Source organism: Mesoplodon bidens (genome assembly GCF_964165515.1).
Source record: "Mesoplodon bidens genome assembly, chromosome: 4".
NCBI lineage: Eukaryota > Metazoa > Chordata > Mammalia > Artiodactyla > Ziphiidae > Mesoplodon > Mesoplodon bidens.
Window position 1 is genome coordinate 126,774,981 of NC_138160.1, and position 576,716 is coordinate 127,351,696.

At 38.7% G+C, this 576,716-nt stretch overlaps 4 protein-coding genes, 1 long non-coding RNA gene and 1 pseudogene across 12 annotated transcripts; 4 read left to right on the plus strand and 2 right to left on the minus strand.

Moving 5' to 3' along the window:
* Positions 1–65,957: 65,957 nt before the first annotated feature.
* SPINK5 (serine peptidase inhibitor Kazal type 5) lies at positions 65,958–132,522 on the plus strand (the record flags this gene model as incomplete). The annotated part of the gene is made up of 23 exons (XM_081230626.1): positions 65,958–66,028; positions 67,340–67,365; positions 71,275–71,402; positions 73,034–73,103; positions 88,924–89,051; positions 90,850–90,913; positions 92,491–92,618; positions 94,055–94,121; positions 97,589–97,716; positions 99,102–99,183; positions 101,274–101,401; positions 102,859–102,970; positions 104,072–104,199; positions 106,601–106,649; positions 114,082–114,209; positions 114,858–114,918; positions 117,239–117,366; positions 119,167–119,263; positions 120,734–120,861; positions 124,234–124,306; positions 125,217–125,344; positions 125,498–125,576; positions 132,388–132,522. The coding sequence occupies exons 1-23, from the start codon at positions 65,974–65,976 to the stop codon at positions 132,520–132,522; spliced, it is 2,250 nt and encodes a 749-aa protein (XP_081086752.1). The 5' UTR covers positions 65,958–65,973.
* Positions 114,177–282,967, minus strand: LOC308615312. Its single transcript, XR_014015504.1, has 6 exons — positions 282,847–282,967; positions 276,281–276,378; positions 188,497–188,670; positions 120,546–120,624; positions 118,914–119,029; positions 114,177–114,259 (listed from the first exon to the last, which is right to left on the minus strand). It is a non-coding gene; the product is annotated as an uncharacterized lncRNA (long non-coding RNA).
* LOC308616563 (serine protease inhibitor Kazal-type 6-like) lies at positions 189,025–204,671 on the plus strand (the record flags this gene model as incomplete). The annotated part of the gene is made up of 4 exons (XM_081232878.1): positions 189,025–189,082; positions 192,070–192,092; positions 202,619–202,734; positions 204,626–204,671. The coding sequence occupies 4 exons, from the start codon at positions 189,025–189,027 to the stop codon at positions 204,669–204,671; spliced, it is 243 nt and encodes an 80-aa protein (XP_081089004.1).
* LOC308615651 (mortality factor 4-like protein 2) lies at positions 241,819–242,830 on the plus strand (annotated as a pseudogene). Its single transcript has 2 exons — positions 241,819–241,880; positions 241,971–242,830. The product of its transcript is annotated as a mortality factor 4-like protein 2 (transcript).
* Positions 282,968–283,521: 554 nt separating the features above from the next.
* FBXO38 (F-box protein 38) lies at positions 283,522–337,357 on the plus strand. 7 transcript variants are annotated; one of them, XM_081232489.1, is made up of 22 exons: positions 283,522–283,609; positions 290,586–290,775; positions 294,556–294,689; positions 297,723–297,886; positions 298,096–298,261; positions 300,657–300,794; positions 301,971–302,108; positions 304,013–304,106; positions 305,123–305,253; positions 309,028–309,198; positions 310,844–310,986; positions 311,887–312,097; positions 319,333–319,452; positions 320,897–321,076; positions 322,642–323,379; positions 328,421–328,521; positions 328,745–328,847; positions 331,598–331,764; positions 334,082–334,227; positions 334,713–334,816; positions 335,310–335,423; positions 336,218–337,357. In XM_081232489.1, exons 2-22 carry the CDS (start codon positions 290,648–290,650, stop codon positions 336,394–336,396), a joined length of 3,570 nt encoding a protein of 1,189 aa, XP_081088615.1. In that variant the 5' UTR covers positions 283,522–283,609; positions 290,586–290,647; the 3' UTR covers positions 336,397–337,357. The 7 variants fall into 7 exon arrangements, with proteins under 7 accessions (XP_081088615.1, XP_081088618.1, XP_081088619.1 ...); XM_081232492.1 differs by having other exon boundaries at positions 322,642–323,253; XM_081232493.1 differs by having other exon boundaries at positions 322,642–323,154.
* A 37,864-nt stretch (positions 337,358–375,221) lies between these two features.
* HTR4 (5-hydroxytryptamine receptor 4) lies at positions 375,222–535,481 on the minus strand. The gene is made up of 8 exons (XM_081230627.1): positions 535,463–535,481; positions 510,230–510,302; positions 427,021–427,146; positions 425,564–425,764; positions 400,040–400,193; positions 399,064–399,105; positions 395,849–396,417; positions 375,222–375,402 (listed from the first exon to the last, which is right to left on the minus strand). Exons 2-8 carry the CDS (start codon positions 510,253–510,255, stop codon positions 375,312–375,314), a joined length of 1,209 nt encoding a protein of 402 aa, XP_081086753.1. The 5' UTR covers positions 510,256–510,302; positions 535,463–535,481; the 3' UTR covers positions 375,222–375,311.
* Between the last annotated feature and the right edge of the window lie 41,235 nt (positions 535,482–576,716).

Consider the following 576,716-nt stretch of genomic DNA (forward strand, 5'->3'; position numbering starts at 1 on the left):
TGTTAATTAGCAATGCATATTAACTAAGCAATGCATGTGAACTATGTGCCCATTATTGTGGAAATCTTTCAGTATCTTAGCAATCAGTATGACCATTACTTTGTACTGTTTGAATATCAACCCTACTTGTCTCCTATATTCAACACTATATCCCAGGCCTGGAACAGTGACTAGCATATAGCAATCCCTCACATGGTGACTTACTTGACTATCAAGTGTTGTCCACATATGCTTTCTCTAACTTAATATTTTCTAAAAGAGCTATAAGGTGGCCTGGGTTCAAAGGTCACTCATACAGTTAAGTAATGGTGTATTGAGGCCGTGTGGTCTACTTTAATGATAACTAATGTCTGTAACTCTTCATAGTTTACAAAAATCTACATGTCACTTGTCCATTTTATCTCCACAACCATGCTGGGAGGCTGGCAAGACAAGACATATTCATTTCTCTGTTGAGTAAACTCAGACTCCTATAAATCAAGTGATTGCCAAAGGGTAGGCAGAGCTGTGAAATAGTTCGTGTCTTCTGGGCTGGGACCATGTTCTTTCCAGCTGGTATGTATTCCGTCCCCAGCCCTGGGTAGATCTGAACCTGAGCACAGAAGCAGCTACTGGATATAGGTGTAAAGATTCTGGGGTCTACATCTAGGGTTGTATATGCCCTTATATAATAACAACTGTGGCTGTTTTACAAAATAGGGTAGTTCAAGCAAGAGTGACCAGCCTAAGAGGGTCTAGAGGAAGCTAGAAACCCTGTCCAAGAGTTGGAGGAACAGGAAATGACCAACCTGGAGAAGACTTCAGGGAGATATAATCTTCTCAGATGCTTGAAAACCAGTCTTAAAGACAAGATTGCCAAGACTTTTTCTCTACAAGCTCACAGGGCAGAGTTAATACCAACAGTGAAAAATAATTGCAAAAATCAAGTTGTTGATTCAAAAATACATATTTACAAAAAGAGAAGTAATATAGCCTAGAACAATGTTTACCAAAATACAGTGTATTTTCTTAGCACAAAATGGTGCTAAGAAAGATGTTTTTATTTAGGACATGATTGAACATTTTGAAAATTTTCATTAGTTCTGAGTTTATTTTAATACATACTAGGGAAAATATATAACTAGTAGACAAATTTTGTGATTTCAGATATATAAGAAGTGGTTAAAGTAGATATTTTACTTTTTTAAAAAATGAAACAAAATCCTTTAAAGAGAAATTTTTGGTGCATAACAGCAAAGGTGATTTTTCAGACATGTACAAATGAAATGATAGATGAGTGATTGAAGTTTGTGAAAATCATATTCTTTGAAACTAGCTCTATCACTTTTCATGGACTTGGAAATATTCTTAACATTATGATTCTTAACATTATAATTTCCTCATCTGTTTAATAAGTTTGTGGCAAGGATTAATAGTTCAATGCATGGAAAGTATTCAGCATAGTTTAGCACATAGTGAGAACTACATAAATGTTAGCTATTGTTTTTATTTTTATCAAAAATAATGAGAACTATTCAACCATGGGCAGGTACCTTGTGAAGCAGAAAGCTCCTCATCATGGAAGGGATGTAAACAGGACTAGGCAGGCATTTGTCAGGGATGCTGCAAGGGAGATTCCTATTTGGGTGGGAGCTCAGCTAGAACTTTGAAGTCATTCCAGCTGGGAGATTTCTGTGAGTCTGTCTTTTAGTGAATTCCAGGATGCAAGAGAGACTTGCAACAAGAGTTTTCCTACTACATGTTGGGAGGACACTTAAGGACTTAAGGATACAACAGGACACAACAGGACACAACAGGACTCAAAGAGCCATTGCTCGGTGAGCACTATTGTTGGCCTTTTCACAACCCACGTCACTGTCAAGGAGAGCTGTCAGAGAACCACACAGCTATTGTCCCATAGTTCTTGCCCAACCAGGAAAAATACCCATTCTGTCCTCACAACCGTGGGAAAGGCTGTGAGCATTTCTCATGGGTACAGAGAGGACCCATCCTGTCTAACCCTCAACTGGAACCTGGCCTTTACCCAATAGTGACTGCTGACAGGCAATCAGGTCCACCTTGAGAGCTTGAGCTATGGGAAACACTTCTTTAAACAAGCTGAAACATGTTTCTCTGTAGCTTTCACCCACTTGTCCTAGTTTCATCTCCTTCAACCACAAAGAACAAGTCTCCCCATTGCCTCCAATGGGAATCCTTCAGAAGGCTGCAGGCTGATGGAGTATTTGCCCTGTTGTTATTGATTTCCATGCCATTCTTTTTTTTTTTTTTTTTTTTTTTTTTTGCGGTACGCGGGCCTCTCACTATTGTGGCCTCTCCCGTTGCGGAGCACAGGCTCCGGAAGCACAGGCTAAGCGGCCATGGCTCATGGGCCCAGCCGCTCCGCGGCATGTGGGATCCTCCCGGCCTGGGGCATGAACCCACGTCCCCTGCATCGGCAGGCGGACTCTCAACCACTGCACCACCAGGGAAGCCCTCCATGCCATTCTTCATTGTTCCCACAGATACACTGTTTCTGCAAGCATAGTCATTGACATCATGTTCTAATATAATTTGTCTCTGTCCTTTTTTGAAGGCAAAAGATTGGAATCTAGACCCCCTTTTCTTTATAAAGGGAGATGCTCTCAGTAGCAGTTCAGTTACACAGGATCTAGTTACTGTACTTATGTGATGCTGTTAATGACAGATCATGGTGTATCTGGTGCTCTTTAGAGGTCTGGCCCCCTTTTGAACTCTGCACATGATCCTAAGAGATGTCCTCCAGGTCTGCTGCCCTAATTTGCATATGCAAATGACTGAGGATTCTAATGTCTAGTTCAAATGGCACTGCTCTCCTGAGTTCCAGGATCACGTACAGCAGCCTGCTGGATATCTATGCATGCGTATCTTACCGGTGTTTTAATCTCACCAAGTTCAAAATTGAACCCATCCATTTTCTCTCTATGCCCCATCTCTGCAATAAGGATAGTAATAGTGTTTACTTCACAGTTCTAAGGATTAAATGAATGAATGTGCATAAAGCACTTAGGATAGTAACTGATGAATTTACTTATGTATATTGCTATTATTGGAGGATATAAGAAAACAAATAAAATATAATATGTTGAAGACTGAATGGTTATGTAGAAAAAAATGAAACAAGACAGATTGAGAAGTGTTGGTAGGAACAGGAAAATGCCACAGGGCAGTTTTGGAAAAACGATTATATGTTCCTCAGTGATCTTCTTTGGGAAATAAATGTCTGAAGAAATTCTTGGTATGTCCTTTAACATCGGTCATTCTGAATCTTTTTAAAGATGATCAAAATGCTCAGCATGAGGGGCCTTCTCTCCTATAGCTGAAGTTACTTCTAGGTTCAGGATTTCTCCTCAGAGGAAGTGAGTTCATCATGAGATTAATTTCTAAGGAACAAGGATTGCATCTGGAGATGGCAACAGCCTGGTTTGTAATGGTTTATGCAAGTCGAGTGCCAACTTGCTACCGAGAGGGATCTTGTGAACCTGGAAGGGTGATTGCTTAGGCATGACACATAGAACATCGCTACTAAAAGTGCAGTCTGCAGACTGGTGCTGGTCCTCAAACTGTTACTGATCTGCATGTGATAATTGTAGGATTGGGAATAAGCATTTAAACAGCTGTTTATCAGTCTTATAGAGTGGCTTTATGTCTGTTAAATCTACCAGTAGAGAAATGTAGACTCATATTTGTCATATGCATGGTAAGGGACTTGAGTTATCTGTGAATTTTCGTGTTCATGAGGAGTCCTGGAACCAATCCCCCGCAGAAATGGAGGGTTGGCTGTGTATGTTTCATTTAATTTAAAGCATTGTGATGCATAGAAAACAAACAAGAAGACAGAAAAGAAAGAAGAAAACAAGAAGTTGGTTCTCTGTAACTAATTGTTTGAAAGTGCTGAGGCAGTGCGGAGTCATGGGTTCTAGCCCTGCTCTGACACCAACTCATATGAGACCCTCGGCAGCTCATTCTCCTTCAGGAATTACTTTCCTCATCCATGGATTAAAGGTCTTAGAATAGCTGATTTTTAGTTTCCATTTTAGCTTCACAAATGCCATACTCCCAAGAATCTTTAAAACATTTTTTTAAATAAAAATTGACTGAGTAAATCTCCATTGCTTGATTTCAAGCCAAATAATCCTTCTTTTTGGTAAAAACCTAACTACAGCATAGATTCTTTTTTTTTCTTTTTTTTTAATGTCTTTATTGGAGTATAATTGCTTTTACAATGGTGTGTTAGTTTCTGCTTTATAACAAAGTGAGTCAGCTATACACATACATCTATCCCCATATCTCCTCCCTCTTGCATCCCCCTCCTTCCCACCCTCTCTATCCCACCCCTCTAGGTGGTCACAAAGCACCGAGCTGACCTCCCTGTGCCATGCAGCTGCTTCCCACTAGCTATCAGCTTTACATTTTGTAGTGTATATATGTCCATGCCACTCTCTCACTTTGTCCCAGCTTACACTTCCCCCTCCCCGTGTCCTCAAGTCCATTCTCTATGTCTGCATCTTGATTCCTGTCCTGTCCCTAGGTTCTTCAGAACCTTTTTTTTTAAGATTCCATATACATGTGTTAGCGTATGGTATTTGTTTTTCTCTTTCTGACTTCCTTCACCCTGTATGATAGTCTCTAGGTCTATCCACCACACTACAAATAACTCAATTTCGTTTCTTTTTATGGCTGAGTAATATTCCATTGTATATATGTGCCCCATCTTCTTTATCCATTCATCTGTTGATGGACACTTAGGTTGCTTCCATGTCCTGGCTATTGTAAATAGTGCTGCAATGAACATTGTGGTACATGACTCTTTTTGAATTATGGTTTTCTCAGGGTATATGCCCAGTAGTGGGATTGTACAGCATAGATTCTTAATGCTTTTCTTCAGATCCCCATTAGAAACATTTTTTTCTTTGGGTGGTTATCTCTCAATCTGTCACTTTTCATTGTAAAGATCTCTTTGTCTTGCAGCACTCAGGTTTTCCCCATGAATTCAAATATTTTATAGGAAAAATTTTCTCTGCTGAGTGTTCATAGACTGATGATCTTCTTGAATTTACCAAGAGTCCCTCTGAGGATGTTCTCTGAATAAAATCCAACCAGCATTATAAGGAGTTTGGATTTTATTCTAAGACTGAGGAGAAACCATAAGATGGTGCTAAGAAGGGGGGTGACATAATGTAATTTATGTTTTCAAATATCACGTTGGCTGATCTTTGGTGATTAGATTATAAGGGTAAAAGACTATATACAAGGATAGTTTGGTGGCTATTGCAGTAGTGTAGGCAGGCCATATGGTGGTTTGGCCTATAGAACATAAAGAATAGGTCATGCTATCTAGCTTATTTACCAGCCTTGGCAGTGCTGTGTTGTGGAATTGCTTATAAATCCTATAAGTGGCTTTTCTTAGCTGGATTGGGATCATAGGTTTTTTTATGGGGTTACAGGTAGTGGTTTGTAGGAGTTAACATTAATTCACAAGAAGCCCTATCTTGAAATTATTGCTGAATGTCCTATTCACATGAGTGTATGGAATCAGAAAATGTGCAGGCATTGAATAACTATAGATGCAGGGTTTCAGACGGGAGAGGGCTTTTATCTTTCCTACTCATCCACTTAGAAAACAGAGGTCACAAACAAAAGTGCTGCAGTGTAGAAGCCAGAAGCCATCCCAGACAAAGTGCTGGCTTGTTGGGTTCTTAGCCCTGGGACTACCCAGAAGATAAAGAGGTCTGCCTTTGGAGATAGACTGTCTTCAGTCACGCAGACCCCACTTTAGCTGACTCAGCATTAGAGGACATGGGGCCATTTAACTCATTTTACTTTGGACTGTATGTGGGCATTTCACTGGGAAGTAAAATACTTAGAGGAAGAAATAAGTACTCCACCCAGGTAAAAGCATTCTGGTGTAATACAATTGATTGGAGATTTCCGTCTGGGAAAGATTTGCCTCCACAAGATGACCAACATCAGCAACTACAGAGTGAAGAGAATAGCTTAGGAAGAGGAAATAATCCATGACACACAGGAAGAAAGGCAGTGGGAAGTGATACAAAAGTTTGAGCTGAGATTAAATTCCCCACTCTTTCCTCTGCTAGCCTCTAATTTCAGGTTGTTGTCTAATTATCAGAAGCTGTACCCCCTTCTGCAAAACGAGATAATTGCACATTTTATGACTGATATGAACATCAAGTGAGAACTAGATAAAATGTTTGTAAACTGTAAAAAGCCACAGACAGTTTTATTATAATAGGGCTTCCACTGAATTGCATCAGACTAGCAATACTATTTGTGGAATTCATATGGCTTGCTTGGTCACAGCGCTGCTAAGTGAAACTTGAAAGACACTGTGAGAAAATACCTGTAGGTGTGGAATTGAATAATGTGTAAATATGGTGATTTTATGTGTATGCGTGGGTGCATTTGTTTGTACTAATACATCAGTGTTATATTTATGTTCAAACATTAACTATATTTTGATGGGATGGGATCATATGTAATATGGGACAAGGGTTCAGAGCAAGAGCTTTGGAATCAGAAAGCCCAGTGTTCATACTCCAGCTTACAGGATTTGTGACAAAATTACTTAATTTGCATGAACTTTAGTTTCATCAATTGCAAAATGTTTATAGTAATACCTACTTTAGGGTGTGGAAGTGAGAATGAAATAGGGTAAAGAATAAGAAACATTTAGCAAGTACTGAGAAAAATAGAAGACTAATAAATGCTAATTGTTGTCATTGTTCTTGTTCTTGTTATTAATAATAAAACTCACTCTGTGCATATGTGTGGATGGTTGGAGACTCTTGCCTGAGTGACAGTCCCTATTATGGGACAGTTGAGCAGAGATGATCACTTGTGTGAGGAAGGAACATCATTTCTGGAGTTTGCACCTCCCTGGTCTGTGGAGGAAGTTTCCAGAATCAGAGTCAGGATTTGATTCTCTATTCCTTTTCTCTGAAGCTTCTAGAAATGGAAGAAGCTTGTGGGTTCTGGGAATTATGAATGAGAAAAACAAAGGGATAAAATTTTGTCTATAGCCTCTTCCAAAATCATTCAGTGAATTAAGCTAGATGAATAGGGAGAAAAACAAGGAGGGTGATGGTACTCATCCAGTAAAGAGGGTAGAGAAGAAATGACACATGGGCATAGTTGGGACAGCTGGTGGAACGTCTATAAGATTGAGTGTAGAGAGTCAGTAAAACATAGTAATTACAAGAGGTGACTTTAAGATAAGGCAAAGCTGGGTTCAAATTCCAGTTCTATCACTAACTGTGTGTAGTTGGGTAAATTGCTTAAATTCTCTGTAAAGTACAAACTGGAAATAAAAAAAACAACACACTTCTCACTGAGTTGAGGTAATACAGGTTAAGTGTTTAGCAAACTGGTAATTTTGGGGCTACTTTTAATAGCTAAGAACCTGAAGTTTCTCCTTTGGAAACTTGTTATTCCCTAAAATGATTGCCTTATTTTTCTCTTTGGCATAGACTGGCAAAGATGTTCATTTCAAAAATGAACATCTAACTTATGACCTTTGGCAAGCAACATAATGTTTTCATGCCTCAGTTTCTGCATCTGTAAAATGAAATTATAATAATATAAATAACTGTTAGAGTGGTTGGAAGGATTAGATTAGGTCATCAATGTGACATTATTAGCACAGAGCCTGGAACATTGTAAGCCCTCACTAAGTGTAAGTATTGTTAGTTATTATTATTAAATGATTCTGTATTATTCTTAAAGAAACAAAAGAGATTTTAAGTTCATATTAAGATTTGTTTTAAGATACACACCAGTTTCCTGAAACTTGGACTAAAACTTTGCTCAGAAAATACAACGGATCCTTATAAGATAAGACTTGAATCTCAGTTTTTCTTTGCATAAAGCACAGGTAATATTGCTGCTTCTATATCTGTTGTATTCTGAACCCACAAAACATAATTATACCTCATCACATGATGTTAATGAGAAAGGGAATGGTACCATCATGCTAATTTAAACTCAGCCAGTGGTCTACTCTCTTCTACCCTATTTGGGTCAACCTGTGGTTCTTCCAAGCCCATAGCAGATGCTCTTTCTCTTGAATTCATTTCTGGTAAATTTTGTAACCATTTTTCTCTTTTAAATACATTTAATTAGTGTACTTTGAAAGTCTAAACAAGACATTCAGAATAAAATTATTTTAATATTTATAATCATTTATGGAGATACTAGCTAATATTGTTGCATTAGTGCTGTACTTTATAGTTAACCAAGTGGTAGAGCGTTATGTTTAAGAGCTTTTTTATTTATTGAAGTATAGTTGACATACAACATTATGTCAGTTTCAGGTGTACAACATAGTGATTTGACATTTAGATACATTACAAAATGCGCACAGTAAGTCTAGTAACCATCTGTCCCCATACTTAATCCTGACTCTGGCGCTCAGAGTATGTGATTCCAGGGATTGCCATACATATAGACTACAACATCAATGGTGCCAACCAGAGTTTTACACTATGACAGTTCTCACTGACATGTTATTTAATCTCTTGTGTCTTGGTTCCTTATTTATTCATTTGAAATCTATCAATAAAATAGGGGTTTTGTACAGTTTATCTAGGTTATCTAGATAAAATATTTAACACAATACTTGGCACATGGTAAACCATAAATGGGAGCTATAATTATTGTTTTCATGATTACTAACTCCCTTAAACCATAGGCAATTCTCTGAACTCAATGGCCATTATTATATCCATTTTACAAATGAGGAAACCGCGGCACTGTAAAAAATACATATTTTTTTCCAAAGCAGAAAAACAGTGTGCTTCTAGGCTGAGAGATTTTGCCATAAAATTAAATAGTATAATATTGATTTTATATACTTGTATATTTAATTTTTATTTAAATTGTGATTTTTTTCTTTAATTAAATGGTGTTTTTTGCTGTTGTGTGGACATATGTGAAGAGTAGTGTTTAAAGTCTAAGCATGAAAAACAAAAATCAATACAAAAAAGGCCTAAGCAGGACTTCCCTGGTGGAGCAGTGGTTAAGAATCCTCCTGCCAATGCAGAGGACACGGATTTGAGCCCTGGTCAGGGACGATCCCACATGCCATGGAGCAACTAAGCCCGTGCGCCACAACTACTGAGCCCGCATGCCACAGCTACTGAAGCCTGAGCGCCTAGAGCCTGTGCTCCACAACAAGAGGAGCCACTGCAATGAGAAGCCTGCGCACCACAATCAAGAGTAGCCCCCACTCATTGCAACTAGAGAAAGCCGGCGCACAGCAGCAAAGACCCAACGCAGCCAAAAAAAAAAAAAAAAAAAAAAGCCTAAGCATGAAAATAGCTGAGTGACTGTTTAAATAGCTGAGTGACTGTTTTACTGCTTTGGCCATGGAAATTTGGGTAGGAATATGCTACCATCTTCACATTCCTGAGGACTGAGAATCCTTAAGCAGGTTGACTCCCAGACACGTCACTTTGAATGTGGCTCTCTTCTGATGACACCAAATGTAACAAATATGAGCAATGACCATTACAATTTTTCCTCCTTACAGAATAATGTGAAAGTACACATTGGGAAACTATTTCCTTAGTCATTAGATTTGTTAATGGCAGGTATTAGTACTTTATTTGTTAAATGATGCATTTATTGTTGAGTGGTATTCTGCAAGTTTCTTTATAATGACAGTGAAAGAATTTGTAATATTTATTCATGGTGGGAACAGAATGACTCATGAGTGAGAGATGTTAAGAGTCAAGAAAGAAAACAGCAATTTGTAAAAACTTGGGCAGATAACTTTATATTAGAATGATTCCTTCACATAGTTTCAATTTTGTGTTTTCCATTAAATAAGAAGGCTACTTCTTAATTGTATATTATTTCATCAAGTTGAATAATCTTTTAATAGTTTCTTTTTGGAAAAGTTTTGTTAAACACCAGCTATATGGCATGCACTTGTCTAGGAGTTGGGGACCCATTATGAGATGAAACAGACATAATTCTTGACCTGACAATCAAGCAGGGAAGACAGATAATGAAATGAATGATTTTAGATAAATAAGGGGTACAGAAGGATCATGTAGCAGGGAGTGTTCATCCTGTGTAGTGGGTCATGGAGGACCTTGCCTAAGGAAGTCATGTGCAAGTTGATATGTAAAAAATGAACAAAAATTAGCTACACCCTAAGGAAGGTCTGGTTCTGTGCATTCATTTATTCATTCATTCACTCATCCTTTTTTATGACAAATGTGTGTTGTTTTCCTACAGTGAGACATGCTGTGTTCTAGGTTCCAAGAACTCTGGAATGAACAAGCACTTCTTTTCTAAAACAAGGGAATAAATAAACAAGTAAACAAATATATAACACAATTTCAGGTCCTGGTAAAGAATAAAAAGGAGGAGGGAGGAGGAGAAGATAATTGCATAGGAAAATGTGTTACAGGAAAATAATCTGGGAAGGTCGCTCTGGGGAAATGACCCTTAAATTAAGAGGAACCAGCCATGCAAAAAGCCTTTTAAAGTTATTCTCAGTATTTTACCTTCCTTTCATTATTCACAAAGCTTCAGTAAATTCCAGTCAAAAAGTAGAGCCTTTGTTCAGGGATGTTTTGAATAGCAAAGGCACAACAGTTTGGGGAAACCACCTTCTCCAGCTGATAGCAAAGAGAGTAGCAATGCTGATCTCCTCTGGACAGCAGTGTAACCAACAAAATATCAAGTTCCAAGGGTCACCAGCAACAGAGACTTTAGAATGGCAGCTTGATAAAGAGCTGAGGGCAGATGAACTAGAAGTTCTATTTCCTAACTACATAAATAGCAGGAATGGGGAAAATCTCAGAAATACTTGAGGGACCTGTAAGGATGGATGATTTTTGACCAGAGGATCATTAATCCCATCACAATTTGGTTATGAAAAGGAAGTATACCCTCACTTTATTGTCACATCCTGGTGAAGCCTAGAGTATGTAGATTATACTTAGCTATCAACATTTTATTCAACATACATTCAGATACTACTTATGCTATAATATCAGTAATTGCTAACACTCTGAACATTACTAGCTGTGTCACCCTCCCTTCTACATGCTTACATATGTTAGCTCATGTGATATAACATTTCTATGAGGCAGCTACTATTATTATTTTTTTTTTTCTTCTTCTTCTTCTCTTTTGTGTGTGTGTTTTATATTTGAGGCAGAGAAGACTTGCAGAATTTGCCCAAGTTCACAGTAGATGTTCAGGAGTTGAGTGCAGGCAGTCCAGATCCAGAGCTCTTAATCATTTTGCAAGCCTGTTCCTTATATGCCAGGTCTGTATTTCTTCCCCTCATCAGCTGCTAGGTAAGCATCAGTGTGGTATTCTTCACGTGATGAGGAGCAAATTGTGGGAGAGAGAGACAGACAGAGAGAGAGAGTGAGAGAGTGAGAAAGGAGGAGAAAGAGTGTGGATAGGTTACAACACCAGAATTACTCCATAAAATAATTCTGAAGAAGAAAAGTAGGTATTATTCCAGATGCAGTTCTTATTTCTCTTAAGTCTCAAAGCAAACAAAGAATCGAGGTATTTTTAGCCCTGTTTTACAGATGAGGAAATTAAGCTCAGAGAAGTTCAGCAGCTTGGCTCTGACTCATGCCATGTTCCCTAAGGATGTTTGTAAAAAAAAAAAAAAAAAAAAAGCAAAAATGAAGCCCATTATCTGACCTGTCTTCCAGCCCTAGATCCATGATACTGAGAGAGGCTTTCACACATAAAGAAAAAATGAAGGAAGTTTTTAAAAACATTCTTATTGAAGTATACTTGATTTACAATATTGTGTTAGTTTCAGCTGTACAGCAAAGTGATTCAGATATATATACATTCTTTTTTTACATTCTCTTCCATTATAGGTTACTATAAGATATTGAGTATATTTCCCTGTGCTTTATAGTAGGTTGTTTTGGTTATCTACTTTATGTATAGTAGTGTGTATATTTTAATCTCAAACTCCTAATTTATCCCTCTGCCATTCCCATTTGGTAACCATAAGTTTGTTTTCTATGTCTGTGAGTCTATCTTTATTTTGTAAAAAGTTCATTGGAATCATTTTTTTAGATTCCACATGTAAGCAATATCCTGTAATATTTGTCTTTGTCTGACTTACTTCACTCAGTATGATAGTCTCTACGTTCATCCATGTTGCTGCAAATGGCATTATTTCATTCTTTTTTTTTTTTTTTTTTTGTGGTACACGGGCCTCTCACTGTTGTGGCCTCTCCCGCTGCGGAGCACAGGCTCTGGACGCGCAGGCTCAGCAGCCATAGCTCACGGGCCTAGCCGCTCTGCGGCATGTGGGATCTTCCCAGACCGGGGCATGAACCCATGTCCCTTGCATTGCCGGGCGGACTCTCAACCACTGCGCCACCAGGGAAGCCCTCATTCTTTTTTATGACTGCATAATATTCCATTTTAATGACTGACTTATATATATGTACACATCTTCCATATCCATCCGTTGATGGATGCTTAGGTTGTTTGAAGGAAGATTTTTTTAATGACTGCATAACATATATCTGACCTTATAAAAATCTACCCTCTACCAAAATACACTTCATAGAAGAAGTGAGGACACTTCAGTGTTCTCAGTGCGATTCTGAGAGCTTTACTAGTATCACACTGAGGATGTTGGAGTGTCCTTATTTGGTGCTAAGTCTAAACACACAGGAGGGAATAATGAAAATTCTTTTGTACAAAAAAAGTGTACGTATAAGTAAGAGTTTTAAGAAAAGTATAAACCATGTAAGAGGCTTAACACAAAAAGGGCCTTTTATTAATTTAGGAAGGTCTTTAAATATGACTACTGCCTCTATCATAAAACAGAAAGAAAAGAAAATCATCTTGATAAAGTTACATTTCCTTTATTATTATTTTCAGCCTTGTTCAGCTTTCTTCTAGCATTGTATTTTTGATATTTTGAAAGTTTTGATATAAAGTCATTCATGTTGATGGCACTATTTGAAAAACTCATACTCCTTTAAATGACCATTTTACTAATGTATTCTCCCATATTACAAAGTTTATGCTACTGCTTTTTTCTTGATTAGATTCCATGATTTTTTTGGTCTATATTGCTAGTAATATTTAAGGAGCTGGGCTTGATTAATTTAAATGTGCTTCTAATTTCTTATTACATAACAACTTTTCTTATTACATAACAATTACATAACAACTTTTATGTAATTGATTTTCTTTTTTTAATTTTCTTGTAGTGCAGTTTTATTTTATTTTTTGCTCTGAGTAATTCTTTGACCAGATTCTATAAATACTAGTACATAGGATTTAAATTTTTATTATTTTAAATATTTTTCAGTGGTCTGCTTTTGTCACAAATTTCTGTTTCATCTGCAATAGATTTATTTCTTGCATTAATATAAAACATTATATTTGTTTTTAATCACTTAAAATGTGTATAACATATTACACTTCATAATTCCTTTCATTCATAATGTTTTTGTATATTTTTAAATTATTATAACTTTAATTATTATAAAATAAACCTCTGAAACTTGCTTACTATGTTTTAATTTTCTCATATTTTTTTTTTCTGAGGTTGATATTGGCAACCTTGTTCTTCTTTTGTTTAAACATTATTTTAAAACATTTTCCCCACCCTCCCTGGCCTTTTAAATTAATTAAATAGTAGTTAATTAATTTGTAATTTTGTTTTAGAAATGTCTCTTAAAAACAGTGTTACTAAATTTCTTTTCAGGTACAGTTGGAGACTGCTTGCCTTTGATCAGGAATATTTACCCTTTATATTCACTGAATAATTTTTCATAATTTGATATTTGTTATCTTTTTGATTACTTCCTTGGATTTATTTATATTGATTGACTATTAGTGCATGGATGATCTCCTTTTTTGATTTTATATTTAAAATTTTGTGTGAGGAGAAAGGTTTTTTTTATGCCATTAGTTATTTCCTAATATAATTTCAAACATTATTAACCATAAAATTATCTGTTTATGCTCATATAAAATATATTTTAAACTTAATTTTATAGGAAAAAGAGACCATTCTTATTGGCATTTTTTTGTTTTGTTTAATCTGGAGAATGAAACCATCTATAACTACTTTTTTTTATTTGGTCATCATGACTTAGACTTCTTCAAGACATTACATTAATTTGGGATATTTATTAGCTCCAACTATTCCCTTTGCAATTAATGCTTTATTTTATTTTATTCTTCTCTAATGTTGGTTGGCTTCTTTGATTATTGTAAGATTTTTTTACCTTTAGTATTTAATGTGTCAATTTTCTTTCACTGAGTAACAAATTATCACCAACTTACTGCCTTAAAATAACATAAATTTATTATCTCACGGTTTCTGTTTGTTAGGAATCCAGACAAGGGTTAGATGGGTCCTATGTTCAGGGTCTCACCAGGATGAAATCAAGATGTCAGTTGATGTTTAAGTCTCATCTGAGGCCCTGGGTTTATTCCCAAGTCACTGGTTGTTGACAGAATTTAGTTCCTCACAGCTGTTGAGCTGAGGGCCTCAGATCCTAGAGGTCACCTTTCATTACCTGAGACATGGTCCTCTTCAAAATATGGCAGTATTATTCTCCAAGATCTGCAGAAATGTGTATGTTACTGTTTTGAAACTTTCTGACCTTATGTGTCTGACCTCTTGCTAGACTACCTTTCAAGGGCTCGCCTGATTAAGTCAGGCCTACCTAGTTATCTACCTTTTAATTAACTTAGAGTTAATAGATCAGGGAACTTAATTACACCTGCAAAATTCCTTTACTTTGTCATATAGCCTAATCTTGGTGGTTGTTTGCTCTCATATTTATAGGACCTGTCACACTCAAGGGCACTCACCAGGTATGTACAACAGAGGGCAGGAATCTTGGGGCCTTCTTAGAATTCTGCCACCACAATGCCTAATTTAAATCATACAAATTTTGCATGGTTTTTGAGAAATATTTTTAAAGACTTACTTGAGAATTTCTTTCTGTATGAATATGTTCTGTGATGTTTGAAAAGAAATTCTAGAGGTACATTACTCCTCTCTAAAAGTTTTGTATAAGCTCTGTATATATAGATGAATGTAGAAGAAAAATATATTGTACAGTAGTGGTAAATTTGTAATGAAATGTGTATTCTAAAACATTAATTCATCATTATAAATTAGTGTAACATTATAAAATATTAGTTTGCCTTAAATTGTTTATGCTTTTTGGGTCAATAATCCCACTCATAAAAGCCCACACTTAGAAAAGGGTGAAAGACAGGGAAAAATTCTTATGTACAAAAATGTTTATTTTAACACTCTATCATAGTGAATATTTGAAGTAAGTTCCAATCACAAAGTTGGGGAAATGTTAAGGAACTTAGTGTGAACTTCCTGAATATATATTGTATGATAAATAGGAATACCATAAAAATATGAAAGATGTGTACAACATATGTGAAATAAAGAGTGCAAAATTATTTGTGCACTATGATTACAGCTATGTAAAATATGTATGTGGTTGCTGTAGGATTATAATAATGTGTGAGAAAACAGTAGCAGCTGATGAAACAGGTTGTCATAACACGTGCACACTTTTAAACTATTTAACACTACCAAAAGGTTTATACAAGGTATAAAACAAAACTAGGTCAGTTTCCCAAGTGTCTGGGAAAGAGTAGGTGTGGACCTCCTTGACTTCTGATCCTCTTTCATCTGAAATCTGCTGAGCCTTTACTAATTGAAGGGTGAATTCTTCTATTGCCATTGATGAGAACTAAGTGAATTATATTGGGAGTAGACAGACCCGGCCCATCCCTCAAGATCATGACTAATTGACAAACGCTCCTAAAGGGGTGTGACCTAGGGCTGACTCTTGATGACCGGGGATGAATTACACACAGAATGCTCACTTTTCCCTGCTTTTCTATGATGTTTCAAATGGGACTGGGGTATTGTGAGCAAGAAGGAATTACTCTATCCTCTTCATAAAGATATCAGTGATTAAGGGAGTAGAGATCATAGATTAAAGTTAGTCCTTTCATCCAGTGTGAAAATCCCTTCAAGTGCATGTGTGAGGGGATCACCATCTTTCTTCTGCTTGTATATCATGTATTTGCTACCACTGAATGTAGCCTATGTGTTTGATAAACAGCAAATTTCTTTGACAACAGACCACCTTTTTCATGGAACACATCCTAGTAGCACTGTTCTCAGGAACATAATTTGTGAAAGACTGAATTATGAATACTCCTTTAATTTTTGTACAAAGAGCCATGTCAAACAAAGAAACTTGGGATGTGAAAGAAGGATTGTACTTACTTTTCAAGGTTCCAAGAGGGATAAAACTAGACTGAAAGTGTAAAATTATGATGAGTTAGATAACTATGTAAAAAGATGGTTAAGTTCTAGAAGTCAAGCTTCCCATCACTAGTAGTTTTCAAACATGGATTTGATAATCATTTGATGTGACTATTTTGGAGAGGATTCAAGAATTAAACCAGAAATTAGAATTTGGAAGATCTGTGACTTTCAGCCCTGACTGAATATCATCTTCTTAGTTTTTTTTTTTTAAAAAAAAGACAAAAAAGGAGGAAAGGAAGGAAATATCTGGGCCCCATCTAAGCTCTACTGAATTGAAATATCTGGGTTTTGGGACAAGGAATTTGAATTTTTAATCAGCTGCCTAGGTTATTTGTGTATACAGTTCAAGGGACTACATTGAAAACCAATGGGCCAAATTGCTTTTGAAGAATACCCATTAAAATCTGTGTCCATAATACAAACAATATGGCATATTATGTAATTAGGAATGCTAAAGTGGTAGCATTGCTTGTCTTCTGGGAATCAAAAAATGGAAACCCAGTTTCTGAGATTTCCTGTCCAGGCACACTGGGACCCGTCTGTGCTACTAAATTTCTTATTCTATGGGATAGAAGGGCAGATGAGAATTAGGGAAGGAGGAGGTGGCTAGGGAAGGTACTTTTAGAAGCAGCTTTCTCCACCCATGTACAGTCCCTCCCTTGCACTCTGCTGTGTAAACCTAAGATTTTGATTGATTGAATCTGTGGTTATTGCCTCATGGAGTTTAATGAGGTTCATCCCATACAGAGAAGCTGCAGGACTTCTCAGATGGTTGTTACAGGGAGTGGCTTCTTGAATCAGAGCAATTCATATAATCTCTCCTCCACTGACAAGGGTCTGGCAGGATGTGTCTGCACTGCCAGACTTCCAATTCTAACAGTGCCAGCTGGTTTTGCCCAAACTGAGGGAGTGACCTCAGACAGTGTTTGCACAAATTTCAGTTTTAACTGGAACTTTTAGTTCTGCCTAGAGTTATATAGAGATCTAGGAAAAAAGGCAGCCACTTGAGGAAAAGTACACCTAGACACTGGTTCTGGAAGCAGCTAGGAAACCAAGATACCCCTCCCAGACATTCCATGGTCTTGATCCAGATATGTGAGAACTCACTACTCCTCAGGGATGCCTAAAATCTGGGCAGCTGGAAGGGATTTGCCAAATCCATTTATTTATTCAATTATCTATATTTTTTCAAGGGTCAACTATGTGCCTTCACTATACTAAACGTACTGAAGATAAAATAATGGGTAAAAACAGCCAAGAGTTTACAGTCTGGCTAAATTTCTGTACTTGCTCTGACTGGGAATTGGCCAGCTCTTCTTGGTGATCATTACCTCCTCATTAACATAATAGTAGTTAGCATTTATGGACCTGGCGCCTATGTGCTAAAAACTTTTTAATGGCGTATTTCTAACAAGATAAGTATTATTATTATAGCCATTTTTCAGCTGAGAAAATGGAGATACATAGACAAGATAACTGGACCAAATTTATAGCCTGCATTCATTGTGAGGGTGGGCAGGAGAAAGTGGAGATTTAGGATTCCTTCACCACATCCTAGGAACATGGGTTTTGCTGGATCTTGATCTCTGTGGTTAGGGTCTGAACCAGGCCAGGCTCTGTTAGTATTGCATTAGTACAATGCAGTCTCCAAACCCAGTGAAGATCATTCTGAGGAATGGGGATTATATTCAGGCCTTGAGTAAAAGAAGAGAAATAGGGTTGACAGTAGCTAGCTTTGGAATCTCAGGGGACCATACAGGCTCAGGAGAGGAAGGAAGATTCTCAGAGTTTGGAGCTGGCTGCAGGTTTTCCTTTGGGTGGACCAGAGGGTGAGGCTTTTTCTACTAAACTCTTATACTTTAAGGAGTCAACAGGTCACCTAAATCTGACTTCCTGGGTTCAGAGGGTCAGCTGGACCTAACCCCAGCTGGTCAAGGAGACTGGCCAAACCTGAAGAGCAGGGTTCTGGCCAAGTAGTTCAGATTTAGTTAAGTTTTATTCATGTAATACTGAAAAAGCTTCATGGATGTGATTCCTTTTAAAAAGATTTAAGTGTAAAGTAACAGAGTTGAGGTTCCTCCAATTTGTAAACTCTGAACTATTTTACGAAGATAATAATATAAATCACAATTCTCTTTTTAAAACAAGATTCTCCCTAGTGTTCTTTTTTTTTTTTTTTTTTTTTTTTGGTACGTGGACCTCTCACTGTTGTGGCCTTTCCCATTGAGGAGCAACAGGCTCCGGACGCGCAGGCTCAGCGTCCATGGCTCACGGGCCTAGCTGCTCCGTGGCATGTGGGATCTTCTGGGACCAGGGCATGAACCCATATCCCCTGCATTGGCAGGCAGACTCTCAACCACTGCGCCACCAGGGAAGCCCTCCGTAGTGTTCTTAAGTCACTAACTTTTGTGTTGCTCCTTCAAAGGAGATGTACCATATTCTTATTTATACATTTATACATACGTTTCTCTTCTCCAAGCCAAGGATGATGTTCCTGTCTTTGAAGCTGCATTCAAATATTTACTGCATTTCTAATATTTACTGACTACTTTTTCAAAACAAAGTTGGAGTCATTATACTGTATATGATTTTGTATTATTTTTCTCCCTTAACATTTTCAGTAATATTCCAAAACATTTTCTTATGTCGATCAACAATTTATTACTCATATTATTTTGGAGGGGTGAATGATATTCTGCCGTTCAGATAGACTGTAATTATTTAACAGTTCCTCTCTTATTATTCCAAGTTTTCCCACTTTCATTTTACTATTCACATTTATAACAGTGAGAAAAATCAGGAACAATCTGAATGCTAACACTGTCTTGAATACATTCGTCCATAAATCTTTTCAGTAAGTTATTGTATCGATACTAGGTCAAATTTTGATACTTTAAATTTTCTTGTTGTAAAGAGTCTCAGTAATCATCAGTATGGTTGTATTACTTTAATTTGGGTCTAGGAAAGTTACTTAAACATTCTGTGCCTCAGCATCCTCATCTCTAATACAGGAATCACAGTGTACCTACTTCATAGAGTTGAGGCAATATATGGAAGGTACTGCACATTCTGTGTAACTGTTCGCTATTTTTATTGTGCTCCCACCAACAATGTACATTAATGCCATTTTTGTGGCAAGTTTGACAGCTCTTCCTTTTGTTATATATTACAGAATACTAGCTTAATGGGTAAAAGTTATCCCTTTTGTTTGCACTTTGATTACTAGCAAAGTTTGACACTTTATTTTGTATTTGTTTAGCCCCTTGTAGTTCCTTTTCAAGAATTTTATTTATTTGTTAACTGGATTCTCATTTTTTTTTCCCATCAATTTTATGAGCTCTTTTTATGGTGACCCTTTCCTATCTGTCATCTATGTTACAGGTATTTCTCTGGTTTGTAAGATACCATTTTTTCCCTCTAGTTATATTGATTGTGGGTCAAAAGGACTGAGAAGGCCTCAGGAAAAAAGTCACACTTGGTCTGCCTGTTGAGCAGAGACAAATGGGTTTTGCAAACTGCAGGGGCAGTGAGAGTAGTTGAGGAGAAAAAGTCCTGCACTAGGGATCAGAGACCATAGTTTTACTCCAGATTCTGTCCCTTGGACAAGCCAGTTAACAAGTCTGAACTCACATACTGATCTATAAAATGGCTCTTATTAATGATTACAGAGTTCCCATCAAGATCAAATGAGTTAGCATATATTGTTTCTGCATAAATTAAAGGAACCCCAAGTAACTGAGCTTAATGCCATTTAAAAAATTTTTTTGATATCTACATATATAAGAAGTCACCTTTGCATTTAAAACCTCCTCTGCTTTGTCACAATGGGCTTCCTAGCCCCCCTGGCCTGGTTAGCTTGTTATGCAGGTATCAGATCAATTGACCTTCTGCTGGAATCCACCCCCCACCACTCCTCAAATAGGTCAAATCTCACATTATTGTCTTATGGTGTTACCGGACTCTTTCCGGATTCTTGGACAGCAATACCATAGAAAAGAATATTGCTTCCACAAGACACTTAAGCAAGCAACCTTTTTTTTTTTTTAACATCTTTATTGGAGTATAATTGCTTTACAATGGTGTGTTAGTTTCTGCTTTATAACAAAGTGAATCAGTTATACACATACATATGTTCCCATATCTCTTCCCTCTTGCATCTCCCTCCTCCCACCCTCCCTATCCCACCCCTCTAGGTGGTCACAAACCACTGAGCTGATATCCCTGTGCTATGCGGCTGCTTCCCACTAGCTATTTTATGTTTGGTAATGTATATATGTCCATGCCACTCTCTCACTTTGTCACAGCTTACCCTTCCCCCTCCCCATATCCTCAAGTCCATTCTGTAGTAGGTCAGTACCTTTATTCCTGTCTTAACCCTAGGTTCTTCATGACCTTTTTTTTTTTCCTTAGATTCCATATATATGTGTTAGCATACGGTATTTGTTTTTCTCTTTCTGACTTACTTCACTCTGTATGACAGACTCTAGGTCCATCCACCTCACTACAAATATCTCAATTTTGTTTCTTTTTATGGCTGAGCAATATTCCATTGTATATATGTGCCGCACCTTCTTTATCCATTCACCTGTCAATGGACACTTAGGTTGCTTCCCTGTCCTGGTTATTGTAAATAGAGCTGCAATGAACATTTTGGTACATGACTCTTTTTGAATTATGGTTTTCTCAGGGTATATGCCCAGTAGTGGGATTGCTCGGTCTTATGGTAGTTCTATTTTTAGTTTTTTAAGGAACCTCCATACTGTTCTCCATAGTGGCTATATCAATTTACATTCCCACCAACAGTGCAAGAGGGTTCCCATTTCTCCACACCCTCTCCAGCATTTATTGTTTGCAGATTTTCTGATGATGGCCATTCTGACTGGTGTGAGGTGATATCTCATTGTAGTTTTGATTTGCATTTCTCTAATGATTAATGATGTTGATCATTCTTTCATGTGTTTGTTGGCAATCTGTATATCTTCTTTGGAGAAATGTCTATTTAGGTCTTCTGCCCATTTTTGGATTGGGTTGTTTGTTTTTTGCTATTGAGCTGCATGAGCTGCTTGTAAATCTTGGAGATTAATCCTTTGTCAGTTGCTTCATTTGCAAATATTTTCTCCCATTCTGAGGGTTGTCTTTTGGTCTTATTTATGGTTTCCTTTGCTGTGCAAAAGCTTTTAAGTTTCATTAGGTCCCATTTGTTTATTTTTGTTTTTATTTCCATTTCTCTAGGAGGTGGGTCAAAAAGGATCTTGCTGTGATTTATGTCATAGAGTGTTCTGCCTATGTTGTCCTCTAAGAGTTTTATAGTGTTCGGCCTTACATTTAGGTCTTTAATCCATTTTGAGTTTATTTTTGTGTACGGTGTTAGGGAGTGTTCTAATTTCATACTTTTACATGTCCCTGTCCAGTTTTCCCAGCACCACTTATTGAAGAGGCTGTCTTTTCTCCACTGTATATTATTACCTCCTTTATCAAAGATAAGGTGACCATATGTGTGTGGGTTTATCTCTGGGCTTTCTATCCTGTTCCATTGCTCTATATTTTTGTTTTTGTGCCAGTACCCTACTGTCTTGATTACTGTAACTTTGTAGTATAGTCTGAAGTCAGGGAGCCTGATTCCTCCAGCTCCATTTTTCATTCTCAAGATTGCTTTGGTTATTCGGGGTCTTTTGTGTTTCCATACAAATTGCGAAATTTTTTGTTCTAGTTCTGTGAAAAATGCCAGTGGTAGTTTGATAGGGATTGCATTGAATCTGTAGATTGCTTTGGGTAGTAGAGTCATTTTCACAATATTGATTCTTCCAATCCAAGAACGTGGAATATCTCTCCATCTATTTGTATCATCTTTAATGTCTTTCATCAGTGTCTTATAATTTTTTGCATACAGGTTTTTTGTCTCCTTAGGTAGGTTTATTCCTAGATATTTTATTATTTTTGTTGCAATGGTAAATGGGAGTGTTTTCTTAATTTCACTTTCAGATTTTTCATCATTAGTGTATAGGAATGCCAGAGATTTCTGTGCATTAATTTTGTATCTTACTACTTTACCGAATTCATTGATTAGCTCTAGTAGTTTTCTGGCAGCATCTTTAGGATTCTCTATGTAGAGTATCATGTCATCTGCAAACAGTGACAGCTTTACTTCTTCTTTTCCAATTTGGACTCCTTTTATTTCTTTTTCTTCTCTGATTGCCGTGGCTAAAACTTCCAAAACTATGTTGAATAATAGTGGTGAAAGTGGGCAATCTTGTCATGTTCCTGATCTTAGTGGAAATGGTTTCAGTTTTTCACCATTGTGTATGATGTTGGCTGTGGGTTTGTCATCTATGGCCTTTATTATGTTGAGGAAAGTTCCCTCTGTACCTACTTTCTGCAGGGTTTTTATCATAAATGGGTGTTGAATTTTGTCGAAAGCTTTCTCTGCATCTATTGAGGTGATCATATGGTTTTTCTCGTTCAGTTTGTTAATATGGTGTATCACGTTGATTGATCTGCGTATATTGAAGAATCCTTGCATTCCTGGAATAAACCCCACTTGATCATGGCGTATGATCCTTTTCATGTGCTGATGGATTCTGTTTGCTAGTATTTTTTTGAGGATTTTTGCATCTATGTTCATCAGTGATATAGGCCTGTAGTTTTCTTTCTTTGTGACATCTTTGTCTGGTTTTCATATCAGGGTGATGGTGGACTCGTAAAATGAGTTTGGGAGTGTTCCTTCCTCTGAAATTGTTTGGAAGAGTTTGAGAAGGATGGGTGTTAGCTCTTCTCTAAATGTTTGATAGAATTCGCCTGTGAGCCATCTGGTTTGGGCTTTTGTTTGTTGGAAGATTTTTAATCACAGTTTCAATTTCAGTGCTTGTGATTGGTCTGTTCATATTTTCTATTTCTTCCTGGTTCAGTCTTGGCATGTTGTGCATTTCTAAGAATTTGTCCATTTCTTCCAGGTTGTCCATTTTATTGGCATAGAGTTGCTCGTAGTAATCTCTCATGATCCTTTGTATTTCAGCAGTGTCAGTTGTTACTACTCCTTTTTCATTTCTAATTGTATTGATTTGAGACTTCTCCCTTGTTTTCTTGATAAGTCTGGCTAATGGTTTTTCAGTTTTGTTTATCTTCTCAAAGAACCAGCTTTTAGTTTTACTGATCTTTGCTATCGTTTCCTTCATTCCTTTTTCATTTATTTCTGATCTGATCTTTATGATTTCTTTCCTTCTGCTAACTTTGGGGTTTTTTTTGTTCTTCTTTCTCTAATTGCTTCAGGTGCAAGGTTAGGTTGCTATTTGAGTTGTTTCCTGTTTCTTAAGGTGGGATTGTATTGTGATAAACTTCCCCCTTAGAACTGCTTTTGCTGTGTCCCATAGGTTTTGGGTCGTCGTGTCTCCACTGTCATTTGTTTCCAGGTTTTTTTTTTTTTTTTTTTTTTTTTTTTTTGCGGTATGTGGGCCTCGCGCTGCTGTGGCCTCTCCCGTTGTGGAGCACAGGCTCTGGACGCGCTGGCTCAATGGCCATGGCTCACGGGCCCAGCCGCTCCGCGGCATGTGGGATCTTCCCGGACTGGGGCACGAACCCGTGTCCCCTGCATCGGCAGGTGGGCTCTCAACCACTGCGCCACCAGGGAAGCCCCTCTAGGTATTTTTTTATTTCCTCTTTGATTTCTTCAGTGATCACTGCGTTATTAAGTATTGTGTTGTTTAGCCTCCATGTGTTTGTATTTTTTACAGGTCTTTTCCTGTAATTGATATCTAGTCTCATAGCGTTGTGGTTGGAAAAGATACTTGATACAATTTCAGTTTTCTTAAATTTACCAAGGCTTGATTTGTGACCCAAGATGTGATCTATCCTGGAGAATGTTCCATGAGCAGTTGAGAAAAATGTGTATTCTGTTGTTTTTGGGTGGAATGTCCTATAAATATCAATTAAGTCCATCTTTTTAAATGTATCATTTAAAGCTTTTGTTTCCTTATTTATTTTCATTTTGGATATTCTGTCTACTGGTGAAAGTGGGGTGTTAACGTCCCCTACTATTATTGTGTTAGTGTCAATTTCCCCTTTTATGGCTGTTAGTATTTGCTTTATGTATTGAGGTGCTCCTATGTTGGGTGCATAAATATTTACAATTGTTATATCTTCTTCTTGGATCTATCCCTTGATCATTATGTAGTGTCCTTGTCTCTTGTAATAGTCTTTATTTTAAAGTCTATTTTGTCTGACATGAGAATTGCTACTCCAGCTTTATTTTGATTTCCATTTTCATGGAATATCTTTTTCCATTGCCTCACTTTCAGTCTGTATGTGTCCCTAGTGCTGAAGTGGGTCTCTTGTAGACAGCATATATACGGTTCTTGTTTTTGTATCCATTCAGCCAGTCTGTGTCTTTTGGCGGGAGCATTTAATCCATTTACATTTAAGGTAAGTATCGATATGTATGTTCCTATTCCCATTTTCTTAATTGTTTTGGGTTTGCTATTGTAGGTCTTTTCCTTCTCTTGTGTTTCTTACCTAGAGAAGTTCCTTTAGCGTTTGTTGTAAAGGTGGTTTGGTGGTGCTGAACTCTCTCAGCTTTTGCTTGTCTGTGAAGGTTTTAATTTCTCCATCAAATATGAATGAGATCCTTGCTGGGTAGAGTAGTCTTGGTTGCAGGTTTTTCTCCTTCATCACTTTAATTATGTCCTGCCACTCCCTTCTGGCTTGCAGAGTTCTTGCTGAAAGATCAGCTGTTAACCTTATGGGGATTCCCTTGTGTGTTATTTGTTGTTTTTCCCTTGCTGCTTTCAATATGTTTTATTTGAATTTAATTTTTGATAGTTTGATTAATATGTGTCTTGGCATATTTCTCCTTGGAATTATCCTGTATGGGACTCTCTGTGCTTCCTGGAATTGATTAACTGTTTCCTTTCCCATATTAGGGAAGTTTTCAACTATAATCTCTTCAAATATTTTCTCAGTCCCTTTCTTTTTCTCTTCTTCTTCTGGGACCCCTATAATTCGAATGTTGGTGCCTTTAATGTTGTCCCAGAGGTCTCTGAGACTGTCCTCAGTTCTTTTCATTCTTTTTTCTTTATTCTGCTCTGCAGTAGTTATTTCCACTATTTTATTTTCCAGGTCACTTATCCGTTCTTCTGCCTCAATGATTCTGCTATTGATCCCTTCTAGAGTATTTTTAATTTCACTTATTGTGTTGGTCATCGTTGCTTGTTTCATCTTTAGTTCTTCTAGGTCCTTGTTAAATGTTTCTTGCATTTTCTCTATTCTATTTCCAAGATTTTGGATCATCTTTACTATCATTATTCTGTATTCTTTTCAGGTAGACTGCCTATTTCCTCTTCATTTGTTAGGTCTGTTGGGTTTTTGCCTTGCTCCTTCATCTGCTGTGTGTTTTTCTGTCTTCTCATTTTGCTTATCTTACTGTGTTTGGGGTCTCCTTTTTGCAGGCTGCTGGTTCGTAGTTCCCGTTGTTTTTGGTGTCCGTCCCCTGTGGCTGAGGTTCGTTCAGTGGGCTGTGTAGGCTTCCTGGTGGAGGGGACTAGTGCCTGTGTTCTGGTGGATGAGGCTGGATCTTGTCTTTCTGGTGGGCAGGTCCATGTCTGGTGGTGTGTTTTGGGGTGTCTGTGACCTTATTATGACTTTAGGCAGCCTCTCTGCTAATGGGTGGGGTTTTGTTCCTGTCTTGCTAGTTGTTTGGCATAGGGTGTTCATCACTGTAGCTTGCTGGTCGTTGAGTGAAGCTGGGTGCTGGTGTTGAGATGGAGATCTCTGGGAGATTTTCGCTGTTTGATATTACATGGAGCTGGGAGGTCTCTTGTGGACCAGTGTCCTGAAGTTGGCTCTCCCACCTCAGAGGCACAGCACTGACTCCTGGCTGGAGCACCAAGAGCCTTTCATCCACACAGCTCAGAATAAAAGGGAGAAGAAAAGAAAGAAAGAGAGAGAGAGAGAGAGGAAGGAAGGAAGAAAGAAAGAAAGAAAAAGAAGATAAAGTAAAATAAAGTAAGATAAAATAAAGTTATTAAAACAAAAAATAATTATTAAGAAAAATTTTTTTTTTTTTTTTTTTTTTTTTTTGGTACGCGGGCCTCTCACTGTTGTGGCCTCTCGCATTGCGGAGCACAGGCTCCGGACGCGCAGGCTCAGCGGCCATGGCTCACGGGCCCAGCCGCTCCACGGCATGTGGGATCTTCCCGGACCGGGGCACGAACCCGTGTCCCCTGCATCGGCAGGCGGACTCTCAACCACTGCGCCACCAGGGAAGCCCAAGAAAAATATTTTTTAAGTAAAAAAATAAAACAAACAAAAAACAAAAGAAATGGACAGACAGAACCCTAGGACAAATGGTGAAAGCAAAGTATACAGACAAAATCTCACACAGAAGCATACACATACAGACTCACAAAAAGAGGAAAAGGGGAAAAAATAATATATCTTGCTCCCAAAGTCCACCTCCTCAATTTGGGATGATTCGTTGTCTATTCAGGTATTCCACAGATGCAACGTACATCAAGTTGATTGTGGAGATTTAATCCGCTGCTCCTGAGGCTGCTGGGAGGGATTTCCCTTTCTCTTCTTTGTTTGCTCAGCTCCTGGGTTTCAGTTTTGGATTTGGCCCCGCCTCTGCGTGTAGGTCGCCTGAGGGCGTCTGTTCTTGCTCAGACTGGACGGGGTTAAAGGAGCAGCTGCTTCGGGGACTCTGGCTCACTCAGGCCGGGGTGGGTGGGGGGGGGCGGGGTGCGGATGCAGGGCGAGCCTTTGGCGGCAGAGGCCAGTGTGACGTTGCACCAGCCTGAGGCGTGCCGTGTGTTCTCCTGGGGAAGTTGTCCCTGGATCATGGGACCCTGGCAGTGGCGGGCTACACAGGCTCCTGGGAGAGGAGACGTGGACAGTGACCTGTGGTTGCACACAGGCTTCTTGGTAGTGGCATCAGCAGCCTTAGCGTCTCATGCCCGTCTCTGGAGTCTGCGCTGTTAGCCGCGGCTCGCGCCCGTCTCTGAAGCTCCTTTAAGCAGAGTTCTTAATCCCCTCTTCTCGCGCACCAGGAAACAAAGAGGGAAGAAAAAGTCTCTTGCCTCTTCGGCAGCTCCAGACCTTTTCCCGGACTCCCTCCCGGCTAGCTGTGCCGCACTAGTCCCTTCAGGCTGTGTTCACGCCGCCAGTCGTCTCCCTGCGCTCCGACCAAAGCCCGAGCCTCAGCTCCCAGCACCGTCCACCCCAGCAGGTGAGCAGACAAGCCTCTCGGGCTGGTGTGTGCCGGTCGGCACCGATCCTCTGTGCGGGAATCTCTCCGCTTTGCCCTCCACACCCCTGTTGCTATGCTTTCCTCCGTGGCTTCGAAGCTCCCCCTCCACCACCTGCAGTCTCCGCCCACGAAGGGCTCCTAGTGTGTGGAAACCTTTCCTCCTTCACGGCTCCCTCCCACTGGTGCAGGTCCCATCCCTATTCTTTTGTCTCTGTTTTTTCTTTTTTGTTTTGCCCTACCCAGGTACGTGGGGGAGTTTCTTGCCTTTTGGGAGGTCTGAGGTCTTCTACCAGTGTTCAGCGGGTGTTCTGTAGGAGTTGTTCCACGTGTAGATGTATTTCTGATGTATCTGTGGGGAGGGAGGTGATCTCTGCATCTTACTCTTCTGCCATCTTTCTCTCTAGCTGCAAGCAAGCTTTTTATTAAAAGAGATAGCTTGTGCACAAGGGAGAAATGCCAGTTCCCTGAATAGGAGGGACGAGTTGCTTTAATAACAATAGGGAGGGTTTGTCTCATTGATCACCGATAATTTTCAGAAATCATCAAACATTTTTGATCAGCAGCCTGTGGCTCCATGGTAGCTATCAGGAATAGGGACTGCTTTTTCTTGGGAAAAGAAAGGCATGAGAATTTTCTGCAAGAGAGCATAGAAACAGATAAGGTTAAAATCTGTAGTTGAGCTTATTGTCTTGTGGCAATTAGGTATAATCCTTATTGTAACAGAGGTAAAGTTAATCTTTTATTCCTTCGAGCCCGTTTTTTTTCCCTCTGGGACTCAGGCCCCCAGGGCCTTTGTTTTTTTAGCTTCCAAGGCCTATTTTGTCCAAGGCCATTCCCTGGTCCTTTTCTAAAATGGCTGTATTCTTGTCTGCCTGTCTCAATAGCACAATGTGCCTCTACGTTATAGTACTCGACAGAGCTACAATTTCACATTTACTTATGAGAGTACTTGAGAAATGTCCATTTCTCCCTCTAGGCTGCCAGCTCTGTAAGGGCAGAAACCATGCTTGTTTTTGCTCACTGTAATGTTCTATATGTTTGCTATGTCTGAGTAGGCCTTTGCTTAATATTTCCGAATGACTTGTGGGATGGTTGGATATGCATAAAAGCATTTCAGAGGGCATAACAATGTAAGAAACATGTAAGGAAATAATGTGTCATGCTAGAGTGTTGATGAGGAGAAAAGGATGTCTGGATAAGAGAGTAGTATGTGGAGGAGAGCCATGGGAGATGAGACTGGAAAGGCGGACTGGGTTTGATCATAGAGAGCCTTGGGTACCAGGTGGAAGAGTTTTAGTGAATGACTCATGCGGTTGGTAGCCATCAAAGAATTCTGAGCAGGTGTGGAGCATAAATGATTTGTGTAAAGAGGATGCATGTGGCATGTAGAGTGGATTGGAAAAGAAAGGCTGGAGGAGGGAAACCCAGTTAGGAATTTGTTGCAATATTACCTTTTAAAAACCATCAAGCATCTGCTTCGGTCTGCTTCCATTGGAACAGGGGAAAAGTGGGCAGATGTGAGTGACATTTCCAGAAAAGAATTGACATTACTGTTGGCATTATCTGGCAGAGAGAGAGAGAGAGAGAGAAAGTAAGTCTCACTACAAGTGATAAAATATTAGTTCTGGAAGGAGCCTATTGGATCATCTCAGGTAACATTCTCAGCTTTACAGTTGGGAAGTTGAGGCCAAGAGGAGAAACAGAACTGCTAATGCGCACAGCATATACCATATTAGTAACAGACAGGAATCATGAAGACAGTTTTCCTGAATCACACTCATTGTCTTTTTTTTACTCAGTAACTAAGGGAATGTGTCTTTGCTACAAACAATGAGGTGAGTTAGTAAGGGGATTATGAGTTATATTTTATATAGGTTTTGTTTGGAAAAATGGTGAGACAACCAAATGAAAATGGCAGGCATGTGGTGGGAAGGGAGTCTGGTAGGGAGGTCAGAACTGAGGTTACATATTTTAGGCTTGGTAGCACAGAGATGGTGACTTCGGATGAGCTGAAATTTTTCATTATGAATTCATTTATTGTCCCTTCAGTTTCCCATTTTTGAAAAAAACTTGATGATATTCAATAGAGGTTTATTAAACACTTACCATATGATAAATAGTTAAGCAGCATCTTCTTTAAACTTGTCACGAACCCTGTGAAGGAGATACTATTGCTCTTATTGCTCCATTTTACAATGAGGAAGCAGGGTCAACTTTCCCAATGTCTATCAAATTCCTGGCAATCATTTAAAGCAGGCTTTCTCAGTCTCGGCACTATAGACATTTTTGGCTGGGTATTGTTTTGTTGGGTAAGGGTTGAGGGAAGCTGTCCCGTGCTTTTTAAGATGTCTGGCAGCATCCCTGGCCTCTACGCATTAGGTGTCAGTAGGACTCCCCCTCTAGCTGTGACAATCAAATAGGTCTACAGACACTGCCAAAGTTTCCCTGGTTAAGTTCAATTTACCTCCTCTATTAAAAATGTTCCCCAGAAGTTTCAACCTTAGGTGATATATTCTTCCACTGTATCCTTGTGCCACTTATTGCCAAATTTAAAATAATTTGATTTTGTTTTTTATACACCTTGTCTTCCCAAGAAGCTTATGAAGTTTTTGGAGACAAAGTCATTTATATTTAATACAATGTTGGAAGCAAGCATCTTTCATCTTTGTTCTTTCTTCTCCATTCCTAATGTCATCCACTCCCACCCCACCCCAGTTTAAACCCTCATAAGTCTTACCTAAACTATTGAAATAACTTAGCTCAGCTCCCAGCCTATATTCTCCCCTCTTCAAACTACATCATTCATTCCCTAATTGAAGACTCTCCCTGAAACACAAATATGATAATCTGATAATGCATTTCTTTCCTGTGTAAAACTTTACTCAGAAGCCATCCTTAGCCTAATATTAAAGGTATCCCACATTCTGGTCCCAGTATTTCTTTCAAAAGTGATTTTTTTCATCACTTATTTATGGGTAAGCTTGGCTCCAGTCAAAAATAAAGATGTTCACTTTATATGTCCTATGGCTTCCTATCTCCATGCTGTCCCTGCTCTTTTTTCTGTCCTAGTCCTTTGATTTCTCTCCATCCTTCAAAGCTAAGCTCAAATACCAAAGATGCACATTCCCACTTTCTCCCTTAAAGCAGGAAGGTGTTTCATTCTTCTTTAGACACCTACAAACTTCTACCAATACTACTCTTATGCCTCTTAGCAATACCTATCTGTGTCAGAATTAGGTATGTGCGTGTATGTTTTTTTCTTTTCCTTTGTGGCTTTTAAAGTCAAACAGGACAGTGTTTGAATCCTAGTACTCACTAACTAGCCGTGTTACCTTGGGTGAATTAATTTCACTGATTTAACTCACTAGCCCTCTGTTTTATTTCTTCACTCTTAAAATGGGGATAAAGTAGTAGCTACCACCTAGTGTTGTTTGAGAATTAAATAAAAATGAAGGAAAAGTGCTTGACATAGAGCTTGACAGATTGGAAAGTAGTGAGTGCTCATAAGTATTACCTACTAATTTTCATCATAATCGTTATCATTATTGTCAACTTTCTCTGAAATAGGCAGGCTAGATCAATTTGTTTTATACTTTGCTTGGTGATGATGAATAAGAGATTTACTCGTGAAGACTGACAAAGGAAGTGTCAGGAATTTAAAGTTACTGATTATAGAACTAATACAGAAATGATACATGCCAGTTCTAACCCCTCAGAGGGAAGTAGCTTCTGAAAGGATTTTTTGCAATGGAAATTAGGGGACTTAGTGGATAATGAGGCCGGCCCTACTGAGAGCACTCATAGGAGCTCATTGGAAGTTTCCCATGGCACAGAGAGAATGCTGTGTGCTAAAGCAGATGGCACAACCTCAGAGAGCAGTGGGTAGATGAAGAGCATGGAGCTGAAATGCAAAAGACCCAATGGGAATGCGCGGTTCAGGGAACATGAAATGGAACCCTGCTCTTTCAGTCTGAAGTAAACAGTTCCACTTGGCTGCCAGAACCTGTTTCGGTACAACGCCCAGTTTGTCAGATAGATGATGTCAATTTTTGGTCGAAGTCATTACCAGGAGCCCAGGTGATGGATTCATCACAGACTTATGTCAGAACCAAGGCTAATGCTCTCAGTGAAACAGGGTAGAGCAGGAAGAGGTGAGATTTTGAGACTTAATATACCTGTGATGAGTTGGGCACACAATCTATGAGGGCTGCTGATATATCTAGGTGCTCTGGCCACATACAGGGTGTAGAACTATACGCAGGTTTGTGGTTAGCTTCAGAAGACAGGGCTAACCAATATGAATTGACATTTGGGGGAAAACCCTGGAGAACAGGTAATCATAATATTAATAACGGCCAACATTTATTGAGCAAATACTATACACCAGCCGCTGTGCTAAGAGCTGTGTATGCATTGTGTCTTTTAACCTATATAGTAACTCTATGAAACAGGTGCTATTGTTATCCTCATTTTAAAGATGTATGAAGCAAGGTGCAGATGTTAAATAATTTGCTCATCAACTCATTTGAGTAAGTAGCAGAGGTGAGGTTTGAATCCAGGTTGTTTTTATTTTACTGTAGCACGTCTACTCTTAACTATTAGAAATGTTGCAGTTCAGAAGGGACTGAAAGACCATGTGGTACAATTTTCTGATTCTATAGAAAAGCTAACTAAAGTTCAAATGCAGGAGTTACTCATTAAGTTCCATGGGGAACCAAGCAATGGCAGAACTGGAGTGGAAGGCTTAGATTTCCCTTATATTATGCTCTACTAGAAAGGACCCTAGGGTTGTAGGAGCAGGAGGGCTCCCTTGGTCCCTTAGCCTTATACTTCTCTTGACTAGGACAATGATTGGCCCAGAACCTGGGCAGGATAAGCCTGAAGGAGCACCTGTGTGACCAGTACATACAGATTCAAGGGCTGCATGTGCAGAAAGCCAGATAGCTTGCCCCCCTGCGATGGCCAGCCCAACAAAAGAAGTGAGACAGAGGGGCAGACATGCCACTTGCCCCTGTGATCCTTTCTTTCTTTTTCTTTACTTGAGCAGATTGCCTCATGAATGATCAATCAGACCTTATTTTACAAGAAAATGGATGCGTTGCAAACTTTAAATGTGCCATCATTTCCCAATTGGAGAGAAATTTGAGTGCCCTTTGCAGGTGGATCCCCATCAGATATGGGAAGAAGTACTGATTTAAAATGCAAAATACACTTACATGAGAAATCATCCATCAGAAAGAAAGAAAGTAAAAGATTATCATAAGGCATGGTAAATGAGATTAAAACTTGTTTTTTCAACTTCATGTTCAAGAAATGCTCAACGAGCATCTTCCTGAGACTGTGATGCCTATTAAAATCATTTTCACAGAATAATTATTGCAATTACAGTGAAAGAATTGTATACCACGTGGTTAAAAGCAGGAACTCACCAGATGCCTGTGTCATTTTGGTGGGTTGGACAAGAAGTGAAGGAAGCTCAGCAAGAGTCTAATGATTAATTTCTGTTGCTAGCATTGTATGTTTCCCAGTGCACTGTATTCCCCAAATGTCTCCACAGATGGGATAACATTTCTTAATATTTAGTTTCAATGGTGGATACCAGATATAGGACTTGGATGTCTGCTTTCTGAATGTCTATATGAATGGTCATAGAGAAGTATGCCTTATAATATTTTTGTTCTTATTGACCTTTTTCTTTAAAATGTCTCCTGTCCCAACCAGCACTGATATTGTCATTATTACACTGCATTATAATTCCAATGACAATTCTGTTTAATTACCTATCTCCAACTCTGAGCAACTGCAAGCCCCGTGGGGACAGAACCAGGTCCCTTTTGTCTCCTACAAAAATGAATTTACTTTTCAAACTCCAGCTCTAACTTAACCTGCACTGTGAAGTTCTCATCAGATTTGATTTAATTGTTACCTCCCTTTGTTTCTATTGCACTCTAAGCTGTTAGAGTAGTATTTATTACACTGTGTTATAGGTAATTGGATGTGTCATGCTTTTTGCCATATGTTGAATTCATTTTTGAACAAAAACCTTCCTTATTCATATTCCTAGTATAGCACTTGTAGTATTTTGGTGTTGTGACTTAGTAACTAGGCCTATCTCAGAAATCTCTCATTCAACCTTTCCAAAACTGATAATTTTACCCCTAAAATATGCCCTTCCTTTATTTTATTTTATTTATTTATTTATTTATTTATTTTTATTAGTCTCTGCTGTACAACAAAGTGAATCAGTCATACATATACATCTGTTCCCACATCCCCTCCCTCCTGCGTCTCCCTCCCTCCCTCCCCATCCCACCCCTCCAGGCAACCACAAAGAACCGAGCCGATCCCCCCGCGCCACGTGGCCACCCCCCACCAACCATCCACCCCACGTCCGGCCGTGTATACACGTCCATGCCTCTCATGCCCTTCCTTTTATATCCCTGGTGTTGATGGATCTTTATCTACTCATTCTAACTTGCCAGAACTCTGGAATTTAATCCTTTCTGCCTTTTCACTATCCACTCTCTACATCCAATTAATCACTAAATTGTATTAAATTTACCTTCTGAATAACCATTGTCTCTATTCCTTCCATTTCCATGGTTACTTGACTTAATTGAAGGTAGTTTGATCTATTGCTTTTCGCCTGGGTCTCCAGCCTCACCTTTCCTCTTTAATCCATATTTGGCAAAGTTGTCAAAGTTAAATTCTAAAGAAAATAAATAAAATCAGGTATTTTTCTTGCTTAGATTTCTTAAATACTCCAAATCCCAACCCATTACCTATAGAATGCACCCAATACTTTCTAGCATTTCAAATAAAGATCTTTATGGTTCAGGTACTTCTTTGGATTAATGCCATGGACCCCATTTTTTCATTCAACGAACATTCACTGGATGTTTTGCTTGTATCCGTTCATTACGAGCCACTGGGCAAGGCACTGTGTATAATATGTAGGATGCATATAATAACACATATACTGCATATCATATATATGGGTATCACATATATTGGGCAAGATGATGAAAAGGACATAGTGAAGACTTTGAGAAGCTAATACTAGTAAAGAAGACCTCTATATACACTCACACATGTGACTAGGTGTCATATCACTAATATCATGTTAGAGAAAACACACAATTTTATGGGCATGAGAGGAGAGAGGTCTCTACTTCAGAAAGTCAAGAGGCATCAAAGAAGACATTTGAGTAGTTAAGCAGGAATTTGTCAAATGGACAGAGGGGAGGGAATCATTCCAAGCACAGGTGGTAGCACAAATGAAGACAAGGAGACCTGTAAGAAATTACTGGATTTGGGGAAAGACTAGTGTGAGGGTGTAGGTTGTTGTTGTGAGGGACAGTTACTGGAGGGGAGACTGGCAGGGTCTGGGCTAGATTAAGAGGAACATTTATGCAATCCTAATGATTGTGAACTTTCCCTTACTTAAAGACTTTTACAGTTCTTTATTACTCAGAAAATAGTGAAACAATAATATTTTCATGTCAAATAGATGACCCTGTGTGAGCTCCCGTGTGTGATGAGAATGAGGAGAGAGACTGGAAGCACAGAAATTAGTATAGAAACAATTGAAATGACCTGGGTTTGAGAAGAATGAGGATGTGAACTAATGTGGTGTTGATGGCAGTAAAGAGTAGATGCTGGATTCCAAAGAGAATCTTAAGTTTGAGTTAACAGGACTTTGTTAAATTGAGGTGTGTTCAAAGTGAAAGAAAGGGAAGAATGTGTTATGGTAGGTGAATGAAACTGGTGACCAACATGAAAGGGAGGCATGATTCTTCATCAGTATACACTAACCCTGAAGGTCCCTGACATTCAGTTCAATAAATGAGAATTTTAGTTTTTGAACAGTGAAGCAAAACATAATGAAAAACAAAACACAGCAAACAAAAACAGAAGGCTATCTTCTCTTTGTAGTACTCCTTTATAATGACAGATAAATGAGGATTATTGTGAACTATTTAAAGAGCAGTCCAAAAATATTAAATGGAAAATTCCATAAATAAATAATTCATAAGTTTAAAATTGCATGCTCTTCTGAGTTGTGTGATGAAATCTCACAGTCCTGCTCTGTCATGCTCCGGGTGTGAATCAGCCCTTGTGCTTGAGTGGGACCTTATGCCTTAGCTCCTCTGTCTAAAGAGTTTTGAGTGGAGATGAGCTTTGTCATTTCTGGGCTGAGCATTTCACTGTAAGTTCCCTCCAGAGCACCCTGCCTGGGTATTACCTGGCAGCATTCAGTATTGTGGGTGCTCTTCAGCCTGGGTCACTGAGTCATAAAATAAGCTGAGTCCCTGATCCACAATGGACATGTGATGTTTTAAAAAATAACTTTTATAGTTCAAAGATACTGAGATTTTAGGATTGTTTTCAATGCAGCATCACCTGCCATATCCCATTGATACATGTGGTTTCTATATAATCTAAAAAGTGAGAATGGTAGTAACAAATATATGAAACAAGGTCTAATTTTGACATGAGTCATAAATTGTTTTTAAAGTTTTATCTGTTTTTACAGGTGTTCCTTGGCAGCCAAAAAGTGAGGATCTTCTTAATCCTCTGCAATAAAAATGAAAGGCTTTTTAACTGGCACTGGATCAATTGTTTTATTTTTAAAAACTTGATTGAGGCATAATTGATAGACAATAAACTGCACATAGTTAAGAGTACATAACTTGATAGATTTTGACACATGCATAAACCCATCAAACCGTCACCTCAATCAAAACAATGAATATTTCCATAACTTTCAAACTTTTCTTTAAGGCCCTTGTAACTTATCTCTCCCACTCCTACCTCCCTCCCCAGACTACTGATACATTCCGTCAAATGTTGTTGGACATTTGAGTTGATTCCAGTATTTGGCTATTACAATAAAACTGCTTTGAGCATTCCAGCACAAGTCTTTACATAAAAATATGCTTTCATTTGTCTTGAGTACCTAGGAGGAGAATGGCTGGAAATAGTAGGTGTAAGCTTAACTATTTAAAGAAACTGCCAAATTATTTTTTTTAAGTGGTGTTCCACTCTGCAGTACCACTGTGTATCAGTGTAGCTGTATATGAGAGTTCCAGTTCCTTCACATCTTCTCCAACACTCAGTATGGTCAATCTTTTTAATTACAGTAAGTCCCATACATACGAACGAGTTCCATTCGGAGGGTGCCTTTGTAAGTCCAATTTGTCGGTAAGTCCAACAAAGTTAGCCTAGGTACACACCTAACACAATCAGCTATATAGCACTGTACTGTAATAGGCTTTATAGTACTTTTCACACAAATAATACATAAAAAACAAACACAAACAGTAAAGAAAACATTTTTAATCTTATAGTACAGTACCTTGAAAAGTACAGTACAGTACCAGCTACATCACTGCTGCTTTTACACTTGCTTCCAGACATCCTGGGCTTGAAATAAAGATACTATATTATTGTACTCTATACAGTATGTACAGTAAAGTACACAAAAGCACAACCATTTGTAGAGGATGCACACATGTGACAGTGTACACCAGACACGTGAACCAACTTATGTGATTGGACATGAGAATGCACGTTTGCATCTTTGAAAGTTCACAACTTGAAGGTTCGTGTGTAGGGGACTTACTGTATAGTCACTCAATTAGGTGTGTAAGAGTATCTAATTGTGGTTGTACTTTTCATTTCCCCAGTTACTAATGATGCCAAGCATTTTTTCATGTGCTTATGTGCTAATTGTTTCTTTCTGGTCGAATATCTGTTCAAATCTTTTCCCCATTTTTCAATTTGGCTTGAAATCCTGTTTCTGTTATTGAGTTTTGAGAATTCTTTACAAAGAGGCATGAGAAAATTTGGGGGGTGATGGACATGTTTATTTCATTGATTGTGGTAATGGTTTTACATATGTATACATATGTCCAAAATTATGAAATTGTACATTTAAAATATTTAGGGTATGCCAGTTATATCTCAAAAGAAAGAGTAAGGTGTGCATATTTGTAATTTCATATATTTATAATAAACAAGGAAGTTTAGTTAATTGAAATTATAACCTCATAAATAGATTTGAAATGGTTAATTGAATAATTGATTTACATTTTTCCCTTCATGTTGATATTCTGCTACATTATTCTCAGAATTGCAATATCTAAGACAGTTAAGTTTATCAATTTTGCTAAATTTATGAAAATTCATTAGTACTGAAAAATTATTTATTTGTTAAATCAAACAATTAAAATACTTGAAAGGGAAATAAAGTTTGTAAATATAGTTTTAAAAATTTTAGGGTATTTAATGGCCTACATTTAAAAAAGTTATCAATCAAGTATTTTTCAGAGGCTATTTAAAAGTTGTAAAATAAAGAATGTTGCCCACCATCCAGTTCTACAAGGATTAAGTCATTAGCTATTGCAGTCACTGACAGACAGTGCACCCTGAAAGGAATTCAAGACGAAAAGCAGAATGAGGCACTCTGTGCTTTGGAGAAACAGGCCCCTTAGATAGTTAGATGTATATCTCAGGAAGAATTTTAATAAACCCAAATTCTTTCATCTTCCCATACATAGAAAAGAACTGAAATCATTGACTGAGATATCTGTTCCTTGTGACTAGCAGTTTTCTTTTACCAAGATGTGTGCTTGACTGAATGTATTCCCTAGCCAAAAATTATATATATACTGGCTTCTCCCCCTACCTTTTTGGAGCAATTTCCTCAGAGCTACTGAGAGGCTGTTTCCCAGCCTATTGTCCTCAGTAAGGTCTTGAATAAAACTGAAACCTACAACTCTTAATATTGTGCATTTTTCTTTCAGTTGACAAAGTGGCCTCTACAGCAGGTCTCAAGGTACTGCCAATCAAGGTTTAGTGACAGAACAAATAACTTCAGGATTTGTGGTATTGATCAGGAAAAGCACAAATCTAATAGCACCAAAGACAGATGGTTTTTCCTCACTTCTCACTATGTCCATCTCCTCCAATTGTCCCTGTAGGAGAACCAAATTTGCCACCCCAACTTGTGTCTCTTTGGCATGAGGATTGATTTAGGCTGATTATTTTTAAGAACCAGAAGACTAAGGAGGCCTTTCTTTCTACTTCCCCCTTGGCTGCCTAACTAATTTAGATAAAAGGCCTGTTCCAGTAATAGATCTATCATCAGAGATGTCTGCAAAGAATATGGGCTAGGTGTGGTGAGGGGGAAACTCAGGCAAGACCTAGATATCAGAGTCCACTCTGTGTCCAATTCTCTTTGCATGGCCAGCAAACATTTTTTTACTAAACATTTGCTTTTCCATCACGGTGTAAATTACCTTCCTCCCTTTTGAAGTCCCAGACTACAACCCAGAACATCCTTTTTGCCTTTAGCTAAAGATGGTATTTAAGGTGCGGTCTTTGACCATTGGGGCAAGTTACTCATTTTACCTGGGTCTCTCCTGTATATTCATGTTTTTCGACTTTTGTTTGATGTTTCTCCTGTTTAATCTATCTCCTGTCAATTTAATTTTTAGACCAGCCAAAAGAATCTAGAAGGGAAAATTTCTTCTTCCCCGACACATGCAGACATAATGAAACGCAGGCAATTCCTCCCTGTTTTCAAAGAGGAAAATAAAATCCTAGAAATGGAATTGGAAAGAATGTTGCTTGAATGCCCGATTAAAAGTTTGGACTTTAAAGGAGATATATTGTAGGTATGTAAGCAGGAGAGGTATCTGATCAAAATTGTTTTTAGGGATATTGGTTTGGTGGTAGTTTGACAGGATTAGAATTAGGAGGGACCATACGCAGATGAGAAATAATGTGACATGAACTACTGGTAGTCTGAACTGGAGTGATATCATAGAAATAGAAAGTGGAGGATAGGTTTAAGAAATAACTCAGAGGGAAACACTAAAAAGATTTGGTCACTGATTGAATCTGGATACCAGAGATAGGAGAGGTTCTCAAGTGTTCATGCTTTGTTGATTGACCCTAAGAGAGCTCAGGATTCAGAGGAGGACCTGACTGGGATGATGAACAATTATATCATCACTATAAAATTTATACCCTAGTGGACATATAGATGCGAATATGTTATTGTATATCCACAGACCAGTGAATCACAGATAAAGAAATCAATCCATCAGCCCTGCAGAATATATGACAGTGCCTTTTGTCAATAATGAGGGTGGGAGTGGTTGAGGGGCTGGACTTTAAAGTCTCAGCTAAAGATATATCCTTAATAAATACATTTAACCCTTGAACAATGCAGGGGCTGGGGTGCCAACCCTTCACACGGTCGAAAATCCATGTATAAGTTTACCGTTGGCCCTCTGTATTCGCGGTTCTGCATATGCACATTCAACAAACCTCAGATTATGCAGTATAATTTGTATGGAGTACAAATTTAGTGAAAAAAATCTGCATGTAAGTGGACCCATGCAGTTCAAGCTCTTGTAGTTCAAGGGTCAAATGTAATGTAACCCTTTTATAGATCATAATTTTTTTCCCAGATAAATTCACCATTTCTTCCAAATGTATATTGTTAGCAACATTTCCAAGTACCTCTTTGAATTTTGCTGCTCATGGCTGCATGGACCACCTTCCTCTCCCTTTTCCCAGTGTCATGTGGTCTCCTTTACTTTTGAGTCCATTAGGGCCTCTTCTCATCTCTTGGCGAAAAAGGCAATCTCAGAGGAATATTTATAATTGTGCATGAAAGTAAGTCTATAACTTTAATATTTTAAGGAACTCAAATAAGGTGGTTGGTTCTCATCCCTGGCTGGTGAGCACTGACTTTCTTTCTCCCAGCAAAGCAGTTAAAAAATACTTTAATAGGAATTCCTTGGTGGTCCAATGGTTAGGACTCAGTGCTTTCACTACCCAGGTGGGGTTCAATCCCTGGCAGGGGAAATAAGATCCTGCAAGCTGCACGGTGCGGCCAAAAAAACAAAATTAATTAGTGAATAAAGGATACAATTCTTATTGTAAAATTCTAAATCTGTGATCTTACTTGACACCACTGAAACTCTAATAGTTGAGCAACGTAAAGGAAATCATGGGGGCAGTTTTAGTTTAATGAAAAAAAAAAACCACTGTGCTTGGGATCTATGACAAGAGAGTGTCCCCGTCTGGACATCAGTTTCTCCATCTGGGCAAAGAGGGGGCTAAAGACAGATTTAGCACTGTCATTCCTTGACCCTGATAAAGAAAACATAGCTGCATGGGGAAGAGGGGTGCCTATAAATTTTAACTGCATTTAGAGATTCTCAAATTGGTAGAGAGCAAAATAGGGTAGAAATTTGAGATTTGCATGGAATTGGAAGACCTGAAGGAGTAACTCTGAACACCCTTTTGAATCTGAAGTCTATTCATTACAGGAAACAAATTACTCTCCTGCTTGTTTTATTTTTGTTTTTGGTTTAAGCTACCAAAACTAAGACTTGGGAAGGTAAGAATTCACCAATAAATCTTTAACTTTTTGAGTAAGACCCCTAAGGGTAGAGGAAGGATTATAGTAAAGCTAACTCAGTCTCCCTAAGTGATCTAGACTTGAAATCAGGTCCTAGTCACAAGGTTCAGCAAACGTTTTTGTAAAGGATTTTTAGTAAATATTTTTGGCTCTGCAGTTTACAGCTACTCAACTCTGCCATGTTGGCCCTGAAGCAACCATCAACAGTACCTAACTGAATGAGTGTGGCTGTGTTCCAGTAAAACTTTATTTACAAAATCAGACAAGAGGCCAGATTTGGCCCATGGGCCATAGTTTAATGATCTCAGGAAATTGAAAGAGCATTGGCATAAAAATCAATTTGACAGTGAGCTGGCCTTAAACTTGCTCTTCGACAAGTATGTGACTTCAAGAAATACGCTTTCCTTCTCTGGAACTTACAGTTAATATTGATTGAACATATCTTATGTTGCCATACCTTTATGAGCCTCACCTATTTAATGCTTATAGCAGCCTGATATTCAGGTATTATTATTAGCTTAGAACACAGCTTGTGAGTTTCTGAGTGACAATTTAAACCCAAGTCTTTTTATCTCTAAAGCTCATAATCTTAATTATAACCAAAGTGTTTCCTAGTAAAGTGGAGGATTTGGACTTAATGTTCCCTAATTGCTCTTCTGTAGTAAGTTTTTGGTGGAAATAAGAGAGTTCTCTGTAGGATGTTTCCGTTTTTTTCTGGTCTGGTAACTGGGGATTTTCTTAGGAGATTTGCTGAATTTCTTTTGTTTTGTTTGTTAGCTCTAAGCTTGTTTTTGCACTTGGTCAGCCCCTGGAATGACAGACTTTGAGGAAACACTGATGCCTCTCTGCTAAAAAAAAGTTAACCAAGCTTCTCCACCCTCTGCAGAATGCCTTGCGTATGATGACCTGCCTCTTCTTAGTAATGGTGCTTTTAACTCAGAATTTTTGTGTTACATTTTTTTAAGAAAGAGCATTACATTTTTTTCAGCATTACATTTTTATATTTCTTTTTTTTATTAGTTTCTGCTTTATAACAAAGTGAATCAGTCATACATATACATCTGTTCCCACATCCCTTCCCTCATGCATCTCCCTCCCTCCCATCCTCCCCATCCCACCCCTCCAGGCGGTCACAAAGCACCGAGATGATCTCCCTGTGCTCTGCGGCTGCTTCCCACTATCTATCTACCTTACGTTTGGTAGTGTATATATGTCCATGCCTCTCTTTCACTTTGTCACAGCTTACCCTTCCCCCTCCCCATATCCTCAAGTCCATTCTCAAGTAGGTCTGTGTCTTTATTCCCGTTTTACCCCTAGGTTCTTCATGACATTTTTTTTTTTAATTCCATATATATGTGTTTCTATAGGCAATTGTTTCCTTGGAAGATCTCAGAAAGAATGAGCTCTCTCGTGTTTATGTCACTGTTTATATCTAGGAAATTTGATTTAGGAGTTGAGTTGTCTGCCTCAAATACTTTTTAGAAGAAGGTGGGGTGGAAATAAATTAGCAAGTAAGCATAAATAGACATGAGTAGTCTTGGATAAAATGGCATTCTTTAAATCTAAGGAAATCCTATATGATGAATCATACTTCATGCATTTCACATTATAATTTGACCTTGAAGAGTTTGGTGGCTATTAAGGACAGTGTGATTTAATTCTTAAAAAGAATTGGTGGGTGGGATCTTCAATGGAAGAGGAAGAGAACAGTCATTTATTGAGCACCTTTTATTTGCCCATTATTGGGCTAGATTTCATTTAACTTTAATCCTCCCATTATTCTGTGAGATCAATGTCATTATTTCTCCTTCTCTACTAAAGAGGTGCAGAAGTTCATATACCTGGTACGTGGAGCAGGTTGGCTCTAAAGCATGTGTCTTTTGCTCTGCAGTAGTTTACTTTATACAGTCTCCAAATTGGGTAGAATCTTAGGGTTCCTCATCTGTAAATGAGAATGTTATTACCTTTTTCATTTACAGTCAGGAACAAGTAAAATAGTCTTATTACCCAATGGGCTTAAGATATGAAAGTATTATGAAAAATATTACACTATTATTTTCAGTTAGAAGTGTGAGATCACAGCCTGCTGGCATTAAAAATATTTTTTTATTGAAGTATAGTTGATTAACAACATTGTATTAATTTCTGGTATACAGCAAAGTGATTCAGTTATACATGTATAAACGTATTGTTTTTCATATTCTTTTCCATTACTGTTTATTACAGGGTATTGAATATAATAGTTCCCTGTGCTATATAGTAGGACCTTGTTGTTTATCTATTTTATACATAGTAGTTTGTATCTGCTAATCCTAAACTCCTAATTTGTCCCTCTCTCACCCTCTTTCCCCTTTGGGAACCATAAGTTTGTTTTCTATGACTGTCAGTCTGTTTCTGTTTTGTAAATAAGTTGATTTGTATCTTTTTTTTTAGATTTCACATATAAGTGATATCATATATTTGTCTTTCTCTGTCTGACTTACTTCACTGAGTATGATAATCTCTAGGTCCATCCATGTTGCTGCAAATGGCATTATTTCATTCTTTTTTATGGCTGAGTAATATTCCGTTGTATATATGTACCATATCTTCTTTATCCATTCATCTGTCGATGGACACTTAGGTTGTTTCCATGTCTTGGTTATTGTAAACAGTGCCGCTATGAACACTGGAGTGCATGTATCTTTTCAAATTATAGTTTTTTTCTGGTTATATACACAGGAGCAGGATTGCTGGGTCGTATGATAGCTCTATTTTTAGTTTTTTAAGGAACCTCCATACTGTTCTCCATAGTGGCTACACCAATTTACATTCCCAACTGTTGGGATTTTAAGTCTGGAAGGCAGCACAATAGCATGGCCTCTGTGGTCACACATTTCTAGGTTTGAATCCAGTCTGTGCCACTCTCTAGTTTTGTGACTTAGGTTAAGATTCTCAGCCTCACTTTCTAATTTTAAAATGGAGATAAAATATCACATAGCTCTATGGGGAACATTAAATCAGATGACAGATGAAAAACATATTAGTTAGTTCTTTAGGCTCTGAGGAGAAGAGGTTTTACCCAAGCTACCTCTAGTAATGGGAATGAATTGTGAGGATAACATGTGGCAGTAAGAAAGAAGGATGATAGACAGAAAGTGTGGTATATACATACAATGGGATGTTATTCAGCCACAGAAAAGAAAGCAGTCCTGTCACATATTACAGCATAGACAAATCTTGAGGAAATTATGCTAAGTGAGACAAGACAGACACACATGGACAAATACTACAGTTCCACTTTTTAAAAATATTTATTTATTTATTTAATTTATTTGATTGCACCAGGTCTTAGTTGCAGCAGGTGGGCTCCTTTAGTTGTGGCTCACAGGCTCCTTAGTTGTGGCATGCGAACTCTTAGTTGTGGCATGCATGTGGGATCTAGTTCCCTGACCAGGGATCGAAACCAGGCCCCCTGCATTGGGACTGCAGAGTCTTATCCACTGTGCCACCAGGGCAGTCCCTACATGATTCCACTTGTATGAGGTATTTACAGTAGTCAAACTCAGAAACAGAACGTAGAATGATGGTTGCCAGGGGGTAGGGGGAGGGGGAAATGGGGAGTAGTTGTTCAATCATGCATGTTTTAGTCATGCATGATGAAAAAAATCTTAAGGGGTCTGCTGTACAACATTGTGTTTACAGTTAATACTGTACAGTACACTTAAGATTTTTTTAAGAGGGTAAATCTCAAGTTATTTAGTTTCTACCCAATCTGAATACAAAAGAAGAAAGAAGGATCCTAGGGGAACCATCAAAAGGCTTTTGGAAGACCAAAAGTAGTTCAAATAAATGATCCGATTGGAAAACTGACAATGTACTTAAGGGACCTACAAAGCTGAGGTGCCAGAGTTTTATTTTTTTTAATTTTTATTTATTTATTTATTTTTTTTGTGGTACACGGGCCTCTCACTGTTGTGGCCTCTCCCGTTGCGGAGCACAGGCTCCGGACGCGCAGGCTCAGCGGCCATGGCTCATGGGCCCAGCCGCTCCGTGGCATGTGGGATCCTCCCGGTCCGGTCCTGGTCACGAACCCGTGTCCCCTGCATCGGCAGGCAGACTCTCAACCACTGCGCCACCAGGGAAGCCCAGAGAGTTTTATTTTTTAAGGTTTTAATATTACATTACAATCAGTGCATAGTCATAAAGGTAAAACTCAAGTGTGTGAACTGCTGTAGACATGTTTTGGTGTTAAGTAATTTTACAATTTTTTAAAATTGGAGTATAATTGCTTTACAATGTTGTGTTAGCTTCTGCTGCACAGCGAAGTGAATCAGCCATACACATACACACATCCCCTCCCTCTTGAACCTCCCTCCCCACCACCATCCCACCCAACTAGGCCATCACAGAGCACCAAGCTGAGCTCCCTGTTCTATACAGCAGGTTCCTACTAGCTATCTATTTTACACATGGTAGTGTATTTACGTCAAACCTAATCTCCCAATTCATCCCACCCTCCCCTTCCCCCACCGTCCACACAACTGTTCTCTACATCTGCCTTTCTATTCCTGCCCTGCAAATAGGTTCATCTGTACCATTTTTCTAGATTCCATATATATGTGTTAACATACAATATTTGTTTTCCTCTTTCTGACTTAATTCACTCTGTATGACAGTCTCTAGGTCCATCCACATCTCTACAAATGACCCAATTTCATTTCTTTTTATGGCTAAGTAATATTCCATTATATATATGTGCCACATCTCTATCCATTCATCTGTCGATGGACACTTAGGTTGCTTCCATGTCCTGGCTATTGTAAATAGTGCTGCAGTTAACATTGTGGTACATGTGTCTTTTTGAATTATGGTTTTCTCAGGGTTTATGCCCAGTAGTGGGATTGCTGGGTCACATGGTAGTTCTATTTTTAATTTTTTAAGGAACCTCCATACTGTTCTCCATAGTGGCTGTATCAATTTACATTCCCACCAACAGTGCAGAAGGCTTCCCTTTTCTCCACACCCTCTCCAGCATTTATTGTTTGTAGATTTTCTGATGATGGCCATTCTGACCTGTGTGAGGTGATGCCTCATTGTAGTTTTGATTTGCATTTCTCTAATAAGTAATTTTACAATTTTGAATTCCATATTTTGTAGACAACTGTGTCAATATAATTGCAGTACTTCGAACCCCTGCCTTCATCTCTGGGAACAATAGATTTTCTTGCCAACCCTTTCATTAGTTTCTCTGACTCCACTATTCTCTTAGCCTCGCATACTTTTTTGTGTCTTATTTCTTTTTCTGTTTGTCAGTATTTTTATTCTCTCCATATTGTACCACTCAAACTCTATCAGGGGAATTTAGCTAAAATAGAGGATTATTTAGCTAAAATAATATCCATTGCCCCTCTTATGCAGAAGTCTTTAAGCAAAGTATTCTCAGCCTATGGATTGACCGCCCTTAGACTATATGTCCACCTTTGTCCAATTAGTGGCCATGCCTTCCTATACTCAAAGAATAGTCTAGAGCTTATTTTTCCTCAAATAAATTGGGTAGGGAAATTTCCTCATAGACATGTCATGCATCTAGGAAGACAAAATTACTATTATTATTTCTATTTGAAATTAGAAGACATTTGGTCTATTCTCTATACGACATAAATGAGTAATCTTTGTTCTAGGAGAACAATGTAGCTTGTCCAAGGCCAGATGACTTGTAATTAGGAACCAAGTTTGTAGTCTGTGTCTCTGGATTTCCAGTTCCAATGTCTCTCCTATGCCAGGTATTTTCAGTGTGGTAATCAGTATTGTTAAGGAAAATCATCATGTGGCAAAATTTTTCTTAGCAGCACTGATCTGTTGTTGCATTTGTCATAGTAACTGTTATCATGACTGAATGTTCAGATAGACAGAGAGAGAGAGAGAGAGAGGGGTAAAGATAGATACAGATATATAGATATACAAGTATATTTTAAAACCACAAGCTTGCAGTATCCTTTTTAAACAAATTTGATAATTTTTCATTTTTCAAAATATTACACATAAAGCTTCGCTCATTTCCAGTAAAATTGCCTATTCAATTTCATTTTAAAATGTCATTTGTGTTACCTTTGACCAAGTTTTTAAATAATATTTCCTTATTGATTATATGTAGGTGATAAGTTTCCACTTATTATATTCTCTAACTTATGAAGGTATATCAGATTACTCTTCAATTTGGCATGCCAAAATTTGTCCATATCAGCAAATATTTAAAGCAGAATATAGGTAACCAAGATTTTCTTTAATAGAACATTAATCCAGTATACAGACTTCCTATAAAATATTTGATGTTTTAAAAAATCATGTAGAAAGAGCCATGAGAGATAAAGCAGAATGAGACCCAAGATCCAGGTATTGTGCCCTTTACATTTTGGTCCCAATATCCTTTTATAATTGTATCTATCAGTATTTTCAGTCACCTTTTGTTACAGTTGAATTAAGCTCTGCAATATTACTTTTCCTCCAAATATAGTTCTCCTGAGCCTCACCCATATATCTATGTGTTCAGACCATTCATCTCTCAAGGCTTTTTTTTCAAATTTCATGTCTCCTATAATCCTTTTGTTAATATTTCAGCTGATAGTAAATTTTTTCATTCTAAATTCCCATGCCACTTTCGGCAGTTATCACTTTTTATTTCAAAGTAAAGCTATATTGGGTATATGCCTTGTCTACTCTATTATATTACAAGACCCTTGAAGGCAAGACTTTTATCTGATTCATCTTCAGTAACTTCCACTGACTTTGAAATTGATGCTCAGTAATGACTCAGCGAATCGATGAGTTTGACTATGTGTGCTGCCGAAGCAAGCGCAATGAATGAATAGTTTTGGTAGAGCTAATGGAAAATGAGAAGTGGTCTTTAAAAATGAAGAAAAGGGGCAGCAAATCTGAATAATGCATTCAATGAGGATAATACAATTCTTCACAACATGAGGAATTTTCAACAGATACAAGGTTTAGGATACCTCCGAGCAATTGAGATGCAGGGGGAAAATAGGGTGAAAAGTCCACACTTGGCATCGTTGTTATTTTCAAAGTGTTTATACTTTTTTGTTCTTTCATTTTGATCAATAAAATAAGTACATACTTCTTTGCAGGTACCCCTCTCCAAGATTTTAAAACTTATGGTTTCTGCATTTGTAATAAAAGGGGAGGCTGGGTGAGGCATATTAGTCCTCCCATCTCTGGTTGAAAACAAAACACTTTTATATATTATGTATGTTATGGTTATATTCAAGATCTTATGTTAGCAAGTTTTATTTCTTAAAATTTGAATTACATGTTGCAAAGACAGAAATGTTGCAATCTCCAAAGAAAGAACAGAAGACACTTAGGAAAGTTCTAAAGAAGCAAGAAGAATGGAAGATAGGAAAGCATTCTCTGGAATGCAAATTTAAGGTAGACCATGGTTTTAACAGTGAAGAGAATCAGAAATAGAAAGAAACCTTTAGTATGTGACCAGCTGTGAACTCCTAGGTAGCTTGGTGAAGTTTCATCAAAGGTGAAAAGTCACTGAAAAAAGATCCTTGGAAGGAAAGGGTCTTGAAGTTAGATCTAAGAGAAGTTCAGTTCTGGAGATGCTAATGACAAAATAATGATTGGAAAACATGGAGGAAACAGAAAGAAGGCCAAAGTAAAATGTCCAGTATTCTACATCATTTTTTGAAAGTGGTTCTTTCTCTGGCAAAAACAGGTTATTGATGGATTCAACATTTGTTCATGTACTCTATACTCAGGCGAGGATTTGATTTTTAAAATCAGAAATAAGAAATTTTCCAATCCTGTAAGACATTAAAAAATAAGTATCACTTGGCTTTTCTATCAGTACATTATACCCTCTGGGGGCATAGCAGAATCCGTTGTTCCAGAATCAGCTGTATAATCACCAAGATAATTAATGAAGCTTTGAAGCTAATTCTGGTTAATAATTCTAGAGTAGAGTCTCTGAACGTCTCTGTTGGCATTTTAGACTGGCTAATTCCTTGTTGGGGTGGGGAGTGTTGTCCTGTGTATCGCAGGATGTTTAACAGCATCCCTGGCCGCTATCCACTAAGGGCCGTAGAACCTCCCTAAATGTGACAACCAAAAATGTCTCCAGACATTGCTGAGTGCCCCCTGGGGGGCAAAATTACCTTTATTTAAAATAGATTAAAACTAATAAAAATGTAAACTAGCGGTCAAACCCCATTACATAAAATACTTTATATGAGTCTGAGTTTGTTCCCTGGATTACAGGGTGATAAAAAAAAAAGAGTCAATCCCCAAATCAGGCATGAGTGAGTGATTGAAAAAGTTGTGGTTTGGGAAAAACACATGGGGCTAGGAGTCGGGAGAAGTGAAATGAGTTCCAGCTGGGCCAGTCTCTAATTTTTTGTCCTTGAATCTATGGCTTCCCCTTGTCAGGACTTACTGATAAAATGAAGATATTTGAATATACTAGAATACACCACAGCCCATTCCTGTTCAAAGACTATGATAAGTTTGTGACTATTCATAAATGTACATACACCTGGTTCTTTGGGTATTGAACTCTCTCAAAGACTGGACACTCAAGAGAGCTAAGTGTGTTTTCTTCCCAGGGCCTGACCTGAAAGGTTTTTGGTCTTTTTTTTTTCCTTTTGCAACAGGATTCACCCCATGTCTACTCTCACTGTTTACTTCCACGAGAAATGGAAGGAAAAAAGTGTGCTCTGGCAAAGGCATTTATTTGGCCCTAAGATGATATTCACTTTTTCCACCTCTGGAGAAGAGGCCTGGGGCTAGGCTGTTTAGGTTATGCAAGCACCTTTTGCTGAGCTCAGAAGCATAAGCCAAGTGGGCAAGGAATCAAGAGTGAACTTCCACGGGAATTGCAGAGCCCATTTCTGTCCACTTGTCTCTCTTCCCAGAAAACCAACATCAGAGGATGTTCTGCATTTCTGCCCTAAGTAGGCTGCCATTTTCCCATTGCATCACAACTCTAAGATGAGAGATTATTCTGACTCCCAAGAGTTGTTTTCAGAGCACACCAGTTAATTAGGCAACAAGACAACAGGGTGGAGTGCTACTTTATTACTCTGGATGTCTCCACACCCACAATGGATTTGGCCTGGTGCCACTGCCAGCCACCTCCACAGCAGTGGCATCTTATAATGCAACCACACCCAGATGATGACAAATTGTATTTTTTAAGGACTAACTTTAATTTAAAAGTTGCATATAGTCATTAATCTAGGGGCAAAAAAAATGTGTTAGCTCTTCCCTCTCCTCTTCCCCAAACCCCACATAATTGTTTGAAATTCTGAGATGTAATGAACTAGCCTTTTAAGTGAATATTGCTGATAAAATAGGAGTTGGGGCAGCTGAGGCACATAATACCCAAGAACAGCATCTAGCTTCTGCTTAGCACCTTATAGCTCATGCGTCCTTCCACTAGTACTGTTTAATTATATCTTTATTAGGGTTCGATCTTGATATTGTACATTCTATGGGTTTGGACAAATGTGTAAATGTATAATGACATGTTTCCACCATTATAGTATTATACAGAGTAGTTTCACTATCTTAAAAATCCTCGGTGAAGATATCTTTATTATATTGGTTGATACACTTAATCAGTACAGTGTAACTGGCCTACCTTCTTTTTATCCCCTTTGTTCATTTTCCAGTGTGCCTCACATCATTAGTAGTTTAGGAATGCAATGTCTCACTTCAGCTAAAAGTGAAGACTTGAATTAAAGCACAGACTTCCTAATTCCACATCCAACACTATTTTGACTTCATTCATGAATTTGCAAATGAGCTAAAGGCATAAGAGGGACTGGTAACGGTAAGAAAAGGCATTTCCTCCAGTCTCATCCCCTGCTAGATAATAAGACATTTCCTCTCTTTTAAGGAGGGAAAATGTTTGAAAATTTAAGAGCTTAGAATGAGCTATTTGATTTTCTGAACTATTTGAAAAGGTGTCACTTCTTGATGGCTCAGATGACCTGTCAGTCCATCCAGCCATGTGTGGCTATTGTTCACTGAGGGTGACCCAATTCCTTACAAAAGCTGCACCACCTGAAGTACAATATGTTGTCCAAAGGAAGGGGCACTAATGAGGAAATGACTCCTTCACCCTGGAGGCTATTAGTTGTACCCCTAAAATTAGCACTGGTTTTTAGCACTTCCCATAAAATATTCAATACTTTAAAAGACCCGGAAGTGGATTTCCCTATGTGATCTCTAATTCAATGTAGCCAGCAGGCTAACAAGAACACCTTTCTAACAACAGATAACACTGTGCACTCTCCATACGCCAGGTACTATCTAAAGGCTTTACATAAATTTCCTCATGTAATCCTCATGGCAATCATGTTACCCTTCTCAGGTTAGTGGTGAAGAAATTGAGACAGAGTTTAGGTAAATTGTCCCTGGTTACACAGCAAAAAAGCCAGTTTTTAAATCCAGGTAGCATTGCTCCAAAGCCCAACACTTCTAAGTTACATCTCCTTTGGCTCTCAAGAAGGACTTCAGCATGTATAACTTGAACAGCTACCAATAATAATAGTTGCTTTAGCCTTTTCACACAATCATGTCAATTCTGTCAAGTGAATGATACTCTTATCATGATTTGTCTGAGATCAAAATGCTAGCAAGTCACACATTTCCAAAAACCGCTTGTCTCCTGTGGTGCAGATTGCAGAAGTAATCTTCTCTGTCCAGGCACTATTGGGATCCACCTCCAGGAGATGGTCCAGGAAAATTCCAAGACACTTGGCTTTAGCATTATGAAGTAGGAGTTTGGAAGGATGAAAATCTCCCCCACCCCATCAAAGTAAACCATGACATTTGCAGTTAGATCATATCGCTTAGGGGATGAAGGTACTGAGGATGTGTGGTTTTAATTGAAATAATTAGGAAAAATCGTTCTATTTGTCTTAGCCCTCATATCTTCATCTGTAAACTAAAGGGGGGAGTTGGATGACTTTCAGTGTTCTATCTAGCCCTAAAAGTACCTAACGAATTTCTAGAAATAGCATTTTTATTCTTAAAAATAATACCTACTTGGTCCAGAAAACTTATCAGACGAGGAAAATGAAAGAGGAGAACATTAAAAAATCATAAGTAATTCCACCAGAGATAATAAATGTTAGGATTTTCTTGTAAATCCATTTCTATCTTCCTTAATACTTAAATGTATAAATGTTTTAAAAATAGTATGATATTGAATGTCCATTTTTTTCCAAAGTCAAGTTTATTGAAGTGAAATTTATAAAGGCAAAATTTAAACTTTTGGGTGTACAGTTACATAAGTTTTGACAATCACTTATGTAACTACCATCACCTCAGAATATTTTCATGTGCACCTTTGTGGTCAATCCTGTATCCTCTCCTTTGATTCATAGCCCCTTGCACCCTCTGATCTGATTTCTGCCCTTGTAATTTTGTCACTTTAAAAATGTCATATGGGGACTTCCCTGGTGGTCCAGTGCGTAAGACTCTGTGCTCCCAGTGCAGGGGGCCGGGTTCGATTCCTGGTCGGGGAGCTTGATCCCGCATGCCACAACTGTAACTAAAGATCCTGCGTGCAGCAACTAAGACTTGGTGCAGCCAAATAAATAAATATGTATTTATTTATTATGAATATTAATAAATATTTATTTCATAATAAATATTTATCATTTCATATGAATGGAATTTTGTATCTGGCTTCTTTCATTTAGAATAATGTTCTTGATGTTCACCCATGTTGGAGAAGGTTCATTTCTTTTTATTCTTGATTAGAAATCCACTGTAAGGATGTACAGTAGTTTTTTTTTAATCCATTCACCAATTGATGTACATTTGGATCATGTCTGTTTCTCAGTGATTATGAACAAAGTTGCTATAAATATTCCTTTATAAGTTTTGTGTGAACATATGTTTTAATTTTGAGTAAATACTTAAGAGTGAGATTTCTGGGTCCTATGGTAAGTACATGGTAAACTTTATAGAAAGAACATAGGATTTTGTAATCTACATTTTTATTTTTTATTATTTTTTTAAACAGTGTTTTATTAACTTGGACTTTGAATTTAACTTATAGCATGTGGCACTTGTGATTTATTTATTTTTTTATTTTTTGCTGTGTTGGGTCTTCATTTCTGTGCAAGGGCTTTCTCTAGTTGTGGCAAGCGGGGGCCACTCTTCATCGCGGTGCACGGGCCTCTCACTCTTACGGCCTCTCTTGTTGCGGAGCACAGGCTCCAGATGCGCAGGCTCAGTAGTTGTGGCTCACGGGCCTAGTTGCTCTGCGGCATGTGGGATCCTCCCAGACCAGGGCTCGAACCCGGGTCCCCTGCATTAGCAGGCAGATTCTCAACCACTGCACCACCAGGGAAGCCCAACATTTTTAAAAACTTTGTTTGGAATTTTGCAAAGATAGCACAAAGAAGTCCTGTGTACCCTTTACCTAATTTCTCCCAATAATTAAGTCTTACATAATTATACTACAAAATCAAATCAAGGAATTTGATTTTGATGAAATGTGTGTTTGTGGTTCGATATTATTTTATCGAATGTGTAGTTTTGCATAATTAACACATCAATCAGGATATAAAATTTTCCATCACCACGAAGACCTCCCTCATGCTACCTCAGTATAGTCACATCTACACCCCCCACTCCCCATCCAACAGCCATTATTAACCCCCGGCCAATATTAATTTGTTTTCCATGTCTGTAATTTTGAATGTTATATAAATTGAATTACAGTATGTGCGTTTTGGAGATAGCATTCCTTCACTTAGCATAATGCCCTTGAGATCCTTCCAAGTGGTTACATGTATACATAATTCATTCCTTTTTATTGCTGAATAGGATTCCATGGTACAGACTAAAGTTTGTTTAACCATTCATCTACTGAGGGACATTTTAGTTGTTTCCAATTTGGGGCTATTACAAACAAAGCTACTGTGAATGCTTGTGTGCAGGTTTTTGTGTGGATATAAGTTTTCATTTTTCTGGGATAAATGCCCAGATATGCAACTGCTGGGTAGTATAATTAGTACATGTTTAGTTTTTTTAAGCAGCTGCCAACTTATTTTCCAGAGTGGTTGCACAATTTTACATTCTTCCCAGCAACATATGAGAGATCTGGTTTCTCCAAATACTTGCCAGCATTTGATGGTCACCATCGTTTATTTTAGCTACATTCTGACATCCCACTCTTCTAAAATTACTTTCTACTCTTTACTTTCTCATATACTGATGCAGTCAAAAGGTATTACATAGTCTTTCATGGAGACCCCACATTATTTTGCTCCTGGAACTTTGCGTATGTCATTGTGCTAAAAAATCAGTTACATTCCCATTACCACATGTTCAAATATTCTCAAGCCTCAAGGCCCACCCAATACAAAGTCCACATCTTTCAAAAAAAATCATTACTATCTTCCAGATAGAAATACTGTATCTTCCCTGGACACTTCATTTGTACTTATTTTATGACACTTTAATATTTTGTTTGGGACTTCCCTGGTGGCGCAGTGGTTAAGAATCCGCCTGCCAGTGCAGGGGACACGGGTTTGATCCCTGCTCTGGGAAGATCCCACATGCTGTGGAGCACCTAAGCCTGTGTGCCACAACTACTGAGCCTGTGCTCTAGAGCCTGGAGCCACAACTACTGAGCCCACGTGCCACAACTACTGAAGCCCACCTGCCTAGAGCCCGTGCTCCACAACAAGAGAAGCCACTGCAATGAGAAGCTTGCACACTGCAACGAAGAGTAGCCCCCACTTGCTGCAACTAGAGAAAGCCCATGCGCAGCAATGAAGATCAAATGCAGCCAAAAAAATAAATTAATTAATTTAAAAAAATATTTTATATTCTATTGAATTATTTCTGAGGCAAGTATTGTCTTCCTTACCAGGTTGCTAGATTCCTTAGCATAGAAAAATTTTTTATTTGTATGTTTTTCTCCTTACTTCCAGCACCTATGGTTTTCAAGCTTTCAATTACTGAAATTCAACATGACTCCTACAAATTGATATTGATCTAAATTTTTGATTGGCATTAATATCCTTATAGATAAGTATACAAGAGAAAAATGCTTAATTTCAAATCTCTATGCTGAACATTTTCTTAATCCTATACCATCTTTATCTTCATTGCATCTAGTTAATTTCTACATAGCATTCAAATTTTATAGTTTAAAATCCATTTATTCTACCCTAGGCCCAGATAGTAGCAGCCCATGCATGTGATCTATTAAGTGTTACTTATGGTTTTTCTGCCATCTCCAGAGGCATAAAAGACAGTCTCTCCAAGGCAACCATGTGCTTTATATCTGGACAGATTTCATTGTTAGAGAGCTTTCCCTTTCAGTGGAGTCATAACAGCCTCTTACTAACTTCAGTCAGGTTCTAGCTTTACTTTCTTGGGTTACATGGAGTATAACTTTTTTTTTCTGCTTGATCATAAAGAATTTCAAGACTTTCGTAAGTATTCAAAATGCCAATGAGTAACAATTCTGGCTTAAGGTGAGTTATAAACAGATACTATGATTTATAAACATATGAATGCTTGGTTTTCATCTAATGAAACAATAAGAAATATTCTCTCATGTAATTTCTATAACTCTTGACTACCTCTCCTTTGTTAGGTACAAACACTTTGAGTGGTAAAAATGTTCTCTTGGTGAATTGATATCTTTGTCATCATGAAATGATTCTCCTTATCTCTGGTAATATTCTTTGCTCTGAAATCTAGATTGTCTGATATTCATATAGCCAATCAAGCTTTCTTTTGATTAATGTTAGTATCATATATCTTTTCCCATCCTTTTAACCTATTTCTATCTTTATATTAAGGTGTGTTTCTTGAAAGCAGCAAATAATTGGATTTTCCTTTTTTTATCTAATTTGACAATCTGTCTTTTAATTTACATATTGACATATAACACACATATGTTTATGTCTAATACATTTATATAGAATATATTTACATTTAATATATATTTTACATAAAATATATAGGTTTAAATATAATATAGATTATTGATATGATCAGAGTTGAGTCTGCCATCTTTTTGTTTTCTATTTGTCCTTTCTGTTTTCTTGTTACCTTTTTCCTTTTTTCTGCTTTTGGATAAATCAAGTATTTTATGATTTCATTACATCTCCTTTGTTAATTTACTACCTATAGATCTTTAGTTCTTACTATTAAAGCAATTATTTTTAAAAGAGATTTAAATAATAAGAAAAATTCTCATATATTTACCCATGTAGTTATCCTTTCTAATGATTTTCTTTCCTTTGTGTAGATCCATATTTTCATGTGGTATGTTTTTTTCTCTTGCCTGAAAATCTTCCTTTAATATTTCTTCCAGTAAATGTGTGGAGTAAGGGATGAATTCTTTTAACTTTTATACATAAAAAAGTCTTTATTTCACCTTCACTTTTAAAAGATGTTTTTATTGGGCATAGAGTTCTAGATCGACAGAATTTTCTTTCAGTACTGAATTTTCTTTCAGTTGCTTCACTGTGTTTTTACTTGTGTTATTTCCAAAGAGAAAATCTGCCGCTTTCCTTATCTTTATTATTTTGTATATAACAGAGCCTTCTCTCCCTGCCCCACTCACCCACCCCCTGCAACTGCTCTGAAGATTTTCTCTTTTTCACTGTTTTTGAGCAACTTGATAATGATGTGCCTTGGTATAGGTTCCTCACATTTCTTGTGCTTGGAGTTCATTGAGATTCTTGACCTGTTGGTTTATAGTGTGGAAAATTTGGGGCCATTACTACTTCAAATATTTTTTTCTGCCTTCCCAGGCCTACCTTTGGGGGCTCCAATTACACTTATATCAGTCTTCTTATATTAGTTGTCCCACAGCTCACTGATGCTCTTGTCTTTAAATTTTTTTCCTCTGTGTTTTATTTTGTATCATTTATATCATATGTCTTCATATTCATTCATCTTTTTTTCTATGACATCCAATTTATCATTAATCATATTTAGTATATTTTTCATTTCATACTCTAAAGTCCAATTTGTTTTGTTTTGTTTTGTTTTTTTGCGGTACGCAGGCCTCTCACTGTTGTGGCCTCTCCCGTTGCAGAACACAGGCTCTGGACGCGCAGGCTCAGCAGCCATGGCTCACGGGCCCAGCCGCTCCGTGGCATGTGGGATCTTCCTGGACCGGGGCACGAACCCGTGTCCCCTGCATCGGCAGGAGGACTCTCAACCACTGTGCCACCAGGGAAGCCCTATATTTTGTTTTTATGTCTTCCATATCTCTACTTTATATTTTTGAATATAAAGCACACATTTATAACTGTTTTAATGTCCTTGCATTCTAACATCCATAACAGTTTTGAGTTAGTTTTAATTGGTTGATTTTTCTCCTCACTATTTTCTTGCTCTTCATATTTTCTTGCTTCTTTAGCATGCTTGGTAATTTTTTATTGAATACCAGACATTGTTAGTTTTATATTATTGAGTAGAATGATTTTGTATTTCTATAAATAATTTTTAATTTTGTCTTGGGACACAGTTCTTTTAGGAAAAGTGTGTATATCCCTTTGGATCTTGCTATTACCATTTGTTAGGTAGGACCAGAGAAATATTCAGGCTAGAACTAATTATCCCCTACTACTGAGACATAGCCCTTTTGAGTACTGTATCCAATGCCTTATGAATTTTGAGATTTTTCCAGTGTGGTTGATAGGAACAGGTACTAGTCCTGACCCTGTATGAACATAGGGTACTATTCTCTCTAATTATTTCAGGTGGATCTTTCTTTGGTCTTGAATAGTTATGTCATGTGCGTTTGGTGATCAATACTGTGCTGAATCCTTAAGTGTTATTCATATTTCTAGGGTACCCACTCTGTTCAGCTCTCTCATCTCCAGTATTCTGTTTTGGTAAATTCCAGCTGCCTTCATCTCTCTGGAATCTCAGCTGTCTCCTTAACAGAGTCTGCATGGCTGTGCCTGAGTTTCTCCTTCATTCTCTATGACTTAGAAATTTTCTTAAGACAGTAAGCTGGGGTAATTTTAAGTCTCAGCTTGTTTGTTTACTATCTCTCATGCATCACTTATCTGCATTTCAAGAGACTGTTGTCCAGTATCTTGAAAACCATTGTTTCATATATTTTATCTGTTTGTTTTTATTTGTTTCTTTACTTATTGCAGGCAGCAGTATAACTCCAGTTCCTATTACTTTCTTTTGGCTAGAATCATGAGTCCAGTCAATTCTTTTGATTGATTTTTCTTCTTAACATAAATTCTATTTCCTGTTTCTTGGTTTGTCTGGTAATTTTGGATTGTATGCTAGTCATTTTATGTTTACTTTGTTCAGTGATGAATATTTTTCTTTCCTCTAAAGGTCCTTGAGGTTTGTGCTGGGACACAGTAAAGTTACTTGAAAATACTTTGATCCTTTCTAGCCTTGATTTTAAGCTTTGTTAGGTGGAACCAGAGCAACCTTTTGTGGTTAATTTTTTCTCACTACCAGGGAAATACCATTCTCAGATCTTTAACTGAATGACAGGTTTTTCCCTTTGATTGGTGGGAACACAAGCCATCTCCTCTCCTGTTTTACTCTGGATATTATTCCCTCTACTTCTTAGCATGCTTTTCTCCACAGCCTTGAGTAGTTTTCTCACACACAGTTACTGACTATCACTCAGTTGAAGACTCTAGGTGGACAATTTGCTGCAAATCCCTCTTTGAAGTTCTCTCTTCTTGGTATCATGCCATGTAAATTTTACCTCCCTTGGTCTCCTCAATTCTCGGCTTTGTATCCTCATCTCAGGGAGACTGCTGTGCTCTACCTGTGTTTTCTCTCTCTATTCAACAGACTGGACACTATAGACAGTAAGCTGTGGCAGTATAGAGCTAACTTGGGTTCTGTTCCCACTCCCAAGGATCATGACCTGCATTATCTAATGTCCAGTGTCAGAAAACTCTTGTTTCATGAAGCTTTTTTTTTTAACTACTTTTTTTCTTTTATTGTTTCAGGTGGGAGGAAATATTCTTTCCTTGTTACTGCATCTTGGCCAGAAGTGGAAATCTTATCATTAAAAACAAAACAAAACAAAACCTGGTGTATCCCTTAGCGTACATATTTTTTTGTTTCTCTTTTCAGAAAATAACTCAGGTATTTTAGTTTTCTTATTTGCCTTCTAATCATTTTCTTCCTACTGAAATTATGAAAGCTTCAAGCATCTTTCACAGTGTTCCAGAAATTTTATTCTGTATAAACTACATGTTAGTCTTCAGTAGAGTATCTTTTCCTTTTCTTTTTCCCCCCTTTTTTCTTTATTTTTTTCCCTTTTTCCATTTTTTTTTGATTTTGGTTGTTTGATGTGCAATATGTTTTTGTATGCAGGTAGTAAATAAACTTTGATCTTCCAAAAAAAAAAAAAAACCAGCCAAAGGGCATAGGGAGAAGACAATGGAATCTTGATTGAGTAGACTTCTGTCTGATTCCAGCTTTCACCACTTACTGTTTGTATCTTTGGGAAAGATCTCTCTAAATTTTAGTAAAATAGGGATGCTAGCAATAATGTATGTCCAACCTACTCAAAAGGTTGTTCATGAGGCCCAAATGAGAATATGTATTAAAAATTGTAATTTGTAAAGCATTTTACATGTTAATATTGCCCTTCATCACCAAGATTGGTTCAAACTTGATTTTTTCTCTCTTTCAGTATATTTGGTGTCCTTCTGTTCCTTTATTTTCTTTCTGAATACATGCCTCTCTTTCCATGTTTTCTTCTTTCCTAATCTCACTGAATTTGTGTTTAGACCTCTGTTAAATATGGGAGAGTGTGAAAAAAATATATCAGAACAAATACATATATATATAGATAGATAGATAGATATAGATATAGATATATAGATATAGATATAGATATATCAGGAAACTTGAATTCCTGTCACAGCTCTTCCACTTATGGCTAACAGACTTGAGGAAAATCATTCAACCATGCTGATTTTCAGTTTTACTGACCATGAAATGGAAATAAGATATTATCTGCTTACCTCAAAGAGTTAATGTGAGGATCAAATATATAAAATATAGACAGTATATAAATATTTTTATATATACATATTGTGTACAAATTAGTATTATACTCTATTATTATATAAATATCCTATTATAAAAATAAAGTTTATATGCAATTGCTCTATAAGTACAATAATAATAAGTATATTAATAGCCTTTATTAATGCAAGTAACTGCATAGAGTTCTTAAATAATTTCCTATACAGTTTTACAATACTTCTCAGAAGCATAAGTAGTATTTTCTATCTAGAAGTGACAGAAAAAATAACCCCTATCTTACACTGTAGACTAAAGCTGGTTATTGCATTTTCCAAGGTTGTGTATGTAGATAACAAATAAATGTCCACTACTTACAGCTTCTTGCTCAGAAATATTAAAATTACTTTCTGGAAAAATACCTTCTTAAATAGAGGTGTTTTATAGTAAGGATGTGGTGATGAAATGCATTAATATCATGTGGGAGGTGTCACTCAAAATAAACAAAAAATCCACTTAATGCAAAATAATTTCTATATTCACTTTTAAATTTCTATATTCACTTTTAAATTCACTTTTAAATAACTCCTGCCCCCCCCCAATAGTGTTAGTTAACTAACTAGTAATATAGTGGAAACTAAAATTCAGATAAAAGAAATTACTACAGCAAAATTTCATTCTCTGATTCATTTAAAATATATATTGTAAAATTTTTATTGGAGTATACTTGATTTACAATGTTGTGTTAGTTTCAGGTGTAGATCAAAGTGAATCTGTTATACATATACATATATCCATTCTTTTCTAGATTCTTTTCCCATATAGGCCATTACAGAGTACTGAGTAGAGTTCCCTGTGCTATACAGTAGGTCCTTATGAGTTATCTGTTTTATATACAGTAGTGTATATGTGTCAATCCCAATCTTCCAATTTATCCCTTCCCCTCCTTTACCCCCTGGTAACTATAAGTTTATTTTCTACAAGGAATCATTCACTTTGATTAACTGAATTTTTCAGATGATTGAAGGCTATACACCTTTTTAACCCCAGGTTATTTTTTTAAGAATTGAGAGTATCATCAGGGAATTCCCTTCTAGAGGCCAAATATCTGTATTATATGCTAGTTTTACTCTATGGACATCGTTTTTAAAAGATTTTCACAGATTCAGGTGAACAGTGATTTGTATGATTATTTTTTACTTCTTCCACTAGAGTATAATTTCTTAGAGATTAGAGAGCACATCTATTTTATTCACAAGCTTAATGCTGCGCTCTCACATGATAACAGATAATTGTATGCATTCAGTAAATATTTGTTGTATTCATGTGGGGGGTATTATAGAATCTATTGGAATACCATAACATCTAACTTTGGACTTATATTTTTGACTTGTTAAATCACATTTTGGTAATTTGGTCCCATACCTGAGGATTCTCTGATTTATTATTCATTCTTACTGCTTTTTTCTGTCTAGTGAATCAAGATTGTTGTATGACACAATGGTTGGTGCTATTTAACTTGCTACTTGTTCGAATGAAATTTGTAAGTCTTAAAACCTAGATGTGAGCCACAGCTTGACTGCTTACAAACCATGTGGCCTGGTGTAAGTGCCTGTGCACAGGCATCCCTGGTGTCTCTCTCTACATCCAAATTTCCTCCTATAAGGGCACCAGTCAGTTTGGGTTAGGGCTCAACCCTAACGGCCTCATTTTAACTTAATCACCTTTGTAAAGGCCCTCTCCTCAAACACAATCACATTCTGCAATACTGGGATTTAAGACTTAAAAATATGAATTTTGGAGGGACACGGTTCAGTCTATAACAGGAAGTGTCTGAGATAAACTAGTTATAGGTGTAAATAATATGGTCACTACAGTGTGTGTTATTTTAGAGCTTGGACTCTGGATTTCACTGCCTTTATTTTCATTGACTGTTATCATTTGCAAAGACCACTGCTTACAGGCTGTATGATCTTAGAAAAGTTATAGAATCTCACCAAACCTCCATTTTTTAACATGTAAAAAAAGAAAAAAATTATACTCTTTATTGTTGTACCTGTCACTTAGTAAGTGCACCATAAATGATAGCAAATTTTATATTTCTTTGCAAATAATTTAATAGATATATATACCACCTTTTCCTAATTTTGCTTATAAATCTAACAGTTTTCTTCTTATTGTATATACACACACATAAAAATATTTCACTGTAAAATATGCGTTACTTTTTTGCCAAAACTCATTATACTAGCTACTTCAGAATTAATTCATTGTGATTTTTTTCCAAAGGACTGTAGCTCCACAAACTTGTTTTCTACAGTCAGAATGAATCCTAGGAGACTTGAGAATTTTCAAGTGATGGATAGTGTAGGGTCATGGAATAGGAGTTCCAGTAGCATCAACTGTAGGGAGAAGCTGGATATTGTATTTAGGAACAAAATATAACCTGATACGTAAAATTTAATACAGTTAAAAATTAGGTATTAAAACATTCCTGTTTTCTTAATCCTAATTAACATAAGCAACAATTATGTCTATAAATAGTAGGGTCTGTATGCTTAGTGATCAAAGAATGCCCATCTCATCCTGTTCTTAGATAAAACAATATGCTTATCTTTATAGTTTCTCAGCCTTTCTAGACAAACAGAAAGGAACTCCCAGAGAAGGAGTAAAGGTACCTGTTAATGGCACATTTGAAGATAAAAGGGGGGTAAAAGCTATTTTCCAGTTAGTGTCTTTCAGAAAAGGCGAATACAGACATGTTAAATTAATGGGGGAAAACATGAGAATTTTAGGAAAGGAAATCAAAAATTAAGAAAATAAAAAGGAAATTAATTCATCTTCTAAGAACTGTTAGGACATATACTTTTTCAGTCATGGTCACAACGTAATTCTTTTTGTCATTATGGGTTTATGGTTGTGTGTGTGTGTATGAATGTGAGAGCAGGGGATAAACATAAAGGACTACGTTAGCAGTAGAATGTTGAACCCAGTTTAAAGCACTGTTAACGTCCGGATTCTCTTTGAACTGTCTGAAATGCCATGCGATGGCCACATAGGGTGTAAAAGGTGAGAAAGTGGCAAGGCTGGTATTAGCATCCAAGCTAGTTCCTACTCTGAGGTTTATTAATGGCACCATTTTTGGCAGGTAAGGAAAGGACAATAACACCTACTCTGCTGCGTCACTGCATTGCATAACAAGTCATGAGAGCTAATGGATGACAGATTGTTTGGAAAGATGCGGAAGGTGATTTAATTGTAAGGGACTATAATTATTTATTAAACTATTGTGATCATCAAGGATATCTCAGCATAGAAAAAGAGAAGATCTGAACAATGATCTGCTAACTTTGGATTTTGGAAATAACCTTTGTCCTTAGTAACATTACTGATCTACAAAATCTTGTTTACTTTATATTTTTCTTATCTCTTCCCTCTGTGTCAATATCCTTGATGTGAATTCAGATTCTGGGCCACTTGATACATGTTTTGAATTGTAAAGTTTATACTTTTTACAACCTAACTCCATTCCTTTTTTTTTTTTTTTTTTCCAGCACGCGGGCCTCTCACTGCTGCGGCCTCTCCCGCTGCGGGCCCAGCCGCTCCGCGGCACGTGGGATCCTCCCGGACCGGGGCAGGAACCCACGTCCCCCGCATCGGCAGGCGGACCCCCAACCACTGCGCCACCAGGGAAGCCCCCATTCCTTTTTAATGAGAAAAAAAAGGGTTTTACACGTTTGGTGAATAATTGAAAGAGCTGGCCAAAAAAACAAACCAAAAAAAAAAAAAAATAGAATTTAGAATTTCAGGAAAGTACTCTGATAACCTAATATAAAAGTACTCTAGTAACCCAAAACTCAGTTCTCTAAAACCTCAGTCCCATTTATTTGAATTTAAAGTCCATGGTTTTCAAAAATAAGGAGTGATTAACAGAGTGTATGATTAATCACCTCTGGATTTACATTTCTTAAATGAAATGCAGAAGTAGGTCTGATGACAAGAGCCAGCTGACATGTACTTCCAGTATTGGGGGTGCTCACTGAATCTTCTCTTGGCCATCTTATTCTCCTGGAAGAGGTTATCAGTCTGAATCCTCTTATTCATCATTTCAGAAGGTTCTGGGTGTTAGTAAGGAACTCTTCTCCAGTAAGAAAGAAACCAACTCCTTCATCCTTCCCTCATAGCAGGGATACTTTAGAGATGCAATCATCTTTTGGTTCTTTTGTTACACCCTATCACTACTTCCACTCCTGGGAATACTGTTCATTTGGGCTAGATTTGGTGTTCATCAGAGCATAGTACACAGTCACCAATTCTATTGTAAGGCAATCTACTGTCAATAACAGAGTGTATGGTTAGGATACATTTCATATGGTCTAACAGAGCAAATGGAAGATTAAAAAATTAGTATTGGTATGTCATTATGCAAGGAGGATTTTTATAGCCATCAGTGATGACCGAAACCTAGCAATGGCTTTGGCAAAGTTTAGATGGTTAATACTTTGATCTATTTCAGGTGTCATGGTTTAGAACACAATGATAGGATGAAAAAGAGAACCTATATCCTGACTTTTTTATTTTACTTCAGAATGTTTGGGGATTGTTATTTCTATGCCGAGGAAACTTAAATCTGTCATTGTGGACCACGTTTAAGAGATGTTGACTTTTCTTGGAGTCTTAGAAATTACCTAGTAAATCACATCATTATAATGAGATAAAAATGCAAGGCCAGCTATCATTAACTATAAAACTTACCACATATGATTGGAATTGTTCTAAACATTACACACATGATTTACCTCTAACTCTTACAACAATTGTACAGTATAGTTTTACTATCTCTATTTTACATATTAGGAAACTGAGGCTGAAAGCAAATAAGAGACTTGCCCAAGACAACATAGCTAATAACTCGTGAATCAAGATTTGAACCCAGATCTATTATGCACCAAAGCCAGGTTCATTTCCATCACACTGTGTAGTTGCAAAGACAGGAATAGAAACAAATTTTCTGACTCCCTGTCCCATTCTTTTTCCATTAAGCTAAGACAGTCAATTTTCAAACCTGTGATAGTAATGCAATTTGAACTTGTTTTCCATGGTCACTAATTTCACTAAACCACTGGAAAGAAATAAAGCTTATAGCACAGACCTTGAGACAAATAATTATATTTTATAGGAAAGAAATTAATTCATGATAAAAAGAAAGGGAAATATTCTAGCTTTGATGGGATTCAGAATATTGACACGATCTCAGCGTTGGATAGCCTTAGATCAGTTTTCTGGAACAATATTTAAAAGGGCTTTGATCCCATCAATTCTAACTTATATATGTGTCTGTGACACTGAATTGAGACACTTTAGAACAGATGCAGATGGAAGCAAAAGGAATCCTAGGTGCTCTTGCTATAAGCAGCTTTCTTCAGATGTAGAAATCTTTAAATCTTTACTTGGCTTGTAGGACAACCCATCTGTCTTCTTTTTCCCTCCCCTCCCACTTATGAAGGGAGCTGAGTTAGAAACATGTTTGTCTACGAGGAAATGTGTCTGGTGTTGGTGAGGAATTCAGTTCTGATATAGGATTATGGACTATTAAACTTTGAGTAGGGTCCTTGGACATAATCTGTTGCATTCTAGGGGAGGTATCATGAAGACACATTAGAACTACTTTAGAAATAGTATCTGTTGAAATCTGCCACCTTGACAGGATCCTAAAAGATGGAAACTAAATTGATGTGGTATATTAAGTTTAGCATGACCTTGAACAACTGGTTTTACAGTTTGGCTGTTGTTGTGGGTGTCACCCACAGTATACTATAAAAGTGAGCTGCATCTCCATGGGTTCAGTCTTAGAGCACCAGCTGGTGAGCAATGCAAGGAGCAGACGTGTAACCAACTTACATCATCTTCAACATGAAGATAGCTGCAGTGCCAATGCTTCTGACCCTGGCTCTTTGCCTCATACAAGGTGAGCAATTTACCTGTAGTCTAAGCCTCTTGCCTCACATCCCAAAGCTCTGGGCAGGGACTTGTCTCTCTCCCTCCCTCTTCAGTGTGTATATATATATATGTATATATATACATATATACATATATATATATCCCTGAAATACCTTGCCAGATGTAGAGTTTTGAAGAATTACATATGTGGTTTTATAACTATGTTATCTTTAGAAATGACAAGTAGTTTGAGATAATCTGAATTTTTATCCATCAGAAATCCTTCCATTAATTCAACATTAATTCTGAAAAGCTAATAGATTCTTCTCCATATTCCCCTCACCAAACATAAAAGTTCATAACAATATGAATTATATATATTACACATATATAGGATATTAAGCCTATGAATTGATGCTGATATGAATTATGTGTCTAACAGATATTTAAAACTTAGATGTACTTAATATGTATATTTTAATACTATATTTGTAAATAAAACATTAAAAATCAAATTCAGTCATCTGTTTTTATTTTAAAGCAGTAGTGCTTTCTAGCAAATTTTATTTTTGTGTTTTCAAATCCTAAATGGATTGAAAATATTTCATCTAATTGGTAAGGGACTTCTATGGGAGCTGGCAAGTAGGTTTTTGCTTTTGCTATTTGAATTTGAAGGGAACACAAGATTGCCTAGACTTAACCTGCTATGAAGCATTTACATATTTTAAAAGGAAACCTCAGAGATTGAGAGTGAGGAGACCATTATACACAAGTGATGCCCACTTTCCTAAAAAAGTGTATAGGTACAAAAAAAGTCTGTTAATGAGAGAGTATATTAGTCTGTGATTTTAATTAATCTTAATATTTACCAGATCTCTAATTTTTGTGGCTATAATTATGAGGCAGAGCTACCAGAATTCAGAAAATTTAATTTTATGTATATATGTGATATAAACTTTATGCTACACTATACCTTAAAACTATAATTGATATATTTGATAGGTGTACTATGTTATAATTTTAAAAGAGGCCTGCAATACTTTGTTCTGAAAGGATCTTTTAGAAATTAGATATTTTGAGGGGGTCAGAAAGCATATGAGTAAGTATTATTTTTTGAAGTAATTGGAACTTTATGAGTGAGAGGTCTTTGTGACTGTATATACTGCCTGGTGCAGTGCCCTCACTTCATTTGCCATGGTAAATTTTAATGTGTTCAAATCAATTTGTGGTTTTAAAATATACTGCCATTAAAATAAGCAAGATACTACACTCAGTAAATTGTTTTACTTATTAAATGTTTTACATTCCCTTAACTTTGGTTTCTGTATTTTTGTCCCAGATGCTGCAAGTGAAGGTGAAAATCAGGTTAGTCCTGCTTTTGCTCTTCATTGAATTCATTCCAAGATCCCTAAAGAAAAATGTTCTGTGGCCAACACCTTCATATTATAATACAGACATATTATACTCATGTGTACTAATAGCTTTTGTTAAAAACACAGAAACAGGTCTTTATGAATCAAGACATGAATCACACACACACACCAGTCAACGTCTTAATGATAATGGATATCTGCAAGAGGCAATCTACCACACTAAAGGAGTGCTTTAAAATTCCATAAACAAACACACTAGTGAATTACTATTGTTCAGTTTAACAGCTGGAAGTCATGATACACATAGGAAGCTGAAATAAGTTTTCTTGTGATCATTATGCAGAAAGGAGCTGTCTGTATCTTGTGTATAGTCAGTGTATATATTTCATTCAATACATATTTACTGAGCATCTATTGTATGTCAGATCCTGTTTGAGATGCCAGGGATATAAAAACAAAAAAGAACCCTGCCGTCATGGAGCTTACATTTTAGTGGAAGAAAACAAACAAGTTAATAAGTAAATTAGTAAAATATATACTACATTAAATAATGATTAGTGCTGGAAGAAGAATAAAGCAGGATGGAAGACAGGAATTTCTGGGGATGGAGATGGTATCAGTTTTTCTTGAGATAGTCAGGTAAGTTCTCTCTGAGAAGATAGCATTAGAACATGGATCTAAAGGTGAGGTGGGAGTGAATCATGAAGTTACTTGTAACTCACAGCAGACCAGGCAGAAGCACCTGTGATGGCAGAGGCCCTGACTCTGGAAGGGTCTGTACCAACTCTAAGGGATCTTTTGATTGAGAAATGAAGGAATCATTTTCTATAGAAATTAAACATTTTAAAATCTATTTGAAAGGCACATTGAAAGAGCCAATTACATACACACACACACACACACACACACACACACACACAACTGTGCCATTATTTCAGATTGAAAATATTTCTACTTATGTAGCAGATATTTGCTATGTTTCTCAAAGACCATGAACATTGAAAGAATAAAATAGTAAAAAGATTCTTTTCTACACCAAAACTCTTATAAATGTGGTTAAAATACTCTTGCTGTATTTTATTGTTACATTTTTTTTAAAAGAGAAACTTACAGGTATATTCTAGAGAATTCCATTATAGTCTCTATTATTTCATTTAAGTTTTCTGATTAAAGAGAGGTTCAGAAACTTCTATTGCATAAGTAGAGTGGGATGGTAGGGTAGAAAGAAAGCCTGGATTTTTGAGAATCGAAGAGCATGCTCATTTGAATATTTCATACTGGAAAAAGAAGGGTATTGTGTAAATCTTACTGAGCATGAAGCCATAATTTTCTTTTTTCAGCGTCTATGATAATGGGTAGTAGTTTCGGTGGATATTTCAAATTTTGCACTGATATTTCTCATACTGTTGAACTCTATTTCACAGAAAAACATTTAAGAAACAAATTTAGCCACCTCTCATGTTGGCATAAGCAAAAAGAATATAAAATGTAATTATTTATCTGGAAATATTTCTGATCATAGTCTTTGGATATTTTGTCAGAAATGAAAACTATTAATTTAGTCTTTCTTATAGTGCTGGAAATTTTATTTTCCAAGTTCAGTAGCTCAAGTTCTTTCTAGTACCATAAGAACATGTTGAATGTTACAAACATGAGCCAGAATAGCACAGAAAAGCACTGGAGTAATCTGCAAGGATCTTTACCATATGCTTAAATTTGTCATCCCAGAAGGGTTATTACGAAGCCATGGCAACCTTGTTAATGCCTTAACACAGAGCAGGGGTGATGCCAGCTCCTGAGGAGTTTATGATGATGCCTGGGGAGGAAAAATGGAAAACACTGGGCAATATCACAGCCAGTGAAGGAAAACAGAAAGAGCTTGGCCCTAAGGGGCTCCAGTTTCTCTGAGACAAGTGGAGAAAACACAAAGAGTAACTATAACAAACAAAACAAAAATGAGCCAAAGACTGGAAGTTAGATTGCAAGTAATCGGTTGCTGAGAAGTCATCTCACCAACTCAGGATTCCTTTATGGCCCAGACCTGTTCCTGTTTCAGCCCTCTCTATTATGGTCATTGGGAGGCTATTTCATTTTTCCTAGAGAAAAACACAACTGCTGATTTCAATTTTTATGGCCTTTTCCTATTTCCCAAGAGAATACACTGGATAACCTCATAACTCAGAAAAATAGCATCAAGTTCCATCTTTACTAATTACAAACTGTGAACAAATTTCTTAACCTGTTCTCTAGGACTCAGTTGTCCATTCATATAAAAATAAAAGTGTGTCTTTCTAGGATTTAGCTATTTTTCTAATTATGACATAGGAGAAATCCAATTCAGGAATTATCTTGATTGATAATGTTCTTTTTCAGTTGACCACTAAAAACTATTTAAAGCTTCATTCTAGTGTTATCATGAATCTTTGTTTTCAGCACTTTCTTTAAGACCTACCTCACAAGGGATATATTTCTATTACAGAGACACCAGGCTGTTCTCTGATTCTATGACAATGTTTTTATCTAGACTTTATAGAATCAGTTATATCCAGCCAGCTAAGCAGTAACTTGCAATACTGGCATAAGATACTATAGAATCAGAGACCAGACATGGATCTCAAGAGGCCCAGTTGTCAGTCTGTTGCCAGAAATTATTGCTCTGCTACTCAGATAAGATCACTGGATGGTGATAATAATCTTAGAGATGTTTTAGTAGGTCACCCTTAACGAAATTTCCTAGGGCTGGTCTCTGAAATTATTTATTCTTCTTCACCATTAATCATTCATTCTGCAAGTGCTACCAACTGCCTCCTGTCTATAGGATGCTAGGTTAGTTACATCATTATCCATTAGATGGTACGCACCATTTAGGCAAGGATCCTTCCTGCCTTATTTATTGCTGTATCCATGACACACAGAAAAGTATAGTATCCTCATAATAAGTGTTTGTTGATTAACTGAATGATTATTATAAAGATATAGGAGGCTGAATAGAATTCTATAATCTGTCCTTTGGAAGAGGTTGCATATGTCAGAGTTGGAGCAAAGGCTTGATTGATTTACTTGTTTTTTCTGGTACAAGGATCTTTATGCTTTGTTTTTTCAAAGTCAAAACAAAACAAAAAACCAAAAGAAAAAAAAAAAAGAAAACAGATTACAAAGGCTTTAAAGGACCAGTGAATTTCCTAAACTAATAGGTAGTATAACATTTTAAATCAGTACTTTACTAGGTAGTGCAAATGCACCATTAATATTAAGCTCCTAGAAAAAAAGTGAGTGACATATAGCAGGCCTTCATCAAATACACTGCAACATTTTCATGTATCTTTTAATGGCAAATATTTTTGAACTACTGTGTGCTAGGTATTTTATATGCATCATCTTAGCAGATTCCAATAACAATAATGGCAATAGCAACAACAACTATAATAATAAAGCAGGAGGAAGAGGAGAGGTAGAGAATCTAATTATTGAATATCTGCTATATATCAGGCACTCTTTGAGACATTTACATGCTTATGATATTTAATCCACACAAAACTTATGAAGCACATATACTTATATCCTATGTTTTTACAGATAGGGTAAATGAGCCTTTGAGAAGTTCATTTGCTATGGCTATTGGGCTTGTAAATGAGAACCCTGGAAGATAAGCTTAGATCTTTTGACTCCAAGTCCCTTGTTCTTTCCATTTCACTAATGATTTTAGATGAATGCTTTTAGGTGAATTTTCAATCTCCAACAGACAATCCAGATTCATTACTTTTATTTGTATTATCTGTATCAACTGAGTGAATGTCTCCCATACAAAGGGGGTGGTGGTCATGAAATAATATTGTTCTTAGAAGGTAAAGTCTTGCTTTGATGAGATTTCTGTAAACACTTTTTTTCATATTTTCCTAAGGAAACATGCAATGAATATAGGGCACTGATGAAAAATGGAAAACTGTTTTGTTCCCAAGATAAAAATATTTTTCAAAGCCCTGATGGAACAGTGTTCATCAACAAATGCGCCACATGCAAAATGATATTGTGAGTAAAGTTTAATCTTTCTTTCAAGTGTTTTGAGTTACCAGTTATTCTCTGAACTACTAAATGTATTATTTTTATTTTCTGTCAAATATATTTTTCTAAATCTAAGTGGGTAAATAAAAATGCTTACAGGTCACTGTGATACCTACCATCAAGTAAAGTTGGATAAATGCCACCCACTTGGAAAGATTTTAATAATCACTCATGGTATTCCAAAATATCCCAGAGGGCCTGGTATCAATACCTCATGCAGCACTTAATAGTTTTTTGAGGATGTACTTCCAAGTTGAGTTTTCTAACCCTGGGAGAAAAGAATTCTTGAGCCTGTTAAGACCAGACTCTGTTGTACCCCTGAAAATGATGCCAGACTCTTCTTGTGAGAGCCAACCAGGAGAATCAGGATATACCCTAACTCTGTGAGCTACCAGTGTCTTCAGACATCTAGGATTATGCTAGCATGAGATGGACTCTAGGATTGACTGTAGCTTCAAACTCCCCGCAACTCAGAAAGAATTAATATCCCGGAGGTTTACTGACATGTTTGCAATGCTTCTTAACTATTTTCTTCTCTCCAGTGACACTCCATAGGTGGTAAAGGCTTGAGTTATCAGTTGCAAGTCCTCAAATCAAAGGGACCGAATTTGTTTTTGAACAGGGAATTCATTCTCGGTTTCTGACCACCATCAAAACTTTAACTCTGGTACCAAGCCAATACAAAACTTACCCACTGAAGATAATTATGTTATAATCAGCTTTTAAAATGCCAAGTTGGTAATGTGTCAAGGGATTTAATCTGACATAGTCATTAATATTGGGATAACGAAGCTCTGATCACATGTGCTGCTACTAATGAAGACATTGCAGGAAGATGAAGGAAGGCAGGGCAAAATTTAGGGAGGGAGGACTCCCAGGGCAAGTTTAACAATCCTTTCTTAGTCTCTTGAAAGCTGAATGTAAACCAGCAGGTGTAATATTTACTAAAGAGTTTCCTCCTTGTTATATAAGATGTTTTGTTAGGAGACTGAAACTATAAATAGAATAAATTTATTGAAAAATAATTAAAAATAAAAATTAAATGCCTTTAGACATACAAGGCAGGTTATTTATCACTTTGAAGTCACTCACGCAATTATTATCTTTATTACTTATGTAAATTATGTTGGGATAAACTTGGCTTCTTAACCTGGAAAGGAGGAGACTGTATGAGGCATTAAAGTTATCTTTAAATTGCTGAATTTGCTCTGTGGGTCCTTAGAGATTGGAACCTCGGACCAAGACAGGTGGGTAGATTTTGGATCAATCTGAATATGGTCTTTCAAAGGGAGCATTCCAAAAATGATATAAATGGCTTTTAGAGTTGGTGACCACCTGGGTGATGGAAGTGTTTAAGGTTGGTAATCTGTTATACAGTTAACAGTAAAGATTCTTACTTTTAATAGAACCACATTTGAGATATATTTCAGCACTGAGGAGAAATTTACAGTACCTGTGGTCATTTCCAGACATACCTCCAGTTCTGACAAGCTAGGTTAAGCTGAGAAGAATAGCCAAAATTAAGTTTACCGTGTATGATGTTAGACCTAAAATTGGTCAAGCATATCTGAGCTATTCTATTCTTTGCTGTCTTCCAGAGAAAAAGAAGCAAAATCCCAGAGAAGGGCCAGGCATTTAGCAAGAGCCAGGGCTACTGCCCCAGCAAAGGTGAGACTATTTGGAGTCAACTTGTCATATTTGCTTTGGAGATTATGTTCAACTCTATTCAGATCTCTTTATTTCTTAATTACTAGGTCATACCTGTTGTGAGGCCAGCTACTTAGAAGGGAGGGAACATGGCGTGGTCCAGGGGTAGGCTAAATATCTGGTACAGCTTGTCCATAGGCCCAACCCATGACCCAACTCTCTGAAAACATTTGCGGCACTGACAGATGCTAAGAGGTGGTATAAGCCAGTGTGATGTCTGCTTTCCATGGCCATTTCTCATTTCTACTGTCCTGTCTTAGCTCCAACAAGAGACTTCATGGGACTGTAGAACTAAGTTCAAGTCTCAGAATTTGGACAATTTATGTATATCTGGGTCTCAATTTTTTCACCTCTGAAATGGAATGTGGATCAAATGAGAAACTAAGTTTTAAAAGCCAGCTACAATGTTTAACATGTGTTAGCAGACATTTGACTCATTTTATTTCCTTTCTCTTTTCCTCTTTCTCTTCCGACTGAACATATTTTCTGATACTTGGAGATTTCCCCTAATTCAAGTAGACTTGCTTATTTATATCTATTTTGCAAATTTGGATTCAGGCTAATATTTGTTGGAGAAAACTGTTCTGTGGTAAAAACTTTTTTTAATTAAATAAAATGAAAGAAACTATACAGATGCAACCCAACACATAACCATTTCCCTTTATAAATAATTTTTTATTATACAAAAATTCTTATTTATACAAAAAAATAAAAGTTCTAGGCCCAGACTTGGTGAAATCTGTGTCTACAACGTCTTACAATAAGTTATTGACAAAGCTGGGGCTATTGCCATGTATTCTGACAACTACTCATATTATTCCAGGTCTCCTATGTAGCTTCTTCTCCAATATCTTCTTTCTCTTCCTCCTCTCCTGCCTCTGACACATAACTAAAATGATCAGTCAGGGAAGGCACACCCAAATTACATTAATATCCCTGGTCTAACCAAGCTACCATCCTCCTTGTTAGTGTTACTCAGGACTGTCTGAGCACCTCAGCCTCCGCAGTAGACCGAGTCAACCAAAGTCTCTGCCCGGGCTCAACCAGTCTCACTTTTAAAACAATAACATAGTCACCACACAATTGGTCAATAACTACAAACTCTTTGAGCAAAAGGGAGCTGCTTCTATGTTCCCCCAAATCTGTGAGGGTCAGAAAACTTTACTGGTACTTTTCAAATCTGCCTTTCTTTGTGACATTTAGAGAGAAGCTTACTCTATAAAATCCATTCTCTTTCTCCTCCTCTTTTTTCTTCATGAAAAACTGATATATCATTGGTGTTTAAAAATATAAAATACAAGAAAGTGATAAACAAAAATCCCCCAAATACACACACACACACATTATGCTTAAACCTACTATTTTAAAACATTACTAGTGGTACATTTTCATATGTAGACACACATTTACTGAATTTTAATGAAATAGGATTTTAAAGAAATAAAATTATAGAATATTAAGACATTATACTTCTCTGTTACCATTTTATGCCTGAATTATAATTTTGACCTCTAGATAAAGTTCTTATGGTTACATGTTTTGCTACCTAGGAAATAATTTACTTATAAATTAAGGCAGTTATTATTTGGCTGTTTGCCTTCAAGTAATTTCTGTCTAGATGTTTACTTGTCTGTGTGTGAATAGATTAATGCAATTATAGTATATTTTTATTGTTGTTATTTTCCTCTTAACTGTAAAAGGAAACAATCTACTTTCTCTGCTTAGATTTTTCCCATCAAAAATTAACCCTTTTCTCCACACCCTCTCCAGAATTTATTGTTTGTAGATTTTTTGATTATGGCCATTCTGACTGGTGTGAGCTGATACCTCATTGTGGTTTTGATTTGCATTTCTCTAATGATTAGTGATGCTGAGCATTCTTTCATGTGTTTGTTGGCAATCTGTATATCTTCTTTGGAGAAATGTCTATTTGGTCTTCTGCCCATTTTTGGATTGGGTTGTTTGTTTTTTTGATATTGAACTGCATGAACTGCTTGTAAATTTTGGAGATTAATCCTTTGTCAGTTGCTTCATTTGCAAATATTTTCTCCCATTCTGAGGGTTGTCTTTTCGTCTTGTATCCTCTTGCACTGTTGGTAGGAATGTAAATTGATACAGCCACTATGGAGAACAGTATGGCGGTTCCTTAAAAAACTAAAAATAGAACTACCATACGACCCAGCAATCCCACTAGTGGGCATATACCCTGAGAAAACCATAATTCAAAAAGAGTCATGTACCACAGTGTTCATTGCAGCTCTCTTTACAATAGCCAGGACATGGAAGCAACCTAAGTGTCCATCGACAGCTGAATGGATAAAGAAGATGTGGCATATATACACAATGGAGTATTACTCAGCCATCAAAAGAAATGAAACTGAGTTATTTGTAGTGAGGTGGATGGACCTAGAGTCTGTCATACAGAGTGAAGTAAGTCAGAAAGAGAAAAACAAATACTGTATGCTAACACATATATATGGAACCTAAGAAAAAAATGGTTCTGATGAACCTAGGGGCAGGACAGGAATAAAGATGCAGATGTAGAGGATGGACTTGAGGACACAGGGAGGGGGAAGTGTAAGCTGGGATGAAGTGAGAGAGTGGCATGGACTTATATATACTACCAAATGTAAAATAGCTAGCTAGTGGGAAGCAGCTGCATAGCACAGGGAGATCAGCTCAGTGCTTTGTGACCACCTAGAGGGGTGGGATAGGGAAAGTGGGAGGGAGACTCAAGAGGAAGGAGATATGGGGATATATGTATATGTATAGCTGATTCACTTTGTTGTAAAGCAGAAACTAACACACCATTGTAAAGCAATTATACTCTAATAAAGATGTTAAAAAAAAGAAAATTAACCCTGCTTCTTACTCTCAGAATAAGAAGCTTTGTTCAAGAAGTTTCCTCCTATAGACATCCTCTCTCTCTTGCATCATCAATTTATTCTTCATTACTATGTATGTCATTCTTTAACCTTATGACTCTGATATCCAATCCATCAACAAGTCTTGGTTTTGCATCCAACGTATATTCCAATTTGACTCCTTTTCATGATTTCCATTCCTACCACCCAAGTTTTCTGAAATCCTCCATAATTTCTAATCACTAACATCTTTGGCCTATGGAGAAACTTTTTTTTTTAATTGATCAATTCATTCATTCAGTGTTTCTCATTGATTTAAGTTGCCAACTTTGTAGGATATTAAATTCATAGGTGTGCATGTATGTCTTTCTAAGTTCCCTTTTTTGTTCATATTGTTCATTTCTTTAATAACTAATATGACAAGTCCCCTTTGTTAGCTCACTTTTTCAAAGTTGACTTACCTATGCACAGATATATATTTTTCCACATATATATTTGAAATCAAAAATTTACTAAGTTTATAAAAAATTCAACTTGAGTTTGAGAACTCAATGTGGTTAAGGCTACAGAGAATTTATAAATTAATATGGGTAAAATTGACTTTTTACAATAGTAACTTGCCCAAGTCAAAGGCATAGAATATCTTATTAATTCATATAATTTTTCTGTATCTTATGAAATCTGTAAAATATTCTCCACAGGTATTTTTTGCCAATACCTAGAAAATTTGTAATTTTATTGCTCTTTTGAGTGGTATTTTATTGTTTATGGTATTTATATCTGATTATTGTTGGCATAGACAAATTCTATTGATTTCTATAGGTTTCTCTTCTGTTAAAAACCTTTATGATACCTTGTTAATTCTTATAATTTATCTGTTAATTCTGTTGTCTTTTTCTTGGAAGTTGATCACATCATCTGCAAATAATAGAAGCTTTATAACTTCCTTTTCAATCTTGTCACTTCTTTATTTCTTTTTCTTTCCTTTTATCATTGGTGAGGATCTAGAGTTCAATACAGTAGTTCAACAGTAGCAATAATAATGAACTTCAATCTGCCCTTTCTCTGCCTATATTAAATGCAATATAGCTAAAGTTTCTCCATTAAGTATATTGTTTACCATAGGTGTTTTTCTATAAACTTTAGTAAGTTTAGGAAGTTCCTTTCTGTTTTTATTCTTCTGAATATGTTTTGATCATTATCACATGCCTTCTCTGCAACTATTTTTTTTTATTTTATATATATATTTTTTTACTTTTTGCTTTATACCAAATTTAATCAGTTATACATATACATGTGTTCCCATATCCCCTCCCTTTTGCATCTCCCTCCCACCCTCCCTATCCCACCCCTCCAGGCGGTCACAAAGCACCGAGCTGATCTCCCTGTGCTATGCGGCTGCTTCCCACTAGCTATCTACCTTACGTTTGGTAGTGTATATATGTCCATGCCGCTCTTTCACTTTGTCACAGCTTACCCTTCCCCCTCCCCATATCCTCAAGTCCATTCTCTAGTAGGTCTGTGTCTGTATTCCTGTCTTACCCCTATGTTCTTCATGACATTTTTTTTTCTTAAATTCCATATATATGTGTCAGCATAGAGTATTTGTCTTTCTCTTTCTGACTTACTTCACTCTGTATGACAGACTCTAGGTCCATCCACCTCATTACAAATAGCTCAATTTCATTTCTTTTTATGGCTGAGTAATATTCCATTGTATATATGTGCCACATCTTCTTTACCCATTCATCCGATGATGGACACTTAGGTTGTTTCCATCTCCGGGCTGTTGTAAATAGGGCTGCTATGAACATTTTGGTACATGTCTCTTTTTGAATTATGGTTTTCTCAGGGCATATGCCCAGTAGTGGGATTGCTGGGTCACACGGTAGTTCTGTTTGTAGTTTTTTAAGGAACCTCCATACCGTTCTCCATAGTGGCTGTACCAATTCACATTCCCACCAGCAGTGCAAGAGTGTTCCTTTTTTTCCACACCCTCTCCAGCATTTATTGTTTGTAGATTTTTTGATGATGGCCATTCTGACTGGTGTGAGATGATATCTCATTGTAGTTTTTTTTTTTTTTTTTTTTTTTTTGCTGTACGCGGGCCTCTCACTGCTGTGGCCTCTCCCGTTGCGGAGCACAGGCTCCGGACACACAGGCTCCGCGGCCATGGCTCGCGGGCCCAGCCGCTCCGCGGCATGTGGGATCTTCCGGGATAGGGGCACGAACCCGTGTCCCCTGCATCGGCAGGCGGACTCTCAACCACTGCGCCACCAGGGAAGCCCTCATTGTAGTTTTGATTTGCATTTCTCTAATGATTAGTGATGTTGAGCATCCTTTCATGTGTTTGTTGGCAGTCTGTATATCTTCTGTGGAGAAATGTCTATTTAGGTCTTCTGCCCATTTTTGGATTGGGTTGTTTGTTTTTTTGTTATTGAGCTGCATGAGCTGCTTATAAATTTTGGAGATTAATCCTTTGTCAGTTGCTTCATTTACAAATATTTTCTCCCATTCTGAGGGTTGTGTTTTGGTCTTGTTTATGGTTTCCTTTGCTGTGCAAAAGCTTTTAAGTTTCATTAGGTCCCATGTGTTTATTTTTGTCTTTATTTCCATTTCTCTAGGAGGTGGGTCCAAAAGGATCTTGCTGTGATTTATGTCATAGAGTGTTCTGCCTATGTTTTCCTCTAAGAGTTTGATAGTGTCTGGCCTTACATTTAGGTCTTTAATCCATTTTGAGCTTATTTTTGTGTACGGTGTTAGGGAGTGATCTAATCTCATACTTTTACATGTCCCTATCCAGTTTTCCCAGCACCACTTATTGAAGAGACTGTCCTTTCCCCACTGTACATTCCTGCCTCCTTTATCAAAGATAAGGTGACCATATGTGCGTGGGTTTATCTCTGGGCTTTCTATCCTGTTCCATTGATCTATCTTTCTGTTTTTGTGCCAGTACCATACTGTCTTGATTACTGTAGCTTTGTAGTATAGTCTGAAGTCAGGGAGCCTGATTCCTCCAGCTCCATTTTTCGTTATCAAGATTGCTTTGGCTATGCGGGGTCTTTTGTGTTTCCATACAAATTGCGAAATTTTTTGCTCTAGTTCTGTGAAAAATGCCAGGGGTAGTTTGATAGGGATTGCATTGAATCTGTAGATTGCTTTGGGTAGTAGAGTCATTTTCACAATGTTGATTCTTCCAATCCAAGAACATGGTACATCTCTCCATCTATTTGTATCATCTTTAATTTCTTTCATCAGTGTCTTATAATTTTCTGAATACAGGTCTTTTGTCTCCTTAGGTAGGTTTATTCCTAGATATTTTATTCTTTTTGTTGCAATGGTAAATGGGAGTGTTTCCTTGATTTCACTTTCAGATTTTTCATCATTAGTATATAGGAATGCCAGAGATTTTGGTGCATTAATTTTGTATCCTGCAACTTTACCAAATTCATTGATTAGCTCTAGTAGTTTTCTGGTAGCATCTTTAGGATTCTCTATGTATAGTATCATGTCATCTGCAAACAGTGACAGCTTTACTTCTTCTTTTCCAATTTGGATTCCTTTTATTTCCTTTTCTTCTCTGATTGCTGTGGCTAAAACTTCCAAAACTATGTTGAATAAGAGTGGTGAGAGTGGGCAACCTTGTCTTGTTCCTGATCTTAGTGGAAATGGTTTCAGTTTTTCACCATTGAGGACGATGCTGGCTGTGGGTTTGTCATATATGGCCTTTATTATGTTGAGGAAAGTTCCCTCTATGCCTACTTTCTGCAGGGTTTTTATCAGAAATGGGTGTTGAATTTTGTCGAAAGCTTTCTCTGCATCTATTGAGATGATCATATGGTTTTTCTCCTTCAATTTGTTAATATGGTGTATCACGTTGATTGATTTGTGTATATTGAAGAATCCTTGCATTCCTGGAATAAACCCCACTTGATCATGGTGTATGATCCTTTTAATGTGCTGTTGGATTCTGTTTGCTAGTATTTTGTTGAGGATTTTTGCATCTATGTTCATCAGTGATATTGGCCTGTAGTTTTCTTTCTTTGTGACACCCTTGTCTGGTTTTGGTATCAAGGTGATGGTGGCCTCATAGAATGAGTTTGGGAGTGTTCCTCCCTCTGCTATATTTTGGAAGAGTTTGAGAAGGATAGGTGTTAGCTCTTCTCTAAATGCTTGATAGAATTCACCTGTGAAGCCATCTGGTCCTGGGCTTTTGTTTGTTGGAAGATTTTTAATCACAGTTTCAATTTCAGTGCTTGTGATTGGTCTGTTCATATTTTCTATTTCTTCCTGATTCAGTCTTGGCAGGTTGTGCATTTCTAAGAATTTGTCCATTTCTTCCAGGTTGTCCATTTTATTGGCATAGAGTTGCTTGTAGTAATCTCTCATGATCTTTTGTATTTCTGCAGTGTCAGTTGTTACTTCTCCTTTTTCATTTCTAATTCTATTGATTTGAGTCTTCTCCCTTTTTTTCTTGATGAGTCTGGCTAATGGTTTATCAATTTTGTTTATCTTCTCAAAGAATCAGCTTTTAGTTTTATTGATCTTAGCTATCATTTCCTTCATTTCTTTTTCATTTATTTCTGATCTGATTTTTATGATTTCTTTCCTTCTGCTAACTTTGGGATGTTTTTGTTTTTCTTTCTCTAATTGCTTTAGGTGCAAGGTTAGGTTGTTTATTCGAGATGTTTCCTGTTTCTTAAGGTGGGATTGTATTGCTATAAACTTTCCTCTTAGAACTGCTTTTGCTGCGTCCCATAGGTTTTGGGTCGTCGTGTCTCCATTGTCATTTGTTTCTAGGTATTTTTTAATTTCCCCTTTGATTTCTTCAGTGATCACTTTGTTATTAAGTAGTGTATTGTTTAGCCTCCATGTGTTTGTATTTTTTACAGCTCTTTTCCTGTAATTGATATCTAGTCTCATAGCATTGTGGTCGGAAAAGATACTTGATACAATTTCAATTTTCTTAAATTTACCAAGGCTTGATTTGTGACCCAAGATATGATCTATCCTGGAGAATGTTCCATGAGCACTTGAGAAAAATGTGTATTCTGTTGTTTTTGGATGGAATGTCCTATAAATATCAATTAAGTCCATCTTGTTTAATGTATCATTTAAAGCTTGTGTTTCCTTATTTATTTTCATTTTGGATGATCTGTCCATTGGTGAAAGTGGGGTGTTAAAATCCCCTACTATGATTGTGTTACTGTTGATTTCCCCTTTTATGGCTGTTAGTATTTGCCTTATGTATTGAGGTGCTTCTATGTTGGGTGCATAAATATTTACAATTGTTATATCTTCTACTTGGATCGATCCCTTGATCATTATGTAGTGTCCTTCTTTGTCTCTTCTAGTAGTCTTTATTTTAAAGTCTATTTTGTCTGATATGAGAATTGCTACTCCAGCTTTCTTTTGGTTTCCATTTGCATGGAATATCTTTTTCCATCCCCTTACTTTCAGTCTGTATGTGTCTCTAGGTCTGAAGTGGGTCTCTTGTAGACAGCATATATATGGGTCTTGGTTTTGTATCCATTCAGCCAGTCTGTGTCTTTTGGTGGGAGCATTTAGTCCATTTACATTTAAGGTAATTATCGATATGTATGTTCCTATTCCCATTTTCTTAATTGTTTTGGGTTCGTTATTGTAGGTCTTTTCCTTCTGTTGTGTTTCTTGCCTAGAGAAGTTCCTTTAGCATTTGTTGTAAAGCTGGTTTGGTGGTGCTGAACTCTCTCAGCTTTTGCTTGTCTGTAAACGTTTTAATTTCTCCATCAAATCTGAATGAGATCCTTGCTGGGTAGAGTAATCTTGGTTGCAGGTTTTTCTCCTTCATCACTTTAATTATGTCCTGCCACTCCCTTCTGGCTTGTAGAGTTTCTGCTGAGAGATCAGCTGTTAACCTGATGGGGATTCCCTTGTGTGTTATTTGTTGTTTTTCCCTTGCTGCTTTTAATATGATTTCTTTGTGTTTAATTTTTGACAGTTTGATTAATATGTGTCTTGCCGTATTTCTCCTTGGATTTATTCTGTATGGGACTCTCTGTGCCTCCTGGACTTGATTAACTATTTCCTTTCCCATATTAGGGAAGTTTCAACTATAATCTCTTCAAATATTTTCTCAGTCCCTTTCTTTTTCTCTTCTTCTTCTGGAACCCCTATAATTTGAATGTTGGTGCATTTAATGTTGTCCCAGAGGTCTCTGAGACTGTCCTCTGTTCTTTTCATTCTTTTTTCTTTATTTTGCTCTGCAGCAGTTATTTCCAGTATTTTATCTTCCACCTCACTTATCCGTTCTTCTGCCTCAGTTATTGTGCTATTGATCCCATCTAGAGTATTTTTTATTTCATTTATTGTGTTTTTTATCGATGCTTGATTCATCTTTAGTTCTTCTAGGTCCTTGTTAACTGTTTCTTGCATTTTGTCTATTCTATTTCCAAGATTTTGGATCTGGGAAATAGAATCTTGGATCATCTTTACCATCATTATTCTGAATTCTTTTTCAGGTAGACTGCCTAGTACCTCTTCATTTGTTAGGTCTGGTGGGTTTTTATCTTGCTCCTTCTCCTGCTGTGTGTTTTTCTGTCTTCTCATTTTGCTTATCTTACTGTGTTTGGGGTCTCCTTTTTGCAGGCTGCAGGTTCGTAGTTCCCGTTGTTTTTGGTGTCTGTCCCCAGTGGCTAAGGTTGGTTTAGTGGGTTGTGTAGGCTTCCTGGTGGAGGGGACTAGTGCCTGTGTTCTGGTGGATGAGGCTGGATCTTGTCTTTCTGGTGGGCAGGTCCACGTCTGGTGGTGTATTTTGGGGTGTCTGCGGACTTTTTATGATTTTAGGCCACCTCTCTGCTAATGGGTGGCGTTGTGTTCCTGTCTTGCTAGTTGTTTGGCATAGGGTGTCCAGCATTGTAGCTTGCTGGTCGTTGAGTGAAGCTGGGTGCTGCTGTTGAGATGGAGATCTCTGGAAGATTTTCACCGTTTGATATTATGTGGAGCTGGGAGGTCTCTTGTGGACCAGTGTCCTGAAGTTGGCTCTCCCACCTCAGAGGCACAGCACTGACTCCTGGCTCCTCAATTTGGGATGATTTGTTGTCTATTCATGTATTCCACAGATGCAGGGTACATCAAGTTGATTGTGGAGCTTTAATCCGCTGCTTCTGTGGCTGCTGGGAGAGGTTTCCCTTTCTCTTCTTTGTTCTCACAGCTCCTGGGTCTCAGCTTTGGATTTGGCCCCGCCTCTGCGTGTAGGTCACCGGAGGGCATCTGTTCTTCGCTCAGACAGGACAGGGTTAAAGGAGCAGCCTCTTCGGGGACTCTGGCTCACTCAGGCCGTGCGGGAGGGAGGGGCACGGAGTGCGGGGCGAGCCTGCAGCGGCAGAGGTCGGCGTGACGTTGCACCAGCCCGAGGCGCGCCGTGCGTTCTCCCAGGAAAGCCGCCCCTGGATCCCGGGACCCCGGCAGTGGCGGGCTGCACAGGCTCCCGGGAGGGCGGTGTGGACAGTGACCTGCGCTCGCACACAGGCTTCTTGGCGGCGGCAGCAGCAGCCCCAGCGTCCCACGCCCGTCACTGGGCTCCGCGCTTTCAGTCGTGACTCGCGCCCGTCTGTGGAGCCCCTTTAAGCAGCGCTCTTAATCCCCTCTCCTCGCGCACCAGGAAACCAAGAGGGAAGAAAAAGTCTCTTGCCTCTTCGGCAGCTCCAGAGTTTTCCCGGACTCCCTGCCGGCTAGCTGTGGCACATTAGCCCCCTTCAGGCTGAGTTCTCGCCGCCAGCCCCAGTCCTCTCCCTGCGCTCTGATTGAAGCCCGAGCCTCAGCTTCCAGCGCCGCCCGCCCCGGCGGGCGAGCAGACAAGCCCCTCGGGCTGGTGAGTGCCGCTCGGCACCAATCTCTGTGCGGGAATCTCTCCGCTTTGCCCTACCCAGGTATGTGGGGAGTTTCTTGCCTTTTGGGAGGTCTGGGGTCTTCTGCCAGCGTTCAGTAGGTGTTCTGTAGGAGTTGTTCCACGTGTAGCTGTATTTCTGGTGTATCCGTGGGGAGGAAGGTGATCTCCGCGTCTTACTCTTCCGCCATCTTACCCGGAAGTCTCTCTGCAACTATTGAAATAATTTTACAATTTTTCTCTTTTAGTCTGTTAACGTAATACATTTTTTGATAACCATGCTAAATGTTAAATCATTATTATTTTCTTAGGGTAAATCATACTTAATCATAATGCATTTTTAAATACACTATTGAATTTGCATAGTTATTATTTAGAAAATTTGAAACTATTTTTGTAAGTAAAATGAGTCTATACTTTCCCCTTGCTAATTATTCTTATCTGGTTTGGGAATCAATATAAAATTACCCTGAGGGGTGACACTTCAGACTATTGCTGAATAAGGAGGTCAGCTAATTCCCTCCCCAAAGAACAACTATAAGGCTACACAAAATTGAGTAAAACAACCATTTTAGCATTCTGGAAATCGACCAGCAGCCTATGTTAATCTGACAATCAGTTATGCTTGAAAAATTGTTGAACTCTGGGTAAGAGCAATGGGATTCTATGAATCTTTATATTCAAGAATTTCAACAAACTCTAAATGGGACAAATCAAAGAGATCTACACTTGGGCTCATCATGATCAAAATGTTGAGATCAAGAGAAAGTTTTAAAAGTAGCAAAAGAAAAATGACACATTATATATGACTGGCTTCTCATTTAAAATAATGAAGGCCAGAAGGCAATGGAAAGATGCTCAAAGGGCTGAAAGAAAAAAATGTTAACCAATATTCTATATCCACAAAAATTACCCTATAAAATTAAGGCAAAATGAAGATATTCCCATATCAATGAAATCTGAGAGAATTTGTTGCTAACAGATCTGTCTTATAAGTAATAATAAAGTTCTTTAGTTTAAAGGAATGACCACCAGATGGTAACTTGGAATTAGAGAAAGAAATAAAAAGCACCAGAAATGGTAAATATAGGGGTTAATATGAAGTACTCTATAAACATATGTCCCTTATTTTCACCTAGCTTCTTTTAAAGATATAATATTGTATATAGCAATGATTATAACGCTGTTTTATTGGGTGTACAAATATAACATGTATGATAGTTACAGTATGAAAGAAGACAGAGAAAATAGAGCTACAATTGGGGCCAAGTTTCTATATTTTACTAGAATTAAGTATTAATTGGTAGTATATTGTGATAAATTAGGATGCTTATTGTAATCACTAGAGTAACTGATCAGAAAATGACATGTATAATAAATGCATAAAATCAACAGGAGAATGAAAAAGACACACTAGTAATATTTAACCCAAAAAGAAGGCAATAGTGGAAGAATAGAGAAGTAAAAAGAACAAGAGTATATTAAAAACAAATAGAAACATAGCATATGTAAATACAATCCTATCGATAATTATATTAAATGTAAATGGTTTTAACATCCCAATCAAAAGGCTGAGACTATTATATGCTAAAAAAAAAAACCCAACTATGTCTCCAGTACATACTCCTTAAATTCAAAGTTTTAGAAAAATGTATTTTAAGTCTATTAGAAATGGGGCATTTTGGGGAGAGACTATTTCAGACCAATATATCAATTAGTTAATATATTTATTGATAGGTTCAACTTTCCTCCTGCTTAGTACACCAGCGGAGGTATTTTCTACTTTTTTCGTAGCCATGTCTCCATTTTGGTTTTCAAATGCATTAACGTATGGATACTCACAATATGCTTTCATTGTATTATTTCTCAATGTTCAATTATTTCCAATATCATTATATATATTTTTAAATTGTCATCTTCTCTTTCTTTTTTTATCAGTTGTACTAGAAAACTATAACATTAGCCTTTTTATTAATTTTCTCTGTAGTTTCTGTTCTTTATGTCATTCATTCCTATTTGCTCTGCTGCTCATTTTACAGTGAATTGAGCAATACTTAGTCTTTAAATTTTAACTTTCTAAATTTCATGACAAGTGTATTTGAAGGTATCAGTGATCATCTATCTCAGATTTGTACTTGAAGTGTTTTCATTTGTCATTCTTTGCCAAATATTTCTTAATTTTCCTCCCTCCCAAATTTATTTAGTAATACATTATTTGATTTACAAATATGTGGTACTTTTTTTCCATTTTAAATCAACTTAATTTTATTGAATTGTGGTCAAAGAACATGGGCCATATGACACTGATCCTTTGGAATTTCCTAAGACTTTCTTTGTGGCCTGATAAATATTCTACTTTTATAAATGTTTTATATCTTCTGAAAAAATGTTTATTTTCTGTTTCTTGGATGTAGTTTTCTATTAAAATCTAATGACTTAAGCACCTTAATTTTTTCCTTTGATATATCAGCTTCTGAGAAGTTTGTGCTAAAAACTCTAACACCAGTTATTGATTTATTTAATTCTATTGGTTATCATTTGACATATTTAGAGCTGGTATTATTGAATGTATGCTCATGATTATTATACCTTCTTGTTCTTTTCTTCCTTTTACTTCATGTAATGTCCTCCTTTGTTACTTATGATACATTTGGGACTGAATTCTATATATTAAGTATTAATATTTTTGCTTCTGCTCTCTTCTTATTCACTTTTGCCTTGTATCTTTTCTTATCCTATTATAATATTTGTGTGCTTTTTAATTTTAATCTTTCTGTAGTAAATTTTTTTCTGCTAAAGTGAGTTAGAAAATATTGAAGCCAAGCTTCAGCCTCTGCCTCTCCTGGTAAGTTTCAGGAGAGGACAAAGGATAAGGCTCAGAACTGAAGGTTCTAGAACCAGTGTTAACTCCAGTTTGCTGCCACTTCACCATGTCAAGAATCCATCTGTAAGCTCTCAGAAATTGTCAGCATCAGGAAGAATTGTTCTCTGTAGGCTGTGATCCACCAGCCCTTGGGGTTTGGAAGAGGAGGATGTGGAGTAGTAAATGCTTACACCTGTTCTCATCACCTCCCAGCTGGGCTTTTGATCTGTCCATCACCCTGCCAACATCTGTGACCTAGTAGGCTGCTGTTGATTTCACTGGTGAAGCAGGAGAGGAGTGATGGCCCCAAGTTGATTGCTTGGATCCCTATCCCCATGCTTCTGCAATTTCTCCAGAAATGATTTTTGAGAGAAAATCAGCAGCTTTTCCTTATGCTTCTGATTTTTCCTTATGCTCCAGCCATATTTCTCTTCTTTCTGCTCCTTAAACAGGAGAATCTAGTTCCTATCACAAATCTTTTGCAATTGCAGTTCTCCATGCCTGGAATGTTCTTTCTGCAAGTCTTTAATGTCTGGCTCCTCCTCATTAATGCCATCTCACCTCAAATGTTACCTTTGCAGAAAGATCTTTCTTGACATTATATTTAAAATAGCCCCTATTCTGGGTGCTATCATATTGTGCAGTTTATTTTTCATAGCACTTGTTATAATTTAAAGTTTTTTATTTACTGTCTATCTCTTCCCCTGTCTATTTAACGAATGTAAATCCATTAGAGTACGTATTCCTTTTCTCTTTTTTTGCTGTGTCAGGGTCACAGTCTAGTGGAATGCCTAGAGCCTAGTAAGTGTGTAATGGGTTTTGAGGAAGAAATGAACAACAAGTGAATGGGGTAGCACATATGGCCATGACTTAACCTGTTTTCACTCTATTTTTAACTTCTTCCTAAATATATGACATGAAGAGTGGGGTATGTTTCATAGATTTTCTTTTCTAGTTTAAATTCTTTTTCCTTTTTAATTGTCTTCTAGGAGAGTTCCTCAGTGTAATCTTCTGGTTCAAAAATTTATTTTACATTTGTGTCTATCCTACTTTATTCTTGATATTGTGTGCCATACTAAGTCACAGGTCCATATCCTAAGTTTTCCAAATCTATAATAAAGACATTTTTGTTATGACAATAATGATATCAAAAAATGTTTTGCAATGTGATATCATATTCTTTGGTTTTAGATAGAAATTAAGTTCAAGTTAACTCTGAATCAGAATATCTAGCTTATGTCACAATAATGAGTTGCCAAATAATGTTTCATAACTATTTATTTCTTCTTCACCACAAGCCTGTAATGTGGATAGGGTGTGAATTCCCATTTTTCAGATAAGGAAAGTGAGAATCAAAGAGGTGAAGTGAGTGGGTGGCAGATCTGAGATTCCAACACTAGTCATCAGTTATTACCTAGTGCAATTGTTCTTCTCACCAAACAGGTTTGTCCCTATGTATATGTCATATAATTAGAGCAGAGATTTTCGGATTTCTCTCATCATCCCTAAAAGGTGTTTAGCTTTATTGGCTTGATTATCAGCAAAGAAAACGTTTAAAAAACAACAGCAACAACAATAAATGGTCAGGATATGCTAGGCACTGTTCTAAGAACTATACATGTATTAATACATTTAAATCTCTTTATAATCCTGAGAAGTTGGTAATATTATATGCATTTTGCAAATGAGGACACTATAGCACAGAGTGGTTAAGTAACCCAAATCACACAGCTAATAAGTGGCAGATTTAGAATTATGAACCCAGCAATCTGGCTCTTGATCATTACTCTAATCTATAATACTATAAACGTTATTGTAGCTTATAGTTTGCAGAGAGCTTTCATATCCATTGTCTACTGGACCTCATGACTACCCTATAGAGAAGGCAGGCAGGTTTTGATTGACATACAGTTTGCTAAGTTTCAAAGAGGTGACTTGGCCCACCTAATCCAGATAGCAGGTGTCTGAAATCTTACTGAAATCATTTTTTCTGAAATCTGATTATATGTTTCTGTTCTTGGACCATGCTTTATTACCCACGATTTTATTAGTTCACTGCAGTCTCCTTATTATATTTTCCTTCTCCACTGAGTTATATTGTTGTGGGCTTAAAATATTAATCTATTTATGCATCTAAGGAATATTTTATCTTTATAGTTTGATGTTCCTTGATCATGTCTCTTGCAGTTGAATTGCAGTGATTTCAAGAAAGGAGAAAGGGATGAGGATTTTATCTGTACCTATGATAATGCAGCTGTTTGTGGCACAGATGGGAAAACGTACAGTAACAGATGTACACTATGTGCTGAGAACGCGTGAGTATTCTCTGAAGCAGGCTTTCTCCCTAAAGCATGTTCTCTGTATAATTATATAACACATTTTTTCTTACATCTTTAAGATAACAATCCATTTTGTGGGAGTTAGCCATCTATAAATTATTAGGATCCCTTCTTTTACTATTCTTAAGAGAAAAAATACATATGTAGTATAACACTTTATATTTTACAAGCACACGTGTGCAATTTATCAGATGGTTATCACTTTCTGTGAAGTAAGACATCTGATATATCTATATCTGTATACAAACACACACATACACATATATCTATTCATACATACATATACATACACATTTATCTGTTATCTATTTATCTATCTCCTTTCTACCTATTTAGTATATCCTTTTTCATAGAGAATTATTTAATTATCAAATGATATTTATTTATTAAATGCTCAGTAATTTATAATATTAGGGTAACTGGGACTTAATATTGAACTTCTTCCCATCTATTCAACATTCACCAAATGTAGCTAAAGCATCTCATTGCCCTATATTTTGTCCTCATTTGGTTCTTTCTTTACCCTCAGTGCTAGGTTTGGTTATTGACTGTCTTCAACCAACAAGATGGCGTACCTCCTTTGCAGGTTCTGGCTTATGACCTCAGTCTTGAATTGGCTGCTCTTCAGTTTTTGCAAATATAACAACCAATGTTTGAGAAGGCTAGTAAGAGATAATGATACATATTCAGTCTTAAGGTTCTACAAGCTTTATCCTTCCTTATAATAAGTATCTTTACCAAACCACAACTGATTTAGATCACTCTGATCCCTCACATGACTGCACTTTCAGAAATACACTCTAAAACTGTGTCTTCCACTTTCACCAAGGGTCAATATAAAGAAACAGAAAACAAAAAATAGGTAAAGAAAGAACAATTTTTTATTACAAATGTATTAGTAACACTACTAGGAACACACTATACACTAGTTCTTACCATGTTTTATGTGGGGAATCCTGTGATAGCTTATTTAAGCCTCTAATTTATGGTATATGTCTTATTATTATACAATGAGAATCATCCTGCTCATTGTGTTTCTTTCTTAGTTCTGTCTGCTAGGAAACTCTGCAATAACACTGGAATTCCAATTTTTATATTTTTCCTCAGCTGATCTCTTTTGGTATAACTTTTTTCTTATCACTTTTAACTACTTAGTTTTTTTCTTTCTATTGTTTTTATTATATTTTTATTGTTACACAGATGTTATAGATCTTTTTAGAGAGTAAGAAGTGTATCATATTTATGCTACTATGTTTTCAGATATGCTTTTAAAGTTCTATAGACTGAACAATATTAATTAGGGCCTTACATACTTTCCATGAAAAACAAAATATTAGTTATCATAACCCAAATGAAGAATGGTATAATAGTATGCTGGATACTATAAACTTGAATTCAATTATTTAAAACAGCATGATCATCAACGACAACAAAGTTCCTTGGGTGAAAAAAAAAAAAGTTCCTTGGGTGGCATCTAATATCTAGTTACAAGATTTACTTTTTCCCATTCTTCTGATATGGGTCCTCTCTGGAAACAGGAAAAAAAAATCTGGAAATAACATTTACAGGTCTGAATCTTATCATCTCTCCAACATGCTCTTCAAATTTCTTTGACTGTAATTTATAAACACAGACTTTCGTTAGAAAAAGTAAAGAATGCAATGTGACACCTATTTTCAAAAGCAAAGGAGAATCACAATACATGAAGAAAAACTGCATTTGGTGAGAAGTTCCATGATATTAAACTGCTGTGTCTACTAACTTTTAATTCCAGTAAAACCAGATCTCAAGTTCGCATAAAAGGTGAAGGAGCATGTAAGAACAGTAATCCAGAGCAGGTGAGGACGAATGTCAGAGTTGGGGGGAACACTGGGGGGCTGACTTTGAAAAGAAAGAAGATGGTCTCCTCTTCCTTCTTTGATGGGGGTGTTTGGAAAGAATTCATTCTTGCTGCACCTGAAATGGAATACTGCTCATTTAGATGAAAAGCAACTGATAGTTCCCGAAAGGGGAGCAGGTTACTTTGGTATTTAGACCTTTCATCTCTATTTCTGCTTTGTATGAAAACAAAGGAAGGAAGGAAGGGAGGGAGGGAAAGGAAACTACATGTGTTGTAGAAACAGAACTACTTCAGTTACTTAACCTGAGTAGAAACCCCAGCACTGTCACTTGCAGTCAGGAGATTTTAGGCAGATTACTTAACCACACTTTACCAGTGTTTCCATGTCTAAAAATGACAATTGGACTAACACCTTCTTTCTATGCTAAAATTCTGTGAGCCTGTGATAATAGGGGAAGTGAGTGAGGTTACCCCCATCAAGACATTTAGCACATTGTATTTTTTCTTTAGATTTTTAAAAACTATACTTTATTTTTTCTTTTTTAATTGAAGTATAGTTGATTTACAATGTTGTGTTAATTTCTGCTGTACAGCAAAGTAATTCAGTTATATATATATATACACACACACACATTCATTTTTATATTCTTTTCCATTATGGTTTATCATAGGATATTAGCACATTGTAATTTTTTTAGCTGTATAGCATTATTTTTGTGAGAAAAAGATAAATATATGTATATGTGTGTAAATATGCTTTTGCTTTTATATGCTTAGGGAAAAAAGGGAGATACCTAAAATATCACAAATACATTTATCGCTGGAAAGTAGGATTACTCTAGGATAGTGGTTTTCAATGTTTTTTGTCTTAGGACTCATTTAAACCCTTAAAAATTATTGAGGACCCCAAGGAGCTTTGTTTATTTGAGTTATATCTATAGATATTTATTGTATCAGGAGTAAAAACTGAGAATTTTAAAAATATGTTTTTCATTTAAAATTACAGTAAACCCATTACATGTTAACATAGATAACCTATTTATATAAAAAAGCCACATTTTCCATAATTAAAAAAAAGTGAGAAGGTAACATTGTTTTACCTTTTGTAACTCTCTCTTTTATTGAAGTATAGTTGATTTATAATGTGCTAATTACTGCTGTACAGCAAAGTGATTCAGTTATAGATATATTCTTTTTTAAAATATTCTTTTCCATTATGGTTTATCATAGGATATTGAATACAGTTCTCTGTAGCACGTTGTATTTTAAATATCTCTTTGTATCACCCAGTAGATTGTGAGCAAGTTGAGGGCAAGGACTGTGTTCTACCTTCGTTCTAACACATCATAGGTTATCCACGTTTACTAATAAATGAATAAACAAGTAAACGAGTTCTATAGTTAACCTTTTGAATTATACAGTACTTACTAACCTACTTTTACATGACTGGCATTGCTCTAGGTAGCTAGTGTGCACTAGGCAGAGGGGCACTGGGCTCTATAAAATTTCTGAAAATAGTGTTGTAAGCATTACCATCCGGATGGTAAATGTCAAGTTTCTTTCCCTGTTCTTCAGGATATATGTAGTGAGTTTCGGCCTTATGTGAAGGATGCAAGACTTGGATGCACAAAGGAACGTGAACCAGTTCTTGGTCCTGATGGAAGGACACATGACAATAAGTGTCTGATGTGTGCTGCGCTATTGTAAGTATCCTCACCCCCAAGCTGGCCAGCAGGTGGACCTGATGAGAATGCATTTGGTTGCTGTCCTGAGAGCCACTCCACAGAGAGATAAAGTCCTTTTCCTCAAGCATGTTATCCTTTGTCTTTATAAGGTGAAATGGGCCTTGCTCCCAGAGTGGCTTCTTCTCTTTTTAATTCATATTATCTGATAAAGTTTCTTAAAAAGAGTGGATAAAGCGGTTATGCTAGTTATTTAATTTATTTAATTATAATGACTTGAAAATGCAGTGTTTTATAAGGCATAATGTTTCAGAATTTAAAAGGTGCTCTCTTGTGGAATAATCTAGGTCAGTCATTTGACATGCATTGCTTCATTCAGGCATGTATAGATACTCTTACTGAAGATGACAGTCTAATTTAAAATAATGTCATGTGGCTGAATTTATTAGTTGTATAAAAGGTGGGACTTTATGAAAGGGAAGAACTGTTGGGTTAATCTTTCTCTCAGTGCCTGACACTGCTCTGAGCACTGAGACATAAATATGAGAAAGATCCAAAGAGTCTTTAATATTCTGGCGGTTAAAGCATAGATTCTCTAACCCGTTTGTCAGCAAGCCTTAAAGTGCTGTATTTATATCACTGGATTTTTAAAAACAGGAGAGAGAAAGATTTAACAGATTAAAGGACTTCACATCTGTCTTTGAAAATTATAGTATGCTGTGTGGAATTCAAGGGCATGTCCTCTCAGGTTTAAAAATAGTTATTATAACTGGTTTCCAGACAGGAAATCATCCTCATTTCCACTTTCTTATCTAGGAGGCATCATGCACTTTTAGTGCTCAAACCTGCCCTAATTCTATGATTCTGTGTTTCTTTTCATGTGCTAGCTAAAAAAGAGAATCTGACCTCCCTGACTCCTGGTTGGTTTCTTCCTCTGTAGAACTAAGATAGTCTTGTCTATCTCCAAGTTCAACTGCAGTTAGATAATAGATCTGAAAGGACTTAGAAGCTCAGTTCAATGTAGCTTTTATTGACAAGGGTGCTTTTACATGAAGGCAAACAAGTACTTCACAAGGTATAAAAAGCTATACATAAGGGTGTGGATGACAACATGTACTTCAAATGCTTAGTTTGGTTTCATCCTTGTCACAGCATTGTTTTAAAGCTCTTGGTTCTGCCTGTTAAAGCAAGTTTTCCTGACAATCTTCTGTGTGTCAATCCAGGAGTCACACCCATCCAGTTTTACAGAACAAGGCTTCTAATTGATCGTCAGTCAGTTTCACACCCATCCTTATCTTTGGCAATTTTCTGGCTCAAACATTCAAGACAGGGCAAAGCTTGTCTCATGTAAGTGGATGGGTTGAGCAAGTTGAGCAAAGGATATGGAAGTGCTTAGCACAGAGCTGGACACTGAAGACATGATAAAGTCATAAACCGACCAACTATTTTCTTAACAGCTTAAAAGAAGCTGAAGAAAATGCCAAGCGAGAAGGTGAAACCAGAGTTCAACGAAGTGCTGAAAAGGTAAATTTCTCATCAACACAATTTGGTTTGTGTGGACATAAATATTAACAATTTATACTTGAACCTTTAAGGTAATTCAGTAATGTCATTGTTCTTCATTATTACATTGAACTTTTCTCCTTGATTTTAAAGTTTCCCAAGTTGAATTCCTAGTACAATATTCCTAGTATAATATTCCTAAGTATATTAATCACTAGATTCAAAGTTAAAATAGCATTTCCCACCTAAAGCTCAATATACTCTGCTTGCTTTAAAAAAACAAGAGAATATAAGACAAAGTTTATGCAAATTAAATTCTTAGTTTCCACCAGACTTCTCTTTGACTTAGTGTAAATTACTTTTGCTTTGAATAAATTAGCTAAAAAAGCAACTTAATATAAATTTGACAGGAATAACTTGAAAATAATTCCAGAATCTTTTAAACAGTATATCCACTGGTGTATTTTATGTATATTCCCACTGATGCAAATTAGTTATTCATTTTTCCATTATGGTTATTATGTTCAGAGAGGCGTGCATTTATAAAGGTCATGCTTCTGATTAAACAAAAACCTCAAACAATTATTGATATTGTTGTTTTTAAAATAACCTTAAAATTAAGGTTTTTCAAATTATTCGATGATTTAGTTTTTCAATCTAGTCTAAAAAATTATTCCTTTTGTTAATTGAATACGCATTGTAGATAACACAGCCTGGATTTCTTAAATCACCAAGGTTATTAAACCCTACTTTCAATGAAAGTGATAGCAGCTACTTTGGTAATGAGTAGTCTTTTGTTGAAAGGTCAGAACACCTGAGTTTTAGTCCTTCTCTGGGTGTGTGAAACTGAGCAACTCATCTCTTCTGTCCAGGTCTCAATTTTCATTATTAGTAAAATAAGGAGGCTGGGTAAATGATCTCAATTTTACCCTCCTGTTGGATTCTGATTCTGTGTCCTGCACCCTTTTGTGCTAATAAAAAGATACTATTTTTGTGGATTGTAGGGCATATATTTTCCTAAGGGGAGACACAGGCACAATTTTTGGTAGTTAAGAGCTGAACTTCCACTTCATAATGCCATTCAATGAAACAAATGTCCCACCCTAAATAGGGCATTCAAAATTTAAATTAAGAAACACAGAGCATTCATAATTATCCATAGTGTGTTCAACACTCACTGAGATTTGAAAAGCAATTTTGTTGTGGTGGTTGTTAAATTTCAGTATAACACTTTGGGTCATCTTGTGATATTCAACATTTTATTACTTCATAAACAGGGAGTTTCTTTTCCCTTGTCTTTCATCATGTCTCAGCTACTTTTCCTTCTTTTTGTCTGTGGCTGGGGTCATTGTTTTGGTGGGGTCATTGGACATGATTATGTTGAACAGGACTGCATTATTGTGATGGCTCAATATTTGCCCCATAATTAACCTGTCAGTGGGTTGATCACACAGCATTTCTTTAGAATCTCCTTGGATGAATCACAACTTATAAACTGAAATTATCATTGTTTCTTTTATGGGAACCATTGAGCATCAACTTTATTACCACACTGTGATTATCAGGTGACTGTCTTCTGCGTCTGTATTCCTAGATTGTTACAACCAGGAAGTTCGGAACACACCCATTACTCCTCTAAAGACAAATATCTCTTCATTAGATTCTCTTTTAAAGTGTCCTAATGAAGTGTGAGTTATATATTTTTTAAAATCAGAGAATACTAGATCTAGAAAAGGTCCTAAAGAGCAGCTATTCTGAAAACCTCCTTTGTGTTGGTAGTGAAACTGAAGTCTCAAAGGTGATGTGACTTTGCTATGGTCTCCCACTGAGTTAGAGCCACAGTTTAATTTCCCTTCTGACTCCAAACCACACTTTTTTAAAATAAAATTTTTAATTGAAGTATAATTGATATGCAATATCACATTAGTTTCAGGTGTACATCATAGTGATTTGATATATATATATATATATACATTTCAAAACGGTCACCATGATAAGTCTAGATACCATTTGTCACCACACAAAGTTCTTATAATATTATTGACTGTATTCCCTTTGCTGTACATTACATCTCCATGACTTATTTATTTTATAACGGGAAGTCTGTACCTCTTAATCCCCTTCACCTATTTCCCCCACCCTGCCCCACTACCCTCCCCACTGGCAACCACCAGTTTGTTCTCTGTATCTATGAGTCTATTTTATTTGTTCCTTTGTTTTGTTTTTTTAGATTCCACATATAAGGAAAGTCATACAGTAATTACCATTCTCTATCTGACTTATTTCACTTAGCATAATACCCTCTACAACCCATCCATACTGTCACGAATGGAAAGATTTCATTCTTTTTCATGACTGAATAATATTCCATCCATCCATACATATACATTGTATATATGTATATATCACATCTTCTTTATCCATTCACCTACTGATGAACACTTAGGTTGTTCCACGTTTTGGCTATTGTAAATAATACTGCAGTGAATAAACCATACTCTTTATGCTCACGTTTTTGTAGCTGAAATGGGAAGATGAGGGTCATACAGTTGAAAAAGGCTACAGAGAAGCATTTTTATAGATTATATTATAGTAATATATGCTATCAAGTAGTGTTTTGGTATAGCGTTTTAAAGTTTATATATATATTTATCATATATAATTAAATATAACTATTTTGTATACACAAATACCCCCACACACACATATATGGCCCTAATCAAATAGAATTTTCAAAACACAGAGAGAAACATGAAAATACTGAATTCAAGCATCAATCAGGAAATTTGTGTGTATAAACCTCTTCTGAATTTTGGGAGGAAGTAACATTTTTAGGTTTTCTAAATAAAGATTAGTCTTGATGGTCTGCATTTCTTAGTGGGTAATGAAGGAAAATAAGGTTCACTCCTTCTGAGGTTTCCACCTGCAGTGTTAGAAATGAACATTGATAAAGGTGGCAGAGTATATATAAAAATGATCCACAGAGAAAACAAATAGAGTAAGCATAATGCTGTTGGATACCATGTTATTCCTTTTTCCTTGCAAACTAAGTAAATTGTTCTTGACTTGTTCCATATTAAGTAGCTCTTAAGTATCTCATCTTACAGATTCTATATTCTGCTCATTGGCAACACTTTTGTTTTGTCTTGGCTGCTGTGTTTTGTTATGTCTTTGTTGGAACCTCATGACAGATCTTTTATTTATTATCTTTTTCCATAGATTTGAAAGTTAACAAAAACTATCTGATTTCAGAAAGTATTTGCTCAGCCTTATTCTTTCCTAGGCTCTTTCACCTTTTAATAAATACACGACATAGTATACACAGGTACTGAGTAATTTGACAATGTAATGACTATTTCTCATTAATACATTGTGTGTGTTCACCAACACTTTCTAGATATGACATTCTTTGACTATAAATCCATGATGCACATTTTCTAGATTAAAGAGTAGAAAAGTGCTAAATGTAATTACTTGTCTTTTTAAAGAATGTCTGCAAGGAATATGAAAACCAAGTGAGGAATGGAAGACTTCTTTGTACATTGGAGTGGGAGCCAGTCTGTGGCCCTGATGGCAGGATGCATAGCAACAAGTGTGCCCTGTGTGCTGAAATTTTGTAAGTATAGATGTGGTTTCTTTGGAGTTACTCAAAAGGTGAAGTGGAGATTGAATAAAATGATGAATAAGAACAATGTTCATGGGAAGATTTGTTGTTGAGAATTTTTTTACCAGTTTTATGTCCTCTACAAATCATAATACCACCTAATAAGTAGGCTCTAATGCTATATATTTCTTTTTTAATACAAATGGATTCTAATATCCAGTAGGATGACTGGATTACAAAATACTTGTTAATATTTTCCCCCATGACCTTTGTAAGCCTTTTTATGAGCTAGTCATAGTACAGAATGAGGGTTAAAAGCAGGCACTAGGACTTTGATTCTTTTCCTTCAGTAATTACCCCATTGTGGCAGAATAGATGGGATGCCCACAAAAAAATCCATGTTCATATGTGAACTGGATTAACTCTATCTTTTCATCTTGGACATCTGACCGTGGGGGAAGAGCAAATCCCACAACATATAAATTATGGCATTTATAAAGATGGCTCAGGAAAGGTCTCATCACATTTTCTTTCAGATCCTTGAACTCTATGAGCTCTTTCCTACACTTTCTGACTGCTAGTTCTTGTTCTGGCCAGCTAATGTCTCTTCTATGGTTTGCATTTCAAGATTATCCTTCCTTGGATGAATCTCCTAAAATCACTAAATTCAATCTTTATAACACTTGTAATTTTATTTTATAATAATCATCATAGTTGGTATTTGTATAATTATTTCTAGTACTATTTGTTGACTGTCACTCTTCTCTACTGGTCTGTAAGTTCTAAGAAGATAGGGTATGTGTTTATACTGTAAACTACTGAACTATATGCCCAGGGTGCTGTCCAATGCTTGCCAAAAAATAATTACTAACCAAATGTTGAGTAAATAAGTGAATGAATGAATGTATGGACAAAGATCCCTGCTCTCAAGAAGCTTAAGGGTAATAGCAAAAATAATCCTTGGATGTACACACACACACACACACACACACACACATTGCAAGACAGAATGAAAACTATCCTATAAGAGAAGAATATCCAAGTATGAAAGCACACTGAAAGATGTAGAACTCATTTCCACTTTGAGGTATGGGATGTCTTCTTAAGAAGGCAGAATTTAAGCTGGGGAGGTTTAAAAGAAGGGAAGATGACAAAAGAAAAAAAAAGATTGTTACAGTGGAAGGAAATGGCAAACTTAAAGGCAAAATGAAAGGGGTTCTTTGGGGAAATGGTGAAGATTTCAATTTGATAAGGGGCTTTAAGGTGATTTGAAAATGTTTGTTCTAAAACTCAGGAACACTTAGCTGTTTTTTTCCACTTGCGTCTAAATGACTATTTTGTAGCTTGAAGATTCAAAAAATCTGTATTCACTTCCTTATTTTTGTTTCTTTCTCCAGCAGACAGCGTCTTTCAGAAGAAAAAAATAAAGCAGATGAACCCCTGAGAAAGGCTAAAGAAAAAGTTAGAAGAGAAACTGAGGTGAGGATTAGTTTGATCAATTCAGTTACGACTTTTGTAGGGTGTGTGTGTGTGTACTTTACTCTAGAATACATTTTCAATATTTATTTATTTTTCCTCCACTACTAATGGGTTTCTGGAAACTATTTTTTAGTTACTATTTTATAAGATTTAGAATACTTATGACATTATAATTTTTAGCTCTATTTGGAGGAAATTAAGGCACATTAGTAAAAACAGTTCCACACTCCTGAATGAAGGTGATATATCAAGCCTTATCTGAATTCAAAGTTGATATACATTCTTCAAATGTGTGACAGTTGTTTTGGGGGTTTTCATTTTGAAAGCAATAGCAATGTAAAATTTTAATATGATCCTTTTAAAATCATACAACATTCTACTTTTATAACACCTCTTAACTAGTCATCTGCCTTTTTTCCACTGCTACCATCTTAGCTCAGATACCTAATAGCTTTCTTTTGCATTGATACATTAGCATCCTGCTAATGTATGTTAGCATACATTAAAGATGTTCTAGCCAACATCTTCCTCTATCTTCAAGATTCAATTATTCTTCCATGTTGTTTTCACAGAGTAGGAAATATTTCCATGAACTAATGGCATTATGAAAATCTAATGTTTAAAGGTATTCTAGAGTGTATTTGGACCATTTCACTCCATTAAAGAGACCCTATTTAACTTATTTCTTAGAGTTATCCCACCTTCTATGAAGTGTAGTTCAGTTTCATAAAATAGCTCATTCCCTTAGTACACCTTCTGCCTTCATGTAACTATATCCTAATTGCTAAGGCCTCAGTTTCAACTGCTTTCTTTCCTTCAATCCTAGGTTACACAGTCCTTTTAATTTTAGCTGTTAAATGTCCCTCAACTATCCTATCTTTCACTTTCAATTTCTTCCTTCCTTTCTCTCTTCCTTTTCTTTTTCTCCCTTCCTTCCTCCCTCCCTCCCCCTTCTCCCTTCCTTCCTTCTTCCCTCCTTCCTTCCTTCCTCCCCTCCTCCCTCTTTCCCTCTCTCCCTCCCTCCCTTCCTTCCTTCTCTTCTATAGTTTCCCTAGCTTCAGTCTTTAGTCACTTAAACCCTCCACACATCCGACTGGATAATCTTTCTAAAACAAAGATTTGATTAGGTCCTTCTCTGCTATAAATATTGTTTTCCATTTCCTAAGAATAAAGTCCCAAGTCCTTTCAAAGTTTAGTAGTCTGATTTTGACTTATCTTCAAGGTCTCCTTTTAACCAGTTCCCAAACCTTCCTCTTTGTGTCCTGCTAATTCTTTAGCCACTATACTCCTGACTGTAATAGATTATCTCAAAATAACATATTCTTTTACGCCTCTGTGTCTTTGCATATCATAATTCCTCCTGGAGGACTTTTTTGCCACATTGTTCTCCTAGGCACATTCTAAAGATACAACTCAAATATAAGCTCTTCTCTGAACTTCCTTGGATCATTCTTTCCTATATGCTAGTGCATACTTAATTTAGACATGTGTCATATCCCTTAGCTTTTTATATTGCAATTCCTTATCCTTTTCACTTGACATAAAAGCGCTAAATCACATTCATATTTAATCCCTTTAACTTAATATATTTGTTGAACACTTAAATGGATGAATCTTGATTTATTATCTTTGGCTGCACTGGGTCTTCGTTGCTGTGCACAGGCTTTCGTTGCAGTGCACGGGCTTCTCATTGTGGTGGCTTCTCATGTTGCGGAGCACGGGCTCTAGGCGTGCGGGCTTCAGTAGTTGCGGCACGTGGGCTCAGTAGCTGTGGCTCATGGGCTCTAGAGCGCAGGCTCAGTAGTTGTGGCGCATGGGCTTAGTTGCTCCACGGCATGTGGGATCTTCCCGGACCAGGGCTCGAACCCGTGTCCCCTGCATTGGCAGGCAGATTCTTAACCACTGCGCCACCAGGGAAGCCCCAAATGGATGAATCTTATAAGAAGAGAAATATCACAAAAATTTTGGACAATTATAAATCCTAAATGTTTTATTTTTTATCCTTAATTCCTCTTTTCCAATATCTTTGATAAAGAGTATCTAAAGTTTATAGAGAACCATATCTAAACTGTCTCATTTTCTTTATTCAGAAACTCTGCAGTGAATATCAGGATCATGTAAAGAATGGAATACCTTTCTGTACCAGAGAATATAAACCTATTTGTGGCCCAGATGGGAAAATGCATGTCAACTTGTGTTCCATGTGTCAAGTCTTCTAGTGAGTACAGTTTCAGAATGTCAAAGAGAAAAGGGATCCTTCAGTAATCTAATAGAACTAGCTTGTTTCATAGATGGGCAAACTGGGAAGGGAGTTGAAGAAGTTACATGGAGAATGTAAGTAATAGAGCTGGGAATAAGTACCTAGAGCATTTATGCCAAGATGTCTGTTACCCCCGACACTCATTCTCTTAGCACTGGAACATCCTGACTTACTTATGCAAATATCAAATTCTCCCTACTGCTGAAGCTTCATATTGTGAACCTGTTGTACAAGTTTATAGGCATCTCATCTTCCAGAGGGGCGAAGACCCAAAGTTAACACTTACTGCAGAAATTGATTATTGAAGTTGCCCATGAAACAACCATGAACTCTTATTAAATTACAGTAAATGTTACTTTATATAATGTGACATTTCTCAGTAAGTTATAACTGAGTTTGGTTTCAAAATTTGGGACTGCACTCAGTTTATCTGACTGAGTTCAGATTAAGTAGTTGACTACATTTAGAATCTTTGGTCTTTTGTAATTTGACTGACAACCAGGTATGGTTGAAATACCATCAGTTAACTGTACATACCATGCAATCCCATTGTACAAAGCACATTTAGGCTCATTTGGTTTATCAATGTATGGAAATTATTATTTTTCCATCCATCCTACCTTTTCTTACAGATAACACAGCCATGAGTAAGCAATACATGTAAACTGAATTAATAAAGCTACGGCATACATGATGTGGTAGATAGAACATAGACTTGAGAGGAGAAATCTGGGTTAGTTGTGGGCATATCCTGAGATTATAAGCAAAGCCCTCACCTCACCTTGTCTCTGTGAAACAAGGGGACCAGTCAATGTGCTTTATTAAGGCCACTTTCAGGCTCCAGGTGTAATGTCACCACAGTACTAGGTTTTTTTTTTTGCGGTACGCGGGCCTCTCACTGTTGTGGCCTCTCCCGTTGCGGAGCACAGGCTCCGGACACGCAGGCTCAGCGGCCATGGCTCACAGGCCCAGCCGCTCCGCGGCATGTGGGATCTTCCCGGACTGGGGCACGAACCCGTGTCCCCTGCATCGGCAGGCGGACCCCCAACCACTGCGCCACCAGGGAAGCCCACAGTACTAGTTTTGATATCTCCTTGATGAACACTGATGATGTTCCTTTTCTGACCACAGCCAAAAAAAGGTAATTTACAGAAAGCAAGCCTCCCAAATCCACAAGTAACGCTATCTTTATTTCAGTGTTATGCAGAAACTATGAAGAAGTTATGGTATCTTATCATACTGGAGGCTGTTTTGTTGCTTCTCATTAGTATGTAGTGATAAAGGGGCAAAGTTGCTCCTTCTTGAGGAGGGAGGACAGGTTAGCAATGCAGAAATGTGGAGAAACCATTGACTGTGTTTGGTCCTACGGATCTGTCCTGTTTTTGTTTTGTTTTGTTTTGTTTTTTCTCATTCAGCCAAGCAAAAGCTGAAGAAAAGAAAAAAGATGAAGCAAAAGCTGAAGAAAAGAAAAAAGATGAAGCAAAAGCAAGAAGTAAAAGAGAACCTGGAAAAGCATGCTTATATGCAGTGAGTAGACTTTAATTTGAACATACTTCAAAGAGCCTAAAGGCTGGAATATTGCCCTGCAAAAATCCCCAGAAAACCTTAACCTTTCAATCTGGAGATGACATTAAGATGAATGATATGGGAGTTGATCAATTCTTGCTGCTTCAGAGACTCTATACAGTAAAAATAACTTATTTGCAGTCTGAAAAAAAATGATTTCTAGTTCTAGTTTCATCACTTACAGACTATGCTAGCTTTTGCTTACCACTTTCCTGAGACACTTAGTGTATATTTTCTACGTGTGAATTTTTGAAATTTCACATCTGAGTTGGGTTCAAAATACATTGCACACACACAGAAAACATGGTTTTTACCTTTGAAATATTACAATATTCACTTTCATGGCTTTATATAAGTTACCGTTAACTTCTTCTTTAGATGATGAAAGTCTCCTAATCTTCCCTCTAAATTCTATTCTTTTTCTTATCCAACCATCCTCCCTAACACAGCTGGAGTAAAGTTTCAAAATATTAACTAGATCATAATACTGCTCTTCTTAAAATGCACAAATAACTCATTATCAACTAAAGGATGCATTTCGATCTCCTTAACTCTCTTATTTGGCTCCTTACCGTCATTCAGAAATTCATGTTCTGCTATAGGCCATGTAGTTTCTCACATGTGCTTCTCAGCTTATTTTAGCAATCTAAAATGTGTATTTCTCAATCCATTTCTTAACCAGGAAAATCCTATTTACTCTTCAAAGTCTCACTCAAAGTATCCTAGTTCCCTGACATCTTCCCTGATTTCCACAATCAGATTTCATGGTCCCAACCTCTGAGTTCTCAGATTTTCTTGTACCTGTATGTTTGCACTTATTCTATTTAGATTATAGTGGAGTTTACTTATCTACCTCTTTTATTATACATCCTATTATGTCTTATTTGTTTCCATCTCTTAGCAAATCACGAGGGTTTTTTTGTTCAATTGAATTTTATATTTGAGAGAAACACAACTAAAATCCTGGGCTCAAAGATTAGTTTCTACCAATGTAGATGCTTCAAACTTCTGCTCTGAATGGGAATAAAATGTGTGTCCAAATTACCTTCTCTATCTTGGCAGAAGCTGTGCAGTGAATACCGCAAGTTTGTGAGAAATGGAAAACTCGTTTGCACCAGAGAGAATGACCCCGTCGAGGGCCCAGATGGGAAAATGCATGACAACGCCTGCTCCATGTGTGAGGCTTTCTTGTGAGTAGAGCTGCTGCTGGGAAAATGAGGGAGGGTTTTGTCCTTTCTGCTTCATTTCTCTTTTTTGGAGCTTTATTCTATTTTGTTTCTTAAATTGTGTTTGTTTCTTATCAATGGCATTTTTTTATGACACATTTTTGCACAATGTCCTAATTGTCAAAGAATGATTCCTGCATATCAATCACTGGTTGAGTTCCCATGGAAGTGTAAATGACATGAAACAAGGATCATACCCTTGCAGAGTGGGATATGAAATCATCTGAAAACACATGACAGATCATCCCTTTTAGAATAGACAACATGGTATATCCTCTCAAACCAGAGTCTACTGTATTCCTTAAGTCTTTGTCCCAAGGGATACTCTATTTTTTATATGCCCAGAATCTCTGAAAGGATTCAGTCATTCCATCTTCCCTAGTGGAGAGCAATACAACCCAGCAGATTTGTCCCATAGCGTAAGTGAGCCATGGAAGCATTAAAAAATCTGTTAGATGGAAGTCATGACTATGACCATATAATCATAACCAACATTTATTGGCATATAATCGGCATATACTTGGGTTTTGCTACCCAATCTCATTTAATCTTCACAACAACCGTATGAAATGGGTTCTGTATTATCCCAAGTTATAGACGGAAAAAAATTAAGGCCCAGAGAAGATGAGAATGATGGAAATTTCGGCCCAGGAAAAATGAAGAAAATGATAAGATTTCTCATTGTAGGGTGTAGACAGGGTATAATTATTTAGCAAAACCATTATCAACTTCTGGTAGTAACATCTGCCTGTTACGCTCATTTCAGTCTGTTTTTCTTTACCTTAATCTTTCAGAGATGAGGAAGTAAGTCTGCCACCTAGTGGTCATCTCTGCTGTTTCCTCTGACAAGTTTCCATTATGAAAAGAAAATGCTTCTTAAATTTTATAGTCAACTTAGACTCACAGTAAAGTTTGGATCAGTATCTATATAAAGAAGTATAAGAAACCCCACAATTTTGGAGCTATTTTAGTTAGTTTCTTCCATCAATATAAAAATTCCTTATCCAATTAAAATTTTATTGCCTCATACTTTATGGATGTGTTAGCAAAGGCTATTGCCTTTCTTAAGAACCATATTTCCCTCCATAGTCATTTCTTAAACACTTTAATATCACATACAAATACTGTTTTCAACTTTTAAAAAAGTTTTAAGTTGATCAATGAGCAGTTTTTACATTGACTGTAATGTATGAAAACGTTTTAGCAAATTATTTTTGTCTCTACAACATGATTGAATTATCTGCATTACAGATCTAATTATGCTGCAGACTGAGTATATTAAACTCAATTTGCAACACTGTTACTCATCCAAAATGGTTAAGAGCTATTACTCTCATTTCATTTTCATCATATGCCTGTTTTTTTTGTTTGTTTTTTTTAAATTTATTTTATTTATTCATTTTTGGCTGTGTTGGGTCTTCGCTGCTACACACGGGCTTTCTCTAGTTGTGGTGAGCAGGGGGCCACTCTTCCTTGCGGTGCACGGGCTTCTCATTGCAGTGGTTTCTCTTGTTGCAGAGCACAGGCTCTAGGTGCACGGGCTTCAGTAGTTGGGCACGTGGGCTCAGTAGTTGTGGCTTGTGGGCTCTAGAGCGCAGGCTCAGTAGTTGTGGCACACGGACTTAGTTGCTCTGCAGTATGTGGGATCTTTCTGGGCCAGGGCTCGAACCAGTGTCCCCTGCATTGGCAGGTGGATTCCTAACCACTGCGCCACCAGGGAAGCCCAATATGCCTGTTTTTGGAGTGTTCACTTTCAATAATGCTTACAATGCTGATGATAACAATCACTTTTATCAATCACTTTATTATGTACTGGATACTAATTCTAATTGCTTTACATGTATCAACTTATTTAATGCTCACAACAGTCCTATGAGAGAAGTATTCTTATTACCTCTTCTATCCCTCTACTCCATTTCCCCATTTAAAGATGAGGAAAACACAGAGAGGTTAAGACACGTCTTATGTTCCTTATTCTATTTGGCTGCAGAGTCTTTCTTCTTAACTTTCTTCTTAATCACCATGCTATACTGCCTCCCAGAAGCTAAATATCACCACTTTATAAAGAGTTCTGCACCTTTTTCAGATGTAAAAGAATCAGCAAATAAGAAAGTCCTATTCCAGGATATCTGCTGGGAAGCTATATAGGTCTACTCATTAATTAAGGGGTTTTCCCTTGAACACCATTCTCCTGAGTTGTGGTAAATCATTCTAATTATTACCCAATAAAATTACACCTACTATGAGTGGATCTTTGGAGTTGCTTGAGAATAATCGATGCAATGAATGATCAACCTGTGAATGTTAAGAATCTATACTACTGTATTAAGATTCTTCTGTCTCTCATTTTTCCTGTTTCTTATAGTCAACAAGAAGAAAGAGCAAGAACAAAGGCTAAAAGAGAAACTGCAAAGGTAATTTTCTCACAAATTCTTATATTATACCCTGACATTTTTTCTCTGCAATAACATTCTAGATATCTCATTAGCATAAATGTTTTCCTGTTTTTTATGGGACAGAGAAAGACAAATATCATATGATATCGCTTACATGTGGAATCTTAAAAAATGGTACAAATGAACCTATGAAACAGAAACAGATGAAATGAAACAGAAATAGAGTCACAGATGTAGAAAACAATCTTATGGTTACCAAAGGGGAAATGGGGGTGGATAAACTGGGAGACTGGAATTGACATATACATAGTACTATATGTAAAACAGATAACTAATAAGAACCTACTATATAGCACAGGGAACTCTACTCAATACTCTCAATGACCTATATGGGAATAGAATCTAAAAAAGAGTGGCTATAGGTATATGTATAACTGATTCACTTTGCTGTATAGCAGAAACTAACAAACATTGTAAATCAACTATACTCCAATAAAAATTAATTTAAAAAATGAATAAATATAACCTTTAACCTGGAAAAAAAAGTCTTAAGTAACAAGTTTCCTGAGTATCAATTTTATTTCAAGACAATTCAAAATTTAAGGTTTATTTCATAAAAAGTGGAGTTTAACTTACTTTGTAAGGAATATTTCCCATATTTGGCTTTTCTTAAGATTTCTGTTGTCAGGCACAGGTTATTACTATCAATTTTTACAATTTACTAATTTCAGGTTACATAATTCCTACCTCTTAGCTATTTTAACGAGAGAGTACAACATCCCTATCATTCACATTAGTTCAATTTACAAAACAAAGTGCACATATATTATCATATTTGATCTTTGTCAGCACCCAGCTATGGAGGAATACTAGTATTTTCACTTTCAATTATGACTATTAATTAAATCCTTTGAATTTCTAATTATTTTTAATCTACTTCACATTTCTATATACAATTTTATATTTCTATATATAATTTTACAATTTTATAAGTAGCAGAGCAAACTCTGTCTTTACATAGATGTAGGATTACTCTCAGATAGCCTTACACAAGGTTTACCTTTATTTATTCTATTTCCTAACAACAGCTTCAAAAGTATAAGCCTAATAATTTTGGGAGAAAAGTTGACACAGTTTAAAAGGTTGCCTTTAAACTGATTCATTTTCTCAGTAACTTTCTGTTACCTGGAACCATCTTTTTATTAGTAATTCAGAATTGAAAATTTGTTTTATCCATAGTGTTTTATCAGTTTCTAAATCCTATTAGATTTTTCAAATGGTCTTAACACATTCCTCCTCCTCTCCACTCCCATTGTTACTCTTCTGTTTCAAATATGCATCCCCCATCCCTGGACTTTATCAAGTAAATCCCAGAAAGGTGTCAGTTTCTCCAGGCATCATACTTTCATATTTGTTCTCTCCCCCATATCTTTGTTTCAGATATGTCTCTTTTTTAAAAAATAGATCCTTATTGGAGTATAATTGCTTCACAATACTGTGTTAGTTTCTGTTGTACAACAAAGTGAATCAGTCATATGAATACATATATCCCCATATCCCCTCCCTCTTGAACCTCCCTCCCATCCTCCCTATCCCACTGTCTAGGTTATCACAAAGCACAGAGCTGATCTCCCTGTGTTATGCAGCTGCTTCACACTAGCTATTTTACATTTGGTAGTGTATATATGTCAGTGGTACTTTCACTTTGCCCCAGCTTCCCCCTTCTACCCTGTGTCCTCAAGTCCATTCTCTATGTCTACATCTTTATTCCTGCCCTGCAACGAAGTTCATCAGTACCATTTTTTTTTTAAGATTCTATATATATATGTGTTAGCATCAGTATTTGTTTTTCTCTTTCTGACTTACTTCACTCTGTATGACAGACTCTAGGTCCATCCACCTCACTACAAATAACTCAATTTCGTTTATTTTTATGGCTGAGTAATATTCCATTGTATATATATATGCCACATCTTCTTTATCCATTCATCTGTTGATGGACACTTAGGTTGCGTCCATGTCCTGGCTATTGTAAATAGTGCTGCAAAGAACATTGTGGTAAATGTCTCTTTGAATTGTGGTTTTCTCGGGGTATATGCTCAATAGTGGGATTGCTGGGTCGTATGATAGTTCTATTTTTAGTTTTTGAAGGAACCTCCATACTGTTCTCCATAGTGGTTGTATTAATTTACATTCCCACCAGCAGTGCACAAGGGTTCCCTTTTCACCACACCCTTTCCAGCATTTATTGTTTCTAGATTTTTTGATAATGGCCATTCTGACTGGCCTGAGGTGATACCTCATTGTAGTTTTGATTTGCATTTCTCTAATAATTACTGATGTTGAGCATCTTTTCAGGTGCCTCTTGGCCATCTGCATGTCTTCCTTGGTGAAATGTCTATGTCTTCTGCCCATTTTTTAACTGGATTTTTTGTTTTTTTGATATTGAGCTCCATGAGCTCTTTGTATATTTTGGAGATTAAATACAAACACTTTGTCTGTTGTTTCATTTGCAAATACTTTCTCCCATTCTGAGGGTTGTCTTTTTGTCTTGTTTATGGTTTCCTTTTGCTGTGCAAATGCTTTTAATTAAGTCCCATTTGTTTATTTTTGTTTTTATTTCCAGTACTCTAGGAGGTTGGTCAAAAAAGATCTTGCTATGGTTTATGTTATAGAGTGTTTTTCCTATGTTTTCCTCTAACAGTTTTATAGTGTCTGGTCTTACATTTAAGTCTTTAATCCATTTGGAGTTTATTTTTGAGTAGTGTTAGTGTTCTAATTTCATTCTTTTACATGTAGCTGTCCAGTTTTCCCAGCACCACTTAATTGAAGAGGCTGTCTTTCCTCCATTGTATGTTCTTGCCTCCTTTGTTGTAAATTAGGTGCCCATATGTGTGTGGGTTTATCTCTGGGCATTTTATCCTGTACCACTGACCTATATTTCTATTTTTGTGCCAGTACTATACTGTCTTGATTACTGTAGCTTTGTGGTATAGTTTGAAGTCAGGGAGCCCAATTCCTCCAACTTTGTTTTTCTTTCTCAAGATTGCTTTGGCTATTCGGGGTCTTTTGTGTTTCCATACAAATTGTAAAATTTTTTGTTCTAATTCTGTGAAGAATGCCACTGGTAGTTTGATAGGGATTGCACTGAATCTGTAGATTGCTTTGGGTAGTATAGTCATTTTCACAATATTGATTCTTCCAATCCAAGAACATGGTATATTTCTCCATCTGTTTTTGTCATCTTTGATATTCTTCATTAGTGTTTTATAGTTTTCTGAGTACAAGTCTTTTGCCTCCTTAGTCAGGTTTATTACTAGATAAGTTTATTCTTTTTGTTGCAATGGTAAATGGGAGTGTTTCCTTAATTTCTCTTTCTGATTTTTCATTGTTGGTGTATAGAAATGCAAGAGATTTCTGTGCATTAATTTTGTATCCTGCAACCTTACCAAATTCATTGCTTAGTTCTAATAGTTTTCTGGTGGCATTTTTAGGATTCTCTATGTATAGTATCATGTCACCTGCAAACAGTGACAGTTTTATTTGTATTCCTTTTAGTTCTTTTTTTTCTGATTGCCATGGCTAGGACTTCCAAAACTATGTTGAATAAGAGTGGTGAGAGTGGACATCCTTGTCTTGTTCCTGATCATACTGGAAATGTTTTCCGTTTTTCACCATTGAGTATGATGCTTGCTGTGGGTTTGTCATATATGGCCTTTATTATGTTGAGATAGGTTCCCTCTATGCCCATTTTCTGGAGAGTTTTTATCATAAATGGGTGTTGAATTGATCATATGGTTTTTATTCCTTAATTTGTTAATGTGCTGTACCACACTGATTGATTTGCGTATACTGAAGAATCCTTGCATCCCTGGGATAAATCCCACTGGATCATGGTGATGATACTTTTAATGTGTTGTTGGATTCTGTTTGCTAGTATTTTGTTGAGGATTTTTGCATCTATGTTCCTCAGTGATATTGGTCTATAGTTTTCTTTTTTTGTGATACCTTTTTCTGGTTTTGGTATCAGGGTGATGATGGCTTTGTAGAATGAATTTGGGAGTGTTTCTCCCCCTGCAATTTTTTGGAAGAGTTTGAGAAGGATGGATGTTAGCTCTTCTCTAAATGTTTGATAGAATACACCCGTGAAGCCATCTGGTCCTGGACTTTTGTTTGTTGGAAGATTTTTAATTACGGTTTCAATTTCATTACTATTTATATTGATAGGTCTGTTTATATTTTCTAATTCTTCCTGGTTCAGTCTTGGAAAATTGTACCTTTCCAAGAATTTGTCCATTTCTTCGTGGTTGTCCATTTTATTGGCATATAGTTGTTTGTAGTAGGCTCTTATAATCCTTTGTATTTCTGCAGTGTCATTTCTGATTTCTCCTTTTTCATTTCTAATTTTACTTATTTGCATCCTCTCCCTTTTTTTCTTGATGAGTCTGGATTAGTTTGTTAATTTTGTTATCTTCTCAAAGAACCAGCTTTTAGTTTTATTGATCTTTCCTATTGTTTTCTTTATTTTTATTTATTTCTGCTCTGATCTTTATGATTTCTTCTACTGACTTTGGGTTTTCTTTGTTCTTCTTTCTCTAGTTTTTTTTTTTTTTTCGGTACGTGGGCCCCTCTCACTGTTGTGGCCTCTCCCATTGCGGAGCACAGGCTCCAGATGCGCAGGCTCAGCGGCCGTGGCTCATGGGCCCAGCCGCTCCGCGTCATGTGGGACCTTCCTGGACCGGGGCATGAACCCGTGTCCCCTGCATCAACAGGTGGACCCTCAACCACTGCACCACCAGGGAAGCCCTCTCTAGTTGTTGTAAGTGTAGGTTTAGATTGCTTACTTAAGATTTTTCTTGTTTCTTGAGGTGAGATTGACTGCTATAAACTTCCCTCTTAGAACTGCTTTTGCTGCATCCCATAGGTTTTGGGTCGTCGTGTTTTCCTTGTCATTTGTTTCTATGTATTTTTTGATTTCTTCTTTGATTTCTTCAGTGATCTCTTGGTTATTTAGTAGCACACTGTTTAGCCTCCATGTATTTGTGGTTTTTACAGTTTTTTTCCTTTAATTGATTTCCAGTCTCATAGCGTTGTAGTAAGAAAAGATGCTTGATACGATTTCAATTTTCTTAAATTTTCTGAGGCTTGATTTGTGACCTAAGATGCGATCTATCCTGGAGAATGTTGTGTGTGCACTTGAAAAGAAAGTGTATTCTGCCACTTTCGGGTGGAATGTTCTATAAATATCAATTAAATCTATCTGGTCTATTGTGTATTTAAAGTTTGTGCCTCCTTATTTATTTTCTGTTTGGATGATCTGTCCATTGGTGTAAGTGGGGTGTTAAAGTCCCCTTCTATTATTGTGTCACTGTCTATTTCTCTTTTCATGGTTGTTAGAATTGCCTTATGTATTGAGGTGCTCCTATATTGGGTGCATAAACATTTGTAATTTCTTCTTGGATTGATCCTTTGATCGTTATGTAGTGTCCCTCCTTATCTCTTGGAACAGTCTTCATTTTAAAGTCTATTTTATCTGATACAAGTATTGCTACTCCAGCTTTCTTTTGATTTCCATTGGCATGGAATATCTTTTTCCATCCCTTCAGTTTAAGTCTGTATGTGTCCCTAGGTCTGAAGTGGTGTCTTGTAGATAGCATATATATGGGTCTTGTTTTTGTATCCATTCACCTAGTCTGTGTCTTTTGGTTGGGGCATTTAAGCCATTTACATTCAAGGTTATTATCAATATGTATGTTCCTATTACCATATTCTTAATTGTTTTGGGTTTGTTTTTGTGGGTCTTTTTCTTTTCTTGTGTTTCCCACCTAGAGACGTTTCTGTAGCATTTGTTGTAAAGCTGGTTTGGTGGTGCTGAACTCTCTTAGCTTTTGCTTGTCTGAAAAGCTTTGGATTTCTCCATCAAATCTGAATGAGATCCTTGTGGGTAGAGTAATCTTGGTTGTAGGTTTTTCTCTTTCATCACTTTAAGTATATCCAGCCACTCCCTTCTGGCCTGCAGAGTTTATCTGCAAAATCAGCTGATAACCTTCTGGGGATTCCTTTGTATGTTATTTTTTGTTTTTCCCTTGCTGTTTTTAATATTTTTTCTTTGAGTTTAATTTTTGTTAGTTTGATTAATATGTGCCTTGGTGTGTTTTTCTTAGGGTTTATCCTGTATGTATACTCTGTTTTTCCAGGAAGCTTCCCCTTCCAGACCTGTTGAATCTCCTCACCTTGATCTTTCCTAGCTTTTATAGACTGTGATGTGCAACATATCATAAACATATATATTTTATATTGGTCTCCACCAATTTTATTAGCCTTCTTCTGCACCAATATTTAAGCACCCTCAAAAGAATGCTGATGATAAACATTTACAGATCCACTATAGTGACATCACAATTCTAAGTCTATGATAGAAGCCTTTTTTAAAAATTAATTTATTTATTTTGGGCTGCACTGTGTCTTCGTTGCTGCACAGGGGCTTTCTCTAGTTGCAGCGAGTGGGGGGCTACTCTTCGTTGTGGTGCGTGGGCTTCTCATTGCAGTGGCTTCTCTTGTTGCAGAGCACAAGCTCTAGGTGTGCAGGCTTCAGTAGTCATGGCACGCGGGCTCAGTAGTTGTGGCGCACGAGCTTAGTTGCTCTGTGGTATGTGGCATCTCAGTCCAGGGCTCGAACCTGTGTCCCCTGCATTGGCAGGTGGATTCTTAACCACTGCACCACCAGGGAAGCCCTGATAGAAGACTTTTAAATGCTTACTGACTTACTGCTACGTGTAATCACTTTTCTTTTTACTTCTTACTCTGCATTACTTATTCTTCATAATAGACAAAAGTGTAGGGAGGGTAGGAAACCACTCTGAGAACATATTTTCTTCATTTTCCAGGAACTCTGGATTGAATGTCTCTGCTTTTTCTAGCTTCTAGAGGCCGTTCATGTTCCTTGGCTCCTGGACTGTTTCCATCGTCTTCAAGGCCAACAACATTGCATCTCTTAATTGTTCTTCTGTAGTCATATCTCCCTCTCACTCTCTCCCGTCTTACTCTTCCAGTTTTAAGGACTGACCCTTTTGATTTCATTGGACATACTAGGATAATCCAGGATAATATCCCTATCTCTAGGTCCTTAACTTAATCACATCTGCAAAGTCCCCTCTGCCCTACAATATATTCACAGGTCCTGGATTTTTTGTATCTCTCACAGTGCCTAGCCCAGAATATTCGAGTAAATTGAAGGTTTTATAATTAGATAAGTGACAGCAATCTTATATTCCAAACAGTGTGTGACCTAGGCCTCTGAAAAGCATCTTGGCTAATACTAACCTTCTGCATCATCTTCTTGATGCATCCATTATATTGGGGACATTATATCATAGTTTTCAAAGGGGTAATGTGGAGGAAGCTTTCAATATTTAGTTACCTGATTCTTAAACCCTCCCTCACTTGGCAGGAGCTGTGCAGTGAATACCGTAACTATGTGAGGAACGGACGTCTTCCCTGCACCAGAGAGAATGACCCCATCAAGGGCCCAGACGGGAAAATCCATGGCAACACCTGCTCCATGTGTGAGGCCTTCTTGTGAGTAGAGCTGCAGTCACTGCTCCTGCTGAGTGTCGGAGAAGACAGGCCTGTGGTGGGCGAGAGAGATGATATTGAAGGTTTTTTCTAGGAGGCAGATGGCTATCTTTGCACTGAGTTTGGGGATTTACTCTTACAAAGCCATATACTTGGTGCATTTCTTTGTAGTGTTCTCAGTGTTCTGAAAGGTACTTGAATTGCCATTAAGGGAGGATCATGTGCTAAGAGGAAACTCCTCCAGAGTTAATGGCATATAAGGATTGGAATTTTTGTTCTCTGCATACATACTGTCATGAATAATCCAAAGATGTAATCACTGGGTGCCAGCAAATTAAAAATTTGCTAATATTTAGTCATTCTTTTAAGTATCCTACTTGCTTTCTGAGGAGAAGGCTGATATCTTTGTTTTCCAAAAGAAACAGAGTAGTGAAAATTTATTTACTGGTTGGCCATGGCATATGTGTCTTATTCTTTAAGCAACACTAAAAACAAGAAGAATATGGAGAGGTGTACATTTACCTTTCTACTCCCAAGCTAAGTTGCTATAGGTGTAGAAGTAATGGAATATATCTATCAAGAGAGATTCCCCTTTAGGATAATATGTATTGGGTACTAGGAATGATTGTTCCCCCTGCCTTTCTCTTACAGCCGGCAAGAAGCAAAAGAAAAAGAAGCGGAATCCAGAAGAGCTAAGAGAGTAGCTGAAAAGGTAGTTATCTTGGAAGCTTCGTACCACAATGCGGTTTTGCAGTTTCTCTTTAAAAATAACTCATGGAATCGCTGAAGGCCTATGTGAGAGAACTCAAGGTTTAGTTAGTCCAGGAGTTGATAAAGTTTTCTTAAAGGGCCAGACAGTAGATATTTTAGGTTGTGACCATTCAGTCTCTGTCACAACTACTCAACTCTGCTATTGTAGCTCTAAAACAGCCATGGATGATATGCAGATAAATGGGCATGGCTGTGTTCCAATGAAACTTTACTTACACAAAAAAGGTGGTAGGCCAGATTTTGCTCACGGGCCACAGTTTGCAAACCTCTGATTTACTCCATGCCCTATTTTTAAATGAAGATTTAAAATCCAGAAGGAGGAAGAACTTGCTTACAAAGGTAGTGAGACTATTGGTATCAGAATCTACATATTTTTTCAAAGTTCTCACAGTTGCAAAACAGGAACAATTGAAACTTAGACTTCCTGACACCAAATCTAGCATTATTCCTAACACACTATGTAGCCTTGGATGAGCACATTTGGTCAAACCAGGTGTGTTCCTTCTTGTAACTTTAATTATCTCTGGTGTCAGCAGTTGGCAGAAAAATAGAAGAGCAACTTTCCCCAATAATATTTTCTTGGTTTCGAAATGACTGACTCCAGGTAGATTTTTCCAGGTTTGTGGATATTTCCTTGCCCCCATCAACAACTATTGATATTAAAAATAATCTCTAGTGAAGTATCACTTGGAATTCTGTATGATTGGTTTGTTTACAGTTATTTTTCCCACAATTGTGAGCCTGAATTTAAAAATAATGAGTAGCTCACATGCTTCCCTTTTCAACATCAATAAGAAAATATTCTTCCGTATCAGACGATTTCTGATTTCACATTAGCTACTACCCATAAACTGTCCTCTCATATCATATTTCTTTTGCTAAATATGACCAGTTAGGGAATCAGGCAGTGAACCTTGAAGGAAAGCTAGGAAAAAACTCACTCTTGTCCTCACTGAGTTTTGACTTGAACTAAAAGATACAGAAAAAAACACAAATTCAATCTTACTTGCCACCAGTAATTAATTATATGATCTTAAGTGATTTGCTTATTCTATCTCAATTCCTCATAACTCTGAAGCTAAAATTTACTGAGTACTTCCTAGATGTCAGTCATTGTAGATATACATTATTTCACATTATTCTCATAACAATTCAGCACATATACTGAATACTTAATAGATATTGGCCATTATTATTTTAACTGTGTAGAATAGATACTATCATTATTTCCATTTTATAGAAGAGGTAACTGAGGCACAGAGAGGCAAGACCCCCTCATCCAAGGTCTCTTGGTGACAGACTGGAATTCTAACTAATGATATTATATAGCTGTCAACATATTGGGCTTATCTGGACATACCTGGAATATTATGTTAAATTCTTTAGGAAAGGGGAAGAATTAAGAATGCAAAATGGTGCAAATGACTGAAACAGATTGGAAGAGAATGGCTGAAGTATCTGGGGATGCTTTGATCTTGGAAAAGAACATAGGGAACTATGGAGAAGGACAAGAAAGCTTTCTCCAAATATTTGAAGGACTCTCTGTGTGCAGAGAGAAAAATATCCTCAATTTTTCTGAGGGAAGTAGAATATGTTGACTTTGCTTAAAGGTTCGAAAGAACGTATTCATCCTATGCAGTGACATCTTAGAAAAATAAAACTCTAAGAATAAGGATCCTATAGGATTGATTAGAGATATTTTCCAAGATCCTCCCAAAGTAGCACTATGGTTAATCTCTGGGAATGATCTAAGAAATTTTGGAATGAACTATCTGGAGGATAACGAACTCATCACTGCAGGTGTTCCAGTGCAAATTAGACCACTTCTTGGCAGGCATGACATAAAGGGGATTGAGACATAGTACAGATGATTGCACCAGGTGAACTTCAAAGTTCTACCTAAACCTTAATTCTTTAAAACTCTATGCCATGTGCAGTGTTTTTATTGCATTATAATATAATAGAGAGGGACAATAAAATCTTGACTAAGGACTGTGACCAGTCTGCAGAGAACCCAGTTTATTAAGAGGTTCTTGCTTGTGTGTGACTGCAGGTTCAGTCTGGATTTGGAGGCTATATCTCAAGAAAAAAGAAACAGAAACCTCTTTTTAAGTCCCATGTGCTTACTAGGAATTGAACAACTGCCAGAAAGAAACATTCATAGGTCATTTTCTTTTTTTTTCCAGGAAACACTTAGTAGGGATCCAACAAAGTAATTTCCAAGAAGATACCCAAGCTCTTGCCTTTTCTCCTCCTTTTAGGATACATGCAGTGAATTTCGGAGCCTTCAGAAAAATGGAAGTCTTTTCTGCACTCGAGAAAATGATCCTGTGCGTGGCCCAGATGGCAAGACCCATGGCAACAAGTGCGCCATGTGCAAAGCAGTCCTGTGAGTGCACAGATGAAGCCCATGCTGTGGGTGGCAGAGCCGGGAGGCAAAGAGCTGGGAATATAATATAGATTGTGTTTGTCCTTTTCTTACATGTAAAAGTGACAAATGATGATCTCTAAAGCATTTTGGGGTGAATCTCTCTTTACAGAGGCTAAGATTCACAATTCTAGAGATAGGCAATAGATGACTAAGTTATTACACTACATTCTCCATTAGTTCTGGGGTAGCACCTCACAATGATCACACCATCTTTCTTGATAAAATCCTAAGTCCTTTGCTGTCAGGTGGATCCCTTTTCTGGATTATTTTGTAATCCCCATTGGGGAGAACATACACAGATTTTACTATCAATCTAACGCCTCTACCTGCATTTTTGAAAAAAAAAATCACACTTTTAGGAAACTAAAAATAGATTTACACAAAGTTTGGAAGTACACCTAAAATATTTGTCATTAACAGTCATTTGCTGAACATGTACAATGTATAATGTGTATAACGGTTGGTTATACAAAGTTGAATGAAACAGTACTACCAAAAATCATGTAGTTCAGTAAGGTTTAGACATGGGCATAAATTAATATAACACAAAGGAGGAATTGCTAAATTAAAAATGATATATACGGGCTTCCCTGGTGGCGCAGTGGTTGAGAGTCCGCCTGCCGATGCAGGGGACACGGGTTCGTGCCCCTATCCCGGAAGATCCCACATGCCGCGCAGCGGCTGGGCCCGCGAGCCATGGCCGCGGAGCCTGTGTGTCCGGAGCCTGTGCTCCGCAACGGGAGAGGCCACAGCAGTGAGAGGCCCGCGTACAGAAAAAAAAAAAAAAAAAAAAAATGATATATACAATGTGTTATGGTAGTTTAGGAAAGGGAGCGTTAATAGAAAGTTTTATGGAAGAATAGAACTAGATCTGGTAATTTGGATCATAAGTGAACAGTATGGGAAGGAATGAGAGGAAGAAGGAACAGCATAGGTAAAATCTAAAATTAAAGAAACTGTAGTATGTACATAAAGAGAGCAAGTCATTTTAGTTTAGTTAGAGCTTACTCACTTCACCAACTTTGAATGCCAGATCATGGATTTTGAAGTCAATTCTATATACAGTGGCAAGCTGCTAAAATTTTTCAGCTAGGAGAGTAAGCAGCATAAATATGGTTCCTTTTGGAAGATTCACATGTCAGCAGTAAAAAGGAGAAAAGAAGAAGGGACTAAAATTTAGAATACCGCTGGCGGTAGTAGGGGATTACAGTAATCCAGTGAGAGGTAACTAGAGCAAGGGAGCTAGAATAGAAGGTGAGTGGGTCAACATAGGAGACACTGTGAAAGTGAAACCAATGTCCTGTGGCAACAGCTATGCGAGCTGAAGGAGAGGGAGCAGTTAGGGATGGCTCCAATGTTTTGTTCTTTGTGCAAGAGAATCCAGGAGGAAGAACACATTTGGCAGAGAAGATAATTATTTTGGGACCTTTTGAACGTGAGGTATTTGAGAGAAATCCAGCTGGAGGTTCACATGAGCATTTACAAAATGCTAATTAATTGCTCACCTAGTCTTGCTTGAGGTTATGTAAACACTGGTTTTCTTCTACTGCAGTGAGAGCTCTTCCAGGCAAAAGGATGCGACATAATTCATCTTTCTATTGATATTTTCAAAGAAGAGGGCCTGCAATGTAATAGGTGTTCAATAAATGCTGGTGAATTCCATACAGATCTAATTTGGTCATATGATGAGAAACTCATAGAAATGCATTCCATTCTCTGTAATCTATTATTCCCTACCTCCCACTTTCCAATTTCCAGCCAGAAAGAAGATGAAGAAAGAAAGAGGAAGGAAAAGGAAGATCAGAGAAAACCTGCAGGGCGTGGTTCCAAACGTGGCGGAAGAGGGAAAGCTCAGGTGAGAGCAGCCTCTAATTTCCATAACCAGAGTTATGGCTCAACTCAATGGCACTGGGACCCCGGCAGACCCTATGGTCAAAGGCTACGAATGTATGTAGTGCTGAGTTGGAAAGCATCCTTGGAAGGACAGGGGATTTTCCCCTTAAGACTGTAGAGTAATATCTGAGCAATTTTTAGTTTCTCTAGGGCTCACTTTGACTTCTTTAAACTTGGAAATAATTAACATGAATACCAGACCCCAGTCTCTTGACTCCTCTTCATATCATCTAGCTTTCAGGCCAATAAATGATCCTAGGAGAGTAAGTGGTATAAATGTGGAGACGTTCCACATCAGCATCACATGCTCTTCATTTCCTTTCATTATTCTCTCTTTCCCTGAATGGAGCCACTTTTTGGAAGTATATTTTCTATTGTTCCCAGGCAGGATAATATGGTGAAAGAGCACAGGTTTTCGAGTCACGTAGTTTGAGGTATCATCCTACCCATGCCACTTGGACTTGCAAAGCACTGAATAAATCACTTCATCTCATTCAACTCTAGTTTCTCTTACTTAGCAGTACTCTTATAGGGATACAATAAAATAATTTAGGCAAGTGTTTAGCACATTTCCTGAGACTTTTTTTTTTTAAGTGTCAGCATGACAGTGTTGCATGTGAGCCCACTCCTCAGGCATGTGAACACAACTGCCTGAGATCACAGCCACCTTATTTCTATTCTTATGACCTGGGGATATCAAGACCATCTCTTTGCCTCCAGATCTGATACAGGCCCAATATCTGCCTTTGATAAATTTTGGCTTTTCTGTTTTTCCATATTTTCGCTTGTAGGAAGCTGAGTTCTCACTCTCAAATGATAGACTTGTTAAGACCCTTTTTCTATCTTCATAATTTGCTCAGGCCTGTCTTCCTTGGCATTTTGAATGATTCTGTGCATTCTCCCAGCACTTCTTTCTCCCTTCTATCTACATTAGAGGTCAGCAAATTTTTTTTTTTCTGTAAAAGGACAGATGTCAAATATTTTAGGCATTGCGGGTCACACGGTCTCTGTTGCAACTATTCAACTCTGTTGAATAGCCACTGTTGTGGGAAAGCAGCCATAAATAATATTTAAATGAATGAGTGAGGGTGTGTTTCAAGTTTTATATATAAAACTTCATATGTAAGAACAGACAGCAGGACAGATTAGTCCTGTAGGCTATAGTTTGCTTACCCTTGATTTGTGCGATTAAATCCCAACCAGCTTTATAATTTCCCTTTGTAGAACCTTAAAAGCAACATTACCCATGACAACAGATGTCTTAGAATATGGATGATTCCAGCCCCTCCTCTTCTGTAGACAGCAATCCTAGATGTTACGTGCCTTATAAGAGGACATAGACAAGAACTTCTTACTCAAATTATTTAACAAACTTAATAACAATACAACAGACCAAGTCATCCAAGAGGCCTGCTCTCTTCTTCCCTTTCAGGACCCATGTGCTGAGTATCAGGGACAAATGAAAAATGGAGCACTCGGCTGTACTCGGGAGGTTGATCCTATACGCAGTGCAAATGGCAAATTGTACAACAATAAGTGTACCATGTGTGAAGAGAAACTGTAAGTAATTTTCTCAACCTGCATGTCTAAAAGATAGCCACATATTCCTCCTGAATTAATGGTTATTTCTCATTTACCTATAGCTCCTTTCGTGAACACTACCCTTTTTGTTAATTCTCAAATATTATCTCTTTCTCTTGCATCCCCTAAGGAACAATGAGCCCTAGTAAGGGCAGCTAATCAGTGGCTGATTCCTACTCTATTTTCTATCATAATTCTGTGAACTGTGTCATCATGGTAGTTAATGGCTCTTTAGAACACATCATGCCTAAATCCTAAGGAGGGTTTGCAATGGTCATTTGGAATAACCAACATAGTTTAAGAGGGTTGCTTCATGTCATATGTATGGGACACATTTATTGCCCAATCCAGGGTTTGTTCCTTCTATTTATTTTCTTTTGGTGAATGGTACTGATTGGAGTGCTTTATGATCCAACTCAGCCACTCTTGATTTGTGTTATTGCAGCAAGTAACATAACCACTATTGGTCCTATCTGTATACTGAGGTAGTTTTCTAGGTAACCTTGATGGGTACTTATAGTTCTAAAATTTGATGCATATATCACAGTGCTATTAATTATGGTATTTAATTGATATGCATTTAATGAGCACTTAATGCTTCTCCACACACATTTTTTTCCTCCTTGAAAAAAAATCACAATCTTGTGATTGTGTTACTACAGGCCACGTGATAAAATCTAGTTATTCCAAATGTTGCATTTTACAGATGAGAAAAACTGAATTTTTTTTTTAAGTACAAGGTCTCATGGGGGAGTGACTTCAGAGCTAAAACTAGAATCCAGTTCTTCTGAATACCAGCCTAGTATTTATTCCATGTCATAAAATTCTTTAATAGAAGCAGGGTGGCAGAATGGGGCAGTGCTAGGGTATTAGCATCATATGGTTATTTCGGCTCCATGTTCTTGGATGGGTTATTTCACGTCCCTAGGCTTTAATCTGCTCATATTTATAGTGGGGGTGGGGCAGCCATAATCATAGTAGCCACATGATGTTTCTTTTGAAAGTTAAATGAGAAAACCTATGTAAAACTCTTACCACAGTGCCTAGCACAAAGGAGGTGCACAAAAAATGTGAATGGTCACTATTAGCACTGTAATTAATGTTCAGCAAATAACAGGTGTCACCATTAATAGCAATAAAAGAATGACTATTATGATCTCTTATGCTACCCTATGTTGCCCCTTTGCACACCTCATACTTTGTAGGTATGATGTACGTAATTGAGATAGCTCTTCACATATAACTATTTCTTTCTGCATCACATATTAATAGTGGGTAATTTTGTGAAGGAACAAATGATGATTCTCAGATGCAAACAATTATTAAGATAAAACTTTGCTGATACAATCCATGTCATCTATGTTATAAGATACTTACCTATGTTATAAGATACTTATTCCAGGTAACAAAATATTTAACAACATAACAAAGTATTTAACAACATAAATCAAATAATTTTACAATCTTTGGAACCCATTCATCTGACAATGGTTTTTGACTGCCTACTATATAATAGGCACTCTTCATGGACAGGTGCTCTTCAAGTGAACAAGACAAAATTCCTGCCATATGGAACTATAATATAGGAAAGACAGATTATAAACAAAGAAGTAAAAAGCTACATAACAAGACCAGGTGTTGATAAGATAAGTAAAGCAGAGTAAGGCAAAAGAAAGGGATTGGAGGTGCTACTTTATGGTGTTTGGGGAAAGCCTGACAGTAAGGGAGACCTGAAAAAGGGAGTGAAATGAGCCAGCTGGCCATCTGAAGGAAGAAAGTTTCAGGCAGAGCAGGAGCCAATGCAAGTTTCTGTAGATATATATGAAATTCTCAAGCTCAGGAAAGAGAGAGGAGGTCATTATGTCTCAAGATTACTGCGTGGAAAATTGCAGTAATTAATTTGGAAAGATCATGTAAGGCTTTTTTAGGCCAAGAGAAGGACATTGGATTTTATTCTATGTGTGATCAGAAGCCACTGGAGATTTCTGAGCAGAGCTGTGATTGTAAATTGAATTCCACCAGACTGAATCATTATAGGTGGTCTCTTTTTCCTAGTATTTAAGATTTCATGACTTTATATTTGTTTGAATCTTCAGGATACATTTACTACCACTTCCCTATTTTTTATATATGAAAAGGGAGCTCCCTAAAATACACACACACACATATTCATGTTATATATATTCATACACGTTTCTTTTAAGCATAAAGCCAAATGAAAATTTTATTTTTTTACATCTTTATTGGAGTATAATTGCTTTACAATGGTGTGTTAGTTTCTGCTTTATAACAAAGTGAATCAGTTATACATATACATATGTCCCCATATCTCTTCCCTCCTGCGTCTCCCTCCCTCCCACCCTCCCTATCCCACTCCTCTTGGTGGTCACAAAGCACCGAGCTGATCTCCCTGTGCTATGCAGCTGCTTCCCACTAGCTATCTATTTTACGTTTGGTACACAGACCTACTAAAGAATGGACTTGAGGATATGGGGAGGGGGAAGGGTAAGCTGTGACAAAGTGAGAGAGTGGCATGGACATATATACACTACCAAATGAAACTTTGAAGGAGAAATACGTGTACTAGAGTTCTGCAGTATTTGGATCTTGGGCCAACTGCATCAGAATCACCTGGCTTGCTTGTTAAAAATCAGGTTACTGAATCCCGATGTAGATCTTGTCAGTAAAATTGTTGGGACTGATGGTGAATCTGATTTTAAAAATCTCGTAACTGATTCTTAATGTACATGAAAACTTAGGAACCACTGGCATAAATATTTTATCAGAAAGGTGAAAGGTTAAAAAAAAACCCAAAAAAACATGATCCTAAGGTACTTCCTATATCACTTGTCTTCTTTCTATCTTGGGCTCCAATGATATTATAATGAATTGAAATGGTACTATAATAGATTGACCTACAAATTGAGGAATAAGAATGGTGAATTGGTGAGGCATTAAAACCACAACTTATGATAAAAAGTTGAAAGAACTGAGGAAGGCAGACTTGGAGACCTGAAACTTGCCTTTAGATATCTAAAGGATTAATATCAGGAAGAGGTAATGGATTCAGCAGGCTTGTTCTGTGTTTTCCTGAGAATGTGAAGTAAGACTAAAGGATGAAAGCTATAGGGAGATGAATTTGGATACAAATAAAGGAGACTCTGAGATTAACTTGACTTGATCTGCCGAGAATATCTACCTTGTTATGAGGGAGCTTCTTAATAACCAAAGTCACTGTCCATCTGTGAGAGGTTCTCTAGGAAGGAGGTGGTTTAGTGTACATAAACTCTAAGCCCCTTCCAAATCTGAGTATGTGTCTGCAAGATGACTACTGACTCTTTTCTTTTCCAGGCAAGAAGAAGCAGAGGCAAAAAAGAAGAATCCTGGCTACAGATCAAATGGGAATGCATCAGCATTAAGAAAGGTGAATCATTAACTAGGTTTTGGCAAGAATGGTCTTTCTGTAAGTCACTACTTAACTATCAAAAATGTGGAAAGAGGTTGTCAATGTTGCCAGTCAAGATATTGCCCTTAGAACATCAGAAATCATCATTAATGGGAATATCCCTGATAACTTTTTCAGTGTAGAAATTTAACACCAAATGGAAATCTTTCAGTCGAACACTTTATAAAACAGTTTTATAAATAGTAGTTTATTTAAGTATCTCAATAGCCTAGTCAACTAAGTTTTTTTCAACCTCATTTTGTAGATGGGGAAAATGAGGTTCGGCTGCTGTAACAAATTACCACCAACAGTGGTAAAGCAACCCAAATTCATCATCATACATTTCTGGAGTTCAGAAGTCCTAAATGGGTCTCACTGTGTTACAGCTGAGGTGTCAGTAGGGCTGCTTTCCCTTTTGGAGGTTCTGGGGAAGATCTATTTCTTTGCCTTTTTTTTTTTTTTTTAATTTCTAGAAGTGCCTGCATTCCTTGGCTTGTGGCCATCTTTAAAATCAGCAGAAGCCAGTTGATTTTTTTTTTTAAGCTGCATCATTCTGACACTGATTTTCCTGCCTTCCTATTTCACTCATAGGAATCTTTGTGATTACACTGGGCCCACCCAGATAATCCGGGATAATCTCTCCATTCTAAGGTCACCTGGTTAGCAACCTGAATTCCATCTTCAACTTTAATTCCTGCTTGCCATGTGAGGCTACATATTTTCAGGTTCCAGGAATTATAACTTGGACACCTTTGTGGTCCGTTATGGAGCCTCCCACAGCAAGGTTAAGTGGCTGCCCAACTCCTGAGTCAAAATCTTCCAATTTTCAAGCTCAGTCAAATACTATGTGAAAATAGCCATTTCCAATTTAATCCTTCCTTCTTTTCAGGATGTATGTGATGAGTTTAGAAGTCAAATGAATAATGGACAACTTACTTGCACCCGAGAAAGTGACCCTGTCACGGGTCTAGATGGCAAGACATATGGCAACACGTGTGCTATGTGTAAGGAAAAACTGTGAGTTATTTTTCAAAAATGGGCCTTTAATTGTGAGTCTTAAAGGAAATAATCATTTCTTATCAGCTTGAGAAAATGACAATTATTTTTAAAGCACACCTGAGGTGTTTGTTCACTTTAGTTGAAACATTTCTTCTCATTTTTTTCTTCAAGGGCAAAGGAAGCAGCCGCAAGAAAACCGAAAGCACAGGACTACATGAGAAACGCAGCTGAAGAGAACAATGAAAAAGAGGTAATATATGTTAGATGTGCTTATACTTAAATTTGGATGATTGGTTGCAAGATTGATTCATTCAACAAATACTTATGGAATGCCTACTCTGTCCCAGTCGTTGTGGATATAATGATAAACAAGAAAGACATGGCCAGAACTTCAAAGAAACAGCATGGAATTCAATGCCCTAAGAGCAACTCTGATGCAATTACCACACATTTGCAGGAACAGTGGTAATTGTAAAATTATTGTTATTATCAAGTGGATTTTTTTTCTGAAGTTTTAAAACAATTAAGCAAATAGATGCCAAAATTACAAGCAAGAAAAAAAAGTATCAAAAGCTTGGAGCTCCAGATGATAAATTCTTTTTTTTTTCTATTTTATTTTATTTTATTTTATTTTTGGCTGTGTTGGGTCTTCGTTTCTGTGCGAGGGCTTTCTCTAGTTGTGGCAAGCGGGGGCCACTCTTCATCGTGGTGCGTGGGCCTCTCACTATTGCGGGCTCTCTTATCAGAGCACAGGCTCCAGACGCGCAGGCTCAGTAGTTGTGGCTCAGGGGCCTAGTTGCTCCGTGGCATGTGGGATCTTCCCAGACCAGGGCTCGAACCTGTGTCCCCTGCATTGGCAGGCAGATCCTCAACCACTGTGCAACCAGGGAAGCCCCAGATGATAAATTCTTGACTTGGCATTCTGGTGCCATCTTGTATTCAATTGGGGTTTTTAAAAATAAGGTTCAGTGCTTTACAATAGCAGCACATAGAATATGACAACAGCACAATCTCTTCTAATCCATCTATGGACTTCAATTGGAAAAGTGAAATAGTGAAATTTCCCCAGGAAAGTTTTCCCATTAATGAGGCAACTTTTCATTAGTTCTATACTGACTACACAAAATGAAACATTAATAGTAATGTTCATTTTTGAAAAACATGTTGGGAATTATGCATTTTGGTAGATGAATGGCTTTGCGAAAAGACTTTATTGTACAACTTCAAATGATCTCTACTGGACATCTATTCTATTTCTAATATTGATCATTTTTTTTTCAAGTTTTAAAATATCTATTTTAGGAATTTCAAACAAGAAGAAATACTCTTTCAGCAGACCAGAAAGGCTCTTCACCCAACTTCCTCCCACTCCCAACCAAGTCCTTCTTCCAACAGCCTGGAATGCTATGCTGAACTTATTTATACTTATTATATACTTATGTAAATATAAATAAGTAATTTTATACTTATTATATTTACATTGAGCCTAATGGGACTGCTTTTTTAGAGCTTTGCCAAGGTCAGGAGTAGAAAGAAGTGAAGAAGATATGAGAGCATGAAGTATATTCATTCACAAAGTGCAGTCTTGAATTGGGTCCTAGAAGGGAGACTTTAGCACCTAATCTGATGACCCAAAAAAAGAAGAAAGAAAGGTGTCAAACATGAATTTTATCTAATTATTTTCCCAAATCAAGTAGAATAATAGATGAGTTACACTAGTGAAATACATACTAATTACATATTTCTAGTAAATTAGGCACTATACTAGGGATCCCTAAGCATGGAGAAGAGCTATGCACAAAATCTGCTATTTCCCCCCCAGCTTTATTGAGCTACAGTTGACATATAACATTATGTAAATTTGTGTACAACACATTGATTTGATAGACTTACAGATTGTAAAATGATTACCATTATAGTGTTAGCTAACACCTCCATCACGTCACATAATTACCATTCCTTTTTTGTGGTGAGAATATTTAAGATCTACTCACCAACTTTGAGTATATAACAGTATTATTAGCTATAATCACCATACCGTATATTAGAGCCCCGTAACTTATCTTTTAACTAAAAGCTTGTACACTTTGACCAATGTCTCCCATTTTCTCCAATACCATCCCCTGGTTAACGACCCTTCTATTCTCTGTTTCTATGAGTTCAACTTTTTTAGATTCCACATATAAGTGATGTCATACAGTATTTGACTTTCTTTGTCTGACTTATTTAACTTAGCACACTGCCCTCAGGATTCATCCAAGTTGTCACTAATGGAAGCATTTCCTTTTCTCATGACTGAATAATATTCCATTGTCTGTGTGTGTGTGTGTGTGTGTGTGTGTGTGTGTGTGTGTATCTTGGCTATTGTGAATAATAAAATCTGGTTTTTTCCAAGCATAGTTGACTTACAATGTTGTATTAGTTTCAGGTATGCGGCAAAGTGAATGAGTTATACACATATCCACTCTGTTTTTAGATTCTTTTCCCATATAGGCCATTACAGAGTAGTGAGTAGAGTTCCCTGTGCTATACAGCAGGTTCTTACTAGTTATCTATTTTATATATAGTAGTGTGTATATGTCAATCCCAATCTCCCAATTTATCCCTCCGAAAATGTGTTATTTAAAAAAAAACATTTTACTGAAGTATAATAGTCATATAGAAAAAGTGTATATATCATAAGTGTACAGCTATTACTAAGTGATCATATCTGTGATGTTAACACCAGATCAAGAAATAAGATATCACCAGCAGACCAGAAACCCGATCATGCTTCCTCCTGAATAACCTAGTTTTGAGCTGAGCTTTCTCTTGGGGAAGAGAACAACATTCATTATTCATTTTGTCATTTATTTAGCTATCATTTATGCATTCTACAAATAATTATTAAGTACCTACTATTTTCCAAGCATTACTGTGCATATGAGAACAATAGCCATAAACAAAACAGATAGAACTCTCTACACTTACGGAGTTTATACTGGAAGAACACAGATCATAGATGTGAATAAATAAAATGTAATAGCAAGGGGGAAATAAAGTAGAAAAATGCTCTAGTAAATGCTGGGATACAATTTTAAGTAGCTTGTACAGGAAAGAGCTCTCTGAGAAGGTGACATTTGCACCTCCTAAAGGGATCAATTCCATACATGTAAGTGAGGGGAGAACATTGCAAGAAGAGGAACAGCAAAGCCTTGAGGCAGGGATCACAGTACAGCAAGGAGCCCAGTACAGTTGACACAGAGTGACCACAGAGACAGTTATGAAGGAGGCAGTCATTAAAGTAACAGGACGCCATCTTATGTAGGATTTTGTAGACCATTTTAAAGGCGTTAGCTATTATTCTGAATGAAGGTTTTGAAAAGAGCAGTGACATGATGTGATTTATGTTTTAAAAGAATGACTCTGCCTGCTGAATTGAAAATACACTGCAGAAGGACAAGAGCAAAAGCTAGATAGCTAGTTAGCCACAGCAATAATCCACAGAGGCTGGTTTATACCATGGTGGTAGCGGTGGAGGTCATGAGAGGTGGATGAATCCTAGGTCTATTTTGGAGGTGGAGAATTTGTTCAGAGTTGATGTGCTATGTAAGAAAAGAGAAGCATAATTCTGTCTTTGTTGCTTCTTTATAATCCTTTATTTTAGTAGTTCAACCTTGGGGCAGCAGATACCTGAAAAATACTAAGGATATACCTGGTTCAGTCCTACCTTTACCAGTGATTCTTAGAAGGTGCTTGTCGGGCTTCCCTGGTGGCGCAGTGGTTGAGAGTCCGCCTGCCGATGCAGGGGATATGGGTTCGTGCCCCGGTCTGGGAGGATCCCACATGCCGCAGAGCGGCTGGGCCCGTGAGCCATGGCCGCTGAGCCTGCGTGTCCAGAGCCTGTGCTCCACAACGGGAGGGGCCACGGCAGTGGGAGGCCCGCGTACCATGAAAAAAAAAAAAAAAAAAAAGAAGGTGCTTGTCTAAACTCTCCCTGAATTATCTATATTGATATGGAACTCACCACAGTCTAAAACAGTCGCTTTAGATGTTTGAATTATTTTAAAAAACTAATTAGAAAATACTTCTTTAGACCTCTGAAATAATTATCAACAGACAGACTACTATTAAATTTTCTATTTCTTCTCAGAAAGTGGTTTTCAAGGAATTTGTTAATTCCGTCTAAGTGGTCAAATTTATTGGCAAACAGTTATTAATAACATTTCCACATTATCCTTTTAATATCTATATTTATATAGTATACCACTTTTTATTTTTAATATTGCTAATGTGTGTTTCTTGCATTTTGTCAATTTTGTAAATAGTTTATCAATTTACTAATCTTTTCACACAACCAATGTTTGGCTTTGTTCTGTTTTCTATTTCATAAATTTCTTTTATTATTTGTTTTCTTCTATTTCCTTTGAGCTTAATTTGCTTATTATTTGCTAGTTTCTTGAAATGGAGGTTTATTGATTTTAAAACTTTTTCTATTTATGTATTTACTTAAAACTTTCCTTCAAATCACTGCATTAGCTACTGAGTTTTGATATTTTGTATTTTCATTATCATTCAGTTCAAAACACTTCTACATTCCGTTATGATTACTTTAGAGTCATGAGTTCTTTAGAAGTGTGTTGCTTAATTTCTAAATACTGAGGAATTTTATAGCTATCATATTTATGACTATAATTATTCCACTGTGATCCTAAAACTTACATTTTATGACTTCAATTTTGAAATTTATCAACACTGGCTTAATGACCCAGAATACGGTCTATTTTGGCAACAATTTCATGTCCACTTGAAAGGAATGTATAGTCTGCAGCTGTCGGATACAGAGGCCTATAAATATCATTTAGGTCAAGCTGGTTAATTTTGTTTTTCAAATATTATATGTTGATATTTTTTGTCTGGGGTATCAATTATAAAAAGAAGTATGTTAATATTTCCATTTATGTTTGCAAATTTGCCTATTTCTCCCTTCAGTCAGTCAATTTTTGCCTCAGATATTTTGAAACTATACTTTAGGTACATAAATGTTTGGGATGGTTAATTACTGAATTTATTATTTTATAATTAGAAATTCTCTTCTTTATCTCTGCTATTACTTCTTGTCCTAAATTCTACTTTGTGGGATATTAATATAGATATACCACCTTTTATATGATGAGTGTTTGCATGTATATATTTTCCATCCTTTTACTTTTAACCTACTGGTTGAATTATAAAGATATAGTTAAAGAATCATTAGAGAAATGCAAATCAAAACTACAATGAGGTATCACCTCACACCGATCAGAATGGCCATCATCAAAAAATCTACAAATAATAAATGCTGGAGAGGGTGTGGAGAAAAGGGAACCCTCTTGCACTGTTGGTGGGAATGTAAATTGATAAGGCCACCATGGAGAACAGTATGGAGGTTCCTTAAAAAACTAAAAATAGAACTACCATATGACCCAGAAATTCCACTACTGGGCATATACCCTGAGAAAACCATAATTCAAAAGAGTCATGTACCACAACATTCATTGCAGCACTATTTACAACAGCCAGGACATGGAAGCAACCTAAGTATCCACTGCCAGATGAATGGATAAAGAAGATGTAGCACATATATACAATGGAATATTACTCAGCCATAAAAAGAAATGAAATTGAGTTATTTGTAGTGAGGTGGATGGACCTAGACTGTCATACAGAGTGAAGTAAGTCAGAAAGAGAAAAACAAATATCGTATGCTAACACATATATATGGAATCTTAAAAAAAAAAAAAAGGTTCTGAAGAACCTAGGGGCAGAACAGGAATAAAGACGCAGATGTAGAGAATGGACTTGAGGACACGGGGAGGGGGAATGGGAAGCTGGGACGAAGTGAGAGAGTGGCATGGACATATATACACTACCAAATGTAAAATAGATAGCTAGTGGGAAGCAGCCTCATAGCACAGGGAGATCAGCTCCATGCTTTGTGTCCACCTAGAGGGGTGGGATACGGAGGGTGGGAGGGAGATGCAGAGGGAGGAGATACGGGGATATATGTATATGTGTAGCTGATTCACTTTGTTATACAGCAGAAACTAACACACCATTATAAAGCAATTATACTCCGATAAAGATGTTAAGAAAAGTTATTATAAAAAAAAGATAGAGTTCAAGTATACTTCTTCTAAATATTATAAGTTGAGTCATTTTGATTCTCCAGTCTGATAATGTCTGTTCTTTAACTGAAGTACTTGGTCCTAGTAATATTTAATGTAATTAATGACACCACTGAATTTAAGTCTTTCATAATCTTATTTTAAAAATTTCTCTGTGTTTTTTTCCCTTTGGTCCTACTTTAAGTTATTATTATTATCATCATCATTATTAAACTCACACTTCCAAAAGACTACCAAGAACAAATAATGTTCCTTCTTCTACATGAAAAATCTATGTATTTTTTACCTTAGGAAACATACTGACAACTGACATATACTGAGCACTTAGTGTGTGCCAAACACTGTATTATGTATGCATATAAATGCATTATCTGATTTGATTCCCTAAAACAAATGAGGCAAGAGCTATTATTATTCATGTTTTTCAGATGAGAAACTAAGGCTCAGAGAAGTCAGATAAATCACTCCTCTAACTAGTGGCAGAGCTGGGACTCAAAAACCCATATGGTTACCTAGCATTTACCTCTGAGTCTCTCCTTTCTAGATTGTATATAACCAGTGTCTTCATTTAAGAAAAAAAAAGGGGGATATTATTTCTTGCATGGTAGTTTTTTTCCTATGGGCATACCTCAGTTTATCTGTGCCCAATATCATGTAGGATTTCTGTTTTCTTATTGCTTTGTTTTTCCTTGTATCTTGGTTTAGCTACTTAACTTCCCTAGTAAAAAGCCAAATCTAGGAGGTTAAATCTACCTAACAGTGGTGTGAAACGAATATGTGAGTTTGTATAACCTATGTTACAGTTCCTTTACTAATCATTTATTCATACATGATTGAGGAAATCAAGAGGTTTTCCCCAAGCTCATATCTCTTGAGTGCCATTGAGCAAATGTGCTTTATGTTTTGCTTGTTCAGAACTCTGAGATGTGCAAACACTACCGAGTATTACCCAGGATGGGTTACCTTTGTCCAAAGATTTTACAGCCTGTCTGTGGTGATGATGGCCAGACATACAGCAATCCTTGCAAGCTCTGTCATGAAAATCTGTAAGTATACAAGTCCAATGAGTCCATCTTCCAGTGTAGAGGCTCTTGATGACAGTGTTGACCCAGAGCAGTGTACTGATAGGAATGTGAGGTGTGTTACAAACAATTTACTAATCATAACAGTTAAAATTCAAATGTTGTGAATGATCTTATTCATGCATAAAATAGAGAGGATTTAAGGTTATCCCTTTAATAAAACTGTTCATATAGTTTACTGAGTGGAAGAGAAAGGAAAAAGTGGTGGGGTTACAATAATTAGAGAAAATCTAAGCCCATGTGCACTCATGGGAGCATGAACATCATCTACCCTTCGTGTAAAGAGAAAAAAGTTGAAAATCATTGCGATACAGAGTCAGCCCAGCCTCTAATCTCTAATGGCCTTATGACTACCTGATAGTCACAGATTTCCCATCCTCTCCAAGTCTTCTTGGAGCAGGAAGTGCTATCATGCAGAAGAAAGCACACTGGAGCAAACGGCAGACCTATTCTCAATTTATTATAATCTATCTGCAGGTATGTTATCTTATCATTCTGAGATTCACTTTCTTCCCTGGAAAACTTGAGATAGTTCTCTGGGCCAGCTGACTTCACAGGATTATTGAGAAGAATTGCGATTTTTATTTTAGTTAAATACAAGGAATTTGTTTTATTACTTTAATTATTGGTTGTAGATTTGTTGTTGCTTTTCTGCTCGAATGCTATTTACTCTCACATCCATTCACATTCTTCACCTGTTCCCAGCCTTCATTTGACCAGCTTTAAATAAGGGCATGGTGGCAAATCTTGACTTTTCTACCCCACCCCACCTCAGACTTACATTGCAGTCCATATATGTTCATTCTCTCCTTCTTAGAACACTATAAGCAAGGCCCAGAATGTGAGGATGGGACTGATATCCTGCTTTTCAATCCCAGGAAAATTTCTGAATTTACATTTATTTCCTTTTAAATCAACTAATTCACAAAAGCAAGAGCCATTCTGCAGTTCATATACATAGACTAAAATCTGGATATGAGGGCTTTATATGTTATATCTGTAAGTAAGTCACTTTCATATTCACAGTTTCACTGAATTCTCACTGCTCACTACAGAGTGGTATCATCTTCATTGCACATAAAGTTAATCTGAGGCTCAGAGAGTCCAGGTAATTTGTTTAAAATGACAAAGCTAGGAAGTAGATCAGATTGGATTTTAATCTTGTTGATTTGGGTCTAAACACAGTTTTCTTTTCTCTCCACTACACTACTGTTATATCCAAGGCAGTAGTTCCTTAAACATTTGGGGATCAAAGATTCCTTTGATAATATAGAGAAAGTTACCTCTTTCCACAAAGGAAAAGAAAATGATGAAACATTAAAAATTTGTATGCACAATATCTGTGGGCACATAAATCTCTTGAGGTCTCTCTATGGATCTTACAGAGTTTTAATAATTAAGGAATCTTAATTCTTATTAAATGTTTAAGGAATGAGTACAACCATTCATGAATCTGTTGCTATATATGTCTTATTTTCACCCCAGAAATCCTTCAACTTCTCTTTATTGTAAATGTCAGGCCCTAAATTATCCATCCAGTGCTCTACAAGCATTCTATTAACTGTATAAACCCACAGCAAGTTTACTCAAGGGAGCTTCAGAAATTACAGAAATGCCCATAATAAAAATATTGATAAAGGATTGTTTAAGTAAAGAACTGTGAGTATACATTAGGAAGAGAAGATTCAGGCTATCCCAGGGAAGATGGAACATTATTGGTTTCCATGGTCTTAGAGGAAGTTATAGGGAAGCAGTTTCAACTTGCACAATGTTCAAAGACAAAATGAACTGTCCTGATAGACAGTGAGTTTCCTATCACCAGAGCAAACAAGTAGATGTTTGCTATATAATATTTCTCATGAGAAAGGCATTAAAATTCATCTTTTAAGATTCTTTCCAACTACTGATATAAAATTCACACTTTATGATCATATATTGTTATATTTTATAACATACATATAGAATTTATATATATTTATGTAAAATACATTTTACAAAATATATTCTATTTTATAATCCCCAAGTCACATTATAGGTATCCAATAAAGTCAAACTTCTCTCTGGGATCCAGTTTTCCCATCTATAAAATAATGGCTTTTGCTCCAGATGATCTCCAAGTTTATTTCTGACATTCAACAATTCCATGACTGTGTAGTGTACAGGAGAATGAAATGTGATGAAATAGAACCAGGCCTGGAGTACAAATCGGGGGCTAAATCAGAAGAGAGAGAATAAACCTGAATGATGCCTACTGGAAAATAGTTGAATGCAGATCCCGGCCCCTATCCCTAATTTCAGTTCTGGTTTGATGCCCAAATGTCACTCATATTGATCCTTGGTTGTGTTTTGTCTTTTTTTTTCATTATAACTTTGAGTTTTCCCATCTTTGAAACTTCCTCTTCTGTTTTAGAATACGCCAAACTAATACACACATACTCAGGGAAGGAAGATGTGAGGAGAATAGCAACCCAAAAGCAACACCTCTCAGCGTGCCAGCACCTGTAAGTACACTGGCGTTCATGATTACAGTGTCAGAACCAGGTGGTTCTGCTTCTGTTCTCTTGAACTGAGTGATCGACATTTCTCTGGCCAGGGAAATGATACTAGGTCAGATAACCCCAGAATTGGTCACATCTTCATTGTGAAGATAATTAAGTAATTACTGAAATATGTGGGAATAAAAATATAGTAGTTAACATTTTTAAATGTTTACAGTTTACTGGGATCATTGACAGACTGTTTATGAGCAATGTACATAATGTAACACTTCTGCAGAGTTGATTTTATTTTCTGTGATCTGCAATACAAAGATGAGACAGAGACCAAGCGAGGTCAGATACTGAAAGAAGTGGACTTAAACCTTATATCCTCATATCAATACTTTGCATTAAACTGTTTACCAACATGAAAAGTTGCCTTTTTCATTTAAATTCCCTACAAGGATGTTATGACACACATCACAGTAATTTCACCTTATCTGAGGTTTTGTTTTCCATGGCTCTAGTTACCCAAGGTCCAAAAATACTAAATGGAAAATTCCAAAAATAAACAACTCACAAGTTTTAAATTGTGTGCTGTTCTGAGTAGCATGATGAGATCCTGCACCGTCCTGCTCCATCTCACCCAGGAGGTAAATCTTCCCTTTTTCCAGCATATCCCACCTCTTAGTCACTTACTAGCCATCTAGGTTATCAGATCAACTGTCATGACATCACAGTCTTTTGTTCAAATAACCCTTATTTGAGTGAATAATGCCCCCAGCGTGCAAGAGTAGTGACACTGGCAATTCGTATATGCCAAAGAAAAGCCAAAAGGTTCTTCTTCTATGTGCAAAGTGAAAGTTCTCACCTTAATAAGGGGGAAAAAAATATTGTGTGCTGAGGTGCTCAGATCTTTGGTAAGAATGAATCTTCTATCCACGAAATTGTGAAGAAGGAAAAAGAAATTTATGTTAGTTTTGCTGCTCCACCTCAAACTGCACAAGTTACAGCCACATTGTGTGATAAGTGCTTAGTTAAGATGGAAAAGGCATTAGATTTGTGGGTGGAAGACATGAATAGAAAATGTGTTCTGACTGGCGGCAAGGTGCTGGGCCAGAAAGCATCAAGCCTCTACCAAGACTTCAGCAAGGGATCCCCTGAAATTAGTGACACCAAGCCATTTACTGCAAGTAAAGTATGGTTACAGAGATTCAGGAATAGATTTGGACTGAAAAAAACAAAAATTACTGGAGTGGCTGCGTCTGCCAGTGAAGAAGCTGCTGCCACATTTCTGACAGAGTTGAAAAGGTTGATTAAAGAGAAAGGATGTCATACAAAACAAGTCTTCAATTACAATGAGGCTCCTCTGAAAGAAGATACCCAATAGAACCTGCATTCATAAAAGTGCAAAGGAGGCACCAAGGCATAAAACATGGAAAGACAGATTAACTCTGGTACATACCACAGGGCATATGATTAAGCCAGGCATAGTGTACAGAGTGAAGAACCCACTTGCTCTCAAAAACAAAAATTATCTGCCTGTGTTCTGATACCATAATCAGAAAGCATGGGTGATAGCCATCTTGTTTATGGAATGATATCAACCAATGCTTCAACCCAGAAGTGAAAATATACTTGGAAGAGGAAGGCTTGGAATTTAAAGTCCTACTAATAATAAACAATGCACCTGGCCATCCTGAATCTGTGTGCTATGAAAATGAAAATTTCAAGGTTGTATTTTTGCTTCTATATATAACCTCATGACTTCAGCCCCTTGACCAGGGCATCATTCAATTTGTCAGGGTCACATACACCTGCCTGGTATTTGATTACATTTGATCAGCAACTGATGTAGACCCTAATCTGGACAAAATGCACTGATGGAAATCATTCACTATTGCTGACACAATAACATTCCTCAAAGCTGCAATGGATAAACTAGACCTAGAAACTGTAAATGCCTGCTGGAAAAATTTATGAAGTCATGAATGATTTTAAAGGCTTCCTGGGGATCAATGGAGAAGTTAGGAAAATCATTCACAGGGCAAGACAAGTTGATGGAGAAGGATATTCTGACATGCTTGATGAAGTGGAAGAACATATTGAAGGCCACTGAGAAGTGTTAAAGACCGAGGAATTGGAAGAACTTATTGAGTCATCTACAGAGGGAGAGGAAGATGAAGAAATTGAAACAGAACCAGCAATGTGAACATTACCAAAATTTGCCAAAGTGTTTCAAGTTGCACAGATATTAAAGGAAAAAATTATGGAATATGATCCTTGGATGGAACACAGCATTAAAGTCACCTGTATGATCACCAAAGGATTACAACCTTTGCAGCACTTTGATGAGTTAGAAAAAAAGAGTGACACCTTCCGATTACAATGTCCTTCCAAAAGTTTTTGGCAAAAAAACCCTTAAACTATCAAAGATTCCCAACCATTGACATTATCTGCTCCTGTCATCCAGCCATCAACATCATCATAGTTTGATGGATTAACTGAAGCAGATGATCCTCCTTCTGACCTATTCAGAAGGTCAATGGTAGCCTAATGCTATGTCACAATACCTATATCATTCACCTCAATCTCATCACATAGGCACTGTATTATCTCATATCACCACAAGAAGAAGGAGTGAGTACAGTGCAATAAGATATTTTGAGAGAGGGAGGGAGAAGGACCACATTCACATAACTTTATAATTGTTCTATTTTATTATTATTGTTGTTAATCTCTTACTGTGCCTAATTTATAAATTAAACTTTATCAGAGGTATGTATGTATAGGAAAAAAAACATAGTATATATGGGGTTGAGTGCTATCTGTGGTTTCAGGCATCCACTGGGGATCTTGGAACATATATCCCGAGGGTAAGCAGGACTAACATTCTCCCTGGTGATGGCATTTGAGGAATCTCTTCCTCAGGCAAGATGATATGTGACCTGGGGAAAAAACTAGGAATTTTCAAATAAGAGAAAATTTTTTGTTACCAGATAAATATGGGTTCAGACTTTTTGATGTTTTTTCACATGCGAGACCTTTGGCAAATCACATAAATATGTAAACCAAAGCTCTCACTGAGTTTTTGAAAATATTTAATAAATACTTTTAAGCATTTGGCCCAGTGTTTAAAAAGCAATGGCATTTATTATCAGGCCTAGGAGTCTAAAGTATGAATGTAGAGAAACAGCACAATGTTTCTCTGGCACAATGCTTATTTCTTTTAAATAATTTTAATAAATTATTTTTAATAAATTTATATTTGGTATTAAAATATACTTATCTTTAATAAAAATATATTTTAATAAGTTAAGATTTGATAGCTAGTTATTATTATTCACAACTGTTTCTACTCTGTTCCACTGCCACAGAAAGCTTTGGCAATAATGGAATTAAAAACAATTCTGCCAGACTTGAGGATCTTAAGCAATACTAGATGAGACCATATTCAAAAGAACTCAGCAAGCCTTGATATGCGAAAGTGGAAAAACAAGAGCTATAAGCTAGGTGTTTCTGGTTTCACACTGGTAGCTGGAACGCAGGGTAGGAGGCAGGGTACTGGAATGAAGTCAGGAGACCTTCACTGTTTTCTCATGTGGGTTAAAAAGGTCATTTATCTACTCTGGGCATTACACATATATAAAGAGAGGTTTAAAACTTTTGCTCTAGTCCCTCTGTTGTGTTGGCTATCTTCTTATCTTATTAGATATAAACTGTTAGTGGTGTGCTTCTCATTTTATTGCCAGAATATACTGTCTCCCCATCTTACAAACACACCTGGTCACATACATCCCGAACAGGGAGGTAAAAATAATCTTTATGCAAGTCTTATAGACCACACCTTAGACTATGCCTTGCTGTAATCTCATGTAGACAATATGATGAAAACTACTTTATGAGGAATTTGCCATAGAATAATACTAATAAGATGTATTTATTCAAATAATGAAGCATCTTGCCAGAGCTAAGAACAAAAGGTTTTGCAATTTCCTTCCTTTCATTTTGGGGTGTTTTTTTTCCCGCTAGAGTTATATAACAGGCATTATTAATGACAGGAATTATTTATGGTTTTATCTGATGGAACAAATCATTAGAGCAAGAGGTGTCCTGGGGATGGGTTCAGTTCCTGCTGTATGATTCAATTATGTGATATTGGATACCCCAAGGTGATATGGGTGGGTCATGGCCCAGCACTGCTCTGATAACCATTATGGGTGTAAATCCTGGAGGCTGGAAACTATTGCCTAAACCTTGTTCCTCTGTAGAAGATTCTCTAAGAGAGTCTGGAATCCCAAGAATGAATAAAAGGCCTGGCAGTCACAACTTTCCTGGAAAAATAGACTGAAAATCCTACTTTTACTTCCTATTCTAAGAGGTACTTTTCATTATACAGTAACTACTAAGATTTATGCAACTCTTTAGAGTTTTATCTTCTCTTTCCTTCTGCATCCTCACAGTAAATCTGTATTTAGGGCAGGGATCGTTATCTTTCCCACTTTACAGAAAATCAGCCTGGGAGAAATCCTGCAATTTACCAAAGTTAATCAGTATTTGTTCGGGGTCCACTGTAGCCCTGACTTCATTTCTTGTGCTCTGCCACCATCCTTTAGTTGTCAGGAGATTCTGAAAACCAAGGGCTCTAGAAAAGGCATTATCTCAATTAAATAAAGATTAGCTACACTGGAAGGAAATTCCTATGTTAAGAAAAATACCAGTACTATTTTCTGAGATGAATAAATGACTATTCTCAATTCCATGACAAAGATTTTCAAGGATTCAACAAGACCATAGCTTGCCAACTCAAATCAAAGGAAGCCTGATGGGAGTTTCCCTGGTGGCGTCGTGGTTGAGAGTCCGCCTGCCGATGCAGGGGACACGGGTTCGTGCCCCGGTCCAGGAAGATCACACATGCCGCGGAGTGGCTAGGCCCGTGAGCCACGTCCGCTGAGCCTGTGCGTCCAGAGCCTGTGCTCCGCAACAGGAGAGGCCACAACAGTGAGAGGCCCACGTACCGCCAAAAAAAAAAAAAAAAAAAAAAAAAAAAAGGAAGCCTGATGGGGTTAATGTGAGAACTAAAATGGAGGTTTGAGTTTGGAATAATAATGCTGCTAGTGTTCCAGGTAGTACCAGCAGACAAGATGCAGCTACCTTTTTAAAAAATTTAAACGTTGATTTAATGTTTTAAATGTTGATTTCAAGAATATACAACTACACGGATGAGTCAGGCAGGAAGACAGCTGATTAAAATCTCATGGCCTAAAACAAACTATAATAGTAAAGCATTAATTGTTAGAGGAATTAGACTTAAGTCCTGACCAAATGTGACATCTTGGCAAGTCAGTGAACTTCTCTGAAGCTTAATTTATTCCGTTGTGAAAAGATGTGAATGACACCTTCCTTTTTTCATTACCATAATGGTCTCATGTAATCAAGAGCAGAGTTCATTTTTGTATCCACCTCAACAGGTAGTATATACTAGATAATAAATACTCAGCGAATCAACCTGAATAAAATGTGAAAGTGATTTGAAATTGTGCATTCTTAGCAGAATGCAGGAATCTATGGATTTCTTTGACTATGTTATTACCATCATAAATGTATAGCCTGCATTTCTACGACGTCTTTGAGTTTCTAACATCTAACCTACCCATCTTCTCTTGTAGGTCAAATGATGAAAGAGTTGGTGAAAGCCATGAGGGAAAATGTGTATTCCAATTTCTGAATTGCCTACCTTCACCATCTGTATACACGAAGAATTCTTCAGAGCTCATCTTATTTACTATAGAAAACAATACAGAACTGTTGGGGGAATGGACTCACTGACTTTCAGTCTTTTCCATCTCTTTCCTCCTACATTCTGTGATCTGAGGGCACAGAGACATCTTCACCCAGTCTGTGCTGTGGAAACCTCCTGATCACAATGCTGTCTGTCCAACTGCTTGTTCAATAAAAGTAAACCCCGCAGACTGCCATTTCTCGGATTTCTTTGTCACTGCCTGGATAATGGGAACTTGTTTTTGCAGAAGCTGAATGAACTCTACCTTTTTGTTTTTCTAAGCCTATAGGTGGACAGAGAATGCTTTCTTCAAATTCAAGTTGCTGTCACGGTTGGGAAGGAATGTCTAAGAAGAGAAGTGGGGATGTAGGGGTTCCCAGGCAGCCAACAGCTATATAAAACCAAACCAGCTATGAATCAATAATTCATAATTTCCTATATCAGGGCCTTGGACCCATACATAGTCTGGGGGAAGACCAAGGCAACAAGAGTTACCAAGGTGTGCAAGTCTGAGCAGCACTGTCTGATAGAAATATAATACTAGTTACATATGTAATTTCAAATTTTCTAGTAGCCACAAAAGAAATGGGTAAAATTAACTTTAGTAATTTATTTAGCCCAATATATCAAAACTATTATCATTTCAAATATAAAAGATATATAACATTATAATAATTAATATAAACTTTTTCTTTTTTTTTTTTTACTAAGTCATTGATATTGGTATGTATTTTATACTTACAGCACATCGCAATTTGGACCAGCCCCATGTCAAGTGCTCAAGAGCTACATGTATTATAGCTAGAGGCTACTAAACTAGACAGCGACCTAATACATATGAGAAATCCACCAGAGAATATAAGCACTAGATAGTGGTGGGATGGAACACGTGTAAGCTCCTGCCTCAATGCTGAAACACTCTCATGCTCAGGACCTTGCTACCGGTGTCCTGTGACAGTATCTAGTTACATTGTTCACTTGCAGATTCCAGGCTAATGCTGAACACACTGTAGATGGAGGAAGCTGTGGGGAATCCACCATGCTTCTAGTTGTTCGCAGCTCTAGAACTGTGCCAGGAATGGCAGGCCTACTTGGATTTGGGAAGTTAATTTTGTATTTATTCCTCTGCCCTTTTTCTTTTAGATAAGTTGCCACTAGGCCCATTATAGTAGGATTTTATGATCTTTGTCCTCTTTAACTGAGTGAAGATACATCATTCCCTATGGTGTTTTTTTTTTCTTTTTATGTTATCATTAAGAAAAAAGAAAGAAGACTTGTTAATCATTTTTCAAGCAGGAAAACACAGAGCCATTTCAGAAAAAGAAAAAAAAAAGGTGAGAAAACAATGTTGCTATTTTCCTTGGTAATTCCAGGACATATAGAATGGGTTTACAGATACTATAACATCTGAGATGTATCTCCTTCCTGGTTATTTCTAGGAAATCCAGAAACACCATTTTCCTGGCTAAGACATATGATTTTTGAGAAGTAGTCACTTTATGTCATTTTGAATATTTTACTGAGATAACAACAACAAACCCCCTGTACTGCCTTCATCATTATTATTTTGATTATGATTATCAGGTAATATGCACAAAAGACTATGTTCTCTCACACTCAAGACTTGAGCAACCCTTGATAATAATTCTGAGCACCAGGGAGAAAGTGTGGCTCAGGGATATGGTGAGGTGAAGGATAGGGTGGTCTAGAATGGGGTGAGACACAGGAGTGGAGAAAATTCCAGGGACCCAGTCAAAGTCAAGGGTGAAGTGGGGGTACAGAGGTCAGGGATGAAATGAGAACCAAGTAAAATAAAGCAGGGAATGGACTGAGGCTCTGGGATTGGGGTTAAGAGTGTGAATGTGTTGAACACATTACTTGGGATTAAAAAAAACAACAACTGAAAGTTGTTTATTTTGGAGACACAGTCTAGAGGCAAATATAAAATGTCATCTGTGTCAAAATGGTCACAACAAAATAGCTGTGTTAACTATCAAGTAAACTGATTTTTGAGTTGCTTCCTGAGTTATATCTTGACATCCAAATGGAAGGTAAATGAAAACCAGACCCATCTTACTGATGTTTCACAAACCAGCCCTAAAATTCTAAACCGGGAAGTGACAAATGATCCTGAGATGGACCTAAAGAAGGCCAGACTATTTCTTAAAGAAGCCCAGACTATTTCTATCACCTCTTCCTGGTCACTACCACAGACTTATGCATTTCTCTATAACTATACCTCAGATTCCATTTTCAGAATGTGGGTTTTCATAGAAGTACCACTGTCAAGCTCCATATTTTTTCATGTAAGGAACTCACCTGAAGTCTCCCTCTCTCTCTCAAGGCTTCAGAAACAAGTACAGAGAGGACCTGCATAGATTACAGGTCAGAAAACGTTTTCACTAAAGAGCCAGATAGACTTTGTGGGATACACAACCTCTGTCACAACCACTCAATGCTGCTGTTGTGTTGATATAAGGAATTTACATTATGTAAATTCATATGCATAACTATGTTCCAATAAAACTGTATTTATAAAAATAGGTGGTGGGTCAAGTTTGACCTGTAGGCTGTAACTCAGTTATAGTTAAGAATCTGTCTCTTTAGCTACATGTGAATCAATGAAATTAGAACACTCCCTCACACCATACACAAAAATAAACTCACAAAGACATGGCACCATAAAACTCCTAGAGGAGAACATAGGCAAAACATTTTCTGACATAAATCGTAGAAATATTTTCTTAGATTAGGCTTCCAAGGAAAAGAAATAAAATTTTAAAAAACCAAATGAGACCTAATCGAACTTAAAAGCTTTTGCACAGCAAAGGAAATCATCGACAAAACAAAAAGACAACCTACGGACTGGGAGAAAATATTTGCAAACGATGCAACTGACAAGGGATTAACTTCCAAAACATACAAACACCTCATACAACTCAATATCAAAAAAAACTCAATCAAAAAAAGGGCAAAAGATCTAAGCACACATTTTTCCAAAGAAGGCCAACAGGCACATGAAAAGATGCTCAACACATCACTAATTATTATGGAAATGCAAATCAAAACCACGATGAATTATTACCTCACACCAGCCAGGATGGCTATTATCAAAAAGAACACAAATAAATAAATGTTGGCAAGGATGTGAAGAAAAGAGAACCCTTGTACACTGTTGGTGGGAATGTAAACTGGTACAGCCGCTACAGACAATAGTATGCAGGTTCCTTAAAAACTAAAAATAGAACTACCATATGATCCTGGACATATATCCAGAAAAGATGAAAACCCTAATTCAAAAAGATATATGCATCCCAATGTTCATAGCAGCACTATTTACAATTGCCAAGACATAGAAGCAAACTAAGTGTTCATCAACAGACAACTGGTCTAAGATGTGGTATATACATGCAGTGGAATATTACTCAGCCACACAAAGAATGAAATATTGCCATTTTCAGCAACATGGATGGACCTACGGAATATCATACTAAGTGAAGTCAGACAAAGAAATATTATATGATATCACTTACATGTGGGATCTAAAAAAGAATATAAATGAATCTATATACAAAACATAAACAGACTCACAGACATAGAAAACAAACTTATGATTACCAAGGAGGAATGGGAGGGGTGGAGGGATAAATGAGGAGTATGGGATTAACAGATACAAACCACTACACATAAAATAGATAAGCAACAGGGATTTACTGTATAGCACAGGGAACTATATTCAATATCTTACAATAACCTATAATGGAAAATAACCTGAAAAAATATATCTCTATATAGATAGATGTAGATAGATAGATGACTGAATCACTTTGCTTTACACCTGAAACTAACACAATAGTGTAAATTAACTATATTTCAATTTTACAAAAAGAATCTCCCTTGTCCTTCTTTGCAACTTAATTGTCTTCTCTTTGCTCCCTTCTGTACACTTAAACACCAACCACACTTCTTATTCTATGATAATAATAGAAGATAATAAATGTTGACATTTCTAAACATTTAATATGTGCTTAAAAATGAGGAAAGCACATTCAAAATGCACATTTGTACTCCAATCCAATACTCTTTGTGGCCTTGCTGGTTGACCTTGACCAAGGCCAGTCTCATATATAGCACAGTTAGATTATGGTAAATGAAGGGAATGTGCCCTCAAATAGCACTCCCTGTGGCCTTTACCAATGATGGATAATACTTGTTTCCCTCATAGTAAAAAGCATAACAAGACATCTTGTTCTTTCCCTGATACCATCCTGGCACACAAATCCCTTTTTCTTTCCAGTATTGAAATTAAAGTTCAATATAAATAATATGTGACTATAAATCATTCTTCAAGCATGAAGGGAGAACAGAAAGAAAGACTTGGTCATTTGAAAATCAGTCCCAAGAAAAAAAATCTAATAAAACATTCATCATCCTTGATGGACTTTTCACTTGACAGTAGTCCCTTCTGGATTATTTTGAGGGATGATGAGCTGTCTTCCTCCAGGCTATTCTATGCACTCTATCCTTATCTGTTACAGTCCTTGTAAATATCTTTCTAGCCTAAAGACATTTACTTTTTACCTTATTTTTTTCTTTAATGAATTTTATATCCTCTTTTCATTTCAGTGAACTTTTCAATGGCCTAACAGACTTGCTTGTCTCCATCCTTTACAGCTTTCTTTTTTTTAAGTCTCCAAATGACCTCTTCATCCTTTACAGCTTTCTTGTTTTTTAATCTCCAAATGACCTCTTCAAAACACAGATGTTTAATTCCCCATTTTAATTTTTTTTGAAAACTCCTAAGCAGCCACACTGCACTAAAACACAGTAAAATGAGAAAAACCTGAAACCCAGGCATTATCTTTCCAGATACCTTTTATCCTCTGTACAGTTAATCACTAAATCTATTAAATCTTTGGTTTAAGCCATCATCAATCTTTCATGATTGATCGAAACAGCCTTATACATGTTCTCCCTGCTTCAGCCTTCTCCCTTCCATTGCATTCTCCACTGCAGAGTGATGATCTGAAATCCAAATTTGATAGTATTATGCATGAAACTTTTAAGTGGCTTCTCTAGCTCCCAAGATGAACACCAAACTCCTCCTGACATGCAAGGCCTCTGTCCACCTCTTCAGGCTCAGCTCTTACACTGTCCTCTTTCCCTTCTACCCTAGAATAATTTCCTTAAACTTGTTCCTTTATGTCCTCTCCTCTTAACATACCCTCTTTATCCACCCCTGGCCCTTCTCCCACTTTTTCCTTCCATCTCACAAGGTTCATTCCTTCAAACTCTGGAATAATTTTTTCTCACCTCATTAAAGGTGTAGCTTTTTTCTAGAAGCCTTCCGTGACTTCTTTCCCCTCTGTGAATTAGTTATTCCTTTCTTATGCTCCCATAACATCCTGTCCTTACACCTATATTACCAGCTGTCACTGTTTCCTAGTTGTTTATTTACAAGTGCATTTCTCTCACTAGACTGTGAATTCTTTAAGAGAAGAGATGGTTTAATGTCCTTGTTTTTATTTCCAGTGCCTAGCAAAATACCTAGCATGGAGTGTTGCTTATTAAAAGTTGTTGACTAAAGCTAGACCCTTAAGAGACTTAAAAGAAAATTTAAAACAGGCACTCTCAGTTATGGTCAATGACATAAAGCCTACAAGGACTTCTGTTTTCAAAGAACTTAGAGATTCTGCATTCCCTTCCTGGTACAAATTAAAAATTGCTGGCACTGATGGTTGGAAACGAGCTAATTACCTGAAAATATGAACTTATAAAATGTATCTCCTCCCCAGATGAAGGCTAGATTCATGAGATGTTTCTCAGAAATATTAGAAAAAGCTGCAGCTAAAGAAGAATGCAAAAGCAGTATGAGCCCAGAAAAAAATATGCTGTGAAGTGTATTGTTATAATTAGCCTTATTGTAACTTTCAACTAATTAATTTGCTCTTTATCAGCTACATATATGATATGTAGTGATAAAGAAAATCTCGATCAGGGCAAGGTTATTTTATTTCAGATTGATAAACTCCCAGGTTGACAGAGCTAGAGGAAAATTAGAGATGATTTATCCAGCATGTTTAGTATATGGGAATCCTGAAGCCAAAAGAGGGGAAGTGATTTTTCTAAGCTTACCCAGATGAGTGCAAAGGAGAAATACAAATTCAAGTAAATGGTTTTTAATCTCATGTCCCTTACACCACTCCCTCTGGCCTCATGAACCACAGTTCCATGCTTTTCATGTAAATAAAATTATCTATCTGATTATGTTTTCAGACAAAAGGGTGGATTTTGTATCAAATGATCCCAGAAAACTGTTCATTATCTACAGAAACAGTCACGTCTGTTAATTTGTGGAATACTTCACTTCCAAATCTATGGATCATGTGGCAGGAGACAGTACACATGCAGATTTTTTAGCATAGAGTAATGGGATCAGCAATGCAAAGTGAATTCTAATGGCTTGACTTAACACGAAAGAAGTCCTGGGAGCAGTAATAAAATGGAAAGTTGCCAGCTATTATATTCTCATCTCTGGATCCACTTTGCTCCTTAAATTTTAAGTTAGAAAGCTGCCAGAACTCCTACTGCCAAGGTCTCTAAAAATGAGCTTTGACAAGTTGTGTTCACAAAGGATATTTGCTTAGGTCCTGGCCTCTGGTCACAAGACAGACATGGATGATTCACGAAGGAAATGCCCCATCCGTCTCCACCCAGAGGCTGTTCCCAGGCACCCAGGAGAGGTGTAGGTAGCTGGAGAACCTCCAGTTGTAAGTACCCACTGAAGAATTTCTGGTGGAGCTGTTTACCCCCAGGTTAGCACTTATCTGGAAGCACAAGGTAGGTTTCTAAAGATGAATAGAATTTTGACATAGTCATTTTAATGTCAATATGTCAAACAAGAAGTAATTAACACAGCATCAACAACTAATGCAGTAGTTAAAAGCTATTAACTAGTTTTCTTTTTATCTTTCCTTGACTCTCTATCACAAAGCTTGAAGAAAAAGGTATGTATTTTTACTTTACAGGATATTTGAAATAAACTGGACAAAAACATAAGAAGGGGCAAAAAGTTACTCTTAATGGCTTGAATACTTTAGAAAGTAACCAAAGCAGAAGAAATTAAATTTTCAAAAGAAATCAAAGGGACGGAGTACTAACACTGACCAAGACTGCTGCCTGGCAGCTTCCTGAAGATGAAGAGACTGCTGAGTGTATGACTATACAAAGTATCTGCTGAACCCTAGATTCATGGGGTTCTCAATCTCAGTCAAAAATCACCCTGTCTCATGGGTGGCACAGAATCATGGAGCAGCCTCAGTGAGGGGACCCATTTAAGGCTGGCTTGCACTGCTGAGATGCAGGCAGCAACCATGACTGTTCAGAGATAATAGGGCCTGTTCTCATTTTCTGTGCACTGCTTAAGCATCTCAGATCCTCATAAACTCCAATCATGAATGAGACCAAATCTCCCCAAAACTAGGCAGAATGAAGACCTCAGAGTCAGACGTAACTTTATTTAGAGAAAAAGAAACAGATAATGTTGTACATCTACACTTATTTTTTTTTTTTTTTTTTTTTTTTTTTTTTTTTCTTTTTGCGGTATGCGGGCCTCTCACTGCTGTGGCCTCTCCCGTTGCGGAGCACAGGCTCCGGACGCGCAGGCCCAGCGGCCATGGCTCACGGGCCCAGCCGCTCCGCGGCACATGGGATCCTCCCAGACCGGGGCACGAACCCGTATCCCCTGCACCGGCAGGCGGACTCTCAACCACTGCGCCACCAGGGAGGCCCCATCTACACTTATTGATCAAAACTGACATCTACTCTGTGTGGGATCCATGTTGAGGATTGCTAGGAATTCCTGTGTAGTGCATGTCCACATTAAAGGCTGGCTGCCCCAGAATCACAGCTAATCAATTAGTTTTGAAAAAAAAACCTTGAGCCTGTTAAGGAACTGGTAATAGAGATGGGTGTGGATTTGTTGAAGGGTTTTTTGATTTGGGCAATGTATTGTGATGATGTTGAGTTTCAGGTAATTCTATGTACTGTTTTTAAATCCTTAGTTACTGAGTAGATGGTGAAAGGAAAATGCAGTCTTGTTAGTTTGTTGACCAGATTAATTTTTCGTATAAGTATTTCCAGAAGGAGAAGATTATTTGACTATATTCATTCAGTTTGAACTATTTTAAATCTTATTCATTTTGCACATATTTATAGAGCAAGACTAAGTGCCAATATATGTGCTGGACACACAAGGGTTAGTCTAATCAGAAACAGACCTTACCCTTATGGGCTTATAATTCTTTAGAGTGTGGAATTAGTCAAATAATTGTATTTGCTTCATTACATACTGATTAGAGGTACTTAAAAAGGAATGGAAAGTTGGGATTGTATTTTGGGAACTCTCTGAGAAAGTAGGTCATAACCTGAGCTCTGAAGGTAGAATGAGTTTAGGTTCAAGAAAAAGACAACACATTTGATGGCGTGGTCGTGACAAACCACAAGACTGAGATGGAGGGACTATGGAGCATTTGAAGCAAAAACAAAACAAAATTTAAAAAAAGACAAAACAAACAAACAAACATGGAAAATGGCAAAGAGCCAGGTGGTATAAGGCAAGGTTGGAAAATCAGAAGGGTACAGATCACATAGGGTCTTTTAGCTTATACTAAGAAGAATTTTTTTATGTGCAGTGAAATGCAATTAAAAGAGCATAAGTACAGGAATAATATGATTCAATGGACATTTAAATTACAGAAATTAGAGGCTACAGAGGAAAGGAGAAAGTGGAGGGATTAGTTGGGTGACAGACAGATGATGGTGGCCTGGCCATGGTGGTGGTGTTGGATAAGGGAAGAAGGGAGAAGAGCTCAAATATGATCCCTTTTTCTCTAAATGGTCCAAACTCCTTCCCACCTTGTATTAGAGGTACTTTATCTACCTGTCTTATGGTAATCATAGAGACCCTGAGACTATCATCGTCAAGCTCAATCATCCCAGAGTCACTGCTCTCAAGCCATCACTGATACCAACATTGCAAGCAGACATGGGTTCTGGTCCCACTGAGACATGCCCCTTCCTTTGTTTTCAGTTTTCCCTACAAAATCAGGGAGTTACTCTAAATGATCTCATGTTTTACAACTTCAAGATAAGAGTTAGCTTGGAGATTTTTTTAGTAGATAAGATGTGATAAATATTTTAAGTCAAGGCATATAGATTTCAGTGAAACATCTTCCAATTATGGGGCTTCAGTTTCTTTAGCTGAGTTGCCACAGAAAATCTCTAAGACTAATTCCAGGTCAAATAGTCTGAGAATAAAGGAGATTGAGAGAGAAGCTAAATTTCCCAAATCTGTCCTGTTAACGCACTCTTCCTTTTCCCACTATAGCATAGCAGGCCTCCTTTGTCTCTTCCTGTCAGGAGGTCCTGACAACAACGGCATCACGTATGTTGTTAGCTGATGGACATACCTGGGTTCTGGTTCCCTTGCTTTGTGGAGGGGGAAGCTAGAGAGCTTTTGTCAGGCTAGGATATGATTCTATGTTTAGATTTTCCTAGTAAAGTCCAGGGGTGTCTGTGAGTATAATTCTAGTTGTATCATTCTTTTCAACTCAATTTCAGGTGAAATGTCCATATAAGAAAGTAGATTGAGTTAGTTCAATGGAATAGTGAAGCACTGCCCTGGTATATATCAACCCATCTGTGGCAACAATTTGGTAACCTATGAAAACCCCTGCATCTTGTGTGTTGAGAGCATGTGAGTAATACTAGGAGAAAAGAAGAGAACAATGAAAAACCTTAGTGCAAGGTGATTACCTCTTCTACTAAGTACAACAGGCTTGAAGCCAGGAATTTGCTCCAGTTTGCTCAGATAATGATCAGTCCCTGCTCAGGAGAACATGTGGCAATACAAAGCCGCCAATTGATAGGTTTTTTTCACTTGAAGCTTTAAATATCCCTTTGAGTCCTTAAAATTCTTTGATTTTAAAACAAACTGTACTTTTGCCTTCTCTCAGATATCTTCAACTTCATATGTGTCTGAAACTCTGAGCTAGGATAGGTGACTATAAAGTTTGGGTCCTCTGGCTAGTTTAGTTTTTGGATTTATGTGACATAATTATCAGTGATTAGACACTAAGTCTCACAAAACTGTGGCTTCAGGGTTGATCTCTGTATAAGACAGTGAAGTTCACAGGGAGAAAAACTCTCCCCATGGCACCAGACTGGAGCCCTCCATCCAATGATCATTTTGTAATTTTCACAAAGAGCAATGAGACAGGAATGCGTAAACCTCAGGCCACCCCCACGAATGAGGAATTCAGCCAAAGTGTAAGAGTACTGACAGAGTAAGATGAGGACTGATATACCTCATATATCATAAGCTGATTAAGTAACTTATTTTCAAAGAGCTTATAATATAGGTCATAGTATCTTCAGTGGCATCTTAGAATCATGGAAGGATAACAGGGTAGGAAATCCAATAACCTGGCTTTTGTCTGTAATCAATGTCCTTTATGCTCTTAGTTTCCTCAAATATAAAATAAGGGTGATAGATAATTTTACAAGTATTTTTGTAGCTCTGACATTCTATTAATGAAATATTTATTCTGATTCTTCCTTCAGGAAATCTCAGGGAAAAATTAGATTTCTACATGATGGAAAATGCTGAGTGGACTCAGACATGAAAGAAGTACCTTTTTTTATCTTTCCATTGAGAAAATCCTTCTCTTGCAACTCACCCCTCCTTGGATGTGTTCTTAGTGAGAGAGAGCTACCCCTAGTGAGCTTGTAGACCTCTCCCCTCACTGATTTGCTGCCTTCCATATTCTCCCTAATAAATAAACTTTTCTGAAAGTCTCATTTAACATGGGTCTCAGGTCTGTGCCTCAAGCCTCAGAAGTAGAGCAAAATGAACATTTGAGCCAAAGGTCAGAGACAAACACAGGGCTTAATCAGGTCTCTGATACTGTAAACTGTGGAATAATCTATCAATATGTAAAGGCTCCTGGTTGTCTCCCAAGGAACACAACAGAAATTTCTTCCATAATCCTTTAGAATTAAAAAAAAAATCAATTAATAGGAAACGTGCCTAAAATAACCAGCTGAACTTCCCCTCGCAGCTGTAGCCAGAGTAGTCATCCATCCACCAGCTCTAGTTTGTCTAAAACAGACTTGGTATAGAAAAAGTACACCCTGGGAGAGTGCTCTAAGCTTTCACAGCTCTTGTCTGAGAGGAAACTGCTATCTAGAAATTAAATGAAGGTATAAGAGCATTCTCAGAACTACCAGTCTTGCCTGAACCAAGATGGCGGAGTAGAAGGATGTGCTCTCGCTCCCTCTTGCGAGAACACCAGAATCACAACTAGCTGCTGGACAATCATCGACAGGAAGACACTGGAACTCACCAAAAAAGATACCCCACATCCAAAGACAAAGGAGAAGCCACAATGAGACGGTAGGAGGGGTGCAATCACAGTAAAATCAAATCCCATAACTGCTGGGTGGGTGACTCACGGACTGGAGAACACTTATACCACAGAAGTCCACCCACTGGAGTGAAGGTTCTGAGTCCCACATCAGCCTTCCCAACCTGGGGGTCCAGCAACGGGAGGAGGAGTTCCTAGAGAATCACACTTTGAAGGGTAGTGGGATTTGACTGCAGGACTTCGACAGGACTGGGGGAAACAGAGACTCCACTCTTGGAGGGCACACACGAAGTAGTGTGCACATCAGGACCCAGCGGAAGGAGCAGTGACCTCACAGGAGACTGAACCAGACCTACCTGCTAGTGTTGGTGGGTCTCCTGCAGAGGCGGGGGTGGCTGTGGCTCACCGTGGGGACAAGGAAACTGGCAGTAGAAATTCTGGGAAGTACTCCTTCATGTGAGCCCTCCCAGAGTCTGCCATTAGCCCCACCAAAGAGCCCAGCTAGGCTCCAGTGTTGGGTTGCCTCAGGCCAAACAACCAACAGTGAGAGTACCCAGCCCCACCCATCAGCAGTCAAACCGATTAAAGTTTTACTGAGCTCTGCCCACCAGAGCAACAGTCAGCTCTACTCACCACCAGTCCCTCCCATCAAGCCTCTTAGATAGCCTCATCTGCCAGAGGGAAGACAGCAGAAGCAAGAAGAACTACAATCTTACAGTCTATGGAACAAAAACCACATCCACAGAAAGACAGACAAGATGAAAAAGCAGAGGGCTATGTACCAGATGAAGGAACAAGATAAAACCTTAGAAAAACAACTAAATGAAGTAGAGATAGGCAACCTTCCAGAAAGAGAATTCGGAATAATGATAGTGAAGATGATCCAGGACCTTGGAAAAAAGAATGGAGGCAAAGATCGAGAAGATGCAAGAAATGTTTAACAAAGACTTAAAAGAATTCAACAACAAACAAACAGAGATGAACAATACAATAAATGAAATGAAAACTACACTAGAAGGAATCAACAGCAGAATAGCTGAGGCAGAAGAACAGAAGTGACCTGGAAGACAGAATGGTAGAATTCACTGCTGCGGAACAGACTAAAGAAAAAAGAATGAAAAGAAATGAAGACAGCCTAAGAGACCTCTGGGACAACATTAAATGCAACAACATTCGCATTACAGGGGTCCCAGAAGGAGAAGAAAGAACCCGACAAAATATTTGAAGACATTATAGTCCAAAACTTCCCTAACATAGGAAAGGAAATAGCCACCCAAGTCCAGGAAGCACAGCGGGTCGCATACAGGATAAACCCAAGGAGAGATACACTGAGACACACAGTAATCAAATTGGAAAAAATCAAAGACAAAGAAAAATTACTGAAAGCAGCAAGGGAAAAACGAAAAATAACACAAGGGAACTCCCATAAGGTTAACAGCTGATTTCTCAGCAGAAACTCTACAAGCCAGAAGGGAGTGGCATGATATACTTAAAGTGATGAAGGGGAAGAACCTACAACCAAGATTACTCTACCTGGCAAGAATCTCAGTCAGATTTGATGGAGAAATCAAAAGCTTTACAGACAAGCAAAAGCTAAGAGAATTCAGCACCACAAAACCAGCTCTACAACAAATGCTAAAGGAACTTCTCTAAGTGGGAAACACAAGAGAAGAAAAGGACCTACAAAAACAAACCCAAAACAATTAAGAAAATGGTCACAGGAACATACATATCGATAATTACCTTAAACATGAATGGATTAAATGCTCCAACCAAAAGACACAGGCTTCCTGAATGGATACAAAAACAAGACCCATATATATGCTATCTACAAGGGACCCACGTCAGACCTAGGGACACATACAGACTGAAAGTGAGGGGATGGAAAAAGATATTCCATGCAAATGGAAATCAAAAGAAAGCTGGAGTAGCAATACTCATAACAGATAAAATAGACTTTAAAATAAAGGATGTTATTAGAGACAATGAAGGACACTACATAATGATCAAGGGATCAATCCAAGAGGAACATACACAACAATTATAAACATATATGCACCCAACATAGGAGCACCTCAATACATAAGGCAACTGCTAACAGCTATAAAAGAGGAAATCAACAGTAACACAATAATAGTGGGGCACTTTAACACCTCACTTACACCAATGGACAGATAATACAAAATGAAAATAAATAAGGAAACACAAGCTTTAAATGACACAATTGACCAGATAGATTTAATTGATATTTATAGGACACTTCATCCAAAAACAGATTACACTTTCTTCTCAAGTGCACACGGAACATTCTCCAAGATACATCACATCTTGGGTCACAAATCAAGCCTCAGTAAATTTAAGAAAATTGAAATCATATCAAGCTTCTTTTCTGACCACAACGCTATGAGATTAGAAATGAATTACAGGGAAAAAAACGTAAAAAACACAAACACATGTAGGCTAAACAATACGTTACTAAATAACCAAGAGATCACTGAAGAAATCAAAGAGGAAATCAAAAAATACCTAGAGACAAATGGCAATTAAAACACGATGATCCAAAACCTATGGGATGCAGCAAAAGCAGTTCTAAGAGGGAAGTTTATAGCTATACAAGCCTACCTCAAGAAACAAGAAAAATCTCAAGTAAACAATCTAACTTTACACCTAAAGGACTAGAGAAAGAAGAACAAACAAAACCTAAAGTTAGCAGAAGGAAAGAAATCATAAAGGCCAAAGCAGAAATAAATGAAATAGAAACAAAGAAAACAATAGCAAAGATCAATACAACTAAAAGCTGGTTACTTTTTTTTTTTTTTTTTTTTTGCGGTACACAGGCCCCTCACTGTTGTGGCCTCTCCCGTTGCGGAGCACAGGCTCCGGACGTGCAGGCTCAGTGGCCATGGCTCACGGGCCCAGCCGCTCCGCAGCATGTGGGATCTTCCCGGACCGGGGCACGAACCCGTGTCCCCTGCATCGGCAGGCGGACTCTCAACCACTGCGCTACCAGGGAAGCCCTAAAAGCTGGTCCGTTGAGAATATAAACAAAATTGATAAACCACTAGCCAGACTCATCAAGAAAAAGAGGGAGAGGACTCAAATCAATAAAATTAGAAATGAAAAAGGAGAAGTTACAACAGACACCGCAGAAATACAAAGCATGCTAAGAGACTACTACAAGCAACTCTATCCCAATAAAATTGACAACCTGGAAGAAATGGACAGATTCGTAGAAAGGTATAACCTTCCAGGACTGAACCAGGAAGAAGTAGAAAATATGAACAGACCAATCACAAGCACTGAAATTGAAACTGTGATTAAAAATCTTCCAACGAACAAAAGTCCAGGACCAGATGGCTTCACAGGTGAATTTTATCAAACATTTAGAGAAGAGCTAACACCCATCCTTCTCAAACTCTTCCAAAAATTGCAGAGGAAGGAACACTCCCAAACTCATTCTATGAGGCCAACGTCACCCTGATACCAAAACCAAAGATTCTACAAAAAGAGAAAATTACAGACCAATATCACTGATGAATATAGATGCAAAAATCCTCAACAAAATACTAGCAAACAGAATCCAACAACACATTAAAAGGATCATACACCATGATCAAGTGGGATTTATCCCAGGGATGCAAGGATTCTTCAATATACACAAATCAATCAATGTGATACACCATATTAACAAATTGAAGAAGAAAAACCATATGATCATCTCAATAGGTGCAGAAAAAGCTTTTGACAAAATTCAACACCCATTTATGATAAAAACTCTCCAGAAAGTGGGCATAGGGGGAACCTATCTCAACGTAATAAAGGCCATATACAACAAATCCACAGCAAAAATCATTCTCAATGGTGAAAAACTGAAAGCATTTCCTCTAAGATCAAGAACAAGGCAAGGATGTCCACTCTCACCACTATTATTCAATATAGTTTTGGAAGTCCTAGCCACAGCAATCAGAGAAGAAAAAGAAATAAAAGGAATCCAAATTGGAAAAGAAAAAGTAGAACTGTGACTGTTTGCAGATAACATGATACTATACATAGAGAATCCTAAAGGTGCCACCAGAAAACTACTAGAGCTAGTCAATGAATTTGGTAAAGTTGCAGGATACAAAACTAATGCACAGAAATCTCTTGCATTCCTATACACTAATGATGAAAAATATGAAAGAAAAATTAAGGAAACACTCCTATTTACCATTGCAACAAAAAGAATAAAATACCTAGGAATAAACCTACCTAGGAAGACAAAAGACCTGTATGCAGAAAACTATAAGACACTGATGAAAGAAATTAAAGATGATACCAACAGAGAGATATACCATGTTCCTGGATTGGAAGAATCAATATTGTGAAAATGACTATACTACCCAAAGCAATCTACAGATTCAATGCAATCCCTATCAAATTACCAATGGCATTTTTTACAGAACTAGAACAAAAAAATCTTAAAATTTGTATAGAGACACAAAAGACCCCGAATAGCCAAAGCAGTCTTGAGGGAAAAAAACAGAGCTGGAGGAATCAGACTCCCTGACTTCAGACTATACTACATAGTTGCAGTAATCAAGACAATACGGTACTGGCACAAAAGCAGAAACATAGATCAATGGAACAAGACAGAAAGCCCAGAGATAAACCCACGCACCTATGGTCAACTAATCTATGACAAAGGAGGCAAGGATATACAATGGAGAAAAGACGGTCTCTTCAATAAGTGGTGCTGGGAGAAGTGGACAGCTACATGTAAAATGAAATTACAATGAATGAAATTAGAACACTCCCTAACACCATACACAAAAATAAACTCAAAATGGATTCGAGACCTAAATGTAAGACCAGACACTATAAAACTCTTAGAGGAAAACATAGGAAGAACACTCTTTGACATAAATCACAGCAAGATCTTTTTTGATCCACCTCCTAGAGTAATGGAAGTAAAAACAAAAATAAACAAATGGACCTAATGAAACTTCAAAGCTTTTGCACAGCAAAGGAAACCATAAACAAGACGAAAAGACAACCCTCAGAATGGGTGAAACTATTTGCAAACGAATCAACGGACAAAGGATTAATCTCCAAAATATATAAACACCTCACGCAGCTCAATATTAAAAAAACAAACAACCCAATCCAAAAATGGGCAGAAGACCTATATAGACATTTCTCCGAAGAAGACATACAGATGGCCAAGAAGCACATGAAAAGCTGCTCAACATCACTAATTATTAGAGAAATGCAAATCAAAACTACAATGAGGCATCACCTCACACCAGTTAGAATGGGCATCATCAGAAAATCTACAAACAACAAATGCTGGAGAGGGTGTGGAGAAAAGGGAACCCTCTTGCACTGTTGGTGGGAATGCAAATTGACACAGCCACTATGGAGAACAGTATGGAGGTTACTTAAAGAACTAAAAATAGAATTACCATGTGATCCAGCAATCCCACTACTGGCCATATACCCAGAGAAAACCATAATTCAAAAAGACACATGCACCCCAATGTTCATTGCAGCACTATTTACAATAGCCAGGTCATGGAAGCAACCTAAATGCCCATCGACAGATGAATGGATAAAGAAGATGTGGTACATATATACAATGGAATATTACTCAGCCATAAAAAGGAACAAAATTGGGTCATTTGTGGAGACGTGGATGGATCTAGAGACAGTCATACAGAGTAAAGTAAGTCAGAAAGAGAAAAACAAATATTGTATATTAATGCATATATATGGAACCTAGAAAAATGGTACAGATGAACCGGTTTGTAGGGCAGAAACTGAGACACAGAAGTAGAGAACAAACTTATGGACACCAAGTGGGGGAAGTGGCCGGGGGGTGGGGGTGGTGTGATGAATTGGGCAATTGGGATTGACATGTATACACTGATGTGTATAAAACTGATGACTAATAAGAACCTGCTGTATAAAAAAAAATAAAAAAATAAATAGGAAATGTGGAGTGTTGTGCTCCTCCTGGCCATTCCCGTTTCCCACTTTCCACATTAAACAATCTCACTTTCAGACTCAGCCTTTAAGCAGAGGCATTTATGCATGTCTGGCTTGGATCAGCAGGGCCCTACATTTTCACCAGCCCTCATTTTCTCCGTAGAAGAGGTCTACATTAATGGTATTCATGAATGTCCCATTGATTATTGGGTTTTTTGTGTTTTTGTTTGTTTTTTTTTGTTTTTTGAGGTACGCGGGCCTCTCACTGTTTTGGTCTCTCCTGTTGCGGAGCACAGGCTCCGGACGCACAGGCTCAGCGGCCATGGCTCACAGGCTCAGCCACTCCGCGGCATGTGGGATCTTCCCGGACCGGGGCACGAACCCGTGTCCCCTGCATTGGCAAGCAGACTCTCAACCACTGTGCCACCAGGGAAGCCCCTGATCATTGTTTTTTTTCTTAAGTTCTCTTGACACTCTTGACACATTTTAACCTTTGAAAACATATAGGGACATGTTCTTCTTTGGGTTATATTCTCTCTCTCTCTTTCATATATATATATATATATATGTACACACACACACACACACATACACACACACACACATACTTTATATGGAAAGAAGACTAACATAAAACTAACATGTTCTCTTTTCCTCAGCAGCTTGCTCCCTACTGGCCTGGGAAAGAATATCTCTTTTGACTCTGAATATCCTATAAGACTGTTGTCAGATTGTTTATATGTTCTGTTGGCTCTTTGACCTTAACTACCATGCTGATTACATGGGGTGACACATGGCTCCAGGGTCATCTTAAAATTATCTCAGCATCTTATTAGAAAGAAGCCAATGGACTTCTCCCACTGGCACTTTGGGTATCTGTTACAGAGGCGCCAAGGGAAGGATGCCATCTGAACTGGCACAATATGCAGTCTCTACCATACAGAGCTTAGGGTAAATCAGTGGAAACAACCACCTTGGGTCTATCATCTTTAGAATATGAAAAGCAAATAGCTCTGGGGAAAATGACAGTCTCTATCTTTATAGTGTGTCAATTTCCACTGCTCTGAGTCCTGGGCCATGCAGGAACACCAAGAACTCCAGGGAGGATTGGTTTCCAACATTATTGCTTTGACTTCATGTTCACAAAGTTTTTCCTTCAGTAGTAATCCATCTTCGATTAACACCATTCAGGAGCTTTTTAATCTCAGACATTTTAATTTTCATCTCTACAAGCTTGATTCATGTCTTACATGTTCCTAACTTTTTTTTAACATCTGGAATACAGTTACAATAACTATTTTTATGGCTCTATCAGCTAATTCTTATATCTGTGTCCATTCTGGGTTTGCTGCTTTTCTTCTCATTATAGATTTCAGGATATTAGACATTATGAATTTTACCTTGTTTGGTTCTGAATATTTTTTTATTTCTAGAAATATTCCTGAGCCTTGTTCTGACACATAGCTCAGTTACTTGGAAATATTGTGATCCTCTGGAATTTTGCTTTTAAGAGTTAGATGGGATCAGTGCAGTATTCACTAAGTGGGCTAATTACTCCTCATGACTGAGGCAAGACCCTTTTGAGTACTCTACTCATTGCACCACGGATTATAAGGTTTTCTGGTCTGGCTAATAGGAACAAGCACCATTACCAGCTCTGTATGAGACATGGGCTCTGTTATCTAACCCTCTCCGGTGGTTCTTTCTTAGCCTTGGGTAGTTTCCTCACACATAAGCACAAATTAGTGATCTGCTGCGCTTTCTCTCCAGTTCTCCCATGGTCCTGCATACTATAGCCACTTTGGTCTCTCTCCTCTCAGCTCTGTCTCCTCAATTCAGGGAATCCACTTGCCCTCTCGGGGCTCCTCTTTCCTATTCCTAGAATCTCTCACAATGCAGAAACCAAGGCCAACCACAGAGCTTACCATATTTGTTTCCCATCTCTCAGGAATCAGCACTCTTCATTGTCTGACTAGACAGTGTCAATGTTTCATATATTTTGTCTGATTTTTTTGTCTTTTCAGGTAGGAAGCATAGCTGGTCTCTCTTAGTCCGTATTATCCGAAAGTAGAAGCCAGCTTTATCTTTATCATGTCATTGTACTTATGTTTTCCTCTGATATCTTCTAAAGTCTAGACTAGAGTACAATGTCATTATTTTACTTTTTCTAAGGGCTCAAAAGATAAGATCATGCTCTGTAATAATACAATTCCCCTCAACACACACAGATGATAATAACATGTTTACTTAAATTTGCTATACACAACAGTAAGAACTTTCATAATAATATTTTTTTCTGTTATTTGAGAGTAGACATTTCCAAAAAAGGAAAGGAGGTGAGCATATTTACCTAAATGCAAGACTTCCTTCCTTTTAGTGCAACCCCTAAAAGATGATCAATTCCACAAATACCCTACCATTGTCAACATGAAAGGAGCATCCCCCTTAGCGTTCCTAGCTTTGACAACAACTGCCTGTGCTTTCTCTCCCTCTCCCTCTCCCTCCCTCTCTCCCTCTCTCTCTCCCCCACCCCACTCTCTGGCAGGTGTTTTGAATTTTGAAATCCCTCTGTCTGAAATCCCTACTTGTTGATCAGTCCCAGGTTTTTGTCATTGCCATCTTCTCTTTACCCATCCCCACCTCCTCTGCTTGACAATCCCTCTCAACAACTATAATTACTCTATTGCCTGTATATACTTACAACTCACATTTTCACATCATGAGACTGTACCCATCTTCTTAGTATCAGATAGTAAACATCTTAATTTCACTGGCTCAGAATTTTAAAAATCAATCTATCCAATATAAATTTTATTTTTTCCTTTCTAAATGTGCTCCTCCGTGTGTTTTGAGTTAATGAAAGTTAATGTCACTACTCTGAGTCCTTTCTCAGTCAAAGTCAATTGCAATATATAATTTCTATATATTCCTTATTTCATCTTAAGTATAAATTAAACCCATAAACATGTATTTAATCCAAGTCTTCATCACATTTCATGGTTTATTTTTATATTCTTAATATTACCTCAGCCTGCATTCCCTTCTCCCAGACATAATTCTGCCTCCATTCTATAATGATTTAAATATGATCTGTTTTTAAAAGCACTATTTTTTGTGTTATAATTCAAACATCTTAGTATGACTCATAAGATACGTTTTTCATCTGCTACAGGCACTCTATGCCCAACTTTAACCATAATAACTCTTGAAGGACTTTTAACAAACCCCATTTACCCATAAGGTGGCAGTAAAGCACTGCCGTTTAAATCAGTAACTTTGACTAGACCTATGAGCAACTCATAACATACCAATAATATGATTTTGAGGCAAGTTGCTAATGCTCAATGAGCTACATATTTCTCACCACTTAAAATGGTGATAATACACGGCTCCAATCAAGATGGCGGAGTAGAAGGACGTGGAACTCACTTCCTCCCACAAACACATCAAAAAATACTTCTACAAATGGAACAATTCTCACAAAACACCTACTGAATACTAGCAGACCTCAAACACCTGAAAGGACAAGAAAGATCTCCATGTAACCAAGTAGGATGAATGGAAAAAAAGAGGAAGCAGGACAAGACCTGCACCCCTGGGAGGGAGCTGAAAAAGAGGAAAGGTTCCCACACCCTGGGAAACTCCCTCACCTGTGGGGAGATCAGCTGGGACAGAAAGAGAGCTTCAGAGGCTCAGAGAAGAACACAATAAACAGTCTGTGGCAGGCAGAACAGAGAGAGACCTATACAGATGGTCATGCCACCACCCTGTGTGCCCCAGCCTGAGACATGTGTCTGCTGGTATGGGTTGGGACTGGGTGCTGAAACTTGGGGTTTAGAGGACAGACCCAGTGAGAGGACTGCGGTTGGCTGCACAAAGACAGCCTGAAGGGGCTGGAGTGTGATATGGTCTCATCTGGGAGTCTTTGCGGAAGCCCAGGCCTGCCATAGAAGCAAAGTGCCATTGCAAAGTGGCATGCAAAAGGAGGGGGTGGGGTCACCTTAGCAGCCTCTTTATCCACACGCCAGCCCCAACCTCCAAAGGCTCCAGGAGAGCATGCCCCAGCCACTGTCTTAGGGTTTCCCCCCTCAGCAGACTCCGCTCCCCAGCTGCCACCTCAGCGGGCTCTTGCACCACAACTGCCACCTTGGCGGGCTCCAGGAACAATTGCCAATGGGTTGCCCGCATGCAGAGGCAGGGCTGAAAGCAGAACTAAGCCCCAGGGGCTGCACAACTTTAGGAAGCAAGACTAAAATGTCTCCCCGCTGCTGCGCAAGCCTCAGAGTTACACCTCCACCACTGGCTTTCTAAATTCAGCACCTGCAAGACATCCAAGTGGACAATGGGTGCTCCTGTGGCCAAGATGGACCTGGCCTTAGCAGCTGTCGGCCACAGCGGGTCCAGGTGCATGACTATAGCAGTCTTGGGACCTGACTTCAATGGATCTGTGCTGGTGGCCTTGTGAAAACAATGCCTGGGGGACACCAGGGCTGAATGCCGACATTCCCACGGTTGAGGCAGGGCCAAGGGCAGTGACAACAACAGTGTATTTTGTGAGCTTGCACAATGGGTGACAGATGAAAAAACAGAACACACTCACTGGTGAACAGCTCTGGCAGAGGAATACTCAGTAGCTCCTTTCCCAGTGGGAGCACCCCAATCCCACTTACCTCCCAACACAGCTCAAAAATGCAGCTCAGAAATGAATCTGGGGCCCTCTACTACAACAACAAGGGAACAGACCCAGCCCCTGACAGGGCAGTGACAACCACAGTGCAAAGAGGAGGTCCTGATCAATATCCAGTGCAGGCTCTGGTCACCACAACACCAGTCACACCTCCCATCCAGGGAAATAACATCCAGCATATACTGAGAAAAGAGGCAACAGGCATCCACACTAAAAATAGCCCTCACAACAAAATATATTAAATCCACACAGGCTAAACAGGAATGCTCCCACATAAAAATAGCCCTCCAAGACCATAGTAGATAATGGTTTCTCCCAAGCTCATACAGCCAGAGAAATATAAGTAAAATGAAGAAGCAGAGGAACCACTCCTAATTAAAGAATCAAGAGAATTCCCCTGAAAGAACAATCAATGAAACAGACCACTTTAGTCTAACAGACACTGAAGTCAAACAGGACATAATGAAAATACTGAAGGAATTAAGAAGGACTATTGATAGAAATGCAGATTACTATAAAAAGGAACTAGAAACTATAAAAAGGAACCAAGAAAAATTAGAGAACTCATTTGCAGAGATGAAAGCTGAGCTAAAGGCAATGAATACCAGACTGAATAATGCCAAAGAACAAATAAATGACCTGCAAGATAGAACAATGGAAATCACCCAATCAGAATAGCAGACAGAAAGCCAAATGAAAAAAAATGAAAGCAATAGAAGAGACCTATGGGATAATATAAAGCATGCCAATCTACACACACTAGGGATCCCAGAAGGAGAAGAGAAAAGGGGATTGAAAATGTATTTGAGGAAATTATGGCTGAAAACTTCCCAAACCTAAAGAAGGAAACAGATATCCAGGTACAGGAAGCACAGAGAGTCTCAAACAAGATAAACCCAAACAGCACTACACCAAGAAATACTATAATAACAATGGCAAAAGCTAACAAAGAGAGGATTCTGAAGGCAACAAGAGAAAAACAAAGAGCTAATTAAAGGAAACCCCCAGAGGACTATCAGCTGATTTCTCTACAGAAACGTTGCAGGCCAGAAGGGAGTGGCAAGGAATATTCAAGGTCCTGAAAGGGAAAAATCCACAACCTAGGATACTCTCCCCAGGAAGATTATTATTTAGAAGAGAAAGAGAGATAAAGAATTTCCCAAACAAGCAAAACCTAAAAGAATACAGCAATACTAAACCTATCCTAAAGGAAATATTGAAAGGTCATCTCAAAATAGAAAAGAAGTAAGAATCTATAGGACAGACAAAATCGTAATCGGAAGGTATATCACTCAAATAATCCAGAACACAGATTTTTTTTAAATAAAAAAATTTCTATGGAAGTGATGATAACCACAATGAACAGCAAAAGGATGAACATCAAGATATAAAAGAGGACAGCAAAATCATAAAATGTGGGGAAGAGAGTAAGAAAATGTAGATTTTTTCCCCCCAGAATATGTTTGAGGCTATATAACTACCAGTCTAAAGCAAGCAGACATAGGAAGAGATTGATATATTTGAAAGACAGGGTAACCACAAATCAAAAACATACAATAGATTCACAAAAACCGAAAAGAAAAGAACACAAGCATAATACAAAAGAAAATCATCAAACCACAAAAGAAGAAACAAAAAGAAAAAGGGACAAAGAAAAAAATATAAAATCAATGGGAAAATAAGGTTTAAAATGGCAATAAATACATGTCTATTAATAATTACCTTAAATGTCAATGGATTAAATGCTCCAATCAAAAGACACAGACTAGCATACTGGATTAAAAAACAAAACAAAACCAAGATCTTACAATATGCTGCCTACAAGAGACTCACTTTAGGGCAAAGGAAACACATAGACTGAAAGTAAGGGCATGGGAAAAGATATTTTGTACAAACGGAAATGAGAGGAAAGCAGGGTCACAATACTCATATCAGACAAAATAGACTTTAAGACAAAGGCTTTAAAACAAACTTTAAAACAAAGAAAGATAAAGAAGGACACTATATAATGATAAAAGGATCAATACAAGGAGAGGATATAACACTCATCACCACTTATGCACCCAAATACATAAAACAAATACTAACAGACATAAAGGGAGAAACTGATGGGAATACAATAATAGTAGGAGACTTTAACCCTCCCACTCACATCAATGGACAGATCTTGGAGACAGAAAATCAATAAGGCAACAGAGATTCTAAATGATACAATAGAAGAGTTAGACTTAATTGATATTTTCAGGACATGACACCCCAAAAAAGCAGAATACACATTCTTTTCAAGTGCACATGGAACATTCTCTAGGACTGACCACATACTAGGGCACAAAACAAACCTCAACAAATTTAAGAGTATAGAAATTATTTCAAGCATCTTTTCCAACCAAAATGGCATGAAACTAGAAATCAGCCACAGAAAAAGAAATCATAAACAATTACATGGAGAATAAATGATATGCTTCTAAAAAAACCAATGGGTCAATGAGGAAATCAAAGAAGAAATTAAAAAATACCTTGAGGCAAATGACAATGAAAACACAACCACACAAAATCTCTGGGGAATTCCCCGGTGGTCTAGTGGTTAGGACTCAGCACTTTCACTGCCATGGCCCAGGTTCAATCCCTGGTCAGGGAACTAAGATCCCACAAGCCATACAGGATGCAGTAAAAAGCAGTTCTTAGAGGGAAGTTCACAGCGATACAGGCCTTCTTTAAGAAACAAGAAAAACTTCAAATAAACAACCTAACCTACCACCTAAAAGAATTAGAAAAAGAACAACAAACAAAACCTAAAGTCAGCAAAAGGAAGGAGATAATAAAGGTCAGAAAGAAAATAAATAAAGATTTTAAAAAATAGAAAAAAAATCAATAAAACCAATAGCTGGTTCTTTTAAAGGGTAAACAAAATTGACAAACCTCTAGCCAGGCTCACCAGGAAGAAAACAGAAGACCCAAATAAACAAAATAAGAAATGAAAGAAGAGAAATCACAACAGATACTGCAGAAATACCAAAAAAACATACTATAAACAATTATGTGCCAACAACCTGGAAGAAATGGACAACTTTCTAGAAACACACAGTCCACCAAACTGAATCAAGAAGAAACAGATAACTAGAACAGACCAATCACTAGAAGCAAAAAATAATCTGTAATAAAAAACAAAAATAAGAATCCCTACAAACAAAAGTCCAGGGCCAGATGGCTTCACAGGCAAATTCTACCAAACATATAAAGAATAACTTATACCAATCCTTCTTAAACTCTTCCAAAAGACTGAAGAGGAAGGAACACTCCCAAAGACATTCTATGAAGCCCCCATCACCCTGATACCAAAACCAGACAAAGACACTACCAAAAAAGAAAAGTATAGGCCAATATCTTTGATGAATATAGATGCAAAAGTTCTCAACAAAATATTAGCAGATTGAATCCAACAACAAATTAAAAAGATCATACACCACAACCAAGTTGGGTTCATCCCAGGGTCATAAGGCTGGTTCAACATACACAAATCAATAAATGTGATAAACCACATCAACAAAAGAAAAGACAAAAACCACATGCTCATCTCAATAGATGCAGAAAAATCATTTGATAAAATTCAACATCCATTCATGATAAAAACTCTTACCAAAGTGGGTACCGAGGGAACATATCTCAACATAATAAAAGCTAACTATGACAAACCCACAGTCAATATAATACTCAACAGTGAAAAACTGAAAGCCTTCCTGCTAAACTCTGAAAAAAGACAAGAATGTCCACTCTCACCACTTCTCTTCAGCACTGTACTGGAAGTCCTAGCCACAGCAACCAGACAAGAAAAAGAAATAAAATGTATTCAAATTGGTAGGGAAGAGGTAAAACTGTCACTATATGCAGATGACATGATACTATATATAGAAAACCCTAAATACTCTACACAAAAATTATTAGAACTGATAAACAAATTCAGCAAAGAAGCAGGATACAAGATTAATATACAGAAATAGGTTGCATTTCTTTACACTAACAGTGAAATATCAGAAAATAAATGTAAACAAACAATCCCTTTTAAAATCGCATCCAAAAAAATAAAATATTTAGGAATAAACTTCACCAAGGAGGTAAAAGATTTATATGCTGAGAACTACAAAACATTAATAAAGTACACTGAAGATGACTCAAAGAAATGGAAAGATATGCCATGCTCTTGGATTGAAAGAATTAATATTATAAAATGCCCATGCTACCCAAAACAATCAACAGATTTAATGTGATCCCTATCAAATTATCCATGGCATTTTTCACAGAACTAGAACAAATAATCCTAAAGTTTATACAGAACCATAAAAGACCCAGAATTTCCAAAGCAATTTTTAGGAAAAAAAACAAAGTAGGAGGAATAACCTTCCCAGACTTCAGACAATAATACAAAGCTCCAGTAATCAAAACAGCGTGGTAATGGCAGAAAAACAGACATATGGATCAATGGAACAGAATAGAAAGTCCAGAAATAAACCCACACACCTATGAACAATCTTCAACAAAGGAAGCAAGAATATACAGTGGGAAAAAGACAGTCTCTTCAGCAAGTGGTGTTGGGAAAGTTGGACAGCCACATGTAAATCAATGAAATTAGAACACTCCCTCACCCCCCACACAAAAATAACCTCTAAATAGTTTAAAGACCTAAATGTAAGACATGACACCATAAAACTCCTAGAAGAGAACATATGCAAAACATTCTCTGACATAAATCGTAGCAATCTGTTCTTAGGCCAGTCTCCCAAGGCAATAGAAAACAAAAATAAACAAATGGGATGTAATCAAACTTATAAGATTTTGCACAGCAAAGGAAATCATAAACAAAATGAAAACACAACCTATGGACGGGGAAAATATTTCCAAATGATGCAACTGACAAGGGATTAATTTCCAAAATATACAAACAGCTCATACAACTCAATAACAAAAAACAAACAACCCAGTCAAAAAATGGGCAGAAGACCTAAATAGACATTTCTCCAAAGAAGACACACAGATGGCAATAGGCACTTGAAAAGATGCTCAACATTGCTAATTCTTAGAGAAATGCAAATCCAAACTACAATAAGGTACCACCTCACACAGGTCAGAATGGCCATCATTAAAAAGTCTACAAATAATAAATGTTGGAGAGGGTATGGAGAAAAGGGCACCCTCCTACACTGTTGGTGGGAATGTACACTGGTGCAGCCACTATGGAAAACAGTATGGAGGTTCCTCAAAAAACTAGAGTTATCGTATGATCCAGCAATCCTACTCCTGGGCATATACCCAGACAAAACTATAATTCAAAAAGATACATGAACCCCTATGTTCACAGCAGCACTGTTTACAATAGCAATAGCCAAGACATGCAAACAACCTAAATGTCCATCAACAGATGAATGGATAAAGATGTGGTGTATATATATGTCTGTGTGCACACACACACATACACACACACACACACACTGGAATATTAGCCATAAAAAAAGAATGAAATAAGGCCATTTGCAGCAACATGGATGGACCTAGACATTATCATACTAAGAGAAGTCAGAAAGAGAAAAACAAGTACCACATGATATTACTTATATGTGGAATCTAAAATACAATACAAATGAACATATCTATGATACAAAAACAGACTCAGACACAGAGAACAGACCTGTGGTTGCCAAGGAGGAAGGGGGGCAATGGTGGGAGGATGGATTGGGATTTGGGGATTAGCAGATGCAAATTACTATCTATAGGATGGATAAACAACAAGGCCCTACTGTACTGCACAGGGAACTATATTCAATATCTTGGGATAATCCATAATGGTAAAGAATATGAAAAAGAAATATATATGTATAACTGAATCATTTTGCTGTACAGCAGAAATTAACACAACACTGTAAATCAACTATAATTCAATAAAATTAAAAATAAAATAAAATGGTGATAATAATAGCATATACTGGATTTTGAGGAGAAATGAAGGTCCAAAAAGTTTAAATAGGTTTAAACTTTAAAAGGTTAAATAGTTTAAATAGATGTCCAGGTGAGTAACAAATGGGGGCAAAATCTTAGGTAGAAGCAAGAGGGCCCCTCTTTCATTGCCTACTTATTAATGCCCATTTCTGAACCCAGTTAAGGGAGAAAGCTTGAGATGGAGAGAGATGTCAGCAATTTATGATGTTACTTTTCTTTTTTTCTTCTTCCCAGGATGGTGAGAGCTCCTAAAATAGTCTATGCTGAGCTCTTATTCGGGTTTCACATTAGATGAGAGTTGAGAAATGTTTCTAACTAATGAACAAAACATTACTCTTACAATTCTATGGGCTTATTTTTTTTCCCTACTGACTAGATCCTTTTTACCCAAAGAAAATCAATTCGAAGAGTCAGAATTGAGTAAACTGTTAACCATATATTTTCCAAACAAAAATTAGGAGTTAGTTGGAGTGTGGGTCTGTGTAGGCAGCCAAAGAGGTTCATTGTTATTGAGACAGCATGCAAAAAATAAGACAACCTACACTGCAGTTAGTTTTCTTCAATTTAAATTTTAAATCTGTATTTTACTGTAATTTTGCTTTGAAATAATAATATATATTCTTCAAGAAGAATTTAAAAATACAGAAAATTAAATTTTAATTAAAAAATAAAATTAACCAAGCTCTAACATTTGTAACTTGGCATAATGAAAAGGCTTATAACATGAAAATAAATAAATAAAATAAAATAAAGCAAAACATTAAAACTAAGACACACTGTCATTAATATTAGATGAAAATATTTCCTGAACTCTTCCTTTTTTTCTTTCTCTCTTAATGACTAAGTATATAGATTTAGTGCAATGGAAGTGATATCATAAAAACAGGAACATGCTACCTTTGAAATGAGAATTTGATGAATACAAGGTCCATATGCAAAAAGAAAAAGAAATCAGGGACTTCCCTAGTAGTGCAGTTGTTAAGAATCTGCCTGCCAACGCAGGGAACACAGTTCGATCCCTGATCCAGGAAGAACCCACATGCCATGGAGCAACTAAGCCCATGTGCCACAACTACTGAGTGTGCGCTCTAGCGCCCATGAGCCACAACTACTGAGCCCGTGAGCCACAGCTACTGAAGCCTGTACACCTAGAGCCCATGCTCCACAAGAGAAGCCACCTCAATGAGAAGCCCACACACCGCAATGAGGAGTAGCCCCCGCTCGCCGCAACTAGAGAAAGCCCGTGCACAGCAACAAAGACCCAATGCAGCCAAAAATAAATAAATAAATAAATTTATAAAAAAAGAAGAAATTATAATTTAAATGTGTGTAATAAATAGAAGATGAAACATTTAAAAGATATTTCCCAGAAAATAAAAAATAACAAATGTATAAGGAAAAACTCTAATAAAAAGCGTGTATCATATCTACTCCGAACATTACAAAACTTTCATGAAATATTTTGTTTTAAACTCTAAATAAATGGAAGTATATACCCATTCACCAATTAAACAATTCAATATTATAAACAGGTACATTCACTCTAAATTGTTTTGTAGATTCAATATAATCTTACTCAAATAGGTAGCAGTTTTTTTTTTGAGAATAACAATTTGATTTTCAAATTTATATGAAAATGTAATAGGAATAAAGAGCAGACAATATAATCTTGAAGAAAAACAAAGATGAAGGTCTTACACTACCAGACAACAAGACTTATTCTCAAGCAGTAATAATAAAGAAAATATATTGGTGCAAAGATAGACAAAGAGACCATTGGGATGGAATTTAGAGTCCAGAAACAGACTCATACATATATGATCATTTGATTAACGACAAAAGACACTGCAAAATTATGAAAGAGAACACCCTTTCATATACCCATGGGATATACACGTTGGAGAAAATGAATACTGACTCATCTTAATTTGAATTGATACTTAAAAAACCAATTCGAAAAATCTTTTGAAGGGAAATATGTCTTCATGAACTTAGTGTAGGCAAATATTATTTAAACTGGCAAAAAAAAGCACTAAGTCTAACTAAAAATATGGTGAACCATGCAATATTAAAATTAAGAATGTCAATTCATCAAAATACACCACTAGTAGAGTAAAAGGTAAACCACCAACCAGGAGAAAATGTTTCCAATACATATATCCAACAAGTGGCTCATATTAGAACTATGTGGTGTCTAAGTTTTAAGATTAAATAGAGAGGTCAGCTAGAAAGAATACACTCACTGCTGGAAGAATTAGGCTCCCTCTGCTTTCTTTCCTTTTTTTAAATTCACATGAGCAGTAATATATCTTAAGCACACAGGAAGCTTAGTGATTCATTTATTCCCTCATTTTGGTGCGGAACTTTGGAGTTTAACTTTCCATCAGAGATGACTAAATCTAATTTTTAAATTCATTTCTTTCAACCTTTATTTCATGGTGTCTCTCTTCATTCTTTCCCTCACCTATCCAACCTATCAGAAGAGGAAAACAATAAAACTGCCCTTTTCCAAATCTTCAAAAAGTCTTATCTGTGAAAAATTTGCAGAATTTTGTAATCTCATTATTTCTGCATCTGAGGTTAAATTTCAGGTTAGGAGTTAAGCTTTGACACACCAGACATCTTTTTCTTTCCTTATTTTCAAATTTTGCAATGTACTTTACAACCTGGTCTCCATGTATTTTTTTTGGATGCTGATGGAAAATTTTGACACACTTTTCATTTTTGTGGTTCATTTGTTTAAATCTAGAAGAAGTCAATTCTATGACCTGATTTCACTCTGCCACTGTGCTTTGGTTATCAATTGCTGGATAGCAAATATTCCCAAACTGAGTGACTTAAAACAATAACAACATTTTGTTATTTTCACAATTTGGCGGACTGACCAATTAATCCTGCTTCATGTGGGGTCAGCTAGAGTACTGGTGTGGCTGGAAGCTTCAAAATAACCTCATTCACAAAGCTGCAGTTGGTACCGCCTGATATCATGGAGCTCAGCCATAACCATCACCTGGGAGCATCTGTTCTATTCAGCTTCTCTGCCATAAATAATATTAATTCAATTTTAACATATTTTTTTCTGGCTGGAGAGACTTTCCTGAACCCTGAGCTTTTCATCTACACTCTTCTTGAAAAATGGGCAATTCTTTTAGTTTACTTTTCCCTTCCTTAATCTTAGTGACAGGTAGAAGAACCACATGGCAGACAAAGCAGACTTCAGAATAAGAAATATTACCAGGGATAAACAGGAACATTACATAATGATAAAGGGGGCAATTATAGATGTGTGTTCACCTAATAACAATCCTAGATGTGTGTTCATCTAAAATCAGATTATCAAAATATATTAAGCAAAAATCAATAAGATTCTAAGAAAAAATTTTAAAAATTAACAAGTATAATTGGAGATGTCAACACTTCTCTGTCATTGATAGAACAAGTGGATGGAAAATCATTAAGAGTATAGAAGACCTGAACAATACAACCAGACAAATTGTTGTAATTGATATGCATAGAGCACTTCACCAAACAACAGCAGATTACATAATTTTTTTCAATTGCACATAAACATTCACCAAGATAGACCATATCATGAGATATAAAACTAATCTTAAAAACTTCACAGAATAGAAATCACACAATGTATATTCTCTAGAAGAAATTAAATTAGAAGTCAACAACTGAAAAATATCTCAAAAATCCCCAATTATTTGAAAGTTAACACATGGTTTCTAAATAACCCATGAGTTATAGAGAAACATTCAAGCAGTTTTTAACAGAATGAAATATGAACACAATCTATCAAAATTTGTGGGTTGCATCTAAAGTAGTTCTTAGAGGGAAATGCATAGCATTTAATGGTGTAAGTAAAGAAATGTATTAATCGGTAATCTAAGTTTTCCATTTAAAGAAACAGGAAACAGAAAAGTAAATACAATCTAAAGCAAGTAGAAGGAAGGAAATAACAAAGATAGGGGCAGAAATCAGTGAAATTGAAAGAAGGAAAAACACAGATAAAAATCAGTGAAACAAAAAGCCATTTATTTTAAAATGGTTGCCAAAAAGGGAGGCTGGGCCAGGAAGGGAGTAAAAATAACCAGTATCAGAACTAGTGGAGGAAACTCACAGATACTAGTTGGATAATAAGAAAATATGATGAATGCACTCCATGCACATGAATTGAAGTGCTTAGATGAAATAGACAATGTATTAAAAGTCACAAATTATTAAACTCACTCAAGGAGAAATAAATAATGTGAACAGTTCTATTGAGTTAAAAATTTTTTCAATAAAGACACTTCCAGGGCCACATGGATCAAAGGTAAATTCTACTACACATTTAATGAAGATTTAATCCAAATCTACACACTCTCTTCCACAAAACAGAAGAGGACGGACCACTTTCTAACTCATTTTATGAGGCCAGCATTACCCAGACATCAAAGTCAAAGATAAGAAAAAAATCAATATATAGAAAATTTCCATAAAATATTAGCAAATCAAATTTAGCAATATGTATTTCTGGATAAAACAAAATCAAAACAAAAACCCTCTGCCAACTAGATATGGAATGGAATTTCCTTAACCAGATAGAGGGCATCTGTGAAAAATCTGGATCCACCATTATACTTAATTATGAGACACCTAATGTCTTCCCCCTAAAAACAGAAAGAAAACAGGGGTTTCGGCTCTCAACACTTCTACTCAATATTGTATTGGAGGTTCTAGTCAGTACAATAAGGCAAGAAACAGCCCAAAAAAGGGAAAGAAAAGAAAAAGCATCCAGATAGGAAAGTAATTAATAAAATTGGCTTTATTTGCAGACTACGTGATCATCTATATAGGAAGTATGATGGAATCTACAAAGCAACCTATTAGAACTAGTAAGTTTAGCAAGGGTGGAGGGTGTAAGAACAAAATACAAAATAAATTCTATTCCTAGGTACTAAGAGGAAATAATCATCAATTTAAATGAAAAATAATACTATTTCTAACAGCATCAAAAATACAAACTATTAGGAAATATGTGATGAAAGTTGTGCATGTCCTGTACATTGAAAAAATAATTTGCTGAGATAAATATAAAAGTCCCAGAAAAGTCAAAACAACATTGTAAAGAGCAAAGTTTGAAAGCTAACTGGTTTTAAGAATTATTATAAAGTTACAGTTATCAAGACAGTGTGGTATTAGAGTCAGAATAGACAAATAGATAAAAGGAAAAGAATAGAGAATCCAGAAATAGAGCCATACAGTTATAGATAACTAATTTTTACAAAGATGCAAAGACAGTTCAGTGGAAAATGATAATCTTCAACAATGGTGCTAGAATGATTGGATGTATTTAAGCAGAAACAATGAACTTCAATCCACAGCTTACATCACATACAAACACTAATTCAAAATGGATCCTAGAAGTAAAATATAAAACTATAAAAAGTTTAGAAGAAAATATTTTGTGACCTTAGGTTGGCCAAAAGTCTAAGATACGACACCAAAAGCATTATCTATAAAATAACTATTTGTAACATAGACTTCATCAAAATTAAAATCTTCTTTTTAAAAACACTTAAGGAAGAAAGATGAGACAAACTAGAGAAAGTATCAATCTTTACAAAGCACAAATCTGATGAAAGAATGGAATTTAGCTCATATAAAACTATCAAAACTTAATAAAAAGAAAACTAACAACAAAATATAAATGTGCAGAAGATCTGAATGGACATATTAAAGCATATATATGGATGGTAAATAAGCCAACCAAAAACGTATATTTGGAAATCAAAGGGATGGAACTAAAATATTATGATATGTGAAAGAAGCCAGACAAAAAAAGAGTACATCCTGTATGATTCCATTTATGTCAATTCTTTTAAAAAATTGCAGGGGAATTCCCTGGTGGTCCAGTGGTTAAGACTTTACTTTCCAACGCAGGGGGCGCAGGTTCAATCCCTGGTCAGGGAGCTAAGATCTCACATGCCTCGCGGCCAAAAATCCAAAACATAAAACAGAAGCAATATTGTAACAAATTCAATAAAGACTTTAGAAATGGTCCACATCAAAAAAACAAATCTTAAAAATATAAATTAATAAAATAAATTTTTAAATTGCAAACTAACCTATAGCCACAGAAAGAATCAGTGGTTATCTGGGGTTGGTGAGACATGAAGAAACTTTGGGGATGATGTTGAATATGTTTATTATCTTTTTTTTTGGCCACATTGGGTTTTCGTTGCTGCGTGCAGGCTTTCTCTAGTTGTGGCAAGCGGGGGCTACTCTTCATTGTGGTGTGTGGGCTTCTCATTGTGGGGGCTTGTTGTGAAGCACAGGCTCTAGGCACATGGGCTTCAGTAGTTGTGGCCTGTGGGCTTCAGTAGTTGTGGCACGTGGGCTCAGTAGTTGTGGTTCACGGGCTCTGGAGCACAGGCTCAGTAGTTGTGGCACACGGGCTTAGTTGTTCTGTGGGATGTGGGATCTTCCTGGACCAGGGCTTGAACCCGTGTCCCCTGCATTGGCAGGCAGATTCTTAACCACTGCACCACCAGGGAAGCCCCCATGTTTATTATCTTGATGCTTGATTTTATGAGTGTATACAAATGTCAAAATATCAAATTGCACACTTTAAATGTGTGTGGTTTATTACTGGTCAATTTTACCTCAATAAAACATTAAAGAAAATAATTAAAAGACCACCCATTCTCATCATGCAAATCAAAACCACAATGAGATAGAAACTTATACCTATTCATCATGTTATGATGGCTATTATAAAAAAATGATAACAAGTGTTGGTGAAGATATGGAGACATGGGAACCCTTGTACACTGTTGGTGGGAATGTAAATTGGTAGAGCCATTGTTGAAAAATGTACTGAAGTTCCTCAAAAACCAAAAATAGAACTACCATATGACCCATCAGCCCCTCTTCTGAATGTATACCCAAAGGAAATGAAATCAGTACCTCAAAGAGATATCGGCACCTACCATATTCACTGCAGCATTATTCAGAGTGGTCAATATACGGAAACCATCTATGTGTCCACTGACAGATGAGTGGATAAAGAAATTGTGGAATATATATATACAATGGAATATCATTCAGCCTTAAAAAAAAAAAGAAGAAAATCCTGTCATTTGCAACCACATGAATGAACCTGGAGGACATTATGCTAAGTGAAATAACCTGACACAGAAAGACAGATACTGTATGATCCCACTTATATGTGAAATCTAAAGAAGTCAAATACAAAGAAGCTGAGAGTAAAAAGGTACTTACCAGGGGTAGGGAGGTGAGGAAAATGGAAAGATGCTGGTCAAAGTGTACAACATTGCAATTACATAGGATGAGTAAGTCCAGAGATCTAAGTACAGCATGATGTCTATAGTTAATAATACCATACTGAATACTGGAAATTTGCTAAGAGAATAGATTTCAGGTGTTCTCATTTTAAAAAAATGTTAACTATGTGCTAATTAATTGTGTTAATTAGCTTGACTATAGTAATTCATTTTGCTCTATATATATGTATATCAAATCATAATGTTGTATACATTAAATACAATTTTTGTTAAAAAGTAAAACACCAACCCCTTCATCTATGCACACTGTCTCCTCTACTGTTGTTTTCTCAAAGACGTTGTTTCAGCAATTATATCAATGTGCTGGATTTTCAATGTACTCTTTCTTCTGGACTGCTCCCAGTAGCTTATATACTTCCTGCTATTTCTCCCATTAAAAAAAATTATATATATATATAGCCCATGTATAAAAGAAAATAAATAATTCCGGATTCCACATCTTTGCTTTTCCTTTATTAACTTCTTCCTATTAGACCAAAATACCTCTAACGGGCAGGCTACATACACTGACTCCAGTTTATTCCCTTCTATTTTCCCTAAAGTCTACTCTTATCAAGTTCTATCCATGACAACAGCAAAACTGTTATCATCAAGACCAGAGATGCATCCATGTTGCAAAAGCCAATGGTCTTAACCCTCGTTTCATTTTACGTATCAACAGCATTTCACACAAGAAAATACTTCTTCCTCTATAAAACATGTTTTCTCCCCTATTAGGCTTCCCAGATAACTTCCTCTTGGATACTCCATCTCAGTCTCTGCAAGTTCCTATTCATCAGCTGATCACAAAACACCGGAATGCTGCAGTGTTTCAGCCTTTGGACTGATTCTGGATTTTACTTATAGTTATTCTCTTAGTGATCTCTAGTCTCTATCTAGATTTCTTTCTCCAATCCATACTTCTTTTCCAAAATCTAGATTCTTGTACACAGCAGCCCAAGTCTCATTTTTATTTTGAATGTCTGATGAGAATCTCTAACTTATTCTGTCCCAAACTGAGCTCCTAACATTTTTCCCCCTACAATTGTTTCTTTCTTACTGCTCCCCAACTCATGAAACGGCAACTCCAGTTTTTCCAGTTGCTAAGCCAAATCCTTGACTACACTCTTTTACTCACACCCAACATGTGACCCATCAGCAAATTCTTTTGGCTCTATCTTCAAAATATGCCCTAAAGCTAACCACTCTTCATCACCTCCATTGCTAAGCCTCAGTGTAGCCACTGTCTTGTTTCACTTGAACTATTACAATAATCTTCGAAATACCATCCTTGCTTCCTCTCTTTCAGTATGCATTCAACATTGTACATCAACACAACACATTCAGCCAGAATAATTCTGTCTAAATAGAATTTTTATCATGCCACTTCCTTCATCATAAATCTCTAATAACCAGGTTAGTTCTTTGATGAAGGCCCCATACTCCTACCTGGGAGCTATTCTCTGTTGTTTTTTATTTTGTCCTCTGGTCCCTTGGTTATTCCCTCTGAATCACCTCCCCTCCCCTGGAGAACCCCCTCCCCCATAAAAAAATGGCTTATGTGTACAGCTAAGTAATTTTCTTAACCTACTTTCTGCCCATAAATATTTTGTATCACATTTCACAAAACATGGCTTCTTCATTTTTTACTGTCTGTCCCTTTCAGCCTAGGCTTGCTTAGTTTCTTCAAAAATGTTTTGGGTTGTGCAGATACCATTTTGCATTACACTTTACTGGACAAAAGGCACATTTCAAATCTATTCGAGAGAAGTCCTTCTCAACCTTTGGTCCCTGTATGGTTACTGTCAGACAAGGCCAAGTAGGTGCTCTATTGTTTCACAGACAGTTGATGAGATATATCCTTAAGGTCCTTAGAAGGTCCTGACTAACTAGTACAAGGGGCTTATGAAGGATTATCTGAAAACTATCTGAGGTTTAAGAGGGTTTGATAGTCTCATACTTGTATACACCTTGAGACGTTTTACTGGAAGCAACCAGGCTTTTATTTTTGTCCCGAGTCTCTTTCTGAAAGAGACTAGGGATGAGAGACAATTACTGTTTAAAATCCAGAAAGCCCTAGGTTTTTATATCCCCTCTAGATTCTGCTTGAAAACTGAGCAATTCCTTCTTCAGCTCAGCTCTCTTTTTTCTGTGCCTCTTGATGAAATCAGTTGATATTTTCAACATTTAACCTAGAAATCTCCTTAGCAAGATTTATCAGTTTATTGGATGACATTTTTCCTATTTTCCATGTTTGCTAAACTTTTCATCACTGAATTTTTTAAAAAGCCTCCTTTCCTCCAGCTTCTTGTAACATTTTTTGTCATTTTTATTTAAGCCCTCTCCAATGGCCTCCTTGAGGCTCATCAGCCTTCTGCTAATAGTTTCTTCTAGGCCCTTCTAGCTTCTGCCTACCACTCAGTCCCAAAGCCAGTGCCACGTTTAGATGTTTGTTATATGTATTTGTTATTTCCACACACAACTTCCAGATACCAAATTTGGTTATACTTATTAGTGCTACATTATAAACCAACTTTAAATCAGTGGTATAGAATAACAACCATTTGATAGCATTCATGGATTCTATCAAGGCAGGGAACAGACAACAGGCAATATAATTTCTCTCTGGTCCATGACATGGAACTTCAGTTCCAGAAGATTCAAATGGTTGAGATGACCTGAATGACTGGGAAGTAAAATCATCTGGAGGTTCTGACATCTGACCAGGCTGAGTTCAGCTGGGACTTTTGACGGGAACATTTATGTGGGACACTCTCATGTAACTTGGGCTTCTTACAGCATGATGGCTGCATTCTAAAAAGGTACACAGCAAGAAGGTGATCCTGTTCAAGCTCCCCCATTACATCCTGAGTATGAGGACATGATGGGGGCTGACAACATGCCTTATAATATATAGGTCTCCATAAAGAGCTGCTTTCAGTAATCCTAAACTTTTTGCTGGTCGCAGTGACTGGGTAACACTTTATACTGTCTCCTTTGAGGAGTGGAGTGAGTGAGCATGTCCTAAGTGTGGGGGAAAGGGTGTGCAAAGTTATCTAGTAGTCACAGGGGATAATTGTCTACAAAATTCATACTCCACTGTTAGAATACACAATTATTGCTGGGAAGTGGAAGCCCAACAAGGGAATTGATTTTTCTACCCCAAATTGCATATAACTGTGATCATGTGACTAGTTCTCAGCAATGATGAGTGTGTTGTGTTTTACTTTAAGCCAGGTTGGTAAAAAATCATGTGTGACTCCTTCGCAATAACATTCTTCCCATCACCTTGATGCAAATGAGCATGGCAAATTCGAGCCATGTGTTGAAGTCAGAAATGAAAGAGGACTAGGTCTCTTCATCACAGCTTGGAGAAAAGCTGCCTGTAAATCAGGGATAGTCATCTGGACTTGATAACAATTGAAAAAACAGACCTCCTCCTGTGTAAGTTATTATGCATTGGGGTAATTTGTTATATTAACTGAGATTATCCTACATAAAACAATTTTTAGGGAATTCCCTGGTGGTCCAGTGGTTAGGACTCTGAGCCTCTACTGCAGGGGGTATGGGTTTGATCCCTGGTCAGGGAACTAAGATCCCACATGCCGCAAAGCACGGCCACAATTTGTAATAAAAGGTATGATGTGAAATTTACCTGCATCAAGAGTATGGAGATAAGGGAGGTATTGGGTTGTACTATCTGACAGATACAGGATGGATTCAGTTTTTCGTATACTCAGGCAACAAGACCAAGTCATACTTATTGACTTCTATATGTAACATAACTGAATAAAATCTAGCTTTTGTAAATTGAGTCATATAAGCATTGATCCTCCCACCCAACATAGGTAGCTTCTACTATTTTTTCTAGTGTTTAGGAAGGATACTGGCATATGACAAATAAATCTTTACCCTCAAAGGCTACAGAGTAATAACGAGTAACATCTATAAGTTAGGTATATACTCATAATATAACACATGCTATATGCCATGAAAGGTAAAATGTTATGTTTTATTATAAGTCAGAAGAGAGAGATTGATTCCTTCTTGGGCAACTGTGGAAAACATTTCAGAACAGTCTTTATTTTAGCTTGTTCAGGCAAGTTGAATCAGATTCTGATAGGCAGGGGTAGCAACAATTGTTTTAGAGAAAATATTAATGAACAGAAGTGCAGGAAGAGAAAATACAGATTACTCAGGAGTCTAGCGGTACGAGCCTCTGATGCTTGGAAAGGAAACCAGGAGATGAAATTGAGACAGAAGGTAGGCAAGATCACAGAAGAACCTTGAATCCCAAGCTAAATCTCTTTAACTTTATTGGCTAAGCTTTGTAAGCAATGGGGGAGGCACTCCCAGTTACTGTTTACCTGGAGTAACTTGTCTGGACCAGAGCTGATAGACATGGGAGAGAATCTGTGTAGCAGAAATAATGGTATTGTTGAACTTAGAAATAAAAATTCTTGCAGAAGCTTTTCTCTAGTTTAGGGCAAACCTAATAATGCCTTGTTCGAACTAAATCACTTGACCTATGAAATACTGCTTCCTTGTGATTTTAAAAGACTTTGGCAAACTTTCCCCCCATATGGTAGAATGTATTAGCAAACATTTAAGAGGCTTCCTCTGATGGTTATAATTAAGCTTCAAAGGGAACAGGCAAAGTCAGACATTAAGTTGGGCTGAAACTATTTCCGTTTTCCTATTGTTACCAATATGCAATCTACCCTAGCTTGCTTTCCATTACATTTTCCAGAGGGTGAATAAAGGTTCCGAGTTTGGTGGTAGAGAAAATCAGTATGCCAGCAAAAATTTTTAATGCTATATGATTCAGAGCCAGCTGAGTCACCTTGGGCCACTGTATACTCTGTAAACAGCACGACACTCCAAACTTTTGGGTGCTGGACTATTTTCAATCTCCTTTTCAACTATCTTTACCAGGTATCCTGTGCTTCAGCCTACTGAACTATTTTGTATTCATACAGTCAGTAGTCTTCACACATTCATATCTATTCTCGTAGATTTCAGCTTGATTTTATCTATACCTGTGTGCCCTCCTCCTCTACTTCATCATCTGGTCTTTTTTGCTACAGAACTATTATTTTCTTTCAAGATTCACAGTTGTGCAAGTATATTTTTTTAATGAGAACTTCTATGATGATACTATCATTAGAAAAGATGTATAAGATGATACTATCTTAGAAAAATTAATTGGATCTTTATGCACTCACAGCACCTTGAAAAATATATTTTCTAGAATGTTATTACATTATATTTGAATTGTATTGTTTATATCTGACTTGCTAAATTGTGAGCTCCTTGAGTACAAGAATAACACAATGTTATAAGTGTTAAATTCAAGATGTGCAAATTGCTATGAGAAGCTAGAAGAAGCAAAGCCAAATAAACCTACAGAAACCATTCAAAAGCTTCAACACTCAAAGAATGGTATAGAAAATTAGGAGGCAGTTAAGCTAAGGTAACCAAAATATTAGTGAGTAAAAAAATGTAAATAAATATGAAAACAGTTTGCATTTTTTCATTCAAAAATATCAGTAGGAAAATTTAGAAGAAAAGTAAGATAAAACCCTGTCTTGCCCTCAGGATCATTATAATCTCATAATCTCACATTGTAGATAAAGCTACCAAACAAGAATTAATCAGTAAATAATGTAACATAGTAATTCAGTACCAACCTGAACTGGTACTGGATATATATGTGTCTACTATATACCTTAGATATACCAGTCTAGTTACCATGTCAAAGAAGACAACAAAATTACTCTGACCTATTTTTCTTGACACCTAAGGATAATGGCATCCTTCCATAGTGTCCCTAAACCTATACTATAATAATCTCTTTTTCTCTCTCACCCAAATTAGTGCCAAGCTGTAACACTTAAATTTAAAAATAAGAGATTTGAGGAGGCTTAATACAAAAACACATATACAAAATGCAACCTTAAAAATGAATTCAAGTAGAAGTATACAAAAACAATAAAGAAAGAAAATCAAGAAGAGAGAAATCTCTGAATGAATTTTCTTAAGACAATATTAAGAGTGATAACATCATAAATTGATACAGCCACTATGGAGAACAGTATGGAGGTTCCTTTAAAAACTAAATATAGAATTATCATATGACCCAGCAATCCCACTACTGGGCATATACCCAGAGAAAACCATAATTCAAAAAGACACAGGCACCCTAGTGTTCACTGCAGCACTATTTACAATGGACAGGTCATGGAAGCAACCTAAATGCCCATCAACAGATGAATGGATAAAGAAGATGTGGTACATATATACAATGGAATATTACTCAGCCATAAAAAGGAACGAAACTGGGTCATTTGTAGAGACGTGGATGGACCTACAGACTGTCATACAGAGTGAAGTCAGAAAGAGAAAAGCATATTGTATATTAACACATATATGTGGAATCTAGAAAAATGGTACAGATGAACCGGTTTGCAAGGCAGAAATAGAGGCACAGATGTAGAGAACAAACGTATGGACACCAAGGGGGGAAAGCGGCAGGGGGGTGGGTGGGTGGGTGGTGGTGGTGGGATAAATTGGGATATTGGGATTGACATGTATACACTAATATGTATAAAACAGATAGCTAATAAGAACCTGCTGTATTAAAAATATAATAAAATTCAAAAAAAGAGTTATAACATCAGTTAACTTCCAAAAGTTTTATATAGAAAACTATACTTTATGACTTAGATTGATTTCCACTGTGGCTAAAGTAATACAAATAAGTGTAGATAGCTTTGATCATAGTGAAATAGGATACGAAGGGAGTGTGGATGATGGGGTACAGGTGATCAATGGTGCAGGTTACATGAATTAAAAGAGAGGGAGAGAGAGCTGCCACTCAACAACGTGCAAATTGCAAAATCTGACTCCCAATGATGTGATTAACTATGTGCTCCTGAATGAGAGTCAGTGAGTATTAGAACCTATTCCTTCTATCTCATTAGGAAGCAGGGAAGGATAGAGGGGTTTATAAGTGAGATTACAGTCCTGTTGAAATGTGGCTACAGGAAATCAAAGAAATTAAAGGAATGGTAGAAAACTAGACATAAGCAAATATCTACATATTTAAAACAAGGAAGAAGACAGATTTTGGAAAATGTTAGCTAGAATAATAACTAATGACCTGTGGTGAACACATAGTGCAAGTTATTTTTTAAAAATCATATTTGTTCTTTTGAATAAGTGTGGAATTGCTAAATACAAGACAAAAATTTGGATAAAAGATTAATAAGATATAGATTCTGTTCACAAGAAACATCTAGACAAATAGAGGATATGTCTGATGGGCATAATTTTACAAAGTAGAATAGTTTCACAAGAAAAGCAAAGATACATGTCATGAGAACAATGAAAAGTAAGTATTACTAGTGTCAGACGGCAAGATTCTCAAACTCAAATGCCTTCTAGGGTTAGCAAGTAAAGAATACATTTGAATGTGGCGGTTACCACTAAACTTTAGCTGACATTTGCCACGGCAATGAAGGACCCCCCCCCAAAAAAACTTGTGTTTTATTTTCCTGTTAAATATTCAGACTGTAAAAGTCGTGGACTATTTTTTAAAAATTAAAAAACATTGCGTGGGTCAAATAAAATATATCAACAAGCCAGAACTGATCTTCATGGTACTAGTTTAGGATAAATTCCTTAGAGGATTAAGAAATGTTCTGTGAAGAACTCAGTAATTTGGACTTCCCATTGTATTATATATAGAATTTAGATGTGTAGTGATTTAAAAAAAGAAGATCCCAAGCAAAGACAACACCACGAGTTAAGGCCGGGAAATAGGAATGTGATGGAAGTAAATGAGAAACTATGGAGAGCTTATTTTGGAAGAGGTGTAGTCTATGATGATGTGGAACAGGAAATACGATAATATGAGCACCTAGGGGAAAAGGTGAGGATGATCAGCATTCTACAGAGATTCTTTAAAAGCAGTCATGCCAAATATACTTTACTGTATTTCATAAGGGTGAGAGCTTGGTAGCATGCCAGAAAAAATATGAACATTGATTTCAGTAGAGTAACTTTGGAGATAAGTTCGTAAAACATCTTCGAGCCTTTTTTGTTCAACATTTTTCAATGATATTGATCATGATCAAGAAGACGTTTACTAGATTTATAGCTGATACAAAGTTGGGAGTGATCACTAATGTGATGACATACTCAAGTCTAAACAATTTTGAGAGACTAAATGCAAAATTCCAACAAAACAGTCAAGGTGTTTTTGAGCCAAGAAAGTCAAAGAAATAAGATGCATGAAAATAACCCAGAAAACCATCTTTATTATTAAGAATGGTAAGACTCAGAAAGTTTAATTAACATCCCTTAAATCACAGAATTTGTGGCAGTAGTGGAATGCACATTCCAGGTCTATCTAGAATCAGAGTCTATGGTCTTTCTTAGTCATCACAGAACCACCAACTATATAAAAGTACTATGTCTAAAGTTCTTAGAACTTTAGATTGTATTTTGTATTGAGTGGAAGATTGAAGTAAATGTTCTTTAAGGTCACAATAAACTTAAAAGTCTATGTTTTATTATTTTCTGATAAAATATTAATGAAGTTTGGACCTAATATGCGGAGTAGAGTAGGTCAATTTTTATATAAGCTAATGTTTATAACTTATTTTAATTGTTCTTTTCTTCATTTCATAGTAGCAGCAGAAAATACTTGTCTCAACAAAGATATTTCAAACTCAGTCATTTAACAAATATTTTCTGAGTGCCTATTAATTGCTAAGAACATTTAAAAGTCCTGTGGATACCACAAAATTTCTCCCATTAAGGACCCACATTTTACCAAATGGGCATGTCTCTGGTTCCCTTTCTCATTGGCTCTCCTCACTTCTTCTTTTCCCCAAAGATAGCATCTAAACCCGGAAAAAAGCTTCATGACACTTGCAGAACAGTGTCTCATCTGCACTGGCCTCTGGTGAGGTGTTTCTTACCAGTTGGTTCCTGGATATTGACTTCAATCCCCCCATGAACTGCTGCAAAATGTCACATGGCTCCCATGGTCCCTGTGTTCCCTGCTTGTTTCTCTACCCACTCCAACTCCTTTTTTATCTATCTGATATTAAGGACTCTTGGGGAAAGAAAAATTTATATTAACAAATAAAATGTCAAAAAATACAAACACAAATATGTGTATGTCCCTGGACACAGACCTAAGCGTTTTCAAAACAATGAAGCTGCACCTCAATAGATGAAGTGATATTATAGAATAAGCAGCAAAAGTTATAGAATCAAAATCACCCTTAAAATTCTTTAAATGTGTACAGATGATTTTGTGTATATTACTCTGAATGGTAATACCTGTGGGTAAATGTATCATCTTATGTAACAGAAAATGTAATTTTACAGTGATTTTGCTCTTAATTACATAAAAGAAAATGTGTATAGCTAATTTTTGGAAGTCAACTGAATGTATGTTGGGACTGCATTCTACTACGTCTATATAAAAGCCATGACTTTTACTGCCTTCTCCCATACCTCCTTTTATTTATTTTGTGTGTGTGTGTACATGATTCAACTCATTGAAACTTACCCTTAAATGATTTCCTGTATTCCTTTCAGAGTATTACAGAAAACAAAATACAAACTTCTCCCATCTATTTACTTGTAGCCAAAAGACTAGAAATACACAGCTTCTTTAGCATTTAGCTTCTTTAATTTCTCTATAAACTTCTATTATCTCAGCTTCTTAGTAAAGGAGCTAATTTAGTGTTTCCCATAGTATGTTTCTTACCTTTCCCTTTAAGTTGTATGAAAAGAAAATAAATCTTTCACATGGGCTCAAAAACCTAACAAAAATTATTGTTCAAGATACTGGACATATCTTAAAATATTTATATATACCACTGATACAATATTCCCTCCCCAACACCTGCCCAGAGTCAAAATTTAATTTGTGCTTTCATGCTCCCAAGCTTTGTTGTGGTGAATAGGGTAAATGATGAAGAAACAGAACTGAAAACATTCAGAAAAAGAGGGTAGATTCATTCTTCCTAAGAATCATTCTACCAAAGCACCTATTGAAGGAAAGCTCTTGAAGGATGGGGGAGGTAGGGAAGGACACAGTGGAAGGTGAAGAGACAGTAACATTTAGGTAAACAGAGATTCTGAGAGTTTAAAGCAAGGTACAGAAGCAACTACCATAAATGAAATTTGGGGGAGAGAAGTTTAAGCAGATACCTTAGGAAGGACACCATAGATTTTTATGATGGAATATCACTGACTACCACTGTTTTTCATTCTTTGTTAACTCTTTTGAACTGTTTTCATTTTGAAACACAAGGTTATGCTTAGACTGGCCCTAAATATTCTGATCACAGAGAAGAAGAAAGAAACGGAGAAGGCAAAAGCGCAAGTATTGGGAGTGGAATGGGGAAGAGGAAGGGAGCACCATACCTAAAACCAAGCCTTTGCAATGTTTCAAAGTTTCCAAGCACTGCCTTCAGGGAGGTGGATCTGAGATCTGTTCTCCCATCTTCTTGCTTGGCTGCAAACCTCAGCATCTCAGCATTTGGCTTGCTGTGCATTGGGTGAACCAAACCTGGTTTGGTTAACACTTGCCAGGCACATACTTTTCCTTCCCAATCCTATCTATACTCCTCTCTCCTCTATCATTTAAGTTCAAGTCTTTAAAAATTGTCAGGGAGGCAATGAAAAGAAAATAATTCTCATTTTTATCACAGTCATGCTTCAGTTCTGAATAAACAGTAATATCTTATTTGATTATCAATTCAGTGAAATATAGTCACCATTTTCAAAGACAGAAAATTCATCCTAAATATTGAGATGAATCAAAGTAAAATTCCTAAAAATATGTAACTTCCAAATGGAAAACAAATATCCTGAAATAAAGGGAATAATAGCTGAACTTTCTATATATTTTCTTAAAGTGACTGTTTTAAAAGGAAACCAAATATTTAGATATATAACTTCTAAGTTAGTTATTTATACAATGCATTAATCACTTGTGTTTAAATTGGGCACATTTTTCATAGTCTTCCCATACTCAAAATTGTTATATTTTTCTTCATGATATTTTTAGTAGCAGTTTGTGATTTGAGACAGACTTTCTCATAGTTTATCACTATAACCATTGTGGGGGTTTTCGTTGTTGTTCCCTTAAAGAAAGGTTTGGCATCCCACTCTTTGACCTGTCTAGCAATTAAATTGGCCATGACAGTAGGATTCATCCAACTTTGTATGAAAAGTATATTTTCAAGTAGTCAAAACATAAAGAGCTTTATTATGACTATTTTCTTTTTTACTTTTCAGAAAACGGGGAAATTTTAAATATTCCGCATTTCAAATATTCCTCAGTTCAGTAACTGTTAAAAATATTTTTTACAAATTAAAAAAAGAGTAATATTCCATTGTATATATGTGCCACATCTTCTTTATCCATTCATCCGATGATGGACACTTAGGTTGTTTCCAGCTCCGGGCTATTGTGAATAGAGCTGCAATGAACATTTTGGTACATGTCTCTTTTTGAATTATGGTTTTCTCAGGGTATATGCCTAGTAGTGGGATTGCTGGGTCATATGGTAGTTCTATTTTTAGTTTTTTAAGGAACCTCCATACTGTTCTCCATAGTGGCTGTACCAATTCACATTCCCACCAGCAGTGCATAAAAAGAAACGAAACTGAGCTATTTGTAATGAGGTGGATAGACCTAGAGTCTGTCATACAGAGTGAAGTAAGTCAGAAAGAGAAAGACAAATACCGTATGCTAACACATATATACGGAATTAAAAAAAAAATGTCATGAAGAACCTAGGGGTAAAACGGGAATAAAGACACAGACCTACTTGAGAATGGACTTGAGGATATGGGGAGGGGGAAGGGTAAGCTGTGACAAAGCGAAAGAGAGGCATGGACATATATACACTACCAAACGTAAGGTAGATAGATAGAGGGAAGCAGCCGCAGAGCACAGGGAGATCAGCTCGGTGCTTTGTGACCGCCTGGAGGGGTGGGAAGGGGAGGGTGGGAGGGAGGGAGATGCATGAGGGAAGGGATGTGGGAACAGATGTATATGTATGACTGATTCACTTTGTTATAAAGCAGAAACTAATAAAAATAAAAAAATAAAAAAAATAAATTAAAAAAAGATACATTGACTCCCTTGTTCATTTTGACTCAAAATTGAATATTTTAAAACATAACAATCAGATTTCTGCCCAGAAAATGATTTTGCTGATACAGTTCTGGTGACAGTGTAGACTACCTACCTCTTTCAGGTACACCTTAGATGACGTGGACTCTGAAAATCCAAGTTACACCCAAGATTCCATTCCCCTGTGGCTACTCATCTGGATCACAGACATGTAGGACCTGTATGAAAGAGACGTAGCACCAAGTGGGACTCCACCAGTGAGTCAGTCATTCATTTCATGCAGCAAAACCTGAGAGGGAAGAGCAAGGAGGATGTATTGGCTATTAGGAAAGCGCAGATTAGTGGCAGAAAATGACATCCTCAAATAATAAGATCTAAAGTATGACTCATACAATTGTCCTAATTTTTAAGATTGATGGGAAGCATAAAGCATTTCTTTAAGTTGGTGACAGGTTCCAATAAATGCCTATGTAGTATTGCATATGGTTTTAGAATGTGAGTTTATAAAGAAGGTGGAGATCCCAGCTCCCTTCATCATGTCTATATATATGTCTGAGTGTGTGTTTTAGAGCTCTGGGGAGTGTCCTGACAGAGAACCTGAGCTGGACAAAGCAGCCTTAATCTGAGTGAGCTAACCAGCACCATGAAAATATCAGGTGTCCTTCTGCTCCTCTCTCTGGCTCTTTTCTGCTTTTATTCAGGTGAGTTGTGTGTTTTTTTTTTCCTTAAAATTAAAATCCAATACTTATACTAAACTGGAAATGACAAATGAATTTGTCCACCATATTTCAAAATCCTAACAATTTTTATATAAAAGACCAATTCTGAGAGATCATCATAATGACTGTGATAATGAAAATGGTGATTGTAATAATTACAGAAATAACATTCATTTGTTGAGCATATACTATATTCTAGGCATGTACTCAGGGCTTTTATGCATTATCTCCAATACACATAGCAAGGTATTCATATCCAAATTCCATATATAAGAAAATTGTGGCACAAACAGTTAAGAAAATTGCAAGGACTCGTAACTAGTAAGCAGAATTTGGAATTTGAATCCGGGTCTTTAGACATCACAGATGATGTCTGTTCCATAGAAATAGTATGGAGAATGGATACTTATTTTAAATATTAGCTTGGCTTTCCAAGACAAGGGAAAGCTTTCCAGTTCTCATTATTCTTCTAACTAGGACTCAACTGAAATTGAAACAAGCAGAAAACAGGTAACTCAATTGGAGAATCCTTCAGAAAAAAGTTATTGAAACTTAGAATTCAGAAACATATATGCTATTGGTGAACTAAACAATTCTTCAAGTAGGGGAGTATCTTTGGCCAGCTAAATGAGCAATAGTCATATATTCTATGAATTCAGATTGTTCAAAGGACAATTGTACTTCAGTTTGAAGTTTTTCATCACATCATCATCTGTGTGAATGAACAGGGCCATTGCATCTATTTCTTTCCTTCTTTATTATTTACTCTATGCTATTGTAGTGGGCAAAATATACACTAGAGTCTCTGGACCCAAAACCTAGGCCCATCTCATCTACCAATATCCTGTGTCAACTAGAAAAACAGCTCAACTCTCTGAGAGATTCTCTCATTTTTAGAATCCTAGACATGAGACTGAGTCCTGGGACCTTCCAGGTCTGGTGTATCATTTTCTGTGACAAAAGTAGTTGAATTTTGCTGCTATCAGAAATTTAAATGCCCAAACACGTAAAAACAACAATTTTTCAATGAGATTGAGCACGTGAAGAAGTCATTGTTCATGGGAAACTGGTCATATTTTCATAAACAAATCCATTCAGAAATATGAAAAAAATGGATAAATGATTTCTGCGATATTATGTAGTAAGTTTGACTACTAAAGCCAAGTAGCTCAAGTAAGTGGCTCAGTCAACTGCTGAGATGACATAAAAACAGATTTGACTACATTAAAATCTACTTGCAAAGACTGACTCACAAATCAACTGATAATCCTCTTATTGCTTCTCTTTAGAAAGGCTAATTGATCTATTTAATTGGACCTGGTTGACTAATACAAACAAATACTATCGATAATACTAAAACAGGGCCCTTGATAGACATGTTGGCATTTGGGAATGCATAGTGCCCAAGAGCCTTAATGTTGAGACCAAGAGAAATGAATTTCAGTCCTGGCATTTCCATTTTATAGCTGTGTGACCTTTCTGAGTCTCATTTTCCTCATCTGTAAAATGGGAATATAAAAGGACTAGCCCTAAATAGGGAAGTAAATGAGAAAATGCATGTAAAGTGCTTAACATAGTGGATGGAACATATTAAGTGTTCAAAAAATGTCTATTAATATTACTATTACTAAGTTTTAATAACAAGAGTACTAGGTGGACTCAGGCATTGTTATTTAAGCTTGCTTCCACTTTGACATTTCATACATATAAGATGTTGGGCAAAATCTCTCCTCTTCTGATCAAAGATCCGTACAGCTGAGAAATGACTGAATATTGTAACAATGAGTCTTCCCTGGTTATAAAAATCACTTGGAGTGGTTACAGAACTATAGACTTCCAGACCGTATTTGGTCTTATATAATGGAATTTTTCAAGTGGTTGCCCTGGGAATCTGTATTTTTTTTTTTTTTTTTTTTTTTTTTGCGCGGTACGCGGGCCTCTCACTGTTGTGGCCTCTCCCGTTGCGGAGCACAGTCTCCGGACACGCAGGCTCAGCGGCCATGGCTCACAGGCCCAGCCGCTCCGCGGCATGTGGGATCTTCCCAGACCGGGGCACGAACCCGCGTCCCCTGCATCGGCAGGTGGACTCTCAACCACTGCACCACCAGGGAAGCCCGGAATCTGTATTTTTAATAATCAGTCACACCATTGCAATAAGGTTGGTAATCACTACAGTAGATGAGCATTAAGTTTTTTTCAAATTTAAAAGCTTTGTTCTCTCCTTATCCTTATCAAAATTCAGCAGCTGGTACCAGGATTGAAGCTAAGACTTTTATTATTTCAGGATTTTAAACTACCGTGCTAATTAGCCACAACCTAAAATCACACATACAATTATAAAGATGCAAGACTGTATTTATGGACTTTTTCTGTTTCGAGAATTTAGAGAGATGTAGCAGGAAAAATGAGTCACAGCAAAGAAAATGAGTTTGTCCTTGCCAGTCTAAATTTGGGCCAAGTCTTTAAAGATGCGTATAGAAAGCAGAAGAACAATTTAGGGCTCAAAGAACAAACATCAAACCCAATCCCTTCCCTCAACTGCCTGTGACAAAGTCTTTGGGGAGGGACCAAAAGCACTGAAATTTGGAATGGCAGAGTTAGAGGAAACTTTCCAACCCAACTTCTCCAAAGTGATGCCAGAAATGATAAAATCATTCCCACAGTAAATTAGTGACTGGGCCAAGATGGGAACATGAATCTCCAGATCCTTAGACTATTTCTCTCACCCCACCCCAACCTCCAAGAAATATTACCTCATCACAGTCCACATCCACATATCACTTTCCAACTTTCTACTGTTCCCTAAGAGGAGAGCATGTATAAAAGAAAATAACCAAGCCATGACTTGTTGAGATGTCCAAGAACCAAGAACAAGTATCATCCTAGGCTTGGGGATTTCCTAATTTTGCAAATCCCACTTTTTGCATATTCAGAAATTACAGTGTTTGGATTTTATGCTTTTTTTTCAGGTGTCTTCAGTCAAGGAGTTCAGGTCAGTACATAATTTTATTTATCCTTCAGACCTGAGTGGTTCTTGGCTGGTACTCCCTGACCAAAGAGGTTGTCTATGGGTAAAAGAGCAAAGAAATGGACAAGCAGGCCAGATGAAGAAAACAGCAGAAGTACTTAGTTTTCTAACTACAATATCTTTATGAGAATACTGTTTTCAGTTTAAAAGAACCTAAACACCCACTCCCAGATTTTGTTAAAGTAAAATGAATATAAATAAAAATAGAATGAACTTGTGGTAACATTCATGCTCTTTCACTGATTTCACTGTGTGATCTTAGGCAAGTTACTCAGCTTTTCTGAGCTACAATTTCCACAGCTATAGAAAAGGGATATTATTATTTACCTCATAGAATTGGACTTAAATTACATAAACTATGTGGAAGCATTTGGTAAATTATGCATAGTTACAAAAACTATGAAAGGATTAGTTATTGATCAATAATTAACAGCTTCTGAAAGAGTTAGGTCAGAGGTTATTATATTCTTTTTAGAAGTAAGGCAACCAAGAGTTGACAGAAAACTTCTTTAGTGCTTTGTACTGAGTATACACAAACTGATCAATCAAACTTAAATACAACTTGGGTTAAAAATTGGAATGGGCACAAATTATCTTTATTGTTTGGCTGATTTTTTCCAAATTAATCCACCAACATTTTTCCAGTTTTCTTGTTCTACCAAAAAGGCAACAGAAACGAGGTATTTGCCCTGCCAATAACATCCCATGTCCATACTGAACATTAATATTTGACTTGGCACTGGTTGTTGTTTGCCTTGCTGTGCCCAAGAAACCTTGGCATCAGAAGTTTCCAGACACTACTGCCAACTAATTGGAGTTGGCAAAGAAGTTGAAAAATATTTTCCAACCCTAATATACCTACTACATTGCATAAGACTTTTTTTTTCGAATTTTAGCATCTCAGAAATTGGAATGTGTCTTACAATGAAAGACATCTTACAATTAATTGCCTCTGTGAGTGTGTGTGTGCATGCACCTGTGTGTGTCTAATGCATGCACACGTGTGTTTGTACTAGTATACATAATTGTATATTTTTAAATTGATTTCTTATGTTTAAATACATATGGTAGCACAGCCTGTGCTAAATATCCAAACAAAGAAACATGAAAAGGACATGAGATCCAGCCAATACATTTTATATCCCATTAGGTAGTAAAATATGATTAAGACCATTACACATAGGTTTTTAAAATATGGAATTTAATCCTGATTTTCTCATTAACACACAAGTCAATTCCTTTCTTTGGGCTCTCATTTCCCAGATTGTTAATGTTTCCCAGATTTTTAGTGGTTCTTAAAGTTCATTTAAAATAATCTATCTGCTTGCTTTAGGATCTCTGGGGATGCTTACTAAATATTATTATGTAGATCCTCAGGGACCATGCCAGACTTACTGAATAATAATCCCAGGTGGGAGGTTTTGAATCTGCGTTCTAAGAATCTAGTGCTGGGATGCACTGACTTTGGAGTGCTCAAGTATTTTGGAGACTATATAGATGAGCTCCAATTTGAAAACTTCCTGCCTGTGTAGTTTGAAGGATGTCTCCTTCCCTTCTCATTGCCTTTGTTTCCACATCTCTAAAATGAAGAGTTGGATTTAATGATCTTTAAAGCCCCTTCTGGCTTAGGTATCTGAATCAGTCTGCATGCCTTGCGAAGAATGCTCTCTTTTCCATTCAAATATAAAAGGCAGGGGCTTCCCTGGTGGCGCAGTGGTTAAGAATCCACTTGCCAATGTAGGGGACATGGGTTCGAGCCCTGGTCCGGGAAGATCCCACATGCCACAGAGCAACTAAGCCCGTGTGCCACAACTACTGAGCCTGCGCTCTATAGCCCACAAGCCACAACTACTGAAGCCCACATGCCTAGAGCCCGTGCTCTGCAACAAGAGAAGCCACCACAATAATAAGCCTGCGTACTGCAACAAAGAGTAGCCCTGCTCGCCGCAACTAGAGAAAGCCCGCGCGCAGCAACGAAGACCCAACGCAGCCAAAAATAAATAAATAAATACACAAATATAAAGGGCAAAGAGGGTACCACCTTTAGGATGACATCAAGGCTACCCCTTCTCTTCTGCATGCCTGGAAAGAGGGTGACAGTCCCAAAGCCAGGCAGAAAAAGTTGAAACTAAACTTAGAAGCATGCCTGTCCAAGTCTGATCCAGCCAAGACGAAAGGAAGAATGATTTTTTCCAACACTCAAGTCAATCTTTTCATGCCAAGAAGTCTCTTCATTACGAAGCATCTGATGGGAGATTACAGCTAGCAGTCTAAATTAGAGATTTGTAAAAGTTTCTCATTCTTTCAAAAATATTATTTGAGCTAAACAAAAAGCACGTTCTGAGACTTTTGGAATTCATGGTCCTACAAATTCACGGTCATTTCCCTGTAAATGTAAATGACTAATATGCTAACAACTCCAAGTAGGAACATTAAATAACATAAAATAATAATAAAATAAAAGTAACTTAAAAACTACAATTTACCATCACCACCCTTCATTACAGAAATTGTAGTATAATAACAAATGCTTGAAAGTCATAATCTCAGAATAAGGATAGTCCTTTAACCTGGATAAATTTTGCTTTTAGAATCACTTACTACACTATGTTTATTTTTCTTAGTTCCCCTATCAGGCTGTGTATTTGGGAACCATATACTTAAAGAAATGTTTAAATGAATATTTTTGATTGGAATTAACAAACCTCTCAAAAACAATAATTGGCAACCATTTTCTTTTACAATAATTTTGGGGATATCTAAGTTCAGTTTTATTTGTATTTTAAGATAAATATATGGTCAATTTTAATAGTAAAACAATGCTCCATGACTAGAATATGTTTGGGGCTGTTCATTTTTCCTAATTAGCTTGAATTCACTTATAATTAATATACTGAAAGAATACCTAAATACAATTTGGAGATGTTAACCAGCCTCTACAACTTAACTACAGAGGAAAACTGAAGCCTCAGAAAGAGGACCTTGCTAAGTCAAGTTTACCAACAGCAGTAAAGCTATGCAGTCAACAACTCAGGACCCCTGACTCCATACTGAGTGAGCTTCCACAGCTCCATGCTACCTATAACCAGCAACAGAAAGCCATTGTGCAGTTCATAGGAAAGTGCTTTGAGCAGTATAATTGTCTAACAAATACACAACAGTGTTCACTAGCCTCATGTCTTAAACAAAGAAATAATTAAAACAATAGTTTCAAGTAAGATAACCTGTCTCCACATGTTGAAGGAATTCTGAAACTTGAAGGAAGTGGAGGAAAAGAGAGCAGAATTGACTGCATTGGCTCAGGTCAGAAATGTTGAGGATGGGTATAGGTAGCAAATTTGGAATTAGTGAAGATGCTTAAGATAAAGAAATACATGAAAGACAACACTTGCAAGGGGATAGAAATGGTGATGTTTTAATCTGAGGGTAGGCTGAGGAATCTGAAGAATGGTGCTGTTATGAAAAATGGAAAAATTAGAATGTAAAACTAGTTTGGAGGGAAAAATAAAGAGTTATATTTTGGTCATAGATGAATTTTAAGTATGAATCAGATTGTTGACTAAAGGTGTCTTGTACCTTTCTGACAAACAGAAATTGGAGTTAGAGATTTTGATGAAGACTCAAGAAAAAAAAGTCTAGGACTCATTAGCATCATCTGGGAAAACATGTTCTCAGAGAAAATCAAGTGTACAAAATTTTCTTGAAAATGAACATGAATACTCAGGAGGAAACTAGAAAAGACAATAAAAAGGATAGAGAAGAAACAGCTGAAGAACTGGAGTACTGACATATACAGAAATCAGGAAAGAGTTTTGAAAAGATGGGAGTGGTCAAGAGTGGCACATATAAAGAAATCATGAACGTTTTATAAATAGCCAATGGATGTACCCTGAAAGATGTCATTTTTTTAGATCAGTTTTGGTAGTGTGGAAGGAGCGTGAAAACCGGGAAAGTAGAAGCCAAGTCAGGGAGGGGTTAGGAAAACTGGTACAATATAGAAAGGGATTGATTTAACCACATAGGTAGTAAAAGGAAGAAGAAATGAAGTCCTACATCCTAGGGAAGTGTGTGTGTCTGCAAATTTTCTTTGGCTTTATTTGTAGAATTAAAATATTAAACTAAAATATCAATGATGCTGACTCTTTAGTTGATTTAGTGACCATATAAACTCACTTAACACCCAAGTTAAATGATTTTGTAGTCACTGTTAGCAAAGATGACTAATTTGGGTAACAAAAATGTCACTGCATTCCAAAATATTTTAGAAGGCACAGTTCTTTGAAGAACCATAAGAGGTCAGGCTGATACTAAACACTGGCACCCAATGCCTGGAAGTAGTATCTGAAAGCTGGACATCTAAGGAAATAAATGGAGGCACTTGTTAAATTCAACACCAATCTAAAATTTTTAAAAAACTGTTTTAAGGGCTTCCCTGGTGGCGCAGTGGTTGAGAGTCCGCCTGCCGATGCAGGGGGCGCGGGTTTGTGCCCCGGTCCGGGAAGATCCCACATGCCGTGAAGCGGCTGGGCCCGTGGGCCATGGCCGCTGAGCCTGCGCGTCCGGAGCCTGTGCTCCGCAACGGGAGAGGCCACAACAGTGAGAGGCCCGTGTACCACAAAAAACAAAACAAAACAAACAAACAAAAAACTGTTTTAAGCTAAGTAAAGTAGGGTAAGAAATAATGGGCTCAAAATTTCTAGAACGTGATACAATTTACATTATTAGTGCTTATAACAGTAATCTTACACATGACACTTGACACTTTACAAAGTGTTTTCATAGGATTTATCATTACAACAACCCTAGAAAACAGGCATTACCAGCCCCTTGTTAAAGATGAAGAAATTTAAACTCAGAACACTGAGTGCACAAAATAATGCAGCTAATAAGTGGGAGAAACAGAATTCAGACTTAGGTTAGTCTAATCCCATCTTCAGGATAATTCCCTAGAATTACAGAGTATTAGGACATTTTAAGTAGGGGGGGTAGGGGTTGTCTTTCAGCTCTCCTAGGTCTCCCAAATGCCTCATGGAGGACACTTTAAAGGAGAAAAGATAACCCTATTGTCACCCTTTGTCTAGACCTGCTTCAATTTGGACTGAGAAGCCAATTGCTTGGATTCCGTTTAAAGGAGTCTAAAATAAAAATACAAAAGAAGAGAGAAAATTTAAGCAGAGGAATAACACAACACTCCAAAATCAGCCTACTTCTTTTTGGTTCTGAGAGATGTGGGCTCTTTCTAGTCTCAACTCTGATATTCCTCTGCCTCACTCTTTGTCTCACAAAAGGGATTTCTGGCTGGCTCTACAAAGGCATTCTTAACCTCCCCCAACCTCTGGGGCTCTCAGAGAGTGGTCCTTTTCTGCCCCCAGTCACCAAGCTAAAAATTTTCACACAGTGAGTGAAGTGGATCCTTTAGACATAAAGGAGGAAGCATTTGGGCAATAGTTGCTGTTCTCCCACCCAACTGCAGAACTAAGGACCCAGCTTTATTTAAGCTACTCCACCGGAAGAAATCACAGCTAAATCTTGGGTTATCAAAGCTGGAGCATCATTAGAGTTCATCTAGTCTGACGGTACTTAGCATGTGCTATGAGTTACAGAGCCTTTCAGAATGTGATGAGAGACACAGTTAGGGCAGGCCTACAATGAGCAGCTTATTTTCTACACTCCTCCTCCAGGACTATTTCAAATATTCCACACTGACTTTCTACAGCTCTCAGGTGACCACTTTTGATCCTTATAAAAACCCTGGGAATGAGACATGGCAGCTGTGTTTTCTGGTTTTGGGGTTTTCTATAATTTTTTGGTTAAGAAAATTGAGGCGCAGGGCTTCCCTGGTGGCGCAGTGGTTGAGAGTCCGCCTGCCGATGCAGGGGACACGGGTTCGTGCCCCGGTCCGGGAAGATCCCACATGCCGTGGAGCGGCTGGGCCCGTGGGCCATGGCCACTGAGCCTGCGCGTCCGGAGCCTGTGCTCCACAACGGGAGAGGCCACAACAGTGAGAGGCCCGCGTACCGCAAAAAAAAAAAAAAAGAAAAGAAAATTGAGGTGCAGATATTGAGTACTTTGTCCAAGATAACACAACTGGCCAATGGCAAATGGCAGAACAAGGTCTATAATATGATTCCTGAGCTTACTTCAGGGATCATGAAAGGCCACTGCAATTTACAGGTATGTAGGTTTGTATCTATGTTAAGGAGGTTTGTTCATATACCGTTTGGTTGGTTAGGTTTTTCACTGAAATCCTTTGCTTTTCCTAGTCTCATTCCCACGGGGCAGTGGAAGTGGCAAGTGGGTTTGGGGAGGCAGCTGGGTTCTAGAAATTCTCAAAGCGAAGACCCTCCCCAAGTGCCACTTCCATATCTGCTTTCTAAAGGACAAAAGGCGCTGCATCACAAGATGAGAGGGCCGGCTGCCAGGGAAAGGTGGCTTAAGGAGGCGTCTCTTTCATGTAAGAGACTTTCTTTTTTTCTTTTCCTTACCTGCCCTGAGAGGCCACCTCCGGTATCTTCCCCATAAGCGTCTTTGCCTTAAACATCTTTGCCCCGGGTGTTTTAGCCATGGGTAACTAATTAGCTGTAAGGCAATTCTGCCGTAAAAGATAAACTAACAGGTTGATCGGATTCGGTTTCCACTGGTAGACAGTTTGGTTTCATTTATCCATTGATTCAGTACTCCAATTTTTTTTTTTTTTTTGCGGTACATGGGCCTCTTACTGTTGTGGCCTCTCCCATTGCGGAGCACAGGCTCCGGACGCGCAGGCTCAGCGGCCATGGCTCACGGGCCCAGCCGCTCCACGGCATGTGGGATCTTCCCAGACCGGGGCACGAACCTGTGTCCCCTGCATCGGCAGGCGGACTCTCAACCACTGCGCCACCAGGGAAGCCCTCCAATTTTTATATTACATAAATCTTAGCCCTCATAATAGTCTAGACGGTGAGGGGCACACTGGCAGTCTTAAAATAGTGGATGATAAAAACTACACATATGGGCTCGATAGAAAACATGGTGATAATACTTACTTGACAATATACCAGGAACAAACAACAGTGTAGAAGCTTTTACAAGGCAATTCAAAGCTTAGTTACAAATGTGCATCCTAGTATTTGTAAAACAATACCTCTGTTAATAAAGGCAGAAATTTTAGCAAAAAAGAAACAGTGCGATGCCAAACGAGGAGACGAATCAACCAAAGAAAGATATAATACTATGAACTAAAGACGTTGATGGCAAATGCTTAGGTACAACGCACAAAATTAAATTAGGTATTTGTGCAATATGGCCCTGAATTTGCACACATTTTAAATGAATTCAAACATGCTGTATTTTGCAATAAAGTCTTTTTAATTTTGCTATGAAAAATAAATTTCATTATATCCTCATTAATGTCCCTCTTTTATTTTTAGTAATTTTATCTTTTACAGCAAAATTGCCTTACGGTCAACTAGCTATCAGTGAAAGTGTTTGTGGCAAAAATGCTTGTGGCAAAGATGCTTACAGAAAAGAAGTTTATAGTGAAAATATTTACCTAGAACCTGTAGAGACACACGTATCTCTGACTGAGATGCCCTTTTCTCAGCTTCCACATTGCCTCTATTTGTCCCACTACGGCATTTACAACACGTTGTGCTGAAATTACCTGTCCCTCTGTTTCCCTAATGCAGATAAGACGGTGAGCTTATTGAGATATTTATAACCGCTTCCTCTTTATATCACTAGCACCCAGAACTGTGTTTTCAAAATACTATCAATAATTACCCATTAGCTCTTTGTGAAATAAAGGAAAATATCTATGATGATTCTGTGGTTTAAAGAATTTTCTTGACTCAAGCACACAATTGCAAATGTGTATATTAATGACATAAATACAAAGTGCATTAGCTTTTGAAAAAAATACATTCTATGGCTTACAATATCCTAAAGATTTTCCAGCTTTTATTTTCTGTCTGGAGACCTAAATAAAAGATTACTCTCCTGGAAGTGGTATGAGAGGATGGAGTGATCTTTAAGAGCAGAGGAGAGAGTGGGCCTGTAGGTAGGACTGTAAGAAGCCTAGGTATCTCCTATCTGACCGTGCGCTAAGAAAATCTCTGGTTAGCACCATACTACCCAATCTTAATGGTACAAGATGTCAAATTTCAACAAAAAGTGCATACGTAAGAGTCTCAGGTACCTTAAATCTGATATATGTGATAATATTTTTAAACTCAGTTACATAGCTCTTTTGCTGGGCATTTTCTCATGCAAACCTTCAGAGGCCTTTATCAGTATATAATGGTTTGCTAATACTTTAAACAAATGGTTCCTGTTACCTCTGCCCATACAGTTCCCTAACAAGGTATTTTAAAAAAGCCTACATGGCCTGACTATAAGCATGGTCAAGGGTATACCATGACAGTTGGTCTTTATTTCTCTCTATGAGGATGTGTTGGAAATCAACCATAGTATACTGTTGGAAATTCTGGGTCAGCTATGAGGAGTATGTTCAAGCACTGGTCTCAATGCTTCTGGTTGTGTGGCACTGGTAAGCCACTTAATTTCCTGAGGATCAATTATACATATTGGCTAGGGCTTCCCTGGTGGCACAGTAGTTAGGAATCCACCTGCCAATGCAGGGGACATGGGTTTGAGCCCTGGTCCGGGAAGATCCCACATTGCCGTGGAGCAACGGAGCCCGTGCACAACTACTGAGCCTGCGCTCTAGAGCCCACGAGCCACAACTGCTGAGCCCACGTGCGACAACTACTGAGGCCTGCGCGCCTACAGCCCTTGCTCTGCAACAAGAGAAGCCACTGCAATGAGAAGCCCATGCACCGCAACGAAGAGTAGCCCCCACTCGCTGCAATTAGAGAAAGCCCATGTGCAGCAACGAAGACCCAATGCAGCCAAAAATAAATAATAAATAAATAAATAAATAATTTAAAAAATTATACATATTAGCTAATATGTATAATATTGTGCATCTCAGGGTTATTGTGGGACCACTGAGTTGATCCATATGAGAATAGTTTGGAGATTATGAAGCAATTAATAAACATAAGACAGTATTATTATTATTATTATTTTTTTTTTTTTTTTGTCGTACGCGGGCCTCTCACTGTTGTGGCCTCTCCTGCTGCGGAGCACAGGCTCCGGACACACAGGCTCAGCAGCCATGGCTCACGGGCCGAGCCGCTCCACGGCACGTGGGATCTTCCCGGACTGGGGCACGAACCCGCGTCCCCTGCATCGGCAGGCGGACTCTCAACCACTGCGCCACCAGGGAAGCCCCAAGACAGTATTATTTTAATGGAACTGTGATGGGGTAAAGAATGGTCCCTTTATTCACGTTTAAATGTCACTTCATTCAACATAGCTGCCATCTGAAGGAGTTCAGTTCTACCTACTGCATATTGCCTGTACCCTGGAATAAAATGGCTCAAATATTATTTGCACGCCAGCTATTGACTCAACTGACACTGAATTGAAAAGAATCTTAAAACTTCAGACTACTTCTGAGAGACCACTAGAACCGAGGGGATATATTAATAGCATAAGCTCTATCATTCCTTCTATAGAGCCCTTGATATTAATCAGTCATAGCGTGTGTTCTCACCAAGGCTTGATGCAACCTCAGAATCCTTCAAAACAGAGCAGTTTAGGGTAGCCATTACTCAGTTATTGTAGTAGGCACAAAAGTTCAAATTCTACAAACACACTCTGGGACAGAGTAAATTAACATAATGACATTGAAATTTTGTTTTCAAGAGTTAATAAATGGATGTAGCAGCCACAGGGAAAACTAACAAGCTAACAGATAACATCTGAGAGCTCCTAGCATTGATCTTTAAAGCAATGCAGAGGGCTTCCCTGGTGGCACAGTGGTTGGGAGTCCGCCTGCCGATGCAGGGGACATGGGTTTGTGCCCCGGTCCGGGAGGATTCCACATGCCACAGAGTGGCTAGGCCCATGAGCCATGGCCGCTGAGCCTGCGCGTCTGGAGCCTGTGCTCCGCAACAGGAGAGGCCACAGCAGTGAGAGGCCCGCGTACCTCAAAAAAAAAAAAAAAAAAAAAAAAAACTGAAGTAAAAAAAAGCAATGCAGAAGGAGTGCTACTGGAGTTACATTAATACAGTTTAAAAAAAATGCCATTTAAAGACCAAAATCTACTCTTAGTTGGAACAATTTAGTGTTGGAGCAAAAAGTCATACCTATAGCATTTGCCTTACTTCTTCTGTAATAAGTAAACATCTGGCTTACATCATTATCTTACTCCTGAATACAATAATTATAGCCATGTATCTCCTATTTCTTAAAAAGTCTTAATTATGTTTAATATATTCTAGTTAGAAAAGGAAAGTGATTTCCTATTTCAGGAAACTTTACATCACAACTACATACAATACTATAGAAGTAATTCTAAGTTTGCTGTCCAAAGCTTCTGTCCTGAGGGACAGTCCCTTAGAAAGAATGCACTAATATCAATGTCAGTGTGTTTACTTTGCTAGATTGACTGTGGTGAGTTCCAGGACCCCAAGGTCCACTGCACTCGAGAATCTAATCCCCACTGTGGTTCTGATGGCCGGACATATGCCAATAAATGTACCTTCTGTAAGGCAGTGGTGTAAGTATCATACTCACCAAAACTTCCTTGCAAACACAAACTTCCAGAATAAGACTATGGCACTTTCCTTGAGATATTCTAGGAAGTTCTACTCATACCCACCCATAGAAACTGAAGAAATAAGTTGCAGGCAAATGGCTTGAAAACATATGGGTCTGTGACACAAATGAACCTATCTGTGAAACAGAAATAGAATCACAGACATAGAGAATATAGACTGGTGGTTGCCAAGGGGGAGGGGGTGGGAGAGATTTGGATTGAGAGTTTGGGATTAGCACATGTAAACTAGTATATATAGAATGTATAAACAACAAGGTCCTACTATATAGCACAGGGAACTCTAGTCAATATCCTGTGATAAACCATAATTTAAAAGAATATGAAAAAGAATGTATGTATATGTATAACTGAGTCACTTTGCTGTACAGCAGTAATTAACACAACACTAAATCAACTATACTTCAATTAAAAATTAAAAAAAAAGAAAACATATGGGTCAAAAACAAACCAAAAAAATTATCTAAATTATTTGAAAACATAAACAGTTAGTTTACTTTGTTATTATTAAATTTGACTCAGGAAAATTATTTTAAAAATTTATACATCTTTAAGAATTTTTACACAGCTTCTTATTTTTTCCTTTATTTTTAATTAAAATTTCAATAATTTTCATTCAGTTATGTTTGTTATTATTAATAATTTTGGAAAAGATGAAAGAAATTTTTTAAAGTGCAGTCGAGTTTGAAAATTCAATCAAAATCAAAAACATGAAAAACTTGTAAGAAAATTTATCAAGAAAAATATTACTTTAACCAAATTACTTTCAGACATTTTATTTTATCACAAATTATATGTTGCTAAGGCACCAAGTCCCATTCATTCTTCTCTTTTAGTCTGATGAAAAGAGCCTTTCAATAAAGAATAGAGAAGAGGATTATCCCTTATTATCCAGACATTCAAACTTACAGACAGTATACTAGGAAGATCCTATCAAGGGCCAATATTTATTGAATTTACATGTTTCCAAGAAAGAACAGGTGCTGTAGATTTTAGCCAACTGACTGTGAGATTCCTGATTAAATTAATTTATAATTAATATAAATTTATTCAATCAGTCAATCAATCTTTTGGTCTGATTGCTCTAAAAGCAAGGGGGTTTAACCCAGATAAAAGTTTAATCCAGATAAGTTACCTCACTTCCTCTATCACTGTCATCATTTTCTTGTATTAGAGTTTCTTCTATGAATGCCTTAATTTCTGTCAATTTAGCCATAAAATTCCTAAGCACAGGGATTATATAAATCCCTATCAATAATAACAGGGCTAAGCACATAGAATGATATAAATAAATAATGAATCAATGCATAGTACATGTGTGCCTATGTTTCTATATAACATATCTGAAAAATCAATACCAAAATCTTCCCAGGAAAAGTGCAGTAGGGTAAGGTGAGATTTGATTTAATGGTCCCATAATGCTGAGAAGGCCTGATATATGTCTGCTATAAAATGCCAAATGCCTGAATATTTGGTTCAACTTCTTACATCTTCTATCAGGTTAGAACTATGACAGTATAGTCTCCTTGCCATTATATCTCCTGTCACTTTTACCTTTTCTAGTTGTATACATATTTATTCTCAGATAATGAACAGTTAAAACCAAAAAGTCTAAACCCTAGTAAAACTCTGAAGTTTGTTAAGATTCAGGCTTTCTGCAGTTAGGCAGATGTTACCTCTGAGTGCATTTAAATAACCCCTGCCTAATCACAGACATGGATACCTGTAAAGCAAATGATTACATGGACTATGACAGAATTAAACCTTTTTCCAACCTCTGTGAGGGATACTAATGATATTGCACTGAGCATTCATTTGTCTTTCTTTTTTGTAGGAAAAGTGGTGGGAAGCTCAACCTAAAGCACTATGGAAAATGCTGAATCAGAACAAGTGTTTTCTGCTGACTTGCCAGCTCCCTCATCCTTCTTTTCTTGCCTCTGCTCTTACTTTTCTCTAGTGAATCCCTTCAATTTATAAAGACACACCTTCTACTCTACCTTGAGCTTGGGGAGTTCAATATATATTTCCCTTGATTCGCTTGTCAATAAAGTAAATTCTGTAGAAGTACTATTTGTGTTTTTACTTTGTGATCAAGAAAACAAAAAGATACAATACGGAATACTGACCTGGCGTAAACCTGGATAAAAAGACCTGTTTTTCTGATCAAAATCAACCATGCAGTCACTGTGGGATCTTAGGAAAATCCCTTCTCCCTCTCTTATTCTTGGAATTTCAATGTGAATAATGAAGGATTTTTAACAAAATGACCATATGTTTATAATTATTTTACAATATCTACCATTTAAGTCTTAGATCATGAATTATAGGTTCTTCCCAATTTCAGGAAGAGTATTTTATATAAAAATAAAACATTTATCCGCTCTGGACCATAGTTTGCTTATCTCTATGGAATGATGGATTACATTACTACGTAATAGACATTACATAAAGACACGATTTGGTTTCCCAGCAACATTGAAGGGTCTAACAGTTAGAAAGAAGTGAATATATATTCAATGAATAATGAATAGATGCAAAGTTTCTAAAAGTGTGCACATTAAAGAATGTAGTTAATTGATCTTAATCATGGAATGAGAGAACTGGATGAAATGTGAGAAATCTTAAGGTCCAGAGAAAGTTTACTTATACTGCCAAAGAAAAAAGCTCCAGTGAGTAGAAAAGTCAAGGTTAAAACATAGCTCTTTGGGCTTCCCTGGTGGCACAGTGGTTGGGAGTCTGCAGGCCGATGCAGGGGGCACGGGCTCGTGCTCCAGTCCGGGAGGATCCCACATGCTGCGGAGCGGCTGGGCCCGTGAGCCATGGCCGCTGGGCCTGCATGTCCGGAGCCTGTGCTCCACAACGGGAGAGGCCACAGCAGTGAGAGGCCCGCGTACCGGAAAAAAAAAAAAAAAAAAAAAGCTCTTTTGATAATTAGCTCAGTCTCCACGTAGCTGGCTCAATCCTAGGTAAACAAGTTGAATATACAAGTATCTCATTCTTAGCCATCCAGTTGGAAGTATTGAAAAATCTCCCTTTGAGTACTCTAATTCAGTAAAGCATGTATTTACAAATAACATCTTCCTGGGTGAACTCACACAGAAGACCTCTCTAGATGCATTTTCTAGTGATCATCCTTCTGCCAGCAAACATTTACTGGATGCCTACTCTGAAGCAGGCTCTGTTCTCCGTGCTTAGAATCCAGTGATGGACAGGGGTGAGAAAGGAAAAAAAAATCCCTATCTTAATGAAGTTTACATTCCAAGAAGGGGAAATAGACAAAAAAACCCCATAATAATAACATAGTAATACTTAAGGCCAATTGCAATTTTAAGCCAGATGGTTAGAAGAGTCCTAACTAGGAAGACATGGAGATGAGGGAGTTAGCCAAAAAACTTCTTGTAGAACAGCAAAGGAAGAAGCCAGAACACAGTCCTTAAGGCTGAAGCACACCTAATTTATTCAAGGTTCAGCAAGGAAGCCATGGTGATTTAAGAGGAGTGAGTGTGTGGGCAAATTACAGGTGATAAGGTCAGAGAGGCATGAGCCCAAATCATGAAAGATTTTGTAGTCATTGTTAAGACTTTTTCTTTTATTCTTACGTATAAAAGTGTGTTAACTATAGATATTAAGATCATGTTTCTGTTTGTAAAATCTCAATTATATTTTATGCACATAGATGTTACCCTTTATATATATAATTGAAGAGGGCCTAGCCAAACTGGGGGATGCATTTGATATTTAGGTAAAGAGCCCGGGAGTGGATTAGGTCATGCTAGGGAAAATAAATACCTTCTCCTCTGTCAAGTGTGGCATTTGCACTCTTCCCTTGCTGAAGAAAAATAACCACATAATACATAATTAGGATAAGGTGATTCTAAGAGGGTGGATCTTTGAACTGTACTGACCAGAATGTGAGTCATGACTCTGACATTAGGTATGTGTTTTTGAACACGTCATCTGACTTCTTTGTATTGTGATTTACTCATCTGTAAAATTGGGATACTAGTCTTCACCTCCTAAATGTACTGTGAAAATTAAGAAAATGATGCATGTAAGCACTTAGTCTCTGATATGTAACAAGAGCTCAAACATCAGTAACTTTTATTATTATATTCTGTCCTCAATTTCAGCATTATATTGTCTTTATAAAGCACTTGTCAGGATATCTTTGCTCTTTTTCTCAGTATTTGCATAGTTTTTAAAATGTCTATCTTCTGTTCATTTAACATTTTTGAAAATTCACGAGGTGGTTTTTTTCTGTCAATTTAATCTGTGTACTAAATTCCCTGCTCATTAGAGAAATTAAGCCCTTTTCTCCTCTTTAGTTTCTACTCCCTGAAGTTATTTAGCTACTCAAACATCAACATGTAGAGTGCTGTGTGTATTTTGATAACTGAATCACTTCACATTTTTGGAAGTACTACCTCTCTACGTGGCTCACTCCTCCTTTCTCCTATTGGAACTTTCACCTCCAGCCAGGCCAGATTCCTGTCAGCTGTCCACACAAAAATTACATTTCTACCACTTCGCCTTCTCCTGCCTGAAATGCCTCTTGTACCACCTTCTGTCACTCTGCCTGCCTTTCTCCCTCATACAAATCTCATATCTACATCTTAAGACTACTATTTATTTGCAGGCTTATTTCCAGTGCCATAATTGAGTAAGTGAGCAAAATACTATCTCTTGTTTAGTTCTGAGCTAGTCTTTGGGTATGAAAGGGAAGCATATAAAAAGCAAACCACAGAAGACCAACAATCATATGCTTCTTAGAAAGAAGAAGCAAGTCATATATAAAAATCAACACTCAAAATATAGGAGTTTGGGTTCAAGGATGTATACATTTGTCAAACCTCAGTGAATGTACACTAAAGATTTATGCATATCATAGTTTGTGAATGTTACATCAAAAGAAAAGGGTGTAAACATGTAGTGTAGTCTTAGCTATAACATGCATAGTGAAGTTCTCAGAGGGAAGGGTACTGATATCTGCAATTTACTTTGAATTGCATCAAAGATGGATTAATGAATAGATAAATGGATCAATATGGGATGAAACAAGTGTAGTAAAATACTAATGGTTCAATCTAGAAGGTGGGTTTATAGGGAATCACTGTAAAATTATCTTAATATTGTTGTATGTTTAAAACTTTTCCTTAAAAGTGTTTTTTAAATGATTTTTAAAAACACACAAACTCTGCCAACAGGAACAGATACTGATGATTCTGTTTATGTTCCTCATTGTTGTGATATCCAGGAAGGAACACAATGTTTAAAGTATAGTTTGTACTCTTCAAAGCATAAAAAAAACTATTTATTTTATCTGAACACCCATATCTATCATTATACCTTCAGATGACAATGGGAACATTGTCAAAACTGGGTCATAATAAACTTATAACCACTAACTATCCTCAGGCATGTTTTGTTTTGTTTTGTTTTTCCACACCAACTATTGTCAACTCACGTCCTTCTCAGCTCTTCTCCATTACTGGTTTTTTGAAGTGAAATTCCTTGCAAATATGACATGGTGTGTCAGTGATTAGGCTTAAGTGAAGGGGGCTTGTCTGGGGTTTTTTCTGTGTCAATGTAAAGGTTTCTTGAAGTGGACACACAAAAACTCACACACACACACACTAAAATGAAAAGGGGAACAAGAGGGGAAAAAAAGGCCAGAGAAAATAGTAACTAAGATAAAGACTGAAATAATTCACCACTAATAAGGTTAACCAACTATATACTATTTCCCATGGTCACTGTGATAAGCCCACACACATTATCACATTAAAATTTAGCAATAGTTGTGAAGTTATAGTCACATTTTATAAAAGAGAAGCCTGAGGTAGAGAGATATAAATGATTTGGCCATGATCCTATAGTCAGTGTGTTTCAGAATCTGGATTTACTCAACATGGTTATGCCAACCCCATGTTCCTAAACTACCTTTCACATAATCATAGTAATTTGAGTGACTTGGATATCAGTGTTAAATTAGGGGGATTATATCGTATATATTTGGAGACATCAGAAATGGAAGTAGTCGGAATTCAACAAAGGCTTAAACAAATATGTAAAGAGGGTGGCATACATCTTCCATAATTCCTAATATGTGAACAATTATGTTAATTTTGTGATGGGCCTACAGCTCTAGCCTGAGAAGACCTGGTTCAAAAGGGCTACTAACCCTAAAATAGGCATTTAGTGAAATGTTCCCTGTCTCTCTCAAACTTTCCTTTCTTCTTTCCCAGTGCTGGTATTTGTGACTTTACAGAATTTTGGCTCATTACAGTTCTGCAGTTTGACTTAAGGGAAAATAAGCTGAACAGATTTTTCCTTCTTTAGTTTGAAAAGATTTAGACCTAAACTGACAAAAAATGTGTCCTTGTAGGCCAAGTTTACCTCACTACAGCTACCCTTTAGATTTGATAAGATGTGTATACTAAAGGAATGAACATAAGAAAGCACAATTCCATAAGTTTTGGTATACAGTGTTCCTAATTTCATTTGTCTCAAGTTTTCCCCCCTTCTGATTTCTCCTTTGACCCACTGGATTTTGGGGAATGTGTTGTTTAATTTCCACATATTTGTGAGTTTTCCAGTTTTCCTCCTATTGATTTCCAGTTCAGTAGTATTGTGATTGGAAAAGATATTTGATATGATTTTAATTTTTGTAAGTTTTTTAAGACTTTTTGTGTGGCCTAACATATGATCTATGCTGGAGAATGTTCTTGGTGCACTTGCGAAGAATGTATATTCTGCTGTTGTTGGATGGAATGTTCTGTTTCATCTGGTCCATCTCGTAGGTCCATCTGGTGTACACTGTAGTTCAAATCAAATGTTTCTTATTGATTTTCTGTCTGGATGATATTTTGTTGAAAGTAGGATACTGAAGTCCTCTACTATTATTATACTGCTCTCTATTTCTCCTTACAGTTCTGCTAAAATTTGCTTTATATATTTAGATGCTTCAATGTTGGGTGCATATATATTTATAATTATTATATCTTCTTGATGAATTGACCCCTTTATCATTAAATAATGACCTTCTTTATCTCTTGTTAAAACCTTAATGAAAGATATTGAAGAAGACACAAATAAGTGGAAAGATATCCTGTGTTCATGGACTGGAAGAATTAATATTGTTAAAATGTCCATATTACCCAAACTATTCTACAGATTCAATGCACTCTCTATAAAAATTCCAATGGCATTTTTTACAGAAATAGAAAAATTAATCCTAAAATTCATATGGAACCACAAAAGACCCTGAAGGGTTAGAGCAATCTTGAGAAAGAACAAAGCTATAGACCCCACACTACCAGATTTCAAATTTTATAATAAAGCTATAGTAATCAAAGTGGTATGGTACTGGCATAAAAATGGATACATATAGACCAATGAAACAGAATAGAGAACCCAGAAATAAACTCACATGTATATGATCAACTAATCTTCAACAAAGGAACCAAGAATACACAATGGTAAAGGATAGTCTCTTCAATAAATGGTATTGGGAAAACTGGATATCCACATGCAAAAGAATAAAATTGGACACTCATCTAATACCATATACAAAAATCAAGCTGACATGGATTAAAGACTTAAAAACAGTATCCAAAGTTTTAAAACTCCTAAAACAAAGATAGGGAAAAATGTCCTTGACGTTGGCCTTGACAATGTTATTTTGGATATGACACCAAAAGCACAGGCAACAAAAGCAAAAGTAAACAAGTAGGACTACATCACAGTAAAAAAAAAAAAAAAAAAAGTTAAAAAAAGTGAAAAGATAGGAATATTACTCAGCCATAAAAAGAAACGAAATTGAGATATTTGTAGTGAGGTGGATGGACTTAGAGTCTGTCCTACAGAGTGAAGTAAGTCAGAAAGAGAAAAACAAATACCGTATGCTAACACATAAATATGGAATCTAAGAAAAAAAGAAAAAAAAAAGGTCATGAAGAACCTAGGGGTAAGACAAGAGTAAAGACACAGACCTACTGGACAATGACCTGAGGATATGGGGAAGGGGAACGGTAAGCTGTGACAAAGTGAGAGAGTAGCATGGACATGTATACATGACCAAACGTAAAACAGATAGCTAGTGGGAAGCTGCTGCATAGCACAGGGAGATCAGCTCGGTGCTTTGTGACCACCTAGAGGGGTGGGATAGGGAGGGTGGGAGGGAGGGAGACGCAAGAGGGAAGAGATATGGGAACGGATGTACATGTATAACTGATTCACTTTGTTATAAAGCAGAAACTAACACACCATTGTAAAGCAATTATACTCCAATAAAGATGTTAAAAAAAAGTGAAAAGGTAATCTATAGAATGGTAGAAAATATTTGTAAACCGTATATCTGAAAAGAGGTTAACATCTAAAATATATAAGGAGGGCTTCCATGGTAGCACAGTGGTTAAGAATCCACCTGCCAATGCAGGGGACACAGATTTGAGCCCTGGTCCAGGAAGATCCCACATGCCGTGGAGCAACTAAGCCCATGAGCCACAACTACCGAGCCTGTGCTCTAGAGCCCACAAGTCACAACTAATGAAGCCCGTGTGCCACAACTACTGAGGCCTGTGCGCCTAGAGCCCTTGCTCTGCAACAAGAGAAGCCACCGCAATGAGAAGCCTGTGCACTACAACAAAGAGTAGCCCCCGCTCGCCGCAACTAGAGAAAGCCCACTCACAGCAACGAAGACCCAATGCAGCCAAAAATAAATAAATTTATTTTTAAAAATTAAAAAAATAGGGAAGATGGTGGAAGAGTAAGACGCAGAGATGACCTTCCTTGCCACAGATACACCAGAAATTCATCTACATGTGGAACAACTCCTACAGAACACCTACTGAACGCTGGCAGGAGACCTCAGACCCCCCAAAAGGCAAGAAACTCCCCACGTACCTGCATAGGGCGAAAGAAAAAAGAATAAACAGAGACAAAAGGATAGGGACGGGACCTGCACCAGTGGGAGGGAGCCGTGAAGGAGGAAAGGTTTCCACGCACTAGGAAGCCCCTTCGTGGGCGGAGACTGCGGGTGGCGAAGGGGGAAAGCTTCGGAGTAGCAGAGGAGAGCACAGCAACAGGGGTGTGGAGGGCAAAGCAGAGAGATACCCGCACAGAGGATCGGTGCCGACTGGCACTCACCTGCCCGAGAGGCTTGTCTGCTCGCCGCCGGGGCGGGTGGGGCTGGGAGCTGAGGCTCAGGCTTCGGGTCAGAGCGCAGGGAGAGGACTGGGGCTGGCGGCGTGAATACAGCCTGAAGGGGCTAATGTGCCACAACTAGCCGGGAGGAAGTCCGGGGGAAAAAGTCTGGACCTGCCAAAGAGCAAAGAGGCTTTTCCTTCCCTCTTTGTTTCCTGGTGCGCAAGGAGAGGGGATTAAGAGCGCTGCTTAAAGGAGCTCCAGAGACGGGCGCGAGCCGCGGCTAAAAGCACGGACCCCAAAGAAGGGCGTGGGACGCTGGGGCTGCTGCTGCCGCCGCCCAGAGGCCTGTGTGCGAGCACAGGTCACTGTCCACACCCCCTTTCCGGGGAGCCTGTGCAGCCCGCCACTACCGGGGTCCCAGGATACAGGGACAGCTTCCCCGGGAGAGCGCATGGCGCGCCTCGGGCTGGTGCAACGTCACGCCGGCCTCTGCCGCCGCAGGCTCACCCCGCACTCCGTACCCCTCCCTCCCCCCAGCCTGACTGAGCCAGAGTCCCCAAAGCGGCTGCTCCTTTAACCCCGTCCTGTCTGAGAGAAGAACAGACGCCCTCCGGCGATCTACACGCAGAGGCGGGGCCAAATCCAAAGCTGAGACCCGGGAGCTGTGAGACTAAAGAAGAGAAAGGGAAACCTCTCCCAGCAGTCTCAGAAGTAGCGGATTAAAGCTCCACAATCAACTTGATGTACCCTGCATCTGTGGAATACATGAATAGACAACGAATCATCCCAGTTTGAGGAAGTGGACTTTGAGAACAAGATTTATGATTTTTTCCCCTTTTCCTCTTTTTGTGAGTGTGCATGTGAATACTTCTGTGTGAGATTTTGTCTGTACAGCTTTGCTTCCACCATTTGTCCTAGTGTTCTATCCATCCGTTGTTTTTTTTTCTTTTTAATTTTTTTCTTAATTATTTTTTATTTTAATTATTTTATTTTATCTTTATTTTATTTTACTTCATCTTCTTTCTTTCCTTCCTTCCCTCCTTTAGACAACGAATCATCCCAAATTGAGGAGGTGGACTTTGAGAGCAAGATTTATGATTTTTTTCCCCTTTTCCTCTTTTTGTGAATGTGTATGTGTATGCCTCTGTGTGAGATGTTGTCTGTATAGCTTTGCTTCCACCATTTGTCCCAGGGTTCTATCCGTCTGTTTTTTTAAATTTTTTTTAATAATTATTTTTTATTTTAATAACTTATATTTTATCATACTATATTCTATTTTACTTTATCTTCTCTCTTTTTTTCCTACCTTCCCTCCTTCCTTCCTTTCTTTCTTTTTCTTTCTTCTTTCTTTCTTTCTTTCTTCTACTAATTCTTTCTTTCTACTTTCTTTCTCTCTACTTTTTCTCTTTTATTCTGAGCCATGTAGATGAAAGGCTCTTGGTGCAACAGCCAGGAGTCAGTGCTGTGCCTCTGAGGTAGGAGAGCCAACTTCAGGACACTGGTCCACAACTTCAGGACACTGGTCCACAAGAGACCTCCCAGCTCCACATAATATCAAACGGTGAAAATCTCCCAGAGATCTCCATCTCAACACCAGCACCCAGCTTCACTCAACGACCAGCAAGCTACAGTGCTGGACACCCTATGCCAAAAAACTAGCAAGACAGGAACACAATGCCACCCATTAGCAGAGAGGCTGCCTAAAATCATAATAAGGCCATAGACACCCCAAAACACACCACCAGACGTAGACCTGCCCACCAGAAAGACAAGAACCAGCCTCATCCACCAGAACACAGGCACTAGTCCCCTCCACCAGGAAGCATACACAACCCACTGAAACAACCTTAGCCACTGGGGACAGACACCAAAAACAACGGGAACTATGAACCTGCAGCCTGCAAAAAGGAGACCCTAAACAGAGTAAGATAAGCAAAATGAGAAGACAGAAAAACACACAGCAGGTGAAGGAGCAAGATAAAAAACCACCAGACCTAACAAATGAAGAGGAAATAGGCAGTCTACCTGAAAAAGAATTCAGAATAATGATAGTAAAGATGATCCAAAATCTTGGAAATAGAATAGACAAAATGCAAGAAACAGTTAACAAGGACCTAGAAGAACTAAAAATGAATCAGGCAATGATTAGAAACACAATATATGAAATTAAAAATACAATAGATGGGATCAATAGCAGAATAACTGAGGCAGAAGAACGGATAAGTGACGTGGAAGATAAAATAGTGGAAATAACTGCTACAGAACAGAATAAAGAAAAAAGAATGAAAAGAACAGAGGACAGTCTCAGAGACTTCTGGGACAACATTAAACGCACCAACATTCGAATTATAGGGGTTCCAGAAGAAGAAGAGAAAAAGAAAGGGACTGAGAAAATATTTGAAGAGATTATAGTTGAAAACTTCCCTAATATGGGAAAGGAAATAGTTAATCAAGTCCAGGAGGCACAGAGAGTCCCATACAGAATAAATCCAAGGAGAAATATGCCAAGACACATATTAATCAAACTGTCAAAAATTAAACACAAAGAAAACATATTAAAAGCAGCAAGGGAAAAACAACAAATAACACACAAGGGAATCCCATTAAGGTTAACAGCTGATCTTTCAGCAGAAACTCTACAAGCCAGAAGGGAGTGGCAGGACATTTTTAAAGTGATGAAGGAGAGAAACCTGAAACCAAGATTACTCTACCCAGCAAGGATCTCATTCAGATTTGATGGAGAAATTAAAACAGACAAGCAAAAGCTGAGAGAGTTCAGCACCACCAAACCAGCTTTACAACAAATGCTAAAGGAACTTCCCTAGGCAAGAAACACAACAGAAGGAAAAGACCTACAATAACGAACCCAAAACAATTAAGGAAATGGGAATAGGAACATACATATCGATAATTACCTTAAATGTAAATGGACTAAATGCTCCCACCAAAAGACACAGATTGGCTGAATGGATACAAAAACAAGACCCATATATATGTTGTCTACAAGAGACCCACTTCAGACCTAGAGACACATACAGAATGAAAGTGAGGGGATGGAAAAAGAAATTCCATGCAAATGGAAATCAAAAGAAAGCTGGAGTAGCAATTCTCATATCAGACAAAATAGACTTTAAAATAAAGACTATTAGAAGAGAAAAAGAAGGACACTACATAATGATCAAGGGATCGATCCAAGAAGAAGATATAACAATTGTAAATATTTATGCACCCAACATAGGAGCACCTCAATACATAAGGCAAATACTAACAGCCATAAAAGGGGAAATCGACAGTAACACACTCATAGTAGGGGACTTTAACACCCCACTTTCACCAATGGACAGATCATCCAAAAGGAAAATAAATAAGGAAACACAAGCTTTAAATGATACATTAAACAAGATGGACTTAATTGATATTTATAGGATATTCCATCCCAAAACAACAGAATACACATTTTTCTCAAGTGCTCATGGAACATTCTCCAGGATAGATCATATCTTGGGTCACAAATCAAGCCTTGGTAAATTTAAGAAAATTGAAATTGTATCAAGTATCTTTTCCAACCACAACGCTATGAGACTAGACATCAATTACAGGAAAAGATCTGTAAAAAATACAAACACATGGAGGCTAAACAATATACTACTTAATAACGAAGTGATCACTGAAGAAATCAAAGAGGAAATTAAAAAAATACCTAGAAACAAATGACAATGGAGACATGACGACCCAAAACCTATGGGATGCAGCAAAAGCAGTACTAAGAGGGAAGTTTATAGCAATACAATCCCACCTTAAGAAACAGGAAGCATCTCGAGTAAACAACCTGACCCTGCACCTAAAGCAAGTAGAGAAAGAAGAACAAAAAACCCCCAAAGTTAGCAGAAGGAAAGAAATCATTAAAAAATCGGATCAGAAATAAATGAAAAAGAAATGAAGGAAACGATAGCAAAGATCAATAAAACTAAAAGCTGGTTCTTTGAGAAGATAAACAAAATTGATAAACCATTAGCCAGATGCATCAAGAAAAAAAGGGAGAAGACTCAAATCAATAGAATTAGAAATGAAAAAGAAGTAACAATTGACACTGCAGAAATACAAAAGATCATGAGAGATTACTACAAGCAACTTTATGCCAATAAAATGGACAACCTGGAAGAAATGGACAAATTCTTAGAAATGCACAACCTGCCAAGACTTAATCAGGAAGAAATAGAAAATATGAACAGAGCAATCACAAGCACTGAAAGTGAAACTGTGATTAAAAATCTTCCAACAAACAAAAGCCCAGGACCAGATGGCTTCACAGGCGAATTCTATCAAACATTTAGAGAAGAGCTAACACCTATCCTTCTCAAACTCTTCCAAAATATAGCAGAGGGAGGAATACTCCCAAATTCATTCTACGAGGCCACCATTACCTTGATACCAAAACCAGACAAGGATGTCACAAAGAAAGAAAACTGCAGGCCAATATCACTGATGAACATAGATGCAAAAATCCTCAACAAAATACTAGCAAACAGAATCCAACAGCACATTAAAAGGATCATACACCATGATCAATTGGGGTTTATTCCTGGAATGCAAGGATTCTTCGATATACACAAATCAATCAATGTGATACACCATATTAACAAATTGAAGAAGAAAAACCATATGATCATTTCAATAGATACAGAGAAAGCTTTCGACAAAATTCAACACCCATTTATGATAAAAACCCTGCAGAAAGTAGGCATAGAGGGAACTTTCCTCAACATAATAAAGGTCATATATGACAAACCCACAGCAAACATCATTCTCACTGGTGAAAAACTGAAAGCATTTCCTCTAAGATCAGGAACAAGACAAGGATGTCCACTCTCACCACTATTACTCAATATAGTTTTGGAAGTCCTAGACATGGCAATCAGAGAAGAAAAAGAACTAAAAGAATACAAATTGGAAAAGAAGAAATAAAAGTGTCACTGTTTACAGATGACATGATACCATACATAGAGAATCCTAAAGATGCCACCAGAAAACTACTAGAGTTAATCAATAAATTTGGTAAAGTTGCAGGATACAAAATTAATGCACAGAAATCTCTGGCATTCCTAAACACTAATGATGAAAAATCTGAAAGAGAAATTAAGGAAACACTCCCATTTACCATTGCAACAAAAAGAATAAAATACCTAGGAATAAACCTACCTAGGAAGACAAAAGACCTGTATGCAGAAAACTATAAGACACTGATGAAAGAAATTAAAGATGATACCAACAGATGGAGAGATATACCATGTTCTTGGAGTGGAAAAATAAATATTGTGAAAATGATTATACTACTCAAAGCAATCTACAGATTCAATGCAATCCCTATCAAATTACCAATGGCATTTTTTACAGATCGAGAACAAAAAATCTTAAAATTTGTATGGAGACACAAAAGACCCTGAATAGCCCAAGCAGTCTTGAGGGAAAAAAAGGAGCTGGAGGAATCAGGCTCCCTGACTTCAGACTATACTACAAAGCTACAGTAATCAAGACACTATGGTACTGGCACAAAAACAGAAATACAGATCAATGGAACAGGAGAGAAAGCCCAGAGATAAACCCACGCACCTATGGTCAACTAATCTATGACAAAGGAGAAAAGGATATACAATGGAGAAAAGACACTCTCTTCAATAAGTGGTGCTGGGAGAACTGGACAGCTACATGTAAAAGGATGAAATCAGAACACCATACACAAAAATAAACTCAAAATGGATTAGAGACCTAAATGTAAGACTGGAAACTATAAAACTCTTAGAGGAAAACATAGGAAGAACACTCTTTGACATAAATCAAAGCAAGATCTTTTTTTGATCCATCTCCTAGAGTAATGGAAATAAAAACAAAAATAAACAAATGGTTCCTAATGAAACTTAAAGGTTTTTGCACAGCAAAGGGGGAAAAATGGCGGTGGGGGGATGAATTGGGAGATTGGCATTGACATATATACACCAATATGTATAAAATGGATAACTAATAAGAACCTTCTGTATGAAAAAATAAATAAAATAAAATTCAAATAAAAACCCCACATGATCATCTTGATAGATGCAGAAAAAAACCTTTAATAATATTCAACATCCATTCATTACAAAAACTCTCACTAAAGTGGGTCTAGAGGGTCATATCTCAAAACAATAAAGCCATTTACGACAAACCCACAGTCCATATAACACTCAACAGTGAAAAGTTAAAAGTCTTCTTGCTACTAAATTCAGGAATAATACACGGATGCCCCCTCTCAACACTTCTATTCAATACAGTATTGTCAGTCCTAGCCACAACTATCAGACCAAAAAAAAAAGAAAAAAAGAAATTAGAGGTAATTCCAATTGGAAAGGAAGAAGTACAAATGTCACTATTTTCAGATGACATGATAATCTATAGAGAAACCTGAAGATTCCACACAAAAACTATTAGAATAAATGAATTCAGCAAGGTAGCAGGATACAAGATTAACATACATAAATCTGTTGCATTTCTTTACACTAACAATAAAATATCAGAAAGAAAAAAAAATCCCATTTAAAACTGCATCCAAAAAAAAAAAAACCTAGTAATAAACTAAACCAAGGAGGTAAAAGACTTACATGCTAAAAGCTATAAAACACTGATAAAGGAAACTGAAGTTGATTTAAGAACTGGAAAGGTATCCCATGTTCTTGAATTGGAAGAATATTTTTAAAACGTCCATGCTACTGAAAGCAATCTACAGATTTAATGTGATTCCTATCTAATTACTCATGACATGTTTCACAGAACTAGAACAAATAATCCTGAAATTTATATGGAACCATAAAAGACCCTGAGTTGCTAAAAAAATCCTAAGGAAAAAGAACAATGGTGGAGGCATAACCCTTCCAGACTTCAGACAATACTACAAAGCTACAAGAATCAAAACAGCATGGTATTGGCACAAAAACAGACATATGGATCAACAGAACAGAGAGTCCAGAAATAAACCCATAGGCGTATGGCTAATTAATCTACAACAAAGAAGGCAAGAATATACAATGGAGAAAAGACAGTCTCTTCAGCAAGTGGTGTTGGCAAAGCTGGACAGCCTCATGTAAAGCAATGAAATTAGAACACTCCCTCACATCACACATAAAAATAAACTCAAAATGGTTTAAAGACCTAAATGTAAAACATGACACTATACAACTCCTAGAAGAGAACATAAGCAAAATATTCTCTGACATAAATTGTAGCAATATTTTCTTAGATCCGTTTCCTAAGGCAAAAGAATTAAAAGCAAAAATAAACATATGGTACCTAATCAAACTTAAAAGCTTTTGCACAGCAAAGGAAACCATCTACAAAATGAAAAGATAACCTACAGAATGGGAGAAAACATTTGCAAACAATGCAATCGATGAGGGATTAATGTTCCAAAACATACAAACAGCTCATATAACTCAATGTCAAAAAAACAAACAAGCCAATCAAAAAATAGGCAGAAGACGTAAATAGACATTTCTTCAAAGAAGACATACAGATGGCCAACACAGCACATGGAAAAATGCTCAAAACTTCTAATTATTAGAGAAATAGAAATCAAAACCACAATGAGATATCAAATCATACTGGTTAGAATGGCCATCATCAAAAAGTCTACAAATAGTAAATGCTGGATAGGGTATGGACAAAAGGGAATCCTCCCACACTACTGATGAGAATGTAAATTGGTTCAACCACTATGGAAAACATTACGGAGCTTCCTTAAAAAACTAAACAGAGAGCAACCGTATGATCCAGCAATCCCACTCTTGGGCACATACCTAGAAAAGATGAAAACTCTAATTCAAAAAGACACATGCATCCCAACGTTCATAGCAGCACTATTTACAATAGTCAAGACATGGAAACAACTCAAGTGCCCATCAACAGATGACTGGTTTAAGAAGATGTAGTGTGTACACACACACACACACATACACACACACACACACACACACACTAGAATATTCCTCAGCCATAAAAAAGAATGAAATAATGTCATTTGCAGCAACAAGGATGGACCCAGAGAATATCATACTAAGTGAAGTAGGTCAGACAGAGAAAGCAAATACCATATGATATCCCTTATATGCAGAATCTAAACAACAGTACAAATGAACCTATACACAAAACAAACATACTCACAGACATAGAAAATAAACTTATGGTTACTGAAAGGGAAAGGGAGAAGTGGGGAGGGATAAACTAGGAGCATGGGATTAACAGATACAAACTACTACACATAAAACAGGTAAGCAAAGACAGTTTACAGTATAACACAGGGAACTATATCCAATATCTTGTAATATCTATAATGGAAAATAATCTGAAAAAAATATATATATAACTGAATCACTTTGCTGTACACCTGAAACTAACACAAAAGTATAAATAAACTATACTACAATAAAAACATAGATAAATAAATAAGACAGAAGGACATGACAATACAAGATCCTTGATGGATTTTTCAAATTATTACCATTGTTAATGATTATTAAGAAATAGTTCACATATCATAAAATTCTTGTTTTTAAGGTGTATAATCCTGTGGTTTCTAGTCTACTCACAGAACTGTGCAACTATCACCACTATCTAATTCCAGAACATTTCATCACCCCCAAAACAAACTCCATATCCATTAGCAGTCGCTCCCATTCCCCTATCCTCCTAGCCCCTGGCAATCATTAATCTGACTTTTGTCTATAGATTTGCTATTCTTGACATTATGCTTAAATAGAATCATAAAGGATGTAGCCTTTTGTCCATAAGATTATTCCATGCTGTAGCATTTATCAGTACTTTATCCTTTTTATTGAATAATATTCTATTCTGTGGATGTACTACATTTAACCATTGATCAGTTGATGAACAGTTGGATTTTTTTCCAATTTGGGGCTATAATGAATAAAGCTGCTATGAACATTAATGTTTTTGGTGGATATACGTTTTCAATTCTCTTGGGCAAATACCTAGGAATGGAATTGCTAAGTCATTATGGTAACTCTACATTTAACTTTTTGAGGAACTACCAAACTATTTTCCAAAGCAGCTGCACCATTTTATATTCCCAACAGCAATGTATGAGAGTCTCAATATCTCCACATCCTTGCCAACATCTTGTCTGTTTGTTTTTTTAATTGTAGCCATCCTAATGGATGGGAAAGGGTATCTCATTTTGGTTTTGATTTGCATTTCCCTAATAACTAATGACGATGAGCATATTTTCATGTGCTTATTGGCCATTTGTATACTTTCTTTTGAAAAATGTCTATTTCAATCCCCTTGGTTTTCAACTAAATTATTTGGTTATTGTTGAGATGTAAATATAATTTTTAAAATATATTCTAGATACTCGTCCCTTATCAGATATGTGATTTGCAAGTATTTTCCCCCATTCTATGGACTCTTTTAAGTGTAAAAGTCTTTAATTTTGATGATGTCCAATTTATCTATTTACTCTTTTGTATCTTGTAATCTTAGTGTCACATCTAAGAAACCATTGCCTGTTCAAAGGTCATGAAGATTTACGTTTTCTTCTAAGAATTGTATAGTTTTAGCTCTTACATTTAAGTGTTTTGAGTTAATTTATGTTATGATTTTTAATACAAAAGGAGGTGGGGGTCCAATCTCATTGTTTTGTATGTGAATATCCAGTTGTCCCAGAACCAATTTTTGAAAACGCTATTCTTTCTTCAATTGTTTTGTCATTGTTGTCAAAAATCAATTGACCATATATATTAGAATTTATTTTTGGATTCCCAATTCTATTATACACTATTTTGATAAGTGTAACCTTGTAGTAAAATTTTCAATTGTTAAGTGTGAGCTCTCCATCTTTTCTCTTTTTCAAGATTGTTTTGGCTAACTCATATTTCCATTAGAATTTTAGGGTTAGCTCATTCATTTTCCAAAAAGGGCAGCTAACCTTGATAGAGAGTACTGCCATCTTAACAATATTAAATCTTGTTGGACTGGATCATTTTGTTATAAAGGCATTGTTGGCACAGATGGTAAAATTTGAATTAGAGTCTTGAGGTGAAGAGTACACAAGAAGTTATTCTATTCTTGCAACAATTATTTCAAAATAAAAAGTTAAAATTTAAAAATGCGTTCTTCCTAATTGTTATGCAAAGCAGGTTCTAGTAATCTGATAAAACTGTTCTTCCAAGAAAGCAAAGTCAAGGCACATCAGTGACTTCAAAATGTTAAAGACCAAGAGAATATGTAAAGGATATGCTATGTAGGCTAAGTTTTAAAATAAATTTTCAAATAAACCATAAGATTCTCCCTACCTCCTCCACCCCTAATATACACTGAAAATATTTCAGAATTCCTTAGGAAAAGAAATCTCAATTTCATAGTGACATTTTAAGCTGTTTTTCAGTATAAATCAGGGTTGACTAAAAGGTCTTGCTTACATAGGAGGAAAGGACTGCCACTGTGTTGTCTTTTCTTCTCAGAGAGACATTTCTGAGAAGTTCAAGTGACTTTCTGAAAAGGATTTCCTGGTTCCCAGATGCTGCAACATTACTCTTCCCAGAGGTGAACACTTAACACATATGTGCATATTAATAGGCTCCAAACTCTGGTGACAGTCTTCATCAGAAGCAGAGTAAGTTTAAGAAACTATAGCCCTACCAGGCCCAGCCCTCTGACACTCTCCATAGAGTCACCTTTGTTTTAGTCCTCCTCTGATCTTCTGTCTAAAATCTTGGGCTTCAGTTCAGATAACTGCCTTATTTCCTCACCTTTAGCATCCCCTATTATGGCCCTGGAGCTCTATGTTAACTTTCTCCTTCTACATCGCCCTCTCTCTTCTTCTCCCTTCTGCATTCACAGTCTTATAACAAGAGCTGAGTGTCTGAGGCTCTGATCCAGACAGTTCCTTCGAGTGGTACTTACCTTACTGAACCCTTATTTCTCATTCCAGAGAAATACTTATTTTTTATAAAAGCGTACTTATTATTTCACAATGGGCCTTAGATGACTGCTACTTGTCTGGTCCAGTATCTTTGGGTAGGCTTGCCCTTAAGATAACTAGTCCTGCCAGCTGGCTTACACCTCTCAAGGGAGGCAGGATTGTATAAGAGTTCGAGAGTAGAGTTTTTGAGAATGACTACTCTGGATTCTAATACAAACCAAGTCATTTAATCAGAAACTTGGAAAAATTATTTAACCTCTCTGATCCTAATTTCCCCTCTGTAAAATGGGAATAGTAATACCTATAGGTTCTTCTAAAATCTGTGCTAGATGAGCTTCTATGACAGATGAGGGGGAAATGTTTGGAAGACTGTAACTGAAAGAGTAGTACTTGAGTAGCAGTAAATAATAGGGGTTAAATTCACCTAGATCTTTGGAAGATTTCTCAAGAAAAAATTATCAACATTAAACAGGCTTTCCCTTTCTTCTCTGAAATATGTAGTTTTATTGGAATCTTTCCTCAAGAAATACTACTATTCTAAAATTGTATACTAAATTAAATAGTTGGGCCCACTATGGAGGGAAAACTGGGACTGACAAGGGAGCTCCTAAATTACTCACATTGCTTGGATACTTTCTCTGGGGTCTCTGGAAAGGTAGGCAAGGAGTCAAGGCCACTTTTTCTCAAGGTCAGAGAATAATGGAAATTTAAAGTCAGAGATAGGAAATCATATACCAGTGGTTTCCCTCACTTGAGTAGATTGTAAAACAGTAAAATTATTTTTTAAAACTTTAAAGAGGAGATTTAGATTTTAGATTTCCCAAAGAAAAAGTAGTTGGTGACATTAAACATCTCTCTAACTTTGTCTCATAATGACTAAAACTTTATCACAACATAATGGTGGAATTTGGAAACTTCTCATCTGGACCAATGATATTTAAATTATTTCATGGAGCCCTGGGGACTCCATGAATGTGACTCAGGGACTATCATGGGAAGGCAGGGACTGGCAAACCAAGCTCCCACATTCCCTCTTCAAGGAATAGAGCACCTCTGGTATCTGTTTAATATATTATACTTCCATATAACATTTTCCAGCTCCACCATTCATTCTTGTGACTTTCGACAATTTATTTACTCTTTCTGTGCTTCACTTCCTTCATTTGTAAAGTCTTGGCAGTAATATCATTTGTCTCCTATATTTTTAAAAAATTTAGATGAGTTAATATTCATATGACAATTCTAACAGTACCAGGCACATAATTAGTGCTCAGTAAATATCATTACTGTTATTGCTATTGTTATTAAGAAAGTATTTTGCTGTTAAAAAAGAAAAAGCTAAAAATATTGATAGAGGCCATTTTCGAATTCAATAAAGGAATCACCTCTGCAGGGTTCCTGACAGGTATTCACTGGCTCCAACGGGACACTTAAAATGGAAGATTCTCATTACCTCTTGTCATTACCAAATATTTCTAATCATCACTAAGTTCCCTTTTCTATCAAATGCCAACATCTGTTATTTCCAGTAAGGCCACAAAGATACATCATTTGCTTATTTTAAGATAGCTCCTAAGTGCTTTCTGAGTCCTTTCTGCTCCATATCACTGTCATCATTACCTTTATTATCACAGTCATGGTCACTAAATACTAATGACAATGTATACGTAGTAAGTGCTTTACAATCTCATTTGAAAATCATAACCAGCTTATGATATGGTGCCATTATTAACTTTATTCTGTAAGTTTGTTAAAGAAGTTATTTGACACTTGTTAAAATGGTAAGGAAGACATTATTCAAGGTATAGTCTTGAATATCCCTACTGTAATACCCCTATTGCAATGGTGGGGAGAGAGACTGGACTCAATTCTGAATACAAGTGGGGATTTTAGCCAAGGAGCCAGGTTAAGTGTTCAGTAGATGGAAAATTATTAATAGGAGATATTAAGGGGAAAATCTTGCTAAAGGCAGACCAAGGACTTATACATTAAAAGTGGGGGATGAAGATATCAAGGGTGACCAGATATCAATGGTAGGGGGATGACTTAGCAGGATTCTATGCTAAGACATGGCTAGGCAGGCCAAAGACATGAAGTGTAGGGGAGATGGAGGGAGAGGTGGTGGGGGGAGGTCAAGGCCCAGTTGAGAAGGTAACTCAGAGGAGCCTAACTAAAGTTTGGTCAAGAAGGGAATCTTTGTCAAGCTACAGTGAAGACAGTGACAATGTTTCTCATTACTCATGGTATACCAAAGTTGTATTATAGTCTCTAAGACAGAGTAAATATTCATTAATAATTACTGAATAAGCAAATGAAGATAAAGAAACTAAGGCTTTTAGCAGTTCAATAATTTGCACAAGGTCACATAGGGAATGGTGGAGGTGGCAAGGAATTCAGGTCTGCAAGACTCTTAGAGGGACTTCCCTGGTGGTCCAGTGGTTAAGAATCCACCTTCCAACTCAGGGGACATGGGTTCAATCCCTGGTCGGGGAACTAAGATCCCACATGCCATGGGGCAACTATGCCCCTGCGCCACAACTAGAGCCTGCACACTCTGGAGCCTGCAAGCCACAAGTAGAGAGAAGCCTGCACGCTGCAATGAAGAGCCCGCGTGCTGCAACTAAGACCCAATGCAGCCAAATAAATACATAAATAAAGCAAAATAAAAGGAAAGGAAAACAGCTTGAAATAATTTGAAAAAAGAAAACACTTATAGAGTGTCAGCTCTCAGTAATATTATGATGCCTGCCTTCCAGAACATTCCAGCACAGGTTCCTGGGAAACAAATGTGAATTTTAGTCTCTCAGCCTTTGGCACTACCTTTATTACTGGTATAGACAGTGTCTTCCAACTCCGTCTACCAAAACTGCAAGAGCTGCTCCCAAGGTCTTCTCATAGAATCACTCTATGTGAAATTGGTACATTCCAAAACGTGTTCCTGTAGCCTTTATCAAAGACTTCAAGTGAAGCATGATGGTTTGATGAGAGCACAATTAAGCTTATCTATTTATATTTATTTATTAATTTGGTTGCGCCGGGTCTTAGTTGCGGCAGGCGGGCTCCTTAGTTGCAGTAGGTGGGCTCCTTAGTTGTGGCAGATGGGCTTGTTAGTTGTGGCTCACCGTCTCCTTACTTGCAGCACACAGCCTCCTCAGTTGTGGCATGAAAACTTAGTTGCGACATGCATGTGGAATCTAGTTCCCTGACCAGGGGTCGAACCAGGGCCCCCTGTATTAGGAGTGCAGAGTCTTAACAACTGCGCCACCAGAGAAGTCCCACAATTAAGCTTACTTAAATCATGACCAAATGACTAGTGGCTTGTCTACTGAAAGTTATTGTATTAGTAGATATCACTGACCCTGTATGTAACTACATGCCAGGGCAAAGTTAACATCTCATTCTTGAACCATCAGCCTGCATTTGGGAACCAGAAAATCCCAGTCAAAATTTCAGGGACAGTCCAACCACTGCATCCACTAGATCTGTTCTTGGTTAAGATGGTCATATAACTATTATTGGCTTTGTGGAAGTCCTCCTCCCAAGGGCCCTTGATAAAGATGCTTTCACCAGAGATCTGGCAGGTAAATGAGGTAGTTTACCAGCTCCACACATTATACCATCTCCCCCAAATTTGGGATTCTTGCGAAAATTATCCCCTTCCTAAAAAACATGAATCATTGCTCGTTTGTGTTGAATCAAAACTTGGAACCTGATATCTTTGCTCTGTGCCCAGTCTGGGGTCTCAACTGCCAACATTTCCCCTTTGGTGTGGGAGGGGAGGGGAGGAGAGGAACCTGAGAAAATGTTAAAACCTATAAAGCTGCCATGCTGATGACTCTTCCTGGAAAAAGTAGTGCAACGAAGAATATGTAGTAAAGCGAGTGAAATTACTTAACTTCCTTGTGACTTCATTCCCTCATCTGTAGAACAAAAAAAATGATAGCATCTGTCAGATGTGTTCGGAAGATCAAGCTGTGAAAGCACTCAAACCTTTATGTACGTAAAGAGGTAAGGAAATAATGCCAACTTTATCGGGTCCGATTATCTATTAAAATGTCATGCATAATCATCTCTCTTTCACAATTAAAGGATTTCCATACCTAGTAGATGTTTCTGACCTCTTCCCAGAATTCTGTTTCTGGAAATAGCTACTTCACAACTGAGGCAGAACTCCTGTCAATATATAAGGCAGAAACCATCAGGGCTGGGCAGATACCAGAAAGTCACTTCTTTTTTCTCCATCTGACTGCCCTTGACCACTTCGGCAGCATGAGAGCAACAGCATTTGTCCTGCTCTCAGCTCTGGCGCTTACAACCATCTTCACTGACTATCTCCCTCCTAACTCTGCCCCTGCCCTGATACTGACAGCTCACGTCATCTTCTGCCACATAATTCTGGAATATACACATTAAATATAATAAGAGAAGATTTTTGAAATGCATTTTTTTGGTCTCCACCAATAAATCACTAAATTATATCATCTCAGGGGCCAAGTGGACCTAAATGGTCAACTAAAGCCAAATTCTTACCCTTACAAACATTTCGTGTAACTTTCTGGGGAAGTATTCATCCAAACGATGATTGGACTTAACATCACTATTTACTGGGACCTCATGTCATCATAAAACAGTTCAATCCATTATTTGGCAGCATGAACTATTATTCTTCTTCCATTACTGAGTTGAAGTCTGTCTCATTAGAATTTTCAACTGCTGGTCCAACTTCTGCCATCTAGGCTTATTACAGGAGATACTTCCAACATATAAAACTAGTGCTTTTCAATATTTTCTAAGTTCTGACTATGAAGTAGGAAAGAACAGGACAAACTCATCATTATTATAGCAGCTGTTTCATCCTTTGGGCTACACTCTAATCCCACTCCAAAAAAGAAACTAAAAATTTCTGTGTGAAGAGCTTCAATCTTTATGCTCATACACACAGCCCTGAAGTGAATCTTATATCTTTATGATAGGCTGAGGGCTGAACGAAATCAAAGATTATTTTTTCTAATAAGATTAGGTTCTTCCAGAGTTTGACTTTCTTCTGTCTTTATCTTTCTTTCAGATGTAGAATGTACCAAACACCATCAAAAGATCTGTACACCCATCTCGACATAAAAGTACTACTTCTGTGTAATTTTAAAGCCAGTATCAGTAAAAAAAGTATTTGCCACTGTGCATTAATTAAATTTCTACATGTTTGAAGATTTATGTTTTAAGTTGCAAAAATTGCTTTATTTAAAACACTGTGGATGGGCCTTTCTTAAATGCAAGTGGTAGAACAAAGTGGTTAGACACTAGCATCAGAGTGAAAAGGTCCTGGTCTTAAATTTTAGCTCTTTGATCGTGTGGCCATGGCAAACAACATTTGCCTCATATTTTACAATACTGTGAAACTTAAAGCCATAATGTTTGAAAAGGGCTTAGCACAGTACCTGACACATAGTAAAGCTCAGTAAGTACAAGTCATGACTCTTAAAATGTTTAAATGGGTCACACACATCTTTGTTCTCTATCTTAAACAATAAAGACTTTAATTTAACCTTTTATTCATTACTCATATTAAATAATTATTATTGTTGAGAAAATCTAGGTGTGGTAGTAGAAACTTAAGCTAGCCATCAGGCAATTGGGGTTCTAGACAAGCTTTACTGCTTTTTAGTTGCGTGACCCTGAAGGCCCAGGCAGTTCCTTCCATTTCTTTGAGTCTTTTGTTTTCCCTGTTAAAGAAAATAAGAGATTAAGAATATAAAATTTGGAGTCAGGACTGAGTTCAAGCTTTCCTTCGTGATTTATTAGCTGTGAGAGAATGAAAGGTGCTGATGAATATTAAGCCTTAGTAGTTGCCTGGTCAGACTGTGCATATGACATAAATCCTGGCACTGGGGTTTGAGCAGGCAAGGAGAAGTGAAGTCATGCTGGTATATGCCCAACATGAGGCACTGCAATTCCATTTTCCACTAGGCTCCACTAGCCTCTGAAGTCCCCTGCCATCATGTCATGCTTAGTAATCTTTGTATTGGCAGCTCTCAGCTCAGCCCTAAACCTTAGGAGGTTCATGGAGTATAGTAACTCAAAGAATGGATGAATTAATTAATGTAACATATCTGAAGCAGAAGATGAATTCAACTTTAAGTTTGAGCATATTTCAGGTTATCCAAGTAGAGATATTTAACCACTAGAAAAATGTCATGTCTGCAAATGAACTTATTTATGAAACAGAAACAGACTCACAGGCATAGAGAACAGACTTGTGGTTGCCAAGGAGGATGGGGGAAAGAATGGATTGGGAGTTTGGGATCAGCAGATGCAAACTATTATATATAGAATAAATAAACAACAAGGTCCTACTGTATACACATGGAACTATATTTAATATCTATGTAACCGAATCAGTTTGCTGTATACCAGAAACTAACACAACACTGTAAATCAACTATACTTCAATAAAAAATAAATTTAAGGGCTTCCCTGGTGGCGCAGTGGTTGAGAGTCCGCCTGCCGATGCAGGGGACGCGGGTTCGTGCCCCGGTCTGGGAGGGTCCCACATGCAGTGGAGCGGCTGGGCCCATGAGCCATGGCTGCTGAGCCTGCGCGTCTGGAGCCTGTGCTCCGCAACGGGAGAGGCCACAACAGTGAGAGGCCCGCGTACCGCATAAAAAAATTTTTTTAAATAAATAAATAAATACATTTAAAAAAAAGAAAAATATTATGTCTGAAACTCTGGGACAGAAGGAGCTGGAAATGTAGTCTCTTCTGTATGGAACTGGAGTTACTGTAGACTTGGAAGTAAAGCCAAGGAATAAAATTAATAGCTATCATTTATTCATTATTTTCCACGCCATGTACTGCTAAGCATTTCACACATATCTTCTCAGTTACCTATGTTTTACTTTTAACCTTACAATACAGTTATCACCTTCATTTTGCAGGTAAAGAAAGTAAGGCTTAGAGAGGAAAAATAATTGTCCCAGGGTCGTATAGTCAGGATTTGAATTCCGATGTGTTTGACTTTAATGTCCACACTCTTCAACTTGCTCAGAGATGAAAAACCTAGAAAATTCTTTCTTGGTAATTGCCTACTTGTTCCTGCAGGCAGCTTATCACCTTAGCTTTGCTCCAGGAATTGAGAACAGTGGTTCTCAACTACAATGTTAAAACATATTTGTCTGTCTATGTGCTGGTGAAGCGCGTATCAAGTACCTTGTTACCAATAATTAACGGTAAATATTGCTAAGATGTAGTAATTCTTATAACTATAGTAGTTAACATCATAATATATCTCATACTTACATTCAGATAGAACTTTTTAAGTCAGATAGAGAAGTAGCAGGACATGTAGAAAACGGATCCCATGGGAATGGCTGCACCTGTGAAAATGCCATGTGTGTTGAGAACTGATGCATCAACTAGTATGGTGGAAAAGATTTTATTTTAAAATAAATTATGATTCAGTTACCAGTTACCATAAAGAAGTTTATCACTCATGATTTTATATGTGATATAAAAAATCTTTTTATTTAATGTATCTCAAAGGGGTTAGATGAGGACAGACAATTGGAATAAGAAGCAAATGCACTGAGAGCTTTCTGAACTTGCTTGGAAAATCCTAAATCCTGAGAATAAAAATTTTGTTTAAGGAACTCAAGATTTTTTACATGTATTTCCAGATTGACTGTAGTAATTATAAAAGGTTACCACCAGTAAAAGAGAGAGTTTGTTATGCTGTATATGCACCAATTCATGGATCTGATGGCAAAACTTACAGCCATGATTGCTACTTTTGTTATGAAGTTAAGAAAGTATTGAAATAGTTTTCTTTTCTATATTTAAGGGTTAATAATTATGTGTTAAGACAAATGTACTTCAAGTAGAAGAAGTTGTTTATGGTATAAGGAATATGTGAATCATCTCACATTGACTCTGATGAATAGAACTGTCACAATTTACAGGATTTGGGAGTCCCTGGTATTACTGTATCACTACATATTGTGACAGTAAGAGTGAATCAGAGAATCCTGGAATCTCTAAGTTGGAAGGAAACTTAAGGGTCATCCAGTTCAACTGCCACCTACTAACCTATTGCTTAAACTCCTTCCACAAAAATTCACCAGTTTGGCTCACAGTCTACGCTTGGTCTATTTTCAGGGACAAGGAACATCCCTCCTCCCAGGCATGCCAATCCACACCTGCTAGAATGAGCCATGTTTATTGTTCAGCTTCAACAACTAAGTTTGGATATATTAGAACTCCTTAATGATTGGTACAAAAGGAAACACTATCTGAAAACCTAAAGAACTTGTTCCATTTCTGAGTATGGTTTCTCAACAAAATATATGTTGGAGGTACAATAAAATTAAATTAGAAAATCAAATAGCCAAAAGTAGTTTAAAGGTTACAAAGCAATCATCCAAAAGATATATCAGTATCAGTTCAAAAACCACAAAATGATGAATAATATACTAGAGTGTATAGAAACGTATAGCTCCTTTTAAGTATTTTCAAAATAAACGTGACTGAGAACAAGCATCTAATATATATGGCATATTGTTTTGATTCTTTTTTATTATGAATAGAATTATGAACTCTCATGAAAAAAGGCTTATGTGTGTCTTCTTTAAATAAAAAATCCATTAAAATATGCTTTCAGGGACATAAACATAAATAAATCCACTAAAATATGCTTTCAGGGAGGTATTATGAGCCTCATCCTTACGTAATCAGCACCACTTGCTAAAATATCCCTAAATTGCAGTCACTCCTTTTAAAGACATCAATAAATGGAGAGACTTGGCTACATTTTGATGGGTTCACTGGTGAGGTTTGGATGCTAATGAAATGCCTATGGCCTCAGGATTTCTCATTTATTGCTATTTTCTCTCCACAGGAAAACTAACAGCAAACTTAAATTTGTACATTTTGGAGAATGTTGAATCTATCTTGTGATTACAGCTCACAAGGGACACATTTCTTCTCCCATATAATCTATGCCATATTGCCTAATCTTGTCACTATTATGTCTTGATTTTCTTGTAGAATAAAGTAAAATAAATATATGTCTGACTCTTCATTTAGGAGTTTCCTCTTCTAGATTTGTTTAATTTTGGGGTAATGTCTAACAGACAACCTTAGGACCACATCCTGGGGAAAAGGGGCCCAGTAAGACCAGTAGTGGGAACCAGAAAAATCAAAGGACCTAAAGCTGATGACTTTTCTTGCCCAGGCCAGGAAAACATCCCCTGTGCATAACTTAGTTCTGGTGTATTCCTGAAGCATGAACAGATAAAGAGGGAGACTTAAAGCACAACAATCAGGAAATACTGTTTTGCTATATGTCCGTTGTGTTTAAGACGTTGAAAGCTACCCTGGATTGAGACTGCTCTCTATTTTTTCCCAGAGAACATGTCTGTAAAATGTGTCTAGGAAATGTGGCCAGGAAGGCTGTGTAAGTTCCCATGAATTAGTTGATGTCTCCCATGTTTTTCTTTCCTTGAGGTTTGATCTCAGGTCTAGGACCTGAAACTTAACTTATCCCACTAGTACATTATATATTCCCCAAACCATATTATTGTATGTTCCAAAGATCATATTATTTGTTCCAAAGAACAGAGAGTATGCCTTGCAAAACTTTTTAATCTATTTGTGCATCTATTCAATTAACACATACCTATTAATGCCTACTTTGTGTCTGGGTTAGACTTCGTAGCATACAATAGTGAATAGAATAGATTTGGTCTTGCCCTCCTAGAGCTTATGTTCTGAGGAAAAATTCTTTGCCATGCTTAGTACAGCATTTTGTATATAAGTTATATTATACAAATATGTTTAGTAACACTGAATCAAAATTAAGCAACATCTCAACTGGATTATAACAGAGGCACATTATATAAGCATTTAACATACAAAAATCTAACTATGTGATCTCTGCAAAGAGGGAGAAAGAAATTAGAGTCAAGCCCATTCGAGCTGTGTTCTGATCTCACAGACCCATTAGAACTTTAGGTACCAAGACTGTCCACCACAATGACTTGTGCTAATTTCCAAAGAATTCAAGTAGCCTGGTGTTTGTTGTGATTATTTCCTTCTGTTTTCTCTTTTGTTTTTTTCAAAAGCACTCCTCAAAGAAACCCTTAAAAGAAATTGAAAACATTGACTTAGATGTCATTTATCTTTTCACCAAATATTGATTAAATATCCACACTTTGTTAGATACTAGAAATGCATCACTTTGTTAAATGCTAGAAATGCATCAATGAGAAAACAAATATAAAAGGTCATTCTTCCTTCATGAAGCTTTAAGATTACATAGGAATAATAATATTAAAAAGATACCAAATATATATATATGTATATGTGTGTGTGTGTGTGTGCGTGTGTGTATGGTTGAGACTGGCTAATTAGGGAAAGATAAAGATCTCTGGTGCAGGGGTGGTGATGGGGATAGAGTGGGGGGGCAGTACCCATGGCGTTAAGAAGTGAGAAGCATCATTCCAAGCAGAGATGACAGTAAAAGATCGGAACATAAGCAACACCGGCAATTGTTGGCCAGTTCATATTTTTCAACCACTCTTCCTCCCAAGCCTCTTCTATGAGCCACCCCTCACAATCCATTTTCCAACTGCCTCCAAAGTGATATTTCTAAAACACTGATCTCATCGTGTCATCTGCCTGCAAAAACTGCTTTAGTGAGTGACACCACCTACACCTATGTCGGTACTGCTCACCTCACTCTGCAACCTCATCCCTCCCCATTCCACATTTTGATATGGACTGCTTACCACTCTCAGAACCTTGCATGCACTCTGCAGTTTTGCACATGCTGGTCCCTCTTCCTACACTTATTTTTCCCACTTTTCCAACACCAATTTCCACTCATTAAAAAGATTCAGCCCCAGTGTTATCTTTTCTAAAAATCTCCTCCTATGTATTCGGTCCTCTTAGATTAGCATGTATCATATTACACTCTCACTAGCTTTAAAAATATCTGTCTCTTGCTATATTGTGAGCTCACAGCTGGCATGCTGCACGTGTTCAATTAATGCTTTACAAATTAAGTGAACTAAACTAAAATTAATTGAATTTGACTTCTATCAACAAGTAAGGAAGCAAACCATGCATTCTTATCCCAGATAACCCTGAAGTCAGATGTCAACTCCTGATTCAACTGAAATGTACAGCATCTGTTTGCATTCCGCACCAACCTAAGCTCTGAATGGTTTCTTCAAGTTCGTATAAATAAAATCCACAGATACACAAATAATAGAGAGCAATGACTGTTTTTGTAGAGGCTGCCAAAGAGTGACAGAGATGGTGGTTACCCTGAACACCCACGGCCTGGAACTACCCATACATCCCTGTCCTCTACAGTCATCTCTTGCAACACCACCTCGTTAGTCAACCCTTGTCATTTGTAACATGAAAAGAAAACTGCCATCAAATCTTAAAGGTACCCAAATAAAATAAAGTAAAAAATTAAACATTGATACATTGCCAAAACCTGTTCCCTACTCAAATTCTAAGAAATCTCACTCTGTTTCATTTCTAGTTAGTTCTTCCTCATATTTAAGCAAAGCATGTATTACTACATCAAATAAACTGGTCCTTCTGGAAAAGGTAATTCCTGTCTCTCTCAGAGAACAAAAGCTAAGCTGAAACACTGACTGGAATGGAAGCCAGAGCTATAAAACACACCTCAACAAAACACCCATATGAACACATCATGAAAACTTTTCAGAATTTCTTAAGAAAAGAAACTCTGAGTCCATAGAAAATTAAGATTTTTAAGAGTGCCTTACCATTTGTCTGGGCTTTTGTTAGTCTTTTTTTTTTTTTTAATCCCCTTTATTGCCAGAATGAGTGACATGTGGGGTCTTGGGTACTTGACTGGAAGTCAAACCTGAGGCTCTGGGGTGGAAGCACCGAGTCCAGGACACTGGACCACTATAGAATTCCTGGCCCCAGGGAAGATTAATCACTGAGAGCTCTTATGGAGGCCTCTAACTGAATCCAAGACCAGGCACCACCCAACTGCCAGCAGCTCCCAGTGCTGGTTGCCTCACACCAAACAACAAACAAGACAGGAACACATACCCACCCATCAGCATACAGACTACCTAAAGTCATACTAAGCTTTCAGACAACCCAAACACACCACCTGACATGGCCCTGCTCATCAGAGGGAAGACTCAGCTCTACAGATAAGTGAGAAGGAAGACAGAATGGTGGAAATAACTGCTGCAGAGCAGAATAAAGAAAAAAGAATGAAAAGAATGGAGGACAGTCTCAGAGACCTCTGGGACAACATTAAGCACACCAACATTCTAATTATAGGCATCCCAGAAGGAGAAACAAAGAAAGGGTCTGAAAAAAATTTTGAATAGATTATAGTCAAAAACTTCCCCAACGTGTGAAAGGAAATAGTCAATGAAGTCCAGGAAGTGCAGAGAATCCCACAGAGGATAAACCCCAAAAGAAACATGCTGAGACACATATTAAACAAACAAAAATTAAACACAAAGAAAAAATATTAAAAGCAGCAAGGGAAAAGCAACAAATAATATACAAGGGAATCCCCATAAAGTTAACAGCTGATCTTTCAGCAGAAGCTCTGCAAGCCAGAAGGGAGTGGCAAGATATATTTAAAGCAATGAAAGGGAAAAACCTACAACCTAGATTACTATACCCAGCAAGGATCTCATTCAGATTCGATGAAGAAATCAAAAGCTTTACAGAGAAGCAAAAGTTAAGAGAATTCAGCACCACCAAACCAGCTTTACAGCAAATGCTAAAGGAAGTTCTCTAGGCAGGAAACACAAGAGAAGGAAAAGACCTACAAAAACAAACCTAAAACAATTAAGAAAATGGTAATAGGAACATACATATCAAGGATTACCTTAAATATAAATGGATTAAATGTTCCAACCAACACACAGACTGGCTGAATGGATCCAAAAACAAGACCCGTATATATGCTGTCTACAAGAGACCCACTTCAGACCTAGGGACACATACAGACTGAAAGTGAGGGGATGGAAAAAGATATTTCATGCAAATGGAAATCAAAAGAAAGGTGGAGAAACAATATTCATATCAGACAAAATACACTTTAAAATAAAGACTATAACAAGAGACAAGGAAGGACAAGACATAATGACCAAAGGATCAATCCAAGAAGAAGATATAACAATTGTAAATATCTATGCACCCAACATAGGAGCGCCTCAATACATAAGGCAAATACTAACAGCCATAAAAGGAGAAATCAACAGTAACATAATAATAGTAAGGGACTTTAACACCCCACTTTCACCAATGGAAGATCATCCAAACAGAAAATAAATAAGGAAACATAGCTTTAAATGACACATTAGACCAGATGGACTTAATTGAAATTTATAGGACACTCCATCCAAAAAAAACAGAATACACTTTCTTCTCAAGTGCACAGGGAACATTCTCCAGGATAGATATCTTGGATCACAAATCAAGCCCCGTAAATTTAAGAAAATTGAAATTGTATCAAGCATCTTTTCCAACCACAACGCTACGAGACCAGATATCAATTACAGGGAAAAAACTGTAAAAAAATACAAACACAAGGAGACTAAACAATACACTAGTAAACAACCAAGAGATCACTGAAGAGATCAAAAAGGAAATCAAAAAATACTTAGAAACAAATGACAATGAAAACAAGATGACTCAACACATATGGGATGCAGTAAAAGCAGTTCTAATAGAGAAGTTTATAGCAATACAATCCTACCTCAAGAAACAATAAACATCTCAAAAAAAACCCTTAAACTTACACCTAAAGCAATTAGAAAAAGAAGAACAAAAAACCCCCAAAGTTAGCAGAAGGAAAGAAATAATAAAGATCAGATCAGAAATAAATGAAAAAGAAATGAAGGGAACAATAGCAAAGATCAATAAACCTAAAAGCTAGTCTTTGAGAAGATAAACAAAATTGATAAACCATTAGCTAGACTCATCAAGATAAAAAGGGAGAAGACTCAAGTCAACAGAATTAGAAATGAAAAAGAAGTAACTGACACTGCAGAAATACAAAGGATCATGAGAGACTACTACAAGCAAATGTATGCCATAAAATGGACAACCTGGAAGAAATGGACAAATTCTTAGAAAAGTACAACCTTCCAAGAATGAACCGGGAAGAAATAGAAAGTATGAATAGACCAATGACAAGCACTGAAATTGAAACTGTGATTAAAAATCTTTCAACAAACAAAAGCCCAGGACCACATGGCTTCACAGGCGAATTCTATCAAACACTTAGAGAAGAGCTAACACCTATCCTTCTCAAACGCTTCCAAAATATAGCAGAGGGAGGAACACTCTCAAACTCATTCTACGAGGCCACCATCACCCTGATACCAAAACCACACAAAGCTGTCACACACACAAAAAAATTACAGGCCTATATTACTGATGAACACAGATGCAAAAATCCTCAACAAAATACTAGCAAACAGCATCCAACAGCACATTAAAAGAACCATACACCATGATCAAGTGGGGTTTATCCCAAGAATGCAAGGATTCTTCAATGTACACAAATCAATCAAAGTGATGCACTATATTAATAAATTGAAGGATGAAAACCATATGATCATTTCCATAGATGCAGAAAAAGCTTCTGACAAAATTCAACACCCGTTTATGATAAAAACTCTCCAGAAAGTGGACATAGAGGGAACCAACCTCAACATAATAAAAGCCATATATGACAAACCCACAGCCAACATCATTCTCAATGGTGAAAAACTGAAAGCATTTCCTCTAAGATCAGGAACAAGACAAGGGTGCCCACTCTCACCACTATTATTCAACATAGTTTTGGAAGTTTTAGCCATGGCAATCAGAGAAGAAAAATAAATAAAAGGAATCCAAATTGGGAAAGCAGTCATAAAACTGTCACTGTCTGCAGATGATATGATACTATACATAGAGAATCCTAAAGATGCCACCAGAAGACTACTAGGGCTAATCAGTGAATTTGGTAAAGTAGCAGGATACAAATTTAATGCACAGAAATCTCTTGCATTCCTATACACCAACAATGAAAAATCAGAAAGAGAAATTAAGGAAACACTCCCATTTACCATTGCAACAAAAAGAATAAAATACCTAGGAATAAACCTACCTAAAGAGACAAAAGACCTGTATGCAGAAAACTATAAGACACTGATGAAAGAAACCAAAGAAGATACAAACAGATGGAGAGATATACCATGTTCTTGGATTGGAAGAATCAATATGTGAAAATGACTATGCTACCCAAAGCAATCTACAGAATCAATGCAATCCCTATCAAATTACCAATGGCATTTTCCACAGAACTAGAACAAGAAATTTTACAATTTGTATGGAAACACAAAAGACCCCAAATAGCCAAAGCAATCTTGAGAAAGAAAAACGGAGCTGGAGGAATCAGGCTCCCTGACTGCAGACTATACTATAAAGCTACAGTAGTCAACACAGTATGGTACTGGCACAAAAACAGAAATATAGGTCAATGGAACAGTACAGAAAGCCCAGAGATAAATCCATGCACATATGGTCACCTTATCTTTGACAAAGGAGGCAAAAATATACAATGGATTAAAAACAGCATCTTCAATAAGTGGTGCTGGGAAAACTGGACAGCTCCATGTAAAAGAATGAAATTAGAACACTTCCTAACACCATACAAAAAAATGGCCTAAATGTAAGGCCAGACACTATAAAACTCCTAGAGGAAAACATAAGCAGAACATTCTATGACATAAATCACAGCCAGATCCTTTTTGACCCACTTCCTAGAGAAATGGAAATGAAAATATTTTATTTTTCCTAGAGAAATAAAATAAACAACTAGGACCTAATGAAACTTAAAAGCTTTTGCACAGCAAAGGAGACTATAAACAAGACAAAAAGACAACCCAAAGAATGGGCGAAAATATTTTCAAACGAAGCAACTGACAAAGGATTAATCTCCAAAATATACAAGCAGCTCATATGCAGCTCAAAATCGAAGAAACAAACAACCCAATACAAAAATCGGTGGAAGACCTAAACAGACATTTCTCCAAAGAAGAAAGATTGCCGACAAACACATGAAAAGATGCTTAACATCACTAATCATTAGAGAACTGCAAATCAAAACCACAATGAGGTGTCACCTCACACCAGTCAGAAAGGCCATTATCAAAAAATCTATGAACAATATATGCTGGAGAGGGTGTGGATAAAAGGGAACCCTCTTGCACTGTTGGTGGGAATGTAAATTGATACAGCCACTATGGAGAACAGCATGGGGGTTCATTAAAAAACTAAAAATAGAACTACCATATAAACCAGCAACCCCACTACTGCACATATACCCTGAGAAAACCATAATTCAAAAAGAGTCATGTACCACAATGTTCACTGCAGCACTATTTACAATAGCCAGGACATGGAAGCAACCTAAATGTCCATCGACAGATGAATGGATAAAGAAGATGTGACACATATATACAATGGAATATTACTCAGCCATATAAAGGAGCGAAATTGAGTTATTTATAATGAAGTGGATGGACCTAGAGTCTATCATATAGAGTGAAGCAAGTCAGAAAGAGAAAAACAAATGCCGTACGCTAACGCATATATATGGAATCTAAAAAAATGGTATTCATGAACCTAGTGGCAGGGCAGGAATATGGATGCAGACATAGAGAGTGGACTTGAGGACATGCAGGGGGAAGGGGAAGCTGGGACTAAGTGAGAGAATAGCATGGACATATATACACTACCAAGTGTAAAATAGATAGCTAGTGGGAAGCTGCTGCACAGCACAAGGAGATCAGCTCCGTGCTTTGTGACGACATAGAGGGGTGGGATAGGGAGGTTGGGAGGGAGGCTTAAGAGGGAGGGCACATGGGGATATATGTGTACGTACAGCTGACTCACTTTGTTGTACAGCAGAAATTAACACAACATTGTAAAGCCATTATACTCCAATAAAGATAAAAAAAAAAAAAAAACCCTAGAAAAGAACTAGAGTTCTGAATGTTGCTTATGGAAAGCTCTGGAAACTACTGGATCATTACCAGTTGCCAGACTCCTAGGCACTTGTTTCCTGGGACGTGAGGCATTTAACACTCAAAATAGGCTCTGAGGTTAAAACAGCTAAGGTCAGGCCCAGCCAAGTCCTCCGTGACTCATCCAGCAACAATTTGGCTTTGGGGTTTCCATCTCCCTGCTCCCAGTTCCTGAATCACATTCCTCATGCAGGAGACCCCAGCCTGAGGCCCCACTTCTGTAACTGGCCCAGCATCCAGACCCTCTGGCTCTTTACAATTCCAGGTTGTGCTCCTTGCTTCTCTCCTCCTCTCTGCTTTACCTCTCCTAGAAATGAAGCCCAGTGGCAGACACCCCAAAATAGTGGCAGACTTCTGCTGTGGTACTCACCTCCCTGGTCCCCCTGTCTCTATTTAGACTGCCTGTCTGGGCTCCAGTTATCTCCTGTTTATCTCTGAGGCCCACAGATTGCCTGAACTACCATTTGCTTGCTGCCACACCCTTTAGATATGAACATGTCCTCCCTGTCAGACTGAAATTATTTGATACAATGGTTAAGATGGTGATCATTTTGCAAAATCGCATATACAAATATCAAATCATTATGTTGTACATATGAAGCTAATATTATATGCCCATTATATGTCAGTTTTTAAGAAAATACAGATAAATGAAAAAAAAAACCTAAGGAAACAAAAGAAAAAGATGCAGGGCATTGGAGATAGAGAACTTTGGAGTCAAATCTAGATTTGCTACTTCTGAGTAAGCTTGAGTTAGTGATTTAACCTCTGAGTTTCAGTTCTTGCATTTCAAAATGGGGGCAACAGCAGTTCCTTACAGACTGGTATAAACCAATGTACATACAGTACACAATATTGTGCCTGGGACATGATTAGCATAAATAAATAAATGAATGATTTAAAAAATAATAACAACAGAAACCTGTGGTTGTCCTAAATTTGTCCCCTAAGCACAATGGGTGGTTCTATTTCAGGTTCTGGCCCCTCACTGTCTTCTCCCCAGCCCCACCGTATCACCCCTGCCTGACCACATCCTAAGAGTCAGCATTACGAACCTCCTGTTAGAGCAGAGCGTCACTGTTACAGCCACAGAAGTCAGCCAAGTAGCTCTGATTGCAGTGAAATAAAAACACACAGTCATCCATCAGAGACTTTAAAAAAACCTTTTTAAAACTGGTCCTCATATTTGGTTAAAAAAAAAAAAAAAAGAAAACCATATCTTTTGGTTTTGAGCCCCAAGAGCAGGGGTTTGGGTCCTGTTCATCCTTGTGTCTAAAATGGATATTTGTCTATTTGTTTCTCCACTACCTGAAAAATAGTACGCAGTGCCTGACAAACATCATATATGTCATTTTTAACCTGTCATGAAAGAAAATGTTAGAACAAACTTCGGGTGAATATAATCAAGGCCACATACTCAACATCCTAATGGCGTTAGGGGTCCCACACTAAACTCTGCCGGAAAATAACAAAAGAAACCAATATTAGTAAAGGGCAGAGAACAGGAGAACTAAATTCCTCCACAGACAGAGAAACGTTTCTAGAGTCTGTGGCTGCATAACTGTCTTTGCTGGAGGAGGGGAAGACTGGTTGAATTAGGTGGGAGCTGGCAGCAGGAGTAGCAGTAAAGAGTGGGAATTAGGGGCATCTCATGGCAAACTCAAAAGGTATAATCCTCACCCAGAGAACTTTCTGGAAAATTAACTGAGTGTGTACTTGCCTGAAGAGCACTCTGCTTGGAGATCAGGACAAAATGGCTACCATCAGAAAAGCTAAGTAAGCTGTATAGTGGGGATCAGAAGATCTGATCCTGATTGCATCGCATCCCTGATGACTACAGAGTCTTGGGCTGTGTTTCTCACCTCATCTCTCCAGACCGTCCCAGAAGATCTGTAAGTTTCCATCTGGGAAAACGTTAGGAGTTCTTGGAAGGGAAAGAAGGAAGAGGATTACTGGTTGGAATAAACACAGTGTTGAGTGAGTTCCAGAAAGCAGGGTTCTCAAACTCGTGGACAACAAACTGCAGAAGAAGACAACTTCAAAAAACCAACTAGAAGCAACATGCAGAGAAGTAAGATGAAGGGGGCCTCCTCAGGAAAAAAAGACAGCTGGTCCCCAGCAGAAATCTGGAATCAGCACTCCCAGGTAGATGGCGGGGAGCGCTCTGCAGAGAACCCCCTTCAGGGTCCGTGAGGAAGACAAGAAAGGACAGAGGACCCCTGGGGACAGAGGTGGTGGCAGCACCAGCGAAGCACCTCAGCCACCTCAGAAGAAAACGGCCCGGGCAGACCCCACTGCTCAAAGTAAGGAGCCATTTAAGAATAGAACGGAAGTTAAAGCGAGGATTCCAGAAGAATTAAAACCATGGCTTGTTGAGGACTGGGACTTAGTTACCAGGCAGAAGCAGCTGTTTCAACGCCCTGCTGAGAAAAATGTAGATGCCATTCTGGAAGAGTACGCACATTGTAAGAAATCACAGGGAAATGTTGATAATAAGGAGTATGCAGTTAATGAAGTTGTGGCAGGGACAAAAGAGTATTTCAATGGGATGCTGGGCACTCAGCTACTCCACAGATTTGAGAGGCCCCAGGATGCTGAAATCCTCTTGGCTCACCCTGTTGTGCCGATGTCCCAGGTTTATGGGGCACCACAACTATTGAGATTATTTGTAAGAACTGGAGCAGTGTTGGCATACCCACCCCTTGATGAGAAGAGCCTTGCATTACTGTTGGGCTATCTTCATGATTTCCTAAAATATCTGGTGGCAAAGAATGCTGCGTCTCTGTTTACTGCCAGTGATTATAAAGTGGCTGCTGCTGAGTACCACCGCGGAGCCCTCTGAGTGTCTACTGTCCGCTCACTGTTAAGTCTGGTATCTGTCAACACTCTTTTTGTTCTTAGTCTTTTTCTTATGTAATCGGTGCCCTTTAAGACTGTTCATGTATAACAGGGTTTATGTTTCAGTTTGTTTTCTGTTTTGTTCTAAACAGAAAATAAAAGGAGTGAAAGCTCCTGTTCTCATTTCAAAGTGGCTACTAGTGTATGCAGTAATTACGACAAAGAAGAAACATTCACTAGAACATTTTATTGCCTAGTTGACAACACTGCTTGAATGCTGGTGGTTCTATCCCTTTGACACTACACAATTTTCTAATATGTGTTAATGCTACATGAAAAGATGCCCTGATTCCTAGTACCAAAGGCTCAACTTAATGTATATACCTGAAAACCCATGCATCTGTGCTCTTTTTTCATGGTGCTTGAAGTAAGTCTTTGTTGTTTCTTAGGCATTCTATCTCTGCTCAAGTTGTTGAAGGATGGTGGGTTTTTTTCATGGTTTTTGTATTTGAGTCTAATGCACATGATAGAGGCAGTGCATTACTGTATAGCCACGGTTTTCCTGAGAAGTTGATATTTTAGGAATTGTATTTCAGATCTTAAATAAACTTTGTTTCTAACTTTCAAAGCAAGTAAAAAAAAAAGAATGGAAATTAGGAAAGAGGCATATAAAAGACTTATTTTATAGGATTTCATATAAGATATAAAAGATTTCAAAAATACAGCTTGTGCTATTTCTTATAATGTGTGATAGATATATGAGCATTTGTGTTGTGGTTGTTAATATTATTATTCTTTAAACTGTATCTGTGTATTACATACACTTGCATGTATGATATATGACAAAAGAGAGAAAAGACAAGGAGGAAAAAGAGAAAAAAAAGTAGATGCTCTCAGGTATAAACTGGCTCTGAATTTGAGATTTGCTAAGTGAAAAGGATCAACATGTTTACCTTTAATGCATTCCTTCTTCTCCAATATCTACATGCCTCTTTGACACTTTTTTTCTCAAGGACAGAGACTGACTCCTCTCCAAAAACAGTCCTAAGTAGACTAGGAAACTAACCCAAGACAGAGGCCCACTTTATAGAGAAAGTGATGCAGGCTGCAGTAGTGCATTATGTTACTCAATGGCCTGAATATTTCTGCTTTCTCTGTGAAAATTCCCACGAGAAGCAAAACAAAGACTCAAGGGCATCTTGTGACAGAAAATGTTGGTCAAAAAAAGGACCTCAAATATTGATCCAGTGATTCAGAGACTTCTGGGTATCACAGACCAGTTAAATTTCTTTTTTCATAATTATCTATCGCAAATTAAAGTAAAAAGTACAATATAAATCCAAGACAAAAAAAAATCACCCACTATCTTTAGGAAGCCTATCATTTTATTACTTATCTGTATATAGATAGAGTTTCCTATATGGGCAGTAGTATCATAAATACAATTTTGTGTTCCATTTGTTTAATGTTATACCGTAAGAATATTTTTGATTTTTCTTGTTTCTTTTTCCCCCCCCATCTTCCTAAAATGACCAGTATAAACAGTAACCTTAAAAAAATTTAACTGGGAAACAAATAGGAAAACTAATGTAGGGTTGCCAATTCTGTTCTATAAAGATATTGGTAAAAATTATAATCCACTTTCATAATTGTTTCATAATATGAAATATAATAACAGTTGTAATTTTGCACTATTTTTATTACTAAATGGTTCTTATTTTTTCTCATGTTGCCTTAGAATGGCCAAAAGTCTCATCTGAACCAGGTACTAGCATTTAAGAACCACTCATGAAGACCAGTGGTCCTCAAACAGCATTCTTTTTTTTTCCCATACCACTTTTAATTTTACTATTTTTTTCTTTTAGTTAAAATTTACATAAATTGAAATCACAAATCTTAGCTGCACTATTTTGACAACTGGACATGCCTTGGTAAAACACAACCCTTTCACGATATGGAATATTTCCACCTCCCCAGAAAATTACCCCCAGACTCTCCTCCTCTTCCAAGAGACAACCACAGTTCTGCATTTTATTTAACCTTAGCTCAAACAGCATTCTAAGGAACTCTTGGGAGCCTCTGGGGTTGCCCAAACAGCACAATAAGGAGAAAGCAGGCCCAGCAAGTCAGAATCTTCTATTCCCTCTTCAATGCAGATACATTTCTCTTTCATGTATTTATTTATTTATTTAAATTGAAGTATAGTTGATTTAAAACGCTGTGTTAGTTTTGGGTATACAGCACAGTGATTCAGATATATATGTATATATGTTCTTTTTCAGATTCTTTTCCCTTCTAGGTTATTACAAAATATTGAGTAGAGTTCCCTGTGCTATATAGTAGGTCCTTGTTGGTTACCTATTTTATATATAGTAGTGTGTATTTTAATCCCAACCTCCTAATTTGTCCCTCCCACTGCCCTCCCCCATGCTCTTTCATTTCTTTATACATTGGGTTACAAATATTTTTTTTCTTTTTCTAAGAATATAGGTAGTAACGAAAAGGCAGGAGTCAAGAATTCTGATCAAAGACTCAGCAGAAGACTATGTGTGGCTTCATTTTCTTCATAGGTATACCAGGGGCACATGTGCAGGAGAGTAGGTGAAGTTGTGGTCAGCAAGTGGGTAGCAGAAGTTAAGGGGCCAAGAAATAAGTCTCAGTTAAAAGTCTAAAACACCATACTAGCGCCTAGTTTGGGGGGAACAATGAAATAATAATAGATACTTAATCAAAATGCATATTCCTCTTGGAAAGAAATCTCATCTCCATGGAGCAGGGGCATACATTTCCCAATCTCTTCTTCATGATGATCTCTAGCTAGAGCAGACTTGAAGCCATACAACACTGGAGGCCAGAGATGGAGTTATTCCATGATGCATATGGCAATGTATATCTTGAAGTCTAAGATGTCAGTTGTAAAACATACCTCTGTATGTTTGGCAACAAGTTTATATATGTCCTTTTTCTTAGGGAAAAAATCTCTTTAGGGAATATAGGCTCCAGAACGTAGTCTTTAAGCTAGCTGCTTGTTGCTTCTCCCAAAGAGAAGGGGCTACAGATGAATGGGTTGAAGACAAATTAATGGGAATATACCAGTGTTAATGAATCACTGGGATAGTGGGGAAGCTTCCCACTGAGAACACCAGTTCTAAAGAGTTTTCCTAAACTTTATGCCATGCTACTGAAATATACAAGTCAGGACTGAGTATCTTGCAGCTTATGAAAAGTGCACTTGGATTACTTCAATGGAGAAGGCAATTCTGTACTTCGATAAAAGTACAGATGCATGTGGGAAAGAGTAAGTCATTTCCTTGCCACAAAAAGGACTTCAGTTATAGCCTGAAATATCCTTCATTAGTGCCATTTCAGGAGGCAAGAACCATCTTTCATACTTCTAGTATCCATCTAAGCAATGTTTTTTTTCACTTAGACTCAGAAACAAGGTATGAGATGAAAAATCCCCCAGGAGATTAACATAATCATAATGAGGGTTCGGTATTTTTCCACTAGCCCATGAAGCAGAGGCTTACGTCCTATTAAAAAAACCTGATCAAACAGGCTTAGGGTACCTGGCTAATAGGAAATCACTGGTAGGCACACATCAGCTTGCTGAATCTTCAGGTAAGCTAAATACCAATGGAATGATATTGAAGCAAATCCTTAAGGAATGCTAGTGGAATGCCTGAGGAGCCTAAGGGATGGGGACTGAATTTCTCCTTCCGAAGTATCATGTATTGTTACTGTTACCAACTGATACAAAATGAGGCCTTGTGTCAGAGATTGACCAAAAGGAGCACTGGGAGAAAGTTGCAGAGATTCCCCAGCTCCATCACTGGATAGTTACTTGAACTTGGGCAAGTTTTTAGTTTCTCTGGCTCAATTTCCTTCCTCATTAGTTATGTTGGCATTCTGTTTGTACCCATTTCATACAATTTTTGTAGGGATTAAATGAATTCATGAATGATAAGTGCTTAGAATATTCATGATATGGTACAGAATAAGCACTCAATAAGTATAATGTTACTGTTAAAAAATATGTAAAATATAAAAATACAATCCTCATACTCAATGCAGGAATTGCCATTACAGGATTCCTAACAGATATTCATGCAGTTTCTTCCGGGTCCCCTTGAGTGGAAGGAGCTCACTCCTTCCTGAGACAATGGGCAACTCTTAGTATCAAAACTTATTTTTATCAAGCTTAGATTTACCCCATATTATTTACCCTCTCACTTGTCCTAAATATAGCCCTTGGAGCCACAAATAAAAAGTCTAATTGGGAAACCTTTCAGTATTTTAAAGACAGTTCTTTTGTACCTCCTGAGTTTACTAATATTACTTGAAGAAAACCGTGAAATAGGCTCTATGCTAAGTGCTTTACATAGTGACCTCATTTAATTCACAAAACCCTAATAATAAATTTATATAAATATAAATGAAAGTGTTTATAATATTTACCACGCTAAGTCTAGCACCTAATTTAGTTCTGAAGCATGATAGGAGCTCAAAAAAAAAAGGGCAATAAGTTAATGAATGAATATGCTTTTTTTTTTCACTTAAGAAAAATAAGGTTTACTGATGACAGGTATGCTGTCCAACATGAATAGGAAATGGTAGGGTTACGATCAACGAGAGCTCTGTTTGACCCTACAGCTCAAGCTCTCAAACACTGCTGCACTATGTTCTGTAGACAACATCATAATCCCTATCCCCTCAGCAGCTCATCCGAACAGATTCTGGCTGTCTTTATTCATTTCCGGGGAGATAAACTTGAGATCTCTGTTGCACAGCCTTTCCAGGCCGAAGGCACTATGTTCATTAGCGTTATAGAGAATGTCTTCTAGCCCCTGAACTCAAAAGGCAAGAGTAGCTGCCAGTGGTATTGTCACAGAGCCATGGAATGACTCTTTGAAACTGTCATTTTCCATTGCCAGGAATTTCCTTGTCGCATTTAGCAAACACCATAAATGAAGAATGTTTTGTTGAAATATTGATTCGAGATAAGTTACTTCCTAATGTTTGGCATAGTGAGAAGTGCAAATGCTGCCCTTCCTTTGGACAACGTCAGTGCAGTTGACGGTATCACTAGCTAAGTATACCCCTTGACACTGAGCGTGACTAGCTCTTGATACATCAAACTGTACTTGACTTCTTAGGGTTAGCCCTATTTGGAGACAAAGCAATCATGGTCAAAACATGAGGGACAGCCCAGCTTCTGTACCATGGGATTCTTAAGATATCCACATGGACCCTTATATTGGTGCTTGAGGATGCCAGTGATATTCTCCTTTAGAAATGTGAGTAAACAACTTCCAAAAAAGAGTAAGTATATTCACAATAGACATTCGGCTAGTTCACTCACTAGGCTCCATTTGCACCACAAAATGTGGGGCTCTCAAGAAAGCCGTTTTCTACTGTAGAGCACGCATCACTGCTTAAGCCTTGTCAACAAAGATCAATGAATGGATCCCTCTGCTTTGTGTCTAGTCTGGGACAGATCTGCAAGCTTCCAGTTGATGAGGACTTTGAGTAAAGGGCTGAGACAGCTGCTGCTGATAGCCATACTGATCACTTTATCAATGAACGAAAATGGCACTGTTGCAGAAAATGAGTAATGAACCCAGGAACCTGTCTCTAAGACTTACTTCAGACATTTACTAGTTCTAATATCTTAGGCAAGTTATTAACTTATTTAAGACCCACTTTCCTCTTCTATAAACTGGAGACGATAGTAATACCCAACTCAGTCTTACATGTGAATCAAATAACATATGTGAAAGCACTAGGAATTGTTTATGCACCATCCAAATGTAGGGTAGAATTAATTTAGGTCATATTATGTAATCATCATTTACAAGGAACTCTTTCCCATGATTCATTAAGTCTTTTAAACCTGTTCTAGGGTCCTGTTCTGGGAATTAGCTATTTCTTAATAGAGATGACACACCTGGCCAGGATATAATGCAAACATCAAATGGGCTAGGCTGATAATAGCAGATCACCTCTGTTGATTCCACCTTACTGCCCTTGGCCACTTACAGCATCATGGGAGCAACAGCCCCACTTGGTACTAGAACATTCATTTATCTTTAGAATCTCAACTAAGACCCTGTGTCCAGGAAATTCTGAGATTCTTCCATCTCAAAAATGAGCAAGTCTGTTTTGTTTTTGTTCTAAAGCATTTCTCTTTCTCCATCATGAAATCACTGAATCATATAATCTCAGTTTTGGAGTGGGCCATAAAATTCATCTAAACCAACTTCCTTACTATATAAAAAAGCTTCCTGGGAGATCTCTGAGAAGTGAAAATTATCTGGCTTCTGATTTGATGCAAAAAAATCTCTTTCCGGGCTTCCCTGGTGGCGCAGTGGTTGAGAGTCTGCCTGCCGATGCAGGGGACACGGGTTCGAGCCCTGGTCCGGGAGGATCTCACATGCCGCGGAGCAGCTGGGCCCGTGAGCCATGGCTGCTGAGGCTGTGAGTCCGGAGCCTGTGCTCCGCAACGGGAGAGGGCACAGCAGTGAGAGGCCTGTGTACCGCAAAAAAAAAAAAAAAAAAAAAAAAAAATCTCTTTTCAAAAGAAAAGAAAGAAAAGAAAAACAGCACAAACCAGCCCATTCATGACCTGAGTCAATAGACTATTCTTACTTTATTTAGTAGAGATCAACATTGACTCAATTGTCGTCTATGACTGATAAAAGATTTTAAGAATTTAAAAATATATGACTTATTTGTCCATTCCATATTTATTGAATACTGACTGATAAAAGATTTTAAGAATTTAAAAATATATCACTTATTTTGTCCATTCCATATTTATTGAATACTGAATATGGCCTGGCATCACTTACTAGACTAACCACTCACAATGATGATCACCTTCCCAGTTCAGGGTCCTTTTACCTGTACTCCATTCTCAATCCAAAAGAGTATTCCCACCTTTGCTGAGTGAGTGGAACCTGAGTATTATTCTGATCCAAAGCCTTGAAGAGAACCCCATGTCAGCTGGCAGGGACTAAGAACTCAAGTAAAATTCAGATTTTTCCAAAACAATTGATTTTCATTATAGAAAGTGGTCACTTCACAACATGTGGTATAGAATTACTACTTTTATATAATCTCAGAGTTGGTATGAATTTTTCTATCTCAAAATCAAAAGGTCTTCCATACATCTTTTACTATGTAAAAGATGTAATTTAGATAATTTATCTAGAATCAGAGATAAATCTGATATGCTACATAATTTTGTTATGAAGCTGAGTATTTACCCATTTAAGTGTCAAAGCTGCTTCTATTAAAAGAATTTCAGATTCAAACCATTATTAAAGGGAGTCAATATAGCATACAGTCAAGTGTACTGGCTTCAGAGTCAGAATTCTGTTGGTTCCCAGCTTTGTCACTTTGTGATTAGAACAAATCACTTAAATTTTCTGGACCTCAGTCTCCTCATTTATACTGTAAGGATTGTTATAATACCTACCCGTTTGAATTGCTGTATGCTTAAATGCTATAACTTTTGCAAAGGGCTAAACATAGCCCTTCATACACAGTAAGAATTCTAGGATGTTTAGCTAGTATTATTATAAAATGTCATGTTTCCTTACTCATCAGGGGACGAAGAACATGATTTAAACTTTTCATTCAGAGTGAAAATTATTAATATATTTTAGAGAATTCCTATATGTGGTAATAAAAACTTGCAACTAAGTGACACCCTTAATTCTCTTTGAGGTTAAGCCTTATAAGTAAAAGAGAATAATACATTAGCATAGAAGTTAAGAATACGTACTTTGAAGGCACAGACTTTGGTTCAAGTAATAGGTTCATCCATTACTGGCTGTATGGTCTTAGAAATTTTACTTAACTTTCTGTTTGGGTCTCCCTTTCTGAGGAAAATATTGATAGTATCTACCTCAGAAAATTGCAACAGTTAAAAAGTAAACCACCTTCAGGGTTCTCAAAGGGTTGCTGGCAATTAACCAGGAGTTTCATAAATGTCAGCTATTACCATTTTGCTTTCCTAAGGAGCATGCAGGCTGTAAAAAGGGTGACTGAAGAGTGTTTGTGGGATAAATGGGGGAGCTGGTCTTGAGAAATTAACAGGATTTTTTTCTAAGCAAGCAGTGAGAGGCAGTGAGGTATATGACATAGGCATAAAAGTACATGACCCAGATTTGGATGTGGTGAGAATTTCACTGGACCTAAAGCAAACAGTATTTAGTGGAGGGTAGAGGCTGGAGGTTGGGTCGTGGGACTGAAGAATTCTCCTAGAGCTGTGAAGGTACCTGGGGTAGTGAATACCAGTGTGTGTGATGTTAAGCCATTCAGCCTCTGTCTTGTAGGCACTAATACAGCACCATAAACAGGCAGTTTCTAAACAGACCTGTGCTTCAGAAAAATCACTCTCCAGGCAAGAATGCCAGAAGTAGTAAGAATAATTAGAGCAAATACATATAGTCCTTTCCTCATGCCACCTACTAGTCTAAGTTAAGCACTTTGTGTATAAACTCATTTAATATTCATAAAACTATATGAAGTAGGTACTTCTACCACACTTTGCAGATGGAAAAAGTCAGTCAAAGAAGGGTGAAATAACTTGCCCAAGGCTACAAAGATAAGATTTGAACTCAGAAATTCTAGCAGCAGAGTCCCTACTTTTAACCACTGCACCACACAGCCTCTGCTTAGCTACGAGGTGAACAGATGCTAAGAAATAAAAGAAGTAGAGGAGGGGGCAGCTCTCTGATGAACTATGAAGGATGGAGGATGGGTGGAGACAGGGGAGAGAGGAAAGGAGAAAAGTTAGGAGACATGTGGAAGTTATAATATGCATCTGCACAAGATTAGTGATCAGGAAGAGAAAGTGGGGCCTGGGCGACTGCAGACAAATTTTAGTAACAGAACTGAAAAAGAGTTGGCAAACTCTCTGATAAGGATGATGAGAAATACTTATGATGTTGATGATGTTTATGGTTTGGAAAATTGGTTACATGGTAATGTTATTACTTCTCAGTCACAGTCTTCTACAAAACCGGGTGCAGAGTTTGTTGTTCTCAATGTACCTCAACCCTTTGGACTCAATGTTACACTATATTTTTCATGAAATTCTGTAATTCTTGTCTCTGCTAGAGTCTGTGGCTCTCCTTGGCCAGCATCATGTCTTATATAAATCCAGTATCCATCCTAATACCTGAAAAACTATAGAGACACAACATGTGGAAGCAGAATAAATAAATGCTAGAAGCAGGTCAAGAGGAAGAAGATGAGTTTAATTTTGGATATCCGGTGGGTTGAAGGTACTGCAGAATATTCAGGTAGAGGTGTTCAACAATCAATTAGAAATTCAGAATGGAAACCCTAGGGTAGTGAGAGATACTGATGAAGATTTTATGTCATCTGGATGTATAATTTAAGTCACAACTAAACATAATCCCTCACGTTTATCCCAAACTATTTGCAATACACTAAGCACTAAACATGTATGATTGCTTTCATTATTCCTCACTACAAACGCGCAAAGTTCACGCGATTATCCCATTTACAGACAAAGAACGGGGCTTTGAGCAGTTGTGTAATTCAGAGGTTCATTTCCTTCATATATTTCATAGGAGATAGACAGAGACCAGGTTTTTGTATTTAGAGTCTACCAGACTTAGTTGAAAAAGCCAAATGTGTATAATCAAGAATAGCTCACAACAGTTAATATGTATTATTAAAAATATAAAAATATTTTTCTTATAAGAAACAGCCACCAGGAGTAATTTTACATCAAAAATTACCTGTAGGCAAAACCTATTTCAAAAATTAACATTTTTGCTCCAAATTTAAATATATAAATGGCTTTTTCCCCCTATATTTAAGTTTTATAAACTTCATTTGAAAGGTGTTTCAGGGGATTTAATGTGTCATACACTTGCTCTAAAGAATAGTATTCTGTTGATGTATAGAATTTTCAGATCTATTATGTTCTTTTTTACACAGCATAAGCTGTGCCAGAGAATCATAGAATATCCCATCCACACATCCATTGCTTAAATTCTCTCACCAGGAAGCCCCCCAGGTGGTCTACCTCGCCACACTGAGTACTTCTACTGGCTAGAAACTCATTCCCTGTTAGTTTGCACAACACGTTCTTGGACAATGCTGACAGAACAATGCCTTTTGTTCTATATATTTAAAACTGGCAAATGGTTTACATGTTTTGCTAAACCTAGAACAATTCTATTGTTCTAGAAACCCCAAAGGAAGATTTGAAGGGTAAATTATATAGATTAAAACAGTCTAATAATTTCAAAGTGATCATCTTAAAGAACCCATTAGTACTATCGAAAGAAACAGAACAAAATTACAATTGAGCTTAAGACATACATACCCTTCATTTGAATTATTTCCAAAATGTATTATTTATGAAGGAAAACAAGCAAAAAATATTTCTGGATGTTTATTTAGATTTCCTCATTCACTATCAAACATTGTTAAAAAAATAATCCAAATAAAAGAAAGTTTACAAATTATTTTGACTCTTGAAAACAAAAATTAATAAAATAATGACTTAATGGGTATTGAGTGTGGTGAACTCTGAAAGATATTTTTCTTTACTGCATTACATCATTCACTAAGATATTCTTGGACAGCAGGCTTTCCCTTTAAAATTGTTGACAAGTAGGAATAAGTTTCTTAAATCATAATGGTGAAGTTTGATGCTAAGAAAACACTTACACGCTTAATATCTGTCTTTGTTACCTCTCCATGAAGCAAGTAATAATAATTCTGAATTTTTACAGTTGGGAAAGTAATGTGGCTCTGAAATCATTTATAGTGCATTCTACTCACAAGAGGCCATTATTTCCCAGGAAAAGGATGCCTTGTTTTAGGCACCACTATAAATTTAATTGCTCTGAAGTAAAATAGACCTAAAGTAAATTCTTTCTGAAACTTTTGGTATGGAATTTAGCTCTTTAGGGTTTACTTTAGTCATAATTTATGGCTAATGGACCATTATTGAGCCTTTTCTACTAGAATTTTTTTTGCTTGCCAACAATGGGAATTAATAGCTCAAAGGGACTAAGACACATGCTTTTCTCTAACCAAGGCCAAGAAAGTAAACCCTATGTTTTGCTTGGTTCATGTGGGTTCTTCACTAAAACCTGAAAAAATAAAGGAATACATAAGAAGACTGCGGCCTTGACTTCTGACAACTAGAAAGTGTACTTTTACCAGGAGCTGCGGATATCCCCTCAAGTATAACATCGAGAACTGCCCCGGATTAGGATTCTCTCTGACTGCCCACTTCGTTCCAAGTAGACTGGGCTGAAGCATCTAGGAAATGAATCCATATAAAGTTATGCATATTCTAATGGGTCAGTTTCTGTCCTTCCATTACTGTATTTGATCCCTAAGACCAGATCTGAAATATCTTATACCCCTATTTGATCACATGATCTTTTGAAATCAAGGAAGATGCCTTGATCACCTTTGAAACCCCTTCACATATCATTAATCAATCAAACAATCATTGAATTCCTAAATGCACAGTATTGTGTTAGGCTCTGGGGAAATAACAGTAAATGGAACAGACTTTGTCCATGCTCTTAAGTATTTTTTTTGTAATTGGGGAGACATGATGTACCCAGTGCAGTACTTTAAATATAACAGCCACTCAGTAAATACTTCCTGAATAAACAGTAACTGGGTTTAGGCAGCATTTTTACTGTGTTATTCACTACTTGAAAATCTCCAATGGATACTCTGAGAATTCAAAGAAATGAGAAATGGTTCCTGACTTCATGGAGTTTGCATTTGGGCTTGGGAGACAGGTATGTAGGGAGTATTTACAAAAACAAATAATTAATGCAAGAGTCCACAGGATAAATACAAAAGAACAGATGTTAAATACCACAGGTGATCAGAGTACGAAATAATTACTAGGCTGGAACACTGTGAGAATGCTTTTGAAGGACCTGGGCCTTACCCTGTAAATGTGACTAAAGACCTCCTAGCCAGCCTTCAGCTAGAGCCTCTTCTTTGATGGCTTCTTGGGTCACTCTCCTCTAGCAATATCTATTGTCTCCATTTTTGATGCTACTGTTACATGTTACATATTTTTCTATGTTATTTGCCACACTGAAATGTAGTTGTCTGCTGGTATGCAAAACTCCACCACTAGAGTATGGACCTCTTGAAGAATGAAATCATTTCTTAATCATTTTCTTCCCCTGTGGCCGAAAAGAATCTAAACACACTCAGAGGTCATTAATAAGCTATTTAATAAGGTTTGAACTAATGTTGAAGGTTACCCTAGAAAACTCACCCTGAAGTCACCATAGCACATTACTGAACCCAGCTATGCATTCAATATGCTGATAAAATAATTTCTCCCTCTGCCCATAATGGGTTCCTAAATGCTGGACTGGGGTAAAAGAATAAGCATTAGTTGCTAAAAGGACTGAGAGTTTGATGTTTTGATTTCCCCACAGTCAAGAAATTGATATCAGAGTCTGTGATAAGGTAAGGTCTCCAGAACTACAGCAGGACTAATAAACAATAAGAGCTAATGTTATTTCATTCTTACCATGTGTCAGGTACTATGCATACAAACACTTTTCATACATTAAATTATTTAATTTGTACAGCAATTCCAGGAGATATGCACTATTATTAATCTTATTTTTAAAGGCTTTTTGTGTGTGTGCGTGTGGTATGCGGGCCTCTCACTGTTGTGGCCTCTCCCGCTGCAGAGCACAGGCTCCGGACTCGCAGGTCCAGTGGCCATGGCTCACGGGCCCAGCCGCTCCACGGCATGTGGGATCTTCCCGGACCGGGGCACGAACCCGCGTCCCCTGCATCGGCAGGCGGACTCTCAACCACTGCGCCACCAGGGAAGCCCTATTACTCCTATTTTTAGATGAGGAAAATGAGGCTCAGAGAAGTGATTTACCCATAGTCGTGATACCAGCAAGTGACCCAGTCAGGGTTTTACTCAAGGGAGTCAGACTCCAGAACCCACACTCTTAACCAGCTAGGTCTCTGGACAAGCTTGAGACTGGGGAAAATTTACTGTAGTTGCATTTGGTGCATAACTCTACTACAAGTGTGAAACATTTCTGAAGTGTCATATATACTTACATGCAGCAACTACCAGCTTTTTGGTGGACTGTTTCCTTTCTCAGGCTTTTTCTTCCTTCTTCAATACCTCAAAGGCTTTGGGCCCTCCTTTTAGGGGGGTCCTATATTGACATACAGGTTCTGAGGTTGTTCTATATTGACAACAGCCAAGATTTCCCCTTAGGAAAAGTGTAGTCACCTCAGGCTTAATGAATCATATGGGGTCAAGCAGGAAACACCACACTCAAATTGCTTACTTTGAGAACAGCTGAATTAGGGGCCTGTTTACTAAGCTGTGGGCACAGTGTACAGAAATCACAGAGAGTATTCCAGTAACTTAGAGCTCATGACAGCAGAAGCACACCCTTACCATCCCTAGGCCTGAAGGGGAAACAGGAGGAAACGCAGAAAGAGGAAGCCCTCTGTGGAGAACATGATCTGACAGAACCTGACACAATGAAGGAAAAGCAGTCGATGGAGATCCTGTAGGGAGGGCACCTCCCTCCTCGATCTCCTGCCTGCACTCTCCATTGGATGAATTAACCAGGAGCTACAGGGCAAAGAGTCCTGTGATAAAGTCCACAGCAGTTAGCGTCCCAGGGCACAGAGCAGGGTGAAGAAGGGAGAAGTGAACTGAAGATATCAGGTACAGCCCCTGAGGCTGCTTGGATTTTTCCACTCACCCTGGAAGTGGTTTTCAACTAAAGGCCATTTGGGTATAGAATTAGAGTACTGGAATTTTTAACTTCTAGAAAGGACTTCAGAGAAAAGCCAAAGGCATCCAGATAACAAATGCAGAAATCCTCTTCACAACATCCGTGACAGCTTCTACTTGGACACCTCTAGCAATGGAGAGCTCATCAACTTGACAACTGAAAGCTTTGACTGGTTGGAAAGTTCTTCCGTATGTTGAATCTCTATTTCTCCCTTTAGTTTCTACCCATGGGTTCTAGTTCTGTCTCGCAGTGCCCACATAGACCAAGTCTGTTTCTTCTTCTCAGTGACAGACTACCACAGATTTTAAATGACTTTCATGGTTCATACTCAGTCTTCTCTTTTCCAGGTTAAACATTCTTGGAAAATATCATCTTCATCTAAGCATGACGTATGACAATACTTACCAATTTGAGTCAAAAGATGGGTTAAGGACTGGCTGTGCCATGGGACCTTGGACCAGTCATTTCAGGTCTCTAAGTCAGAGTCCTCGAAAAGTGGCAAAAATGGAAACAGAAGGATTCCCACTTCATAAAGTGAGGACTATGTCATGATACATGTGAGAGGAAACGTGGTGGAAAGGGCACAGGCATGTGTCAAAGAGTGCTGGTCTCAAATCTAGTCTCACTTTATGATTATAAGCCAGTCACTTGTCATCTTAGAGTTGTTAACACATTTTTAAAATGAGAGTAATATCTAGGCCCATGCATTATATTTGGGAGCTCAGGGCAAAAATTAAGATGGAAGCCCATGTACTGAAAATTTATAGCTAAGACACATTTAAATAAAATTATATCCTCCTACCTTGGCAAATAATAGCTTTATTGCAATATGATAACCCAGGTTGAAAGGTAAAATTCTCAGACTACCTAGAATTCTTTCCTGGAATATGGTGGCATGGGAGAAATTGGCCCCAGGTCATCAGTCTCTCTCCTGGACTGCATGCAGTATCTCTCCTCTCCACTCCCAATCCTGCCACGCCTCATGAAGAGCCTCATGCACATGGACCTACACACCAAAGCCTGAATGTCCAAACTTCACTCAAACCCCAGCAAATGGTCATGCCTAGGTCACATCTTGGGGTGAAGGGTGTGCATCCCAGCAACACAGGCTGCCTTGGAGAATGGAGCCTAGGAAGACATTTACATAGGCCCTGTACGCAGGATCAAGTCTGCTTGGGATGGGAATTCAGTTCAGGGTTCCAGGGTATAATCCAGAAGGAGATTACAAGTGTGTGCAGCGCATGTCTTTGACCTACAAGCTCCTAGCCCTATAGGGAGAGGCATGGCTGGAGAAACTTGGGGGTCAAGGGCAAAGAAGTCCCTTTTGCAAAGGTTTAAAGATGGTAGCAGTGATACTTAATTTTCAAAACTATTTTAAGAATTAGCACGGAAGGGAAGTACTCAGAACATATAAAAATGTTAACAATATTAAAACATATAAACGTTGTTGTTGCTATTGTTCCTGTTGTTGTTATTAGAATATGCTTGGAACACCATTAGGTGCTACCGGAACACAGGTAGCATACTGGTAAAGCTGACTCCTTTGGACTCTATAAGACCTTGTCATTAATTATAATATCAGGGAGAATCTACATTTATCATGGCTGTTAGTTTGAAGAAGCTCTTTTGGTCTTAAGTATTTTAAAGTACAGACCAGCAGTATATGTGGTATCCCTGAGAAGTTTGAGTCTTGTATTCCTATTTCTACTTTCTGGCTGTAAGCTTTGTTTTCCTAAATGAAGCCTTCTCCCAGCTTGGCAAAAACTTCTAGCATGCTTTTACCACCTCAAATCACTAAGAGATGATTTAATAATCAAGATGAATTACGAAAATAATGCAAGTACAGGAGGCTTGGCTGACGCTGCTAGGTCACCTGTCTTGACTTTACCTCACTGCCCCTGGTCACCTCAAGCAAATGAGAATAGCACTTGCCTCCTGTCCCTTTGCCTTTGCTTTCCATCTGTCTTCAGTGTGTATCTCCCTTTCAGCACTGCCCTAGCCATGCCCCAGACAACAGCAGCCCCATGACTGTCTTCTGCCCAAAGAATTCTCAGATATTGTCACCTCGCAGTTGCCTGGCAGACACTGTGAAAATGCATTTTTAACTATCAAGAAATCACAGAATCACAGAGTCTCAGTGCTTGAAAAAGACCAAAGACCTTTAATTTTTCCATTCAGAGAGGAATCTGATTCCATATCTCTGAGAGATCGTTATTCAACTTTTACTCCTGTCTGGATAGCCCTGAAGATGGGGAATTCAGGCCTCCCTAAGGCAGCCTGTGTCACAGTTAGGCATCTTGAAGATTCAGCAAATTGTTTGCTCACTATCTTTTAACCACTCATATGCCAGGCACTGGGCTAAGGGCCCAAGATGCAATGGTAAGATCATCCTTGTCCTCAATGAACTCTTTATGTTGAGCCAAAATGCTAAATAATAGAGTGGTTAAGTTGATGAGCTCTGGAGTCAAATTTCCCAGTGGGGCATCCTGGGGAAATCTGAGAACTGATGGTATTTTTATTTATTTATTTATTTTATTTTTAATTTTTTTTTGCGGTATGCGGGCCTCTCACTGTTGTGGCCTCTCCCGCTGCAGAGCACAGGCTCCAGACGCACAGGCCCAGCAGCCATGGCTCACGGGCCCAGCCGCTCCGCGGCATGTGGGATCCTCCCGGACCGGGGCACGAACCCGTGTCCCCTGCATCGGCAGGCGGACTCTCAACCACTGCGCCACCAGGGAAGCCCACTGATGGTATTTTTAAAATAAGACTTCTTTCCTTAGGAGTTAGGCCTGATTTTCTCATATGTTTGTTTTGGTAACAGTATGAATTAAGCCCTGTTGCACTTGGTCATAACACAACCTTCAGCACAGAATTACTGCTTATTCATGGTCTGCAGGACGCTGCCTTGTTATACAAGCCATGTATTATAATAGAAATAACATATGATGGACTTGAGTCTCCATGCATGCACCCTGGTTGCTTAGTTAATATGTTTTATGTTAAATATGAGATAGCAGATGCTATGAACAGGGAAGTAGGAATGGGTACGGTAATAATAAAGGGTAAAGAGATCACTCTAGGAAAGGATAAAGATGGCAGAGTAGGAGGACGTGGACCTCACCTTCCCCCAACAAACACATTAAAAATATATATACATGTGGAAAAATTCTCACAGAAACTGGGAGGCAGAAGATCTCTTATATAACCAAAGCTGCAAGAAAGATCCCCATGTAACAGAGTATAATGGCAAAAAAGGGGGGGCATCGGGATGGGACCAGTGTCCCTAGGAGGGATCTGTAAAGGATGGAAGGTCCACACAAGTGGCCCCTCACCCTGGGAGGCCCCCTTGCCTGCTGGGAGGTCCACCAAAACAGAAAGAGGGGCAGGAGGGGTCTGGACTCTGCTCATTAGGAGTGCGCATTGCTGGCTTGCTAGCAGTCAGGGTGGAGAGAGATGAGCATGACAGCTGCCTCCCTGCCACACTCCCAGTCCAAAATGCACACTGGGCAGAGCTGCTGGTACACACTGCACCTAGGCACTGAATCTTGGGAAGATGGGCCCTGGGAGAGGACTCAGTCTAGCTGTGCAAAGACTGCCAAGAGGGCCACCAACAGGGCTGTGACAGGCACAGAGCAAAGAGGAGGCCCCACTGAACACCCAGTGCAGGCTCTGGACACCACAACGCCATCACACCCCCTATTAAGGGGATAACAGACAGCACACTCTGAGGAAAGATGTGGCTGGCATCTATACCAAAAACAGCCCGGGCGCCAAAAATACTGGACTCACACAGTCTATGCAGGGACACTCCCACATAAAAACACCCCTTCAGGGCCACAGTAGATAACTGTTTCTCACAAATTCATAGAGACAGAGAAAGCTAAGTAAAATGAAAAAGCAGAGGAACTATTCCCAATTAAAAGAACAAGAGTTATCCCCTGAAAGAACAAATAATGAAACAGACCTCACCAGTTTACTAGACATTGAGTTCAAAAAGGAGGTAATAAAAAAGCTAAAGGAATTCAGACTATCAATAGAAATGCAGATCATTGTAACAAAGAACTAGAAATTATGAAGAGGAGCCAATCAAAATTAGACAATTAAATTGCAGAGATAAAAACCAAACTAAAAGCAATGAATAGCAGACTAAATAATGTAGAAGAATGAACAAGTGATCTGGGAAAGAGAATGATGGAAATCAACCAATCAGAACAGCAGACAGACAAATGAAAAAAAAAGAAAGAAAGCAAAATATGAGATATATGGGGTAATATAAACCCCTATGCATAACAGGGGTTCTCAAAAAAGGGAATTGAAAATATATTTGAAGAAATTATGGCTGAAAACTTCCCAAGCCTAAAAAGAAATAGATATCCATGTACAGGAAGCACAGAGGTTCCCAAACCAGATAACCCCTAACAGACCCACACAAAGACATATAATTAAAAATGGCAAAAGTTCAAGATAAAGAGAGGATTCTAAATGCAGAAAGAGAAAAACAGAGTCAATAACAAGGGAACCCCCATAAGGCTATCAGCTTATTTCTCTACAGAAACTTTGTAGGCCAGAAGGGAGTGGCAATGATATATCCAAAGTCCTGAAAGGGAAAAACCTGCAAACTAGGATACCCTACCCAGCAAGATTATCATTTACAATAAAAGGAGAGAGAACAGATTTCTCAAAGAAGCTAAAACTAAAATATTAAATACTAAACACTAATACTAAATACTATTTTAGTAATACTAAACCTAACCTAGAAGCAATAATGAAAGACCTTCTATAAATAGAAAAGAAGCAAAGTTCTACAGGAAAGGGAAAAACACAATAGGAAAGGCAACTATATAAAGGGATTGAAGATCACTTAAATAAGCCATTATGTAGACTAAAAAACAATAAAAAAACTTTTTTTTTTGTAAAAGTGAAGAGCAAAAGGATAAATGTGAAGATAAAAAATAAAATAGGACATCAAAATCACGAGATATGGGGTAGGGGAGTAAAAAATTGTACAACTTTTAAAATGTGTTTGAACTTACATAAGTCTAAAGCAAGTAGATATAGTTATTGGTTAACATACTTGAAAACCAGAGTAACCACAAACTAAAAACACAGATTCACAAAAATCAAAAAGAAAGGAATTCAAGAATACAAAAGAAAACCATTGAACCACAAAAGGAAAAACAAAAGAAGAAATGAACAAATAAGAACTACAAAATCAACTGGAAAACGAGGAGGTTTAAAATGGCATAAGTACTTACTTATGCCATAAGGATCATACACTATGATAAATTTAGGTTCATTCCAGGGTCACAAGTATGTTTTAACATATGCAAATCAATCAGTGTGATGCACCACATTAACAAAAGAAAAGATAAAAAGCACATGATCACCTCAACAGATGCAGAAAAAGCATTTGATAAAATTCAACATCCATTTATGCTAAAAACTCTCACCAAAGTAGGTCTAGAGGGAACATATGTCAACACAATAAAAGCCAGTTATGACAAATCCACAGCCAACATGATACTCAATGGTGAAAAGCTGAAAGCTTTCCCACTAAATTCTGGGACAAGACAAGAATGCCCACTTTCATCACTCTATTCAACATAATATTGGAAGTCCTAGGCAAAACAATCAGAACAAAAAAAAAGGAAATTAGAGGTATTCAAATTGGAAAGGAAGAGGTAAAAAATGGCACTATTTTCAGATGACATGATATTCTATATAGAGAACCCTAAAGACTCCACACAAACACTCTTAAAACTAATAAATGAATTCAACAAGGTAGTAGATTAATATAAAGAAATCTGTTGTATTTCTTTACACCAACAATGAAATATCAGAAAGTAAAAAAAAAAAAAGTCCCATTTAAAAGCATGTCAAAAAAAAAAAAAAATCTAGGAATAAACTTAACCAAAGAGCTGAAAGACCTGTACGTTGAAAACTATAACACATTGATAAGGGAAACTAAAGATGACTCAAAGAAATGGAAAGCTAACCTATGCTCTTGGATTAGAAGAATTAATATTGTTAAAATGGCCATATAACTAAAAGCAATCTACAGATTTAATGTAATCCCTATCAAAAAACCCATTACATTTTTCACAGAACTAGAACAAATAATCCTAAAATTTATATGGAACCACAAAAGACCCAGAATGGCCAACGCAATCCTGGGGAAAAAGAACAAAGCTGGAGGCATAACCCTCCCATACTTCAGACAGTACTACAAAGCTACAGTAATCAAAGCAACATTGTATTGGCACAAAAACAGACATATAGATCAATGGAACAAAATAGAGTGCCCAGAAATAAACCCACATGACTACAGTTAATTAACCTACAACAAAGGAGACAAGAATGCACAATTGTGAAAAGACAGTCTCTTCAGCAAGTGGTGTTGGTAAAGCTGGACAGCCTCATGTAAATCAATGAAATTAGAGCACTTCCAAACCGTACACAAAAATAAACTCAATATGGTTTAAAGACCTAAATATAAGACACAACAGCCTAAAACTCCTAGAAGAGACAAAAGCAAAACATTCTCTGACATAAATCGCAGCGATATTTTCTTAGATCTCCCAAGACAAAAGAAATAAAAGTAAAAATAAACAAATGGGACCTAATCAAACTTAAAAGCTTTTGCACAGCAAAGGAAACCAACAAAATGAAAAAACAACCTACAGAATGGGAGAAAACATTTGCAAACAATGCAACTGACAAGGGGTTAATGCTCCAAAATATACAAACAGCTCATACAACTCAATATCAAAAAAACAAGCAACCCAATCAAAAAAATTAGAAGACCTAAATAGACATTTCTCCAAAGAAGACATACAGATGGCCAACATAGCACATGAAAAAATGCTCAACGTTGCTAATTATTAGAGAAATGCAAATCAAAACCGCAATGACTCATCACTTCACACTGATCAGAATGGCCATCATCAAAAAAGTCTACAAAAAATAAATGCTGGAAAGGGTGTGGAGAAAAGGCAACCCTCCCACACTATTGGTGAGAATGTAAACTGGTGCAGCCACTATGTAAAACATTATTGAGGTTCCTTAAAAAACTAAAAATAGAGCAATGATATGATCCAGCAATGCCACTCCTGGGCATATACCAGAATAGATGAAAACTCTAATTTGAAAAGATATATGTATCCCAATATTAACAGCAGCACTATTTACAATAGCCAAGACATGGAACCCAAATGCCCATCAAGACACAATTGGTTTAAGAAGGTATATATATACAATGGAATATTCCTCAGCCATAAAAAAGAATGAAATATTGCCATTTGCAGCAACAGGATGGACCTAGAGAATATAACACTAATTGAAGTCAGACAAAAACAAATATATGATATCACTTATATGTGGAATCTAAAAAATAATACAAATGAATTTATCTACAAAACAGAAACAGACTCACAGATATAGAAAACAAACTTATGGTTACCAAAGGGAAAAGTGAGGTGAAGAGGAATAAATTAGGAGTATGGGATTAACAGATACAAACTACTATACGTAAAATAGATAAGCAAAGAGGATTTACTGTGTAACACAGGGAACTATATCCAATATCTTGTATTTATCCATAATGGAAAGTAATCTGAATACATATATATATATATATATATATATATAAATAACTGAATCACTTTGCTGTATGCCTGAAAAAATACAATACTATAACTCAACAATATTTCAATTTTTAATAAAAGGAGATTGCTCTAGGAAAATAGAATAATTGCCTTTAGGAAGCAAGAGAGAAAAGGACCCCCAAAATCAACTCTTTAGTAGACAATTATAGTCTCCTAATCCTTGGTTCTTAATTAAAGAGGCGAATCAGATTCTACTATGCAGTTTAAATGTGTGTGTGTGTGTGTGTGTGTGTGTGTGTGTGTGTTATAGGTCTGAGTCACACTCTAGACCTACTGAATCAGAATCTTTGGGTTGAGGGGAACAGGTGTTGAAGGCGGACATAAAGTTTTTAAAAGTTTCCCAAAATTACTCATTCTAAGTTCATCTTTTTCACATTTGTTTCTTCTTGCTAGTTAAAATATATATATATATATATATATATATATATATATATATATATATATATTTCTATGGAACTGAAAAATAATTTAACAATCAAACAAAACAATGTTATATCATGCTGTCAAAGCCTCAGCTCCAAAGCCTGTTAAGAAGGAAACATTTTACCTGGAAGTCTTGTTCTTTAGTGACAGGATGACTTTGCCCTCAGTGTCACATGTAAATAGTTATTCGCAAAGTGACTTCATAATGGGTTCTAAGGTTCTCATAATGGGGCCACAGCTCTCAGATCATCAACAGAACTGAGCCTTTGAGGATTTGCTATGAACCTCCAACTGAAGGAACACCCGTGGATGAATCACATTGTTCTTTATGGAAAAGATGAAACCTTTCTCTGTGGCTGTCTTGGCTATTGGCTATTTCTCATGTAAGGTTTATCACAGAACCTCAGGGAGGGAGTAAACATTTGATCTTCTAAGGGAAGTAACCAGCCAATGATAACTGACTTCTAGATGTTGGGATTTTTGAAATTTTGACATTTCTCTTGGAGTTAATGAATTCACTACCTCAACTAAAATGATTATTGGTGGTTGAGTCCATTTTTTAATATCCCAAGGATTCTACCACAGAGAGGTTCAGACTCAAGATATCTTAAGGGATGATCCCTAAGATGTACAACGAACATTTGATAAATAATCGGTCTCTGATTTGATAATCAATTTCCTCTCCTCCCTCTTCTTCCTGATACTTGCCCACCAGCCAGACACCCCCACACACTTGTGTTGTGTGTGTGGCCTTCTACACAAAGCAGGGTCAGTTTCTGACGTGGGTTACTATTACAGCACAACCTGATGTTACCAAATCTCAAGAGAGGGCTCAGCTCTTCCTAAGTCCAGCAAAATGACACCAACAAGGGAAGTCCATGATGTGAAACAATCTGCTGGCAGGATGGCACAGATAGAGGGGGAGGCAAAGAGAAGCTTCAGCCTCAGAGCTGAAAGAAGTCAAGGCTGTGAGGTAGACATAAAGGATGAAGGTAACAGGAACCGTTAGTAGTTTGGGTAAGCAGTTGTTGACACGGAGGCCAAACAAAGGAAGGTGCTTCCTTAGAAACATACAGAATTTGCAAAGAGTATATTATTCAAGACAGGAAATAGAAAAAAAAATATATATATATGAAGGCAGGTATCTAAGAGTTCTGTCATTAGGTAGTCATATCAAGAACTAGACTTGTCTCTAAAATGGGTCTAGACAATGTGTGAGCTGCCCAGCAGTGGATGATATGTTGAGTCCCAGGGTTTAAATCTCTCCTGCTTAAGGTCAGCATTAAAGCTAGAATGGGCTAAGGCTGAATTCTCAGGTGGCACATTGTGTGTCAGGCATGAGGAGGGGAAGGAAACAGTGTTTGGCAATCAAGCCTGGTCAGACAAACCTTGTGTGAAGAAGCCGCATATTTTTCTATGATTTTCATGGTTATTAATTTACATGAGGTTACTTAATGGGCAAAGTAGCTGTTCACATCTCAACACTACATTTTTTTGATCCTTTTACGGTATTTTTTTTCAGATATTTTTGGGAACATTGCATATAAGGTAAGTTTGCTACCTCCTGCATAAGAATGATTTTACAATCCTAAGCTTGTAGTATTTCTATTAGGTTGAACCATATTAAACCATATAAAACTGCTAATATTTGACCATTTTTGAGCTACACAATGGCAATTTATATGGTTCAAGCTAAACATCTCTGTCAAAATAAATACTGAGGAAAACCAGGACTCATCCCTGTCTCTTACTGCTCCTTCACCTCCTTATCTACCGCTAGCAATTAAAGCTCCTAATTTTTGCTTTTTAATAACTTTCTTCCCTCTAAATTCATTGCTGATGCTTTCATTCAAGCCCTTCTGACTTTTTGCCCATATTATTTCAAGAGCCATCTAACGATTTCCTTGCACTTAGTTTGATCCAGGGGTTGGCAAACAATGGCCACCACTTTTTGAAAATAGAATTTTATTGGAATACAAGCACACTCATTTGTTTACATACTGTCTCTGGCTGCTTTCAACAACAAAGCTGAGCAACAGAGAGTGTAGTATGGCTTTTAATTGGAAAATATCTACTACCTGGATCTTAATAGGAAAAGTCTGTCAATCCCTGCACTAATCTTCTCCACAACCATAAGAATGGGCCTACTAAAATGCAAATCTGATTGAGACGCCACCCTCCTTAAAGCAGGACTCCTACTACCCTTAGGGTAAACTTTTTGCATATCCTCCTTGACCCAGCCTCTTTGTCCCTAAAAGGAGAACTCGCCTTCTCTCACTTTAGGTTCTAGCTAACTTAAACCATTTTGGGGTCCCTGCTATTCCCGTTTGTCTTTGTACTGTAATTCCCTCTAATTAAATTCTCCTTCTTTCTATACTTATATCCAATTTTAGAAGTCATTTTCATTCTTTAGGAACACACTAAAGAATCAACTCTTCAGGAAATCCTTTCCAAACAAACCATATGGGCTTAATCATTAAAAGATGAGATAAGAGACAAAAACAGTATTTCCCAAAGAGTGATTTGAGTACCTTCTTATAGTATTAGTGATGATTGTAGTTAATATGCCAATGAATATCTTTTACTGCAATAATTATAGCTTTTTAAAATGTGTGTTAGAAAAAATATAAGTACAACTTCAAATTCAAGATATCATGGATATTCATGCTTAGGACCAATCTGAGGTGACTAGTCAAGTTTAAAAAGGCAGCCAATTAAAGAAAAATGGCATTTGAATTCAGAAGGAATCATGAACCAAGTGACTGAAATCTGAGAAACATTACTGTAAATAATGGGAGCCACTGAAGTTTTGTACACAGGGCAGGTGGCTAAAAAACTGGATATATGGATAGACTGTGGTCTGAACCTATGGAGTAGGGAATTGTGGCAGCTCATTCCTAATCTGCTCATTACACAGTTCTCATGAACTTTCCAAGTCTCCCTGTTGCCTACAGACAAATTATTCTGTCACTCAAGTTCCTCTAAGACCAGCTTACTCCAACTCTGGTAATATTGAAGAAATCAGTATAAAATGGGGGAGATACTGGTAAAATCTGAAGCTGGTAGCTTCTTCCCTCACTATTCCAGCTTCCTAATCCCCAACTATAGCCAGTGACAGAGCGGGACCACACAGGATAGCCCAATCCAGGCACAAGAGTTAAATAAAGGAGGGTGGATTTTGATGAACTAAAATGACTCCTGAGGCACCTGGACAATGGTTATAGTCACTATTGCCACTTCCCAGAATAATCTACTTCCCTTCTAAGAAGTTACAGATACAAAATAGTCAAGGATTAGGGCTGAATAGCCTCAGCCGCCTTTCAGAGAGAAAATTCCAAAGACTCTGACTGCTGAATTTAAGAGTTTTCGTGTTTGAAGTCTAAAAGAAGACATATTTGACCATTATCTCCTCTCTGCACAAAACACCCGAGAACTTATATTAGAAGCCATTAAGAGATCATGCTGGGTAGAGAGTCTGACCTATGAGTTTTGTTTTAGGACATTCCGTGCCATCATTATCAAAAGAAGGCTATACAACGGAAACATATATGCTCCATAAGAGTCAGCCCATTATGTGCTTCTAATAATGTTACATATTCTAACTCCTGCGTGTACTGCTTTGCGAACATGTAAGTGAAAACTAAAATCCCCAAACAGAACCCTCTTTTGAGAATCGAATGTGTAGCTGACTGATAACACTTCTACATATTTTGGAAAATGTGTGTGAACTCCTTAAGATGTGACCCTCTAAACTGAAAACAGCGTCATTGGAGTTTCAGTTCTGCTGGTTGAATCCAAGGGGCGTGGGGCAACAGGGACTAAAAAAGTGAGATTTTGAGTCCCACCTCCAACTCTAGCAGAGAAGCCTCCCTCTATCAGTGTTGAACATTAGGTTTCAATATGAGGTTTTATGTGAAAAAGGTTTTGTTCCTAAAATGTTTGAAAATCATAGCTGTCAGACAAATCGCCCTTTTCAAGATAACAATTAAAGCAACAAGTCTCAGTACTTAGTCAGAAGATCTTGGGTTGAGTCCTGCCCTTGTGGTTAAGTGATACTGGGAAATGTCATAACTCCTCCAAACCCTGAGTTCTTATTTACAAATATGAGATTATATTTACTGCTTCACTTGCTAAATATGCTCTGACCACACTGACTCTTCTTTCCTAATATTTTCAAATGCACAAAGCTCTTTCCTGCTTCAGGACCTTTGGACAAACATAACAATGTTTTCCCTATGATTTTCATAGGGCTAGTTCTTCCTCTTCATTTAAGTTTCAGCCTATATATCTCTTCCTCACAGATGCCTTCCCTGAGCATCCTACCTAACACAGATTTATCTCTGACATTTTCCACATTAATATGCTTGTTTCCTTCATAATTCTTTTAACTCGCACTTTATTTTCTATTTCTTTTTAAAATTAATTAATTATTTACTTATTTTTGGCTGCTTCTTGGGTCTTCGTTGCTGCACACAGGCTTTCTCTAGTTGCAGCGAGCGGGGGCTACTCTCTGTTGTGGTGCGCGGGCTTCTCGTTGCAGTGGCTTCTCTTGTTGCGGAGCACGGGCTCAAGGCACGCAGGCTTCAGTAGCTGTGGTGCGTGAGCTTCAGTAGTTGTGGCTCACGGGCTCTAGAGCACAGGCTCAGTAGTTGTGGCGCATGGGCTTAGTTGCTCCGCAGCATGTGGGATCTTCCCGGACCAGGGCTCGAACCTGTGTCCCCTGCATTGGCAGGAGGATTCTTAACCACTGCGCCACCAAGAAAGTCCCCTTTTTTCTATTTCTTTATTTCCTAATTTTAAGCTCCATGAAGTCAGAAGGCAGGTTTTTGATTTATTCATAGTACTCAGCACAATGTCTAGTACCTCATAAGCACTGAAAGTACTTATTGAATGAATGAGTTCTTGGGGAGAATGAAAGTGATAATGGGTATAAAAAGCATTTTTAAACTTAATCTTTTATAAGTTATCTTTTTTTTAAGTTTTATCACTTGTTGTATGGACTCAATCTCTCAGAATTGAGAGTGTGGTTAAGAGTGAAGACTGATCCTTATTGACCTGAATTGGAATTTCAGCTCTTCTATTTAAACTATGATCTAGGACAGATAATTAACCTCAGTAATTACCTGAGAGGTTGGCTGTGAGAAGTGAAAAAGATAATGCATAAAGGGAGCCTAGCGTAATACCTATCACATAGGAGACCATCAATGTCCTTGTTATGTTGCTTCTAACTAGAAGACCAACTGTCCCAGTTTGCCTGAGACTGAGGGTTTTCCTGGGATGCAAAACTTTGAATGCTAAAACAGGACAGTCTCGGACAGACCGGAATAGCTGTCATCTTACCATCAACATGCTTTCATACCTAGCCCCTAGTTCTCCTTCCATATTTACCAAGTCTTTCCTTCACTCAGACCATAAAACCTGTATCATAGTCATCTTCAGCCAGTACTACAGTATCTTCCAGACAATCTCAAAACCTCACCTTATAGGCCTCCAAGGGAGTGCTCATGATAATTCCATGGAACACACTGACATTCCTTAGAGGGAAGAGAAACTGTACAGGTGACTGCTACCCCTTCTCCCAAATGTATTACTAGCTCTTCACTTCCATCCTTTCTTCAAACTTACTGTCTACCCACTTTCCTGGGATCCCAAGGTTTCAGGGAAATGAAAAGTAACTTCTCAGTGCTAAGAATTTATCCTTAGGGTTTTAGCTTAAAAGCAGGATGAATATTACTCTGTTGAAGTATATAATCCGGTTTTAGTATATTCACAGAGTTGTGAAACCATCAACACTATCTAACTTCAGAATAATTTTCATCAAAAATAAACCTGTATCCATTCTACCATCCCCCCAGTACCTGGGAATCACCAGTTTACTTTCTGCCTTTATGGATTTGCCTATTCTAGACAATCAATATAAATGGAATCATACAATATGTGGCTTTTTGTTTCCAACTTCTTTCCTTCAGCATAAGGTTATCAAGGTTCATCCACGTTGTACAATGTATCAGTTATTTATGCTTTTTTATGGCTGAGTAATATTCCATTGTATGGCTATACCACATTGTTTTTATCCATTTGTCCATTAATGGACATTGGGTTGTATATACTTTTTGGCTATTATAAATAATATTTCTGTGAATATTCATATACAAGGTTTTGTGTGGACATATCTTTTCATTCTCTTGGGTATATACCTAGGAGTGGAATTTCTGAGTCATATAGTAACTCTATGTCTAACATTTCACAGGATTGTCAAACTGTTATCCAAAGCAGTTGCAACATTTTACAATCTCACCAGCAATGTGTGAGAGTTCCAATTTCTCCCCAACCTCATCAACATCTGTTATTGTCCATCTTTTTTATGACAACCATCTTAGTCGATGTGAAGTGGCATCTCATGGTTATAATTTGAATTTCTCTAGAGAGAAATGATAGTTAATATATTTTCACGGACTGACTAGCCATCTGTATATCTTCTTTGGATAAATTTCTATCCAAACTCTTTGCTGACTTTTTAATCAGATTATTTGCCTTTTTATTGTTGAATTGTAAGAGTTCTTTATATATTTTGGATACAAGGAACTTGTATCTAATCAGATATAGATTTGCAAATATTTTCTCCCATTCTGTGGGTTGTCTTTTCATTTACTGATGGTGTCCTATGAAGCACAAAAGATTTTAATTTTGATGAAGTCCAATTTATCTATCTGTTGCTTGTGCTTTTATTGTCATATCTAAGAAACTGTTGCTTAACCCAAGGTCATAGAGATTTACTCCTGTGTTTTCTTCCAAGAGTTTTATAATTTTAACTCTTACACTTATCTCTTTGACCCATTTTGAGTTAATTTTTGAATATGGTATGAGGTAGAGGATCCAACTTCACTTTTGGTATGTGGATATCCAGTTGTCTCCACAACATTTGTTGAAGACTACTCTTTCCCACTGAAGCGTCTTAACATCATTGTTGAAAATCAATTGACCATAAATATAAGGGTTTATGTCTGGACTCTAAATTCTATTCCATTGGTCTATATGTCTTTCCTTATGCCAGTACCACACTGTCTTGATTTCTGTAGCTTTGCAGTAAGTTTTGAAATTAGGAAGGTGGATTCTTCAACTTTGTTCTTTCTCAAATTGTTTTGGCTATTGTGAGTGCTACAGAAAGTATTAAAGGTGTTGTCAAAGAATAATGTACAGATCTGTTTAGCATAATAGTTCTAAGAGTAACATACAAGGGAAAAGTAAGTATTCTAACAATAGATGATTGGTTTCAATAATTTATAGTATATCTGTAATTAATAGTTCCTAACAGTTAGAGAAGGAAATGTGTTACTGCTCATGGTAATGCTAAAAATGTAGATGCCCCAGTGACCTCTGAATTTACTGGCAGGAAATACAGTATTTTCCAAGGTTTTTATTTCCCAAATAGTTCTTAGCATCTCCAAAGACAGTAACAAGACTGAAGGGAAGTCCAGTTTTCTCAAATTAAATCTGCTCCTTTTCCCAGGATGGTACTGCCACTTAAACATCCTTGTCCATGCCTCTCCCTGATGTTTAGTACACCTATTTCGTGAGAATCTTCTTCTTGTCCCAGGCCAGTTGAGAAATCCATTCTGCTTCTCATGCCCAGCAGTTTCAGAGATTTCACACATAACAATTATTTGAGTTCCCGACTTTCACAGTATCTTCTTTAGCCTATAGTTTCTTTCTTTTCAGATTATGATGGCATTCCAAATGTGAGGCCAGGGAATGTACATAATAAGATGAGGGGGTCAAGCATACTTTTACACTGACAACACATGTGCCTCCATCCTTCAGGCTCCAGTTCAGGTTCTGTCTGATACTCTCTTTCTGCATCCTGAGGCAGTCAGAAAGTTGATCTGCTTGAGAACACCAAAACTCTCTGGCTGAACATTTTGCCTAAAGGCTCATCCTTTTTAAGCCATACATGATTTTTAAAAAGTCTAGACCTTACACATTAAGTTTTCTAAAAACCATCATGATACAATGTTAAGTTAAAAGAGAGAAAATGTAAGATTATAAAATGATGTATACAGTATGATCAGACTTTTGAAAATATATTACATATATACCAAAATATAAAATATTAAAGAGACTACATGATGGGGAGCTTTTGAAAACTTATAAATACACCTGACTTTAATTTAATGTTTATTATATGTCAGGCACTGTGCTTGATGCTACATAGGAATTATCTCATTCAATGTTCAAAACAATCCTATGAAGTAGGTATTGGTATTAACTCCCATTTTATAATTGAGGTTTGGAGATTTTAGGGACTTATTCAAGATCTCATAGCTCATGAGGGGAGAAACCAAGAAACAATTCCAGAAATCTAACACTCAGAGCCCTCAAGCTTAACTTCACATTATCTTGATTAGAATCTTATATTTGGCCAGAGTCTTAGAATTTTTTAAAACAATCTCTCATTATTTATCCATTTGTTTCATGAATCTTTAATAAACACCTAGTAAGTTCCAGGCACTGTGCTAGGTGCAGGTAAAGTGGAAAAAAAAAAGAATAAGATACTATTACTCTCAGGCTATTACTATAAGTAATACAGGTATATAATTAACAGCCTGCTAGAGTTTAGAAAGTATTTTCCTAAACAGGGCACCTATGAAACCCATACCAATACTGCATGGTAGGCAGGGATGGGATTATTCCCTTTTTACACATAATAAGAAAAGACTCCAAAGTTAATTGCTTTGCCCAAGTCAAATAGGAAGTATTTACAGAAGATGAACAATGTTTTTTATTTCCTATGTGGCTACTGTTACTTTTTTTTTAATGGACCACTTTTTCAAGAAAAATGCAATAACAAAAGTCCACTGACTATAATTTATCACAAAATGTCGTAATTGGCTTGCTGTTGTTATTACATTTCTGCTGAAGACAAATATTTTCACTTACGTTTTCCTCACTGCTGTATTTATCTTTTTCTTGACCATTATGCTCTTTGCCACCCCACAATATGAATCCTCCCTGTTTGTAGTTCATAGAGCACTTTCACTATAAGCCTCAAAGAGCCTATCTCAGTAGGTACCCAAATTGACCATAATTATGGTGATTTTACAAATAAGAAAATTCCGGTTCAGAAAAGTTAAAAGATTTTCCCATGGTTCTTCAGGGAGTCATTGTTTTCCCTTTCCCCTACTTCACATACAAGTTTATACATTTGGTAAAAGCTCTAATAATATTTCACCATGATTACAAAGTAGAGGGGTCTCCAGAGTGAAGGGAGTATTGAGGGGAGAGGCAAATCTTTGTAGTTCCGGGTTATTTGTAAGTTAAGAGTTTACAAATCAAGACCTGTGTTTGCTTAAAATCCCTATAATAGTACAGCCAGAGTAGAAGGAAGAAAGGTTGTATTTCATACAAATTGTCACTAAATATTTATATCAATTTCTCTTAGAGCTCTGCACCTCACTCTTACAATTCAACACAGTGGAAAATGTCAGAAGGCCAAAAAATCTTGAATGTGAAGTGATTTGCCTTTGTTCGTCATGAGTGAACCGATTTGAATCAAGCATCATCTTTCCTTCAAAAAGTGGAATTCATTATATTTTCTTATTTTTAAAAAATCAATAAATCTTATCCTATGGAAAGCTCCTCTTTAACTCAAGATATATTTAATGAGATGCACCAGAATTGTGTTTGTTTCTAGAAATACAGAGCTGAGTAGGAAGTGACCCCTGAGTTTAAGCAACTCACAGTCTGGTAAGCAAACTGGACAATTCATTCGTTTATTCAGTAAATATTCTTTAAGGACTTAAGAAACTGAGAGACTTGGCTAGATTCTGAGTCCTCAATGGTAATCAAAATAAGTCTGTACCCTTGTGCAGTTTACAATCCAGTGAGGGAGCAAGAAAACGTGATTAAAAAATATAATAAAATATGAGAAAGAGAAAAGCAACCCATGACATCCAGGAGCTGACCGTGGCATTGCTATAGTTTGGCCTTCTACTCACAGCTAGGCCTTGATGTTCTCCTGTTTAACATAAGCAATTTCACAAAACATGAACATCCAACAAAGCTGCTCTGCAACCATGATGAATCAAGACAAAGACAATATTACTCCATAATTACGACTGAACACAGGCAAAACATAATCATTATCCAAACAACCAAACATCCCCTATCTAGGCTAATATGAGTGACTGTTGCTTCTTTACCAATTACAACTTTAGCCTGTGGCTATTCTTCCCACCTTCTATATAAGACTTTTTAAGATACCAAATCATAGAATTACTCTCACTTCCTAAAAGCATCCAATCCAGGGCAAAGCCAGTCTTCCTTAAAATTTCCTTAAATCAACCTAATAATCCCAAATCCTACAGTAAATCCTTCCTAGTATCCTTTTACTGAGATACCCTATGGCTTCCATGCGTGTTCTCCCTCGTGGTGATGAATAATAAACCCAATTTGTCCAACTAAAGTGCTCCTCGTGGTCTTTGACAAATGCAAAACTTGAAAGTGGCAACAATACCATGCCTGTTGTTCAAACCCTCTTTTTGCACTTCTCTCTGCAGGCGCATTGACAGGAGTATAAAGAATATGAAAATAGGTGATACTTGAACTCTTAAATTAAGGGGTAGGGAATAGTTTATTCATTTATTTATTCATTCATTGGCTTATATGCTAACTTGTTCCAAAAATAATTTAATGTGGGTGATAATATTCAGTGGATTCAGAGGTACAAAGTAGGGGGCAGCTCCCTGAGAACTGTCATATAAAGACAACACTCCTGACCTAAGGAAACACCTAAAGACAATGGAACGCTAAGGTGGAATGGGGGTACCCCAAATAACACTGATGTTTAATGGGATACCCCTTCCCTAACAGCTGAGGCTCCCTCTACCCTTTCCCCAACCAGGGATGACATATTAATCACCTGCTGTCAGGTTCTGCCTGACTTCCTGTCCTTATAAGCATCTTCTTCCCTTTACTAGAGACTCTTCATTCCCATCTCCATTTTCAATTCCTATCCACTACTGGTAACAAGTCTGTTCTCAGGTTCTAAAAGAAAAATCCTCACTTTTTCCTGTTAGTCTTGAAGAACTTAAGAAGATCTAGATCAATTCTCAGGTGAGTCCAAGTCAAGTCACTCTTAGACAAATCTAACGATTTTCAAGTAGAGCGGTACTGTTCTCGTAAGAGGCATTTAAAAATATGTTGGGATTTGATTTTTGCTTGTCACAGTGACTGGAGTGGTACTACTAGCATTCAGTGGATGAAGGCCCTGCAATGCACTGGACAGTCCCACATAGTAAAGAAGGGACTCATCCAAAATGCCAATAGTACTCCTACTGAGAAACATCTTACCCATAGATGGAAAGCATCTATCACATCCAACCCTCCTGCTTCTCCCCATGCCCACACCAGATATCAATAAACAATGTCAGTATACTCCACTGAGCTGAATATGGTTTCAAAAATCTTTCTCAACATAGCAATCCAAGCATGCTGTGTCTATCAGATTTGGCATGGATGACAAAATCTATCTGCCATTCCTGCCCTTACCTTTTTCTGTTCACGACTAAGGAAGCTTCATTGTTCTTGAGATGAAGTTTTCACCTGGTACCCTGGTCCTATTCCATTTCCTTGCCTTGGTCATCTGACTGTAACAGAGAAGAAAAAACTTGAAATGTACATGATAGCCCATTCTCAAGGCTCTGCCTTCCAAGCTTGACCTTTACAGGTATAAGAGTTTTCATTTGTATAGAAATAAAAAGTTGCAGAACAGAGAATAACATTGGCTGGTTAGAAGTTTACAGGAACATTGTGACCTGACCTATGTGGACAGATGGAAGCACAAAGGATTCTGGCACCAAGAAGTTTGCAACAACCAGTCACACTCCCTCCTCTTTTCGTATAAAAGAAGCCTGAATTCTAACTTGGGTAAGATGGTTCTTTGGGACACTAGTCCACCATCTTCTAGGTCTCCTGGCTTCCCAAATAAAGTTGCTATTCCTTGCCCCAACACCTCATCTCTTGATTTTTTGGCCTGTCATGCAGTGAGCAGTATGAGCTTGGACTTGGTAACATGACTGATCTCCCAGGTCTTCTAAGACAAGGGCCCTATCCGCAATGTGACCTCTGTGGCTGGGACCTGCACTGTCCCAACAGGTCTAACAACAAATGCCTGCCTGCCAGCATCACCTCTCTCAAGGCTTGCTCCTGGTACAGTGAGTGAGCTACACCCTCTAGTGGGGAAACTACATGTAGCATATTGAACTTCTTTGGAAGAATAACACCCCAAAGAAAATCCAACTCAGTGACTGAATTTTTTAAAAGGGGGGTGGGGGGATGTGAAGCGAAGTAGGGGAGGCAGGGAGGATTTCCATGGTATCTGTATTTGAAAAGTCCAGAGGAATCTCTAAATTCAGGCATGGCTAGATACGGAGTCTCAAAAAATGTTGCCAGAATCTTTCTCTCTCCATGTTTTGGATCCATCCATGCTCTCCTCGAGGTTGTCTTCATTCTCAGGCTTTGACCACCCCATCCCGTTCCCATCGCAGTGGTAGACACTGGCAGTTCTAGAGTTACAACTTCAGTAGAAGAGAACTTTCCTTTCTCAAAACAAAAGATTTGATGCTTATTAGACTAGTTGGGATAAGACTGCTGAATCAGTCTTTAGTGCTACAAGCATGCTTAACTATTACTGAAATTGAAATGGACTGATTTACAAGGCATTGCAGGAGCCAGGGGTGAGGCAGCCCTGCTACGTGGACTAGAAGAGGATAAAGAACTGTTCCCCAAAGGAATATTGAGGCACTATTGCCAGGAGAAATGAAAGAAGTCAAGCAAAAACAACATGCATTGACACTACCCTTTCTGGATGCCATTTTTCCCTCCTCTGAATCTGAGGTTGTCCTCAGGCCTGCCCAGAGCTCAATCCCCTGCTATTTTTCTGCCTTTACCACACTTAACTATTTAACCTATTTGTATCATAATAAGTTATGGTACTCCCAGGAGCTGAAACACTTTACTATCTTGGTAGAAGGCAAGGAAATGTCACCCAGAAGCTAAAGCTTCTGGAAAATACACTTTCGTACCCATACAAAATCATTTAACATCCTGGCCCAAAAACCATGGGCAGTCTGGTGTCCTCCCAAATTCAGAGGACCCCAGGGCATTTATGTTCTCATGGTTACTTCTTGCTCCGTATGCCTAATTGTGCAGAGCTCTCCATCAGCCCCTCATTTCACCTTTTAATACTGACACCTCATTCTCCACCACTTTGGTGCAGGTTAGACTCTCCCCATCTTCCTTCACTCCTCAAGCACTTTCAAGGCTATTCAGGGTAACAAACGTTTTCTGAACGTTTGGGATAATAGAGGAGATTAATGGCTAACACAGCATAGGAAATATATTAGGACTATTCTGGTTAAGAGTGATGAAATCTAACTGAAACTTAGGTCAAACAAGAATTGTGTGGGTTCATGCAATTAGGAGGATCCACGGTGGGTCTTAATTCAAGCACCGAAGTATCCCCAGTCTTAAGCAATGCCAGGAGTCTTACTCTCCACCTCTGCCCTCTGCTAGTCTATGAATTTCATTACATGCTGGTTTCATCATCTCCCATAGACTCCATCTACATGACGATATAATGGCTGCTACCACCCCAGGAAGGTGTTCTCATAGTTCAAGAGCCAAAAGGAAAAGGGTTGGGGGTGGGAAGAAGGGAAATCATGGGGCTTAGCCACCCCCCCATCAATATGCAACTGCAATCCCCCAGTACAGGGAATTGAATTTTTTTAAGTAAGTGTCTTATAACCTCCAAAAGATTAAACATAAGCACAGAAATGAGGAATAAATCACATCTATATTGTAGTTTGGGTTAAGAAACAGTCTACAAATAATTGTAATTTAAAATATTTATATTTTAAGAAAATGTAGCATAGTAAAGAATATGATGGATGAATCTTATGATTCCAACTTGAAATTTTTAATTATTGATTTAAATTTAGAATTTTGAGAATAAAAATTTTATTAAGACTGTAAATGTTATTGGCATTTTGAAAAGTTGTCATTTGCCATATTTATGTTTAATTGAATAGAGTTGTAACATTTACTTGTGAAGGTATTTTGTTAAACAACTGAAGTGCTGAAAAGCAAAAACTGAGTGTATTTATCCTTTCCTCGATCCCTTCATTCAACTAAACTTAACTGTGTGCCCACCCCCCCGTTTATGTTTGAGAAACTGTTTCACCTGGATGTTTATTTGATTGTCTCCCTTTACCAAACTGCAGGTAGAAACATATCCACTTATCATAATTGTTCCCTTGCACCTAGTCCAATGCCTCGCCCCAAAAATATTTGTTGAATGAATTAATGAACCATGTCAGGCTCAAAACGCAACAAGCTTTTGAAAACTACAACTGCTTTCTACCTGCTACTTTTGGAATTTAAGGAAGATCAGTTTCCATCTCAGCATTGGGCTCACCTAGCAGGGCCCAGTTCACCAGCACTTTCCATTTCTTTCCTTGTAACAGCTGGATGAGGTTGATTCACCTTCTACTTTTAGCGGGGGCAACTTGCTCATTTAGGCAAGGTCAGGAGAGTCACAGGGTGTATGAGGGGAAACAGTGAGTCCTGTGTGCACATAGGACATGATGTTTGTGAAGCAAAATGAGATTGAAATGGTAGGCTGCAACCAATGAATACTGGGCCTTGGAAGTCTGATTAACAAGTTAAAAAGGTATACTTCAAGGTTTAATGTTGAAGAAAAAATGAGCCATTGACACATTACCCAGTGTGCTTTAGGAAGATTAATCAGATTGTTAGTTGGAGGAAAAATTACAAGATTGCACAGGAGGCATATGGGTTTTGAAGCAAGACAGGGAAAATTTCACAATGATTCTCTTTACTTACTGGCTGTGTGAGCTTTAGCAAAATAATTAACCTCTCTGAACCTGAGTTACATTACCTGTAAGATGGGGCAAGCAATACTTACAGAGTTTATAGGGATTAAATATAATCATGTATTTAAAAGGGTTGGTAGAGAGACACTGTGATTAAAAAAATACAAAACAAAACAATAAGAATTTGCAAGAGAGACACTAGAGCCAGGATGATGATACAGAGACACAATTAAGAAGTAGTGACAGAGAAGCTCATGGGGGAAGGAAAAATGAGCTGAACAGGGTGTTTGTAATTACTATTTCAAGTGTAGCTGCATAGAGCCTGGACTCACTCAGTGTCTTCTGTGCTGCTTGGGCATTCTGACATTCCACTGTGCCAGGATTTCCCAGATTTCACTTAAGTGTTCTTGTAGATGATGTCTCCCAGATTGCCTAGGAGCAGAGACTGTTTCCTAGTCATCTCTGCAGCCCTGTCTAACATATTCCCAGGTCCCATGTAGTCTCTTAGTAAACGTTGGCTGATGGTAAATAGCTCTTGGCATTTCAAACAACTTTTTTTCTAAAAATATAATAACTTATTTACTCTCACACCTCTAGAGATCAGGCTAAAAGATCAGCACTAGATGCAGTGACAGGGAAAACACAGTAAGCCTATTTATTTATTTGTTATTTTTTTCTGCCGCACCACGCAGCACACGGGATCTTAGTTCTCCGACCAGGGATGGAACCCGTGCCCCCTGCAGTGGAAGCACAGAGTCTTAACCATTCAACCTCCAGGGAAGTACCAAGGCTAATTATTTAAAAGAAAGCTTTTTGAGTTTCTGAAGTTTCATTCTAAATCTTTTCACTTTCTCGTGACATAACCTTGATCTTGAACAGTATGGTCCAAATTAAAAATGATAAACAAGGGCCTTGTTCCTTTATGCTCACTCCGACCTCATGTTTATAAAAGCCTCCTAAGCAGCTTTTTCTTTTCTTTTTTCCTTTTGTGTGTGTGCGTGTGTGAGCGTGCCTAATCTACCACCTTGTGTTTGGTTTTGAAACTTCGATTCCCTGTGCACATACCTACGTACAACATCCTTTTACAGCATTTCCTTATGTAACTTGGGAAAATTTATGATGCTTTTGAAAGTGAACTTCATGCTAAGAATATCACATGCTAAGTATTCAGCCCTTGCAACTTCAAACACTGCTGAGAAGAAGGAAGAAAAACAGGCTTCTGAAGAGTCAAACAGTAACAGCTAACCTTTGTGGACTATTTGCTGTGTGCCGGGCACTCTTTAAGTGGATTACAAATATTACCTCACAAAACACAAATGAGAGAAAGGTGACAGAGAAATTGGCATCCTTGCACTGTTGGTGAGATTGTAAAATGGTGCAACTGCTACGGAAGAATTAAAAATTACCATATGATCTAGCAATCCCACTTTGGGGTATATATCCAGAAGAATGTAAAGGTGGATCTAGAAGAGATATCTGCACACTAATATTACCTGAAGCATTATTCACAAATGTCTATTCACAACAGACGTTTGGGAAGCAACCCAAATGTCCACTGATGGATGAACGAACAAACAAAATATAATACACGCATACAATGCAATATTATTCAGCCTTAAAAAGAAAAGCCTGACACATGCTACAGCATGGATGAACCTTAAAAACATTATGCTAAGTGAAAAAAGCCAAACAAACAGGGACAAATATTGTACGAGTCCACTTATATGAGGTACAGGGAGTAGAACGGTGGTTGCCAGGCGCTGTGGTGGGCAGGTGGGGGTTGTTACTTAGCAGGCATAGAGTTTCAATTAGGGAAGATGAAAAAATTCTGGAGGTGGATGGCAGGGCGGTTGCACAACAATGTAAACATTCTTAATGCCAATGAGGTACTTAATGCCACTGTGCACATAAAATTGGTTAAAATGGTAAACTGTGTTATGTGTATTTTACCACAATTAAAAAGAAATCATGTAAAGAATCATGCATGTACAGACTCAAGACTGTAGTGGTGGGGCTGCCAGCCTTCCTTTTTGATGCATGTGCTAATAAAATCTACATACATCCCTCCAAGAACAAACAGTTAAAAACAAACAAATGAGATAGCGTGGTAAATTAAAGATGGCCATAAATTCTTTGCTACTCGTTCAATTAAGAGGAGGAATCTTCCTTATCTCCCCTTGAATCTGGGGAGATTCCTTGATCAACAAAATGTGACAGAAGTAACTTCTACTCCCAAGGCTAGATCATATGAAGTCTTGTCCTTAAGCTTCCTCCTGTACGGCTTGGAACAGCTCACTTTCTGCTCTATTTCCAAGTGTTCCCTATCAGAACTCAGAGATTTTCCCTGAGAGATCCAAACCACAGGGAGAAGACCATATGTAGGCACTCTGGTGGATAGTTCTAGCTGAGTCCCTAGAGGGCTTACAGCTTAAATTGCCTACAATATAACTTCCATTGGAGCCCAAAGTTAACTAAAGTCTCAGCTGACATCGAACTTCGAATGCATGAAACCCCAATCTAGAACTGCCCAGCTGAGCCCAATCAACTCACAGAATCCTAACAAAGTATTTGTGTTAGCCACTAAATTCTGCAGTGGTTTGCTATGCAGGTACCGCAATGATGTCCATTTTTACCTAACAAACCCAAGGCTTAGAGCTGACATCTCAAGGTCACAGAGGGAGTACTCTACGGTTGGTTGAACCTGCAGATGTGGACTGCAATACGGAGGGCCTACTGTAAAGTTATAAGTGAATTTTTGGCCCCTAATCCCAGAGATATGCAAGGGTTACCTGTACTTAGGGGTTAAGAACCCGGGATTTGGAGGGTAAAAATCTGGGTTTCTGTCTAGCTGTGTGACACTGAGAAATTACCTATGTAGACATCGAATGCTGCCTGCCATTTCAGTAAACAAAGAATGGTGTGGCCGTCAAGCCATCAATCACTGCAGCTGTCCCTGAAGGTGCACCCTAAGGGGATTCAGGATGGAGAAAAACAGGATTACAGACCCGAGACACTTATGGTACATATCAAAGGAATGATTTCAATAAACCCAGATTCTCACATCTTCTCATACATAAAAAGGAGCTAAAGTCACTAACTTGACATGTCTGTTTTTTCTTTAATCAGCAGTAATATTTTCATGTTCGACTACCTGTTTTTGTTTTGCGTTTTGTTTTTGTTTTCTTTTGCAAAATCTCCTACATATCTTGGTTCCTCCCTTACCTCTTCAGAACAGTCCCTCGGAGATATCTGAGAGGCTGTCTCCCGGGCTCAAGTCCTCAGCAAGTGCGCTGAATAAAACATAATTCTCAACTTCCAGGTTGTGCATTTTTTTTCAGTCCATATCCTCTCTGAAGATAATTTTTATAAGAAAAAAAAAAGGGTTAAATTGACTCCTGCCCATACGTCACGGTGTCAGGGAGTTTTCAATGAGACAATGACGTGAAAACCCCTTGGAAACTATAAAATATTGTAAATTACGTGTAGAGACAATGCCCCAAAAGTAGGGAAGGGCTGATATAACATTGACATCTTTAACTGCCCCCCCCCCGAAGAAAAGGATTTTCTGTTTTCAGGTGAACGAATTCTGGAAATATCTCTACTGGAACCTAGCTCGCTACTTTACAATAGAGAAACGCCAAGACCCAAAGCTCACCCAAAGGCAACAAAAAGCAAACCACAGAATCACGAGCATTTATCCGGCGTCCGACGCTAGACGCTTTGGGCGTGGCGCCGCTGTCACGTGAATGAAGGACGCGCCCCCAGCCCGCTCCCAAACGCCACGCTTAACATGGCTGCCGGGCCTGGACGCCCGCGCCCCACACCCAGCATGGGCATGGGGAGCGGGCCTAGACCGGGATACCAACACTCCGGAAGTGCCCGAGGGGCGGCGGAAGCGGAAGCGCCCTGGCGGTGGGGGCCGCGGGAAGTGTCTGTTGCGTTTCTCCCTCCCTCCACCACTACAACAAACGGAGGGCTGGCGTAGGTGAGGCGGCGGCCGGGTGGTCCGGGGGCGGGCGGCGGACTGCAGAGCCCGGGGTGCGTGCGGCGGGTGGAGGCGGCTGGATGGGGCTCTGCGGCCCCCGACCGCTCGGGCTCTTGGTCTTCGGCCCCTTTCGGGCCTAGAGCTCCCCGAAGAGCCGGGATTGGGTTTGTGGTTCTTGGCCTTCTAGGCCCTGGTGTCAGGGTTTGCCACCTTGCCTGTATCTGGTCCAAGATCCCAGGATACGGAACCCTCTCTGAGTCTTGATTTTCTCAACAAAATGGGGACTTTTGGCCTGGCCAACTTCTGGGACCCCATCCCACTCTGGGTGTCAGAAGTTCCACGTTTTTAACGTTAAGTCAGTGTTTAAGCCGGTGAGTTAAGGCCTGTAGTCAGCTTACTGAGGAGATGTTCTGAGCAGGACGCAGTGAATACATCTTTGAGAGGCGGCCAGCTAAGGGATCGGGAGCCCGGAGTTCTAGACTTACCTCGTCCACCGACTCACTCTCTGACCTTGCCCAGGTCCGTTACCCTCTCTGTGGCACGGTTTATGTGTCTGTAAAACGAAGGTGTTGGATGCTTCTGATCCGCCTCCTAGCTCTAAAATCAGGTTCTCAACTCCCTTTCAAGGAGTCTTACCTTAGAGACAGGCCAGAAAAGCATCTCTTCCCTGCATTTTGTGTAGCCAGGAGATGACTTATCAGAGGTGTCTACCATGTTTCTTTCCAGACGCCAAATCGGCCAAGGGCATCTGGCACTTCATAAGGTTCCTATGTTTCCTGTGTAGTGGAAAGCTCTGTCCTGAAGACTTTGTTTTAGAAACCTATACCAGCAGTGTAAAACACGCAAATGTGAAACATAGGAAACCTTTGTTTTTTATCTTAAAACTGATAATAAATTGCTGGTTTACCTTCCTTTTTCTGGACTGGAGATTTCTCATCTGACAAACGAATAAGTTAGATTAGGTCACAGGTTCTTAATCCCCTTTCCCATAGTCTGCACGAATGAAGAATAAAATAATGGGTCCATAAAGCCATGATTTTCTGGGGGAGGGAAGAGGTGAGGTGTGGAGAGTACATATTATGTAGCCATATAGATTGAAAAATCTGTGCTTGTAATTTTAAACTTTTTTTGACAATTACTGGTCTAGGTTATCACTAAGGCTCTTTCTCTTTAAAATTTGTGATGCTGTGATTCTTCTGTCCTCTTTGGGTAAAGAATATAGACTTTTGTGTGTTTGTTTAAATGACTGTGTGCCTGGAAGTACACACTTTAGTTAAAAAAAGATACACAATAGGAGAAGAAGGAAAAGTTAGATTACAGTAAGGAAAAGTGACATAGTGAAATAAAATTGGACTTGAACTAGAGTTAAAGACATGGATCCTTGTTTCAGCACTGGTATTGATACTTTCTGGGTTTGTGACTGGGCAAGGCAGCTTACCTCTCTGGTTCTTACTTTCCTTATCTTGGAAAATGAAAGATTGGACTGGATGACTCCTGGACATTTTCAGTACTATAATTCTGTTTTCTTATTTGTTTTTTATCTGAGCAGCTTGGTGGTTGTGGTGCGGCATTTCTTTAGGCAAGAGAGGCTGTTCTAGGAAGTAGACATAGAAGATCTATGATGAGGAATGGTGTCAAATTGACATGCAATATTACATTGATATGAGCAAGCTGAAGCCAATAGAAACTAAAGAAGGGTGTTAGAAACCTGAAGGGCAGGGGAGCCCTTGACCAGATAGGATGATTGAAGACATTGGGAAGTTTTAAATGGGAGAGAGATATTTTTGGTGAGGTTAATGAAAGGGAATTTGTTATAGTAATTGAAGTGGCTAAGTTGTCAGAAACCGTTGGTAGAATCTGTCTCCACTGTGAGACTGTAAGCTTCATGGGAGGAAAGACTTTGTCACCACCTAGCACCTAATAGGCAATAAAAAAATAGTCAAGTGAGGGGTTGGTTGGATGGACTGATGACTAGACAGAAAATAACAATTCTCTGGAGAAACTCCTTTTTTAAAAATTGCTGTTAATTAGATACAGAATGGGGAAATTGATTCAGCATTGTGAAAGTTTCATAAAAGAAGAGGTCCCTAAGTTTTCTCGTTAGTTGTAAGGTAAGTCGGTTTATCGCTGCCCTATAAAGTATGTTAGTAAGAGGCAAACACGTACCTTGGAGGGTCCAGTGTGATCTGAGTAAGAGAGTAATTAGTAGAGTAAGACAGGGATGAAAGAGGATGTTGACAAGATGGAACAGGTATAAGGAGATTTCTAAGTTATGCATTTAGGGAGTAAAAGAGTAGGTTTATATAGGACTTTTATAGGTATCAACGATTGTCAGAATTGTGTACAATACATGTTAAAACCTCTATAATGAAAGTAGAGAATAAAAAGGAAAATGATTTTTGCAAGCAAGGAAATGTTGGTTCTCCTCAACAAGAGGTAGAAGTAGCCTGGAGGGTTAAGGTTTAAAAGATAGGGATAAATCTGGGAGCAACCAGAATGAATTAACTTAGTAGAGGATAGTGTAGTCTAGTTTGGGATAGGAGGAGATTTGAACTGGCAGGTTGCAAGGAGAGGAGCACACCTACGTGTTAATGAGAAGGACCTTCCTTACCTTGTTGAGTTTCTCAATTTTAAAGAATGCTCAGAAACAATTCAGGCTTACTACTTAGAACATACGTGGGCCACTAGGACAAAAGTGATGCTTCCTTTGGCTAAGGTCTGCTAAACAGCCAGCCACAGGATGACTGTAGGAGATCCAGGGCTGCTGTAGGCAGCCTACAGCTGTGTGTGAGCCAAATTAGAGGGACCACAAGCTCTAATTTGTGAAGGAGGGTGTGGTCAGCAGCAGTTCTATCAGAGCATCGAGAAGTGCATTTCTAAGCACTGGGGCATAGCTCTGGAATGTAGGCAGCCAGCCGAGGTGCAAAGGATTGACTTGATGACAGGTTGTATAGTGTAGGCTGAGAAATCTGAATCCCAGCCTGAACTCTGACACTTAATATATGCCCTTGGCAAGTGACTTATACCCTCTGGTTCTGTTTGTCCATCTAAAAATTGAGGGACCAGCCTTGGATAGGGTCCTCTGGATGAGCTTCCATGTCTCTGTGAAGCCCCTGAAATTATATGAGTCTGGGTGTGTTTTGTTTGTGTCTTGGGGGGATGTACAACTTTCATCATAGCCTCAGATGGGTTTGTGACCCACAAAAGATTAAGAACTGTGTGACTCTTTAAGTCTGTGAAGGACTCTTCACCTTTTAACTTTCTGGGATTCAAAATGATATTTCTTTGAGGTTTAGAATTTCAGCCTCCAGGACTTGCTAACCCTAAAAAATAACACCTAGTGCTGCAAAATATAGTCTCTGCATACTTATACCCACTTGTTATTTATACTCACCTCTCCCTTACCCTCCATAACTCCTCTGCTAGGCCCGTTCCTATGTGTCACCTTTATCTACTGTTGATAACTGGAATTTCCCTCTTTTCCTCTTTCTACTTGTTGCTGCTTTGGACCTTCTCTACCTTATTGAGTTTTTCAAGTGGTGAGTGGTGATATTTTGGAGATAGGGGTAGGAAGAAACCAAGACATAGAAGACTAGTCATGGCAGTTTTCTATTCTCACCTGCTTTTATCCCTCATCCCACTAAAAGACAAGCAACTGAGAGAGAGCATGCACATATAAGAGAGACTCCGTCATCACTAGGTCTCTGTCTTTCATGGTGTTTTCTTTTCAAACAGGGATACCAGGCCTCTGTACTCAGTGCCTGGGATGAAATGCTCTCAGCCTAGTCCAGTCATGTATTTCACTTAAGTGATGATGAAGCCAGCTTTAGTTGAAACAGTTGTGTGGGTTTTTTTTGTTGGTGTTTGTTTTTTTAAGTAGAGTTTGAATGGTGGTGAGGGAAAATAATTGAGTCCTTGAATGAGCCTTTTATCTCCTTAATATTGCCAGGGGCACCTACTTGGACTGGAGAGGACTGAGGAATTTCCCCCAGCTATGGGTCCTGAACTGTTAAAGCCCCTAGATGGAAGGTGGCAGTCTTATCCTTTACCCCAGCGTTCATCTCCACAAGTCCCTTTCCCACCGAAGCCTTGTAGTAGGGGAGTCACTACTCCACCTGCTGCCAAATAAGTAGCTCTGTGACCAAGTTTTCAATTCTAGATGTGATATGGGAACTATGTTACAATTTCACCTAAATTTCTGTTGTAGTCCTCTTAATTTAGGCCCTTTGGCAGTAGTGTTAATGCATAGTAGGTTAAATGGATCTTTGTGGGCTTGCTGGAGACTTAACCTCTCTATAATGTTGTATAATGTCATATCTGTGAGTAAATATTTTTGTGAGTTCTAAACAAGGGAACTTTATATAAACTAAGTGATATTTAAGGTGCAATCTGTTGGTTTAAAATTTCAAGTGTATGTTGTGCACTGGAGCTACTAAATCTGATTCACACAAAACCACAGTATTGCAAAATAAGGAGCAATAAAAGGTGGAATCATGAGATGAGGGTGGAAATTATTAAGTGGTGTGGATTTGCTGAAGGAAAAGAAGGGGGAAGGGCCAAGAAAGATTTTTACTTAGAGGATGAAATCAAGAACGTGGTGTCCGTGTACGGTTAGAGTTGTCAAAGGTAAGGGTGTAAAAGGTGAAGCATGTGCTAAATAACATAGCTGGAGAATTAATCCATGGTTGGATTGGTCTGTACTGGTTTATAGCCTTGTCAACATATTTGAATGCCTCAGGGTAGCTAATTGTTATGTGTTCCTATTGGAGTAAAGTATGATTGCATTTTTGCCAGGGTTACAGGCTTGTTGCTGAGATCACTGAGTGCTGTGGTGGCAAAAATAGGAGCGTGAAATGGTTCTTAGCAGCCTTGCAGCTACTGGGCGCGTATGGAATAATGGAAAGACTGATGGATATTCACACATCAGACGTGTGATTTGTTATCACCCAGTGGCAGGAGATTGAGATTCTCTTCCTTTTCCTGGCAGAGACATGATCAATATAATACTATCCAAGTTGCTATGTGAGAAGCTAATGTTAGTTAAGTCTCACAGGGAGCTCAGAAGAGGAGTTTAATAGGAGACGTTTTTTCAGAGGACTTAAAGTTTAACTAGATTTTGAAGGCAGAATAGTGGTTTTCCAGGCCAAAAAAAAAAAAAAGGAAGGGAAGGACATTCTAGCCAGATTTAATAGCTTACTAGGAATAAAAGATGAATGTTAAACAAATGGATAAACTGGGATACTGGTGTGGCTGGAGTGAGCAAGTGATAAGAAGTGAAAGATGAGACTGGAAAGGTGGCTGGGTCAGGTTGGAAAGATTTTATCTTCTGCAAACTAGGATTTCTTGTAGGCTGATTTGGTTTCTGTTTGATCATGTGTATTAAATTTCTTTAAAAACAAATTCAGTGAACTGTAGCTCATGTACCTACTCTTTGCAGAATTCCTTAAGTCCATACTACTAACTGCCTGTTGATATTAATCCACACAGAATTCTAAAAACTTATTGGTTTCCCAGGCCATAGCTGATTAGAAGCAGCAAATTAGAGGTGTGTATGTGTGTGTGTGTGTTTGGGTGGAGTGCAGGGAGAAGCAAGCATGCTGACACCTCTCAGAAGTCACAGTGCATAACCTTTTAGTGAGGGAAGAAGAGACCAGAAAACACACACACACACACTCACACACACACACACACAAGAAATAAAAGAATTCACTTAGCCTTGTAGTTTGCTCCCATATGCTGCTGAAGCAAAGGAACCCCAGGAACTCCATATAGCTCAGGAGTCCCTGAGACTATATTGCAGAATATAATGTATACTCAAATGATAACCTCAGGTCATCAAGGAAAGGTTACACTTTTATTGCAACTCTGTAAGAAAATGGAAGCATGGGGTCCACTTTAGAAACTTTTGATAGTAACAGATTATAATAAAGAAAAAGCATTGGTGCATAAAAGGGAGCAAACACTGTTTAATCCAGAGATTGACAGATTTGCGACAGCAATTCTTTGCATCACTTCAGCATGATTAAGCTCTGAACTCTACAGTTCTCTCACTTTGAATCCAGATAAGTTTTCCGAATTTTACCAGAGATAATTGATAATGCTATTTAAAGGACACTGTTTTCACATAGTTCCCTCTTAACCTGATCTGCAAAATAAAACAAACCTCTGGGCAGAAGTTCGCTCATCTGACTTTTATGTTATTTCCCCCACTCCGTTCCTCCTCCTTTCTCTTCTTCCTCCCTCACTAAAGCTTATTTTAAAAACAAACAAAACATACATCTGATACAAAAGTGAATTAACCTCTGCTCCTTAATACTTATGGGAGAGGGAGAGGGAGAAGGGTTGTTTTATTCTTCCTCTGAAATTGCATGTAAAATTAAGTAGTTTTTTTGGTTATTGCTTTTTGTGGAGAAGGTTAATAGATTTTTTAAATAAAATTCATAAAGGGATATGTGACCCACCAGTGAAATCTGATCCCCTCACTTTATAGGTGGGAGAAGGAAGAATTTAAAAGGTGATTCAAGTTCATAGAAGTAGTTTGTGGCAGGTCCAGGACTAGAATCCAAGAGTCTTCTCCTTTCTGCTGTGTTAGGGGCAGTCCCAGAATCACCGGCTCCTGGAGTTGGGAGGGGTTTTGTTTGTCTAGTTTAATCTTATCTTACATATGAGGAATTTGATGCTTGTTGAAATTGAGTGAATTAGCTAGGAAGCAACAGAGTATGAATAGAATCCAGGACTCCTGATTCCTTGGATTTTTGCTCATTCTAAGTAATGCATTTTTATCTCTACTGTCTTCAGAAAAAAGATGTTCTGTGCCTTTTGTGTAGTATTTTTATTAATTTGAATGTAGTCTGTACCATTGTAATAGCACTACCTTTGTGTGTCTGTATTCTAAAATAAGCATTGTTTTACCAAGATAATTTCTGCATCTGGGTTTGGTGTGTTTTAGTCTACTCTAATCACTGCTTGCTTTCAGGTCTTTGAACTCAAGTAACCAAAAGGGGAGATTTGCTCTTTGATACTGGAGATAACGCAGCAATGGGTCCACGAAAGAAAAGTGTTAAAATGTGTCTCATGAACAGTGATATTCCTGAAGAAACAATATCAGATGAAACAAAGGACTATATGAATCAACTTTCACATGAAGTGCTTTGCCATATTTTTAGGTAAGATTTTATTTGGTTGATTTTCACCTACATGGAATGTATAGTATAAGTAGGAGCAAATGCTAGAGCTATGCTGTCCAATATGGTAGTCACTAGCCACATGTGGCATTTAAATTAAATTAAAGACCCAGTATGGCTAGTGGCTACAGTATAGGACAGCACAGACAGTGAAGACAGAGAATATTTCCTTTATTGGAGAAAGTTTTATTGGGCAGCCATTATCTAGACTGTGTTAACATTCCAGGCTTCTTGGAATTCTTACTGACTGATAGATTTGTTGACTTTTATTATTACAGTACCTTGTGTGTATGATATAAAGCAGTGTTTCTGACTTTTGGATTACAATCCACAGTGAGAAACACATTTTGCTCTGTGTGCACATACACAAAAGGAAATGAAAAAAGTTTTGTGAAATAATACCCATCATTGGTATATACAGTGCACACATTAAAGTTGTTTTGAGGTAAATTTTTTTCAAAATCCTTTTTTAAAATTATGTTTTTATCTAAACTATATTATAACAATTGTTAAAGAAACCAGAGACAAAACCAAAAAAACAACCAATGAAACCCTTTCATTATAGTTTCTCCTGCTCTCTTCTTTCATTATCCACTCAAATAAACACATCCTAATATACTTTGTCTCTGGAATGAGAGACCAGAGTTTGATCCTGAGTCTCTCATTTACTATCTCTGGACCAGTGATAGATATAAAGATGTTATTATAAGGATTCAATGAGATAATGCTTTTAAAGCACTCAGTACACTGCATGGCATAAACACTTGGTAAGTGTTAATGGTTATATTGTGTTGTGCCTTTTTTCATATTGCTGCATGGTCTTCATAATTATCATTTTAGTCACTGCTTTCTATTCCACTGACTATGACATGATAATTACCTTTTCTTGTATTCTTTCGTCTCTATTGTTTCTAATTTTTCTCTTATATAATGCAACTAACTTATCTAAGCATCTGAATTTTCCATTATTTTAGATTATTTACCTAGGGGAGATTTCCATATATGAAGTTGCTAGAAAAGTTTTGAATTTTTAAAAAATTATTGAATATTTGCAGATTAAGAGGTTTTAAAATCGTGATAGCAGAGTTATTTTAGGGAACTATGGGCACTTTATTTTTCTTTTCCAGTATAAATTTGTATTAGTCTTTATCTTCTGCAGTTTGTTATTATGTGACACAGTGCAGTTTTTGTTCAGTTCTATCTGGGAATAGAAGGCCCAATTAAAATAATAGACTTTTTTTAACATAATAGGATAATGCTAAAGTTCATCTGGCAGGAAAAATTCTGTAGCCAAAATTTTTCAGAAAAAGAGTCTAACCCTACTAGATGTTCAAATGTATTCTAAAATACACAATAATTAAAGATTTGGTACGGGAGAAGATAGCCAGACAGCTGGGTAAAACAAACTCCATATATAGGCTCCATATGTAGATTCAAATACACGTGGGGATCTAGTGTATGATAAACTTGGTATTCACATCAGTGAGGAAAAGCTGAGTGGATTATTCAGTGATGATGTCACAACCTAAAAACATTTGAAGAAAATAATAAAAGCATGTTCTCTCTCATATCTGACAACTATATTCTAAATGTATCAGTGAATTAAACAATGAAGCTATTAAAATACTAGAGGAAAGCATAGGTAGAATTGTTTCTAGGGATGTGTGTTAGATGTTTGTTGACTAATGGTAGGGCATATTATGAACAAATTTGATCATATTTTAAATTGAGAGTGGATTCGATTTTGCAGTTCAAACAGAATATAACAGTAGAAGGAGTGGAATCAAATAGAAGGATGTTACCCTGGTTATAATGAAAAAAACATGCAGCAAATTGGCAGAATGTAAGGAGAACTGTGAACTAAGCTGAGTACTTGAATATGGTATTCTAAAAATAAACATTTATTTTTAGGCTTCTAAAGTTTTTATCTGAGGACTCATTTTGTAGTCCTGTAATAACCATTTAGCATGTTTTCATGAAACAAGAAAAACCATGGCTTCCTTAAAGGAAACTTAATCTTTGCTGTACCTGCCATGTTAAACACATCTTTTGTAAAATATGTTTGATCTGCCTCTTGAACTCCAACTTTTTGACTATGTATCTGTGGAGTAAAAATACATTCTTTTTCTGAGGGCAAATATAAGATAATCTCCATAAGATTACTGATGTTTGTATTTCAAGGGAGTATAATATTAACTCAGGCAAATACTTTGGATAAAAATCAGTGATTTGTGGAAAAAAGTTTTAGTGGCAAAACTTGATTTAGAAAACAAATTCAGTTTTTCATTGTTTATAAAGTGTATAGTTATATAGTTTCTGAAAAGTATCCTCATATCTAAGTTATGGAAACTGTAAATTAAGTTGGCAATAATGCTTTTTTGGTAGAGAATTTGACTTTATTTTATTCTCTTTATTTAAATAGTTACAAAGGAGAATGCAGAGGGGCCAGAGGTAGAAAAAAATAGAGCAGAGAAATATTCAGCAGGTATACCTGGACTTTCCTTTAGAATTAGCTGAATTTTTAGGAAATAGACCGAACTGTTGACATCCTTGCTCTTCCTCTCTCAAATTATTAAGCTGTTGACTTTTTTCTGGTTAACTTTTCTGAGCCAATTTCACCACTTGTAAAGTGGAATAACAATAGCACCTACTATATCAACGAGGGTTGTAGCAGGAGATAAGATACCCTCAGCTGGAATTTGAAGGTAACTTAATGAAGGGATCATTCAGAGAGGTGTAGGTAGGGTTAAGGGAACGAGGAAGAGATGCTGAAGATTCATTCAGCTAAGGGACTAGCAATAGCAGAAAGCCTTTGCCCTGCCTTCCACTGGCCAAAGCCACCTCATAGCCAGAGGGTTGGGGAACACAGCAGAACAGAGAAGGGAAGAAAAAGGATTGGGGGAGGGCTGTGTTGCAAACAGGAAAAGAACCTAGCTTGCAAAAGTTGTGAAACAGTGACTGTAGTACAGTGTCTGTGACACAATACCAGCTCAGTAAAGGGTAGCTTTTGCCTTTTTTTTTTTTTTAAATTAACCTAGGTCTGTTGAGAGAGAGAGATATATATTGGTATTACTGGAAACAGAACAAAAGTAGAGGTTAGTTGAAAAGCTTCATGAAGGAAGAGATAACATGGGAGGTCGGAAGAAAAGGAAATTGTAATTCAGATGAGTGTTTTCACTTAATGCTTATGCAATACTTTTATTAGAGTATGTGATTAAAAGGTAAAAGATCTAGGGGAAAATGTACACTATAAACTTAGTATACATATTTGTTGAAGAAAATAGTAGAGATTCTGGGTGGTGTTGAGCGGGAGCAGAGAGGAATTTTTTTTAGCCACTTTAGGAAATGGATTCTGTAAAATCTATGAAAAAATATTGGTTAGGTTCAAATTGATCAGTTCTCTGGTCTTTTGTACATTCCCTTATCACTATACCTTGAAATGTACTGAGATTTTTTTATCCTTCCTTTTTTTTTTCTTTTGAGATTTTCTTTGTCCTTAAAAACTTAAAAGGAGAAAGGCAGGATTTATCAAATGCTCTATGGAGGGAGCTCCACACTTTATTTGGGTGCTTGAGTATTTGCTGATTTTTTTTTTTTTTTTAGTAAAAAGGTATGTATGCATGTTAATCTTAAAACTCAGTGAATATTACTACAGTCTTATTTTATTTGAGGGACAGGAGAATGGAGGAAGGAAAAAAATAACCTGTCAGTGAGATGAAGTACTTCCCACTTGATAAATATGAGTTTCTTTCTCTTACAAAGGTACCTCCCTCTGCAGGATATCATGTGTATGGAATGTCTTTCCCGGAAGCTAAAGGAAGCAGTCACCCTATATCTGAGAGTTGTGAGGGTAGTGGATCTTTGTGCAGGGCGATGGTGGGAATACATGCCGAGTGGTAAGTAAATTTAGCCTGTAATGTACAGTGGAGCCCCACTGGAAACTACTAATAACGTTCCCATCAAAAGCTACTTGTTGCTTTGGGATAGGCAATCTAGGCACCTTGTAGGGAGGGAGGCAGGATTTTATCTAAATTTTTTAGGTTGATGAAATGAGTTTTGCCTGAGGCTTTACTGTTTTAGTGGTCTGTTTTCATTTCCTACTCCTTAAGAAACTACATCAGTCTATTACACAAATATATGATTGGAGAATACATATTGAGCCTTTGATTAGCTGAGTATATGTCTGTCACATTTGACAAAGCGTCCTTTCTTCCATGATGCAGGTTTTCATGCACCCTCTGGTTAAACAGTTATTTATCAATTTTTATAAAGCTGCTCTAGTTGTAGGTCACAGAAATTGCACTTCTGGAACTTTCATTTCTTTAGCACTTTTAAAAGGCCTGTGCTAGGTCTTGGAGATTTCTCAAATAATGCATTGGCCTTGCATGTGAAGAACTCAAAGTTAGTACCCTAACCACAACAAATGGACCTCAGGTAAAGAGACCACCGGAAAAGGAAGTTCATGACTTTAGTTAAGCAGAGCATACCTCAAAGGGAAGAAATAATATTAAGGGCTAATCAGGCTTCTTTTCAGTTAATACCAACCTGTTAATTATGTCACTTTAGTTAATGTTGTTTAGCAATTTTGAATATCTTTTTAAACTACCTTTCATCAACAATATTCAGATACTGATATTTTGAAAATGTGATGAAGCTGTGGTGCTGGGCAAAGGGGAGGGGTCCTTAATAGAAGTGAAGGGCTGAGGAGATAATTGTCTTCTTCTGTTCTGTTGTGTGGAACAGAACAGACTGCCTCTGAAACACTGAGATATTGTACAGTTTGGGGTGCTGCATAAGCTTTCAAGAGGGTCATTAGTCAACTGATAACTGTTATCAGTTGGCCAGAGTTATCACTATATCTTTTTGTGAAGAACACTGCAGAGACTTGAGGCTAGAACATAGCTCGATGGGAAGCAAAGCACATTTGTCTTCAAATACTTTAAAGAAACTATCGTAAGGGAAAAGCATTCATCATATTGCAGAGACAGCAGGAAAGAAAAAATCAGGGCAATGTGAGAAGGACTGTCATTTCTTTTATTAGATTTTCTGTAACAGAGGTTAGGCCAGTAGGAAATATGGACATGGGGTTAATGCACTACATAAAGAGATAGGATAGCAGAGCTCCCATGTGGTGCAATCTTACAATTAAAATCTCTGCCCCGTATCAAATTAGAGAAGAATTTGTCTGCACATTGCTGGCTTCTTTTAGACTGTGATAAATATCTGTGAGCTCAAGACTTCCCATCACTGCCACAAATATAAAAGAGAGTCAAAGCAAAGTCTCTATAGCCTAGAATAAAGTCTTACTAACCCTGCTTTGCTAATGCCACCTTGGTCTGGTCTCTGGAGTTTATACCCTGATTCTCTACATAATAATGCTAAATAAGGTTTTTATATAGCACTTTATGGTTTACATATGTGATTTCCTTGGACTCTCAGACCATCTCTGTAAAGAAGGTGGCGAGAGGCAATGTGTAATGTACAACAACAGAGGACGGACATTGGCAAAGGTCACATTCATTTTTTACATTTTTAAATGGGGTGATAAACCTTTTCATTGGGTTGTGAGAGTAGATATGTAAAATGATTAACACATTGAATGGTTTAGTAGAGTTACTGTATAAGACAATAATAAGAACTGTTATTATAATTAGAGAGACCAGGTAATCTCTTGAGGTCCCTTCTTACTCTTCATTTTTTCGTGAATCTGAAGCTAGCATAGCCTGTAGCCTGTACAAGTAGAACTAGCCCTGTACAAGTAGAACAACTTTTGAAAACTGTAGTAAGACGTAATGGTTTGGGGCTTCTTTTTTTTTTTTTTTTTTTTTTTGCGTGGTACGCGGGCCTCTCACTGTTGTGGCCTCTCCCATTGCGCGGCACAGGCTCCAGACGCGCAGGCTCAGCGGCCATGGCTCACAGACCCAGCCGCTCCACGGCATGTGGGATCTTCCCGGACCAGGGCACGAACCCGTGTCCCCTGCATTGGCAGGCAGACTCTCAACCACTGCGCCACCAGGGAAGCCCTGGGACTTCATTTTTATTCTTGAAAATTAATATTTTTATTTATCATTAGTGAGTAGACAGTTAGCTTTCTGATGGCCTCCATTAAAAACAAAAAGTAAGATAATAAAATATCATCAGTATGAGACTTATCTCCTTACTTACCACACCAGCAACTTGTACTGTGGAAGTAACCTGTATCTTTCTCTTGCCATCTGGTTGTTTCCCACTGTGGAGCACAGCTGGCCTCTCAGATAAATAGTCTGTCAGTTCAGCATCCTTGTAGTTTGGATTGCTTATGCTCTTTTAGCTAACTTGCATCCGTCTTTTTCAAAAGAATGAATTGTCTAAAATGTCCTGGGAATGATAGTTAAACACAGGATAAAGTAATTATTGGGAAATGGGTAACTAAGAGAACCCAGTTTGAGATGGGATTTGGGTTAGAACTGTGAGCTTCCTGAAAATGGGGATCCTATCTTACTTATTTTTTTAGTTGTGACCTCTATAGAGCCTAGAGGTTTTATGGACCAGAGAGTACCTTTGGGGGAGGAGGGTGGTGGCCAGAAAGGTTGTCCGTCCTCACACATCAGTCAAATAGGTCCAAGTCATCTGGGTTAAGTGTGTTGTTAGTTGAAGATTTCTGTGCTTTAAAAGCAGGAGCAACAACAAAAAAGAAAATAGTAAATTAAAAGTTTCAGCTGTAAAGTATCAACTCAGAGTAAGTGGTGTTCCTGACACATTTCCTCTGTTACTAAGGGAAATATTTTCTGTTTACCCATTTGTTCAGCTGTAGTATTAGCCTTATGAAAATTTTAAAAGGGAATCTCTTGTTTTGTTGTTGTTTTAACTTTTGATAAAAATTACAAGTGCCTGTAAATATTGAACAACAGAAAGATGAACTTGGCTCTAAATACTTGTGAACTTCTTAGGCTTCACAGATTCCAGTTTTCTGACACTATTGAAGAAGATGCCAGATGTTGAACAGCTATATGGCCTTCACCCTAGATACCTTGAGAGGCGAAGGGTACGGGGCCATGAGGCTTTTAGCATTCCAGGAGTTCTGGAAGCGTTGCAGGCATGCCCGAACTTAGTGGTGAGTGCACCTGGTTGAACATTTGACATCAACTAATTGATGAGATATTAAATTAGAAGAATGATAGAACATGTTCAGTCACATGAAAATTTCATCCACAACGAACTTTTAAGTTCCACTGCATACTTAGCATCTTATGATACAGAAATAGAAGCTTTGGATGCTAAATTAAAAGCCTTTCTTGTGTTTGCTTTGGCATTATTCTGTAGGGTGTGGAAACTTCTCACTTGGAATTGGTAGAATCTATTTGGACATACATGCCACATGTTCATATTTTGGGGAAGTTTCGTAATCGTAATGGAGCATTTCCAATTCCTCCTGAAAATAAACTGAAAATTCCTGTAGGAGCCAAAATCCAAACTTTACATTTAGTTGGTGAGTACATGTTTCTTGGGTTGCTTGTGACTCCTTGAAATGCCATACAACTGAATATTCTCTGAAAGGGGACAATGAGGATTTTAGAAACGGCTTTGCTGATTGATGATGGCAAAAGAAATGCTTGTGAGACATGTATACAATTTTAGATTTCCCGTTAAAGGGCCCCAGGGAGTGGGGGGTTGGCGGCGGACAGGTATGTGAGGGAACTACTATTTCAGAACCAATCTGATCCCGTTTTGATAGGCAGTTTGGGTAGTTTTGAAGGTTGTTGGGGTTTTTTTTGTTTGTTTCTTTCTTTCTTTTTTGAATGAGCCAGAATCCTGCCCTTGTTCTCAGATATCCACCTTTTGCTCCTAGTTCTACCCTCTAGAGGGGAGTTCTCCAGTACAACCTTCTGTGGTGATAGAAATGTCCTATATTTGTACTATCACATATGGTACCTACTGTAGCCAGTGAAACAGAGGAACTGAATTTTTAAATTTTATTTTATGTTTGTTTATCAAATAGCCACATGTAGCTAGTGGCTACTTTATTATCCTGCTCAGCTCTAGAACATCACAGAATAAAAAATCTTAGATAACTCTAAGTTTACTTGTATCTTCTCCAAGCAGAAAATTGCCCCTCTTTCTTCAACCCAGAGCTGATGGGAAACTCTGCCACTTCCCTTTTTCCTGAGAAATGGAGAGGGAGTGGTCTTTTTCCAAAGGCACCTTGTTTGCAATGGTCACAGTGTGCATTCTCCATCTAAATGTTCTCTGAAATTGTATCCTAATAATTTCAACCTAAGTAAATGATAAGAACAGATATTTTCTCAAATTTAATTTGTCATCTTTGGCTTAGATTGCTGAAAGGAATTTTGGGGGACTCCTGTTACTATAGTCTGACTATTAATATTTTTTAAATATTTTCTTTAAAATATACATATTGAGTATCTCCTGTACCTTATTGCACGTATTGGGGATGGCCCTGAAGAACTGGGTATTTCTGAAACTGGGTCAGGTGGTGAAGGGAGAGCAGCAGGGATGATAAGGACTAGGTCTTAAATAAGTCTTAGTGTGCAATTATGGGAGAAGAGCAAAGCTCTCTAGCAACCCTTCATTTACAAGATCGAGGAGTGGTTCCGATGAAGGAGTTGGATGTCTAGTTTGAATTCAGACTTTTAGATAATAAAGGGATTCTGTAATATCTAAAGTTTATAATATAAGCTCTGTAAGGTCAGAGACTGTTTTTATATCTTTATATTTTCCATGATGCCTGTCACAGTTCATTGCAAATATAATAAGTACTTGGTAAATTTTGTTGAAATGCATTTAATTCATTTGATTAATTCAACAGTTTAACACTGTTACGGTGGTACAAATGTGTATAGTAAATTAATGAAAATGCTGGGGAAGACAGGTAATTGTGTCCTTTGTTTATAGAATGGATTTGGGCTAAAGTGTGGATTGGGCACAGAATATAACTGTCTTGTCTGGATCTGTCTCACCCTTGCTACCCTTGGGTTTCCTAGTCGGAGCTACCACCATCATGGTAGATGCTAAATGTACCTTTGTGAGTTTTGCATCTTGAGTCCCAATCTGTACCTCACTTCTTCTGCTTTTCTTCCTTTGGACTAATCCCTAATTAGTACAGTGTTTATGCATAGTTCAGTACTAAAGCCAACTATGTTTTTTTGCATGGACCAGGTTAAGGGGTAATCCTTACAGTAGGAGCATTCTGCAGAATTTAGCTTTCAAAGAACCAACAATTTAAGTACTCCCAATTTTGCTTTCTCTAGTTGCTATTGCTAGCAGGGCTTCTACTGACTCAAGGTTAAAAGTTATATTAAACTGGTTTTGCCAGCTACTGCTTTTTAAATGCCATCACCCTGGATCCTTGTATTTCTGTCCGAGAACTGTGTCACTTCTTGGCTGTTCCCTAGTCTACAGTGTTTAGACTCTTGGACAGGTTCCTCAAACTGCTTCGTACCATAGGAATTTTCAAGTGACCCATGCTCTGTCTCCTTCCATATCTCCTGACTTATCCTCCCACTCTACATCCCCTTTCTTCCAGAAATGGCCCTCTGCAGGTATGATTCCTAGTAACTCTGGAAGAGTTAGAGTTGCAAGAAAAACTTGTGTGTATAAAATGTAGAAGTACTTTTTAAATCCCATCTTCCCATATGCCTTTTCTAAAGAAATAATAGTCTGTTTACTGTTTTCTTAAATTGTTCTTTACAAGCCTGTTTTAAATAAGCTTATCTTCCTACGTGTTAATTAGGTAATTTGTTCTGATGAAAATATACAGGAAGGATATATTGTTAACTTGAAAAATAGACTATTGAACTTATACACAGAATACAGAGTCTTTTAGTGGTTTTCTTGTTTTTTATTTTTTTGTATATGTGCTTTAGGGGTGAATGTTCCTGAAATTCCTTGTATCCCAATGCTAAGGCACCTTTATATGAAGTGGGTAAGACTCACTAAACCACAGCCATTCAAAGATTTTCTTTGCATCAGCTTACGAACTTTTGTCATGAGGAACTGTGCAGGTAAGGGTACATAGTTGTGGTGGAATTATACACATACTATTCTAAAAATGTCCTAAAGCAAACTCCATAGCTACATTTGTAAGTGAAATTATATTATGCTATTACTGTTTATGTTTGTAACTTACCTTATGAAGGTAAATGTACTTTTTGTTTTAAAGACAGTAGACATATGATTTGTCTTTGACCCTTAGCAGAAAAAATAAGGTGTTAAAATGTCTCTGCATATTTCTTATAGGCACTTTTTATAGGATTGTTTTAATAAATTTTTTTTACTTTCTTTGTCTCTGGCCTCCTGATCATTCTGCATGTAAATAGTTGTCTGACCTAATCTACCTTAAAGCATAAAACACTGCTTTTATGATACTACTTTTCTGTTCTGAAACCTTCAGTACTTCTGTTGCCGTAGTGTGTCAAGTGGGAACTGTTTTGCTTTGCTTCAGAGTTCATAATACCCAGGGCCCCTCTTCATATCCTTATTTCAGACTCCTTTCCAAGGTACTCCTTTTATTGTCAGGCCTGCCTACTCACTGTTCCCAAACAGCCATACCAGCTCTCGCCTGAGTGTTTTTCTGTATTATTGTTTCCTTGTCCTGAGGTTTACACTTCCTTCTTCCTCTTCACTTGTATACATTTTTGAAGTTTTGTTCTTCAAACTTTCTTCTCTTTTTTCTTTTGTATGTAGTATATCAGATCTTATTTTTGTACCTGATATGTTCTGCCTTTTTATCTTTTTTATAATTATTCATGTTAGTTTTATGTTTGCATCAGTTGCAAGCTCTTTGATGGATAGGATCCTATCTTTTGTCATCTTCCAGAACACCTAATATAACACTGGTCACATAGAGAGATGTTTAAGTCATTGAGCTGTTTGTTAGAGTGAAGGATCAAATTTTCAGCTTGTCTTTTCCCCTTATTTATTCTGAGCTCAAAACTATTGAAACTTCAGGGAATTTACAAAAAATACTAAATCTCCAACATTACTGAAAAATCCTTATGCTGAATAAGTATGTGGTTTACAGAACTAATACTTTTTCCAATGAGAAGTATAAATTGCAGAGAGCCAGCCACTTGGCTGTCATTTTCAGACGTAGAATTTATAAGTTATTCATTTCAGTTGCTGATTTGAAAAATCATCTTTACAATTTACATTGTTCCATTGAAATTGTCTTTCTTCAGGACCCACAAACTCCTTGAAATACGTCCCTTTAGTAACAGGCTTAGCCTCTGCCCGCAACTTGGAACATTTGGAAATGGTTCGAGTTCCTTTCCTTGGAGGTCTTATCCAACATGTAGTTGAAGACAGTTGGAGATCAGGTATTCATTTTCCTTTAGTTACTAAATATTTAAAAAATCAGTTTAAAATTTATTAAGCTTTATTTAGCTTCTCTTCTGAGTCTTTATGAAAGAAAATGCTTGCTGGTAATTGTACTTTCTATCTGATGTATGTAGTGAAGAATAAGTAACCATGAGTGTGGCCAGTATTCATTTCCTTTTTATGCAGTGTTAAACCTTCTCAAAATAGTAGAGTGATAAGGCATGTTTTCTGGCTTGTTAATACTTATTGCTTAGTTAATAACTCATGTTATATTTGGAATCTTTCTGAGAGATGTTAACGGAGATATCCTAGTGCCTTTTGCTGGGAAGAGATGTTTTTTGACTTAGACAACTTAGTTCTACAAAAGAACTTAGACATTAGTAATATTAATCTAACATTTGCTTAATACTTATAGTATATAAAATGTTTTCACGTTTATCAGTTGGATATTAGATCCATCCATCAGATGTTGGCTTTTAAAAGAAAAAAAGATTTTACTTTCTAGCTCCCATAATTATATTTTAAATGATCATACGTAGCATAACGTGCTCCACGTTAATTATCTCCTCACTGCAACAAAAAGACCAAGAAGTTTAGCTATATAGATAATTAATAGTTGGGATCAGAAAATGTAACTGTGAATATCCAAAATATAAATGAAAAATTATCTAGTACCATTGGTAACAAATAGACATTATCATTAATACTGTTAAAATATGAGTAAGTACATTTTTAGCATTTTGTCAGTTAATCAAGTCTGGTACAAGTGCACTTCATTACATTGTGTGAAGGGGATGGAGACTTCCTCAAGATCAACAGCATAATTTTTATTCCATGGCTCTAGCTAACAGGATAAAGTCAGAAAGGAAAAGAATGCTTGGTGTCAGTTTATTTACCTCTTGTAAAAATAAAAAGTAAAAAATAAATTTAAAAAATGAAAGGAAAAGAAGACCACAGTGCAGTCATTCATTAGAAGACCTGGAGAGAGGTACCAAAAGCTAAGAGTTTGCATAAAGGGCCTAAAAGAGCAGCAGAGACTTTTCTTCCCTAATAAGTGTTTAAGAATGACTCTACCTTATATTTTACTTAAGGAGCCAGCATACCTCACACAATAGTTAATTCCAGATGATTCGTAGATCCAAATGTAAAAAATACAGTTTTTAAAAGAAAACTCAGGAGAACGTCTTCTTGACCTTTGGTAGTCAAAGATTTCTTAAATAGTATACCAAAGAACACTTACCATAAAGAAAAAAATAAGGGTTTCCCTGGTGGCACAGTGGTTGAGAGTCCGCCTGCCGATGCAGGGGACACGGGTTCGTGCTCCGGTCCGGGAGGATCCCACATGCTGCGGAGCGGCTGGGCCCGTGAGCCATGGCCGCTGAGCCTGTGCGTCCGGAGCCTGTGCTCTGCAATGGGAGAGGCCACAACAGTGAGAGGCCCACGTACCACCAAAAAAAAAAAGAAAGAAAGAAAGAAAGAAAAAAACTGGTAAAATGTGCTAACGATTTTTTTGTTCATCAAAGGCATGAGTAAGAGAGTAAAAAGCCAAGCTATAGAGTGAGAGAAGCTATTTGCAATACAGCTAACAGACAAAGGACTTGTATCCAGAAAGAACGAAAATTAGTAAGAAAAAGTCAGAAAACACAATAGGAAAAATGGGAAAACATTTTGAATAGAAAAGATTTTACAAAAGAGGATATCTAAATGGCCAGTAAACATGAAAACATGATAAATTTCACTAATCATTAGGGAAATGCAAATTAAAACCACAATGTGATATACAAGCACTAAAATGATTACACCTAAACGATTATCATCTAAAGTAGGTAGAAATGCTTTACTGACAGTGCTGTGGTCAAATGGAACACTTAAATTGTTTTTGTTCCTTTTCTCCTCTAACTAGGTGGTTTTAGAAATTTGCACACTATTGTTTTGGGAGCTTGCAAAAATGCACTTGAAGTAGATCTTGGTTACCTCATCATCACTGCTGCCCGTAGGTATGTTTCCTCTTCACATTGTGTCTTTTGTCTTAGGATTATGTTTTTTCCTGTTTTATAAAAATTGGTGGGAATATGTGTTTGAAGTTTGAGCATGCCTTTTTCAGATTTAAAATACAAAGGAGTTGTTTAAATAGCAGTAGGTTATCACTTAGTGGGAGTCTACTGTTAGAACTGATGACCAACTGAGCTGCACTCCAGACCTAGCAAGCTTTGAATGGGCGTGGTCTCATCAGAGAAAAACAGGCAATTATCTGGAAGTGCCTGAGACTCCAACAGAAGTCAGCATTGATGCTTTGGTGTCAGCAGCCTGCTCAGGAGCCATTGTTTTAACCTCCAGATGGTTTTCCCAGTTGTTTTAGTTAGTTGGTGATAATATTTGCTATTCAGAAATCAGTGTTAGAAGTCAGCTTTTACAGAGTCCTGACCTTTAACATCTTTATATTTTTAACCTATTTTCACATCACTTTATGCCATGTTTACTATTTCCTACATATCAAAAGTCTACCTCTGCTTTTACTTTTATAATACTTAAATTGAATTAACCATTTTTCAATTTATTAAAAAACAAAACTCTTACTTTCCATCAGTAGAATATTAAGAATATAAATAAAACAAAACTGTAAGTTTAAGTGAGTAAATATTGTTACCTACTATAGAACTATACTCTTTGTTTAAATGGGACTTAATACTAGCCTAAAAAAAATATTAAAGAAATGCCAGATGCAGATTCTTGCCTTGACTTAATCAGGTTTAAGAAAGTCCCAGAAAGGATATAAGATTATTACAGTGTAATTCATTATTATTTACTGTAACTTCAGTGTACACGTAAGACGTGCCCGCACTTTATAAAATACTCTTTTAAAGGAAACATCTGATATTTTTTAGTGGAGGGGGGAAAGTTGTTTGCCTTTGACACTTCAGTAAGATAAACTTCTTTCAGAGCCTTACATTAGGAAGTACCTTTGATTCTGATGGCTTTCATTTTACTTTTATATGTATCTCTTTGTTCATAGGTTACATGAAGTTCGGATCCAGCCTTCCCTAACCAAAGATGGTGTCTTTTCTGCCCTGAAGATGGCAGAGTTGGAGTTCCCCCAGTTTGAAACCCTTCATCTGGGATACGTAGATGAGTTTTTGCTGCAGAGTAAGAATTATCTCATTTAATCCCTAAAATTGTTGTCAGGAACTTACTTGACAAAGTGAACTCTGAATTGGGATGTGCCATTATTTTCTTGAATATAAAACAGCTTAAAATCTTAGGTGCTCTCACTTCTTGAAAAATTTAAACTTGAAGTGTCAGTGATTTTCTTCTTTCTATATTGCCTCTGATTTTAGCATATTATAGAAAGTGTAGTGATTGTCTACCCAAAAGAAGATCCTCATTTACATTTGATATTGTCTCCCCTTTGCTCCCCAAGTTGCTTTCCTATTCTGCTTCATTTTTTTCACAGAATGTCATCCTTGGTTCCATTTGTTGAATTTGATCTGCCACACTTCTTGAAGCTTTTGATGGTCCTCTCTGATGAGGTCCCATTCCCTGCCCATGCTCTTCATTTCTGTAATAAGCCCACTGGGGGTTCTGGATTTTCCAGATAGTGTAAGCACATAATGGTCAGTATTCGTTTAATGATGATTGCTGTTGGAAGGCTTGTTCACAGCATTTTCTGGAATGTATTTACAATTGGGAACTCATTCCTTTGGGTTTGAATGCATGTCAATTCATTATTCAAACTTTTATTCCACATGACATTAGTCAGACATGCAGAAACATTTACACCTTCAGCATGTTTTTATTTTTGCAAGAATTAGTTTCTTACCCATGTAGTTTGTAACAAGTCTTCTTAAACTCTCACTGTCATACCAGATGACATTTTTTCTTTGGATCTAATTTGCATTGTAGAAGAACATAAGAAGGCTTAAGTCTTCTTAGTCCAGATCAAACAATATGACTTGTTTGTCCCTTTTCATTTCTGATATATGTCACAATAATAGTTGGGGTTTTTTGTTTTGTTTTTACTTTGTTGCAGTTCTCATCAATACAGGTGAAGCATTAAAAAAAAATCAAAGCATTATTTTCTAGCCTTTTTAACACAGGAATCATTTTTAATCTATATAGCTTTGAAAAGATCAGCTTTTTACCAACGTAGCTTTAAAATGCTAAACTAGCATAGTAATTTCAAACAAAATTAATGTATTTGATATCAGGCTTTTCTGGTTTTCAGTGAAGTTGCTAGCATTCTGTTTCTATAGTATCTGTGTAGTAACTTAAGATTATTAGTTTGGTAATAGGTGTTTTTTTCTACAGTCTTGTTTTTTGTTTTTCCCGAAAGCTAAAAACTTGACAAATTTTGTATTTTCATGATTGCCACATTTAGGTCCACTGAAAGAATGTCTTTGAGAATTATCTTTAGAACCAGCTATTTCCCTGTAGTGTTTCTTTCCCCTCAACACACATTTTCAATAGAAAAACAATTTACCTTTTTGGGGGACTGCGTTGAGTCTTTGTTGCTGTGCACGGGCTTTTTCTAGTTGTGGCGAGTGGGGGCTACTCTTCATTGCAGTGCGCGGGCTTCTCACTGCAGTGACTTCTCTTGTTGCAGAGCATGGGCTCTAGGCACGCGGGCTTCAGTAGTTGCAGCTCAGTAGTTGTGGCGCACGGGCTTGGTCGCTCCATGGCACTTGGGATCTTCCCGGACCAGGACTCGAACCCATGTCCCCTGCATTGGCAGGTGGATTCTTAACCACTCTGCCACCAGGGAAATCCCAACACTTTACCTTTTGACTACCATTATCTCGTTTTTCAACATAACTTGTTTCATAGTCTCCTTAATATTTAATAGTCTCTTAGTGTTGATATTTTTTATAAGCCATTCTTCATATTTGTTGCAGTTCATCCGTTTCTCCTATATACGTACTCTCCTCTATTACTCCAAAGACGGTCTGGGATTCTCTGTATGAAAATAGGTGCTAGGTGTGTCTAACAGACTATGTAGAGAGGAATGAGAGGTCACTGCTTATACTCTTTCACTTAATCTCTTGCTTCTCAGCCATTTAGATTTTGAAGCATCTCTCCAGGAGGTTAGGGTGGCTTCTGGTAAAACTTGCACCAATTCTGTTACAAAGGTTCTGGCAAAATATAAATAGAAACATCGCCTTTGTCCCCATACACTTATCGTAAAAGTGACAGTGCCAGATTGGGGAAATGGGTGTGCTGAAAAGTAGATGCTGTGTACTGGGAATATAAGAAAAGTGATCCAAGGATGAATACTTAGGGGTTCTTTGTTTACACAGATTCATGATTTCAGAGATTCATGTGAAGGTGATGGGGTGTAAAACTCAGATCCAGAAGCACTATAGAGTAGTCTTTAGTGCTGGGGCTTTGGAAAGAGGGAGTGAGATGGAAGTTCATTAATCATGGGACCTGGGGCAAGTTATTTCTTGGGTCCAAACCACCCAATAAAAAAAGTGGGAAATGGTCTTATCTCCATTTAACAAATGAGAAAACATGGTCTTTTATTATTACAGTCTCTTACACTTAGAAAGCATTCAGTGAATGGGAGCTTTTACTTTTAGCTGACCTCTGGGCTGAATCAGAAAGAAACAATCTGAGTCCTAGGTGATGTCATCAGGGTTTTGAGGGAGTGTGATGATCAGGAGACCCTAAGAGCAGGAACAGGTCTCAAAGGAATGAATGTAAGACATAGATTTATCATGCTAGGCTGTAGCAGTTATTCTGACAACACCTTACCTGGGATCAGTTCAAAATCTACCTGATCATAGGGGAGAAGGCAAATCTTAAGTCCAAAGGGCAAGAAAGAAGTTTTTACCAGGAGACTAAAGAAAATTGCTCAGAAAAATTATGAAGAATTGGTTAAGGTGGAATCTCCAAGAACTGCCAGTAAATACAAAAAACAGGGACTCTAGGAGAGAGACCATGAACTATATGGAAAGTGAAACTGGAAGAGTTGGGAGTAGACTGGTTGTTTTAAACATGTCCAGGCTAAAGGTATGAATCCCTGCCCTGAAGGGCAGGGCAGCTTGTCCAGAGCAAGTGTTTTCTTTGTATTTTATGTCAGTTGATTGCAAGGACCATGAGAGACATTTATTGGGTTCCTCTATCATAATATCCCAGCATTACGCTGGACATCGAAAATGTAACTATAAACTAACTAGGCAGAATCCCATTTTCCTTCAAATTGCTCATAGTCAAGTGGACCATCCTGTAGAGCAAAGGTCAGGCAGGTGGCAGGAATAATGATAGGAAGCAAGGGATAAGGTGTGATTTCCAGTAGCATAATCTAGAATGGAGGATCCTTTTACTAAACCCACTCCCTAGTCTGTGACAAGACAGTGGGCACTAAAGCCCAAGGGCAGAGAGAGTGGGTGTATGTGTGAGTTAAAAGTCCACTTTCTGAGGTTAGGTACGTATTTACTAACCTATAAATGGTTCTAAAAATGAATCTGAATTTCAAAGTGTACTCTTCTCCACACATGGCCACACCCGACTCCAAAAACATTATCCTTACAGAGTGAAAGAGTTACATTTTTAAGATTTTATTTTTCTTTTTAAAAGCTTAAACTAAAACTTCACCGTAAGTGTAAACCAATACAATTTATCCCTCAGTTTTGCTTTAAAACTTTGCCTTCTTTTTTCCTTTTCTAAACAATTGAAAATAATCTTTTCCTACTAGCTTTCCCTTAACTTTTAACATAAATTTTTATTTTGCAAAATAAAGGCTACCATTCGTACAGAATACCTAACCTAAAATTGTACCTGAACCTGAACCTGATGATGGAGAGATGATGCCGGATGATCATAGAGACTAATCATACTGGATGTTAAAATAAAAAATTGGCAACACTCCATGACACTTTAAGAACCTTTTTTTTTGTTTTTTAAATCAATTTCTCTTTCTAGGCAGAATGGCTAATGCAGATCTGGTGAAGTATGGTTTGGCTGATGTGGTAGAAAATCCTGGTATCATCACTGATATAGGGATGAAGGCAGTCAATGAAGTTTTTTCCTGTATCAAATATCTGGCAATTTATAATTGCCCCCATCTACATAACCCATACAATTGGATCTCAGGTACTGTATGCTTAAGTGCGGCTCTATTTTATTAATGTCAAAATAATATGTATCTTTGTTTTCTGTGTGTGTCATGAATTAACATTCCTGATATAAAATGTAGATATTTTATATGGATCATTCATAGAAGTTCTGGGAACCTTTGATAACTGAGTTGGAAATATTTTCAGTGCCTCTTTGAACTCCTGAAATTCTCTGCCTAGAAATTTGCACTGTCCAAGTTATAGGTTCAATTGTACTGATCCTTATGTGTTTTTCTTTGGGCCAGGCATGTAAAGTTTAGGTTAGGAATTGTTGCCTGGGATGTTATGGTTGTTTTCTCTGTATTACCTTCAAATGGCATATCATCTGAACCAACAAAGTGGGTATGTATTTTAAAAACTTGAGTTAGGTGACATATTAAACATTAACTTGTGAAATTTTCTATTGCCTTAAAATCCTAGGCTATTTCAAATCTCCCCTCCATACAGTATCCCTTGTGTATAGAAGTGTGACTTTTGCACTTGGTATTTTTCCTTATGAGGGGAGTTTATTTCCCTCCCTGAGAGAGTAATGCTATTTATTTCTTTTAAAGCCCTTCTTAAAAACCTAAATTCACAAGCCTTTAAATAAATTCAGAGCTAGAGAATTTTCGTTTTGACATCCTCTTAGCAAACCAGGCCCCCTCACTGACACCTGCAGACCAGTCTCCTCTGCCGTCTGAGCCACTGCACAGGGATACTGTAGCTCCTTACAAAACCCATCTCCAGACCTGTTGTAGGGCTCCCAGGCCTCTGCTGAGATCATTTGTTAGAATGGCCATGTCTCACCCATGAGAAGAGAAGTTCTACCCCTTGCCCAGCAGCACCAAGAAGTTATTGGGAAATAAATTTTAGGCTGTATGAGGCATAGATCGCTTTTAAAAAATAACATTTATTGGGTTTTTGGTTTGTTTGTTTTCTTAAATACAGAAGAGTATAAAGAAGAAAATAAAAAATCGCCTATAATCCCATCACTCAGAACTCCTGTTAACACTTAAAAACTAAAAGTAATACATGCACTTGATAAACAGTATCAAACAATACAGAAAGGTACAAAATGAAAAGTCTCCTCTTCTCAAAGGTAACCACCATCAACGGTTTCTTGTATATTCTTCTGGACAGGTTATTTTGTGCATATTGCAGCCTATACATATATAGCATTTAAAAATGATTTACATATACGAAAGGACCTTACTGTGTATACATTTTCCTTTAGCTTGTGTTTTGCACTAAGAATATTTTGGAGAACTTTCCATATTAGTAAGCATATTCAGTTCTTCTTCATTCTTTTAATAGCTGCATACTGTTTTATGAAAGGAATATGCCAACATTTCTTTTAACTAGTATCCTATCGTTAAATAGGCATGTAAGTTTTTAAGTGAATCACATTTAAATATAGGCTGACTTAGTTTCAAGTTAACGATTTCCAAGCCATCTAGTTCTCACAATGAAATTAGGTAAGGAGACATCATAGTTTAGAGTTATCAAGTGTTAGAGATCATGAAATAAAAGAAAATTTACTCAAGGAAAAAGGATTTGAAAGTCTTTGTGACCTATAGCAAAATTCATGAGTAATGGAGAAAGTGTTAGTTACATTCTCTCTGGCCATATAATTTCTTCAATAGACCACTCAAGATGGACTCGATTGGTTGATATCAACTTAGTGCGTTGCCATGCTTTGAAGCTGGACTCCTTTGGCCAGTTTATTGAATTGTTGCCCAGCCTGGAGTTTATTTCACTGGACCAGATGTTTCGTGAACCACCCAAAGTAAGTCACATTTGAGAGCATTTTTGTTTATTTTGATACTGAAGGAAGAAAATAAAACAACCTAAGTAATTTTTTTTCCTAATAATATGCCTTTACAATGTTATAATTTGACTTTTTACTGCCAGCCTCAGTGAAGGAAGGCATAAAGGTTATAATAATGTATAGCCACTTGTTCTTGTAAATGACTATTAAGGGATTTCCAGAGAAAGGAAAGGAAAAAGAAAGTGGAAAGCTGTCTCCATCAGGTTTATAAAGTGAAGGTAAGAGCAAAGGTGGAAATTTAAGCTAAAGCAAAAGTTATTACTCAAGAGTAATTAGTTGGAAGATTAAATCTCTAATTAGCAACCCAAAATATAAGTAAGGATTAGGAATTTTGTTTTGGAAATGTTTTACTTTGCTGCTACCTTTTCTGTTCAGTTGCATATCTGGGGAAATCTGAGGTTGCCCAGTTGTACAAAATGTTATTTTAAAACTGCTTAACAAATAAAGCTTTATACTCGCATCGTAATAAGAACTTAATGTTTCAACAAATTATGTTCTCTCTCGTCAGTTCTTAACGGTTATATTCCCACTGTTGAAGCAGTGTGATATAGTGGGGAAAGCTCAGGGTTTGAGGACAGATTATTGGGTTTCAAGTCCCAGCTGTACCACTTACTGGTTGTGCACTGTTGGGCAGATCCCTTCCCATTGTGCATGTCATCATCTGTAAATCAAGAGTGATAACGCTTTATCTTGCTTGAAGCGTTCTGGGCCTTAAACGAGGTCCTTTATGAATATGTGAAAGTATTTCATAAAGTGCCATATAAATATTCTATGTAAAGATGAAATGAAGGAATATTAAAAAATGCAGAGTTCTACACTAACCCAAATTAATAAGCACATGGTTTCTTCTTGCTTTAGGGCTGTGCTCGGGTTGGTTTGAGTGCAGGCACAGGAATTGGGGTTTCCTCAGCCCTTGTTAGCAATCAGAACTCCAACAATGACAATGATAATAATGCCCAGAATAATGCCAACATCCACGACAACAATCACCATCACCCAGATGACTCAGAGGAGGAGAATGACTTCCGGCAAGACCTGCAGCCAGGAGAGCAGCAGTTTGCAGCCGACGGTAACCCAGATCTTTTGTGAGCTCCAGATAGAAATGATTTTTACTTTGGGTCTTATTTCTCTTACTCTCTTCTCTTTCCTTCACCGCCTACTTCAGTTTGTCACTTTACACATTGGGGGACCTTGCTAACAAAGCAAATGAGGGGGTGGATGGAGTTTGCCTATCTGCTTGCTTATTTTAAAGTTATCTTTGTGATGCCTCTTGTCCATAGAATCTGTTGGGGTATTTACAGAAAGGGAAGGACTTAGATGCCATGAGAATTAAGGTACAGTAAGCCTTAGAGGCCTGGCTTAATGGAGATTTAACTGTCAGGATTTGGGTGAAGGAGCGTCTTTCAATATCTTGCTGACCAGTAGATAGCTACATTGGACTTGAACGTGGAGATCATTTTTGGGTGTTCCAAGAACTGGAAAAATGAATAGTAGTCATGTGCTAGACATTGTGTTGGAAACCTTTCATATACCTTTCATCATTAAGTCTTCAAAACCACCCAGAAAATTAAGTACACGAGCTAATAAGGACCTACGGGATTTCACTTATGTAACTATCCATTCCAATTCTTTGATACTGACTGAGCTCCTGCTGTGTGCCAGCACATGTGTTATTAGGCTTCATCTGCCCCTGTGTTGATGAGTGAGAATGGAGTGAAATCGTTTCCTTAACAAATTTTCCAGGTTCCCAGTTGACCCTTAAGAACTGAAAAAGGAATCTCTTCTAGCCACTATTTGGTTGTTGCCCTTTCACTCATTCTTTTAGGCAGAGTAATTAATGAGAAATGGGGTGCCCTGGTGTTATTAACTCCTTTCATAATGAAAGTATTCTGTGTATAGAGCGTAATTTCCTTTAGGATCATTCTGAGTATGCATGCATGTCCTGACCTAAGAGTTGTCTTCACTTCTTTACCTCACATGTTCTCTATAGAACTGTCCAGTTTGGCTCTTGGCAAAGTCACCAGTGACTCTCTTATAAAGGCTAGTGGTCATTTCTCCACTTGCATCTTCTTTGACATCTCATCCCAGCTGCATTTGTCACTGTTGTCCACTTCTGTCTTCCTGAGATATTTGCTCCTCTTGGCCTTTCTGAAACCATTTTCCTGGTTTTCCTCCTATCTCATTGGACATGCCTCCTCAGTTTCCTTTGCTTGCACCACCTTCTCTATTCCGCTCTTGTCCTTGCTCTCCCTTTTTCTCTACACATTTTCTCTAGATGACCTCATTAAGTCTCATGGCTTCAGTACCGACTATATGCTAATGAATTCTAAACCTGTATTTTCGGCTTTAATATTTCTATTTTTAAAAGTAATTGCAGTTATATCCAACTTCATACTTTTAATTTTCACATGAGTACTCTTAGGCATTTCAAACTTATGGCTAAATCTCTCCTCCTAAAATACAAAAACAAAAGTGCAGAGCCAGCAGGTGCTAGGGGTGAAGGAGGGGGTAGTGAGGTCAGGTATTGTTTCTTTGCCTTGTTCTTGAGTGCCATCATAAGGATCTGGACTTCAGAGAATACCAACCATTCATAGAAAACTGTTAACAGCAGCTGCAGTGCAGAACTCCTCAAATCCTACAAACCCAGTTGTGGTTGCAGTTGATGTACTGGACAGATTATAGACTCCACTAGAAAGTTACATGGCCATTGGCTTCTCAGTATAGAATGGAGGATGCCTTCCATTGTGAAGTCATATATTGATGCAGCAGGAGCTAAAACTTACGTGAGAACATGGTATTTGATTTAAGAGAGAACAATGGAAACTTAAATCTACTAACATTTGAAACTAAGGTTCAGTAGATGAGAGACATGACTACAAACCAAATACTTGAAGTACAGTATTTGTCAAATATGTTACCTTCAAATGCTGAGAAGCAAAGGAATTAGTGACATAAATGCCAAGATTGAGGAATTCAACAGCTTCAACAAGAGGAAGCCTAAGAATACCAAAGATGGTGGCAGAATTTTAGAGAAATGAAGATTGGCATAAAACATTAGGTTCCATGGGTCTTTCCAACTTGGCAATATGTTTTTGTGCATTTATTATTACATACATGTCAGGTTGATCCTTTTAAATAAAAAATAAGGACCAGGGGAATTCCCTGGCAGTCCAGTGGTTAGGACTTGGTGCATTCATTGCTGTGGCCTGGATTGACCACGGGACCCGTAAGCCACATGGCACAGCCCAAAAAAAAAAGGGACCTGGAGAAAGGCCATGTGACCGTTGATCAAAACCAGGAGTGGTGAAAAGAATTCAAATAAAAGAAAGAGAAACAACTAACAGAAAAAAACATAAAGAGTGGTACAGGGATTAAAAATAAAAGGGATCATTGGGAAATAACGTTAGTTGAAATGACTAACATTGATGCTTCCACTCTTTAAGTACAAGCATAACAATATTTTAAATATTACTTTAGTTTGAAATTGGTACTCACATGTTGACTTTCCTTAATGTAGAATTTTAAAACTTTCCATGCATGAGCTTTTGGACCAACGCTGGCATGAAGCGGATTCACTCACTCTTTTACTCTGTTGTATTTAACTTAATCAGCTTGCATGAAGTAATTGCCTATCAAAGAAGGGCACTGTATAATTTTAAAAGCCATTTAATTTGTATAAGTTGTGTCTTTGCTTTATAAACCACTGAAATAAAATATGGTGTTTTATAGTGAACATTATCATTAAGGTAATAGATGACTCCAACAAAAATATGCTTTTATTATTTTACAGAGAACTGTATTAATTTACCAAAATTCTATAATTTGGTTAAGGATATTATCTTTCTTAGATTTGCACTTCCAAAAGTGTTAAGATTTAGAATGCTTTATTGTGAGCTAGTTATACGTTAACTGAAAATACAAGTCTATTACCTTCGTTTTGCAGCACTGTAAAACAGGAAGAGGTGTTCATATATTCTGACAATTCACATTGCCTAACATAACATTACCATGCGTCAAAATCATGCTTCTGTAATTGCTAAAGCATTTTGCCACATTATTTTAATATAATTACTTTTGAAGTAATTATAACGACAAAGCATAGTTTGGCCTATACATCATTTAACTAATTTTCTATCTGGATTTAAAACAAATCCCACATACTGCTTTTTTTGTTGTTTTTTTGTTGTTTTTTTTTTTGCGGTACGTGGGCCTCTCACTGTTGTGGCCTCTCCCGTTGCGGGGCACAGACTCCAGACGGGCAGGCTCAGCGGCCATGGCTCACGGGCCCAGCCGCTCCGCGGCATGTGGGATCTTCCCGGACTGGGGCACGAACCCGTGTCCCCTGCATCGGCAGGCGGACTCTCAACCACTGCGCCACCAGGGAAGCCCCCACATACTGCTTTTAATAGTGGGGTGCCACTCCATTCTCTCACCACTACCTCCACAAAGTAACCACTAAGTGAAATTGCTCTGCAGCACTTACTTTGGGCAATGGTTCTCAAATTTGAGTGCATCAAAATCACCTGGAGGACTTGTTAGACCAGGTTGCTGGCTTTCACCTCCGAGGCTCTGAGTAGGTATGTGTGGGGCCAGGTAATTTGCATTTGTAACAGGTTCCAAGGTGATGCTGATGCTGCTGTTTGGGAATCATATGTTGAAAACCACTGACTTTTGGAAAATCCTTGTTTTTGAAGTCTGAGGACAGGCTACAATGTGAAAAAAAAATCCCAGTAGATTCATTTTGTTTTCTATTTGGGGGCAAATACTTGTCAACCGCTAAATAGTTACTCCTGATACTAGAAATTGTTGCATGCAAATTATTTTGTTAAACGTCAGTGACTTCTTTATTTTATAATGGTTAATGAAGGCTACAAATTTAGAATCAGGTTTTATATAAAAGACACCAGTTAATATATTTGTAAAAATAGCTCAGATCCATTAACGTTTATGATTATATTTGGTAACAGGATTTTTTTACAACTGAAATAACATTTCTCCTGAACAGAATATTTGGTAAACATTGATACTTGATTAAAAGATAGCTTACATCGTTTCTGTAAGTTAAAATTGTTCTGAAAAAGATGTATTGCCCAATGATAAAATATTTTGAAACAAAGAAAAAAAAATCAAAACCAAGAATCACTTGCATTTTCCCTAGCCCAAGGGTAGCATCATCTCATTTAATTACCAGAGACATTATCCTTTCTTTGCACCTACCTGCACTCCCCAACATCGAGTCCTTTAGCAAGTCTTGTTGACTGTCTCTAAAACATCTCCCCAATCCATCTACGTTCTCCTTCCTCATTGTACCAGACCTTTTTTTACCTAAATGTTTTAACAGCTTTCAAAGTAAAATTAGTTCTTAGAGCAGCCAGGGCAGTTTTTAAAAAACATGTACCAGACAGTGTTACTCCCTTTCTTAAAACTTTCCAGTAGCTTCACACTGCCTTAGAAAAAAATCCAGTTTCTTGATTTGGGCCATAAAGTGCTACATGATCTGGCTTGTCCTCACCTTGTGCTGCTTCCCACCTCACACACCATGCATGAATATGCCAAGCTGTCACCAACTGCTTCCTCTTCCTAGAATGTCCCTCCCTCCATCTTCGCATGGCTGGCTTCTTCTTGATATTCAGGTCTTAGCTTAAATGTTCATCTCAAAGCTGTCTTTCCTTACCACCTTAATCTTTTTTTTTTTTCAATTGAGGTATAATTGACAGTGTTTGTATATATTGCAAAATGATCACAGTAAGGATGTCTAGTAAACATCCATCACCATACATAGTTACAAAGTTTTTTTCTTGTGATTAGAAATTTTAAGATCTGCTCTTAGCAACTTTCAGATATGCAGTATGGTATTATTAACTATAGTCACCATGCTGTACATTATATTCCCATGACTTATATTTATTTTTGTAACTATAAGTTTGTACCTTTTGATCACCTTACCACTTTGTCACCAATTCATTCTGTTATATCATCCTCTTTTAATTTTGTTACATAAGATATTATTTTCTGAAGTTTTCATTATTGTTGATTAAAAAATTTTTTTCCTTCCTCAACTGGAATAAGCTCCATGAAAATAGAGATATTGAATATTACCACTGTTTCTTAGCACCTAGGAACAGTAAGACATTGTAGTAGGCGCTAAATAAATATTCAGATGAATGAATACAATTAAAGAAGTTAAGTTTAAAATAACCTTGACATATTATATTAAATATTTCCACAGGTTATTGTGGCAACCTAAAAAGCAATTGCTCAACAGCTTTGGAAAACCTTATCATGTAGATATAAGAATGTACTTCTGTTCCAGTGGTTCCCTCTGCCTATAAGAAGCAATTCTAAGCTTTTCACAATCTGGGACCCAGACTACCTTTTTAGCTTTCTTTTCTCTTTCATACCCTCATCTCAACACAAACTCTTTTTCTTTTTATCACTGGCCTACTTACTCTTCTGGAAAATGTAACGTGCTTCCTAGTATATATGAAATGTCACCCCATGTCAGTGAAACCTTCCCTGTCGAACAGGAGAATTAACTGCTGCTTTTTTGTCCATGTTCCCCTTACTTGGACTGTTCTAGCACTTAATGAGTATATTCTGACCTTATTCTGTGTGTCTGACATTTCTGCTCGAAGGTGTGCATTCTCTGAGAGCAGGGACTATAAATTTCCCATCTATTCATTGTCCCTGTATTGTAGCAGGCTCTGGAAACAGACCTCATTTCAAATCCCAACAAATTACTAACCTTTCTAAGCCTCAGTTTCCTCAACTGCGAAAATGAGGCTAGCAGTAATACCCTAGTAAGATTGCCATAAGAAATAAATATGGTAATGTATATAAGAGCATTTAGCATAGAGCCAGACATAGAGTATGTACACATTAATTACCAGCCGCTGTTCATAATCACTGTTGAATGAAAGAAGTGAATTGATTGGCTTTTATCATGTAATGTTTCTGAACAAGGTGAGTTCTCTTTTTGGCCCTAAATAAAGTGTAGTTATTGAGGGTTAGGGCTGGGCAAAAATTTGGAATGGGAGGCTAAACATGAGGGGGAATGTACTGTTGTGTATATTTAAGACCAAAGCAAACCCCACTGTCCCCCTGAAATCTCAGACTTCTCTGCTGTATATTCCAATGGCATTTATCTGAGTGGTATCTTTCTGGCTTACTCATATTTTTATCTTGTTTCTTTGTTGACTGTATGAATTTGTCCTGTCTACTTACAAATTCAGTAGATTCTTTAGTTCTTTCAGGAACAGGATCTTGTTTTCTTCTGTGTTGGTTTATTCATTTCATTCAGATGGTTGGTTGATTTCACAGCAGTAGTGTTGAGCACCCGTAGGCATTGAGTGGTGCACAGGGTAAACACAGTCTGCCGCCCTCTGGGTCCTGCCGAGCTATAAATGTAAAGGACAGTATTGGTATTGTCCTGACTGAAACTGGGACCAGGTACCCAAGCTTAGGTGTAGGTAGTAAGAGGGTACTGGGTTGAATACTGACTTGAGGGATTTGGATTTAATCTTGTAAAAAGCTGGCAAAGCCAGGAATTATTTTATTTAGAATCCTCGTAGAAAAGTGACCGTTGTATCTTAAGAAGATGTAGTAAAGTGATTGAAGCTTATCAGTCTGATATTGTTCACTGTGCTTATCATCTGGAAAAATATAAACGTTCCCATTCACTGATAGGCACTAATAACCCTAGTGAAGACTTAGATGCAAATAAAACATTTGAGTGATATTAAAATGTTAAATATGTACTTACTGTGTTTAATAATCCTTGCCACACATTAGCCAAAAATGATGCAATCTCTAGAGAGCAGGAAAAGAAATACACAATTTGAGCTTGCCTGCTCAATGAATGCATCCTGATTCAACTGGCAGATACTACAAGACTAATTGCTTACAAGATGATCGTAGGGTCTTCCAGTAGCTGGCTCTCACTGCCATCAGGCAAATAGCTTAGAGGGAGACAAACAGTTGCCTCATACAGCCATCCCTGGTAACATCTTCAGGAATGAACAGGTGCTTTCTTCTTTCAGCTGTGCTTTTCTCCCTGCTTTCATCTTAAAATGATGGACTTTCTCCACCAAGTGATCCTTTCCCATCTGTGATCTCCCCTCCTGTAGAATTGGACACTCCTTACTGATATCGATATAATGAAGCACAATTACATGATATTCTTTCTGAATGGGCCTAATGATCATGAGGCTGTTCATTTCTCAAGGGTGCCACAGTTTTGCCTGCCATTGTGGTTGTTTTAGACATCCCCTGGTTTTACTTTGACTGTGATTGTTTTTGTTTAAGCACTGAACGAGATGGAAGACATGGTTCCAGAAGATGGAGAGGTGACGGCTGAGAGTGAGCATGAGGCTCCAGCTCACAGTCAGGCAGTTATTCCTGTGGACGTCGACGAGGAACAAGCAGGTAAGTGTGTGACTTCCCACGTTCATGGTTCTGAAAACTAGGCCTGACTCTAATGAAGAAAGTAAAACACTGAGAATGATTATTTTTTTCAACATTACAGCTAATGATGTGTTACATGCTGCTTATTTTTGACAAGGCCTGTATTACATTTTGATGTTCTTCTTGCTGCGCACGTGTATACATATCTTATTAAAGCTTGGTTTTGATTTTTTTGTAACTGTGGCAGCAACTCCTCTTTCTATATTGGCGTACACACGAGCATATTTGTGCGCGCGTGTGTGTGTGTGTGTGTGTAGAGTAAGCAAGCACTCAAATTACAGCTAGGAAAATAAACACCCTGATTAAATATTCTGCTTGTCCTCTCCCTTCATTTTGGTGGGAAGAAGGAGCAGTGGAGAGGTTGATTTGATTTAATAAACAGACCAAGATCTAGTCTCAGTTTGCCATTGGGTCACTTACGGCAGGCTAAGAGTCATAGAGTACATAAAGATTACCTAATATAATCTTTCATCTTTACAGATGGGGAAACTAATATTCTTTCAAAAGTTTGAATGATTTACTCAAGACCTCTCGGCTATTGATCAAAGGACAGAATTGAGATGAGAACTCAAGTTTTCTCACTCCTGGTCTGTTCAAATGCTACCTTGTCTTTGAATTGAACATATTCTTTAACTACTCTTGTTTTAAGTGTCTTAGAGATGCAGTCACTTATTCAACAAATATTTTATTGAGTGCCTACTCTGTGCCAGGCATTGTACAGTGTGGCAGGAAAAAGACAGGGAAGGTTCCTTGGAGCTTACATTTTATTGATGAAGCAGATATCAGTCACTTGTCAGAGAAAAGTGGGTTGTAGGAGCTGAAGGTTTACAATGTGTAATGCCAAGTAGATAAAACATTTTTGACATAAATAGAATCAAATAAGCAAACTGTAACATGCATCTAGCCTATCAGGAACATGTCTGTGACATCCAATGCATTAGACCTGTACTTAATTAAAGAATGCAGAGTTCTCAGCTAGTCCCATAGGTGTCAGAGGCTCATCTTCATTTGCTTTGCTTTCATTCATACATTTGCAAAATTAGGAAAATATCCAGCCTATTTTTTAAATGATTATTATGACTCTTGTTTTGATGATTTTTAGGATGATTATGTGACTCTTTCACACAGTGAAGATCCTGAAGGGAGATGCCATATGCTCTTCTACTTTAATTTTCCTTTAGAGATATATAATGTTGGGTGGTATATTAATCACACTTAATGTTTACTTTAGAATTAAAGTGTTTTCACAGTGTCTCATCCAAGTATATGCTCATTAAAATGAGTGATCAGGGAGGCTGCATAGAGCCAAAGCATCTCTGTGAGCCCAGATCCCTGGAAACAGTACTTTGAGTGAGACCCTCCGCTGGGCAAAAAGTGACTGTTATGCCTGTGCTCTTTCTTTTAGGACCCAGCGGTCTTCAGCGTGTAGTAAAACCAACCCCAATTACTGTGCATGACTCAGAGAGTGACGATGAGGAAGACAGTCTAGAACTCCAAGAAGTCTGGATTCCTAAGAATGGTGCCCGGCGTTTCTCTGAGCGTGAAGAAAAAACCGGAGAGTCTGTACAGTCCAGGGAATTATCAGGTGAGAGACTGTGTCTTACTCTGACCTGTTAGTGAGAGTCACCATGAGAACAGACACACTGGCCTTTATATAATGGTGTCCCTGTGGTGCAGTTAACATATCCTTACAAAATGTGACAGGAGGCAAGAAAGGCAGCAGCCCAAGCAAGAGAGGAAAATCTGGGTGGTGTTATATCAAGGGCAGGTGCAGCACAATAAGAATATTGTGGAATTGGGGCTCAGGGAAGAGAAGATGTGAGGATTGTCAGTCCCACAGTGGAGGCTTTAGGAAGTTGTGGCATCAGAGTATCAGGGAGCAGCAAGGGGCCTGTGCGTCACATAAAAGATGACAACTGAGTCATGCAGAGCAGTGAAAAACAACCATTCCCCAGTTGGTAAACTGTCCAGTTGTGTTTAGTGAATGTTGGTGGCTAGTTTGGTGCTTGAGGAAGTCCTAAAGTATGTTCTTACAATCCCTTGTCTCCCTTTAAATCCAGTCAACAACCTTCTGCCATTTGCCTCACCAAGAAACTGTAATTCTCTTAACTTTTAGGTTTATACTTCTTTCCTTGTCTTCCCTTCTGTTTCCCAGAACCATATGCTTACCACTTTCTGCAAAGGATGAGGTTTTTTAAAATTGTCTACTTATTTTTCCTTGGGTACCCTACTCATTAATGTATCTGAATGTTTAGTATACATTTGTATACATGTAACACTGAACCTGAAATGTATACACACTTCAGTGTATGGTAAGCTCAGTTCTTTAGACTTGGAATAACTTACTAACCACTGACTGATAACTCAATTCTCATCTTATTCCTTTAAGAAACTCAGATATCTTTACACTGTGATTGAAAGAGCTTTAATGGACACTGAAATTTAGGAAAAGTAATGTGACCAGCTGACTAACCTGATGTTTCCTAGAAAGTTTAGTTTCTGAATTTAGAAACCAGATCTTCTGTCAGCCAGACAAAACGTTATTTAAGTATTCCTTTGTATATTCATTGAGGCTTACTGTGCCCCAGGTACTGTGTTAGGTGCTGTGAGGGGTGAGATGAATAAGTCTTGATATCTCTCTCTCTTTCTCTCTCTCTCTGTGTCCCCCTCTCCCACTGTCTCTCTTTCTCTCTCTCTCTCTGTAGTCTGGCTGAAGAGTCAGGTCAGAAACATAGATAACAATATTACAGGGCATATACTGCACTTGCTTTGGGGTGGGGTGCAGAAGAGATTGGACAGAGGTCCAAAGCAGAAGGATTGATGAGAGTAAAGGCTCCAAGGTAATAAGGCAGGGGTATATTCAAAGAAAAGTTTGGACTGGGGTGTAGAATGTTTATAGAGAAGACAAGAATGGAAAGTTAGTTTTCAGGTAGGTCACAGTAAGCCTTGAAGGCTGAGCTAAGGAGTGTGAACCAGGTAGGCACTAGGGAGCCATAGAGAACTTTTGACCAGTTGAGTGATGTGGTCACCACTTATACTTTAGGAAAATTAGTGTACATTGTCTCCTGTTCCAGATTTACTCTTGCCTTTTGTCCAGAATTTGTACTGAAATCTTTTCTTTTCCTCGGGCCATTCTTCTTTTTCTGTAAGCAGTAAGTGGAAAAGGCAAGACTCCACTTCGAAAGAGGTACAACTCCCATCAGATGGGCCAGTCGAAGCAGTTTCCCCTCGAGGAAAGCAGCTGTGAGAAAGGCTGTCAGGTCACCAGTGAGCAGATCAAAGCCGATATGAAAGCAGCTAGGGATATTCCTGAAAAGAAAAAACACAAGGATGTTTATCCCAGCTGCAGCAGCACCACCGCCAGCACAGTGGGGAACTCCAGCTCGCACAGCACTGCTTCTCAAAGCCCCGACTTTGTAAGGACCGTGAACAGCAGCGGCTCTTCCGAGCCTAGCCCTACAGAAGTGGATGTGTCCAGGCAGTGTGTCTGCTCCCCCGGTGGGTCAGAGGACTCTGAGGCCATGGAGGAGGGAGATGCAGAGAGTTCTGTCTGCCCCAGATGCTGCTGTCACAGGCCCCAGGAATCCCAAAGGAGAACTAGCAGGTGTTCTGACGAGGAACGTCCTTCAACCAGCCGAGCCTGTGTTGTGAATGGCCCGGATGGTACGAGATCCGCCTTTTCCTTTAGGACTCTGCCACCAGGGGGGTCTTCAGGCCCAGCACATGATGAGAGGACTAATGGGAGTGGCTCTGGGGCTACAGGTGAGGACAGGAGGGGGAGCTCCCAGCCTGAGAGCTGTGACGTGCAGTCTAATGAAGACTACCCTCGGAGGCCCCTAACAAGGGCCAGGAGCAGACTCTCCCATGTACCGCTGGTATCTGAGTCAGGTATGACAACGCTGCCAGGATTAGCTACTGCAGGTTAGGACTTGAGAAGGGCATTTGCTCCTTCCATAAGTTTCTTACATAAAGCCAGTTGGGCAAATTGATTTCTACGTTGGGGTTCCGCGCTCATACAGATTTTGAGCTCACTTTCAGCGACGGGGTGGGGGTGGGAAGCGGGGGTGGCATGTAAAACAGCTTGTAAAATACCAGCCAGGAGAGGCACAGAGAGTTAAGCTTCTGATAAGAGTGCGACTGTGTGTGTGTACTGACCTTAAATACAGTGCCAGTCCCACGTCTCACTCCCAGCATGTAAACTCTGCTCCCGTCCCACACTGCAGAGGCTTAACTCCTAGTGCAGTTTTAAAGCCTTAGCTGAAAGGTAAGGACTGGAAGTCGCTGGGCCTGGGGGAGCCCAGCGTGCGGGTGCCCCCCCTCTACCTGCCTCTGTAGCATTGAGTAATTTTTCCCAAAGGCTAGTTTTGCTGCCAGTTAGGCTTGCCAGGAGAAAAGCAGGTAAGTAAGTAGTTTAGCTGAGAAATGTTTTGGTGAAGATATCCTCAAGACACATATATGTATATAATTTCATTAATAACATTTAGGTGTATGCTGAGGCATGGGGTTCGGCGGGGGTAAGCACATTCTTTAATTATAATCCTGTTTATATTTCTGATCTTAGTTTTAAATAATCTCTCCTGTCTTTATTAAGTCATGAATACCTGTCAATGAATAATAATACATTTTATTTTCTCTAAGCCTTACTCAATTTAAAAATCTTAAAATCAGCACCCAGTACATAGAGTTCCTTTTTATCTACTATTGCAATAAGTAGAGCTGATTGAATCATGTGGAGCTAAACCAACAAAAACAAGCTTTCTTAAGATAAATAGGAGATATTAATTAATTATGTGCTAATTATCATAGTAGCCTAAGCTCATATTAAAGTATATGAGTTTTATTTGCAGATTTTATTATGCTTTGCAAACATCAGCTCTGCCATGATGAAAATACTTTTCCCAGCTTGAATTTTAAATGGCTTATCTCTTTCTTTATACGTAACATAGCATTTACCATTTTAACCATTTTGAAGTATATAGTTCATTGGCATTAGGTACATTCACATTGTTGTGGGACCATCACCACTATCTATCTCAACTTTTTCATCTTCCCACACTTAGAGTCTGTATCCATTAAACAGAAACACCTCATTATGACACCCTTTGTTGCATGGTTTTTCATATTTGTTAAGTCAGATCTACATGTTTACTTTTGTGATTTCATTGTTTTTTATGCCGTGGAAAGCCTTCCATTCCCTACACCTGGCTCAGATAATTGTTCACATCTTCTCATTCTTTTATTCATTTATTTGTTTATCTTAGTTTAGTTCTTTATCTTAATCTGTGGGAACTAATTTTATTTTTTATTACAAATTGTCACCAAGTTGTCTCAATACTGTTTATTGACATCCATCCATATGTCATTTTGAAATGCTCTTTTATCATGTACTTTGACCATACTGTGGTTTATCTCTGGGCATGCTGTCCTGTTCCAGCGTTCTGTCTTCTTTCATTACTCTTTCGCAAAATTTCCTTGGCTAGACATGCACTTATCATTTATTTTTATAGTTTTATTTTATAATAATTTTATCAAGTTCCAGAAACAAATCTTCTTGTGTTTTGTTTGCAATTCCTTTACATTGATTGACTGAAAAGATAAGTGTCATTTGTACAGCATTGAGTCTTCCTATTTAGGGACTATTTTGTCTTACGTGTCTTGGTAAAGTTTTATAGTTGTTACTGTTTTGGTGGGTTTTGTTTTGTTTTTGTTTTTAACGTGGGTCCTTCACATTAACCGTATTGGGAGGAGGGGGGTTAACTTCTTCTTTGCCTTGTGTTCTGCTGTTCCCTTTGTCATTTTCTTCTGACTTGTTTCATGACCAGAACCTTTTCTTAGGTTAAATAATTTCCTAGAATTTTTAAAAATTCATTTATGTAGTGCTTTTTACTTTTTAAGATTAATTATATCTGTTGTCTTAATGATTTTTTTTTCCAATTTGAGAAGACTTCTAATGTATGTAGCTAATGTGTATATGGTAGGTAAATTACTTGCTAATATTTTTAAACAATAAAAATGTCCATTTACTTTCAGTAACAGCTTTTCTGGAGAAATGTCAAACTGCTGATTTTTAAATTATCCAGGTCTCTTTTGGAAAGAAGAACAGTTATTTGGGTGGCTTTCAACTTGTTATTTTTAATCTAGCATGTTTTTGATATCTGTTGGCCATTCTGCTTTAAAAGTTTTAAGCAGGTAAATCCAAACTAATAAAGGAACAAACTTGATTGTTATGGATTTTTTTTAATCCCTTCAAAGAAAATATTTGAGTTTTTAATTTGGTTTTTGATTTACGGCCTTACATAGTGTTAAAACCGTGTTAGAAGTAGTTATTTGTCTTGTGATTTCCTGTTTTGGGAATAAATGCCTGTAAGTTGTTCTTTTTACCCTCATTGTATAATACTTTATAAAATAAATATCACAAAAATAACTAATTGGATTGTCAAAGAATAGCACTTAAGATGAATATGATATGGTTCTCATGAATACTGACCTCTTTCCTTGACACCCCATGACTGGATTGGTCTGCTTTTCTGTGTTTCTGTAGCATCTTTGCTAATGTCAACTACACCGTGTGTTGTAAGTCCGTGTTTTAATGTCTATTTTTCCAGTAGACTATGAGCTCCATGAGGTCAGGGACAGTGTCTGCTTGTTCACCGTTATATTCCCAGCTTCTAGCACAATGTCTTACATGGTATGGGGCTCAGTGAATAATTGTGAACTTAATAAGTGGTAGGAGCCATCATATGAGGTATGTTGATGCTGGTGGATGTATGAAATGATTAAGGAATCTCCCTAAACAAAGATTTACTCTCCCTAATAAACAGAGGGAGACATAAGGAAATAACAAACACAATGAACTCTGTTTTCTTTTTACATTGGGAAGCATTTGTTTTTCAAGAGTATCTACATATAAAGTGTGACTTAGTCTTATAAACTTTTCTTAGAAAACAAACTGCCAGTTTGGGTACTCAGGAGAGCAGGAAATTTAACTTTGAACCCCATATTCTGATCAGTTACAGAGTAGGGGAAGGAAGCAATCCATGAAGGTGAGAGGCTGAAAGTTGGAGCATAGAAGGAGAATGCTAATAGAAGATTTTTACTTGAACACTGTGATGAAGGAATGGAAACAGACCTGTTTTTGTTTGTCTTCATTTTGTGGTACTGGGAGAGGGAACCAGGACCTATTATTGGTTGTAACAGGAGTATTAATTTTGGCTGTTGTATGAAATGGTGGCTGCTGTTAGAAGATTCCTTGTCAGTGAAGATAGATTGTTCATGAAGCTCCTTCAGGAATACTGTGGAAGGCGGCCTTCAGTGGGTCACCTAGATCAGTAGTTTTCTCTTCCAGAAACCCAGTGTTTTGCTTGGGTTCAGGGTCCTTGGAGGAAGTTTGATGGATAAAACTCTTGGGCTCCCTTTTAGGCTTCAACCAAATTAGCTGCTTTCAATTGTTTTGCATAATAAGATTTCACAAAGATTTCGAATGGTGGAGGAAAGGGTTCTGGTGTATTGAAAAAAAGAAAAAAAAAAAAAACACTTGAACTAGATCTCTAGAGTCCCTAACTCCAAGCCTTTGGGAATTTGCAATATTTGTACCTCGTTTCCCTATCTTTCTTTGTAATCATGTTTGAAGTGAGAGAGTTAACCAAGTGGTAACCCTGTAATCTAGTAGTAGTAGCAGTGTGCAGTATGGTGGGATTTAATTCGTAAAGGTCAACCTTTTTTCATTCAATATATGCTCTGCTACACAGTAAAATGAAGACAGTGACTTTTAATGTCTTGTCTTGGAATATGTATGTGCTTGTTAAGTTTTTGAGATGAATTTAGAACTTGTATTTAAATAATATCAACATAATATTTGTTTTTATAATTAAACTATAATGTTTTAGAACAGTACTAGTAAATGAATTAGGACCATACTAGGCAGAGTTTGGCGGATAAATGATTGCAGGTTTTCTAGCATACTGATAAATACATTGGCCAACTGTTCTCCCTTCCCATGTCTCATTTTACTTATTTGTAAAATAAAGATAATAATCTATCTCAGAGGGCTGTTAAAAGGATTAGTTAATACAAGTAAAACCCTGAGAAAAGTGCCTGATACACAGTAAGCATTCAGTAAATATTTGCTGTTATTGTTATTACATTGACGTATCTATGATGCATTCATTCATTCAGTGAATGTTGAATGCCAGTTCATTCAATAAATGTTCATTTTAGCTCATTGCTAGTGGCTGACATTGATATGAAGATGAAATGACAATGATGTTGTCTTCAAGGAGCTTTTAGTTTAAATGGAGAAATAAAACACATACAGGGAATTACAGAACCATATATGATGTTTGGGGATACAAGTGCCTTATTAGAATAGGTGGCATTTAAGCTGGACCTTTCAGGGATGGGTAGTATTTCAAAAAGTGAAGTCAAGAAAGGTATTCTGGGCAGAAAAAGCTAAAACAATTAATGGCTTCAGAGGCATTGGCAATGGGAGATGACTAGGATATGGTATGGAATAAAATTGAGAACATTTGGGGCTAAAGCGTAGCTCCAAATGTCAGGCATTGAAATGTATTCACTAAGCAGTAGTAGTCAATGCTTTAAAGTTGTTTAGCAGGAAAGTGGTGAGTTTAATCTACCAGTAGTATTTAGGATGGGTTGAGTGCCTAGAGACAGAATGTTGATTAGACTGTTGGAATGGGCCAGGTGTGAAAAGCACAGTGTTATGTTTGATGTTGATATGTTTGAGACAGCTGAAGGTGATCTTGTTTTGGAAGAGGCAATTGGAAATGACAGTCTGACTGTATTCCTTTGGGAACCAAGTAGTAGAAGTGAGAGTTTCCTTGGTGGAGTTTATACATATGCAGTTGAATGTGCTCTCTTTGAAGGAAAGACAGCAAGGCTAAAATTTGGATTTTCCTCTCGCCTTTTTTAGAGGTTGCCAAAACAAAGCCACGTCATGCCATGAAGCGGAAGCGGACAGCAGATAAGTCCACCAGTACCAGTGATCCTGTGATTGAGGATGACCATGTGCAGGTGAAGGAGAAAATCCTTGCTTAACCTTTTGGTCCAGCCAAGTTCCTGAATAATGTAAAGGAACTAAAGTTCCCATCTTTACATAGTTTCTTTGCCCTAAAGGGAAGAGACTGGTAGAAGTTGCTTCTCACTTGTGCCAGTGAAAACACTTAAGCTTTTAAAAAAAAAGAAAGAAAGAAAGAAAGTACAGGAAGATACATCTTTTAAATTTTTCTTCTTGTAGGTCCTTGTATTAAAATCCAAAAATCTTGTTGGAGTCACTATGACCAACTGTGGAATCACAGATCTAGTGCTGAAAGACTGTCCCAAGATGATGTTTATCCATGGTATGTATTTAGGCCCATGTCATACAAGAGCATCATGATTGAGTTTAAAGAATTAAAGTCTCATAAATACTACAGTAACATTACTACATTACTTTTTCAAAAGAATCATTATTAGATTTTTCTAATTCTGTCCTCATTCTGTAGTTCTCAACTAATTATTCCATCGTATTTACAAGGGACCATGTGCAGAGACTTGGTTCATCTTTTAATACATAGCCTCTCCTCCAGTTTCCTCCAAATGACAATTACAACCTGATCTGACAGAGGTTAAATTAACAGCATATATGGGCTTTGGAGTCAAGTAGCCTCACCTTGAATCCTGTCTTTGCTACTTTCTAGCTGTGTGATGCTGGACATGTTTTATGTATGTTTTGGGAGGAGGGGGGAATAGTGACTGAGCTGTAAGTGCTTAACTGCGCTGGATTTGATTGATATCATCAATCATAACCTCAATTCATGGCACATTATCCTTAGTCCAAGCCCCACTTTTCTTTTCAGTCCCATTTCTCCCTCATTGCCAATCCCATCAGCTCCCATCATCTATAGTCAGGTATTTAATATATGTCCTTTCAGTCTATCTTTCATGTCTTTTTTTATAGACATATTTGTCTTTGAACAAATAATAGGGTATTATTTTGTGTGAGTTTTTAAAATTTTAGATACATAATATGTCTCATACATGATCTGTTTATTTTTCCATTATTACTCAAATTTATATTTTTGATACCTATCCATATAAAATTATGAAGAACTGACTTGTTCCTTGCCTTGTTCAGTTTATATATATTCTGCACACACGTGTGTATATGTGGATGTATGTACCTACACATAAACACAGTAGAGGGTCTGACCTCTAGTAAAAGCCCAGTAAATGTTCATTTGTATTAGTATGGCAAAAAAATATTTAGGGGCTTTCTATTTTTTGCACTTCTCCAATACTGGTAGTAAACAAAACAAGGAAATCCTTACCAAACATTTTGTCATAAACTAGGAAAATCCCAAAAAGGAGAGATAAAACTGAAATTTAAGCACTACCTCTCTCTTGAATTCTAGAAGACTCCAGACATGGGGACCCCAAACCCCGTGTTCACCCTTACAAGGTGGTACTTTATCTCATGTTGACGTGTCCCCCTAAAACGGAATGGGGGTCCTTCAAAAGCTCAGAGATCATAGCAGCAGCAGAGCCCAGACTAGCATAAGAGCTTTCAGCGTGTCAGCACTCTACTCTCTGAGGCCTGAGACTCTACCTTCGGACTCTGCTGGTTGACTTCTCATTCCTGTCTCTATTCTGAGCTCTCTGAGAATCTGACTGGTTTTCACCTCTGCACTTGACTTTGATGATTCTCTCTGTATCTTCTCTAACATTAGTGGTGGATCACATGGCCTCAGGCCCAATCTTTTCTCCTTAAACCAAACTTTTTAGCTCAGCTTATTGTAGGACAGAAGATCTAGATAAGAAGCTCAGTCCCTAGACACCCACTGATGTATGGGTTGTCTGTTAACGGTGGATGAGATGACTAAATGAGATTAGAACTGACCTTAGCCAAGTCTGGTTTTACAGCAGGGAACCACTGAACCTTTATCGCCATCTAGTCCTCTCTTCCCTCTTTTCCCGTCCCCAACACTGCCTCCTCTTCCTCCTGCCGTGTCGCAGGAGAAAATGAGTCTGAATGGCATAAGACTTGGTCAGTGTTCAAACATCAAAATTACAGGGCTAGATTGCTCAGTAAGATGATGACATTTGGATCAAGGATGTTACAGAACATGTCTTTATGAAATGTTAAAAAGGTCAGGCATGTTGGCCTTATGGATAGAATATCTTTGATCTGATCTGTCTCTTGAGTTGGACCAGGTTGAAATCTATGGTAAAAACTGGATCAGATTGAAATGTGAGATTAAAAAAAGGAAGGGGATATTTTTCTGAAGTTGTTATATCACAATTACTTTTCTCTATAACCTCAATATTTTGTATGTTAAACGGGAAGAATATTTAATCACGTTTCAGACCAGCACTTTCAACAGAACTTTTTGCAGTGATGGAAATGTTCCATATCTATACTGTTCGATATGGTAACCACTGGCTACTTGTGACTGTTGAACATTTGAACTGTGACTAGTGTGTGAGGAACTAAATTGTTAATTTTATTACATTTCAGTTAATTTAAATTTAAATAGCTACAGGTGGCTAGTGGCTACCACATTGGACTGTACAACTTTAGACCAAAGTATCCAAATATTTCTGGGTCTTTTTTTTTTTTTTTTAAGGTTCTGGTTTTATACTTGAGGTAAGAATTAAAATCAACACTGCTCATTCCTATGGGTGAATGTAAGATAACGTATGTGAATTATCCAAGGAACCATTACCCATAAAATTGTATAATTCAGTAGTTGCTGTCATTCATTCTCTTCAATATGTATTTCCTAAACAATTCCTATATTTAGGCAGCTCATTCTCTGGAACTTGAATTTCTTGCCAGTAACATCTTAGATAGGAAAAGGTATCTCCCTTCTAGCATGAGGGTGACTGCCTTCTTTTGAACAGGACAGAATCATATTTTCAAGTCATTTTGATGACTGTCAGTTGTCCTTTGCACTAGCACTTGACCTATGTTAAAGATGTTTACATCTGCAATATTTTATGCTAATAAAAGGTATGCCAGTCCTCCAAAGAGGATTCCATATAGGTTATACGTTGCTCTATTATTTTGTATAAATTATTCGTAGAGCTTACCATTGTTTTCATTTTGTAGCTACCAGGTGCAGGGTACTGAAACATTTAAAAGTAGAAAATGCACCAATTGTAAACCGATTTGACTATGCACAATGCAAGAAACTGAATATGGATCAGGTACTAGACCAGATACTAAGGATGCCTCCTGAGAGAAACCGTATCATATACCTACGCCCCATGCAGCAGGTAATGAGCTCTGCTTCTTTTTGGTGATCACATATTGCAGTGATATTGTTATTTTAGTGTTCAACCTTTTTGAAATTGGCTTTTATTAATCAGAAAGTGTGCCATGCTGAAGGAGAGAAATGTTTCCTCTTCTCCTGCCTGGACCATCCTGTCTTCATTTCTAGGTGCTATACCTCACGCGGGCCATAGGCAGGCTAGGGACTATTCAGGGAAAAGACAAGCAAGATAACAACAATAGAATCTGTGTTATAAAGGAAGTGGCTGAAGGAACTGGGTATTAGAAAGTACATTATAGAAGATGGAGTGACACTGGCTTCACATGTTTGGACGTCTGTCCTGTGAGAGGGGGATTAGACTTGTTCTGTGTGATCCCAAGGGATCAAATTAAGATCAAGGGGTGGAAACCTTAAAGAGGCAGTTTTGAGTTTCATATAATGTCTGATGGTTGGAAGCAGTCCCAGATGGGCACAAACTGTTGAAGCAAATGAATAATTTGCTGAACCCACAGTAATGATTCTTTAGATTCTACAGAGTTTTGTTAACCAGCCTAGACTACCTTGCCAATCTTCTTCATCAGTGCTTCTCTGATAGATTTTTGTGGGCTTTTAGCAAGTTATATGATGAGGGGAGTTGTTATACAGCAAGTTTTATACTTATTAAAAGTTGCCTGTGGTAAAGAGCACAGACTCTGGTTTCAGACTTCCTGGTTCCAGTTCTGGTTCACTGACCTGTAGCAGATTATTTAACTTCTATGTCTTAGTTTCTTCATCTCTAAAATTAGAAGAATAAAAACCTGCCGTTACTGTGATGGTTAAATTAATACATGTTAAGTGCTAGAACAGTTGCTGGAATGTACTAAGCAATCATATAATAGTTGCTATTACTATTATCATCATTATAATAGTAAAGTTTTTATAATATCTGTGAGATAATGGCTGTTAGGTGAACCTATTGTGGTAAACGTTTCACAATATATGTAAGTCAAACCATCATGCTGAAGATATGGCACGTATATACAATGGAATATTGCTCAGCCATAAAAAGAAACAAAATTGAGTTATTTGTAGTGAGGTAGACAGACCTAGAGTCTGTCATACAGAGTGAAGTCAGTCAAAAAGAGAAAAACAAATACTGTATGCTAACACATATATATGGAATCAAAAAAAAAAAAAAAGTTCTGAAAAACCTAGGGGCAGGACAGGAATAAAGATGCAGACACAGAGAATGGACTTGAGGACACCGGGAGGGGGAAGGGTAAGCTGGGACAAAGTGAGAGAGTGGCATGGACATATATACACTACCAGATGTAAAACAGCTAGTGGGAAGCAGCTGCATAGCACAGGGAGATCAGCTCAGTGCTTTGTGACCACCTAGAAGGGTGGGATAGGGTGGGTGGGAGGGAGACGCAAGAGGGAGGAGATAATGGGGATATATGTTTATGTATAGCTGGTTCACTTTGTTATACAACAGAAAGTAACACACCACTGTAAAGCAATTATACTCCAATAAAGATGTTAAAAAAAACCCAACAACATCATGTTGTATACCTTAAAGGTATACAGTGATGTGTGTCAATTATTTCTCCATAAAACTAGGGGAAAAAAGAGTAACATTGTATGTAAGACTCTGCTTGATGTCAAAAGAAGGTTTAAAGGAAATGTGGACCTTTGCAGTCAGTGTTTGAACCTGGCCTCAAAAGAATCATTTCAACACACAAATTGGTTGTTGAGTGTTTATAATTTGCTGGGGCTGAAAAATACACAGGACATCATCCTTCTTGAGAAGTTTGCCTTTCCACGAAGGGGGTAGACATATATGTCATTAGGATGACAAAGTGGGATTTCGTAAGTAAAATAGGGATGAGGGCATTCCCTGAGAAGCAAGCAATGTGAACAAAGGTTACACGGGGGCAAGGAAGTGTGTTCTGTCTTTAGGAATGGACAGTAGTCCAGTTAGAATGGGGTATATGGTACTACACATTCACAGTTCTATAGTGCCGTCAAAATTTCAACCCGTAAAGGATATATTCAGAGGCGGATTGCTGGGATCGGTTACCTGAATCCGGCTTCTCTGGTTTAGTTCACATTTATGTAACAGTGAGATGTAAATTGCTGAGCTTGCTAAACAGTTGAATTTGCTAAGCCTCATCCCTAGCATGGCAAGCTGTGTTCAGGATGGAATGTGACTCTTTGATTTTCAAATCAGCCAGAGATTTAAAAACTGAGGTCCCAAGGAAAGATTGTTCAAGCCCTAGGAGATAGATTTCTAAGGAATTCTCTTCCTTGGTCCAAAATCCTCTCTCTCGTGTTTTCCACAGGTGGACACACTAACGTTGGAGCAGAAGCTATTTAGTGGTCCCTACCCCTATCACATCTGTATTATCCATGAATTCAGTAACCCTCCCAATGTCCGGAACAAGGTGCGCATTCGCAGCTGGATGGACACAATAGCAAACATTAACCAGTAAGTTATCTGCAGCCCCTGACGACCTTCTAAGTCAGCTCCCAGAGCAAGGATGCCCAGAAACAACCAATCCTAATTATTTTTTATTTTAAATGATTTCATCTGGGCTTTTCAGGCACTGAAACATGAATTGGAACGTGAAAAAAAAACAAGGGAGATGAGGACTTAAAACTAAAATGCGTACATATATATATGTCACTTTTTATTTTCTAACTTATAGAAAAATCACAAGAACAGAGACCGTACATGTACATTTAGTTTCATTCCTTTAGCCTTACAGCATGGAAAAGAGATATTAAAGATCTTAAAACTGATGTTTTACATCATCAGAAAATTGACTTTTTACGCATTTGTTATTTTAATATTTTGTTTGAGACCTTCATTAGAATCTAGGCATGACACATTTTGATAGTTCCTTTCTAACCTACATCCCAACATTATTTTCAGTTTTATAATTTTTATTTAATTTTTCTTGTTGCCTCCAGAGAACTCATTAAGTATGAATTCTTCCCTGAAGCCACACGAAGTGAAGATGACTTAAAGAAGTATCCCAAGTACCCATGGGGTAGAGAAATCTATACTTTAGAAGGTGAGCATTTATTTGTAAATGGTTGTAAAGCTAAATAGCTGTTAACTAATTAGATGGAGAGACATGTCTTAGGGAAGATTGGAGTAGGGGCCTAACAATTTGTCAAAATAATGGGAATATTGAATATCTGCAGGTAGCAGGGACCAGATAAATAGTGCTCTCCCTGTATGAGTCTTTACCATCCCTAAAATAATCAGCAGTATTGAAACACAAAAAGTGAAAGAAAATTGAAACTTGCTATACAGTTTGAAAGTTGCAGTGACTTGAGGAAACCTGTGTCAGCCTCTTTATTTTGTGTGTATATTTATGTACACATATATATAAAGGGAAACTGAGGCTTAATGGAAGCAAAGGATGACTAAAATCACATGACTAAATAGTAGCAGAGCTAGAATTGGAATTTATATCTCTGGTGCTGCTTTCAAAATACTAACAGTGTTCGGCCCTATCATTACTTCCACCCCAGTAGCACTGTTGATCTGTCTTCTTTTAGGTGTTGTGGATGGAGCACCGTATTCAATGATTTCTGACTTCCCTTGGTTGAGATCACTACGGGCAGCAGAACCCAACAGCTTTGCCAGATACGATTTTGAGGATGATGAAGAAAGTAATTATGTCCTGACTTGATTTTTATTCTCTAGTTTGACGTTATCCTACGGTGTTAGATACTTAGTATTTTGTCTGAGTTAGGAGCGGCGCAGCTTTTTATCACTTCCCATATATATGTTTTTGCTTTTTGTTATTGTTTGGTTCACCCCTTGCTAAAAAAAAAAAAAAACAGCTCTAAATGTATACAATAGATAACCAGTTGACTTACTAGGGATATATGAAGGTTGGTGGAAAGGATTCCTTCATACAGATTGTCCTACCTAGATTTTTTTTATTACCTAAATGTTTATAATCTTGTTACTCCTTATTGAAGAATTTGGTCAACTATATTGTTTCAAAACTGTTCCTGTTATACTAATGATTCTGCTACTTATGAACTGCTTCTTGTTGGGTAGCATGTGGGAACTTATGATTTAGGTGTGGTTACTTGATGGGGGAACTTGAAGGAACTCTGGAATATAGTTCTTCTAAGTGTTAGCACCCTTGAATATCCATTTGTAGGAAGTTTAAAAAAATATTTTAGGAGGAAATTGATTTCATAAACTACATGTATATATATATGACTTACCTCTCTGGTACATTTTTCACCTTGGGCCTTTAATCATGTGTGCTCTTTTTGGCATCAAACATAATATATAACCAAACTGATGGGGACCCATTCCATGAGCTATACATACATCAGTTACACTGCATGAGAGAGTATACAGGCATATCTCATGGACCAGCTAAATCAGAGTGGCTTTCCAAATGATTCTGATAATCTTGTTTCCCCTTTTCTTTCTAATTTCCAAGGCACCATCTATGCTCCTCGAAGGAAAGGGCAGCTGTCTGCAGACATCTGTATGGAAACAATAGGAGAGGAAATTTCAGAGATGCGTCAGATGAAAAAGGGCGTGTTTCAACGAGTAGTGGCAATTTTTATCCACTATTGTGACGTCAATGGAGAGCCTGTTGAAGATGACTACATTTAACTGGCCCCTCCTCTTTCCAGCTATTCTGGCAGTAAGCTGCTGGGGCCATCCAGCTGCCAGAGAGCTTCACAGAGGCTTGCGGCATGCAGTTGGGAGGCTCCGGCGCATTTTGGTATATAGGAAATGTATAAGGAACATTGAAGTTGTATACAAAGATTTGTACATAGAGGAAATACACAAAGATATTTCCTAAGTACCAACTTTATATCATATGTTTATACAATTTAATTTAAAAATTCATTTTAATGAAGGCAGAGAATTGGAAAGAGTTCATTTTGTTCATTTTTCCAGACTTAGTTCATAAAGTGTCACTTTCTGGCTGAGCCCGTTTACTATATATATATATATATATATATATATATATTTTTTTTTTTTTTTTTTTTTTTTTGCGGTATGTGGGCCTCTCAGTGCTGTGGCCTCTCCCGCCGCGCAGCACAGGCTCCGGACGCGCAGGCCCAGCGGCCATGGCTCACGGGCCCAGCTGCTCTGCGGCATGTGGGATCCTCCCAGACCGGGGCACGAACCCGCGTCCCCTGCATCGGCAGGCGGACTCCCAACCACTGCGCCACCAGGGAAGCCCCTATATTCTTAATCATCACTGTCACGCCCTTAAATCTGTGCCTTTTTCTTCTCGAGCAGAGCTGTTTGAGTAAACCTGTTGAAGCGTCTTTTTGTCTCTTGTGCTCTTTTTCTGTTACTATTAAAACTCCAACTAAACCCTATGGTCAGAGGTGGCTGTATGTTTGTTTCTGTACAGAATTGTGGTTCTTTTTCCTCTTGGTATTGTAGTTGCCATATTTCTTAAAATGAAGTAAAAAAAAAAAAAAAGACTCATGGGTTTAAAAAAATAACTGAGTTTGAGGGGGAAATGGAAAAGTTTCCAAAGCATTTCTAGTTATTTATTTCCATATTGTGTATATGCTTTATCTTGAATATAAAAATAAAAATTTATTAAAAACTTTTTTCTTGCCTTGGAACTAAATCCCTCATTTTAAAGAAGAGTAGCAAATACTACACAGAAAAGGAATGTGTAGTTGTGTCTAAGTAAGATTTCAGTGTAGTCTAATCTCTCATCTCTTTTTTTAAAGTTCTGTGGCTGCAAGATGTTTAACTCACCAGACCTCTTTATGACAGAACACTGGGAACAGCAGAATTTCCCCAAATATCTGGTCTTTAGGAGATGGCCTTTCTCCTTTCTCAAGGAGAGAAATTCACCTGATGTATGGCAGTGATAATATGCAGTATCATAGTGTCAGGGGTTAAAGCAAAAAAAGCTTCAGAGCAACACCTGTGTCTGAGGGCTGGCTTTGTCACTTGCTGAGTGAACTCAACAAATTGCACAAACTGAAGTTCTGTGGAAATATTTTAGAAACTCTTCCCAGATAGAATATGTAATTATGGTCTATAAGGGTCCAACCCCTTCATTTACAGGGGATTAATTGAAACCCAGAGGGAAAATGGCTAACCCACAGTCAGGGGCTGGTTGAGGCCAGGCGGGGTAAGAATTCAGTGACTAATTCCCACCAGGCTGCCTCTACCTTCATCATTAATATTCATAGAAATGCAAGGATCCAGCCAGTATTTCCTAACAAACACTCACAGTATGAATGATAATCAGTTTCTTTCCTCAAAGTTCTCTGTTTTCTAAGACTTAAGTTCATCTATTTACATTAGGAAGAACGTTTGGTGCTGCATTCAGCCATCTCTTTATTACCTTGTTTTTAGCTCACCTCTCTTCTAATTAAAAGAGTGTGTTCCACTCTCCAGGTTAAAACTCTGATCACTAAAAGGTGGGAAACAAATTACGGGACATTCTACTAGATATTTCAAAGTAATATAGACCCCCAACTCTCAGCTAAGACTCGATCTAAACCTGTTTTATCACTGTAACCATAACCAAATCATCTAAATAATGTTTTGATTTAAGGCCACTAGAGGCCACTGCTCTCTAATTTTTGTTGGTTTGTCTATCTCACTGTCTCAACCTGATCCACTCTAAAATCATTCCAAAGATGCCTAGACTGCAACAACTGAAAAAACAAAACATGATAGATGCATTTGGTAAATGTCTATGGAATGAATGGCTGGACAGTGACTGCCCTACAGCAGCTATCAGCACACTTTTTCTGTGCAGAGCCAGATAGTAAATATTATAGGCTCAACTATGGCAACCACTCAGCTCTGCTGTTGTAGTATGAAAGCAGCCATAGAGGAAACATCAAGGAATGGGCCTGGCTGTGTTACAATAAAACTATTTTTGGAAACAAATTTGAGTTTCACATAATTTTCACATCACAAAATATCTTTTGTTTTCCAACCACTTAAAAAAGTGAAAACCATTCTTAGTTTATAGACTGGAGGATTTGGCCCCTAGGTTGTCATTTGCCCACACTTACTTGCCATAGAGAACTGAGTTGTGTCTGGCACATTTTTTAAAGACCTTAAGAAATGTTTCATGGATGGATTACTGAATTAATGTCAAATTTAGAGAATCGTGTCCCTCTTATGCTGCCAGGTGTGTGAGTCCTAACAATCTCTCTAAATAATAACTGGCACCACAATTCTTCCAGGAACTTCATATTTGGAATCAGAAAATCTGGGCTCACATTCTGACTCCCTCAGATGACTACTGGATGACATGGATGGTCATAAGCCCTACTCTGGAGCCTCAGTTTCCTCATCTGTAAAATGACCCAGACTAACACACCCACCCCACAGGGCAGCTGTGAAGGTCCAATGAGAGCCTTCAGTAAACTGGACGATGAGATGCAAGTGGAGGTAGTATTGCTTCCACCATAATTCCCTTTATTATGAAAGGCTTATCTTTTTTGTTTTTCTTTTTTTAAACTAATCTTCCTATAACCTTCTGTTCCTTAGACCAGATCCCAGGATGGTAGGAAACAGAGATAGAACTGGTGAGGAAGTAACGATACCGTGAAAGCATGTTTTAAGTCGTTTACCAAGTGCTTTCCATATACATCCTCATACCGACACTTTAAAATATGTATGATCATTATGTCCTCCACTGTTGGGGAACCTAGGGTGTAACAGGTTAAATATCTTGCTTACAAACACAATTCTAAAAAGTAGTGGAAGCCGTCTGACTCTAAAGCCCAAGCAATTGAGCAAAGTGGCTTAGTTCCTCAAAGGGAGGGAGGAGACCATGTGAGGCCCATCTGAGGGCGGGCCTTCCCCTCTGGGAAGCTGCCCAGTCAGAGTTCCTGCTGCCACTTCAACTTGAAACAACTCCAGCTGACCTTCGCATGGTTAGTACAGTCCCAAAATATGGAGGCTGCTGATTTTCTGATGCAGGCCTCAAATGACCCACTCAGACACGGGATGCGGTAAAAACATAATAGAAACAACACTGCAAACTATACATCTACTGTATGAAATACACAGCAACTACAGAGAGTGAATAAAAATCACGTATTGATGTGACATGATGTTGAAGGTATACCTTTGCAAAGGCAGGTTGCAGTTATTATATACTGCATCATCTTATTTATATGCAAGAACAAACCCAAACCATGTATTTTTATATGTACATTTTGACATATATAAATACACAGAACACGTTCTTGAATTATATAAGCCAGGTAATGAGGGCAATTCTTGGGAGGGGAGTGGAACTGAGTTGGTGTCAAGGGGTATTTTGTGGTATCTTTATTATTAGAACTCTTTATAATGGGGGTGGAGTGCATAAATACATTATTTGTATAACCTGTCATTTATATAGTCAAAAAATAAATAATTTGCATATTTAGAAATAAAATATTTAGGAGGAAGAAATCACTCCGTGAGGATGGAGTGACCCGAAGTGTTTTCAGCCCTGATTTCTGCCCCGTATAAGCTCTGTGCCCTTGAGCAAATCACTTTCCCTGACAAAGTCTGTTTCCTTTTCTATAAAATGAAGTCAGTAATCCCTCCCCGCAAGCTGCTGGGAGAGGCTCAGAGATCTTCCTGTGAAAGCGCACAGAAGCTGTAAAGTGCCGAGAAGCCTGCAGTGCTGAGTTGATGGGACGTATGGGAACATGTCCATGTAGTGTTCCAAGTTCCAACTAGAAATGTGAGGAAGTCAAACTGCCTTCCACTGGGGTCCCTCCTGCTGTGGGCAGCCCCAGCGATGGTCTGAAACATAAAAGACTAATCCTCTCTTTGGCTCACACACCTGATTCCCAGGGTTCCTTGCTGGTTACTCAGTGACTCCAGGCTGCTGAATACTGGGAAGACTATGAAAGATCAGTGTGGAAGGGCCTTTCCTCCTGATCAATCATCTACCTGAATCCCTGCAATGTTTAAAGATGGACATTGAGGCTCAGAGAGTGAAAGGGAGCAGAAGAAGATACAGAGGGTGTGTGGCAGAGTTTCACTCTGGAGTAGGCATGTCCCAAGTTCCTTTCCAGGTCCCAGGATGACATGGAAGGGAAGTTCTTAGGCAGCATGAGGCAAGGGGCCAGTCTTGGCTTATTTACTGCTCCCTCCTGGAACAGGGTCTGCCACGTGGATGTGGAGTAAGTCAGTCCAGATAAGGAACCGTGTTGCACACGTCTAGGACCGTGGGCTTTAGAGTCAGACTGCTGATGTTCCCATTCCAAACCACACTTCCCAGGTCTATTACCTTGGACTAGTCACCAGATCTCTCAGTGGAGGCGTGCTCATCTGGAAAGCAGGGTAAATTCTGGTACTTATCTTGTAAGAGTTTTATGAGGATTAAATGAGACGATCCATGTAAATAAAGCCCTTAACATAGTACCTGGCAGAAAGGAGCTCATTAAACAGTACTTCTCTTATTATTGCTACATTATTACATTATTATTATTATTTTATTATTACCTAAGACATGTTCTGGGGTGAGCTGAAAAAGGAAGGAAAAGGAAAGGAGAAACCTAATCTGCACCGAGTATAAAAGTAGTTAAAAATATAAGCAGTTTCACTTCCTTTCTCTCTATGCTGCCACAATATGTGGAATGCAGCTTTTCATGAAATCACATTAGCTCATAAAGTTTCGGAGTTCTCTCTGGTAAATTCCCTTTCACCTCTTCTCAGCTTAAAGAACCCCTCGTGGGAGGCGGGTGCCCTAACAGCTCTCTGACACTGTCTCCCTTTCAAACTCAGAAGCAGAGAGGAGGCTCTGTGCATTGGCTTCCCGTTAGAACTTAATAATCTTGCTTTGTTTTCATTTATTCCTCTCTATGGCTGCTTTCTATTAATGGCAATTCTGAATTTCTATTTGGGGTACTGATACAATGTTTCTTTCTAAAATAAATTTATGTAAGTGAAAACTTGAATTGACTTAAATAAAAATATTAATAACAGTACAGGCAGGACACACATTTGGTAAAAATCCTTGGGTGACACATGTTGGAACACTCAACAATCCTACCAGCTCAGAGATTTTCTCCATTTTGTAGATGACATAAGTGAAGGAAGTGCTGGTTAAGGCCCAAAGTGACATGGTATCCCAAACTCAAGCCTTCAAATCCATCCCTGATTTGTTTAAATTCAAACCAAATATTTGGCCTCAGTTTTCTAGGCTAGATGGAAAAGAGATTGCAAATTATGACTAGAAGAGGTAAGTGCATTAGTCTTTTTTTTTCACCCTCTAGAGCAGCTATTACAGTAAGGACTTTGTAAGAGTAAAGCAGAGTAATACAGAAAAAGAGAAAAGCGATATTGATCTCTCACCAAAGAGAGATATAACACCAAAGAGAAAAACGGGTAGACAGCCCAGCACCAAGAAGACATTACTTTTGTTCTTATTTGAAGACAATAACAAAGTCAATTTAATTATAGCCACTCCCCAGCAACCCACCCCATTTCCCTCCCTCATCCACCCCCATGCCCACACCCCCATCCCCCAGCTAGACAGAAATTGCTTCAGGACAGAGCAAGCTAGCAGCATGAAGTGGAAATGTTGGTGAGATGAAAAGGTGAAGTCTCAGAAAGAACCACTTTTTCTGCAAACACATACTTGAGTGTTAGTTGAAGTTGGTTTTTATCCCTTTTGCTTCCTAGCTGCTGATCATGAGCTGGATGGGGAGTTTCAGGGCTTCTACCTGGACAGCCCTGTAGGCTGGAGAGTCAAGGTGCAAAGCAGCACAGGTGAACCCCCTTTATCCTGGGCATGGGGCAGTCTAATTGCAGCATCCATCACCCCAGTGACTGTCAAGGCCAATCTGGCAGATGTGGCTGAGGCCATGGGCCCTTCTCTCTGGGAGCATCCCTTCATGACACTGCAGGCTTTCTGAAAGAGGATGGCCTCAGAGAAGACAGCAAAGTACTTCCTTCCTTGACAAGCTCCAAGTCTCCTCCTTCTGAGGCTTTCACACACATGCCATATTACCTAGATTCCTGGGAGCCAGAGATTTAAGTAATGCCAGGCTAGCAGCTGTCCAGATAGAGCAAGCCTGCTTCTGTTCCATGAAGCTCCAATGTGAGCATTTGGTGCATCACCCACATCATCCCAGCTCTGCTCCAAAGAGAACAAAATTTGCTTGTGAGGCCCTCTCTGCAAAGGGGTCCTTCTTCTTGACAATGTCAAGGGCTCCTATTCCTGCAGTTGCTGTCCTTTCCCTGGCCCAGGGTGCATGTGACCTCTACAGACACCATTCATAGGCTGGCCCACACAAGCATGACCAAAGAGTCCAGAAGGGGGCTTCCCTGGTGGCGCAGTGGTTGAGAGTCTGCCTGCCGATGCAGGGGACATGGGTTCGTGCCCCAGTCCGGGAGGATCCCACGTGCTGCGGAGCGGCTGGGCCTGTGAGCCATGGCCGCTGGGCCTGCGCGTCCGGAGCCTGTGCTCTGCAATGGGAGAGGCCACAGCGGTGAGAGGCCTGCGTACTGCAAAAAAAAAAAGAAAAAAAAAAAAAGAGTCCAGAAGATATGGACCCGTGACATGGTAAGGTCTCATTTCCCCATCTATGTTGTAATCTATAGATCCCTATTGAGTTCAAGTTGCCATTTAATATGGGAGACTGCCACTGAGAAATAATATTTTGCATAAGCAGATATGCTTGCTAAGCTCCTGGGAAGAAAAACATTTCACAGGGAAGAAATCCTACTGTATTTATGTATGTGTGTATGCATGTATGTATTAAATAGTAGAACTTACTGACTTTGGAGGTATTAAAGTTTACCAGCTGCCTCAACACACTAAGCGTTTTCCTCCTCACTGTGAGCTGGCGCTATGACTGTCTTAGTCTTTCCCTAAGCAGTTCTTTGTGCTTTGATGAGAGGAGAGACCACATTCAGACGGCATGTGGAAAACTCTGGATCCCCAAATTCACTCATCTCTGCCTTTTCCATGAAAAAGTGGGGTGGGGGGAAGGAAATGCAACTCTGAGGAGTCTTATTAACCCTCAGCACAGGGAGGGTTCCATCTAGGGGGTGACCAACCAGCCTAGTTTGTCTGAGATTGAGAAGTTTCCTAGAATGTGGGACTTTTGGTGCTAAAACCAGGGTGTTGGTCACCCTAATCCTATGTGGAGTCTGACCATCCTTCTCACCATTTCTGGGGATAGAAAGAAGAGGGAGGGCTAATGAGTTCTTCTCTCATGGATGAAATGGGTGAGAAGGAGGCAACTGTGGCTTCTGAGATCACTTGGGAAGGAAGGAGGGGCCAACAGCCCAAGTAGAAGGGCAAGGAGAACTGGTAAGGTTAGAAACTTACGGCACATCTTTATCTTGTAGTTCATGTTACATATGCTCCCAACCATCCCCCACGTTGCCTGTTCCCTAGGCTTCCCTATAAGGATCAGCAATTAACCCTTTCAGTAGGGTTTTTATCAGCAGCCAAAAGAAAGGCAACTGAAAAACCTCAGAGTCTCAACCTGAGGGGATAATTCACCCCCACATAAAGTCATTTGTTGGTAGCTTTGACATTAGGGAAGCATCTCCTTAGGAGATTGGAGGAAATGAGATACTGGAAAAGGTGTAGAAAAATGGTAGCCCAGGAACTTCACAGGCAGGAGGCCAGTGAAGTTTCCCAAGAAAGTAAGCCCCTAAAAGGTGTCTTATAGGAGCAAATGAGTTTCCCTCCTAAAATCTGAATTGTAGGACAATTCTCAATCGACATTCTCGGTAAAGATGTAGGTCCTTTCCCCACTGTCATGGAAGGGCAGTGAATCAAGATTTACTTCAAATGACCTCACAGCCAGTATGCCAATGAGAAAATGTCATCTTTAAACACACACAGACACACACACAGACAGACAGACACACACACACACACACACACACACACCAGACCAGCTGTAAAGATGCCTTCTGGTAATGGATCCAAACCAAAACCTAAGCAGAGTTTCCAAAGTCTATCCCCAAGAAAAAAAGAAAAATATTCAGGTCTATGAACCAAAAAACACTGATGCTTCACTTATCATAATTCAGTTCTTCTGGACAGACATCTTGGCACTACTATCAACCTAATTTCATTATAAGAGCCTTGATTAATTCACCCACCAATGCAAGTCCAGAGGAAGATGGCCAGAATGGAGAGGAAATTGGAGTTGTTGAGTTCAGAGAAAAGACTTAAAAGGGTGGGTAGGCAGCAGATCATTGTCTTCCAATATTTAAGGGCTCTCAGTGGAAGAAGGGGCCAACTGCTTGTTCCCAGATGCAACTAAAGCAGAGACAAATTTGTGTTCCAACAAAGGAAAGACCTTCCTTATAACTAAAGTTTCTCCACAATAGAAGGAACTGCATTAGGAGGTAGTGAGCTCCTATCCCTGGAAGTGTACAAGCAAAGACTGACCAACTTCCAGGGACGCTATGGAGGATGCTGCTTCTGTGTTGTCTGGGAGCCTGCATCTGACGGTGCCTGAAGTACCTTCTCAACTCTGAGATCCTCCATGCTCTGGCCTTGGATCCTGTCCAACCCTGTCATCCATGTACCTTTCCTGGGCCCTTGGTCCCACTGCCCCATGCCTCACTGGTGGTGATGAGGGTCAGGAGAGATGCCAGGGTATCCTGTTCATGCAGACATGAATGGGAATGAATGGCTTAGTTGTGAGCCACGTCCTCAATCAGAAGCATGATTCCAGGGATTCTGGGTCATTGTGTATAGGCAGTTTCTCGAATTCCTGGTGATGTCCACTGTGCAGAACTGTGTACCTAGGAAGGATGGAAAGAAAGCTTGAGAATTTGACAGGCATCCTTCAAATGCACCGAAGACAGCACTCCCACCACTCTTGACTTCCTTTCTGCTGCACACTTCCAAGAGCATGGTGAGGTGGGGCCAGGCAGGGGCTGGTACTTCATCAAGAGGGAAGCCCAAATAACAGTATCTGAACTGTTTATTTTACAGGTGAGGAACTGAAGTCCTGGAGGAAAGCGGTATGTGGAGGGTGAGAGGCAGAGCTGGGATTGGTACCCAGATTTATTTCTCCACAACAAAGCCTGGGGCTCTCGTGTTACTCATCAAAATGGACCCTATGTACCACTTCAAGCAGTATCTAAATATGCTAAGTTCCCAAGGGATGGCTCTGGGCTCAGCAATACCCAAGTTCTGACTGAGATTAGTAAAACACTAAGAGCCTGAAAGACAATGTAGCTCTGTTTGTTAGTTGGATTCCTTTTGGTGACATCTGGGATAGTAAACCCATTAGATGAATCCAACAGCAAGTTGACTCTAAGCATCAGAGTGAAATTTACTACTTGACAGGTGTTTATTATTTTTCTGCAGTATCACACAGTTACACTCAATATGTTAACTTCATTTAAATCAACCTCAATTGCAAGTGGGTCCTGTCATCAGTAACCCAGTTTCCAGCATCTGGCAGTTATTCTTATGACATTGTACAGTTTAGGAGCGCTATTACCTCTCATTCCCAAGGCCAGTGTAAAGCCCATTCAGTAAAACAAATAAAAGAACACATACCACTTACTCGGCATCATATGTTGACAACCAACGTGTGGGTGGTTTCTCAAGAATTATATTGATGCTTTCCTTTGAATTATAATAATTTATTTCTCACTCGTGTTGGCTGGTTGGTATATACAAGGTACCAGGTACTAAACTCTCTCCACGCATTACCTTATGTAATCTGCACGACCGCCCCATGAGATGGTTATTATGTTTATTTTTCATTTAAGCAAAATGACACATAGGTTCAGTGACTTGCCCAAAGGAGTACAGGTAATATGTGAAGAGACAGCCAATCAAACCTGGTCTATCTGATACCAACACCCCCATGCTTAACTGGTTTGCACAAAAGCCATGGAGTAGGTATAAATTTAAAACAGTGAGTCTTAACTGGAACAATCTGGAGGCACTTTTGGTTGTCATGGCAGGGGCAATGCTACTGGCATCTAGTGGGTAGAGACTGAGGATGTTGCTAAACATTGTTCAATACACAGCACAGACTCCCACAACAAAGAATTATCTGGCCACAAACGTCCATAGTGCCCTGATCTAGAATAAAAAGTCCTCCTAGCTGGATAGAGTCAGGTGTTAGCTGAGGAACACAAAGTGAAGGGCATGAGTCTGCTCTCACAGAACTGTCACTGTGGTGCTGCTAAGACAGAGGTGAGCAGAGGGGATATGACCTGAAGAACCACAAGCACCTGCTAGGTGAGTGTTGAGGAGAAGAATGAAGTGGGAAGGGTTATAGAAAGGGTCGGATCACACAGTCTTCATGAGGGCAGCCGGGGCAGGTCCCAGTGAGATATGTGAGTAAAGGCTTTAGGGAGGTCAGCATTCCAGCTATTGAGTCATAATCTCAGCCTCAACACCACCCTTCTAAGCTTGGCTTTTGCTTCTGCAAACCAAATGTTGGCTTGTCGGCTAGCTCCTATCAGGCTCCTCCAGCTGGAAGAGCCTGGAAGCCTGGAAGGAGGAGAAGGACCTTGCTGCTCCTGTGAGCCTGCTACCTACTCCTGCATCACCCCAGCCATGCTTTGTCCACCCAGCAGCGGCGATGCCTTGCAGTAGCAGCGGAAAGTCTTGTTTACAGTCTTTCCAACTCTTGCATAACCAGCTTCAAGGCAGCCCCTCAGAGATAGTGCCTCCTCCTCAGAGGTCAAGTTTCTGCTGTGTGGGATCCCTCTAAGTCTCTACATTTTTTTGGTTATTCCCTTTGTTCCCTCAGCCCTAGAGGGAGCAGTTGCTTCCTGCAGTTGCTACCTCCATATACACTATTAGGAATAGCTGGTGTGGTTTCTATCTTCTGTCTGGATCCTGTGAGATATAATGAAGAATGGAGGCATGTGCTTATCTGGGAGAAGAACATTCTAGGTAGAGGGAACAGCAACTGCAAAGGGCTTCAGGCTAGATCCTGTCTGGAGCGTCTGAAGAAAAGCAAGGATGCTGGGCGCCAAGGCAGAAGGAGCGAGGGGCGGAATGGAAGGAGTTGAGAGCTGAGGTCAGTGAGGTAGCCGGGGCCAGAGGGTTGGGGTGGAGGAGCCACGGCTGGCAGGTCCCGATAAGGCTTTGACTTTTCCTACATGCGAAAGGTTTGAGCAGCGCCCTGACATGATCTGAAATGACTTCTTAGCAGGCTCTCTCTGGTTGCTCTACTGAGAGTAGATGGAATGGAGGTGGGGTGAGCACAGGGAGACCAGTTAGGACGTTACAGCAATAATCCAGGTGACAGAGTAGTTTGCTGTTATACTTAATAGCAGAAGGTTTAGCCTTTACAACTGTTCTCAGACTCTGTCACGTGTGTGGGTGTTTCCCTTGCCTTGGCTCACCAACCGGAGGCTGTGTTATGTAGCACAGAAATGAAAACTATGACTTGAGTCAGACAGACCTCATTCCCAAACCAGGCTCTACCACTTAACCAGCTCTGTGATATTTAGCAAGTAATTCAATCTCTCGATGCCTCATTTTCCTCCAGTGTAACTGAGAGTGATGATACCGACCTCACAGTACTGGTGTGTGGACCAAATTGCATTGTGTATGAAAAACACTAGCACAGGGTCTGGCACAAAGTAGAATCTCGAAATATTGAAGCTGAAATTATTCTATTTACTTCTTTCCCTCAATACCTCACTTAGTTATGAGTATATAATAATGACAAGAATTATATATGCACAGCAGTTTACTGTTTAAAAATATTTTCCTCCTTTATTTCCTTTATAGGTAAAACCTAAAAGAACTCAAGATGTAGAAGGTTCCCAGATCTTGTCTTTCTCCCTTATCAGAATCACAAGAGCTCTTTTGGCAAGCATGTGTACCAAAACAGCACTAACTGATTTTCCCACCCATGACTTTATTTATAAGTAGCTCTTCAGGCCAGGCAAGGTAGGCAATAAGACCAATATTACACAGAGGAGAAAAGTGAGACTCAGCTCAGTTAAGTGAGTACTGAGCATCATGGTAAGTGAGCGGCAGAGCCTGGCCAGGACCACAGTCAGGTGCTTGCCTGTTGCTCTTGCCCCTGAATGGCATTGCTTGATGACTTAAATACAGGTCTTCAAAAAAGGGCTCAGAACCAAACACCCCTGTGAGATGGGGCTGTACTGCAGTATCTGAAAATCATACACAGCTCATTTTATGAAGGAATTAGGATATACGCCAGGCATGATTTTTGGTAATTACATACATGACTTCATTTATATCATTTACTTTTCACAACCCTAAGTGGTGGCAACTATACTGGGACCTACCTTACAGATGAGAAAACTGAGGCTCAGAGAAATCAAGCAGCAATTTATGTAAGGTCACAGTGTCCACGATGCCCACACTCTTAACCTCAAAACACACTCCTGAACCTTTGCCCTGTTCATGGCCAATAAGCCACGTTCACTGGCAATCAATCAAGCCCACATGAAGAGGGTGTCCTGGTTGAGGTACCTTTTGGTATTTCTGATCATATAAGAAGATATACTGCCATGGAATCAGGCACACCTCTACAGAAGCCTTGAACACGTCTCTCCTGAGTATCTCTTTCTCGTGTGCTAGTAAGTGAATTGTTCAGAATAACAAGTAGAGGCTCCCCTTCTCCAGAGTTCAGTGGAAAGGCAGCAGCTCTCGTTCCATATGAGGGTGAGCAGACAGGCATGTGTTCTGTTACAACCTCTGGGTGGTCCTCTCACCGTGGTGGGTGATGCACCCAGAAAGGAGGAGCTAGTCTGAGATTTCCTTGGCAGGACTCTAGCAGAGGGCAGTGTGTCTCACATGGAGTCTGGCCTGCAGAGGTTTTCCCAAATCTCATGAGATATATTTTTAATTTGGTATTTTCACTTGGATAGTACATAAACAATCTGAGCAGATTTGGGATGATCTAGAAGCCACCTTATGAACTCATACTGCCTTGGGAATTCAGAGCTTGAATTGCATTCAGGTCCACATGATGTTGTGGTGACAACGAATGACTTGGTGCAGTGTTTCTCTAACAAGGGTACATGAAAGTACATGACACTGCAGAAGAGCATTCAAATCCTGACCCTACCATTTACTAGTTGTGTGACCTAATCAAGTAGATTAGTTCTACCTACCTCACAGCTTTGTTGGGACGATAAAATGAACATCTATAAAGAGCTTAGCAAAGGTCTGGACATGTAGTGGGTGTAGAAATCTTCACTGGTAAGGAAACCAAGGTACAAAAAATGTGACTTTCCCAGGGTCAGAGAAGGAGTTATGTATGGAAAGGTTAAGAGTATAGGCTCTTGAGTCAGAATGCCTGGGTTAAATCCTACCTCTGGCACTGACTAGCTCTGTGAATTATTCAAAATGTTCTGGGTTCTTGTGGGCATTCAGTGAAATAACACACATAAAATGCTTATTAGAACAGTGACAGCCAGCTAGTAAGCACTCCATAAATGTTTATGAGAACTGTTCCTATTTGATGACAGAGGTAAGACTTGAACACAACGCTTGATTGCTGATTCAGTGCAGAAATCCATTCTTTAGTAATTAATCAAATGTTTGTTCACTTAAGTCATTGATCACAGGGCTGAAAGAAACCTTCAAGATGGTTTTACAGACAAAGAAACAGCCCCAGAGAGAGACAATCATCTGTTCTGAGTGGCAAGTCTCTCAGCTCTGTTTGGTGTAATATCTTACTTGCAATCTTGCAGCTGCGCTGGGGAAAGCAGACCCCAGATTTGTGGGTGTACCTGGGCAGTTCCAAGTCCCGATGCAGAAACCCAACTGCTGTTTCTCAAGCAACAGCAAGGCAGGAGGCAGCTCCCTTCAAGCTGAGTTGCTTTCCCTCTTTACATTAAGTTCCTCAAGCATGACTGAAGCCACATTAGGTTTGGTAATTACCTGAGGCTACAATTCATTCATTGAGCAATTAGCATCACACTTAGAGCAGCCTGGATGCGGTAATTAGTCGCATAATAATAGCCCCCTCTGCCTGCGCAGCCTAGTATTATAAGGAAATGATTAGACCTTATTACACATCATCCCGGCACTACCCGGCATGGCATTGCTCAAATGGAGGCGACTGCAAGATGTTTTAATTATTAAAACGCAAGGTGCATAAGTTTAAAGAGATTCAACCCTAAGACAGAGTTTCACAAAAGCCGGAGCCCCATTACCTGGAAACAAAGATCTCATCTTGGGTGTTTTTTGATGTTCAGGGAGAAGTGAGACTTTCAAATCTTAGGCATTTATTCATTCAGCCACTTATTTGTTTAAAAATATATTTTGAGAAAATCTTTGCAAATGAAACAACTGACAAAGGATTAACCTCCAAAATTTATAAGCAGCTCATGCAGCTCAATAACAAAAAAACAAACAACCCAATCCAAAAATGGGCAGAAGACCTAAATGGACATTTCTCCAAAGAAGATATACAGATTGCCAACAAACACATGAAAGAATGCTCAACATCATTAATCATTAGAGAAATGCAAATCAAAACTACAATGAGATATCACCTCACACCAGTCAGAATGGCCATCATCAAAAAATCTAGAAACAATAAATGCTGGAGAGGGTGTGGAGAAAAGGGAACACTCTTGCACTGCTGGTGGGAATGTGAATTGGTACAGCCACTATGGAGAACAGTATGGAGGTTCCTTAAAAAACTAAAAATAGAACTACCATATGACCCCGCAATCCCACTACTAGGCATATACCCTGAGAAAACCATAATTCAAAAAGAGACATGTACCAAAATGTTCATTGCAGCTCTATTCACAATAGCCCGGAGATGGAAATAACCTAAGTGTCCATCATCGGATGAATGGATAAAGAAGATGTGGCACATATATACAACAGAATATTACTCAGCCATAAAAAGAAACGAAACTGAGCTATTTGTAATGAGGTGGATAGACCTAGAGTCTGTCATACAGAGTGAAGTAAGTCAGAAAGAGAAAGACAAATACCGTATGCTAACACATATATATGGAATTTAAGAAAAAAATGTCATGAAGAACCTAGGGGTAAGACAGGAATAAAGACGCAGACCTACTAGAGAATGGACTTGAGGATATGGGGAGGGGGAAGAGTAAGCTGTGACAAAGCGAGAGAGAGGCATGGACATATATACACTACCAAACGTAAGGTAGATAGCTAGTGGGAAGCAGTCGCATAGCACAGGGAGATCAGCTCGGTGCTTTGTGACCGCCTGGAGGGGTGGGATAGGGAGGGTGGGAGGGAGGGAGACAAAAGAGGGAAGAGATATGGGAACATATGTATATGTATAACTGATTCACTTTGTTATAAAAACAGAAACTGACACACCATTGTAAAGCAATTATACTCCAATAAAGATGTAAAAAAAATATATATATATATATATATTTTTTTTTTTTTTTCGAGTGCCTACCACTGTGTCGCGTCCTGGAGGTAACAAGGCGGTGAGGAAAATCTATAGTCCCTGTCTTCGAGGAGCTCCCAGTGTAGTGCGGGAGACCCACAGTGAGATGGAAAATCGCAGGCCTGAGAAGTGTTAGGGATAAGAGGTATTTGGCGGTGCTGTGAGAACATGTCATAGGGGATGTGGCCGAGGTTAGTGTGTCAGGGTAGCGTGACTGAGGAAGTGAGGGAGATGAGAATTGAAAGATGGGTAGGGGTTAAACGGGTAAAGAGGAGGAAGATGTTGGCAAAAGGGCCAGCAAGGGTAAAAGACCACGTCCTGAGGGCAGGTGTGCCTTGCGAGAGTAGAACAGGGCGAGCATCACTTTAAGAGGAGAGTGAAGACTCAGAGACTCTCCCTGCTAAGGGCTGTTATGCTCATCTTCAGAGCAGTGGGAAGCTGGCTAAGGTAATGAGAATGGATTCATGAGGACTTCATGTTTTGGAAGAACATTCTAGCTGTGGTGTGTAGAATGGGCAGAGGTGAGGTTGGAGTGGGAGCCCAGAGGCAAATCAGGAGATATCTTAGCTTCCTATTGCTTCTATAACAAATTACCACAAACTTATTAGCCTAAAAGAGTGCCAATTTATTATCTTACAGTTCTGGAGGTTGGAAGGTCAAAATGGGTCTCAATGGGCTAAAATCAAGGTGTTGGGCAGAGCTGCATTCTTTCTGGAAGTTCTAGGGGAGAACGCCATTCCTTGCCTTTTCCAGCTTCTAGAGGCTGCCCACATACCTTTGTTTGTGGCCTCACTGCTCTAACCTCTGCTTCCACAATTAACATCTCCTTCTCTGACTCTGACCTTCCTGCTTCTTTATTACAAGGATGCTTGCGATGACAGTGGGCCCACCCAGATAACCTAGGATAATCTCCCCATCTCAATACTTGTAGCTTAATCACATCTACAAAGTACCTTTTGCTACCTAAGGTAATACATTCATAGATTTTGGGGATTAGGATGTGGATCTCTTTGGACATTATTTTGCCTGACACAGGTGATTTTCTTTTCTTTTTTTTTTTTTTGCGGTACGCGGGCCTCTCACCGCTGTGGCCTCTCCCGTTGTGGAGCACAGGCTCCGGATGCGCAGGCCCTGCGGCCATGGCTCACGGGCCCAGCCGCTCCGCGGCATGTGGGATCCTCCTGGACCGGGCACGAACCCGCGTCCCCTGCATCGGCAGGCGGACTCTCAACCACTTCGCCACCAGGGAAGCCCTCTTTTCTTTTTTTAAGATGGAATATGCTAATTTAAATTTAACGTTGTTATTATGCTTAGAGTAATTTTTTTTGGCAGTGTGGACTGGCTCTCTTTATTTTTACTTTATTTTTAAAAATTTTTATTGTTAATTTACAATGTTGTGTTTGTTTCAGGTATACAGTAAAGTACAGATGTACACATATACATCACAGGTGATTTTCAAGGTGTCTAGAGATGTTAGTGACTCAGAGATGTGGGATGGTAGCAGTGGAGGTGTTGAGAAACAGTCAGATTCAGGATATATCTTGACAGGACCCACTGATGCATTGGACATGGGGGCAATGAGGGTTTTCAAGGTACGGCATGGGCTAGGCAAGGTGCAGAGGCAGGAAAGAGCTTGGAGTGACGTTTGAGGAATGGTGAATGTTCTAAGAGTGTATCCTACATGGTGAGGATGGGGGTCCTGGGAGATGAGGCTTAAAGGAGGGAGAGGCCCCATGACTGAGGGTCTTAAAAGCTAGGCTCAGCAGGTTGGGCTGAGTCTTTAGGTAATGGAGAGTGAAATGAACACTGGCTGCACTGTGGGGAATAACTGGGACGATTGGGACACTGAGACCAGTGTGGAGCCTCGTTCCTCCAGAAGAGAAAAGACAGGTCTAAAGCACAAGTAGGAGCAGTGGGCAGGAGGAAAGAGAAGGACCTTGCAGACAGTGATGGGCAGGACATGCTCACTGATTCCACTGACCGTGAAGGGTGTCCAGTCTGAGTTTAGCCTGCAGACCTAAGTGGATTCTGTCATTCATTATGGAGCCCTCAACCCCCCTGAGACTTTTCTTCTCCAGGAGAAACACCTCCAGTCCTTCAGGATTCCTCGTAGACCAGGGTTCCTATTCTCCCTCAGCTCCCTGGTTGTTCTGCTCTGGACTAGCTTATCTCTGTCATTAGAAAACAGATATTCTTGTTAGCAGTTAAGGGATTCTGGCCTCAGGTCCTCTCTTTGATTATCCACGGAGCCAGGATCAAAATCCACACCTATGATTCAGCTGTATGTTTTTACACAGACATTTATATTGATTCCAAAACAGGGAATGCTTCCTTTAACTGTGTTCCTCTCTTGGCCTCCCCACTCCATGCCATCACGGGCTCACAACCTCTTACATGTGCTTCTTCACCACAGGACACAGCTGTGGCGGTGCTCCCCAGCCCTTGTCTTCCATAATCTAAGGACCAGTCCCCACCCCTGCAGGAGGCTCTACCTCCTGGCCATAGCAGAGTCCAAAGTCACTCTGCTTCTACCTCCAGGAAATATGTGACTGGGGACTTGGAGATATTATCAAGGTCTTAGTGCTTGAACTGAGAATGGGAAGGGCTGCCTGGGGGAGCCAAGTTTGACCCATGTGTTCATAGAATCAGAGAAAGTTGATCCAGAAAGAGAAAAGAATAAAGTTGATGTACGGTGAAAAACAGATAAGAGATTATGGTCTCAGAGAGGTGGAAAGAGGAATACTAATCCCTAAATGCACCCATATTCCTTATTTCTCACCATGAAAGCCAGTAAATTTCCTGCTCTGGGGATCCATGAGATACCTCTGTATCTTTCCAATAAATCTCCCTTTGTTTTTCTTCAGGAAGCATGAATGGGCTTAGAGCCTGTGGTAGGCACTGTGAGTCATTTACTTTAAAGCATGTGCCCACACACTCTACTTTCTTTCTAATAGAGCCTGTCTCCTAGTACAGGCAAAAACACCAGATGCTTGACAGCTAAGGGTTTGGCCTCTGATCTTCTGATCGATGACTTGAAGGTCTGCTAGGGGAATCTGATGGAAAATGTTTTCCTCCTGAATAAAAAACAAGTATGATAAGAGTCTGCCTTATCTTCTAGCATTTGGTTGTGGTTATGTGAGAAGGATACAATGTTTGGAGCTGTTGCAACTAGTTTGTGACCATGAGAGTATCATCCAGAACGAAAACTAATAGGCTGAAAAGAGCAGAGGAAAAGCATCTGGGTCCTTCACAGTGTTATTGAATTACTGAATTAACCAATACTAAAACTACCAAACTCTACCAAACCAAGCTTTCTATCTTGTAAATGGATAATCTTATTATTATTATTATTTTTTCTGTACGTGGGCCTCTCACTGCTGTGGCCTCTCCTGTTGCGGAGCACAGGCTCCGGACGCACAGGCTCCGCGGCCATGGCTCGCGGGCCCAGCCGCTCCGCGGCATGTGGGATCCTCCGGGATCGGGGCACGAACCCATGTCCCCTGCATCGGCAGGCGGCCCCTCAATCACTGCGCCACCAGGGAAGCCCGATAATCTTATTTTTTAAAGTTAATTTTAGTTAGGCATTCTAGTGCTTATAGGCCAAAGTATTCTAAATGACATAATGCCCACGATCCCTGTCTTCCACGTCTACTATGACTTCCCACATTCTGCCATATCCAAATCCTACCCATCCTTTAAAACCCATTCCAGAAGCCTTCTACACCATCCATGAGCATTTACTGTCGATAGGAACACAAATTATCTGCTAATGTGAGGTGTCTGATTGGACATATGTCTGGCCTCCTGACACTCCTGGAAGGCAGAGCCCATATCTTATTATATGATAAGAAGAAACAATCTTTCAGCCCTGTACTTTTATTTTTATTTATTTATTTTTAAAATTTATTTATTTATTTAAAAAAAATCTATTGGGCTTCCCTGGTGGCGCAGTGGTTGAGAATCTGCCTGCCAATGCAGGGGACGTGGGTTCAAGCCCTGGTCTGGGAAGATCCCACATGCCGCGGAGCAACTAGGCCCGTGAGCCACAATTACTGAGCCTGCGCGACGAGAGGCTGTGATAGTGAGAGGCCCGCACACCGTGATGAAGAGTGGCCCCCACTTGCCGCAACTAGAGAAAGCCCTCGCACAGAAATGAAGACCCAACGCAGCCATAAATAAATAAATAAATAAATAAATAAATAAATTTATTTATTTATTTTTGGCTGTGTTGGGTCTTTGTTGTCGTGCGTGGGCTTTCTCTAGTTGTGCCAAGTGGGGGCTACTCTTCATTGCAGTGTGCGGGCTTCTCATTGTGGTGGCTTCTCTTGTTGCGGAGCATGGGCTCTAGGCACACAGGTTTCAGTAGTTGCGGCTCGTGGGCTCAGTAGTTGTGGCTTGTGGGCTCTGGAGTGCAGGCTCAGTAGTTGTGGCGCATGGGCTTAGCCGCCCTGCGGCATGTGGGATCTCCCCGGACCAGGGCTCGAACCTGTGTCCCCTGCATTGGCAGGCGGATTCTTACCCACTGTGCCACCAGGGAAGTCCCAGCCCTGTACTTTTAAAATGTTATTGCATTTAATACTTACAATGAGTCTATGATGTCAGCACTTATTTTATATATGTCCATTTCATAGATGAGGAAACTGAAACTCAGAGAGGTTAAGATTTGCCAGAGGTCACTCAGCTAGCAACAGCAAAGCCAGGATTCAAACCCAGGCATGCTAGAATCCCAAGCCCTTTTTGCTATTAGTACTTCCCAGCCTTATTCTTTTTAATACTTGCTACATAGCTCACAACACCTCATATATAGTGCAGAATATCAGAGAATCTATAGAAATATTTACTGAATGGATTACAGAATGAGACAATCCTCCCCCACATTGCCTGGGACCTATACTGATTACAAAGTATGTTGGCAACTATTCTCCCATTGATCTTCATGATAGCCCTGTGTGTCATACCCCTCAGGTTATCTGCATTTGTGATGTCGCTTTCCATTCTTTTATGTTCAATGCCATATCTTTTGGGGGACAGTGTGGGGGAAGATGTAACCTCCCACACCTCCACACATCCCTCTTTTAGAAAAATCCCTGCTGTGGGTATTTCTGGTTCTCAATCTTTCCATGAGAAGGAGACTGAGAAAGCTATCCTAGCACAAAACTTACATCATGGGTTGGGTCATTGCCATGGAAACCCCCTGGCAAAGAAGCTAGGAGTCTGTGGATACAAAAGGAATATTTTCCAACTGGTATAGGATGGGAGGGTGTTATAAACTGAATTTTTTTTATCTCTCCCCAAATTCATATGTTAAAGTCCTAAACCCAAATATGATGGTATTTGGAGATGGGGCCTTTGGGAGGTAATTAGGTTTAGATGAGGTCATAAGGGTGGGGCATCCATGATGGAATTAGTGCCCTTATAAGAAGAGGAAAAAAGAACTGAGTCCTCTTTCTCCACCCTCACTGCCATGCTCTCTCTGTCTCTGTCTCTCTCTCTGCCATGTGAGGACAGTGACAAGGCATCTGTCTGCAAGACAGGAAGAGGATTCTCACTGGGAACCAAATTTGCTTCCACCTTGATCTTGGATTCCCCAGCCTCCCAAACCGTGAAAAATAAATGTCTGATGTTTAATCTACTTGGTCTATGGTATTTTGTTATAGTAGACTGAGCAGATTAATACAGGAGATCTCAGGGAGTCAAAGAAAGAATATGGATGGAGAGAGCAGGAAACAACAGTACAGATTGTGGAGATAGGACTTTTTTGCCATTAGTCATTAACTCAGGAAAACCTAAGGCATCAAGAGAAAATGAACTAGCAGAGGGGCACGTGCATGTATGTGTTTCTGTGAATCTTTTACTAGCAACACTGCATTTATCTAAAGGTCAGGTGTCCAGTGACCTTAACTATCCAGAAACCTGCACTGAGGTGTTTTTTTTGTTTGTTTGCTTGTTTGTTCTTTTTAAAGGTCTCTGAGTAATCAGAGTAGTTGTCCCAAAGGTGTGGACTTTCCTTGTAGTCTTCCTCGTTTTTCACACGGAGAATATTTAAACTTAGTTTGCATACAACTCTAGAAAGCTTGGTTCTTCCACACACAGCAGAGGAGAGACTGGAAACTAGGATGGGAAGGGAAATACGTAATGCTAGTGGTAGATAAACTGATTGCAGGAAAAAATGATAGATGACATGTGCAAAGAGGAAAGAAACATAAGAAGGTCAACAACATCAACATAGCAAAACCAACCAGGGCCATATAGGGCAGAGGAAAATATTTCAAACATCCCTCAAGGCCATTACTGTAGTGTAAAATAACTTAATAATGGAAATTCAAAATAATGACTTTGAACAAAGTTACTCAAAATCTGACTTGATATTAGGGGAATCCAAATAAAGTCTGTAGTTCACTTAATAGTAGTATTGGATAAATGTTAATTTTCTAGCTTTTGATAAATGTTCCATAGTTATGTAAAACGTTAGCATTGGGGGAAGCTGTGTGAAAGGTATATAGGCACACTATGTATTATCTCTGTATTATTTTTCTATAGATATAAAAGTGTTTCAAAGTAAAAGATTTCTTAAAAAATGGAAAAAAATCAGTTTAGTCACAATCATTTGTTTGAGCAAGTTGGAGTCCACCACTTATAGCCAAGGAGATACAGGATGAACTGGGGTCTGGGATAACCCAGATGAGCCTCTGAGGACCACGATAACACTGGCTGAATTCAGCTCAGTCAAGTGCTCATCTCCCAGAGGGCTTGGGAAGGCTATGCTCCCAGAACAGGGAAGAAGCCCCAAACAAAATTTAAAATTAGGGAATAGAAAATAAAATAAAGCTCTCAAACCATGCAAACCTTTGGCCTTCAGATCAATAGCAATCAAGGTCCAGAAGGAACTCTCTTGGCATGGCAGGTCTCTCCCAACAACCGTGATATTTCTAGGATATATGATGTGTCCACTGGACTCAACCTGGTCCAGTGAGGAGAGAAGAATAAGCAGAAACCAAGGGCATTTTGTAGGAAGAAGTGAGTGGACAGATGCAGGCAGACTCACAACACAGGCAGTGACAGACTTACAGAGCATGTTCAGAGCTAGACAGGAACTGGTCTATTGCAGAAGAGCAGGAGGAAGCTGGAGATAGAGGAACAGCCACTTTTAGTTGAAACAGAAAACAGCCACAGATGAGGAAGAGCCAAGCAGAAGTTGGGAAAGAAGAAAAGAAAAAAAACACAGAGGTTAGTGGATTGGTGATCTTAGCCCAAGCAAGCATTCTACTAGGCTCAAAGTGCCTTTAGGGAAGGATAAGGAGGGGAGCATAATTATTGCACAACATGGTTATGCCACACTGTACCTCTGGAAAGCACTTTTATAGCTAGAATCTCATTTGAGTCACACAAACACTTGGGAGGTTTACAGTGCAGGTTACTACCTTAATTTACCAAGTCATAAAACAGGCACAGACAGGAAAGTTATTTGTCCAAGGGCACCCAATAGTTAGCATCTAAGGCAGAACAAAAGCCAAGTGTTCTGAATCACCTTTCATGGTATCATGGCCAAGATATGTACAGAAAGCCACCCTCTTTCCTTCCCCTTCCTCTTCCTCATCATTAGCCAGGCCCCATCCTTACATGAATCATCCCATATAATATTCCCATATACAATATCCCCATATATAATATTCTGCCAACCTTGTGAGGTAGGTACTATTAACCCTCATTTCCTAATGTGGAACCTGAGGCATAGTAAATGCAGTGTGACCAAAATAATCTAGTTAGTAAGAGGGAAAACCGTGACTCGACCTCAAGGCCCTCTGACTCAGAAGCACACACCTTTAAACTGAGCATCGTGACCTCAGAAGCCTCCCTTCTAAAGGCTAGAGCAACCTATTCCCCACCCCCATCCTCCCTAGCCCCCAGATTCTGGACCAGGCAAGCAATGAAGCTCTTCTCGAGCTCTGGGTCCCATTCCAAGAAGGAAAAGCCACGCATGGCTTCCTCATATTTCCCAGAGATATTGTATTAGGAAACCCCATCCAAATATCCTCTCCATACCTTCAGGGCGCCAGGTTCTAAGAGGCTCTCCCTACCCTGCCCACTTCTTCTATCATCAAAACATCAAATTCTACTTCAGATGAGGCAAGAGACCAGACAGAAAACCAAGAACCTGGAGTTAGAATTCTTAAGGGCAATCTGATTAAAATAATTCACCATAAAGATTAAAAAGCACAGACCATACCCTCTTTGCCCTTCTTCCCTCTTCTTTAGCTAACCTCCGATGATATGTCCGTGCTGAGGGATCTTTGAGAATGTAGTTGGGTTTGGCCACTTCCTCCTTATAGCCACCTCTGGCCATCTCAATGTTATTCCCTTTCCCTCTTTTAAACAAACATAGCACTTTCTGCTTCTATAATTTATTTGACGACATAAACTGCCTGTGACAGCCCTTACTGTGGCTTGTTAAATACAACTGTATATGAATTTAAGTAGCATGTTTCCAGATAAATTACAAGCCTCTTGTGGGAAGGAACCATAACTTATTAATCTAGCACAGTTATTATTTTATTGACCATTAGCCAAGCAATGGTGGTTGAGAGTCAAATGTCCAAAATTCTAATCTCAGCTCCATTACTTAGAAGCCTCCCAATCTTGGATCTCCCTATGCCTCAGTTTCCTCCTCTGACATAGAGATAAAAGCAGTACCTCCCTCAGCCAGTTATGGTGAGGCATGATCGTACGTGCTCATTATGCCTGGCACGGTGCTCATGAAATATTATCCAGTACTGTGCTAGTCAAACATTAAGTTAACTACATGATTACATAGTGATATGGACCCACAACTTTTTCTTCCTTCAACTGGTTCTCTCTAGCCCTTCATTAGCCTGATGACATGCCTTAATATCCTTCACGAATAAGACTCTCTAAACACTCATCCAAACACTGTGTCTATTCTATGAAAAGTTTCAATTTCAATAACTCATATGCTGGCATGAAAATTTAAGAAAGAAATTCAGAAACTTTCAGTGGGCTATAAATAATCACAGATTTAAATATCTGGGTGTCTGTTTGCATGATATGCTTTCCTGGAAATCAGACAATTGGTACCTGGCCACTCAAACACTAGGAGCTGTGATGCATTCTAGTGCAAGAGGATCTGAGACCACTCCTTGGCTCTGGGTCTTCCACAGTTCAGTGGTTTCCAGAATCTGTGCGGGGGCTGGGATTACATGTAGGATAATACAAACTATTACAAATAACTAATACTTGGCACATATATGTTAGACCTTCATAATAACTTAATTAAAAATTTAACTACTCTTACATATTTATATATTTCCTTTTAAATGCAAGTAACAACATTGTTTTTCTTGGATACAACCCTTAACGAGTCTAATGAGCGAACTTTTGGGAGTGCAACGTGTAGGTAAGTTATAGACATGTCTGAAATAGTGAGCAATTCTGGGGGGGAAAAAGCCTTTCCTTATGAAAATCTCAGAAGATATAAGTCTTACAAACACTTTTTTTTTGCACTGCAATACACTTAAACATGGGGGATGAGATTAAAGTTACACATTGAAGAAACAAGATGAAATTTAAAATATTACTATAAAATAAAAATTTAGATTTTCATAAATTTTATAATTTGTATGAAAGACCTCACTGTCTGTCCCATCTGTATCAGCCCTGCTGAATAGTTTTCCTGTGACCTCTGGCTGTTTGAATTTTTACTGGCTGGAGTGATCATGGAAGACCTCGCCCAGTTGGAATCTATGTTTTTTATAGAGATTGTTCCTTACATTTGTACTGCAGACCACGATCTTACAAAGCCTTTGACAATCATCATTTTATTTTTTACTCACACAAACCCAGGAGGTTGGTATTGTGAAAGTTTGAATGGAAGGAAGTCACACATCCTTTCCTCTGCCCAGACAATGTAGAAGACCACGCTAACTGATCAGTCTTACCTTTCTTAAATTCAAACACGGTCCGGGCAGAGTCTTGGCCTGGCAGCTTGGGACACAGCTGAGGTAGGTCACAGACCCAGGAAACAGCACTGTGCAGGCTGACTTGCCTGTTGTTTGGATGGGGCTGTGACAGGCTGGGGATTGGTTGGTCGTTAGCCACCTGCCTGGCAGCAAGTGTTAGGAAAATTCAAAGCCAGAGAAACAAGGCTTGGGGGCAGATAGAGGGAAGAGGTCAGGCAGAGAGCTGGGATCCTAGTTAATGGCTCAGAGTGCTTCAAACACCTGGACAGCTCCTGCCACCTGCTTTGACTAAGAACCCTGGCTTTCCTGATTAGGTCAACCCCTGTTACTCTTGGAGGAAGTCTTTGCTACTAGAAAGGGTCTTATCCACAAATACTGAGTTAATACCTTAAAATCATTTGCCATAGGCTCAGAAGAGAAGCATACATCTGGCCCAAGGTAGGGACCCACAGCGGTGTCCTCCCTGGGCAGGGAGGTCATATCATCCTCTTCCTCAGACTGAGGGCTCTATGTCTCCTGGACAACAGTTGAGGACCAAGTCTCAGAGCTGTTTCTAAGCAAAGCTTAATGTCATAACCAAAGGCAGCTTCCCCTAGCATGGCAAATCCCTATCTACAAAGCGTTCTTCCATTTATTCTGCCTTATACATCAGGGGCAATGATGAAACTTCTTAAGGGTAATTTTCATTATTTTTGAGCAACAATATCGGGAAACACAACTTTACATACTGCCCAACAACAGCGTCTATTTGAATCTACTACCTTAAAAAAAATCTGACCTGAAGTTGTTCTAAGCTGAAGCTGATTGGAAATGACTGGGACTCCTTCTATGAGCTAACTTTGAAATATCACCTATTTTTATAGTCATTAACCCACTCTAAGGTTGTACCACTATGATCTTAACAACTTGCTTTAACATCACTCTTAGTGCACACTTTGTCAGGGCTTTTTCCATTAGGCTTGGTTATCAGCAGTTGGCTGGTTACAAATGCAGTCCTAAGATCGAATGGCTGGAATCCAATTATCCCAGCTTCCTGTCTGTAGAGCCCTGCCAGGGAAGAACACAGTCTTGTTTGCCTGCCTTGTCAGCCTCCCAGGACTCAAAGTATATCATTTGGAGAAAACTAACAAACAGATCCCCAGATGTTTTGATGGAGCGGCAGCATGGTGTGGAAAGAGGATGCACTGGTCCAGAATGCAAAATCTAACACTATTCCATATTCTGCCTCTTCCTGGCTCAGTGTCTACCTCTTCACTTCTTTGAGCTTCTGCTTCTCATTTTTTAGTGGGAGATCATAACACCAACCACTGGGCTATTGGGAGCTTTTTAATGAGATGATGTATATGAAAGAGCTTTGAAAACTATAATGATTATGGTGATGATGATAATAATAACAAGGTTAACTGACATTTACTGAGTGCCTGTCATGAGAAATGCACCCTAGTGGGTGTTTAATAGACACCATCTCATTTAATACCCACAAACATCTTTTGAAAAATTGGTGATGATGGTAATAATGATATTAATAACAATAGCTAACATTTCTTAAGTGTTTACTATATACCAGCCTCCAGCATCAGCATTTTATGCATGTTAACGTAAGTAATCATTACATCATGTGAAATAGGTACTATTATCATCTCTAATTGACATATGAGAAAAATTGGATACAGAGGTTGGGTAATCTGCTCAAGATCAAGCTGGTGATAAGAGGCCACAAGGATTCAAACATAGGCATTCTGGTTCTAGAACAGAAGCTGGCAAACTTTTTCTATAAAAGGCTAGATGTAAGAATTTTAGATTTGGGGCCCACATGCCATTTCTGTTGCATATTCTTTTTGTTTTTTTTTGGGGGGGGGCTGGTTTAGTTCTCATTGTTGTTGATTTTTTAAACCCCTTTACAAATGTAAAAACCATTCTTATCTCAAGGGTTACACAGAAATAGGCTGACAGCTGGATGTGGCCTACCATAGTTGAATGACCCTTGCTCTAGAGATAATTTCAATTTTACAGATAAGGAAACTAATGCTCAAGTACTTAAGTAATTGAAATCAGGATTTTAATCCAGTTTTGTCTGCTTCCAGAAAGTGTGTCAACCCATACTCTATTGCTTTCATGTATGCTGTTAAAATGTAAGATATTACCACTGAGTTAGGGACGCTATACTCATCCCAGTCAATTTCCAGAGAATAGGTTTTTCTTATTCGAACAGACTTGGGGACAAGACAGCAGTTGAGATTTAGCAGATCCAATGCCTAGTACAGTGCCTGACGCATAGTAGGCATGTCATATATCTCTACTGAGTGAAAGAATTCTGATTTCTGATTAGATTCAGTGATTAACCAAGATCTCAGCCATTTGCTCAAACTCTCTAGACCTTGTGTTTGAGTCTGTAAATGAAGGCAATGACATATTCCTTTATCTAGCTCATAGGGAATCTATAACAATTTATGAGATAATTTCCATAGAACTATTTGGAGAAAAGATATTATGTAAAGAAATATGATCTCCACAATGAATTGTTCTATTGACAGCAATGGCACTTGGAGACTTATTTATGACTTTGAAATAAATACATCACTAGCCAGAAACAGTACAATAGGGACAAGTCTGTGACTTCATCAAGTTAATATTGTTGTATCCACCAATACAATCTCATAATAAAGCAGGGATTTTTATTTTAACCTTCGGTTTTTACTTCAGGATATAAGTGAACTTCTTGGAAATGTATTCAAAATTCTGTCCAGATTTCTAAGGGGAAGGCCATAGATTTTATCAGACTCTCAAAGAGTTTTATTATACCCTACATGTTAGAACTACAATAAAATTGCTGTAGTGTAGTCTGCACCTGATGAGGAAAAGGGAAAGATAAAACTTGCCAGTGTGTAGTGATCAGTGCTAGGTTTTCCAGATACCCCTGTCAGTATGATGCTTTGCTATACTCTCAAGGTACCCACTTAGGATCCTAAAGCAGCTCACCATTTCCCCACTGGCACAGGAGTCTGGGTCTACAATCCAACCAGATTAATCACTTGTCTAAGCTGGGTGCAGTGACAAACACTCAGGGTAACCAGCAGGGTAAAAGCAGCTACAAAATGCAGCAACAGGGTCTTTTCCAGTTTTATCTTTACCCACAATATCAGGCCCACAGAGACTGTCATAACAAGACTTTTTTTTTTTTCTTTTTCATTACTAGCACCTAGCACAATGCCTGGCACATAATGGGTGTTTAATAAAAATTTATCTGAATGAAGATTAGGATAATAATGATATTGATAAAAATTATTCCTTACATTCCTGGTATGCTTAATAAGATTGTGTCATTCCATTATCTCTTAAGATACTCTCAAGTATACAGTCTATACGGACTCATTTGTCTTTGTCAATTAGAGGGTGTTTTTTACTTTGTACTGTTTATTGTTGGTGATGGTTTTATGCTGAGATAGCTAGTTTGGATGCTTCTCTTGTTTGTGAGCCTGAGAGCATCCTTCCTTGGAGATTATGGTTGTTGCCCCAGGGAATTAGGTTCTGTGGGCCTAGACCAGGGTGGGCTGGATTAGGCTTCACAGACAAGGCAGTCCATGAACTAGGCCTTGGCTTTTAATGGCAAGTGGTGGGAGAGAAGCACAGTGGGCTGCTGCTGCACAACAGGGAGAAATCACACATGGACCTAACAGCTGGAAAAGGAAGTGGTGCTTGGCTCATTTTTACTCATTCCACTCTGAGTTGGGCATTGTGTTATGGGTGTGGACAATATATGGATGAGCAACTGGGACCCACTTTAAGTTTTCGAGTAGAGCTGTTGAATATGGAAAATTTTCAGCGTATAGAACATTTGAGGGAGTGTTATTTAGTTTTTCTTTCCGTTAGTTGTTTTGTGTATATGTGTGATTTTTAAACTAGACTAACCTATACAGATGTAAAAGGAAAAGAATTAGAAGATAAAGGTAGTTATCTAGTGTAAGGTGATGGGGAACAAGCTCTAAGAGGCGGCAGTGAAACTGGGAGAAAAGACTAGATTTAAGTCTTTTCAAAGGAAGAGAATTTGGAGACTAAATTTAAGCATAAAAGGTAAAGAAATCAGAGATGACTTCCCACCAGGAATACTAGAATAATAATAAAAATACTTTGCATTTGTTGCCCAGTCCTATACATTTTAGAATACTGTGTCATAATTAACCTCACTGGACTTACCACTTTTTGCCTGGCTTTCTAGTTTTTGTGACTATATCTTTTCCTGACTACTAACGTGGAAGCCATCAAAGTCCAAAGAAAAAAATTTAATTTATTTATCTCTCTTCTAGCAGCACAAAAACCTTTGTCAAGTGAATAAATAAAGTTTGGTATCTGTGAGGGGGGCTAGGGCATTTGTTTCATGAGAAATTTGAGATCCAGAGGGGAAGTGACTTTCCAGAAGTCACCCAGCTGGTGAGGGACGCAAGGCGGAATCAGAATCCATGCTTTTTTTCCCCCATTATACAAGCTATCACAAGTGAAATCATCAGTTGCAAAGTAAGGTTTAAATAGCAAATAAATGCCAGAAAATTAGAAAATAAATAGAGACTGCTCTCCACTGAGAGGGCTACTATTAGATGAGACAGAATTCTGGAATGGCTTTGGCTTTTACTTTTATAAGCTCAATGTTTCCGGAAGGCTCTGCATTGAGGAGAGGAGATGCAGTAATGAGGGTAGCCCTGATAAAACCACTCTTTCCTGGTTCCTTCCACTGACTCACATCCCCTTGACCAACTGCCCACTCTCTGGCTGGCTGGTACAAGAGGTCCACCAGAAATGGTGCCTTGGCTCAGTCAGCCAGGGGCTTTTCACTTGAAATTATGAATCCCTGCCTTCCCTTCCCTTTCACAAAGCCTTAGGAATGGATGATTCACAGCCTCCTCCAAGGCAAGTTCCTGAGGATGATAAAGAGATGGCTATAAGGCTTTGGAAAAAGAATGTGGGGTGGGAGGAAGGGTCTGTGTTCTGGCCAAGAATTTCATCATTAAGCAGTGGCATATGGGCCCCCATTTGGACCCCGTTGACAAGAAGACCATATCCTAATGATTATCATGCTAATTCAGGAGACCAAGGCTGGAATAAAATGACGTAACCCCCCAATGGCATTTAATACTGAGAAAGACTCAACTGAAATTAAATTATCTGATCTCAATCAAGTTTTTTAAAAGCACAGATAATGTCTGACCTTTCATCCAAGGCTCCAGACTAATTTAAAGGACTATCCATTTAGGATACCAGGATACTCACACATATTATAAAATGTCTTCTAATTTTGGAGGGAATGTCTCTTCAAAGTTTGATGACATTGTTCTGTCTCCTACCTTCTACACAGGCAGAAAAAAAGAGTATGAACTCTCAGGGTAGGCAAATCTAGGCTTGTATCCTGGCTTTACTCATAATTACTTGTGTAACCTGGGTTAGAAACTTAGTCACCTTAAGCCTCATTTTACTTATCCATAACATGGGGGTTATTATGTAAAATAACAATGAAAATAATAAAAAAAATACCAATTATCTGCCTGGTGGGGTTGTAATTGCTATCATAGGCAAAATTTTATTTAAATTACATAACCTCATAAATTAGGTAGCATTAACATCTCTATTTTACTCACGAAGAAACTGAGGTTCAGAGAAGTTAATTAACTTGTCCAAAGAAACACAGCTGGCAACTTAGGAAGCTAGGATTCAATACAATCAATACTTTTTTTGAAAATTAAATGTTATAAGATATGTCAAGTGTCAAAGTAGTATTGACATAACTTAGGTGCTCAATGAAGTTGTGTCCCTTTACCATCTTAGAAGGGAAAGTGTCACTACTGCTTAGAAAATTCATGAATTGGAGAAAATAAAGAGACATTTTAGGCGTTCTGTAACAAGACACTCAATCAACTAAACTCCATTTCCTGCCCACTCTCATCATGTAAATCTTCTCTGACTCTGTAACCAAATACTTTATCATTTCCAGCTTCTCCTGAATAGTGTTCATAGCCTGCCCTTTTCTGGATCAGACAACTGACATAGAAATAACCACTGCCTGCCACCTTCACCACTTTCCCACCTCTGGTTTCTCAACACCCTTTCCATATGTCTCTACATGCAGCTTTGGAATTTCAAATGTCATGGAATCCAGAGTAATAATAGTAACAGCTACACTTCAGTGAATGTGTATGCCAGGGACTATGCTGCACTGTTTATAAGCTTTAATCCACTGAATCTCCACAACAACACTCTACAGATGGGCTATCGCTATCCCTATGCAAAGAAGAAACTGAGGCTCAGATAGTCACGAACTTTTCCAAAGTCACACACAATTAGTAACTTGAAAAGCCTGAATCTAAACCCATGTCTATCTAATGACAAAGCCCAAGCTCTTAACCACAAAAAGCTTCTCAATTTATAGATGCAAAACTTAAGCCAGAGAGGGACAGGAACGTGTGCAAAGTCATACAGCAAGTTAGGATGCTGGGGAGAAAGGACGCATTTCCTGACATCGCTTGAGCATGCTCTATCATACCCTAGCCTGAGTAACTCCACTGTGTCCATTCCACATCCATGGCCTGGACTATCACCCATCATTCACTCCATGCTCTCTGCTGTGTCAATAAATACCATTATTGGTGAAATGGTAGCCAATGTTCTCTAGGATTATACAACATCAAGTAACTCACACTTCACTACCACATTCTATAAATATAAAACTTAAAGCTTAAGTTATTTTTCAATAGACAGACATGAATCAAAAAAGGGGGGAAAACTTGCCATAAATCACGGAAATAATGGTACTTTAAAACTCCAATCCTTTGCTACTTGCAAGAAATATGATAAACATCTTGATTTTATTCAAAACTGTCACAGAAAGATTTTCTCCTTATCAGAAGGCTGCAGCTTTTGCAGTGGATGGAGTAGTAAAGAGCAGAGCAGCAGTGAGATTTGAAGGCTGAAAGAGCTAAGCTGGACGGTGCAGTGCAGATGCTGTAAACAAAAACTCCAAATTCTTCCAAATAAGTAAATTCAGTGAATTTACTGGATAGCTTCATTGTATAAAAACCTGTGATGGGCACAAGAAAAAGGGGAAAAAAAGATGATCGGTAAGAATTGGCTCCTGTTCTCCAGGAGCTCAATATCCAGGATCCAGGAGGGAAGTTCAGAATAGGCATCATTAATGAACCACACTGAAAAGCATATGAAAGTGTCATAGCAGAACAAAGTACTTTGGGGATTGGAATAGATAAAAAAAAACTTCATGCTGTCTTGGAGGGTGGAAAAGACTTCAAGTAGAAGGTGGCATTTGAGATAGACCACGTAAGAGATGCTGGGAGACGTACACCCAAAGGAAAGAATAGAAGGACCAATAAACTGAAGGTGAAAATGCAAAGAGCAAGCGAGGGGAACGCGGAGCAGACTGCCTGCTTTGTAGGGATAAAGAGGAATAACCAGAGGCAAAACTCTATAAATAGTAGACTTAGAAAACTATGGACAGCCCGGATCTGGCTGGCAATAAGGAGTCCTTTGGAGGTTTTGATCCAGGAAATGTCATGCTCAAAATTGTGTTTTACAGCCTAACTCCCCAGTCCAGATGAAGATAGCATCAGCTGTAGAAGGATGGAGATAAAAAAGTGCACGAGGAAAATCTACTGATTATATAACCAGATTGAACTTCCTCTAATTTCTGATGAAATGAATAGTTTTATAGGAAATCACTTTCTGACTACTCAAGAACTGGTTTTTACTCCCAATTAGGTGCTACTGGAATTAGCATATGTAAAATCAATGAAGAATCACTGTATAAATGCATCTTCATTTGTTTACAGATAGCCAATACTCCACAGAGAAAGAAGGGAAGCAAAAGGAAAAAGACAAGGAGAGAATTCATCTGTTTCAAGGATGGTTCTTGGTACTAAAAGGAACAGGCCTCAGGTGGATCAAGTCCCCTCAGCCTTTCTGGGGAGAAAGGCTGGACTTGGCAGGGCCTGGGTTCCATCTCCCCATTTCTGGCTCCAAGTAATCTCTGTTCTTGGGGAAATTCCAGGTTAACTTCCATGTGATGGGAAAATGATACTTACCTTGCAGGGTTTCATTTAAAATGCTTCCCACCAAGGCTGGCCCATAGTAAGGAACTGATGAATGGTAATTAAAGCTACCACAATATTGTCAGTTTTTACGTACTTCTCTGATCCCATCTCCTACCACTTTCCCCACATTAACTGAGTACCATGCACACATGCCAAGCTCATTTCTGCCTCATATTCTTTGCATCTGCTGTTCCCTTTGCCTGACGTAATATCCCCCCAGATTAACACGACTGACTCCTCTTCAACATTCTTGTCCCCCATCACAGGGGCTGACCGCCTTGAAGTTTTTCTGACTGCCCCAAGTAACGTCCACACCCTTGCCTCATCTCAATTTTTTTTGTTCTTTATAGCACTTGTGTGTATCTAAACTTGTCTAATTCATATATATATCTCCTTGTTTATTTTCTGGCTCCCAATGAGGGAGCAGAGATCTTATCAGTTTATTTATTAACGGACCTCTGGCAACAGGCCCTGGCACACAGTAGGTGTTTAAAAAATGTTTCTCTGAACATTGACAGAATTAAACTATGTAGCACACAGAAATCACCTAGCACATGGTGAGTACTAAATCAATGTTCATTCCTCCCCCTTGCATGGGTCCAGAGAATGGCTGCTACAAAGTGAAGAAAGACAATTTGGAAGGAAAACAAAAAAGGGTGTAGTCATCCAAGGCTAGGCTAGTCAAGTTTCTGAGGTCTAGTTCTCTGCCTTGACACAGCAGATGCTTCACAGGAGGTGAAGGCTCAGGTTGTCATTCTAGATGGATGTTTCAGGAGATGAGGCATTTTCTGTATGCAGGAAGAGGTTCTGTAAATAAGTGGACAGGTGTGATCCCGAGGGAAGTCATCAGGAGAAATAGCTCACAGAAGTCTTATGAATGCTTTAGAATAATTAAGAAGGAGGGAAAGCCAAGCACCATCACAGACTTTCAGTGGAGAGTGCCTGGTCAGCTGCCTAGGGTTTTTGGATGGCTTATAATGAGTAGAGATGAGGGACCCAGATCTACCTGTTCCCCATCCTACTCTGACCTATTGCAATGGAGTTCCAGGTAAATTTGTGTATGAAGAAAGTATTTTGATTTGAAACCTAATTCTTGTCCACTCTCTGCATTTCATATGTGAGATGATGGTGGCCCCAAGGACTGAACAGAAGAACTGGGGTGAGTACCCTGCCCCTGACTGCTGATGGAGGTCTTTCCATTGCCCCATACTCAGAAGAGTTGGGACCTGGATTTCACTAACATGTACTCTAGGCCTAAAATCCCAGGAGCTCCATGGCAAGGGAGCTGGACTCCAAACCCTAGGTTGTTCATGACACCAGAAAAAGGAGGCACATGCTTAATAACCTCAATTCAAGACCTCTGAATATAGAGTACAACTGTCAAGCTGACTTGAATGGCTCCTATGGCATATGCCCTGAGTGTGGCTGGGTTGAATCCTACTCCATCACCTGCTCTTGGGATGACCCATGTAAGAGAGATCTGTCTTAGCACTTGAGGCTGACAAAGGTGGCAGAAAGCCAGACAGGTAGAATTACATTATCCAGGAGTCCTGGACTTCTGTCTTTACCTTGAGGAGAACCTGATACTGGAGACGAAAAATTCTCCAGCTTCAAATGCCCAAAGCTTCTGAGGAATGAGTTGGGCTACAGAGATTACAGAGAAGCTGCACAGAACTGAGGCATGGAATTGACTTTGGCATTTTATTGTGTATTCAAAATTCCCTTAATAGTTTTAAGACTTTATATTTCCCTCCATATATAATTTCTTAAGCATGTACAGAATGCACAAATATAAACATGTGTAATTTATTAACGTTTATCAATAAATAGAAAGACTTTATCAATGAAAAAAACAAGTCTTTGTGGGCTCCTGTTTTTCCTAGAACACATTCTGGGGAACTGCATCAAAAAGTGGATTATTGTAAAGCCAAGGGTGCTTTCCATAGAAACAAATTAGAATCAGGGGTCCTAGTACTTCAGAGCTTTAGCTTCAAATAAATCAGAAGCATAACTAACAATTTCATAAAACCAAAAATACAGCCATCATTAAAACTTATAAGCCTTTGAGTTATATAATTAAGTTCCATGTTCTGTATAATGGGCACACATGTACTTTATATGAGTGGCCCCACTTGTAATTCTGCTTTATTAAAACTGTAAACAAAATTAAGGTGTTAGCTAAATAACACTAAACTATAATTAACAATAATTTACATAGACTATCAGATTAGGAAAAAATCTCAAAATTATCTGGTTCAGTATCTTAGTAGACTCTTTATGTAACATTCTTGTTAGCTGGTCATTCATGATCTGATTTATGTTGGAGGGTTCTTTTCACAGGGGATTTGAGAGACAGAGAGAGAGAGAGAGAGAGAGAGAGAGAGAATTTACAGAGTGGGGATAATTTCGATGACCCAAGTCTTTTTCCTCTAAATAAATGTTTTCATGGCAAAAAGCATTTGAATTTATTCCATGTGACTCTGAAGTTACATGAAAAATTAGACTCATTCTCACCAAAGTTAGTCTGTAGTCCCCATCTCTCTCCATCCCCCTCTTTACTTTGAGAACAACAAAATCCCCTCAAAGAAGAGTGTTTGTGATGTATACATTTTCAATGTTTGTGTATTTTGGGTAACCTAGAATGACTAAATGCAGAGGGGGGAATTTGGAAGAATGGACCCCAAAAAGATGATCCCTTGGTATTATTTTTCAACATAGAAAGCTCACTCTCTAAATTGGTCCACCTCTTGGTAAAGAAATTCTTAGTCCTTGAGCGCCCAGGAGCATCCAGAGTAACCCAAAGTCATAATAAACAGAATGTCATTTTATGATTTACAGAACATCTTCACAAAAATTATCTTATTTTTCTCCATAGCAACTTCGTGAAGTAGGCAGGAGAGATTGTTTCTGAGGCCAGAAAGGTCCAGTTATTAGTTCAGGGTCACACAGTAAGTCAGCAATTGATTTAGTGCCTGTGCTGCTTCTCTGCTGCACCCATCCTTACTGTGTGCTCACAGAGGTTGTGAACAGCGTGTGCAGCAGCCAGACAGTGTGAGTCTCACTGCCAAGTTCAGGGCCTTGGGGCTCAATACCTTGCTGCTCCCTCCTTTGTATTAGAGAAGGATCATCCTCAAAAAGGTGGTTGCCTCCTATGCCCCAATCTCATTAACGGCAGAGGAACAGTGACTTAAAAAAGCACAGGGGATTGGTCCACCCAGAGTCAATGTGCAAGTAAGGACTTAAATGAACTTTCTTCATATATGACGAGAATAGGTCCCCAGATGAATCTGCTCCACTGATCAGTGAGAGCCCCAGCCTACACCAGGAGCATTTCAGCGTGGCGCAGTCTTTCTGAACAGCATTTGGGAGTTCCGAGTCACATTTCTCATCAGAAGCTTTTCCCCTTCCCTAAGGAATGACTTTCTCCACAACAAAATTGTAAGCCTTTGCAGGGCACATAATTTTTTTTTTTTTTTTGGTATTTGGATGGTTTGGGGCAATCTTCTCTTCCTCATTCCAAGTCTCTTTCCAGTCTGGTGCAATTCCATAACTAAAGTAAACGTCAATGGAAATGACACCTGACTTCTTAAGCAGCAGGAACAAGGACAGTATGATGAAGTCCTGAGATGCTATCCAATCACAGCCAAGACCAAAGTTGAAACCTCACTCGGCTCTGGGATATGGTGGCGTTTACCTCCCTGGGACCTTCACTCTGGGGCAGTAGGCAAGAGCCATGAACTTAGCTTTGAATGAAAGACATCCAGGTTTATCTGAAGGGCAAAGCTGGCGAGGTCAAGGGTGTAGAAGGCCCAAATGAGGTGGCTAGTTCCTCTGAAACAAAGTCAAAAGGCAGGCAGGCCACACCTTTCTGAGGTAGCTGATGGCTATAGCAGCATCATGTTGTCATAGAAACAGAATGGAATCTTAGAGATCCTCTGGTCCAAAATTCAGTTGACAGATGCAGAAAGTGAGGTCCAGGGATGCAAGGGCATAGGTCACGATCTCCCACATGTTAGGAGTGGAGCCAGGGATGGAATTCGGGTCCTCTGACTTGAAGTCAAGCACTGTTTTCCACCCCAAGCGCTGCTTGGTTCCGCCTCCTCCAGCTGGGGAAACTGCAGTGAGTGACAAGTCTCGGCAGTGTGCACCTCCAATTGTTCTCTCCTTTGGGAGCAGCAAGGCCAGATTCAAGGGTTATAAACTGGTACCATGGGCTTTGCTACAAGCTCGTGGGAAAGATTCCAAAGTCTTTCAATAAACACTATGATGTCGCCAGCCCTGCCCAAGGTGCTTTAGGAGAGGATTTGTTCCAGGAAAGCGAGCATTTCACAGCAGGATGGCCTGAGGCCATGGCACTGGCAGGGAGTTGTCTGTCTTCAGCTTCCCTCCGAGGTTGCTGCAGAGACTGTTTTCCTCTGAAGGATCTTTGCCCTGTTTCTTCCATGGTGAATAAATGGAGCATGTCCTGAAGAGAAGGACTGACATGGACATAAGGTAAAGCAAGTGGAAGTCTGTGACTGATATGGGGGGCTGGCCAGGAGGATGCACATTTGGACCCACATTCTGGGAGGAAAGTGTATTAGTGTCTGGCACAGAGCAGGACAGAGATGAGCTGGTGAGTAGTTTGAACATGGCTGTGACCGACACAAACGAGCAAGAGATGCATGCTTTTGGAACACAACTCTGATCAAGGCAGGTGCAGGGAGGATGTGTTTTGACAGTGTATGTGAGCAGGCACAGCAAAGAAGGAATATTTGCGGACATCTATGACTGAGATAGGACACAGTGAGTGATTGTGTTTGAAACATGAGTGAGACAAACCAGACACAGTAAGGGGATATATGGGGGACAACAGAGACTATGAAGCCAGGGTGACTATGAAGCCGGGAAGAGGGAGTGCTATGAAATAAAAAGATCCCTTCAAGGAGGATCTCTGGAGGAGAACCCCCAGTAAACAAGGGAGCCCTCCTGTCCCCTGCCACCTGCTGGAATCCTGGAGGAAAAGCCCGATGGGCATGGGGTGCCTGCACCAATGGATGGAACGCTGGGTGAAGAGAATACCGGGTGCAGTCAGGCACAGGCAGCAGCTTAGGACCTGCTCTTGGAGGGATGGCTGTCTTCAGGGTCACTGCCCCAGGGGCCTAAGTGTCACTGGGCTGAGCAGTCACCAAAGGAGAAGTTGTTGGGGGGTGGGAATGACTCTCCCATTGGCCACCACACTCCACTGCATCCCTAGAGAGGGGAGAAGATCACAGAACCTCAGAGTTGGAATGGACAGATAGGCTGGTGAAAGAGCCCACCCACTGCAGGAAAGCCCCTTGTGCCATGCAAATGGGTAGTTGTTTAGATCCTGCTTAGGAATCTCCACTGACCGGCCAAGCCATATTATTTTTGAGCAACTTTAGTTATTGGCAAGAGCTTATTAATGTTCTGCCAAAATCAGCCTTCCTACAGCTTCTACCCTGTGGAACTACTATGCCCTCCAGGCCCACTCAAAATTCTTCCCTCCACTAATTATATCCTCCAAGTTTTCTCTTCTCCAGGCTACACATTTCCATTTTCTTTAATAGTTCATTATATATTATGGTTTCCAGATTATTGCCCATAATGGGCACTGTCCTCTAAACACAATCCTTATTATAATTATCTCTCTTGAAATATAGTACCAGGAAAGAGCCCAAATTTACACAGTGAGCCTGATTTATGTTACATACTTTTCATCATCAATTTAGTTTACTTCTATGAATGCAGTCAACATTAAGTTCATTTCTGACAATGGTTATATGCTATTGGCTTATATGTTAAACTCATTGCCAACTTTTATCTTTTTGATACAAACAGCTGTCAATTCTTGTGGTTCTTTATTACATTGGTGCAGTTTATTTTTATTTATTTATTTATTTATTCACTCATTCATTCATTTAGCCAAAATATAGGACATGTGTCTCAGTTTCATTTCATTTTATTGATTTGGTATCATTTTAGTCAATTGAGAACATTCTAAATCATAACAATTTCAACATTCAAGATAGGATTATTTAGCACTGACTCAAGCTAGACTTTAAGCATTCTACCAACACATAGGAAGATCAGATAATCTATTGCTACCTAGATTTTTCAGTTTAGTATCATCTGCTTCTTAGACCTTCAATCTTCAGTCAAGAGAAAAAACTACTGATTGAACAGGGCTAAACCAGAGAATTGTGGTACCCCACCACAGATTGCCTTCCCAGCAGACAGGTAACAATCCGTGTGCCTGAGAATGGACACACCCATGGAAGGTTTTGTGTAATGCCTTGCTGAAATGTCTCTGTCAAGCAGTAAATCTGTCCTAGTAGATAATGAAATTAGTTGGCATGAATTATTTTTAATGAAACAACACTGACTCTTGCATACGAATCATTTGTATAATGACTGTCTTTGAATTTTGATAAGGTCTATTTCAAGCTATGAGTCTATAGTTTCTGCAGTCTAGCTTTAATCTTTCTTTAAGAACTGGGACAATATTTACTGGTCTCCAGGCTGCCATCATATCCTGAGTCCACAAAAGAGCTCCAGTCAGAGGTCTTATCAACCAGTTCCTTTAATCCCATGAGAAATAATACATCTTGGCTCAGAGACAGTTAAAAGTTTTCCGTCAATCCCAGGCAGCAACTTTTTCCCTGTGATGTTCTCTTCTTTCCAGTTGCAAGATTATTCTTACTAAAGCAGAATATGCAAGATTTCATCCCTAAATAATGAGAGCTATTTCTGGGTTTTCTACTTGCTCTAAACATACCTTTTGATTCATCTTTGGTTATACATTCCTTCTGCCAGATTTTCCACATGGCATTCTTCAAGTATAAGCTCTCTAGAAAACTCAAGATGTGACCTAATGTCTTTACATATGCCCCACATTTTAATCTGTTTTATTCACTGAACATATCTATTAAAAGAATGAATGAATAGGAAGGAAGAAAGGAAGGAGAGAAGGAAGGAAGGAAGGGAGGAAGGAAGAGAGGGAGGGAGGGAGGGAGGGAGGGAGGGAGAAAGGAAGGGTTTCTCATTTCTCACTGGCCAAATTCCCTTTGTATCATACTTATTATTATCATTATTAGCAACAATAAAAACCACCACTCATTAGGGCAGCACCTGTGTGCAAGGCACTGGGCTAAGTGTGTTATGTGCATTAATTCATGTATTTTAAACCCATTTAACAGACAAGGAAACTGAGTTTCAGTTTAAATAATTTGCCCAAATTTACTCAGTTAATAAATGGCAGAATCAGACTTACATTCCAGTCATTTTTGATTCCAAAGTCTGGGCTCTGAATTGTCCTGATACACTGTCATTCATCATCTTGAGAGAACCACCACTAAGTCCAGTGTTCAGGTTCTGCTGCCTCTAGCATCTTCTTGTCCCACTACGATGGACTCAGGGTAAAAGGAATATGTACATGGGTGTATATTATATCTATTTTCCCCGTGGGAAGCCTACAGTATGATGTGTCTCCTCCTCTTACTGAAACACAATGTAACTGGGACGTTAACGTGGGACTCTTTCCTGCTAACCCCTCTTACCCACTAAAGGAACATCTTTGCCAAGAGGTGTATATATTTTCTGTGATTCAGAACCAGGGAGACTAGGTGGAAAAGGAAAAAGAACCTGCAGAGTCAGGAGGAACGTAGCGAGAGCAGAGGAAGGGACTAAGTGAATAAACATAATGAAGAATGAGGAGAGAGGACGGAAGACAAAGCAGGAAGACCTGGGCTAAAGTGACGCATTGAGTTAGGTAAGTGGAAGGCTCCAGAGCAGCTGGGGATCAAGGAGGAGGCTCTTTGAAAAGTGTTTCCAAAATGTTATATTGGTTCTCTCATATAATCCTTCCAAATAGTCAAATAAAGACTGAGATTTCTGCAGAATTGCTATTGGGTGCCTGGTACCACTCTTTTTACTCAGACAACATCAATATAGCCCTTGCCAAGGACAGAAGTCATGAATAAAGGAAAATGGCCCAGCCTCTTAACTCCATGGAGGACTCACAACCAACTCCCTTTAAGTAGGGAGAAAGGAGACTTGAGAATAATGCTAGGGTGATCTTGTATCCTGGTTGGCCTGTGTCAGTCTCAGTTTACACTCCTGTACTAATCTAATTGTTCACAGTTAACAGTTTAATATCATCTGCCTTTTAGGTCTTCATTCAGGATAAAAAGTCATGGTGCAATATGCTGCACCCCAAGAGACCTCAACCCATACAATGAATCACACTCAGGAGGCATGGCTTTAACACTCAGTGAGCCCCTTTCACTTTCAACCGCAAGGCCACCCTACTAACTCAGCAATGTGAACAATAAACCAGAAGACAGGAACTTGGATTCCAATGCCTTTTTAGCCTCCATCCAGGCATGCCTCTGAGGACTCAGTCCCTTTCCTGTGCCTCATTTCCCCTGTTCTTTAAACAAGGAGGATTATCTATAAGATCCCTTGCAGCTCTGACATTCTGGTTCTATGAGGAGCAGAGATGGTGGGTGACAAATACAGACCTTCTTATTGGGTACCAGCTGTGTGTGGGACTGTTCTCCAAAGCTGTGGGTAATTGCTTCAAATTTGGCTTTAATATTCTATTGTTAGTATCTGATACTTTATATTCTGTGTGGAGGGAAGAGGTTTCGCTGGAAACAGGGAGGATAATTTTTGGATTTGTATTAAAGAATCTGAAAGACCTCAATTTCTGAATCTGTGAAGTTACACTGCAAAGCTGTTAAATATATCTCGTTAGGATAGGATAGGGAGGGCCTGAGATGCCACAACTTAAAATGCAGTGAGACCACAACTGTCCTTCCTTAAACATATGCTTGATCAGAAACACTGGCAGAGCCGCTCAAAATTTCTGATGCAAAACATCATTAAAAAAGAATCTCTGATATTTTAACAGACTTAAGATGCAGCTTCTTGTTTCAATAGTTTTAGTAAAATCTTCTACAATTTATGAAGTAATTTTGTATCATTTTCCACATTTAATCTTCAACACAAACCTGTAAGGAAGGAAACTAGGTACAATGTAGGGGCATGGATTGATTGCTAGGTAACAGTGGATCTAGTGCTATAAATCAGGTGTTCTGCCTCCCCAATCAGGAATTCTGTCCATTGGGAAACATGGAAGTCATTTGTACAGTGGGAAGAGTTTTGTGATGAAGTTTAATATTAACGGTTGATGAAATAGAGTTACAATTCCCTTTGTTCCAGAAGAAGAGGGAGGAGGAGGAGGAGGAGGAAAAAGAGGAAAAGATGAGAGAGATCACTAGCTAAGTCATCTTTCAAAAAATTTTTCAGAGACTATGTGCATCAGAATTATCTTGGGTACTTATGGCAAATACAGATTCCCAGGATCCACATCAGACCTCTGACAAGAGGGTGGGAGTGGGGAGGGCAGAAATCTGCATTTTTAAAAAGTGCTCTCACATAATTCTTAGGCACATGGGAGTATAAGATTCCCTGAGGAGGTGAATGTCCAGTTATTCTACTCACACCTGAGGCACAGTTTAGCACTGGACACAGGGGGCAGTAAGAGAAAGGACAAGTGAGTGGGAAGGGTCAGAGCTAGCAGTATGAGACATTCAGCGATTCTGCACAAGGGATCAGAAAGGAAGCATTGACATGCATGCAAAGAGTCCATTTTAGCAAAGTGGACAAGGGGTATTTGTTGGCTTTTATGACACTGATGATGAAATGAGAACAGACTTGGTGATGAATCATGAAAACGAGGTGGCAAAAAATGTAAAGAGATGCACAAAGCAATATTTTTTAAGGTGTTTTTCATGTGATAAAAAAAACAGAATGTTTGGTTACAATTAGCTGATAAAAACTAATTGAACTGTTTATAAACAGTAAGCACATAAACTTGTACTAATTTATCAGTAAATTCAATGGCTCAAAAGGTGATGGCCTAGGCCAGTTTCTTCATTTGTGTTTAGATCACTATCCACCAGAACAGAATATTGACTCTGGAGGATCCAGTATTTCTCAAACATGGGATGTTTTCCACAGGTGATATGCCAAACAAAGAGGCACAACGTTAAACAATCTGAATCACAGTAAGGAGATCCAATACTTCTTTCACTCATTCTGCTCATTTCAAAGAGACGTACTCAGTTTGGTTCCACTCTGACTTTAACAATTCTCTACTACCTAATAAAATGGAGAGCAGGCCTTTGACTCAGAGACTTTGGCAAACAATATTATTAAATTTTAATAGTAAAAAAGTTATGCAAATAATAATAATTTGTTTTGTTTTCATTGTATTTAATTTTAAAATCATCTTCTCTATATGATTTTTCACTTAAGGTCATAATAGAGAGTTTCATTTACAAACAGATTTATTTAAATTAAAAATGTATTTAAAGATAAACAGTAAATAAATAATAGCATGGGCAGAATGTTGATATGGGTAAAAATTGTGAAAATAGCGGGCAAATGACAAAAAAATCCTATCAGATGAGAAAACTTAATTGCAGGGAGCACAGTGTCTTGACAAGGACATAAAGCAATGCATCCTCAGGGTGGGAACTCTGGGATCTTTCTATTATTTTGTGCTGCTTGCAGAAAGAACTAAATTTGCACAGTTTGGAATGCCTAACCTTGTAGCTCTGGACAAAACATATTCTCAGGGGTTCTTTAATTCCACCACCAGCCTCAGATACGTCCATGTTTCAACATGCTGAAGCGCAAGATCAAGTCAGTACGCATGGCTTATTCTAATCCGAATGCACCTCTATTTCTCAATGTGCACATGTAATTAAGGTCAAACCAATTTCCTTGTGAGGCTTTTTTCCACTGTTTACCACAGTTCCTAAAGGACAAATAAAAGACTGGAACTTTGAGTCTGGGGGATCAGACCGTCTGCCTGCTTCTTCTGCTGAACTATTTTGATATGACAGAACCTAAAAATATGTAGGAGAAAATGCCTTAAAAGTATGGATCCGTGATAATATCAGCCAATATTAATTGAGCGTTTATTATGTGTCAGTGATTGTGCTAAACTAATCATGGATTATCTCATATAATTTTCACAACAATCCTATCACATAGGTTTTATTATTTACGGCTCAAGTTGTGTGGAATGAGGCGTAGTAACTTGCCCAAGTCAACTCATCTAGGGAGAGGTGGAGCCACCAGCTGAACCAGGCAAATCCAACTCAAGAGTCTTATTGTACCAGCTTCACTAAATGTGCACCTTCACTGAACAGGCACCCTCGACTCTTAGACACTGCAGGTAGGAAATGTCCTGCTCTCGAGAAGCTGTCCAGGTGAGCAGAGGGTGTTTGAAGTGCATAAAATTACTTAAGATCCCACAGGATGAGCTGAGCCTCCAAGAAAAAAGAGAAGCAGGTGTGAGAGCCCAGAGGAGGAAGTGGTTAGCTCCAATATTCAGGGGGTAGGGATCAGGAAAGTTGAGAGAGCTCATATTGGAACTGTGCCTCAAGGAATGAGTAGGCTTGTGCCAGGCAGGAAAGTGAGAAAGAGCATTTGAGACAGCAGAAGTAATCCAGAGGCTGGAGAATTCACTATTTATCTAAGGAAAACTGATCAATCTTGCACGCTTATTGCACAGGGAGTTAGGTCGGGGGAGAGTTGAGTGAAATGAGTTGGAAAACCAGACTGGGTCAGGCAAGAAGGGCTTTATATGCCCTTCACTACCTGCCCTGCAAGTCACACTATATTGCTCAAGGCTATTCTATTACAGCTCAATCCAGCTGGCATTTACAGTTTAAAATCCCACATGTCTGAATGGCCTTAACATCCTCTTAAATGATACACATGAAATAGCTTCTCTCTCTATAGTTATATTATACACATAGTCCCAAAAGAAAACCAGAGGCAAAAAAATTATCATTTGCAACCCAGCCAATGTCTTGCCTTGGATAATAATAATAAGTTACCCCTCACTGGGAGGAGAGACAGACAACTACCTACTAGATAAGTTGTAGAAGAGATCACTGCATTGGTTGGGATATTTGACCAGATCACTTCTGAAGCCCTTTGCATGTCTAAGAATCAAAAGTTCCGCATTATTTCAAGAGTTTTTAATTAACTAGCAAGGAGCCTATAGCTTAGTGGTTAACAGCAAGGGCTCTGAAATTAGGTGAACATGTGTTAGAATCCTGGCCCACCACTCACCAGCTATATAGGACAGTAGCCAAGTTATTTAATCTCTCTGAGTCGCAATTTCCCCATCAGTAAAATGGGGATTTTAATACCTGCTCCATGGATTATATTAAGGATTCCATGAGATGACACATGTAATGCACTTAGCGCAATGGCCGGCATATAAAACCAGTGTTCAGTAAATGGTAGATACTAAGATGACAATAATAAAGATGGTGACATCTGGACCAAGAAACCAAGTTATTCGTAGGTAACTAGTTATTATAATGACAATCACACACACACACACACACACACACACACTCCTTTCCCCAAAGTCAGAAACTCTAAGCAGGCAATAAAAATTCACAAATAGAAGAAAAATTCCATTATACCAGCCAGCAAAGGAAATAAAAGTTTGAAAAGAATAAAAGGAACATGAGTAGGCACCAAATATATTTGTTTGTCAGGTTTACCAAAATATAGATTCATCCATTTCTTAGAGAACAAAAAGCTCTCCAAGGACAATTCTAACTGTGAAACGTTTCCAAGAATCTTGTAAAAAATGAGAATAAGAAAATAATTCAGAAATCACTTTGTAAAAAGCAGGTTCTTGGCTCTTTGGTTGAATATAACCCAGAGCACACTCAGATATTTGTTTATATAACCAGAAGCCATCCACCAGGTTTCCTTGCTCAAGGGTTGGAGATGATTTCACAGCATTTCTTGGAGCACAGAAGCTAGAACTTTCTGGCTCACTCCCTTCCCCACAGTTCCCCTATCCTTGAAGTTGAAGTAATTTTCCTTCTCCTTCTGAACTTATTGCTCAGGAACTATCCTGTACCTTATGAGGAGGATATTAGGGTGATTTTGACCCCAAACCATTTCCCCTCAGACCCAGTTCTGACAATGAACCAGTGTTCCAGAAAAAGAAGCCTTGTCTTCCCAACCTAGTGTTCCTGCTTTTTTGCCTAAGATGATGATTATGATAAGGAGAGCACATATATCAATAAGTTCCTTATCCCAGGCTCTATATGTACAGTATCTCACACCAGCCTCTTAACAGTGTTATGAGGCAAGAATCACCTTTACTTCCACTTTTGCACAGGAAGAAACCAAGGCAGCAAGAGGTCAAGTAACTTGCCCAGGATCACGCAGGTTCAAAGTGGCAGGACCTGAGTTCAGACTGAGGTCCATCAAATGCCAAGTCCAATGCTTTTAGCCATAACACTAAGCTGCTTCATCAGTACTCTGATTTCCTCTAGATTGGGACCCTGCCTTACTACCTTAAGACCAGAGAAGTCCAGGTCTTAACTGTTCCCATGTGAAAAAGGAAGAACATGAAAACCAGGTTGAGGGGATCTTTCTTTAATCTCAGTCCTTCTCCTTACAAATCTTTAAACAGCAATTCCTTTCATATTAAAGCCTCAAAGAACAGAAATTTATCTGGATAGGTGGATATGACAACATTTTTCTCAAACAGGATCTCAGGAATAAAATCAACTGCTTAACCACTAAGCAGGCATCTATAGAACCCAGGAATGGATTCCTCCCTTAGATGTGTCTAAATTTCCTACTAGCCAGATTGCTAGAAGAATCATAAAGGAAAAGAGAATGGTCCCTGCAATTGACAATATCACCTCTGGCACATCTCTTCCCACTGGTAACCTTTCCAGAAGGTCTCCAGCTTCAACCAAACAAAGTGCTACACTGGCTAAAGGAGGTTTTGCTCTCTCTTGTGTTTAACTGCACTGTGGGAGGACTTGCGTGGTTCTGTAACTCACACAATCACAAAGAAAGGGTCTGAGAATATCTCCTTTGACCTCCCACCCCTTCCTTGGCCATGTTGACAAATGATCAGTCAATGCTTCCAGTGACTGATGGTCCATCAACACTTCTAAGTGACTGGTGAGCATCCAGTTTTCTCCTTCTACTTTATTAGGAACATCTTAGTAAGAGGATCCATTCCATTTTGTGCTGGAACATGCACTCTTAAAACTTCAGTCCTTTGCACCTACCTCTTTCCCTTGAGACCATGCAGAACAAATCGGATCCCTCTTTCCCAAAACAGCCTTCAGAGATATTAAAAACAACGCTCATGACCTGAATCTTCTTTGAGTCCTAAACTCATCATCCCCCATTCTTTACATTGTTCTTCACATGTCATGAATTCAGCAAAGAAAATCATGATGTTTATCCTCTCCTGGAGACACTCTAATTTGTCAACACCCAGAATAAGAAGGAGCTTTACCATTTCTATGGGCCAGGGTCAGGTATCATTACAGTGTGGACTAAGCACACATTTACACAGGGATATGGTTTCCTAGTAGGTCTCTTAAGTGTGCTTTGGAGGCAATTCCTTCCTGAACAGCTGCTCCGACTAAATTGGCAGGACTGTGTCTCTGGCACAGGTGCATGCTGTAAGGGAACAAGCTCACAGAGCCTGCCTCAGAGAAAGGGCTTATCTGCAAGGTTACTACTGGCACTCTGACCACGGACATTCAGGGCCCTTCCTCTCAGAAATAATCGCCTTTTACAGGGTTTTTTTCCCCCTTGTCTTGTCTTGGGAGTGGACGTGGGTTAAAAGGAGCCAAAGGATGCAGAGGCTGCGCTGTAGTAGGCAGAGAAAAGCACACACAACTCCTGGCATTGTTCAAAGACCTCTCCTGCCGTCCCCTGGCAGAGGTAAGGAGGTTCTTTGTTGAAAATCCCAGAGGATTGGTTTAGAGCAGGGCTTTTCAACCACAGATTTATTTTGAAATTTGGGACCAGACAATTCTCTGGCGAGGGTTGTCCCATGCATTCTTGAATGTTTAGTAGCATCTCTGGTCTCTGTCCACTGGATGCCAGTAGCATCCACCAGTTGTGAAAAGCAAAAATGCCTTCAGGCATTGCTAAATGTCCCCGGTAAACAAAACTGTCCCCAATTGAGAACTACCAGTTTAAATCCAGACTATCTCAATAGTGTAAGACATGGAGCTAGACCTAAACTTGAAGCATTATCTATGTGAACTTTCTCACTTTATTGGTGCTGAGAGAAATGACAGCAATCAGTAAGGAATTAGAAGACAGCCTTCCTGCTCTTTCCAGTGCACTGATGGTTCTCAATCCTGCTGTACATTAGAGCTCCTAAAACATACGCATTTCTGGTCCCCAACCAGACCAATTAAAATAGGATTTCTACATGTGGAACCCAGGAGCTCCCAGGTGGCTCTAGTGTGCAGCCAGGGTCAAGGGTCAGAGCCCCACATCACACTGCCTCTATTCTTGACCTCTGATAAACCACCTTGAGCACCACTGGAGCTGGGTGTGGTTTGGGGTTTGCCCTGAAGTGTGACATGCACAGTGGGCACCAATCTCAGAGGGCTGGTACATGGAACCCTAACACCCTAGCAACAAGAGCACCTGCAGAGCCAAAGGGGGAAAACAAATAAACACAGACTGTAACCAACTTGTTCGACAAGTTAGCATGTTTTATGTTGGATCAAAGAAATGCCTCCAGGTAATTTAAAAGCCAGAAGGCATATTCAAAATTACAGTCCCAACTGTTCAGCACAGGGCATGATGTACCCAGGAAACAGGTTTTGTCTCATGTTTAAACAATTATTTATAAACAGTGTGATTAATTTAATTTCATTCATTTCTGGCTTTTCTTCTAACAGAGGGAGCTCTGTGTTCCTTGTTTAAGGAGCAGTGTTTAGAACACAGAGATTTCTATCGACTCATTTCTTAAGAAATGCTTATCAGGAGGCTGAGAAAATAACTGGAGAAGTTGTTTGTTTTAACCAAGATATGAACAATGTTATATCTACAATTATAATAACAACAGTTACAGCAGCTTCCGTGCATGGAGCACTTTCTGTGTAACAGAAGCTGGGCTCAGCTCTGCACATACGTTATCATATTTAACCTTAACAAAAGCCCTAGGAGATGGGTTCTAATATTATTCCCATTTTACAGGTGAGGAAACAGAGGCCTAGAGATGTCTGGTCACATGCTGAAGATTATATAGATAGTAAATGACAGATCTCAGACAGGACTGACATCCAGGTGTCACAGGCTCCAGCCCCTATAGCCATTATGCTACATTGGGTCTGATGCCCCTTTGTTTACTTACCAAAGTTCACCTTCCTCTGAGTCAGAGACAGTGGAAAGGATGATGTTTTAGGCCTCAGCACTTTAGTCCAGCAGTGGGCATCCTGCAGGGCAGCTTAAGCCACTTGATTACCAAACTTTTGCAAGTACACTTTGCAAACAGCACTAACTTTTCTAACCCTGAGTATTTGATGAGGCAAGTGGAGCTCTTCTGATGTTATTCTCACTGTTTTCCTGGTGTGATCTCAACAAGAGCAATGTTTTGTGAGAGCTGCTTCAGGTTGGGATTGGGGAAGGACTGAGGACAGGGCCAGCTTCATGGTTGTGTGACCAAAGCAGTCGCACACGAACCTAGAGCTTGGTGTAATGTTCTGCTTGTCCTCATCTTGGAATTATCAATAACTTTATCTTTGAACTTGTGATCTCTGAGGGACAATGAAGCATGCATGTGAGCAGAGATGACACGTGCAGAATGAGTGTACACCATAGTTCCTTGCTGCCTCTCACGTTAGTGATGCCCTGTGAGCACAGAATTCTGGTAGACCAACCATACATAAAGAGTTACTAAGACTCAAAGCAAACACAACGTGAAAACATAATGTATATAAAGCATTTTCCTTCTCCCATCGTCTTTGTCAGCAGCTTCTGTAACATGCTTACCTTGTATTTGCTGAGTCTTGCTGAATTCCCACAGATCATGGGTCCACTACAATTCTGCACTCATGTTTCCTATCAACACATCTATGACTGAGTAAGCAGATGGCTGGTGGCCCTGAGAGCCCATGTTTTCCATTTGAACCAGAACTTGCCAGATGCAGAAAGGAGGCAGTGATTTTCTAAGAAAAAGGAACCATCAAGGAACCCTACCATGTCTTTTCCACATGCATTGCCTTCCTCTATTAGCCAAGCACTTATGTTGAAAATACTGACATAGAAAGAAAGGATATGATAGAGCAAATCATGGTTCTTTTCTCTTTAGTCCTTCTTCACTCCACAGTAAGCTGAAGGGAGAATGTTAGTAGAATGTGTGTGTATCAAGAAGTGAAATAAAAACAGTTGCGTTAGTTTTGTGCACTGTCTGGTAAAAATAAAATACATAAGCATGTCTGAACTACAAAATACAATTTGTGTAATCTGTATAATTTTGGTGACTCCACATACAGGTTAAATGCTCTTATTTTTGCATTTAAAACTGTCAGTGCACAATATAAAGACAGATGGTAAATTTTCTGCTAATACTTTAAAATTGCATTTTGTTTTTCTACTAGAGAAAAGGTAAATAGCAAATAAAATACATATGACAAGTTGAGAGAAAGACTGAGGAGGAAAGAAAAAAGATTTCCATTTTAATACTTTTAACAGAAACGTGTTCCTGCCCTTTGAACCAGGGGCCCCACATTTTCATTTTGCGTTGGGGCTGTGAATTATGCAGCCATCCCTGGGGGAGACTGGGGGAGAGAAGGCAAGGTCATGCTCACCCAGCCTTGGTTTACCCAGATTAAGTCTGCTTTGGCTCAAAACAATGAGGCAAATGTTGAATCCAACTGTAGCCTCCAAAGTTCAAGGTAAAGGCCAAAAAATGGCTTTTAAATGTCAAACAGCTTTCCAACATTAGCAGAAACCTCTAAGGATCCAAAGTAAATCAAACCTAAATTATTTCCTCATCCATGGGTAATCTTCCAATCTACTAGGTGAAAACCTTTATTTAAATGGGGAATTCTGATGGGGTGAATTAGAAAGTTGGCAAGTGTCTACACAGTGGAAAAACAAAACGAACAAAAAACTATTCCAGTTAAGGAATTAACAAAAAAAATTTTTTTAAGTGGTGAAAATTTATTTGAGTATACACTGTCCATGTGAACAATAGGGTCTAGATAGGGTCTGATAAGGGCATCCATTCATTCATTCAGCAAATGTATTAACTGATCAATGTGCTACATACACCCTGGGGGAACTTTTGGGAATAAAATGGATGTTATCTGCCCTCAGGGACTGACAGTCTGACTGGGAGATAGATAATAAAGAAGTAAATAAGACATGAATACAATTATAAATTCTGATAACAAGAGGCAATAATGACCTGAAAGAAATTTTTTTCCTTCTACTGTTTTTTTGGGGAACCTCATTCTCTTTGCCTCTTTCTGACTTTCACTTTTTCCCTATCTTCATATTTTTCTTTATTGATTCCACATATAAATCTGAATATACTAATCTTATGCATGGAAATGTCAAAGACTTAATATAGCCCATCCACTAGAATCAGTTTATTTATTATTAAGCTCTGGTAGATAAAAGGAGTTAATATAAGTATGAGGGAAAATATACATTGTTTCCTTCGAGAGAGATGGTTCAAATTGCTTTAGAGCTGTTTTGTCCATTGGAACTTTTTACGATAAATGAAATAGTCTACATTTGTACTGTCTAATCCAGTAGCCACTTACAACATGTAACTACTGAGCTCTTCGAATGTGGCTAGTGGTTACCCTATTGGACAGGGCAGGTCTAGAGACCTCCAGGTCAATGGAAAACCTTTTCATCAGGGGATTGAGGGTGGAGAATGGAGGATGACAGCCAAGAGCCAAGGTAGATATGTAAGAAGTTCTTTGGGAAGTGCTTGAAGAAATGTTCAGCCTTCTTAGGAATCAGGTGAGTGACCTAAGTCTGAGCAAGATCTAAACTTGGAGAACCAGGGAAGATACTGAAGCCTGGCATGAGCAGAGAAACCCATCCACAAAGCTAAACTTTGCATGTAAACTCTGCTTGTGTTACCTAACTTATAAATAGTCTGCTCTTACAACATACTTATCTCTCCCATGAGGACAGAGCTTTGCAGTTAGGAAAGCAATTGCACATCTATTATCTTGTTTGATTTTCACAGTGAGGTAGTGAGATAGGCAGGATAGGAATTATTCACCCAAGAAGCCAAAACTGGAATCCTCAGTGGATTTCACGTAGAGAAAAATCTCCGTCTAAAGTTACTGTCAGCACTCTGAGTCCCTACTCTGCCATGGATCCTCAGAGCTAATCAGCATAGAGACAGCTAAATAGAAGAGAAGCTAGGCCAGGGAAGAAGGAACAGAAGCATTCCTTCACTCCCTTGTCAAGTCTCATGATGTTCCAGGTACTTTACTAGGCTCAGAGGATACAGCAGTGAACAAGACTGGCAAAATCCTTGGCATTTATCCAATGAACAAAGAACTCCAGAATCAAATCCCTATTTAACCCCAAATCAAATCAATATGGCTTATTCCTATCACCTGTCACCCACGTGACTCTGTGTAGTCACAGTCTATATGTTCACACTATGCCTCCCAAGTAGGGAGTATCACTTGGCTTGAAGAATGACTAAGCTGAGGCCAGGCTTCCAAAGGAATATTCTCCCATATTTTACTGGTTAACATCAGATAAAATTATCATGTTTCTTCCTTCTGTCATTTGGATTTTGTACACACAATGTTGAACAGCAGAGATGACAAGGCATCCTTATCTTATTCCTGACTTGAGTAGGAAAGCAGCCAATGTTTTCTCATTAGGGTATTTCTTCCTTTCTCTGTTGTTATGTTTGATGTGAGTTTCCTAGAGTGGCAAAAGTAACTTCTATGAGACTAAGGGAGATGTTGGCAGATGGGGAAAACACAGTTATAGAATCAGGTTAAAGATGTGACAAGGAGAGAGACGCTGGCTCCAAATTCACTAAGAATCAGTTCATACACAGAATGAATCTGTTAGAATCCATTGCCCACATGCTTGCATTATGCCTCTTTCTTATATATGTGTGCATACGAATTAAAATAGCCCCAAGAAACATTTTTATGACAATAATTCATGTCTGGAAGCTATTTTTTAAAAAGACTATGTAGCCGGGACTTCCCTGGTGGCACAGTGGTTAAGAATCCGCCTGCCAATGCAGGGGACACGGGTTCGAGCCCTGGTCCAGGAAGATCCCACATGCCGTGGACCAACTAAGCCCGTGTGCCGCAACTACTGAGCCTGCACTCTAGAGGCCACAAGCCACAACTACTGAGCCCGCGTGCCACAACTACTGAAGCCCGCACACCTAAAGCCCACGCTCTGCAACAAGAGAAGCCACCGCAATGAGAAGCCTGTGCACCGCATGAAGAATGGCCCCAGCTCGCTGCAACTAGAGAAAGCCCGCGCATAGAAACAAAGACCCAACGCAGCCAAAAATTAATTAATTAATTAAAAAAAAAGAAAAAAAGACTATGTAATGTACATATCTATAGGACAAACTATTTCATCAGCCAGCCAAATGGTATCTTCACTTCTATTTTGATTGTGGGCTGGATATTCCCAAAGAAGACAATTATCCAACAGAAAACAACCAAACACAACTGCAGACATCTCTGCTACTGTGTGTAATTAGTACAATCTGAGTGATCAAAGTCCTCTAAAAATGTCTTGCAAGAGCGTATTTTATTTCACTGGCTACCCAACTGCTTGTTTAATAATAAAATGTCATGTAAGTCAAAGGGCTATGAGGATAGAGCCAAGCATGGGAAACTTACTATTCTAAACCACTGAGGCCAGACTAGCTCATTTTTAATTCAACCTGGAAAAGTACAATTCCATTCTCTCAAAAAGATTTTAAGAGAAAAAAGTTCATAGTCTCATAGTGCTGCCATGAACTGGCTTTCCTCAATGTGAGTCTTGGGTTGTAGACTAAGTCCTCTATACTTTTTAGAGCCTCAGGGAAGATTAAAAAAAAACCAGATAATTTTCAATTTTGAGCATGTGAATCCTTCATAAACCTGAAGATAATCATGAAGATATTTCATCAGCAAAAATGTACTGATCATTTGATTATATACTATTTTGCAGATACTGTGTGAGGGGCTATATGGTACATGGAGAAAAGAAAGCCATAGTTTCTACCCTCAAGGAATAATTGGCCTTATAGGAGTCAAATAAGGAACTCTATAATCAAAAGCAGCACAAACGCCATGAAAGAGAGTACTGTAAACAGGCCACTGCCATTCAGAAGAAGTAGAAAAGAACAAATGATCCAATTGAAAAAATGTGAAAAGGGTGATTTCTATAGTAGAGTTTAGTCTCTATCCTGAGGTGAGCTTGTATTAAGTTGATTATTTCTTTGAATAGTCAACGTGTACCCAGGGACAGGACTCAATCTGAGATTACTAAGAATAGAGCCATCTGATCTAACCTTAGTTCCTTTTTAGAAAAGAGATTGAAAAATGCCTGGATTTGAACAAGTTACTAATCTTCAAGGTTTGCAGACAAGATAGAGAAATATAAGCAGGATGGTAGAGTTGACGGATTGATAAATATTTCACCAAATTTATCCAAAGAGTCAAGATAAACATGAGAAGTGGTAACCCTATTCCTAACTCTTAAGTGGGCTGGACAAAACTGAACTCTGGAATCAGAAAGACCTACGTCTGAATTCCAGCTTCATCATTTACTACTTGTGTGAGTTTGGGCCAGTTACTTACCCTCTCTAAACCTTGGTTTTCTCATCTTTAAAATGACGATAATTATAATACCAAATTCTTTGAGTGTTGTAAAAATTAAATGCAATGATGCATTCAGAGTTCTTAAATACAGTAACTGGCACAGTCTTTTCTGGAATTATGTTAGGAATCATAATCATTATTATTAATATGGAAGGAGGTCTCTGGTGGCCTGCCCAGTACTTTGTCAACAGATGCCTTGGATGAGGAAATTGAAGGCACACTTATCAAGTTCCAAATTTTATATATGCAGCTATAAACTTGTTCAGGCATCATCTTACATTTCTGTGATTTATATTTTGCTCCTATGGTTGAATTTTATATTTATTTCAATTTAACTCCATATTTCCAATATTGGCTGATTGGTTCTCCTTTCTAAAATCTTTAAGTCTGCCTTCTAACATGTTAGTTTCCTATCAGTACTACAAAAAAGTGTCTGGATTTAGTAACATGGTAGATGATAGCTCTACTTATGGAGATAGGGCAGACTCAGGAAATTTGCAGTTGGGGTATGAGATATAGAAGGATTCTGTTTTGGATGCATGAAATTTGATATTCCAAAGAAGCACATAACTGGGGTTGTCAAGGAAGCAAATTGGATCTTGTGGTCTGGAGTTTAGAGGGCAGCTATGACCTGGAGATATTAATAGGGTTGACAGCATGACAATTGTATTTAAAGCTATGGATGGTTAAATCACACCAAGTGAGAAAGTAGTTTGAGGAGAATATCAGGAACCAAGCCCTGAAGAACTCCAACATTGAGAGGCCAGATAGAGAAGGAAGAACCTGTTAAGGATTCTAAGAAAGAGTTGCTAGTGAGTTAGGAGGAAAACCAGACAAGTATGGTGTTTAGGAAAATTAATGTGGAAAATTTTTCAAGAAGGAAGTGAGCCAACTGTAAGAGGTCAAATAAGAATAGTTTTTTCAAAATTTGAAACTTCTATAAGACAAAAGTTAACCAAAGTTCAAAACCAAGCAGAAGATGGGAGGATGTATTTGAAAGTTATATAACAAAGGATTAATATTTGGAATATAATAAAGAGCATCCAGAAATTAATCAGAAAAATAGAACAATGTTGTCAGATAAAGTACCAAACATATGAAGGTGCAGTCAATAACTAATTTAAAAGAGGTTCAATCTATCAAATCATCTGGGAAATGCAAATTAAACAAAAGAGCATATTTTAAATTAGTATATTAATAAAAGATGCTTAGTATCCAGTGTTGGTGAGGGGAAGGAGTAGCAGATACTCTCACACCCTGCTGATGAAAATGCAAAGCACTATGGTGCTCTGGGAGGTCAATTTCATGGTAAGCATAACATTTTTAAATGCACATACATGTCAGTAGTGCAATTTCACTTTTGGTAGTTATCTGAGAGAAATAATGGCATATGCACAAAGAAATGTGTTCCAGGGCATTAAAAATAGTACAGTTTGTAACAGCAAAAGATTGGAGACACCTACATATCTACTAATGGGAAATAATTAAATAAAATTTAATATGTATTTTTAGTACAGAAGATTATGGAACAGTTAAATAGAATGAGTTAGATTTATATGTTCTGAGGTGGGATGATCTCTAAAATACATTGTTAATGGATAAAAAGCAAGGTGCAGAAAAGTACACACAGAACGGCTCTATTTATGTAAAATGAAGGGAGAAAAACCTATGAATTTGCATGTTTTTATGAATGTTGTAAATGCACTGAAAAGATTACCAGACTAGTGGTTATTCTTGTCTCTGAGGCTAGGGGTAGGATTAGCAGGATAAAAGCTGATCTTACTTTCCATTGTTTTGGTTTTATATTTCATGAACTCATGTGAATTTGTTGATGTCCTACTTGTGGGACTTTTAAGAAAAACACACATTTTCCTTAGATTGTATTAAGTTAAAACAGTTGATCTGGAGAATTAATTTTATGGTTTGTTAATTTACCCATGAAGCAACATATTGGGTTATTTGTTATGTAGCAGGAAATAAAACAGGCAGGATTCCTGTCCTTGCAAGGCTTACACTCTAGTGGATTCAAGTTTCAAATAGTTTTCTCTTCTATGTATAGGCCACCCCCACTCTTATAAGATTCCTCACCCCTAGAGAAAAACACCTCAGACCAACTTTCTGTACTTCTCATGACCTCAGGAAGAAATAAATGTAAGGAATAAAGCGTGAAGAATATACACATAAGCCATCTCTAAACTGCCATCTCTGCTTAACAATCATGCTGCAGATTTCCAAAAGCAGCAGGGATAAAATAATATAGTATTAGTAAAATAAGTTTCTTGGGATGCCCTAGAAACCCTAAATTCTTTCTATGACTGTTTCTACGGGAAAAGGCACCAGTTCTAAACAACTGACTTAGTAAATGCACTGCTGGAGCATACTCTGTAAGTAGTCGGCAGCCTGTACTCAGGCAACTGCTAAGCTTAAATAGCTAAAAACTCGCTGGCACCCACACAGAAGTTCTTGTACACACACTTTACTGTTGGATCCTTTCTATGACACTGACAAAGGCACAATAATTAAGAAAGAATGACAGCCTATAGGAGTATCCTTTGAGGCCTTTCCACCAGCTGGAATCTCAACATCATACTAGGCTTTAGCTACAAGCCTGCCCACACTGGTAGCAGAAAATTGAATTCATGCTTCTGAGCAGTCTTTGAGGCAACACATTGATATTTCATAGCAATTTCTATTTTTTCCTTCTTTTCTTACACATGTAGATGAAAAGTCCCCAGTTTTCAGCTGCCAGAACAGCTAAATATTGTCATCATCAGAGAAATTAAATGCTTGTCTCAAAGAAGGAACTGCTCTTTGGAAATTCCTGTGCATCTCAGGGCAAAGGAAAAAACTGTCGTTGACAATTCATCTTTGCTACAGGATGAATGTATTTATCACACATAGCTTTCCACAGCTGAGGACAACTCTAAGCCAGGGTAGCAAGAAAATTCTCAGTTTGGAAAGAGGCATCATGCCTAGTCACTGAACTTCAAAGTTACTCCCACCTCCGTCAACCTATGTGACCTTGGGTAAACCACCTGACATTTCCACACTCTTTCATATTCCACTTCCTTCCTCATGCTGTTCTCTCTGTCTGGAATGCCTTCCTTGACATCTCCTCCAAGTCTCAAATTCTTATAAAATGCTGTTCTGTGACGTTTTCCCTGATTCCCTTAACCAGATCAGCTTCTTTCCTACTCATATCCCCACTCTACATTGTCCATACTTCCAATGTATCATATCACATAGCATTACTATTGCATAGTTATCATTCTATTTATTTCAGTTTAGTTTATCATGCTATTTTATGGCCATCTTAGGGTATCAGGTTATATGATACTATTCACATTAGTAGTATTATGAGCACTTACTATGTATCAGGCCCTATATGAATACATTATCCCTGTCATAAAAGCCCTATAAGATGGGTATCATTATTATTACCATTTTTTACAGTTGAAGAAAATAAAAATCAAAAGGGATTATACAAATGATTAGCAGTGGTACTGAGAGTCAAAATAAAGACTATTTTACCATGCTTTTAATCACTACCCTAAAATACTACCTATAAGTAGGAGTAGATACTATTTACTAAGTTCTTACTATGTGTCAGACTCTGTACTAGGAGCTCTACATATATTAGCTAATTTGATCCTCAAAAAAGCCTGTGATGTAGAAATCATGATTATGATTTTCATTTTTTTAAGGAATTTAAGGTTCAGAATGTTTAAATGACTTCCCCAAATCAAAGAACTATGGACGCTGGATTTGAATGTAGGTCATTCACCCCCAGTGCCTGAGCCCTTACCCACTACTCTATTCCATTAACGGATGGTAGAATTTTTTTTTTTAACCTTTGAAAGTACTGCACAAGTTTTCAAGAATAATCTATCTGGAAACAGAAAACTGGAAAGTTACCTCTTCTGAGGGCCTGCAAATGAGCAAAATCTAACAAGCCCTGAAGCACTCACCTTAGCACATGTGTGGATCCATTAATGGTTGTGGTTGAACAGGGGACAGTCTGGCCCAGAATGGAAGGTCTTCGGTAGCGTTCATTGTCACAGCAGAGGATGATGAGGAAGGCATGTCTAAAAGACTTATTCAAGAAGGCGTAGAGAAAGGGGTTCAACCCAGAATTGATGTAGCCAAGCCAGAGGAAAGCGGTCCACACCTGCCCAGGGACAGTGTAGTCTACGAATGGATCCACAATATTGGTGACAAAGAATGGAGCCCAGCAGAGGCAGAAGCAACCCATGATGATGCACAGGGTCTTGGCTGCTTTGGTCTCTGTCCTCATGCGATGAGTGCTATGTTGGTCTGCTGGCTGGGGCCTGCCCTCTGAGGGGGCTCCTGCCCGTTGTAACATCTGGATCTGGTGGGCATGCCCCTTAGCTGTGACATAGATGCGATAATAGGCCAGCACCATGAGGAGAAATGGGATGTAGAATGCCACCACAGAGCAGGTGATGGCATAGGGCTTGTTGACCATGAAGATACAGTACGTAGAGTTAGAGTTCTTGTTGAACTTCCTTTTTTCTATCTGAGAGTTAGAGAGAGAGAGGAAATGAGGAAGGAAGGGAGAAAGGGAAGGAAAAAGTGAACAGGAAGAAGCAGGAGGGGAATGAGAAAAATTGTAAGACAAGGAAAAGGATAAAAAAGAAGAGAAAAGGGGGTTTGGAAGGTAGAAAGAAGAGGAGAAGAATAGTGAAGGAAAGGGAGGGATGAATAAAAGAAAAAGGTGAAGGGAAAGAAAATAAAAAAGAAGGTTTATCAGCAAAGCTTTTCTTTTTCTTCTAATAAGCCTATAGCACATAGAACCATGATGGCAGAAAAGGAATATACTTTTGGCTGCTTTGGGTATTCTTATATCTCAGTATTTCCCATATAAAATTTAGAATCAGCTTATCAATTTCCATAAAAATCTTTTAGAACTTTGATTAGAGTTAGAATAGAATGACTGAGGAAAAATAACATTTTTTCAATGTTAAGTCTTCCAATTCACAAACATGATAATTCTTTCCCTTTACTTAAGTCTTTTAGAATTTCAGTAATATTTTACATTTTTGTGTAAATGTTTTACATATCTTTTGTTAGATTAATCCTAAGTATTTCTATTTTTATTCTATTGCAAATAGTACTACATTAAAATTCTTATTCCTAATTGTCTGTTGCTAATACACAGAACTCTGAAAATTTTTTGTATATGGGCTATGTATCCAGGAACTTTGTTAAATTAGTAACTAATATTTCATCTTTAGATTCTTCTGAATTTTTTCCATGAATACTCATGTGATCTGCAAATAATGGCAATTTCACTTCTTCCTTTCCAGTCTTAATACCATTTTCCTTGCATATTGAACTTGATAAGACCAACAGTACAATACTGAATAAAAGGGGTAATAGTGGACACCACTGTTACAGTCGCAGTTTCAGGAGAGGAGCTTTCAATATTTTACTATTAAGTATGACACTTGCTGTAAGTTTTTTGTCAATGCACTCTATTTGAGAAAGTTCCCTTCTATTCTTAGTTTGATGAACTTATATATTCACCAAATGTAAAACAGGTAGTTAGTGGGAAGCAGTCGCATAGCACAGGGAGATCAGCTCAGTGCTTTGTGACCACCTAGAGGGGTGGGATAGGGAGGGTGGGAGGGAGATGCAAGAGGGAGGAGATATGGGGATATATGTATATGTATAGCTGATTCACTTTGGTATAAAGCAGAGACTAACAAACCATTGTAAAGCAATTATACTCCAATAAAGATGTTAAAAAAAAAGAATAAATAAAATTTCTGTGTATACTTACACATTCATCATCATGAAAAAAAATTATGATTGTATATTGAATTTTGTCAATGCATTTTTGGCAGTAATGAGATGATCATGTGGGTTTTCCCGTCTTTCTTTTATTCACACAGTGAATTACACTGATTGTGTTAAATTCCTGGCATAAACCTCATTTGTATTGGATATTGTGACATACTAGATCCCTCTTAAGAATTGAAAGACTTTTTTTTCCATCTATAAACTCTGCCTGCTGACAGGTCTTAGTTACCAGCCTTCTCTAGAAATAGTCCTTGGCTGAAGCGAGCTGTGTAACCCAATGACTCTTCCCTTCCTGAGGTCAGCATGCATGCAGTGTGAATATACACATGAATAGAGGTATGTATCATATATATTTTGATACATAACACACTATTTCATTCATTGTGTACACATTTAGTATCTTGTCCTATAGTATTGATATATTGTAAGGCTATAGTATATCCTCCTATTGAATTGACATTTTTAATCATTACAAAATCTCTTTTTATCTAAGTATTACTTGCCTTAAGTCACAGGAATCTAACTCTATATTTCACCTAGGAACAAAGATTCATGATTTGCTAATTCAGTATTCGCAGCAACTTTATAGACCCTAATTACCATGAATAACAAGGATCAACTGTACATGTGTTATGAACATCTGGGTTATGCTAGTTTCTCTCTAGGCAGATTCAATGTGCAAATGAGTAAAAAGATATGAAATGCAATTATAATACCATGGAGCAAATACTAGGCATGTTAATAGTAAGCAGATGCCCCATTCAGTTACATGAAGTAAACAGGGGATGCTTCTATCTCACTCTCACAAATGAACAAAATTCCCTAGGTTATTCCCCTTGAAAATTCTACGTCAGAAGGTAAGGGTGCTGTACCCTTGTTACAAGCTTTGATTCACAGAAGATTATGCTTCCAAAGGCTTCTCCATTAGGGATTAAGTTTAGCACAAACGTAAGAACATAGACTCCAGAGTCCAGTAAGCCTGGGCTTATATATAGTCACCACCACTCCCTACCAATGTGACTTAACCTCTCTGACCCTCAGTTTCCTGAGGACAATGACAGGATTTACATATACCATTATTGTGAGGCCTGAGCGAGATAATAATGATTAAATTAACATGGGGCTAGGCGCACAGTAAGTGTTCAACATTTGTTGGCCATTATAATTATTATTCTACTGGTTATTGGAAATTTGAATTTCATTTCCCCCAAGAATGAAAAAAATGAAAGTTTGAAAGAAGAGGGATAGGATTTAAGAAAATATCCATACAGTCTCCCTTGTACGGATCCCCTTTCACTTCTCCACTCCTCTGTGCCCAGCATTTCTTTCAGAAGCCCAAGGAACTCTTGTTCTGACATACCACATGCAAATCCTGGCCCAGCCTTGGTTTGGATATCCTTTCCTGGACAAAGAATAAGGCAAGATTAGGGGCTAGGAATGGGATGGAGAGAGGAAGGGGCAGCTCCTACACTGACTGGTCCTCTTGGGCCAGAGCTCACTCTCAATCTCTCCTCCCCATTCCCCTCCCTACCACAACACGGTCCTGGGATCCATTTTAAAGTGATTGCCTGACAACTTCCTTAGGGAATATATATACCTGCTAATGGATCCAGACCATAGCTTTTGATCTTCATTACAAGTTTGATATTAAAAACATAGTATGTCAGAGCTGGAAACTCTTCATGAGCATCTAGATAGGGCTTGGCAGATGCCTGGCACCTGTGCCACGTGCTGTTCTCCTGCACCACTGGAAGACACTGTTCCCACTGAGGACCCATGAATTTTCTCATCACAGCCCTTCAGGAAGTGGGTCAGGGACGGAGCTGAGCTCAGGGTCCAGTTCTCTTGACTCCTGGCCCATACATTCTCCAGAAGCCCCACCTCCGTGACAGGTTTTCTCTGGGTCACTGTAAGCCTCATAGGGTCTCAGCATGAAATGAGATGAAGGTCTCTTGGGGCACATCACTTCCCTCAGGCTCTGGAGTATGTCTGCTAAGCTTTGAACACCTGTTTTGCTATTCAATAGCTGTGTGATACTGGGCATGTTACTTCACTTTTTTGACCCTGAGTTTTCTCATCTGTGAAATGGGGGAAAAGTATTGTAATTTTCCCAAAGGGATGCTGTCAGGATTATATGTACTTAGTGTACTTTCTGGCATACAGTAAGCTTTTGAAAATGTTAGCCTGCTTTTTTTGTTTGTTATTGTTGTTACTCAGACCACTATCAGGATCTTTCTTAGAATATCCACCTAACCTGACACTGTTTGTTTATTTGGAATCCCAAGCAAACAAAGTTAGTCAGACAGTAAACCAGTGGGGTCTGCACGAGTACTTACCAAATCAATTATGCCAACGTTATTCCAGCCTTGCATTATAGGGAGAAAAGAGATAAACATGGGGATGACCCAGCAGCCTCCCAGCATTAATGCGATGTGCAGAGGGGTCATCTTGTTCCTATAGACCAAAGGCTGGCAGCAGATGGCATAATACCTGGAGAGGGGATTGGGGGGGGTGCCAAGGGAAAGGATGGATGAGAGGGAGGAGGGAGCATAATTGATAGAGAAGATGGGAGAAGGATGGGGGAGAAGGGCGATAAGCAGAGGAGATATTGGGAAAGAGGAAAATTAGAGGCGGAGGTAGGGAATAAAAATAAGGAAGAAGAGAAAATAATGGGGGGAAATGGGGTGAGTGGGTAGTAGAGGAAGGGAAGGAGAAGGAGAGAGAAGTGGGAAAAGAACAGAGGAAAGAAAAAAGCAATGGTACAATAAAATGTTATATTGGTCAAAGAGTTTCTGCTATTATAAATATAAACTTTAGATCATACATATGAGAACCAGGCGTTGGTCCCATATCCCTCTTCTTCTCCCAATATCTGAGAAGCTCAACATATACCTGAGGGTCTGCTCAGTCTCAGGCACGGATCCAGCACTACTCTCATGCCTGGGCATTTTAAGAGCTTCTGTCCAGCTCTCTGGGCCTCAGTGTCTAGACATACGCAGTCCTCTTTGGTAACAACTTGAGGTGACCCAGGGTTGGCCCTATATCTGAGCTCTAAGAACAGTATCTCAAACTTGTCCCCATCCTCTTGATCACCTACCTATACTGAGGTGATGCTCTAAGTCAGTGTTCTTTAAATTGTGGTCCAAAGATTCCACCCTTCTCCCCTGCATCAGACTCACCTGAGGAGACCTACTTAAAATGCAGATTCCAAGGATCTCCTGAATTAGAGCCTGTTAGGGAGGAATCTGGAGTTTGCATTTTGACAAGTGGAAGTCACTACTGCTGTTTGCTAGGTATGTCCAGTTCCCCCTTTTGGGCACATGCACTTCCTGACCTCCTTGTGGTTGAGTGGGGCTGAGTGACTTGGCCTATGAGTCATGAACAGAATTGACATGTGTTACTTCTGGGCTGAACCATTTAACTGTTTCTCTGATGCCAAGAATGTCAAGTTCCAAATGTTTCCTGCTCCATCATTTCCTACCTACTGGTAGAGACCATCTCATCCCCGTTTATCAGGGTCTGATCTTCTCATGGGACTCTCTGCTCACGCTTTCCTGAGCCCAGATTCTGCCTACTGTACTAACTTTCTTCTTATCTCCAGAGAGAGGTGCAACTTGCCAAACTCAATAATCTGGTCTCTAACTCCCAGACTGCTCCTTGTATGTTGTTCCAGTCATGGAGATCACTACTTCCATGACGAGGAAGTTCACTGAACTGGCAACAGGCAAAATACCATGGTAGTTCTATCAGCCATTTGTCTTTGGAAGAGTCAAAGAAAAAATGCAAAGAGACAGCCTGGAGGCTAAGTCTATTCTTTAAGATTTTTCACCATTTAATGATGAGTCACTCCCTTATACCCCTCATTTTATGCAGTTCACTTTAATCTTTACAACCTCTTCCTTTCTTTTCTTAATTCAAAGCATAACTAATAGAACAATGGCTATATTCTTTGAAAAGGTGCTGGTAGGATGAGTTGGGAGAGAGGGTGCAATGAGAAGGAGGAGAGCCTAGTGTTAAAGCATGAGAAGAGAGTGCCTCAGGCGCTGCAAGGGGATTATACCCTTCCCTACAGGGCATCAAAGAGTAGCTAACCACATTGTACCAGGGAGCTCCCTGTGGCCAGCAAGACAGTGGGGTATCCTGATCTGGACCAGAGTATAGAACAACAGACCAAATAATGGGAGAGGGAATTACTCAGGAACTAACTTTCTCTATCTGTAAAACTGACACGGTAGCCAAATCTAACTAAACGTAACTCAGTAGCGGAAAGAAACATGATTAGCTGGAATTCTCTCCACACTCATCACTTATATAAGAAAGGCAAATTATATCACAGTGGCAAGTTTTTCTGAATGGCTGTATTAACAATCATCAGAGGTTTACTAACATAGAGCTGATGAATTTGGAGTACATAAAAATATACTTATTTTTTCAAATTTTGCTCCCTTCTTTATTTCCTGCTAGAGGGCCTAGATTAGATATTGGTTTTGTACATTTACCATTTTTCCTCCTTTTTCTTGGTAATAGCATCCCAAATCCTTTGGGAATTCTCTTCTCTGTTGCTGTCATGTAGCTGGGAGAATAAATGATGGGACTGACTTTTCCAGCCAGGGAGTGACTCAATCAGACTTTTTCCTGGGACTCTGAATGTCATGCAGAGTGATGCAAAAATGGGAAAGTCAGAGAAGGTTCCTCTATTCCCACAGCAGCTTCCTGGTGGGGCTGAGAGTAGCTCCTGCTCCTTGGATCTTTGGGCAGTCATGCTCTTGCCCCTTTGGGTCCTCATTCTTTAGCTCTTCCTTCAATTAAATAAGTCACCTCATATTTTCCCACAAAATTCCCTTTTTGCTTAAGTTGATCTTATGTGTTGAAGTGTGTCCCCCTCTCCCAAAAGATATGTTGAAATCCAAACCCTCAGTGCCTTGGAATACGGCCTTATTTGGAGATAGGCTCTTTAGAGAGGTAATAAAATTAAAATGAGGCCATTAGGGTGGGCCTTAATCCAACATGACTGAAATCCTTTCAAAAAGGGAAAGTTAGACCCAGACAGATATGCTCAGTGAGAAGATGGCAATGTGAAGACAGAGGACTGAAATGATGCTTCTACAAGCCAAAGAACACCAAAGATTGCCAGCAAAACAACTGAAGCTAGAAGAGACAAGGGAGAATCTTTTCCCTACAGGTTCAGAGGGAGCAGGGCCCTGCTAACACCTTGATTTCAGACTTCTAGCCTCTAGAACTGTAACACAATAAATATCCTGTTGTTCCAGACCACCCAGTTTATGGTACTTTGTTATGACAACCCTAGCAAAAGCTAACAAAGTTGGCTAAAGGCAGCCTCTGTTACTTGCAACCAAAGTACCTTGCCTCAATAAAAATGGTTTTGAATGCCAGATACGTCCTTCATAGATGCTTTGTTCTAAGTAAGAATACCTTTGTTTTTATTCAATATACCTACAGATCATAGCTCAAATTATAGAATCCCTTCAGCTACCAACCCAAAGAAGGCAATCAAGGGATAAGTGAAAAATACTGGGTTGGCCAAAAAGTTAGTTTGGGTTTTTCCATAACATCTTACAGAAAAACCCAAAGGAACGTCTTGGCTAACCCAATAGATGTCCCCCCTACCTTTGCTGTATAATTTATAATTTTTGAGGTTTGGAACAGATGTCAAGATACTGGGTAAAGATAAGACTTTAGGAATTTGGGTTGGATCTCCATTGTCATATAAATCTAAAAATTCAAAAAGACAAAGCCAAATTAAACACCTTGCAGGACAAAAGTTATGTTTGAGGAAGCAAGATGTTCTTCTGACTTCCATAAGTAGGTATGGATGTTTAGAGGATTATGTTGGGAAGACAATAGAATTTACAGAAGAGGACTTTGAATACATGGTTATATTGGTGCTCATAACATTTTTATGAAAGCCTTTCTTTCTAAGTCTAACTTGGCCAGGGTGACTGTCTGATTCCCATGGCATGATGAATACCCTGTCAACAGTAAGAACTCCCCAAGTTCTGCTGTCCAAATGTTCTATGCTTTAATTTGCATTACCCTAGGCTATTAGGAGCTGCTGCTACAGAGAAATAAATAATGGTGACGGGTTTCCTTTTGAAATTCAACTTCAAGGGGGATCCTGTGGATGTAGTACACATGCTACCAATCTGTGCCCTGGACAATGAGTGTTTGCAATAAAGTTGCTTGGACAGCTCATTTCCCAGGGGGCTAAGGTGGGACACAGCCATGGTTTCTTGCACAGAGAGCTGTAGAAAGTTACTCTTGCATGATGTGAGGTGGCTGGGCAAACTTGGGAAAAATCCTTCATTCCCTACTTTAAAAGTTAGCAATAAGTAAAAGGAAAAAAGAATTTCATGTTCTTCAAATTATACTGATTGAGTTGTGAATAATAGTAAGGATGAATAAGAAAAATACCAAATTGTGTCTACGTATGTGTTTTACTTAAATCTTCTCCTCTAAATCTTCAATCTGGTGCTATATCTTACAGTAAAAATAATATGATTTTTAAGTGGCACGGAGTAGAGAATATAAGGTTTTTATCTGGAGCTCAAATTAGAGCCCTCGATTTTATGGGCCCAAGATTCTTACCAAGGCCTTGGCATCCTTGAGACAGCTACCATAAGTAAGCCACCTCATATTCTTCTAATTTCTTTCTTCATATCTTTCCAATCTTTGCTTTCTAGCAAAGGGTCTGAAAACTAAACATCCTCTTGAAGGCTGCATTCAAGAGTGTAAATTAAGTATGTGAAAACAAACATCACTCAATAAAATGATTAATAAAAATTGAGTTCTAGGGCTTCCCTGGTGGCGCAGTGGTTGAGAGTCCGCCTGCCCATGCAGGGGACACGGGTTCGTGCCCCAGTCCGGGAAGATCCCACATGCCGCGGAGCAGCTAGGCCCGTGAGCCATGGCCGCTGAGCCTGCGCGTTCGGAGCCTGTGCTCCACAACGGGAGAGGCCACAACAGTGAGAGGCCTGCGTACCACACACACACACACAAAAATTGAGTTCTAATGTTAACTGACCCTTAAAATTCTAACTTTTGTCTACAGATCAAGGACGAGATAGAAATCAGAAAACTTGATCTTTATCTATCATGGTTGCTTTTTAATACTTATATTTGGATTATATTACCAGTGCTAATAACAAATGTATTTGTCCTATTATGAACTGCCTCCCAAACACATGTACAACACAAACAGACAGAAGTAGATAGTTAAATTTGCAAGTTATTTGGAGTTTAGGCAAAGCACACTTGCTGAGTTAATAATAAGAGTTACTTTTCATTTACTTACCAAGAGGTCTACCTGTATTATCTCATTTGGTCCTCACAACTACTTTTTTTTTTTTTTTTTTTTCCTTGATTTTTTGCGGTACGCGGGCCTCTCACTGTTGTGGCCTCTCCCGTCGCGGAGCACAGGCTCCGGACGCGCAGGCTCAGCGGCCATGGCTCACGGGCCCAGCCGCTCCGCGGCATGTGGGATCCTCCCGGACCGGGGCACGAACCTGTGTCCCCTGCATCGGCAGGCGGACTCTCAACCACTGCGCCACCAGGGAAGCCCGTCACAACTACTTTTGAAATAGGAACTATAAATGCACCCCTTTCACAGATGAGGAAACAGAAACACAGAAGTGTTGAGATTTGTCCAAGGTCCTACTGGTGGTAAGCGCCAGGCTGGGATCTGGCCCAGGCCGCCTGACACAAGGGTCAGAAGGTTAATTTCACTACTATCACTTCACTCTGCCGCCTTCCCAAAATCCCCAAGGGATTATTCTAATTCTTTAGAAGCCACTTTGGACACGTAAAAACACTGAATCTCAAAACTTGAAGGATCCTCAAAATCCTGAAATCCCCAAGTCCCCTCTAAAATGAGGTATATCCAAGCCTGCATGAATGCACTAAGGACTGGGAATTCACCAAGTCCTACCAAAGTACATTTTCTAAACTCAAGGCTCCCCTGAAGTTAAAAAGGTCTCCTCCAAAATTGATTTTCTGTAACTTCCAGTTTTACCCTCAGTCTCAATTTAAAAGTTCTATCTCTAGTTCTTCTTCTGCACTGCAGTCCTACAGATATCTGGAGAGAGCTTCTACATTACTCTTAAGTTTTATTTTCTGCAGGTAAAAATATTCCCAGTTGTATCCAACCAGGGTTGATTCTGCATGCCAAAGGATATTTGGTAATGTATGGAGACATATTTTGTTGCCATAACTGGAAAGGGTGATGCTACTGGCAACCAGTGGGTAGAGATCAGGAATGTTGCCAAATGTCTTACAAGGCACAAGATAGCCCCCTACAACAAAGAATCATCTGGTCTACAAGGACAGTAGTGCAACATTTGAGAAACTTCGGTTTAGAGGAGGTGATTTGCACCAACAGCAGGGGCTCTGTGTCCTCTGTATGTTACAGTGTGCCATTCCCTCTTAAGAGTGGGAGCCACAAGGAGAGCATAATACTCTGGTGTATCCTATACAGACCAGAAAAGACAAGAACATCACCTTCTACCCTGCCCGCCATAACTTAATACAACCTGTGGGACACCGAGCAGTACAAGACACCTGCACCTTCTCAGGGCTATGATCTAGGACAGGAGGTGAGAAAAGTCTACCCCTAACTGATTTATAAGTTCCAGAGATATTTGCCTGTTCACAATTGTATCCTCAATGTCTACTACAATGCTAGACATAGAGTTATGCTCACAAAAGGGCTGAATAAATAGTAAACCCTTAATAACTACCAATTAAAATAAATTACATTAAAATGTGGAACCAGGTTTTTGGGATGTGAAAGGTCGTATCTAGTAGAGGGATGGGGAAAGCCTGTCTCCAATAAGTGTCTTTTAAGTTGGATTTTAGAGACTGTGCAAGGACAATGGAGGAGAAAGTATAATCCAGTTGCTATAAAGAGCATGGACAAAGACCCGGACACAGAAATTGTATATATACAAATATATATCCATCTATAAATATACATGCATGTATCCACATACCCATATAAATATAACAGAGTACAAGTTAGCTGGATGGTAGAGTGTTTATATGGAAGTAGAAGAAGTAAGCCTAGAAAACTGGCTGAAGGGCAGATTTCAGAGCAATGGTTCTCCAACACAGTGTGCTTCAGAATCACCTAGAGAGCTTGTTGAAACACCGATTGTAAGTAGATCTTGAATGGGGCCCAAGAATTTGCATTTCTGATACATTCTCAAGTGATGTTGCTGCTGGTGGTTTGGGGATCACACTTTGAGAACTACTGTCTTAGAGGTTTTTGAGTGCTATACTCGGAGGAATCACCAAAAGTTTTTTTTGAACTGGAAAATGTCCATCACAATCAACACTGCTCTACCAAAGGAGCTGAATTACAACAAACTCAAGAGACAGAGTGGTTGGTTCACAGGCTAGGTGGATAGTATTCATCAAAAAAAACAATTCTGTCTCATCTCAGGACTAATCTATTAGGTCTGTTCTCTAGACTTCCATTGGACAATTGGCATTCTTTTTTAACTAGAAAACTTTTACACGGTGGTTAAGTAAATGTTCAAATGACAAGTGAGGTTCCAGATGGTCAGGATTAACTAAAATGTAGCAAGGATATTTACAAAGTAATATCTTATGCAAAACATTTCTAAGTATTGCTCACAGAACTCCATTAAAACCCGCTTTGGTAGACCAGTCATCAGCTTCCCCAACCACAGCCATGTGTAAATGTGTGATCAAATTGCTTTTAAATGTCTCTGGGGACACAATTTACTTTGACAACTCTTAGAAGGCAGTCATGTATTTTAAGTTCCATGCTAATCTCTTCCCCACTCCTCCTGCAATTAAGGAAAATTCTTCCTTCTCACTTCCTGCCCTCCCAAACCCAGTGAAGGCAGAAGGAGCAAACAGAACACCTGGAACCCTAGACTCTCAGAATCAGAGGAGATTTTAGCAGTCATCTTACGTTTTTGCATCTGGGTACCAACTCTGTGGTCTTAGGATCAGTTACTTAACCTCTCCAAGATTCAGTTTCCTCATCTGTAAAGTGGAGATCATTATGTCCAGCTCATTGACTGGCTATGGGAATTGATGAAATAATATGTTTAAAACTTTGGAAGTTCCTGGCACATAAAGCTTAATAAATAGCAGTTACTATTTTTATTCTCAGCCCCTCTGATCTTATATGTATACATATACTTATTTCATGCATGTTACTGTAAACAAAATTAAATACATTTTGGAACCAGGGACTCTAAATTATTTAACAAATAAAATAGAAGCCACTGGGTTCAACATCTCTCTTAGTAGTTGATTCTAAGAAACAAAAGGTCAATGAGTTGGTCCCTAAAGGTGAATGGAAAGGATGAGACCATACTGGCTACAATCAATGGGGTTGATTAGATGTAGTATCCTCTCATAGACTTAATCCAGGCCCAGCTCTTCTAACTGAGATGGCTGAAGACAGCATCTTGGGTGATCACTGAGCCCAAATTTCCAATCAAGATCAGCTAAAGACCCCTCCCACCCCCCAGGCCAGAGTGAGCCAGAGCCCCCTAATCAGCTGCTACTTTAACCCCATCCTGTCTGGGTGGGGAACAGACGCCCTCAGGTGACCTAGATGCAGAGGCAGGGCCAAATCCAAAGCTGAAACCCAGGAGCTGTGCGAACAAAGAAGAGAAAGGGAAATCTCTCCCAGAAGGCTCAGGAGCAGCGGATTAAATCTCCACAATCAACCTGATGTACCCTGCATCTGTGGAATACCTGAACAGACAACAAATCATCCCAAAATTGAGTCGGTGCACTTTGGGAGCAACTGTAGACTTTGGGTTTGCTTTCTGCATCTAATTTGTTTCTGATTTTATGTTTATCTTAGTTTAGTATTTAGAGCTTATTATCATTGGTAGATTTGTTTACTGATTTGGTTGCTCTCTTCCTTTTATATATATATATTTTTTTTCCTTTTTCTCTTTTTGTGAGTGTGTATGTGTATGCTTCTTTTTTTTTTTTTTTTTTGTGGTATGTGGGCCTCTCACTGTTGTGGCCTCTCCCGTTGTGGAGCACAGGCTCCGGACACGCAGGCTCAGTGGCCACGGCTCATGGGCCAAGCCGCTCCATTGCATGTGGGATCTTCCCGGACTGGGGCATGAACCCGTGTCCCCTGCATCGGCAGGTGGACTCTCAACCACTGCGCCACCAGGGAAGCCCCGTGTATGCTTCTTTGTGTGATTTTTCTCACTATAGCTTTGCTTTTACCACTTATCCTGGGGTTCTGTCTGTCCTTTTTTTTTTTTTAAGTATAGTTTTAGCACTCGCTATCATTGGTAGATTTGTTTATTGGTTTGGCTGCTCTCTTCTTTCTTACTTTCTTTTTATTACTCTTTTATTTTTTTTATTTTTAATAATATTTTTTTTATTTTAATAACATTATTTTATTTATTTATTTATTTATTTTTCTTTTGTTCTCTTTTTTTCTCTCTTTTCTTATGAGCCATGTGGCTGACAGGGCCTTGGCGCTCTGGCCAGGTGTCAGGCCCGAGCCTCTGAGGTGGGAGAGCTGAGTTCAGGACAATGGTCCACCAGAGACTTTGCAGTCCCATGTAATATCAAATGGCGAGAGCTCTCCCAGAGCTCTCCATCTAAATGCTAAGACCCAGTTCCACTCAACGGCCAGCAAGCTGCAGTGCTGGACACCCCATGCAAAACAACTACAAGACAGGAACAAAACCCGACCCATTTGCAGAGAGACTGCTTAAAATCATAATAAGTTCACAGACACCCCAAAACACACCACTGATGTGGTCCTCCCCATAAGAAAGACAAGATCCAGCCTCATCCATCAGAACACAGGCACTAGTCCCTCCCACCAGGAAGCCTACACAACCCACTGAACTTACTTTACCCACTGGGGGCAGACACCAAAAACAACAGGAACTACGAACCTGCAGCTTGTGAAACGGAGACCCCAAATGCAATAAATTAAGCAAAATGAGAAGACAGAGAAATACACGGTAGCTGAAGGAGCACGGTAAAAACCAACCAGACCAAACAAATGAAGAGGAAATAGGCAGTCTACCTGAAAAAGAATTCAGAGTAATGATAGTAAAGATATCCAAAATCTTGGAAATAGAATGGAGAAAATACAAGAAACGTTTAACAAGGACCTAGAAGAACTAAAGAGCAAACAAACAATGATGAACAAAACAATAAATGAAATTTAAAATTCTCTAGAAGGAATCAATAGCGGAATAACTGAGACAGAAGAATGGATAAGTGACCTGGAAGATAAAACAGTGGAAATAACTACCGCAGAGCAGAATAAAGAAAAAAGAATGAAAAGGATTCAGGACAGTCTCAGAGACTTCTGAGACAACATTAAATGCACCAACATTTGAATTATAGGGGTCCCAGAGGAAGAGAAAAAGAAAGGGACTGAGAAAATATTTGAAGAGATTATAGTTGAACACTTCCCTAATATGGGAAAGGAAATAGTCAATCAAGTCCAGGAAGTGCAGAGAGTCCCATACAGGATAAATCCAAGGAGAAACAAGCCAAGACACATATTAATCAAACTATCAAAAATTAAATACAAAGAAAACATATTAAAAGCAGCAAGGGAAAAATAACATACAAGGGAATCCCCATAAGGTTAACAGCTGATCTTTCAGCAGAAACTCTGCAAGCCAGAAGGGAGTGGCGGGACATATTTAAAGTGATGAAAGGGAAAAGTCTTCAACCAAGGGTCTCCTTCAGATATGATGGAGAAATTAAAACCTTTGCAGACAAGCAAAAGCTAAGAGAATTCAGCACCACCAAACCAGCTTTACAACAAATGGTAAAGGAACTTCTCTAGGCAAGAAACACAAGAGAAGGAAAAGACCTACAATAACAAACCCAAAGCAATTAAGAAAATGGGAATAGGAACATACATATTGATAACTACCTTAAATATAAATGGATTAAAGGCTCCAACCAAATGATATATACTGGCTGAATGGATACAAACACAAGACCCATATATATACTGTCTACAAGAGACCCACCTCAGACCTAGGGACACATACAGACTGAAAGTGAAGGGGATGGAAAAAGATATTCCATGCAAATGGAAATCAAAAGAAAGCTGGAGTAGCAATTCTCATATCACACAAAATACACTTTAAAATAAAGACTATTACAAGAGACAAAGAAGGACACTACACAATGATCAAGGGATCAATCCAAGAGAAAGAAGATATAACAACTGTAAACATTTATGCACCCAACATAGGAGCACCTCAATACATAAGGCAAATGCTAACAGCCATAAAAGGGGAAATCGACAGTAACACAATCATAGTAGGGGACTTTAACACCCCACTTTCACCAATGGACAGATCATCCAAAATAAAAATAAATAAGGAAACACAAGCTTTAAATGATACATTAAACAAGATGGACTTGATATTTACAGGACATTCTGTCCCAAAACAACAGAATACACTTTCTTCTCAAGTGCTCATGGAACATTCTCCAGGATAGATCATATCTTGGGTCACAGATCAAGCCTTGGTAAATTTAAGAAACTTGAAATCATATCAACTATCTTTTCTGACCACAACACTATGAGACTAGATATCAATTACAAGAAAAAAATCTGTACAAAATATAAACATGTGGAGGCTAAATAATACACTAATAAATAACCAAGAGAACACTGAAGAAATCGAAGAGGAAATAAAAAATACCTAGAAACGAATGACAATGAAAACCCGATGACCCAAAACCTATGGAATGCAGCAAAAGCAATTCCATTGTATTGTTTATAGCAATACGATCCTACCTCAAGAAACAGGAAACATCTCAAATAAACAACCTAACCTTGCACCTAAAGCAATTAGAGAAAGAAGAACAAAAAACCCCCAAAGATAGCAGAAGGAAAGAAACCATAAAGATCAGATCAGAAATAAATTTAAAAGAAATGAAGGAAATGATAGCAACGATCAATAAAACTAAAAGCTGGTTCTTTGAGAAGATAAATAAAATTGATAAACCATTAGCCAGACCATCAAGAAAAAAAGGGAGAAGACTCAAATCAATTCAATTAGAAATGAAAAAGGAGAAGTAACAACTGACACTGCAGAAATACAAAGGATCATGAGAGATTATTACAAGCAACTATATGCCAATAAAATGGACAACCTGGAAGAAATGGACAAATACTTAGAAAAGCACAACCTTCCAAGACTGAACCAGGAAGAAATAGAAAATATAAACAGACCAATCACAAGCACTGAAATTGAAACTCTGATTAAAAATCTTCCAACAAACAAAAGCCCAGGACCAGATGGCTTCCCAGGCGAATTCTATCAAACATTTAGAGAAGAGCTAACACCTATCCTTCTCAAGCTCTTCCAAAATATAGCAGAGGGAGGAACACTCCCAAACTCATTCTACGAGGCAACCATCACCCTGATACCAAAACCAGACAAAGATGTCACACAAAAAAGAAAACTATATGCCAATATCACTGATGAACATAGATGTAAAAATCCTCACCAGAATACTAGCAAACAGAATCCAACAGCACATTAAAAGGATCATACACCATGATCAAGTGGGGTTTATCCCAGGAATGCAAGGATTCTTCAATGTATGCAAATCAATCAATGTGATAAACCATATTAACAAATTGAAGGAGAAAAACCATATGACAATCTCAATTGATGCAGAAAAAGCTTTTGACAAATTTCAACACCCATTTATGATAAAAACCCTCCAGAAAGCAGGCATAGAGGGAACCTACCTCAACATAATAAAGGCCATATATGACAAACCTACAGCCAACATCGTTCTCAATGGTGAAAAACTGAAACCATGTCCTCTGAAATCAGGAACAAGACAAGGTTGTCCACTCTCACCACTATTATTCGACACAGTTTTGGAAGCTCTAGCCACAGCAATCAGAGAAGATAAAGAAATAAAAGGAATCCAAACTGCAAAAGAAGAAGTTAAGCTGTCACTGTTTGCAGATGACATGATGTTATACATAGAGAATCCGAAAGATGTTACCAGAAAACTACAAGAGCTAATCAATGAATCTGGTAAAGTAGCAGGATACAAAATTAATGCACAGAAATCTCTTGCATTTCTATACACTAATGATGAAAAATCCTAAAGAGAAATTAAGGAAACACTCCCATTTACCAATGCAGCAAAAAGAATAAAATACCTAGGAATAAACCTACCTAAGGAGACAAAAGAACTGTATGCAGAAAACTATAAGACACTGATGAAAGAAATTAAAGATGTTACAATCAGATGGAGAGATATACCATGTTCTTGGATTGGAAGAATGAACATTGTGAAAAGGACTGTACTACCCAAAGCAATCTATAGATTCAATGCAGTCCCTGTCAAACTACCAATGGCATTTTTCAGAGAATTAGAACAAAAAATTTCACAATTTGTATGAAACACAAAAGACCCCGAATAGCCAAAACAATCTTGAGAAAGAAAAATGGAGCTGGAGGAATCAGGCTCCCAGACTTCAGACTATACTACAAAGCTACAGTAATGAAGACAGTATGGTACTGGCACAAAAACAGAAATATAGATAAATGGAACAGGATAGAAAGCCCAGAGATAAACCCATGCACCTGTGGTCAACTAATCTATGACAAAGGAGGCAAGGATATACAATGGAGAAAAGACAGTCTCTTCAATAAGTGGTGCTGGGAAAACTGGACAGCTACATATAAAAGAATGAAATTAGAACACTCCCTAATACCATATACAAAAATAAACTCAGAACGGATTAAAGACCTAAATGTAAGGGCAGACAACATCAAACTCTTAGAGTAAAACATAGGTAGAACACTCTATGACATAAATCACAGCAAGATCCTTTTTGACCCACCTCCTAGAGAAATGGAAATAAAAACAAAAATAAAGAAATGGGACCTAATGAAACTTCAAAGCTTTTGCACAGCAAAGGAAACCATAAACAAGACAAAAGACAACCCTCAGAATGGGAGAAAATATTTGTAAATGAAGCAACTGACAAAGGATTAATCTCCAAAACATACAAGCAACTCATGCAGCTCAATATCAAAAAAACAAACAACCCAATCCAAAAATGGGCAGAAGACCTAAATAGACATTTCTCCAAAGAAGATATACAGATGGCCAAGAAGAACATGAAAGAATGCTCAACATCATTAATCATTAGAGAAATGCAAATCAAGACTACAATGAGATATCATCTCACACTGGTCAGAATGGCCATGATCAAAAGATCTACAAACAATAAATGCTGGAGAGGGTGTGGAGAAAAGGGAACCCTCTTGCACTGTTGGTGGTCATGTAAATTGATACAACCACTATGGAGAACAGTATGGAGGTTCCTAAAAAACTAAAAATAGAACTACCATATGACCCAGCAATCCCACTACTGGGCATATACCCTGAGAAAATCATAATTCAAAAAGAGTCATGTACCAAAATGTTCATTGCAGCTCTATTTATAATAGCTTGGACATGGAAGCAACCTAAGTGTCCATCGACAGATGAATGGATAAAGAAGATGTGGCACATATATACAATGGAATATTACTCAGCCATAAGAAGAAACAAAATTGAGTTATTTGTAGTGAGACAGATGGACCCAGAGTCTGTCATACAGGGTGAAGCAAGTCAGAAAGAGAAAGACAAATACCGTATACTAACACACATATATGGAATCTAAAAAAAAAAAAAAAAAGGTTCCGAAGAACCTAGGGGCAGGACAGGAATAAAGACACAGACGTAGAGAATGGACTTGAGGACAAGGGGAGGGGGAAGGGTAAGCTGTGACAAAGTGAGAGAGTTGCATGGATATATATACACTACCAAATGTAAAATAGATAGCTAGTGGGAAGCATCCGCATAGCACAGGAGATCAGCTCCGTGCTCTGTGACCTCCTAGAGGGGTGGGATAGGGAGGGTGGGAGGGAGGGAGATGCAAGAGGGAAGAGATATGGGGATATATGTATATGTATAACTGATTCACTTTCTTATAAAGCAGAAACTAACACCATTGTAAAGCAATTATACTCCAATAAAGATGTTAAAAAAGAAAAAAAAATAAAAAGGATGTCCACTTCTCTCATCCAGAGGTAAGGCATCTGCCCCCTTCCCACAGGGCTGCCCTGTGACTCGTTTGACCAACAGAGTACATTGGAAGTGTTGTATGGCAGTCCGAGGCCCAGTTGTTAAGAGGACCCTTCGTTTCTCGGAGCCAGGAGCTGTCACATAAAATATCTAGCATGCATCAACATGAGATCATGAATAGGGACCACAAGGGAGAGACTCCCTTCTGTCAGAGATATGGATTGGTTCTCCATCTCTGTCCTGTTTTTTTTGTTTCTTGGGGGGTTTTTTTTGGCCATGCCACGTGACTTGCGGGATCTTAGTTTCCCAACCAGGGAGTGAACCCAGGCCCCAGCTGTGAAAGAGCCAAGTCCTAACCACTGGACTGCCAGGGAACTCCCTCTGCCCTGGTTTTTTATAGTACCTTGGAGATATCTGTGACATAGCATTTCTCTAACTGTAATAATTATCCACTTCCTTCTCTGCTACAATTACTACTATTCCTACTATACACACCACCTATTTTTTGAGAACATACTCTGTGTCAGAAGTATATTCTACATTATATCTAATTCCTACAGCAACTCTGCAAGGCAACATTCAACATCCACATTTTAAATATAAGGAAACTGAGGCCCAGAGAATTTAATCCATTTGCCCAACATCACACAGCCAGGATATGGTAGAACTGGGACTTAAACCTACATTTGCCAAAGTCCATGCCTTGGTAATGCTGACAAAAAGCAAGGCTAGACAAAAGTAACCCTATCTAGGAAGAGGAAGGAAAGTATGCAGTGCCCTTTAAGCTTTTTAAGCTGAGGACACAAGAAAAAAGACATATTTAAAGATTAACCTGATAGATAAGATAATACACAGGAATAATAACTAAGAAGCTACTGCAATAATCTGAAATTGGATGAAAAAATGTATAAAGAGGAGGAAGATGGATCTGAAAGATATTTATGAAAATATAGCTATAACTTGGCATCCAGATGGTCATGGTAGATAAATTAAAGATGTCCTCAGAGAATTACCTTTAAATGACTAAAAGTTGACTAATAAATGCACCTTTGATGTACAAAGTGGAAGAGGATATCTGTTTATGATGGAAATTTCTACTTTGAGCACACTGGGTTTGAGAAGACAGAAAGATGCTTAAGGCAAGATGTCGAACAGGCAGCTAGCTGTTCAACAGAGGCCAGAGGACCCAGCATGGGACAAGACTGCAGGAGAGATGAGGGCAGAGGTGCAAGCAAAGCCACAGGATGGGTGAGGTCTCCAAAAAAGAGAAGGGAGATACCCAGGTCTGGAAGGCTGAGGGTCTAACCTTGAAGGACACTCAGCTATGCAAATAGGAAGAAAAAGACAAGTATCAATGTCTAGGAAGGCACTCACAATAGCAGGGTGCCACAATAGCAGGAATTTGCATTGGGAAAGGGAAACAATAATGGAATAATAACTGTAGTTAACATTTATTGAATGCTTACTAGAGGCCACACACTAGTTTACGTTCTTTGCATATAATCAGTAATTTAGTCTTCACAAACTCCAAATGGAATATACTATAATTAATACAATTTTGCTGATGAGAAGATTAAACCCAGAGAATTTCAATAACTTCCTTAAGATCATACAATTGGTAACTGGTCAATCTGGGATTGAATCCAGGAAACCTAGCACCCCAGGCCTCGTTCTTATATATCTATATATCAAGATTTCTAATAGGATAGAAAAGCTAACACTAAAGTTATATCAAACCACAAGTCACATCTGAGAGCATTCTATGCTCAGCTAAACATGCCTGGAGCAGCTACTGGGGATCTGTAAGAAGAACACAGAAACAGATGAGATAAAGGCTGACTCTCAAGGAGCTGGTAGTCTAGGGTGAGACAGATAAATAAACCAAGTATTAAAATGAGTGATAACTGCTATGTTAATATTTAACATTCTATGGGAGCTCAGAGAAAGAAGTAACAAATTTTCTTTGGGAATGAAGCTCAGCCAGTTAGTGGAGAAGGTGAGTATTGAAGAAGGGTGGATGTCCACCAGGAAAAGAAAAGGAACTCAAGACACAGGTGCAACATGGAATTACGTGGAAACACACCATACTCAGGAAATGATAACAGACCACTCATGGGTGGGAGTAAAGATAGGAAAGACAAAGACTGAGGATAATTCTGGGAAAAGGACTGAAAGATAAGCTAAGGATTTAGCCTATATTTGATAATGTGAAACTGAAAGACCTCTGGGGCTTTGCACATGCTGATTTCTTGAACTGTCGCTCCCCATACCACGCCCTCTCTCCCTTCACCTACTGGCATCTACATCATCTACAGATCCCAGCTTCAGCATCACTTCTTCTGAAAGCTTTCCCTGCACTGGAGGTCACGTGCTCCAACAACTTCCTTGACTTCCACTTATTCTATTTCAATGACCACCAATTTTACTATAATTACCTATTCACTATCTGTATTCTCCACTGGACTAAAATCTCTGTGATTCAGAGCTTTTCTGATTGTTCACCTCTGCACCTCCAGTGCTCTACTCACCTTGTGGCAATTAGTAAGCACTCAATAAATATTTGATGAAATTAATATAAAAATAAGATTTCATATCCTCTAGCATGAAACTCAACAAATATTATTATTACATACAAAGCATGAACCTCAAAGAGTATGTGAGAAGGGGAAACTTATAATCCCCACTCCTGCAGAAATGTATTTCAATCCTATTGGGAAAACAAATGTAATTGTGTGACACAAGTTCACAGTGACAGACACTTTTCATTTATACATTGCAAAATTGAGTTATGCTCCAGGGAGATCATTAAGAAATGTAGGCATAGGGCTTCCCTGGTGGCGCAGTGGTTGGGAGTCCGCCTGCCGATGCAGGGGACACGGGTTCGTGCCCCTATCCCGGAAGATCCCACATGCCGCGCAGCGGCTGGGCCCGCGAGCCATGGCCGCGGAGCCTGTGTGTCCGGAGCCTGTGCTCCGCAACGGGAGAGGCCACAGCAGTGAGAGGCCCGCGTACAGCAAAAAAAAAAAAAAAAAAAAAAAAAAAAAAAAAGAAATGTAGGCACACTTATCTCCAGCACAGGATGAAATATGCAATATTTGAGTCAGAATTGTATGTTTTACTGTACAAGCAAAATTGTTTTAAAAGAAAATCTGTGACTGAGAAACTGTTGGAGGATTTTTGCAGATAAAACACATCAAATTCCTGGGCTGCCAAGAGGAAGGGTGGCAATTCAGATGGACGTATCAAAGAGAAAATCTTGCAATGCTATAGATGATGGTATCCTCAATGAAGTGAAATAGCTTTTTTAAAGGGAACTACATTTGAGCCAAATGCAGGGCAAAATACAGCATGATCAGAGAAAGAGGATAGGAATGGTTAAAAGTCTGAGAAGTATGGCATATGAAGCCAGTGGAAGGATCTAGCAATATGTGGCATAACATAAAGAAGACTTGGGGATGACACACCTCTGTCATGTTGTGGAGGCTCCATAAAGATACCTGTAAGTCCTTTGGTCAGCTTAAGAGAAGTTGATATCTGCTATCCTCGTCTGCCCTCTTTCTGGAGGGAAATGCCATTTTCCTGCAACATATGCTTCTGGTAAAGCTGGCAGTCACAGTGCCTCACCTCTGAGCCTCACCTCTGACCAGCAACCTGATGTGTCATCTCCACCCCACGATGGTTAGTCATGAGGAGAGTGTCTGACTCAAGCAAAGCCAACCAAAGTTCTTCAGTGAGAAATAGCATTTGTTTCTCTTCTTTGGACTCATGAGTTAAGGATGGTTTAAGACACATGTTTGCCTATAGCTATTTTTCTGAACACAGCCTGAGAATGAATCCAACAACAAAACAGCATAGGGACAAAGAGAGAGATATAAATATGGGTACAGACATAGAGAAATAGAGACAGAGAGGGAGACACAGAGAGAAAGAGAAGGAAAGAAGGAGACAAAAAGGAGAGGGAGACAGAGACACAGGGAGAGAGCTAGACTAGATGATAATGTTCAAGCCCTGCAGAACCATGTCTGAAGCCTGACTTTTCAGCTATGAACCAATCAGTTTATTTTCTGTTACATGATGCTGAAAAAGACCTTAGTAATACATCACCCGAGAAGCAAGTTGGTAAAAACACTATACTCAGGCAATTCATTAGGATATATACAGAGAAAGTCCTCTTCAAAGTCTTATTTAAAACATAAATCCATTTGAATAAACTAAAAACATGTTCATAACAAGTCTGCTTATTGTATATGAAATGATAGGGATTTAGAGGGGGCTACTATTTACAGCTGTTAACTCTAGGGAAGTTAACAGCAGTGGAAGTGGAGAGGAAGAAATGGGGACAGTTTTACATTTTTACTTGTGAAATGACTTTTTTTTTTTTACAATGCTCAGGTATTATTATGATTTTTTAAAAACTGTGATGATGGGCTTCCCTGGTGGCGCAGTGGTTGAGAGTCCGCCTGCCGATGCAGGGGACGCGGGTTCGTGCCTCGGTCCGGGAGGATCCCACATGCCGCAGAGTGGCTGGGCCCGTGAGCCATGGCCGCTGAGCCTGCGCGTCCGGAGCCTGTGCTCCGCGGCGGGAGAGGCCACAACAGTGAGAGGCCCGCGTACCGCAAAAAAAAAAAAAAAAAAAAAAAACTGTGATGATTATAAAAGATCTTGTCAGAATAGATCAAACACAAGGTCATGAACTGGGGTGGGGTGATCGAAGATGAAGGTGAGGGTCCTCGCGAGGAAGAATCTGCCAACAGGAGATGGTGAAGGCTCCCTTGGGGGGAGATTCTAAGGCATTTTATGAGGAAGCAGAGAGAACTCACTGGTCAGAAAGATGTCCATGCTCCCCACCTTGTTCTGACCTCAGAGGGAACTTCTAACACTAAAGTCAGAATGTTCTCAGCGATTTGAGGAATGTGCTGTCCCAGGAGCACTTTCAGCTAAAAGGCTATTGTGGACATGCTTACATTCAAGAAGTATTAACTTCTAGCAAAGAGAAAACTGAATATATATTTCAGAAATTAGTAAAAATGAAGGCTCCCAACCAAAACCCAAATGACCATCCAGCCTAGCCAACAGTACACCCTACTGCGCCCATATAACCATTGTTAATAGTTTGGTACAATTCATTCCTACTCTCATACTCACTCATTCATGTACACCCAGATACAAACATCTATATATTTACTTTATAAAAGTGGAATTATTCTAAACATTAGAGTCTGAAACTTGCTTTTTTTCCCCACATAATAAACCAGTGATATCTTTCTAGGACAACACATGAGCTATTTCTCATGGTTTTTAATGGCTGCATTATATTCCACATTAAAAACCAATACTCTGTTACAAATACTTGGTTGGTTTTAATTTTCACAGTAACTTTAGATTTAAAATAAGCAACTGTATGTAAAGCTTTAATGCAGTTTTTGACCTCCCGTGACCCATACTATACGATGCATGTATTTCAATCATATTCTGGAAAATACTTCTAATGAGTCAATAAACTTTCATTAATAGGTTTCGATTCTCAAAGCAGCAGGAAGCACAGTGGATAGAAGACGGTGGTTGGAGAAATGCATTCAATAATATATTAATGAAGTCTTGCATTTTACTTTGATACAGAAGTCTGCCATCTGGGTGGAATTAGGAATCAAGGTGAGCATTCTTGCTCGAGAGGCACTACCCTATATCAGTCACCCCCAAAGACTCAGGGCAGCTTTAGAGAGGACGACAAGATATCTTGCTAGGAGTCACTTGGCGAGCAGCAACATCACACCTCTCTGAGACATTCACTCTGTACTTCAGGCTGTCTCATGACAGTCCAGTTGTCATGCTGGGAGGAATACAGCAAAATAGAAGCTAGATGTAAATAAATCATACTCTTTCAGGCTAAAATGTCCTGTAACATCCAGAGTGAACCTTCTACCTCAATGAGAATGTCACTCTTGGGACAGGAAATGATGGGAGACAAATGGCAAGTTTCCAAGACTCCCAGAAGAAAATAAAACCATTTGATTCCATTTAACTTACAGTATTAGAATTTTGATGTCCACTATCAGAGAAGGAAATGGAATTATTGGCAGAACTATTAAAAAAAGAGAATGTGCTGAACGGTCCATTTGTTCAGTGGTGTTTACAAAATACCTAAATCAGTGTTTATGTAATTACTGGTTAACTATCAATCTCCCAATTAAAAGGTAAGTTCTGTGAGGGGAGGAGCCTTGTCCTTATTCATGTCCTTGATCTTTTTCCCATTGGGGGAGATAGAGACATTTAAGAAAAAATTAAAGAAAAATCAACTGTGGTTTTAATCACAATTGCACTAAGCTTTCAAAGGAGAAGGATGGTTTTGATTGGCTCAGAGAGGACTTCTGCAAGGAAGAGAGGATTGAGCTAAAATGTGAAAGACATTCAAGAGTGGAGGGAGCAAAGGAGCCTTCTGGGCAGAGGCATGAGCCAAGGCTGAAGTGGCTGAGCACAGAGCACTGGAAAAAGAGAAAACATGTCAAGAGTGAAGCTGGTGAAGGGCATGAAGGGCATGACGTGGGGATGGGAACACAGACAGGAAATAGATGGTGCAAAACCCTACAGGTCAAGGAGTTTGGTCTTATCCTCAGTGCAATGAACAGCCATTGAAGGGTTTTAAGCAAAGGAACAATGGGATAAGAGCTGCAGTATTAAAAGATCGCTAGGAGATCTTGTAAGTATCAAGCAGATTAGCAGGGATAAAATAAGAGGATAAATTAGTGGGGATAAAATGGAAGATTGTTGCAGTGACATACAAGAGATGATATTAGTTTGCACTAGGACGACAGAAATGGGAAGAAATAGACTAGGATCTGTGCAGGAAGAAAAATCAGTAGGACTTGTCATTATTTAAATGTAGGGGATAAGGGAAAACCATGTTAAGAGTAACTACCTGGTTTCTGGATGTGGCAGCTGCTGGAAAAGCCATTCATTGAGGAGGAGGTCCAAGTTTGGTAAGAAAGATCAGGAGTTGTATGGATAGTTACAAGAAACTGGAACTAACATCCACTAACATGGAGGGCTGCACCAAGCTGGGCCAATGCTATGCCTTAAATGGATCATCTAACTTCACCCTAACTGCCATCCCATAAAATTGGTGCTACTGCCCACATTTTCAGAGGTAAGAAAACCGAGGCTCAGCAAGGCTTAGTAACTTATCACCATTCTCAGAGCTAAAACCTGGCTGAACTGGGATGTGAACCCGGATTACCTCAGTTCTAAAGCCGATGGTTCTTAATTACCAGCCCATACTGCTTCATGACAACTGAGGCCTACTCAGGGAAAATTTCATGGTTTCGAAAGGTGATAGTCAACCTGGAACTCTGAAGCCAAACCTTCCTAGGAAACCTTCATTTCTTCTCTCAAGGCTGCCCAGAGAAAACCATCCACATCAGGAAGATGATTCTAAGTTTTCCCCCATTCTTCACTCCCCACCCGCTCAGGCTTTTTGCCCAAACCTCAAGGTTACCTCCAGGTGCTCTGATCTCCTCAGCTTTGCCTTCTCCAAGTTCCTATAATACTTTCAGTCTCACCACTTATTTTGGCAATGATCACACGCAGGCTACCCTGCAGGATGTCCATATATTTTCTGTTTCCTCACATTTTATTTTTTCTAATATGAACTTTTTTTACAGTATATACCGACTGTCTTAAAAAGTCTTTCATGCACTGAAATCAGGTTGTTGTAAATGAGCTAATAAACACAAATTTCAAACTGTGACACTATGGTTCTGCCTGCCAACCAACAGTTCTGTTTTACCCATGTTACCATCTCTAGTTGTAGAGTGGAATCTCATTATACATTGCATTTAAATTACGTACATTCATCTATACATTCTTGGCAGAGCAAGAGAGAGAGAACATGTACAATTTAAATAGAGCAGGCCATTACGCATGCCATTCTAATCAATAAGCACCTGTTCCATAAAATAGGAGATGAATTTGCTGTTCCCTCCGCTGGTTTCAGTCCCTAAGGATCTTTCGCAGCATGAGTAATTATCTGGGAAAACTCTGATTTTAGTGTATAAAGGTACATATTTTATTTTATTTAAAAAAATGTTTAGATCTTTATTGGAGTATAATTGCTTTACAATGGTGTGTTAGTTTCTGCTGTACAACAAAGTGAATCAGCTATATGTATACATATATCCCCCTATCCCCTCCCTCTTGAGCCTCCCTCCCACCCTCCCTATCCCACCCTCCCTATCCCACCCCTCTAGGTTGTCACAAAGCATCAAGCTGATCCTCCGTGCTATGCAGCAGCTTCCCACTAGCTATCCATTATACATTTGGTAGTGTGTATATGTCCATGCCACTCTCTCACTTCGTCCCAGCTTCCCCTTCCCCCCAACCTCTTCCCCTTCCTCAAGTCTGTTCTCTACGTCTGCATCTTTATTCCTGCCCTGCCACTAGGTTCATGAGTAAAAGGTACATATTTTAGATATAGCACAATCTCTAATTTTAAGTCAACTATTCTTCCTATTCCTCTATTAAAGAAACAGTGACCTATCCCAAGACTAGGTGGAAAGCTGGGTCTTCTGGACTAATCAAGAGACAGTAAGAGATTGTCCCTGGCAATTCTGATAACATGAGATATTTCACACCACACTTTCTTTTGGGAACTACCCTTAAGATATGACTATATGACCCAGCAATCCCACTAGTGGGCATATACCCTGAGAAAATCATAATTCAAAAAGAGTCATGTACCAAAATGTTCATTGCAGCTCTATTTACAATAGCCCGGAGATGGAAACAACCTAAGTGTCCATCATCTGATGAATGGATAAAGAAGATGTGGTACATATATACAATGGAATATTACTCAGCCATAAAAAGAAATGAAACTGAGCTATTTATAATGAAGCCGATAGACCTAGAGTCTGTCATACAGAGTGAAGTAAGTCAGAAAGAGAAAGACAAATACCGTATGCTAACACATATATATGGAATTTAAGAAAACAATGTCATGAAGAACCCAGGGGTAAGAAAGGAATAAAGGCACAGATCTACTAGAGAATGGACTTGAGGATATGGGGAGGGGGAAGGGTAAGCTGGGACAAAGCGAGAGAGAGGCATGGACATATATACACTACCGAACGTAAGGTAGATAGCTAGTGGGAAGCAGCCACATAGCACAGGGAGATCAGATTGGTGCTTTGTGACCGCCTGGAGGGGTGGGATAGGGAGGGTGGGAGGGAGGGAGATGCAAGAGGGAAGAGATATGGGAACATATGTATAACTGACTCACTTTGTTATAAAGCAGAAACTAACACACCATTATAAAGCAATTATACTCCAATAAAGATGTAAAAAAAAAAAAAAGAAGTTGGAGAGGGAAGCAAAAAACAAGATTACCTGGAGATTGTTTTCTTCTCTAACCAAATGGTTCCTATCAAACCTTTTAGCAACTAACGTACTACAAACAATTTTGTATAAATGTCTTTGCCACTAGATTTTCCGCAAATCAAATACATTCTTGGAGCCAAAAAGAAATAAGAAGGAAGAAGAATGTGGCAAAGTGGAAAAACCATTTGTTTCATCACAGGAATTGAACTTGATACATAGGTCAGAGATAATTTATTCATGGTAATGATTCTTCCTAATGTCCCAAGTAACTTTTTAGCCCAACTTTAGCCCCTGGATTACTTCTAATTCAAATCCTTTGGAACACTATCCCCTTAACCTCTCCCGAGCAAGGAATATAAGCAACGACAAGCACAGCACAATAAATGGACAAAATGTGTAAAATTCTTAATATAAATATTCCTAGAATGATTTAACAATTGTATGTCAGAGCACCCTGTTCCCTTATCATTGCACAAGACAAATATTAATAAGAGCCTTTTACAAACAGATTTGATCACTTTATAAACCTTATCTGAATATCTGGAGTATTTTTGACATTTGTCTCTTTGTTCTCTTTTCTTTAATATTAAAATAGTATGTATCAAAAAAAGATATGACTACAGTGATGGCAGCATATGTTAGTGTAATCGTCTGACTTTTCAACTGCATTCTGACTTTATTATTGAATATAAATAAGCAGGAATTGGAAAATGAAAAGTGCTGATACAAATGGTAAACATGCACCTCCAAATGAGGCAAAGATAGAAATCATTAGGCCTCCTGAAGTCAAATGTGAAGAAGAAGAACACATTTATGCAACAAGAATGAAATGGTAGCTTGGATCCAAAAAGCAAACAATTATTGGAGATTTTATAATCACCTTTGATTTTCTGGAAAAAAGCCTCCCCAGTCTCAGGCACAAATCTAAATATGCACACAAAATGATGATACAGACACATTTTCAGAAGGTCATGTTCAAACAGAATACTATCATTCTGAACCACCCTGCTGCCTACTGGGCAGAGAGATTAATTCTTGCTTCTCAGCATCCTCAGAATTTTCTTCGTGCCATCAGTATACAACTTAGGGCTCCATCTGTGGGAAACATGATTGCAGCTTAGATTGTAAGCTCCTTGCAGGCAGGTTCTTGGCCTTACTAATCTCTACGTCTGCAGCGCCTTAGAGAATGCCTGACTAAACAGGGTGCTGTGCTAAAGCTGGAGAGTGAATGAATACGTGAGTAGCCAGATTTACCTCTCTGAGATTCATTTCCTCTAATGAATTAGGGAAGAAAGAAAAACACAGCCCAATAGCCATCCGGCTGTTGTCTCCAGCATGGAGCTCCACTACACAAATGGCTCTGGCCTTACCTATCCAGAGAAATGCAGCACAGGTGAAAAATCGATGCCGTTGTGAGCAGGACATCTAGAGATGTCCGGACGAGGCAAAACATCTCCCCATAAATCCAGATGTCTTGAACCAGCTCAATGGCACCAAAGGGCATCACCAGCACTGACACCAGCAGATCCGCAAAGGCAAGAGACACAATGAAATAATTGGTTTTTATTTTCCTGTGGGTGGAAAAGTATAAGGGAGGAAGCAGTGGGAAGGATGAAGGAAGGAGGTTAGGGGGAAAGGAGCAGGAGAGAAAAGAGGGGAGAAAGGAAGCAAAGAAAGAAGGGAGGGAAGAAAAGGAAAGAAAAGTCAGATGTGCAACATATTCTGTGAGATTGTTTCCCCTTCTGTCACATGCATGGTCCAGTCACTTCAGACTTCTCCAGACCCCCTTGCACCAGAAGTCCTCTCTTGCCCTCGCCTGTGACCACACTGGCCTGATTTGAGCCCCCGATGCACAGAGTCCCTCTCAAGGGTTTTTACAGGGTGCTCTCTCTCCCCACCATTGGCCTAGTTACACCCCATCTACCCTTTAGGCCTCGGTTTAGTCATTCTCAGAACACCCTCCCAAGGGGCCCCCTTAAAAAAAAGTGTCAAATTCCACCGTCTTCCACTCTTTGACTACCATGTGCCTCACATTTGCCACACTTGTTAGAATTTAGTTTTTATACTTTCTTGATTAGAGCATGTCTTGCTTAAAGAGGAAGCAGCAGATGAGATAGGACTGCGTCTTTTATCCCCTTTTACAGCTTGGTGGCTCTTAATCTAGGCTGCACACTAGAATCACCTAGTAAATTTTTCTAAGTATTGATGCCCAGGTCTCACCCCAGATCAACTAGTTCAGGGACTCTGTGTGATTAACCCACTTACCCACCCCCAAGTTTGCCAGATAAAATATAGGGCGCCCAGTTAAATTTGAATTTCAGATAAACAACGAATAATTTTCTTATATAAGTATATCACAAATATTGCATGGGACATACTCATGCCACATATTAGTAATTTTAAAAGGGTCTTTAAGTGATTCTAATTGCAGCCAAGGATGAAGCGGAAAGAGCAGAAGACCCATGTTTAAATCCTAGATCAACTACTAGTCAGCTACCCTTTCTCTGAACCAATTAATAAAGTGCAGAGGTTAGATTAGATGTGCTCTCAGCAATTATATATAGAGTGATCACAACTATTACAGAAAAAACAACATAGGAAACAGAGGAAAAAAGACAGGATAGAAATTCACTTATGTGCCTGTACTACTGGTTATGTTAGAACTATGGGATCATATGTGATTTTTTTCCCTGCTTTATTTTCCAAACATCATTCCCATGAATCTTTTTCCCTTCATAATTACAAATTATAATGGAAATTATAAATTCAGACCTCAGTTTTCCAGGGAGAGCCCAGAACTCCACCCAGGTTTCCTCACGTGACTCACCTGAGCTGCCTGTCCCTGCACACAGCCACCATCACCAGCAGGTTCCCCAAGACTGCCATCAGGATAACAGCCGACAGAAATGTGAGCAGCACGACTTTCTCCACTGACCTAAAACCCTCCTTGGAACTGGAAGACACACAAACACAAAGAATTGAAGGAAACTCTGAGACACAGGAAAGAAAATTAGTCTTTTCCTCGTTCATCTTCAGGAAGATAACTTCACTATCAAAGCTGCAACACACATGTACTGTGCACCTAATATATGCCAATGTCTGCACTTGTCACTTTACATCTTATCCTGGTTAACTCCTAAATAATGAGAAGGAGGAGGCTCAGAGAGGTGGATTAACTATCCTGAGATTGCACAGTGATTCTCCATCAGAGAACTTGAGGCTTTCCTTCAAAGCACTGACCTCAGCTTGTGCTCAGAAATGTTTTCTGGTTGATTCTTGTTTGGCACACCTACTCAGCTAGGTTGTAAGCTCCATGGGGCAGGGATGTTGTCTGTTTTATCCACTGACAAATTCAATTTCAATGTATCATTCATATTTATCGAATGCAGGAAAGATGACATTGAATGAGTGAATGACGGTAACTTGAACCACTGTGTGAATACAAGGACCACCCTGTTTTCAGTACCGCATCCCAGCCCACGCAGAAGCTGCTGTGTGCAGGTGGGCTGTCCAAGGAGTAGGTGATGGCTGAAGGCTGTTCTTATATGGCTGACTTGGACAAACTGATCCCGTATTCTGCAAAGCCCATTGGAAAGACAGCAGACAATCAATAAACTCAGGGACTCCTTTCACTGCCCTGAACTACATTTCTTTTGGTGCCCAATATAAGAGTTCAAATTTGTGTTCCTGTAAATTTCAGCAACTGATTTGATTCTATAAACCCTGCCCTCCTACTGTCAACTCAGCATTTTGTCTCACTAACTTGGAAGTGAGTGTTCCCTATCAATAAAAGCATAATGAATGCAGGTTATTCAGAAGCTACAGGAAAAGTTTCATTTTTAATAGAGTGGTAAAATGTTCTTTTTAAATGAAGTTTCAAAGGATCTTAAAACTCTTAGACCCAAACGCACATTTCAATACCGAGAAACTCAAGTCCAGGGAGGGTAACTGGGTTGTCAGAGCACATTAGTGGCTAGTCTGGGAGAAGCTGCTTGTTCTGTAGGCCACCACTTGGAACACAGCTCCTACTGAACCAAGAAAGATCTGTCTTTACTGAGCTCTTCTGACTGAAAACCAAGATGGCTGCTGCTCCCAAATCACAGCAGCCCATGAAGTCTGGGCTCTGGCTTTGTCCAAAACTTTTTCCATTAGGCCTGGCATGGAAGACAAGGTGACAACTGGAATGAGTCAGAAAGTTCCACTCTACTCACAAGTGGTTTTATTGCTTCACTGAAGTCCTTATGGCTAGGGTTCAGATGAAAAGAAATTTGAGGTATGTCCATCTAAATCACCCTTCCACACCTAAATTCCAACTATCGACAGTACAAATAATGGACAAGTAAGATTTAACTCAATGAGGAAAAAGAATTCAGGAGCATGTTTTGGCTATCCAAAACTATTTTGATTTTAGGCCATGTTAATTGAGGTAAAGTGTCCAATAAAGGAGGTGATAATGCTCTTTTCCTTGTCTTTCTCGGAGGCTCTGACGCAGAGGCCCTCTGAAACTTGTTCCCCTCTCAAGGTCTCTACACTTTTGCCTTCTTCCTGGAATGCTTCTTCTCAATATTCAGGTCTCAGATTAAAATTAACTCCCATTTCATGTGCCACAGCCAACAAACATTTTTCATTTTCTTTATAACATTTGTTATCTGAAATTACTTCTGCTATTGTCTGTGCCCTACCCCCACAGACTCACTTTTGGTTATCTTTTTCACCACAATTCCCAGCGCCTGGCACAGTGTCTAACCTACAGTATGTGTAGTGTAAAGGTAGATGCAGTATATAGGAAGTGCACAATTACTCGCTGAGTGAAAGACACTGTGTTCATAATGGTGAGGTTTATCCTTCAATGTCTTTGAAGACAGGCTGCAGGTATAGAAAAGCTTTTACCTAGACAAGAGAAGACCCAAGGATGAGACATAAAAGCTATTTTGAGGATGGTCCTTTGAAATAAGAGTAGATTTATGCATTCATTCATTCATTCCACAATACTTTGTTGTTGTTTTTTTGGTCCGTTTAACATACAACTCTTAACTGTGTAAGAGTTACATATTATAAATAAAACTTCTTAAAGCAAAATATACCCTCTTTGCTTAAACAGCTAATTAACCAAGAGATGATACTTTAAGTATATAGAATATTCTCTTTAAAACATGCTTTAAAAAGTACTTGTATGTTTATGATAAATTTTCCTTAGAAAATTTTGTTAAAATAAATAGGAAAAAAATGAAGGAGGTTCTCTGGATGCTTCATTAATACGTAACCCCAAAGTTTTGTTTTTTTAAATTTTTTAATTTTATTTATTTTCTTATACAGCAGGTTCTTACTGGTCATCAATTTTATACAAATCAGTGAATACATGTCAATCCCAATCTCCCAATTCATCACACCACCCCCACCACCCCACTGCTTCCCCCCTTGGTGCCCATACGTTTGTTCTCTACATCTGTGTCTCAATTTCTGCCCTACAAACCAGTTCATCTGTACCATTTTTCTAGGTTCCACATACATGCATTAATATACAATATTTGTTTTTCTCTTTCTTAGTTCACTCTGTATGACAGTCTCTAGATCCATCCACATCTCAACAAATGACCCAATTTTGTTCCTTTTTATGGCTGAGTAATATTCCATTGTATATATGTGCCACATCTTTTTTATCGATTCGTCTGTCGATAGGCATTTAGGTTGCTTCCATGACCTGGCTATTGTAAATAGTGCCGCAATGAACACTGGGGTGCATGTGTCTTTTTGAATTATGGTTTTCTCTGGGTATATGCCCAGTCGTGGGACTGCTGGGTCATATGGTAATTCTATTTTTAGTTTTTTAAGGAACCTCCATACTGTTCTCCATAGTGGCTGTATCAATCTACATTACCATCAACAGTGCAAGACGGTTCCCTTTTCTACACACCCTCTCCAGCATTTATTGTTTCTAGATTTTTTGATGATGGCCATTCTGACTGGTGTGAGATGATATCTCATTGTAGTTTTGATTTGCATTTCTCTAATGATTAATGATGTTGAGCATTCTTTCATGTGTTTGTTGGCAATCTGTATATCTTCTTTGGAGAAATGTCTATTTAGGTCTTCTGCCCATTTTTGGATTGGGTTGTTTGTTTTTTCAATATTGAGCTGCATGAGCTGTTTATATATTTTGGAGATTAATCCTTTGTCCGTTGATTCGTTTGCAAATATTTTCTGCCACTCTGAGGGTTGTCTTTTTGTCTTGATTGTAGTTTCCTTTGCTTTGCAAAAGTTTTAAGTTTCATTAGGTCCCATTTGTTTATTTTTGTTCTTATTTCCATTACTCTGGGAGGTGGATCAAAAAAGATCTTGCTGTGATTTATGTCAGAGTGTTCTTCCTACGTTTTCCTCTAAGAGTTTTGTAGTGTTGGTCTTACAGTTAGGTCTTTAACCCATTTTGAGTTTGTTTTTGTGTATGGTGTTAGGGAGTGTTCTACTTTCATTCTTTTACATGTAGCTGTCCAGTTTTCCCAGCACCACTTATTGAAGAGGCTGTCTTTTCTCCATTGTATATCCTTGCCTCCTTTGTCATAGATTAGTTGACCATAGGTGCGTGGGTTTATCTCTGGGCTTTCTATCTTGTTCCATTGATCTATGTTTCTGTTTTTGCGCCAGAACCATATTGTCTTGATTACTGTAGCTTTGTACTGTAGTCTGAAGTCAGGGAGTCTAACTCCTCCAGCTACATTTTTTTCCCTCAAGACTGCTTTAGCTATTTGGGGACTTTTGTGTATCCATACACATTTTAAGATTTTTTGTCTAGTTCTGTAAAAAATGCCATTGGTAATTTCATAGAGATTGCACTGAATCTGTAGATTGCTTTGGGTAGTATAGTCATTTTCACAATATTGATTCTTCCAATCCAAGAACATGGTGTATCTCTCCATCTGTTGGTATCATCTTTAATGTCTTTCATCAGTGTCTTATAGTTTTCTGCATACAGGTCTTTTGTCTCCCTAGGTAGGTTTATTCCTAGGTATTTTATTCTTTTTGTTGCAATGGTAAATGGGAGTGTTTCCTTAATTTCTCTTTCAGACTTTTCATCATTAGTGTTTAGGAATGCAAGAGATTTCTGTGCATTAATTTTGTATCCTGCAACTTTACCAAATTCATTGATTAGCTCTAGTAGTTTTCTGGTGGCATCTTTAGGATTCTCTATGTATAGTATCATGTCATATGCAAACAGTGACAGTTTTACTTCTTCTTTTCCAATTTGGATTCCTTTTATTTCTTTTTCTTCTCTGACTGCCATGGCTAGGACTTCCAAAACTATGCTGAATAACAGTGGTGAGAGTGGACATCCTTGTCTTGTTCCTGATCTTAGAGGAAAGGCTTTCAGTTTTTCACCATTGAGAATGATGTTTGCTGTGAGTTTGTCAAATATGGCCTTTATTATGTTGAGGTAGGTTCCCTCTATGCCCACTTTCTGGAGAGTTTTTATCATAAATGGGTGTTGCATTTTGTCAAAAGCTTTTTCTGCATCTATTGAGATGATCATATGGTTTCATCCTTCAACTTGTTAATATGGTGTATCACATTGATTGATTTGCGTATACTGAAGAATCCTTGCAGACCTGGGATAAATCCCACTTGATCATGGTGTATGATCCTTTTAATGTGTTGTTGTATTCTGTTTGCTGGTATTTTGTTGAGGAGTTTTGCATCTATATTCATCAGTGATATTGGTCTATAAATTTCTTTTTTTGTATTACCTTTGTCTGGTTTTGGTATCCGGGTGATGGTGGCCTCATAGAATGAGTTTCAGAGTGTTCCTTCCTCTGCAACTTTTTGGAAGAGTTTGAGAAAGACAGGTGTTAGCTCTTCTCTAAATGTATCATAGAATTTACCTGTGAAGCCATCTGGTCCTGGACTTTTGTTTGCTGGAAGATTTTAAATCACAGTTTTAATTCCATTACTTGTGATTGGTCTGTTCATATTTTCTATTTCTTCCTGGTTCAGGCTTGGAAGGTGATACCTTTCTAAGAATTTGTCCATTTCTTCCAGGTTGTCCATTTTATTGGCATAGAGTTGCTTGTAGTAGTCTCTTAGAATGCTTTGTATTTCTGCAGTGTCTGTTGCAACTTCTCCTTTTTCATTTCTAATTGAATTGATTTGAGTCCTCTCCCTCTTTTTCTTGATGAGTCTAGCTAATGGTTTATCAATTTTGTTTATCTTCTCAAAGGACCAGCTTTTAGTTTTATTATCTTTGCTATTATTTTCTTTGTTTCTATTTCATTTATTTCTGCTCTGATCTTTATGATTTCTTTCCTTCTGCTAACTTTGGGTTTTGTTTGTTCTTCTTTCTCAAGTTCCTTTAGGTGTAAAGTTAGATTGTTTATTTGAGATTTTTCTTATTTCTTGAGGTAGGCTTCTATAGCTATAAACTTGCCTTTTAGAACTGCTTTTGCTGCATCCCATAGGTTTTGGATCATCGTGTTTTCATTGTCATCTGCCTCTAGGTACTTTTTGATTTCCTCTTTGATTCTGTCAGTGATCTCTTGGTTATTTAGTAATGTATTGTTTAGCCTCCATGTGTTCGTGTTTTTTACATTTTTTTCCCTGTAATTCATTTCTAATATCATAGCGTGTGGTCAGAAAAGATGCTTGATATGATGTCAGTTTTCTTAAACTTACTGAGGCTTTATTTGTGGCCCAACATGTGATCTATCCTGGAGAATGTTCTGTGCGCACTTGAGAAGAAAGTGTAATCTGCTGTTTTTGAATGGAATGTCCTGTAAATATCAATTAAATCTATCTGGTCTATTGTGTCATTTAAAGCTTCTGTTTCCTTCTTTATTTTCATTTTGGATGATCTGTCCATTGGTGTAAGTGAGGTGTTAAAGTGCCCCACTATTATTGTGTTACTGTCGATTTCCTCTTTTATAGCTGTTAGCAGTTGCCTTATGTATTGAGGTGATCCTATGTTGGGTGCATATATATTTATAATTGTTATATCTTCTTCTTGGATTGATCCCTTGATCATTATGTAGTATCCTTCCTTGTCTCTTGCAACCTTCTTTATTTTAAAGTCTATTTTATCTGATATGAGTATTGCTACTCCAGCTTTCTTTTGATTTCCATTTGCATGGAATACCTTTTTACATCCCCTCACTTTCAGTCTGTATGTGTCCCTAGGTCTGAAGTGGGTCTCCTGTAGACAGCATATAGATGGGTCTTGGTTTTGTATCCATTCAGCAAGCCTGTGTCCTTTGGTTGGAGCATTTAATCCATTCATGTTTAAGGTAATTATCGATATGTATGTTCCTATGACCATTTTCTTAATTGTTTTGGGTTCGTTTTTGTAGGTCCTTTTCTTCTCTTGTGTTTCCCACTTAGAGAAGTTCCTTTAGCATTTGTTGTAGAGCTGGTTTGGTGGTGCTGAATTCTCTTAGCTTTTGCTTGTCTGTAAAGCTTTTGATTTCTCCATGGAATCTGAATGAGATCCTTGAAGGGTAGAGTAATCTTGGTTGTAGGTTCTTCCCTTTCAGCACTTTAAGTATATCATGCCACTCCCTTCTGGCTTGTAGAGTTTCTGCTGAGAAATCAGCTGTTGACCTTATGGGAGTTCCCTTGTATGTTATTTGTCATTTTTCCCTTGCTGCTTTCAATAATTCTTCTTTGTCTGTAATTTTTGCCAATTTGATTATTATGTGTCTCGGCATGTTTCTCCTTGGGTTTATCCTGTATGGGACTCTCTGTGCTTCCTGGACTTGGGTGGCTATTTCCATTCCCATGTTAGGGAAGTTTTTGACTATAATCTCTTCAAATATTTTCTCGGGTCCTTTCTCTCTCTCTTCTCCTTCTGGGCCCCCTATAATGCGAATGTTGTTGCGTTTAATGTTGTCCCAGAGGTCTCTTAGGCTGTCTTCATTTATTTTCATTCTTTTCTGTCTTCCAGGTTACTTATCCATTCTTCTGCCTCAGTTATTCTGCTATTGATTCCTTCTAGTGTAGTTTTCATTTCAGTTATTGTATTGTTCATCTGTTTGTTTGTTCTTTAATTCTTCTTGGTCTTTGTTAAACATTTCTTTTATCTTCTCGATCTTTGCCTCCATTCTTTTTCCGAGGTCCCGGATCATCTTCACTATCATTATTCTGAATTATTTTTCTGGAAGGTTGCCTATCTCCACTTCATTTAGTTGTTTTTCAGGGGTTTTATCTTGTTCCTTCATCTGTTACATAGCCCTCTGCTTTTTCATCTTGTCTATCTTTCTGTGAATGTGGGTTTTGTTTCACAGGCTGCAGGACTGTAGTTCTTCTTGCTTCTGCTGTCTGCCCTCTGGTGGATGTGCACATTCAGCAATACTTTCTGAGCACCTACCCTGCATTAGGCATTGTTGTAGTCTTAGGGAAGCAAAAATAAGCAAAACAGATAGCAATAAATAGATAAGCAAGAAAATATGTGAAGTGAGCTAGTAATATGAACTATGGCAAAAAATCTAGGAGAGAAAGGAAGACAGAACTCTCAGTGGGGGGGGTGAAGAAATGGCTATTTTATGGGGGTTGTCACTGGAGGCTCAGTGATAGGTTTGTCACACTTTATGACCTGAGGTTGTGTGACTATGTAGGACCAGTGAGCAGGCTGTAAGCAGTGGTTCTCAACTTTGGCTACATACGGAAATCACCTGAAGAGCCCTAGAAAATCCTGATGTTAGGCCCTCATCCTCAAAGACGCTGATTTAATTAGTCTTGTTTGCAGCCTGAATATTAGAATTTTTAAAAGCTCCCAAGTGATTCTGGTGTGCAACCAAGGTTGAGAATCACTGCTAGAGGGAGGCAAGATTTAGTAATGGATGATCCACAATAGCTTCCTGGTGTTGTTTTGAGTGCCCTGGCTCAGGAAGTGTTTAAGAATACCTAGGTGTCAATTAGATACCACTTCACACCCATTAGGATGGTTATTATAAAAACAAAACACAACTGAAAAATAACAAGTGTTGGTGAGAATGTGGAGAAACTAGAATCTTTGTGCATTGCTGGTAGAAGTGTAAAATGGTGCAACTGCCGTGGAAACCAGTTTGGTGGTTTCTCAAAAAGCTAAATATAGAATGACCATATGATTCAGCAGTACCAGTCCTAGGTATACACCCCAAAGAATCAAAAGCAGGGACATGAATAGATACATTCACCCCAATGTTCATAGCAGCATTATTCACAATATCCAAAAGGTAGAAACAACTCAAGTGTCCATCACCAGGTGAAAGGACAGAAAGAATGTAGTATATACATACTATGGAATTTTATTCAGTCATAAGGAAAAATGAAGTTCTGATCCACACTACAACATTAAAAAACCCTGACAACATTACACTACGTGAAATAAACCAGACACAAAAAGACAAATATGGTATAATTCCATTTATATGAGGTTCCTAGAATAGGCAAATACATAGAGAAGCAAAGTAGTATAGTGGTTACCAGGGGCTGGGGTGGGTGGGGGAGAGAGGAATGGGGAATTATTTGATGAGTACAGAATTTCTATTTGGGGTGATGAAAATATTCTGGAAATGGATAATGGTGATGGTTGCACACCACTGTGAATGAACTTACTGTCACTGAATTGTACATGCTAAATGGTTACTTTATGTATTAATGGTAAATTTTATGTTACATATATTTTATCACAATAAAAAAGAAGAATACATGGATGATCCTATATCTGGATGCTGTATAGGTTTCTTGTACTGGAGGCAGGTGGCACTGGATGATTTTAGGTCCCTTTCTTGTCTATGGACAGTGATCCTAACATATCCTCAGAACATGGATTGTCCATCAACCACACCCTCTCCATGAGAACAATCTCCCCTGCACTGCCTTTCCTCTTTTAAGAGAAAAGAACAGATTCAGAGTCTGAGGTGAATACCTCTGGCTCCAGAGAATGTATATTTCAAATTAAGTGGGAATGTCAGGCTCAGAGAACTGCAAGTTCAATGTTATGGTTCATTTGTGGCATGTCAATTAGGAGCTAGAACTTTAAACTGTGAGTGAAGACCAAAATGTAACCATAGCATTTTTAATTAGGTAGAACTGTCCATTGAACTAAATGTAAGTTCAGTCATGATAGTTAAAATAAATTAGGAACCACTTCTACTGACTCCATGTTAGATCCTTGGATTACCTCTGATACCCTCCAAGACTACTGTCAACCACCACCAGACAATCCTTATCTGGCCAAAGAGGTATCCACTCCACTAAATCAGTTCTTTGACAGTTATTCTTATGAGAATTTTTACTTTCTCTTCTTTTTTCCTTTTCCAGTGATCTTTTGATCCATGAATAAAGAAATTCCACAAACTTGCTCTGTTTACCACTTTCTCTGTTCTTAATAAATGAAAACATGACAGTAATTCTGGGTAAATTTTCACATAGGTTAGTATACATGAAAACACTTTGTAAATGACAAAGTATAATATAAATAAGTAATCACTGTTATTAATATCAGAAGCCCATTAGGGACAATAGCTAAGGAAGTTTTAGGTTATGCCTTGTTATATCATCCAGAATAATTGGTTTCAAGGTCACACACACACACACACACACACACACTAAACTTTGTTAGTAGTCAAGAATACTTTTCTCTCTTATTTTTTTTGCACTGGCTTTGTTAACAATAGCTATGTAATTTCAAAAAAGTCACTTCCCTTTTCTGAGCCTCAGTTTTATCCTGGATCAATTGAGGAAGTCAGAATAAATCTCTCATTTATCAGATATGTATTTATTACCAACCATATGCCAAGACCTATGCTAAGTACTGGAATACAACAGTAAAGGTGGACAAGGTCCCTACCTTCATGGAGTTCACACTACTGATGGAAACAGACAATAAGCAAGTATACAACTAACAAAGAAATACAGTTTGTGATTAGTGTTTCAAAGTTACACTCTTAAACCTTAATGTTTATATGCATCTTTTGGGGATATTATTAAAACGCAGATTCTGGTTATTTGGTCTGATGTGGAGTCTGGGGTTCTGTATTCCTCACAAGCCCGAACTTAGGCTCATGAAGAGCATCAGTGATGCTCTTGCCGCTGGTTCGTGAATCACACTTGGGGCAGTAAGACTATCAAGGACATTGGCATGATGGTGATAGAGAACAACTAGGTTAAAGGGAAAACAAGCAATCAGAGAACAGTGGATATAGCTCTTCTGATACACATGAAGGATCCTGAGTTAGAGGAACCAGGAGAAGAGCAAGTGCAAAGGCCCTGAGACAGGAAAGACATCTGGTGTGTACTATCAGAGAAGAATGAACAAGGAATAAAGAACCTGAGATGAGCTCCAAAAGGTAGTCAGAAGTTGGATCCAGCGGGCTTTGGATGTGCTGGTGAGACGTTCATGCTTTATTAGACAACAAATGAGAATAAAATAAAGTGATTTAAGGAGAAAAGTGACAGTGGGGATGTAAATATGAGAGAAAGTAAGTAAACTTGTCAGGGGCCCTTGCCAGGGTCCAGGTAAGGGAAGACAATGGCTTGGAATAAGGTGGCGGCCGTGGAGATGGACAGAAGTGGGTGGAATAAAGGTATATTTGAGAAGTAAAGGGATAGGTAAGAACAAAAGATTCCATGAGTGGATAGAAAGCAGAAATGAAAATTATAATTCTGATTTGCTCATCTGAGTAAATGATGGTACAATTTAATGAGATGGGAAAACATGTTAAGTGTGAGATATGTATAAAACATTCAAGTGTAGATGTCAAGTAGGCAAATGGATACTCACGTTGGAGCTCAGAAAGGATGATGGGGCCAGAGATACACACTGGGATTTTCAGCAATTTAATGGAATTTAGAGCCTTGGGGAAGGATGCAATCACTCAAGAGGGCCAGAGTCTTGATGAACTCTGATACTGAGATATGCAGTAGAGAAGGAAGAACCAGCCAAGGAAATTGAGAAAGAAAGCAGAGGAGACATCACTGGGGTGTCTGAGGAACACCAGGTGAGTGTGTTGCTGTGGAAGCCAAGTGCAAAGAAAGTGTCAAGTGAGAAAAAAATGTGTTTCTGGATAGTTCCCTGGGAATACCGCAGGGCCACTTCTGGGAACGAAGCGAAGCAAGGAGGCAGCATAACTATAGTAGTTCTTCCTTTTCTTTTTATGTATTGAGCTTTGCAATAAAATTATGTTTGACAACAGAGCTCCATCACTGGACCAATGATCTCTGCAGAACGTTTCTCCTCTGCCACCGTTGTGTCAACCACACAGGAAACACTCTTCTTGAAATTACACACAGTACATCCATTAAGGATTCCAAGCAGTTCAAAATACTCCCTATCCGAGGGCTTTCATCACCCATCCTGCCCACCACTGCACAATCCTTTATGAAATAATTGCATGTAAATTAGAGCAAACAGTGTTCATTTTCTTACCAATCAACAGTCAGCACAAAGAATGCAAAAGCACTCTGAATTAAATGAGAGCCTGACTAAAACTGGATGTTTTCTTCTCAGTGTGAATTTTATTAACCTTAAGTGTAAGGTCCCTGGTGTTTCCTATAATGATAAAAGACTGGGTGTTGAACAAGAGGGCCTTCAGTTTTCACTCAGCTTGACTAAACTTTAGATAGACTTCTTCCTGACTCTAGGCTCTGGCCTCCCTTTTCTTAGAGCGTTTTACTTCAGAAAACTTGTAATTGTAAATTCTTTCTCTGGCCCTTTGGGATGTAAATCTTTTTAAAAGCCTCTTGCCAGTTTTCCAAGCTAGGATGTCTTCTTCTGCAAGGGCCTGGTAGCCATCCCTTTGAAATGTAATCATCAAGGAAGAGAAATCCCCCATCCCCAGTCTCTATAAAAGGGTAGAAGCCTATCTTCCTACCTTCTGTGGGCACATTGCTCCAAGTTGTAAAACTACCTCCTCTTTCCTTTGGGAAAGGTCAATTAGCAAACACAGATGGCCTAGGGTCCCTGCCCCCCACTCCATTTCTGAAAGCCTCTCCTGACTGTCGTTTCAGTGAAACTGAGTTCAGACTATATTCTGGGCTCTCCCTCTATTGCAATAGCTTTGAAAGAAGTCATCCTTACCTGTTAACTTTATCCAGTGCAATTTTTGCTTTGACAGAATATGTTGTTTTTTTACCACTAATTATGTCATGCATGTATTGTCTTCATTACCTCTATTACTCCCCATGAACAAAATCCGTGACAGTTGGAATACACGTAGGAAAGTTAAATTCAGATAATATTTGGATTGGCAATATTTCTTACATAAATTAATGTTCAAAATGCCTTTTTAATCAAAATAGAAATAGTAGGGTCCATGAGTATGTTAACTGTTTTTCCCTATAACCAAAAAACTTGATAAATAATGTATCTGTAACCTTTTTAAAGCATACATCATTCCTTTATATATATGCCCTTTCTTTCGAGGTTTCTTGAGAGACTGACATACAAACAATAGCCAGAACCTATATATAACAATAAAATGCTGACAATATCTGTGACAACCAGCCCAGGAAGGTCAGGACTTGTTCAATGACTGCTAGCTTCCTTATTTTTCTCCTCCTACCTGCTTCCAGCTCAAGACTAACCACAGAAAGCCAAATATGCTCCCCAAAGCAACTACATTAGATGTCCCACTTCTTGTTTGTGCACTTCCTGCTTTCCTAGGTCAACAACCTCTGATTAGAGCACAGCTGAAGTCCCGTTTTTTTCACTATAATCTTTTCTACTCCTCCTCCTGACTTTGAGTCTTTGCTAAATGCAAGTGATGATGGCTGACTTGCTATAGCAAGCTCTGGATAAGTAGCCTCTGTTCTGATTCATGTGATCTTTGTTTCCACATTCCAGATATGCTCTAGATGTACACTTACCTGGAATCCTATATTTTCAAATTAGGTAGAAGTCTTTTCTGAGGGAGAAAGAATTTCTTATTATTTGGCTTATGTTACATTGGGTTTTTAATAACTTTTCAGGTGGCCCAGTTAACTTTTTTTTAAACAGTATGCTTCTCTTCTTAAAAATGCTTTTTTTAAAAAAACAGAAGGACTAAATTAAATAATTCATATAAAACATTTTCATAATAAGAGCTTCAAAGCAGCGGTGTTCCAGAATCACAAGGGAGCACCAAAATTACCTGGAAAGCTTGATTAAAACACAGAGCACTGGACCCACCAACAGTTTCTGATTCAGTACATCTGGAGTGAGTCCCCAGATCTGCATTTCTAACAAGTTTCTAGGTGATGCTGATGCAGCTGGTCTGGGACTACATTTTGAAGACCAGTTGATCTACAGCATTGTGAAAGACGCCCTTTACCCTAACCCTCATTTCTCCATTGTAAATTACTTTCTTTGCTTCTAGGTTTAAAACTTCCTCCTTGGAAGTGGGGAGACTGTGATATTGATTAAGCTCCTACTATATGGCAAGCAATACACTAAGAACAATTTTAATGTTGACTCATTTCATCTTCACAATTACCATGTAATCTACAGTATGATGCCCTTTTTTCAGAACAGACTGGTGCTCAGCATGGTAAGGAGACTTAAGATCCTACAACTATCAAGTGGTAGACATGGGATTTTAAACCTACACATTCTGATTGCAAGCCCAGTGCTTTAGCCACTAAATGTTAAGCATGCTCATTTGGAATTGAATAAATTTCCTTTTAGGAAAAAAAAAAAAAAAACACATGCTAAAGTTTTACCTTGTATCTAGAAACTTAGTATCAAAAAATGTTGATGATGACAGCTTAATATGCCTTGTAAAAATATGCTTTTTATAGAAAATAGAAGGGAAAAAATTCATACAAATGGAAATTATGCTTAATGGAGTTTCTATGCAATTCTAAAAGAACTCTTTTTGATTGTTTTTGAAAACCCTATAGAGGAAGGTGGGAGGGTGGGGATGGGGGTTGGTGCATAAGGGATGTAGGCTAGGTATTTTTCAAATGCAAACATGTGGAGGAAAATTCTTGTGGCAAGCTTTTAATAGACATTTCCAGAGCCTCAAAGATCACACACACTGGGAATGAGGAAAACTTCAAAGCCAAAGAGGATCTGTCTGTATGGCGTATAACGGAGCTCAAAGCTGCAAGGAACACAAAGGATATCAGGATCAAAGACACTGTTCTCTGAGGCCATGTCTGGATGTAAAGTCAAGCTGGAACTGATGTGACAAGATTCTCACTGCTGCACAGTGTGTTAACTACCAGGGCTTCCATTCTTCTAGGAAATAAAATGTTAGATGACAGTGCCAGTAAATTATACCTTAGAAGCAAGTCTCACTTTAAGAGAACCCATTCTTCCAAAATTGGAACTGAGCAAACAGATCCAGAGATAGATCTTTTTTTCTTTACCATATATTTTTTCTTTATATGTGGATTCAGTGCAGGGTCTCTGGTTTGTTTTGCAAATATCTCTTTGCCCACACTTGCTCAGGGTATAGAAATGTTCATCAGGTACAGAAAGGTCATCCTCTGGGGTAAAACACATGGCATGTTTTCAGTATTTGGCTGATCATTTCCTTGAAATTATTCTTGTGGTTTTGAGAAATCCAACACAGGGCAAAAGATGGACCACATGGGGCCTCTCTACTATGGTCAATCATTTACCAGAAGGATAAGCCCTCAAGGAAAAGCGGAATTTCCCATACTCTGATGACATCCTGCTCCCCATCCCTTCGCTAGAGCTGGCTTCTGTCACTGGGCCCAACTGCTAGTGGATCCAGCCATGGTTCTGGCTTGCTGTATGCTAAGTACTATGATTTCCTGTCTCACCTCTGCTTCTGACAATATAAAAATCTTATGCTCAGCAGAAAGAAGAAATTGCTTAGTGTTACTCTACTGCAGAGGTAGCCAAACAATGGCCAATGGGCCAAATTCACTCAGTTTTTGTAAAAAAAAGTTCATTGGAACACAGTCGCACTCAACTGCTTATGTATTTTCTATGGCTGCTTTCCACTACAAAGGCAGGGTTGGGTAATTACAGCAGCAACCGTATGGCCTAGAAAAGCTGAAACTATTTACTCTTTAACCCTTTATGAAACAAGTTTGATGACCCTTGCTCTTTTGGAACCAGAGATATGTTAGGTCTAAAGAAGAATATGGCATAGAGACACTAAGACTTGCTATTTAACTGGGAGTGATTCATTCCTCTGGATTTTCTCACTAAGTGGAACACAGAATCATTCCAGTTGACCAAGCCAGCCAGGCATCTTTCTCCATATCTTCTTCTCCTTTACCTAAGTCATTATCTACTTTGAGTATCTCTTCTTTTTTTTTGGGGGGGGGGCACACAGCATGTGGGATCTTAGTTCTCCGAACAGGGATCGAACCTGCTCCCCCTGCAGTGGGGGCGTGGAGTCTTAACCACTGGATTATCAGGGAAGCCCTCTTGAGTATCTCTTAAATCTCTTCACTTCTCTCCAGTCCACTGTCAACACTCTGAATGGAAGGCTTTCTGTTATCTTTGCCTAGACTACTATAACCACTACTGCCTACTCTGTCCTCAGCTATCAGTCTATGAGACATATCCAAAATTGAACTCAATTTCCCTCACCCCAAACCTGCTTCCCATCTCAATAAGCAGCAAATATACTGTTGCTCAGGCCAAAAACCATGGAGTAATTCTTAACAAGTCTCTTTCTCTCATACCTCACGTATGTCAACAAATCCTGTTAGCTCTACCTTAGAAATGTTTTCCGATTCTAGCCCTTTCGCAGTTCTTCCACCACCGCCACCCTAGTTTAAACTACATCATGCCTCATCTGGGTGATGGCAAAGGCCTCCCATCTGGTGTTCCTGATTCCACTGTTTTCTATATACAATCCACTCTTCACCCAGTAGACAGACTGAGCTTTGTAATATGTTTAGAGCAGAATATGTGACTACTCTACTCACCACTTTTTTTTTTTAATTTTTAAATTTTATTTATTTTTTTATACAGCAGGTTCTTATTAGTCATCAGTTTTATACACATCAGTGCATACATGTCAATCCCAATCGCCCAATTCATCCCACCACCACCCCCCCCCACCCACCGCTTTCCCCCCTTGGTGTCCATACGTTTGTTCTCTACATCTGTGTCTCAATTTCTGCCCTGTAAACCAGTTCACCTGTACCATTTTTCTAGGTTCCACATATATGCGTTAATATACAATATTTGTTTTCCTCTTTCTGACTTAGTTCACCCTGTATGACAGTCTCTAGATCCATCCACATCTCCACAAATGACCCAATTTTGTTCCTTTTTATGGCTGAGTAATATTCCATTGTATATATGTACCACATCTTCTTTATCCATTCGTCTGTTGATGGGCATTTAGGTTGCTTCCATGACCTGGCTATTGTAAACAGTGCTGCAATGAACATTGGGGTGCATGTGTTTTTTTGAATTATGGTGTTCTCTGGGTATATGCCCAGTAGTGGGATTGCTGGATAATATGGTAATTCTATTTTTAGTTTTTTAAGGAACCTCCATAGTGTACTCCATAGTGGCTGTATCAATTTACATTCCCACCAACAGTGCAAGAGGGTTCTCTTTTCTCCACACCCTCTCCAGCATTTATTGTTTGTAGATTTTCTGATGATGCCCATTCTAACTGGTGTGAGGTGATACCTCATTGTAGTTTTGATTTGCATTTCTCTAATAATTAGTGATGTTGAGCATTCTTTCATGTGTTTTTTGGCCATCTGTATGTCTTCTTTGGAGAAATGTCTATTTAGGTCTTCTGCCCATTTTTGGATTGGGTTGTTTGTTTTTTTAATATTGAGCTGCATGAGCTGTTTATATATTTTGGAGATTAATCCTTTGTCCGTTGATTCGTTTGCAAATATTTTCTCCCATTCTGAGGGTTGTCTTTTTGTCTTGTTTATGGTTTCCTTTGCTGTGCAAAAGCTTTTAAGTTTCATTATATCCCATTTGTTTATTTTTGTTTTTATTTCCATTACTCTAGGAGGTGGATCAAAAAAGATTTTGCTCTGATTTATGTCAAAGAGTGTTCTTCCTATGTTTTCCTCTAAGAGTTTTACAGTGTCTAGTCTTACATTTAGGTGTCTAATCCATTTTGAGTTTATTTTTGTGTATGGTGTTAAGGTACCCTACTCACCACTCTTGAGATGGTTTGTCATCACACTCAGAGTAATACCCAGAACCCTTACCATGGCCTAAATGGCTCTATAAGGCTGGCTCTTGGCTGCTTCTATGATCTCAGCTCTTACCACTTTCTCCTTTTCCCATGCTGCTCCTACCATGAAGGCTTCCTCATCATTCCCCAAAGGAGAATTCCCCAGGCTCCCACATTACAGTCTCTCATTTGATGCTGCCTCCATCTGGATCTCTTTATCCCAAGGGATCGGAACTACTCACTCCCTCACTTCATTCAGGTCTATGCTCAGATTCACCTCTGAAGAGAGGGCTTTCCTGACCCCCATATTTAAAATAGGACCCCTCCTCTCACTCTCTATTCCTGTGCCTTGTAGTTTTGATCTTCACAGCTGTTACCTAGTATGCCCTCCCACACACTAGAATGGCTTGACTGAAATCTCATTGAAAGCAGGAACTTGGTCTGCTATGTCTACAGATGTATTTCTAGCACCTAAAACAATGTCTGGCACATACAAGTACTCGAAAAGTATTTGTGGAATGAATGAACAAATGAATGGAGTCACCTTTCATTGGTCATCTGCCTTGACTCTTCCTCTTCCCAACCACTGTCAGCACTGAAGTCAAAATGTTTTGTTCTGGTTTGTTTTCAAGAAGGAATTAACTCATCTCCCCTTGCCTGTCCAAAATCCTTAATGTAGTCCCATTATAATTTTGGTAAAATACCAAATTTGACCTGGTTTAACCCAGTCCCTACTTAGTTCTCCAGCTCTATTTCTGACACTGCTCCATAATCAACTCTTCCAGAGAAAAGTACCCAAATGCCCACTCAGGGAGCTGGTACACACTTGTTAAGCCCCACCTCTCCTTCCCCTACTTTACCTGGCAGGCTCTTGCATGTCCTTTGGTGCTCAATTAAACTTCTTATTCTCTGGGAAGTCATCCCATCCCTAACTCCAAGAACTTCTTTCTACATGCTTTATAGCACTCTATAATTACGTTATGGCTGTTATCACACTATATTTTAATTATTCATTTAAATATATGTCACCCCAACCATACTATCTTATTCATTTTGGTATCCATAGTGCCTAGCACAACAAATATTTACTATACAAATAAAAAGACATATGTTAGCCCTTATTTGAAAGAAACTTAAACTATAGCAATCAGCATAAAGGTGTTTTTTTTTTTTTTTCCTTTCTTCAACTTAATAGTTCTATTTAACCCTACATCTAAACCACTCCCTGAGTCAGGGGTATTAGGGCCACCAATCATCTCTTTGAATTATAACTTATAATTGCTAACATCATATGCAGATTACCAAATAGTTAGCTAGTTTCTCCAGAGAATATCAGAAGCCTTTCCCAAGTTTTACTCTGAGGGTTAACAATACTTTTAAACCTATTTTCTAGAACAATACTTCTAAATCTATCTTCTAGCCATGTCTTGGGCACTGAAGTTGTTGGAAGCATTAATTAAGAAAATACGTGTAAAACACTTGAGATACTTCCTGGCATACATTACATGTGCAATAAATGCTAGCTATTAGTATTCCTCTTTTCTGTTCATTTCAAAAATGCAAAAATGGCATCCACATTTGTCCTGGTCCTCCAGTTCACAGTACAGCAAGAAGGTCTGATGGATGACTGATCACTATGACAGCATGTTGTAATTTGGCTGGGGGCTGTTGAAATAGCAAGTAAAAATGGAGTCCAGAGATGAGACATGGTGAGTAAGAATACACTGGAGTTCTTCCAGACATAACTGGTAGAAAAGCAAATGTGATAGAGCAGAGAAGGAAAAAAATGTGCTGAAAGTTCACAGGAGTGGAGATGGAGTTTGGAAGGTGGTATACAAATGTAAGGAGTAAGAATCTGGGAACATATTGAGCTGCCACAAGCATAAGAGAAGTGGGGAATATCTAACATCTTGATAGGGCATGAGCAATTTGAAGAGAAAGGCTTTGGATTCAAGTTCACCATCAACAGGAGCACATTCATTCACACCTCCATGCACAAAATCCATAACAGCCGGCTGGAAAGTGATGGGGATGGAGGAAGACAGGTGGAGAATAACTGTGGTGTTAACCAAGGATAGACAGATCAAAGTTTAGATTCTCCACCTGGACGCTAGTAGACATCCCTAGAGCCTATAAAGTAAGATCATTTAAAAATGACTGCTGGGCACTACTTACAATAGCCAGGACATGGAAGCAACCTAAGTGTCCATCGACAGATGGATAAAGAAGATGTGGCACATATATACAATGGAATATTACTCAGCCATAAAAAGATACGAAACTGAGTTATTTATAGTGAGGTGGAGGACTTAAGAGTCTGTCATACAGAGTGAAGTAAGTCAGAAGGAGAAAAACAAATACATATGCTAACACATATACACGGAACCTTAAAAAAAATGGTTCTGAAGAACCTAGGGGCAGGAAAGGAATAAAGACGCAGACGTAGAGAATGGACTTGAGGACACGGGGACGGGGAAGGGTAAGCTGGGACGAAGTGAGAGAGTAGCATTGACATATATACACTATCAAATGTAAAACAGATAGCTAGTGAGGAGCAGCTGCATCACACAGGGAGATCAGCTCGGTGCTTTGTGACCACCTAGAGAGGTGGGATAGGGAGGGTGGGAGGGAGATGCAAGAGGGAGGGGATATGGGGATATATGTATATGTATAGCTGATTCACTTTGTTATACAACAGAAACTAACACAACATTGTAAAGCAATTATACTCCGATAAAGATGTTAAAAAAAAACAAAAACAAAAACAAAACAAAAAAATCAAACAAACAAAAATGACTGCTAGAGCATTCCCACCTGGCAAATCTAAGAACTGTATTGTATTACAGTTCATAAATGCATGTCCAGACTATGCTTATGACAAATGTGAAAAGAATCTTAAAAACATTCATGCTCCAATAATTCCACTTCTAAGAATTTATCCTAAAGAAATAAATTATTAGAGCTGCTCTTAAAGATTTATATATATATATATATATATATTATGACTCACACCCATACTGTTTCTAATTAGGAAAACTGGAGATAACCTAAATGTCTAAATTTGGGTATCAGTTACATCAACAATTTCATATTTATTTAATATTTACACAGCCACTGAAATCCAGGTTTTAAAAGAATATTTAACAACAGGGGAAAGTTCTCATAAGTATTGCTCAGTGCTAAAAGCAGGTATAAAACAGTAAATCACAAGTTCAACTTTTTATAAAAATGTGTATTTACATAAAGGTCCAGGAAAATAACTGTTGAGAGATTAACTTGTGACCGTTTTATTAAAACCACACACACAAAAAAAAGACTAGAAGGAATGAATGGTTATCTTTCTTCTCTATTGCAAGAAGATAACTAAAATTTGTGTTTTGAGTTATCAGCAACATTGGTTATGGGTTTTTCAAGTTGCAGAGCTGAAGGCAGCGGTTTCTGGCACCAGAGCACAGTCACCTGACCTACAGGCAGAAGTAGCTAACTAAGGAGGGAGGGAGGTTTGAAGAGCTATAACAAGGAGAAAGCAGGGGTTTGCAGATTCCAAGAACAGCAAAAAGGAACACCACACTCCCTCTCGGCACACATAGAGACCAACCACTGTAATCAAAGGCCCCAGTGTCAAGCTTGATATGGAAGCAGCAAAACCTCCTTTCTTCCTGGGACCAGGTAAAAGTAGACAACTAGCCTGGTGTGGTAATCAGAGTGGACTAAAAAGCAAAAGGTCCAGCTTGTCCCAGAAACTGGAAGAAGTCCACAAAATGTCTGAGGTTAAATCTCCCCTTGAAACCCATTTGAAGGGTTCATTAAAAAGTTTACTAATTTAGAGATTAAAAGAAAGCTGGCATTTCTTACACCTGAGTTTTGTAAAATTCCTTCCAGTGCTTTATTTTTCTTCATGGCATTTATCTGACATATGTTTCTTTGCTTTTTAGTGTCTACTGAATGCATCTCCCAACCCCTCCACCCCCACCCTCCAATAGATTGTTAGAATCATGAAAGCAGAGCCTTTGTTTTCTTGGCACATAGTAGGTACTCAACAAATATTTGTTTAAATTAAGGAATAAATGATGCCATTAGATTATCCTGGAAATTATGGTTATATCACCTGCTACAATAATGCCTTAGTCCACTCAGGCTGCCATAACAAAGTATCATAGGCTGGGTGACTTAAACAACAAAAATTTATTCTCTCATAGTTCTGGAGGCTGGAAAGTGCAAGATCCAGATGCTGGCAGATCAGTTCCTGGTGAAAGCTCTCTTACTGACTTGCAAAAGGCTACCTTCTCTCTGTGTCTTTACACAGTGGAGGGAGAGCAAGCTCTCTGGTATCTCTTCTTATAAGGGCACTAATCCCACCATGAGGGCCTCTTCTAAATCCAATTATCGTTACTTCCCAAAGGTCTCATCTCCAAATGCCACTACACTGGGGGTTAGGGCCTCAACATATGAGTGGGAGGAGACACAATTCAATCTATAACAAATAACATGTCGTTATTTATTTTGACCAAAGTACTGCTTTCAGGTACTTCAGTCATCTACTTACAAATCGAACACGCTATCTTTTCCACAAGACTTTCCATATTTTATATCCAAATAAAATTATATTTGAAGGAAAATTAAAACAGGGAGAGAAGGAGAGCTATGTATGCATCTATGCATATATATATATAATTAAATTCAGAGGTTATGGCCATTAGAATGTACAACCAGTTGTTAATCATAAATGTTTTGGGCAGAGGACTAGAAGGTAATGGGAAACTTTTTCATTCAGGGTATTATCGGAATTTGAAATGACAAGAATAGATTTATTTATTACTTGTTCAACTGAAGAATAAGGAAGTACTACTCCCTCTGCTGTGAATCTCATCTTCCCTTGCACTTCTCAACCACAACCCTACTCACTTCACACTAGAAGGTCAACATATTGTTCTTGCCAAATAAGTCATACATGAGAGCATTAATTTCTCTAAGCAGTTGGGTGTGAGCTCTGCTGTGATTAGAAAACAAACTCACTGCCTCAACTAGGCTTGGCCCAGGAATGTCAGCTTACCTATAGGTATATGTTTGCTCATTTTTTCATTCAACCATACCTTTGTCTACTCAGTCATCTGTGTATGCACTCAATGGAATATGTGAGGGGCTAAGCTATTTCAGTCACTGAGAAGAGACAGCAGGCATGGTTCCTTCCCTCAGTAAGCTCAAAGGCTACCAGAGCAGACAGACATGAATCCAACTATACATATACGTAAAATTACCCCTTCTGTGGAGGCTATGAGAAGAGGTATACGTGGTGGTGCTAACCCTGTTTCGAGATCAGCAAACACTCTTCTGAGGGTGTGATCACTGAGCTGCAATTTCAAGGAAGAACAGGAGTTGACTGAAAAAAGGTACGAAATGTCAGGGGCCAGGGCTGAAAGTGCAGCAGTGAAAATGATGTGATTTATTCCAGCAGCTGAAAGAAGACCAACATAACTGTAGTGCTGGGAGCCAGGAGAGCCACCAGCACTCGGGGCCAACAAGGGTCAGATCAGGAGGGGACCACAGGCTGCGCTAAGTATTTAGGTCTTCATTATGAGTTCAGTGGGGAGTCATAAATTGTTTAAAGAAGGTTGGCATTAAGGATGGCATGATCAGATTTACATTTTGACATGTCTGGAGTGTAGAGGGACAACTGTGAGTTTTATTTGGATGGACTTTGGCCTCAGTAATTTTAAAACCTTTTAATTATATGTACTCCAGTCAACATATCTAGAACATGGTTCTCAGTAGAAGTGGTAACACCCCGAGAGGTTCTCTGAGATACTGTGGGGCCGTGGGTTGTGGTTGGGGAACACTATAGGCATTTAGTGAGAGGACAGGTGACATTACAATACGAAGGACAATCTCTCATTTAAAAAATCACATCCCACATTCTCCATGACTTTAGAATGTCCTATCAGCCATCTGTATAAGTGAAAAATTTGTTTATAGTTACCCAATTTAGCACTTAACCCCTTTTACATATAAACACAAATAATTTTTTGCATGGTAACTTATATACACTAAATGAAGGGGAATTACACTTTCATTTTGTTCAGAACAGGGATTCTCTAAATGTCACCAACAGTGATGCCACTCGTGGTATTAGAGTTGACAACCCAACACACCTGTGCTGGACTTCATTAGTAGTTGCTGCATTCACAGTGATTTAACATACAAGCCACACATATCTGACTACTTTACTATGCTTTCTACTGTAGACAAGTCTGAGCATTTATAAAGAAACAAATATTATATTATAAATAACTTTTTCTTTATTGCTATTTTGTACTGCAGTTAAGGAAGTATGTGCATAATTTAATTGTGAATAGACAGGTTATATTACTCATGGATCTCATTTCAGTATAGTCAAGGGGTATTACAAAATATTTGTTTAAAAAAGGGCAGAGTAGTGCCTGACGTGATATGGTCAAGAATCACTGGTCTAGCAAAGTGTAATGACTTTCAAGAGCTTGGCTGTTTTGTTCTCTTGAACTTCAGGTGTCTTGCCTAAAATGAAAGCACTGAAGTATTCCTGATTTATCAATCCTGGAAATACGCAGTTAAAGAAGATCAGTGAATGTCAAAGGTTGGAAATAAAAGAGCAGGGGCAGAGGCAGCATACTACTTGTCTATCAAGAAAATTAGAAAGATCCAGCTTCAAGCTTTTCTCATTCATAGTCCTGAAGGATTTTTTAACAGCTGTAATACACATCTTCTGTAAAAAGCTGTATTTCACTATCTTATAAATATCTAATTTAACAATATTTGCAAATCAAGTTTGTGGAATTCTGGTGTGTGTGTGTGTGTGTCTGTGTGTGTGTTATTCATTCTCAATAATTTATGGGGTAGAAATGCTTCCATGCTAGAAACTGCTGAGATAGAAAAATTAATGTTTTGGTTAGCTTGAAAATAAATGCTAGGCTGTAATATGTAATGTAACATAATGTAATGTAATATAATTAGGATATTCCCTTATGGTTGACTGTGGCAGCTTTACAATCCTTCAGGCCTCTTTGGTCTCTCTGCTTTAATAATAATCGGGTAGAAAGGACAGCCTCTTCAATAAGTGGTGCTGGGAAAACTGGACAGGGACATGTAAAAGTATGAGATTAGATCACTCCCTAACACCATACACAAAAATAAGCTCATAATGGATTAAAGACCTAAATGTGAGGCCAGAAACTATCAAACTCTTAGAGGAAAACATAGGCAGAACACTCTATGACATAAATCACAGCAAGATCCTTTTGGACCCACCTCCAATGGAAGTGGAGGAAATGGAAATCAAAACAAAAATAAACAAATGGGACCTAATGAATCTTAAAAGCTTTTGCATAGCAAAGGAAACCATAAATAAGACCAAAAGACAACCCTCAGAATGGATGAAAATATTTGCAAATGAAGCAACTGACAAAGGATTAATCTCCAAAATTTATAAGCAGCTCATGCAGCTCAATATTGAAAAAACAAACAACCCAATCCAAAAATGGGCAGAAGACCTAAATAGACATTTCTCCAAAGAAGATATACAGATTGCCAACAAACACATGAAAGAATGCTCAACATCATTAATCATTAGAGAAATGCAAATCAAAACTACAATGAGATATCATCTCACACCAGTCAGAATGGCCATCATCAAAAAATCTAGAAACAATAAATGCTGGAGAGGGTGTGGAGAAAAGGGAACACTCTTGCACTGCTGGTGGGAATGTGAATTGGTACAGCCACTATGGAGAACAGTATGGAGGTTCCTTAAAAAACTACAAATAGAACTACCATATGACCCAGCAATCCCACTACTGGGCATATACCCTGAGAAAACCATAATTCTAAAAGAGTCATGTACCAAAATGTTCATTGCAGCTCTATTTACAATAGCCTGGAGATGGAAACAACCTAAGTGTCCATCATCCGATGAATGGATAAAGAAGATGTGGCACATATATACAATGGAATATTACTCAGCCATAAAAAGAAACGAAATTGAGCTATTTGTAATGAGGTGGATAGACCTAGAGTCTGTCATACAGAGTGAAGTAAGTCAGAAAGAGAAAGACAAATACCGTATGCTAACACATATATATGGAATTTAAGAAAAAAAAATGTCATGAAGAACCTAGAGGTAAAACAGGAATAAAGAAACAGAACTACTTGAGAATGGACTTGAGGATATGGGGAGGGGGAAGGGTAAGCTGGGACAAAGCGAGAGAGTGGCATGGACATATATACATTACCAAACGTAAGGTAGATAGCTAGTGGGAAGCAGCCACATAGCACAGGGAGATCAGATTGGTGCTTTGTGACCGCCTGGATGGGTGGGATAGGGAGGGTGGGAGGGAGGGAGATGCAAGAGGGAAAGGATATGGGAACAGATGTATATGTATAACCGATTCGCTTTGTTATAAAACAGAAACTAACACACCATTGTGAAGCAATTATACTCCAAAAATAATAATAATAATAATAATAATAATATCAGGCTATCTTTTTTTTAAGTAGGACTTTAGTTCTTTCAATATTGGACATATAAATACAGAAAAATTCCATAAGGATAAATTTGAATAATATTCATAAGCAAAGTAAATCCTGCTAAGGTGCTGGCGTATGACAGTTCTCAATTACCTACTTCCCAGTTTCCTCTGTAACTGTGAATGACTAGAAGCTGATTTGGGGTGGGTTTTTTCCAATTGAAGCTAATATAGACATTATGGTAGTTGTAAAGAGATACTGTTATGTCAGTGGTGGGTGTGTTTTATCTGTTTATCAAGGCAATGGATGCAGTTTTATTGGAATGACAAATTCAGTGAGGATATCGATTGCCCTGGACATGCTGACAAGCCTGATAATTTTTAAATGTTAAACACCTAGGTAATTTTATGTGTATTTGTGTATGCTTAAATGCATATATATAAAGTTATTTTAATTAGTAAACAAAGAAAGCTTATAAATCATAGTTCAGAAAAATGTTGATCTTTGGGTATAATTTTGGGACTTTTGCTATGCTCTTAAATCAATTTTTTAAAATTTTTATTTCTATTTTCAATTTTCATAAAAGAGACCATTTAAATCATTTTTAATAAAAGCTCTTTTTTTCTGAAAAAAAATAATGGGGTAAAGAATAGTTATTATCATTACCTGAGTGCCACCACGTGCCAGCAAGAATGCTGTTTTTCATGCATTAACTCATTCTATTGTCACAACAAGTCTACAGAGATGGGTATTACTACTCTATCCAATTTTCAGATGAAGAAGCTGAAGCTCAAAGATTTGAATTGATGTGCCCAAAGTCATACAACCAGTAAACAGTAAACTCAAGATTTGAATCTAGATCTCCCTGACTCCAGAACCTATGATGTACTAGGATAAATGTTCCAACATGTTAGAGAAAATTTCATAATCAGTGGCATAATTTATGAAGATAATCTAAAAGTTAAAATACATAATCTGGAATACAGATGAATATAAATGCTACCTCTTAAATAATGTTTTGGAAACTCCTTTGAGAACTACAAGTTTCTAAACCTGTTCTCCTTCAATAAGCTGTGTTCCATACTTCCTCACTCACTCACTCCAATGTTCAAACCTTGAACTTGTCATTACCAATAGCTGTAACTCCCAACAATCTCAATTTCAAATATCTCACTCTCCAACCATCATTTCCTATCTTTAGAACTCATTCCTTCAGCAGTCTGACTCCAGCAATTCTTTCAGTCTCTCAGGATAGTCAATCCACTGATCCTAACACTTTTTCACTAGGTCTCACCCTTCTTACCTTAGAACATGACACACCCCAGGCAGGTTATGGGATCTTAAAGATATGCATGCTAAAGTTGCTAGAAGTCTAAGGCTATCCTGAGAACTGTCCTGGATAGTAATTATTCATAGATACAAAAATATCTAGACAAAGTTTACCAGAATTTTAAAAAGCCCTTCGAATTATTCCCAGCATTACAAGTAGAGCAGCTGAGGAAATGGGGATTTCAGTCTAAGGACCAAAAGACTCAGAGGTGCTGGGGTAGCTAACTCTAGTCTCTGAAATACTGTCAAGTAGCTCTAAAAAGTGTGACTGGGACCAGTGAGGGAAAACACTGGACGGTAGAATGCAACTCATTCAAAGACAAAATGACAAATATTTTTTTTCTCATATTACAAGTTTAATCCACTTGTATAGCTGAAATGCTACATTGAGAAGGTTACTGAGAATGGGCCTTCAATCATCACTGTGTCCGTCTGAATGGGCTAGATTTTTCTCTGGTTACAAGCAACCCTCAATCTTCAGTAGTTTCAAAGAACAAAGGTTTATTTTTCACTCAACGTATGTGTCCATGGTGGATGGTCAAGGAGCCTCTGCTCATCACGTTCACTCAGGGACCCAGACTGATAGAGTGGCCACCATCTTAAATGCTGCCAGTTGCCATTCTAGAGGGAAAGAGAACCAAGGCAGTGGGTGGGTGCGTGTGTGTATCACAAACTGGTAATGAAATGCTCCCGCCTGAAAGTGGTTCGTGTCATTTCCACTCAACAACTGGACAGAACTAGACACGGGGCCCCATACAGCCATAAGGAAGGTAGGATATTCAAACCTACAATGTGCCCAGGAGAGAACAGTGAGTAGCATAATGAGTACCACAAGCAGCACAGTGAGCAGTGGTGTACCTCACGGGTCCAGATAAGACATTCTGGCATTTCAGCCTGGTACTTTTCATTCCTACCCTAATCACCAGAGCTGCCCTACAAAGCTTCCCAGTGCAGTGCAGTGAGCTCCCCAACACCAGAAGGGTGCGAGGAAAGGTTAGAGGACGGTAAGTCAAATAACACCATAATGTCTATCCTCTATCTAATAGACTAGCAGAACAATAAGGAAGCCCATAGTTCTAAGTTTCTACATTGAGTCCTTTATCACAATGATATAAAAAGAATTAGGCATTGTAGAACCTTGTACTAAATGCAGCCAGATCTTTAGAGAGAAATAACTAGTTCTCAAACGAACTAAATGGCCAAGCACTGGAGTGAATCTTACTCAACTAAAACAGACCAAAACACGGGCTGACCATCATCATTGCATCGTTGCTTCTCTTCCCCACAAGAGTCAATCACATTACCTCTCTCCCCAAGGAGAGATAATGATCAGAAAAATCAAACAGAAAGCAAGGCAAAAGATTTCCACTGGGAGAAACCCCTATAGCAAGCTTTTTAGTGCTATCAGGATTCCTTATTAAAACCAGAACCTAACTAGCAGTCTCTCTATTCAGCAACAGATAGGACAGCAAATGGTTAGGTGAGGAAATGATCTGTTGTTCACCCAAGCCCATTAGCAGCCAGTCAGACTAAGCAACGATGGATAAAACATGTGAGAAATTGTGTTAAAGCCTGTCTCACTCACACACACACAATAGATTTTTTAAATGAACATCTGAATTCAGTTAGCAAAAGCTTTCCTTGTTATTCTTATTTAATGTACATTTTTCAGAGCAGTTAGGATTGTTATTATAATTGATACTTTTGGACAAGGAAACTCAGGTTCAAAAAGATTAATTTCATTCACTCACTCTTATCTAAATACTGTTAAGTCTATATATGTGGTGTGCAGAAAAGCCCCTGAATGGGTGTATGCCAAAAACAGACTTCCTAACCTGTCAAAGCTGACACAGCAGAGAAAGGGCCACCTCATCACCCCGCCAACGCCTCCCCATTGCCAGAGTCAGTGATGGAAGGCTGGGCTTGAGGGACCATGAGTCCTATAACATAGGGCAGTTCTTACATTCTCAGGTAAATTATTTATCTTTGATATTCTGCATTAAGTCAAATTTCTACCCACCATGGAATTCATTTTACTTTCCATAAATCGCCAAGTGACATAAAATAATTTTCTCTGGTTTATGCTGTTAAAATGTCTTCATAGTGGAGCTGATTACTATATCCCAAGAGGAAGCCAGCATTACAGGATAACTAATGACTATGTCCCCATGAGAGTTAACCACCAAGCACCCTGAAAATGAGCCAAAACATCTGTAGATAAAAGGGCTGACTGGCTGATGGTCCAGTCAAGAGAAGAGCTTCTGAGTGCATCTCCTCTCTGTCTACCTATTTCTACCTGTCTCTTCTCACCAACTTGGAGTCACTACAGGCTCCTCTCAACCTCCAGTTCTGGGGCTAGTATAGCCTTTAATAAAAGGAGAGGTAAGCAGCCCTGGTCAATTACCTAGAGGTCTACACCTCAACTCAGCCTGCCTGGGGCTCCAGTTTGGCCCTAACCAAACACCAAAGCCACACTCTAGTTTAGCAACAGGATTCCTTTCTTTCCTATGTCTTATGCCTGATTTCCTCCTTCTTTCTCTCTTTCCCTTTCTCTCTTTTTCTCTGTCTCTCTGCCTCTCTCTCTCTTCCCCCTTCCCTTTCTTTGTAATTACATGGGTAAAACATGAACACATTCTTCAGTTAACAAAATTGGATTAGTAATAATTAATATCTGACATGGCCATGTGTTGACAGAGATCTGGAACAATGGAGCTTCTTATGAACTGCTGGTAGGAGTACAACCACGCTGGAGAGGATTGTGGCACTGCCTAGTAACGTTGAGATGTATATACCCTACAAACCACTCTCAGGCATAGAACCTACAGAAATGCACACATATACCCAAAGTGACATGATAATTTATGAAATAATTTTCTGTAACTGCAAAACACTGGGAATTATCTAAATGCTCATCAACAGGAGAACCAAAAAATAAATTATGGCCTACTACCCAGGAGTGAAAATAATTAAAATAAACTAGATAAACATCAATATCAATATATTTTGCACATACGATGCTGAGTTTAAAAAAGTAAGTTGTAGAATAATACTTACAGTATATTATTTATGTAAAGTTAAAAACATGAAACATGAATATTTTATTAACCTATTAATATATTTTTTGGAATACATGCTTACATACTAAACAGTATAAAGAAATGCAATAGAACAATAGACTCTAAATTCTCGGGGGCAATTGCCTCTGTTGAGGGAAGCAAGGAGATGCAAACATGAGGGACTCAACTGTATTTGTCATGCCTTATTTCCTAACCTGGATGACGGTATGTGGGAATTTTTTCCATTATACTATGTGCCACTTTGTTAGTTTGACCTACATCATAATAAATTGTAAATACTCTAGAGAAAAAGTTCAAACATTTCAAATAACCTTAAACCTCACCTTGACTAGTACCCAAAGCCTCATTCTAGGCACACTCCAGGGATAGCTACTATTATTAATTATTAGTTTTCTTTTTTTTCTTTTTTATGATTCAGTTTATACTGGTTTGAGCAGCTTCTTTTTTTGTTTTTTTTAAACATCTTTATTGGAGTATAATTGCTTTACAATGGTGTGTTAGTTTCTGCTTTATATATTAGTTCTTTTCTACTCATATATAGCATTGTTTGAACATGTGTGTCTTTCCTTTTTATGTAAGTGATAATGTAACATGTATACTTTCATTTAACATTATCTCTTGATCATATAAATACACTTTCCTCACTAACAAAAATACGTTTTCCTAGAACTTTAGCTTTTTTTCCCAGGGAGATGGGTACAGCGACTAAGAAAACAGCCTTTGGAGACATGCCTAAGTTCCGCTTAATGCTTAATATTTACCTAGGGCAAGTTATTCAGGTTTTCTGTGTTTTAGGCTTCTCATCTTTAAAACAGAGATAATCACAAGTACCAACCACACACGACTGCTTAAGGATTAGATGAGGAAATTCATATAAAGCATTTAGAGAAATGTCTGGCACACAGGGAGTCCTTGACAAATACTATTATTATTATTATTATTATTATTATTATTATTATTTATAGCTACTGTCTATGCTTTATGGGGAAGGGTTCTTATGATGGCATCCTTACCCCAAGCCCAATGCATGGTCACTCCACAGGAGAATTATGATGTTCCTTTGCCCACCTCTGCTACTTGTGTGAGCCTTTGGAAATCAGCTGCACTTCAAAACACTGTAGAACCCGTGGCAATGTCCAGTCTTTGTGTTCCTGCACACCAAGTTCTATTTGTCCAAATTCCAGGTATTCTTTTCTTACAGGAGAATTTCTTCAGCTCAGTCATAGCTGTCAGATCCTGTCAGGCTAATTTGGCAACTAGATAACTACACTTAAGTATTTATAAGTCACCATTCTTTCTTTAAACTAGGCCTGGTGGCATGGCCAACCATCCTTTTTCACATTCATTTAAATAATATTTTAGGTTGAGTTATGCATAGAATGTATAACTTCCAGGTAATTTATTTTCCTCATAGTTCTCAGTATTTACTCCAAATCAACCACATCATTTACTTGCATTTTAAACTTGCACTTAGCAATTGAAAATATCTAATATATACAAGCATCTTAGATAGCCTCATCCACCAGAGGACAGACAGCAGAAGCAAGAAGAACTACAATTCTGCAGCCTGTGGAACGAAAACACATTCACAGAAAGATAGACAAAATTAAAAGGCAGAGGACTATGTACCAGAAGAAGGAACAAGATAAAACCCAGAAAAACAACTAAATGAAATGGAGATAGGCAACCTTCCAGAAAAAGAATTCAGAATAATGATAGTGAAGATGATCCAGGAACTTGGAAAAAGAATGGAGGCAAAGGTCGAGAAGATGCAAGAAATGTGTAACAAAGACCTAGAAGAATTAAAGAACAAACAAACAGTGATGAACAATACAATAACTGAAATGAATTACCCTAGAAGGAATCAAGAGCAGAATAACTGAGGCCGAAGAACAGATAAGTGACCTGGAAGATAGAGTGGTAGAATTCACTGCCACAGAACAGAATAAAGAAAAAAGAATGAAAAGAAATGAAGACAGCCTAAGATACCTCTGGGACAATATTAAATGCACCAACATTCACAATCTAGGGGTGCCAGAAGGAGAAGAGAGAAAGGACCTGAGAAAATACTTGATGAGATTATAGTCGAAAACTTCCCTAACATGGGAAAGGAAATAGCCACCCAAGTCCAGGAAGCACAGAGAGTCCCATACAGGATAAACCCAAGGAGAAACACGCCGAGACACATAGTAATCAAATTGGCAAAAATTACAGACAAAGAAGAATTATTGAAAGCAGCACGGGAAAAACGACAAATAACATACAAGGGAACTCCCATAAGGTCAACAGCTGATTTCTCAGCAGAAACTCTACAATCCAGAAGGGAGTGGCATGATATATTTAAAGACATGAAAGGGAAGAACCTACAACCAAGATTACTCTACCTGGCAAGGATCTCATTCAGATTTGACAGAGAAATCAAAAGCTTTACAAACAAGCAAAAGCTAAGAGAATTCAGCACAAACAAAACAGCTCTATAACAAATGCTAAAGGAACTTCTCTAGGAAGGAAACACAAGAGAAGAAAAGGACTTACAAAAACAAACCCCAAACAATTAAGAAAATGGTAATAGGAACATACATATCAGTAATCACCTTAAACGTGAATGGATTAAATGCTCCAACCAAAAGACACAGGCTCGCTGAATGGATACAAAAACAAGACCCATATATATGCTGTCTACAAGAGACCCACTTGAGAACTAGGGACACGTACAGAGTGAAAATGAAGGGATGGAAAAAGATATTCCATGCAAATGGAATTCAAAAGAAAGCTGGAGTAGCAATACTCATATCAGATAAAATAGACTTTAAAATAAAGAATGTTACAAGAGACAAGGAAGGACACTATATAATGATCAAGGGATCAATCCAAGAAGAAGATATAACAATTATAAATATATATGCATCCAACATAGGAGCACCTCAACACATAAGGCAAATGCTAACAACTATAAAAGAAGAAATCAACAGTAGCACAGTAATAGTGGGGGACCTTAATACCTCACTGACACCAAAGGACAGATCATCCAGACAGAAAATAAGTAAACACAGCTTTAAATGACACAATAGACCAGATAGATTTGATATTTATAGGACATTCCAACTGAAAACAGGAGATTACACTTTCTTCTCAAGTGCACAAGGAACATTCTCCAGGATAGATCATATCGTGGGTCACAAATCAGGCCTCGGTAAATTTAAGAAAATTGAAATCATATCAAGCAACTTTTCCAACCACAACATTATGAGATTAGAAATCAATTACAGGGAAAAAAACGTAAAAAACACAAACACATGGAGGCTAAACAATACATTAGTAAATAACCAAGAGATCACTGAAGAAATCAAAGAGGAACCCACAGCAAACCCACAGCAAACTTCCTTCCCAATGGTGAAAAACTGAAAGCATTTCCTCTAAGATCAGGAACAAGAGAAGGATGTCCACTCTTGCCACTCTTACTCAACATAGTTTTGGAAGTCCTAGCCACAGCAATCAGAGAAGAAAAAGAAATAAAAGGAACACAAATTGGAAAAGAAGAAGTAAAACTGTCACTGTTTGCAGCTGACATGATACTATACATAGAGAATCCTAAAGATGCCACCAGAAAACTACTAGAGCTAATCATTGAATTTGGTAAAGTAGCAGGATACAAAATTAAAGCACAGAAAACTCTTGCATTCTTATACACTAACAACAAAAGATCAGAAGGAGAAATTAAGGAAACAATCCCATTCGCCAGTGCAACAAAACAAATAAAATACCTAGGAATAAACCTACCTAAGGAGACAAAAGACCTGTATGCAGAAAACTATAAGACACTGATGAAAGAAATCAAAGATGACACAAACAGATGGAGAGATATACCATGTTCTTGGATTGGAAGAATCAATATTGTGAAAATGACTATACTACCCAAAGCAATCTACAGATTCAGGGCAATCCCTATCAAATTACCAATGGCATTTTTTACAGAACTAGAACAAGAAATCTTAAAATTTGTATGGAGACACAAAAGACTCCAAATAGCCAAAACTATCTTGATGGAAGAAAACGGAGCTGGAGGAATCAGACTCCCTGACTTCAGACCACACTACTCAAGAAAATATGGTTCTAGCACAAAAACAGAAGTATAGATCAATGGAACAGGATAGAAAGCCCAGAGATAAACCCACGCACCTATGGTCAACTAATCTATGACAAAGGAAGCAAGGATATACAATGGAGAAAAGACAGTCCGTTCAATAAGTGGTGCTGGGAAAACCGGACAGCTACATGTAAAAGAATGAAATTAGAACACTCGCTAACACCATACACAAAAATAAACTCAAAATGGATTAAAGACCTAAATATAAAACTAGACACTAATAAACTCTTAGAGGAAAACATAGGAAGAACAATCTATGACATAAATCACAGCAAGATCTTTTTTTTTTGACCCACCTCCTAGAGTAATGGAAATAAAAACAAAAATAAACAAATGGGACCTAATGAAACTTCAAAGCTTTTTGCACAGCAAAGGAAACCATAAACAAGATGAAAAGACAACCCTCAGAATGGGAGAAAGTATTTGCAAACGAATCAATGGACAAATGTTTAATCTTCAAAATATATAAACAGCTCATGCAGCTCAATATTAAAAACATAACCTTAGGGGCTTCCCTGGTGGCGCAGTGGTTGAGAGTCCGCCTGCCGATGCAGGGGACACGGGTTCGTGCCCCGGTCTGGGAAGATCCCACATGCCGCAGAGCGGCTAGGCCCGTGAGCCATGGCTGCTGAGCCTGCGCATCCGGAGCCTGTGCTCTGCAAGGGGAGAGGCCACAACAGTGAGAGGCCCGCCTACCGCAAAAAAAAAAAAAAAAAAACATAACCTTATCAAAAAATGGGCATGCAGTGGTTGAGAGTCTGCCTGCTGATGCGGGGGATACGGGTTCGTGCCCCGGTCTGGGAGGATCCCATATGCCGCAGAGCGGCTGGGCCCGTGAGCCATGGCCGCTGGGCCTGCGCATCCGGAGCCTGTGCTCCGCAATGGGAGAGGCCACAACAGTGAGAGGCCCGCATACCGCAAAAAGAAAAAAAAAAAAAAAAAGGGGCAGAAGACCTAAATACACATTTCTCCAAAGACATACAGATGGCCAAGAGACAAATGAAAAGCTTCGTAACATCACTAATCATTAGAGAAATGTAAATTAAAACTACAGTGAGGTATTACCTCACACCGGTGGGCATCATCAGAAAATCTACAAACAATAAATGCTGGAGAGGGTGTGGAGAAAAGAGAACCCTCTTGCACTGTTGGTGGGAATGTAAATTGATACAGCCACTATGGAGTACACTATGGAGGTTCCTTAAAAAACTAAAAATAGAATTACCATATTATCCAGCAATCCCACTACTGGGCATATACCCAGAGAACACCATAATTCAAAAAAACACATGCACCCCAGTGTTCATTGCAGCACTGTTTACAATAGCCAGGTCATGGAAGCAACCTAAATGCCCATCAACAGACGAATGGATAAAGAAGATGTGGTACATATATACAATGGAATATTACTCAGCCATAAAAAGGAACGAAATTGGGTCATTTGTAGAGACGTGGATGGACCTAGAGACTGTCATACAGAGTGAAGTAAGTCAGAAAGAGAAAAACAAATATCATATGTTAACACATATATGTGGAATCTAGAAAAATGGTATAGATGAACCAGTTTGCAAGGCAGAAATCAAGACAAAGATGTAGAGAACAAACGTATGGACACCAAAGGGGGAATGTAGCGGGGGATGCTGGTGGTGGGATGAATTGGGAGATTGGAATTGACATATATACACTAATATGTATCAAATAGATAACTAATAAGAACATGCTGTGTAAAAAAAATAATAAATTAATTAATAAAATATCTAATATAAAATTTGGAATTTGCATCATTCCCCAGTGTAAGATTCAGAACAAAAGCTTTAGAGTTAGCCAGGCCTGAATTCAAATCCTAGGTCTGTCACGGGGTAGTCACGTGCCTCATGGTAAGCACATCAGTTTTCTGTAGCTAGAAAACAGCCTAAAACAACATCCATTCTTTAGCTCATAGTTTTATAGGTCAAAAGTCTGAGCACAGTATGACTGAGTTCTCTTCTCAGGATCTCACAGGCTGAAATCAAGACGTAGGCAGATCAGGGTCTCATGTGGAGCTCAGGGTCCTCTTTTGAGCGCATATGGTTGTTGGCAGAATTCAGATCCTTGCAGTTGAAGGACTGAGGCCCCCCATTCCTTGCTGCTGTCAGCTGGGGCCACTCTTAGCTCCTACAGATTGCCCACATTCCATGCCATGGGGCTTCCTCCATCTTTAAAGCCAGTAGGATTTTCCCTCACATCAACTCTCTCTCTGACTTACCTGACTCTTCTAGACCTAGATTTAAAGGGTTCATGTGATTGGCTCAGGCCTACCTGGATAATCTCCTTATTTAAAGGTCAGCTGACTTGGGGCCTTAATTTCATCTGCAAAATCCCTTCACAGCAGTACCTAGATTAGTATTCCATTAAGTACATAGGAGAAGGAACATGTACTCCAGGGAGCAGGAAATCTTGGGGGCATCTCCAAGTTCTGACACTCAGCAGTGAGCCACTTTGGCCCCATAAGCTTTGGGCATACAGTGGGGACAATGGTGCTCACTACACCGAAAAAGTCATTTGGATACAAAGAGACAAAGACAAACACTTCAGGGTACTCAGTATACTCAGGATTAGTCTCTCTGTTTTCATTATTTCATCTTCGGAACAGACCTTTTCAAATAAGCCTAGTACAGAAGCTCCTTGGGTGACTGCTGCTGATTAGGTCTCTAAAATTATACATTCTACAAAAGAATGAGGCAGAGACTAATACACCCACATTTTATAGATGAATAAATTGAGGCTTAGAGATAATATCTATAAAACAGTTAACACAGGATCTGGCACATACTATGAACACTCACAAATGTATATCAGCTGCCACCACTACCACCACCACCATAACCATCATCATCACTTTTACATTAGAAAGGAGAACCCCAAAAGCCTACAGTAGCACCTTCCACACACCCACTCCTCACACAAGCCAGGAAAAGACTGTGGAGATGGTGAGCACTTTGCAAGGCATTTCTAAGGAGCCACTGTTCCCTGGGAAAATGCTTGGTCATTTTTTTGGCTGCTTCTTTAATATCCTAGAGAGAGCTATTGTTGAAACTCTAGTCCTGGAACCGACCACACCAGAATCCAGAAGCTTCCAGTCTCTTAACACCAACTTGATGGTGGAATTTGCATTGCCAAGTGCAAAATGCAGCCCTCTTGGCATTTACATTTGATCTTTGTTTCCTGGTTATACAACTTCCTTTACCTAATTTTACCTGTTATTTATTTTAAAGCTTTTCACCTCCTCTTACCCAACTTTCAGTGGAGACACGTGGTATTCAAAAGCTGTCTCACATCTTATAAAAGCATATAAAACATTTTGTTCCTATTAAACTAACACCCTTCATTCTCTTCAAATGTCAATCCATAATCAACCTAAATAAGGTCAGCAAAGGGTGATACTCAAAGACGCTTTAGATTTCATCTGGTTCAAACTCTTCATTTTACTGATGGAAAAACTGAAGAAAGGATTTTCTTAAAATCATGAGGTAGGGGCAGAACCAGGACTAGATGGGCAGCAGGAATTCACTAGCCCAGGGCTATATCCTTTCCAATTACATGACCCCACCAGGCAACTGGTGTATACCTCCCCACCCCCAACAAGGCTCTGCTTAGTAATTAGCTTCTTTCATTCTGTGTGTGTGTTTACATATAAAAACCCAAATGAATGATTTGAAAGTGAAAATAGCTCACTAGAGCTTAAAAGCACTAGTGAGCAAGCAGAGATTCTCTGCGATGATTGAGTGGCCAGGCTGTTCTACACACATAATGAAAACACTGACAGCTACCTTCCCAGTAGCCATCCTCTCCTTCTTCCTGGGTGACAGAACCTCAGTTTTGTTTGGGGGCACCATTATGCCCAGCTCCATCAAGCTACTCTCTTTTCCAATCTCCCCTGCTGCCAGGGGTGACAAGATAAAATTTTAGCCAATGAGCAGAAGTTGGCTAGGGAGTTAAGGAAAGCTTTTGCTCTCCTGAGCATCATCCCTTCCCCTTTCTTCCCTTTGAACTTATATTTGATGCCTTACATAAGGGACAATAAGATGGAAAGATAGAAGGAGCGTGGATTCTTGATATCCCTGACCTCCTTCACCAGCCCTGAACTTACTTGTATTTTTATTCAAGATGAGAAACAACAATTCAGAAAGCAATTTGTTATAGTGGATAAAGACACTACCCAAAACAGACCTGGGTTTGAGTCCTGGATAGCTGCCTGACATTGAGAAAGTTACCTAACTTCTCTGAGTGTCAGACTTCCCAACTCACAGGATTATTTTAAGATTAAATAAAATAATGTATATAAAGTGCTTATAATGGTGCCCATCACACTGCAAGCCCTCAGTATGTGGTAGCCTGGTTAAATCCAGGAATCTCACTCAAATTATTTTATTATTATCCAATGTATAACCAGGGGATATATGCAGAGTCAATCTAATTGCTCAGCAAACAATATGTATTACCCTCACAACTTTATATCTAGACTGGCTGTGGAAGGCACAAATTACCAAAACAAGACTAATGAATATTCATCAAAGATTGCCTCAGAATCCTAGAATGCTAAAGCTAGAAAGATCATTCAAGGTTTATCCAACATGTATTTATCGAGTGCCAAATGTATGTGCAACACTTGTTCTAGTCATTGTAGATATACCAGTAAATAAGTGAAATAAGACCACTGTTCTCATAGTCCTTATATTCTAGTGGGGGCATTCCTCAAAGTGTATTTGCTATGATCAACTCATTTTACAGATGAGGAAACTACATCCCAGAGAGGTGAAGTGACTTGCAGACTTTCCTAGATCACACAGCAGCCAGTGGCAGGTGTCAGAGTAGAACTCCAGCCTGCTGATGCCTCTTGCATTATTTTTTGTCTATATCTGAATACTTCTGAATTTAAATGTTTGTATACCATCACAAGGCATGCCTTGCTGTCTACCGTCACGACTGAGAAACAAAATCTGATCCCTGTGGTCCTTTCATTTTCTGCTAACCTCTCATTCTCTCTATGCACCATTAAGTGTGGTCTTGGTTGTATTTCTTCAAACTTGTCAACTTGTTCCTGTTTTAGGACTTTCACACTCTCCATCCCCTCCATCTGGTTGCTCTTCCTCCTTCGTTTTATTTGGATGGCATTCTTTCATTATTTAGGTCTCAACTTGAATGCCACTTTTTTGGACCACCCCCGAAAGATATCATCCCTACTCAACCATTTTCTTTTTAGCTCATGTGACCAGCTGAAATTATCTTACTAATTTTTTCCAACATGCTTGTTGCTGGTCTGCATAAGAATAGAAATCTTGTCTACCTTGCTCAGGACTGCATTCCAGAGGCCAGAACAATGCCTGAAACCAAAATTGGTACCCAATAAATATCTGTCAAATGAACACTGAATTTCAGCTCTAGAATTCTAGGTTCCTGAAGCAATCTTCATCTGGTAAATAATTGTGAGCTATGCTTGGCAATTTATGTTGAATGAATGAATCCTGAAGCCATTTCATATTTAGTTTTGTAGAACATACGATGCAGAAGAGATCTTGGAACAAAGCTACTCCAAACCTTTCATGTGAAACAGGAGGAAAGTGAAGCCCAGGACCTGCCTCAAGATCCAACTGACTGAATTCAACTAATGTGTAATAGGGGGTGAGGCTGGGGATAAATCTATCACAGGCTACCTATCTAAAATGTTAGATAAATGCTGGATGAGATAGCAAATGATGATTGACTGTAATATGCCCTTAATCTCTCATTTCTTTACTCCCTGCTGCCCCAATCCTCTTAAACCTCCTGTGATCAATGCCTGAAATCCCATCACAGATTTTCCTTTTCTTTTATCAGAGGCTGTACACTAGTGGCTCCTGGCCCAAACCCAGCCCCAGAAAATTTTTGTTTGTTCAGCATGGTGTTTATGAAACATTTGCACGTGAATGCCTTTGGGTAAGCAGACACTCTCCAGTTCCCCAACACCCACACAGCCCCCTACTATGTCACACCTGCCTGCTTCAGAAATTTATATTACCTCCCTGGTCCCGGAAGATATCTGAGTTTACCATCTTGGTATCAGGGCTAAAATGTAATTTCCCTGGCTCTTAGCACTAGATAAAACATGACCATGAGTAAAGTATCCAGGACTAATTTTGTAGCATGGAGAGCAATATTTTAAAGATATTTATAGCTGTATAGGATATCAGAGGTAGAAAAAATGTAGAAGTGGTCTGATTCCACTTCTTTCATATGAGAATGAGGAAAGTGAAGCTTAGAAAGGCAGATGGCATGTTTAAATCACAGAGTAAGGTAGTGGTAGATTTGGGATGGAACTCAACTTGCTTATATCACACCAAACTGGTCTGGTACAGGGTAGGGATGCTTTGAGGTCCCGGAGGTGGGAGGAGGCTGGGTGGTGTGGGGCAGGTGTTCAGAACATCATCAAGTGTCTGTCTGGGCTGAGCCCACCTTTTTCAGGCTTTTCCTCCCAGCAGCACTCTGAAAGGTAGGATGCTTGTTCCTCCCACATAATGATACATCTGTGCCTTCGTCCTCCTTCACTAATTTGTATCTGTATCTTTTCTGTCACTTTATATAACTAATTACTGTTTACTCTAGAAGAGAATAATGTTCCTTTAACCAAACCTCTGAAGAAACAAGACAGTCCTGAACAGAGGGAAACTCGAGCTGGAGAATTCTCTTCTCTTTTCTTGCACATCCTCCCACCTGGGCTCCAGGGAAAGTCCCACCAAGAAGCAAGAGTCAGTAAATCAGACTCAGCACCTCACAGCAGGTATCAAAGCTGTGCCTGGAAGGCACCTTGCTAGCTGTACTGGCAGCCCCCACACCGTTACACTTCCTCTGCTGGCCATGACAGCCTCTGTGTGTGTGGGGGTAACTACCCTGGGCCTTTCCTACCTCATCCCTTTTACTATCAGCCTTTCCCTGCTCCCTTCTAACTAGATTTAGGGACATTGGAAGTAATTTTAACCAAAACGGAAAGCACTGTGATCAGATGGAAGAAATTTTAAAAAACAAGATTCCTAAGACTCAAAGCTAGTTCTTTCTCTGCCACCAACCAGCTCTGGGTCTCCCCTGCTAAATCATTAATCAGCTCTGTGACTAAAGGACCAATAGACTTTTCTCAGCATCTGTCTGATTTAATTGTGGCACCACCTGGCATTATTGATTAAGAGCCTCTTTAAAAATTCTAGAACAGGGGCTTCCCTGGTGGCGCAGTGGTTGAGAGTCCGCCTGCCGATGCAGGGGACACGGGTTCGTGCCCCTATCCCGGAAGATCCCACATGCCGCGGAGCGGCTGGGCCCGCGAGCCATGGCCGCGGAGCCTGTGTGTCCGGAGCCTGTGCTCCACAACGGGAGAGGCCACAGCAGTGAGAGGCCCGCGTACAGCAAAAAAAAAAAAAAAAAAAAAAAAATTCTAAAACAATTATAAATTATGAAACATTTCAAACGTTGCAAAAAGTAAGGAAAATAATATATTGAGTTCAGAAAACAAGGATGAAAATACCAGACACCCAGGCCTGAGCAGTATTTACCGGAGAAAAACTCTGAGGTCCAGAAGCAAGTGTGATGGCAGGGTTCTATCACAGCTGACTACAGGTTAAACTCTAGGACAGTGTTGGACTTTGACGATGGGGAAAAACTAGGTATAGCTAAAGCCTTGATTCCTTCACCCTCCCTCCCCAGAAATTACCAGTACACTAAAAGTCAGTGTATAAGAGTGAAGGAAGTCAGAAACAGAAAAACAAATACCGTATACTAACACATATATATGGAATCTAAAAAAAAAAATGGTTTTGACGAACCTACAGGCAGGAGAGGAGTAAAAACGCAGACGTAGAGAATAGACTTGAGGACACAGGGAAGGGGAAGGGTAAGCTGGGACAAAGTGAGAGAGTGGCATTGACATATATACACTACCAAAGGTAAAATAGATAGCTAGTGGGAAACAGTGGTTATATGGTTCACAAATAACTTCTCTAGTTTGGCTTGTTTTTTAAATTTTGTTTTGGTATATTTGCCAGGTAGAAGATTTAATTTTAGTGCAGTCAAACATAGCAATCTTTTACTATTAGATTATGGTTTTTGTGTCTCATTAGAGATGTTTTTCCTACTCTAATACCATACTAGGTCTTTGTAATATGCCTCCAATCTAAAATGCTATTTCCCCAGGATTTCAGGTCTACCTTGTTTTTATTTCACCAAATCACTATCATTATTTTTATTTTATTTTTATAGAACAGCACAAATACTTGCTTAGTATTATGCATATGTTCATCAAATTCCTCGCTTAATATTGCTTTTTGCATTGTATTTCTACTTTTTGGTTCAGTTTCCTTCTTCCTAAATTTCACCCTTAATACTTAAGTCAGGGACTGATATATAATTGCTCTCAGTCTTGTCTGAGATGTGTTTGTTTCAGAATTAATACTGAAAGACTTTTGATTGGATACAGGTGCTTAAATTAATAATTATTTCCTCTCAGCTCTTTGAAGGTAATAGTCCCTTGATATACTCCCTTGACAGAGGCCATCTTCTGGCCTCTATTGTTGCTGAAAGTCTGCTGCTGCTCTTGTTCTTTCCTCTGATAACTTTTAATCTTCTCTCTGTCTTTAATGTTGTACAGGTTCACTAAAATGTGTTTATAAATGGATTTACTCTTCATTTTTTCTAGTTAGGACTCATTGTGATTCCTATACATTAATACTCATCTCCTTCATCAATTCTGGAAAAATTTCAGCCATAATTTCTTTGAATATTGCCTCTGATGACTGTCTTATGGTTTTGATTCCTTCTTTTATAGCTTTATTCACTGTAAACAATTATTTTGTAGTTTCTATTAAATTGGTCTACTATTTCAAGTTCTCTTTAAGTTAAAATCCTGTTGATTTGGGGGTCAGCTGACTCTTATTGAAAGCAACCTTTTTTCTCATATACTTTGCAATTTTGTACTGAGTTCTTCTTTGGTGGGACTTTGTGAGAATTCTAGACAACCTAGGTTCAGCATGTTTCTCTCCAGAAGATATCTGAACTTTCTTCTGCAGGAGACCTTCCAGGTCCATTTTTACGATATTTTCTTGGCTTGCCAGTTCCCGGACTAGTAAAGTAGCAGAAATTCAAACCTCATATCTCCCTTACAAAATACGACTTTTCATCATTTGCTCCCAAGTTACTCTTTCTTCTGATTTTATTCCATTAAACTGTCTAAGGGAGTACCTTGAAGATGGCAGAGGAGTAAGACATGGAGATCACCTTCCTCCCCACAAATACAACAAAAATACATCTACATGTGGAGCAACTCCTACAGAACACCTGCTGAACGCTGGCAGAAGACCTCTGACTTCCCCAAAAGCAAGAAACTCCCCATGTACCTGGGTAGGGCAAAGGAAAAAAGAAAAATTAGAGACAAAAGAATAGGGACAGGACCTGCACCTCTGGGAGGGAGCTGTGAAGGAGGAAAAGTTTCCACACACTAGGAAGGCCCTTCATGGGCGGAGACAGGGTGTGGGAGGGGGTGTAGCTTCGGAGCCACAGAGGAGACTGCAGCAACAGGGGTGCAGAGGGCAAAGCGGAGAGATTCCCACAGAGAGGATCAGTGCTCACCAGCACTCACCAGCCTGAGAGGCTTGTCTGCTCACCCACCAGGGTGGCAGGGGGCTGGGAGCTGAGGCTCAGGCTTCGGAAGTCAGATCCCAGGGAGAGGACTGGGGTTGGCTGTGTGAACACAGCCTGAAGGGGACTAGTGCGCCACAGCTAGCCGGGAGGGAGTCCAGGAAAAGCTCTGGAACTGCCTAAGAGGCAACAGACCATTGTTTCGGGGTGCACGAGGAGAGGGGATTCAGAGCACCGCCTAAACAAGCTTCAGAGAGGGGCACAAGCTGCGGCTATAAGCGCGGACACCAGAGATGGGCACAAGACTCTAAGACTGCTGCTGCAGCCACCAAAAATCCTGTGTGCAAACACAGGTCACTATCCACACATCCCCTCCCAGAAGGCTGTGCAGCCCGCCACTGCCAGGGTCCCGTGATCCAGGGACAACTTCCCCGGGAGAACACAAGGCGTGCCTCAGGCTGTTGCAATGTCACTCCGGCCTCTGCCACCGCAGACTTGCCCCGCATTCTGTACTGCTCCCTCCACCCAGCCTGAGCCAGAGCCCCCTAATCAGCTGCTACTTTAACCCCATTCTGTCTGGGAAGGGAACAGACACCCTCAGGTGACCTACACACAGAGGTGGAGCAAAATCCAAAGATGAACCCCAGGAGCTGTGCGAACAAAGAAGAAAAAGGGAAATTTCTCCATGCAGTCTCAGGAGCACTGGATTAAATCCCTGCAATCAACCTGATGTACCCTACATCTGTGGAATACCTGAATAGACAGCAAATCATCCCAAAATTGAGGCAGTGGACTTTGGGAGCAACTGTAGACTTGGGGTTTGCTGTATGTGATTGACTTCTTTCTGATTTTTATGTTTATCGTAGTATAGATTTTAGTGCTTCATATCACTGGTGGATATATTTATTGGTTTGGTTGCTCTCTTCTTTTTTTTATAACTTAAAAAAATTTTTTTTCTTTTAATAATTTTTAAAATTTTAATAATTTTACCTTTTAATTAATTAATTAATTTTTCTTTCTTTTTTTTCTCCCTTTTCTTCTGAGCCATGTGGCTGACAGGGTCTTGGTGCTCTGCCCTAGTGTCAGGCCTGAGCCTCTGAGGTGGGAGAGCCAAGTTCAGGACATTGGACCGCCAGAGACCTCCCAGCCCCATGTAATATCAACCGGCAAGAGCTCTCCCAGAGATCTCCATCTAAATGCTAAGACTCAGCTCCCCTCAACGGCCAGCAAGCTGCAGTGCTGGATGCCCCATGCCAAACAATTAGCAACACAGGAATACAACCAAACCCATTAGCATAGAGCCTGCCTAAAATCATAATAAATTCACATACACCCCAAAACACACCACTGGACGTGGCCCTGCCCACCAGAAAGACAACATCCAGCCTCATCCAACAGAACACAGGCACCAGTCCCCTCCGGGAGGAAGCCTACACCACTCACTGAACCAACCTTAGCCACTGGGGGCAGACGTAAAAAACAACAGGAACTACAAAGCTGTAGCTTGAGAAAAGGAGACCCCAAACATAGTAAGTTAAGCAAAAATGGGAAGACAAAGAAACACACAGGAGATGAAGGAGCAAGGTAAAAACCCACCAGACCAAACAAATGAAGAGGAAATAAGCACTCTACCTGAAAAGGAATTCAGAGTAATGATAGTAAAGATGATCCAAAATCTCAGAAATAGAATGGAGAAATTACAAGAAACATTTAACAAGGACCTATAAGAACTAAAGAACAAACAAACAATGATGAACAACACAATAAATGAAATTTAAAATTCTCTAGAAAGAATCAATAGCAGAATAACTAAGGCAGAAGAACGTACAAGTAACCTGGAAGAAAAACAGTGGAAATAACTACCACAGAGCAGAATAAAGAAAAAAGAATGCAAAGAATTGAGGACAGTCTCAGAGACCTCTGGGACAACATTAAACACACCAACATTCGAAGTATAGGGGTCCCAAAAGAAGAAGAGAAAAAGAAAGGGTCTGAAAATATTGGAAGAGATTATAGTTGAAACCGTTTGCAGATGACATGATACTATACATAGAGAATCTTAAAGATGCTACCAGAAAACTCTAGAGCTAATCAATGAATTTGGTGAAGTTGCAGGATACAAAATTAATGCACAGAAATCTCTTGTATTCCTATACGCTAATGATGAAAAATCTGAAACAGAAATTAAGGAATTTAGAATTTAAGAATTTAATTAAGAAATTAAGGAAACACTTCAATTGACCACTGCAACAAAAAGAACAAAATACCTAGGAATAAACCTACCTAAGGAGAAAAAAGACATGTATGCAGAAAACTATAAGACACTGATGAAAGAAATTAAAGATGATACAAACAGATGGAGAGATACACCATGCTCTTGGATTGGAAGAATCAACATTGTGGAAAAGGACTATACTACCCAAAGCAATCTACAGATTCAATGCAATCCTCATGAAACTACCAATGGCATTTTTCACAGAAGTAGAAGAAAAAATTTCACAATTTGTATGGAAACACAAAAGACCTAGAATAGCCAAAGCAATCTTGGGAAAGAAAAACGGAGCTGGAGGAATCAGGCTCCCTGACTTCAGACTATACTACAAAGCTACAGTAATCAAGACAGTATGGTACTGGCACAAAAAACAGAAATACAGATCAAAGTAACAGGATAGAAAGCCCAGAGAGAAACCCACTCACATATGGTCACCTTATCTTTGATAAAGGAGGCAAGAATATACAGTGGAGAAAAGACAGCCTCTTCAATAAGTGGTGCTGAGAAAACTGGACAGCTACATGTAAAAGAATGAAAGTGGAACACTTCCTAACACCACACACAAAAATAAACTCAAAATGGATTAAAGACCAAAATGTAAGGCCAGACAGCATAAAACTCTTAGAGGAAAACATAGGAAGGACACTCTTTGACGTAAATCACTGCAAGATCCTTTTTGACCCACCTCATAGAGAAATGGAAATAAAAACAAAAATAAACAAATGGGACCTAATGAAACTTAAAAGCTTTTGCACAGCAAAGGAAACCACAAACAAGACAAAAAGACAACCCTCAGAATGGGAGAAAACATTTGCAAATGAAGCAACTGACAAAAGATTAATCTCCGAAATATACAAGCAGCTCATGCAGCTCAATATCAAAAAAACAAACAACTCAAACCAAAAATGGGCAGAAGACCTAAATAGACATTTCTCCAAAGAAGATATACAGATTGCCAACAAACACATGAAAGGATGCTCAACATCACTAATCATTAGAGAAATGCAAATTGAAACTACAATGAGGTATCACCTCACACTGATCAGAATGCATGTATCATCAAAAAATCTAGAAACAATAAATGCTGGAGAGGGTGTGGAAAAAAGGGAACCCTCTTGCACTGTTGGTGGGAATGTAAATTGATACAGCCACTATGGAGAACAGTATGGAGGTTTCTAAAAAAACTAAAAATAAAACTACCATATGACTCAGCAATCCCACTATTGGGCATATACCCTGAGTAAACCATAGTTCAAAAAGTCATGCACCACAATGTTCATTGCAGCACTATTAAAACAGCCAGTATATATGGAAGCAACCTAAGTGTCCATCAACAGATGAATGGATAAAGAAGATGTGGCACATATATACAATGGAATATTACTCAGCCATAAAAAGAAATGAAATTGAATTATTTGTAGTGAGGTGGATGGACCTAGAGGCCTGTCATACAGAGTGAAGTAAGTCAGAAAGAGAAAAACAAATACCATATGCTAACACATATATATGGATTCTAAAAAAATAATCGTCCTGATGAACCTAGGGGCAGGACAGGAATAAAGACGCAGATGTAGAGAATGGACTTGAGGACATGGGGAGAGGGAAGGATAAGCTGGGACGAAGTGAGAGAGTGTCATGGACATATATACACTACCAAATGTAAAACAGATCACTAGTGGGAAGCAGCCCCATAGCCCAGGGAGATCAGCTCCGTGCTTTGTGACCACCTAGAGTGGTGGGGTAGGGAGGGTGGGAGGGAGGGAGATGCAAGTGGAGGGGACATGGGGATATATGTATACATATAGCTGCTTCACTTTGTTATACAGCAGAAACTAACACAACATTATAAAGCAATTATACTCCAATAAAGATGTTAAAAAAGAAAACTGTCTGAGAAAATAACACATCATCCTTCATAGGCCTCATATTTCTTTACTCCCACATCGGAATATGAGTCTTACAGCTTCTATCTCTTTAATGGAATGCATCTACTTTCCTCCAACTCTAATGTAACTAATTTAGTTTTTTAATCTCATATCTGAAATATGCCTCCTAGTTACTCCCTCTGCCACAAGACTTGACTTCCTCTAATTCATTATCTGCATTGCAGCCAGACTGATCTTTCTAAAATTCAAATTGAATTACGTCACTCTTCTGCTTAAAAACCTTTACGGCCCCCCTCCATTGACTTCAAAATAAAACTCAAAATCTAAGATGAAATTCAGACCATAGATAATCTGATCTCTCTTTTAAGCTTTTATCTCTTACTAATTTCCCCTCAGTGCCTCCAAATGACCAATGCCTTAAGCACAGCAGATTTTCAATCTACTTCAATTCCCCAGAATGTATTTTGAATATGCTACAAAAAATCAATGAGCTGATCCATAAAATCCATGTGCAAGCTTCTCAGCATGAATTATTATATCTTTCCTGATGATGAAATTGTTATTCTTCATTATGCTTAGTAGTGAAAGCATATTAAGTTGTTGTAGTCAGCAACGATATTCTACTTTCTTGGTAATTCTAGTGGAATTACTTTCATTTGTTCATATTCCAGTCACGGCATAATATATATTCCTAATAATATGATATTTTATGTCCTATAAACATACTGTCAATGGCAAATATAATAATAGACTCCTCATAAACATAAATGCTTGTCTTAAGGCAAGTGAGCTCTTAAAGGGGAACTAGTTTCTTAGATATGATTAGAAATTATAACAGTAAAAAGCTGATGTTCAACATTCTGTACTTTTGCATTAGGAGTGTGTGTGTGTGTGTATGTAAAGCTACCTAGTATTATAATAACGGCAATTAAATTCAGTGGGAAAAGTAATGAAATCATAGAATATTAGGGCAAAAAGTGACCTTAGAGATAATTTAGGTCCATAGTTTCTCAAATCTGTTACTAGTCAGGAAACTGTTTTTTTTTAAAAAAAAAAAACTTTTGAAATCCAACATGCAAGACAGACATGTCAGTCTCTTCTGGTTTAATTTACAGTATAGGATACTGTGGCCCTAGGCACATGTAATCTATCTCTCTTTTGCCAGAAACACAGAGGCTACACAGAGCCAAATTTAAAAATCATTCATCTACCCCAACCCAGTCACTGTGCAAATGAAAGTACATAAGCCCAAAGAGGTGATGAGGTACTCAAGGTCACACAATTAGTCAGAGGCAAAGCTGGCAACAAACCCGATCTCATAAATCTTCACAAAGAGCTATGGCTATGACTTATAATTTTTTTTACAATAATTTCAACCTAATCTCAGAAAATCAATAGAATTTCTCATTTATCATCTTCCATTAATGGATTAATGCTATAAAGTAACGAGTTTTCCCATGTATTTACTACCCAGAAGCTTTGACATAAGAAATAGTTTCTACTCATTGTAGAAAATTTCAAAACTAAAGAAAAGCAAACAAATAAAAGATAGAACTCTCTAGAAATTCCATCTGGCAGAACTAACCACTGTGACTTTTTTTTCTATGGAAACATAATCTCTTTTAACCAAATGTAGGATCATACATGAGTTATTAGTCAGCATTTCTAGTTGCAAACAGCAAAATACTCTTTAGCTAACTTAGACAGAAAAGCCATTTATTAAAAGACATTAGAAAGTTCCAGAATCTCTAGAAAGACAAAAGAGTTGGGGTTGGAGCCACTCAACCAGAAAAAACACAAACAACATTATGGGACTACTCTAGGGAAAATTTCAGCACTGCTACCACCACTGGGCACAGAAGGCACAGCTCACATTCTGGATTTGGGTAGGCATCAGAGCCAACACCACCTGTACTGATCACCTGCCAAAGCCAGATCCTCCACTGCCTCCCAAAGCCAGAAAATGGGTTTCCCACGGCATCTGCATCCTCACATTCTTCTCTTCCAAATACTTCACTGAAGTGGATTTGACTGACAGCACCAAGGACACAGGACATACTCTACCCACAAAGAACAAAAAATGCCCCAAACACCGGAGACCTGTTTAAAGATCTTACAATACAGTGATATAACATTTGTAGCAGGAGAAATCTTCATATATATGTGTTGCTTTAACTTATATGACATCATTATATTAATTATTAGCCTGCTGAGATTGACACATCGACCATTCTATATAAATCACCTTGCTGAAAGCAATTAATATTGATTCCAAATGTAATAAATAACTCAGTTTGTCCTTTCCTATTCCTTTATGCTAGATGTGAGAGATAATTTCTAAATTTTCTATAGCCCCCTACTCACTCCACCCTCCAGCATCCTCAAAAAATTGTTTTAAAAATCTTTTTCCAATTTAAAATGATATAAATTCTAAAAATGATACCACCCATTTACAGGGATGAAATCCACAAAACTGTGAGCTGCATGAGTTACAGTAGTGACACACTTATTTACTGCTATGACTAATCATCATTGCAACATCATGTTTTTATCTTTCCAAGTTAGTTAAAAATATCGTGCAGAAGATCAGTTGCTTCAGACACCAATCTGCAGCCCACAGACTTCCGATCAAAGACTGTGGCTGGAAATCAATCACAGCATATGGCATTTGTGCTTCTATTAAACCTAGAGCAGCAGATGAGGACACAGTAAATAAGCAAATGCTAATGAGAAGTCTCACAACACCAAAATGTATAGACTGTAGCTATCTGACACCCATTTTAAGTGACAAACACGTGTGTGAAAATGTGCTTGTAAAAACATTAGGGCATGATGATAATGCCCTACTACTAGTCTCTGAATGTGTCCCAGTAAACTCTTTTTTTGTTGTTTTCATTGAAATGGTACAATTACCCCTAACTCATTGACAAATAATCCTAACTCATCTTTCTGAAACAAACCTCAAATTCAGTCACTCCTTAATGTCAACCCTAGATTGGGTCTCACTGTGTACTGTTCAAAGTCCAGTTCTTAGCCAGGCATTCAAAGCTCTTGACTAAATGTTGTTGGAGGCAGAGAAAGGTTCATCTGAGATTACTTAAGGATCCATCAAGCTTGACTCCAGAAAACTCTAAGGGAAGATTCTGAGATTAAGAGGAAACAGTAGACCAGGAAAAGTGCAAGTAGAATAGGACAGTCAGAAGGAATAAGGAGAAAATGAGGGAAGGATAGATTGGGGTGGAGTAGGAAGAGGGATGAAGAAATGGAATAGGAAGGTGATGCTCAGAAAGCCAGGAGATGAGATCAGAATAAGTGAAAGTTAGTGGTCAGTGAGATCTTCAAGCTGCATAATTTAGCATTTTTTAAAGTGGCTTGGCACATGGCAGGTACTAAATAAACATTTGCTTAATAGATTCTAACTAAATCTACTTTTACTTAAAACTACTCCTTTAGCAGTGTGGCTAACGTCCTTGGGCTTGCCTGCCTAGTAGCTTTCCTTCTGGTAACAAAATTCATGTTGAATGATAGAATGAATCACTGGTAGAATCACCAGTGGGTGATCCAGACCTTGAACTTTAAAAAAGACACAGACTTTAAAATAACTGTAATTAATATGTCCAAGAAAATAGATGACAAGATAGACAGAATTTCACAATAAAAAACTTTAAATATTGTTTAAAAACTCAAATGGAAATTCTAGAACATTAAAATACAATTATTGAAATTACGAATGTAATAGATGGATTTAATAGCAGATTGGATACGGATTAAGAGAACATTAAAAAACAGGAAGATAGCTAAGTAGAAAAATGCTGACTGAATCTTGGAGATAAAACTCAAATGGAAAAAAAATAGCATGGTAAATAGGACACATTGAAAAGATCTAATGTAAACACAATATTCAAGAAAAGGTGAAAAGAAGAAAGAGGCAAAGGCATTATTTGAAGACATTTTTAAAACTACTAAAATACATCAAACTCCAGATTCAAGACATACAATGAACCCAACCAAGATAAGTACAAAGTAAAAGCACATCTAGGCACAAAATAAAAAATAAAAAACTGCTTTAAACTCAAATACAAATAGAAAACTTGTAAAGCAGCCAGAGGAGAAGACATTCCTTCAAAGAAGCAAAAAGATTTACACCAGACTTCTCAACAGGAAGTGTGGAAGTCAAATGACAATGTAATGATATTTTTGCCGTGCTGAAAGAAAACAAAAGTGTCAACCTAGAAATTCCATATCCAGTGAAACTATCCTTAAAAAGTGAAAGAAAAATAAAAATACTTGGGCTTCCCTGGTGGCGCAGTGGTTGGGAATCTGCCTGCCAATACAGGGGATGCAGGTTCGTGCCCCAGTCCGGGAGGATCCCGCATGCCGCGGAGCAGCTGGGCCCGTGAGCCATGGCCGCTGAGCCTGTGCGTCCGGAGCCTGTGCTCCACAGCGGGAGAGGCCACAACAGTGAGAGGCCCGTGTACCGCAAAAATAAATAAATAAATAAATAAATAAATAAATAAAAACACTTTCACCCAAGTAAAACTAAGAGAATTTGCCATCATTAGCCCTGCACTAAAGGCAATCTGGGTTTTTTTTGGCTGCGTTGGGTCTTCATCACTGCATGCAGGCTTTATCTAGTTGCGGCGAGAGAGGGCTACTCTTTGTTGCAGTACACAGGCTTCTCTCTCATTGTAGTGGCTTCTCTTGTTGCGGAGTACAGGCTCTAGGCGTGGGCTTCAGTAGCTGCAGCACACAGGCTCAGCAGTTGTGGCATGCAGGCCCTAGAGGGTGTGGGTTTCAGTAGTTGAAGCACGTGGTCTCAGTAGCTGTGGCTTGCAGGCTCAGTAGTTGTGGTGTGTGGGCTCAGTAATTGTGGCTTGTGGGCTCTAGAATGCAGGCTCAGTAGTTGTGGCACACGGGCTTAGTTGCTCCGAGGCATATGGGATCTTCCCAGACCAGGGATTGAACTTGTGTCCCCTGCATTGGCAGGCAGATTCTTAACCACTGAGCCATGAGGGAAGTCTCCCATGGCAATCTTACAGAGAGTTCTCCTTATGAAGGAAAATGACCCCAAAGAAAAACATGGGAGTACAGATAGGAATGAGGAACAATGGGAAGGTTAAATATATGCATAAATCTAAATTATTTCTAACTGTACAAACAGTACATAGTGTGGTATTCAACATTTATGTAGACTTAACATGCAAAACATAAAAGAAGGAAAGAAGATAAAAGAAAAAGTATTTAAGAATTTAGGGTTGTCTGAGAAGTGGAAAAAGTACAAATTAGTTTTAAACTCTAATAACACATTAGTGCATATTTTAATATCTAGAGTAATGACTAAAAGGATGTACATCTAACAAGCTAATAAAGAAGATAATACAATAATAAAAAATAAATTATTAGTCTAAAATAAGTCAGGAAAGCAAAGAAAATAACCATAAAGCAGGTAGGACAACTAGAAAATAAAAATTAAAATAATAGACACAAACTCAAATATATTGGAATGTAAACAGTTTAAATACACCAATAAAAAGGAAAAGATAGACTGGATTAAAAAATATAGGCTGCTTATAATATAGTTTAAGTATAAGGACACAAGTAAAATATAAACATAAATATAAATATAAATACACTTGACCCCTGAATGACAGAGCTTGAACTGTGTGGTTCCACTTATATGTGAATTTTTTTTATAGTAAATACTACAGGATCCAGAGTTGGTTCAATCCACAAATGCAGAATGGGGGATGCAGATAAACTGTGTATACCAAGGGCCAACTATAAATTATATACAGACTTTCGACTGCAGGGAGGGTCAGCACTCCTAATCCTCACATTGTTCAAGGGTCAAATTATATATATATATATATATATATATATATATATATATATATATATATATATATATAAAATATGCATGTATGTATATACACATGCACGTATATATGACATTAACTAAGAGAAAACTGGTATAGTTATTGTAATATCAGAACAGGTAAACTTAAAGCTAGAAGTATTTCAGAGGTAAAAAGGAATATTTCAAAATGGCAAATGTATCAATTCATCAAGAAGATATATTTATTCCAAAATTTTATGTATTTAATATATCTTCAAAACATATAAAGAAAAAAGAGACAAAACTAAAAGACAAAATAGACATATCCACAATCAGAGTGGGAGACATTAACACTCTCTTCTCATGAACTGGTAGCAAACCCCCCCACACACACACAAATCAGTAAAGATAGAGGATCTGGGTTAACAGATGTGGCCTAACTGACACATGGAACACTGTACCCAACAATGACAGAATTTTTTTTTCCAAGTACACACAAATTTATCAAACCTGACCATATGCTGATCAGAAGCATATCTCAAGAAATTTTTTGAAAAATTAAAACAGTCAGAGTATCCACTGATCACAGTGAAACTGAGCTACAAATCAGCAGCAAAATAATTAGAAGATTTTAAAAAAATATTTGGAAATCAAGCAGTATGTCTCTAAATAAACCATGGGTCACAGAAGAAATCAAAATGTGAATGGAAAGTATTTTGAACTGAATAAAAATTAAAATATGATATATTAATATCTGTGGTGTGGGATGTAAATAAAGCAGGGCTTAGAGGTAAAGTTATAACCTTAAACACATATATTGTAAAAAAGCATTTACTGAAAATATAATAAAAAATAAAAACTTTTAAAATTATTTAAATATTCACCTAAGAAGTTAGAAAAACAAGTTCAAGAAAGTAGAATCCCAAAGAAAGTAGAAGGAAGGAAATAGAAAAAGCTAAAGCAGAAATTAAAACAAACAGTGCAGAAAATTACAAACCCCAACTTCCTTCTTTGAAAAGACTAATAAAATTGACCCGAGACAGATATTATTAAAGAAATTTTAGAAAGAGACATAAGGCACAAGTTACTAGTATAGAAATAAAATATGGAACATAGCAGAGATTCTACATGCATACAATGGTAATAAAAGGAGAATATGAACAACTTAATGTTAATAAATTTAAAATTTAGGTTAAATGGACAAATTCCTAGAAAATCACAATTTACCAAATTGACTCAATAAGAAATTTTAACAATCTAAATACCCCACGTCTATCAAAGAAAACTGAATCTCTAACCAAAAACCTTTCCACAAAGTTTCCAGGACCAGATAACTTCACTGGTGAATTCTTCCAAACATTTAAGAAATGAGTAACACTAATCTTACACAAAAACTTCTAGAAAATAAAGGCCAGAATGACCTTGGTACCAAAATCTGAAAGGACATTACAAGAAGAATTATTATAGCAAACTTATCTCCTAAATATAGATTCAAAAATCCTAAACAAAACATTAACAAATTGGATGCAAAAATATCTAAAACAACAAATTAGTTATTATAGGAATGTAAGGTTAGTTTAACATTCAAACACAAATCAATGCAACTCTCCCATTAAAAAAATAAAGAATACTCATATTATCACCTCAGAAAAAGCATTTGAGAAAATTTGACCTCCATTTGTAATTCAAAAAGAAAAAAACTCTTAGCAAACTTAGGGATAGAGGGAAATTTCCTTAATATAAAAGAATATTATATACAGATATTGTGCACCAAATATCATACTTAATAGAGAAATAGTGAAAGCTTTTCTATAAGATCAAGAAGAAGGCAAAGATGTTCACTTTCACTATGTCTGGAGACACAGTGTGCTGGAGATCCTAGCCAGGGTAATAAGGCAAGAAAATAAAGTACAAAAATAGGAATGAAAGAAGCAAAACTGTCATTATTTGCAAAGAAATATGGTTATATATAGAGAAAATCCAAAATAATATGAAAACAAACTGTTAGAATTAATCAAAGAATTTAGCAAATTTGCTAGATACAAGGTCGATTTAAAAGTAAATTTTATTTCTACATAACATCAACAAAATAATTAGCAAATGAAATTTTAAATGATGATATTTATAGATGCATAGTCGTACATCAAATGTCTTGAACTACAGTAATTAAGACAGTGTGGTGTTGGCATAAGAAGAAATTAACAAACCAAAAGAACAGAACAGAGTCCAGAAACAAACCCCCACATAATCATCACTGACTTAGAATACTGAGTGCAACAGGGGAAAATGCCTTTTTTAATGAACAGTGCTGAGTCAATTAAATATCTACATTGAAAAAATTCATTTTAATTTTTGCCACATACTATATAAAAACTCAATCCCAAATGGATTATAAATTTGAATATGAGTGATAAGGTAATAAAGTTTCTTGAAGAAATCTTCCAAGTATATCTTCTTGACCTTGAGGTAACCTGATTTCTTAAAAAGGATATAAAAAAAGTACTAACCATAAAAAATTCTATTGATAAACTGGATTGCATTTTTAAGAACTTCTGTTCATTGAAAATCACCTTTGGGGCTTCCCTGGTGGTGCAGATGTTAAGAATCTGCCTGCTAAATGCAGGGGACACGGGTTTGAGCCCTGGTCTGGGAAGATCCCACATGCCGCATAGCAACTAAGCCCATGCGCCACAACTACTGAGCCTGCACTCTAGAACCCGCGAGCCACAACTACTGAAGCCCATGCGCCTAGAGCCCGTGCTTCTCAACAAGAGAAGCCACCACAATGAGAAGCCCGCACACCGCAACGAAGAGTAGCCCCCGCTCACTGCAACTAGAGAAAGCCCACGTGCAGCAACGAAGACCCGATGCCCAAAAAGAAAAGAAAATCACCTTTAAGAGAGTGGCAGAAGATATTTACAATACATATATAGGTAGAAAAAAGGAGTTTAATCCAGAATTGTAGAAAGAGCTCCTAACAATCAATAAAGAAAAGGCAGTCAATTCAATAGTAAAATGGGCAAAAGACTTAAACAAACGTCTCATTAGAAATACCAGCATTGAAAAAAAAAAAAAAGAAATACCAGCATTGGCAAGGATATGGAGCAATTAGAACTCTCGTATACTTTTGATAGGAAACTGATAGTTTCTTCTAAGGCTGAACACACTCATATCCTGTGGCCCAAGCAATCTCAATGCTAACTCAGGTACAGCAGAAATGGTGTACATATCCACTAAAAAAAAAACAAGTCTGTAGAGCATTAATCATAATGGCCTAAAACTGTAAACAACTCAAAGACTCAACAGTAAAATGAATAAATAAATTGTGGTACACTCATTACAGTGTAATACTTAATGGTCTTGAGAACGGACTAACAACTTCTACAAGCAACAAAATGAAAAAAGATATAAAGATATCTCAAAGATATAATGATGAGTGAAAGAACACAGAATCTATGATTCCATTTAAATGAAATTCAAAACTAATTTATGTTAGATGGTGGGATAATGGTTACCTTTGATGGGGAGGGGTTGTGACTTGGCATTCTGGTGTAGGAAATATATTTCTTGGTCTGGGTGTTGGTTACATAAGTCTTCTCATTTGAGAAAATTTATCAAGGTGTATCCTTATCTCGGCACATTTCTAGGTATGTTTTCTACTTCAATAAAAATTTTACTTAAAAATAATTAATTAATCATATTTGCTTTTCTCATCAGGCTCTTCCTCTGTTTTCTCTTATGCAAGTCATTTCCTAATCTTCCTGATGTCTTCCTTTGATTTTATAATCCAATTTTCATTTGAAAGGATTCCAGATACACCTTTATCAAAACTGACACCTTAATAAGATAATAATGCCACTTACATAATATACAAGGTTACAAATACAGAATACTTCATCCCTCATATAGCTGCAACAGTTGTAAAAACAGTAAAATCACAGGCACAGCTGTTCCATGAATAACATTTTTTTCTACAACTTCCCAGGGCCAGCTGGGTAAGAAGATGGAGAAGATGGCTGGCTACCTAGTGTATTAAATGAGATGAGGGAAGGAAAGCATTTTGCAAACTGTAAATTGTGATGTAAAGTAAGATATCACTATACCCATTCTATTTCATAGCTCAGGCAATATAGAAACTCACTGAAACATCTCACATAACCACAATAAAGGGTGTTGGCTGAGTTGGGTATTAGGACCAACTGGACCTAGGGAATCTAATGTGGCCAGGACATGTTCCTGTGTGTTTTCTTGAGGTCTCTGCTTTTCTCCACATGTTTGAGTCTTTCTCTGCTACTGCAAATTAGATTTCCCTACATGGGGAAAACAAGTATCTGACAGCTCCTGATCCTCATACTTCACAGCTACTACTATGAAGGAGAGTAACATACATACTCAAGCCTGTACGTACTGATGGTTAAAAATCAGCTTTTAAGGTACTGTAAATTTTATTACAATTTGTGTATGTGATGCTGTGGCTCAAGTCTGTAAAAAGTACTTAGTGATGGGAACCTATCTTTTTATATATGTATAAAAGGGGTCTATAACTCAGTTGTCACTTCCATGGATTAGCCTCATATAAAAAATAATAGCATGTTGGAAGTATGCAACATTTGATTGAAGGATGTTGATACTCTGTAGATATAAAGCCTACCTGGTAATGTTTCTATACCCCTCTCACTTGAGCAATACTACAGTAAACCATTTCTGAAGAATAAAGCTGATCCTGTCTCAGTTAAACCTTACTCATCATCAGAGAAGTAAAAATGTATTGTGGGGAAAAAGCACTGACTTTGGAATCAGCTTGATCTGGACTGGAGTCTAATACTATTCCTTCCTCTTCAGAGAAGTTGCTTTGTCTCTCAGGCATCCAATCCCTCATTTGTAAAGTACTGAAACAAAATACCTATGCTTTTAACACAGTGCCTAGGCACATATTTACTCCCTTTCCATTTTCTCAGAACACCACATAAACACTGAAAAAAGAAGTGGGCACAGACTGGACCAGACAATCTGAGACAGTTCCAACGCTGACCTGGCCTGTCCAATTCTCGACCATAGGCAGCAATAATGCATGCTGTAGAAGGGCCATAATTGACTGAAGATAGTTGAAGGAAATAAAATTAGTCATTTTTTATGGATCTTTGTTGTTTTTATACCCCTCTCTCTAGCATCCTTTCCCCCATTATTTTCCTAACAGGGCCCTAAATCATCTTTGACAAATCTCTCCACTCCCACTCATAGTCCAAGTGGCCTGGGGGGAGGGTCACCACTTGCCTCCAGAGATGAAGCATGTGACACAGGCCCAGCCAATCAGAGAACCAAATTTCTCTGGCAACAGTGATTGGTTCATCACTGTGCACATGACCCAAGTTGGTCCATTCCTAAGAATAACGAGACATGTGTAGGAACTACCAAGAGAAGATTCTCTATTAGTTCCTTCCTACTATATTTGAATACTTAGAATCTAAAACATAATTAAGTTCCATGGTTTAAGCTCCACCTCACTCTGACTAGTTTTTAGGTGAGCTGATGTAGAAATGAAAAAACCATGAAACTTATTTCTTTAGACTTTCAAAGCTAACTTGGCAAAGTTTTATACTGCCAAGTCCGTGATCCCTAGTGGATTCCAGTCAGAACACTGGAGACAGACAGCTAAGATTAAGAATAGTCCGGAATCCTAGACACTTACTCTGTACTGTCTAACTACAACTGGAAACTTAGGTAGTCTGGACCACACCACAAGATCTGAAGTCCATCCAAAAATATAGTCTATATAGTCTTGTCTGGATGAAGAGCTATCTTATCAAGAAGCAACTACAGCTATGTCAGAGCCCAAAGTGTAAACCTGGTTTACCTTTGCACTTACTCAACTAATATTTATTGAGCATATACTGTGCTAAGAATTTGGATAAAACAAGACAGTTTCTGCCTTATACCTTAAGACCTTGTAGAGGAAACAAATAAATAGGCAATTATCATACAAAATCATAAGTGCTATAATGAAATATTAGGGGGACAGCTTGGAAGGGCAGGTAATACAGGCTTGGGGGGTCCACAAAAGCTTCCTGGTAAAACCAACATCTAAGCTGAGACCTGGAGGATGTGATATAACTAACCAGGTGAAGAAACGGGAAAGAATGCTCTCAGTAATAAGCGAATGCAATATATGGAAAAATGGAAGTACTGCACTAGGACTGGATGCAGGTAGTAAAGGGGAAAGTGGTATGATACAAAAGAGACAGACCAGGGGCCAAATTGCAGAAATTCTTAAAAGCCATGTTAAGAAATTTGGATTTTAATCTGATAACAACAGGAAACTGCTAAAGGCTTTTAAGTAGGGAAGCAGCATAACAAGATTCACGTTTTAGAAATGTCACTCCAGATGCAGTATGCAGAATGGATTGAAGGGAGACAAGAGGAGAACATTTCTATCAGTCCCTCAGTGTGACCAGGGAAGAGGCTGTTGCAATAAGCCAGAAGAAGAGATGACAATGTTCTAAGAAACAGAAGCAGTAGGACTTAATATTTTATTAGTTTTTGAGCTTGCCCGATCTTCAACCATCACTCCTAGGTGGCTAATCAAGATGATATATTCTATTAGGGATATTAATACAGAAGGATTCTTATGTCAGGTAGGGGACTGGTTCACATCACTCAGGATCCCTTTCAAGTCTGCAGTACTTTGATTCTGTGCTGGCAATAGGGATTAAGAGTAAATAATTATTTATTCACTGATTTCTTGAATAATAGAAGTAGGGATCCCCTTGTTGCCTAAAAATTGGTAAGATATTAGACATAAAAATAAAGCACACTACTTATAATGAAGTTGCACTGTACATTCATTTAACTTACTCTGAGAGAAAGGGAGGGACCAATTGAATACTACAGGCATTCTGCTCACTGCTCTACTGAATGACCACATACCCCCAAATAAGCATGAGAAGGGAACTGGGTATCAGCTGTTCATTCAGTCAACTTGGTGCCCACTGTCCCTCACTGGGTACAATCCTTGCTACTCTGGTTGTAATTCTGGTAATCAAAGAAAGGCATTTTTGAATTTCCAAAAACATGCTTCCGCAAAATATAAGACAATTAATATTGTTCTCAAGAGAAGAAAAGTGGTGCTGTGGATTTACTGAAAGAGGGCATTCTGGTCTCCACTTTTGTATAGTGTACTTTAATGCTCACAGCTTAAGAAATTTTTAAGGATGATTTTTTACTATGTGAAAATATACCTTAGGCACTGACCTTGAGAACCCTTGAGTGAAATTACACTTCAAGGAAAAGTAAATAATGGAATTCACTACCCTAAGAGTTGTAGAACCTAAAAATCCCAATTTTATAAGTTTCATGAGGGTTATGAAAGAAACTAGAGGGGTTTTAGAACAACCCTAGTATGATGTTATCTTTCCGAAAAAAACATTGCTCATCACAACTATCCAAGAAAAAGAATGAGTGGGGGCTTTTTCCAGCCCTCATGACCTTGCAGATGAACGTTCCTAAAGAAATGATGGCGTTCTGTGACCTCCTTTTTTGCCAACTGCTCAGGTAAAATGCTGACTCAGGACTTTCATTTGTCGATCAATCCCTCAGGTGAAACCAAAAATATTAAAAAAAAATATTTCCCCTGCCTAAATTTATTCAGATGCTATGAATTAATTTGCAGCTGGAAGATACCATCTGGGCATTTTCTTTTTCACTTTGTTTTCCATAGTCTTTCTTTCCCTCTCCCCTTTCTATTTTTTGATATAAAATAAAGGACAAGACTTCACAATGATTAAGAAGCAAACATAGCAATTCCACTCATGTTGCTAGGCAACAAGGGCCACATATGAGCTCAATGAATGGATCCTGAGCATCTGCACGAAGGAGAAATAGGAGCCTGTGAGTGAACTGTCTTGATAACCACAGGAGTTAGTACTTTTTGACACACATGCTCCTGGATTTGCCTAGGAAGGGACAAGGCACACTTATTTTAAACCTTTCTGGTGGTTTATTTTTCCAAGATGTGTTGAAAATTCTCCTCGATGAAAAGCTGGCACAGTATGTTGTAATGATTATCAGCTCAAATGGGGAAATTAGGTAAAAATGGCCTCATTTCTATTTGCCAAGTTCAAGCCTGCATTACCTATAACTCGGGCTATTTCAACAGCCTTCAGCCTGATCTCTGCTTGTTTCCTCCCCATCCACACCAGTTCACCTCACCTAACTGATTAATTACAAGGGCATTTTCTATCTCCTTAGCAGCAACTCCCATCCCCTGTGATCAGCATTTACCCCATTTAGTTGTGGTGAAAAATATAATGCTGTTGACCATAATTAAGTCTGTTTTATTTTGTTCTTATTACAAAGCAATGCATAATCATTAACAAAAAAGCAGAAAAATACAGACACATAAATGAACATCACTATCCATTATCCTATTCACAAGAAACAAGCAATGTAAATATCTTGGTGCATATCGCTCTAGATTATTTTCTGTGCATATGCACACAGATTTTTTTTCTTACAGAATTGCATCACCTGTATATGTGAAGTCATAACATGTCTTATAAACTCAACTATAGCCAACATAGTATTTAATGGCTTCTATACTATGCCATAATTATTTAAGCATTGCCATAAAACTCGGGATAATTAACAGAATAAATGACCAGTTACAGATAATTTTACTAATCTTATTGCATCTTCCTGTTTATCTCCTGAACATAACCACAGCTAGCTTTATTAATTCCCCAGTCACACATCATTATTTCCTTTCCATTTCTATTAGCATGAACCTAGTACAAGTCTCTTACCTGGCTTCTTACAGTAATGTAAGAAGTCTTACACGTCAGAAACCCCAACTCAAAGTGACTGAAGCAAAAGTAAATGTATAGCTGTATGGTTGAAAGTTTCATTAGCAGGGGCTAGCTGAATGCACAGTGGGATCCATGGACTCAAATAAGGTCACTGGGACAAGGCCTCACTCCCTCTACCTCCCAGAAATTCCCTCTTCTGTAATGGCTTAATTCTTGGGAAGGCTTTCCCCTAATAGTGACCAGATGGCTGGTCAACATCTCTAGGCTTCTATGTTCTCAGGAATTCCAGAGGAAAAAGCATTCCTCTGATTTAATCCTAGGAGTCACTATGATGACCAACCACTGTGGCCAGAGGCCAGGCGCTCTGATGGGGGCCAGGCCTAGAGGACATGCTCACTCTGGAGTCTGGGGACAATGTCTACCATACCCAATAAACACAAAAGCCCAAGGGTCAAGGAGGGGTCATTCCCTAAAGCAAAATCAGGGAGCTGTTACCAGGGAAAGGGGGAACAGATACTGGGCAGTCAAGAACAGTACCTATTCACTACCATTATCCTCTGTGCTCCGTTCGCTCCTCCAGATCCGCTCGCCACCCTTCTCCACCTGGGCTCTGTGCAGGGATCATAGCAATCAGCTCCCTTTCCTCTGGTTTCTGGTTGGGTTTAGTCAACAGGAGGCATCAACAGGAGAGTCAGGTCAGAGAATATCTCCATCTCCCTCCTTGCTGGTCCACCAGTTGGCAGTAGCTGTATCCCTGTACTGAAGACCACACTCCTCGTGGATAAACTTCTAGAACCAACTACAGATCCTCTTTCAGTTCTGTTAATAATTCTCTCCCTTTGCTCCTCAGATACAGGGGTGGTAACAGATCCCTGCTGTGTGAGCCGGAGGGTACTCCACCACCCCTTGTTCTCTTAACCTTGCACACACCTCTACCCCATTCATATTCTCTTTCCAGGGGACCTTGCCAGGTGCAGCCTCCTATCAGGTTGCTCAGCTTATCAGTGCTCCTTCAGATCAACCACAAATCTGGTTAACCATTAAAATCCTCATTCAAGAAATAAACGGGAACACTGAAAGTTCAAGGCTAAGGGCTACAGTCAATTTAATACAAGTTACCTGTCACTGTTATCTGAGCTTTGGCAACCACAGAAATCACTGAAGATTGTAACACATACTAGTGATTCCAACTGCTTTCATATTCATTTGATTTAGTAGTGTGTATCTGGAATATACCTTGTGAAGGTTATACTTTAATGCAGTTGCTTTAGCTTCCCTAGAAAAAAATGAAAGAAGGAAGGAAGGGAGGGAGGGAATTTGAAAAAAAAAAAAAAAAAGAACATAGTGATAAAGAGTTTGACTTTGGAGTCAGTAAACCAGGAAGCTCACCCCAGCTTTGCCTATAACTCATTGTAGGTGGACTTAGGACCACTGGGTCTTTCACTGGGTCTCATTGTCCTGATCTGTCAAATACTGGGATTTTAATAATATGTTTAGTCCTAATGAACTACAATTAATGATGCCTGCAAAACAAATGCACTTACAAACACAGCCAGTTCAAAGAAAATAAAGATATTTTACTAAGTTGGATAAAAATGCCTCTCGACCAAGAAAGTAAATTCTTTTTGAAAACTAGTCAATCATTTAAGTTAATAATGGAATGGGGTCTTCCCTGGTGGCGCAGTGGTTGAGAGTCCGCCTGCCGATGCAGGGGACACGGGTTCGTGCCCCAGTCTGGGAAGATCCCACATGCCATGGAGCGGCTAGGCCCGTGAGCCATGGCCACTGAGCCTGCGTGTCTGGAGCCTGTGCTCCGCAACAGGAGAGACCACAACAGTGAGAGACCCGCGTACCGCGAAAAAAAAAAAATGGAATGGAAACCTAAGGCACTGACCTCAATTCAAAACAAAATTGTTTTTGTTCGGCTTCTTGCCTCAGACCAAATTTTATGTAGAGACAACATGGGCTATCAATAGGGATCTGTAGTGAAGCCCAAGAAAAGCACTACTGAAGCCAGCAGGAGCCCACACAGCCTGGCCATGGATGCAATGCAAGATTAGAAATACAGCTGAAAGTCTGCAGAGGAGGGAGTCCCTGCACTACTTTGTGTAGGTTGCCTGGTCCAGCCAAGACTGTGGAAGCTGTAGGAGGAAGATCAAAAAAAGGCCAAAGCAGGAAATGAGCTGTAACTTGACAGAGTCACAAAATACAACAGAAAAACATGAAACATTATCAGTTGCAAAGAAGGAGCTTGGAAAATGTAGCCTGTTTATTCAGAAATGAGGCAGTTGATATTATTAAAAAGGATTAAAAATAGCTTTTAAGCTCTGAGGTATTTCATGCTAAAAATATCCATTATAAAGAGCTAGGTACTAAGTGTCCATCGAAAGATGAATGGATAAAGAAGATGTGGCACATATATACAATGGAATATTACTCAGCCATAAAAAGATATGAAATTGAACTATTTGTAGGGAGGTGGATGGACCTAGAGACTGTCATACAGAGTGAAGTAAGTCAGAAAGAGAAAAACAAATATCGTATGCTAACACATATATATGGAATGTAAAAAAAAAAAAGGTTCTGAAGACCCTAGGGACAGGACAGGAATAAAGACACAGATGCAGAGAATGGACTTGAGGACACGGGGAGGGGGAAGGGTAAGCTGGAACGAAGTGAGAGAGTGGCATGGACATATATACACTACCAAATGTAAAATAGATAGCTAGTGGGAAGCAGCCGCATAGCACAGGGAGATCAGTGCTTTGTGACCACCTAGAGGGGTGGCATAGGGAGGGTGGGAGGGAGACGCAAGAGGGAGGGGATATGGGGATATATGTGTACGTATAGCTGATTCACTGTTATACAGCAGAAACTAACACACCATTGTAAAGCAATTATACTCCAGTAAAGATGTTAAAAAAGAAAAAAAAAGAAAGAAAACCACATTGAGACTCAACAGCTGCTGTATCCACACCACAACTCATACCCACTCAGGAATATACACTTACTCAGAAGAACAGTCACCATCACCTCCTCACATGTACAACCACTTACCATATATGTATACAATCATATTCGTATATGTCAGAATAATATCAATAAATAGGTAAGGAATATTAACAGCATCATTAGTTACAGTGAGATTTACATTTCTACTGTCAACTGCAATCATTTGTTTGAATGAGGGAGAGTCATTAATGCTTAACAAGAAGAGATGCTTTGAAATTCAAAAGAAGTGTTTGAACTTTGTGTCCCATTTTCTAACAAGAAGCCAGTTCACTGAGAGGTATTTCTAGCATAAGTCTTCTACCTGTTAACAAGAGTTCCTGCTGCTCATACATAACTGAGCATGAAAACCAAGCTTGTATCTTGGAATGAAAAACTCTAGTGTGATTCACCAACCAGCACAATTGGATCCAGCTCTCTTAGTCGTCTTCTCTGGACTTTTGCTCTCTCTGAATCCTAAGAGCCACCTGATCCTTACAGCCTTGTCAATTTCACTGGAACCTATCACCTGGCATACCTATCTCTCAGTACATGCCAACTACATCAAACTCCTGATCTAAACTCTGTCTGGCCCACCATGGTGATACAATAATTTTACATAATGATACAATTATACAAAAATTTGCAAAATGATACACTCTTACATCAGTGAACAAAGGATTTCCTTCACAACTCAACCTCAAAGATCTCTGAGGTTAGTCTCCTCTAAGCAAGGATTTTGGCCCCTGTATTGAACATCTGCAATTTTAAGCTGTCAAGCATGCATCCCCTCTTCATTTGGTAAAAGAATTCCATTTTCCTTGGGGGAACCATCTTGCGGTTTGGGTGGGACTGAGCCTATTCTACCCCATCTCATCTCCAGGGACAGCACAGAATCTAGGCCTTGCCAATTGCCATATTTAATTCCCCTAGACATTTCAATAGAAATATAATGCAAACCACAATGGTTTAGAGATGGTTACATGGATGTAAATGGATCCAATGGACTTAATTGTGGGACTCTGTTAGGAAGGAAGACCTTTGTATTATCCATATTAGAAGCTGATAGGTTGTAAGCCTGGAACTTCAAGGCATTGCTACATTGAAAGGCCCTGCTTTAAGAGGATGGCAGAGTCGAGAGAGAGAGAGAGAGAGAGAGAGAGAGAGAGAGAGAGAGAGAGAGAGAGAGAGACCAATTCCAAGGATCTTGTTTGAGACCCTGGTCCAGCAAATTGCACTCCTGAACTTTTCAGTTTGGTGAGCTAATGAATTCTCATTGTTGCTTAAGCTACTTTGAATTGGCCTGAAACTGGAAGAATTCTGACTAACAGCACTCTTCAAATATTTAGCCACTACATGGATAATCTATATTTTCCTGTATTTCAAAGGCAACTTCTCATGAAGTCTCCCCTGTTGATGTAAGTTCACCCTGAATTTTCCCTTTATTTTGTCCTTTTCAACAAATGGTCTGTAGGGCACATTTTCTTGATTAGAACCTGCCTTGGAGATCTGGTCCATCCATAACCAAGAGAATTCAAAGGTCACTTCAATATTTCATGCTGAGTTACTGACAATCCTCGACATCAAGTCACCCTTACTGCTCATTTGGGTTACATCCCAGCTCTGGGCTCTTGGTTTCAGTATGGAGCCTGAGACCCAGCTACCAATTTGCATTCCAGCTTTGACTGGTATCCAAATGCACCCCTATGTTTCTGACTTCCTCTTGTAATAACCCCCCACACCCCAGTCACTTCAGCTTCAGAGGTCTCCCTCACCATTCCTCCCACTGGTCCCTAGTACATCTTGAGAAGCTTCCTTAAGGACAATGATCTATATGATTTAAAATGGTCAACTTCCAGATTCCCCACTGCTGGGTAGGAATATTACCACTTGCTGGGTTTGCCTGATGCCAGCTGCTTGTTATAATATCACTTCATAGACTAATCATTCCATTGTGTACCTGTTATGTTTCTTTGTAAACAAACCTATCCTGATGGATAATTTGTCTTTAGGTCTCCGCCACTTCTCAGCAGACTTCAGTTAACACTTCCACATATCCCAACCTAGAACAAATACCTAGTTACATCATGCCTGTCTACTTACATTTTAGCACCATATAACACCACTGTTACCATGCTGATATACTTATGATACTGTTGTGTGTACTTACTGCCCAATGTATAGTAAAAACAACACTGGACTCAGAATCAAAACACCTGGATTCTAATCTTGGTTCTGTCATATACAAGTGGTGTGACCTTAAGCACAAAAAATCTTTTTCATAACCTGTCAAATTTTCATTTCCTTTATCTGTAAGTTAGGTTAATAATACTTGCCCTATTTTGCTGGATGTTGTGAGAATTAGGTAACAATGGACGTGGACAGAACATGGAAGCAACCTAAATGTCCACCGACAGAGGAATGGATATACATGTGGTACATATATACAGTGGAATATTACTCAGCCATAAAAAAGAGTGAAATAATGCCATTTGCAGCAACATGAATGGACCTAGAGATGGTCATAACTGAGTGAAGTTAGTCAGACAGAAGTTAGACAGAGAAAGATGAATATCATATGATATCACTTATATGTAGAATCTAAAAAAAAATGGTACAAATGAACTTATTTACAAAACAGAAATAGAGTCACAGATGTAGAAAACAAACTTATGGCTACCAAGGGGAAAGGGGGAGAGGGGGATAAATTGGGAAATTGGGATTAATACATATACACTACTGTATATAAAATAGATAACTAGGGGCTTCCCTGGTGATCCAGTGGTTAAGACTCTGCACTTCCACTGCAGGGAGCATGGGTTCGATCCCTGGTCAGGGAACTAAGATCCCGCAAGCCATGTGGTGCGGCCAAAAAAAAAAAAGATAACTAATAAGCACAAGGAACTCTACTTAAGACTCTGTAATGACCTATATGGGCAGAGAATCTAAAAAAGAGTAGATATATGTATACATATAACTGATTCACTTTGCTGTACAGCAGAAACTAACACAACACTGTAAATCAACTACACTCCAATAAAAATTTTTAAACAAATAAAATAAAGCACACTGTAAACTCTGAAATACCTTGTAAATAAACTATTAATATGAGGTCTTATCACTAGCCAGAACTGTTATCTCATACTTCTTTTCAACCACAAACACCCATACATATTGTAGATAGTTGGTGAACACTTGTCAAGTTTGTATGCAAGTATTCCTAAAAATCCATTTGTAAAACAAAAGAAAAATGTTTGACAATGAACTAAGTAAGGGGTTAGGGGAGATAAAAATATTGAGAAAAAAGAAGAGGATGAAAACGATGGGTTGTAAATGAGAGTAGAAGTGCCAAGCAGAGTGGAAATGCAAGAGAAAAAGAGAACTAGGGGAGACAGGGAGAGAGGGATTCAAGGTGACATGCCAGGAACACAATGTAGAAGAGGAAGAGGATGAGAGGAAAAGACAGCAGGGAACAGGAAAAGGTGACAGAAGAGAAAAGGCATCAGTCATTCTTAAACTAGAGTTATCTGCTTGGGAAACCCAGGGACTCAGATGGAAATGGGCTCCTGGCTTTCAAGTAGATAGGAAAGAACTAGCCCCCTGAAGTTGTCTTAAGGAAAGCCATCCAGCCCAGCGAACCTATTCCCTGGAGGCAGATGCAGATGATGCCTGCTCTGTAGGAAGAGACAGGGACAGCAACTGGACAAACAAAGAAGTAGCATGTTGAACAACAGCACAGAAGATGAGAGAAAGAGTAAAGGCGCAGAGGGCAAACTTAATAGTCTGTAAAATAAAACCTATTGCCAGACCTGACTATTAAAATATTACATAATTTGACAGTCTCACCATGATTGCTTTTCTTCACTGAAATACATAATAATCTGGATTGAATTGATGATTAAGTCTAATTTAACCAATTACCTGGACATACTTAAAAATTGGAGTGGAATTTTCAAGCAGAAGCAGGTGTCTACTTTCTAGGACACCACAGTGGGAATTCTGATACATGGGAGAGCCTTCAACTCTCTTAAGGTCTCTGAAGGACCATAATTATGCTAACATTCTAGGTCCCCAGCCGATCTCAGTCTCCTCTGAATATGGGAAAAAAAAAAAAAACAGAAGTGATACAGCTAATGGATTTCTTATTAGACGTGAGGAAGAATTCCTGGAGAATGAGGCAAAGAGAAACAGAAAGCCTATTGACAAGGGCATAATCTCCTCTGATCACAGAGCACACAGGCTCCTCTCTCTGGGATGACACAGGCTTTCTTTCTCAGAATTGGCCACCTGTATTGTTCCCCAGTGACACTGTTGATAAAGCACTTAGCATAGTATTTGGAACAAAGAAAGTATTAGGAACTCAAAGTTGTGGTAGTAAAGACAGTAGAAATAATAGAATTAATAATAATAGTTGAAGTAGTAGCAGAAGTTGTAGAAGTAAATGAGTAATGGTGGTCTGAGAGCTTGGCATAATAATACCAGCATCAGTAATGCACCACCGTGGTACCGTGGTACAGAGGAAGCTGCAGTACAGGAGTCAGGAGACAGAGCTCAGGAGTCAGACCTCGTAAGTTTAGATCCTTGACTCCACCATGTGTTAGTTGTATGAACTTGGGCAAGTTAATTAATCTTTCTATGTCTCAGTGTTACTACCTATAAAATGCAGATGATAAGATCACCCCCTTCATAGAATTGTTACATGGAGTGAATGAAAACGTAGTGATAAAGGGTTTAGCACAGCACCTACATTATTGAGCGCTCGATACCTGTTAGTGAGACACAGCAGGAATGGTGGTGGCAGCACTGCAAAAGAGTCCATCCCAGGTAAAGGACGCAAAATAAAGGGAGCACCAGCCCTGTCACTAGAGGTCATGCTGCGAATCTGTACACAGCCCCGCCGGAGAGGCCTTCTCAACTTCAAATAGAGAACAGGTGTTCTTTCCATCCTCCTATCTCCTCTCCAAATCTCATAGCCTCCGAATCCATAACTGCAAGTGAAATTTGGTGTATGGGGGGTGGGAGGAACAGGTGGTGGCTGCTAATATCTACTGGGCACAAACCTGTCTATGACAGGCCTGGAGTGATGATGAGATCTTGTCTAAAGAGTTGTAAAGTGAAATATAAAGGCTTTCTCAATTTTAGTTAAATTCCTCCAACACTATAATATGTCAGACAGTGTGATAAATACTGGCCACATGAAATCCAGCAGAGGAGGTAGACATATTAAACAAATAACTACAATCAACACTGACAATTACAAACAATTGATAACAGCAATTTGTATACAGAGATCTGGGGAGGTTGGGAAGGCTTGTGGGTCTGTAGAAGATAAGTTTGAATTCAAAGTGTGAATAGGAAGTTGACAAAAGACAGGGGATGGGCATGACTAAACATAAGCTCTAGAAAGATGGCCAGTCATGTGACTGCTAAATGAACTGGAGGTGGGACAGCCATAGTCAAGAAAGGAGTTTGGCGATGACGCCAATCGCTCAGAAAAGAAATGGTGAGGTCTAATGACAGAAATGACAGGAAGAGAAGGAGAGGGTTGCAGAGTCAAGGTTACATAATTCTAAATAAAACAGTCCTAAAATTAAGCTGGTGTAAAAAGGTTACTAGTTATTTTTTTTTCCCACAGAGTAAAACCTCATCAGTTCAGCATAACTTGGATAGCAGCATGTTACAATTAACCAAATATGAATTACAAATTTTTAAAAAATATGACTAACTGCTTAGGGTTTTCTGACTAGATGAGATATTTTAAATACCTTTCAACTTCGCTACTTTTAATTAGCAGCATCAATGTTCCTGAAAACAATTAAAGTGGAGGTTCTTAGGAGCAAAGTTTTTTTCTGAAGTGGATTGAACATTTCTCTCTTCTGCTTTTGTTCCCACAAATGTGCTTCCCAGATTCCAAAGCTGATCTTTACTCAGAGCCAATTCCTCTTTCACTAGTATAAAAAAGTCATAACCCCAACCTCAGGCTGATTCACCAGAGAACTGGTCTGAGAGGCCTATAAAATCTCTCAACAAGCTAGAAGACTGGTTGGCTGGTACTTCTTCCTGTCAATTAGGAATGTCAAACTGGATAGCCCATCAGTAACACAACCATAGAAAATAACATGTTTGTAGTTGCAAACAGAAATCTGCCACATTTTTCTGACTCTCAGGATTCTTTGGGGCAACTCAATTTATTTTCAGAGCTTCTGTCAGTGATGCAATGATAAAATTCAGTTCAATCCCAGGACAAGCCACCAAAACATTCCCTTTTACAGAGGGAATTCTATCCTATCCTTTACTAAAGTACTACATTGGTTGAAATCCTTAATTATTATAACCTGTCTAAAACTCACAGTAAATCAATGCACTATTTATTTTCCAAATACTTGTGCATTTCTTACATCATAACCCCATGAGTCATAAATAATTTATTTACCATGAAAAATATTAGACTCAATTCCCACAATCACACTGACTAGAAATGAAAGTACAATGGAAATAATTTAGTATTTCCAGACGTACAGGAGGTGGTTTGCTCGCATAAGTTTTCTGAGGTTAGGAATTCAGTAGGGTCATAGTTGTAACTCTTACACACATCCTAACTGTGCAAAACTTCCTTATTACTTGCAAGTTAGAGAATGAAATAACCCCTGAAGTCTCAAGAAGGAAGAAGTTTCATATACAGTCAGTCTCACTGATATTAATATTTAGAGAGCTACATCCATTTTTCCCTTGTCTAGAAGATAATTAGAGCTTTGGGGATCAATTTCTATTCCATTCGATCCATCATGCATCAGATGGGATCAGAATCTTTCCCCAAACATTTCCCCTCTGAGCCCCATACCAATTTAGACAACTTTCTATTAGATGTTTATCACCAGAATGTCTCACAGTTTCCTCCATCTCCACCAGCTCCGAACTATGCTCTATTTCTTCAGACACACTACTGCTCCATGGTTACCTTCAAAATGTCTTCCTCTTCTTTCTCATTCAATTGGTCACCTTCTACCATGAATTCTACTTCTTAAATTCCTCTAGAATCTGTCTTCTTCCTCTATCCCTACTCCCTCAATCCTAGTTCCAGTCCTTATCCACCATCCCTTGGACAAGTATAACAGTCGCCTGAGTCCCTGAGCCCATAACTCCTGTCATCCACTGTAATTCAGCCTGTACTCAGAGTCATCCTCCCACAATACGTGACATGACTTTTCCCACTTTTGTGCAGACTGGTCACATTTCTGGACCTTCCATATCTAGTTTTCTTCATTTACTATTACCAATATTTTTTGAATGCTGGGAAATTGTCTTTTTTTCATATTTAAAAAGCAACTTCAGAGTTCTAAAATATCTACACATACACTTTTTCTAGAATTCAACTTTTGAGGGTTTGGATTGCAATAATTATACATAATGAGCAATGGTGGCATTTGAGATAAGGTAAGGCTAAAAATGTCAGTTACACTGTTGATAGTGAGACCTTACAATAAATATGCATCTGTATCTGTTATGCAAAGGGCACGATAGTATTGAACATTCAAGGATGAGTATTTTGTATAATACTTTTTGCAAGCACTTAAATTAATAAAGCCATTATAAGTTCAGGAGCAAGTGAGTGGGTGGAGGAGAATGGAAAAAAAAAAAGATTATTCTTACAGTTCTTTAGAAATGCAAATAAGAACATTGCCTGAACATCATTACCTGACTGATAAAATGGTAATCGCTTAACAGATACTTACTTAGAAACCTGTTCCAATTCTTTAATTGAAAAAAGTTCTTTAATTCAGTACAACCCTATTTGTTAAATGATAATAAGACAAATTTCCAGGGAAAAAATAGCAGGTACTAAGTGTCATAATATGATCTATAAAATTAGAAATGATTCTTACCACTGTTTTCAAAATTTAAGTGATAAAATAAAAAGCCTTCAAGGGTGTGGTAGGTAGATTGAACTCCCTGACCAACTGGACGCTGTGGCTATGGAAGGTAATGTAATGGTTCTTTGCAGGCAATAGGATTCATTGTTTCTCTGGTAAACTGGAGAGTGCCCAGCCTCCCCACAGGTGCTTAAGTCAATTTTTAAAAACTGAGACAGGCCAGAAAAACACATGTGCCAGGCCTTTAGTTTGGGAACCCAAGTCTAAAAATGTATAAAACAGATATAACACAGAAATTTTTGCACAAGCAAACTGAAACTTAGGCTCTGACATCAAGCAAACTGGGTGAGAACACTAGCTTCACCTCTTACTAGAAATGTGACTCTGGATGATGGCACTTATCTCAATCAGAAAGGGTAGAAGCCTAAAAACTACATTTTCCATACTTCCTTGCCAGCTGGCTTCTGGTTATGTTCTCCATAGGAGGTTCAGAATGGGAAACTGGACTTTGAGAAGGAAAAAGAACCTTTTTCTCCAATATCTGGAGGTGCCATTAGCAGTGAGAGCAGCAGCAAATGATGATTCCTTAAGCAACAGATATGATGGGAGCAGGGCTTGCAGCGGATCCGTGAAGCTTCATGACCTCTGGTTAACATCTTCTTGCCCTTCCAGGGAGCTTTGTGACCAATGCCCTGCATTAAACCTCCCTTTTCTTGAAATTTATTAAACAGCCTCTATTTTCCCAACTGGACACTGATAAATATAGAAGCAGAAAGAAACAAGTCAGAGGTGTTTTCCTCTAAACAAAGATCATCAATCTAGGGATGCATTGCATATAATGGAGAGCTGTCTTTATTGAATAGAACATAAGACTAAGAGTCAAAGAGACACAGGATTGAACCCTAGATCCTCCAATTCCCAAAGAGGAGTGGATCCACATTCATGGAAGCTGCAGAGTAAAGAGAAAACAGTGCCGAATAGGGCAGAGAAGAGCAGTGGTCTCATCCCAATTATGCCCCTTGTTTCTATCACCTCTGGGAGCCTCAGTTTCCTCAACAGAGAATGGGCACAATCAGGGACAAACAGTCAAAAAAAGTTAACAACTGATTAATGAGGTCAGCCAATTAAATGGACACCAAATTTAAGCAATCAAGAAACTTACAGAGTAGAGTAGTTAATTATCAGTCCTAGGGGTAATAAAGCCAATATTTCATGATTACTGTGAGTACTAAAGACAACACTTACCATTTGTTTGATCCATGTATGTGTGAGTATTACCTACATTATAATCCTTACAAAAAAACCATTTTCAGATGCCAAAACTAAAGGCTCTGAAAATGAAATAATTACTTCAAGGTCATATAGCTAGTAAATGAGAAAGCCAAGACTTGAACCCACATCATTTTGTTTCCCAAAATCCCACTCTTCCAGCTTCCTGTGATGCTGCCAGTTGAAATCACTGTGATATATGTAATTCAGAAGCTGTATAGTGTGACATCATGTAGAGCAGTGGTTCCCAACCTTTTTGGCAACAGGGACTGGTTTCATGGAAGACAATTTTCCCACGGAGGTGGGGGTGGGGTGGTAGGTGGGGGGAATGCTTCAGGTGGTAATGTGAGTGATGCGGAGTGGCAGATGAAGCTTCGCTTGCTTGCCCTGTGCCGCCCGGTTCCTAACAGGCCGTGGACCGCTACCGGTCCAAGGACCGGGGGTTGGGGACCCCCTGATGTAGAGCACTGCTAGCTTTGTGCCCCAACCAGCGAATTTCACCCATTGCAAGAGACCATTGTTTTAGGAACATAAATGTCACCCTCTCCCTTAAGGTCCCCTGTGACCCCATGAGGAACAGGGGTTTCCACTACAGGGTAAGTTCCAGTTCATAGTCACTATGCTCATGATCTAATTAGAAGACTAACTGAATAATCACCACTGTATCAATCAAGCAATAATGTTGAGTATGATTCTCATTTACATTTCTAAAGCAACATAAAAATAACCCCTTTTAAATGGTACCCACTCACTTTCTCCTTATATGCTAATACATGTCACAATTTCAAAGTCTGAAGAGAGATTTCCTGCAAAACGTTTCACTGACTTAAAGTTGCACATGTTCACAGTTGCAACTGCCAGGTTACAAACATGAATTAACTCTGCTTCCAAATCAATTACATATTGATAAGTCTTTAGGGCTGACAACTTGCACACATTGATTTTAAACTCTAGGAGTTATTTCAAGGCTTTAGAATATTTAGCATTAAAAATTCCAACTTCATCCTGAGGGGCTTCCCTGGTGGCGCAGTGGTTGAGAGTCCGCCTGCCGATGCAGGGGACACGGGTTCGTGCACCGGTCCAGGAGGATCCCACATGCCGCGGAGCGGCTGGGCCCGTGAGCCATGGCCGCTGAGCCTGCGCGTCCGGAGCCTGTGCTCCGCAACGGGAGGGGGCACAACAGTGAGACACCCGCGTACCGCAAAAAAAAAAAAATTCCAACTTTATCCTGAGACTTTAGTGAAATATAAGTATTGTCACCAGTACTAATAATCAAACCAGAAATCAACTCCCTTATTTTAAAAATTGTTCTTTTTTCTCTTTGCTAAAATTGGATCATTTCAATTAATTCTCGTAGTTACATTGATTTACAATTAATTTTATTTCTTGATTTGAAGTAATGAATTGCAAATTAGTGCCATGACAGAATTAAAGCAACTGGGTAATTACAGTTGACCTTTGAACAACTCGGGGGTTAAGGGCACAAACCCTCCGAGCAGCTGAAAAATCTGTGTATAACTTATACTTGGCCCTCAGTACCCATTAGTTCCACATCCGTGGATTCAACCAATCTCTGACCATGCAGTACTGTAGCATTTACTTTTGAAAAAAATCTGCATGTAAGTGGACCCAAGCAGTTCAAACCCATGTTATTCAAAGGTCAACTGTAACTCCAAGCCAGATACTCTTCTTTGTTATGGCTTTTAATTAATGTTGTGATGTGTGTACAGTGGGTGGTTGTATTTACATCGTGTATGTATTTTATATTTTAGAGTATTCAGCTTTTGGCATTTATTCAGATTTTTTGTGCTTTATACAAAAGCTTGCCATCTTGATCTTCTGTTCAATGATGTTTAGTGGCTCCCCAGCACATGGCATCAAGCCCTACCAAAGAAGGAAGAAAGATTCTCCCTTGGAAAAAAGGTTTCTTCTTGGATTCCTTTCTCCCTCTCTTTCTTCCTTCTTTCCTGCATTCCTTAAAGTGTCTTACAAAAATAAACAATATAAGATGTAGTTAAGAAGCAAAAAAAGGAAGATGAAGTGACAAAAAGGGCTGGAAAAATAAAATAAGGGTATGTTAGAGCCATAGTAAGTGCCTGGAGATCTTCCATAGTTGCCAGTGGTAGTTATCAATTTGGTTCTGACTTTGCTAGAAACCATAGCAAAAGGAGGGAAATGCTACCATTTATATGATTAATCATTCCTATATGATGCTTTTTTGGTTGCTAATGAGAAACATTAATGAGAAAGCACAACCGTTTTTCTGTAGAGGAGAAACGGTATTAAACCAAGGTATTTTTACTAAAGAGAGGCAGTGCAGCAGCAAAGTGTACTGGGGCAGGGCGATGGGTCAAGGCTAGGAAGAAGCCACAGCTAAAAAGAATCAAGATTAAAAAATAAACTTTCTCTCCACTCGAAGTCTGAGGTCTTTATCTTGAGAAATCTTCAAAGAGCAACTGTGTGTATATTTGGACTTTTCCTCCCCTTACGTCTTCTGCCTGAACCCTGTACTTTCTGGAACTAGAAATTGATGGAAAAAAAAAATTCTTAGAAAGCAGAAACTGTGTAAGTGTAATAAACAGCAGGAAGAAAAGAACGGAGACCTGGGTGGCCTTTAGGGATCACACTTGAGCTGAGGAAAACCACATGTCAGTGGGAAGAATCTGGTAAAACAGAAGGCATGGGTTATCTCTGAAGTCAGGCAGCAAGTGTTTCAGGGCTGCATTAAGCAGCCTCAGGGGCTTAGGGATAGCACTGGGGTAAGGCACCGCCAGGCTCGCTGCCCAAACACAGGCCAATGATATCCTCAAAGAGTATCTGCTACAAAATCACTGAAGCCACTGTTTCCATTTTCCTTTCTTCAACCCTTCAAAAAGAATGCAGCTGTCTCCTCTAGAGCTCCAACAAGAAGCAAACAGACCAAAAACTGACATCAGGTGGGTGTCAGACTGCCTGGAAAGGGGTGACTGCTAAGTTTGTGAGACACTACAGTATTTACCAAGGGACAGGACTCATCAGGAACTTGCCGCTCCAACCAGGGCCTGATTCACTCCTGGCTTTTCATCCTGAGTCAATCCATCCTATATCGACTGTTCTCTGTAGTGAAAGCTCTTAAGGGAAAAAATGCTTGTAATGCTTCTCCTATTACTAAAATCCAAACCTAGCATTTCTTTTTTTTTTTTTTAAGTCCTCCCTTATAGTTAGTTCACAGAGAATACAGCTCATTGTATAGCCCACTATTTGGGTTCTTTTGTCATTGTATTAAATGACAGTTGCTATTTGTGCAACTGTCTTCTAGCTTGAGATCCTTAAGAACAGGCACTTATGTTAACTCTTCCTCGCACATCGTTTAGGTGCTTAACTAATTATATCAAACTAATGAAGGAACCCTCACATATTTTTATTTACCAATGGAGCAGCATTATTGAAATACCATAAATAAATCCAACCACTACAAAATGAATGGAGCTGGACATTAACATATTTTGGCTACCAAGCCTCAATTCCCCCTTCCTAAAAAGCACCAATTACTTTGGAGGATTTAACTTTCCTCCACTGCATGTCATCTTGACTGATACCCGCCTCCCATTATGAAATGGACAACAAGTGGTCACATGACTTAGCTTGGTCAATCAGATGTCTGACTGACCCTTGAGAGGCATATAGAAAGAGGAAATGGCTGGACATTATCCATGATGCAGAAATGTACTGACCACTTCTTCCCATGGTTGGCCACTGCTCCACTTCCTAGCTCTACTAGAATTCTCAAAGTTCTTGTTTATTTGCAAACCTGGTCCCCCAGAATTTTCACCTTAATTCTTTGAACATATACATTGTAGCTTCCCAAAAATTACCTTTGAATATGTTAGCAAGTTAGTTTCTTTCTTTCTTTCTTTCTTTTTTATAAATTTATTTATTTATTTATGGCTGGGTTGGGTCTTCGTTGCTGTGTCCGGGCTTTCTCTAGGTGCAGCGAGCAGGAGCTACTCTTCATTGTGGTGCACGGGCTTCTCACTGCAGTGGCCTCTCTTGTTGTGGAGCACGGGCTCTAGGTGCACAGGCTTCAGTAGTTGTGCCATGTAGGCTAAGTAGTTGTGGCTCGCGGGCTCTAGAGCACAGGCTCAGTAGTTGTGGTGCACAGGCTTAGCTGCTCTGTGGCATGTGGGATCTTCCCAGACCAGGGCTTGAACCCATGTCCCCTAGCATTGGCAGGCGGATTCTTAACCACTGTGCCACCAGGGAAGCCCAGCAAGTTAGTTTCTGATGTTTATAGTCAATAACACTGGTAGATATATAATAGCAAGGATCATGGTGAAATAGCAAACTCAATTAAATGAAACCAAACAAACCAAAAATTAAGTAACCAATATGGCCTGACAAAAATACTTAAATGCTAGACATTTTATTTAGCCCTAAGTGTCAACTAGGACCTCTCTGTTCCTTGATACCTGGGGAAAATTGGCTGGAGACTCAATTCTATAGCCTGTAGAAACCTTTCTCTCAGATTTCTGATTCACACTCATCCTGTGCCTTTGGGGTGTTCATTCTCACACATGCATTCTCTCTTCCGAACTACATTTACCCAGACAGGAATGTCAGGCATCTCACCAATTTACACATGCGCGCACGCACACACACACACACGTTCATATAAACTATCTGTAGTATAGTAGGAGGCAGTGTGGTTTTATGACCTTGAGCAGTTTACTTAACCTCTTTGTACCTTAGTTACCACACATTGTAAAATGGGGATAATAATGATGTGCCTCAGAGGATCGTTTTAAAAATTAAAAGGATAATACACGTTAAGTTTATAGCTCATGATGACCTCACACATAGTAAACATTCCACACTCCTTTCCTAGCCAAGCTAGAAAATTTTGCTGAAGAACTCGGTGCTGGGAGAGGTCAGCACACACATCATGCATTTTTTTTTTTTTTTTTTTTTTTTTTTTTTGCGGTACGCGGGCCTCTCACTGCTGTGGCCTCTCCCGTTGCGGAGCACAGGCTCCGGACGCACAGACCCAGCGGCCATGGCTCACGGGCCCAGCCGCTCCACGGCATATGGGATCCTCCCGGACCGGGGCACGAACCCATATCCCCTGCATCGGCAGGCGGACTCTCAACCACTGCGCCACCAGGGAGGCCCAACATCATGCATTTTTAAACAAACAAACAAAAAGATGCAACCTAACTCCTCTCAACGTCTTACAGCCACCACGCAGCTAGATGTCCCACCTTCTGCTAAGCAGGATCCAGACTCTCCTTCTTCTCTGAATCTTCTCTTTTCCTACCTTCTCCCTCCTCTGGTCACTCATTTTCCTGTCTTCAGAGAAAGTTTAAAAAATTCCTCTCCTGTGCCAGGGACCCAGACTTTGGCTTTCACTCTATACGGGCACTTTACCAAGTGAAGACATTTCCTTACCAAAAAAAAATTTCTGGTTCCTATTCTTCAAATGATAAAATTTACTCTATCTAGTTATACTTAGAACATGGGTTTCTGGACCGTAGTTATCTGCATAGTACCCTTGTGATTTTTTTCACATTCATTTATTAATGAATATTTTTAAAGTACATATTATTTATCTTTTTTTCCAGCATTATGGAGATATAATTGACTTACAGCACTGTATAAGTTTAAGGTGTACAGCATAATGAGCTGACTTACATATATCATGAAATGAGTACCACAGTAAGTTTAGTGAACATCCATGATCTCATACAGATACATAATTAAAGAAATAGAAAAAAAATACTTTTTCTTGTGATGAGAGCTCTTAGGATTTACTCTCTTAACTAGGATGAAGTCAGGTAAAAGATGCAAACGCCTAGGTACAACATGATAAATATAATTAACACTGCTGTATAGGGACTTCCCTGGTGGTACAGTGGTTAAGAATCCGCCTGCCAATGCAGGGGACATGGGTTCGAGCCCTGGTCTGGGAAGATCCCACATGCCACAGAGAGACTAAGCCTGTGCACCACAACTGCTGAGCATGCACTCTAGGACCCACATGCTGCAACTACTGAGCCTACATGCTGCAACTACTGAAGGCCGCGCACCTAGAGCCCATGCTCTGCAACAAGAGAAGCCACCACAATGAGAAGCCCACGCACTGCAACAAAGAGTAGCCCCCACTCGTCACAACTAGAGCAAGCCCGCGTGCAGCAACAAAAACCCAACATGGCCAATAATAATAATAATAATGAAAAAACACTGCTTATAATTTTTTTCTTTAAATAAAACTTACTTTCAAATTTTAAGTAAATGTATTTTAAAAGAAAACTCTATTTCACTACCATCAGTGGCAAAATAATATTATCACCAAAAGGTTACCTTAAAATAAATATTTATTTAAAAATAAAACAGACATTCATGTACCACCTAAAATCATCATGCATTACTATTGATCCATGCCTCACAATTTGGTAAATAAAGGTCCTTTACTATGGACACCCAGAGGGTGGGCTGAGAAGGAAATGGCTGGAAAGTCTGTGGCACTTGCATGTTACTAATATTGTGGGTAGAGATGGGGAGTAGGTGAGGATGAGCATATGTTGATGGGATCAGGTTAGAAATCAGACAGAGAGGATGGTCCAGAGACAAGATTCAGAGGGGTGATATCATCTTGTATCCTGCATTGCAGATCTACAGCACCCAGGAGAATGGCTAATGTTCATTTAATTGAATTGTATTCTGCTATTAGAATCCAATGCTGCTATAAATAAATGTTGAAAAGCTGGAAATGTTAGGGATCATACTATCTGAATCATCCAAAAAGAAGTACTGGGCTTCCCTGGTGGCACAGTGGTTGGGAGTCCGCCTGCCGATGCAGGGGACACGGGTTCGTGCCCTGGATTGGGAGGGTCCCGCGTGCCGCGGAGCGGCTGGGCCCGTGGGCCATGGCCACTGGGCCTGCGTGTCCGGAGCCTGTGCTCCGCAACGGGAGAGGCCACAACAGTGAGAGGCCCACATACCACAAAAAAAAAAAAAAGAAGTACTGATTTTAACCAACTTAAATACAATGTCTGAAACTTAAAATAATTTGATAAACTTATCACCATTGACACTGCTCACTTTGGCCTTTTAATTAATAAAGATAAAATGGAGACTCTCTAGATTCCACTATGCTTTCTCTGTGCAAATAATGCCACAAATTTTCAGAGGAAAATTAAGTATGTGGTACTAGCCTAAAAATCTCTGTTAAAGTCCTAAGACTGCACCAAGTCAGTGTGTTTGGTAAATATCAAAGTCCACGATGCTTCCATTGGGAGTGTAAAATGTTTTACTGCTGAATATAGAGTCTCTGTGCATACCTAAGTGTACTAGAACATCACCCTATTTGAAATATATGTAGCACAATTACTGGTTGATCAATAACTCTTCATTAAATACCCACCATGTGCCAGGGATTATTCAAGAGACATATTCTACCCTTAAGGAACCCCTGCATTGGGGTGATAGTACATCTTTGCAGCTCCAGTCACATTACACTAGAGTTTCTGTGAGTTTCTGTCAAGATATTTGACAGCTTCATTTTGTCACAGCGTTCTCCTACATCAAACACAGAGGCATAGTGCCCCTGATCTATACCTGAAATGTGCTTTCCTACAGATCTCAAATGAAAGAAAAACTGCTCCTGTGATTGCACCAAGAATGTATTTTTTGAGCATGTCTTCCAGCTATTGATATCGATGATATCTTCAGCCTCAAATGTCAATTCATAACATTTAAGCCTTATTGAATACAATTTTCTCCATAATATTTGGTTGTACCGAATAAAATGCAGCAAGCCTTTAAAGAAAAAATAATCCCTAGAAGCCATCCTATTATTTGATCTCCAAGGGTTGCAGGAAATTACAGAAAAACAAAACAAAAATCATTTAGCTTTATGTAACTATACCATGCAACCATCATGTCACATAATCTAATGACCTGGTTGATAAAAGAACTGGCAAACTAGCACTTGTCACAAAAAGCTATTTAAACGTATATCTAAAGTTTAGATGTACAGATAAATATTCTTAAGCTATTTTTACCCCCATTTAAATACATCTTCTTTCTTCCTATTACAGAGATGAATATCTGTTTTCATGGAGGAGCATCTCCCGTAATGCAGACTTTTAGTATAGGCATCTGGAATCATTTACAGCCATATTATATTTATCATTTAAGCAGAAATGAAAAAACATTAATAATCAAACAGTACCACACTCACAATTATATATGAAATATTGAAGAAAATCCACATCTATTAGCTTTGTAACTCGACCACAACAGACTTTTCAGAGATCTTAGAGTTCAAATGACCACAGTTTACAGCACAATATACAGAAATGTAACATACCTCACATTAGCATCAAGTTCATCCATTACAGGAAATAGGCATGGGTGAGTTGGATTTCAGTGTGCACAGGGTACTATAATGGGGAAATAAAAAAGAGATTAGATAAGAAAGTAATGTAGGAAAATAAAAGTCGTGAAGGGAAAAAATACCAAATAATCATTGCTTCTTAATAATTAGGACTTTTGTAGTGTGTCGGTAAAGTATTTAATAAACAATACTACAGCAAAAAGCTATTGGCATACTGAGGTATGGCACAGCTGAGTACTGCAAAAAGTTTCTTTACATTTGACTAATCTCTTAGAGATTAAAACGTAAAGGTATTTCTTTTTACTCCATGTTTAATCTGTTTGTTATTTTTTGCTCTTCCCAGATACATAGCTTGTTTATGTGATCTGCATTAGGATGCCAGTTGGTGAAAACAGGTAACTACATGTTATGATTAAAATAGTACACTGCCTAAAATGGTCAGCCATCTTGTTTCCTATGAAGATTTTTCAGGTTATTTTTTTAAAAAACCCTTTTTGAGGGTGGATAAATCTTGAGAATCTAGTAAACTCTTGAGAACCCTCTTCCTAGGAAAAAAAAAAAAGATGTGCATGTACATACATACACACTTTCTGGGGAGCCCATAATTCCTTGAGGCCCCTCCACGAACCCCAGGCTAAGAACTCACAATTGAAGAGGAGTCAACTTTCAAACTACTGCAAGTTCCTCTAGCATAGACCCTCATAAGACCTTACACCCTTTAATGGATGGACACTCACTGATCTCCACCAAGTCAGCTCTCTGAACTGGCTGTGTAGTTTCAGTTTTCAGAAGAATTCTTATATTTTTCACCACATTTGTTCTAAAACATGGTGAATCAGAGAACGTAGGGGTGGAGCTCAGTCTGTTTCTTTTGGGGTTACCCTAAGCAAAACCCTTTCTCCTTCTAACTTCATCCTCTACTTCTCAATAAACAGAAGGGATTGGAAGAGATGATCTCTGGGTTTACTTCTAGCTCTGATATTCTATAATTCCATCTGCTGGTTTTCCAATAAAATTTTACAGGGAAGAAACTGTAAATCTGTTTATCTACATAACAAAACCATGAAACTCAGCCTGGGCCCTTGGATTCCTTGGTCAGGGTGAACCAAACAAATATGCCTGGCAGCCAGGAAAAGAATGGCAGGCCACCAGAGCTGGAAAGGACATGGATCTCTCTGTGTTTTTCAAAGTTTATTCTTTAAAGCCTCTAAGATTAACATGGGCTCCCACGGGCATTTCTGGGTTTGTGACAGGTATGAGGAAGGCTCAGCCTACAGGACTCAATCCCCTACTCTGACCTCAAGCAAAGCACTTCTGTCTACTTCTATCTCTTTTACATTTTGAATCTGGAATAATCTTTTATTTGAAGTACATAAGTACAAAGCCCTAACTACTGAAGCGGCAGGGTTCCATCCTTTGTACTCCTCTATATAAAATCATTCTTGAAGTGAGATGATGTGTGTGCACATCTGTTTTTTATCTAGGCAGATGATGATCAAGAGTTTACTAGATTCTCTTTTTTTTTTTTTTTTTTGCCATACGTGGGCCTCTCACTGTTGTGGCCTCTCCCGTTGTGGAGCATAGGCTCCAGACACGCAAGCTCAGCGGCCATGGCTCACTGGCCCAGCCGCTCCGCGGCATGTGGGATCTTCCCAGACCAGGGCACGAACCCGTGTCCCCTGCATCGGCAGGCGGACTCTCAACCACTGTGCCACCAGGGAAGCCCTAGATTCTCAAAGGGATATGATTACCCACTCTCAAAAACGGTTAAAAAAAAAACCTGAAAATACTCATACTGTTTGAATCATAACAATACAGTTACCTATTTTCACTAGCTAGTGTCCTAATGCAGATCGTATAAATAACCTATGTTTCTGGAAAGAGCAAAAAATAACAGATTAATATCCATTCCCATGGCTTAAGAAACAGTCTGTTCACTAGAGATTTCCAAAGTTATAAAGTCTAGGCCTTTCCCAGACTCATATCACCTACCTGACCTCTCAACTTGTATGATTAAAAAGCATTTCAAACTAAACCCTTCATTTCCCGCTCCAGCACAAAAACCTACTCCTCCCCTAGTATTCTCCATCTCAGTAAATGGCTCCAACATTTATCCAGTTGCGCAGACAAAACACCACATTTTTTCACACCCTACAATCAAACTATCAGCAAACTCACTCCCTCTACTTTGAAAATGATTCCTCAATCTGACTTTTTTTCATTACCTCCAAAACCAGCACCTGGTCCAAGCCACCATCTCCTTTCCCAACTGGTGTCCTAACTACTCTCCTAACTTTCCTAACTGGTCTCCTGCTAGCTCCACTATCATCTCTTCTCCCCATGGTAGCCAGAATATTTTTTAAATGGAAGTCAGATCATTTCTTGCCTATATAAAATTCTAGTGGCTTTCTGTCATGCTTAAAATAAAATCCAAACTCCTTATCATGATCTGGTCCCAGCTCCTCTCCAACTCAACTTTAGCCATGCCCCACCCCCTCACCACCTTTGAACTCTTTGGTTTTGCATCTTTCCTTGACCATCATAGTAGGCTCTCACCTCAGAGCCTTTTCACTTGTTTCCTCTCCCTGGAATGCTACCACGTAGATCACTCCCTTACTTCCTTAGGGACACAGGAAACAAGGCCGTCACTTCCCTGACCATCTAAATAAAATTTTAGACCTCATTTTCTGAAAGTTTCCGTCCTCTGTATCCACTCTATTTTTTCCTTCTTAGTACACACCTTATATATACGCCATTGCTTCTTTATTAGTGATCTATCTCCCTTACTAAAATATAAGTTTCAAGAGGGCATAGTTATATCTTGATCACTATTATAACCTCAGTGCCTAGAAAAATGCCTAAAGTATTCTCTTCATAGATATTTCTTGAGTCAACTAAGTAGTTAATTCATTTTGCAAATGAGGAAACTGAGGTTTGAGAGCTTGTGACTTTCCCTCTGGGAGGTAGTATATGAACCACTCCAGAATAAATATTGTAATTTTTAAAAGTATCAAAAACCAGTTCATCTTATTTATTTACTCTTTACTAAGTATTAACAAGTGCCAAATACCGTCCTTTTCCTTCTCTTCCAACCTCTGAGACTTTATGTCTATTGTTAGATGAAGAGACTAAGGGTCAAAGAGGTTAACTGACTTGCCAAAGTCACACAGCTAGCACTTAACCAAACTGAGAATTCAATCCAGGGTTGTGAATTCTGAAACTCAAGCTTTATTTTTCATAGTTTTTGTCATCCTATCACACTTCCTCCCACTGTTAACAAGGGAAACTCCTCATGAAAGTGAATATTTGCTTTAATTTTCTGCTGACCATTTATTTCCTCTTTCTCTGAGAACAGTGCCTTGATTTTCCTTTGTGGAATGCCTCCCCTGCCTCAATCCCACTGATGAGCACATGACCAGGACTGGCCAATCAGAATAGTCCATTCTCTGGCGACAAGGATTCATTAACTCACCAGCTAGACTGTAAAGCCAGCCCTGGGATTTTTGCTAGAAAGAGCCTGTCTTTCCCCTGCTGTTGCTAAACTGATAGACTTTCAATTTAAAGCTGCTGGTGGCCATCAGTGCCACTTTGTGGGGAGAGCTTGTCTGAGAATGAAGCTAACATCCAAAGGATAACAGAGTTACAACACAGAGAATGCCGAGTCCTGATGAGATAATTTGAGGCTTAAGGTCTAGCAGCATCTTAAGACGGTTTTATACTTAAACTTCCCAATTACATTGAGCCAAAACATTCTCTTTTTTCCTCTGTAAGCCAATCTGAGTTGGGTTCCAACCATTATTTGAAACAAACAAAAAAATCCTTAGTTATATACAAGAAAATCCACATTGTATTTGTATACAGATGAGAAGGAAGAAAAGCTGGAACTAAAGAAAACAGTTAAAAGCTAGCTAAAGTTCATTCATTGAAACTGCATTTGAAAATGTTACAACATGGGGAAAATTATATATTCATAGCAATGTACATTGTTACATTTTGCTCATGGAAACTCAATGAGCAAATTTAAAATGACTGCCATTTAACAAGCCAGTGAGAACATGCATTTTGTTAGAGATAAATGAACAATAACAAAAGAGAAGCTGGTGATTAGTACTTATGCTGAATTGATTCATCGATTATAGTCCGCTATTTTCTGCCGTGCTCACCAGGGATATCTAATCTGAGCTGTGATTATAGGGACACCACTGGCTGGGAAGACTGCTCAGAGAGACAGGTGTGTGCAAGGAACCATGCTTTTATGTTGCATACTTATATTTCTGACTCCTTAACAAAATACTACCCAGTTAATTAAAAGTACTATCAACTGAGAGCATCTCCCATGCTCAGATACAAGCTATATCCCTTTTAAAAGTTCTAATTTGAAATTCAATTAGAACTCGTGTGCATATGGCACATGTGCATGTGTGTGTGTGTGTGTGTGTTTTAATGATAGTCAGGCTGTATCCTTGTCTCCTTTAGAGAAACACTCCTAGATCATCATAATCAGAAAAAAAGCACACCAAGTCCTGGGAAAGGGGTGGAAGAGGGAGCCAAATAAACCCTTCTACCATGTGAGGTACAAATGAAGGTCTCAGTATTATCTCAGCAATAGGACATCAAGTCACTAATTACTCAAAACACTTTGTCACAAAAGTAAAGCTACAGCAACATACAACTCCATCAGATTCCTTGGAGCTTCTTTTCCTTGTTGGATACATTGAGACTGATTTTTCCTTAAAACGGGAGGAGAAGGAGGAGGAAGATGTGAAATTCTTTATGCCACCAAATGCTGATTCCAACCCTTAGTTTTCTGGCTTACAAATTTTAAAAAACTAAAGGGCAAACCCCAAAGGTAAGCACACCCCATCTTTACCCTTGTTCTTTTACTCAGAATACTCTGAAAGATTGCTGTGGAACAGTTGTTAATGGTTAACAGAAGGTGTGTAGTTGCATCTCTATTATGAGAAGTGTGAGCACAGGGCTCACCTGTAAATAGTCCCCACCTATTGGAGTGAAATATTGATGTAGTTTGGTATAGTGCCAACATCTGCCAACCTAGAGCTATGTCATAACCTCAGCTTGCTTTGCTGCACTTTGGTTTTTCTCCTTTGGTTTTGGCCGCATGGGCGGATATTCATGCATAACTGTGCATGGATTGACCACGTTTCTTTATAGAGTATGCCTACATGGGTTAAATTTCTACATCAAAGGGCATATTCCAATACCTTTGTTTTGGACAAGTGTCAGGAATAAGTAAAACATTATTTATCTTAATTGCCAAATTGAGGGTGGGAGCTTGGCACAATGGAAGGAACACTGGACCAGGAGTCACTCAGCTTGACCCGCTACTAACTAACTCACTGTTCCTATTCTTAAGCAAGTCTCTTCATCAGTCTAGGTCTCAATTGTCCCAACTGTAGAATCAACTAGGCCAGAGGGTACTGGACAGAGTGAGCAAAGGGAGAAATTTCAAGGAATTAGAACTTCTCGGAAGTTAAAGGAAATTTTGAAAAGGTGAGTTGCTTGTCATTAGAGGCATTTAGGCAGCATATGGGTAATTATTTAAGGATGTCTAAACAAGAAATGTGATTCTGGTGACTGATAAGGTTTCTTCCAATGTTAAAACTGTAGGACCGTGATAGTCTGTGTTAGTTCTGCTCAAATCCCCAGCAAAAGACCAAGTGTTTTGAATGATTTTCCAAATTTAAAAAAGGTATGATCAATTCACATATACTGTCCCAAACAGGCTCCATCTCCTGAGCATGATCACAGACATTTCTGAACAGGTGGGACTAAAAGAAGAGCAATGTAATGTTCAATTAACTAAAGCCAGATATTCACTAAGAGTTAGCTGTCAAATGCTTGTTGTTGGCCTCGTCACCTCATTACCCTAACTCACTACCAGCCATATGTACCAAAACAGCCAGCCTCACCAGGATCAAACACACAAGCATTCCCCAAAATAGTCTTCTGCATCCCATGGTGATCATGATTTCCTAGTAACCTTCACTGTGATAAAAACTCTTGGATCATCTGAAAAATTGCAACTGTGCAAATTCTCACTAAATGGAAGAAAAAGAGCCCTCTCCTTAGCTATTTACTATGACTTTGTTTTCTGGAAAATATTTGGAATTTATAGGATGTTGTTTCACCATTTTTTAAATTTACTTCAATCAGCTGATCATACTCTCGAAAAGAATTTCTCTCTGTAAATTAGTCCTGAAAAAATTTACATTATTTGTTTATCTAGACATCTAAGTGATGGTAGTTCACAAGTGCAAATGCATATAAACCATGAAAAAAAAAAAAGAGTCTGTATTCCAGGAGCTGTACCTTCATTGCAAGTGTCTCTTTCTAGGGCTGGTAGTCAAAATGCCATTTGTGCTAAGTCATCTAGAAAGATTTAGTCTAAATAAAAACCTTCTAGCTGTTTCATTTCCATAACTGAAAATCCAAACAGATGCCAACTCAGTTACACTTAAGGGACCACCATGCTAATATATACAATTAGCATGCAAAATGGCTTTTAATTCTTTTCAAAATAATTAAGAATATTCTTTCTAGGTAAGAAAACATTTCTCAGCTATAGTCCCTTTATTAAAAAACTGATACTGAAAACAGCCCTTAACCAATGAAAGAATATTTAAGAGGCATACCCATTCTACCTCTGGGGAAAAAATGGATTACAGGAAATGTAAAGGAGGAATATGAACTTCCATTTCATGTAGAACTGAATGGAGTATATCTAGAGCATTTCTAGAAATCATATTTTTTTAAGGCATAGATCCCCCACCACCCCCAAATAACGTGATGAGGACTGTGAGGTTACAAGAAATCAGATCCAATTAAATGTGGATCTGGATATTTCATGAAGAAAAAAAGAAGATTCAAGTCATTTATTTATATATTTACTTTTCCGATCACTTGATTAATGTCCCACTCCCAATATGGCCACAGGTTCTACATGGAAAGAGACACAGTACGGGATCAGTATTTTTGAATGAATGGCATGACATGATATGAAAGTTCAACTTGATAATTAGAGAAGGAATTAGCCTTGTCTTTGTGTTGCCAAAGGGGAGATGGTGGGATTCTCAAGAGAAGTTTGAACCGCATTATGAGGTAAATCATCTGACATCAGAGCTGTCCAATTATTGACCTGTGTGCCTTGGCAAGTAACAAGGTCCACCTCAGTGGGAGGCTCAAACAGAAGCCAGAAAACCATCCGTCAGTCACGTCTGAGGGGATGAAGCAAGTCTTGGATGATTCTGAATTCTGATGAAATCCAGGAATGCAGCGAGAGCAGAACTAAATAAGAGACTGTTTACTGTAGAGCAGTGGTTCTCAAGTTTAAGCATGCATCAGAATCACTGGAGGCTTGTTAAAACACAATGGCTGAGTCCTACCCCCAAGTTTCTGATTCAGTAAGTTTAGAATGAATAATCTGCATTTCTAACAAGTGCCCAGGTATTGCTGCTGCTGCTGCTCTTGGGATGACTCCTTAAGGTAAAACATAGATTTCCCAATGTTTTCTCATGTCTCCTGGAGAAAGCACATGATATTAGGCAATAGGTGGATAGAAGTACCATTGGATCATATGGTAAAAAAATGTGTTTTTTCATTTTCTTTTTTAATCACTGTTGTTTACACTGAAGAAAAGGATTCATATATGTGTTAGCTTATCTTTAAGTCCCTCCTGATATTTGGTAATCTCTCTTTTATAATAAAAAAACAGGTCGAAGGCTCACAGTCTTTTGTTAGAAACACTACTACTGGGGTCCCCCTAAGAGGCAGATGAGGATTAAATAGATGCACATAGCTGATTTGGCTGGTGCAGGTACACTGGCAGGGAAGTGATGATACAGGAAAGAGGATGAAAGGCAGCTTATAAGCCACTGAAGCTTAATCCCAGGGGGAAGTTCTGGGAAACAGTGTAAAACGTATTGCCTCAGAATTATCCTGGACAAATGGGGAGGGAACTGGGGTATTGATACTCCCACAGCCATTATGTATTGCTTAAGAGCTGTCCACAGGGGGACATGGATTCCCAGGCATCTCCAGTCCATTCTGCTTGTGAGAAAGGTTGATTTCAGCAGACTGAGGGCAGCCCTCCAAAAATTATGTTGGTTCATCATTGGAAGTCAGGATGGTATACACAGAAATGGTAAGGGGATCTGTGGGAAAATGGGAGGAACAGTTGATAGTATCTGCTCCAACTATTTAGCTGAAATCTGATACACTGTGTTTTCTGCATTTGTTTTTTACAGTTACCTTCCATTTCTTGCAATTGGTACTGGTTTCCACTTATAATTTTCTTTATCTGTAAAATAAATTTATTTAAGGAAAACTAATTGATCTAAAGAAAAGTGCTATGTAAATAATGCTCCAGGGGCTTCCCTGGTGGCGCAGTGGTTGAGAGTCCGCCTGCTGAGGCAGGGGACACGGGTTCGTGCCCCAGTCCGGGAGGATCCCACATGCCGCGGAGCAGCTGGGCCCGTGAGCCATGGCCGCTGAGCCTGCACGTCTGGAGTCTGTGCTCCGCAACGGGAGAGGCCACAGCGGTGAGAGGCCCGTGTACGGCAAAAAGATAAATAAATAAATAAAATAAATAATAATAATGCTCCAGATGCTTGCATGAGAAGGTGGCAAGAATCACAAGGGTAGTACTCAAATGATTGAAGTTTGGGAAATGCTAGCATAGTGGTTTAAAGCAGAGATTGGCAGTTGTTTTTTTGTTTTGTTTTCTTTTGTTTGCAGTACGCGGGCCTCTCACTGCTGTGGCCTCTCCCGTTGCGGAGCACAGGCTCCGGACGCGCAGGCTCAGCAGCCATGGCTCACGGGCCCAGTTGCTCTGCGGCATGTGGGATCCTCCCGGACCGGGGCACGAACCCGCGTCCCCTGCATCGGCAGGCGGACTCTCAACCACTGGCCACCAGGGAAGCCCCTGGTAGTTTTTTTGTTTGTTTGTTTGTTTTCTGTAAAGGGCCATTTAGCAAATGTTTTAGGCTTTTTCAAGCATCAGATCATTATCACAGCTACTCAACTCTGGTGTTATAGTATGAAAACAGCCATAGACAATACATAAATGAATGAGCATGACTGTTTTCCAATAAAATTTGTTTGTGGACACTGAATTTGAATCTCATATAATTTTCACTTGTCACAAAATAGTATTCTTCTTTAGATTTTTTTCAACAATTACAAAATGTAAAAACCATTCTGAGCTCGCAGGCCAGTCAAAAACAGGCAGCCAATCAGATAGTCTGCCAGCCCCTGATTCAAGGCATCAATTACCAGTATGCCCTTGGACAAATTACTTACTTTTCTTAGCCTCAGTGGCCTCATCTGTATAACAGGGGTAAGCATAATACCAATATCACAAGGTTACTGCAAAAAATAAATGAAAATGAATACTTACAAAGCAAGTGCCCAGAAAGTTCACAATATAATGTTAGCCAGCTACTGTATCAAGGTGGTCTCCAGTTTGGCAGTGCCTCAGTCATTGGAGTCTACATGTTTCATGCTCTACTTCTCCACAAAGGCAGCTAGGCACCTGGGGGCTGATCTCCCCTACTTTGGGATGTGGTTACAGAAATTATTCTTCTTCTCTACAGAATAGGTCCCTGAAAGCTGAACCTGAAAATACCCAAAGGGTTTTGTCACCACCGATTTCAGAGGCCTGGAATTGGGAGCGGGTAAAGCCAAAATTTGCATTCCATCTAAATTAAGCTTCCAAATTAGTGTTTTGTATCTCGCAGAATTATGCTGCTGACAGTAGTGGTTCTCAAACATTTGAATACCTGAAAATCACTTGCAAAACTGCAGATTTAGAGGCCACAACAGTGAGAGGCCCGCCTACCGCAAAAAAAAAAAAACAACTGCAGATTCAGGTGCCTCACTCAAAGAGTATCTGAATCACTAGGTCCAGGAATCTGCATTTTAACAAATGTCTCAGTGATTCTGGTGCAGATGATTCATGGAGAGCAGTTTGGAAAACACATCAAGGTTGGACTGCAATCCACCAGGTGAGCACACCCTTCTGAAATCCTCTTTAATTGTTTTCCTGTATCTGTTTAAATGCCTCATCAGCTGGGAGACCAGGATTACAGTATTTGCTATGCATGCCAAAAGAAAAGTCTCCGCCAGCATATATACCTCTTCTGTCCTCACTCTTTTCTATTTCCCCTGAACCTCCTGGAGTAGAAAACAGTGTATTCAGAACTCTCTACTTCAGATATCATGTGCTGATTATCATATACAATTAAGCATGCCAGTGCAATCTCAAAGGACGTGTGCTATTTAGAGCTTAGATGTAAATTCTTGAGCAGAAGCTGCATCTTTACTGGACTAATAAGATGTTAGCTCCCAAAAGGCTGCTGCCCACAGTTCCCTACCAATAGTTCCAAAAAAAACCTCCTGGAAAATATAAAATGAAACCATAGATTTTAAAGGGGTCCACTTAACACAGAAAAGAAGACTCCTGGGGAAGAAGCAGGAGAGGAGTAATGACATGTTTCTATAACTGATATTTGTTTAACACATACTAAGTACCAAATTCTTCACATGCATTGCCTCATTTCATCTTCACATCATGCTACAAAGGAGTACTACAATTATACCATTTCACAGACAAGGAAACTGAGGCATAGAAAGAAGATGTTATCCAAGGCCACACCAGAGCCCAGACCTTTCAACCATTAAGTTATACCATAAAGGATCCAGATCAACTTTTCCAGTTCAGTTTTATTAATTAGATATTTATGTAGCTCATCAAAACTTACAGAATGTCTACTGCCACCTGAAAGAGAATAATTTTTTTTTACGAATGCCCAACTTTCTTCATAGCAGTATGTGACACTGAGTTCCTCATTTTGCTTCCATAAGCCCAAGGTCTCCAGCTGTTCAACATGTTTAAGATATCCAGTCCACCTGTCTTGCATATCTGCTATTACTCATGAAGTTCAAATAAGATAACACATGTGAAAGTCCTCTGAACACTGTAAAAAGTTATCTAGAATGATAATTTCCCAGCCTATCATTTCCACAAATTATTTTAAAATGTTGAGAAGAAAGAGTGTTTTGAAAAATCATCTGTGTCAAAAATCAGGTTTTCCAAAGATCTGGTAGGTTGTAAAGTACCTGTATTTGTGGAGCAGAAGAAACACTGCTTCTACGTGGAAAGTAGACTATCATGGCTCAATGCAATGGAAATTTCAGGAGCTTGAGAATCTGATGACCTGGGTGCTGGTCATTGCCCTGCCACTAAGTGACCTTGAGTGAGTCTTTATTTCTCCCCTTCCAGGAGATACAGTGCTGCTTGGCGGTTAAGAAAATGGTTTGGGGGAGTCAGAGCAACAGCATTAAATCCACTACCTCCTCAGGAATGACGTTAGGCAAGTCATGTCACCTGTCTTGGTCTCAGTTTCCCAGTGATAAAAACGAGAGTTAGAAACAACAGCTTGAGAGAGACCTTCAAAATGGCAGAGGAGTAAGACATAGAGATCACCTTCCTCCCCACAAGTACATCAGAAGTGAGGAACAGCTCCGACAGAACACCTACTGAATGCTGGCAGAAGACCTCAGACTTCCTGAAAGGCAAGAAACTCCCCACATACCTGGGTAAGACGAAAGAAAAATGAAAAAACAGAGACAAAAGAATAGGGACGGGACCTGAACCTCAGGGAAGGAGCTGTAAAGGAGAAAAAGTTTCCACACACTAGGAAGCCCCTTCACTGGTGGAGACAGCGTTGGGGGGGCGGGGAGCTTTGGAGCCACAGAGGAGAGTGCAGCAACAGGGGTGCAGAGCGCAAAGCAGAGAGAGTCCCGCACAGAGGATCGGTGCCGACCAGCCCTCACCAGCCCGAGAGGCTTGTCTGCTCACCCGCCGGGGCGGGTGGGGGCTGGGAGCTGAGGCTCGGGCTTCCGGAAGTCAGATCCCAGGGAGAGGACTGGGGTTGGCTGCATGAACACAGCCTGAAGGGGACTAGTGTGCCACAGCTAGCCGGGAGGGAGTCCGGGAAAAAGTCTGGACCTGCCTAACATGCAAGAGACCATTGTTTCGAGGTGCACGAGGAGAGGGGATTCAGAGCACCGCCTAAACGAGCTCCAGAGACAGGCGCAAGCCACGTCTATCAGCACAGATACCAGAGACAGGCATGGGATGCTAAGGCTGCTGCTGCAACCACCAAGAACCCTGTGTGCGAGCACAGGTCACTATCCACACCTCCCCTCCCGGGAGCCTGTGCTGTCCACCACTGCCAGGGTCCCGTGATCCAGGGACAACTTCCCCGGGAGAACACAAGGTGCACCTGGGGCTGTTGCAACGTCATGCCAGCCTCTGCAGCTGGAGGCTCACCCTGCATCTGCACCCCTCCTTCCCCCTGGCCTGAGTGAACCAGAGCCCCCTAATCAGCTGATACTTTAATCCCGTCCTGTCTGGGCGGATAACAGACGCCCTCAGGCGACCTACACGCAAAGGCAGGGCCAAATCCAAAGCTGAACCCCAGGAGCTGTGCGAACAAAGAAGAGAAAGGGAAATTTCCCCCAGCAGCCTCAGGAGCAGCGGATTAAATCTCCACAATCAACTTGATGTACCCTGCATCTGTGGAATACATGAATAGACAACGAATCATCCCAAAATTGAGGCGGTGGACTTTGGGAGCAACTGTAGACTTGGGGTTTGCTGTATGCACCTGACTGGTTTCTGGTTTTATGTTTATCTTAGTTTAGTATTTAGAGTTTATTATCGTTGGTAGATTTGTTTATTGATTTGGTTGCTCTATTCCTTTTTTTTTATATATGGACATATATTTTCTTTTTCTTTTTCTCTTTTTGTGAGTGTGTATGTGTATGCTTCTTTGTGTGATTTTCTCTATATAGCTTTTACCATTTGCCCTGGGGTTCTGTCTATCCATTTTTTTGTTTTTTGCTTTTTTTTTTTTAGTATAGTTTTTAGCACTTGTTATCATTGGTGGATTTGTTTTTTGGTTTGGTTGCTCTCTTCTTTCTTTCTTTCTTTTTTTATTACTTTTTAATTTTTTTATTTTTAATAATTTATTTAAATTTTCTATTTTAATTAATTAATTATTTATTTATTTTCGTTCGTTCTTTCTTTTATTCTCCTTTTCTTCGGAGCTGTGTAGCTGACAGGGTCTTGGTGCTCTGGACGGGTGTCAGGCCTGTGTCTCTGAGGTGGGAGAGCTGAGTTTAGGACATTGGTCCACCAGAGACCTCCCAGCCCCATGTAACATCAAATGACAAAAGCTCTCCCAGAGATCTCCATCTCAAAGCTAAGACGAAGCTCCACTCAACAACCAGTAAACTACAGTGCTGGACACCCTATGCCAAACAACTAGCAAGACAGGAACACAACATCACCCATTAGCAGAGAGGCTGCCTAAAATCATAATAAGGTCACAGACACCCCAAAACACACCACCGGACATGGTCCTGCCCACCAGAAAGACAAGATCCAGCCTCATCCACCAGAACACAGGCACCAGTCCCCTCCAGCAGGAAGCCTACACAACCCACTGAACCAACCTTAGCCACTGGGGGCAGACACACACAAAAAAACCGGGAACTACGAACCTTCAGCCTTTGAAAACGAGACCTCAAACACAATAAGTTAAGCAAAATTAAAAGAGAAACACACATCACACAAAGGAGCAATGTAAAAACCCACCTGACCAAACAAATGAAGAGGAAATAGGCAGTCCACCTGAGACAGAATTCAGAATAATGATAGTAAAAATGATCCAAAATCTCAGAAATAGAATGGAGAAAATACAAGAAACATTTAACAAGAACCTAGAAGAACGAAAGAGCAAACAATGATGAACAACACAATAAATTAAATTAAAAATTCTCTACACGGAAACAATAGCGGAATAACTGAGGCAGAAGAACGGATAAGTGACCTGGAAGATAAAATAGTGGAAATAACTATCGCAGAGCAGAATAAAGAACAAGAATGAAAAGGACTGAGGACAGACTCAGAGACCTCTGGGACAACATTAAACACACCAACATTCAAATTATAGGGGTCCCAGAAGAAGAGAAAAAGAAAGGGACTGAGAAATTATTTGAAGAGATTATAGTTGAACACTTCCCTAATATCGGAAAGGAAATAGTCAATCAAGTCCAGGAAGCGCAGAGAGTCCCATACAGGATAAATCCAAGGAGAAACATGCCAAGACACATATTAATCAAATTATCAAAAATTAAAAACAAAGAAAAAATATTAAAAGCAGCAAGGGAAAAGCAACAAATAACATACAAGTGAATCCCCATAAGGTTAACAGCTGATCTTTCAGCAGAAGCTCTGCAAGCCATAAGGGAGTGGCAGTACATATTTAAAGTGATGAAAGGGAAAAATCTACAACCAAGTTTATTCTACCTAGCAAGGGTCTCCTTCAGATTCGACGGAGAAATTAAAACCTTTACAGACAAGCAAAAGCTAAGAGAATTCAGCACCACCAAACCAGCTTTACAACAAATGCTAAAGGAACTTCTCTAGGCAAGAAACACAGGAGAAGGAAAAGACCTACAATAACAAACCCAAAACAATTAAGAAAATGGGAATAGGAACATACATATTGATAATTACCTTAAATGTAAATGGACTAAATGCTCCAACAAAATGATAAATACTGGCTGAATGAATACAAAAACAAGACCCATACATATGCTGTCTACAAGAGACCCACCTCAGACCTAAGAACACATACAGACTGAAAGTGAGGGGATGGAAAAATATATTCCATGCAAATGAAAATCAAAAGAAAGCTGGAGTAGCAATTCTCATATCACACGAAATACACTTTAAATTAAAGACTATTACAGGGCTTCCCTGATGGCGCAGTGGTTGAGAGTCTGCCTGCCGATGCAGGGGACACGGGTTCATGCCCCGGTCCGGGAAGATCCCACACGCCACAGAGCGGCTGGGCCCGTGAGTCATGGCCACTCAGCCTGCACGTCTGGAGCCTGTGCTCTGCAACAGGAGAGGACACAACAGTGAGAGGCCTGCGTACCACAAAACAATAAATAAATAAAAAATAAAATAAAATAAAGACTATTACAAGAGACAAACAAGGACACTACATAATGATCAAGAGAACAATCCAAGAAGAAGATATAACAATTGTAAATATTTATGTACCCAACAAATGGAACACCTCAATATATAAGGCAAATGCTAACAGACATAAAAGGGGAAATCGACAGTAACACAATCATAGTAGGGGACTTTAACACCCCACTTTCACCAATGGATAGATCATCCAAACTAAAAATAAATAAGGAAACACAAGCTTTAAATGATACATAAAACAAGATGGATTTAATTGATATTTATAGGACATTCCATCCAAGAACAACAGAATATACTTTCTTTTTTTTTTTTTAAGTACATGGGCCTCTCACGGTTGTGGCCTCTCCTGTTGTGGAGCACAGGCTCCGGAAGCGCAGGCTCAGCGGCCATGGCTCACGGGCCCAGCTGCTCCGCGGAATGTGGGATCGTCCTGGACTGGGGCACGAACCTGTGTCCCCTGCATCGGCAGGCGGACTCTCAGCCACTGCGCCACCAGGGAAGCCCCAGAATACACTTTCTTCTCAAGTGCTCATGGAACATTCTCCAGGATAGATCATATCTTGGGTCACAAATCAAGCCTCAGTAAATTTTCTTATACTGAAATCATATCAAGTTTCTTTTCCAACCACAATGCTATGAGACTAGATATCAATTACAGGGAAAAATCTGTAAAAAATACAAACACACGGAGGCTAAACAGTACACTACTAAATAACCAAGAGATCACTGAAGAAATCAAAGAGGAAATCAAAAAACACCTAGAAACAAATGACAATGAAAACACGATGACCCAAAACCTATGGATACGGCAAAAGCAGTTCTAAGAGGGAAGTTTATAGCAATAAAATCTTTCCTCAAAAAGCAAGAAAATTCTCAAATAAACAACCTAACCTTACACCTAAAGCAATTAGAGAAAGAAGAAAAAACAAACCCCAAAGTTAGCAGAAGGAAGGAAATCACAGAGATCAGATCAGAAATAAATGAAAAAGAAATGAAGGAAACAATAGCAAAGATCAATAAAACTAAAAGCTGGTTCTTTGAGAAGATAAACAAAATTGATAAACCATTAGCCAGACTCATCAAGAAAACAAGGGAGAAGACTCAAATCAACAGAATTAGAAATGAAAAAGGAGAAGTAACAACTGACACTGCAGAAGTCCAAAGGATCATGAGAGATTACTAGAAGCAACCATATGCCACTAAAATGGACAACCTGGAAAAAATGGACAAATTCTTAGAAAAGCACAACTTTCTGAGACTGAACCAGGAAGAAATACAAAATAAAAATAGACCAATCACCAGCACTGAAATTGAAACTGTGATTAAACATATTCCAACAAACAACAGCCCAGGACTGGATGGCTTCACAGGTGAATTCTATCAACATTTAGAGAAGAGAAAACACCTATCCTTCTCAAACTCGTCCAAAATATAGCACGGGAGAAACACTCCAAAACTCATTCTACAAGGCCACCATCACCCTGATACCAAAACCAGACAAAGATGTCACAAACAAAGAAAACTACAGGCCAATATATCACTGATGAACACAGATGCAAAAATCCTCAACAAAATACAAGCAAACAGAATCCAACAGCACACTAAAAGAATCATACACCATGATCAAGTGGGGTTTATCCCAGGATTGCAAGGTTTCTTCAATATATGCAAATCAATCAATGTGATAAAACATATTAACAAATTGAAGGAGAAAAACCATATGATCATCCCAATAGATGCAGAAAAGGCTTTCGACAAAATTCAACACCCATTTATGATAAAAACCCTCCAGAAAGTAAGCATAGAGGGAACTTACCTCAAAATAATAAAGGCCATATATAACAAACCCACAGCCAACATCATTCTCAATGTTGAAAAACTGAAAACTTTTCCTCTAAGATCAGGAACAAGATAAGGTTTTCCACTCTCACCACTATTATTCAACATAGTTTTGGAAGTTTTAGCCACAGCAATCAGATAAGATAACGAAATAAAAGGAATCCAAATTGGAAAAGAAGAAGTAAAACTGTCACTGTTGGGCTTCCCTGGTGGCACAGTGGTTGAGAGTCCGCCTGCTGATGCAGGGGACACGGGTTCGTGCCCTGGTCCGGGAAGATCCCACATGCCGCGGAGCGGCTGGGCCCGTGAGCCATGGCCGCTGGGCCTGTGCGTCTGGAGCCTGTGCTCTGCAACGGGAGAGGCCACAACAGTGAGAGGCCCGCGTACCGCAAAAAAAAACAAAACAAACAAAAAAAAAAACTGTCACTGTTTGCAGATGACAAGATAGTATACATAGAGAACCCTAAAGATGCTACCAGAAAACTACTAGAGCTAATCAATGAATTTGGTAGAGTAGCAGGACACAAAATTAATGCACAGAAATCTCTTACATACCTAAACACTAATGATGAAAAATCTGAAAGAGAAATTATGGAAACACTCCCATTTACCATTGCAACAAAAAGAATAAAATACCTAGGAATAAACCTACCTGAGAGAAAAGACCTGTATGCAGAAAACTATAAGACACTGATGAAAGAAATTAAAGATGATACAAACAGATGGAGAGATATACCATGTTCTTGGATTGGAAGAATCAACACTGTGAAAATGACTATGCTACCCAAAGCAATCTACAGACTCAATGCAATCCCCATCAAACTACCAATGGCATTTTCCACAGAACTAGAACAAAAAATTTCACAGTTTGTATAGAAACACAAAAGACCCTGAATAGCCAAAGCAATCTTGAGAAAGAAAAACAGAGCTGGAGGAATCAGGGTCCTAGACTTCAGACTATACTACAAAGCTACAGTAATGAAGACAGTATGGTACTGGCACAAAAACAGAAATATAGATCAATGGAACAGAATAGAAAGCCCAAAGATAAACCCATGCACCTATGGTCACCTTATTTTTGATAAAGGAGGCAAGAATATACAATGGAGAAAAGACAGCCTCTTCAGTAAGTGGTGCTGGGAAAACTGGACAGCTACATGTAAAAGAATGAAATCAGAACACTTCCTAACACCATACACAAAAATAAACTCAAAATGGAATAAAGATCTAAATGTAAGGCCAGACCCTATAAAACTCTTAGAGGAAAACATAGGCTGAACACTCTGTGACATAAATCACAGCAAGATCCTTTTTGACCCACCTCCTAGAGAAATGGAAGTAAAAACAAAAATATACAAATGGGACCTAATGAAACTTCAAAGCTTTTGCATAGCAAAGGAAACTATAAACAAGACAAAAGGACAAACTTCAGAATGGGAGAAAATATTTGCAAACGAAGCAACTGACAAAGGATTAATCTCCAAAATTTACAAGCAGCACATGCAGCTCAATATCAGAAAAGCAAACAACCCAATCCAAAAATGGGCAGAAGACAAAAGAAGATATACAGATTACCAACAAATACATGAAAAGATGCTCAACATTCTAATCATTAGAGAAATGCAAATCAAAACTACAATGAGGTATCACCTCACACCAGTCAGAATGGCCATCATCAAAAAATCTACAAACAATAAATGCTGGAGAGGATTTGGAGAAAAGGGAACCCTCTTGCACTTTTGGTGGGTATGTAAATTGATGGAGAACAGTATGGAGCTTCCTTAAAAAACTAAAATAGAACTACCATACGACCCAGCAATCCCACTACTGGGCATATACCCTGAGAAAACCATAGTTCAAAAAGAGTCATGTACCACAATGTTCATTGCAGCTCTATGTACAATAGCCAGGACATGGAAGCAACCTAAGTGTCCATCGACAGATGAATGGATAAAGAAGATGTGGCACATATATACAATGGAATATTATTCAGCCATAAAAAGAAATGAAATTGAGTTATTTGTAGTGATGTAGATGGACCTAGAGTCTGTCATATAGAGTGAAGTAAGTCAGAAAGGGAAAAGCAAATACTGTATGCTAACACATATACACATATATATGGAATGTAAAACAAAAGGTTCTGAAGAACCTAGGGGAGGGACAAGAATAAAGACGCAGATGTAGAGAATGGACTTGAGGACACGGGGAGGGGGGAGGGTAAGCTGGGACGAAGTGAGAGAGTGGCATGGACATATATACACTACCAAATGTGAAATAGATAGCTAGTGGAAAGCAGCCACATAGCACAGGGAGATCAGCTTGGTGCTTTGTGACCACCTAGATGGGTGGGATAGGGAGGGTGGGAGAGAGACGGAAGAGGGAGGAGATATGGGGATATATGTATATGTATAACTGATTCACTTTGTTATAAAGCAGAAACTAACACACCGTTGTAAAGCAATTATACTCCAATAAAGATGTTAAAAAACATAAAAATTTAAAATTTAAAAATTAAAAAAAAGGGAACAACAGCTTACTTTGAAATCATCCAAAAAATGAACTGCTGAATGGATAGAGGAGTGAATAGATAGAAATATGATACAGCAAGTTAGTAAAATGTTAATTGTAGAACCTATGTGTTAAGTATATGGGTATTCGTTATACAAGTCTTTCAACTTTTAAGTAGTTTTTTTACAATAAAATATTGGGAAATAAACCCCCAAAAAGGCAACAACAGGGTTGCTGGAAGAGTTGGATCAGATATAGAGCTCTCAGAGATGCTCATGGTAAGTGTTTGTCATATTTTAGAAATGATTATTTACTGTACAGGTAGAAGATGGGACAAGATGATAGATCCCTTCAGCTCGTACAATCTGTGAGTCAGAGCTGTGCTAGGTGAGCCAGAGACATGACAAGCAGAGTGAGAAGCCAGGCCACGTGGCATAGAGACCAGATGGACAGGGAGGAGCCAGGATGCAGTCACAGAAGTATGAGAAACCAGAAGTTATGCACAAATGCAAGGTGCAGGACCCTACACAGGGAATGGCTAACATGGGGAGGACCTTGCAAGTAAAGGCAAATGGCCATTATTACATGCCAAATTAATGTGTTTCTCTCTCAACTATCCCTTTGGTAGGAGACATGCATCAGATTTAGAGTCAAACCTGAGTTCAAATTCTGTCTCTGCCAGCTAGGTATGTGACAACAGGAGATATTCATTCAAGCATCTTCTAGACCACTTTTACTAGGAATACCTACCACAATACAAGCGTGAGCCCATGGCAACTACTCTTCTGCTATGACCTTGGGCCATCAGATCCTTTCTCTTGAGAGTTTGAACCAAGAGACACACTTGTGGGAATGTGTCATATTAACTGAAGAGCAATGGGGAGAAGATTGTGAATGCCTGCAACCGAGTTCTCCAGAGATGACCTGGCTCCCGTCCTTCCTGGGGTCTAGTTCCTTGATCTATGAGAAGCCCCATTATCCTTCCAATAAATTTCACTTTCTGTTTAAGCAAGCTAAAGTTGGCTTTTATTATATATGAGGAAAATATATATATTTACTAATACAATTAGCTTTCTAATAATATAAGAGTTTATTTAAATTTCCAGGCCTTGGTTTCCTCATCTCTAAACAACAACAACAACAAAAACCCCTCATCTCTCAGTGACTGATAGAAAAATTTAAAAAGACTAGGTGTAACAACTCCACAGTACAGAGTAAATATCCAATAAACATTATTTAAATTGCATCTGAGTTTCACAATCACTAAATCTTTCTGAGTAAGTACTCGGAGACACCTTGTTTAGGTGGAGGATGTGTGGTCATGCAAAAAGAGACAGATGCTGGCAGTCAAGAAGAAGGAAGGAGTTGACTGAGTTTGAAATTTGGTTTTAAAAGAAACTTTTCTGATTGAAATTTTAAAAAATTAATCAGTTACATATTAATGTTTTGACTGGAGTTTCTGTTGGGTTTCTTCATTGTGCTCCTGATGATTCGAAAGGGAAAAATGTACAAAGCAACAGGAAGCAAAAGCTGGATGCACAGATAACATATATTTCTTAATCTCAGAAGGACTGGTCAGAATTTATCTGGCAGTAGACAAGATATTAAAGTACTTTTTATTTGGATTATTCTGTGACTAATGAGGACTTTTATCACCCGAATTGAGTGGTAGGTGGACGGAGGGAACAAGAAAAGATCTAAGATCAGAACTATTAACCCAGAAGTATCACAGCTGAGAAAAAGAATACATTTTTCTGAAATTCAAAACAAGAGGCAAAGCTTAGATGCTTAGTGAGAGATGTCAATTAGCCCCTAGCAGTTATTGTCTTTCAATCTTGCTTTATTTATTGACTCTCCTAAATCCAAATATTTAGTTATCTTAAAAATAAGATATCTTTTTATTTAAAAAATCTCAAGTGGGTGAGTTGTGAGCTTTATTTGGTTATTAGGTCTTAACCATGTGGTTTTCAAATTGTGGTCCCTGGACCAGCAGCATCAGCATCATCTGGGAATCTGTTAGAAATGCAAATCCTCAGACCCCAACCCAGAAGCACTGAATCAGAAACTCTAGCAGTGGGGATCAGCAATCTGTGTTTTGATATAGGGTCTTAAAGGAAATAGTCAACCTTCTTAGGGCTTGCCTTGGATCTTCAATATTAATGGTAATTGGTAAAGTAGTCATTCTTACTCTGACTATACTTAAGGTTAGCCCCATCGATAAGCCTGTTTGGTGGCTATTTATATCACACTTATATTTACCTCTGTCCAAATGTGTACTACTTTCTACTGCCCCAAAGTATAAAAGCAGCAAGCAGAATGGAAGAATGAAAGGGCAGGCCAAGAAGAATACAGAAGGAGGGAATTGATAAAAATATGGCAACTTTAATTTGGGTGATAAAAGAGATATCTAAAGTTTAGATAATAGTGAGGACTTGATGGAAAAAGAAATGTCTCATCCACTGTTTGCTTCTTTCTGCCATTCTTCCTTTCCCTTGAGCCCTTCTCCCCAATTTAACCAACCCTGCCACCACCTCTCTCACTCTGCATATGCCTTAGAGCTATTTCTGAATAACCTGAATTACAAAGAGAGAGAAGACAAAAAAGGGAAGAAGTCACAATATGTCAACTGAACACAACTATCAACCTCACAGTCTCTAATCTTCCTAGAAGCAGACTTGATTCTACAATTGAAACAGACAATGTTTAAGATCATTTCTACCCTGTAACATCAAGATCCCATTCTCAAAGGCAGTTTAATGTGGGGAACAAAGTTTCAGAACAAAGACTCTGGAGCACACAACCCAACCCCAGCTCCACCACTTCACAGCTAAATGAACTTGGACATGTTATTCCACCTCTCTAAGTATGAGTTACCCCATCTCTAAGACGGAGAGAATAAAGTATCTCTCTTATAAGATTCTTAATGCAGATTAAATGAGATTTTCCATGTAAAGCATTTAGAACTGTGTCTGGCACATAATAAGGGCTGGATTCATGTGAGCCATTAGGATCATTACTATGTTGTCTCTAAAACACTTCTCAGCCTTCAGCAGCATCTTGAGCATTTCCAGACATAGCAACAAGGCAGTGAGAAACCAGGAGGGATAAAGGTAAACGTGTGAAGGTGGCTAATTTGGAAGGGGGTGGAAAAGCAGCTAGCAACACAGCAGTTCATCTATCTACTACAATACTTTGTTGTAAGGTCTTTCTGTTTAAGGCCCCAAGACTTGTGTTTGAATGACAACAGTCGTTCTCAACAGGTGTTTGGGGGGTACTTTGTCCCCCAAGGAGATACTGGTAATATCTGGAGATATTTTTGGTTACCACAACAGGGAGTTGCTACTGGCATCTAATGGGTGCCAGAGATGCTGCTAAACATCCTACTATGGACAAGCTAGGCCCTCACAACAAAAAATTATCTAGCCCAAAACATTAATGGTACAAGAGGTTTGAGAAACCCTGAATTACAACGCTGTTTGAAGTTATCTTAAGAAGGCTTGACAGATTTTTTTTTTTTTAATTTTCAAAAAGGCAGTAGTATGGAAGATTTTGGCACTTGATGGGAGGTGAGAATGGGTGACCTAAAGACCTTTTCAACTCTAAGGCTTGATGTATGCAGTTAATGCTCAACCACAAAACTAAGTCAATAGTGCATTTTCACCCTTTTCCCTTTGCCTAATTCCTTTCCCTGAAGACAAACTGATTTTTTTTTTAAAAAAAGACAGTTAGATATTGGAAGGTAATCATAAGACAGCAGGATAAAATTTTCTCACTAAAACAAAGAACATCAATGATAATCAGATAATTTTAGAGCTGGAAAAAACCTTGGATATGATTTAGCAAATAGATTCTAGTTGAAATCTTCCATTTCATTTCACAGATGAAGAAACTGAGATTTAGAAAGGCCAAGAGACTTGATCTAGGTCACTAATACTACAACCATCAGAAGGTCCAGATTCTTCCAAAGAACTTATTTATTACTCACTGGTAATATCAAGGGACTTCTCTATGTGCCTTTATTTTGCATTTTTCAATGATCACAGTCTATATCTGTTCCTATCTCTGGAAATCCCTGAATATGGGTCTCACCTGATTAGGTGCTGGAACTGGGAATAAAAAACAAACAAACAAAAAAATTAGGTTCAAGAGATATTGAGCAAAAATGGGTAAGACCCGCCTATTGATGAAGCTGTGGTCACTACTGATAAAGAAAGAGGAGAAATAAAGAGGTGACTTCAGTTCCCAGCCAGGGTGACTTGGAGAACGGTGGTGGTTCAGTAATAGATGGGATAGTCAGGAGGTGGTCTGGGTAGCAGGTACTTATGCTGGGTTTCAGGTGCTGTTCTTCAGTCTGTGAAGTTAGGGAAAGAGATGAGGGGATGAACAGTGTCAGGGAGGTCCGGGAGAACTCGAGTGGAAGAAAACACATTCAGTTTGGAGGTTACAAGGCCACTGTGGCCCCTAGAAGGAGCAGCTTCAGGAGTGAAATCCAGATAACTCAGAGGAACCAAGAGCATCACTGTCCTCTGAGCCCTAGGACCTCTGTCTGCTCAACATGTGCTGAACTGAACACTCCCTGAAGCTCCTGCTAGCCTGATGTGCTACAGTTCTCCTGGAGTTTAAATGATGACCCACTGAACTGTACAATAATAATTATAACAAAGACATTTCCCAAAACTCAGGAGTGAGTGTAGGCTAAGTAAGGGTGGCATGGAAAAAATAAACGTAAGACGGAAAAATGACTTGAGAATGATGCAAATCCTCTTTACTTTATACTAATTTTTTCCACACTCATCATTTCTTGAGAGCTGCTCCTCAGAGCTCCACGAGTCTCATCCCACGTCCTGACTTCTTCCTTGTTTCTAGGGAACTGCATCCATCACCAGTGTCCTTTCCCTTCATCATCTGGGCTCATCAGCAGCACGCAGCAACTTCTCCTCCCTCATCACCGATGCTGAAGTTCCACACAGGGGACTAGGCAAACACCACCCACCACCTCCAGGGTCACCCACAGCTTTTGACGTGGGGACTCCGTCCCAGCAATATTAACAGGAGAGCAAACTAGCCTCAGTGTCCTTCCATCAAAAGCCACGGTTTGGTTCGTGCCAAACCTGTACCCTAAGAAACATTTTTTGTGTATTTTAATGAACCAATGGGAAATCAAGCCAATGTCTTCTAGGAAGACACGCTCATGCCATGACTTCTCCACCTCTGCCAGCCATCACTTTCCTCTATCAACAGCCACTTCTTCCAAAGGCAACTAACAGCTCAGTGCCACACACTGGGTAGCAAGCTGAGAAGAAATGCATCTTAAACTGGGATTGGGATTCTGTGAAAGACAACTGCAGGAAGCTAGCCCTGGCAGCCACAGCGAACGCTTCACGCAGTACAGCATGGCCACACACTCACAGTCACTTACACACACAGCCAGGTATACACTCCGGGTCTGCATATCTTGTCTCACTCTCTCTCTCTCTCTCTCTCTCTCTCACACACACACACAGAGTTAAGACAGAGTACACTCTTTCCGTTACACATCCAGGACCACCCATACCGTCCACACATGTACCCTCTCTCACCCTCTCTCTCTCTCTCACCCTCTCACCCTCTCTCTCTCACGCTCTCTCACCCTCTCTCTCTCTCTCTCCTCTCACACACACACACACACACACAACGGTTATATACGCACAGCCTATGTCTCTCTCTCACACACACACACCCTTTACACACACTACCTCACAGAGCCAGCGAACAGTTTCACAAGTACTTACATACACAAGTGTAGGGCACTAGCCCCAACCCTAGTGGTCCCACGCTGGAGTCATGTCCTACACGACCAGCCAGCCCCGCTACAGCCTGAGCCGCCACGCAGCCCATCCCTGAGGTGAAGACGGGTCCCATAAGTCCAGAGCCCCCAGCGCGTCCCCGTCGCGCCGCCCCGCCCCCGCAAACACGTGGGCTCGCCGGGTCGTGACCCCTGCGCCCTCGCCGCACCTACCCTCCGCCTGAGGCGAGGGAGCGAAGCGCCCTGGCGGACCGGACCTGCCACCTCTCGCCGCGGAGCCGAGCTTCTGCCGCCGCGCTCCCAGCCGCTGCCTGCGCCCTCCCCGCCGCCCCTTCGGGTGCGGGCTTCAGCCCCCGCGCTGGGAGGCTGGCGAGCGCGAGGCGCGGGCCCGCCCGGGGCTGCGGGCGGAGGGACCCAGCGCAGGCTCACCGGGGCGGGCCGAGCATCGTCCTCCTCCCGGCCGGCCGAGACTGGCTCCGCAGGCTCAGCAGCCCCCAGCCCGCTTCGTCCTCGCGGCCGCCCCCTGCGGACGCCAGGGGTGGCTGTGGCGCGGCCGGGCGCGCAAAGCAGTGGGCGCAGGGGTGACGGAGGGACCTCACCCCTCGGGGCGGGCCAGCGGGGCGCCTTCCCCGGGAGCGCTGCCCAACAGAGGAAGCTAGCCCTGGGCTTACTGCTGGATCCTGGGTAACCCTGGGCAAGTTGGTTAACCTCTCTGAGTCCCCATTCCTCTACTGAAAGATAATAAACGTGAAAACGGAAAGTGCCTGTGGTGTCCGTGCTAAGGGAAATCTACAGCCTACTTCCTTCTCATGCCTCTGACTCTGCCTGGGCACAGTTAGTTTGGGAGCAGGGTTCAGAGTGAGATCCGCAGTCCCTTAGATACAAGGCTCCCAGGTTTTCCAGGGTCAGTGTTTCAATCGACTGGTCTTCCTAAGTGATCCTGCCAATACTTGTTTTGCTTCCCCCATCTGCAGGAAGCCAATTCTCCCAGCTTTTTCCACTTGTGACCTTGAGCATGTGGTTAGACCAAAGCCCAGACCCACTGCTCCCATCTGTAAAACGGGGACCATAAACTCCCAGTTGTGTTGAGACTTACCAAAGCTCCTGCCTGTGTGTCACTAGTGCGTTGTAGTATCTGTGAAGAACTGTGAAAGAATGAAAAACATTTTTCCTCAACACATCTTTCCAAGGCCTCAGATTCCAGGGACAAAACAATTCAAGAGTTAGGCCACTTGGGGAAGGGAAGAGGAAAGAAGTCTTCCTTTGATGAGACAGGTGAGGGGCCAAAGGTCCTATAGGTAGGATAATTCACCCCCTCTAGGACCACAGAGTCTGTGTGGAAGCCTGACAAACAGAGGAGCTGTGACAGTAATTAACCTACAAAAGTAAATAAATCTTTCCAGACAATCTTAAAAATGATTAACTTACAAATGTGAGCACAACCCAAGTGAACTGGAAATTTAAATTGACCAACGTATGCATGCCAGAAACTTCTGAGCTGGTGGCTTTCTCAGATTCTCTCTGTTGATATTCCTGCCTTTCTCTTCCTCCTTCTTTTGCCAACCTGGTCTGTCTTCCTCGTGGTCTGTGTTTCTTCCCCATCGTACTTGTACACTTTTTCTCTCTTCTCTCTCTCTCTCTTCCCATCTTAGTCTCTCCCCACCCTAGGTACCTCTTCTTTACCTTCTTTGTGCCCTGTCTCTGTCTCAACACGCCTCACTCTCAGCCATTCCCACCCATTATTTCTCTCCCTGGATTGTATATGTCTTGAATCTTTATTGATCTTATATCCCCATTCAAAATTTGAAAGTGGAAAAGTTGTCAGTTTTTTCTCTAAGGATCCAAACTTAAATTTACCACTATGCCAGTTCCCTAAACCAAATATTCCTGATGAATGACACCATTATCCTCACCCTCCTGGGAGTGCAAAGCCTGAATCATCTCTGACAACTCTACCTCTCTTCCCCTTCTCCCCAGTCTCCACTCAACCTCTTCCCATTTCCTAGGGAGTTTCTCCCCACTCTTCCACAGGCAGCTGTTCTCTCCTCCCTATTCCCATTGGACTGAATCAGATGTGATTAAGTTAAGGATCTTGAGATGAGAGATTATCCTGGTTGCACAGGTGGGCCTTCAGAAGGGTCCTTGAAAGTAGAACTGATGGGCATGAGAGGAGGTCAAGAGTGATGCAGTGTGAGAAGGACTTGAGCAGCTGTTGCTGGCCTTCAAGGAAGAAGAAAGATCCCAAGCCAAGGAATACAGAAGCTGAGGTGGGGGCAAGGAAACAGATTCTCCTCTAGAGTCTCCAGAAAGGAAGGCAGCCTTGAACACACCTTGATTTTAGTGCCATAAGACTCACGTCAGACCTCTGCTCTAGAGAGCTGTACAATAACGAATTTGGGTTGTTTTAAGCCACTAAGTAATTTGTTGCACCAGGAATAGGTAACTAATACAATGCCTCTCTTTTACTTATGGAGGTACACATGAATGCCTTGTCTTATTATTAACAGCAATCCAAGGTAGCCCCTCTTTTCAGCCTTCTTGGTATACCCAAACCTTGTGTTTCAAGCAATCTGTTCCCTGAACACTTGCTTTTCTTTTGTCTGTACCAGTGCTCACAATGTCCTCTCCAGAGTGCCCTCCTCCAGATGCTGCCTGTCCTACCTCTCTTCAGTGCTCATGGATTCCATGGAGCTGTTCATGATCTCTCCCTTCCTTGATTCTCCAGAACTTTGTATTTTTCAAGGTATATTCCATTTCAATTGCTGCTTTCTAATGGGAGAGAAGGGAACGAGAGAGAAGAATGGACTTTACATGCACAGGTTGAAACTGCTCCAGGTTCTCTGTTCCCACAATGCTGTTTTCCTCTCTCTACTGCAGCAGTTACCACTACACTGTGTGACTGTGAGTTTTTTAAAGGTCTGCTTGGACACTGGATAGTGAGTGCCTCCAAGGTGGACAACAGGTCTTACCTCCGTTTCTACATCCCAGCCCCTAGATCCATGCCAGGTACACAGTAGGGATTCAATAACCATTTCTTGAATGAATGGATGAAGAGAACAAGTGCCTCGTCTGGCTGTGTTGAACAGACAGGGCTATTAATAATTTTTTCTTGTACCGTCTGGCTCTATTTAATTGGGCTGGTCAATTGAAGCACCTCAGTTAATGCAATGAGGTTTTAAATGGGACTGCTTTGATTCATAGCTTAAATCATAGACTTTTCTTTCCTTTTCTTTGTTTTATGTTTGTTTTTGTTTTGCTTTTGCTGAAGAAGACGCCCACAATAAAAGTTCCTTTTTATCCACTTCATTTAAAAGGGGCTACTATTATAAGTAAAGTGATTATAATCATGCAAACTCTTTGGCCCAACAATTCTACTACTTAAAATGTATCATAAGGATAATAAGCCTATGTTTACAGAGGTTTATCTAAGAGCGTGTTCAATTCAGGATCTTTTTATAAGAGTGAATAACTGGAAATAGCCCAAATGTAATGGGGGATTCTCTAAATAGATTATCTCTACCATGAGATACCATTCAGTTATCAAACATTGTTTTGTCAACTGATATTTATTATATAGAAAGATGTTTATGAATTTTTATATTCTTTTTTATGTTTATCTTTATTTTCTAACTACCATATAATAAGCCTATATTTAAAACTTAGGTTTAATTGTTTTTTTTAAATAGCTTTGCCTCCAAAAGGAAAATTGTATAAAACTTTGATATTTTTCCAAATTCCAAGAAAATTCATCTACAGATGAGATTTAATTCTCTGACTATGACAAAAGAAGGGGAAAATCACAAAAGGCTTGAAATATAATTCATTCCATTAATTCATTCAGTCTGGGAACATTTATTGTACCATCTCAATTAAGGCCTTCAACAGCAAGCAACAGAAAAGAACTCTAGATAACTTAAGCAAAAGGGAAATTATTGGAATGTTATTTAGAGACATACAGAATTGCTGAGATACTGGAAGCCAAGCTTGGAGAATCAGGTACCAGGAAGAGTTCCAGAGAACCAAAAAGCAGAAAGTGAAGCACCTGGTTCACAAAGGAACTCCATCAGGACCGCATGCCATCCCTCCTGATATGACGAATGGCCTCTACCAGTCCTCCAACCTTGGGTCACTCAACCAAGTCCAAAGTCACTGGAGGAGAACACACCAGACAGGCTGAAGTTTGCTTTGTATCTCCTCCTTCCCCTGTTCTGAATCAGAGAGTGAGGAAGGAAAGATCTAGTCCTTTCACCAAGACTACACACAGTAGGGGAGATTTTACCTCCCCAGTAAATTTGGGGTGCTGTTAGGAAGGCAAAATGGAAGCTGACAGCCTGAAAAATAATAAATGGCCACTACGAGCCCCTGAGATGTGCCAGGCATCAGGCTGTTCTGCCTTCCAGGCCAAGTTTCCCTGCCAGGAAGCCTCTGGTACAAATAGCTCAGTGGAGCTACCAGGCCAGAAACACCATTCAGAGGAGATTAAGAAAGCTTTAATTCTATTATTTCATTTATAAACTTGAAAATGTAAAGTTTTTCTATTGTTAATTTATTCTAGTCTGCAGGAAAAAAAATACTATTTTTTCTCTTCTGGTTGTCCACACTTTGCTCAACTGGTACAAATGTCCTGTTACATATTTACTGCACAGCAGCCTGCCACAGACGGAAGCACCTTATCAGCAACACACCATGGGGGTTACCTTAGAAGTTTCAAAGCTTGTTTTAAGTTTATTTGACTCTGGGTGCCTTAGTTGCAAGATGGAGGGGTGTGTGTGTGTATGAGAGAGAGAGAAAGAGAGAGAGAGAGGGAGAGAGGGAGAGAGAGAGAGAGAAAGAAAGTAGGCAGAGACAAAGAGGAAGGAACAAAGAAGATGGAAATCAAATTCCAAATCCAAACTGCTGAAATAAATCAATACTTCTCTTGAACTCACAAACTTGAAGTCTGCATACCTTCCATCCACTAAGAGCTGCTAAAAATTTAAACAGTTGGACAAAGAGTTTTAATGCAGCTGCAAAAGAACGGAAACCGAACTGTGAATACCTTTCCTATAATGAAGCCAGAGTGGCTGGCTTCATTTCAATAAACACCACATAATAAATAAGACCCTAGAACAAGACACTGTGGCATCCCTGGGCACATGTCATTCACATGATTCATTCACTGGAGTCCTCAGTTCACCTTGTAGAGCAGCGGCCCCCAACCTTTTTGGCACCAGGGACCGGTTTCGTGGAAGGCAATTTTTCCATGGTCAGGATGGCCGGGGGGAATGGTTCAGGCGGTAATGCGAGTGATGGGGAGCAGCAGATGAAGCTTTGCTCCCTTGCCGCTCACCTCCTGCTGTGTGGCCCGGTTCCTAACAGGCCGCGGACCGGTACCAGTCTGCGGCCTGGGGGTTGGGGACCCCTGTTGTAGACAATCATTCTACGTCAGGAAACAACTTCTAACAAAACCTCCTCTAAATAAATTTGAAAATGGAGAAACATTTGCAATTTGTTGTTTGTAAGAATCAAATTTCCCACAGAGGGTCGTGTTTATTCTTACTTTGCTACACATCCTGGAGTGTATGATTATCTCCCACTCCCCCAAACCCAAATCAGACCTGATGAGCGAGGCTTGTTGCTCAGACTCCTCAATTCAGCCTCCAGGGAGCTTTTGTCCTGAACTCTGCTACCTCTTCTACCCCAGCTCACACACTCTGCTCTCCCACTGAGTTCTAGCCATCCTGGGCTATAGGTTTTTAGTCATGCACGGCTCTCTGGCCTCAGGACCTTTGAGTTTACTGTTTCATAAACCTGAAATGCTTCTCCTCTGGTTTGGCCTAAGTATCTCTTTTACAGAGAGGATTCCCCTTGACCAGCTATCCCTCATCCCATTATTTTTTGTTCTAGCACTCCGTTTATGTCACCTACAGTCCTCATCTCACTCTGTAACTAATTCATTGATGTATTCTTTTTACTTGCTTACTCTCTGCCTCTCCAGTAAAACATAAGCTACTAGAGGTAAGAGACTCTGAACTTCAGGAAGAGCCTGGCTTACAGTGGATACTCCTTGGTAAGAGTTGAATGGATAGAAATACGAACGGACAGTTGGATTTGCATTTGTGTTTTCCAGGGGGTCAGAGTTGCCCAAGAACCAAGGGCCCTTGGAGGCCAAAGGGACCCACAACCCTGTGAATGAAAGGATGATCATGCACTTCTGTGAGAGGATGTGGCTTTGGGAGATATAATAGACTCGTGTGCAGGAGGGGCTGTGAGAAATGGAACAGGTGGTTCAGATGCTATGACATTATGTCTGCAACTGAAAAGTGCATGAGGATCCAGAGAAGGAGGAGAGAAGCTTCAGGTTGCCTCTGGCCAGGAAAGAGCTGTCCAGAAGTCAGTCTATTCCAAAGGGGATTAACAGTATTGAGCAAGAGAGTATGAGACCACAAGAATTCAAAGATAGGCTCTTTTTAGTAACTTGCTATGTGGCAAAGTCTGTATGAACCTGCTTTGAACACTGAACAGCCAGACGCCTTAATTAGCAGAGAATAGAGGCAAATAAAGGGCAGCCAAGCAGAGTTATCACTGTCCAGATAAGAGGCTCCTGGCCCTTTTTGGTGCTTTGCTGTTCTTTGTCCTCTAGTCATCCTGATATTGTTGGGTTTAATCTATTTATGTTTGAAACGGCCGTTAACTAATCCATGTTTTATTATCAATAAAAATCAAATAAATGAATATTTAGTCTATTGGGAAGGAAAACTGGAAAATAAAATCTTCCAAGAACAGCCAAGACACAAGAAAAACATCATGAGTGTGATCTGCCAGGTAAAACTCTGGCACAACAGAAACTGTACAACTTATTTTAAAATTTGTACATAGTAAAAATTAACTGTATTTTGTGGTGTGCAATTCTGTGAGTTTTAACAGATGTATAGAGCTATGTAACCATCACCACATTCAGGATATGGCAAAACTAATTTTAACATGGACCAGGGTATTTGGGGATATTCTATTTAGTGGGATATTTTTGACTAGTTTTGCCTAATATGAACAAGTCTCTTCTCCCTCCACACTGCCTATCCTCCCCTGCCTTGTATCAGTTTGTCCCACTCATAAATTTGGAAGCTTTTTCCCTGTAACTAGAAGATGGGGCTCTAATGAGGGCAGAAGCTACAGTGGGAAGAAGAGAAAAGTTGGGGATATGGAGTGGCCTCTCACCCCACCAGATCCTTTGGACTGGTTTAAGTTGTAGCAAGAAGGGATTAGAAGCAAAAACCAATAGGACCCTTCAGGAAGGATTTGTGAGAGGCTGGGCACAAGTCAATACTCTGTGTTCAGGGCCCAACTAATGAAGCAGAGCTCAGACCCAGGGAGGAAGCCCGTCCTTGCACCTGGAGAGGCAGGCCATTCAGAGCCAGACTCGTTGGCACAGACACCAACAGTCCCATGAAGGGCAGAGGCAGCAGTGACCTGTCACCAAGAAGCACTGAAGGCAACAGAGATGGTCAGAGCAAAGAGGGACAAGGTGAGTATGGCTGACATCCTTGGATTCCAGGTACATGTGTAGAATACCTTTGGGGTCTCCCACAGATAATAAGGGGGCACTTACAATAGGATGGTTAGTGGATGATTTGAACTATCATTTTATGTGTAAAGAAGGGCAACCTGGGTAGCTAGGGGGTTGGCAAATATCTGTCCCACAGAAGTTTTACTGGTTTCCTCTGTGGCAGACCCTGTGCTCTACCATGGGGATATGATGAATAAGATAAGAAGATGGATCCCTCTTTTCAAAGCACCCAGAGCCAATTACAGGAGATAGGGTTGGACACAGATAATTTCAACACATTGTAAAAGTTAATAAGGTAGCACAAGTGGTAAATGGAGCTCATGGTATGTGTTATTGTTATTATTTTATTATTACATAACAAACATTTATTGAGTGCATATGATTTGCTAATCACATTGCTAAAAAAGGTTAAGGAACTTGGTACTGAGATGACATGACATGGCTAGAAAGGGTCAGAGTCAAGGTTAGAATTCAGGCTGTCTGACTTTAAAGACTTTGCTGAGAGCAACCATGAAATAAAAATCATAATAATAACAATATATAAGCAACATTAATGGTTGATGATGTTATATGTATTGGGCGCTTAACTATCTCATACTATTTCAAGAGCTATTATGCAGAGAGACACAACAAAATCGGGCTGGATTTTTCATACATGAGAAAGTGAAACAGGGGCCAGGATATTATGGAGAAACAATTCAGCTTGGTGTAAGACTGTCTCAACATTTGGAGCCGTCTAGCACTATAGGTATCAAAGCACAGGCTGGGTGCCATCTGCCAGGAATGCTGAAGCAAGAACCCCTGTTCCAGGTGCGAGGTTCAACATCACCTCTGCTACTCCCCCAGCTCACTGATTCTCTCATGCTGAAATTTGAAAAGCTCAAGTCTCTTTTGCCAGCTCCTTCTCTGGCTAACACTTAAATGTCAAAGCCCTTCCTCTTCTTCTACTCTCTACAGGCCCCTATACTATTTCATCCACTGTGCTTGCTTTATCATTTGTATGCTAACAGGTCCCAAATTTTACACTCTAGCCCAGAATTCTTTTCAGAGCTCCAGACCTACATCTTGGATATAAGATACCCAGGCTGCTGGTCTTGGGAGCACTTGGTCTAATTTGGCCTAGATGACCATGGAAAAGACGTCTCTATGGGAAAACACAAAAAGGTGAATCAGTTTAAACAGGATCTTAGAAAACTTATAGAAATGGTAAAGGTGTTTGGTGGTGTTTAAAAACAGAAGGACTGGGGGACTTCTCTGGCAGTCCAGTGGTTAAGACTCCACGCTTCCACTGTAGGCGGCACGGGTTTGATCCCGGGTCGGGGAACTGAGATCCCGCATGCCGTGCGGTGTGGCCAAACAACAACAGCAGCAGCAACAACAAAACTAGAAGGATTTTAACTTGAGTGGCACAGACTTGCTTCTTTGACCACCTAGCATACCATTTGGATGTTCAAGGACAATATTTATAATATCATAATGACTTAAATGCTATTTTCTGTTTTAAGCTTCTAGAATCAGCCTAGGGACATTTAAGAAGACTTAACTAGGATGGTCAGAACGTATATTTCTCAATCTCAACATTATATAAATAAAGGTAAAACTGGCAAAGTTTGAGAGGTAAAAGTGAGAAGGTGTGGTAAATGGTTAAACGTGTGGTAAATGTCCTTATCATACAACGTGGGAGTCAAGAGATGTCCAACCCTGTGATTAATGGAATAAGAAATGAAGGTTTAATTGTGCTATTTAAAGTTGCAGAGGTGACCAGAGAAGGAACTGAGAATATGATATTGGGAGGTCAATGAACAACCACAAATGAAGAAATAAAAAATGTCCTTTTCTGGGCAGTGAGGTGTAGGATACAATATCATGAAATATTCCAGCCAACTCTGTCATTCTAGGCAGAGCCCATCTGTGGGTAAAAACAGTGCATGAGGAGGATGAGCCACAGGATCTCTGAGAAATGGAACGAAAGTCCAATGATGTTATAATCAGCTGGATCAAACTGTACCTGAAGCCATAGATAAACTTTGAATTATTTAGTTATGTAAAGCAAGATACTTCCTGATTGCCTACACAGTATTCTTCATCTACTTCTATGGGTAATAAAACCCCAATTTTATTCAGTGGTGCACTGATCCCAAATAAATGACTACATTCTCAAACTCCCAGAACTTGGCTGAGCTCTGGCCAATGAAATTTAAATAGATGTTCTGTATGGAACTTCCAGGAAGACTCCTTCAAGTTTCTTAATATGGCTAGAGCATGCCATCTTTCTTCTGCTCCTTACTCCTTCCTGTTGTGTGGACGGAGGAGCTCCAGAAGCAAGCATTCTGAAACCTTGAAAATGGAAGCCATGAGGAAGTGGGGAAATTAGAGCCCAGGTCCCTGATGAATGTGGAGCTTACATAGCAAAGATTGACCGCATATCTTCAGGCATCTTTTTACTCAAGAAAATATATGATAAAGTGTTTAAGCTACTATTAATTTGTACTTTCTATTAGATTCAGTAAATCTATTCCTAACCAATACAGCTGATGTTTCTGTAATTTGCAAAATTGAACAGTCCTGATAGATGAGCTCAAACGAAAAATTCTCTTCTCTGGAGACAACTGATTCTTGGATAGTTGAAAAAATAGACAGATGACTATCTCTTTCCTGTAAGCACTGCATTATTTGATTTTTTAAAACTTTGATGTAAAAAATAAAATATGAAGACAATATAATAAGTCATGGAGAGGCCACAGAGTAAGAAGTGAAACACCAAAATACATGATTTAGGGGAGCTCTAGGGCTACCACACATGAAGATTAATGTTATACAGAATGCAGGATAATTCTCCATCTAAGAGAAATTTTAAATTATGGAAGAAATCACTAGAAAACACTGTGTACATGTATATACACACATACAAACATATTCAAACAGGTCTCATAGACTACTAAATGATATGTAAAAATATTCACAAAATAATATGAAGAGAAAAAAATGGAATGCCTAACAGCACATTTAATAGCATCCTACTTGTAGAAATGCCTGTGGTACAGGACTAAAAATCTATGAGGAATTTCCTGAGGAATTTCCCCAAATATTAGCAGTGGATGTCTCTGGGTGGCAGAATCATAGTTCATGCTACACAGCTATTTTGGAACACCAGCTGGCATCAGCTGTGTTGAGGAAAACTAGAGCAGGGGATATGACCACACCTGGGCTCAGAGTGATGGGAAATGAAGCAGCCTGGCCCCAAAGGCTAACTGGGCTGTCCTCACATTCATGCCAAGGGCCACACTCTCAGGACTAAGAGCAGCAGGTGTAGCCTGAGAGTGCATTCCACATACTCTAAACAGACATGAACATAGGAACACAGCCACTCACCTCCATGAATGGGCAGCTAGCCCCGGGCAGCCAGGTTTTACTGTGGCTTCTTTCATCCTCTATCCAGGGATGGACCCGAAAAAGTGGAGTCGGGTAAACAGAGGAGCACGTGACAGCGGCAAGAAGTGGCACACACTCAGGGCTGGTGTCCTTCTGCACACATAGGTGATAAAGCCTGGCTTTGTCTGTTTTACAGCTTCCAGTATCTTTCTGATCCAGAAGGCAGCCTGGGTCGTAAAGTACCTTGAGGAAAGAAAAGGAGAAAAGGTACAAAGTTGATATAGATATCTCTTGTTGGCGCCAGTAATTACAACAAACTCCAGATTAAGAACACAAAGTCAAAGAGGCACCTTTTTTTTCTTTTCAAAAGATTTTTGGGCCTCCCTGGTGGCGCAGTGGTTGAGAGTCCGCCTGCCGATGCAGGGGATACGGGTTCGTGCCCCGGTCTGGGAGGATCCCATATGCCGCGGAGCGGCTGGGCCCGTGAGCCATGGCCGCTGGGCCTGCGCGTCCGGAGCCTGTGCTCCGCAACGGGAGAGGCCACAGCAGTGAGAGGCCCACATACCGCAAAAAGAAAAAAAAAAAAAAAAAAAAAAAAAAAAAAAAAAGATTTTTATTTTATATTGGAGTATAGTTGATTTACAATGTTGTGTTGTTTGTGTTGTATTAATGTTTGCTGTACAATGTTCAGGTGTACAGCAAAGTGATTCAGTTAAACATATACATATATCCACTCTTTTTCAAATTCTTTTTCCATTTAGATTATTACAGAATACTGAGTAGAGCTCCCTGTGCTATACAGTAGGCCCTTGTTGGTTATCTATTTTATATATAATAAAATGTATATGAAGAGTCACCTTTGAAATGAATTAGCCAATTGACTTTTAAAAACAAAGCAAAATCATCATTATTTTTAGGGAGAAAATGAAACACTGTAAATGTCTACTAAGTCTGGGAAGAGTGATTTGCGACGTGTGTGAACGCATTTATGAGTGTGCGTGTGTGTGCACGGGCACATGGGCATGCATTGCTGTGACAGGCAAGATGCTTTAGGAAAAATGGAAACTCACTTTCCATCACAGAGCTTAACATTTTGTCACTTTCCTTTGCCTTTGGTAGTTAATAAAATCAATTCTGCAGTAATCGTAGAGGTCCCTGCTCCAAGGGAATGACTTTTTCCTTTAAACTGGGTATATGTTCTTTTCAAAGAGAAATGAGATCAGAATTGGAGGCGAAGATAGTTGAGGAGTTAGTCCATAGTACTGTGGCTACCAGAGAAAGGTGGATTCAGTGAGAGAGAACCATGGAAGCATACCCATGGTATCTACGTCTTGAAAAGTACTTGTATATTTCATCATTCATAGGAGTTGAAGCTACACAGAGAGCATCCAAGTTACAAGCTTTATAACACTGGACAAGCTACTTCCCCTCCATAGACTTCATTTCTAAAATGAGCATAACCATGGTACCTACCATAGGACTGCAGTAAAGATTAAATTAGATAATACATGTAAGTGCTAAGGTACATTATCAGGCATGTGAAATTTACTCAATAATGAGTTATTATTATTATTATCCCTCTTCAATCATAAAATGAGGGATGAGGTTAGACAGTCCCTCCCAGCTTTGATACTTTAGCATATACTGTCCAACAGAAATATACATAAGCTACATAATTTTAAATGTCCTAATAGCCACATTTTACAAAGTAAAAAGAAACAGCTGAAATTCATTTTAATAATATGCTTTATTTAGTTGTATACGTATGAAAGATCATTTCAGCATGTAATCAATATAAAAACCATTAATGAGATATTTTGCATTCTTTTCCTTGTACTCAGTCTTTGAAGTGAGTGTGGGTGACACTTAGAGCACAGCTCAACTCAGACTAGTTCCATTTCATGTACCCAATAGCCACACATGGCATATTGAAGAGTACAGTCCTAGAATAACAATGAGTCCAGTTTTAAACTTATTCAATTTGTTTTGGCTGAAGGACATCTAGAAAGCAATGCCTCCAAGTTATTTGAAGGTTAAGCATTGGTACCTTGGATGAGAGATTAGGCTAGAAATGGAAATGAAGCAGCTATTCACATTGTTAATGCCACAAGCACAGATGACCACTACCAAGCCTGAAATCCTTCCTAGGGGGTCATCTGTTAGGTTAAGGCATTCTTAGGTCCACAAAAAGTTTCAGGAAAATATGTTACCTTGAAGAACAGTTGCTACCACTATTTGGATCTCTCCATGGGCTGATGAGAGAGGAAGAGCAATTACATTATGCTTTCATTCCTGATTAAAGCCCAGTTACTTAACAGTGACTGTATCCTATTTACTTATTTATTTTTTAAGTTTTTTTCTTTAAAAATTACTTAGCTACAGATAACTTGTCTAATTCTTTTTAGTAAATTTATTTTATTTTATTTATTTATTTTTGGCTGTGTTGGGTCTTTGTTGCTGGGCACGGTCTTTCTCTAGTTGCGGAGAGCAGGGGCTACTCTTCATTATGGTGCACGGGCTTCTCATTGCGGTGGCTTCTCTTATTGCGGAGCACAGGCTCTAGGTACGCAGGCTCAGTAGTTGTGCCTTGTGGGCTCTAGAGTGCAGGCTCATTAGTTGTGGCGCACGGGCTTAGTTCCTCCACAGCATGCAGGATCTTCCCGGACCAGGTATGGAACCCGTGTCCCCTGCACTGGCAGGCGGATTCTTAACCACTGTGCCACCAGGGTAGTCCCCCTATTTATTTTTAATAATAATTAAAAGTTAATAGACAAGCAGAGTTGTAATAATCATCAAAGGAATGTAAAGATAGTTTTATGTTGGTACTTGAACCAGAAAAACACTGACAGTGAATTGTGAAGCAAAAGAGACAATCATGATGTGTGTGTGTGTGTGTTTGACCAGTGAGGCTACATGACCTGCTCAGGAAAGACTGACTTTGTTGTTGACTCAGAAATCCAAAAAGATTTCAAGGAGACACACACTGAAGAACAGGGAGGAACAAGGAGACAGAATTGCAGGGCAGGAATTGATAAGATATTGAAACTGTCACCAGATACTTTGGTTGATCTACCCCAAAGGGGCTATCTAATGAGCCTTCTCACAGCCCATAGGAAAGAGTTCCCCCCAAATTAAATCATTTTCAGGGCTCTACACACGGTGGAAACTGCTTACTCTCATGGCATCCATCTATGACAACTAGGCTGTGAAATGTAAAGTGATTACACCTTTGAATCGATTTATTTTGTCTTTTGATGAGTAAAATGGATGGATTAAGTGCCCAGACGTTGATTCTACCATACACAGGCTTGGAGTCTGGCTCTACCATCTGACCTGGAGCCTAATCTCTCTAAACCTCGACTTACTGAAATGGAAGCATGGCAGCCCATCATTCACAGGAGTGTTGTAAGGCTTGAGCGAGGCATGCAAGCCTCTAGGCTCAGTGCCAGGCACCTCGTTGTTATTATCATTTGTTCTAAACTCTCTCCCTACAAAGTTTTAACTTGGCAGATCATAACCAAGAATAAGCATTTTGATGATTCTATACATTTTGCTCCATATTATGCATTTAATTATGCTGGGTAGTTGCCAGGAAAGAATCAATAAAAATGCCAACAAGGAAGGCAATTTTTAAAAACATTATTACCATGTTCAAACACAGAAGTAGAAGGGAAAAATGTATTCTGGCTTCATGAGGAGAATCTTTAAGGTAGCATTGTGATTCCCACTGTGACACAATAGAATCTTCTGGGGATGGGAATTCAGTATAAGGAAATTAAGTTCTGAGCCTCATTCAAAGGAGTTTAGCTATTAAAATATGAACATATGGCCTCACTTATCAGATAGTTCCTGGTCCTGAGAAACTACTCTGGCTTCCCCTCTATGTACCTCAGATTTCTCATCTGTAAAGCAAGAGCATTGTACTAAGATCCCGCATTTCCTTCTGCTTCTCACATCTTAGGATTCTATGTCTGTAGCAGAATTGAGTTCTGCAGATTCAGTTAATGAGCATTTGACAGAATGAAAATAATTAGCTTTTGAAGGTCCTCCCTTGCCTGGGAAGGCAGATCCTCCCTATCATTCTTGGGATTATAGGATGCAGGATCAAAAGGAAATGATGTGTGTGAGGGTAACAGAAGGAACATGAGGATATGGGGAGAGAGGGGGCAGAGAAACTGGAAGGGAGAATCTTCAGTTTGAGAGGTAGCTAGGAGAAAGCAGGAAAAGAGAGAATTTGAAAGTCCTTAGGGATTATGTTTCCACTTCAGTTGTTGAGACATATTTACAAAGGATTTGGTTTATTTTTAAATGACTGTACATAGCTGGATATGTTTTGATAAAATACTAGTCCTAGACCAACCAGGGCACCCCCCTCTATCACCCCCTAACCTGTGGCATTATCAGCCTTCCTACTGGCTGGTCAGTCACCTGGTCAGGTTTACCCCCTTTCAGATTGATACACCCCTCCCCACCCCACATGTACTCTAAGGCGGCGGTCCCCGACCTTTTTGGCACCAGGGACTGGTTTCGTGGAAGACAATTTTTCCACAACCTCGGGACGGGGGTGTGGCGATGGTTCAGGCTATGCGAACGATGGGGACCAATGGGGGGCGGCAGATGAAGCTTTGCTCGCTTGCCCGCTGCTCACCTCCTGCTGTGCAGCCCAGTTCCCAAGAGGCCAAGGTCCGGGGGTTGGGGACCCCTGCTCTAAGGTACTCTCTTACGTGATATTATTGAATACATCCCAAAGGTGGCTATTTGACCTTTTTGATCTGGGAAAACCTAAGATGACAAAAGTCTAGTTATTTCCTTTTCTTACATAGTTCACAATTTTCTTTACCTAGACTCATGTCAATCGTTTGCACAGGACATAAGCAATGGTCAGGATGTATTTTTTACTTTTTGGAGGTTTAATTCCTCTCTTTTTTTCCTTGTGTGCTTCAACTCTTCTTAATGATTTTAAATTGAAATTGGAAAATAATTAACAATTGATGAGAGAGTTCCTCCCACTCTCTCTCCCTTCCGTTTTTTGGGTAGCTGCAGGACAATATTCAAACACAGTTTAGGCACTGTCTCTCCAGAAGCTCTTTTGACTTCTCTCTTTGCACTTGACACCTTGTGCAAAGCCCATCACATCACTTACTACACTGTTTTGAAATGACTCAGGTAGTGGCCACCAATCTCCCTGGTAAGCACTATCTCATTCACCTCCTTTTCCACAATGCCAGGCACAGTATCTGGCACTGAGCAAGTCCCAGCAAGTACTTGTTATCCTCAACCACCTGATGAACAGTGAATTTTGAAGCAGTTCCTGAAGAATCCCTTATGTCCATTTTCCTTTACTGAAGCCCAAAGGGGTGGGGAAAATAGGGAAAGTCCCTCTCTAGGTTCGTATGGGAACCAAAATAAATGCAGTAACAATTAGAAGAGAAATGAACATACTAAAAATATCATTTTACAAAGTAAAAAGAATGTCACTTCTTTAAGTATTCACATTATATTTGCTGCCCTTTCTTTTAGGAAAATGTTTAAGACAGCTTATAAAACAATAGCTTTTTATTACTTAAAAAGCTTACCTCCTTTATCCTAATAATACAATTTATTTGTATAGTGTTACGGACCAGATGTTTATGTCCCACCAAAATTCATTTGTTGAAATCCTAACTCCCAATATGATGGTGGAGCCTTTGGGATGTAATCACGTCACGAGGATGGAGCCATCATGAAAGAGATTTGTGCCCTTGTAAGAACAGACAGGAGAGAAATGATCTTTCTCTCAGCCGTATGAGGATGAATGAGAAGCTGGCAGTCTGCAAACTAGGAAGAGGACTCTCATCAGACACCAGAACTGCAGGCACCTTGATCTTGGACTTCCCAGCCTCCAAGAACTGTGAGAAATAAATATCTGTTGTTTAAGTCCCCCAGTCTACGATATTCTGTTATAGCAGCTCAAACTGACTGTGACAGAACAAAAAATATATAGGTCCCTGCAGGGTCTGTATCTATGACTCTCTCTCTTCTTTTCATTTATTCATTCAGTCTTTTTTTTTTTTTTTTTTTTTTTTTTTTTACAAGTGCAAACAACAACCTGCCAGACACCATGGCCAGCTCTGGGGACACAACCATGAGTAAGAGGAGTTCTTCCCTCACAGAGTTCACAGTCTAACAGGAGAGAAATAGACAACTTAAAAAGCAAGCAAACAAATAAACACATCCTTACCATCTGCACAGGGGAGGTGCAGGAACTAGAAAGGAGCCCTGATGGAGACTAAAAGAGGAAGAGTGGGGATGGGCATCTCTTAGGATGAGGCATCTAAAATGAGAAGGGTCTGGTCTATGAAGAGCTGGGGGAGGACTGTTCCAGGCAGGTACAAAGAGCTGCAGGCAGAGAGAGTCAGGGGGCTGAGGAATGGAAAGAAGGTTCATGTGGCCCTTAGCAGAGTACAAAAGAAAGAAACTGACTATGTGTGGTGGAGAGGATTTCAGTCACTGAAGCACTATTAGCCAGGAGTGTGTTATAATCCAATATACACGTCAGAGATCATGTGGTTGCTGCACAGAGAACAGTTTTGACAGGGTGAGTAACAAAATGTGAAAGCCAGGAATGAGATTTTCAAGAACTTCAACAAGAGCTAGTGGTGGTTTAGACAAGGATACTGGCAGTAGAGACAGAGAGATGTAAATGCGCTTGAGGAATATTTTGAAAGGACCTCTTGTGTCATTTCTCGGTTCAAAACCCTTTGATGGCTCGTCTTATGACTCAGTGTAAGGTAAGGATCCTGCAGGATCTGCCCCTCCCTTCACCTCTCTGCTGTCACCTCCCACTCTTTCCAACCACACTCACCTCCTTGCTGTTTCTTGAACATTAGAGCCATGCTGTCAGCTATTCTCTTCCCTCTGCCTGAAGTCGTCTTCCCCAGGATGTTTCACCAGTTTCCTCTCATGGTTCACCCCTTCAACTCTTCTCCCCTTTGCGCAAATGAACCTCATTAAAGCCCTCCATGACCATGTTCTTTAAGACTGCATGCCCCCACGCTGGCAATCCTTATAACCCTTCCTGCCTTAATGTTCTTCTTCGCACTTTCCACCTTCTAACATGTTGTATTATTTTGTTTTTTATTTTTTTCACTGTCCGACTCTTTGCACTGGAATGGGAGAAGCTTCCATGAGATACCCAGAATGTGGAACAGAGTGTGCTACATGACAGGGACCCAACACATTTTGTTTTATAAATGTAGGGGGTCAGGGAAGGAATCGAGAATGATTCCCAGGTTTCAGGTATAAACAATTGAGTTATGCTTTTTAATGAGATGGGTAAAACTAGGGAGGGGATTGGGTTTTTTTGTTTTGTTTTGTTTTTTTGCGGTACGTGGGCCTCTCACCGCTGCGGCCTCTCCTGCTGAAGAGCACAGGCTCCGGACGCACAAGCTCAGCGGCCATGGCTCACGGGCCTAGCCGCTCCGCGACATGTGGGAGCTTCCCGGACCGGGGCACGAACCCGCGCCCCCTGCATCGGCAGGCGGACTCTCAACCACTGTGCCACCAGGGAAGCCCGGGAGGGGATTGTTTTTATCCTATGATAGAATGCAAACAAGTTCAGCACCATTTTATTCTATGATAAAGTTAGTGTTTAGAATAAAATGGGTTTGAACTTGTTTTCTTCCACAAAGTAGGAAATATTGATTTTGTAGAAACTTTGAGAGATCTAAGTAGAACAGCTAAAGGGAGAGTTTGATTCTCCCTTTCTCGAGCTCTCTCCCTTCTCCCTCCTTCCCTCCACTACTTGCTCCCTTCCTACACACATTCTTGGGCCTTCCTCATCCTGAAGCAGCCTCCACCATTTTCCAGAATGAGCCCCACATCTTAACTCTTCCCCGTGTTGCCTACTAGCACTTCCTACATTTGCTTATATCTGTCACTTCCCACCATTCATAATCTGGCTTCTGAGTCCCCTGCAAACAAACACAGTAACTTTATCATAGAATAAATCCTTCTAGTAATTTTCCTCAATTTACCCTTCCAAACTACTCTCTCACTTAAAACTACATGAACTATCCCCTGGGCTAATAAATCTAGAGCAAACACATACTCCCCCTCACCTACTTGTTCAGGCCTTTTTCTCTTTAGTAGGCTCGCCTCATTCCTCTCCATTATCCTTTTCAATTAAGCATGGGATTTAAGCTGCAGTGACATGACATAACTAGTGGCTTTGGACAAAAAGACCGCTAGAAAGCCTTTGGTGAATAAAATAAACACTGGTATTTCATTGCAGAGCCATGAACTCATAAAAATGCATTTTTAATTGCTCCCTTAACACTTTCATCTTGATGTTAGGCATCCTGCTCCTTGCTGGCCTGTTAGAAGAGAACTCTTTCAGTTTTCTGTTTGAATGATACACTGTTGTGGAGAGGATTAAATGGGGGTAATACATACAAAGGAATTAGGTCTGTGCCTGGTGTCTAACAGATGCTCAATAAATGTTAACTGTTCTGAACTATAAAAGCCTTCTCCCTCTGCCTGTTATCAGATCGGGGCTCATCTGAAGAGAAGTCACCCAAAAGGATCTTCAAGATCAAGGTGAAGCCTTCCCCTTCCTTAAAAAATTTCAATTGCCACTTCATACCATAAAGCCCGTTAATCTTCATCTGTTTTCAGCCAGAGACCTAATAAAGGGGTTGAACTTGTTTTCTTAGAGACACTGAAAAATTAATTTTAACAAAACAGGATGGTTGGTAAACTAAGAACAATGCATTTTATAATTGTGCTTTCTCAACTACAGGAGTACAGTGATAAGTAGAAAGTGAGAACATGAGCCCTGAATAACATCTTAGAAGTCTTTTGTCTAATTTTTCATTTTCTTGTTCTTACAGGAAATTAAAGTCCTATAGGAGAAAAGTTTTTTTGCCTAAGGTTATGTAGTGAGTTTGAAGAGGAGCCAGGATGAAACCCAGGTTTCCAAATTGCCATCCAGTGCCCTTCAGACTTCTTTCCTTCACTGGCAAGAGATTCCTCACACAGAGTTGCGGCCAAATCTTATTGTTGGCGTCTCACTCCACACAGAGACAGAGAAAGGGGATCCTCAGTCTGTGGAGGATCCAAGACACGACAGTCCCCCCTCACTTATGCTAACGTCTCAGGAAAAGAGAGAGGGCCAGAAACCAGTGCAAACTTTCTTGTTGGTCATGGGCTCCTTAGATTAATTCAGATTTGATCTAAACCAAATGCCAATTTACAGAATCAAGAGCAAGCCAAGGATGGGACAGGGACGGGGAAGGGAAGTGGTATGCATATTCCACATTGTGCTTCTTTAAGGCAAGGACCATATTTTTGTAATCTTGCATTTCTTAATATTCATATTGAATGAATGGATAAATTCTCAGCCTTTATTATCTTAAAACAATACGTTAAACATATTCTAAAACTGTCAGAGCATCAGTCAGAGTTATATGAACCTGACAATGTAAGAACGAGACAAAATTAAGAGCTGAAAAATAAAGTTGACCAAAAACTGTGTTCCAAATAAAGGTGCCTAATGGACTCATTTTCCAGCTCATTTATCTGATCTAATGCAATTTCCCACTTCTGTGTTTGTCTTAAAAGTCTTCCTGGGCTTCCCTGGTGGCGCAGTGGTTGAAAGTCCGCCTGCCGATGCAGGGGACACGGGTTCGTGCCCTGGTCTGGGAAGATCCCACGTGTGGCGGAGCGGCTGGGCCCATGAGCCATGGCCGCTGAGCCTGCGCGTCTAGAGCCTGTGCTCCGCAACAGGAGAGGCCACAACACTGAGAGGCCCGCGTACCACAAAAAAAAAAAAAAAAAAAAAAAAAAAAAAAAAAGTCTTCCTATTTTGACAATTTTTAGACAAAATGTACATAGTCCCTCCATTCATGGAGGGAAGACAATAATAAAATGATCACACAAATAAATGTGTAATTACAACTGCAGTAAGTAGTATGAAATAGGGGGAGCTAGGAGCAACAATGACCTAATTAACAGAGGTCAAGCTTTCAGAATGTGGGAAGTGATTCTCTGTTGCAACTCAAACTCTTCTCCATGTTTGAATTCTGAGTTCAGTTCTAACTGCCCTCATTTTAAGACCTGAGCAAGAAATTCTCCTATTGCCTCCACAGTTAGTCTGACTTTTCAAGTGCCATTTTTTGGGGGCCCTGCTTTGCTTCAAAGCAGGAGCAGGAACAGATAAAAGGAAACTATATTTCATTCATTCATCAAACATTTATGGAGTCCCCGCTATGTGTCAAGCACTTTGCTAGAGCTTAGGATACAACAGGTGGTGAAAAGGATGACCATGGTTTCTCTTCTCCCGATGCTTGCAGTTTTGTAGGAGATCAGGTGTAGTTACCTGATCTCACAAATAAAGACATAAATACAAATTATAAGTGCCCAAAAGTACAAGAACCTATGAGAAAACATACTTTAATTCCAATTATGGTTCTTGAAAGGCTTTTCTAAGAACTGAAGTTCACACTGAGATTTTCAACCACTTTATTAAGGTATGATTGGCATGCTAAAAAGCAGTACCTATTTAATCTCTACAACTCAGTGAGTTTATAAAACTCACTTGAAACCATCACCACCACAACTGTAGACATATCAATCATCTCTTAAAGTTTCCTCCTGTTCTCTGTATTATTTTGTGTGTGTGTGGTAAGAACATTTAACATAAATATCTACCCTCTTAGCAAATTTAAAGTGTACAATACAGTAATGTTAGCTATAAGCACCATACTGTATAGTGGATCTCCAGAACTTATTTATCTTGCATAACTGAAACTTTGTATCCTTTGACCATCTCCTCCCCATTTCTCGCTTCCTGGAACCCCTGACAATCACCATTCTACTCTCTGCTTGAGTTTGATTATTTTAGATTCTGCATGTACGAGAGATTATAAAGTATTTGTCTTTCTGTGTTCGGCTTACTTCAGTTAGCATAACATCCTCCAGGTCCATCCATGTTGTTGCAACTGGCAGGGTTTCCCTCTTTTTTAAGGCTAAAAAATAGCCACATGCTAAAGAATGAAACTGGACCACTATCTCACACCATACACAAAAATCAACCAAAACATAAGACCTGCAACCATAAAACTCCTAGAAGAAAACACAGGTAGTAAGCAACTTGACATAAATCTTGGCAATAATTTTTGGATTTGACACCAAAAGCACAGACAACAAAAGCAAAAATATACAAGTGGGGCTACATCAAACTAAAAAGCATCTGCACAGCAAAGGAAACCATCAACAAAATAAAAAGGCAACCTATGAAAGAGGAGAAAATATATGCCATATAACATATAGGCCATATATCTAATAGGAGGTTAATAACCAAAATATATAAAGAACTCAAGCAATTCAACAGCAAATTAAAAAATAGCATGACTTAAACATGGACAAAGGACTTGAATAGGCATTTCTCCAAAGAAGACATACAGATGGCCAACAGGTATACAAAAAGGTGCCAACATCACTAATCACCAGGGAAATGCAAATCAAAACTTGATGACGTATCACCTCACACCTGTCAGAATGGCTATTACCAAGAAGATGAGAGGTAACAAGTGCTGGCAAGGATGTAGAGAAAAGGGAACCCTTCTGCACTGTTGGTGGGAATGTAAATTGGTACAGACATCATGGAAAGCAGTATGGAGGTTCCTTAAAAAATTAAAAATAGAATTACAAATTTGAGATTCAAAGAATATGTAATAGTTAACAAAGCAGAGAGGAGTGATGCCACGTTATAAATACTGAAAAGACAGTATCATCAAGCCAGGTTGTTCCTGGCAAATCATTTGATGTAATGATTTAAACTGTAAATTGGAGAGAACTGAGTATTCCAAAGTAATGAGTTAAATTGTTAGGGCCAGGGAGTCAAATCTGGCCCTACTGCCTATATTTGTACAGCTCATGAGATAAGATTGATTTTTACTTTTTAAATGGTTGGAAAAAAATCCAAAGAAGAAGAATAGCTCATGACATATGAAAATGATATGAAATGTAAATTTCAGTTCCATAAATAAAGTTTCATTGCAACATGGCCGCACCCCTTCTTTTATATGTTATCTATGCTACAGCAGCAGAACTGAGTAGCTGCGACAGAGAATATATGGCCTGCAAAGCCTTAAGTATTTGCTATCTGGCCCTTTACAGAAAAAGCTTGCCATAAATTTTTTTCTGGATTATAAGAAAGTGTTTCTTTTGAGAAGATAAAATTGTCAGTATTGAAGTTGCTGCTTGAGGGAAGCATTTAAATGTTTAAAGTAGTGGAACTATATTGGTTCCAGGAAAAGTGCCTTCAACATGTGTAAAGGTGATTGGCCTGCTCTCTGGCCCCAGGTGTCCCTAAGAGATAACTGAGGCCTCAGTTGAAGCCTTCACTCCCATATCATAAGCCACTTTGCCCCTGCTAGGATGAGGCAGTTACTTGCAGGGGTAGGAACATGTGAGTTCCACTTGCAGTGCCCCATCTGGGAAAAAAACAAAAACAAAAACAAAAACAATGTGGGACATGTCATCTCCCATGTCAGAAGCAGACAGCCAGCATCTGGTGACATCAAGGCTGCCAGGGCCTGGGATCCTCACTTCCTTCATCCTGCTGCTCAGACACGGGAAGGGTAAAAAGGAGGCTGCATTTTTTGCAGTGCTAACATTCTCTACACCCCTCTCTCAGGGTCAGTGGCTCTGAGGTAGAGGGTGTGAGCAAAGAAAGGCATACATGTGTGAATCTGAGAATTTGCAGAAACAGGGCTAAGAAGTTCAAAACAGAAAATAATCCTGCTTTAGTCCCCCCCTTGGGAAGGAACATTATAAAGAGGGGAAGAGTATACCAGGCAGAGGGAACAGCATGCTTGTTGATTCCCAAGTGAGAAGGAGCTTGATGTGGTGAAGAACAGCAAAGAGGCTGGTGTGGCAGGAGCTCAAAGAGCAAGGTAGAGAGTACAGGAGATGAGGTCAAAGAGAGGCTGGAGTCAGATTATATGAGGCCATGTTAGGATATTGAACTTCATCATAAGTATCATCAGAAATCGTGGAAGGGTTTTAAGCTCTGGAAATTGATTGAAGGTATTGAAATGTATGGCTTATTATATTTTCCAAAAATGGCCACAGCAAATATCCCATCCCACATGCTCCTCTTTCAATATGAAGTAGATACTCCTCCAGAGAGTGATGAGGTCTATCTTTCCTCCCCTTGAATCTGGGTGACACTGTGACTAGAAGTGACCTCACATGACTTCCTAGGCTAGGTCATAAAAAGTGTTGCAGCTACCACCTGGTCCTCTTAGAACCCAGCTGTCATGCTATGAGGAATCAGGGAGACCGCATGGAAAGACCACGTGTGATGTTCCTGCCAACAGCCCCACGGAGGCCCCAGTAGACAGCTAGCATTAACCTCTAGACATATAAGTGAGTAAGCCTTGAGATGATTCCAGCCCCCAGCTGTTGAGTCACTTCAGGCCTTCTGGTGTTTCCAGCTCAAGTCCTAGACACTGTGAAGCAGAGGCAAGCTTCCCTTGACTTCCTGACTTCCAGAATCTGAAGCATAATAAAATGGTGGTGTTTTGTGCCACTAGCTTGCAAGGGGGCAGGAACTAGGTTACACATCAGCAGATAACCAAAACAAGAGACTAAAAATCTTAAAGTTTAGGTTTCTTAAAAACCTCTCTTGTAAATTCCCTTGTTTTTTTAGTTTGTAGAATATCTATTGGTAATAATTCCCCTTTGGTGTTTAACCTAACTACATAGGACTACATGGAACTTTCTCCAGGCCTTAACTAAGGCTGCCACTATTAATTCTGTTCCAATGGCTTCAGCTCACAAGTTCACTTCTTTTTCAGAACCTAAAAACTCTTAGTATAACCTGAGAGAGCATTTGAAAAAGACATCTTAACAGAATTTGCAATTTTATCTTTCTTCCCTTCAGAGGTATGGGTGCTTGAAGGGGGGAAGAAACCTGGTAAGCCAAAATCACTGTTAGTAGCTACCGAAGATTAGAAAAGGCATGAATATTATATGCAAATCTAGTTTTACCTAGCTGCAAAAAAAACTTGGGTGAAATGAACACCTGCTCACAAACTGTCACCTTTCTCACAAAACTTGGCATGATTCACTATTCAATCTGCATGCAGATTTGATCAGAACACCACTTTCTTACTCATCATACCCTGTTTTCTTGGAAACAGAGCCCTCCTAGGATTGCAGGAAGTTTGACGTCAACTCTCAGGTTTCCCCAAGTGCTGGCAGGGAATTGCTGCTCTGTGGGTATCTTGTGCCAGCCACTTTCTTGCCCACCACCTGCCTGTCCATCCTTCTTGCCCTGATACTAGAAGGAGGAGGCTTCTAGCTAACAGAAAGGAAGAAGAAGGCAGTTAACCATCTGTCTGCTCTGGTTCCTGGCCCCTGGTTTAGCAGCCTCTTCATTCACAAAGAGGAGCAAGTAGATAGTAGGTCCCCCGGTGGCTGCTGTTTTTCCACCAGAAAGGAGTCACCACCCTCAAAGGGAAGAGAAACTTACTCTGCTTTTGACAGGATTTTCTGCTGCTTTTTCAAGCACTGTTTGATTTAAATATAATAGTGAACCTTCTGGATCGAATACTTTTCATTTCTAAGAGCAGATCAATTCCAATTTACTTCTGAAATTCTACTTTCATGAAATAACCTGTTTTGTGGTCTTATGTGATTCTGGCTTTTATAAGAGAACTTATTGAGCTGCAGAAGACTGATGAGGTGTGTGTGTGTGTGAAAGGGTTTTGCAAAGCCTAAAAAGCCATGGTAAAGGAAGAAGAATCCAGTGGACTGTACTACTAACATTTTTGAGCGTGTATTAGGTGCCAGGCCACAATGATAAATATAATCCACAAAGGCTTTTGCTTAATTCTCCCAACAACCTTATGATTTGAAAGTAAAATTGTCAGCATTTTAAGATGAGGAAACTGAGGCTTGGAGAGTTTAAGCAAACTTCATGTGGTCACACAGCTGGATAGAGACAAAGCTGGGATCCAACCCAGGTCAAACAGCTCCAAAGCCAGCACTTATTGGAAATCCACAGTGGATTCTGACACAAAGCCAGGTTTGAGAACCAACAAATAAGGGTTTCCAGATTTCATTCAGTTCTAATCAGGCAGCAGATCAACCACACAAAACAGTCTTGCAGGATGTCTGATCTCAGTTGATGAATGATAATCACTTCCCACAATGTTTGCAATTTTTCTTCTTGACTGTTTGGATATGGTTGTTTTTAAAAAATTCCCGAAAAGGTGCTTATCACCTAAAAATACCCCCAGTAAACTATGTAATGTAGCTTCTAATTTGAACTTACTTAGAATGGAATGCACAATAATCATAATATCAAAAGTAGGGGCCGCCCAGGATTGGAGTTGGAAAGTCTAGGTGGTGGTTTCTGTTCTGTCCAGATTTGGATAACTTGGGGCAAAGTCAACTACCCCCACCCCCACTTTGCATGGTCTCATGGGGTGTCAGTCAAGGGGCCCTAACCTCTCTGGACTTAGGGGTGGTTCCATGGCCGATATCAGGGTGATCAGATTCTCTGAGAATGTAAGTTTAAAACACGGAATTCTAGGAAAGAACAAAATTGGAACATATTAATCCCCAGGAAAAGACTGAAAAGACGGCTTCAGAGTTTTGCTCCCCAAAGGCCCAGACCTACTCTTTCTAAGGTCTGGTATGTCGACTTTCCTTGGAATCTATGACTTATCCCAGATCCTCTCAATAAATTCCTCATTGGCATATATTAGACAGAGTGGGTTTCTGTTGTTTAAAACCGAATAACCTAGCACAGTGTTTCTTAGAAGAAAAAAGTCAAAACCACAGCCTAGATGGTCCCTAAAGTCTCCTCCAGTCCTAGCACCTCATGGTTTTTATCTTACTGTCTTCCTAGGACTTAAAGTTGTTTCTCTACCAGAGCATCCACCCTTCAGAAGAAGTCTGAAAAGGAAGAAAAAAATCAAGCAGTTTGGCATTGTCCCTACAAGTTTTCAAATGGCTAAAAAGCTGAAAATCTGGGAAAGTCTGCCTGAAATTTCCAGTCTTTGTATTTATTGTAAAATGTGACTATGGTTAAGTCTGAGGAAATTAGAATGAGCTTTGGGGTTAGAGAGATCAGGATTTAAAATGATCACTCCCACTTATTAGTGCTTAATCTTGTATGAGTTTGCTTCATCTCTCTGAACCTCATTTCCTTATCTGTAAAATGAGTGTCGCAAAATGATTTATTAAGATAGTAAATTGTGTTTTATTCTCACTCTATTTTTACCAAACCCCCATGCACATATGCATGTGTGTAAATGCATGTGCATTAAGACAAATGTACGTGCACAAATCCTCACACACAAGTACACACATGTGAATTCCAAGAATTCCAAGAATTCCAGGCCTTTTGTGTCTCTTTGACTTAGAGCCCAAAAAAGATGACTGCAAAAAAAACCTGCTTCTGGACCTTGAACCTGTGGAGTGATTTGTGCTAAGAGAGAAGGTACTAGAGATAGACAATCCTCAAGACAGACAAGAGGACGTAGATTTTGCATTCCAAAAGCAATAGGAACCTGGGCTTCAATTCCCAGGGCCACCCTCAAGGAGAATTCAGGACCTCAGAGGAATCTCTCAGCGGGCAAGTCTAGTCTCAGCAAAGAATTTCCACCAAGCTTAGCATGTAAAACAACTTATTGCCCATGCAAATGTGGACAAAATAGGTATTGGTGGCCACCATAGGAAAGTGGGACCAGATAATTTGTATGTGACTCTAAGAAGGGAGAGAAACTCCCCCAAAATCATGAGGATTGAATTTCTTGTCCTCCTGTCAAAATGGGGACTCAAGAGTCAAATTTCATTTGATTCAAAGAAAATAATTTGACATTTCTCATCAAATATATATATACATACACACACACACACATGGATATATAAATATTTGCTTACAGAAAAAAAATATATTTGTTAATTAGAATGGAATTATGCAATATACATTTACCACTTACTTTTTTCAATTTACAATATATTTTGTATCCTTTCCATAGCAATACATATAAATATGTGCAATTATTATTATTATTTATTTATTTTTTTTGCGGTACGCGGGCCTCTCACTGTTGTGGCCTCTCCCATTGCGGAGCACAGGCTCCGGACGCGCAGGCTCAGCGGCCATGGCTCACGGGCCCAGCCGCTCCGCGGCATGTGGGATCTTCCCGGACCGGGGCACGAACCCGTGTTCCCTGCATCTGCAGACAGACTCTCAACCACTGCGCCACCAGGGAAGCCCTATGCAATTATTTTTTAGTAGAAGTACTACATGTTCATGGTTAAGCAAATTCCTTACGTAGAAGGTATAAAATACAAAGTAAAAATCTCCCACCCAGTTGCAGAAGTAACTACTGCTCATCATTCCATGTGTAATCCATTTGAATATTTTAAGCATATGTGAGTATATCTTATGTTTGCTTTTAATTAGTCTTAACCAAGATCAGTTATTATGGTCCCAATTTCTTCTCTCCATGTGTCTATCTGAACTGTCTGTCACCCAGAAGATCCTATAGTATGATTTTTAAGTCAGTCCCTAAATGGAAGAATGATTAGAAAAAGGGACCTCAGCAAAAAATTTCTATTTCTAAACGTATGGACACCAAGGGAGGAAAGCGGCGGTGGGGGTGGTGGTGGTGTGATGAATTGGGAGATTGGGATTGACATGTATACACTAATATGTATAAAATGGATAACTAATAAGAACCTGTTGTATAGAAAAAATAAACAAAATTAAATTAAAAAATTAAAAATAAATTTCTATTTCTAATAGGACTAGATATTATGTTTTCTAAATATTTTTTAAACCATATATCATAGACAGTGATTAAAACAAGAATATACAGGCAACTAAAAAATATACATAATTTTGAGTGTGATCTAGCGTTAAAAACAAGCCATAAATGGCTTTCTTCAACAAACCCCACATACTTACTCTCAATAATGATGGTCCCAAGTCCATTTTTCATGCTTACAAACCAGTGCTGGAAAAGACTTCCTAGTCTGTTTATTTAACACATCCCTCGTTTATCACAGCTCTGCTAGCCCTAGTTATCCACGCCAAAAGTAATTCAGGGACCTAAACACTGCTCAGGACCAATGGAAGTTTCAGAAAACAAAATTTTAAAAACAATTTTGATTATGTATCCAGTCTTCTCTGCATTCACTACAATGATTTGTCTGTAGAGGAATCTTGACCATGCCGAGAACTTAGCTCAAGACCACACTGCATTAAGCCCCACTTGACACTACAGGTATTTGTTTGGTCATACAATTCCCAGTATTGTCCCTAAAAGGAACTCAAATGCCATAGAAAAGAGTGTGCACTTCTGTAAGTAACAGGAAGTCAGCAAAAGTTTTCAAGTAAGTGAAAGGCACACACTGGTCTGCTTTTTGGAAAGGTGGATTTAGCTGCTTCAGGAAGAGGTATTAAAGTGACTGAAAGCTAGAGGTGAGGCCCAAATCCATGGTCCAGGCAAGATATGGTGAAGGCCCAAATCTGAAAAGTCCCAGTGGACTAGGCAGATCCAGGAAGATAAAATCAGTAGGATTTTTTGATATTATACTAGGTAAGACAATGACAAGGGTCAAAATAACCTCAAGGTTCGTAACTTAAGTGGTCCAATAGTGACTAGAATTCTAATGCTGGGGGAGAAGCACTCTTAAGGGTGAGAATGGGCAATAAGGAGTTCCATTAAGGAAAGTTGAATTTAGAATGCTTATTAGGTATCCTCCATTTCAGGTATAAAGTGAGCAAGGAAAATAACCCATCATGGAAATCACGACAATGGTAGGAGTATTCATGGCAAGGAAGGGGATCATATGAGAGATGTTGCAGAGATTCAAAGGGACACATTGAGAACTTTCCACAATTTCATTCCCAGGGTCACAAGATTCATTTTTATTCGAACTTGTTATACTCAACAAAGAAGCTGACAGTGGAACCCATCAGCTGAGCCCAGGGACTCCCAGGGCTTATGCTACTAAACTTCATCTACTTACAAATATCAAAATGATGCCAGGGACAAAGGCTTCCCCTTCTGAAAGGAAACCTAAGAGCCAGCTTTCTCCCTCTGCCTTCCAGATGGCATTATACATGTCGATTAGAAATATTCAGGAAGTGTTTTCCTCTTTGTAACCAAGAGAAATATTTTCCTTCTTTGGAGCCTGCTCCCACTTTTTCTCCCTTCTTAAATGGAATCTGATGTGTTTTTTTCCCAAATTATCCATGACCGGTCCCTTGCACTGTTTGTGCTCTTGGTAGATACTCTGCAGTGGGCAGATAGGGATGGGGCTCAGTGACGTACATTTCTCTGCTGGTTTCCTTAGAAATGCCCCAGCAGGCTTCCAGCTCCCCTACAAACCTGCTTCTGAGTCAGCTTGCTTTCGGCTACAGTCCAGGCTCTGCCAGAACATCACTTTAAAAATAATAATTACTCTTTTTCCTTCATGGCACTTTACAGTTTATAAAGATCTTTCATAGTCTTTACTTCATTTTGCCTCCACAGTATAATCTTACAGAGAAAATATTAATATAACCATTTTATGGGTAAAGAAATCGAGGATCACAAAAGTTTAGTGACTTGCCTAGATTGCATAGTAATAAGTCAACAGAAGGGTATGAGGCTTGGAAACAGGGGCTCATGGAGTTTGTTCACCTTGGGCAACAGTGGTCACTGAGTCACAGTCAGATTTCCCCATGCAGTCTGAAGACTTCAGATAGGGGTTATTCCAGCCCACGATAAAATAAGGGGCAGATCTTTCCTCTGAATTAAGATATGTTCCAGATTTACTGACAATGTCTAGTTCATGGACAGTAATGATAAAAGGCTTCTTAATTCAGCCACCAGCTTGTGTCCCAGGCAGCATTAGTGGTCAAAATACAACAGTTTCTTTAGTGCTCATCACATAATAAGAATTGTACTATGATCTCATCACAGGTGTGCTCCTACAGTTACTCAATGTGTCAACTTAACTTTGCTTTAACTCTTGATTCACACTGTTACGGCAGTTTGTCAGGTGTAATGCTTAATTGAATGGTTTATTGAAATAACGTAGAGTTGGTAGGACATGTTTTGAATAATTGGTACAGCTCAGTTACCCAGCTGGCATCTAAGAAAGGATGTATGTTTGCTGGCATATGGCTGCGTGTGTATAGGAGGAGCAGGAGAGAGCAATAAAAGGCTCTCCTCTAGGAGCTCCCCAATGCGGATGGGTGATGAATTTACACAGTACAAACTATGGATGCTTCTACAGACTCTCTGGGGCACCGGTACCTGGGATTAGTGTTTACATTGCAGTTATTGCTGACTTGTTTAGAGCTCTTTGAATCTCTTGATCCCTTGAGGGAAGCTCTAAACTTTTAGTGTTTGAATGTAAGCCACATACACAAAAACCTGAAAACTGCTGTTCTAAGGTCTATTTCTGGAAAAAATCAAAATTAATATTTAAGATATTCGATTGTAAAACATCCTTAAAATGTCATCAGAAAAAATTAAATGGCCATTGAGTTAAATTACACATCCAAATTTAGACTCTATCTGCAAAAAGATATACCATTTTACCCCACCTGACTCACTGGCAGGAGTCTCACTACCTCACAAGACAGTCTGATTTTTCTACCACATACTACCCTATTTCTTACAATTATTCTAGAGTATTTTTCAGGGTCAGTATCACTGTGGCCTGCAGGTCACAGATTTCCTCTTATTTTTGTGGACAGAGGATCACAAGCCTCTGCTTCGATCCTTCCAGAAACAAAAATGTCCACCACCTCCTGAAGTAAAACATTCTTAATATTTTCCTTTGATTGATTAATATTGTTAATTAATATTGATTAATATTGTTTCCTTTGTTGATTAATATTCTGCCTTCTTATAGCTTCCAGGAGAGGCAATTAAGCAAAAAAGGTAAAGTCTCCGGTTTTGAAGTCAGATAACCTAAATTTAATTGCCAGCTGTACCACTTCCTGGTTCTGCAACTTGGGATGAACTGCTTAATACTTTGGAGTGGCAATATCCCAATCTATAAATAAGGAAGAATAAAAACAATAATACCCACCTCTTGTGACTGTGATAAGGATTAACTGAAATAATGCATGTAATATTCTTATGGCACAATGCTTGGCACATCGTAGTTATTTAATTAACTGTAGCTACTATTAGTGTTTTACACCTTGTTCTTACTTAGCTTGGTCTTATGGAGGCTTGTGAAATAGATCAGTAAGCTCTTCCACATGTAAGTTTTCTCCTATATTTGAAAACTGTTCCCAGTGACACCCTTGTTTTCTCTTAGGGTAACTCATCTTAAGTAACACTGCAAAGTAAACACAAACCATTTCTGTCCCCAAAAAGTTAATTAAAAGATAACAATGCTCACCACTGACAGTCTGGAGAATACGACTTGGCTTAAGAAGAAGCCTATGAGAGATGTATAATGGGGTGACAGGACATAGCAGTGAAGAGAACATCTAATCAAGATTCCTGATGAATGGATTATACTTGCTCTGTGCTCTTGGGCAAGTCACTTGACTACTTCAATATCTTCAATTGCAGAAAAGAAGGAATGAGATAAGGGTCACAATACTGATGTGGGAATTACGGAGATACATATGCAAAATTGCTATCAGGAGAACTGTGTTCAGCACATAATAGGCATTCAGCTGGTATTGGTTGATTTTATTACTAAGCCCCAGATATTCTGGCACCCAACAGTATTCTCAGTCTAGATAGTTGGGTATAGCTTTTCAGCTCACAAGTGTGATAGCTTCTTTAACTAGTCCCTACTTCTAGTCCATCCCTGAAAGTCTGGTTCCAATCACGTGCTCAGAATCCAGCAGCAGAATATAAAGAGAATAATAATTATGAATCAAAAATCTATGCAAAGTGGTTGAAACAATATTTAGAGGAGAGCTCATAACTTTGTCTTCATTCTTTAAAAAATAAAGGAAAATCAACTAAATTATCACCTTATTATATAAGATGAGGAAATGAGTAAAAAAAAAGGATAAGAAACTGTAAATGTGATAAAAATGAACAACAAATTAGTTTAATAATAAATAAAATATAAAGAAGTGATTGATATAACCAAAGATAACTTGTTGGAAAAGACTAACAAATGGCCAAAAAACAGCAAGTCTAATTTGAAAACTAATATAATTAGAAATGGGCAGGAAATAGAGCATCCAGGGTAATAGGAAAAAATTATCAGGAAACATTTTGCACAGTTAAATGCTAATTATTTAAAATTCTATCTGAAATAAATTATTTTCTCAAAAGCAAGGGAATTATCACTTACTGAGTACTGACTTGGTACCCAGTCACAGCACTGAGTGTTTTATGTTCATTCTTTCCTTTTGTTGCTGTGATAACCCCATGAGATAAAGAACTGAAGCTTTGAGAAATGAAGCTGTATACTCAAGGTCATCCAGCTACTAAGAGATGCATTTGGAATTCAAATTCAGATCTGTAAGGCCTATACTATTTATACGTTTCCACATTTTCATCCTAATAATGTAAAACATCAAAATAGTCACAATAAGGAAGAGGAAGCCTGAAAATCTAGTAACTAAGTATGTTGAAAAATTGTTCACACACTACACACACATAACTGGATATACCTGTTTTGATCAAAACTTCTCCAAACTTTCAAATAGCAAATAGTAACCTAACTGCCTATTTCATTCCCCAAAAAGGAAAATAAGAGCAAACTACCTAAACTACTATAAAAGAAAAAATTGGTTTTATTCCTAATAGTGATTAGGGTACACACATACACACACACCAATGGTGAGCTTTCCCCTTATAGACATAAACTTTTCAATAAAAAAAGCAGATTGAATAAAGTGATAAATTATTACATGCTAGAAGATGTCAGCAGAATACAGCCATGCTAGAAGAATACAACAAAAGGGAAATATATTCTACTTAATATTTTCATTTCAAAAGCTTCATCACACACAAAAAATCACACTGATAGAAGCAATAAGTCATTTGACAGAACCTAAGACCCATTCCTGATTTTTGGATGGTTTAAAAATAGTAAAGGGCAGCATGACAACATGACAAGCTCCACAGACTTGCTCTCCAATGAAACTGGTGAAGATTATATAAAAACAACCATTTAAAGTCTCTCGAAATGGTCCCAAGGAAACACAGCAAATGAAATATACTCAAGAAAGTCTATTAAAGTTTGGTAATAATAGCAAGTCTGGTATTTCAACTGAGACATACTCTGTCCTTCTCCCTCTGAAATCAGTGAGATGGAAACTCTGCTCCAGACTCGTATAGATAGAAAAATGGGTCTCCCTCTCCCTCAGCTCCCAGTCTAAGGGCTATCTTCCCAGGAGGAGCAGAATGTTAGCACTTTTCATCTTGCCCCTAGCTACTTGCTGGTGAGGCTAAGTTCCAGGCAAATGCCACTGAGAGGTGGGAGCTCTCTTCCACTCACCCTCCACTTGTGGTGTGAAGGCTCTACCTTGGGTATGCTGTCTCTGAGAATACTGGAGTCCCAACAGCCCTTGCCCTAAGGTGGTGGTGCCATGCAGGAGAGGCAGCTGAGAAGACTGGGGCTACTGCTCCCACCTCCACCAGGAGTTCAGCTCCTAAAGTGGTGGTATCACTTGGAGAGAAATGGTTCATTATCCCCACCCTCAGCTCCAGAACCCTCTCAGGTATTTTGCCTGAGGGAAGAAGCAGGCCATAAAGTAGGTAGATCCTAATCTCTTCCCAAAGGAACTGACTTCACTTGGAATAGAATATAGAGAAGATCAAGCCTAAGGACACTCTCAAGAACAGTGAAAGTTGTGGTTAAAGGCAATTGGGAGGAGATTGGTAGATTCACTCGATTTATAGCCTGAACTCTAAACCAGCTAGTTATCCAAGAGAACCAGGAAAAGGCACAGCTGGGAGGAGACATTTAGGGTCAGAACAAATCACAAACACTGACCTTGGGTACTGTTCCTTCAAAAGAGACTAAATTTTCATCTATGGAGCAATTTATACTCCAGGGCATTTTTTTTTAATGGAGTAATCAACCTGCAGTTGTGGACAGGGAAAAAGATGGTCAAAGAGAGCACTACCAAAACCTTTGTCAGCCCAAAATGACAGTAGACATATACAAGGCTGCACCCCCTAAGAAGCAAAATCAGATGCTTAACACTATGCAGGAGGGAAACAGACTTCACTAAAATAATCCATCCAGTCACTAAGCAAACAGCAATGAAAATCAACAAGGGAGAAGGCAGTACTGAGTTGCTACAATATCCAGTTTCCAACAAAACTGCAAAGACATGCAAAGAAACAGAGAAGTATGAAATATACACTGAGGAAAAAAGCAGATAGAATAAACTGCCTGTGAGACAACCAAGTGTTAGATTTAACAGACAAGGCATTCAAAGTAGCCATCAAAAATATGTTCAGGGCTTCTCTGGTGGCACAATGGTCGAGAGTCAACCTGCCGGATGCAGGGGACACGGGTTCGTGCCCCGGTCTGGGAAGATCCCACATGCCGCAAAGTGGCTAGGCCCGTGAGCCATGGCCGGCCGCTGAGCCTGCTCATCCGGAGCCTGTGCTCCGCAACAGAAGAGGCCACAACAGTGAGAGGCCTGCGTACCGCCAAAAAAAAAAAAAAGTTCAAAGAACTAAAGAAAACCATGATTAAAGAAGTAAAATATGATGACAATGTTGCATTGACTAGAGAATATTAGTAAAGAGATAGACATTATTAAAAGAAGAATTAAATGGAAATTCTGGAGTTGAAGGTGTAATAGTGGAAATGAAAAATTCACTAGAGATGTTCAACAGCAGATCTGAACTGACAGAAGAAAGAACTGGCATACATGAAGAGATCTATAGAGATTACACAATCCAAAGAACACAGAGAAAAAAGAATGAAAGAAAAAAAAAGAACAATGTCAATGGTATTTCTGTACATTTGCAATGAACAATCTAAAAATGAAATTAAGAAAACAATTCCACTTACACTAGCATCAAAAGAATAAAATACTTAAAAATAAGTTTAACAAAAGACATGCAAACTTACACTCTGAAAATTATAAAACAATATTGAAAGAAATGTTAAAGGGTTTAAATAAATGGCAAACATCGCATGTTCACTATCAGAAGGCTTAATATTCTATTTGGTTTTTTTGTTTTGTTTTGTTTTGTTTTTTGCGGTATGCGGGCCTCTCACTGTTGTGGCCTCTCCCGTTGCGGAGCACAGGCTCTGGACGTGCAGGCTCAGTGGCCATGGCTCACGGGCCTAGCCACTCCGTGGCATGTGGGATCTTCCCGGACCAGGGCACGAACCCGTGTCCCCTGCATCGGTAGGCAGACTCTCAACCACTGCGCCACCAGGGAAGCCCAGAAGACTTAATATTTTAAGCGGCAATACTCCCCAAATTTAGCTACAGATGGAACACAATTCCTGTCAGAATACCACTTGACTTCTTTGTAGAAACTGGCATGCTGATTCTAAAATTCTTATCGAATTTCAATAGACTCAGAATATTCAGAGCCATATTAAAAAAGAAGAACAAAGTAGGAGGAATTAAAACTTCACAATTTTAAAACTTACTACAAAACAATGATAATTAAGGCAGTATAGTACTAGCATAAGGATAGACATATAGATCAGTGGAATAAAACTGAAAGCCAAAAATAATTCATGTGTCTGTGGTCAACTGATTTTAGTCAAGGATACCAAGACCATTCAATTCAGGAAAGACTAGTCTTTTTTTTTAACAAATAGTGCTGGGACAACTGAATAGCACCATGCAGAAGAATGAAGTTGGACCCCTACCTCACATCACATACAAAAATTAACTCAAAATGGATTAAAGGCTTAAATCTAAAAGCTAAATCTACAAAATTCTTAGAAGAAAACATAGGGGTAAATCTTTACAAACTCAGATTTGGAAATGGATTCTTAAATATGACACCAAAATCATGAGCAACAAAAGAAAAAATAGGTAACCTGGAGTTCTGCAAAATTAAAAGCTTTTGTGTTGCAAAAGACACTATCAAGAAAGTGAAAAGACAATCCATAGAATGGGAGAAAATATTTGCAAATCATATATCTGATTAGGAACTTGTATCTAGAAAATATAAAGAAGTCTTTCAACTTAATAACAATAAGACGAATAACCCAATTTAAAAATGAGCAAAGGACTTGAACAGACATTTCTCCAAGGAAGATATACAAATGGCCAATAACCACATGAAAAGACACTTGACAGAATTAGTCATCAGAGAAATGCAAATCAAAACCACAAAGAAATTCCACTTCACCCCTAATAAAACAGCTATAATAAAAAAGTCAGATAATAACAAGTGTTGGTGAGAATATGGCGAAATTGGAACCCTCATATACTGCTGGTGGGAATGTATAATGGTGCCACTTTGGAAAGCAGTCTGATAGTTCCTCAAACAATTAATCATAGAGTTACCTCATGACCCAGCAATTCTACTCCTGGGTATATACCCAAGGGAGTGAAAACATATGTCCACACAAAAGCTTGTACACAAAAGTTTGTAGCAGGGCTATTCATAATAGCCAAAAGGTGGAAACAACCCAAATATCCATCAACTGGTGAATGGATAAATTAAAATGTGGTATACCCATACAAAGAATAGTGTTAGGCCACACACAAAATAATGAAGTACTTATACATGTTACAATATGGATGAACCTTAAAAACCTGCTGAGTGAAAGAAGTCAGTCACAAAAGACCACATATTATATGATGTCTTTAATATGAAATTTCTGGAATTGGCAAATCTATGAAGACACAAAATAGTGGTTGCCCAAGTCTGGGGTGAACAGAGTGGGTAGAAGGTGCTGGTAGCTAAAGGGTATGGGGATTCTTTATGAGGTGATGAAATTGTTCTAAAATTAAGTGTGGTGATGTGTGCACATATTTGTGAATATACTAAAAGAACATCTGTATCAGCTTTCCAGGGCTGCCATAACAAAATATCACAGAATGCATGAATTAAACAACAGAAATGTATTATCTCAGAGTCTAGAGGCTATAAGTTCACAAACAAGGTGCTGGCAGGATGGGTCTCCTCCCAGACCTCTCTCCTTGGCTGGCAGATGGCCACCCTCTTGCTGCTTTTTTCTCATATGGTCATCCTTCTGTGCATCTGCACTTCTGGTGTCTCTTCTTTTTTATAAAGACACCAGCCATATTGAATTAGGATCCTACCCTAATGGCCTCATTTTAAACTATTGTCTTTTTGAAGACCTTATCTCCAAATATGGTTACATTCTGAGGTCTTGCAAGTTGGGGCTTCAACATATAAATTTTGAAGGGACATAATTCTTCCACAATATCAAACTGTACACTTTAAAGGAATGATTGTGTGATTTCTGAATTATATCTTTAAAAAGCTGTCTTAAAATAGTGTAAGGATGCTTTCTTAACATGATAAAAAAATCTTTTGACAAAGCCAAAATTATACTTATTAGAGAAACATCAGTCATTCTCCTTAAAAGCAAAACCCTAATAATACAGAACATTTGGGATGAAAGTTAGAATGAATGGATAACAGATAGGATAAGAGAAAAAAAGCATAGTTATAAACTCTTGGAGAAAAAGAAAACTGTAAGGCGATGACCTCCCCATGACACTATACCTGGCCCTGTGGTATGTCACATTTAATCATAATATTGATTCATTCACTTATCCAATTCTTTCAGCAGCTACTATGTGCTAGGCACTCTTCTAGGTCTGTGGCATACATTAGTAAACAAAATGAAGATCCCTGCTTTCACAGAGCTTCTAGCAAGGAGCAGGAATACAGACAACAAACTGAGACATATGTAAATAAATTCAGTAGGTTAGAAGGTTATAACTGCTATTGAAAAAGTAAAAGGCTATTGAAAAATTACAACTAACAGAATGAAGGGACCTAAAAATGATGAGAAGAGGCAGGAGGGGGGCAGGTTGAGAGGAGGGTAAGGGTGTTGACCATAAAAATATTTAGAAGGGTGTTACATTCCAATGCAACAGCCCTTGTGGAGACCCTAAGGTAAGAGTGGGTCTGAGATGCTTGACAAAGAGCGAGAAGACCAACACGTCTGGAAAGATGTACACAAAGCAAAGCGTAGTAAGAGACTAGATCAGAAGGTAATGAGTCAGATAGCGCAGGGCCTTGAAGGGCATTGTAAGGACTTGAGCTTTTACACCAAGTAAGTTGAGGAAACATTGCAAGGTTGTGAGCAGAGAAAGGACAAGATCTTCCTTGCATTTTAGAAGGAGCCCTCTGGTTGCTATTAAGACTAGAATATAAGGAGACAAGAGTAGAAACAAGGGGACTTTGAGGGGCTACTGCATGCAAAAGTAACAATGACTGGATATAGATTTTGTTTGTAAAATAGTGGTGTTTACTGTACATATAGAGAAGATGAGGGGATAGAGTAGAAGAAGGATGGTATGAGAGTTGAATCACCATCTTCTAATAACAAGGAGTCAAGTACATAATATCTAAAATTAATAAATAAAGAAAAGCAGTAAAGGTGAGCATTTAGAAATATTAAGTTAGTTAAAATAAGAGATAACTTAAAGATAGTTTGAAATGATTGCTACTAGAGAGAGAAACTGGGGAGGCAGGACAAGGGACAGCTCTTTCTTATTGTGAGCCTTCCGCTTCATTTTCTTACCTTATGAATGTATTACTTTGGTAATTTTTTAAAGAAAGGGCCAGAACAAGGTTGGCATTTAACTTCACAGTTAATGTTGGATTGGAGAATTGTGCAATTGTAATGGTTAGAAAGGAAGAAAAGAAATCTAACTGTTGGGAAAGTATATGTAAAATATCATTATTTGCAGATGGCAGAATGCCTAGTTGAAATAAAAGTGAACTAAAATATTTCAGTAACGTGATCAGATAAGGAGGCTTTTTTTTTTAACTTTCTGGCTAGAATGTCTTGTTTAATAACTGTTTCTCTTAAGTGGACTAGAATTGCCTTTACTATAGTTCAGGCTAAATTCAGCACTCAACTATAGTGACTAAGATCCTAGAGACTTGCTCTTTTTAATTCTTAAAAACTAAATGACCATTCAGCTTTATCTGTGGTTTAATAGTATTTGCTTCTCTGAGTTCCTTTGGGAAGAAAAAGACATCATATTCTTTCCTCCCGGATATTTTTGGTTTAGAAGCAATAGCTGAGCAGACCAGCAAGTAGTTCAAGCACATGATATGCTCCAGTCAAAAGCCAAGGGCAGATCACTACTGATGGCTTTTAATATTCACTTCCCCTACTCTGGAAAGGAGAGTAGAAAGTGGTTTCACCTGAGTTCTGGTCAACAAGTCATGCATTCACCCATCCATCCATCCACTTATTCATTCATCTACTCATTCAAGTCCTTACTGAGCACGAGCAAGCTAGGCCTCGAGATTTATGTTACTCCCAGCTGTCAGTAGGCTTGCGTGAACAACACATTTAAATGTCAATTACAGTACATTGCAGAAGGACTAAGAGAGGTTTGCCCAGAGTGCTCAGAGAGGCATGTGTTAGCAGGGGTGGAAAGTGTTGGGAAGAGGGAGTGATAGAGAGGCAGGAAAGGAAGTGAATTGTACTGGTTGAGTTAAAGTGATAGGACAGTTGAGCAACTGTAAAGGAGGGAAAGGGCAAAGTATAGTGCTCTGGAGGAGCTACAGAGAGAGAGAGAGAGAGAGAGAGTGTGTGTGTGTTATTCAGTGGTCCTAACCTCAAATGGCCATAGGAGCCAGAGGTAACGTGAATGAGTGGAGTTGGTTGGGTCCTGGGAAAGACAAGAGAGAGTAGTGAGACTGTGGCAAACTGCGGAGGACATGCTGCACTCAAAAAGATCAACCCCCGCAGCTCCAGTGACTGATGCTAGGCAGGACCTAGTATTCCTACAAATTTTCATTTTTCAACAGAAATACAAGTCTGTGTTGAGATGCATGTATGAAACTGTTAATAAATTTGAATGTCTAAAATTGTAATAACAAAACCTTCTGTGCCCTCTTCTCTCCCCCCACCCCCAAATCTATGGCTGATTTCAACCTGAGAGCTATTAGTGCACTCCCTCTGGTATACTGGCTGAGTTGTTCTGCTGTATGCCACATTAAACACACCACTGAGGTTGTTCTAAGCCTCAGTTTCCACATCTGTAATAATAATAGTACTTAATCTAATTTATTTAAATCAAAGGTTTTGCAAGAATGAGGAAACATGTACAGCTAGACCCTACTGAAAATGCTGCTTTGAATAAAGTTGTCTTTGATGTATTTTTATTAAAATATACTGCATA

Excerpts from the sequence above, each read along its gene's own strand:
- FBXO38 (XM_081232489.1), top strand. The coding sequence starts at position 290,648 with ATGGGTCCACGAAAGAAAAGTGTTAAAATGTGTCTCATGAACAGTGAT. Across the intron at positions 328,522-328,744 it reads TTGAGGATGACCATGTGCAG|GTCCTTGTATTAAAATCCAA; the intron begins GTGAAGGAGAAA and ends TTCTTCTTGTAG. Across the intron at positions 335,424-336,217 it reads TTTTGAGGATGATGAAGAAA|GCACCATCTATGCTCCTCGA; the intron begins GTAATTATGTCC and ends CTAATTTCCAAG.
- HTR4 (XM_081230627.1), bottom strand. The coding sequence starts at position 510,255 with ATGGATGAACTTGATGCTAATGTGAG. Across the intron at positions 425,765-427,020 it reads TGCAGGGACAGGCAGCTCAG|GAAAATAAAAACCAATTATT; the intron begins GTGAGTCACGTG and ends TTCCACCCACAG. Across the intron at positions 399,106-400,039 it reads ACGTTGGCATAATTGATTTG|GAAAGGATATCCAAACCAAG; the intron begins GTAAGTACTCGT and ends TTCTTTGTCCAG.